General features: G+C 39.8%; 9 protein-coding genes and 3 long non-coding RNA genes across 40 annotated transcripts; 3 read left to right on the top strand and 9 right to left on the bottom strand.

The window, feature by feature from the left end:
• Positions 1-30,700: 30,700 nt before the first annotated feature.
• NOTCH3 (notch receptor 3) lies at positions 30,701-92,375 on the bottom strand. 2 transcript variants are annotated; one of them, XM_007426161.4, is made up of 34 exons: positions 92,134-92,375; positions 77,994-78,075; positions 61,934-62,076; positions 61,407-61,742; positions 60,685-60,807; positions 60,103-60,336; positions 59,726-59,881; positions 59,328-59,513; positions 55,615-55,728; positions 54,015-54,128; positions 53,160-53,393; positions 52,766-52,876; positions 52,028-52,220; positions 51,672-51,817; positions 51,390-51,503; positions 50,589-50,708; positions 50,225-50,377; positions 49,562-49,790; positions 48,618-48,819; positions 48,238-48,391; positions 46,284-46,468; positions 42,787-42,919; positions 41,885-42,136; positions 40,486-40,598; positions 39,483-40,015; positions 38,802-39,122; positions 37,079-37,227; positions 36,741-36,957; positions 36,068-36,206; positions 35,666-35,828; positions 35,055-35,359; positions 34,561-34,708; positions 33,699-33,796; positions 30,701-33,239 (listed from the first exon to the last, which is right to left on the bottom strand). In XM_007426161.4, the coding sequence occupies exons 1-34, from the start codon at positions 92,228-92,230 to the stop codon at positions 31,992-31,994; spliced, it is 7,245 nt and encodes a 2,414-aa protein (XP_007426223.1). In that variant the 5' UTR covers positions 92,231-92,375; the 3' UTR covers positions 30,701-31,991. The 2 variants fall into 2 exon arrangements, with proteins under 2 accessions (XP_007426223.1, XP_007426224.1); XM_007426162.4 differs by having other exon boundaries at positions 36,122-36,206.
• Positions 92,376-125,176: 32,801 nt separating this feature from the next.
• EPHX3 (epoxide hydrolase 3) lies at positions 125,177-136,979 on the bottom strand. Of its 2 annotated transcripts, XM_007426160.4 has the most exons (8): positions 136,885-136,979; positions 135,849-136,108; positions 135,428-135,510; positions 134,515-134,690; positions 134,141-134,269; positions 132,623-132,726; positions 131,125-131,267; positions 125,177-130,670 (listed from the first exon to the last, which is right to left on the bottom strand). In XM_007426160.4, the coding sequence occupies exons 2-8, from the start codon at positions 136,086-136,088 to the stop codon at positions 130,433-130,435; spliced, it is 1,113 nt and encodes a 370-aa protein (XP_007426222.1). In that variant the 5' UTR covers positions 136,089-136,108; positions 136,885-136,979; the 3' UTR covers positions 125,177-130,432. The 2 variants fall into 2 exon arrangements, with proteins under 2 accessions (XP_007426222.1, XP_087989648.1); XM_088133522.1 differs by having other exon boundaries at positions 135,849-136,961.
• A 4,932-nt stretch (positions 136,980-141,911) lies between these two features.
• Positions 141,912-237,400, bottom strand: BRD4 (bromodomain containing 4). 8 transcript variants are annotated; one of them, XM_088133513.1, is made up of 22 exons: positions 236,593-236,773; positions 220,188-220,273; positions 209,288-209,846; positions 194,260-194,578; positions 191,352-191,489; positions 189,346-189,481; positions 188,388-188,662; positions 185,175-185,537; positions 182,670-182,798; positions 181,732-181,954; positions 180,160-180,349; positions 174,731-175,032; positions 173,511-173,621; positions 162,408-162,460; positions 161,216-161,528; positions 159,635-160,168; positions 154,744-154,856; positions 154,391-154,547; positions 154,101-154,228; positions 152,946-153,157; positions 147,666-147,894; positions 141,912-146,640 (listed from the first exon to the last, which is right to left on the bottom strand). In XM_088133513.1, exons 3-22 carry the CDS (start codon positions 209,716-209,718, stop codon positions 146,572-146,574), a joined length of 4,425 nt encoding a protein of 1,474 aa, XP_087989639.1. In that variant the 5' UTR covers positions 209,719-209,846; positions 220,188-220,273; positions 236,593-236,773; the 3' UTR covers positions 141,912-146,571. The 8 variants fall into 8 exon arrangements, with proteins under 8 accessions (XP_087989639.1, XP_087989642.1, XP_087989640.1 ...); XM_088133516.1 differs by having other exon boundaries at positions 180,160-180,359; positions 181,745-181,954; XM_088133514.1 differs by lacking the exon at positions 236,593-236,773 and adding an exon at positions 236,095-236,209.
• Positions 237,401-237,575: 175 nt separating this feature from the next.
• Positions 237,576-268,616, top strand: LOC112540983 (uncharacterized). Of its 3 annotated transcripts, XR_015794705.1 has the most exons (7): positions 237,576-237,853; positions 250,427-250,475; positions 251,237-251,347; positions 257,672-257,885; positions 258,284-258,366; positions 258,935-259,110; positions 268,163-268,616. It is a non-coding gene; the product is annotated as an uncharacterized LOC112540983 (long non-coding RNA). The 3 variants fall into 3 exon arrangements; XR_015794704.1 differs by lacking the exon at positions 258,935-259,110 and having other exon boundaries at positions 237,580-237,853; positions 251,237-251,391; XR_003085022.2 differs by lacking the exon at positions 258,935-259,110 and having other exon boundaries at positions 237,600-237,853.
• AKAP8 (A-kinase anchoring protein 8) lies at positions 244,295-278,106 on the bottom strand. 4 transcript variants are annotated; one of them, XM_088133521.1, is made up of 14 exons: positions 278,002-278,106; positions 274,333-274,371; positions 271,866-271,898; positions 270,685-270,973; positions 269,045-269,561; positions 268,613-268,757; positions 268,231-268,274; positions 266,406-266,442; positions 264,790-264,886; positions 254,440-254,581; positions 252,863-252,956; positions 250,582-250,712; positions 248,574-248,669; positions 244,295-245,633 (listed from the first exon to the last, which is right to left on the bottom strand). In XM_088133521.1, exons 1-14 carry the CDS (start codon positions 278,015-278,017, stop codon positions 245,202-245,204), a joined length of 2,112 nt encoding a protein of 703 aa, XP_087989647.1. In that variant the 5' UTR covers positions 278,018-278,106; the 3' UTR covers positions 244,295-245,201. The 4 variants fall into 4 exon arrangements, 3 of the variants coding, with proteins under 3 accessions (XP_087989647.1, XP_007431154.1, XP_007431155.1); XM_007431092.4 differs by lacking the exon at positions 266,406-266,442 and having other exon boundaries at positions 268,233-268,274; XM_007431093.4 differs by lacking the exon at positions 266,406-266,442 and having other exon boundaries at positions 245,491-247,291; positions 268,233-268,274.
• Positions 278,107-278,220: 114 nt separating this feature from the next.
• Positions 278,221-283,421, top strand: LOC148216622 (uncharacterized). The gene is made up of 4 exons (XR_015794703.1): positions 278,221-278,319; positions 278,948-279,135; positions 282,275-282,370; positions 283,289-283,421. It is a non-coding gene; the product is annotated as an uncharacterized LOC148216622 (long non-coding RNA).
• Positions 283,422-283,498: 77 nt separating this feature from the next.
• Positions 283,499-311,490, bottom strand: AKAP8L (A-kinase anchoring protein 8 like). Of its 3 annotated transcripts, XM_025168488.2 has the most exons (14): positions 311,355-311,490; positions 307,427-307,459; positions 305,503-305,743; positions 302,561-303,017; positions 302,027-302,144; positions 301,827-301,870; positions 295,049-295,103; positions 292,407-292,515; positions 291,692-291,833; positions 290,848-290,953; positions 290,013-290,143; positions 288,606-288,701; positions 287,108-287,465; positions 283,499-286,071 (listed from the first exon to the last, which is right to left on the bottom strand). In XM_025168488.2, exons 1-13 carry the CDS (start codon positions 311,365-311,367, stop codon positions 287,121-287,123), a joined length of 1,890 nt encoding a protein of 629 aa, XP_025024256.1. In that variant the 5' UTR covers positions 311,368-311,490; the 3' UTR covers positions 283,499-286,071; positions 287,108-287,120. The 3 variants fall into 3 exon arrangements, with proteins under 3 accessions (XP_025024256.1, XP_087989638.1, XP_007431153.1); XM_088133512.1 differs by having other exon boundaries at positions 283,499-287,465; XM_007431091.3 differs by having other exon boundaries at positions 283,499-287,465; positions 305,686-305,743.
• A 6,117-nt stretch (positions 311,491-317,607) lies between these two features.
• On the bottom strand, positions 317,608-392,750 carry WIZ (WIZ zinc finger). 9 transcript variants are annotated; one of them, XM_025168478.2, is made up of 13 exons: positions 392,208-392,750; positions 382,477-382,933; positions 351,177-351,234; positions 346,576-349,106; positions 345,996-346,361; positions 331,340-331,507; positions 327,641-328,150; positions 324,590-325,072; positions 322,588-323,112; positions 321,433-321,942; positions 320,293-320,733; positions 319,648-319,840; positions 317,609-319,413 (listed from the first exon to the last, which is right to left on the bottom strand). In XM_025168478.2, exons 2-13 carry the CDS (start codon positions 382,850-382,852, stop codon positions 319,257-319,259), a joined length of 6,318 nt encoding a protein of 2,105 aa, XP_025024246.1. In that variant the 5' UTR covers positions 382,853-382,933; positions 392,208-392,750; the 3' UTR covers positions 317,609-319,256. The 9 variants fall into 9 exon arrangements, with proteins under 9 accessions (XP_025024250.1, XP_025024251.1, XP_025024253.1 ...); XM_025168480.2 differs by having other exon boundaries at positions 346,579-349,106; XM_025168479.2 differs by lacking the exon at positions 392,208-392,750 and adding an exon at positions 392,055-392,178.
• Positions 392,751-400,039: 7,289 nt separating this feature from the next.
• Positions 400,040-403,953, bottom strand: LOC148216621 (uncharacterized). The gene is made up of 3 exons (XR_015794702.1): positions 403,815-403,953; positions 403,200-403,256; positions 400,040-400,379 (listed from the first exon to the last, which is right to left on the bottom strand). It is a non-coding gene; the product is annotated as an uncharacterized LOC148216621 (long non-coding RNA).
• FOXK2 (forkhead box K2) lies at positions 403,693-456,760 on the top strand. Its single transcript, XM_088133507.1, has 9 exons — positions 403,693-404,140; positions 425,833-426,027; positions 431,137-431,284; positions 433,582-433,728; positions 435,002-435,195; positions 441,061-441,236; positions 444,038-444,334; positions 444,492-444,701; positions 453,076-456,760. The coding sequence occupies exons 1-9, from the start codon at positions 403,755-403,757 to the stop codon at positions 453,270-453,272; spliced, it is 1,950 nt and encodes a 649-aa protein (XP_087989633.1). The 5' UTR covers positions 403,693-403,754; the 3' UTR covers positions 453,273-456,760.
• WDR45B (WD repeat domain 45B) lies at positions 455,838-472,479 on the bottom strand. 3 transcript variants are annotated; one of them, XM_007433883.4, is made up of 10 exons: positions 472,154-472,479; positions 469,235-469,309; positions 468,651-468,752; positions 467,922-468,009; positions 467,249-467,343; positions 466,575-466,765; positions 464,244-464,329; positions 463,839-463,940; positions 460,698-460,819; positions 455,838-460,426 (listed from the first exon to the last, which is right to left on the bottom strand). In XM_007433883.4, the coding sequence occupies exons 1-10, from the start codon at positions 472,218-472,220 to the stop codon at positions 460,320-460,322; spliced, it is 1,035 nt and encodes a 344-aa protein (XP_007433945.1). In that variant the 5' UTR covers positions 472,221-472,479; the 3' UTR covers positions 455,838-460,319. The 3 variants fall into 3 exon arrangements, with proteins under 3 accessions (XP_007433945.1, XP_007433946.1, XP_025026072.1); XM_007433884.3 differs by lacking the exon at positions 472,154-472,479 and adding an exon at positions 470,970-471,078; XM_025170304.2 differs by lacking the exon at positions 472,154-472,479 and adding an exon at positions 470,975-471,075.
• A 5,275-nt stretch (positions 472,480-477,754) lies between these two features.
• On the bottom strand, positions 477,755-505,199 carry RAB40B (RAB40B, member RAS oncogene family). 3 transcript variants are annotated; one of them, XM_088133506.1, is made up of 7 exons: positions 504,151-504,286; positions 490,936-491,109; positions 483,668-483,728; positions 482,447-482,507; positions 482,094-482,171; positions 479,587-479,809; positions 477,755-478,808 (listed from the first exon to the last, which is right to left on the bottom strand). In XM_088133506.1, exons 2-7 carry the CDS (start codon positions 490,961-490,963, stop codon positions 478,537-478,539), a joined length of 723 nt encoding a protein of 240 aa, XP_087989632.1. In that variant the 5' UTR covers positions 490,964-491,109; positions 504,151-504,286; the 3' UTR covers positions 477,755-478,536. The 3 variants fall into 3 exon arrangements, with proteins under 3 accessions (XP_087989632.1, XP_007433952.1, XP_087989631.1); XM_007433890.3 differs by lacking the exon at positions 490,936-491,109 and having other exon boundaries at positions 504,151-505,199; XM_088133505.1 differs by lacking the exons at positions 490,936-491,109; positions 504,151-504,286 and adding an exon at positions 498,961-499,051.
• Between the last annotated feature and the right edge of the window lie 2,537 nt (positions 505,200-507,736).

The raw sequence follows: 507,736 nt of genomic DNA, 5'->3' as shown, positions 1-507,736 counted from the left end.
TTTAATCATAGAAAACAATGCCAGTAAGATATGACATGAAAGTGGTGTATGAAATCATGCACCATGCAACAAGGGAAATATTCACACACACACACACACTAAAATATTAGAGGCTAGGGTCATGTAATAAATAGTAGATAGTGAGATATTCAAAATAAAACTAAAGACTTCTGTCCTGTCTTATGCATAGCTAATCATAGAATTTGTAAGATGCGGTGGTAATCACCAACTTGGAGAACTTTAAAGGGGGATTCATGGAAGATAAAAGAGTAGCCACCGTTAATCATGATAGAAATATAATAGTTACATTAGAGGTGGTTTGCCTGTCAGTGCCAGATCCTGCAGATCAAATGGAGGTGGTTACAAAAGTGCTCCTCTTTTAGACTTGCCAGAAGCCACTGTGGGAATACAACGCTGGACAAAATGTGTCTCTGAACTGATCCACCAGAGCTCTCGCTATGTTCTTCTCTTCCTAAGATCTGATTGTCCTTTAGCATCAGTCAGGACAACCAGATTTAATAAGGAGTTTATTTCAACGTGGAATTTTTCAAATTATTCCAGTTTCTCCCTTGAATCCTCTGTTATAAGCTTCATAAATTACTCCTCAATATGGAAATGAGCGCTGACTGAGATTTTGATGCAATTTTCTCCCCTCCCCCCGCATGGGGGGAGAGAGGGTGCATAACACCACTTTTTTTAATGATACACATACACATTTAAAAGAATATAGAGAATATAGTAAGGGGAAAAAACAATAAAGGTAATAGAATATGGGTGGATAGACAACAAATGGTAACAATGTTCTTAAAACAGAGAATGTCAGCTTCCTGCTGTACCTTATTTTTCCAAATGTAGCCAGCTTTCCCCTGCAATTATTTATCCTGCCATTCTGTGCCAACCTCACTCCAATTGTCTCAAATCATGGCACTGCTCCAGATTAGTTTATCACATTTGTATCCTGCTTCGTCTCAGAGAGCTGGGGGGGGGGCTTTCCTAATGTTACCCCCACAACAACAGCGCTGAGATAAGTTGGGCTGAGAGAGAGTGACTGGCTCTATGGTCAAGGGGACATTTAAACCTGGGTCTCCCCATCCAAGTTCAAATTTACCTCTCTTCCCAAATTTCCACAGGTTTGCCTCATAGCCACAATCCCATCTATTCCTTCCTATGCTGTGTTCTACAGACATGCCCCCCAGGACATCTGGAGGGCATCATCTTAGGAAAGATTATTCTAAGTAAACATGCTTAGGAAGATACTAGAATGCTGATTTTTCTTATTTCTGTATAAATTCATACAAAAACCATTAGATTCCTAAGCAGCCACCCTATTGTATTAATTAACCCACGAACCTCACAAAACCATGCAAACTTTAGCCAAGTTGTAAGTTTTTTCAGGAACTCCACCAATCTGATATAGACTGTAATTTTACTTCCAAACAGTCCACTTTTTAATGATTTTAATTCTAAATCTGTCTTAAAATAGTACCAAGAGGCATGTTGTCAACAGATTGTTACTAATCTGAGTTCTGGTACAACTGTTATTGAACCAGAGTGACTATTCATTGCAAAACCTTACCATGTGTATTGATTTATTATTAAAATTTATTTATTTATTGAACATTTAGATTGGGATCTAAGACAAGCCAACAGGAATAAAGTTTTATGTACCCCCTCTGTACTCCAATCAGTTGCATCCTCCCACACTGATCCCAAAAAGTCTCTGGAAGATTGGAGGGACTTCAAAACAATGTGGGACAGAATATTGGGCAGCTGTGCAGAGAAAGGAATCACCTCAACCTTCATTAAGATCACAGTTTATCTGTTCAGGCAAAGAAAGAATAGTTAGTTCTAATTTTCTGAAATACTTAAGACTGTCAGGAACAATTGGGGGATGAGGAAAGGAGATTGAAAACAGTACCACCTGTAGGGTGAGCCACCTTGTAGACTTTACCTTATATGAGTTCAAACGTGATGTTTATCTGGAGATGAGCTGTGAAACTGGGTTGTGGAAACCTGCCAGCTATTTGCAGAGGCAAGTACCACATGCCAATGTATTTCTCTCTTGAATTACTATGTTGTTCCATTTGTCCTAATTAAACACCAGCATAGTCACACCTTCAAGATCAGGAATGATAAGACAGAGGGAGTGGGATAAATGTTTTCTCTCTTTCTCTAATTACTAGTACAATTCCAGCCGTCCTTTCTTCCAGTGATAGGGTATGTTTGCCCTATCAGGTTATCTCCATGTAAATAGTTTGGTTACCACTAAAATGACTCCTGCCATTGTCTTATCCACGTGTCCCCAGTGATTATTATTTCTCTGATAAGTTGAGTTGATGATCCAGGTCTAATCATTTCCGCCTTGGATTCATCCTGACTGGAAAACAATAGCAGGAAAAGAATGTCAGTGCAATGCTATAAAATGCATAGCATACATCTTACTTCCTTGGAAGCAAGTGTCATCAATTGAAATAAGGTTATATGTAAAAGATTAGGTTTAGTTCTTGTTTCCTCAACTAAGAGAATTGGCTAGAACTTCAACTTTTTGAAATTCAAGATTCACAATAATCCCAAAGATTGTCTATATAATCAGGCCTTCCACTGAAGACAAATAGATTTTAAAAAAACTTTATTAAATTTCAACAAAGAGTAAAATATAGAAAAAGAGAAAAGAAGAGAAAAAGGGAAAAGTTCAGAGAAAAAGTACAAGACAAATAGTTTTGTGCAAAGTCTGGCCCATTTTTCCTATGCAGAATCCAGAGGAACATTGCTGGCAGATATTAGAGGAAGAGTATGTGAAGGTGCCTCTAGCCTTTTGTGTGAAATTGTTGAAGCCCATGTTGGTATTGTTGGTATAAATGTGGGACAAAATAGTCATCTCAGCTTGTTGCAGTGTCTCTGTCACGAACTCATGAAATCCTGCAGCAAGATGGGAGGAATCACACTTACTTTGTCTTAGCAAGCATTGACTTCTCCTTAGCAGCGGCCCAGAGAATTACTTAAATGGGCAGGATAGAAATCCTGTATATTGATAAATAATTATGGGGACAAAGGTGGTTCTCCAGGGATGTTAGATGGAGTCATACTGTAGAGAGCATGGCTAATAGCCAAGACTAGTGGGAGGTATATGAGAGTCACCGGGGCTGTTGGAAGGATTATAGCAGATCACATACATGAAGTACCCTGAATAACTGAAAGGGCTAGCATGCAGATACTCAGTGCTATTATTGTCAAACTGGTTGGAGCTTTTCAAATATGAGTAGGTCACTTACCAAACCCCCTCTCCACTCTCCCCCCAGCCCTCAGCCCAATTCTCACTCAGGTTGCAGGGGAGAAAGCCACACGATCAACAGGCCTGGCAGGCAAGGCTTCCCACCACCCCATGAGGCAGAGTATCTGAACCTTTCTCCGTCAGTTTTTTGGCTGGGATATAGTACTGAGACGGCATTAGCAGGACCGTGGAAGGCTTGGGACCATGGTGGTGCATCCATCCTGCCCCTTCTCCATCTCTCAGTGGCTTTCAGTATCATTTCCATGGTATCCCTTGGACTGTCTTCAGGGGTTGGGAGTGAGGGGCATTGTTTTGCAGTGGTCCTCCTCTTTCCTTCATGGCTGGTTCCACTCTCTGTTGGGGGGAGCGAGATCTAGCCCTAGGCCCCTTGTGTGGAGGGTGCCTCAGGGATCAGGTCTTTCCCTGCAAGGTTGTTCAGCAGCATGAGATGCAGTATCATTAGTGTGCTATACATCACCTGTACATCTCCACCCCTGGCTGGTCAAGAGATGCTGTTCGGGTGCTTATCCAGTGATGGTGTGATGGGGAGGAACCAGCTCTGACTCAGTCTTAGCAAGATGGAGTGGCTTTGGGTTTTGTCCCTCCTGGATGCTATCTCTGACTTTTGATGGGGTAGCACTCCCCAGGACAGAGCCAGTGCACAATTGGGTGTCCTCCTGGACTTGCAGCTCCTGCTGAAGGAGCAGGTGGCAGTCATGGCTAGGAGGGTCTTTGCACAAATTAGTCTTATGTGCTTATTGTGCCCATTCTTGGACTGGGAGGCCTTGCTCACAGTCACTCACATCCTGGTCTCTTCCTACATCCTCTTCCTGGATTACTACAATGCACTCCACACATGGACCATCCAGAAGTTACAACTGGTCCAGAGTGCAACAGCATACACAGTTCTGGGTGCCCCATTGTTTGCCCATATTACACTGCTGCTTCACAAATTGCACTGGGTCACAGTTTCTTTCCAGGTGCAAGAGTCACTTCCTCATGAGATGGGTGGTATCTAAATTTGAAATATAAACATACAAACAAACAAGGTGCTGGTTATCACTGTTAAAGCCCTGAATGGCACAGGACCAAGTTATTTGAGGGCCCGCCTCTCCCTGAGATTATCTGCCCACCCCACCAGACCTGATAAGGTGGCCATGCTCCAGGACTCTTCCCTTAAATGTTGTAATCTGGGGAACCTAGGAGGTGTGTTTTCTCCATAGCTGCCCCTACCCTGTAGAACAGCTTCCCCCATGAGATCCGGAGGGCCTCCACACTTTTAGCCTTCCAGAAGGCTGTGAAGGGCTGGCTCTTCTCCCAGGCATTGGGTTAAGGTGTAAATGGAGCCCAGCAAATATAGGATGTAACTGTGTGGTGGAAGTGTTTTTACTGAGGGCACCATGGGGTGTAATACAGTATTGATGTTGTATATTACTGTTTTTTTCTTTTCTTTTTTTAAACTGATCTTGTGGTGAGCCACCCAGGGTTATTATATATAACATAGGCCACCATATAAATATTTTAATGAATAAATAAATTTCCTCATTGCACCTATGGTACTGATGTACAAGCTTTATAGTCCACAAAAGCATGGTTATGGCACTGTAAGATTACATGTAAATTGTTCCTCCCTGTCTTCTCCCAACTCTGATCAATTTTAGCTGTTTCTGCAGCGTATTAGAGGCATTTGACTGGAATAGCCCAAACAGCTGTCATAGCCAGCTGTTTGATCTCCCTCTCCACTCATCCCAAGCTGGCAGATCTCCAATATATAAGATTCCTTCCCTAATTAAGATACATTACAATCTCTACCTATAAATTACAACGCCAGGAGGTATGCCTGTTGAGAAGTAAATTTAAACTGGGGTGGGGGAGTTGTTTTGTTTTTGGCTAGGAAGCAAAACCTTTTAATTAGTAGTTGCATCTGCACGGTTCCCATGTACCTTTTCTCCCGTTTGTTGTGCTCATTCAAACCTCTACTTAACTGTTTAGACATTGCCGCTCTGCCTTGTTTAATTTCACTCTCATCTGAGAAAGAAGGAAGAAGCCTTAGCAAGGAGAAGGAAAGGAAGTCTCTCAAAGTAAGAAATGCTCAACAAACATCTTCAGAATTCACTTCATGTTTACTGACTTGGGCATGACATGTAACTATGCGAGCTTAAAATGACTGAAACAAATCAGGACACTGTAAAAGGTTTGTGGGGAGTAATGCTTTTTAGGATCTCATCCATGGTTTGCTATTGGTGCCTAATCAGTGTAAATGTCAAGTTCCAATGCAAACAGGTCTATCTCCAAAGTCACTAGAATGTGATAACTAATATTTCAAATCCTGCAACTATCTGCTATCTTCTTCCTTATCATAGCTGTTTACATTTCTGCCCTATTTGGAAATCAACTCTATCTGGAATAATTGTTCTCCCAGGGTCAACATGAAGTGGGAAGTAGAAAGGATTTTTCAGACACTGGAAGAGTTTATACCTCATGCTAAATCATAAAATGGTTTGCTTCTTCATGGCTTATTATACTGTATGAACCCACCACGCTGATTTATAAACCATGTTTTATGGCTTAGGAGGTTGCAGATAGGCTGCAACAGGAGCGCAGAACCTGTTGTCTTCCAAATGTCGCTGAAGTCTCCCCATATTCTTCATTACTGAACATATTGGCTACTTCAACATACAAAGGCCCTACTTCCCTGATTCAGGGACTACCATAACTAAGCATATTTTCACCTTAAAGCTAATACCTGACTTTTGAGAGAGAAAGAAAATTCTTACTCTGATAATTTCTTGAACTGTATGTTTAAAAACACTGATATCTGAAAAACCAATGTATCATTTTTATTGCAATGTCAAATAAAGTTAGAAATAATTAATTACTGTTTCTAATTAACATTTTTTCTCCCATTCCCAGATGATACAGAAGTTGGGGACAAAGGCTGCCCTTTGTATATATGGCTTGTCTCCAAATTGCGCATAGGACCCTGAGCTTTCTCTGCTTGGGAACCCAACAGATGTCTTGCCTTTGAACACAAACATCTGGTAACAACACTTATTCTACCCCAAGAATTCACAGTGCCAAGATGGAGCACAGGTAAGCAAGGAAAGGGACATACAAGCCATAAAGTATCACTTCTGTGACCATCTCCCATGTCTTCTTATCACTCTCCTCTTTGCTATGCAAGAGTAATACTGCAGCTAGAAAGGCCCACATAGTACACTAAGCCAGAATAGTTTGGTTTCAGCTTGGATTTTGTGTCAGTGGACTGCAAGGATTCACAGCACTTCCAAAACATGAATTCATTAATCCTTCTAAAACCAGTAAAGCAGACTATCACTTCTCTGACACCAAAGAGCTAAAAAGAATATTGGCTTACCAAAATTACTTAGAGATTTGTGTCTAAAGTGAGATTTGGGAATGGACAGTTCCAGTTCCCTCACAAGTATTTCTTTCCAGACTGATGTTTGATTATAATGTGATGTAGAATGGAAGAATAATATTTTCCTCAGAATTGGGTATTGTAATTTGTGTGCTAGGAAAATATTATATACTCCCCTGTGCTGTAGAAGTTCCTCATTTAGAAAAAGCTGCAGCCCATGTAACAAATAAATACATATTTCTTGGACTTCTAAACTGATAACCTGGAAGGGCATTCTGAGTTCTAGCATTGCCTGTAAGGAAATGGAAACCACACATCTAGCATTTTCATTGTGGCAACATTTTTCTCAGCCAGACTGAAAGTCTGTGCTGGTCTGCCTGCTTGCACAGCTCACAAGAGCACTTCACATCATGCAAGTGATTGCTCAATGATTTAACTGTTATAGGGCTTTTGATTAATGGCTTGTTCTGCCAGCTGAAGTAGTGTGAGTGGCTAACTCACACTGCAAACAAACTAATGCAATCCACTCTTCAACACAGCACCCTTAAGTTGCCTATCTCCCATGCAGAAATTGACTGGAAATGAAACCAGCTTAAAAAATTGCCATTCAGATTCAATCCATTCTTCAGCTTTGGCAATGATGTTGGCCAGATGTTACAATGGCCCTCGGTTGGTGGATTTTCCTGTTTCCCTTACCCCGCTCACCAATGCTAGCAAACAAGCACATTGGTGAGTCTTTGAGGTCATGTAGTTTCCATTTGATAGACCTTTTGTATGAGCCTCCCTCCATTGACTCCCCCTCATACTTGTCAGCCCCCCTAGGCAGACCAGACCAAGAAATCAACTCCACAAGTAGACTAAAACTACTGTTCTTGAGACTGACTATAATAATCTCACAAATCTGTGCTGTACCTTCTTCTCTTTTTTTATAGTTCAGTGAATTAGACATCTGCCTAAGCCACTTTTGAATGTTATCTTATAATTCTGGACTTTAAAAATGCTTCAGCCCATTTTCCCTAGGTAGCAGTTCTGCATATCTTCATCAGAGTTATCTTCCTTACTCTCTGTAATACTTGACAACTTCCTCCTTGGCGTGTCTACCAGATGGGAAATAAAAAGAAAACAAAGAGTTAAATTATTCTTCCTGTCACTAGGGCTAGAAGACAAAATTGGCAGAACTCTTTGCAGTTTCACCTGGTTCAAAGAAAAAAAAAGTTCCATAGTTTCAGTGGTCCACCATAAACATGGGGGAACAAAAGCCCAGCCTTTCATGGTCCATTGTCCCTTCAGAAGGAGGTGATCCAGCATCCCAGAGTGAAACAGCTGTGGAGGACAACAGCCAGTGATCAGAAGGAATGCATAGTAGCCAACTGGAATGGAGAGATTTCTCTGAAAAGAAATGAAGAGCAGCAGGCAGACTGCATAACACCACTCGTGCTGGCAGTAGTGGGGAAAGACTAATTTTGACATGGTTGAAGAAAATATGGGCAGAGGCTGCTTTCGCAGTAGGTTGGGGCAGGTTAAGCATGACATGGTATGTCCTGTCCTTGAGAATAGTGAACCATCCTCATTTCAGGGAGCAGGACATGTGGACAAGCCCTTCAACTAAGCTCACCCAGCACACTGAACTCCAAACTAGCCACTACATCTTAGCCAATGCTATTCATAGCTGAACATTTTATATCAACCCAGGAATTTGGGTTAATTCCATAAAACATAGTTAAGTTAACCATGAATGCATGTGTCCTGAAAACAGAACTGGACATAATAGAAGATAACAGGAACAGAGCCCAATAAAATTTCTAGCATGAGTGGGGTAATGGTGATAGTAAATCACTTCACTGGGCATTCTGGTTTTGATAGAAAGAAGTTATGAATTACACAAATAATGTTCTCACTCTTTGTGAGTGGTGTAGAACTGCTTTGTAAGCCAAGCCCGTTCACAGAACTCCAGAACTTGAAGCTGCTCATTCCTGCCCTTTTTTCAGACCAGAATTTGTGAACAATTCTTTTTCTTCATCTTGTTTTTATTTTTAAGTAGTTTTAATAGATTGAAGAAACTGACTTTGAGCATAAGTGTTGGCTACTTACAGAATTGATACTGTCATCTGCGTTCTAAGGAACCACAAATATTTCTGACAAATCCCCCAAGATTTGGAGTTTAGGATATATTTTCTGTTCCTCAGAGAAATGAGATCATGTTGCATGCAGAGCAAGAGATGAAGAAACACTTCTGATGCATAGTGAAGGAGTAAATAATGTTCACTCATCTCTTTTTGGGAAGTGAGGGCAACATACAGCTTGTGCGATCACACAACCAATTTCAGCTGCCTTTTGAAAAAAAATGTGGTTTGCTCGCTGAAGTTACTGATACATAAGCAGAATTTAAGATAAACAGAATAAATATAGATATATATGCTTGAAACAGCAGTCACCAAGCAGTGATACAGTGGAGATTTCCACAAAATCTGAAAGGCAGTTTTGGTTTCTACAATTTTATTAAGGCAACAGCTTTCCATTTTAGACTTCCTTGTATCTCCAGAACTTTCTCTTCTGTATACCATCTGCCATCTTACAATGTAGTCTGTGTTAAACTGCTTCCGAGAAATGTTACCCCACCTTTTACTATCATTTGTATAGTCAATGTAGCAATGGAAGAAATACATGGAAATAGCTGTCTGCTGAAATGGCAGAATAATGGGATAACAAACAGATGTGCTTATTGCAATTGATTAAGTGGGGGGATGGGTGTGTGTGTGAAAAATCTTTGTCTGAAGTATTTATAGACAGTGAGAAACCATCACTGCAATGCTGTTTTCTTTGTGGTCTAGATGTGGAGACAGAGAATTATACAAGTATTCACATTTCAGCAGCTTAACATATGAGAAGAGAATCCACAAAGGGATGAAGAGCTCTTAGCCCTTAATACTCCATAATAGGCTAAAAGTAGAATAGCCATTGGACAGGTTCACATGGTAGCCACAAGGTGGTCTGTTTGTTTTTGGCTTAGCATGTGAAATAAACCTAGCCATGTGGCATATAATCTACAGTTTATGGCTTAGTACAATGAAACCAGCCAATTGTGGTTATAAAAACAAGCCATAACTTAGCATAATAACCTCAACTATTGACTTTCCATAAAGCAGGGGGACTTCTACTCATTATGTAGGAATGTGTAATTAAGGTGCATATTCCTATTTTCTGATTTCAAATGTTCACTACACCCTCCTGCTCTTGGCATTTTGAATGAGGTGCTTCTCAGCACCATTAGACTCTCCTGGATGTAGTGATAGAGTGTGAAATACTTTGAATTTTTCTGAATGCCGCTGCAGTCTGTGGAGAGTGAATCATAGCTTTATATCCAAGAAAACAAGAAATATGATAAGGATGTAAATCCTGACCTTTTCTGCTGATTTCCACAACTCAGCTAGGAAAGTGCCCCCCTTGCACTTTCTGGTCAGTTTATAATTCAGCTCAGTTGTGCATTTCACAGCTGTGAAATTTCAGCTGTGCATTTCACAGCCAGACAAGCAAATCGTGCAATTTTTTTACATAGTCAATCCAACTCTTGCAAACATTCCAACAGACTTCTTTGATTAATTATTTCCAAACCCCTTTTCTTCAAAGGAAAAAGAAAAGGCAGCCGTTCAAACAGACAAGGTATGGCTGTGTTTGCAAGATGCACTCAGGCAAAAAACTAATTAGTCACCTTTTAACCAGGTGCAGTAGTTCTCAAACTTTTTTGAAAGCATTTCTTAAAAACATCAAAAATGTTGTGGACTCTCACCTTGTCCTTTGCTGACTGAAATAAAACATAATGACAAAAAGGCTATGATTTCAGAAATCATGAGTAATTATTTTAAATCTTCATGACAACAACATCTATCAACAGTTGAAAAATACTATTACATATATACACAGGTATGTATTCAGGCTACAGAAGGTTGTTTTTCACATTCAGGTAAGAAATCTGCGACAAGGCCTGAAAGGACAGTGACGGTGATCTTCCCCTTCCCATTCTTTCTCCTACCCCGTGCACCACATGTGTTCAGAAGCAACAACCAAAACAAGAAATATACTTTCTATGATTCCCTGGACTCCCACCTATTTCCTTTTTCGGGGGAGGAAGCCCTTTGTGTGTGCTTAGAGATGAAACTGCATCCAGTTTACAGGAATCGCATTCAGGCACAATGCAGGAAGTGTGGCACTCCTGGGAAAAGTAATGTGCATATTGGGAAGGGGAGAAATCCCAGCTGGTGCAGGAGGAAGGAAGGAGGAATCAGCCAACTTAGCTGATCCTGTTTCTTGTAAGCTTCCTCCTAGGACAGCCCAGTATTTCCCTCCCTCCCACTGCATTGCAGGCAGTGAATATTTCTCTCTGCCCCTGGAAAAGCTGTGTGAGTGGTGTGTGTGTGTGTGTTTTGTTTTGTTTTGTTTTGCTTTGCTTGTTTGATGCATTGACCCCTTGTAAAAACACTGTGGCCCTCCAGGAGTCCACCACCCACTGTTTGGGAACCATTCCTTTGTGGTGAATGTAGCTTGCATGGTTACTTTATGTTTCAGTGTGTCATGTGAACTCCAGAGTGTGTGTGCTGTGGTGCAATTTCAAAGTGCCTGTATTACAGCATAGTAACATTTCCAGTATGTATATTCCACGTGGCTATATTCATCGACCAGTCAGCAACCTCAAATTATTTGCCACCTACCCATGTGGACAACACATTTGGATAGCTGGATTGGAGAGCAAGGAGGGTCAGGATGTTTTACTGCAATGCTCAAATAGCACATTTTGTCATAGCAAGGAGCAGTTTGTTCTAAAGTACCTAGTGGGGGAAAGGCTCTAAATTAACTTGGACCTGTCTTTTCAACATGCTTTGTCCCTCAACAATTGTGATCTTCTACAAGTATCTTGTGGCCTTCCAGGAGATCCTACTCCATAGTGTCATAACAGAGAAGAGCCACAAAGTCTCTGTATGAGGTAATGATCTTTGGAAGGATTGTAAGAGCTGATGGAAGCCAAAAGGGATTTGAAATAAGTTGCATGATGTAACTGCTGTGTAAAGGGTAGGGCATTAGCTTCAGGCACATGCTGCTTGGCGAGGCTTTCCAAGGCTAATGATGGCTGCAACCAAGAAGGGGATGACTACTATATTCCATGGCTTGATGGCTTCTGGCTGCCATAGATGCACTCTACTTCCCACGTTGTTACTACAGAAAACTACTACCAAAGTCATACAGTACTTTTAGCTGAATTGTCTTCAGCTTGTGAATGACATGCACTTCTACCTCTGTGTTCCTTCTTGTCCTAGGGAAGATGTGGAAATCTGAACAGGTGTTTGCTTCCATTGTTTCTGAAAGAAACTAAAATAATCTAGATAAGACACTGTGGGTGGGATAAACTGCTAATTGGGATGGAGGAGTACAAGTTCAGTGCCCAGAGGCTCTTGTTGGTTTCTGCAGAAGCTCAGGTGGCTTCAATAGCTAGGATGAAGCAGCCTTCATCTCTTGAGACTGATTTGCCAGTTTGACCTTGGTCCTTTGTTTACTATTTACAACAATCTCAGAACAACTTGGCAACCTTTTGATTGCATGATGTTGACCTCATGTTGTTCCCAGCCCATGATTTAAAGTCTGAAAAAGTCCTGAAAAAGAACTAGTTTTTCCTGCTTAAGCTCATAGGGTCTGCCCATAGCATCAAAGTGTGAAAAATGCATAGTGCTTCAGCATCCTTTTTCAGAAAGGACAGGTAAGGTAACTTACTGCAAGATGTGAGCTGGGCTGTGGGAAGGTATTATCATGCCCCCTTCTTTAGATCACTGCCTGATGGTGCATGCCAGTCTTGCCACTGAAGAAACAGTTGTCTGAAAATATTGCCTCCAACCATATGGACAAGGTACTCGATTAGCAAAGCAGTATGGACACAGTCAAGACTCTAGACAACTCAATGCATAGCAACTACTCTGTACCCACAAGCAAGAGCTGGTGGTTCATTAAATCATTAGTGAGGACAGGCTAAGCATTTAGAGAAAGCTGTATCTAGGGATAGGTGCCCAAACCACCTATCCTGTAGTTACATAGAAACTAGACTATTGTATTCCACTTTACAAGTCTGCCTTTGAATACACTTTGCATGCTTGTTGAGACAGAATACAATTGCTCTATTGCTTGTGAGGCCGGGCAGTTAGAATATATTATACCTATTTTGTAAAAGCTGTGTTTACTTGATTGTCAATGTTTTTCTGAGTTCAGAAATCTTTAAAGCTCAAAATAATTTAAGGACACATTGTTTGAAGAGCTACCGATTGCATTTAAATTTCCCTGGATTCCAGGGCATTGACAGATGACCATTCAGAAAACTAAGTACAACAGCGTGTGCTGGCAAGGCTCTTTTGAAGGAAGATGTACTCAGGAATTGTGGCTGCTTTTGAGTTGATCTATGTGTTGAATGGGGTAGAAGCAAACCAGCTGTGAGGAGGCTTCTAAGCTCTAGGATAAAGTTTGCAATTTGGCAATGACCCAGGACTGGAGGTAACATGTATACCCCATGACCAGCTGCCTGGATCCTAACCTTACATCCCTGGACTTGGTTAGCATTCCAACTAACTTTTGCCTTGTGTCTTTCAGTAATACTTTCATTATTGTTTTGGCTTCTAGCCTATTGCAAAGCTCATTCCTGCTTAATCCTCTGGCTACTAGCAATTAGAGGACATCTTAGTCTAAATATCACCTATCTATCTTGCCTAGTTATTCTCCAGCAGAAAGAGAGGATACTTTCTTACAGACCTATCCTTGAGAAGGATTAGACTGGGAGACTTTTAAGGCGTGATCCTTCCTTTATGGAACTCCTTGGAAAGCAGGGCCTTATATTAATGACTTTTGAAGAGATTTTGAACATTTTTATTCTGGGTTACTACTTATTAATATTTAAACACTTGACATTGAACTAATTTTCCCTGATCTTTTTATTTTGCTGTTTGTGTCTACATCCGTATGTTTATGTATATATTTTATTTGGCCAATACTGTTTTTTAATAGCTGATGCAATCCCCTTGGGTATGTTTGTGCTTTACATTATAACTCTGCTACAGTTTAATCTTTTGCATAAAGCGTGATAATGTTGTGCTTTGATAAGTTATTGTGAGCCATAAGCTATAGCCCTAAGAGTAGCCTGCCAAGGCTGGGAAAAAAATAACAATAGCAGCAGCTGAAGATTAAGTCAAGGACTCTGTAAGAAAAGTAAAGCCCAGGAGAGCCTCTCATTGCTAACAGTATCAGGTTATTAAAGGTAAGTGTTTTCTTCTCATTCCTTCTAATGCTCCTCCAGTAGAAGTAGATTGGATGCACCTGAACAAAGAGCCCACCCACAGTTAATCTGATAGGCACCAAGGTGGTTTCCTACACTTATTAGGCACAGTTGGACTGGAGAACAATCATGAATATGGAATAACTCTAGATCCCTTTTTAGATTGTAATTCCTACTCTCTTAAATTATATTCTCAAATTCCTCACTGGCATTCTTCTACTCCCTTCCAATATTAATATATCTTTTTCTGTACCTAGAAACTGTTTTCTTTTGCATTATTTCCTGGCAACTTATTACTTAGTTTCTAAAGACAAGGTATGTGACACAGATGTTGTAACTGTTCCATATCAGCCTCATTTGAAAATACTTTGCATACACTTTTCAAATAGCCTTGAATGATAAGATTTTATTAAGTAGTTCAGACAGGGCTTCATAGATTTTTTCATATCCACAGGGACTCAGTTTCATAACTTTCTTGGAATAGGATATAGCTTAGAGGTTGTATGATAAACTTCTCATATAAGGAAGCAATGATCAGTTAAAGTAAAATATTTATAGGAGAAAAAAGATTGTTTATTATCCTATCCATCCCTTAAATGTTATAGTTTTTTAGTCTCTGCTAAGTATGTACTTAAGTTATCTGTCACTGAAACATTTCATTTTTATTGCACAAGGGAAAGGAGTATGAAGCACAGTAAGTTAATGGTTTTTAGACTTAAAGTTATAGTATTATGTTTAATTGTTTATCTGTGATATACATAGGGAAGTTTTTACAGATTTTAGATCAATCGCCAGTTTTTAACATTTTACTCTAAACTGTACACATTTAATCTTTCAGGTAGAAAGACTCCCTTTGTAAATATTAAAATTCACAAGAATGGTGACTGTATAGATATTTAAAGACAAAAGCATCTTTAAATAATTTTTATTTATTTTTTTATTCGTCAAATTTATATAGCCACCAATCTCACAAAAAACTGGAAATGTTGACATTCAGTTTAAAAAGACCTTTAAAATCCCTTTCTTTTTTGTTAAAAATAACTCAGTGTATTCTGTTTTTATGGTTAATCCCTCATCAACAATCTACGGAACACTAACTGCAATTTTTTGCAATTTCTGTGTCCGCTTACTGATACTGTATCTTTGTATTTTTCTTTTTTTTTTCTTTTCACTTCTGTTTTTTTTTTTATTAATTTTAAAAAGAAGATGGTGACTATAGTTTATAAGTCTGTGTGGAGTTACTAATGTATATAATAAACAGATGTCTACTTCTTGGGAGGCAGTTCTAGATAGAGGCATCACATTGACAAAGATATGCATTGTTAAAGCTATGGTTTTCCCAGTTGTGCCATCTGACTGTGAAAGCTTAACCATTAGAAAGACTGAACCAAAAAAATATATGCCTTTGAACTATGCTACTGGAGAAAATTGTTAAGAATACCTTGGACTGGGACTTCCAGGGAAGAAATGGTGGACTGAAGATGTTTCCATGAAAAGCGGAGCTGATGACTATGGTGGAATGAAGAGCCAGCAGTCATCAGCTTCGCTTTTTGTGGAAACAGAGAGTAGACTGGCTCTTTATAATTCCTCTCCAGACAAGGAGAGGACTTGAGATTGCCCACAAGTGCTCCAGACAGTTGCTCCTTGCAAGGAGACCACCAGACAGTGGTCTCCAGCTTATTTATTTATTTATTTATTTATTTATTTATTTATCGTATTTATATTTAGAGTTCTGGGAGACGAGTGAATAGGTATCTTGTTCAACCCATGGTTGGCGCCTTTCAGGAAACTGGGTTGGCATATTTCCTTTTCTAATTACTTTCAGAAATTGCTTGTTGACTCCTTTTCAGCTATAGAATCTTTGGATTGACAAGTCTGGAAACTCTGGGTTAAAATCCCTAGTTTTAACTACAGGTTTAAGTACTTAACATTTTTGGGAATAAACAGCAAAAGGGTGATTAGAACTTCAATTTTGGAAAGTTACAAACAAACTAAAGGTCCAGATAAATTTGAAATAAGATTTTGGAATTAATTATAAAGAATCCTTCCCATGGGAAAATGGTTGTTTTGAATTAAAAAAAAAACAGATAAGACTTTAAAAATTAGACACTAGAGGGAACTAAAGATCATAATTAAAGGAGAAAAACAGTCAGACTTGAGTTATAGAATGAAACAAAATATTTTAACATTGGATATATTGAAGGATATTTTTGAACAATGGACCCAGAAGTTAATTTTAATAGTGTCTGCCTCTATAGATAGACTGTGTTTAAAAGATGTTATGGAAGATGAACAAGTTCTACCTGACAAGATAAAGATTGATTTGAAAGTGGATTCAAAAATGACAGGCTACAAACTGACATGGAAAAAGATGTTACAAGGGACATACAAAAGAAACCAGCTGATGTCTTAATAATTAAAAGGGATATATATGAATAACAAACCACGAGAGTGACCTGGATAATTTTCCTATATTGGATTTACAAGAGAGGCTTGTTAAAGTTTTGAAGAATTTTGTGAGAAGGGACAAAGAAAAAATGAAAAGAAATCAAGTTCTACCACGTTATTTGAAGGGACTAAAGCTCAAGATTGCTAGAAATAAAAGGAATATAAAGTTGGTTTATTTGATCAGGGTTAAAATAGATATGTTGTTATCTCTGGTAACCCTTAAGGGACCCTTAATCAGGACTGAAATGACCAGGCTTTAAGTATTTGTTTATAGATAAGAGATGGGATATGGGAAGAAGAGATCATTTGTTGTATTTTTAGAGAAAGGACAATTTACTAAAATTGTTTATAGTTGTTGTAATGAAGGGGGAAGTCACTTTTTTATATATTTCTTTTCTTTTTCTTTACTATATATATTTTCTATTTCTCTATTTTTTATTTTTTTAGTTTGCATTAGTTTTTATTGTTATTGTAATCTTTAATAAAATTGCATTTTAGTTTAAAAAATTATAGTAGACAGCTTAGCAAAAAAAAAAAAAAAAAGAATACCTTGGACTGCAAGAAGAACACATTGAAAACTAGATGAATTAAAACCAGGCAGTTCAGTGGAAGCACTAATAATGAAACTAATGTTTAAATATATTGGGCAGATAAAGCAAAGGCAGGAGTTACTAGAGAAGATCATGATATTTGGAAAAGTTTTGGAATAATTGAGGGCAATAAAAAAGAGGCTAACAGAAGACAAGGTGATATCACTGACGACATCAGCACGAGGTTACACAAACTCAACAAGCTCAGAGAAGCACTTCATGACACACAATCCTGGCAAAGCAATGTTTGTTGGGTCACAAAGAGTTGGAAGCAATTGAACTATTGAACAACAATATTTCATCAACAGGTGAGGGATTTTCTTATAATTTTTTTTTTACAGAATGTGATACTACCACAAAATCAGGTTGCTAATCACATTTTTTCTTTCTCATCAATGAATTATTATTATTACATTTATGGAAATGGGAAGGGTCCTAACTCTGATGGTCTTGCAGTTGATCAATTTCTTAGAATGCTGAGAAAGATTTTGATATAGTTTCTTGGAAGATTCTGATAATTTATTACTGATGTTCCCATAATTTGACAAGTTTTATTCAATCGTTAAATTAAATGTGAATATCAGTGGTATGTCATCACCATGATTAAAAATATGCCATAACACTCATTAACAATACCATTGTTACAGTGGTACAGTGTACAGACTAGATTTTTGCTCTTCAGGAGGTCATGGAGAAATGTATGAATCTAAGAAAGTAAATGTATTGCACATTAGTTGATTAGAGGAAGCATCTGATAAAATTAAAAAAAACTTGAATTATGGAATGTTTACAGCCAATATGAAGCTTGGTTGCTGAATATAATTAAGAATTATATATGATAGATATAAAGCATGTCTGAGAGTATATTAACTGCTCAGCAACTGGTTCAGCTTTGAGCAAAGAGTAAGGCAAGGGTGTGTGATGTTCCTTTGGTTGCTTTGTGTATATATGGATGAATGTATAAGGAATGCCGTGGTAATGTTAGAGGTGCTATTGTTCAGGGATATGAATGATCTGAAAATTATGTATCAAAGATCAAGGTAGTGGTGATTGACAGGGAAAATAGAATGAATTATTCCAAGTTGTACATAAATGACAAAAAAACCCTTAGGCAAATATATAAATCTGAAGAATGTTTAGTAATAATGTGGAAATGGATGGAGAAATTTTAAGACATGTAAATACTAATAGAATGGTAGTAGGTGATTGTATGTAGTCTGTTGCAGTAAATGAATGTTGAAAGAAGCAAAAAATGTGTATAAGAACGTGTTGCAGTATACTACTTTTTATGGAAATGGGAGTTGAAATTATCAGAAGAAACATAAAAATAAGTTGAATGCAATGAGAACAGGGGCCTTAAGTGTGGGTATTAAAACAAGAAGAGATAAGGTCAGGAATGAAGAGGCCCTGAATGAATGAACTGAGTATGAAAATGAATGTACAGTACAGAAGGACATTGTAGAGGTCTGGCTATACAGACAGAATGAATATTGATTTGAAAAACAGATATATGAAGGAAGAGTCACTAAACTGAGAGAAAGGGGAAGACTGAGAAAAGCCAAGATTAAGTGGTGATTTACAGACATGGTGGAAGCAAAGATGGTTTCCAAGGACAGAAAGGCATGGAGTAAGATAATGAAATTGGTGCAAAATAGGTTAACTGTATTTTATTAATCTGTGTCTTTAATATTTTTGGCTTATTCTTCCTTATTTCCCTTCTGTACTTTGCATAATGTTTATCCCAAAAGAGTGTAGCATGATAGGTTTGTCTGTTTATCAAAAGGCTTCTCGGCCTTTTGGCTAAGATCAAATGTGTGTCTATCGAATGTAGCCATTAAAGTGGGATCATACATTGGATGGAAGAAGATAATTTTACATCATCTATAGCTGAGGCAGTTTCTCTGAAGGATATATATCAGTGATAGTGAACCTATGACACACAACTCAAAGGTGACATGCCACGACATTTTGGGTGACACACCAGCATTCACCAATACCCGACAACAACTATTCTTCTGTTTGAGTTACAAAGAAACTGAGTTTGTTTTACTTGTATTTCATTTTTGTAATTATTTGACATTTCTTTATATAATACATTGCACCATACATGATTGGACTATTTTTTTTTAAATAAATGAATATGTAAAGAATTGTTTCTCTTTTTTGGGGGTAGGGGGGGACATGCCAGCAGAGTCAAGTTAGGCATTTTCTGAATTTTTGATGTGCTGAGCCCAAAAGGTTTGCCATCCCTGGCAGATATCATCTATTTCTCTTTGATCCATAGTCACAGAAACCTTAGGAGTTTAATTGAGCACCTTCCCATAGCTAAGAAAAAATCCTTAAGGCTACCACTGACATCTCTTTCAGAGGTGAAAATAAGAGAAGAGCCCTACATCTACATCCCCAGAAGATGCTCAAGGAGATCCTGAGCTGGATGCTGAATTTCCCAGTCATCCCACTCCTGACTTTCTCTTGCGGCAACTTCAAAACCTGATGTTTTCCTTTACCTCTGAAAGAACCATGGAGGAAGGAAAAAACTGAGTTCAGAGTAGGCTTTCACTGAACCTCTCTCTAATATTTGAGAGAAAATCATTTCACTCTTCCTTCTTCTGCTTCTAATTCATATCTGTATTTCTGTAAGCACAATTTTTTTTAAAATCATACTGGAATCTTACACAAATTCCCTCCTCTGCCATTTTTATTTACTGTAATATTTTAGGATTCTTATGGTTATAATGAAAAGTGGGTAACAAGTTGTAACCCACCCTCTCCCCCAATAAAAGGAACTGTATATGTAAGGAGGTCACTTGCATGTACTGTAGTGTTTTTTTTCCTCTGCTTCTTGGAACAATTTTGGATCAACGTAAGGTTTCTCTCAAGAAACCTTCTGGTGACTTCATGGGCATGCCTGTGTTGTTTCTTAGCAATGCGGTGGATGTGATTTGACTATCTGGATTTTTTTAAACTCTTCATCCTAGTTTGCAGCCCTAGGATTCCCTGGTTGTCTCCCATCCAAGAACAAATCAGGTGCAACACTGTATGGCTTTTCAGGGGAAGCCAAGGTATAAGCCCTCCAGAACATGTTCAGACTGCCAATGTAGAGAGTCATCCAGCCATTCCTGTGATGATTTATCACTAATGAATTGCAACAGAGAAGGCTGGCAGATGTTATAAATGGCTTCTTCTTGAGCACTACTTATTTTAAGCCTCCCTCTCTCTTTTGGAAGAAACGTATGGGTGGAGCTAAGAAGGAGGACTCATGCCCAGTTGCAGAAAGATTTCCTGAACAGGGATGAGGTGTGGTGGACAACTGTTGCATTTTTGTTTTGTGAGCTCATGAGAGATTCTGGAGAAGCATTTGCTTAAAATAAGATACTTGGCAACTCTACTGAGTTTTTACATAGGACACACTTGCCAACACGTGCAACCTGACTCCACCCTGGCACATACAGGCACATACCCTGTTCAGGCTTCAGGGCCATACGGGTCTTGGCAGGCCTTAGAAGTTGGTACCTCTCCCACTCCTGAAGTGCAGCCTGGCACACCCTTGGCTTATTTCCCGAGGTCTGTCACTTAGGGGCTCCCACCTGTTTCTCCTCCCAACAGACTGGTTCTTAAGACCGGCTGCTGTTGTCCGCTAGGGTGCTACCACAGGGTTATGACCTTCTAGATCCCTGGCCCCATCCGGCATCCTCAGCTAACCTGAAATGCAAATATCCACGTGGCTGTACAAATCTGAACTACAGCAGCAGTGCTGTTCAACTCATTCTAGGAGGAATGAGCATTGCAGGTTCCTACTACGTGTTTGCATGGAGTTCTTGCAGGTCTGCCGTATGTTTCATTCAAACAATCCTGTGTCATTCACACTTTTCTCAAAGGCTCTGAACCAGCCGATGGATGGATGGGGATAGGATAGGACAGGACAGGACAGGACAGGACGGGACAGGACAGAAACTTTATTGTCATTCCACTATACACTATACATCAAGTGCATAATAAAATGAAATTCCATTGCAGTTGGCTCACAATTACAATCAGATGCTAAAAGTACAATCAAGATACCATAATTACTCTAAAATATACATTCTATACACATTGACATTTACTTATGAAACATTCAAGAATCTAATAGCCTGGGAGACAAAGCTATTTCCCAATCTAGCTGTTCTACATCGGATACAGCGGAGGGTAACAAAACAGGCCATGATGAGGATGGGAGGTGTCACTGACAATCTTTCGAGCTCTAGACAAACAGTGCACATATGCTAGATCTTGGATGAGAGGCATACATATATTCGATTGGGGTATATATACTGTATATACCCCAATCTATAAAATAAGTTGAAATGGTCCGTACTTCTTAAAGTTCTATAAATAGGGGAAGCACTGTGATGGAAGGAGTCTCTCAGAGGGCTACATTCTCTACTTTTCCTGGCAGTGAAGAGAGATTAGCAGCCTTATAACTCCAGAACCGGGTGACTGTTTCTTACACTTTCTAATGTGGCAAAAGACTACAGCAGCTTTCTTCAACCTCGTACTCACCAGATGTTAGACTGCCTCTCCCATGATCCTTATGTAGAAGCAATAGGAGTTGTAATCCAACACAGCTAGGGGATGCCAGGTTGGGGAAGGATGCTTTATGATAAAGGTCAACAATGCAATGTATAGATTAAAGAGAAAGCAGGGAAGTACCTAAAAGTCATGTTGTGGTACTACCTCATTCCATGATGGTGAGCCTTTCATGTGCAGCAGTTCTCCCCCCAAGGAAGAAAGGTCGGCAGCACTGCTAGCCTATCCAAGTGAGGCCTCCGTGATGTCACTTCCACCTCATAATACTTATCTAGTGCAGAAAGAAGGCCACTTCCCAAATCTTAGCTTTCTGTCTGTTGACCATCCAGCTCACCATTCCTATCAGCAGGAATATACATTGCTAAAAGCAATTCAAGTATCTGATCTGAAACACTGAAAAATGTACGAAGAGAGAAACTCAGGCGTTTTCCTGATTAAGTATCTTTAGCACAAGCTAGTGTTTCTTAAAATGTTTTGCTTTCAAGACCCCTTCCCATATTTAAAAATTATGAAGGACCCCAAAAGAGCTTTTGTTTGTATGGGTTATATTTATCAATATTTACCATATTAAAGATTAAAATAGATGCATCTGTAGAATATATATTTATTGAATCATGTAATAACATTAAACCCATTTGATAATAACATAAAATATTTTCATGAAAAAAACCTATATTTTTTAACAAATAAAAATAATGAGAAGAGTGACATTGTTTTAAATTTTTGCAAATATCTTCAATATTTGGCAAATACTTTTAATTTTGCGGACCCCTAAGGGGGTCTTGAGGGACCTCCAGGCGTCTTTGGACCACACTTTAAGAAACATGGGCATAGCTCAGTCCTTATTTTATCAACATGTCTTACTGAAGAAGTGATATGCTGTCCTTGCTTGCTAATAGAATCTATTGTCTTTAGTAGAGTTGGGGAGGGAGTGCAAAATATCTTCAGGACACTGATTGGCTAATGAATAGCCAATGGCATGTATATCTTCAGCCCCCCACCCCATGATACAGGTATCTTCCAAGGCATCTATCAATGACTAAGTGGATTAATCACATGAACATACCTCCCTAATAGGAGGGAAGGTGGAAAAACTTTGCACACTTTGGCTTTATGATGGAAAAATATTATTTTCCAGAACTCAAAGAATCATCATAACAGTATTTAAAATATTGCTGGGGATTGCCAGGATGTTCTGGTATTGTTATAAACTGTAGATAAAGAGCCTAATAATGAACAGACAAATTTGTGAAATTTGCCAAACTAATTGGAAGACAACTGACTACTGTGATAGTAAGGGTACATCCATCCATACTCTTTGTGCCACCCAAGGGTATTGCAGTAATCTAAATTTGGCAACAATTAATTCTGGGAGCCAGATTTGGTTTGATAGGCAAAACATTACCCAGCCTCACAGCTGAACACTTAAAAAGATATGGGGCTGGGCCAGCTGAGTGGTCTCCTAACTAATGTATGGGCCTGCTACAAGTACCAATCCTGCTTCCAGTCACTACTGCTCTTGTGCGCTGCCAGTGAAGGTGTGATTGTGGCAGGGACTCCCACCACCCAAGGGAACTCAATCCAGGATTCCCCCTGTGTACCTGGGGGAGAAGGCAAGGGATCCTTATTCAGAAGGTGTAGGGAGGAAAGAAAATTACCTTGACAGAGGTATGTAGAATCCATTGCCTAGACAAAATGCCAAAGCATTTTTTATATGCACAATGTGATAATGTTTGGAAGTGGCTCAGGCAGACACCTCCCTAATTCACTGAACTATAAGGAGGAGGAGGAGGTGATACAGGATAATCAGACTTGCAAATTAATGTCAACCCCACTAGGTAGACCAGACCAGAAAATCAACTCCATAGGTAAAGTAAAACTATTTTTATTGGGATTGACTAGATTAAGAGAATCTTGGAAGTCTGATTGAGCTGTACTCCTCCTCCCTCTTATAGTTCAGTGAATTAGGGAGGCATCTACATTGTTGTTGTTGTTCAGTCATTAAATCGTATTCAACTCTTCGTGATCCTGTGAACCATATCACGCCAGGCCTTCCTGTTCTTCACTGCCTCCCAGTTTCATGCTCATTGCTTCAGTGATGCTATCTAACCATCTCATCCTCTGCTGTCCCCTTCTCCTTTTGCCTTCAATCTTTCCCAGCATCAGGGTCTTTTCCAAAGAGTCCTCTCTTTGCATTAGGTGACCAAAGTGTCTGAGCTTGAGCTTCAGTATCAATCCTTCCTTAGCTGCTTCCAAATGTTATCTCATTGTTCTGGACTTCAAAGATGTTTCAGCACCTTTTGGCTAGGCAACAGGTCCTGTACATCCCCATCAAAGTCGTCTTCCTTACTCCCTACAGTGGGGAATATATGGTCTCACTTCAGGTTGTCAATTTAACAGTGAACCAACTAGTTAACATTCCTCATACCACTCCTGAGTGGGTTCCATGCTCCTTTGATCCAGGGCCATTAACCTGTTCAGCAGCTAAGCTGGTTTTTTTCCAGCTCAGCTGGTTATATTGCAACCTGTGTAAAACTACTTGCTTTCTGAGAAGCTGCTGCTCTGTGGAGTTTTGGACGGGCTGTTTTTCCACTGGTGGAATCTTGACTCCCTCTACCACCTGGCACTATTCAATCTCTCACAGGGAAAGGTGGCTTGACAAGTTTTCAGTTCCCAGTCATAAGAGCTACTGAGATTTTTTTTTTATAGACAGCCAAATAAATGCAGTGAGAAGTAAGGACAAGAAAGGGGGGAAGGTAGAAGTAATTTATTTCTCTTTAATGTGGAATGTGGATATATTTGTTTGCTTCAGGTTCAGAGTGGAACAATGGACTTTTCTTTCTTGTTCTCAGCATTTTTGAGAAGTGAAGAACATTTTGAGTTTGGGGAGTGAAAGCAATGATGATATCAAAGTACATTAATATAGCCACTGTATGAGAGGCAGTTTGGTGTAGTTGTTAAGGTACCAGCGTAGAAACCGGGAGACCATGAGTTCTAGTCCCACCTTAGGCATGAAGCCAGCTGGGGGACCTTGGGACAGTCCCTCTCTCTCAGCCTAAGGAGGAGGCAAGGGCAAACCACTTCCGAAATCTTGCCAAGAAAACCGCAGGGACTAGTCAGGGACTGCGTGACTTGAAGGCGCACAGACACACATTTAGCATAGGAACTAGTAGGGAGACTGCAAGTGTGTTTATATCTTTAATTTTGCTTACAGCTCCCCACATCCTACATGTAGATATCCTAAACCCCCTTTATTTCCTTCAATAAACCATTTCTTGCTTTCCTGGAATTCAGTATGGAACGCATTGGAGTTAATTGGGTGGGGTTCAAATTAATTCCCCAATAAGCATGGGGAATGGGGGCACTTTTAAAGACAAAGGCTTTCTACCTTCCTTATACGTACAACCTCTAAGCTTAGGAGAGCTTATTGTTCCCGAGGCCCAGAAGCAGGCTGATAAAAGCCATAGTAGACATTCACATGCAGCTCAAGGCAATTTGGAGGTCGTGAGATGGCTGTTCTTGGGAAAGCAAATGGAAGGAAGCTTATTTGCGACAGTTTAGAGCTCAGCAGACCTGAACCAGACTTAAGTTGCCACAGTACAATGTAACAAAAACAAGGGATTTAGAATGTCTGGGAAGAGTTATGTCCAAAGGACAGCTATCATAAAAAGGGCAATTCTGGCCATTGTCGCCTTTTGGACATCTAGCATCCCTGCGGTACTATAACTTGCAATATTCAAGCCAGTTCTAGATTTTTAGGGAGCCCCGGGCAAAGTGCTGTTGATTAGCCCCTCTTCTCGGAGCCAGCCTCCACTTCCTTGCTCCCCTGTTCACCTGCCCTTGTAGCTTTCATCACGCAGGGCTGGCGACTGGGCAAAGAGAGCAAAGGTGAAGGGAAGGAGCGATAATTGGCGTATTAGTCACTGCAGGTTATAAAGCTTTCATTTCCAAGCAATGTGACATTCCAGGGGGTCGGCCATGCCGGAATACTGTAGCAAAAAATTAAAATATCCTTCCAACATGAATCCATTTATTGGAGCATAAAATTTTGAGGGCCAAATGCATAAAGCAATTGCCATAAGTGATCTCTAGTAAAAGGTGAATGATTGATACAATTTGAAGAAGAATAACCTGTTGGTTCGACCAATGAATTCAATTATTATTGCTACTAGTGCTATTATTATTAACTGCATAAGTGGGCAGATTATTTTAATACCTTTATCTGGCTCACTTGGTAACAAAAGCTAATGCCCCTTTTCTCTGAATCACTCTGCATTAAATATGCAGTACCTATTCATCTATCAACTTCATGTATTTGATGAAGCCAGTTTGGGTTCCCAGAAGATTACATCAGAATGCTTTTCTTACTCTTTCTGGTGGAAAGACATTCAAGATTATTAAAGAGAACTGCTATTTCTATGTATTTATGAATGTAATATGAAACCTGATCACTTCAAACAGACTGGACTGGAAGCAGACCTACCTCTGCTGCCACATGGTGGTAAATTGCTATAGCAAGAAGAGGAAAAAGGAAATTAAAAAAGATGAAGTAAACAGACCAGGGATGACACCTACTAAGGAATTATTAGAGGGTTTAAAGCAGTGTTGTCCAAACTTGGCCACTTTAAGATGAGTAGACTTCAACTCCCAGAATTCCCCAGCCAGCAAGGCTGGCTGGGGAATTCTGGGAGTTGAAGTCCACTCATCTTAAAGTGGCCAAGTTTGGACAACACTGCTTTAAAGGGATGATAGAACAGTCTGAAGAATATACCTTTAGCCAAAAAGAAATGTAGAGAAATGGGCCATGTCTATAGACAGTTCCAGGAAGCTTTTACGTCACCTGCTTCTGGGCGCGATATCAGGAAGTAGCTCATTTTTTAAAATATGGCCCCAGGAAGAAATGCTTTCAGATTTTCTCATTCAAGTAAGAATGATTTCTCAACTATTAAAATTACCATTTTTTCAGTATCCCTGAAATAAGATCTGCCTTTGACTCCCAAAGGAAGCCTAGCTTTCTGCACGGTTAAGGAATCCTGCATTTTGGGTTCTTTTCAGGTGAAGATGTCTATGGTTCTTTAGAAGTGTTCCAAAGTTGTGGATGTATAAATGGATGGAAAAATAAGTGGGGTGTTACGCTTGGCCAGAGAAACATCAAGACTTAATTGGTTCAACTAATGAAGTCCTGAACTATGGCTCCCTCACAAAAACATCTTCTGAATTGAAAAGCTCTAGTAAAAACAGTAGAGACCCAAATCAAAACAGACCCTTCAGTCTGTTGTTCGTAAGTACACTGAATTTATTGTAGCATCTGGTAGGCATGATCCTAAAAGAAAGCCATCATTTCAAGCATAGGGAAAATCAGAGGTGAGTTGTAAGAAGCAGGACCTGGTATTTGTGATTTCCAACTATCAAATCTGGACGCAACTGGAGGAATATTTGCCTCAAATATTATATGCCAGTAAAAGGGGATTATCAAGCCTACTCTGTGGTGGTGGAGGCCAGAACATTCTTTTCCCCATCATTTTCTCAATGCCATCCAGCAGAGCTTTTTGAAGTGGTTAGGGGACTTCTGGGATTTGGTCCTGCAGATGACACAAACCCCTCAATGGTTTGTTGTGATATGCCGGCATTGACCTGCGAGGACAAAGTGGTCCCGTGACTCTACAGCTTAGGTAGTACAGTTTAGAACTCCCCAGGATGCTGTCTGATCCAGTTCTCTTGAATGACTTTGTAAGGCCTGAGGATGTAGACCAGTGTTTCTCAAACTTGGCAACTCTTAAGGTGTGTGGAATTCAACTCCCAGAATTCTCCAGCCAGCATGGAAATTCTGGGAATTGAAGTCCATACAGCTTAAAGTTGCTGAGGTTGAGAAACACTGATGTAGACAAAGAGTTTGGAAGAGTTCAGCCAACCTTCTCATTGCTTAGCTCATGCAGGAGGGGGTGCTTAGATGGGTCCAAGAGGTAAAAAGTCTTAGCTTCTTTAAAGAAAACCAGTTCTGGGGGAAAAACCACTCAGAACTCAATCATATGCTGCATCAACATCCCCTTCTCTGGATAAGGTATTTAAACAAGCAGTAGTTGATCATATTCAGACATAATTGAATCAATAGATTTTTCTAGATTTCAGTATAGGTCTAGTCCAGGTTTTGGTACTGAAACTACCAATCCCCATTCCACTCCCACCCCTTTCTGGGTTGTGCCATTATGGATTTTTTTTTTTTAACTTTTACTCCAACAATAAATAAATAAATAAATAAATAAATCTCCAGGAAGTATGTTGGAAAGTCAGACATTTTTGAAACAGCTGGGAGGACTGAAGAAACAGCTGCCTAATGACTGACATGAAAGTGTGAATTCACAGTGAGAAAGATGAGAGAGCTGGGTCAGACATCCTGTGGAAGCAGGCCAGTAAGAGATTGGTATTTCTTAGGGGAGGTTCACAGCATAATTTCTTTCTGCACAAACTAAACTGATCCTGCTTTGTACTGTCAGGGCAAAACAAGCATCTGTCAGCCAAGCTCCAAAATAACAATAGGAATATCTGCAAGAAATGCCATTTGCCTGCAAGAACTGGTGGGATCACAAAACAGACAAAGTAAAAGAAAATGAAGACGCTAAAGTGCTCTGGGACTTTAGAATTCAAGCAGACAAGCACCTGCCACACAACACCCCAGATTTAACAATTGCTGATAAGAAAGATAAGAACATCTGGATAGTGGACATTGCAATCCCTGGAGACAGAACAGAAGAGAAAGAATTGGAGAAAATCACGACACAAAGACCTGCAAACAGAAGTAGAACGACTATGACCAGAGAAAGCAAAGATAGTACCAATAGTTATAGGCACCTTGAGTGCAATCCTAAAATGTCTGGAGCACCACTTGAAGACCATCAGCATTAACAAATCACCATCAGTCAATTGCAAAAGGCAGCTTTACTTGGAACAGCTTGTATCCTGCGATGATACCTTTAACACCATCAAATATTTGCCTATCCCAAGTCCTTGGGAAGGACTCGATAGGTGGATAAAAATGCCAAATCCAGTCTAAACATCTGGCTGTGTTACTAACCTTCATATTTTTTTAAAAAAACCTTCAGAAAGGATTGAAAGGAAAAGTGGGGCAACATCAAGGGAGAAATACCCCTAGAAGTAAAGAGGGTGATAGATACCACCCTAAGGCTGTGTTCTTCATCAAGTGAGCAGCTTCTGTTTGAAGAAAGTCTGCTGTACACAGCAAAAGGGCCTTCTCTCAGATTATCCCTTACATAGCATCAGACAGTGGCACACAAGCATGCGCTGAGTTCAAAAGCTTTATTCCACATCCTGTTTATTCCTGCCCCACTCACACCTGCACTTACACCCTTGGACACTCCATGGGATACCAATGACAGAAACTGTGTGTTCTTAGAAAGTTTACAAATGGTTCCTCCAACCATTGGCGCAGCACCAGTCTTGCCAGGCCTTTGGTCAGAGACAAAAGAGGAGAGCTTTCCTCTGCAGCTTCCAGCCAGAGGGCTGGCAATTGGGCAACTTAAGCCTTACTTACCTTATGAAAGTCCAAAAGCCCATCCACTACTTTTTCTAAGGCAGAGGTGGAATTAAAGTGCTCCATCAAAAACATAATTCATTGGGAAACACAAACTAGCAGATATGTGAGGAGTTTCCCTCTTGACTGGATTCCCTTACTTCATTTGAGAGTGCTAATTAAACCAACTTCTGAGGGAATATTTTTGTACCAATGATTGTATATATTTTACCTCTTCACTATGGTCTTTCTGTATTTCCTCACACAAGGTCATCTGTCCTAAATTAATTGCAGAACTCTGAACGCTGCATATTCACCAGAGCACATCTTTTACCTTTATATCCCTGCTCAGGTAGAACCAATAGTTCTTTAACAATTTTGGGCCACAAATTCTAAATGTAGAGTTGTAGTTAAAATGAAAACTAGAGTAATTCTGTACATGCAGATGGAAAACTTCAATATCCTCATGGAAGTTAACAGATTGAGAATAGGATGTAAGAAGCACTGTTGTATACTTCGCTCATACCTCAAAGCAATGTAAAATATTTATTTGTAAAATCTAATTGATTTTCAGTTTCTATTCTGAAATAAAATCTTGAGAATTTCTGAACTTCTGAAACTTCAGAATACTTAAATGGCTGTCTTGTTTGTAAATTAATGTGGGCAGAGAAAAAGTGGGGGAGAAAGTATCAGAAAGGTGGTGGACAGTAAGTTTAGCAAGTACCTGGATCATCTTTTAACTGATAAATGCAGGAAGTTGCAAGAATAAACTGACCCCCAATGAATCACAGTGCTACATTATGTTGTGAAGGAAAGTGCCATATTTTGTCCTGTTAACAGTGCATCTACAAGGATGTGCGTTGTGCTACCACTGAGTTTCTGCATTATAGTAATATAAATTAAGTTTAATCTTTGCACATTTCAAATAAAAAGCTTGTTTTGGAAACACAAACCTTTTTTTTTTCTAAAAAAAAATAAAAATAGACATATATTGTTCATTTGTAAATTATGTGATATTATGTGATGTACTGAGTCCAAGGAGTCAGATAGTAGAAAATCCAAGTGAAGGTTTTCAGACAAAAATATAAATAGCATTATTTTATTATAAATAAAAAGTTTGTCTTGTGGCAGCAAATTTGTTTTTAAAATATTCTGTATATCTTTTCCTTTTATTTCAGTTATGGGGCCCTTGAACATTTTGGGGATTTCTCAGAAAGATTTTCTGGAGGAAACTTGACCAGTAATATTTCTTTTACCTCCACACAATACAGTGGGGAAGCCCTGGGTGTCCTTGGGGTGGAAAAGTTCAAAACCTTCTAATTTAAATTATGCAGGCTAAGTGCTTCAGTCTTTGCAAACTCCCACATTGGAATACTGACTCAAGAGTTGGCAATATTCTTGTCCAAATGTTACGTTCATATTGAGCCAGTCAGAGAATAGCCATGGGGGACTTTTGTAGTGGAAGGACAGTTGTTAGTATTCTGAATTGACTTGGATGGAAAGAAAACAAGGCAATGTTATTGTTAGTGGAATGTTTTTACATTCTTTAATGTATTGTTACACAGTCTAAATAAACAATGAAAAATAAATGACACACAGAGGAAGGGAAGGCTTCTTATTAGCTATGTTTATTATGCCACGGCTTAAGCCGCTCTGTACAGAAAGCACCCAGCTGCTTTAAAGCTACTTGGTTTACACTGGATTAAAAAAAAAGTTTTAAAATGAGCTAGAAATGGTCCTTCTATGGCAGGGGGGCAACTGGCAGGGCCATTCCCCCACTATGCTACATAGCATGGAAAGGGAGAAGGAAGCAGGAAGCAGCAGTCACCAATGGAACACGATTCTGTCTGCCACTGTTTCCACCAGCAATATTTACAGCCAGGAATAACTGGAATGTACAGGGTACAAGGAGATAGGGCATACAAAGTAAAATAGATAGTGGACTGCTGGGCCAGAAGTCTTCAGGAGAAACAAAGTATTTCATATTACCTCAGTACCTTTTATGCCAAAGTGAAGCCCTCGGTATCTGTGGTTGCTTGAAGATTGTGCAGTACCACAGGGGTAAAACATGTGCCATTTATGAAAATGTAACATAGATCAAAGACAGCCTTAGACAAGATGCAGGGGAGACAGTAAGGGCCAGGCATAAAAATACAGAGTGGCTCAGAATACTCTGGAGACTAGAAAGTCACCAGGGCTACAGCTAATATTAGCGGAAGCAACTCAGGAATTCAAGGGGGACCGGAAGATGGGGAGTGCGGCAGAATTTAAGATGAATAAATTAACCTGGAATGTGACGAAGTACCAAGTTTGAGGGTGGGGCTGCGGGGCTTAGTTCCCTGTTCAACAGAGGCAGGACTGTGACTCGACCCTCTGGACGGCAGTGCCAGTGAGCTAATGTGTACCCAGTACACAAATACAGTGAGCAGAATCCCATCCCAACACGGTGGGAAGAGAGGTGGCTGCTCAGCCCAAGAGACAAAACCATTCCAAGGAAGAGCAAGGGGTACAATTTCTCTCCGTTCCTTCAGCCCACGACCCATAGGAAGAAGAATGGCACACAACAGGACCTGATACTGAATACATTGTAAAAAATAAAAAGCTTAGAGTTAAATGCAAGGTTTATACAAAAAGATTTCTTGTAAAAAATGTTCCCCAAAAACCTAGTTGATGAGACAACATGGGAGGGGAAGAAAGGGCCGGCCTGAGTTCCATGGCAGTGTGGGAATGGTGAGGCCATCCTTTCCCCTCCTAGATCAGGCATTAAAAAAAACTTTTTACACTTTAGTTTTTTCTTATAAAAACACATTTATGGGGAAACGAGAACCCCAAGGCTGGCACAGGCCCCAATGGGGGCCACAGAGGGACCTAGGCCTCTGGGATGTGTTTCATAAGCAAGCTCCTCATGCAAATACCTGCATTTTAGCAGAGGGCTCTGCTGAAGGAAGTTGGGTGTGACTTGGCCCTAAGACAGTTGGGCTGGGTGTGGATTCAGACCAGTCAGACAAGGAGTGTGGTGAGGGACTGCTCCATTGCTCTGGAGACTCTGGCGAAGGAGTCAGGTAGGGGTGCTCACTGGGAGGGTGAAGGAAGTGCTTAGGTGTTGCATCCTGCCCCTGCGTGTAACTGTGCTGCGAGGGTGGTGTCGGATAATCCTCCACCCCTGCTGCCTTTAGGTATGGTGGGGGCCCTCCACGTGGTGGTGCCACCTGACCCTGGCCCTCTTGGGGTGAGACAGGTTGGTTAGTGCGCACTGTGGCTGTCGGTGGAGGCATGGGCTGGGCAGCTTCCTTGGACTGTGCTGGAGCTGGGTTTGGCAGGCCCTGAGAGCTGTGCCCCATGGTCATGTGGTTAGGCAGAAGCAATCCTGGTGGGAAAGCTTGGCCAGACTGATGCAGGTTGGGATGGGAAGCAGCAGGGTGCACCACCCCTATGATGGGTTGACACTGAGAAGTGGGAACACGGGCACGCCAATCAAAGGGCATGGCCACAGGGCTCACCATGCCCAGACTGAGCCCCATGCGGCCGGGTGGCACAGAAAGGCGATTCATAGAAAGCAGAGTGCCATCCCCTAGGTCGCTAAGGCGTGCCAAACTGACAGCAAAGGGTGCCTCCATCATGCCATGGACCATGGGAGTAGAGGGTACTGACAGTGAGGCATTGGCTGTGTGAAAGACCCCAGGTGAGGCAGGGTTAGGTACATAGGGAGAGTCCAGTGAGTCGACAGGAGACAAGGTGACAGAGCTCTCCAGGAGAGAGCCTTGACACTCCAAGTTGAGCTTCTTGGCACGTGCCTTGGCCTCTTTGCTCTCCCGTGCCAGGCTGGCACTGTTTCCTGCTGTCACATTCTTGGTGCTGGGCCGACGGCTCTTCTTGCCCTGTGGAGTGGGCTTCAGGCTAGGTAAGAAGCTATTGGGAGGGCACATGAGAGGGGAGAGAGAGTGACCGGCAGGCAGGGCTCCCTGTGGGCTACGCACAGTGTTGTAGTCATCCAAAAGTCGAACAATATCATGGTGCAAGCGCTCCTGAGCCACATCACGTGGCAGCCGATCCATATGGTCAGTGATCTCACGGTTGGCAAAATGATCCAGTAGGATTTTGGCTGCCTCGTAACTGCCTTCCCGAGCTGCTAGAAACAGTGGTGTCTCCTCCTATTGCAGAGAGAGCAAGTTCATGACCACATTCAACAAATAGTTAGCCTAGCCTTCACTAGTCTGACATTCTCAGAGTACCAGAATTCCCTGCTAAATATGGCCAACAGCCCCTGAGGGCACTGTCTAGATGGCTGATTTAAAGTAACAGCAGCTTGTGACTATACAAATAACTCTCTCCTCAATACCCCCATATACATTTAGGACAGCTCATCCTAAAGGAAGCCACCAGGTCAAATGGAAAGACATTTTCAAGGGTACCTTTTGGGATGCAATGAGTATAAACTATTATTTTTCAGCCCAAAATGGAGAAGAGAGGAAAGCGGGGTTGGGCATCCATCCACCTGGTGTGAAAGCCTAAGCCCTGCGTTCTCACTATAAAAGATGGGAGTTAACCCTTTCCTGTTAGCCCCATTTTTGGTGATTGTTATGTGTGATTTTTAAAAAAGCAGAACTCACCTTACTGTCCTGCATGTCCTTGTTGGCCCCATTCTTTAGCAGAGCAATTGTAGCCTCTACATTATTGACAGCTGCCGCCCAGTGCAAGGCTGATTTTCCTGGTAGGAGTGATATCAAGAGTGATATTTGTCACTTGCTAATGATTCTCAGATTCTTCTAAAAGCCTTCTACTATACCACCTTTCCTAAATTTTAAGGAATTATTCTCTTTCAACCATGCCAGATTATCATCTTCCATATTGCCCATTAACATTGGGCTTTCTATATATTAAGAATTTTGGAAAAAATTCTTCCAGCAAATCAGCTGGATTTATAGCCAAGAATATACTTGGATAAAAACATCAAGAACTGTGGACTATTCGTTGCAGGGGGGAAATTAACCAATTTATTTATATAAGACTGAAAGGATACATCTACTGGCAGAATCTTTTGTGCGTAGTGTTTTTCAGTTTATCCCTATGTATCAGGTCCACATTCCACTTCCTAAGTAACAACTACAAGCCATCTCCATAACCAAAGTCTTCTCATTCCCATCACATATTCTGCTCTCACCCTCCCCCAGCTGCCTGCACACAGCTTCTGTAGCAGCCTGAGTCATACAAAACTCTCATCAACATGTGCTAAAAGACCTAAGGGAGGGAGGGGTAGCCAGATTAGAAAGCAAGTGTGTGAGAGAATAAGTATACATTGAATTATTGGTGCCTTTATTAAATCAATCTGGACAATCTTGTAAATGTAGTTATGAAAGGGTTACCTAAGAATCTAAATTAGTGGAAATTAACAGAAAGTAGTCAAGTTAAGAAACCTTGTCCCAGACCTAGCCAAGCTGAGGACCAAGCCAATTCACTCTACAAATTACATACCCAATTCGTCCACGGCATTGACATCAGCATGACAGGCGATCAATTCCTCTACCATGCCCTCAACAGCTAACCGTGCTGCCAGGATCAGTGCAGTTGAGCCATCCCCCATTCGAGCATCTAAATCTGTAGATCGATTCCGGATCAGGATCTAACAATAGTAGTACAATGTTAGGTGGGAGAAGTGCAAACTGTGTCATTCAAAGTAGCAAAGTAATACTGTCTGTAATACTTATGTTTATACTAATACTATTTGGTTCATCATCAGGAAAGCTAGGGATGACTTTTTGTAGTATCTCAGAGAGGTAATAGATTGATGACACCCAAACAGTTTCTAGTTTGTGACATTCATGGTAATCCTGCATTAAAAAAGAGATCCTGTTGTGCTCTTAACGTGAGCTAGCATGAGGATAACAGCAAAATGGTTGTATTTCTAGAATGGGAAAGGCTCCATTGGCTCACTCACAGAGTGAGTACACTGAATGGGCAAGGCTAACCTGGAAGACTCCTTGGGCATCAGCAGTCACAGCAGCATGAAGCGGGGTACGCCCTGTGTTGTCTTGCGCATTGGTATCAGCACCAGCATCCAGCAGACGTTTGGCAGCATCTGCCCGGGCATATCTTGCAGCCAAATGTAGTGCAGTCTCCCCTGTGCGGTCTGTCTGGGCACTCAGGTTAGCCCCCTGGCAGATTAGGTCTGAGATAATGTTGGCAGAGGAGTCATCTGCTTCCTCTTCCTCAGCCAGGTCTGTCTCCATGCCGCCACCGCAAAAGGAGGCCAGCATAAGTGGGGTAAAACCATCTGTACGGAGAACACAATAAAGGATTACTTTAAAATAGTTTGTTGTTCACCGAACTAATATAATACTAATTTATTAAACCTGTATGCTACCCAACTCTCAACGACTTCGGGCAGCTCACAACATTCCAACAAAGAAATTATACTAATAAAATGTTTTGTTAAAAAAGAATAATATATGCTAAAATTAGAAGAGAACATGCGAAGTTTTGTTACATGAGAAAGAAATCCTGGGCCAATCAAATGTTGTCTATAGAGACTCCACCAGAGGGCTTGGTGTATCCATCTAACGCTGCTGCTTCGTATTACCTGGCCCACGGACATTGACATCCATGCAGTCGGTGTCAAATTCACCCTGGGGTGGGGTCAGGGCCATAGATGGAGGCATACGGATATCTGCTGCCACCAAGTGGTGCTGTGTCCATTGTCGGCAATCCACTGGGTCTTCGCAGTCTATGGCTGGCTCTTCCACCTGGCAATGAAGAACACAAGCCTGATATTGATCACAGAAAGTCACACTTCCTATACAGATTCTGCATTACATAGTATCATTACTGATTGCAGCGTCCTTTTTTGGGAAACACCAAACAAGTTAGGCCACCAGTAGCTTGGCAGAGAACTGTGCATACAGCATTGCCCAGACTTGAAAACCAGAAAGGGGAAAAAAGTGAGAGGAGGTAGCGGAATAGTTTGGAATATGAGCTGGAATACCTTTGCAGCTCCGGTTCTCAAGTCAGCCAAAGTCTCACAATGAGCAGGCAATACCTTAAGACGCTTGGCCTCTGGGCATTCTGCTTCCAGCCAGTCTTCCGAGCTGTCTGGTATCAGGCTCTCCCCTTTGCCAATGTTCCTGCAAGGGAAAAATAGGTGCAGTGGAATGTGATGCCGGAGCATAGCAGACAATGGAATCACACCTCTGGCTATATTCCAACCATCCACCTGCAGATACATACATGTAAATGAGGGAGAAAGGCTTTTGCTAACAAATCAAAGCATGGCTAGCAGCAAAGTGCAGTTGAAGAAAGCAGCAACTGACTATCCTTTGCAGCAGAGGCAACCTACTACAGCTACCAACACTTCACAGAACAGCCACAAGCAATGGGAGTATACCATGCAGGCCAGTGAGCTGGTAGAAAAGGGATGGAACTCTTCTCCGCTAGCCCTCTGGGCTTCTAGGCTTGCTGTAGGAAAATAAAAATCTCTTCCTTGACAGTCTACGTAGCAGGAAGGAACAGAACATTCTGCCACAGTAAATCTTTTACTTAGTGGGCTATTAACACAATTTGATGGTGAATATCCCTGAGGGCTCTTCCTTTAACAAGGCTCTGATACAAAGATTTGAGATTGTTCCTGGGTAGCTCTTGAATGAATAAGGGCCCCTTACTTCATGCCCAGGGCATCCTGACCCACAGGCTCACGCCGGTTCTTGTTGCTACTCTCTTTCTTCAGACTGAAACCTTCGGGAAACCAGAGTGTGCTATGTTCTCTTTTACGCCGGGCCACCAACACACCCAGTACCAGGATCACGAGGAGAATGAGGGCTGCCACCACCACCAATGGCAATAATTTGAATGGGTCTGGGGTGGCCCATTCTTTTATACCTGCAGAAGCAATATATCTGTGTTAGAAACGTATTGAATACATGCTCTTGATTGCAAATAGAACCAGATGAAATGTTGCTTTCATGAAGCATCTTTTCCATCCCCCTGGAGAGAATCTCACCTTTCACGGCTTTGAGTGGATATGGAAACTCTAGACGCTCTACTGCCGAGAGGGCAGCCAGGTAATCAGCGGCACTTTCTGCATCAGGGAAACACTTGTTTGAGGCCTGGTAGCAAAGACGGTTGTCAATCTCAAGGGTAACCTCAGACCTGGAGAAAGTGGCAAAGGTTAGAAGGGTCTCCTTTAGCATCACAGAGAATTATAAGGAAAGGCAAGTCAGCTACCTCTGCACTTCATTTTATTCTCTGTTCAGAAGTACATGGAATGGCCTGACTTGACACATCTGGAAACATTTCCAAATGTGCATTATGGATGAACTTGCGCTTAAGTTATATTAATCATTTAAAAAATTGAAACGCATTATAAGTTCCATCTCCCTTTACAAAAGGCATGCCAACCATTTTATAACAGCAAATCTATCCCATTTGTTCTTCCCTATATACTACTGTCTGTTTAATTATCATTAACAGCCTTCTGGTAATCTAGCACTATCTAAGAAGCTTGTTTTAAAATAGTTACTTAAAAAAGCATAGCGCAGTTATTAACCATCAGATTTTATAGGTCAGGCAGGGACAATTGGATAAAGGTGGTCCTATAGGCAACTGGACCCCAAGCCATGTAGAGCTTTATAGATGAAATCCAGCATCTTGAATTGGCACTCTACAACCCAGTGGCAACTGGGGTAGCTTAAGGAGCAGAGGTGTCACATGGGCAACCTGAGGTACACCTGCAATTGCCTGTGTAGCCATATTCTGGACCAGTTATAGCTTCCAAGTGATCTTCAAGGGCAGCCTCATCTAGAGCCTGTTACAGTAATCCCTCTTAACGACTAGGGATTATAACATACAGGTTGTCCTAGTTCAGCAGCCACAATTGGGACCAGCAGCTCTGTCATGAAGTAAAGCAGGTGCTAAGTGGGAAATCATGCGACCACAATTATGCTTTCCTTTTCCCCACTCCCCCACCCTTTGGAATGCTCACCCCAGTGCTGGGATAATTAGCAAGAAGGGAATTAATATTTGTATTTACATTCATTGGAGAGGAAGGGATTACAAGAGAGTAAGCAGGCACACAATGGGGAATACACATTGTAAGGAGCGCACTATGCAAACAGCCCAGTCACAGCCCGGTGTATTCTCCATTGTGTGCCTGCTTATTTTCTTGTAATCCTTTCCTCTCCAATCTCTCGGCTCTGTGGGGGGGGGGGGGGACAAGTGATTTCTGTACACAATCTCTCCTGTGTCTCACCCGTCCCCCCCCCGTCCCCTAGAGCAGAGAGATTGGAGAAGAAGGGATTACAAGAGAGTAAGCAGGCACATAATGGGGAATACACCGGGCTGTCACTGGGCTGTTTGCATAGCATGCTCACAGCTCCCAGCCCCAAGCGCGCTCCTTTCGATGTGTATTCCGCATTGTGTGCCTGCTTACTCTTTTGTAATCCCATCCTCTCCAATCTCTCCTCTCTGCAAGGGAGGGGGGGAAACAATAGGTCGGACACAGGACAACATGTACTGACTGTAATGGTGATCACATGACTGAGGGATGCTGTGAGGGCTGTAAATGCAGGCATTGGTCATAAAGTTATTTTTTCAGCACCGTCGTAACTTTGAACGGACACTGAATGAGGCAGTCGGTAAGTGGGGACTACCTGTAATACATAATAAACTTAGTTATCCTACTCTCAAAACCCTTCTTTTTCTCTACCCACCTACATGAAACTCACCCAATTATTTCTTGGCCCAGTTCCCTGCGTTGTCGTCTTCCAGTTCCATAATAAGGTTTGATCATGTAGTTGCCATTCTCATCAACACGGAATCGCAGGGAGGTCCTTAAAATGGCACTCAGCTTCTGCAGGAAGACGGTGCTTGTGCGGAGCAGTTCATCAGGGTGCAGCAGCACGGTGATGATTAAAACACCATCTGCCAAGTGCTCAGGCACTTCCCGGGCACAATCTAGTCCATCCCAGCCACATTCTTCCTTATTACAGCCTTGGTCACAATGCCCATCAGCAAAGTGATCTGAGCAGTATTTCTCATAAATAGGGCTGTCAAAAGAGGAGGAGATGGAAATGTAACATTTGCACCAAAACAAATCCTATAGTAACACAAAATATCTCCTTCATTGATGGAGAACCATAAAAAAGCTGTGGGGAATGTCTTTCTATATGTGTCACAAAACAATCAACTGAGACTCAGATCAGGATTAGAATACTGATACAGCTCCCCCTCCCCCAAATAAAGATATCTAGAATAAAGAGGGGGAAAAATACAGTACTCCCATTTTGAACAATGTCTCACTCTCTCATTCAGTTATTCTGGCAGGAAGAATACATACTCTTAGTTCTAGGGAGTACTAGGGAAATATGACCTACAGGTTCTTCTTCAAAGATGAAGGCAGGACTCACTTGCAGCTGCGCTCACGGTTCTTGCAGTCAAAGTTATCATAGAGACACTCAACGGTGTTGCAGAGTTCATCACACTGACTATTGTTGAAGTACTGCCAGCACTGAGGGCTCTCACACTGCTTCCAAGGATTATCCACCAAAAGAGAACAGTCACCTCCATCCCAGTGACAAGCTGGGCTATTGCACATCTTGTCACAATAGGAGTCCCCTGCCTTTGCAGTGCACTCTTCCAGTGGGCAATGGAGCAGAGGTGGCCGCACTGTGCGTGCAGTCTGACAGCGAACACCTGTGTAATCGCCGAGACAAAGGCACTGGAAATAAGGGGGAGTGGTGATCTCATGGCAGGCACCTCCATTCTGGCAAGGCAGACTCGCACAACTGCTATTGGCACGCAGACGACAATCAGGTCCAGCCCATCCAGGTAGGCAGTAGCAGTGGGCACCTAGAGCTGAAGTCCGGCAGCTGCCACCATTGAAACAGAAGAGTTCTCGGCAAGAGAACACACTGCGCTCACAATTGATGCCTGAGTAGCTCTGAAAAATAATCATAAGAGTTAATAAAGAAAGTCAAACAAACCAGAAACCCACCAACTGCTGGTCTAGCATCAGAGTAATCTCTGGTAGAGCGTATCCCTTCTTGCATCTGTCACTCTGGCAAGAAAATCCTTTCCCACCCAAAGTTTAAGACTTAAGAATCATATTCTTGTACCCATAATGCTCTATATTTCTCTTGTAGGAACTATAGCCAGAGCCTCAACCTCTACAGTATCACACAATTATGTAATTGAATTGTTTTCTAATACTCTCCAAACAGAAATAGTATTCCCTCTCATGATAAAATGTCAGTTTCTTAGCCAGAAATTCACACATAGTACAGCTTCAATGTATCCAGCTTAAAGTCCTTCCTAATTAACTCTTCCTTGCCCCGTCTTAATTCCTTGTAATGTTTGTCTTCAGGGAATGTGTTATGATGTCATACGTGCAGCTCTGCTCTAGGTACTTACCCGAGGGCAATGGCAGGTATATCCGAGAGGCAAGTTTACTGCCAGCTTACATAGCCCACCATTCTGGCAAGGCTGAGACTCACATGCATTCACAATGTTCTTGCAGTGGCGGCCTAAAGAGAAAAAAATGTTATTCTGCCTATGCCACTGGAAACTTTCCAGGAGAACACCATCACCCTATTAAATTTGACCACACATCTTAGTTACCAGCTTCTGTAGCTGACAGCCTCTCCTTTCACATAAATGCCTACTGAGTTCTTTCAACATCTACCTCCCAAATGAGCATATTCTTTCCCAATAAAGTATAAGTTACAAAAATATTCAACCTGTTAGGCATAGCTACTTTTCTCTTATCAATCACAAATCTTTCCAAGCTAATAAATAGATCCATGTAACAATCATCTAATTAAATCATAGGCAAATTATAACATTTCATATTTTGCTGAACCACAGCTCCCAAGATTTCTAAGAAACCTAGCCTAGGAACTGTAGTTCAGCAACATATGAATTCCAGAGGTTGTCTCTCTGTGATCGCCATCTTATCACATGTATCCCCTATCATGAAACTGTAATGGCCTCAAAACTCTGCAAAAGCTATGTATTTGTGATCTTAGAAATGTATATGTAACGTGAGTTACAGAATACAAACAAAATTCAGGACTCAAGCAAATGGAAAGTGATGCTGAGAAAGAATCTACAAATGGCTATTTATTTAACAATTAATTTGGAAATCCCCCACAGAGCATAGAATGCAAAGCTTTCAGTTTGAAAAACGCAAAAGAATAACATACTTCTTTTTTCTTTTTACTATCAACCAGATTGAGACAGACCAAATAAAAAAGCAAACCAATCACAGTTGGAGTTCCAATAGAATAAATATGTGATCATTTAAAAACAAAGTTGTGCCAAAGCTTGTCATGAAGGACATGAAAGGATGTGTAATAATTCATGACTCATGAGACTCCAGAAAAGTTTAGGTAAAATGTACACACATTTATTCATCTGCTATTTTGTTAAAATAAATGATCAATTACTCAAACAAATAAAATGTTTTCTCATGACACCCTCATCAGAAGACCTGAATGCTCATTTTGTTGTTTTTGAAGCTGAATAACCAAATAGGGACTTTCCAAGAGTCCTGGGCTCTTAGTGAACTCTACCACTGTTCAGTAAGATGGATCTATTTAAGAACTACAAAGAGAGAGATGTCATACATTGTCTAAAATGAACTACCTGAAATAGCCATTAGCCTAGCCACATAGTTCATAAATGATTTCACACAATTTGCATGCTTTTTCCTACTGACATTTATTTTAGCCTGGCTCCCCTACCCACCACTGTAACCCAGCTCCTTACCTCTGGCATCCATTACATTAACGCTGTTTGCACTCTCACTCACCAGTGTAGCCTGGCTTGCAGATGCACTGGTAGTCACGGGCTTCTTGAATGCAGTCGAGTGTGTTGCGTGGGTGGCAGTGGTTGGACTGACATTCATTTATATCTCCCTCACAACGCTCGCCTGTAAAACCTGGTGGGCAGCTGCAGCGGTAACCACCCACTCTGTCCACACATGTCCCGTTGTTCAAGCATTTGGGGACACGGCTGTTAGGATTCAAGGTACAATCATCCTCATTTATTTCACACAAGACACCTAGAAACAAACAACAAACAATCACACCAAACATTTTAACACTACGTACCCCAAACCTTCTTTTCCCATCTCTTGAACTGCCTGCGATAAGAATAAATTCCCCATTCTTAAGATGAGAAAACACAACCTGGGGTATTCAAGGTATATTCAGTTTTAACTCCCATCAATGCTACTAATGTGACCAAGGCAAGGGATCCTGCTTTTGTACTTCAAAACTTCAGACAGCATTAGGCTGCTTACTTTAAGGCAGTGTTTCCCTTTTTAGTACCTGAGGAAAATGGGTAGGAAATCTATGGCCTTCCAAATGTGATTAGATTACAATTACAATAATGTCTGATGGTCAGCCCTGATGGCTAAGGGCTACTGGGAGTCTACATTCAGCAACACCAGGAAAGTCACAAATGGCTCATCCCTGTTGGAAAAGGGCCAGTTCTGAGGTTGTCCTCTTTCAAAACAAGCCCATATTCTCCATCAAGTGACTTAAGGAGAAATCCAGGGCTCCTCTTCACACAAGTAAATGAAAGTCAGAGCTGCACTGGCAAAATCTAAAATACGTTCCTCTGTGTCTTATGTTTTCCACCTAAGAAGACCATGTTTCCCATATGACAAAGATGCTGTTATCCCACTTCACAAAAAAGCCACGTGCTTACCTAGTGTTCCTGGTGGGCAGGAACAAATGTAGCGACCAGTGAGGTCAATACAAGTCCCACCATTCTGGCAGGGGTGTGATTGACATTCATCAATATCAAATTCACAGTTTTTTCCCTCAAAGCCTAGTGGACACTAAAGTGAGAAAAAATAGGTAAAGATAATAAGAAAGGAAAATATTCTTAAAATATACTTTCAAGGTATATCTTATCCCTTCTTCATTAAATCAAGAATATTAAATAAGACTTAGAATTTTTAAAACTATTCCAATATATATACATAATATAGATAATAGTTTGTCTTATAAAGTTGACTATAAGGTACAGCAGAACAAAAATATACATTGGGGCAAAAAAGTATTTAGTCAGCCACCAATTGTGCAAGTTCTCCCACTTAAAAAGATGAGAGAGGCCTGTAATTTTCATCATAGGTATACCTCAACTATGAGAGACAAAATGAGGAAAAAAATCCAGAAAATCACATTGTCTGATTTTTAAAGAATTTATTTGCAAATCATGGTGGAAAATAAGTATTTGGTCACCTACAAACAAGCAAGATGTCTGGCTCTCACAGACCTGTAACTACTTCTTTAAGAGGCTCCTCTGTCCTCCACTCGTTACCTGTAGTAATGGCACCTGTTTGACCTTGGTATCAGTATAAAAGACACCTGTCCACAACCTCAAACAGTCACACTCCAAACTCCACTATGGCCAAGACCAAAGAGCTGTTGAAGGACACTAGAAACAAAACTGTAGACCTGTACCAGGCTGGGAAGACTGAATCTGCAATAGGCAAGCAGCTTGGTGTGAAGAAATCAACTGTGAGACCAATAATTAGAAAATGGAAGACATACAAGACCACTGATAATCTCCCTTGATCTGGGGCTCCATGCAAGATCTCACCCTGTGGGGTCAAAATGATCACAAGAATGGTGAGCAAAAATCCCAGAACCACATGGGGGGACCTAGTGAATGACCTGCAGAGAGTTGGGACCAAAGTAACAAAGGCTACCCTTAGTAACACACTATGCTGCCAGGGACTCAAATCCTGCAGTGCCAGACATGTCCCCCTGCTTAAGCCAGTACATGTCTGGGCCCGTTTGAAGTTTGCTAGAGAGCATTTGGATGATCCAGAAGAGGATTGGGAGAACGTCATATGGTCAGATGAAACCAAAGTAGAACGTTTTGGTCTAAACTCAACTCGTCGTGTTTGGAGGAGAGAGAATGCTGAGTTGCATCCAAAGAACACCATACCTACTGTGAAGCATGGGGGTGGAAACATCATGCTTTGGGGCTGTTTTTCTGCAAAGGGACCAGGACGACTGATCCGTGTAAAGGAAAGAATCGTGAGGGCCATGTATCGTGGGGCCATGTATCGTGAGATCTGGAGTGAACACCTCCTTCCATCAGCAAGGGCATTGAAGATGAAACGTGGCTGGGTCTTTCAGCATGACAATGATCCCAAACACACTGCCCAGGCAACGAAGGAGTGGCTTCATAAGAAGCATTTCAAGGTCCTGGAGTGGCCTAGCCAGTCTCCAGATCTCAACCCCATGGAAAACCTTTGGAGGGAGTTGAAAATCCGTGTTGCCCAGCGACAGCCCCAAAACGTCACTGCTCTAGAGGAGATCTGCATAGAGGAATGGGCCAAAATACCAGCAACAGTGTGTGAAAACCTTGTGAAGACTTACAGAAAACGTGACCTCTGTTGTTGCCAACAAAGGATATATAACAAAGTATTGAGATGAACTTTTGATATTGACCAAATACTTATTTTCCACCATGATTTGCAAATAAATTCTTTAAAAATCAGACAATGTGATTTTCTGGATTTTTCCCCCCATTTTGTCTCTCATAGTTGAGGTATACCTATGATGAAAATTACAGGCCTCTCACATCTTTTTAAGTGGGAGAACTTGCACAATTGGTGGCTGACTAAATACTTTTTTGCCCCACTGTATCTACCACATCCACAAATGACATTATTATAATTAGCCTCCCCCCAAAACTTGTAATCATTCAAAATGGCTATTTTTAAAAGCAAATAACCTCAATTGTGAGGAAGAGAAAGAGAGTGAATTTTGTTACTGAATGTGTTATGAAAGGTATACAAAACAGAACTATCTTATTTCATTAGAAAATACAACAAAAGTCATTTTTTTCAGTGAAGAGATTTTGCAATGAGAAAAGGAATCTGCACTTCAGTTATACAGATTCTCAATCAATCCACTCTGGGACAATCTCTGATATTATGGAATCCTCTGATTGTGCCTGTTTGTTCTTCATTATAGTATTAAAGAACTGGTAAACATAGATTCAAATCTGTTTTTGGGCTAATGTGAGAAGACACATGAAGGCCACATTGATATAACATTTTGGAAAGACTATGTACATGAACAGAAAGGAGCTCTCCATTGTGGGAAAACTTTTAAGTACCCACCTGCCTGCCATGGAATATCTGCCCATAACTGGCAGGTATCCTCCAATGTATTTACCTGAAACTAGTTTTGTCCTGAGCCCTGATTCAGAGAGTAATGCAAATGCAGTCATTCCCCAGAACCAAAAGTGCTTTATCAAACTGTTCAGAAACCACTAAATAACTGTAAGAACTTTATTTAGAAGAGATTAATACATTCTTTTTTATTATTGTATCAAATATGGGTATTAAAATTAATACCCAAATATGGGTATTAAAATTAAAACAGTTTAAAATTCATATTGGCTCAAATATTTTAAAATTGGATAGTTACCTTCATTCTAAAGCCCTTCTATCATTTAATTTGATGGACTAGCAACAACATTTTTACCACAAGAAAATATATTAAGGTGTAACAGTTTAAGAAAAGATGAAAGAATGGATATCAAATTTGGTAGAGACTGCCATCCAAGTATTGAATGGTTAAGTAGAGATGGGAAACTTATAGGTCTCCAGATTTTGTTAAATTCTAACTCTTCCCAGCCCCAGCCAGGGTAACAAGCACATTTTTTGTTTTAAGATTAAAATTGTCTTTATTTCTACTTTGTGAAATTAACTTAGTTGTATACAAATATTTTCTACTTGTTTAGTGAAATTTGTAAATATCACTAAAGGAATACTAGTTTGATTTAGCTCATTCCTACAACAAAAATCCAAGAAACAATGGAAGGTATTTTACTGCTGACATTCAACACTGATGTGGAAAAACAAACATGTATAAATTTTGCAGTGTATGTTGGAACAGCAATAACAGAAAACAGCTGCAATCTATATTATGAAGAAATGTATTCAACAGAATACAGTTTGGGGATAACATAGATCACTGAGAAATAGTTCTTTTTTTATCTTGTTTTACATTAATTGAAAAAGAAGTTGTAGATTTGTGCCAATTCCTTAGCTCCCAATCTTCAGAGCATCCCCTCGCAATGTTATAGTCTCCCAGTCTTCCTTAAGAAGCACCACCACTTTTCCTAGAACAGAAGCAAGGTTCTCAGCTTGGTATGGTTGGCTAGGCCTTCCTCACCTCACAGGCATAACCTCCCACAAAGCTGCGGCAGGTGCCCCCATTCCGACATAGGCTGTGCTGGCAGTGATTGACTTCACTCTCACAGTAGCTGCCAGTATAGCTTTTCTTGCAAATACAGTAGTGAGTATTGCCAGCATCCACACAACGGCCTCCATAATGACACACTTGTTCCTTGGCCACACCTATGCCGAGGAAAAGAGAATTACTCACTGTGTGCTCTCAACATATCCTCCATACCTTTTCCTAAAAGTACCAAACAGAGCCACCGAGAACAAAGAAAGTCAAGAAAACCAAAACAACTGTACAAAATCAAGATTGTGTTCCAAGCCTTTGAAAATAGCTGGAATTCCTTCCCTTCTAAATTCAATTTGCTGAGGAAGAACACACTTTCCTAGTGTTTCTGAAATTTGATTCTAATTCTTATTTCTCTTTAAAGGATATGTTTATAGTTCTCATTAGTATCATTTGGTGGAAATGGAATACATGTTTATCAGATAAAATAAATGAAATAGTTATGGGAGATTTAAAAAGTGATCATACAACTAGAACAAGGGCTTTCAAATGTTTTTAGGCTACACAATCTCTTAGTTAAAAATAATGATTTAGAAAAATTCTTGGAACCCCTGGCCAAGAGGCAAAGCTCTAGTGACAGAAGATTGGCTGTGTTTGAGTGATTTTTTTTTTTTTTGCCCTTAATCCTTCACAGAACCCAATCAAATTCTCAAGAAACCCCAGGGTTCCATGGAATATAGTTTGAAAAACACTGAACTAGGGGACCAACCAGATCATCATCTCTATTGTCAGTCTACTGACTACCAAGACATCTTCAGTACTGCTTTGTTGTTGTTGTTTAATTGTTAAGTCGTGTCCGACTCTTCGTGACCCCATGAACCATATTGCGCCAGGCCTTCCTGTCCTTCACTGCCTCCCTGAGTTGGCTCAGTTTCATGCTCATTGCTTCAGTGATGCTATCTAACCATCTCATCCTCTGCCGTCCTCTTCTCCTTTTGCCTTCAATCTTTCCCAGCATCAGGGTCTTCTCCAAAGAAATCTCTCTTCGCATTAGGTGACCAAAGTATCTGAGCTTGAGCTTCATTATCGATCCTTCCAATGAGCAATCAGGGTTGATTTCCTTTAAGATTGACTGGTTTGACCTCCTAGCAGTCCAGGGGACTCTCAAGAGTCTTCTCCAGCACCACAGTTCAAAGGCATCAATTCTTCGGCGCTCAGCCTTCTTTATGGTCCAGCTCTCACAGCCATACGTTACTACTGGAAAAACCATAGCTTTGACTATGCGGATCTTTATGCGGATCAGTACTGCTTAGAGACATCCCATTTTGAAATCAACATAATAAACACCCTCTCAGACTGAATATTGAAACAGCTGCTAGTGCTGAATCTATTTTTATTTATTTATTTATTTATTTATTAAATTTTTCAACCGCCCATCTCCCCCCAATGGGGGAACTCTGAGAGATTCACAACAAACATTAAAAACATAAATATATATAAATACATAAAACATTAGTTAAGAACATTACTAAAAAGGAGAAGGAGAGTCCAAGAGGATGAAAAATCTGAGGCTGAAGACAGAAGGCCTCTATGGGGCTAGCCATCCCCATTATTGGATCAAATAACATTAGCAGTATATACTTGGAAAGCATAGAAAATAAAATTTCTTGACCGCTAAGTATTTTATGGACACCCCTAGGAACTGCAGATGGAAGATTAATTAGTGGATCAGTGGATTTAAGGACATTGTCCCAGTAGCTCTGAAGTAGTTGGACAATGAGTACAGGTTGACAAAGTTCAGAAGCCTCGATAATTAACCACACACATTTGTGCTTGTGGCTGGGACATTTTCACTATGAACACAAGTAGTGAGGTTGATGAGCAACAGACAACTTCCTCTTCACAGCTGGAAGAGAACTGGAGCAGAAAGCCCCCTTACCTCGGTTCCTTGCCACCACTTCACAAGAAACATTTGGGATGTCACAGTAACGGCCAGTCCAGCCTCCAGGGCAATCACAGGATAAAGTAGCACCCGACTGCACACAATGCCCACCATTTTGACAGGGGGAGTGGTTACACAAATCCAGAAGGTTCTGGAAGGACAGAACAAAGCAAGAGTATGTGACAATATATTGTGCTCTTGCCAATGTGAAACCCAAGCCTTTCTTACCACTCTTTCCTCATCTTCCTTTTGTATTGAGCTATTGTGATATATACCTCTGGTCTCAGACTTTCTTGCAGAAGCCTTGCTTACATTAGATAAACTCTAAAGATTTAAATTATTTTCATCTCCTTTACCTGAGGCTTGTAGCAGATTACCTGGCACTGAGGACCTGTGTAGCCCTGAGGACAGGTACAACGATAGGACTGCACACCATCATGGCACACCCCACCATTGAGGCAGGGCTGTGACTGGCACTCATCAATCTCATGCTGGCAGTGGGTGCCTGTGAAGCCAGCACGACAGTGGCATGTGTATGAATTCACTCCATCCAAGCATGTTCCACCATTGAAGCAAGAGCTGCCAGAAGATAAACACAGACGTCCAAAATGGAGGAATCAATGAGACTTTCTAGTTTGAGTTTCCTCTAGCAGAGATTTAACTTTCTCTAGGCTAAATATGTTGGCAAACAAGTATCTTAAAGAAGAATTTCTACTCTAGGTGAAAAATGAAACAGTAAGAACAGTCTTCAGTGCAGGTTCTCCTGGTACTCTGCAGATGGGCTCAGTGATTAATATTTCTTCTTGCTCAATATTTGGGATTTGGTTTGCCTGCAACTGACAGGCAATGGAACATTACTGGTAAATCTTCATATGCTTTAGCCTCCAATGCTTCCTCCACTTGGACTGTATGGCCTATGAGCAGCTAATTCAAAGGAACAGAGCTACAGAGTTCTGTTCAAGAGGAGCATGTATGTATCATGATCTGTTTCGCTATTTGAATACTATTGAAAATACATCTTTCTATTTTTTGCATTATATATCCATCCATATAATGTGATAACAGAGTTGGGAATTCATAGGCCCCTTCAACTGACTTCACGAAGCATGATGTTCCATAGAGGGGAAAGTGGGAAAGCACTCAGTATGTGATGCAAATCTCCAAAATAATTCCCACCACTATACTATTTGGCTTTAGTGGTATAAAGAGAGTTTTAGGGGCCATACTGCAAGCTGAACTGTTGAGCAACATGAGTGACCAGGCAGACTGTGAGCAAGACATTAGACACTGACCCTCAGAACAATAATTCTGATAATCTCACCTGTCAGTGCACTCCTGGACATTGTGCTCACAGTGTAAGCCTGCCCAGCCTGGGGCACAAGTACAAGTGTAGCTGTTGACATAGTCAGTACAGGTGGCCCCATTGCGACAAGGGCTGCTCAGGCACTCATTGGTTTCAGCTGCACAGCGTAGTCCTGTGAAACCTGGCAGGCAAGTGCATGTGAAGGAACTGATGCCATCCTGACAGGAGCCGCCATTCAGGCAAGGATCTATTGGCAGGGAAAAGAATATTCAAAAGGTTTTAGTAAGCATAAGCATTGTTCTCCTTTACCAGGAAGTTTTCAAACAAAAGACTAAATTCTGTATTTTGTATACCCCCATGCATCTAGCATCATAACTGCCTCTGGACTTCAAACTTGAGGATGCTTCCCAAAACATTTAAAAGTGTCTACATTTCACTGGAAATGAATGAAGGAGTTCACGGTCTGGTTTCATGTGTCAGGAAAAGTCAGAATTACATGTTAAGAAAACATAGTTAAACAAAGGCCTTGAGACTCTAGTTTGTCAAGACACCAATCAGGCAGGGATCTCAGATCAGAAATAATGCCATACATCCTGTCTCAACAAAATAACCAGCAGGAGATCAAACTGTTTAGTTCCTATCAGATTATTTCCTGTTGTCCAATGTACTCAATAAACTCACTAGGTATGCAGTCATCAATATCCATCTCACAATTGATGCCAGTGTAGCCAGGGCGGCAGGCACATCTATAACTGCCAAGTGTGTTGGTGCAAGTGCCCCTGTTTCGACATGGGTTTTGGTCACATTCATTAATGTCAATGTGGCATTGCTGCCCTATGGGATAGAACAAAACAGATACAGTTATTTTAAAACATTTAATGCTTTAATTTCTTTATCATGTTTCCATTCAAAGACATTCAAGATAGTGCACAATGCAAAAGGGTAAAAAGAGTTTAACACACAAAGCTACCACTGAACAATAATAAAACTGCATTCTACAATACTCTGAAAGCGATGGGAAAAAAAGGATCCATGGTTATAATACCTTGCCAGCCTGGTGCACAACTGCAGGTAAACCCTTCATAATCAGGAGTGTGGTCACAGACACCATTGTTCTCACATGGGTTAGGGAAGCAAGGAGCCAAAACATTCTCACAGTTCCGTCCTGGGAAAAAAAGAGAAGCCTGTTAAGAATATGCAGATTTCCACTGGCCCAACATCAGAACATCAGAATATCCAGAGTTGCAAATGTAAGACTCCCAAGTGAACACAAATGAAACTCCATGAACAGATGTTTAGCCACAAAGTGCTATGAATAGGAATTTTGTTTCATACATAAAACATAAATAAAGCTTTAAATTTATTATTTGTTGAACAGAGCTAGGCCTTTTCTATGGGAAAGTGTATTTCTGTTACATCTCCAGACTGTTTCTTCCCGCCCTGTTTTTCACACAAACACACAAATACACATTTTTTAAGCTTTGTTTTGACGCATACCCATTTCAACTTGTATTTCAAGAACATCACAGAATAGCCTCCTAGCATTATGCATACAGCTGAGATTTTTACACAATTAGAACCTGAGCTGTATGACTATATCATGAACAGGCAAAGCACAGATCATGAATATGAGCCATGATCCTCCAGCTTCCAATCTAGTACTCATTATCAGTTCTTCTTTGTGCAGCTGCAATATTGATATGATGGTGCCTGTTTAACTGAGGCAGGTTTTGCTTTACAGCAATTTGCAGAGGACAGGTGATCAGTTTTCTTAGCAGGGATTATGCTTAACCTCAAAGAGAAACATCCAGTCTACCAACTCTATCGCAAAGAACTCTCTACTCACCAGTATAAGGCAAGTCACACAGGCAAGCATAACTGGCAATGCCATCAATACAGGAACCCTTGTTGAGGCAGGGGCTGGAAGCACAGTCGTTTATATTGGTCTGGCAGTAAGTCCCTGAAGAGAAAATGATAATCTCATCAATCCCATGAATTCAAATTTGAGAAGAAACCAGTGCCATCATCCACTCCTGTCATACAGAATTGGAGGAAAGGGAAAACTGGTGTCCTTATGGAATTCGTTAGGGCAAAGCATGGACAAGGTAAGCAGGGCAAGGAACCATACCCTGGAAGCCTTCTTTGCATTTGCAACGATAGCCATTGACGTAATCTGTGCAAGTGCCAAAATGCTGACATGGATTGGATTCACACTCATTGCGGTTCACATCACAATTGGTACCAGCCCAGCCTGGCTCACATTCACACTGGTACCTGAAAAACAAAAGAATGAAATTAAGATTCCTTACTTCTTCCAAAACATTCCACCAAGGCCACTTGAATGGCTTGTTGAGGGTGATTTAATGCCCTGTTTTCTTCACAGCCACAGATCTCTAACAGGAACAAAGCCTGCCCACTCCTGACCAATTGGCAGTTTTTCCCAAAGACATCCATATGGACTTGTAGCCTGATGAAAGCTCTCACCCATTGATGTCATCATGACATGTGCCATGCACACAAGGGCTGCTGCTACACTCATCCACTTCTGAATAGCAATGTGGATCATGGAAACCCTCAGGACAAAGGCAAGAGAAGCCATCTTCACCATCCACACAGGTACCACCATTCTTGCAGGGGCTGGATGCACATTCATTAATCTCTATATTGCACAGAGGACCTAGAAGGGAAAAAAGATAGCTCAGCAATGAGATGATCAAGCTTCTAGTTTTAAAGAATGGTAGATCAGTTTGGCTTTGTCTCCTGTACCAACTAAAATTAAAACCCACAGAAAGCTGCAATCATTTGGTGTCAAGCAGTACACTAGGACTTTAAGTCACATATCAGGAGTTGGGCCTATGACAACCAATAATTTGATTTGATATACTTTTAAATTAAGAGCTAGTAAAAATTCTTACTCTCTGTGTATTTAATAATTTTCCACTTCATTACAATTCAGCAACAATTTTTAGAAAGGCTAAACCTATGATCTGAGGGGCAACTGTAGCCACATAACATCCTGGAGCCACAGATTGTACATTTCTCTCCTGCAGCCATTCTGAACATAACTACCCCAATTTCTGCCTGCAAAGCCAAAGATTATAAACTACTTATAATCTGTAGATAGGTTTATCTGTGATATAAACTAATTTTGCAGCTTTTATAACAAATTATTTTCTTTTCTTGCCCCAGCCCCCAGCCAAACATAACCCCACCAGCCATCACCTGTGAAGCCAGGTTTGCAGATGCAGTCATAACGATTGATGCCATCACGGCAGATCCCATAGTCACAAGGATTGCTGGCACAGTCATCAAAGTTTATCTCGCAATTAGCACCTTGAAGGGAAGGACATATCATAGAAAAGTAATACTCCGCCCCTCCCTTCACCAGGCTCCATGATAGCTGGAAATGTTTTTTGTCTTGACTAAATGATTTGTGTAGATGGTGTGGTAAGCTAGCATGGGTTAGCAAAGTTCTTGCAAAGTATCATTTAAGAGTGCAACCAGCAAGTGTTACGAATGGTATAGTGGCTGCCCAACAGTTCTGTCCCTTAAGAAAGGGCTTGAACCCAAGCAAGGAAGAGAAAGCATTTTCTGTGCAATAAGAAGAAAGTCCTACCTGAGGTCCCTGGCTGACAGTGGCAGAGGTACTTATTTACTAGATCAATACATTTGCCCCCATGTTGACAGGGATTGCTGTGGCACTCATTGATCTGGTTCTCACAACGGTACCCAGTGTAACCAGCCACACATGTACAGGTGAAGCTGGCAATGCCATCTACACAAGCGCCATGGTGGCAAGGATCTGGGGAGCAGTCATCAATGTTTTTTTCACACAAAGCCCCTTCAAAACCTATGAGAAAAACAGAAGGCAACGTTAACATGGATCACAGTAACTTCCTGGGGAAGTCTATTCCCCTAACTTTCATTTTAGGAAGTGAAAAGTCAATCAAAGCTATTGATTAAAATGAGACCAACGTCTGATCTTCCAAATCTACTTCTTTAGCTAGGAGCTCTCTGAGGTATGTGTAAACTAAAAGTTTAGACAAGGCTGGAACTAAAGATGGGCAATTCCTATCATAGCAAGGAGTAATAAAAGTCTGGCCCCAACTTCAAGATTAAGTAGGAGTAATTAGATACCATCCTCCACTATAGGGAAAGACTACTATTTCTCTGGAAAAAAAATACAATATCCACTTTTAGTTTGTCAAACATTTTATCATTCTTTTCCACTTACTCAAGACCTAATACCAAAGATAGAAATATACTGTCCTTGAACCAGGCCTTATCCACCTGCTACTTCAGACTCTTTCTTCACTAAATACTTTCTGATGAAGAAGTATGTTATGGGGAAAGAGCTCAAATCACGCACACAATATATAGAAGACAATGAGGAGGGATTTTTTTTCTCACTGTGTCAGTATCTGATAGACCCTTGAATTCATTATCATCAACTTCTACAGTAAACAGTCACCTTCTGTACAACGGCATTCATAAGCATTGGGCCTGTCCACGCACTTGGCACCATTCTGGCATGGTGTGCTGGCACACTCATCAATGTCTATTTGGCACATAGAACCCGAGAAGCCTGAATGCAGAAGGAAAAATATGTCAAATAAATCAGAAGAACCAATGAAATGGCAACTATACCACCGCTCCTATTACATTAGATAGTTAGGGCATCCCAACGACAACACACAAAAGTAGTGCTTGTTGTTATTCACTCTGATAGACAGAAATTTTATACTAACATCTGTACCATATTTTACAGGTTTCATTGAATGCAGTGGACAGAGGAGTGTGATTTTATTCATTATGCTATTGGCTTTTGATTTTCATTTTAACCTTATTTTGTAAATCATCTATAGAGTCTTGGGAGCTCGGAAGTTTAGAAATACAGTGAAGCCTTGATTTAGTGGACCTCAGTGTGAAAGACATCATATTCAATGACCTAATTTTCCACATCAGTTAACATTATTTGTGTTTCTATGCAAATTACCTAAATTGACACAAATAACAAAATTTACTTCATAAAGCACCACAAAACCATGTACATGTACAATGGTTCTGGTAAATCCAATGCTGCTTTGGGAAGAATGGAAGTACTACCTGAACAGCTACCTCTGCTTTCTCAGTGGCTATGTAGGGAAAATCCCATATAAACAGCCCACTGCCATTAGAAGAAACAAAAAGCATTAGAAGCACGGTTGGTGAAAGTGTCAGTATATGCTAATTCTAAGAGACAGTCTCCAGTTAACTAGAACCTAGATCCACCCAGGATAAACTGACAATTTGAACTGAAATAAGTAAAGGCAGTAATAGAAAAAGTTCAGCATTGTAAAATACAGCTTAGTTGCACAACTCAGCCTCACCACCAGAGGCCTACAGCAAGAGCTTTTCATATCTCTCTCCCTTCTCTCCACAGGGGGCTTTGCAGTGTCTACCGCACATGTAAATTGGGTTCAGGGGCCTGAGCGACAGGCCAGGGGAACAAAGATGCCATTGTCCAAGCTCCCACAGAGCATGCTATAGGTCTGTCTGTCAATCAACCCTAAAAACAACTAAATGGAGCATAGGACCTCTACCCGGTTATAGCAGAAAAGCTGGGCAAGTCCAGGGAAAGGAGCTAATGATACTGCCATAAAATTGCAGTGGTAGCTCAGACACTGACTATAAATTCTCCAAATGATCTGCTTGCTCAGCAGTGGATGCCTATTCAGACTGTACCACGGGGCAGGAGATAAAAAGTGTCACAGGGGGCAGTATGAACTCAAGAGAAACTGCAGCACAACTCTAAGACAAAAGCAGGATATATTGTTAAGTTGACTCAAGTAGCAGGCTTTCTCTAATATTATGAGTAACGAAAAAAACTAAACTTCTTACAAAAATTGCTGTTCCCCAATCTTCTAAATGTCAGGGCTGGGCATGCTTCAAATACACTAAAAAAACATATAGTGCATTGTCAAGTAAGAAGCCAAGTGGAAAAACATTTTCTAGATTTCTGTAACATTATGCTGAAGCTTCCCAGTGGAAAAGTGAGGCAGTGCTCCTGGATGGCAAAGCTCTATACTTACCTGAGGGGCAGGTGCAACTGAATCCATTGACAATATCCTTACAGATACCACCATTGACACAGGGATTGCTTTCACACTCATTGATATTTATCTCGCAGTAAGTACCACTGAAACCTGTAACCATGAAGAATCATTTATGTTACAAACTCCAACCTCATCAAACTTCACCCTGCCCCTCCATATATTCAAAATATGTACTCAGTGTACATCCCACACCAATAATGGGACAAAGAGCCCCTCATCAGAAACACTAATTTATTATGTGGAGAAAGATACACCATAAGAAAAGGCATTTTACTTGCAAAATTGGGCACTTATAAAATCTACTTTTTTGAAAAGTATTTGCTAATTTCTTACAAAGACAGCTTTAATGGGGCTAAATGACCATTCATTCAGTCACCATTCGAAGTTACGATGGCACTGAATGGACTTACAACCCGTGCCCAGTTACGACCACTGCAGCGGCCCCACAGTCACGTGATCAAAATTTAAGTGCTTGGCAGCCCACCCGCATTTACAACCACAGGGGTGTTTCAACTCCCCCCACCCACCTATCTTCCCCAATCTCTGCCCTTTTGGCCACTCTGCACCCTGCCTTGAGAGGCAGCCCCAGAACCGCTGCAGCCACCCCAGTCCAGCTGCGAAAAGCCACCCCAGGAAGCATTTGTTTGCCCAGCTGCCTTCTCTCCCAGTTTCCCGCACCAACCTTTTGCCTTTTGCGCCCAGCCCCCACGGCCAAAGCACTTTGCTGCCTTTCCTGTCTCCTTTTCGGACCCAGCTTCTCCAACTAACTCCTAGCTGCGCTGACTTTGTAAAGGTGTGCTGACTTCGGAGAGCCTTCAGTGCGGGTTTCTGAAGGCTCAGGGAGCCTTGTGCAGGAAAACTTAATTGGAGAAGCTGGGTCTGAAAAGGAGACAGCAAAGGCAGAGAGACACTTCTGCTTTGATTGCAGGGGCTGGGTGCAAAAGGAAAAGGTCGGTGTGGGGAATTGGGAGAGAAGGCAGCTGCGCGAACAAATACTTCCTGGGGCAGCTTGGGGAGATTGGGCTGGGGTGGTTGCAGGGGCAGCTGCAGCTTTGTGCTGTGCTGCGACTCAGGGGCTTCTTGCAGCCACAGAGTCTCATGGTTCTGGGGCTGCTTGCCGCCCTGCAAGGCAGGGTGCAGGGCAGCCAAAAGGGCAGAGTTGGAGGTGGGGAGACAGGTTGTGGGGGGAGTTGGAGGCAGTCTGTTACCATACTGAGGCTCAGGGCTGGGAGGGACCAGGCCCAGAATGGCTTGGATTGGGGAGGGTCCTCGCCTAACAACCAGTGAAATTTGCTTAATGACAGCATGCAGAATTGTTGGGATTGCAGTCACTAAGCGATGCAGTCATGTGATGTTTCGCTTTATGACTGCCTCGCTTAGCAACAGAAATTCCGGTCCCAGTTGTGGTTGTAAGTAAAGGACTACCTGTAGTTAAAAGATATCCATTGGACAGAAAAAAGTTTCCCCTGAAAAGTCCAATCTTCATTATTTCTGCTGCTCCCTAATCCCAATATTTTAGTATTTCATCATATTCCAATCTTATGGTTATAATACTCATTTAATACAATTGTACTAAGTACACTCTTACTATTTCAACTGATGAATTGAGTACATTTCTTATATAACTACTACTACTACTTATTACATTATTATTATTATTATTATTATTATTATTATTATTATTATTATTAATTTTCTGCTTTTTTTATAACTCAAGGTGGCAAACATACCCAATATTCCTGCCTATTTTCCACACAATAACAACCCTATGAGGTTGAATATTCAATAATAAATGAGATAATCTGTGAATCCAAAATGATAGACCAATAAAATAGTGCAACAGTTCTCAAAGGGGGTCCATGAAATCAAATAAATATTTTAAAATTTCTCAGTTTTAATTTCTAATACAGTAAATATCAATAGATATAACCCACATACACCAAAGTTCTTTGGGGTCCTCAATCATCTGAGACCAAAATGTTTGAGAACTGCTGTAATAGTGTATCTGTTTTCAATTAAGTTTGGTTTTCTGGAATGCTGGATTTTACATGAAGTAAGCAGAAGTCCTACTTAGGTTCCTTTAAGTAGGACAGTACTATACATAACCTATAAAACATGTATTTATAATGCAGAAGATCACAGGCTGAACTCCTGATATCTCTAATTAAAAAAATAAGTTAGGTGATACAGAAAATCTTTGTTGCCGAATAGATATTACTATGCTAGATGGAGAAATAGCTTCATCTAGTTTAAGATGGCATTCTTTTTAAGGTTTCCTATTTCTCGCTATGAGAAGGCAATTGTACAGGAAAATAATACTGCTCCATGTTGGCTAATTTCTAAGCCACTTGTCAAGAATCAGGTCTTAATATTACAGTCCTCTCATTGCATCCTAATCCCAAAAGGAATGGCTCCAGAATACAGCAACGCTGGGTGAGCAACATGCAACATTAAAACCAAGTTTACTATCCCCTTGCCCAAAGGCATTTGCAGCTAGGAAGACTTACCCCTCCCCCAGGCTTGTACAAAAAGCTAGCATTAACCAATGAGTGAGCAAGGAAGGAGAGTGTTCCTCCCTATATGGGGTAATGGAAGCACAAAGAACAGCCAATTCTCATCACTCACTAGGCTGGCCTCACCATTAATATTCCAAGCACAATGCCGCACTCCCACTGTCTGTATGAACATTGTACAAATTTATTCAATACTTAAAACTCTGCCACAATGGGAGAAGGGACAACTGTATAGTCATCTCTCACTTTCTAGGAAGTGTGTTGTATGTGTGTATATTTGCTTTGACTCTAGAGAACCTTCTGAAGGATTGAGCCTGCTTCCCGCCCCAATGTACAGCACAGCAATGCTATGCTGCAGAGATGGATGTGGGCATAACAGTATATACACTCTGAGATTTCTATGAAAGGCCCAACATTCATAACTCTAGCTTTCTTCATGAATGATTGTACCTCAGCTCTTCATCTAAGTTTATATTGGCCATCTAAATATTAAAGCATTATGGTTTCATGATAGTAATGTGAAATACAGTTCCACAACTAGCAAGGGAGAGAATAAAGGAAAAGTTCAAGCTAGATACTTAAAACCATGACTACTGCAATTCCAGTATTCCTGCATCTCTTGTTTTAAGAAAACACTGGTAAAAACTCCAGATATACAATGACAAATGACACATCCTCCTAAGTAAATCCCATCCCATCCCCTCTCCACCAATAAAGAACAACGTATCAAAGAAACATGGATGATGCGGGTTTCTGAAGGATCAGAATCCAAGAGCCACTTCTTGTTCTAGAATCAGACACATGTGAAGTGCAAAAAACAAGAAATGCATCAGAAAGCTAGGCTTATACCAAGCAAACACCCAGATGTGAAGCAGTCAAGGTTATTCTTTATTTACAGAAAGTACTTGTAATACCTTTTATGTATCATATAGAGCTCATGATAACAATGAATCACATCTCTCAAATTTTCTTTTTTAAAAACAATTTGAACCAAGGAAATACACTACTTAAGCTCATTCAACGAGCCCAGCTCTGTCAGAGATCTGATGCCCTCCTCTTCCAATCAACTGCCTACTAACTCCTTTTCTTGCTTTTCCTTGAGATTATTCCCCCTACCAAGGGGAGCAACTTAAGTATGCATTTCAGTGATTTGGGAGCCAGATCCAGGGATCCTACCTGACATGCAGATGCATGTAAATTCACCAATACGGTCAAGGCAGGTGGCATCATTCTGGCAAGGCATGGAGAGGCATTCATTGATGTCTGTCTCACAGCGTGGACCTGTATAACCACGTCCACACTGGCACTGGAAGGAGCCTTGTGTGTTCACACATTTTCCAAAATGCTCACATGGATTAGCTCCTGCAGTTGGCAAAATAACAAGTGAAAGTGGTTGGCTGGCTGACCCAAAATTATATTTGTAGAGACAACTTGAGACAAAAAGTTTCAACGGCATGCCAGCAGAGGTCAGTCTATCTCAGAAAACCTTTGGACCCTCCCATTTTTTGAAGATGCAGAATTCCATCCATCGCTTCTTCTTTAACACTGTCACACAAGAAAAATGCAATTCTCACCAATGGAGCATTCATTCACATCTTGATCACAGGCTCCACCAGTAAAACCTGGTGGGCAGGTGCAGATTGCACGGCCATTCATTGGGTTGGTGTCACAAATGGCATCTTCATGGCAAGGGTTACTGACACAGGCATCATCCAAGTGACAAAGGAGGCCTAGAAGAGAAAGGTCACTGCGTGACAATTATATATGTGGGGAATAAGAAGAAAACCGCAAAGCAAGAGGAAACAACTTTTGCATCTTCATGTTCAGCATTTCTTTCCATTTAAAAAAGTAACCATATTCATGCTATTCAATGTCCCATACACCCACTGCCTTCTTTTCACAATACCGATTAAAGTCTGTTGATGCAACATGCATGGTAGAGGCTTGCTACCTGTCTTGCCCATAGGACATGCACAGTAGAAGGATGCCACACGATCATGGCAAGTAGCACCATGAAAACAGACAGCTGTCTGACAGTCATCAATGTTCTCACTACAGCTCTCCCCAGTCCAGCCATTGACACAGACACATGAATGGCCACCATTGGTATTGAAGCAAGTGCCTCCATTGTGGCAAGCATTGGGCTGCAGCTGGCATTCATCCACATCCTCAGTACAGAATTGGCCTACAGTAAAAAAAAAAAAAAAAAGGATACTTTTAGCTAAATGTTTTCCAAAATAGAGTTGAATCCAAAAGTTGTAGTTTGTATCCTGTTCCCAATCGTAAGGTGTCATTGTTCTTCGTTCCTAGCTCACTGAGCCAGCATAGAACCATTTTACCAAAATTGGAAGGACTAAAAATAGTCTTATCCATCAAACAGGCAGATTTCCTAACTTGATAGCTAATATTTTTTGTAATGCCATGGAGAAAAGGAAAGAAAATGTTCTATAACCAGATCTTAAGAGCTACCCAGATCCTTATTAAGCCCCCTGAAATTAATCATAATCTGTTTCTTGGCCTGCTTTCCCAGTACCTGTCCACTCTGGAGGACACTGGCAGTTGTAGGTGTTGACACCATCCACACAAGTGCCTCCGTTCATGCACATGTGGTCTGGACAGTCATCTATGTTAATTTCACAGTTGTGTCCCTCAAAACCTGGGAGGAGGAAAGAAAATCATTTAGTCTAGTTGGCTTCAGTGGGAAAATTAGCTTCAGGAAATGAAAACAAAAGGAGTCCACTATTAAAGTTGAATGCACAACTATGCATCCTTTCATGGAAGTTAATTCCATCAAGAATATATCAGAATACTTGCCAGGATAGATGACATATAGTTTAAAGCCTGGTTAGGAACTGTTGGAGACAATGCTGAAGAGCCTCTGAGTTATGCAGTGAAAGCCCTTCCAGCACTCCTGATCATAAACTAGATCGAGGAGGAAACATTAGCCAAGCCTCCCACTGCATTCTGGCTCACATAGCCACAGCGGCTGTCTGCTAACTTGCCTACCCCGCCTCCCTTTAGATTGCTTCCTTCCTACTCCACCAAAACTCTCAATAGCTTCCCATGAGCTTCCTGACAGGAAAGCAATGAAATACAATTTAACAAAAGCAAATATATAGGCTTGTGTTCCATGTGATGCTCCTATTCCACACAACCCAACTGCTTCAGAGATATTTTTACTCTGAATCTCTATCCAGTACCCCACCACACTCTCATAGAGCAGAGGTAAGCAACAATTTTTGGAAGTTCACTCACCAGGCAAGCAAGCGCACTCATAGCTGAGATCTCCTGTCTGACGGCAAGTGCCCCCATTGAGACACTGAGAAGGAGCACAAGGAGTGGAGATACTCTCACAGTGCTGTCCTGTGTAACCAGCTTGGCACTGACAGCGGAAGGAGCCAGGTGTATTAAGACAGGTACCCCCATGCTGGCACAGGCCAGACACCCGACATTCATCTACATCATTCCGACAGTTGCGGCCCTGGTAACCTGATGGGCATGTGCAATTATATCGGCCATTCCAGTTAGTACAGCGGCCACCATTGACACATGGTTTGCTGGCACATGCATCAAACAGAGAACAGTCCTGACCTAAACAGAAAAGGGAATACATTATGATCCTGGAGCAATAGATGGCTCTTCCCCCAAAAGATCTACTTCCTCATTTATATTCTGGACCCATTCTTCCTCGAGAGCACCCAGTCGCATGGCCATCACACTTTTCTACCAGAACTTCTGCAGAAGCTTTTATCTCTATATTCCATCATACTGGATATCCTCACCTCGGAAGCCCTTGGGACAGGTACATTGGTAGTGCACAGTGCCATCACGCAAGGTGCTTTCACATGAGCCCCCATTGGCACAGGGTGACTGGTGACATGGATCTTGAAACTGGCAGTGCTCTCCAATCAGTCCAGGCTGGCATCTAGCACAAAAAAAAGTATGTTAGATTGGCACTTATGTCCACCATACATTGGACATATATTTTAAAGACCTACAACTAACACAGATTCACATCTAAAGGAAAGGATTCTGAAATGGTAGAGTGTGAGAAATTTGACAGAAATAGCATCAGGGTGATATAAAAAGCAGTTCTAGAGAGGTTACTTCAGGAAAATGGGGAGAGAAAAGCTGTTACTTGAAGCAAAGAGCCTCTGAGAAAGAACCCTATCAGGTAGCAGCCTCAAACTTGAAAAATCTACATTTAAGTTTCCCCTTCCATAAATTGCAGTGTCTGTTTCAGATATATTCCTATCACACCTCCATGAAGAACTAATTCAATGAGCAGTTAGGCTCCCTTTTCACCAGGTCACATATTTCTTTTTCACAAATTTCACATAACCACTTAAGAATTACAAACAAATTAGGAACCTGCACAAAACTTCATTCCTCCACCAAATAATACTTCAGTGAAGTCAATTTCCTCTAGCCTGCACTATCCTAGTCCACCAGCATCTGTCATTGCAGATTTTGCTAACTGCCCACACTCACCTTTCCCAAGCTGAAAATAGATATCTTAAATATTGGCCTTGTCTCAGGTTCCAGCCAACCATTTCCTCTTACTAACAAATTCCAAGCAAATCTAAGAAAAAAACCTTTTCCCATCCAGTATAAGATTTTGCCAGCAGAACTCACAGGAAAACACTGAGAGAAGTTGAAAACAGAACATAGCTAAAAACAGGTCTGTATAATTGGCATACAATTTAATTTAATTTAATTGAACATTGCCAATATATTGATATATGCTTGAGACATGGCTAAATGTAGTTTCTGGAAAGATGGTTGTAATGCTTGGCATCAGGAGCCCAGACATTTCTTTGGTCAGGTTTAAAAATCTAGTCAGGTGCAGAGAATGAAGGATTTTACAGGATTCAAGAATCCAAAGTATGGTCTCCAGGTACATTTTTTTGGAAAAGGTTGAATTCAAATTAAATAGATAAAAACTTGGGAAAGATCCTTCTTGTTCCTGAGAAGAATATTGCCAATATCTGACAGACAAAAAAGGGAGAGCTCTGCACTGATGTACAAACACGGGCGAAATAGCTCCTGTGCCCAGAAGGAAAGGTGGCCTAAACTTATAAATCAGCCTGGATGACTAGAAAGAACCACACAGGGAAGCATTCTTCCCCCAACTCTCAGTTTTCAAAACTCAACTTGGCCTTAGCAGAATCCAACACTTTCTTACAAATTGGCCTCTTTTACCTCTCAAAGTTTTCCACCAACCTAGGTCCAAGAAAGTAACAGCTAACCCAAGTAGTGCTGGTGGGAGCGTTAGGCAGTTCCCTTTCCTAATCCACGGCCATTCTGGAGTCTTTCAAACAGGCCTCACAAATCCAAGGGCCTCAGAGCCCTCTCTCCCAGCCTGTGCCTGCAGCCTGCTATTGCCATAGCAACACAAAAAGCCTGTTTGTTTTTCTGCCCGAGCCTGAACAGCACGTCCTGGGCACTGGCTGGGCCCTGCAGCCCACAGAGGGATCAGACAAGGAATGGGAACGCTGGACCAGCTACAGGGTGGGTCCTGCCTGTCACATGAGGCAGAGGAACTGCCCACCAACCCCTTGCCAAAAAACGCCAGCCACCCTGCAGAAGTTGTCGGCTGACCACCACTTCCCAGCAGCTCAAATCTAAAGCAGATGCCATGAATCTTGTGCAAGCCAACAAAAAGTTTACCCAAAGCCAAAGATAGGCCTCTGACGAGGTCCAGTTGTCATGGAAACTCAGGGAGAGAAAGAGACAATTGAAACCAGTCAGCAGTGATGGAGTGATCCATCTGAAGCACAGAGAAGCTCTGCCTTGAAGGCTCAGAAGAGCCTACCTCAAAATCAAGAAAGCAGCTCTGCTGGAATGGAGGGGGACCTCAGACTCCAGAGCCAGGAGGAGAAAAGGGCCAGAAAAAAGGCAGACACAACTTGTCAACAGCAACTGGCCAAAGGAAAAGGCATCCAAGGAAGTCCCCAAAGCTGCATCTGGAGGAAAGTTGCCAGCAGCATTTTGGCAGCTGCGTGTGACTGCGTGGTCACTGTGTGCCTGCACACACACAACACACAAGCGGTAAAGAAATGAGGAAATGCTGGAGTCTACTGTATGATTTGTAGATCTGTGATGTAAAATTAACTGATAGCAGCAATTTAAGATTTAATAGGAGCCATAACACACAATCAAATACTTTACTAATACTTGCTTGTCAATGTTCTGAGGTTTCAGCCCAAAAATAACACTATTCTGTAATAACCAGAACTGTATCCTGTTCTGGTTAAATCCACATAGTTTGACTATTCATCCAAGGAGGTATTGTAAACAAAAGGTTATACTGTACTGTATGTGTTTTTTCAGCAAACCTTGTGCCCAGCCTCACAATAAGCCTATTTTTCAAACCAGTTTAGCTGCTCTTCAGTTTTGCTAAATCACAATAGCAGCTCCTTCCCGAAGTCAGTTCCCCTCAGAACTCATGTCAGGATAAGCTACAATCTCCAAGACCCACCATCTTTTCTCCATAACCACTTGAGCCAGACAATGACTAAAACCAGGCGTAGTGCCTCAAAACTACTTCATTCTAGTGGCTTCCAGCCCAAGTGAGCAAAACCCATGAACTTTTCCTTCAAGCAACTTCCCTCTCCTTCTATCCAGTCCTCACCCGCTGGGTACATGAGGTTGCTAGAAGTCTAAATGCAGAGCAACAGTCAAATTTCCTGCAAAGTATTCTTTTGTCCACAGATGATGGACCTAACATATGAGGTTGACTACTCTTCTACTAAGAAGGCAGGCCAGAAGAATGACTTTCTTGTCCTTAGGAGGAGATGACCTTCAGCCACAAGAGTTGACATCAGTTGTATGGATTACATTCTTTATTACAGGAAGTCCTCACTTACTGACTGTTCATTCAGCAACTGTTCAAAGTTATGACAGCACTGAAAAAGTAGGTTTACGACCAGTAATCAAACTTGCGGCTGTCACAGTGTCCCTGCAGGTGCTTGGCAAGTGGCAGGCATTTACAATGGTTGCAGAGCCCTGCAGTCACATGATCACCATTTGTGACCTTCACAGCCAGCTTCCAACAAGCAAAGTCAATGGGGAAGCCAGCAGGGGCTCGCAAATCACAGTCATGTGACATTGTGCTTAACAACCATGGGTGATTCACTTAACAGCTGCAGCTGTAACTGACGTTGTTAAGTTGGGCATGGTCATGTGCTGTTTCACTTTACAACTACATCACTTAGTGATGGAGTTGCCGGTCCCAATTGTGGTCGGTAAGTGAGAGCTACCCCTACTTAGTCAATAGTCTAAATCAGTACAGTGGCTAAATGCATGAAAGAAAGGCATCCCCCCCCAAAACAATAAAATAGAATGTGGTGGCTACAGAACCAGGCAGCCAGACAAGGACGTGCTCTTTTGGGTCTGTTCTATCATCACAGATAGTAAATTTAACTCCTGTTCTGAGTTACTGGAGCAACAGAGCTGACAAGAAAGGGATGTACTAAAACAATAGCCCCTAGGCAGCTCAGTCAAGCTACAGCACTTTTTGCAGGATTAGGCAGGTGAAGGCCATATCTGCATACGTGAATTTGTCTGATGGATGTGGCAGATAAGCCTGCAGACACCTGTCAGGGACACCCCTACTCCCATCTCCATCAATGTTCCTCTCCTCTTACTGAGTGGGCCGTGATCCCTCTGAGGATCTGTTTGTTGCCTGAAGAGTGATCCAATGCAATACATTAGCTGACCAGTGGCTAATACAAATAGTCCTTGGTTAACAACCATTCGTTCAGCAACCTTTCAAAGTTACGGTGATGCTGAATGAATGGTAGTTATGCCCAGTCCCTGAAGTTATGGCTGTTGCAGCACCCCTGCAGTCACATGATCAAAATTTGGCTGCTTGGCAGCCTGCCCACACTTACAACTGCAGGGGTGCTTTAACTCCTCCTACCCATCTATCTCCCCCCAATCTCTGCCCTTTCAGTCACCCTGCACTCCGCTGCCTCTGCCGGCCCTGCACTCCTCTGGTCCTGCCGCCCTGCCCTCTGCTCATCCTGCCATCCCTGCTGCCCCCAGCTGACCTTCACTGTCTTACACGATTTGGGTACAGGCGGCCTCAGGAAGAAGGCCTGATGCGGCCAGCAGTTACCTCTCAAAGGGCCAGGCCAGGTGTGCTTCATCAGCAACAGGAGAAAGAAGATAGCAAAGGTCAGCTGGGGGGCGGCAGAGCGGCAGGGTGAGTGGAGCACAGGGCGGCAGGGCCAACAGAGCACAGGAGGGGAGATAGGCGGGTGGGGAGAACTGAAGAGGAGGCAATCCTTTACCTTACAGAGGCTTGGGGCTGGGAGGGACCAAGTCGAGAATAGCGTGGTTTGGGGTGGGTTCTTGCCTAACTACTGGGTGGGATTTGGTTAATGGTGACAACTGGGAGCACCAGGAGTGCTGTGGTAAGCAATGTGGTCACATGACGTCACACTTTATGCCCATATTGCTCAGTGATGGAAATCCCAGTCCCAATTACCATCGTTAACCGAGGACTACCTGTAGCGGAGCAAGATACTCAGTTTCCTTGACCCTCTGTTTCCAGTGTGTACATCCTCTGGACCATCTCTAGCACCCACTTATCAGTGGAGCTGAATTTTCAGGTGTGCCAGAATGTTTGCAACAGCTGCCTACCTGAATGTCTTGGTCATCACACTGATGTTATTTATTCAGGTTCTGATCTCAGCTATGAAAAGGGGTCAAAGTTGAGGAATAATATATATAAGAGTCAGAAGACTTTTTTCTTTGGGGGGGGTGGGGATGGTATGTTCATTGCTTCCTTTTGGGTGTGTGCATCTCAGTTCTTCCCTTGCTGCCTAGCCTTTTGCCCAAAAACTGGTCTACAAGGCAAAAACATCTCCTTGCATGTGGTTTCTATTTGTGGAAAGGACAATGTTGTTCTCAGGGTCAACTTCATCCTTCAGCAGGGAGAGGCTGTTCAGGCATTCCTGTATTTCGTCTCCTTTGAATGTGAAATGACAGGCAGAGCCACGGCCAATCATTCCCTCTGCACTCTAGGACTCTTCACTCCTCCTCAGATGTACCATTATGGTCGTTCCCCTTTCCCAACCGTGTACCAAGTTGCGGGATGGACAGCCCAGGCTATGTTCCTACTCCCCAAACCACTGAGGAAGCCCAATCCTTGTCTTCATATTGCGTGGGAAGTTCCTGACATTTAATTTGCAGTTGCTGCAGGAAAAATGCTGGAAGTGCTGCCCAATCACCACTCAGGCCCTTTTTTAAGCCCAGCAGCTCCTTTCCCTGGTCTCGGCTAATGGCCATGAGGTGAATTTTGAGTTGATGCTGTTCTGTTGCAGAGGAAATCTGTAGTTATCACCATTTTAATTGACTTTAGGGCTTTTCTGCTGTCAGCAAAGCTCACTTCAATGAGGTTGAGGAGGTGGATATGTCCTCTGTTGTGATGATTTGCTGCATGACCCCCCTCAAGGTCCTCTACCTCTCATAGCTGGGCTTAGCTCAGGTCTATTACTCTTTCTTTTTTAAAATTGGCTCTGGAGGTAAAAGCCAGTAAGTGACCACTACTCTTTTCAAGAAAGCAAAGCCAAAGACTGAAGGAGTTTCCACCACCCTTGCCTTCTCACCAGTCATCTCTATCATTCTATCATAATTAGAAGCTTTTACAAATCACATATATGCACTAACCATAAAGAAATCCTTAGTCATTTCATTTGTAACTGAAGTAGAAGAACACAAACTAGGAATTACAGAATATTTTCTTGGCTTGCTAACAAGCTGCCGCAAGCCTTTATACAGTACTTTCTGATGAAAAGGTGAAAGATGCCAGCCCAAAGAGAGTTTGCATAATTCCTCATAGGCCTGGAAAAAGAAGAAAATAATCCTTTCAAAGGCTAGGATTATGCTCAGAACAATCATACTAATCAGCATATTCAGAGTTGAGAAATACTTCCATAAGAACTGTAGGTTAGGAGCTAGAAAATAAAGGTATTTCTCTTTAAAATGCAGCTTGATTCATTTGCTTAGTTCATTCATAATTATTTGCTTTGTGTTCTCTTCATTTTGCAATCTTCCCTGGGAATGCCAAATCAGCTTTTGAAGGACAGAGAGAACATAGATTTCAGAAACAAATCCTTGCTGTAAAGGTACATTACTACACACTGTGTGACCTAGATGAGAATATTCAAACTCAGTCCAGGAGCACTGGGCTATAACTTGTATCATCTCCAGTGAGAATATGTGTCTTATGTTCTGGCTTGCCATACTAGTATGCCATGGCACATCCATGCAAGTATGGATAGCTGTATGGATAAAAGTGTTCCATTTCTTTAAAAAAATGGAGTCACGTGGCTGAATCTGAGCATCGATGATCCCAAAATGAGAAAATAATGGATCTGGTGGCCTCATGGCTCATGATTTCACACTATGTCACATGAGGTCTGAGAGAAACTCTCCCAGCAAATTCACCTAAGAGCCTCAGCTCTTTCATTGCTGCTGCTGAAGGAGAAACAGAACCTAGACAGTCCCTTCCCCCTGAAGATGCAATCTAGTTTGTTGATTTGACTTGCTGGCCAAAATGGCTGGCAATTTGGTCTTGTTTATTTTGGAATTAAAAGCAGAGACTTTAAATGCATGATTGGAACCTTTTTACTGTAAAAGTAACAACCAGAAAGGATTTAACCTTTCCCCCTTGTGCTGCAGTTCCAGGAAAAACTACTTTTTGAACCTGGCATTTCCCCCAGGGGGGAAGCTGCCACTGGCACTAATGACAAATTCCTTTCCAGAGCAAAGAGCAGCTTTAATTATTTTCACTGGTACAGGAAAAAAAGACTCAAGTCTTCACTTCAGGGTCACACAAACCTGATTCTTCCTGCCGCAACTGTTATTTTTAAAGTAAAATTAATATTTGTTCAATTTTAAAGTATCATCTAGTTTTTGTGCCCTCTGTTGGCTTTGTTCATACAGGACACTAAGCTAATATTTTAACTACGGTTTGTTAAAGCCAGCAGAGAACCCTGGTTTATATATATCACTAAACCAAAATCAGAGGCACAGAGGAAGAACATTGGCCTGCAGCATATGGCAAACCTGCCACAAACCACTGTCCAAGTAGGGCTTTCTTGCCCCAGGGTAACAGATAAGCAATCTCACAATACGGGGTGCCTTGATCCCCCAAAGAGAAAGCCTCTTCTTTCAGCAGTAGCAGCCAAGCCCTGGCACCATGCCCCTGCCTGCTCACATCCAGAAAATAGAGTCAGTTTCTGTCTCTCCTTCCTGAGGCTGTGAATCACCAAAACTGTCTGTGCACGTTGCTCAGCACTCTGTGACTCAGCCCTTACGCCAGGGTTGCGCAGGCACCAGTAGCAGACCTGGAGCCCTACGCCGAAATTGAATGACTGTGGCCTGCTCGAGGGCACTGCAGGCAAATCCCATTCACACACTCATCCAAATAAGGAAAACAACAGCTTTTCCCATTTCAGCTCACTGAAAAGAAATTGCGCACAAGCAGCCAAAGAGGACTTGTACACGGTCAGCAGCACAAAAAGGAGACAGGCTGAAGCAGAGAGATAAAGCATACAGCCTCTTCTGGGGCTGCCTTTCTTGCTACAGACTCCTGGGCTTACCCTTAGCTGTGGTAGCTTTTCAGGTTTCTGACCCAGTTTCTAATGTTGTTCTTTGCAAAGATACAAACTGAAAACTCTAGGCCTCCCTCTTGCCAAGCCATGGGCTAGACCAGTGTTTCTCAAACTTGGCAACTTTAAGATGTGTGAACTTCAACTCCCAGAATTCCCCAGCCAGTCATGCATGCCGGCTGCTGGCTGGGGAATTCTGGGAGTTGAAGTCCACACATCTTAAAGTTGCCAAGTTTGAGAAACATTGGGCTAAACAGACAAACGTTCATAATTTACAAGTAAAGGACACCAGTATCTGACATAGTGGTGGCACTCACTAAACAATCAACCAACAGCTAAAATAACAAATGACACACAATATTAATGAGCAAATTTTACAACTGCAATTCTAAAATGGATTACAAATCTACCAATGGCTTGCAGCAAAAGCATCACCTTTCCATCAGAGTGTCACTTGTTGATCCCACTGTAACTAACGAAGAAGCCACTCAAATTGCTATAGGAAGGAGAAGGCTGCATCTCCTCCTCCTCCTGTTCTAATTTCAAAGCCAACACGCAGCACACGAATCACATACAGTAGTTCAGTTCAGCAACAGGAATGCAGTTTGCTGTAAAAGTGAAGGAGTGCTGAAGTCCTAGTTGTTACTGGTATGCACGGTGGGAGGCAAAGGCACTACAGACTCCTGTTTCTAGGTCCCAAGGGGCAGATAGCCCAGCTCCACAGTTAAAGGAATAAGAAAAGGGCTAATTTCATTTTATTTAATTCTTAAATGTACTGAGAACAGCTAGTTAATCTTTTAAAATTAATCTAATGTGAGATTCCACCTAGAATTGAAAGCATCTCTTGTACTTTTGGGGGAGTACTTTCTGTATTTATGTGTGGAAGGGAAAGGCACCTAATTTCATTGTGGTGCGATATGTGAGCTCCACGTATGTTTAGAGCTCATGTTCTTGCTGTGGAGGAAAGGAGCAATGTTGCCTTTGCATGTTACACAGGAAGCAAACCAGAGGATGTGCAAGTGACTCATAATTCTGATGTTTCTAGATAATATCCCAAACTCACCATCTTTCATAACCTCTCATTAAGCTGGAACTTCAAGAACAAATGATTATCTTGCTTTACTATTGCTACTGTCTTCCCTAGTTGCCCTGCAATTTATATCTAATGGCAGCACAAAATCTATCCTGTAAAATCTACAGCATGAAGAATCAAGGAAGTGCCAAGTTCTGACAACAAAAAGGCTCCACCATATGAATTACTTGGCTGGGATGTTAATCCAACAGATACTGGTCACCAAACTAGACATGACAATGACAAATACATGTTTATTTTCACATATCTGCCGTGTTCAAGTAAAAAGCAAGGGAAAAGGAATGCTTAACAGTAAAATGACCACTGAGTCACTTTTGTCCCTTTCTGACTCACAGTATTATAATCAAGAATGGGTGGATGGCAGGGTTAATGGGGTGCAAATGGGAATGATAGGCCTATGAGATAAAGTTTGGTCCTGAAATGACTTCATTTCAGGCCCATTAGACCTGAATTCCAACAGATACTAAAATCCAGACTATGAACCAAGGAAACTTCATTTCAGTCCAGAAGCAAGGCTCTCTCATGAAGTTGAAGCATAACCACATAAAAAAATTACACAGATAATTAACCTCTTTAAGCCTTAGTGAAAATAGGTATGCTGTATTTTGTAACAGAAAGGGGTTCTTGTGCAGAAACACCCTGTTCCTGATTTTAAATCACATATAAATCACTCTTTTAAGTTGATGGTAGGGGCCAGGCTCTTTGGACTTTAACGTAAATGGTGTTTGCAATCTGTTCTTTGTATTGTTAGCTGAAAAATGGTCAGGAGATTTAAAAGTATACACCTGGGATGCTAACTCTGCCCTGCTAGCAAGAGAAAGAAACTCTTTTTTGGAACCCTAATTAGAAGAAAGTTCAAGCAAGGTATCTTTCCAATAAATCAGTGATCGGACATCAAAAATTGAAAAACGTGAACTCCCTCTGCTCCAGGAGCCTGCAGAGATGACATCTCTTCAAGGATTGCCTCCTGGTATTACAATACAAGTCCCCTTCTACAGAAGGAGGACATCAAAATTTAAATCCCCATCTTGGAGTATAATGCTGACAGCGTTCAGAATTAAGTCCTATTGAGCTTAACTGGATTTACTCCCATCAAAATAACACAAGATTGCAGCCTAAGTCTTCTTGTGCTAGTTTGCCCAACTCTTTTGCAGAAATAAAAGGCTAGTGAGGCCCATTAGCCCTGAATCCCAACAGATACTAAAATCCAGACTATGAAACCAAGGAAACTACAATTCTAGGATTAGAATTCATATGCATATTTGCATATTCTGAATGACCAGGTTTATACTGGCTACCCACAGTAAGGTGATTCTTTCTCTCTCTCCTGAATATTAAATTTTGTTTGTGTCTCAAACAGATTAAGCAACAGATATGAAGGACCAAGGGCTAAGACAGAAAATTGTGTGGAATTCAGGAACCCCTCTGCAATCAAACTTCTTGAGTAGAAGTGGTACACACATTTGAGGGGAGACTTTCATTTTACATTCAGTCATTTTAAAACTATAAATGATATGCAAGATTCTGCAGCATCAGGGTTAGCATTAAAATCTAAAATCTGTACTTCATTGGCATCTAACATTTTCAGTCTTATCCTTTGTAGGAGGCCTTACTCAATTCTAATTTCCACCCCAGCCCATTTTCCCTATTAGTTTCTCCTCTCCCAGCTCCAGCCATATTCTGTTTTCCTTCTTATTCACCTTTCTTAGAAGCTATGCCTCTCATTTCCCAGCATACAACTTGCACTAATTTTGAAGTGACTGCCACAGCCCTTCGCCAAACTCCACTTCCTCATTCAAGCCTCAAGGGAGGGAGGGTGGAAGAAAGGAGAAACAGGCATAACTAAAATGAAAATGATCTATTGTCTTCCTTCCCCAATGGGCATAGCCAAACCAAAAGGAGTCAAAAAGGTGACCATCCCTTTCAGAGGCCTCTGTGCAGGTGTTGAGGAGGAGGTAGGAAGGAGGAGGGCGAGAAGGAGGAGAGGAGGAAAGCTTTTCCCTTCAATACTGGGCACTCCCAGGCCTCCCCACTCAACCTGTCCAACAGGTTTCAGACCATGCTGCATATTTCTTCCTCTTTCTTGAACCCCCAGTAAAACACATCTATAGTTTCCCAAAAGCCCCCCTTCCACCCCCACTACCATTACTTTGCACAAAGCCTAAAAGACATTGGCTAAATGCCATTTCAATGCTGGTAGCAGTATTCTGTCTTTGGACTCCAGATCAGGTCTAAGAGCTAGCTACTCTTTTTCATGTCGTATCACATCCCATCCAGGGATCCAGGCCAGGCTTCATGCCTCCCAGTGATTCACCTGTTCTGGGCGTGGCAGCTGCAGGCAGATCCACCTGTCCTGGATTCCAACACAGGCAGCAATACGCCAAGCTAGGAACTCACTGCACTAGTTCATTCACCTGCCGCTAGGAGAAGCAAATGAAGACGCAGGACAAGTGAGAATCAAAGAGCTCTGGGCCATCCATGCAATGCAGCCAGAAAAGCACCTTGTGCCATATCATCTGAACAGGAAGCAACGGGCACAAATTAAGAATGCTGAAACGGATTGCGTCTTCTCTACTCTAGACAGCTTTTCCTCCCCGCTCCCCCAACTTTCACAATTTATTCGTATAGCTTGGGAATCCTGTAACAGAAAAGTAGAGCCAACACTGTAAGGCAATATAAAATATACTCCGAAGGGTATTCTCCCACCGTGCAATGGAGTGCCTGCCAAAATATGCACCAGACCAAGAAGCAGTATAGCCTAGTGGCTGTCAAACCAGTGAAAACAATAAGCATCCACGCTGGCAAATCCACATTACAGCCTCCCAGCAAGAGCGACGTACTTTCGTATAAACAGACACAGGTGAATACCAAATGGGACACAGAAGATTCTCTATCATTTATGAAGTCAAGTCTCCCTAAGTTTCATTTGTATTTAAAGCTTCAGAGTACTCCAAATAGGATTGGAAGTAGGATCTCTTCTTCCTAATTCAAATCTACTCCACCCCATTACTGATATGTACTGTGTCTTTTTTTTTTTTTTTTGCTGAGGGTCTAACAGCACTTTGAGGAATTCAGAAAGTGTTAATCTCTTCACCCTCCTGAAACCCTCCTAAGCTGCCTCATCACGGTGGGGGGAGGGGGGTAATTCCTGGGAGGAATGAGTGAAGAATGCCATGAGTGTACGCCAAGAGCCACCCAAGATGTGAAAGTCATCCCAGCTGCCCAGCTAAAGCAAGCACGCACCTATATCAGGCAGCATAAGCCAGTCTGGTATAGCAGTTATGGAGCTGGACTAGAAACCAGTAGACTGTGCGTTCTAGTCCTCCCTTAGGCACAAAAGCCAGCTAGGTGACTTTGGACCAGTCACTCTCTCTCAGCCCAATCCCCCTCACGGGGCCACTGTTTTGAGGAAAATAAGAGATGGGAACATTTGAGTTGTACAAAGATAAAGGCAAGTTATAAAAAGGAGGAGGAGGCAGATGATAATTTTAGTAACGATGGCAAAGCACTGTTTCATATTGTGCGGAAGAAAGCAATGGGAAACAACTGCCGTATTTTACCAAGAAAACCACATGGATAGACAATATGAGGTGACTGACAATATAGTGCTGGATGATGGGCCCCTCAGCTCAGATAACACTCAATATGCTACTAAGGAAATGCTGAGGATCTTTCGGAGTAATGGTATTTATGATGTGGCTAGATTAAAGCCTTCGGGAGTACAGTTGCAGATGTTGCCACACAGGAAAAGAAAATCCAAAGCCACAAAGATAGAATTATAGTAGGAACACAGAAAATAAGTAGTATGAACATGGGGAAGTTCAACACAGTGAAAAATTAAATAAACTGACTGCAGATTTACATCTTAGGCATCAGTGAACTGAAATGGACTGGAATTGACCACTTTCAGTCAGGAATTCATACTGTTCACTCTGCAGTACATGATAAAGGAAGAAGACACTGTTGCCTTCATGGTCAGGAATGATATGCCAAAGACAGTACTTGGGTACAATAAAGTCAGTGACGGGATAAAATCAATTAGACTTCACAGATAATCCTTAATTATGACAGTTATCCAAGTTTGTGCATTAATCATTGATGCAGAAGAGGAGGTTGACAAGTTTTATGGTCAAGTTTTAATATGAAATCAACAGAACACGCAAGCCAAGTTGTGCTGCTTATGGTTGGAGACTGGAATGCCAACATTAGAAAACACAGTTGGATTGTATGGTCAAGGTTGTCGATTTCTGCCAATCCAATGATTTCTTCATTGGTATCACAGTCTTCAAACAGCCAAAACATGGCCTCTATACATGGACATCACCAGATGGAGTACACAGAAATCAAATTGGTACAAGGAGGCAGAAGAGCTCAGTTACAGCAACAAAGACATGACCTAAGACAGACTGTACAAATGACTGCAAGTTGGTCATATCTGAGTTCCAAGTCAAGCTTAAGTGGAAGAAAGCCAATCAATTTCCACAAAATGATCTTGACCCACCATTTTCAAGAAAAAGATCAGGAATTGCTTTGAAGTTTTGAATCCCAACGATAGGGAACTAGAGGAACTGTGATATGAAATCAGAGAAGTTCTAATGATGAATGTGAAAAGAGTCTGCCAAAGACCAAGAAATAGAAGAAAGCAAACTGAACAAATGGTGGAAATTGCCAAGAAGAGAAGCCAAAGCCAAGAAAGACAATGATCTCAGGAAGGAACTTAAAGACAGTCAGAGAGCTGTTAGAAGAGGCAAGAAGCAATATCACAACAACATTTGTAAAGACACTGAAGATGGAAACTGACATGGCAAAACAAAGAAAGTCTTGCAAAAGTTCTTTAAACTCAGAAGAAGGTTCCAACTACGAACAGCAACTGATAATAAATTATTCAAAGAAGAGGAAACAAAGATGGAAAGAGTATACTGAAATCATTAGAGAAGTCAACAGCCAAGATACTTGAGAAGATATTCCCTGTCTACAGGAACCTCTGGTACTAAAAGATGAAGTTAGAACAGCACTAAATTACCAAATCAGAGGGCTACAGGAATTTATGAAATATCTACAGAAATATGGCAAGCAGTGGAAAAAGAAACTGTAAAGGTTCTAACAAACTAGGCCAGCAAATCAGGAGAACAATAGTGGTCAACAGATTGGAAGAGGTCAGTCTACATACCAATACTAAAGAAACAGAGTATGCAATATCCTTAATTTCACAAGCTAGCAAAATAAGGTTTAGGATTATTCATCACAGATTAGACCCTACATGGAAAGGGAGCTGCCACATGTCAAACTTGTTTAAGAAAAGGCCAAGGAATAAGATACATTATTGCTGATGCATGCAGGATCATTGAGAAAGCTGAAGAATACCAAAAAGAAGTCAATATGTGCTTCATTAATTGTAGAAAGGCCTTCCATTGTGTTGATCATATCAAGCTGTGGAATATCCTTAGGAAAACAAGAATCCTAGAACATCTCATTGTCCTCACGCAAAACCTATACATAGGACAGTAAGCCACAGTCTGGACAGAACATGCTCCAAACAGACTAAGAAGTGAAACAAGGGTGAATAGTATCTTGTTATTTATTCAAATTATATGGTGAATATGTGTTAAGGGAGGCTGGATTGGGAGAAATGAGTGTGGCTTTTAAACCGGAGGAAGAAACACCAATAAACTGGGCTATGCTGATGACATTATTCTGATAGCTAAAAATACAAATGATCTGCAAGCTTTAGTAATGACAATCCAGGAGCACAGTGGAAAAAAAAGAAGACTAAGATTAAATACACAGAAGACCAAACAATATTTACAGCAACCAGTCTTAGAACAGACAATGAAGATATAAAAGTGGTGGACAGCTTCTGCTTTTTAGGATCAACAATAAAGAAAGCAGCAGTCAAGGAATATGCTCTCTTCAGAAGCTTATAATGTCAGGAAAGGTAGAAGGAAAGAAAAAAGGACAACCAGCAACAAGATGGGTGGACCTGATTACAGTAGCAATCAGTGCAATGCACCACTGGAAGACCTAAAGGGCCAGGTCAGAGACAGATCATCATGGAGAAAGTGTATCTGTGTGATCACTAAGAGTCACACCCACTTAATGGTACATAATCATTCAAAAATCTCTCTATACACAGAGCAGTGTAGTTATTCAAGCCAGATTCAGATTTTTTTTTGCACTTCTGAGACACTGCAGATTTCTATTAGCGTAATAATTATAACAATGGAAAACTTCCTCTATTTCTTTCTCCTTTCCTTTATCTGTTGTTTATTTATCAGATGTTTACTCTACCTTCCCTTCCAGGAATTCAGGGTAGCTTACATGAGGGTTACTCTTTATCCTCACAACAAAGTTATTGGGTAGCTGGGCAGATAAATAACAACCAATCTAGAGAAGCTCCACCCCAAGTACTTCATGAGACAGCAGTAATCTGAACTCAAGTTTCCTTAGACTAAGTTCATCTGCTCCATTACACTTATTCTCCTTTAACACTGGGGATCCAATTAATAAAATGCCTGATAGCAGTGTTCCAGCTGAAAAGCACTCCAAGTATAAATCTGAAATTAATGGATACTAGTCAGGATGACTACCTCACAATTCCCCTGGACCAAGCAGAGCCTGTAATGGGGCAAGGCCACTGTGGACCCCTTCCAAAGAGTGCTAGGAGGAACCACCTCTGCTCTGAAGATTTGTAAAGATTTCCAGACTTTTTATTTTCTATGTGACATTCCACAATGTCTCACAATCTTACTACTCTTCCACTTTACAATGACAATTGTAGTGCTTCCAAATTAACTTTATACTTGCTTTTCACAACAAACTCTATCTAGTGGGAAGCAGTGGCAGTACAGAAATTAGGATCTTAGACTTGGAAAGGGGAGAACCAGGTTCAAGTTCCCACTTAAGCACAGAGTTTAATTGTGTACCTTTGTGTCAGTCACTCCCTCAGCCCAACCTACTTTACAGGGCTATGATGAGAATAAAATTAGAGAAGATCTCCATGTAAGCTGCCTTTGGTTCTCATAGAAAGCAGGATATAAATGCAACAAACAAGTAAATATAAACTCAGAAGAAAAAAATAACCTAAGAGAGTTCAGCTGCTATTAAGGCCATGCAGAGTTCACTTACAGGCAAGCAGCAATCCCATTGGAGTAAACAACACAGGTCCCACCATTCTCACAGGGTTTGTTGCCATCTAGACACTGGACAGCTGTGGGAGAAAAAAAAAGGCTTGGTTAGAGCAGGCTGTGCATAGCAGTAGGAACTGCAAATTCACATCTAAGCTCAAAAGAACAAACCAAAAGGCAATAGGTCCAATACAAGTGGGGAACACACAACTGGAAAGCTATGATCTGATCTCAAAAGGTAATTCTGAGACCTGATATTTATGGCTACCTCCTGCCTGAACTGGTACATCTTTTACTTCTCTGTGCTCCAGTAATACCCCAAAGCCAGCTAGCCAACCTGCTTGTCTGCTTTCCTTCTACGAAGTGAGAATTCAGATCTATCCAGTCCAGAACAGTGGATTGTTCTATCTTTCAGGCAGTGGTTCTGCAGGTCAAGCAGGCTTTTCTTGGCCCCAACTCCAAACACCAAGGGCCATCTCAAACATAGCACGTGCTATAGGAATGAATGGGGGAGGGAGGTTACTTCTCTCCCCCCCATGCATACTGTTAAACAAGGTGATATCAGTAAATGAAAGCAAGTTTTCCCATGACAAGCCTTGTCTACAATCCCACAAGTGAAGATGTTTCTTGCTAAAATACTCACCAAAGGAATAGCTTATTAGTTGCTATCAGGAGACTTCAGAACAAAGATACAAGGTCATGAGAATTTGCAAAAATGTGAATGTTCAAGAGGGAAAAAACTCTTAAATCCATATATACATAATTAAAATAGTACATCTCCCATAAATGGCTTCAAAGATCCAAGAATTTTTCATCTCTATGGGAGCAGGAAAAAAAAAACCTAACCGCCACTGAATCCTCAGTGAGGTATGATATAACATGTTAAATCAAATTATAAAGGTAATTTTGGATAGCAGAAATAGTGAGATTTTTTCACAAATCCAGAATAAGCCTGATTGGTTCCACTGGGATAGCCTTAACCTCTGTACTTCGTAGTAATTATAGGCTACTTTTATTGCTGAAGGTCAAAAAGTAAGCAGAACCCCAGCAAAAGTCATGAAGAAAGGAATCAGTTGGCAGCATTCTTGGTAGAAGAAAATGGCCTCTTCTCATGACCCCCTCCTCTTCGTGTTTGTGGGAAAGCAAAGCACAGATCTCATAGGGAGAGGAACAATTATGGGGATGTATCTGAAAGTCCAAGCCAGATGCATTTCAACTATAATACTCAAACCTTCTAACCAGGGTGGACATTGACTGTACTGGCTAAGGGTGATGGGAATTCATCTGAGAATTCTGCCAAAAACAAGGATGGGAAAGATTGGTTCATAATATAGGTGGCAATTAGCAGCTTATGGGACATATCTGCCTACTGCTACTGCCAACAACATATTCAAGAGATATGTAAGTGTCCCATATAGCATTTCATTTCTTCAGAGCATATGCTTATGTTCACACTCTCCAAAAAAATGACAATGTGGCTTAATTCCACTGAGCATCCTCTCACTTCATACTGTATAGGCTCCTCTATTTAGTTTTGGACTGTTCTAGTGACTCGGAAACATTGTAATGACAATATCAAGGCAAGGACCAATGCCACCAAAAAGCTTAGCTGGGGAGAGTCTATGTCTCCAGCTGAAGAACTATGTCAGCCTTACTAGAACAATTGATTCCACTCTCAGTTCAAAAACCTGAAGAGGGATGTCTTATCAGATACAACCAGAAGCTAGCCATTTATTTAGCACTGGCTACTCCAGGAGCAACCAGAGGTCTACAACATACAACTACATTCTCATCACTCCTCACTAGACATGAAATTCACTGGGACTGGCATGGTTCTTAGAGGCTTAACAACTCCTTAGAACTGCCACCGAGAAGGACCCCCAGGGAGAGTTATTTGAAAGCAGTACAGCTCAGAAATCTCTGCAGGCAAACCTGTGCCAAAGGTAGAACCTTAATTCCTGGTCCCCATCTCTTCAGGGGAAAGAGCCTAACAAAAGTGGCTCCAAAAATGGGGAAGTCTGAAGCCTACAGGCATCCTACTCTAAAAATACTGGAAGCTCGGGTTGAGTGGGGCATGAGAAGGCAATTAGTAAGTTGCCCACCATGTTTCCTGGAGGGGTCCAGCCTAAGGGAAAGAACTGCAAGCCCCCCCCCCCCGCCAGCCATGTGAGTGGAGTGCTGAAGTGCCCTATGAAAAGCTCACAAGGAGACAGACAACCATTCCCCAAGGAAGCCCTTGTGGTACGAGAGGTACTGTTAGCGCGCCAGGCCCAGTCAAGAAGGGAAATTCAGCTGAAGAACAAGACACCAGCTGAAACCCCTCCCCTCTCAAAGCAGCGAGAAGATGGAAGGAGCTGGGGCCCAGGCAGTTCCCTCATTCCCAGCCATTTTCCAGAGACCCACTTGTAACAGAGTGCGTGCCCAGCACACAGATCAGTTCCAGACAATGCCTCTCCTCCCTCCACTGCCGCCCCTTACTCTGTCAGCATGCAGCGCCAGCAAAAATGCTACAGCAAAATGTTTCTCAGTAACTCTGTGTTCAGTCTAGAGTAAAACAAGCCCTACTTTAACTGAACCCAAGGCGCTGTACTTTTCACCAACCCCATGCCTTTGACAACACATCAGCAAAGGTTACAAGTCACAGGGTTCTTCTGACATTAAACACCTTACTGGCATCTGCACAGACTCACTCACATTCTTGTCTGCAGAACAAAGCAGCCTATTTTCACACTCCGCCATTGTAACAAGAACTGTTCCCCATATGCCTGCATGTATACAGATGTGCACACATAAAAGGGCAGGGGTCCTTTTGGAGGAAGTCCTTCAGAATTCCTTAAGTACATCTTTCAAACTTAGCACCCCATTTCTGAACATGGATACATTCTCAGAGCAGTTCAACAGAAAGAGACAGTAAGGACTTCAGCAGAGATTATTCCTGGCACAATGCAAGCCCTCATTTTTCTTTCCAATTTCCTCTTTCCAGAGCATAAAGCCAAATCTGATATGCACTCCTATATCCCTCTCTGCTCTCAAAAGTTGCAGCTTCTACCGCTGCATACTATCTTGGCAACCAAGACTTCAGCACATGTTGCTTTTTCAGCATTCATGCAATGGCACCTGGCTAAGAGGGTCTCAATTCTACAACCCACTGGTGAGCTCTAGCTCCCAAGGGCAAAAGCCAAACAGATACAGGCTGATCTACAACTGGGCTACCACAGCAATGCAGCAAGTGTGAGATGCAATTGTATATACATGAGAGGAAAGTACAACATGGACTACTGTGACAAAGAGGATGTCTTCCATCAGCGAACCCTTGATATTTGCAGCATTTTATAAACCTCCATCCCACATGCCTTCCTTTCTATTAAGCTAAAACCTAGCAGAAGATTTTGGACCTGAGAGAATCCAGATTTCCCTCTGTTCCAAGAGAAGGCCAAACCTTCACATTCAAGCAACCCACAAATTAATTTTGATCCACCACCATTAGCCTCCCCAAAGATCCAGGATGTTAGCTCTTGAAGACTGTGGCTCTGCCTCAGCTCATCCAGAAACAAACAGGATAGTAATTAGGTTTCATGCCCTTTAAAGAACCATTGAGAATAAGAAGGGGCAGAGGTCACCCATCCAGGCAGAGATTTTACAGTCAAGAAGTGCTGACTCCCACCGCTTTGACCCCTTAATCCTCATGCTCTTGTCATGGCTAAGCCAACTGCCAGGAGCCTTGGCTCCTCACCCTCACCGTCATCCCATCCATCCATCCATCCTTTCCCCATGAGCAAGTAGCACATAATGAAAGAAGCCTTAATCCAGCCCTCTTCTCCATCGGCCAACTGAAGTGGCTATTTTCTCTTCGAATGGCAGAACTAGTCCTGAAAAAGCTACCTGTACCTACCAAAGTAACACAAGAACAAGCCTGTATTTTGCATTCCTTGCAATGGGAACTAATAAAGAAAAAAGAAGTTAAGACTTTGGTCTTTTTTGTGAAAGTCAGAATCTCAGGTTTATTTGGGGAGGGAGGTAGAAGTTCTTGTGGCTGTGAAACAGATTTTAGATGACAACTAAAGCCTCAGAAGTCAGGAGTGAGGACAGTTGGACAACCTCCAGTGCTTCAGATTAGCCACAATTAGAAAGATGAAGCAAAAGAAATAATGCTATTTAAATTTACTTGATTTATGTAATTAGTGCAGCCTGCAAGTTTAGGCTGCCTTGTTTTGTTTTGTTTTTGCTTTACAAAGTACAGGCATATTCATTCAAAATTTCTTTACTTTAGTAAATTACTTTAGTAATTTGTAATTAATGCCTGATCTCTTAGTTTCACTTCATCATTTGTGCCATATTAATTCACAGCATGATACTATTATCTTAGGCAGACTGTATCAGATGTGTCATGTAAAAACAAACAAATAAAATGAAGTTGTCATTTGCTCCCAGAGGATCTTTGCTGTCTAGAAACTTCCTCAACAAGTTTGAGAAACAAATGCTTCTGTATCCTGATCACCCTTTCCTCAACAACTTATAATTTCTTTCTAGATTTTGGTCTGGATTCCTTGTTTGGATCTGTATATTCAATATTGGGAAAACAGAAGAAAATTTAATTTAATTTTTTAAAGTTTTATCTTGCCAAAATATCAGAAGCTGTATAGGTTCTCATTTGGTTTGTTTTATTTCATGACTTAACAGTTTAGCTATTTAGTTCTGGAATATGAACATCTCTGGGAAGTAGCTTCTTAACTGGCTAGTCAGACTTCTGTAGCATCAGAAACAAGAAACAGTCAGAAGGTGATGCTTCTAGCGTATTTTATTTTAATATGTACCATAATAAATGAAAATAAAAGTGTAAAAGATGGCAAAGATAATGATATCAGACAAAAAACGAAAAAGAACATATCAACATAACTCAAAGGAGGCTTCAATCATCTTCGCCAAAGGCCTGGGCTAAAGACCCAGGTATTCAAGGTCCTTCAAAGCACCAGCAGTGTAGGGGCCATCTGGATCTCGGGGAGGGGACCTCATTCCAGAGGGCAGGTGCTGCAATTGAGAAGATGTGCTTCCAGGTCCCAATGGATGGCATTGTAGATGTCAAAGGAACCTAGAGCGCACCAACCCTGCCAGACTGAATCGGCCAGGCAGATATTACGTTGGTCCCTCAAGTAAATGGGCCCTTATGCCATTTAGCTTAGTTCTTGAGTAGAACTGGTTCTTTCTAGCTCCTTAAGTCTAAAATCTCAGTTGGTTCTAAGGTGTAATCAGAAAACACCTGGCAGAATCAAGAAAGGAGGAATGCTTTGAATCAAAGTCTTGCTATGCCTGGAAGGAAGAGCAGGGAACCTTGGCCTAGAAGACCAATTTATACTAATTAATACGCTCTAATCTGCTAAGATGGCCATCCTACACAGGATAGGAAAAGAACAAGCCTATAGTTCTCAATTTAAAATCTTGCCCCATAAAGCACCTGTCTTGTGCATTGCCTCAATTAAAAATGAAGCATCAAAGACACAGTCATACAAAATTGCTTAGCTCTTAATCACTTCAGGTCAAATCTAGTTTTTCATTGGAAACAGAGATGTTCCAGAAAACATTTATAATGAAAAAGCAAATGAAATATAAGAGAAATATTGTTTAAAAAAAAAAAGGCTACTATTTCTAATGGAAGCAAACTGACACCTTTTCACAGACATTGATGTCTTGTTGACATTCAAACCTGTCCATAACCCATCTGCTCACTAGTGTGGTCAACTAAATGTATTATTCCATGGCTACTCCATAATCACAGGAACTCAATTCTATAGCACCCTTATTTACATTGTACATTTGTAATGATGATTTTACTATATTAGTACAATAAAAATTGGTACAGCTAATACCAATTTTTCATCTTCCGAAAACAATATGCAGCTATCCTTGTTCACTGCAAAATATTTGTTCAAAAAGGGGATTTATCTTTCCAATGTGGACTGTATGTTTCTGGGCATGCTGTTTCTAGTGGTTGAATACAACCTAACAATCCCCAATGCATACAGTTAGTGCAGGAAAACATTACAATGGAGATTTATCTCCGAACTATTTTATAAAACCACTACTCTTGGGAATTGATGCATGTGCCACTGACTTAAAACTTGTAAAATCCTTTTGCATAAGCATCAAGCAGCCCCTGCTTAGGTGGGAACCACTTCATACTTAGTGGGGCACAGATATTACCTACTAAGAACATTATGATGTTTGAAGAAAACTTAGACATGGCTTTGAAAATACATGGAGCTACACTGAGCTACAATTTCCCCAGGATGTGTCCACTGTGTGTCTCGTATGCTACAGACAAGCATCACAGAATTTACCACAAAGCAAACAATGGATATTCAGGAAACCCATGCAATGTTAAGCATGAAGCCACCCATCCAGATGTGCAACAGAAAGCCAGAGAGAGAGAGATAGCGTCAATACACCTACTGGCTTAAGCAAGGACTTCTCATTCTGCAAGACAATCATGTACACATTGTTCAAAGTAGAAGTGAAAATGGAGTAACAGGAATAAGATGAGATTCCATACTACCAAGGTCATATTAAATGATGAAAACCAGCAGTGTAATTTCAACAAGTAGGTAGACAGGCTGATTAAGGTTTTTAGGTCACTGCAATACTTAAGGCATAATGCTGTATAAGTTAATCAGTGAGCTCTGCCCTTGATACATTATAGATTAGGCAATTGCAGCCTTGTTGTCAGGCTTACCTTACTATCCCCACTGTATGGTTCAGAATTAACCCTTCCTGGATAGTAATACCGAGCTGTCATCTGCAACCACAACATTTCATTTACACCGGGGTGTTGCAGTCCCAACGCAAAAGGAAGGCGCAAAGGTTGTGAAGGTTGCCCCGCGGGCATGAGGTTGCAGTTTCACTTCCAAGAGACGCTAATCTGGTGCCAGTACCCCAGAAGATTTCCACAGACACCAGAATTCTGAACGTGCAACAGCTGTTCCCGTTTGAGGAAGAGGAAGAGGAAGAGGAAGAGAAGGCAGCAGCTGGGTGGAGGAGCTGGTTAGCTCAGAGCACATCATGCTCAATCCACATCTGTGATCTTGTCAGAGTGTTTTTCTTTTCAAAGAATGCTGTAGGGAACTCATGGAATTCCTCAGTGAGAAGATCCAAAGTAGCAGATAAGCTCCTTTAAAAGATATCTTGCTTATCACTGTTAATACTCCTGGCAACTCTGCAGTATAAGTGAATACTGAATTCACTGTGCGATGTAGTTTCCATTTTTTTTCCTATGCAGCATTTCATACCTCTTCCCATGTAAATATAACAAAGGGTTTTTCAAAATGTATTAGAGTTATATCCCCCTTTCCATTCAGGAGCTCAAGGCAACACACTTAGTGCTTTCTTCTGCTCTTATCCCCACCACACTGTTGGGCTGAGAGAAAATGGCTGGCCCAGAGTCGCCCAGTGAGTTTCCATCATGCTGAGGGTGGGCTTCAACCAGGTCTCCTGGCTTTTGGTCAGCACTTTAGCCACTACACCACACTGGCTCTGTTCAACTGTTTAAAACTAAAGTAATATAATTAGGGCTTTTTATAAACTTAAGGAAGGGCTAGATGCGTTTTCAGTTTCTAGCGAAAGTCCTCCACAGTGGGGGCCATTTAATTTCTACTGACCATTTATTCCCATTATTATGGTTGATGATGAACACTCAATGGTTTGAGTCAATGCTATTGCTGGAATACGATTCTACAACACAGAAAACGTTCATGGAAAAGGCAGATAGTTTGAAAACACCTACACTGATATAATAAGCATACTATGTATTCTTTAGCACAACCTGTCTTTCCCAAAGATATCTAGACTACAGAACATCCCTCAAAAACAATATTCCAACACTGAAAGAGCCTCACAGAAAACCCTTCCAAAATTCCCCACTTTCTTTTTAATGCTCAAATGACACAGGATGTGCACACCACCCACATGTCTTAGTTACCATGTAGGGTGTGGTTAAATGATTTCAGCTCCTTTTTGGCTGCCACTTCTAAACAGGGCCGTATATATTCATTACAAAAAAAAAAAAAATCAAATTCTGTGCCAAAGTACATGTCATTCTGAGCATGTGTGTGTGTATGCACACACACATATGCATATCTTGTAAAGTAAGCAGATTTGCATGTGTTAATTATACTGTATAACTTATTCTTAGCCATGGTGAGGAATAATTGGCAACGCAGAGTACAGCAGACCACAATTCCTCACCACTGAAAGCCTTTTCTTTGGTTTTTCAAATGACACCAGCCTTTGCCCCTCCTTACCTATTTTTATAGCCATGAAGGCTAGAAACCTGCTTTAGGAAAAAAAAAGGGCCAAAACTGATTAAATACACTTAAAATATGATTGTTTAACAGACTGTTTTGCATCAAATACAAAATGTTATGCTTCCACTAAACACATAAAGAATACACAGAGCCTTAACTGTGAGGCATCTGGAGAAAGCTGTATGAACTCTCAGCACGCACTGAAAAAAGAAAAAATAACAATTTTAAAGTATTCTTAGCCCCGCTTTCCAGTCACAAGGCTCCAAAGCTGTATAGTGACATATAAAAGCAACACAAACCCCACTCTCACCCTTATTATCCAAGCTTCCCTGACACAAAAGGAAAATGGGATAGGGAAGGAAAAGCAAAGCAGAGCATAACAAAGCATAACAAAACAAACAAGCCACCAATTCTTATGGCATGAAATTCTTACAGTAATAACTGCAGCTGGACATTCCTAGTCTTATCATAAATAGCTGGAATGGAATTATACCCAACATGGCAAAAGACAGAGACAACTACAATTCTGACCAAAAAAGGGATATTTTAAGTGAAACATCTCAAAAGAGACTGGGCCCAAACGTCAAAGACACAAGATGCCCTCCTTCAGTAGCTCTCTTCTCAAAAGGGCTCAGGCCACCAAAGTTTTCCACTGTTTTAAGGCTGATCAACATTTGCACTTATTTTCATTAGGGCTACTATCCCTGGTGTTCAGAAATCTGGGAGGCCACTAGATGGCAGCAAAGAGATACAGTAAACGTTAACTCTTTGCTGCCCTCTAGTTGTTATCCAGATGTTATAGCCCCGATACAGTAGCCCAATTTTCAATCCATGCTGCTTTTAAACAGAATGTCTGGAAGCTCTATAGTGGGTACCAGTCTCGATTTCAAGACTTCTTGTGCGGCATCACCACAAGCCAGGACCCCCGAATATAAGAGAAATCAGAGACTGCTTAAACTCCCGCACTTTCAATCCCAAATTGATAAAAGAGAAAGCGGATACCAACTGAAAGTCAGTCCCAGAAGTGACTGAGTGCAGCAAAGCTGTAGAAGGGCATCCCAAACTCTCTCCAGCTGCCTTTGCAATGCCTTTGTTAGCCAACTTGCAGTGTGGGCAGAATAAAGAGGCTGGGAGTTGAATGGCCAGCTGGTTGGCTCGCTGTTGCCTCTGGAGAGGCTGCAGCAGGGAGGCAGCTGATGTATCTCAACCACTCTCTGCTCTGAGCACAGAGAGCTTCAGCTCTCAGGATCCAGAAATGGGGAGGGCACGCTTCTTCCCTGCACCCAGGAAAAAGGTCCGACCCCAGCATGGAAGGAAACCAGGATTCCCCCTTCCACAAGTGCATCAAAGACAAAGCACCCTGAAAGAAGGTCAATGGAAGCCAATTAAACAGAACCAATCTGTAACTGGACCTAATGGGTTCCAACATCAAGGAAGACCTGTGGAGGCACTCTTAAACAAATCTAGGAGGAATAAAATGCCTGCTTGGCATGTCCATCTCAAGATCTGAAAAACAAGAGAAGTTTCATATCCCCAGAGAGAATTCTGCAATAGCCAAGCTCTGATGACTCTTAGAGCAAACCTACATAAACATGGAAAATGTCCTTTCCAATTTCACACAAGGTATTTAAAAAGAAATAGGAATATGGATGGGTGTACGGGAAGCCATTACGAGAAGCATATTGAATTTAAAGACTCAATTTTACAGGATAACATCAAATAAATTATGGTACAGCTTGGATTTTAAACAAAGCTAAGGCCTGGATTAAATCTCTGTAAATGAATACTTGCTCCTTTTAACGACCCAGCTGACTAACATGTATTAAATGTCCAGTCCTAGACCAAATACTTTATAGCAACAGATTCCACCTGTTTTGGAAGGGAAGGACTTTTTATCTTACAAAATTCCTTCTAGACAGAATGGAGATTTTTCATCTCAAGGAATGTGGTGCATGTCAAAGTAAAAAAAATTGTGCACATGATCACATGAAATGGCTTTCAAATAAGGGACTTATCAAGTGAAGTGCTTTAGTGCTAGATCACCACATTGTTATTAGTATAACAAAGCAGAAAATAAGAAACAGCCTTGGAAAAGACAAAATGTCTGCTTTGCAGGGGAATGGAGTCTACATCTGTTGATGGCAACCCTAACCAAAACTACATCTGTTGATGGCAAAGGAAAACGTTTTTTCCTTCTCAATCCAAGGAAGCTGTTCAAGTTCTCAGTCAGTGGCTGAATGTCAGCAAGAGCCTGGATGAAAACAGAGGTACTGTTGAAAAGCAAATCAGGGTACAGGGGTCAACCCTCTCTTTAATGAGTCTGTTTGTTTATTATCTACTCAGTACTTGACTCAGAGCAGCATACATCATCAATAACAACAATCAATTTAAAGAAACCCATAATAAAACAAAATATTAAAAACACAATCCAAAAGAACAACATAGAAACAGATAAGTACTGGGGGGGTGGGGAATCATGCACTGGGCCATACCAGTGCCACATGGGAAAAAAACCAGGTCTTTAATGCCTTCCAAAAGGCAGGCAGGGTCAGGGCAAACCAAATCTCAGGGGGGATGGTGTTCCAAAGGGCAGGAGCAGCAGCAGCAGCAGCAGAGAAGTTTACAACCATCTTGAACTCTCAGATTCCCAGTTTGGGAGTATATACAGATTTAGCCCTAAGCCTGGATGCCCAAATTTAAATGATGTCCTAGTTAAAGCCCAGGAACTGTAAATGCCAGATCCATGGTAATACACTTTCCCAAAAAGTGACTGGAAACTTTGGCTAGTCCAGAAAATTGCAGCCAGGCTATTGACTTTCTTGTGACATTTCTGGCCACACGCAAAGCCCTATGTGTCTAGGGCAGTGTTTCTCAACCTTAGCAACTTTAAGGCATGTGGACTTCAACTTCCAGAATTCCCCAGCCAGCATGCTAGTCTAGAGACTACATCATTTGAAACAGCACAAGTTTTTGTTTTGTTTTGTTTTTAATTTTAGTTTACCCACCTGTTCAGGTCCTTAAAAAAAAGTGCTCTTTCTGTCCCATAAATCAGATACATGTTTGACTAGAACTTGACAGAGGGCCTTTTCAGTGGCTGCACCCAGTCACGGAATTCCATACAGAGGAAGCCCAACTTAGCTAAATGCCAGTGTCCTTCTGCCAACAGGCAAATACACACTTTCTCCCCCAAGATTTCAGAATTTAAGCTAGCTTCCTGAGGAAGTAGGCTTAATCTGGTGGGTAACATTCATTTCTTATATATTGGTTTCTGAGTTTTTAATCAATGTTTTCATAGTTTCTGTATTGTTGTTAACTGCCTTGAGCGCTGTTTTTAGTAGAAAGGCAGAAAATAGAATTCATAAATAAATGCCTAGCTCTAAATTTCCTATGTATAATATGGCAGAAAAGTGATCCCCTCATGGTAATATCCTCCCACAAGACAAACTTCCAACCTTTCTATGACCTTTATCTGGTTCAGCCCAGCCCACCATCCTAACAACAAAAACTTCCTGCCAATCCAAACTCAGAAAATTGGCCCTGATATCACCTAGTTCTCAAGGGCCTCTATATGCTACTTTGGGAGCCGCAGGATGAGAATCTCCCATTATTTTAGTGCTAATGCAAATTCTCCAGTTATTAAAAACATTCAAGGGTGGCTCAGAGCAGCAGCTTCAAGCCCTCCTCTGCTACGAGACCGCCAGGATTTCAACAGCACCGCTTTGGAGTTGCTCAACAAGAACAAAGCCCTGTCTATGTCCAGCCAAGCAGCAAGCTGACGGGGAGAGGAGGAGGGATTCATATTCCCGGGCATCCACAATCTCCTGGCCTCATGCATGGGACGAGCCGCACATTCCCACGCACTGCAGAACCAGCTGGCTGGGAACATTGTAATAAGCAAGATTGGCTTCCCCAAACCAGTCAGGCAGCTTCATGGGAGAGTGAAACCCATGCTGAATAATAGCCCTACGTTCTATTTACCTTTTGCAGCAATTATCTCATCCCTGGCATCTCGCTGCACGATTCACAGGCCAAAGCAAGTTGCTGCTTGACACTCAATTAAATCATCTTATCTCCTGCTTGCATCTCAGTTTATTCCCAGAGCACAAATTGGGAACAAAAAGTTTGAGTGAGCATGCATGGGGGGAGGGGGAGGAGGAGGAGTGGATTTCAGGGCACAGCCTGGGCCACGGGACTCCCAAGAAGCATGAGAACTGGCTGCCTCCATTGCTGAGCTGTGCACTCTTTAGTGGGGCTCCAAGATGCTGTTCTACTTTCACAGCCAGGAAACTGCAACTTCTAGGCCAGACAGAAGCCTGGTACCTTTGGGCCTGGAGCACTGGCTGGAGGGATTCCTTGGCAGTTTTTTGGGAATTCCTTGCAGCAACAATAAAAGTGTGTACGTCCAACAGAATGTGAAGGAGGGAGACCAGGGGTGACAGCTGCTACTACATCTGCCGGAGCCATCAACCCCTCTTTTCACTATCCTGTAAACACAATGCAGCACATAACAAAAGCACCACCATCAGGATAATTTCATTTTAATTTCAAGTTTAAAAAATGGGGGGGGGGGAGGGAGGCCTTAACATCCATGTATATTTCCATTAATAATGGCTCCCATCACAAGAAAATGCAAATATTCACAGTACTTAGTGTGCTAAGATCAGCACTTTTGTCTATGTACACACCTCTTCCAAATTGTTCGCTCATAAAGCGAAGTATTTAAATTACTCCACTTTTTGAGCTGACAGAATATACTGAAGCACATACTAACCGAATGGGTTAAGTTCACACAATACGCTAAGTAATGAAAAATTAAACTTAACACTAATCAACTTCAACATCTTGTGTGACTGCATTTGCTGATTCTTTCGCTGATCCAGTTAAGTGTTTCATGTGAACACTGCATTCAGGCTAGTACATTTTTCTCCTATCCAGACAAATGTGTAGGTAGCACATATAGACACAGACCTAATATGCATCAATTGCGCAATCATATATATTATTCTGAATACGCTGTTAACTGAATGCTTCTAGTTACCTATCTGTACAGCAAGCATGTTCCCTAAACCCTATTCCCTCTTTAACCGTTTTGTAAATGCAGGCAGATACACAGAACTATCCTCTCCCAGGCACACAGGACCGCTAAACCCCAGTGGGAGACTAGAGAAAACTGCAAATCTCCCCCCACCTCGCCCCCCTCCCGGCGTGGTTGCTGAGGGAGATTTCATTTGAAAAGAAAGCCAGCTACAGCAAAGATAGAGTGAAGCCAAATCCTACGTCCACGCTCCAGTTTTTCCAGCTGCTCCAAGTTGAGAAGCTGGAACTGGCTGCAAAGAAAGTTTGCTTTAAGTAAATAAAAAGTGTAAGATTGTTTCCCTTGTAGCTCAAATCAGTGCCGATGAAATAACCCCCCCCCCAAACCGGTCCAGCTTAATCGCTGCCCGCTCTCCCCCTTTCCCCAATCTGGAATTAAACAATGATCGTTTATTTTCTTTGTGGTCGGACTCCAGCAAACTTTTTCCCTCCCCTCCTTCTCACGGGGGGCGGGGGAGGGGGGAGGGGGGAGGGAGAGAGGGCAGAGAATTAGCTGAGAACAAGGAAAATAACTTCAGGGACCCGCATCTCCCGGTCCTGGGAAAGAGCGCTCTAAACTTTGAGAAGAGCCCAAACGGAGCCGCAAATGACCCAGCGAAGTTGTTTGAAAAGTTTGAAAAGAGGAAACGAAGAGGCCATGATCAACCGTGCCCAGGAAAGAGCGGAACGAGTTCGTCCCAAGTATCCCTCCAAGCCTGAATGGAAGGGGGACTCCCTCACGCGTTCTCAGGCAGGATCCCCGAAGCTCCTTACCTGCCCCTAGTGCCAGGCTGGCCAGCAACGCGACCACCAGAAAGGCCCAACCCAGCCATGCCCGCCAAGGGCCTCGGAACCGGGGCGCCGAGCCCATTCCCCCCAGTTGGGTCTCAGCTCCTGCGGCCGCCCTATAGATCCATGGAAGGGGCTAAACTCAGGCTAGGGCCAGACACCAAGACAGCGAGAGCGCGGCACCGCCTCCTCGTTCCCCGGACCCTGGGAAACTTCTCTGAGTGAGAGCGGGGCGGAGCGACCCTGCTGCCCGGGGGCGGGGTCCGCACCCAGCCCGCCTGGCCTGGTTCGGCTCGGCTCCCACGCTCCCTCTTTCCCTACACCCCACGCCTCTGTTGGGCGGGGAGGGAGGAGGCGCGGGGAAACGAGTGTGCGTAAAGTCAAAGAGGAGCGTGGCGCTTTGCAGGGCACCGCTGCTTCCTCTCTCATTCCCGCTCTTTGGAATTCGGGGGGGCGGGGGAAGGGGGTCCTATTCTGCCCCCCCTTACACAGATGTAGGGGCATCTGGATGCCTATAAGGACACGCGAGCTACCTGGTTGATAGCTTAGTTCTTTCCACTTAAGGCCGTTGTGGGTTGTTAGGTTGGGATCAGCAAGATTTGAGGGGTTTCTGGAGGGGGGAGTTAACAGGATCGCATGGAAGCGGCCTGAGGCACAAAAAGGGGGGAGAGGGAACAGACAAGGCCGGGAAATCGCTGGATGGCTTGGCTCGGTTACACGCTCCAGCCATCAAGTTGCCTTGCATTTTCCCACACACGACCCAACCAAGTCTCCAAACGTGACCAAAAACAGTTGCTGTTTTCTTGAGCGTCGAAATCCCCAAGGAGAAGAAACTTTCCATCCTTCCCCCAGTCGAAAGGTGGAGGGAACGGCCCACAGCAACCTCTGACTCTTTCCAATAATGCAAACTTGGGCACGCTTGCCGCTGAACCGGGGGCGGCGGAGGGGAGGGGGGAAAGGCACAAAGAAAGTCTAAAAAAAACTTCCAGAAATTTCGTGTTTCTGAGTCCTTGAAATGTGTCAACGGGATCCACCATTATGGGGGAATTCATGCTGCAAAGCAGACCCCCCTCCCTCAGATGAGTGCCTCTCAGATGCTCTACCACCTCAGTCAACATCCACAACCATCCATCACATGGATGAGGATGATGGGTTTACTATGAGACACTGAATTACACCACCCCAGACATTAGTCTTCAAAGGATTACTAGCAGCTCCCTGAGAATTTCACCATGATGACGTTGCTTTCTTTTAAAATGCGCCTGGACTGTAAATAGGCAATTAAGAAAGGAATATGAACACAATCGTGCAGTGGATCATAATGGTAGTACCAGTTAAATTGATGTTTAAAGGTGCTTTGGATCGTGTGTTGAATTCTGTTAAGAGCCAGCTCACCAAAGAGAAAAAGTCAATTGAATGAAAGCCTTTCCCCCTAGAACTGATAGACCCCAGTGCAGGGTCAACAAGGTAGAAGACCTTTAAGGGGTAGGCCATATCAGTCCTAGGCAGTCCTAGGCAGTCCTGGCTAATGGTGAGATAACTGTAGCTGTAATCCAGCAACACCTGAACTGTCGACTCCTGAAATGGAGCGAATGACCAAAGGCTATAAAGCTGTGTTTCTCAACCTTGGCAATTTTAAGATGTGTGGACTTCAACTCCCAGGATTCCCCAGCCAGCCTGGCTGGCTGGGGCATCCTAGGAGTTGAAGTCCACACATCTTAAAGTTGCCAAGGTTGAGAAACACTGCTATAAAGATATACAGGACCCCAATTCACTTGCTTGAGTCCTTCCACCCAACTGATTTGGTTTTCAGGAGCTCCCTACCACTGAGCCAAAAAACCTCCAGCTCATCTTCAGCATAAGCAGTGCAAAGACAGCAATGTACCATTAGTGCTGGAGCTGCAGGGTGAGCGCTACTCCAAGGGCAGGAATTCTTACCTTGTCTCGCTTCCCCCACTTTCCTGCTAAAGTTAAGGTCTCATGGTGCCCTGCCACCATTTCATCAGACTTCTCAAACTCAGAAGGGGGCAGGTTTCTTACTCTCTGCAAAAACTAAGGTGTTGAGGCAAGGGGGCGGGGAGGTAACTAGATGTCCCCAAGAGGACATTGGCCAGCTGGAGAGAGCACTAGCTATCCATAGGAAGTACTGAGAATTGGGAAGGCATCAGGGAGAGGACACTTGTGGGACAGTACAATATACTTTTGAGATTTGTGGGTGAACTGACTGTGTGGAAGTGGCCCAGGAAGACACCCCTTTCAACCAAATATGGAAGCACAGGGCATATGATTCTGATCTCCAGAGAGATACAGTAACAAAACATTCCACCCCATTCAATCACCTTTTTGCTGATTTTAATTAACTTAGCTGACTCTTGGCTTTTGAAATAAAGGTTTGGCTTCATGCTCCACCCTTAACTCCCTGAATGGTTTCACCTGAATTACTTAACTTCTTTGGCCCTACTTTTCCAAATTTTGGCTCTGGGAATAATATCCTTCCCTGGCTTCATAATAATATTGAGAAAAAAAGTACTGAACTGTCAGGATGCAGTGATGACAAAGAGGTTATGTACCTCGACATCTCTCCTTTCGAAAATGAGATTCCTACCATAAATGCAGGTTATAGGAACATGATGCCTATGGTTACCAGTATGCCCTCAGATATCTCTCTAGGTGCCCACCAGACTCCTTAACTCAAACGACTTTTTAAAAAGATTATTTTAATTTTTAAAAAAATTGAAGAGGTAGTGACATGCTTCTGGCAACATATTTATTTGTAGGTACGCCTTTGAGCCTCACAAAGATGCCACTTGAGAATCCTGGAGGACTAGTTCACTAGATGATAAATTAGTATTTTGTGACTGGCCATGCCCACCATGGCTGCCTTCTGGGGAAGAGGCAATTCTCTCATGCCAGCTGTTTTGCAAATTTGCTTAAGACATGCTCACAAAATGCCAAACGTGTCTCCAACCTGAAAAGGTTACTTGTAATGTATTGACTGCTGGCTTAAAGTCTCCAAAATCTAATATTATTAGCAACATATCCAAGTTGGTACACTGGTATGACAGAATATGACAGGTGTCATCTAACACATCTGGAGAGTACCTGGTTGGAGAATTTTTCAGGTGTTTAAAATATTGTATATACATTCTTTCAATAATATTTGGAGGTAAGTAATGACTTTGGGCCATGGATACATTGCAAATCTCTCATATCTTATTTTTGCCTCGAGTACATGAGAAACCATAACTTTATAAGATGTTCTGGGGAATTTTAAAGTGTGAGTGTGTTGAACCATGGAATGGAGGGAAGAGAACTGGAGCAAACGAAGTAGTATTAACAGAGCCAATCAAGATTCATAAAGCATGTTATGAGTTTTTGAAGTTAACAGTACTCTTTTCAGAAGGTTGTTTAACAGCACACTACAAAAGTTTTGTGAAAAAGGAAAGCTCACGCATCCCAGTTTGAATCTTGGATGGCCCCATGAAAGTGTTACTTCTGAGATTTGGTCATAGATTTTGAAAATTTTCCACTTTCCATATTGGCCCTATTTAATCTGATGTGTCTGCCTGTAGAAATTGCCTGTGCCAGAGAGCTAGTGTTGGGAGTAAGCACTCCCATCAGTGCTCAAGTCAGAGAAGTGGTGGAACCAGTCTGAGCCAGGCCCACTGCTTGCTACAGGCAAGTAACTCACATCTGGCAGCCTGGCTGCCTTCCATCCTCATGAACAGAGAGCCGAAGCCAGGGACTTTCAGGAATGTTCAGGCTGCCACTCTGCACGCCGGGTTCCCACTCATCCTTTGCCAAAAGGCTCTCGGAGGAGGGAGAGAGGCAAATCACACAACTTCTTTACCCCAGAGCAAAGGCCTGCTACAACTGGACCACTGCATTAAAACCCTTCCCACCCTTGCAAAACTGCCACGCTATGTTTTAGTTACATCAGATTGATTTTCACAACCAAGAGTGAACAAGGATGGGTGGGTATTGCTTCTGAGCTCCAGGAGCTGCTTAAAATGTACATTTTCAACGCTCACAAAAGTCAGTGGGTGCAATCTGTGGCCTCCAATTTAGCTGTGGCCTCCCAAAGCCTCAGATATAATCCTCAGAGTGCCTTTAAAGTTGCTGCTCAATTGTAACTTAGTGGCTTGGCTTTGTTAACAGGAAGGGGGGGAGAGTGCTGTCCTGCAAACAGGAAAACTGAGTCAATGACCCAGCCAATTAACCTTAAGGCCAATTAACCCTAAATGGCTGACTGCCGGGATTAACTAACTCTTTCCCCATTCATGGCAGAGATGGAGGTAAACAGAATCTTTCTACCCAGTGCATCTCTCTGGTAATTTTGATGTTCACCTCTCCATGGGCATACATGCCAGGCTAGGAATGTGTCTGTGAAAAAGATGCAGAACCCCCCACCCACAGTGGCATCAGCCCCAATTTTGCCATTGTAATTTAAAAAAAAAAATAGCTCCAGAAAAAATATATAATCTATTTAACTGATTCAATGTCAATTCAATTTGGATTTAATTAAATTAAATCAAATTTCATCTTGCCCCTGGTCTTATTTTGTAATGCTGCATAAAGACCAAATGTTATCCTTTGCCCAGTAAAATCTGCATACCTCTGAACTAAGACTCACATTCAGTCCACCCCCAGTTAAAGTTATCCAGTCAGACAGAGATGATCAACCTTTTAGCATCCTGGCTGAGGCCACACATAATATTGGCTGAGTCAGAGGGTCTGAGGGCTTAATGGCGGGGGCTGAGATTTGTGGAGACTTTTAAAAAAGGTTTTTTTGGGAGGGGAGTCTTCTTTTTTTTTAACCATGTTAAATCTATTTCAGAGTTTGTATTATTTTAGACCTTAAAACAGGGTTCCCATGTGTTTCCTCTCTCAAAATAACAGAAGATAGTGCTGCTGATTGTTAACTTTTGGTATATTTTGGAATTCTGTATTGTCCCCTGTTTTGACATGAACAGGTAAACTGTGGCCCAGAATTTTCATGTGACTCATGCCCAGAAAAAATGCAGCCCTAGAACCTTGGAGAGATCTTTTTGCCTCACCCATGGTCTCCTGAATGACACAATCCATTAGCCAGCAAGAAACAGATCAGCTGTTCTAGCACTGATGGCTGAAAATGAAGCAGCATGGTCCCCTGCCAGTTTGCTAATCACCTGGTTAGACAGAACCATCTTATTGTTTTCTCACTGCTAATAAGAGCAAGAAACCAGTGATCCTGCAGCTGGTCACTGGGTGGGAATGGAAGAGAGCTGACAAGAAGACTGAAGAAAGAAACCTTAGGGAATGAGAGTGCTGGTGGTACCATTAAAATGGCCCTGCAGAGCCTTTCATTAGCTACAGTTTCCTCTCACTCTGTCATGCCAGCATCGCCCAGGAGAGAGTATGGTATGCTGTGTGTATGTACGTAGGCAGGTACTCATAAATGGGTACATGCTTAGTGCAGCATTGCCACATACAATCTATAAGAAGCTACAGAGTGGAAGTGTAGCTTTTTAGCTACAGGTTTCGGCTAAAAAACAGTTACTTTTTGGATGACATAAAGTTGTACTTCTGGTTCCTACCTGTTTAATCCTTAAGGAGCTCAAATGGTGTCTTATTTCTAGGGGCTGAATGAAGGCACATAGCCTTCTAATGCAGACAAAATGGAGGTACTGTGAAGGAATCTGGATGGAGATGTACCACTACAATTGCACTGAAATGCTAACAGCAATTTAGTATCTCCCTGGACTCAATGTTATTTAGGAAATGATGTTGACCACCAATTTAGCCTAGTACATCAACTGCAATTCTCTCAAGAGGCAATGAACCTTGCTCCAGTTACTCTTATCCTGGTTACATCCAGTTTAAATTGTTGGATAACATTCAGCTCATCTGGAACCCAAGGCTGCAACCTGGATGCTTATAGGGACAAAGCATTCAGAATAAGTTATATTAATTTTATGTCAGCTGCTTTACCAGTTCATAACCAGGCTCAATTTAAAGCAAACAACTTAAAGGGGGGTGGGGGGTGGGGTGTCTTAATATATATTTTTTAAGTTGATCAGGTTTGCACAACCAAAACAGGAGTACTATCAAAGCTTGTTCATGCTTTGCCTGGGCAAGCCCACTAGAAAACCAGAACCAAATTTTGAGAGATGATTAAACCATGAATCTAGCCATATATAAAAGCATCCACCAGTCATAGTGCTGTGAGTCATGAATGGTTTCCTACTGGCTAATTATATCCAGAATTGTGTGTTGTAATATATCTGTAATCTCTGAAATGTCTTCAGAAATATATGTGTATGTGTTTGTGAAATTCAGTATTTTTACCCATTATTTTAAATTTCTAGCCTTTCAACATGGGAATTTTTTAAGGGGGTAAAAAAAAAGTTAAAGATTATCAATCTACTAGTAGTACTGATAAAAGTAAGCTTAATCAAGATAGAATGATAAAATTATATATCTCATAGTAAGAGTATATTTATTTCTTGTCCAGTCCTAACTGCATTTCATTAGTTTTATTCATGACGGGGGTCACACTCTTTTATTTATCATTTTAATGGATCATGTTATCACAAAAATTGAGAATTCCCAGCATAACCAATTTGGAACCAAGTTACTCAAAGAACCACCTTCACTTATATGAACCTACTTGGCCCTTAAAATGTTCATCAAAGGTCTACTTATAGGCCTACCATCAAAGACAACAAAGCTATCTGACATCAGAGACAGGACTTTTTCAGTGGTAGTCCACATCTATGGAAGCCCCTCCCTGCTTTTTCTGTTTCCCTTTAAAATGACTTTTTACAGTTCCTTTTTTGTTGATGCAATTGACTATATTTTAATGCAACATATTATAATCTATTATAGTACCATACTGTGTTTCATGTACTTTGACTGAAATTGTTTTATGTGGTGCTTTTAGTTAAATCTTTGTATACCTTGATTTTAAGGATTTTATAAGTACTATAAGCTGCCTTGAGAAAATGTTTTGGAAAATGCAACATATACTTTCTTAAACGAATAAATTAATTAAGCAAGCAAATGAGCAAGTCAAGGAGTCATATGAGAAAGTGTCCCCAGCACTGTGTAAAATCTCAACCAACAAGTTTTGTGTTTCTGAGCAAAGCAGCGAAGAATAAAAACTCTGTATTCTACTCTGGTGTGATTCTGTACAACTTGTGTGATTCTGTGCAGATCCATTTTGTTCTTTCCTTCCTCACCTTCCTCCTCTCTCTAAATAAAGTGCCACTTTTTGAATGTCTTTAAAATCAAGGGAAACAACCTAGTTATGTTCAATTGAAAATATGGAAACAAAAATATACATAATGAATTTAAACAATTGAGTGTATTAGAAAGAAGTAATTTTACAAATACATTAGTAATGGGTTAATGACCAATAATGGAAAATATTTTATATTTTAATTACTTTGCTTTGGATATATGTTTCAATTTTGTGTGCCTGTGTAATAAGTCATTTGTCCCCAGACTATCTGCAGAACCAACAGTGACACTGAGAGAGAAAGCAATGTGGCTAGGAATACATAATCTCTAGAGTACCTTATGCCAGAATGGGTTTCAGATTTCATTCAATGTCTGATTTCCAATTTGACAATGAGTACAATAATGGTAAAAATTGCTGATCTGAAAATTTAAAAGATCAACAACAAAACAAAGACTGGAAAATTATCAAGCATAACCTCAGGAGTGTAAATAACAGAATGTGATTAACTTAAGATGACCTTAAGATGAACAGTAGAACAATTTTACGTCTGTTTTGTCTCTCATGTTCCTTGTACTTCTGCCTTTTATAGTTGTGCATTCTACTATCACTTTTTAGTGCTAGGTTTAGAATTCTTTTTCTGACTAAATACTGAGATTTACCTATTTGAAATTATGGGGGAAAGGAGACATAACCATGAAACAGACACTGGGCTTTGGGTTCATGACAGAGCCAGAATGTATCAGGGAACCTTTGACACTGAAATCAAAGCAGCTCACGTTTGCCATCCACCCCGTGTGCCTTCCAGTGAGACCCCACATGAAAAGGAGACTATGAGGTGGGTGCAGCATGTTTCCCAGTGAGTTTGCAGGCTGTTTTGCCTTCACATCTACAAGACACTCAGTGTGTATCCCAGTTTGTTCTATAAGTTGGCCCTAAAGAAAATAGTGGAAACATAACTTTAAAAGAGCTGTCATAATTAAGAAATATATGGAGAGAAAAAAATAGGCAAAAGAAAACCGTCCAGATCAATTGCTGGAAGAATTGTTCCTCTTTAACAGGAGCAACCTCTCACCCAAAGCAGGAAGTGCGGTACACATACTGACAGTTCATGGAACATGCTGCAGATTAAACCCTCTCTATGTAAAATATAGCACAATGAAACTTTCTCATGCACACACACACATCCACATGCTATTGTAAAAGAGCCTGATAGGAAAAAGTAAACAGTCATGTGTCCATTAACTAATAATAAATCATTTGTCATCCAGTTAGTTTGAAAGATTAAACAAAGAAAGAGACCTGCCATTATCAGCAATCATATTACTGATGTAGTTACAAGACCTATTTGAATGCTACATTTCAGAAGGAAACTGAACAGATTGCTATATTATGCAGTGTCCTAGATAAGAGTTCTGTACACAAAAGTAATCAAGCCTGGAAACAGGAAGAATATAAGGTAAGGTTCTCCAACATGGTTGCCTGCAATTGTGGAGGATTCACAGCACTAGAGGAGTATTTCTCGCGCTTAGGAGTACCTTCCTCAGGAAAACAGTTGATGGCTTCAGATCATCCATGGTGATTGATTGATTGATTATGTGTCATCAAGTCATTTTTGACTCCTAGCAACTGCATAGATAGATTTTCTCCATTATGATCTATCCCTAACCTGTTCTTTCAGGACTCCCAAGGGTGCTCTCATTGCCACTGTAGCTGAGCCCATCCCCCCTGCTGCTGGTCATCCTCTTCTCTTTCCTTCCACCTTTCCCAGCATCAGAGTCTGTCAACCTGTAGTATGGTCCTATTTGATTCTGATTGGTCCTGCTTCTCTACCTAGCAACTAAATACACTAAGATTGTAGATAATTTATTTTCCTATTTACATACTTCTGTCTTTCTGGTGCTTTCTAGATGTCATACAGTTGCTAATAACGAAGGAATGGGGAGCCAGTTTTAAAAGCTGTTGACTCCACTTTCCACATAAATCCACTGGATATTCTATCATTCCTCCCAAGCCATCTCAGGGACTGCAGTGAAGGAGACCGAACATCCTGCTAGCACTTGGAGATAATCAAGGCCAACCCACTCTATTCTGCAACCAAATTTTGTTTTTGTTTTGTTGCTTCACAGGTTTTCCTCCCTGCAAACGCAGATGTAGGCCCTACTAACCTCCCTTTTGCTTTGATCTTCCTTCCCAAGGCCCTGGGCAAGAATGAACATTGTCAGCTAAACAGGCTTTTGTTTGCTTTGTGTAAGAGAAACACAGGAACTTGTCTTGTACCCTCTTGAGCTCCAGTCCATTTAGCTCTGCCTAATTCGGGGACCAAACAAAGTTTCCCCATCCAACCTGAAGGTTCCAGGAGTAAAGGATGTGCTCTACCACCAAGGTACAGCCTCATCTTAAATGGTTGGTCCTCAAGGGACTACAAGGAAGTTGGATCAGAGGGGAGTCCTTTGTTCCATTAGGTATAACTGTCCCTCGTCATCCCTGAATACTTTCTTTTTTAAGAGGACAGTGGATCCTGCACACGGAGCCTACCACTGAGCGGGTATGTCTCCCACAAGGCAGCATAAATACATCTTTGAGAGGAGAGAAAGGAAACACACTGCCCCTCCCAATGGTGTCCATCATCATCATCATTAAGCCTAGATGAAGTTGAAAAATAAGGCAAGGTCCACCTACAGACTGACATCTATTATACACCACAGGAAAAGGAGGAGAAAAGAAAAAACAAAGCCCAATTCTAGTATTTAATGCTTATTGTTATGATGGTGAATATCTGAGGAAGAATAGAGCTAAACAGCAGCTGAGCTGATGGAGACACTCCTCCTTTTTTCCTTGCAACCAGACGTCATCATGAGCAGAACAAGCAAATATTTTGACACATTACAGTGGGAATGGTCATTTGTTACACATCCATGGATGCCCCAGGAATCACAAGTTCCATGCTTCCTGTAAACAGCAAAAGCAAGCTCCCACTTGTTCTCCACTGGATGTGAGTGCTCTGATCCCAGCCAAGTTAATTTAGTTCAGAGTTTATTTCCCATGTTCTGCAGGCACATCTGGCATTGGTGTGCCACACTGTAATTTGCCTAATCAAAAGCTATATTCATAGCTTAATTTGTCAAAAGAAAGATGCTGGATTGAAACATGTTTCAGAATGTTGCACTGTAAGTCAGAAGCCCTACCCCTTAAAGCCCAGATGTGGGACAAACGTTTCTAGATAGTTTAGGGAAGTCTAGTCTGCAATTCAGAGATACTATATTCACTCTTAGAATATCATAATTCCTAGTAAAAAGCAGTCCTTTCTTGAGCTGTATCATAGGAAATTAGAGCATGCATTGGTGATAAGTAATCTTCAGGTTGTTTCTTACATCATAACCCTTCAGGTTCTTTCTTACATCATGGCTCAGATAAGAGATGTTTATGGTTGAGATGAGGGAGGTGGGGGTGGAATGTGTCGGCACATAGGAAATAGGGCTTGAACTGGGCTCCCTGCCAGCAAATTCATCTGGCATACACTAGAATGACTTAAGAACTTGTATGCATTTAGTTTGTTTCCAAAAGCCCAAATTCTGTACTCAGTTATCTGGGAATAGTTTAAGCCAGTTACTCCCAAGGAATTGGACAGGGTCCTCAGGGCTATGAGTTCTGCCACCGGTATTTTGCACCCGTGCCCCTCCTGGTTGGGTAAGGCCTCCCAGGAGGTGGCATGCTGTTGGGTCCAAGTAGTGATTAACAACTCATTGCAGGAGGGGTGACCTAAGGGTGGTAGGGTGGTGGTGGTGCTGGTCGAAGTGGATTATGCAGACCTTTCTCAGTCAGGGTTCAGGCCAGCTTACAGCTCTGAAACAAATTGGTCACGCTTGTGGATGACCTGGGATGGGGGTAGCAGGGTTCAATACTGTTGATCATGGAATCCTTCTGGACTGGCTCCAGGGGCTGGGGTGCGGGCACTGTTTTGCAGTGGCTCTCCTCCTTCCTCTGTGGCCAGTTCCAGTCAGTGTTGGTGAGGGAGGAGAGGTTAAGCCTTAGGCCCCTGCAGTCGGGGATGCCTCAGGGTTCAGATCTCTCATCCCTTCAACATTTACATGAGACCACTGGGGGAGCTTATCCGGTGGCACAGATATCATCAGTATGCTGATGATACTTAGTTACAATGCTGTCCTAGTGTTGACTCAGTGCCTAGAGGATGTAAGGGTCTGGATGGGAAGGAACTGACTCCAATTCAACCCTAGCAAGATAGAGTGGCTCTGGGTCTTTGGTCCTCCTGGTCCTGGTGATGTGTCACCTCTGACTCTGGCTGGGGCAGCATTCCCCTGGACAGAGCCAGTGTGCAGCTTAGGGGTTCTCCTGGACTCCCAGCTTCTACTCGAGGAGCAGGTGGCAGCTGTACCGGGGGGCCTTTGTACAGATTTGTTTTGTGCAACAGTTGCACCCATTTCTGGACAGGGAGGTGTTGCTCATAGTCACTCACACTCTGGTCACTTCCCAGTTGGATTCCTCTAATGTGGTCTACATAGGGCTGCCATCCCCCATCCAGGAATTACAACTGGTTCAGAATGCAGTGATGCACACAGTTCTGGGCATTCTAAGGTTCATCCTTATTATGCTGCTGTTGTGTGAGCTGCACTGGCTTCCAGTTTCTTTCCAGGTGCAATTCAAGATGCTGGTTATCACCTTGAAAGCCCTGAATGGCACAGGGCCAGGTTATTTGTGTGGCCACCACTCCTGAAGGTATCCACCTGTTTCATCAGGTCTGATAAGGTGGTGTACTCCAGCTCCTTTCCCTTAAATGGAATTGTCATCTTGTGGGACCTAGGAAGCCGGCCTTCTCCATGGCAGACCCTGCCCTGTGGAACACCCTTCCCCCTGATATCCAGCAGGCTCCCACTCTCCTAGCCTTCCAGAAGGCCTTGAAGAGCTGGCTCTTCCCACAGACATTGGGGTAGAGTGAGACTGGAGCCCACTACAGTTGAATGTGGATATGGGGGGTGCCAGGATATTTGTAATAGTTTGTATGGTTTTTATATTTTCATTGTTGTTGTGTGAGCTGCGCAGGGTTATGGTACATAAGATGGGCAGCTATATAAGTATTCTAAATAAATAAATAAAGGATTCATATTCTGCAATTATGGTAAGTGGAGCTCATCCTCAGAGAGGTTCGGCACTACGAGCAAAGAAGCAAAGCCAAACGGACTTATGAAACATACCACCATTCTGCAACGATGAGGTTTGTAGCAGACATTCTTCCTCCTCTTCCACCACCACCATCACCCCCCAGAATGTTCTTTAGCTTTCCGCTGCAGTCACAGAAGCTAGCAACTTTTGTTTTAATGGAAAGCTGATACTGAGGAATCCCAGCCCTGTGCGAGAATCAGATTCTACAATCAAAACTCTACAGAGGACATTCAAAACACAGAATAGACAGCATAAATGCACACAGAGTGGTGTTAGTGATATGCACTCAGCCAGGTGATCTACAATAGGCAACAATGCCAGCCTTGCTCTGTGCCCACGGGCATCCTCCCCGCTGGGTTCTTGCCAATCTGTCAAGTCCTAACCTCTGCCAGCCAACTTCTCCCTGGGCTTTCCAACCCTGAATAAACAATCCATAATCCTTCTAGTGACTGGAGTGATCAAGTGCAAAGCAAGTATAGGTTAAAGCCTAAGACATGTTTTCTTTCTGACCTCTCAGGAAGAACATCCACCCATGGTGCTCTCTTAACTTAAAATAAAGTTCTGGAGATTTTTGACATCCATTTGCATCATAGCTTTCTCCTCTCAGCTTCCTTCCAGCCCAGCCTCTGCTCTTGCAGGCTGTCAGTTGAAGTCCCTGTTTATTTTGCTTTGTCATTTGCACCAACAAGGGGACCAGGCTAGGTTCTCAGCATTTGTCATTCCCAGAAATTAAACCCAACAAGCATATGAAAAAAAGGATAGCACCCCCAAGAGCAGGTACTCGCACTTAAGAGGGTCTGGTAAAAAGCTATAACCAGCTGGAACAGGCATTGCTTATTGCGAGAAGAACTATCCTGGAATTGAACTATGAGAAAAACATTTCAAGTGTTTTAAAATAAATCACAGAGGACTCAGTAGTGTGATATATACAGGGTGCACCAAAAGTCAGGCCCCATAGGCCAATGACAATATGTTTTATTAATTATTTTTTCAGAGAAAATGCTACTGTACTGTACTGTACTGTAATGTTCAAAGCTTATGCATCAAATGAGTAAGGAATTGTTTAAAACAACATGGTAACCAATTCAAACATTTAATGTAAGGTATATAATAATTAGTCTATGGGGCCTGACTTTGGTTCACCCTGTATATGTACTGTGCTCCAAAGGTTAACTCTCTGACATGAAATTCCTGCCCACTAATTACAAAGAAATTAGGCTGTTGGTTTATACAGAGCAGGGAGGGGGTGCATCCCATCCTTTGGTATTTTTTGCATCGGTCATTATCCGAGGCTTTGTCATTGCAAATAGGTTTTGGGAATAGAGCTTTTGGGGTTTTTGTCAAAGTACTGTCAGTAAAAAGGGAGGCTTGGTTGCCCGTGCCAGGCATCAGTCAGAAGCTAGACAGCTTTGGAGGCCCTGGTCAAGGTCTCATGCCCGCTTTCCTGGTATTATCTTTAACACACTCTCCCCAGTGTTGGTCCCAGTTCTGCAATCCTCTGGCTGGAACAGCTGCAGCTGTTTCCCATTTAGACACGGATGAAAAAGAGGCATCTTTCAGCTTCCAATGCTCTCCCCTCCCAGCATGGCTGGCTTCTGGCCCAATCAAAGTCCAAACCTCTTTTGCACCACTTGTAACCTGCATTCTTGTGAGGACATTCAACTCTACCTAAATGAGGGACAAAACCACAAGGTCACTTACCTAAAACATGGCAAAAGGCAGAGGGACAACAGGCTTTCTGCTAGATGTGATAAGAAGCAGGAGTTATAGCCGCTTAAGGCTCTACTTTTGGAATTAATCCCTTGGTTCAGTTCACTACAGCCTTTCCATGATTTGGAGCCAGAATGTAATCTGCAGACTAAGTATGAAATGCTATGTTTATTGGCAAAAAGGTTTACAAACCCAGATCTGCCAAAATGATAGAGACTCAGGGGGAGAGGAGCAGAGAGAGAGAGAGTTGATGGGAGAATTGGAAGGGAAAAAATTCAGAGGTTCCTTTCCCCCCAATTTGGACCCTTCTCTCTAGAAACAATTTAAGCCTGGCTTATTTTTTGTTTCAGATAAATCATTTTATATCTTGGAAAAGGCCATTTATAGGAGAACTTATCAACCTTGATGAAAAAGTAAGCCATTTCCCTCGGCTTATTGCCTGGCTTAGTTCCTCCTTGCAAATGCCTCCATTTACACATTATTATTAGGGATAAGAATCCTGTGTTCCCTTTGCTTCTACGCTCTTCTGCTCTAATGTTTGCCTGCAGAGAAAAGGCACCACCATGACACAGTTCCTCTGGAGATGTGGCCAAACACAAAATGTTAGGAGTGCCACCTAAATCTTGTCTGTGTGCAGTTGTGCACACCTGTACAAACATATGGCAATTGTGTGTGTGTGTGAGAGAGAAAAAAAACATGTCTGGGTTAACACAACATGTTAAGCTAAAATATGATTGGCTGCTTTGTGGTTAATTTATGGCTCAGTGTGTTCTGGAAACCAAGCAATTGAGTTCATGAATCCTATTTCAGTTAGCCTTGGGTTAGTGCATTGGGTAAACCCAGCCATAGCCACAAAACACAAACCAGCCATACACACAGAACAGACAGACTTTGTACCACTGTGAGAGAAATACATAGCACATACACAGGAACTAAAAGAGAGTGCATGTGGCCCTCAAAACACAACTATATAGAAAGCACAGGCAAAACACACTCAGAGAAAGAAGGTATATCCGTGTTTCTAGCATGCCTTGAGAGTTCTCTTTTCTGTGTGTCTGATTTAGTAAAAATACTAGTAAAAATAAAGACAGGGCCCACTCATTCCTGCTTGGCCTATGGCCTGATTACTCTTTACTACTTTTCCTAAGCCCATCATCCCTGGCCACTTTCAGGAAAGCTGTGGGGTTAATGGAAGCAGCATGGGGATCTCCACTCCCTCTTTCAGAAGGGTCCGTCACCAGCTAAGGCCCTGTGGGGCAGTGAGCCATAATGTCTCTCTCTGAGGAAAGACCTGGCCAACTGAGATGAGATGGCCACCAAGAGAGACACTGACTACAGATACGGGACTCTTTGGATTTCAGGGCCAATCCCTAACTCTGAGGGAACTTTGAAGGCATAACTGGCAAAGATGGCACTCGGTAGCTGGCAAGCACTGTTAGCTGTGCCAGTCAGAAAAGAACACAGGGGGAACCATCCACATGGTTGTCTTACTATGCTCCTCCAGAGAACTGGTGCTATTATAGCCTTTCTTGACCTTCCTGATCACTTTTGGCCTCCAACATTTGAAGCACTGGTGACCCTTTCTTCCTGAGGGAAGCACATTCACTGGGTAATGGAGCCCACTGTAAAGTCATCCGCCATCCACCTTTCCTAAAGGAGCCAGCTGATATTCTTGCTGTGGCAGCGCCAGATCCACTTCTGAGAAATGAAGATGGTGGGCATCTGGAAACTAGTTGTCACTTGACAGTATGCTAAGCCACCCTGTGGGGGCGGGGAATTAAAAAATCTTGTTGTTTAAATGGTAGAGGCAGGGGGGCTCTTGCAGGCACTGAGGGAGATGTAAGTTGATGTGGCTGTACCGTTTTGTAGTCTTAAGCTACTTTTACAGCAGCCAATCAGAATTCATTAGGTTTGCATAACACATTGTTCCATAAATTGTGTGTTCATACATCATGATACGCCATAAGCAAAAATCCAATAGCCACATGATAGGTTACAATGAACGAACTCATCCAGGGTCCCTTTTTGTTTTCACTGAAACATTATAACCCTTGTCAGCCGTTGCTCTTTATGCTTCAGCTTTGACTATCCACTGGGACCCAGGTGGCAGAAGATGTGAAAAAGGTTTGTTTTGCTCTCTAGGCTGAAGCGGGGGCAGGAAAGCCCCAAGAACTGTACCTTCTACCAGCCGGCACTTCTTACCGCCCTCTGAGCAGGAGACAAGCAAGCTCGGAGCGTGCAGGCGCACAGAAGCAGAGGGAGCCTTGGGTTCCCCTGTGGGCACAGCTGCAAGATGTTGTGTCTTCAGCCATTCCACAGGACACGCGTTATCAGCCTGGGAAAAGCCAGGGAACAACTGTTTGTTGCAATGCCTTTATATGTTAGAATCTCCCTAGAGTGAGAGGGTTTACATCAGGCCTGGACCCAAACCCAATGCAGTAGGCTGCCACCCATCTGGCTGGACCTCCTGGCATAACCTAGAGATTCTAACTGGTGGGTTCTTAGCTTTTCTACCAAGAACGTCTCCCTTCACTTGGTTCTAAGAAAAACAGAAGGAAAGGCTGTGGTTGTCTAAGGGCTGCTATGCAGAACTAAACACATGTTGTACCAATCTGAAAATAGAAGGGGTAACTTACATGCGACCTTGCATGTGAAGGTTTTAATGAGAAATCCAATATTAAAACAATTTGTGTATTTAACATTAATTCAGTACAGTCACCCTATATATAGGATTACCTGTTTCAATCGAATATTGGGTTTTAGGACATATTCAGAGTTCACTTCAGAGCGGATGGCTGAAAGAAGGTAATCTGGGTCTTCTTACTTGTTTTTCTTTCCCCTTGAGCATTTCCTTCACACTTTTATAGAATGTGGAAATTAATTAAAAACCAGACTCTTTGATGAGATCATTGCTTTGCCCATTCGGAATGCCAACTCTGGCATCATGGTTTTAAGCAGCAAACTGGAAAATCACCTGGGAGTTGGACCCACCTTCCCAACTGAATTGTGAAAAGGCTAGCTGGTTTTCACCAGTTCTGCCATTGCATAAAACAGGTTATATGGGAGAAGCACTTGGGAAAACAAAAAGGGAATTCTATTCAGGCCTCACAGTATGTGGTCAGATTATCAGATGTTGCAGAGGATCATGTTGCACTGTATGAAGAAATTAAAAAAATGAAAATAGAGATTTGTTATGAAATAAAAAAAGAGCTCCAAATTATGGCAGATGTGCACTTTAATCATGAATTTTCTAGAGCGTTACTAGTGTCAGAACATTTTCCTCCAACTCTAGGAGAACTTCCAAGAAGTCTATGAGCAACATGCATTCTTGGTGCCATAGCAGAAGCATTTGTCTCCATTGCTACAGGAGATGGCAGCGTAGGGAAAAAGAATAAACAAAAAAAGAAACCAGCCTCAAGATATACTCAAATACTTATTTGCAAGACAAAATAAGCTTCTTTAGGGGTTTAAATGGTTGTGATCTTATTTACAGAAGAAAAACTTTAACAAATTTCCTTCAGAGACTGCTGGGTGATCTTGAGAAAATTCCCTCACTTTTATAAGATGGAAGAACTTTCCTTCTTCCCCCTTCATTTAACCACTCAGGGATAACCACTCAGGCTTACTATTCATCTTAGTTTCTTCTTCCTCAACTTTAGTGCTGCCCCTCCTTCCATGTTGCTTGTATGCTCCAAGCAGACCAATTAGGTGGGGAGAGATGCAGGAAGCCAACTGCAGGAAAAAAAAAAAAAAAAAAGGATGGCAATGACTTAGCTTTTCTCCTTCAAACCAATAAAAATAATAAGGCTGGAGCAAAGAGAAGCCCACAGGCCATCCACAGACACTTGGTGCTTATTGGTTTATTTAATGTGTTTTTTTTTGTCTGCGCTCAGTCATTGCTGACCCTGCAGTGACTGCTTGGACAAGTCCTTGCAGTTTTCAAGGCAATTGTTTCGGAAGTGGTTTGCCAGAGCCTCCTTCCTAGAGCAGAGCCCAGCTGGCGAGCGCAGGAGGCGGGATTTCCGTTGCTTCACGCCCTTTTCGGGCACGCACGGTTTTTCGTGCTTACGGCAACTGCTCCCAACTCCTTTTTGCGAGGCGCCGCCAGCATTTTTCCTCCCACCGGATTGAGAGTACCCACTTATCTACTCACGTGAGTTTTCGACCTGTTGGGTTGACAGGAACTGGGGAGGAAACAGGAGCTCACCCTGTTTAACGCGAGGGCTGGACTCGAACCGCTGAAGCGTCGACCATTTCTGGCCGGCAACTTTCAGCGTCATTAAGCCGCTGCGCCACCGCATCCCCTTATTTAACGTATTTGCTGCCAAATCCTATGGACTCATCATGGCTTACAATCAAAATAAAACATCAGTAGCAGCAACGTACATAAAACAGATTCAATCAATAATAAATACAAAATAGCAGCTGCTATTGTATTCTACCCTATTTCAAACACGTTATGTGAGGACCTAGCTCTCTGGAGAAGATTCTAATGCTGGGAGGGGCGGAAGGAGAGAGAAGAGGATGACCAGTTTGGGCCACTATGTTTTAGGAAGAACACTGGCAAACTGGAGTGTGTCCAGAGGACAGCAACAAAGATGGTAAGGGGACTGGAAGAAGTCCCCTTTATGAGAACTGGTTGGGAGTCTTGGAGATATTTAACCTGGAGAAGATGGTGGGAAACACAATCACATTCTTCAAGTACCTGAAGGCTGTGACAGAGAAAGGGGGCAGAATTATTTAGTGTTGTTCCAGGACAAGAAACCACAGGGTTAAATTACAAGGAAGTAGATTTCAACTGGGTATCAGAAAATAAATTCTTGATGGTAACAGCTGTTTAACAATGGAACAGAATTCCTCAGGAGATGGCAAAGTTTCCTTGGTTGGAGGTATTTAAACAGAGACTAGATGGTCATCTGTCAAAGCAAACAGTAGGTTCCTGCACTGGGTAGGGGCTTGGACTAGATTATCTCCAATATACCCTTCAATCTTTATATTTATTGATTCTGTAATCTATGTACTGTAAGAAAAAATAACTGGTAAAGGTAAGTTGAAGTAACTTCTCTAAGAAAAATGTTCTGCCAGTTCTAACAGTACAGCCCTTTCCATACTGGTACTGTTACAGTGCTGCTCCCCCGGATTCAGCTGACTGCAAATTAATCTCTATGATTACACTCAGCATTTTCAATACAATCCCATACGTGCTTACTGAGAAGCAAGCCATACTGGAGCTCTTAGTCTCAGGTAAGTGTGCATAAGACTGCAGTCTTATAAACTCCTATATTTCCATTACAGCTCCTTATTTCTTACCTCCATAGGAAAAGCAAGAGTGAATATTGCATTGTGCAAGTACTGTAATAATAAACCAAGAAGTTTGAACATCCAATTTTTATTTTGTTATAACATGCTGATCTGGCTCACACATGTTTTGCAAGCTACACAGTATGTAGTATGGCTTAATGTAGTGTATGAATCAGGCCACTGGCTGGGATCATTCCACCTATTATACCACATACTATGCCATTTGTTTAACTGACTGGCTTATTGAATATACTGCAATTGGCTGTTTGTACAACATGTTAAACAGAAATCAAGCATTGTAGCACAAGAAGGAAAAAATATGAAATTACCAAAAAAGAAAGCAAACGCTGGCAAAATATTGGACAGACATAGCAAGAGAGAAAACTAGTCAATATATATTAAAAATCATAGCAAACAGTTGCTTGGTAAGAAAGATGGTGATAGGCTGTATTTTCAAATGAAACTTCATCAATTTTTAACCATCCTCTCATACTTCCACTTTGTATCTGCATCTTACAATTAAAAATCACTTTCTCATGTCATCCTTCTAATAATCCTATGATAAGCAGAAATGACACTTCCTACTTTAGTATGGATATTATGTTACTTTACAAACTGACTTTAATGACAATGATGTGATTTTATTTATAAATGACCTAACTTACTTGGGCTACTTCATGATGAAAAGCAACGTACCAGAACACAAGAAGCTGGCTCCACGCAAAAATCTAAGTCCAAATCAAACAAACCCTAAAGTATGGCTTGGAGTGTTCTGTAGCCCAGTCAACTGTAATGTACTCACTAAATCATGATTAAGCAAACCATGGTCTAGTTTGATGTGTGAACCTAACCATTCACCGGCAACAGATCTCCGGTATCTTGTGTTTTCCTATGGACTTAGAGCCATTTCTCCCCTTATTTACTGTATGTTGAACTAAATGAAATGTTTAATAAAACTTCGAGTAGAGGGTGCAAGGAGACCCAACTATATAGTGAGCAAATCCAAGCCAGAAATAAGAAATCAAAATCAAAATCAGAGACCAGGAAGGCAGCAGCCCGCACATTGCTAAAAATCCCTGTATTACCGCCTGTCTGCTATAGATTACAAACATCGCTCCTCGCTCTGATCTGCCCGTTCTAGAAGAACAAGGCTGGAGTAAACCTTGGCTGGGAAGACTTCCTTTCCTCCCCAGGTCTTTGTAAAGCTGGTGCTGTTCCCCCTGGAGAGTGGGGGGGCTTAGCCCCTACCCAGGGCCCCTAACCTTAAGCCATGGTCCAGTCCACACTCTCGTCTAGGCAACCAGCTGTTCCCATCAAGCTGCCAGCTGTGTCAGAAAGTTTCAAACAGCAGCCTATTGTAGTGGGACTGGAGCATTGCCAGGAAACATGTGTGCGTGCTTATGGGAGAGAAAGCTGTCCTCTGAACTCCCACCACCACCACCGCCAGCCCGGCAAATAAAGCTGCTCCCCTCAGAGCCCCAGCTTCTGCTGCTCAGCCCCCCTTGTGAGGCCCTTTCCCTCCTCCCTGGGCCCGAAGCACACTTCTAAGCCACCCGCTTAGGAAACGTCTCCAGGCAGAACTAGAGAACCCCTGCAAATTCTGACAAGCAGATCAGGTCTCAGGCTATTTTATGACGCGACCTTCCTTCTCCGTTCTCTCCGTCTGAACGCAGGGGGAAGAGGAGAGCTCAGTTAAAGGGGCAACGCAGTTCAGGCAACAGGTGATCCCCATTTTATCCAATGCATCGCGTTTCCTTTTATTTTCATTTGAGGCAACCCCAACCCCTAGTCTGATCCGTTTGGTCATCATCTTCCTTTTGGTAGAGGTTAGTTTACAATTGCATCTGATGCATTATACTGTTTGGTTGGTCCCCCAAATTGCCTGAATTGCCACGATTGCAAATAAACCGGGTTTCCTCAGAGGATTTCATGTGCATTCCCTAGCACCAGTTTTCACCTCACGTTTGCAAGGGAAGCCTGCGCCAGTAATGATTTCCTTTTCGTATTTGGGGTAGGGAGACAGACATGGAGATGGAACAGCTTGCTGAAGTCTACCCAACGACTTAGCAGTAAGATTCCAACCATTCCCCAGTTCGTAATTCAGAGTTTTAATCCCATTACCAAAGCCTGCCAGCAGAAGTTCAGACAATTCGCCAGCGTCTGCGTTACTTAACCCAGAGTTTATTCAATAAATCTGAGTTTACTGAATTCGCACAACATAGTGAGCCACAAAGTAGCCAACCACAGTTTAGGCTAACACGTTCTGCAATCCCAGCTACCATCTTCAGCCTCGTTCCGGGGGCATATTGAGCAGCCAGGCCGGCGCGCAGCAGCCACCGAACTCACACAAACTGCCGCACTGCGCCCCCTGCTGGCAGCGCTGCTGCAGCCGTAGCTGCTGCTGCTCGAGGCAGCGCCGCGGAGCGATTCCATCTGCTGAACGCGGCTTGGCGCCGGCGCTTCGACGAGAATCCCCACCCTGGAGGCCTGGCTCCTCCACGCGCGTGGGCTGCGCCTCTCCGAAACGGAAGGCAGGTCTGCTTGGCTTAGGAAAGGCCTTCTCCAGCCCGTCGCTGGTCACGGCTTCAGGGGTGGCCGTCCACCGGTCTCCAGCAGGCTTACCTCCCAGCTCTGCGCGGGGATCCGCGCCTGTTTGTCTGCCCCTCGCGCCGGGGTTCGCTGTCGGCCTGTTTGCCGAGTTGAAGCGCGCGCTGCAGGAGCGAGGAAGCGGCTGCCCCGCTCGGAGAAGTGCCCTGGGCGGCTTCCTGATGCTTCCTAGCAGCCAGGAAGATACCATCTTTCTCTGGGCCGTTTTATTTGTTGTTATGTGGCAGCTTTAATAGGAAATCCCTCGTTGCTGCCATCTAGTCGTCTTCTGGATTTCTGCAGCCCAGATGTGGGAGCTCTGCTCCAGGAATCGGTGCACCTTTTGGCCCTTTTCCTGCTTCCAGCTTTGTAAGGGGGCAGCAGACCATGTGGGGCTCATAAGTAATGTATTACGGACACCTTCTTTGAGGCCTCTCTGGCCCTCCCATTAATAATAACCATTTGGATTTGGAGAGGTGATGTTTGCAGGATGCGGTGAACCACAAAATAGCTACTGTATTCACATTTTAGCCTAGTGTGTCATGTGGTTAACTGTGGTTAGTTTATAGTGGCTTGTAAAATATAAATGCTCTAAATAGGGTTAATTAAGTAAACCCTAGTTAAGGTGTTATATATGTTACCATGAAATATGAGCATAACCTTTTTTTTAATTTAAAAACTAAATAAATAGGATGTGGTGCAACACTGTAGCATGTAGTATCTTCCTTGATTTCCAAGAATGCATCAGGGGCCCACTTCAATCCCGCTGGTATTTCTTGAAACTATTAATGTGGGTGACTCCAACCTAGCACATTCTTTGGAAGATTATCCTCCACTGTCAAAAAAGACAAACCTGGGAGGTTAGTGAGGGGTACTGACCTTGCCTTCTTGTCCTGCCCACTCTGGCAGCCATTTTGTGAACAGGCACCCCCTCCTATGGCAGCCATTTTGTGAACAGGCACCCCCTCCTATGGCAGCCAGTTTGTAAGAGCATCTTTAACATCTCAAATCCCAGATGGATCACCAACACAAATGATGTCTTAACTCTGTTAAGGTTTTGCTTCAGTATTTCCAGTGAGTAGCACTTAATATGTGCTTTTAAATGAAGTAGCGTATACATTAGGGCCATCCCAGCCTTGCCATACATTGTCTTTACTCATAGGCATCCACAACAATCCAAGAGCCGCCCAGAGTCACCCATTGGGGGAGATGGGCAGCATACAAATTTAATAATAAATAAAGATGGCAAAAAATGAAGACGTGGGGGTCACAACATCCCAATACAAATCTTTGCCTTTCATATGTGCATCCCTGCTTTGAACACAAGTAATACTTAGTGGGGTTTGGGTTGGGATATCATGATGATGCATGTCTGTAGAGGGGAGAGGAAATGGCCTTGAAGGGCAGGAGGTAGAACCACTACCAAAGCGATGGTCAGATAAAAGGGGCCTGAGTCCAGGGAAAGAATGTAACATGAGTAAACATCTCAGACAAGCCCCTCCCTAGTCCACAAGAAGATAAAGGGAGGGAGGGGGAAGCATATTCAGACTTGCAAGATTCTGTTACAATAAAAGTAGTCCTGGCCTACATGGGACTGGTTTCCTAGTCTGATCTATCTTATAGAGCTGACCATGTCTTGTCTTTTCCTCCTTTGCCTCCCCACCGGATGCTGATGTCTCTCCCCTGGAAGAAAGTGGATGAGAGCCCTGGGTCAAGGAGCTCCTTGGGCAAAATACATTCCCAAGACAATCCATTTGCAGCTTTGGTACTTGTAAGACCTGTAGTGCTTGGTGATACCTCCTCAAAGTAAAAACATGTTATCCTTATGTTTATCTACCCAAACAACACCAAATGGGGAACTGAAAAAGAAACGGAATTTAAAATGAATTGTGGAAGTTTATTTTTGTCATTTATACCCACATCCAGCCAGCGAGTAGCAAGTTATAGAAAATCTCTGTCCACGATTTAAGATTTACTGCTAATCAGGAGATGAGATTTGGCTTAAACAGATGAATTGTTTGACCTGCACTGTAAGGTGGCTTCCTATATTCCTCCTGAGGAATAATTAGAGGTAGGTCGGGAAAATAAAACAGGTGGAAGAGCTCTTGTGTGCAAACATCTGTACAACAGCATTGGACCCCAGAACTTCCTGCCTTCTAGAAGGCTGACCCACCCAGACTTGGATAGATAACAAAGCCCAACGCTCTTGGTTCCCACTCCTTTCTACTCTTTCCCCATGAGAGCTAACCAGTTGGAGAAAAGGATCATGTTAAAAATAAAGAATGGAAGAAAAGGTCAGAAGGGAGCAATGCCCCAAGTCGTGGGACACAAATAATCGAGAGGGCCAGTAAGGGAATAACTCAGAATGGTATAAATAGCTCTGAAATGCAGACGGTTCCCAGCATTTCAGTCCTTTCTTGTACCCAGCTACTGGAGGCTTCCGGTTAAGCTCACACCAGTACACCCCACCAGGTCAAGTTCGTGGCATGGCCCCAATAATAGCATTCCTTTCACTTCTGGCAAGAGATTCAGGCCTAAAGGATAAAAGGTCTCCCTCCCCACCCCCTCCTGGTAGGTCTTGCAATTTAAAGAGATGTACTCAGAGCTAAACCCTAGGAGACCACCGCATGGGTTGAGAAGTTCTCATTATCCTCAGCTAAATTAGATTGATGCCTTAATTCCATGGCCACATTCTGTGATATGGCTCTGCTTCACCTGCACATTCTCACCCATTGTTCAGTTTAGAATTTGTGATTTCCAGCTTCCAAGGAGTGCCTATGTGCATGTCTGTATCTAACTATAAGCATGCATGTACAAATACATTTTTTCCTGCTACCTGTTGTTTAAAATGTTTATTTTAATATTTTGTCCTAGAAGATGAATGTTCATTGTAGTATACATGCACACACACAGTCACAAACATACACAAAGGGTAAAAATACCCTTGAATTGATTTCAGTTCCTAGTGACTACTATGATATGTTCATGTGGTTTTCTTGACAATATGATACAAATAGCTTTCTATCGCCTTCTTTAGGATTTTTTTTTTTACTTTCTATTTAGTCTGTAGTCTTAGACTATAGACCTGGTGGTCCCTCATCCAAGTGCTGACCAGTCCCACTCCAGCTTAACTTCTGAGCCTGTAACATAAGAAATGAAACATAACTGTCAGATAAGAGGAATAGCATCCTAGTCATTTTTACCCCAAACCTGCCTAGCTACTAAGAATCAGGTGAAGGGAAAGACACTGATTTTTCTGAATGATGCTGAGATACAGACTGGCCCATCAACCTTCTCTGAACATGGAGAAAACAGAGCAGGTTAACAATTGCTAGAGGAAACAGTGGAGCAAACTACTTATAACTATACAGAATACAAATTGGTAATTGTTCAGTGATATAACCCAAATAATAAATTACTTAAGGAACCACTTATTAATTATGGAAGGGATGTTTCTTGGGCATCTGGTTGAAATTGTTATAAACTCTTGTTTCCTGATAGCTTTTGTGATTTTGGTTCTTTCCTTGGGCCATTGCTGGGCTAACTGCTACATTTCCATTCTTGTGAAGACGAATTAAGTTCAGTGATGGAGGAGCACCTTTTTCTAAAAAAGGAGGGTTCGGAGTTATCCCACCACTCTGGGTACTCCTGGAGTTCTAAACCGAAGTGGACAGCCTGTGACCCTAAATCAGCTGTCAGCTAAATTGGCCTAGACTGAAAAACCTGGGGAATCATTCACCTTAAGACTTCTGGGGAAAGCAATCTGTATTTTCTCCTGAGAGAGAGACAGAAAGGGAAGGGGCTTCAAAGGAGAGAAAATTCATGGCCCGGCCCACATTGGGAGAGGTTTCCCACATATTGTTTGTTTCAGCCCACTCAATCACCAGTGTGGGACCCCCAGTACATTATTTCCAAGGGAATTGACTGCAGTAACAAAAAAAAGGTCAACCCTGTTCTAAATCATGACTGCATGGTTGGATAGTTGACTGCCTTCATGTCTTGACCTTCTCCTTTGTTACCTGGTAGGTGCCCCCACCTCTTGGATTAGCTACCTGACCTCTGTTTGCAAAGGACACTCCGTTCAGCAAGGGAAAACTCTTGCCACTCCCTGACTAATGCCCAGATGGCCAGGAGTGGCATATAACCTATTTTCACTTGCTAACAAGATGAGGAAGAAGCCATACCTGTTTCCCATACACTGACAAATGTAGAAAAACACATTTAGCATTGTAGTATGAATTGCACAGCCCAGTGAATCCTGTAAAGCAAAGACAGATGCCTGATATGACTGACCAGACTTTCCAGTAAGGCCCTTGTGTCATTGGCAGCTCCCTAATAGAAGAAAGAGGAAAGGTGTGGTGTTTCATAGGGGGAGGGACCAGAGTAGAGACTGTCTCAGCTGTGGCTTGCCTGCCTGTTTTGGAGCTTGCCGTGGCGCAGGAGTGTAAGGGTTGAAGCTGGCAAGGCAGGAACAGCAAGTCTCAGGCCTGACATAACTGCTACGTAAACATTAAACTGATGTCTCCTACTCTCAAGGCTGGGAAAAGAACAGTCAAAAGTTCATTGATTCATAAAGGTAGGAGGTAAAGCCTAGAGTTTAAACCCAGGAGGGGAGACACACAAACACAGAATGTTTTCTGTGTTTTGCAGCAGGCAGATCTTAGGACTTCATTCTTTTCTGCAGTAAAACCACTTACCAAGCTGAAGCTTCTTTTGTAAGAAAGTTGCTGACACAGGGTTGAGTGTCTAGTGTCAAAATCTGCCGTGCCTGACAAGGAGTTTCCTTGGAACAAGCAGGTTTGCGGACTGCAGGGGGAAGTTGATATATGATGGTTTGTGCTATAAAGTTTCCCTCATCTCTTCCTAGCCCTCTCTCCAAAGGGTCCTTTTATTCTTTTGATTATACCCATTGGAGAGAGGCCTAGGAAGGGATGAGGGAAAAGGCAAATAATTAGCAATAATCTTCGGCTGGAAAATGAAGGTCCTACAGATAGAAGCCCAGCAGAAATTTGTGAGGAGGTGATAAAGCAGAGTGAGTGTGTAATCAGCACCACTACCAGCTTCTCCCATGAAACTCTAGTGAGTCCTTTGGGAAGCTGCACTGGCACACAGTGACTGCGGTGGCTGGATTTTGTTTTTCAATTCTCTGCATCCGGGCTGTGATTCTGTAAAGGGAAAATTCTCATAAGAATTCGACTGGAGTGGCAATGCTTGGAGCACAGAGCTTTGCCTTTGCCAACCCATCACTTAGCCGGCTGTGATACTGGCCCCGACAGAAAGAGACGTACGACGTAATATAGTAAAGCACACCCTTTTCTGGGACACATTGCTGCTGCCAAAGTTCATTTAGGGGGAGTTTCAGGGGACACACCAAACACTCTATTAATTTACCAAAAAGGAATTAAATGCAGAGGTGATATGAAAAACAATCATGGTAGCTCCACGGGATAGTTTGTGAATTTTTCTTTTCTTCTTTATGTGTGCCAGACTTGCTGTCCAGGCTCCCCCAGATGTTTCAGTATAGTGTGCTGGGCGTTCGCACATCAAATTCCAGGCAAGGTTTATCAGAGTGTTAGCAAGATGCTCAGGACTCCAGGAGTTTTTAGGAACTCCTAAATTGCTCTGTGCATTTGCTTTCTCCATTCATACTTAATTAGTATGAATAATGGCCATTTTAGATAGGCATGATGTAAATTGTAGCCCTGGGTATCTGGAGATCACCAAATTCAGGAAAGTTCTGGATTGGGGTAATTTAAGTCTAGAACTTTGCCTTTATAGAAAGAAAACGTTTTAAAAATGGTATCTATTCAGCAGCTTTGGAATAAGCATATGTATATATTGATGATACAGTTTTACTGTTACTTATGTAATCTGTTACAGGTAACAAGATAAATGTATTTATTATATTATTTTATATATATACAGTACTGTGCAAAAGTTTTAGGCAGGTGTGAAAAAATGCTGTAAAGTAAGAATGCTTTCAAAAATATATATATTGTAATTGTTTATGTTTATCAATTTACAAAATGCAAAATGAGCAAACAGAAGAAAAACCCAAATCAAATCAGTATTTGGTGTGTCCACCCTTTGCCTTCAAAACAGCATCAGTTCTTCTAGGTACACTTGCACACAGTTTTTGAAGAAACCTGGCAGGCAGGTTGTTCCAAACATCTTGGAGAACTAACCACAGATCTCCTGTGGATATAGGCTGCCTCAAATCCTTCTGTCTCTTCATGTAATCCCAGGCAGACTCGATGATGTTGAGATCAGAGCTCTGTGGAGGCCAAACCATCACTTCCAGGACTCCTTGTTCTTCTTTACGCTGAAGATAGTTCTTAATGACATTGGCTGTATGTTTGGGGTCATTGTCCTGCTGCAGAATAAATTTGGGGCCAATCACATGCCTCCCTGATGGTATGGCATGATGGATAAGTATCTGCCTGTATTTCTCAGCATTGAGGAAATCATTTATCCTGACCAAATCTCCAACTCCAATTTGCAGAAATGCAGCCCCAAACTTGCAAGGAACCTCCACCATGCTTCACTGTTGCCTACAGACACTCATTATTGTACCACTCTCCAGCCCTTCGGGGAACAAACTGCCCCCTGCTACAGCCAAATATTTCACATTTTGACTCATCAGTCCAGAGCGCCTGCTGCCATTTTTCTGCATCCCAGTTCCTATGTTTTCATGCATAGTTGACTCGCTTAGCCTTATTTCCACATCAGAGGTATGGCTTTTTGATGGCAATTCTTCAATGAAGACCACTTCTGGCCAGACTTCTCTGGACAGTAGATGGGTGTACCTGGGTCCCACTGGTTTCCACCAGTTCTGTGCTGATGCACTGCTGGACATCTTCCAATGTCAAAGGGAAGTAAGCATGATGTGTCTTTCATCTGCTGCATTAAGTTTCCTTGGCTGACCACTGCATCTTTGGTCCTCAGCGTTGCCCATTCCTTTCTGTTTCTTCAAAAGAGCTTGAACAGCACATCTTGAAACCCCAGTCTGCTGTGAAATTTTTGCCTGGGAGAGACCTTGCTGATGCAGGATAACTACCTTGTTTCTTGTTGCTGTGTTCAGTCTTGCCATGGTGTATGACCTGTGACATGAAACTGTCTTCCACAACCTCACCTTAGGAGCAGAATTTGGCTGTTCCTCACCCAGTTTTAAGCCTCCTACACAGCTGTTTCTGTTTCAGTTAATGACTGTGTTTCAACCTACATATGAAATTGATGATCATTAGCACTTGCTTGGTATAATTGGTTAATCATACACCTGACTCTAATCCTACAAGATCCCTGACTTTGTGCAAGTGTACAAAGTGTGCAAGTGTAAGAATTGATGCTCATTTGAAGCCAAAGGGTAGTCACACCAAATATTGATTTGATTTGGGTTTTTCTTCTGTTCGCTCACTTTGCATTTTGTAAATTGATAAACATAAACAATTATAATATATATTTTTGAAAGCATTCTTACATTACAGCATTTTTTCACACCTGCCTAAAACTTTTGCACAGTATTGTATATAATAAATATATATATTTAATATTATATATATATATATATAAATATATTTATATATATATATATATATATATATTATAGTATTTAAGATAATTTATTATGTTTGCTATTTTGGATATTTTATTTGAATATTATATTTTAATAGAAAAGGATTCGTTGGGAGAAATAACAAAATTTAGAATGATAAAACCTTACTCTTTGTATACTGCTTCCAAATGAAGCATTTAATGTGCATTTCTAGATTTGAAAATATAATATAAATAAAGCAGATCATTTCCATATGTTTGTAATTCTGTAGTTATTTATTTAGCTGATCCTGGGATAAGTGTTCCCCCTGTTGGACACATCGTATCATTGTCCAGCCAAGCACCATTTTTAGTAACCTTGTAATAGCTGAGCTTGGCTGATCTTGAAAAGCCAGCTAGGGTCAAATTGGCTTAGTACATGAATTGGAGACCACCAAGACTTACCAGGTCTCTAGGCTAGATTGGGAGGTTTTAAAAAAACCCAGTGGTGAATCACTTATGGGTTACCACTAAATAAACTCCATAAATGTGCCCATGAGAAGAAAACTTTTTTATTGGGCAAAATAGCTGTGGTGAAAATAGAAGTGGCTTTGTTTGCTTGGCATTTGGTTAACTGAATCACATAACACTCGCTCCAATTTCTGGACACTGTGAACTCTAAATAAATTACACAGACTGAATTCACACTATACTTGGTTAACCAGAGTTTGCAGTTCAAGTTGGAGCTATCATATCCTGGTTGCTCAAGATGGTAACAGAGATACATAAAGCACAAACTCTTTGCTGTCATATCGTAGTTATCTAGAGTTTGGGCAGCCCAGATATGGGTGTCCCTAGTTCTGGAAACACAACTGTGTCCATATTTTGTTTATTTGTTGTATTACTTTCTTCCAGATACTTACCCTTCCCAACTGCTCTCCTTTTTCTTAAAGACAATTTTCCTTGATTTTCTATATTTGGACCAAAATATGGGAGCCGCTGAGTTAACAGGACAATTTTGAGGGCAATGTATTGATAGAGACAGTCCCCCCCCCCCTTTATACACTGTAAATGGCTCTCTGGCCTTGGGAAGGGCATAGCTATGGTTTCCTAAGAATTTAGACATAAGCTTGGATTCCATATCATGCTAAGCTGTAGTCTACCTAATGATGGTTTATAATAAAGCACAACTGGCTAGGTTTGCCCAATAATTAAATACATCCTAATAGCTATGTTCATGTGACATGAGCTCTCAGTGGCTGTCAGAAGAATCACATTATGGTTAGCATGATGTTTCTCACAGCTTGGAGTATCTGAAGTGAAAATGCTTGCTGATGTTGTCCTTTTGAGCCATGTGGAACAAAGTCTTAGGGGTTGCTATTTCCCCAAAATTAGTTGATAACACATCCAATATCTGATCCCATTTGGCTCTAGAAGATCCTCAGTCTTCCAGAGAGGCTTGGCGGGGGGGGGGGGGGGGGAGGGACACATATCCCAGGATTTAAGCTCTATAAGCTCCCCCATCTGTGGGGTGGAACCTGCACCTCTCAGCTACCCAACCGTTGGCCATGCTGATTGGCACCAATGAGAACTGGAGCCCGGCAACATTTGTAGGGGACAGATAATACCATATTTTGAGACTTGAGAGGGTCAGTAAAAGAAAAACTGGGCAAAGCAATAAAGCAGCACATCCTTTGGAAAGCCCAAGCAGCTGTTCCACAGGCTGTCCCCCATTGTCTGTGTATTGGGTATGCACAGCCACCTCACTGGAGTCCCAGCAGAGGGGTTATCTGTACAGACATGCACGCAACTATCAGCTGCTTTTGAAGTAGCGGCACGGAACAGTAATTTTCACCGCAAATCTCTCCCCCCGCCTTTTTTTCTGTGTTCCTGGCTTCCCTCTCCAATCTCATTGTCTTACACTAGATACGTACATGCAAGTTCAAGTGTTACCATGAATGTGATCTGCTTCTTAGGTCGCAGCTGGATTCAGCAGAAGAACCCTCCATTGAGGAAAGCAGAGCTGTAAAGAAGGAAACGGGAAGCTCATTTGGTTCCTGGAGATCCCATTGGCAGCCAAAGGATGCGCTGGGCCGTTTTGGAATAATACGGACTAGGACTACGATTGAAGGAAAAATTCTGTGCTTTTCTTGTTGCTTCTTTGTAAGGACCGGAGACATGAATAACACAGTGGTGTTGACAAACAAGGCTTCAGTGCTTCTGTTTCGACACAAGCCCTAAGGTGCAGGAATCAATTGAAGCTAAACTGCACTTCCCTCTGGTCTCCACCCTGAACTCAGACTGGTTCCTGCATTTAATGTCTTGCGTTGAAGCAAAAGGCCTAACGCGGATAACACATTTCTCTCACTCGGAACCCATTCCACAGATCTAGGGGTTAGGAGACAGGATGCTGTTCATAAGCAAATGTTTCCTTCTTGAGAATCACTGAACTAACACGGGCTTCTTTTAGACCTCAGGGCAACTGGTGCGCATCACCGAATGATGCTGTGAAATGGATCATGGCAACTGAGTCACCCTCCCCTCTTGCAGTTTGGGGGTGGGGGGAGTCTCTCACACAGGGTCAGGCCTAAGTGATCCATTCTTAAGGCCAGGCACTCCTGCCATATGCTAAGTGTTTGCTAGAGCCGTGCACTTCTGGTGCTTGAGGAAGAGTACTCTGCAATGGAACAAACTGGGGGAGGGGAGCTGGCTGAGGGTCAGGCAAGCAGAGATAAGACTCCAGTTGGCTTGGAGCCTGCCTTCCCGGAGCTGAATTCACAGCACCCTCTGGCCTGGCTCCCTGGAAGGAGGGCACCACTTCTGACAGGGACCAGCATTTCATTTATAAAATAAATTTATATATTTTATAATAAAATATATATCTTTTATAAAATTTATAAAATAAAAGGAGCCAGAGCTGCTCCTGCTTTTTCACCACCCCCAGGGAGCTTTGGCAAGACTCCCTCCTGAGCAGCCTCTTTTAACTACTTCCCAGGGCTCAGAGTTGCCCTGGGCCCTATCAGCACTCCATTCAAAGTCCTGGATCGAAAGGTGCATGCTAGGAGCTCCTGGGGATGGCTTGTTCCTCCTTTTGTTCTGACATGAAATTCCCTGGTCTGCATAATCAGATCCTCCCTGACCAATGATCAAGCTTTCACTTCTTCAGAGAAGCAAAAAAGGCAAGAGGGCTTGTAGGAGGCCAACTGCTTGGGAGATGTACCTTGTGCCCATAAGGTAGGAGACACACTCAGTTTCTGCCCCAGGGGTTATCTCTTGCCCCTGCAACTGAGGGTAGGGGTACCAGATAGCTGAAGAGGCAAAGGGGGACACAGACAATTGGAAAGGAGGACAAATGGGGGGAAAGGAAGACACAGTATTTAACTTTCTTGGCATCCATGACAAAAATTACAGCAAAAAAAATGTACTTGGGCCTACATGTATATGAAATTACTTCTTCCAGTATCAGAAAAACTGGTTTTTCAATCACAGTATTTTTCCAACAAATCTTTATTTTCAAGAACATATAGGTAGTCCTCACTTAACAACTGTTTAACAACAGTTCAAAGTTATGACAGCCTCGAAAAAGTGCTTTACAACCTGTAATCACACAACCATCGCAAACTGTTGTACCACCCCCATGGTCACGTAATTGCAATTTGTGTCCTTTTTTATGATGTTTGTAAAGTGAATCATCACAGTCATTAAGCGAATCACATGGTCATTAAGCAAATCACATGGTTGCTAAGCAAATTCTGGCAAAAACTGTCTGTTGGGGAAGCTGGATTCGCTTAACAACCATGTGATTCACTTAACAACCATCATAAAAATGGTCGTAAAATCAGGTCCAGTCATGTGTTGACTTGCTTAATGATTGCCCTGCTTAACAGCCAATTTTCCAATCTCTATTGTGGTTGTTAAGCAAGGACTACCTGTATGTTAGTGATAATATAGAATCAACACGCTTTTCAAATTTCACTATAGAAACATATGATGACTCAACGTGATATACAGACTACAGTAATTATAGATTTGAAGGAGCTGGATTGAATCTGATTGCGGAATCAGGAAATAAATTAAACAATGTAAATCTAGGCTGTTAAGTCTGTCAAAGGATGAGGGAAAGAAAGAATCAGACAATTCAAAAGGTCATAAAAACATGAAGGTTTGAATGACTGCTGTTGTGAAAACAGTCCAAAACAACCAACCAAGAAACTCAAAAAGCTGGACAATATTTGATTTTAAGGCTACGTCTGCTGGACGGAGGACATGAGGACAAAAAGGAGGGCATGTCCTCCTTTGGCTGGATGTCCGGTAACCCTAACGGAGGCCACTGTTGCACTGTGTGCCACTTCCTCTGATACAGGAGCTGCTCCTGTTCCAAAAAACAGAATAGTAGTACAGTTTCAGTCCTCACTTTTAATCTGCAAGGCAGCCTAAGTGATGTTCCTACGCCTGGCATGAATCTGAGTGCCACCCTTCTAAAAAGTGTTCTATCCCCACACGCAAGCTTGAAACCTACTTGGTAGATAGGACCAGATGGCACAGTCCTCTCATACCAGTTGTAAAATGTGGCACAAAAGCAGAAGTGAAGGAGTTAGGGGAAAACATAATCAACATTTGAAGGCGGGCAGGTAAAAAAGGGCTTGCATGATAGAAACCAGCCAGTTCCATTTTTTGCCTGCAAATTCAAACATTTTTCTAAAGCCTTTGCGTCACCATGGAGAGGGTGGCAGATTGTCAGATTATTTTAGGAGTAAGCTTATTATAAATCCTACAGGAACAGAAGTGCAAAAAGCCACACCAATGAGAATGGGACCTAGATGGCCCGCATAGGCAAAAAGGAAAGTGGGAGGAAGTGGACTCCTTTGGAACGCTCAGGCAGCATTTCCGACGCAGCTCCTGGAGCTGTACCCAGGCAATGGGGTTATCCATAAAGCACGGACTATGCCCAGTGGCAAACAGAGGATGAGCAGTGTTTTACCACCATCAAGCACTTGAATCCACTCTCCCTTCTCCCTGGTACCATCATGTTATGAATGGCAACGTTAAAGTGTAGGAAGAAACCATCTGAATTCATCCCTTTGGAAGAATGCATTCACAATAATTAAGCCACTGGCAAATGCTACCAAAGTAGGAAATCAAAATAATCTCTCATTAACGGATGGATGGACAACATGCTACAAGCAAATGGGATCTGTCACAAAGGCCTGGGTTTCTGTGTCCCTGAAGGACCATGTCCTTGGTCTCATGTGAAGAACCATTGCACAAACCTCTTTCAGGAAATGCTAAACTTGAAGGACAGTTGAGAAAACAGAGGCTCTGATAACAATAATAGATGTGATGGCTTGTAAGAAGAGATATAGCTAAAAAAAAGGAAAGTTGTGACTTGCATAGAAGACTAAAGGGATCCAGTAATCTTGTGTCTGTGCATGGATGGAAGAGACTCTTACAACACTGTTCTTTACTATAGACACTATATTATTAGTATAATTACATTCATAGAAAACTCTATTTAGGCTCACATTTAAGTATATCTGACTTTTGCTTGTTTTAAACAGTATGTAATCTAGGGGAAGTCATATGATTGATAAAATTGCAAACTAGACTTCAAGGGAAATTCAAACAAGTGTTCTTCCCCTCTTCTTTTTAAAATTTCTCTCTTTATTCAGATTTCTTTTAAAGCTGTAGTCTGTATCAGACTCTTCCGTATACAAAATGGCTTCCACGTGAACTTTGCTGCAACAATCCCTCCTTGTAGCATGTCAAAAGCAGAGAAGATTTAAGCCAGGTAACTAGTAAAAATAAGGAATAAAGCATAAAGCAAGAAATACTATGCATGTGAGAAGGAACTTAGGAGATGCTCCACAGATTTGTACAAAATGTACACTTATTTCACCAGGAGGGAGGACAGGCAGGCAGGCAGGCCTGATCACAGCTAAAAGAGGGAGGAAAAGCCTGTTGAACTGCTGCTGCAAAGGCAGAGTAGCAGAACAATAAAGAGCCTCCCTGCATTCTTGGCAAGCGGGGAGTTGACCTTAGCTAATGGAAACACACACCCCGCCCCCCCCCCCGGCCTTGCCCATGCCTGCATTCCGGCAGCAATCATCCCAGAGCAGCTGAGTCTCCACGGGTACCCAGGCCAGTTTTCTGGGCATTCACTCTCTCCACCCACTTGCTCCTGGAAGTAAGTTAGCAGCAAAGTGGTATTAGGTCTGCCCTTCTAGCCCACACTGCATAGTTAGGCTTTTTTATTCTACATCAGTAATATGTTCAGTGGAGCAAACCATACTAAGAAGTCTCTTTTACTCTCCTGTGCAATTCTCCGGGCACCCTTTAAAATAAGAGGGGGCAGTTTTGGAGAGCATGTGCTGGGTGTTGCCCCACAGGCATGGCAGTGTTTCATCTCCCACTATTCTGTAGATTACACAGCCAACATTCAGTGGCATGATGTATCACTTTACAAAAATAAAAAGCCAAACAAGGGTGCTAAGCCTGCCTCTCTCTCTCTCTTCTTTTCTTTCTTTCTCTTTCTTTTTCTCTTTGCCTTCAGTGTTGACTCCTGGCAACTGCCTGGAGAAGTCCCTGCAGTTTCCTTGGTAAGATTTTGGAAGTGGTTTGCTGTTGCCTCCTTCCTAGGGCTAAGAGTGACTGACCCAAGGTCACCCAGCTGGCTTTAGTGTCTCAGGTGGGGCTAGGACTCACAGTCTCCCAGTTTCCAGCCTGATGTCTTAACCACTACACCAAACTGGCTCTCAAGCTTCCAGTAGGCTTAACATATTTTACTTAAAAAAAAAAAAAAGCACCAAAAAGTCAATGAGAGGAAAACAGAACCCATCCAAAGATTTCACTCATGTCTTCCTGGTGATGTCACCCTTGTGTCTGGAGGCCCTGAACTGCAAAAATGTTTCCTATTTGCATCAAATAGGCGGGCTGCAAAGCTCCATTCCCACAGCCTGCCTGCCAGTCAGCCCGCCCCTCATGCTAGTGGGCAAGCTGCCAGTTCAGACACTCAAATCATCATCTTGAGGGACAGACACTTAAAGTACACACACTTTAGCAAAAGGGGATCTCCCCTCCCCCCAAGCCAGAAGAGGCTTTGTTCTTTTGGAAACCGCAGTCCGAATTCCCTGAGAAAGGAAGCAAGAAGGTGTGTGCCAAAAAGGAGTGTGTTGAAGGGGGGAGGGAGTGGGAGAAAGAGAAAGCGAAGATTCCCCTCCAACCTCTGATTAAAATGGGATTGCTGGGTTAACAAATGAAACAAATGAGGGGATTTGATTTAAGTCTGTTAATCTGTTCTCTAGAACATGGGAAAATTAGTGAAGTACTGCATTTGAGTTAGATCTTTGATATGTTTAGTTGTGTTGCTCTTCATGTTTTATTGTCTCTGGTATTCTCTGTACATTGTGTGCAAATTGTGTCTTTTATGCAACTTGGACTCTCTTTCCAGCACAGTTCCTCTGAATCAGGGGCAGATCAAGATCACTGTGTGTTTGCCCTGGGTTCTGTATTGTCCTTTGTTGTTCTGTGGGAGATTCTTTTAAGTGGCTGTATGTGACTTGAACTTTATTTTCCCCCATTATCTCACTTAATGCTTTACATGCCCCTGCTTAAAGCTGAAGAGGATTGTTACATGTTCTATTTTCTTTCTCTTGTTTTAAGATTAAGTCTATCTCTTGGGCGATTGGTCTATCACCCCACACAAGAAGTTGCTCAGGAGGAGCCAATATCCCTAGTGAGATGTCTCACTGCGACCAGGCCAGGAGGTAACACCACAGGAAGGAGCATAGGCTGCGGGTGCCCTCCCTCGCACGCTGGAGCTAGGGAGGGGTTGTTAAGCAGGGTGCTCCCTAGAAGACAGCTGGTAGCAGCAACAGCACTAAGCCACAACACGGAGCTAGTGCGTGTCAACCCCAAAGGCGGGGAAGGAAGGTTGCAGCTTCCAGCCTTGCGTTCTCCAGGCTCAGCCCTGCACTAGAGCCCCCTTAGCCAAACAATCCAGTCTACTAACTCTACCCTTTAGATATCAGGTCCAAAATATGAGGATGAATGAAATCTGTGGCTCCAAAAATCTTTATCACAGATGCAGGTTTGTTGACAATTATACTTACCCAGATCTTCCACCCAGCAGCACTTATACTATATTAAATTATACTAAATTACACACATCATCATTCTTTTACATACTGGATGGTGCCTTTTTTCCCCCAATGTATCATACACATTTGACATTTCCTGCTACAGAGGCAGTCTTTGTTCTTTCTCTGTTTAGAGTAATGGAGTATCCCATTTTTTTGGCAAAGTGTTTCTAACTTCTCAGGTGTTTTCAAGGATGTCTGTTAGCACAGTCATTCCTTTGAGCCCTTCGTGGGCCAGGAAGCAAATTCTTCATAATGCGTTGGTAGTACCTCCCAGGTTCACAGTTCAGCAAGAGGCTGACTTCATCAAGAGAACTTTGATTTCAATATGATTCAAACCAGCAACGCCTTGTCTTTCAAGCTTATGCAGTCAGAAACAGCTCAGGACTTGGCCACAGTAAAGCACATCAGCAAATACAGCCAAGACTTGCTTTTCCATTGGATTTTAATCCTGATGGCAGCGCAAAAAGGAAGTGGGGCTTGGGGCAATGCCAATTAACGCTACGCAGGACTTGAACTCCAATACAGTGCAGACATCCCACAGGGAAACAAAGATCAGAAATCCAAATCCTGCCATTTCCTTCATGCCAAGTAATACAGATGCCTTTACTTTACAGAACAGTTACTCGAGCTCTTCATTACATTTCTTCCCTTGAAGGAAATCCCATATCACTTGATTGACCTTTTCAGGCTGTTCCTCAGGTAGCCAGTGGCTCAAGCCTGGGAAGAGATGCACGTGGTAGTTGCCCTGGAGATAGGGCAGTGTCTGACTGATCAGCCCCTCTTCCAGGAACGCATCCTCCTGTCCCCAGAGCAGCAGAGTAGGCACCAAAATATCTCTGCATTTTGGAGGCATCCAGCTGTAGGCAGACACACATTGATAAAAATTTAAATGAGCCCTGGAGAGTTAACAGCTTGCTGCTTATACTGTACAGGCTCAAATCCTTCCTGCTATCTCCTCCCTGCAGTTTCATGCACCCCAATCACTGGGAAAAAGCTAGGAGGATCTGGTAAAGAGAGCATGTTCATACTGTAGCATCAGTCTACCACCCAATATCTCCCAGTTTTATTAGAAATGAAGATCGGTCAGACTGTCTTTCAGAAAGCTCACCGGATTTCCTCATTCCCTGGCCTGACACATTAAAAGAGGGAAGGGCTACTTTTCTCAGATTATTTAATGGAAAAGTGAGTATGTGCCCTCTTGGAAAATTAAGACCAGAAGGCTATTATCGGAAAGCAGTTCAGACAACCCCAAGGGAAGGAAGAAATGCTGATACAACCCAAGAGCAGAGCCCAAGAGCAATGGTCTCCCACCTGAGGATATTCCTGTAGTAATTAATGGGTGGTGTTAAACCATTAGGCCTTGAGAAACCGTACAAATTAAGCCTCCAATTCCTCTGCTGTGAACCGACATTCCGGATTCCTGTCTTCTGGCTTGTTATGGCAGCTTTTATTAACTAGAAATAAGACAGAACAACATGTAGATGCAGACTGGACACACACCCCTCTTGCACAATGTAGGCTCTTCTAGCCTTTGCACATCCCTTCGTCCCACGAGGTAGGTGAAATCGAGAGAGAGTGACTGGTCCAGAGTGAGCTTCTATGACTGAAGATAGATCTGAACTGGGGTCTCCCTGCAACCCTAGTCCAACACCTTCATTATTACATCCCACTGGATCTCTTGAAGCAGCATGAATTAATCTGGTGTGTTCATCTTCCAAGGTTTAAAGGGGCTAGATATTTGAGGAAGTTGCATCGCTGCTTTGCCTCTATGGCTTCACCCAAAAGTATGGATGTGTTGGCTGCAGTTAAAGGTTTCCCAACACTCAGTAAGGAAGGGAAAGCATGCAGAGCAGGGCTTCTAGAATTCTTCTAACCCCTCCACCCACAGCAGCCACAGGCTTCTGTGAAATAAAGCTATATATTGTAACTGTATTTCTGCCTTCCCCTCCTGTACTATCTGCATGTGTTTGTATGTGTACACTGGGAAGCGCAGGGCAAGCTGCAGATACATACTCTTCACTGGGTTGCGTGACCAGCAAGGATCAGCCAAGGGGGCCTCGCATGGAGCAGTCAACAGGATGGGGGTATTTTTTCTCTGCAGCCCACAGCTGGATCATCCCCATTTTTGAACTCAATCTTCCTTTTGCCAGCTTCTCCCCCCCACCCCTCCCCCACTAAATCTGGTCCCATTCTGTTCAGTTTCTAGAGAGTTATCCTGCTGACAGATGGACAGGCAGACTCCCAAGCCCCTTTACGTGGTTTTTTCCCAATGTTGTGTTGGGCTGGAAAGAATAAAGAACGGAGGATCAGAGCAACAGCAGCTCTATGCAGAAGGGAGGGAAATATAGAGCAGATTCCTAACTCCCTTCCCTTTCTAAACATATTAAAATCTCTAGGCATTTCAAAACATCCCTCAGGTAATTAGGTCTCTCCCTTGTTTATCCCCAAGTCCTTCCTGAAACAAATTCACCTCTGCCTCCCAGTCTCTGCCTCCCATTTGCCACTGAAACATCCTCTTCTTGCCCCATCCCTGCCTATTCTGTACAGACAAGCTGAAAAAATGGAACAGCTTCACGTGAAGCACTGTGGAGGGGAAGAATTTAAGTTTTTTAAAGCAAAACAGACAGCATCAGAGGGTTCAGATAAAACCAGGGAACCTGGCAGAGGGACCAGGGAGAAAGCCACATGACAAACCCAGGCTTAAAGAAATTATCCGCAGGTCCCTCCAGGAATGACTATACCAATTTAAGCTTATACTCCTGAGGCAAGGAGATACAAACGATCAGACCGTTCCCTAACCTTTACTCACATTGAAGTCATCCAAGGACCACAGCCACTCTGGTATCTTTGGTAGTTGGAACAGGAATATGTATAGGGATTTAATAACTTGGGTGGGATGCTTTGGGAGATACTCTGCAAGGTTGAAAAGGAAAATAAGTTGTGGCAAATAGACAATGTTGAATATATATTAAACATCTAGAAAAGTCCACCTTGGAGAGCTAAGAGGGCTCACTGGGGTTATTTAAGCTAATGTTCACATTATTTTGCTCTTAAAGCCTTCTTCAGGCAAACATTTAAAAAATAGCCAAAAATTCAAATATTCAGTCTGGATTTCTCTTCCTCACAACTGGGTCAGCTGCCAGCCCAAGCAAGGAAAACAACTGATAATTTAAATGAATTCTGGGCCAACCTACCATCCAACTAAAGCTTCCATCAAGACTGAGAAACCTTTTTCATGCCTAGGGACACAACCGATGTTGCAGAAGCACAGGCCACTTTAAAGAGGGCAGGGCTGTATTACACCCACAGACAGGGCCAGGATTGTTATCCTTTTTGAAGATTGTTTTCTTTCTTTCTTTCCTTTGGTATAGGAGAGTTTTTATCATTTTAAGCAGGCCCATCCTATTTTAGGGCTTACTCTACAGAAACCCATTGCTGGAGAGGAAGGTCGGCATGCTTCAAACCCTCCTCCCTCTTATTTCAAATTCTTTACCAAGGAAGGCTTGCATTCCTGAACGGGATGAAAAGCTTGATTTACAGACTCAGAGGGACTACTCTGAAGTTGTCTGAAGCATTTCTCAACAGTTTAGAAAGAAGCTAGAGCTTTCGCAACCCATAAATTCATGGGGAGGGAGAGCACTACCCATCAGGGTTTCTCATTCTGCCTTATCCCCACTCCAGCATCCCAGTGGGCCTAATGGGTGCTTACTCAGCAATCAGAATATCTTCAGGGTCTGGTGTCCTCAATACGATGCCCCTTCTGGCAACCTCAGAGCTTTTCCTTCAGGAATTAGCCATGCACAAGGTATCAGCTCCCATTTCCTGCTTTGAGTCATCCGTGCTGCCTTTCTTTCCTGGGCAGCACCAGCACTGCTATTCGGCCTCCACTTCATTTCCTCTTGGCATCTACTCCCAGTGTAAGCAGGGATTGCCCCTTAGCTCTGTCCCAGTTCCCTCCTTCCCAGCTGCTGAATTCAAGTGCTGCCAACGTGAACCAACAGCTGGATCTGTAGGTGCCTATTATCTCCTGGCTGCCTGCCTCCAAGCCACAGCTACCTTCCCACATGTAATTGTGCCATACTCATGCTGTGCATTTTTAGTAACTTGGACCAGAGACCTCTCTGGAAATGACAAATAGATTAATCAATAGCTTATTGAGATAGAATACTTGATTTGGAAAAGGCCTCCTTCCTCCACAAATAGTCATACTGTGGGATAGTCCAGCCAGATCCCAAGACCACTCACTATACAATTTCAATGGCCAATGACCTCTGAGTAAGGAATCCCTTACGGTGAACCCAAAGACGTAGAAGAACACAAGCCTTACCAAAGAGAACATGTACTGGAACACCATTCATAACAATCAGTTTCTCCACCAAGTTAGGGTAAATGGTAGCAAATTCACAAGCAATTACTGCTCCCCAGTTATGACCTACCAGGATGCACTTGGGATCCTCTAAAGAACAAAACAGAAAACATCAAGGGAAAAAAGAGTATGGACAAGTACCATAGCCATCAAATCACAGTCCTAAAAAGCTCCCATAAGTATCCTCAAAATATTTTTGAAAACTTAGCCAGGTAGGAAACAGTAGGTGTGCCCTCCCTACCCCCACCTCCACCCAAGAACAGGGAGCTTCCAGATAATGGCCATTGTTATAGCAGATCAGACTCTCCAGCCAGAAAAACTGTTCCTGAGCTCACCATCTTTTCCACTGGAGCCCAGAGCTTTGATGACACCATGTATGTCTTCCAAAAGAACATCCCTGTGATAGCACTCACAAGTCAGTGGTGCATCAGAAAAGCCATAGCCCCTCAAATCGAGTGCCACCACCTTAAAGGCTTGGCTGAACTCCTGCAGTTGATGGCGCCATGAAAACCTGTGTAATATACACCCAAACCACACAGAGGTAAGGAAAAGTACAGCAAAAGGCTCCCTTGCCATCACGTATTTCCTTAGTTTAACTTGATGTCATTCACACTGACCTTCCAGATCACTTGATTAGGAATTATATATTCCACCTAGCATATGTTTTACATTTCATTTGAAATGTAACTAACATTAAATAAATGGTGCATTCTGTAGTTGTAATTTAAAGTTGAAGACCTGACAGTGATTTACAGTGGATTTTAGAAATGGAATTCCAAGTAGTTGAATATCACCATTCTCTCTGGGTCATTTCCTATTCCCAGTTATGTCATGTACCCTCTTTTACATTTGTCATCTGCATGTGTATGATAGACGCATAACTTCTCTCTGGCTATAGACATGATTACACACTCATCCCAGAAGCTCATTTATTGAGTACAGATATACCTCCATCTTACCATGCATTCAATCTAAATAAAAGATTGATGTTCACCATCGTCCAAATCCAAGACGATTGTACTTCTGGATTCCTGCACACTGGGCTGTATAACTTATGTCAATCCTCAGTTTAAAAGTTTGCTTTACCCCCAACCTAAACTAGTGGCCATTTTGAGTTCAGACATGGCGGGCTCCCCATCTTAATTAATACGCAGTAGTGCACAAAGCTCTTTGGTTTAATAAGCCATATGAAGACAACTACTGTCTGCCTGATCATGTTCTACAACTACACACCAAAGCAAGACTTACCAGTTCTGGGGAAATCCATGCAAAAAAAGCATCAGGCATGCCCCTTCTTCACCAGCTGTAACATAGTGGAGCCGTACCCCTGACTGCTCAAATGTGCCAAAGACAGAGAAAAAGGAAAATTACACATTGCTATCCAAGGATCATAACTCAGTGAGAGAGCACGTTTTGCCTGCAGAGTCCAGGTTCAATCTACAGGTAGAAACTGGGTAAAAAGTTATGATGAGGTTCTTTTCCTGAGTTCTTGAAAAGTGCTGCCATTCAAAATATATTATGCTTGACAATCAAGGCTCAAGGCAATTTGTTACACCCCTCCCAGCCTTTCAAATGCATTATCCTCCAAGATCTTACCTTCACATCTTGGGTGAACCTTGATTAATGAGTTCTCAGTGAGGAACTCTACCTTTAGCTTAAGCAGACTCACCTTGAGGGTCAGATACTTGTGTTCACCATAACAGGAATCAGTGAGACTCTCTGGTGGTAGCCTCTGAGTCTTCTGGAACACCTGACTGGGGCCCTTAGTAAGCATCAGCCACAATGCCCACATACAGTAGAAAAGAGCAGTAATACAACCAGCACCATACAGAGTTAACTGCACCACAATGTTGGAGGCCTTCAACATTAAGCGAGTGGGCACCAGTAAGGAGCGATAGAGAGACACCATCTTTCACATGTAATCCTGGGCTAAAAGGGAAGATATTTTCTTTTAGGTATTCTAGTTAAAATAGCACAGATTTAATTCCAAATAGCATTAAGCACACACCAACAAATGCTTCAAGCTACATCTGTTGCAACAATTCCCAGAGAAAAGGGGATTCCTGCTTTCCTGTGGCTAGGATGTATAAATAATTGCAGAGTAGAAAACAAAACTCCACATCCAAACTCACACAGAGCCACAGAGTTGAATGCTATGCTTTGAATGCTATGGAAGTATCACAAAGGGAAGCCAGAAGAATAAGAATACTGTATACTTTAGGAAAATCTACAGATAACACTTCTAAGAGGGAACGGGGAGCATCACCTGGCTCACAGGACAAATGCATTCACGTTAACTGACATTTTCCACGAGGGCTGTAGGTGCTGCTTTTCAGAAAATGGGAGAGGTGTAAATTCAGAAGCTAACAGTGGTTCCATTTAGGTTTTGCAGAATGAAATAGCTTACTGAACTTTGCAAAAGTCTTCGTGCTTTCCTAAATTCTTCGTTCTCCTTCCACCCGAAACGACCTGACTTATTCCTTGGGGATATTTGCCGGGATTACTTCTCTAGAACCTCTTACCCACACGGTAAACCACGGTTTCTTTGGTGAACGAAATCAACCGCATTGGTTGCATTCACACAACCGCGATGCGAAAACGTGGTTGGCTAATTCGTGCGAACCCTGACGCCCAGAATACCAAGTCCCAACCAGTGTCTAAGAGCGGGAGCTGACATGCCCCGATCCAATCTACGACAGAGTTACCAGCAAAAACCGCAGCACGAGCCACGCAAACGCCCAAAGTTCAAGCGCTCCCCAAGATTCCAGGTCCAGCTTCCGCCTTACCCCCCCAGCCTTCCTCTGTTTAAAGCCCACTTCCCAGCTCCGCCCACCAAGCGAAGGCTGGCGTTACTTCTGCACGCTGGCGCGGGCGGAGAGAGCGCCCTCCAGCGGATGGCGCGCGCCGCAGAGGCAGGCTCCGCCCAGCCGCAGCCCAGGCTGGCGGAGGCGGCGGATTGCTAGCTGCTCTGGGGAAGGCGGATGGTGGCTGGCGCGCGGGCGGGACTGGAGCTTGTCTCCAGAGCCCAGCCGGGGTAGCGGGTGGGGGCTTGGCCGCTGAAGGAGGCCAGGAGATCGGAGCGAGAGTCATTTTTTAAGGGGCGGGCTTCCAAGACCCCAGGACGGCCCGGCTTCAAAGCCGAAGAGTTCTTCATCTTAATGCAACCGGTGTAGGTCGAGCCTCTGGCAAGCCGCGCAGCCGAGGCTTATTTCTTTTCGAGGGGGCAGCAAGCCGGGCAGGGTTAGACCTGCTGCCGGTGGCTAAGTGGGCCCGCCTCTGGGAAGTCTAGCCTGGGCGGCGGGCTAGACGGGGAAGCCGCCGGGAGAAGGCAGGGGCAAGCTCCTCGGTAGCGTGCGGGGAAGACTGCAGGGAGTCGAGCGCCCCCGCAGGTGACTTCTGGCTCCTCTCGCTTCACTTTCACTTAACAGCAGCGGCTCGGGAGCAAGATGCGGCTCGGAAGTTAACCGCGGCCAGGCGCTCCAGTGGCTCGCTCCTTCCGCTTAGCAGGAGAGCTGCTCCAGTGGTTTCCCCTGCCGACGTCCGCGTCCACCCCACGGAACAACAGGGTTGGTACCTCGGCTGAACATGCAAACTATGTCTTAGGCCTTGTTCAGTTAGGGGATCCCTGGGTAAGCACAATGTGTGAGGTCAGCCACTGTGTGCAGCGTTCGTGGAACAATACGCCGCCAGGCTCCAAACAGGTCACTTTCGTCTTTCCAGGAAGAGAGCAGTCTGCAGTTCAGTTGTGGCAAAAATAGAGAGATGGGCAGCTGATGTCAGATGAAATACAATTCTAATGGTAACATAGCATTATTAAAATAAAAAGTATGCACATGACTGGTTGAAATTCCAACTTCGTTACAATACTTAAAGCTGCAAGGATCCTGTTGGATTCAATTGCTGCAAATATTGAACTTTATCCAAGGAAAAACAATCACATCATAGTCACTGAATGTTGATTTGTTTGGTTAAAACATTAGCTAAAGAATTGTGTGATTCAAGTGGAAAGGTTCATTTTGCATTTACAATAGTTTACTTTTTGTTTTATTGTCAGTTTTCTATCACTCTTGCTTTGCCACTTGACCAGGGGTTCCCAGATTGTTTAACTAACAAACAGGATCTGTGGCCTGAAAAAGTGTGAAAAACCGTTGCTCTGGAGAAAGTTTTTTCCCTAAGGTTGATGACAAAATTGGGTGAGATAGTTACTTTCCTAGAAGACAGGATTTATTCAAAACAAGCTTGATAGGTTAGAAAATGGGCTGAAAATAGCATCATGAAATGCAATAAAGGCAAATTAGAAATTCCTCCTTTAGGTACAGGTTGGGCGGCAGGGCCACGGTGGATGTGAAGAGCTGCTTGGAGTTGTGGCTGATGGCTGGACGACTGTGAGTCAGCAGGTGATCTGGCTGCCAGAAAGGCAAGCACAAGCATAGTCCGTGCCAGTACTTTTTTGAAAGTGATCACAGGAACAAATAATTCCAGTTAGTTATGATTGGTCAGATAGCTGCATGCTGTGCACGCTTCTGAGCGCTGCCAGACTCAGACAAATTGCAAGCAGTTCCAAGAAGGCCACAAAGATCCATACTTTTATTTACTTATTAAATTTACAAGCTCTCTGATTCTATGATAGTTCTGGATGCATACAATTATAAAACAATTCAAAAATACAAACCAAACAACAAAAGGCGTCAACAGTGGACTGGAAAAGTAAGCCTGTGGGGAAACTGGGTAAGTTTAGTTCTGAGACTGGAAGGAGAGATTTATGGTGCAAATTCTGATTAAATGTTATGAACATTTAATCCTCCGCCATCCATTTTTCTGTGTGCAATTTAGTAAGCTATAACGTTTTCTTCAAAATGTTACTCAGACAAATTACATCTCATTCATACAGTGAGTATCAGAATATTCAGGAGATATGTCCTTGCGATCAGATTCATTAAACCTTCTACTGCTAAAAGGATGACAGGAAGAGCTTTGTTCCTTTGTCATTACTGATTCTTGCAGGCTCTTTGCTCATGAGACACCAAAAGGGAGGCCTCTGCCCATCTCCAGCTGGCGAGAGAGGAGAGCTCTCTCTGCCAAATCAACATCTCCCTTCCCCAGAAAGGTGGGAAAAGCCTTTGTGTTTCTTGGTCACTTACCCGAAAAGCAAGGAGCAACGTGGCTGTTGTTCATGCCACCTAGGAAGTTTGGCTTTTTATCTTTGCATTTTCATGAAGAGAAAGGGGTTTTCTCATTGGACTCCACACACAGCAGGAACTGATAGGTTTAATTATATTTCTGGCCCCAGAACTGCTAGAATTTCACTTCTATCCAAGGCAGCAGAATATTTTGTTTCTGATAATCTTAACTATGACTTTATGAGCTTGTTTATTCAACTATTTTCACTCCATCACAAACTAGGATAGGTCAGGTGATTTTTTTTACCCATTTGTACCCAGAATAAGGCACTGGTGGCTAGGTTCATACAATACATTTTGCCTCTGGGAAGTCTCTTCCTATTCCCACCCTTCAAATTCCCTGCAAGTGGCAAAAAAGGGGTTGGGGTGAAAATAGGTCACACCCATTTTAGTGACGTCACATTATCACCAACAGTTTCCTATGGCCCTTGAGATAGTTGGGAAAGTGAATCAAAACCCAAATTACGTAATAGTTTAGCACAATATGTGAATTGACATAAGAGCACTGTATATATAGGTCAGGATGGGTAATCTGTGACCCAAAAAACCCTGAATTGTCTATTCTTTTTTTCTATTTTCCTGTGGGCACAAATCCAAAACATGACAATCCTATGAGAAAATAGGTTTTTGGCATCATCCCACACAGAGGGGCCTCCACAAAATCACAACTAAGTCAACTATTAGTGCATGGCAGCCTTTCTTGATGTGACTTCATCCTGGTATGTTCGGATAACAACTCCCTGAATTCCACCTAAGGAGTTGTGGAGGCCGCATGAAGCACTGAGAAGATTTGAACAGAACTGAGGAAGTGCTAAGGAGAGGATGATCCCTCCAGAGGTTTAGAATTAGGGGAAGATGTACATTAAGATTATGGAATGGAAAAGGAAGCTGACCTGCTGGGATGGCCAGCCAGGATGCAGTGCGGCTGGGGAAAAAGGATAAAGCATTTTTGTATTGTCATACATACCCTGTAGCCCTCAAATGCCTAAAATTACAAAAATGTGCAGCCCTTCAACACATCCCTGTTCTAGATTATCTTTCTTTTGCAACATGATCTAGACTGGATTCAAACAGTACACTAAGATGAAACATGGTTTGTCTAGTTTTGATGTGTTGTGTGAATCCAGCAGTTATAGTTTATAAAACATGTAAGGCTCAGAATGCTGATTGAACTCAGACAGTTGTGCTTATTCAATGAACCACAATGTTGTAAACGATGACTTAGCATGCTGTGTGAGCATTACTGGCATTGTGTTCCTCCAACCCATCAAGTTATTACAGTAGGGTATTTGCTTGACTTGGACTTTGAATCCAGCCACTGGGGTTTGTAAAGATGGGACAAAATAACAGAATGCCAATTCTTCAATACTCCCTTTTAAAGGGGACTCTAAGAAATCAAGTTGACCACACACTTAACAATTGCATCAGTAATGATTTGCCTTTATACATCGGCTTATGTAAGCCTCACAAAGTATTAATTCTGCAACGTATATTTGATGCAATCACATTAATCATATTTTTTTAACATGTCAGTCATGCAGTAGGTTAGTTTCATTTTTATTTCTCTCTGCTGTTGGTGCTCATTTGCTTGAAATGTTTGAAAAACACTGATTATTCAGGAGTCTGGGTTTGAATAGAATGCACTGTAATTGCAAGGAACATATTAGCTTAGAATTTCTACTTGCTCCTGCATATTGACAGGCCCTAGACTATGGTTTCAAAATATGTGTCCTGATGCAAGGTATCTGCACCTAGAATTGCAGATTTATTCTACAGACTATTTTTCTTTAGACTCATAAGACAACATTTTGATGGCCAATGAGCACAGCAATGGGTGAGGCTGTAATACAAAGAGCGTATACTGTACTCTGTGCAGATGTAAGTGAACTAGGATTTTTACCTCTCTTTTTGGTGGACTTTATTTTCAGTGCAGTTTCTTCTGCAGTTTTGCTCATATCCTATTTCTCAATGGAGGAAAAACAGATTTTTGGTGGAGACTATGGACTTGCAGCTTCAGGACCTCAGGTTGCCCACCCTACACTAGAACCAGAGATGTTTCAGCCAAACTGCAGAGACCTTTTTATTTGGCTTGGCCATAAGCTGACATATTAGATGGTATGATGGAAATATTTAGAGGGGTTATGGCTACATTTTATCACGATACTGATAATTTTATTTTGTGTAGTCAGTTGACTATCAAAAAATAATTGAAACACCATGTTACACCAAACACTGGACTACTGTGTTTGAAGTCTAGCAATATTGTTGCATTCCCCTGCTAACATTCTTATACAGGTAACACTCTAGGTCTATTGTTCCTGCCTGGAATTGTGGATTTGGACAGTTGGGTTGCTCCTTTAAATTAATACTCGGTATGGGCAAGACTTGCAATGTTCAGAAAACTCTTCTGAAGCCTGATTCTATTGTGCTTTTAGAATACAAACTGTGAGTGAAGCCATATTGAAATGTTGGGACCCATAATTCAATACAGTCTTAGGCAAGCCTTGCTGCGAAAGAGTGAAAGATTAAAGGGAAAAAAAGTTTACTTCATATATTCAGTACAAATGTTTATTTTTGCAATGAGAACTGCACAAAAAACCTTTAGTATATAAGTGAAAACTCTATGAATTCCCTTCTACAAATGTCTAAAGTGTTTAATACAAGTTTCAAATTCACTGACATAATTATTTGCCAAGCGTTCCGTGCATTAAGTACAGTGGAATTGTACATTTCTCTTATTTATTTGTACAGGACTGGAGGGAGAAAAAATAACCAAGGTTACATCATTTAGGCTAGACCCCTACACTTAAACTCTGTAGTTATTAAACTTATACATGGAAGAAGGGGAAGAAGGGGAAATTAAATAGATCTCAGTCTGAATGATAATCAAATTATAAACTCAAACATCTTATTAAAACAGAAAAATCACACATATAGCGAAAAAAGGAAAAACAAAAAAAAGAAAAGCAACCCTTTGGCAGAAAAAAAAAATGTATCCAATTTAATGATACCAATCTATGTTCATCATGTAGAAATGTATAAAAATCAAAGACCAAGTACAGGTTTTTAAAAAATTAAAAGTAAATAGGTGAAGGCCTGTAAACATTTCAAGAAGTTTGCAAAACACAGACGTGAGCAGAAGAGAAAAGCGAGGAAGAACAAGACAGCGGAGAAAGCCACCAAGCTGAAAAACTGCTATCACGGTTTTGAAACTCTCAACTACAGACAAGAAAAGATTTGGCAAATGTTCAATGCAAAAAGAGGATTAAACTTAAAAAAAAAAAAAAAAAGCTAACCTCACTATTGACTAGATACAGGGTACAAGGGTGTTGTTCATTGCATACATATAAATTACTTATTTTAAATTTTTTACAACAGAGGGTGCTCTCTTGATAGAAGTTCCAGCATCTCCACTTCGTTATGCTTTTATTTTTGTCAGTGTGGTGCAGTTTTGTTATGTACAATTGCAGTGAGCTCATATGTGATCAACTTTCACAGCGGATGTGCACTTAAAGTACCCCAAAAACCCTGAGCATAAAATTAAAGGAGGGAGATGTTCATCCAAAGTGCTTTGTAAAAGGGGTGACTGGGGAGAGGGGATGGATAGATGGAAGGTCAAGGAATACTGTGAGAAAGGACTGGCAATGGAAATGAAAGAATCAGAATATGTTCAGAGGAAAAGCCAATGTTCCTACTTCCTCATCAAGGATCTACACAACAGCTAAGAAGAGAAGATTAAGGCTAGTTAATGAGCTCATGGTAAAAAGACATGTGCAGTAACACAGGGAAGAGAAGGGGATGAAAGGGACTTATTTTTACTCAAGACTGAGCCGTTGCCAGAGATAGAAGCCCCCTTTTCCTGACAATTCCTGGGATAAAATAGAAAACTAAGGGCTAACCCAACCATTAAGCCTTGACAAAGAAATTGTGTGAGCTAGTGATCTAACATTTCATAGATTTGGAAGCAATTACACCCACATAAGCAGATCAAGGGTGGAAACTAGTGTCATATACAATCCAGCATACAGTAACTACTTTTATATTGGTCCAGAAACAGAACATTTGTGTTCTGTACGTGAGGTAATCTGAGGCCCGAGTGTTGTTCTCAGGAATCCAGATTCTTTAGACCACTCAACTGCATTTTAATGTTAGAGGTGGTTACTGGCCATGAATCTAAGCCACTCCAGACACAAAACTACTATGTTTGGAGACAAAGCACAACATCTCATGGCCTTCTCAAGACTGGCATCTCCCTGAAAGAAGGAAAGCCCAGTCAACTTCTTATAATAGAAAGCCTGGCCTGTACCTAATTGCACATCCTTTTCAGCAAGAAGCCTTCAGAAAAAGCTGTCTTGGGAGCAATACTGCCCCTGCTAAACCCTTCCCATTTATCTCCTTCAACAATCTAATACTCTACGGAGAAAGGCAGAGATCTTCTAACGATGTAGAGTTAAAAGGCACCTTTAGGTAAAAATTCAGCATGAGGACTGGCTGTTCACAAGAATGTCAAATAAACACTTGCCTCTAGATCCAGTCTCATTTCTTCTGTACATGGCTACTAACCTGAGTTACCTATATTAATATGTGTGACCACGCACTTCCAACTGCTCAAAGGCATGGAAATTTAACTGCACATTGGAAAGCCAAGGCCAAGTTAGATTGAAAACAGGCAACAAATGACCTATCACTTGGTCTTGGTGTTGTGTAGCAGGTCCCATTATTCAAGTCCTACAAAAAGACCTGAGAATAATGTTGAAACAAATTGCACGTTTAAGGGCAATACTATTTGGAGACAATTAAATGCTTTCTTAGGTGCCCCATTTCTCCTGATGCATAAGTATAGTCATTTCAGGAGAGGCAATGCAGTTTTTTTCCAGGTCTAGGGACCTGGAAGTAGACCAGCAAAAATAGCTACCTTCTTTTACTCCATTTGGGATCTCTGCTCTCTTCATGTGAGTTTTTCTCCACATTAGATCAGTCATAACTAAGTTGGGCAGATGGTATAACTGTTGAATTCAGTATTCCAGTATCATGAAAATGAAGAGTTGAGATGATGGCAGGACAGGAACTATTTTCCAAAACTTCTGTAATCAGGAAAAATAGGGATGTCTTTGGCTGAAGGTGCAAGTATGAGGTTGGCGGAGCTGCCCACAGAGAACAACTGCCTCTTCTACAGCAGCTAGCCAGACCATACCTGACCAGGATAAGCACTCTGAATAATGTTGTTTAATTCACAGCCCAAACCCACTACTTAGACCAATTAAAGTTTGAAACAAGCAGTCATGTTTTGTCAAGAGAATTAGCAACAGAATGGCAATTTGCAAGCTCTGAACTGTCAAATCCATGTCCAGCAATTCATATTAGAACACTTATTTTGACCAACAGTGCAGAAAAGTGAAGTACTATCTCTCTGGATCTTCACAAGGTCAACTGCAATAGTTCAAGTGCTCCTAATTTAGCACAACACAGGAAGCTGGGCTAAATTTTATTGCTGGAAACTATGCTGCATTTTGAGATTTGCCCAAAACAGGAACAAGATTGAAAACAATCAATATGCGCTGTTCCCCTACTTTTGGCTTAATGCTACAGTGTGAAACCAGCCATGCTGAGAAAGCACTAACTGCTTAATATTTGGTCTTCATCTTCCTACCATTTCTACAGAATGCTGTTGCTCTACTGCTACTGCTCCCAGGGTAAATATTTTCTAGCTTGGTGATAAGATGGAAACTGTATGAATTGGCTGGAGAATTCCCTGCCTGCTAGAGCAAGACAGACGAAAAGAACAAGTCTCCTTATAGCCTTTCTCACTTAAGCCATTTTACCATAAGCAAGATTTAAAAGAAATGTCAGTACGACACCAACTTTAAAAAAAAAGAGATGAGTTTATTCCATGATCAGTACAGACCAAATGCATATTCACCGTATTAAAGTAAAACCAATTAATTACTCCAGAGATTGGCCAATACTGACACACCAGTATTGTACTGTATAGTGGGTATTTATGGCACATAAACGTGGAACAATTGAAAGAGTAAAATGAAAAGAATATGCTAAAAGTGCTGGGAAAATGATTACTGCTAATGTGTGAAAGGACTCAACGGAAGACAACAGGAACAGGTCTTCCTTCCTGCCAATCCAAATCCATTCCCACCTCCCTCCCCGGAGCTGCTCCGTTGCGTATAAAAACTAATTTTAACAGACTCCATGACATTTAAAACCCAAAATGTAGCTTTCTGGTATTACAGTTAAAAATATAGACTAAAAGTCTGGAACTGAGCAAAATAGAAGCAGTGTCTTTACAGAGTATGGTGAGCTCACCATAAAACTCAAACAAATATATGCCAACTATATTCACTATACAATACAGCCACAGTCAAACACTATTGACAGGGTGGGAGCTTCCCCTGGTGCTAATGTTTTCCCCACTCCACTTCACTCTGTAATGAAGAGACAAGAATACCCACTCAAAGAGTTGAGCAGTGCCAATGTATCTGGAGGAAAAGAAACAGATTGAAAGAAACTGACTTTGGTTGGTAGTCTAGCTCAGATTCCTGTCATCCACACAATGCTAAAACAAAAACCTCACTCAAATGGCCAGTTACACTTACTTGACACCTCCACTAAATTATTCCCTTTTTCACAAGCGAACACTTACAGAGAATGGCTCCCAGCTAAAGGCTTGTGGGAAGTTTAGTTAAAGGCAAAGCCAGTGATGAAAGGACCCAAAACAGCTTGTGTGTCTTCCCTGCTGAAGCCCAGGCAGGGTCTTCCTGTACACAGCCTCTCAATGCAGAGTGTCTGGTGCTGCCAGCATACAGCACGGTAGCGTCAAAGACATTCTGGAATTCAGAATGCTTTTGAATAGAAAAAGGGTAAACAGCATCAAGTTCTGGATATACTGCAAGTAGGTTTGGCATAGAGAATATCAAGTGATAAGGGGCACCCTTCCCAGCAACTGCATGTCCACTGACGCAAACCTAGTACAGAGTTGACTCATCTTGGTCTCGCTTTCTTCAGTGAGGTTGGGGGATAGGGGTGAGGGTGGGAAGAAAGTCAAATTGTAAGGCAGACTCTGCTGATCCTTCTGAGGCCAGAACCGTCACACATGCAGAAAGGCTGCAGGAATGCTCTCCTCCCAGCTGCCAACAACACTATGGAGAGTCAAAATTTGCTGGGAAATTAAGGAGTTCAGGCGAAGAAAACCAGGTGCTATTAGAAAAGATTCTCTTCAAATATTGCCAACAAATCACTCTGGAAATTCATGTCAATAGTAGATGCCATCTAAAGGGAAAAAGAAAAAGAATGCAGCAGTCATCTGGGTTCACAGAAAAAAAAATTATCTCGATAGATTGAACTGGTAATGGCAACTACCTGATTCAGAACTCTTGTCTATGAAAACTAATCATACAGATTAACATTAGCAGGAGTCAAGAGGGAGCCATACTCTCTTATTACAATTCAATTCCCTGTCTTATAAAAGAAAGCCAAAGACAACACAGAACATATACTGAGGAATGTCTATGAAGGGGTGAAAAACAAAGAGAAAAGAAAGGCAAAGGCAAGAAACTGGAATGAGACATAATGACAGCATCAGGGGATTTAGCTTACAAGAACTGCTGGTCCAGATATGTGAGACTGAGTGTAAAAGAAAAAGGGGAGGGGAGGAGGGATTAATGATGGAGGGTCAATATTTTGGGAGAAAGAACAGATAAACTTCAACGTCTATATGTGGAAGGTATATGTATGCCTGTAGCATGCACAGCATGAGTTTTTCATGAAAGCAAGTAGTTGAAATAAAAGAGTAACAAGAAACAAAGAAACAAAGAAGAAAAGGTAGATATTTGGAGGGGAAAAATCAGAGAGCTAAAAAAGGTAAAGGTCTTTCAGATGAGCAGTACCACTTTACCAGTAATTTTCTAATTCCCTCAGTATTATTAGTCCTGCTTCACAACAGTTATTTTTCCTAAATGGAATAAAATCCAATGCTGTTCTAATCTCCAAATAAAGACTGAGACCCTTCTTCAAAAGGATCTACATGCTTATTTTACTTTGCCTAATTTATATTAGGGATAGCACATGTATTTTGCTTTCCTGCACAATCCCAAAAATGTTTATTTTACTTAAAAGTAAATGCCACTCAGTCTTAGGATTGAGTTATATTTACAAAAGATTAGCCTCACACTCTGACAAAGGCTGGGCATTTCTGGCACTTTGAAAGCCACTTCAAAATTAAATCCCCAAACACAGCCTCTCTTCCTGATGTCAACATTTTCTAAATCTGGAGGATGCTGTTCTCTCTCACTTACTGCCTCTCTGCGCCTTCGTTCCTGTTCTTGTTTTCTGAGTTCCTCTCTCTGTTGGTCCAGCATGGACTGCGAAGCCTGTGGCTGAGAGCTCTGTGCTGGGGGGGCAGAGGCTGCGGCTGACACCTGCTGCTGAGGCTGGGGGTGATGCTGGGGCTGCTGTTCTTGACGCCGCCGGGCTTCCTCGTGAACTCGACGTGCCTGCTCCAGAGCCTCTTCCTCTTCACGACTCCTGTTCAAGAATCAGAAACAACAGCAGAATGATGATCTGGCATCCATTCCATAGCATTGGGGAAACTAGAAATCCCACTTAGCCACAGGACATTGATTTGAAGGCACTGGAAGATCTGATGCCCCAGAGACACCTCAAACACATTGGCAGGAATTGGAGCCTGCAATACAGATAGTCCTCATTTAACTACCACAATTGGGATTGGCAACTCGGTTGCTAAGTGACACTGTTGCTAAGTGGGAAATCATGTGACTGCAACTGTGCTTGCAATTTTACTCCAGCTTTCCTTTGCTTTATAGCATCAGAAGAATACAACCCCAAACAGCTGGGTGAGCCCAAATGGTGGGAAGGTTTCCGGAACTTGACTCACAAGGAAGCTGAAGCTGGGTAAAAGGGCAAATCTTATAGCCCTTTTTCTCCACTCTCCCACCCTTTGGAATGCTCACCCCAGCACTGGAATAATTAGCAAGAAGAAAATTAATATTTGTATTGACATTCGTTGGAGAAGAAAGGCTTACAAGGGAGTAAGCAGGCACCGCTTGGGAGGTAAACAAAATCTGAAGGTGTGAAACTGATTAAAGTCCTGTCTAACAGGCAGCAGCTGGGAGCCAGCTAATTAAGGTCACAGAGGTGAACTTGCTAATTTGCAGTTAGTACCTTTTGGGGAAACTATAGCAGCTCAGGAAGAGATCACTTGTTTAGGCAATCTCTCCCCTCACAAGACAATGTGCTGAGAGAGAGATGCTTTTAAGGCCACAAATGCTGGCATTGGTCGCAAAGTTACTTCTTCATCACTGTGGTAACTTTGAACAGTTGCTGCCCAAGGCAGTCACTAAGCAAGGTCTACCTGTATGAAACCCCCCACATGGCACTGGAAAGAAATAAAAGGATAAGGTATGGATGGGCAGCAGAAAAGTGAAATGAAGGGAAAAAGGGAGAAAGTACCAGTTGCAGATGATTTTAACCAGTAGTAAATACAAGTGCTTACGTTGGGTGACTGCACTGTTTTTGAATAACAGACTGTGTTCAAAAAGGATGAACTGATGTCGAGAATATTTTGAGATTTTTTTAAAAATTAAGTTTATATGCCACCCAATTCCCAGAGACCCTGGGTGCTTTACAAATGATTTAAAACATGAAAAACAAGACAATAAAAACAAGAAGAAACAAAAGAAAGGTAAAGATGGCAGGATAACAAACTGGGTGGAAATAAAATAAAACAAAACAAAACCTAGGTTAAAAGAAAGGCTTCAGTCCCTGTTGAATGACAAGGAGAGAAGGAATTCTATTCGAAACTTTCAACTATATTAAATTAAATTAAAATTAAATTTAGATGCTGCCTGAGTCCCAGCGACTCCAGGTGGTTTACAAATTGTTAAAAACATTTAAAAACAAGGAAAGAGCACAAGAAACACAAAGACAACACAAAACAAAAGGAACAAAAATGGCAGAGAAAACAAATCCGAATAGGAACAAAGAAAAAGAAGAAAAGGGGCTTTAATCATCCTCACCAAAGGCCTGGGCAAAGAGCCACGTCTTCAGGGCCCTTCAAAATACCAGTAGGGTGGAGGCCATTCAAATCTTGGGGGGAACCTCATTTCAGAAGGCAGGCACTGCTACAAACAAGGCATGCTTCCAGGGTCCAAACAGATGGTATTGCTTAATCAAAGGAACCTGGAGCATGCCAACCCCGCCACATTGGACCAGCTAGGCAGATGCTATGGGAGACAGGCAATCCTTCAGGTAACCAGGCCCTATGCCACGTAGGACATTATAGGTGGAGAATCGCACCCAAAAACAAACTGGCACCAGTGCATCTTGCAAAGCACAGGTGTTACATGGGCATACCAAAGCATGCCCATCACCACCGGCACTGCTGCATTCTGGACCAGCTGAAGCTTCTGGGTGGTCTTCAAGGGCAGCCCTACGTACAGTGTATTGCAGTAGCCAAGCTGTAAGTTGCCTAGGGCACGTGTGACTGCCTGAAGGGGCCCCCAATCTAGGAAAGGGCACAACTGTCAAACCAGATGAAGCTGGGCAAAGGCCATCCTGGCCACAGCTGCTACCTGTTCATCAAGCAGAACTGTGAGTCCAGGAAGACCCCCAAATTGCATATCACACTTGAAAGAGGAAGTGCTACCCCATCCAAGGTCAAAGATGGAATATCTTCAGATCTGGGTGGTTGAAAGACCCACAGCCACTTGGTCTTGGTAAACTGAGTTGGAGACAGTTCCTCTCCAAAGCTGCACAGCCTCCAGGGACTGGATCAGAACCTCAACAGCCTCACTTGGTTGGCCCAGAGTCAAAAGATATAATTATAAAAATATGATGACACCAAATCCCAAACTGGTGGATGACTTCACCCAGCGGTTTCATGTAGATGTTAAAAAGGAGGGGAGAGAGAATACCCTGCAGCACCCCACAAATGAGGGGCTAGGGAATGATCTCACCCCATCAACCAACACTAGTTGGAACTAGCCTCTGAGAAAGGAAGAGAACCACCATAAAACGGTCTCCCCAATTCCCACCAACAGAGCCAGCTCAGAAGACACCATGATTGACAGCTCAAGATCCACTGAAACATCAAGGAGCACAAGGATGGATGCACCACCACCATCTCAGCTCCACCACTGGTTATCTACAAGCATGATCGAAGCTGTCTCAGTACTAAATCACAGCCTGAAACCTGACTGAAACAGATCTAGATCGTTCGTTCATTCATTCATTCATTCATTCATTCATTCATTCATTCATTCATTCATTCATTCATTCATTCATTCATCACATTTATATAGCCACCCATCTCACACAAGCAACTCTGGGCAGTGTACAACATTATTTATCTGTATCCTCCAGGATACAGAAAGACCACCTTCTCAACAACCTTCCCCAGATTGGTTGACAGTTATCGAAGGTCCAAGGACAGCCTTTTGAGGAGGGGGCACACCACTGCCTCTTTCAAGGCTGGGAGCACCACCCCCTCTGTCAAAGAGGCTGACACTACAGCAATGGACCAACCACAGGTCACCTCTCTTGCTGCCTCATGACAATGTTTTCTTTGTTTATTAGAGTTTTCTTGAGGGAACTCTCAGAATTGATCCCGAAGTCTTCCCAAATGTCTCCCTGCCATAACATGTGCTTGCAGAGACTTTAAGGATAACAGAAAGTACTTTCTCTCTCACACAAACACAATAGAAGTAAACAATTTCTGCTGTCTTTACGTCAATATGAGATCATGTTACATTAGTTCCCCATTACTTGAATGTACTAAATTTAGCACTTGCTCTATTAACTTATTGTTTAAAGCTGTCTTAATAACAGTATTATCTGGGAGCCTACCATGTCCTTTCTCCTTGCTAAAACACTTTCAAATGCAGCATTTCCAACAAAATGCACAGCCAACAATGGTGTGTTGCAGTAACCACAAGCTCATTCTGTTTCCTTCCTGGCATACCCCACCCCCCACCAATGTTCTTATTTCCTGAGTGGGCGAACAGTGCTTTTATATGGGAGTAGCTTAGTTCCAAATATGGCAGGTGGGCATCACCTCATCTAAGATTTGTATGTATTACCCAAAAAGATAGCTGAGATTCAGCTGAAGATATTTGGAGGGAAATACTGACTGGTAGTTGTGGACAGCCAATAATGTTACTATTGTTGTTAAGTTTTACCAAGTCATAGCCAATTTTATGGATAAAAACTCTCCAAGCTGTGCTATTTCTTGCTGCTATACACAATCCCTGCAGGTGGATTCCTATAGCTTCCAGTACTCCTATCTACCTCAGATGTTGTCAGTCTCTTCTCATTCTGTCTGCCTGGTCAACATTATCAACTTTTCCATACATGCAACAGCCTGCATGATATTTAAAGTATGACAGTTTTTGTTTCTTCCAATGAGTATTTAGGCTTGATCTCTTCTAGTACTGAAAGGTTGGTCCTCTTAGCTGTCCAAGAATTCAAAGCAGCTTCCTCCAGCATTACAGTTCAAAGGAATCAATCTTTTTCTTCTCATTTTTGGGCAGAGTCCATTCCTCACATCCGTATATTATAACAGGGAAGGCCACTGAGTTCACCATTCTAACTTTTATCTTAATTGAAATGTCACAATCTTTTATGGGTTTATATAGTCCTCTAATGCCTTTTTGTTACTGCTATTCTTCTCTGAATCTCTTTTGCACACTCACTATCTTTATCAATTCTAGACCCTAAAAATTAATACTTTTGTCATCTTATTGTTTATCTTAACAAGAGAAGATGAGGAGTCACAACCAACACAAGGAGTGTGCAAAATGGTTCATATTCAAAATGGGTTGTTCTGACCTTACCACAAGGGTTTTGATGCTGTTAAACCATGCAGGAAGCATTCCAACATCAAAGCACTTTTGGTGTGGACAGACAGCATCAGAACAATTCCTCTACAGTTAGAATGGTCACTTTAGAGGAAACTGCAAATGAAAAGATTTACTTGAGCTGATCTGGATGAATGAGAAATAAATCTGCCAGAAAGAGACTGATTGGGATGAGAAATTTCTATATCTTCTGTGGAATGATTGTTCTGTTGCAGTAAAATGCACACATACATAAAAATAGAATAGAATCATATCAGTAGCTTCATGAGTTATGCTATACTCCCACCTCTGCTTTCAATGTAAGTTTCATATGTAATTTAGTTATCACCTAGCTCACAGGATATTTTTATGCAATGACTGTTGAAGTAGTAAGTTTTGCCTCTCACAGAAGCCATTTTCTGACTAGCCACAACTATCATGTCTATCAAAATGAATGAATGAATGAATGAATGAATGAATGAATGAATGAATGAACGAACGAACGAATGAACTATCATAGTGGTACCGACAAAAAAATTCTTCAAATTTGGCCAGAAAGGTTAGAAGCGCTTGTTCTGCAAAGAAAGAATAGGCTTCTTTTTATGTACTCTGCTTTTATTTATTCATGAGACCTCAGAGATCTCGAGGAAGACAGTATCTACCAGCAGTGGCAGCAGCAGCAGCTCCAGAGCCCACCCCCATCTCAACTGGTGTGTCTCTCACCTCATTCTCTCCTGCTCCCGCCTCTGCCTCTCCTTCTCCTTCTCTGCTTGTTCAGCTTGAGCTTTCAAGGCTTTTTCACGCTCCTCCTTTTCCCGGGCAGCCCTCTTGAAGTGCTCAAAGCTGTCACTACTGGATTTTACTGTTGAAGATGGTGTGGTGGGATGTTTCTGCACTAAACTTGCCCAAGATCCCATATTCTTTATTTTCAAATCCTGTGGAGAAAAAGAAGTACAGGATCAGCAATGAACCTGTAATATGGTATCAATGGTGCACATGAAAACTCAGAATCCTCCCTTGCCTACAAGTAAGAGATGAAAATAGTTTAGCTGGTAACTTATTGACAAAACCCCTCCAATCTAAACTAAGCTGGAACCAACTGATTACAATTACCCATTTCTAAAGCAGGCAACAAAGGAGCTTGAATTGCCAGTGGGTTGCTCTGAATGTCTTTTGCATAAAAAATCGTGTTGCAGAGTGAACTTAGCTGTTCTCTTGTGGGCGGTGAGGTTGGAAATACTACCAAGTACAGACAAATTCCAGCAGTTTTTTGTACATCAAAACCTAACCTAGAGTTTTAAGTGAATACACATCACAAGCCAGGAAAAACAATATTCCATGATTTCCTGAGCTATTAACATCAAGCTTGGTGAGACAATGTTTGGAAAACAAAAAATAACAGCCAGATTGAAGCAAATATTTTGCAAGCTGATCCCCCAAAACATCTTGGAATTAATCTAAGTATTATAAAATTTTATTTTAAGCAATGCATAATGAATGAAAGGCTAATGAGAAGAAGAAAACTCTCAGAGGGAGAACTACCAACTACTACTATTATGTGCCAATTGATTGCAATTAATTAATAGGAAGATAAATAGTAAGTCTAACCTATAATTCAAGAAATTAAAAATGACATGGGCATAGTAATATTCCTGTTTACTTACTTCAGACAATAACATTCTTCTTTGTTAGGATACAGATTATTAACATTATAGTTCAGCTAAAGATCTGATATTGATCACTAGATTTCAGAAGCCATACTAGAAATTAAAGAATATAAACGTTGCTACAGGGGTTCATTATAACACAAAATGAGAAAATCTTATCAACCATTTCTGCTTTCTTTCAGCTGAGGAAAACAATATATAATACAGCTACCTTTTTAGGTGCTACTGGTGTTTTTGGTTCCTGCTTCTGTCTCTCTTTGTCCTGGACTCCTGGTGGTGCATTTTGCTCTGAAGGTCTTATAACTGGTCGTCCACTGTCCACTGTCTTCATTTCTGTTCCTGAAATAAGAATTAGAATTTCAAGAATCCTTCTGTCTGGTCAGTATTATGAAAAAAAATCCTGAAAATGAACTAAATTTAAGAATTGGGTTGTCCCTCTTTATGTAGACTAATTCACAACAAAACACATGGTGTTACCAGGCAAAGTGAAAAATCACTCACGTTGTTGGATATGTACAGGTGGCTTGATGCTCTCTGGGTATTTGGTAGGATCTTGCCGTAAGGCAGGGCTAAAGGTCTCGTTTCGAATGACAGGGGATTGCATCTTCTCCTCTTTGACCATAGGCTGTGACTGAACTACAGATGCTGCTCTCAGTTCCTGCCAAAGAAAGACATAAAAACAAAAGCTAATAATGATGATGATGACGATGTCTTTTCATAGCTTTCCCTGTATTGCTACCTGAGCCCTCCCTAATACAAGTTCTAGAAGGAATCTGCTTTCTAATGAATGCTGGAAAAGATGTTTATGAAAACAAACATCCCAAAAAGCTTTTATGTTTATAAGATGCCTTTACCTGCTTTTTTGGCTGAACATTTGATTGTGGTGGAGACTGGTGCGGCAATCCCTGGAACGGTGGCATCTGAGGGGAATGCATCATGAGAGGGGAAGGTGCTTCTCTCAAGTGTCCTGGAATAAGTCAGCACCAATGTATTCAGAAATTAATCAAAAATTTTGGAAAAATGCATTTATGATATTCATATGACAACTTGGGGAAGAAAAACTTTTAAGTTATCCAAGATTTGCTAATTTAAAAACGTATTTAGATTCAATGCTTTTCATTTGCAGAGCTGTGAATGAGGAAATGTCAGTTTCACAGTCATTTGAGGGAGAATGGCACAAAAGGTGACCATAATAGAATATGAAGTCAAAAAGGCTATAGTCACAAAATATTTGAACTTTTGAGTAGTACAAATTAGATCAAAGATACAGAAGAAGACAAAAAGTAATTCCCAACCCAGAAAGGTCTTTATGCTCCACTCTGGTCTGGATCCAGAAGCACTTCCAAACAATTTTGAAATGTAGATGCTCACTTCTAGTTTCTGTCCTCCTCCACAATTCTCCATAAGGTTCTTTACTGCTCAGTACTATTCAAGCTAGTGAGTTCTCTCATTCCAGCAGCCCAGATCCATTATTAATTAATTAGGAGGAGGAAATGAAAATCTAGAGAAAGGAGTTATTTACCCATCATAACCTTTGTAGAGTTGAGAATCTGTTATGGTGGCTGTGAATAAAATGCTAGAATCTGCCGTCCTAATGCGCAGGAACTAAGTGCCAAGGGTCAGAATTCCATGGTAATAGAATTCTACAGTCCCCAAAAGCTTATGGCATAGTACATTTGTTATTCTTTAATCTATCAAAAGATTCTTGATTGTTTCTCCTGCAACAGACTGATATGGACCTCTGGAATTTCTATTTCCAAGGAGTAAGTTCATTGAACAAGCAAATGAGGGAGTTAACAGGAGTTTGGTAGTAGAGTTCAGCAAGGTTTTTGAACTACCTTGTAACCTGGCATTCTGAGGAGGGAAAAATCAAAAATCAAAATCTTTCTATTGATGGTGCCCTAACATCAAAAATGGATATGACTCTGAAGTCATGATCTGCAATGCCTATGGCATGTTTTTATTCCTGCCCCAAAACAAGCTGACATGTGTCAACAACAAGTTCATATGCAACTGAAAAAGCACATAGGCATCCTTCAGCTAACAAGAGGGGAAAATAAATTATTAGACCAAATAAAAGAGGTGCTACAATTGGAGATGACAGAAGAAGCAACTCTTCATTAGGAAAAGAATCAAACAAAAATGCAAGCCCAGTGAACCAAAAAAAAAAAAAAAAAAAAGACAACAAAAACAAAAGGCAAAGAAGATATTCTGAACAACTGGAGTGTACTTGAGGAAGAAATGTGTTCTGAGGGAAGAATAAAAAGATGCTGCTGAATAGAAGAGAGGATGAATTTCTGAAGAACAGAGGACATGCAGTTATGCCTTATGAGAGGAAAAAGAATTAAGCTGGATGATGACAACATAAAAAAAGCATGGCAACTGATTCATGAAATATGCTGCCTGTCAGTAGCACAGATTAGGGACAAGACAGAACAATGTCCAAGCCCATTATCAAGTCCTTATAGTCCATGGAACTGGAAAAGGAAAAAATAACTGGTTTTGGAAATGGAACCATGGTCTGAGTTATACAGATGATAGACTGTTGGCACAAGAACAGGCACACCTCACAAGGACTGACAAAAATCTGTTTGTACTCATGTACAACTTTGATCATGAAAAAAGTAAATCATGAAAAAAAATTCAGTGAAAAAAAATGAGAAAGAGCATTGGCACATAAAGTTCATGAGCTTCACTGTCTACATACTAATGTTTGGAATATGGGAAATAAAAAAGTTGAGATGACAATATGACAATATGTTTAACTGGGACTTGGCTGGTAGGATGACTCTTATGATTGGAATGTAATAATTGAAATTGGTTAGGAGAAACAAAGGCAACAGAAAGGAAGAACTGCACCGTATGTTAAAAGTATCCACACCTGCTCAGAAATCCAAGTGAATGAACTTGGTGATGCTACTGAGATCACCTGGACTAAAATAAGTAGCAGAATGAATAAAAACAATACTGTTCTACTATCACCTATTAGGCAAAGAAAAGATGTAAACTGCACAAAAGAAAATTGCAGCATTTATACAGAGATGCAAGGTGATGGGAGACTTTCATTACCTGACAACTGTTGGGAGAAAAACTGCCAAAATATAGTGTCTCTGGGAAATCTGTAACTTCTCTTGCTGAAACCTTTCTTTTTCAGAGAGTGAAGAAAGGCAGATAAAGATCAATCATCTCTGATTTGATACTAACCAATAAGGAAGACTTAAATAAGGGAAATAACATGGAAAAGTGGGCTGGTAATGCCCCAGTTTTTGATTTTTATACAATTTGAAACTTAGAATAGTTGCATATGTCTATCTTGGATTTTAAGAAAGCAGATTTAATAAGAAATAAGAAGAATGCCATGGCAGGAGAATCTACTAGAAAATATGACACATACAGTTAAGTGCTTAAGAAACAGAAATCAAATACACAGGTATAGCACAGGAAATTATTGGTTTGACAGTAATATTTATGAAAAAGATCTTGGAACAGTAATTAATTATAAACTTAATATGAATCAGCAGTGTGATGTTGCTTCAAAAATGAATGCAATGAGGCTGCACTAACAGAAGTACAGTCCTTAAATCACAGGAAGTAATAACCGTACTACACATTTCTTAGACACCACCTCAAGTACTGTATCCAATTCTGGACACATTTTAATAAGTATTGTGACAAACTGGAACAGATTCAGAGAAAGTTAGTGCAGATAATGAGGGGACTTGAAACTAAGCTCTATGAAAAGAGAAGGAAGCAACTGAGAAGAAAAGACAGGGAGACTATGCTAGTGCTCTTTAAATAGCTGAAAGGATGTAAAAGAAAAATTGGCAAAAATTGGCCCAGAGAAAAGGTCAACAGGAAGGCAAATTCTAGTTTAGGGATATGCTAAACATTCTGTGCACAGAGCAGCTGGTTTGGGGTAGTTCATGCCCAAACCGAAACACATGCATTTGGGATGTTTTATTCATGCATGAAATGAAAATGGGGCTATATTTTAGCAAGCATGTACTGAAATGCTGGTGTTCAAGGCAGTTGACTGGGGCAGGAGCAGAGGAGAGTGGGAGCAAACTGAGAACACAGACAGTAGAGGCTGGGGGGAAAGAAAAAGGCACTGGGAAAATCAGGGGTGGGCAAGCCAATGGAATATGCCATGCTAGGAAGTGTAATTTACTGAGAGACTACTGCAGTTAGGAACAAGTGCATCAGCAGTGACAGCAGGAGGGAGGGAAGACCCTGGAAAGGTCAGGATGGGGGGAATACACTGCATTGGGATATCAGAAGTGGAGAGAACAGAAGGTGTTAGGAAGATCAGGGCTGGTTGGGCTGGTAGGACAGTGGAGGCAGCAGGGACTGAGGAGAAGCAAGGGAAGGGAAGGAAGGAAAGTAATTGGAAATACCAAGTATCTGTGTGTCACAGAGCAGTGGAATTTGCCAACACTGGGGAGCTGCTGAAAGGAGGAAGGAAGAACACACCAGAATTTTCTACTTGTTCAATAAAATCACTCTAGGATTTCTCTGGATTTTACTTCATCTGAAACCCAGAAGAATCTAGTTGTTCTGGGACTTATTTCTGCCAAAATGTACCTGGCCCAAAAAGATTCAGCAGAAGATTCCTACACCAAAGGCTTTTTTCAGATTAGAAATAAAACATGTTTCATGCATATCCCTATTCCAGTTGAATATTAAAAAAACAAATAGTAAGAGCTGTTTGACAGTGGAACCAATTACTCAAAGAGGTGGTAGAGTCCCTTTTACCAGAGATGTTTATAAGATGCTGGACTACTTTGGATTGGATCACGGAATGAGGGATAGACTTCGTTGCCTTAATGACCCCTTCCAACTGTTTAATTCTGTAATACCACAGAACTGGCAACTGAACAGGCAAATATAAAATAAATTTTGCTACTCGTACTATTTACAGGTAGCTTTTCCAAGTAAAGTGAATCTACAAAGAGGGAAAGGGCACTGAAATGAAATCTAAAAACACAAGCCACTTAAGAGCTTTCTATTGCTCTACAAAAATAACTGGATGTAGACCTGCAACTTTTGAAATTTTTAAAGCAAGTCCAACTGAAGGATAGGGAATAACCAAATAAAGGATATTTCACTGAACAGCGAACACCATGCATATTATCCCTCTTCAGGAGTTTAGCTGAATGCATGGAGAGATAGATAGAGTAGAGAATGGGGAGGAAAAGCTGCTTCTGCACATTCAACTGAAGATCTGAAACAAAGTTAATCTTGCACTGGCTTGAATGCAAATGCAGCTCTCTGCACATTGTAGATCTCTGCTTTATTTTGGACTCTGGTTTGCATGATGAACTCTACTTCTATGAGCTTACAGGAAGGTGGAAAATAAAGTCTGTGTTAGCAAAATTTCAAATTTTGGTTAAAATGAAATAACCACAGAACAAAAGATATTGAAAGCCATGCCTTCAGCAAGTTTTTAGTTTTTTTGTATTTTATGCAGTAAGCCATCTTGGGTGTTCCATCTGAATATAGAAGTGGGATATAAATGAATGAGCAAACAAACAAAAGGTGATCCTGAGAGAAAAGGGAATAATTTCCATCAGGAAAACCCATGTTCCTTTCACTTGCTTTACTACATTTCCTCTTTACAGAGCTATTTTACAAGCAATTTTTCCACAAATTTTAAATCAGAGCGATGACTTCCATTCATCTGATCAGATGGTAAGTATCTGGAAACCCATCCATTAAGCCATTACATTTCGCACTCAAGCAACTCACCTGCTGTGTAGGGGTCTGGCTTGTGATGTCTTGGTGAAGAGTGATGCTGGATGACTTGCTGGGGTTTTGCCTGCTGTGGGGTTTGCTGTTGCTGTTGAGGGGGCAGATGCGGTGGTGGGGGTGGTGGAGGCTGTGGAATATGGGGTGGAAATTGCATGGGCTGCATATGTACTGGCCTCTGCTGTGACTGATGCGGTAACTGTTGCCCTGGAGGGTGAGGAGGTGGTTGCAGGGAGGGCTGAGGCTGTGACTGCACTTTCACTGAAGGGAGGAGAGACGTCTGCGGCTGCGTCTTCTGCAACTGCTGCAAGTAGAGCTGCATCTGGCTATTACTCAGCGGCAGGCTGTGGTGAGGAGCAGGAGGCTCCTCATCCTCCAGAAGCACCTGGGGAGGCTGGGGGAGTGGGGGCTGGGGGATCAGGGGCTGCTGGCTAAGAGCTGGCGACACTGCTGGAGGCCGAGAGGGTTTGGGCGGGAGTGCTGCGGCTCGATTACTGGGTCTTGAGGGCTGCTGAGGCAGAGCATTGTGCAAAGCTGAAGAAGAGAAAACAGTGAAACATTACATTAAATACTATGGCACAGAGTTTGTGGCTATCGTTATTAATTTATTTTTAATTAATCAATTAAAATTATAACTGCCTACTCCAAAAGACTCTCTTATTCCAAGAGTCAAGGCAAAATCTACACAAGAGCCTAAGAACTAGAGAGTAGTTCATTTTGTAGTAAAACTGTTTGTAGGAAATATTATTAATTATTTCAAGGAAGGAAGGAAGGACCCCACCGCCAACCACCTCCTTCATACTACTTTTCTACTTACAGAGTATATTTAACATAAAGTTAAACAGATATTATTCTCCATCTGGAATAATACAGTCCATTCTATCATCTCAAAAGCAAAGCCTTACTTTGCTCTACTGATAGACCCATGATTAGGAATTACAAAGAAAGAAATGATAGCCTTCATAATTTCAGTATTTGTAAAACATGCAACCCTGGCTTGCAAATTCCACCATCTCCATATTGTCTCTGTTTCTATGCTGTTCTGTATAAAAGGAACTACAGTTTTGTTAACTGGGATTTTAGTAAGCACATGCAAAACCTACTATTCAGGGAACAGAATGTTCCAGACAACTCTGGAATTCTAGCAGTAATTGGGCAGTCTTTGGAAAACTGCCAGACCTTTACTGGAAGATACACAACAGCATGGTCTGCAGGAGAAATGGGAACATTCTGGAGTTCTCTGGAATGTTCTTTTCCTTGAAGGTACATTTTCCTCATCCCCAGAGTTTGGTCTCAGTTAAACTAAGATTTAAATCAGAGTTCTCTTTCCCAAATAATAGGCAGCTGTATCTCAGCTAATCAGATCTGATTTCACAATGGATTTAGTTGGCTGGAAATATTACATCTAAAATTGTATTTTCTCTCTTAACTTTGAACTGTTACTTAATTTATAGTATCCTGGATTGATCTGGTGCTCATTTACTGCAAAGCTCAACTGGGAAAGAATGATGAAAGAACAAGTGGCTTGCTAGTTCTCACAAACTCAACATACAGCTTCTAATGCACCTAAAAATGGTTTACCTGGAGGGGACACCACTGCATGTTGATTTAAGTGAGGAGGAGTGCTGTGCTCAGGCTGCTGGGGGAGATGAGGGGGCATCTCAGGTGGAGGAAGGTGAGGAATAGGCTGAGTGAAATGTGAAATAGTGTCAAACATATTCCCTGGGAGTGGATGCTCCATAACTGGGATCTGCGTTGGAACAAAAGCTGGAGGAGAAGACTTGACTGTGGCAGCTGCTTGTTGGGGGGCAGATGGAGGTGGCGGTGGTGGTAGTTGCTGTGGTTGCACCTGTTGCTGTTGCTGCTGCACCTGTTGATGGTGATGATGGTGGTGCTGCAAGAAAGAAGCAGATCTAACAATCAATGCAAAACAGTTTTGGAATGAATCATTTTTGCACAGAAAATCAATGGTGGAAAATATTTCTTATCCTTCACCTTCTCCCTTTTGCCAAATGGCTCTTTCCTATACAGTTCTTCCACCTATGCTGTTTTAGCAAAGGTGAATACTAAACCAATTCTTTGCAATCAGAAAAAAATGAACTGGGTGGGTGTTGGAGATCTGGTAGAAAAGCAACCCTATGCATTCCCTACTGTCAACTTGGGGGGAAAAGCATGCAACTCCATGTGTAAGTGAGTGTATAAGTTTAATGTTGAACTAACTCAACAAACAGTGCTAGTTTCACCGGTTGGAAGCAGCAAATCAACAGGTGGATTCTGCTATGAAAGGCAGGACACATGCAAAAATTAAACATACAAAAAAATCAATAAAACATAAAAATAAAAGATGGCAAGCATGATGAAGCAAGGGGTCTCATTCTCCCTTGCCAAGGACCTGGTAAAGAGCCAGATCTTCACAGCTCTTCTGAATAACAGCAAGACAGATGGAACAACTTTTTAAAAATTTTGATATTTCTTCTATCTATTCTTCTGCCAATTTAGGATTGGAAGCTTGGGTCCAACAGTAAGCAAATTCCTGCCTGTGACCAGGGCTAAGAGGAGAAATAATTAAGTAGTCTTAGAATCAAAGTACCAATGGAGATACAATCTATTACTAATGCAAGGGAGTCTAAGAAATCAAGGTAAATGCAGCTCTTCTTTTCCCTTTCACCAGGGCCTAAAGAAGAACATATTGTTTAAAAACAAATGTATGGAATGCTTGAGCAAAGGACTATCATACTAATTCCCGCCCCCAAAAAACTGTATTATAACCTACCTTCTTTTGTTCTCGACCAGGATGCCCTTTTTTCTTAATTTTGGGGGGCATTTCTGTGGGAAAAGAATAATAAAAGATTACTGCATGGGCAATGCTTTTGACCACGAGTCGTTTCATGACTAAGACACTGAAATCCAAAGACACAGCATTAATATTTCTAGCATACATTGAACATTTAAAGCTTAGATATGTGTATTTATATACATAAAACAAAGGCAGAAGAACTTCTTGCTTACTTATTTTACAAAGTAAAATACTCGTTTTACAACGAACAGTTTCAATTAGTGTAAGTTGTTGAGGCAAAGCCTCAGTTAAAATATGCCACAGCAGGAATTAAACTATTCACTTTTGAGTTTCTTCCCTCAATAACTCATTTCCCAGCATACCTTTTATTGAGTCTACCCTCCATGTAATTTTAACATTGAGGCAATTAAAAGAACAACTTTTTGCATTTAATGGGTAGCACCTCATTAGCCCAGGTAAGAGTTGCCGCTAGGGATTTACTACAGTATTTGCTTAAGTTTTTACTGCACATAAATCACCCCAGGTATCTTCACAAAAAAATTATGTTCTGCTTTCATGACTTCGGCTGCTTTTTGGTACTTAAAATTATGTCAAAAAAGTGTTTTTCCCCTCTCCCCTTTTTGGGGGAAATTAGAAAGCTTAGGTAACTCAATTGTTACCTGTTTCTGGAAGGATAGTTAGGGCTACCCTGCTTAGGTTCAACCCAACCATTTCTGCAGTGGATATGAATGTGCCACATTTAGACAACTGAAAAAAGCTGTATATGCCACTTTTTCATCAGAAAATTTTATACAACCCTACTATAAAATGGTAGCAAAAACGCCTTCTGATAAAAGCTAGCAGTATCACTTGAAAATTCATTTTGAAGACACAAATTTCTTGTCAAAGAAGAAAAGCAAAATTTCCCTCTACTCTCATAAACATAGAGACAGTAAATATAGTAAAACGCTTTATTTACACAGGTTATTTTAACATGTAAAATAGCAATTACTTTTTTTTCCAAACAGAAAATATTAAGCCAAAATACAAAAGAGGATTTTTTGAAAGTTCAAACCATACATTATTCTGCATGTTGTTTTTTTGGTCTTTCTGTTTCAATTTCTCTCCAGGTGAATTTTAACACAATATCCACAACTCCTTTTTTACTTCAGATCTTATTATTTGATTTTTTAAAAAATGTGAAGTGGCTAATTACATGAATTCAAAATATAGTGTTAAGACCTTTTTTTGGGGGTACTAATGATAGCAGCATGCCAAGACTAACAGATTTTCAAATCTGAATTTCCAAGGCTTATTTATTAATTCTGCAACAGCATATAAGATAAGATCCATCCCTACTTCTCTGATAATATCAGATTCATTTTTTTCCAACAGTTGCAAACTTCCCACCAGGAAGAAACATGATTATGAAATTCCCCTTGTACTGCATGTCGCACTACACATAGAACAAAAATATTACAAGGCTTTTTTTTTTTAAAGCAAGATTATTGATCTATTGTAACAGATTACCAGCATCAGTTGTACTAATATTTGCTTCACTACAGAAAATTCAGAGTTATCACCTTTGCTCCTTTTTCAGATTCCCTTGCAATTGGTACATATGGCAAAAATTGTATTACCTGTCAGATCTTTACTGTTTCACATTTAGAAAACTTCTGTCAAGATACTTTTTATATATTTACAATGCAATGTGGAAACCATTGTAAATTTACCCAGGAGGCAGCAGCTATGCAATGTAGGCCACAAAGTAAATAGAATAAAAGAATGGAAGACACTTATCACTGAAGACCTCAAATTGGGGGAAAAAGTACTGCCACTTACTCCAACCAAATGCCTTTTTAAAAAAGCAATACTTTCGAGTATTTATTAAGTTTTAAAACATGTCCAATACACATTAGATATTAACACCCTGACACACTAACACTATGAGCATTAAGAAAATGGTATGCTATATATTTTGTTGGAACAGACAGTATATAAGGTAAACACGTAAATATATGAATAAGAGCAGCCTCTGCAAAATACAAACTTTGCTGGCATTATACTATTCACAAGAACTATACCAAAGAGATATACTGTAATCCCATTTTATGTTAGAGGGCAAAGAGGAATAAAAAAGGTAAAATAATTATGGCTGTAATACCCAATGTTGAATCTGCATGTGCATGGATGAACAGCTTTATTACTGTGTCTGGCAAGATAAGCTTTCCAATTAGTTCACATAAATAAAAGAAACAAATCTTAAAAAAAAAAAAACTTGCCATGAACTTTAAACCCACAAGACTCTCTGGCATGTAATTTGAAGATCAAGACTTTCGGAATCTAGTTCATGACATATTTAGCATTTCATTAATATAATCAAATGAGCTCTTTCTAGATTAATTTTCAATCTCAAAAAAAAATCTCTGCTCCTGTAAGAAAAAAGATAGACCCCTTCTAGCATTTTAATTATAAGGTGATTTCTAAATTAAGAGTTACTATATTTAAGGAAGGAAAAGCTAACTTAAAAACAACTGATGCTGTTCGATTGTAACAGACAAAATTAAGAAAAGCCTGATGATGTATTTAGCTTTTAAAAAGTAAAAAGTTGATTCCTGATTCCTTCACAGAAATATCCAGAGTTTTCTTGGCAACAACATGGAAGTAGTTTGCTGCTGCCGTCATTTTTTTTTTTTAATTAAAGAATTTCTCAGCCTAAACTACAACCCTGTGATTCCTCAGAGGTCTCCTATCCAAATATTAATTGTAGGCCCAACGCGGAGGTAGCTTCAGAGGCTAAACAAGATTGGGCAGGTGCTGCCATCTCCTGAGACATTAGTCACAGATGTAAATATTTAGCTTAAAATAAGAAAGCATTATTGTAGGACATTTTCAAGCTCAACTTAAGGGTTCAGCAGTACGTTTGCCCCTGAAAATCACTTTGCTGTGAATAAATCTTCAGAGACTATGCCAATGTCTTCATAAATGGGAAGCTTTAAGTAGTACATACTTGCATTCATTTCACTATTATACTATACTGTTTTTCCTTTAGGAGTCTCAAGAGGAGACACAGGTTGGGCTGGGGGATAGTGACTGCTCCAAGTTACCCAGTGACTGCTCCATGGTGAAATAAGAATGTGAACCTGGGTCCCCACTCCCACATCTTAACCACAACATTGGCTTTCACTGCATTTTATGCTCTCTAGTACTGTATTTTATGATATGGTACTATACTTTATTACATTGTATTATATATTACTTGTTAGCATTTCAGTTTGTACTGTGCCTTCTCAATGTTAGGGTGCTCAAGTTGGCTGACAAAAAATACAAAATAAAATAATTAAAACTCAGTTAAAATACACAATAATGTAGTCAAGATACATTACTCCTGCACAAAACCTCAAAAAGGTAGTAAATTTGGTATCACGTATACTGGTTGATCTAAGAATGTAGTTCAGGTGGAGACAGTTGTTTAGTTTAAAAGAACTGCATTAAAACATAAACAAAAGTAATTCATTTTAAAGTGAGATATAGCTGTTCTATAGGAAATATATCCTAATTGACAGCACTGATTTAAGTTATATATAACATACTTTTTATTTTTGTGGCTGTATAACTCTGAAAAGTGGTACAAAAGAAATTATTTTTATATAAGTAACTTTGGTAAGGGCAAACCAAATGAATGGTTTTCCATTCAAGCAAAGTATTTTCTTTCTTCTCCTTCCCCTTCTCTGGTTGCACCACTGTGCATGTCCATATTTGCTTTAGATGATCCATCCTGTAACCTTCCACAGAAGATTGGGAAAGGGAATCAATTTCACCAGCAGACAGACACCACTGGACTCAATTCTTAAAATATTTCTGGCATCATCTGACTTTAGTTCACTTCTTGTAATGCGTGGCCATGTACTGCCTGAAATATTACCCCTATACTCAAAGTATATTCTCCCAAAAGAATGCAACATAGGCCACTATTTCACATTTTTTAGTGCAATCTAAATTACACCAAGTTTATTTGTGGCAACCTAATAAAACTGTACATAACATCCTAAGATGTTCTTTATTACAGAATCATCTAGTAACACTACTTAAACTTAACTCTTGAAAATAAGGAACAGGCCAAGGCTGAAGTGGAGATTTTGTTTCAATTGTCCCTGCAGAAGCATTACTAAAATAGCACAGCAGTTTAGATGAAGTAGTAATGAATATTTTAGAAATCTTAAAATCTGTTTAATCTCAATTTTAATGTAATTTTCAATTAACATAATATTATTGAAGACCTGTCACTAAGTAATTCAAGTACCCCATTTACCACACGTTTATCAAACCTGAATAACCCATTCTATAGACCCTGGTTTGGCTTTGAAGTAGTGTAAGGCTGCTTCTGTTTATGTAAGTGCATCCTTCCACCAGCAGCCTACCTATTACTCAAAAGGCACCTACAAAGACTAAAGGTCTCTCTGGAATATCTTTCCAGGGGACTCAAAAATAAAGAAACCTCCCTGGATTGTGTGTGCAGAAGTACTTTCCACACATGAACAGGGAGGCTGATCCAAGCCTTTTTTGGTTCTGCACACTTCAGAAAATGAAAATAAATTTGAATTTCTATTTGATAATCAGACAATAGGATATTTTCAATAAAAGAATTCTGATGTGATGTTTAAAAAGGTTGTTTATTTGCCTGTTGAACCAATGAGACTATTATCTTTAAAAAACGGGGGGGGGGGAGACATGAATGTCCATTTTCAAATGTCAAAATTAAATGTTACTACAATTTTAGTTATTATACAAAAGGTAGGTACATTTTCTGCAGCAAAAAAATAAATTCTTTATTTTTATTTTTAGAACAAAAATATAGTAACTATACAATTTATTTTAAACTATTATGATTACATCAGTTAAATCATGAGCATTCAGATAAAATTTAAAACAGATTATATAAATTACTGTTAATTTTTTTCCATAAAGTAACTGAACAGCTGAATAAAAATGACAGCAGATACTCAATTCATGATTAATGCATTCTGAACAGTTCAAGGGAAAGAGGAATTACAGCTTGACTTAATCATGCAATTTACACATTCCAACCAAAAAAAGGTCAAATCTTATCCCATCCCTTCATAAAAAATTAGAAACAAATGGCAGGAACAAATGCAAATGGAGAAAAATTAACAATATTAATAAAAACATTATTTATTTTAAATCCCCAAATACATATTTTTGTTTATAAATAACCTTCACAAGTAAATTCCAGGCTATATTTTTATACTGAATTTGGAATATCAATATCTGGGTTTTTGAGTGACTAATTTGTTGGGAAATTCTGTGTTTTCTTGAAATTGGAAGAATATATCTACTGCTTTCTCTAAACTCAAAGATTATTATTATTAGATATGTAGTCCACTAAAACCCTGAAAGCTTGCATTAGATCAACTCATAAACTACTCCTTGTCACTGACAGTCAAGCTTACTGTATGATTCTGCTATGAGCCATCACTAAATATGAAGCTTAATATTCAGATTTTGAGTTTGCTTACACATGTTTATTTAGCTTTATAGAAAAAGGACAGCCATACTTCCATAATGAGTATTGATGTATATTACATTTTTAAGGAGCAGTTACTGAATTGTAGCATGGAAGCACATTTTTTTTAAAGAGAGAGAAAATACCTGTTTAGAAATACATTTAATGCTATACCAAAGTTTTGTAGACAATCCACTAAGTGCTTCTAACTATAGCTCTCTTTAAGCGATTTTTCACAATTATTGACACATCCTGTTAGCACTTGGATACTTGTTCAGAGATTTGCTTATCTCTACTGGTTTATCTTCTAGTGTAACTTTTCTGTATCTTTCATGTCTGATTACTGAGCTGCTTTTAAACTTGGAAGAAATTTTAAAAAGCAGTTTGGGGATTTAGTAGGAAGAACTCTTGAAAAGAAAAAAGAGGGGGAAAACAATCTAAAACACAGCTATAGCACATAAAATAGTGTGCTTATGTTATATGGCTTTCCATATAACAACAAAGTCTCTGAGTACACACAAACACACACACACACAAGAGGTGGGAGGGACTAACATTTCTGCAAAAGTCTCCATCAGCTTGGATCTTAATCAGGATAATGGATCGGTATATTTTCGGTATATTTTTTACTCAAGTCAGAGGTAATTAATGTGTAACAAAACAAAGCCAGACACAGATAAACAGCAGAGCAACAGATCAAGCACTTAAGTTATGTCAGGTAAAAACATGAGAGGTGGATTGCTAAGAAAATGTTTTAAACGTACGATTTGTTTGCCGTTTATTAAGGCAGCGGCAACATATTGATCTCCACATATTTAGGACTACAATTCAATGGACTATGGGAGTTGCAGTCCAAGATGCACAGAATGTAACAGGCTGCCTGCGCAACAAGCCAGTCAGCTAAAACACAGAACCTTTGGATCTTTAGTCACTGTTCAAAATTTCACAGCGGAATCATATTTCACTGAAAACGTACCTCAGTGAATGCAATGTACAAAGTTATGATATACATTCCAGGAGTAAAAGAGAATTTGAGAAAATTATCAGATGAAGCCATACTGAAAATATCAGCAAACGTTATTAAGTGAAGATTCTCTAACTTTTAAAGAGAAAAACAATATAGCTTTTCAAGAAAGCCCAAGTTTCATCCAAATAAAAACATGAGCTAGTTATAGTCAAGGCCAGACACAAAGATTCTTCTTCATGATGGTAGGTTAAACAAGAATATAAACTATGATGCAGTAAAGCACACCCTCATTTACTCATCTTTCAAAACACAGCTAGTGCTCATATTGTATACATGAGTTCACAACCAGTTCTTCTCACTAAGGCACTATAAACTGCAGTTTGAAAAAGCTGTGAAAGACTTATGTCACATGCTTCTGGTGCAATCTATATCCCATGCAAGTCAAAGGTAAAGAATCTTAGCTCCTATTAATTTGGGCAGGTATGCAATACAGGCAAATGTATAAAGTTACTGCATTACCATATTACAAATATCAAAATTTAGGGAAAATCTTAAAAGCTCAAACTTTCCCATTCAGTACATGTTAGAATGTATCTTTGGCACAGTAATTTGAGATGGAACTGTTATAGAGGCTATAAAGAACTGACTGAAATATTAACCAAATCCAGTATAACAATGTTACAAATTCAGTATTAGTGATCGAATAACAATCAAATCCAAAGTAATTGCTGTAAGTAATACATCTTGCCCTTGAGTACTACTGCAATGTTTTCAACTACCTAATCCAGCCTACAGTCCTGTTTCCCATCCAAGTACTAATCAAACCTATCACGACTTAGCTTTGGGGGGGAATCAGGAAAGGTCTGCCATCCATTGTGACTAGAATGATCTAAATTATCATTAATACAACTATTGTCCTGGTGGCTAGAGAGGAATCTTTAAAATCCAAAAGTGATAAATTAATTTTATCAAAATTTCAATGAAAAAAAATCCAAATAAACTGAATTGATATTGATCACTGGCAAAAAAATACTAACATCAAACAAGATGATTTAATAATTTTCTTTCAGCTGAGAGTCATCTGCCTGTACTTACACAGCTTGGTAAATTCTGATGTATTTTAGTTTACTAGGACACAAGCAACATGTTAATGCACACTGTTCAGATTGCTTGTGATAGTTCCTTCTACCAGCTGGCATGGCTAGCAAACATTAACAATTTCATTTAGTATTTGAATATTGTGTTGTCCAAACCAGGGTTTCTGGTTTGTTCCTCCTGGGACAATCTAATAAATCTCAGACAAAGCCATCTGTGGTTATTGGTCAAAATTGCTTGCCAAAGGAACTAACAGGATTAATTGTAAATGTATGTAAAAGCTAGTTTCTTGATAAGACAGAATTTAGGAAAATTCTGCCTACCTTAATGTGAAAATATGAGCATCAGTGAACATTTTAAGCTAGGTTTCAAAAAAGGAATATACATGCTTGAGAAGGAAATAGTAACACTTGCAACTTGGACTTTGTTTCTCTGGTTTCACTGCAGCATTTCCCATGGCCCAAACATGTAATTCAAAATTACATTGTATATGCTGTTTCTTCAACTGCATGCTGGCCTCCTCCATATGGGGTCTCTTCTGTGGATCATCAGACTTCATTATTTAACTTCTAACTGAATATTACTAGTCTAAAGTAAGGATGTGCAAAACATCTTGTATTCAAACCGGCTCAGTTATTTTTGGAGAATGTTAAGTTTGAAGCAACACCACTTAGAATACTGTTTCAAGCTCAAAACACTCCCAAAATAATTGAAATAACCATTTTGCAACTGAAATGGTACATTTCAAATTGGAGACATTCAGACTCAAAACATACGGCGTCCATATTTTCAATGTTATGTGAAAAAACAGAAATGGATTAACAGTTAAATTCTCTTTCTGTTCTTGTGCCCAAATGACTTGAGATGTGACATTGGATATATTGTAGTAATATTTCTTTTTTAATATTCAATTTATGAAGCTACACCTGAAATGTTTGATGATGTACTAAAATATTTTAAAGTGAAATTCTTATCCAACCCTAATAGTTTTACACAATGAAAACATACAACATACTTAGGCTATGTGTGAAATGACCACCGCCACCCTTAACAACAAGCACAATTAAAACATAAAACAATAGAAAGATCTCACTAAAAACCAATAGATTTTTAGATAATATAGTATCAGCTAAGGTACTACAGGTGGCACAAAATTTTATTTAAGCTGCTATCTGTCTGGTAAATACTAATATCTACTTATATATTCCACTTCTAGAATAGAGCTTTTAAAGTCACTTTATCAAAATACAATGCACACTAATTAGATTTAAAAAACATTAAACACACATATCAAGCCAATAATTAAAAAATCAGTAAAAATACCATTTCACATCAATAAAAACAAAGCATAAAATGCCCTTAAAGAATGACATAAACAAGATTAATCTACACCTACAATCTATGGTAATTTACAAAATAAATAAATAAACTCACTTTTTTAATACACATTTTGCTAGCAAGGCTTTAAGATCTGATAATAAAGTGAAGAGCAAGCCTTCCCCCCCTCTTTTTCTAAAAAAACCTCAGTGATAAAAATAAACACTAGGGGAAAAAGCAAGGCACATCATCAGAGGCATCTGTTGTGCCTCTAATGAGAAATAAACTTGTTTTGACAGGAAGACAATTAAAATGAGACTTTTCAGTTCTACCAGTCTATGTAGAGTATGTATGGATTTATGTCTCAGATCTGGTCAATAGCTGGAAATCATTGTCTAGTATCAGGGTTTCATCAAGATGTCTTCAAAATTTATAAACAAAGAAGTTTAGTACAGAAATATAAATCAAAACCACACTATTAATAAAAATACAAGCAGCATGTATTTTTGTTATTGTGCCACAGAAAGTTTCATTGTAGAATTGTGATTTTAAAGAACCTGCTTTTGAAACCTATGGCAGCTTGAGGAATAGAACAAAAAAGTAAAACAAATGGAAACATGGAATGACATCTATATTTGAAATTAATTCTAAAACAAAAAATGCCTTTGTAAATTCCTGGACTACCAAATTCCTATCACTTCAACCAACATTATAATTTTAAAATGTCTACTTGTCTTATTATTTCCCTTTCCCTTTCATGAACCTAGAACCCAACAGTAGCCTTTCTACAAGCTATATAGATAAAAGAAATAAAGCTGTTTACTGCCTACATGAAATTCCAATATATTTTACAAATTATTTTTTAAAGCAGGGATTGAGTAATTGAGCACACTGAATAGTAGAACTCCACCCATCTAATTTCAGATGAATTTCCTTTCATGCTGCTGTTTTCTGTGACATAGTGTATATTGTTCAGGAAAGCCCCCAACTCTTCAACCTTCTGGAGAGGGTTCTCAGATGGTACAGTAAATGAAAGGGTAAAAGAGGCAAAGGGGGGGGGGAAGGCTGCTTGAGCAGTCTTCCATTTTAAAAATTCAGACTCAAATATGTCTATTCGGAAAACTAGTTTGGTGTAGTGTTTAAGACACCAGGCTAGAAACCAGGAGACCACAAGTTCTAGTCCTGCCTTAGGCATGAAGCCAGCTGGATGACCTTGGGCCAGTCACTTTCTCTCAGCCCTAGGGAGGAGGCAATGGCAAACCACATCTGAAAATCTTACCAAGAAAACTGCAGGGAGTTGTCCAGGCAGTCGCCAGGAGTCAAAAACTAACTCAAAGGCACATACATTCGGAATAGTTGTTTAATGGATAAAACCTCAACTGTTCTCTGAATTGGCCAATTCTTAAAAATGTTGTAGATGCCAAACCTGCGTTAGAACTACAAAATTAATAGAGTATGCAGAATTTTATGTCTGTTACTTTTAAAATAGTTGTTTATTAAGTTGTAAAAACTGTTTGTTACCTCTTAGAGGACCAAAGAACCACACATCATTTTTTGGATCATGCAAATATCAAATTTTCAATTAAAAAAAATTATACACAGAAGTGTAACTGTAATATTATTTTACAAACAATTTTTGTGTTTTGAACTATGTGAAACCTGTAAAACCTCTCATAGTTAATATCTATAGATTGTGTCTGGCAATACAAATATAATAACCCAGAAAACTTTACAGAACATTTTTTGCCCTGCTTCAGCTTATTTTCCTCAAAAATCTTATTTTCTCAATAGCATTTTTCTTATATACTCTCACACATACAGACTCATATCTATTTGTATTTTCTATCAATCTAGTTTAATGTTCTCTACAAAAAGTGTTATTCTCAGGTGATAAAACATTGTTTCTCTTAATTTGTGAATCTAATCCATTACATATAAAATTGCTTTGGCATAAATTATAAAATGGTTCTGTCAGATTAAATTAATTACAACATATAATGTAGTTCATATCAATTATATGGCACTTATGCAACATATTATTTGATCCAAACTGGAAGGTTCCACATACAGATACATAAATATTACTTTAAATACAAATACAAAAAAAAAAATTAAAAGACCAAGCCAGTGCTAAAAACATATTTATTTATACAGGAAACAGGTATGGGACTGAGTCTTTAAATAATCTGCATCTAACCTGTTTCTGAATCTTCACTGTCGGAGGAGCTGGACTCACTGGTGCTCTCAGACTCTGAGGAGGAGAATCCCTTCATTTTAGAGGAACCAGCAATTACATCCACTTTCTCTGCTGCAACAAGGCAATAGTACAATATTGTCATTGGATAAGACAATAATCCAGAATCTATTCTTGTGTCATTAAATATTCCTATTAAATATCAGTGTTAGATGATTGGATATCTACTCATACAATGGGACTTTACTTTGCTCCCCTCCCCTGCAAAAGCTCTGCTTGTTCCATACTTGCTCTGGAGGGTCCCCAATCTTCCAGATATTGGGTACCTTGGGATGGATAAACAGAAGAATTCATTCCACTGGCATATGTAGTCTGTCAGAACACAGATGTTCTTGGATATCATCCAAAGAACTATTTTTTTTCATGAAAGGTTTCCACAAATTGGTATGTTTTAATTAGATTAATGAAACACTGATTTCAGAAGGACAGAAAAAATGTCCTGCCTCTTCCTCTTTCTTAATGGTATGCAGAAGTGTTTGGTTTGCTATCTTGTTTTAGGAAATGGAGAATTGAAGAGGAGCTTGAAAATTTGAAATTCTCAAATAATTTAGCATTTACACGCTCTACTCTTTTGAAATCTTTACACTAGCTGCTGTGCATTTCTTTTAGAAAGTTTTTATTAATAATGTTAAGAAAAATATAAATTATTACCAACACAAAAATTAAATACTTCAAAAATTTAAAAATATATAAAGCAACATATTCTTGCTTTATATTTATAAATTATTGTAAATATACTTCTTGATAAAAAAAAACCCCTTTTGCAATAAATATGGATAAGCTTTAAATACATTTTCTAAAGCAATTAAACAATATTTCATTGTACCAATAAATAATGTTCATGTAAAACAGAGATGTGTGTTTATAGTAATTTAAAAACATACTTCAGTGTAGAGGAGCAGTGTACCACAATATGCAATAATATATGATCTGTCTCAGAGGCCATCAAGACAAAGTCCAGTACTAACAATTGCTAATCCATTAGCTCTTTTGTTATTAATTTAATCCATTAATTGCTGGAAAAGGTGCAATTTCACAATAGGTAACTCTTGCATAAGTTTATCATGCTCCAATATTAGTACATTTTCCATCTCTGCATAGTAGAAAGTGATTTAATAAATACTGCTGGCATTTGAAGCAACTAGTCTGAGCTTGAAAGATACCTTGAGGTTTCCTCTTTTTCCGTAAACAAGATGTTACATATCGCTCCAGCTCCCGCAACGTGGATGCCTTTAATGTCTCAAAGTCAATTTCAATCTCATCAGGATTGGAGTTTTTGAGTGAGGGTTCTCTTGACTGGATGATATGGACAACCCGGCCTAATTTTTCACCAGGGAGTTTGTTAATGTCCAGGCTCAGTTGTCTTTTTTCCTCATAAGACATTGGCTTACATTTCTCCTCCTCCTCTGACTCATAAACTGGAGGTGGCTTGGTGTTCTTCACAGTCACGGGCTCCTTCTTATTACTTTAAAGAATAATTATAATGCATTATTGTATGAAACAAAACGATTCCCTGATTTCAAACAAACATCATTTTATTCTAGAATGCATTTAAATTTATTAGTATCATCTTCCACATTCTGAGAGCTAAGGTAATGTCTATTTCAATGAACTGTGTGTTAAAAATCCAAAGTTCAACTTTCTAAAATTATTATGTAGCCTTTGACAAGCAATTATAAGAGTAAATCATGGAGGAGGCAGTCCATATGTAAGCATCTTCTGTCCATGAACACAGATACTTAGAGGACCAGAAAAGACCTTGAAGTAGCTGCACTGACTTGTAAGGGATGTGCCCACTTTGATATTTCAAGCCGTAGATTCAGAAGGGTGCTTTATGAAATCCCCTTCCAAAAGTTTTCGGCAACCCTACGCATCTTAACATATATGCAATTTCAAAATACTGGCCTCACCTACAGAGCTTTGGTTAGATGCAACAGTGCTACCTTTAAACTTCAAAACTTTAATATGAGATCCATTTTCTAGAAGCACAAAAAGTGAATAGAGCTACCTGAATTAAAACAGAATAACTGTTTATTATGCAATACATGCATTTAGTATACAGTGCATTCGGAAAGTATTCAGACCCCCTTCACTTTTTTCAATTTTGTTATGTTGCAGCCTGATACTACAATCATTCAAATTCATTTTTTTCCTCATTAATCTACACTCAGTACCCCATAATAACAAAGTGAAAACAGAATTTTAGAAATGTCTGTAAATTTATTAAAAAGGAAAAACTGAAATATCACATGTACTTAAGTATTCAGACCCTTTACTCAGTACTTTGTTGAAGCACCTTTGGCAGCAATTACAGCCTCAAGTCTTTTTTGGTATGACGTGACAAGCTTGGCACACCTGGATTGCGGGATTTTCTGCCATTCTTCTTTGCAAATCCTCTCAAGCTCAATCAGGTTGGATGGGGACTGTCAGTGGACAGCCATTTTCAGGTCTCTCCAGAGATGTTCAACAGGGTTCAAGTCAGGGCTCTGGCTGGGCCACTCTAGGACATTCACAGAGTTGCCCCTAAGCCATTCCTGTGTTGTCTTGGCTGTGTGCTTAGGATCGCTGTCATGTTGGAAGGTGAACCTTCGGCCCAGTCTGAGGTCCCGAGCGCTGTGGAACAGGTTGTCATTGAGGATATCTCTGTTCTTTGCTCCATTCAGCTTTCCCTCAACCCTGACCAGTCTCCCAGTCCCTGCTGCTGAAAAACACCCCCACAGCACGATGCTGCCATCACCATGCTTCATTGTTGGGATGGTTTTGGGCAGGTGATGAGAGTGCCTGGTTTCCTCCAGACATAACATTTAGAAGTGAGGCCAAACACTTCAATCTTGGTTTCAGCAGACCAGAGAATCTTGTTCCTCACAGTCTGAGAGTCCTTCAGGTGCTTTTTTGCAAACTCCAAGCGGGCTTTCCTGTGTTTTGCACTGAGGAGAGGCTTCTGTCCAGCCACTCTGCCAGAAAGCCCAGATTGGTGGAGGGCTGCAGTGATGGTTGTCCTTCTGGAACTTTGTCCCATCTCTGGACAAAGGATCTCTGGAGCTCAGTCAGAGTGACCATTGGGTTCTTGGTCACCTCTCTTACTAAGGCTCTTCTCCCCCGATTGCTCAGCTTGGACGGGCGACCAGCTCTTGGAAGAGCCCTGGTTGTGCCAAACATCTTCCATTTGAGAATTATGGAGGCCAGTGTGCTCTTGGGAACCTTCAGTGCAGCAGAAATTTTTTTGTAGCCTTCCCCAGTTCTGTGCCTTGCAATAATCCTGTCTCTGAGCTCTGAAGGCAGTTCCTTTGACCTCGTGGCTTTTGCTCTGATACAGTATGCGTTGTCAGCTATGAGGCCTTCTATAGAGAGGTGTGTGCCTTTCCAAATCATGTCCAATCAATTTATTTTACCACAGGTGGAGTCCAATCAAGGTGTAGAAACAGCTCAGCAACGATCAAGAGAAATGGGAGGCATGTGAGCTCAATTTCAAGTGTTGTTGCAAAGGGTCTGAATACTTATGCCAATGTGATATTTCAGTTTTTCCTTTTTCATACATTTGCAAACATTTCTAAAATTCTGTTTTCACTTTGTCATTATGGGGTACTGAGTGTGGATTAATGAGAAAAAAAATGAATTTGAACGATTGTAGTATCAGACTGCAACATAACAAAATTGAAAAAAGTGAAGGGGGTCTGAATACTTTCCGAATGCACTGTATATTCTTGCTTAAGGCTATAGTAATAGAAATACTTTGGCCTGAAATACATGATCCAATTGTTTCATCACTAGAAATGTACCCCCAGTGGGATGAAAATTATCCACAGGGGAAATGCTGCCATATATATCTGATAATCTGATCACAAGAGAATAATTCTGCATCTACGGTATCTAGCTTTAGATCTGTCCATAAAGCCAATTTGAAACCTACTCTTGTATTGTGATACCTTAACAAATGGATTAGGAGGTGGATGGCTGGATAGAAAGGAACAAAAAAATCTTTTCCTGTATGTAATACATTTCTTAAGCCTGCAGAAGCAGAATGACATCTGATATGGTTTGTCCCTTGAATCTCTACAATGAATGAATGGATCATGCATAAATCCATCCAGGCTGCAGTTTCTGGATATTGGTGCTGTTGAAGTTGAAACTGAAACTAGGAGTGTTATTCCCAAAGGTATGCAATGGATAATATTAATTCCAAAAATGAGCGTTTTGAACAATGGCCTGTCCACTGTAAGGCAACAATATTGGAGGGAGAAAAACCTCCTCTAAGTATAAAGAAATCCCTTCTTCCTGTCTTTTTTTGTGGTTTCTTTAGTAAAGCAAGCAGTGTGAGATTTAAGGTTGTTGCTAAACCTTGCTCTGGGCAGCCTCACTCTATTTATTTAAAAAAGAAACTGAGAAGCCCTGAAGGAAATGAGGGGCAACTGGGTGCTTTTTACAGAGGGGAGTGTTCAAAACCCGTTTCTCAGACATTTCTTCATGAGTTAGCCTAATTTTTACCAAGACTTGTTTCCCATTAGGGCTGCAATCCGAAACTTTCATATCTGGAAGAAAGAGTGCATATGGGAATAAGAACCAGGGAATACTACAGTATGGCTTAGTTTTGATCAGTAATTTTCTGGGTCATGCTGGCAGCTGCCCAATCTTAGAAATGTTCTGTTTGCATAAGAACACATGGGATAATGATCTAAAGCAATCAGACTTGCTGTGCATCATCTTGTACACATACCATGCTCTCCAGCATTTAAGAACTTCCAATGTGTGGGGTTGGAACACCAAATATTGTAAAGAGCAGTATGTTATTAGCTGTGGTGAAGAAGGAAAAGGGCTGATTTTCTGCCATGGATACTAAAATATTTGTTCAGCTTTACATTCCATGCATCTAGATAGGATGAGGTGGAGGGGAGAGAGTTTTGGTTTTGCCAGGCAGCAAAATTTCTTGGATTGGCCCTGATTCTTCAAGAGGGTGGACTGAGTTCACAAGCAGCTTATTTATCCAATAAGAAATAGGGTGTGGCAGCATAATGGCACTTATGCTTTTATGCATAAACTTGTAAAGCAAAGCAAATTTTGAATCATCTGACTTTATTAAGATTGCAGCATCACAAGCACCTCCTTAAAGAGAAATGTCTGGGTCATTCTTCCAATAATCAAACATCAAATATACTTTTTAGTTTTTGTACTCTTAGACCAGGGGCACTGCTGGAGCAAGCTAAAACAAAAAGGATGGATGCAGTAGAAATGAAAAAAAGTGCTGTATCATCTTCTAAAATATACTTACTCTTTTCAATATCTGAGGCAATACTACATTTTGGAAATGGTGTTCTTGGGAAGAGCATGGATTCATTATCAAGTTGAGAAAGGTGTATTTAGGGCCAGGTTGGACAGAACTACAAATGAAGCTAACATCATGATCCATGATAAGAACAATCTCAACTGATCTACAACTTGATGCATCACAAAAATGCATTTATGGTTTCTTGAACAGGGTTTTTCAAACTGTGTTCCACAGAACTTGATAGGGTTCCATAACAGACTAAGGGCCAAAAAATAAAAAGGTCACTTAAATGCAGCCAAAGTTCTATCACTGGAGCTTTGCTTCTTGATCAGGGGTTCCAGGAATTTTTAAATTGAAAAAAAAACTAACAGGTTCTATAGCCCACAAAAAGTTTGAAAAACACTATTCCAGAATGTTTAAAGGACTACTTGAAACTGCACTTTTCTGACAGTAGATAGTAGAACTGTACAAAGCATTTAAGAGTTGGGGATCACTAGGAACAACTTACGTATGGATGACCCTTGCAAAGGTGAAGCTACTTTCATGGTTTTTTAAAAGGTTGTCCTGTATGTGCAAAGCACCTCCTTGGAATGCTTTTCACAATCCTAATAACTGAATTGACTTAGGGATAAAATTCTAAACTATCCCTCAAGAAGCAGAAACAGAACCTCTCTCTGAAGTGAGGCAATGGGCACTCCACAGTTTCATATAAAGTTCCACTGTTCATGAAGAAATAATGGCCGTTTTAAAACTATGTTCTAAGCCTTGAGAAACTACAGTAATTTACCTGTTTTCCAAATTTTAATAGTATAGGCAAGGAATACTCAAGTCCACAGAGAATTCTCCTTGGACAGCTACTGTAGAGTTAGAGCTTTAATATTAGGAAACACATGCTAAAATCAAAACTTTATTTACATTTCACTTAGCTGAAAACCAAGATGACATATATAATTTTGGAACCTTAAACTCAAATGCATGGCCACACCCTGCTTTAAATTACACTGCCATCTTATTACATGGTTAAAAACAGTGTGCAAAATGTTCAAACCTGTAATGCTCTGTATTCAAAACTCCAAGTTTCAATAGCAGCTCTGAACTTTACCAATATTCCAGAAGTGTTCCAAGCTTGAAACATCTGGTAAGGTCAGAATAGCTGTTTTGTGTTTTAAATTTGAAAGGTTTTGCACACCTCATTTAAAATAATGTGACTTCTAGTAGGGATTTTAGATAGAAAAAAGAAGTTTTGCCATACTTCTGAAGACATCCTTGTACTACAGATAAGACTTTGAAAAACCATGCTACAGATTGGCATATAAAGAGGGGACTGACCTTGAGCTATTGCTATTGCCATTATTCTTCTTAGCCTTCTTAGGCGGTGGGTCCTTGGCTTTATTTTTCTTATTTTCTTCTACTTCTTCTTTCTTTTTGTGCTTCTCTTTTTTCTTTTCTTTCTTGTCTTTCTCTTTTTTCTTTGGTTTGTTCTGTTGTGGCTGTGACAGGGCAGCCAACTGTTCATGCACTGCTTTAAGCTAAGGAGCAGACACACAGATCAATACAATTTTCTTTTATAAAAATGATTTATTTTACCCCCTGCCCTATGATGTGATGACCCCACACTCACTTTGGTGTATGACTAATTGGTCTTGCCAAACACCTGAGCTATATGTTCCTTAATGCTGTGCACGCTTCAAAAATAATTTGCAGTTGCTTTGGACCCACGCAAGCAGCCCAAGTGTTTCCAGTCTTCTATCCCACAGCTCCAAGGAGCACACAAATTTTAATGAGTGCATTCTTTAAAGCAGTGCCATTTTTTTTCAGTCTCACTCAAAAACCTGAAAAAAACTTGGGATGTTTTAATTAAATGCACACAGGTACTGTGCTCATGCAAGACCAGAAAATCATCTTCCAAATTGTTTTCAAAACATGCACAGCTCCGTGTTTGTGTATGTGTGCATGTAAGAGAAAGTGCAGAAGAGCACATATGAGCAATAACGTACTGGAGGAATTAATTGTCAATAGCACTGCTTAATGATCAGATGGCAGTAATTTGCTGACCCCTTCTGGGGTTGGAAGCAAAGCAGAGTTGAGCTTCTGTGGTAGACTGGAAGGCAGAAATGGTATTGTTGCCAAGGAAACAAAATGTACATATCCATGTGATCACCAGTGACCTGAGCCTGACTTAAGGGCATCTTTACCTTTTCCTTTAGTACTGTGTGGGTTATGGTACTGTAAGTTTTCCTTAACATTCTAGATGTTGAAGGAAGAGCATACTGGTTACTATATCACCAGCATAGGCAAAAAAGAAGCATCTGCTATTCTAATATTACCTGTTAAGCTCCTGTCTTGGAATTTCTTACCGATCAAGATATGATAGATGCAAAAAGTGTGACACACAGGCCTAACCAATTCCTCTTGTGACTGTGAAAAACTACACAGGAAAACTGGAATGGTTTTCATCTGCTGCACAGCAATCCCTATCACATTCTTAGCTTCAACACTGGGAAGATGGCCAGGGGTTGTTTTCTGGAAGTTGCAGAGCCAAAGTGCTTGATGCACTCTTTCCTGCCAGTATGGGGACTGACATCTATATTCGGCAAGAGGAAGCTTTGTGAAAGAAAACTGTGAGGAAAGAAGCTCATAACTAGCTGTAAAAGTGCTGTTCATTAGAAGCAGCACATACTTTTACAGACCCGTGCAATTGTAAGCTATAGTGGCTTGTCTTTTTTTGTTAGTTCTTTATTCATGTATGTAGTGAAACATTAAAAACTAGGAGTGGGCTAGAACTGTACATATGTAGTTGGTATGGAGGAAGTCAAGCAGAACCTGATCCCATATCCAAAAACTAGAATTAAGCAGGTAACTGGAGAAAAGAGGATACAGTCAGAGTCAAAAGCAGGATACACAAACGTTTTACCTGTTCCTGGAGCTCTGCTAGCCGCTGAGCTCGCTCTTCTTCAGAATCATCTGATGAACTGTCACTATCAGAAGAACTATCACTGCTGCTATCACTGGATGATGGAGGGGGCACTTTGGGTGGTGGCTGCACTACTACTGGAGAGGAAGCTGGAATCACAGGTTCTTCAGGTTCATCTGGCATTTTAGCAAATCGCATCTCAAAGACATCCTGGCAAAATACAGTGGGTATATGTATGTTATGCTTGTAAACATATATACCAGCATCATTTTGAAGACCCTTTCCTGGGACACACACCAAAAGGAACAAAACGTGAGTGGCATCTCCAAACTCAGAATCAATACAGAAAGATGCTCTGATTTGTTCGTTGGAGGGATGTAACTATCCTGAACACCTCCATCTTTCTTCTCCTGCAGTTTATCAACCAGGGCACTCTCTGATCAAAACCAGGCTTAATCTTGAGACCCTATTATACATGGGAGTGGGTGTTATACTATTAATTTGGCCATTGGGGAATGCAAGGGGCATGATCAGTAATGTAGTAACATCACTGAGGGTGGGATTTCAAGGATTCCAGAAGCGGTGTTTGGATATTAAATATGTTTATTAACGCTAGAAGTCTAATGCATATTTTCATGATTAACCCAATTAAAAAATCAGGCCAGAGAAAATCAATGCTTTGCTGCTACACTTCATTGGTGTTAGAGGAGGGGAATCAGTAAACATCAAAGTGAGGTACAGATCCACAAGATACCTTACCCCTGACATTTGGAATACATATTTTAAATAAAATTGAGTAGCAATTGAATCGTAATCCCCAAAGATATGTTTTGAAGTTACTCTGAAAATTACTCTAGGACTTATTAAAAAATTCTGTATTTGTGCATTTAAAGTAGGACATGTTCTTAAATGAAATTTTAGTTACCTGTAGTTTCCGTGCCATGGCAACCACCTCATGATCTGGAGGGTTATATTTGTAACAATTGGAAAACATCAATCGGACATCAGCTGCAAATTCCTGAGCATCTCTATAATCCCTGTTCTCCAATTTGGACTGAAGATTAAACAAATGAATAATTTTAATTATAAATAAATTTTAAATTATTTTAAAATATTTATCAAGGGTATTATTTCTTGCAAAATAATTTGGCATTTCAGTGATAAGATTATCAATTCTCTATAGCAAATACTATGCATGTTTTCTGGATTTATTTAAAAATGAAATTCTTTTCAATCCAAAAAATATTTAACAAATAAAAGGATATCCTTATTCGTTGATAGCAACTCTATTTCTTCCTGTTTTAGTTTTTTTATTTCACAAGATTACAAAGAAACAGAAGCATCTAGCCTGATAGAGTAGTAAAAAAAAAAAAAAAAAAAAAACCTCTGCTTTTAAAACTATCTTATTTGTAAGAAGACAACAAAATGTGAACAATAAATTAGTATAAAATGAGCACTTTTTTAAAATCCAGACATTTTTCTCCCCTTATTTTTTTCTCACTGTTCTAGCAATAAACCATGGAATGATAGTGAATAATCCAGAGCACATACAGTAGAGACTACAGGAAATCTACCCTATAGTTATTTGATTACCCAACATTAATGACCATACAATGCCAACTTTAGAAGACAAATCAGATAAAGGGTAGATTTAAATACTGTGCTATCCCATGCTTTTTTCTTAACCAGGGTTAGTTGAACAACTCAAAATTGTCTAGTTCTCCCATAAATCTAGGCCAAAATGGAAAAATGACATTGTTGCTTAATGTCATGTAAAGCAATACTTTATTGCTCAATACAAAAGTGGGTTAGTTCTTTCCAGCAGCAAAGAAACTGCTAAAGCAGGAAACAGAGCGGGGATAAGCAAGAGGTTTCATTTTACCTATCCTAGAGCACTCATTGCCAAAAATACTTTGTCTACTGCAGGAATATGTAAAGTACATGAATATGACATTCATTCAGGAGAAATAAAACTATATGATCACTAAAGTCAAGCTTGACTCAAGGGAGTTTCTATCACCAGCATTGATTCATCAATCTTCACTCTGTAGGTAGTTTTCATTAATATAGGACTTGTTCATATTTTCTCTACCCACAACGTTTTCCAAGTATATTCATCTCCCTTCTCCACATCTACACCAAAACAAATCTGTGTAACTGTTTAATTTGAAAGGAGAAATACCTCTTTAACAATAATGCTAGCACAAAATCAATTATCTGTTTTCTTAAAGTTAATCCCTGGTTCATCACCACTGTCTCAAAACTTCAGGCACAACTAAAATGACAAATTATGTACTAAACAGTCCTAAAACATCCTTGATAGAGAAACAATGACCAAAAGAGTGGCTTCCTCTGTTCAGAGTTTGTAAACATTATGGCCAATGCATTTGAACTGAGTGCAGTAGGAAGAAGAAGAGAGACCCTATAAGGAAAAAGAGAATTCTTGTGAGGAAATGGCTGTTACAACTTGCTGCAAAGGTAAGGGAAAAAAAACTGCAAAAAACTCCCTCAAACTTGTTTGCTAGATTTCCGCCATCTTTCAATGTTTTAAATCTGACCAACAAAAATAAGATTTTTTTGCATCTAAGCACTATGAATTTTTGCCTCCCAGTGTAAATTAAATCAAATTTAATTGAACTAGAACTATGACTACAACCACCCTATTATGTAAGGCAAGGAAGGCTTTAGACAAGCAGAGGAGGAGGGAGAGGAATTGCCACAGCTATTGATACCCTATTTCAGGCTTACACAACTCAGAGGGAAAAGGGGCAGACTGATAAATTAAAAATAATTGTGGGCCACAAAGAATAGCTGGCACACGGATCAGTTGTTTGGCAGCTAGTGGCATGGCAGCAGCAATGTTGCTGGCAGCATCAATGAGGCTTGGAGGCTCTTGGCAGTCCAACTTCAGGGCCATGGCAGTGGTGGCAGCGGATCCTTCCTGGCAGTGGCAACATTTGACAGAAGTGGATTTACTGAGTTTTTAAAGAATGCTGGTAGGCCGTGCAAGGCTACTTATCAGGCCACATGAGGCCTGTGGATTGTGTGTTGTGTAGGCCTGCTCTATTTGGTACTGTAACAAAGAAGAGATTCTCCATCTATCACAAAGAATGAGAGTGCTGCAGGATGCTATGCAAGAAATCTACATTTGAAAGTGGCACTAGACTAGCATGCTGGTAACTGCAACTGACTATAAAATCCATTTGAGTCAACTTAACAAAAAATTGTTTCTTTGAGTACTTCTGTAAATTCCCATGTTAGATACATAGTTGGCCAGGAAACCAAAATAGTGTGGTCTAAAAATTTAAAAAATAAACTAGTTTCTGCATGTATCTGAGACTGTACACAAACACAGATAGTATTTTTAACTTAATAACTGTATATGTGTATGACCATATGAGACTGGAAAAAAATAGACACCCACACTTACTTTAATTGTACTCAGGTCCATGGGATGCTTAATGATATCACGATAATCATGGAGTCCAAGAGCTTCCACATCCACAGGTTTGTAGAAGGGCCACGCATACGCAGCATGTTTCTTAGCAAACATCTCCTTTATGATGCCACTACAATACTTTAATTGCTCTGACACTTTGTTACTGTTACTTTTTTCTACTACATGCTGCTGAGAGTCTGGAACATCCTTCTTTGGAGGTTTCACAGGTCGGCTTTCCCTTCGTGGACCTGTCTTGACAGACTTGGGTTCAGCTGGCAATGATGATGATTCATGAACTGGGTCTATTGTAGTAGGAGTTGTAGTGTCTGCTTTCCTCTTCACTCCCTTTTTTGTCTACCAAAGCAAACAGACATTCTATGTAGACTTCTGTTCTTTATTTGCCACAATGTATACGTGTATATGAGGTTATGATTCCTCGGCATAGGAATATGTTATTATCTATATTTTTAATTGTTGATTATTTTTGTTATCTTAACCTTGTTTATGCATGGTGGGAATGTAAGCCGCTTGGAATCAGTTGACAATTGTAGCGGCATATAAGCCTAGTAAAATAAATAAAATAAATGAATGTACCATGGAATTCTCATAACTGAGCAAACACTCCATATATATGAAAATAGCCAAAGACATCATGTAACTTAACCATAACTATCTAAAGCACAATATGAAGAATACAAAACAGTTATCAGAAAAACTGGCATAGAACTTATAGTGAATTTGTATACTATGAAAATCTTCAGCCATGGCTTCACTTGATAGCTTAAGCAAGCCAGAATATTTTCAACTTCTTGCTGCTGCTGCTATTACTATTATGGTTTGTCACATAGTCAGCCAGATGTTTAGACTGGATTTGGCATTTTATCTATATTATTATTATTATTATTATTATTATTATTATTATTATTATTATTATTATATTTTTTTCCCCAGAGATGCACCTCAGTGAACAGGATTCCTTCCACTGGCAAAGGAAACAAAGATCTAGAGGAAGCCTTGTTGAAGGAAGAAGCTGGAATAATTATTTCTGTCAATTCCTCCTTTTATAGCCCTCCTCCTTCCTCAGACATTATTTCACAATCTCTCTACTATTCAAAGCAGATTTTCAATCTTGCAGAATAGAGAGGAAATGCTGCTGTCCTCCCTTCTTTCTAAGAAATCATTCAGTACATAGTTAGTCTGTGCAATTTCAGCCCAATCTTACATTCTAGACTGATCTTGAAAGGAACACTTCAGTTATTTTCCTGTAATCATAGTCTTAATTCCAATGAAAGATATGTTTAGTTATTTATGAAATCTTTATTTTAAGCAGTGTTATTTGGTAATTGAACCAAGGTTAAGGAGAGCCATGTTTAAGTGCTGCCTCAATCACAGAAGCTCACTAGGTTGTTTAGGGTTATTGTTATGAGGAAAGACTTTATCTCTGCCCATCTTACTTCATAGGGTTGTTGTTATGAAGAAAAATGGAAGGAAAGACTATTATGTACACCACCTTGAGCTCCTGGAGGAAAGGGGTGATAAAAATCCAACAACATTCAGTCAATCAATCAAAAAGAAAATCTTGAAAAAAATGAGTTGTTTTGCTTAAATTAAAAAAAACCCTCAAGTTTATTTGCTTTTAAAGAAATGTCAGTACAATCTTACGCATGTTTATTCAGAAATAAATCTGAATTGTTTAATGGGGTTTATTCACTGTCAGTATATTTCAGACAGCAGCCTTTAAGTAATTAACAGTATTATTGTCATTACAGTGGGAAGATTTGAGTTTTACTTTTACTTGAAAGTTCTATGAAAGGAAAGAAATGAAAAACAAGTTTACTGAGTTGAATTATGATAAAGTAAAATTATAAGTACATTACAAAGCTGATCTATATTTATCTAGCAATCTATATGGGCATAGTGAGTATTTGCCATTTAAGTTATATGTTTGTTCTGACTAAATTGTTTTTGCTATTTTTGATATGTGCTTATTTTAGTATTTTACTTTTAACACACACATTTGTAACTTTCTCTGTAACTACTACTAAGAATTAAAAATCAATTACAATATGAAAAGTATCAATGTACCAAACAAAGTTAGTATCGATGTACTAACAATGTAGCTATCAAATAAAGAAGACAGTGGCTGTGTTAATCAATTCTAACCTGATGCTTGATTTTTTTTTCTCTGCTAGAATACTATTTCCATACTAATATTTTCCACCTGTTTCGTAACATTTGTATGACAATATAATTTAGTTGTTGTGGCCTGGTGGGAATAGACATTAACCATTTCTCTCAAATGTTAAAAAAATAACAAACCTAACAAACAAGAAAATTGCATCTATTTGATTTCCAGAGGAAGGTTATGTTTTTTTCACGCTTCACAGAAGGAAAATAACTTTTTTTGAAATGTGTAAATATGGAAGGAATCCCAAGCTAACTGAAATGTCCTCTATATCTATTACATCAGTTCTATAGGGTTCTATTTCAAGCAACTTAATATTAGATGTTTGCAATGACTCTGAACAAAAGTGCACTATGGAAAAACTTCAGGTTAGGAATAAAAGGTTTTTTAACTTCTGCCAAGTAAATTTGGTGATCCATCTAGCCTACACACTCAACTGTTCACACCCCCAGTAAGGAACACAAGGCAAAAGAAGATGCCTTATTCCAAGTCACATTATTAGTCCATATAGTTCAGTTTTATCTATACTAACTAGAAGCAACTATCCAGAATTTTAACACTTTTTCTAATCTACCTAGAGATGACAGGATTGAGTCTGCAAGTAAACCTAGAGTCCCTTGTCCAAGAGTCTCTGCACTGTAGTTATCTGGGCAGGGCAGTAGTAATTAATCTTGAGAACTCTCTGGTGTTAGAGCCTCTAAAATAACAAATGTCCTGAGTTAAGGTCTACATTTAAGATTTTCCCTGACCACCATTTTAAAAAAATGAATTTCCTGACAGAATGCATCTGTGCCAGCTATTGGGAGCCCTACAGAAATAGAGCATTGTAGTATCATAACATATTTCTGCTTCCTAACCCTCAAAAACAGAAGAATAAAAGTTAAGAAAGTAATGAAAGAGTCTTAGAGCTATGAAGTGCCTGAGCATGGTTTTATATGATATAGTTTTATCTATACTAACTAGAGTTAGTTTTTTGCTCAGATAAACAATTAAAAGAAGCAGAGCTCTATTATACGCACCTTCATGGGTTGTGCAGATGTTGGGATAATCGGGGTGTGTGTCTGAGAGGGCTGAGGAGCTGAGGCTGAAGGTGGGAGGGGAGAAGGCAGTGCTGCAGGAGGCTGGGGAGGCACCACTGTCATTATTGGTGTCTGAACAATTAGGTCAGGGGTCAGAGAGGGAAAGGAATGAGTTGTTTGCACGGGCTGAGAATTTTGGGGTGGAGCCTGCGTCTGTGGTGGGGATGATGCTTGAGTTGCATTCTGTACTGCCGATGCTCCTGCCTTTGATGTCACTGTAAGAGAGTCAATCACAGTATGTGTATCAAGTCTCTAAAAATACAAATGGGCATTCTGCATAGCAACCTTAGATAATCCAAATACTAATCAATTTATAGACTTTTCTTCTCTGACAAATCATATCTATATTGTAATTACAATACCATTTCTAAATGACTATATAGATTACTGATAGACTCCAACCTTATTCTATTAACTAATAAAGATAAACCATCCATTTGAAAACACAAGTTTTTTCCTTCTTTCCTTTCTCCATTGTATTTTTATAACAACACCCATTTCCCATCTTTCAAAATAAACAGTCAGGGTAAAGCTTTAGTTTTCTGGAAACACACATTAGTTCATCTAATTTTAATAATGTGTTGGCTTGCAAGCTGCACTAAGCTATGGATTACTTGAACATGATTTATAGAATATAAACTATAATTGGCTGGATTCACACAGCATGCTGAGCAATAAACTATAGTTTATGCCTCACAATGCTTGGGTTCATACTACACATTAAGGCAAAACCAAACAAATTGTATTACAGCTTAGTACAATGTACAAAACTAGCTTTTATCTGAAAGAGGACTTTTCAAGTACTATCACAAACATTACATACACATAATAGCATTTGCTAGTTCAAACAAAGTACAAAAACTGAGAATACAGAATAGAGCAGATTAAATATCAATACCTGTTTCCTTCCTACCACGTCCTCTCCCTTTTGTTTGGACTATAACAATTTCTGTTTCTTCCTGGGTCATTTCAGAGATTTTTTGTAGGAAGAGTTTTTCTAGAGCTTCTGCCATCAAAACAATATCATCCCCTGGCTGAACAAATAAAAATATATAAAATAAAAAATCACACATATTTGGAGTAATCAATCTGAAGACAGACCGACCATATTTTTTTGCCATTGTATGACACTGTGGAAATATAGTGTGAAATGTGGCAGTTATTTTGTCTAGTTGGCATCAATGTGGTCTGCATATGATGTTCATAAATGAGTCAGAGATCACAGTGTGATGCATTCATTGCTTTATTCATGTCTCTCTGCATGAAGTGATTGTAAGCTTTTAGTATGTTGCCCTTTTATGCATTCTAGCCTAAGCTGCAAATTATTTCACTCTCTTCACTTTTGTATTCTACTTTAGTTCCTCTTTTGTCATTAACAGATAAAAGTGCATAATCATTTTAGCTATCAACCACAGAGGAGGACCATCCAACATATAGCTCTACCCATTTACTCTATTTCATGGTTACATTAGTAAAAGAGGTCTATGTGAGAGAGCGAGAGCGAGAGCGAGCAAGAGAGAGAGAGAGAGAGAGAGAGAGAGAGAGAGAGAGAAAGAAAGAAAGAAAGAGAAAGAAAGAAAGAAAGAAAGAAAGAAAGAAAGAAAGAAAGAAAGAAAGAAAGAAAGAGAGAGACTGATACCTTGCACAAGCAATTTACTTACTAAGGCTTTTTTGTTGTTGTTAAATGTAACAGTCTTCTGGATAGAAATTTAGAAGTTGCAGATACCAAAGTACCTTTTCTCCTTATAAAATTACTATCTCTAAATAGGAAAAACTGTGGTTGATAGATTCATGAACAGCTTATGAAAAAACTTGATCTGACACTCTTTTTTAAAACTGGCAACTCGGAATAAATTCACTGTTTCTTAGTTATATGTTCCTCTTTCTTTGTATTCTTATTTTATTGCAAGAAGGAGCAAACTATAGTCTTCTGGATGAACAAAATGATGATTCAGGAATCATGACAACAAATTTCAAACCATTTTCATTCTATTATCAGCCTGTAAAGTATGCATTCCTAATTGGTTTTTTCAGCAAAATACTGTGAAATCAGAATTTCGAACCATTATTTTCTATTTTTCATCACTGTCGCATATTAATGTTACACTCCTGAAAGGTTTATTTAAGATATGTATTAAGGAAACTATTGTTTTAAAAAGAATACTTGTAGTAATAAACTACACGTCAAGTACCGGAAATAGTAGCCAGTGAAACTCTTAAACAAAGTAGTACTGACAAGTGAGGAATTCTTAGGTTTTGTCTAAATAAAGTTCCAGTTTTAAAATAAATGTATTTATGTAAATTAGGGAATTCATAACTTGCCACCCTGGGTTTACATGTGAACCTTCTGTTACATTCATGCACCTATCACCTACTTCAGACCTCCTCTGGAAGAGACTGTTTCAAACACCAGGAAAGAACAATCTTGTTTCTTTCCTGCAGCCTGCTCTCAACAGAGGAGGGACAGTCAAGGGTGTTAGAAAGAAAACATAACTTTTCTTGCTTCAGTCCAACAGATTATCCCTGAGATACTGTGGCCTTTTGAGAGAGAGAAAAAAAATGTCCACACCTGAAATAAATACACTGTTTTACCAAGGAAGGAAAGAAGGAAAAGAGTAACTAGGTATACCCAGATTTAAGTCCACTCTTAACCACAAAGCTCACTATGTGACTATGGGGCAGTGACTCTCTATCAGCCAAATATCCTTCACATGATTACTATAGGAGAAAATGGGGTGGGGGGGGAGAGGGAAATGGGGGCTACCTACACCATCTTCAGCTCCTGAGCAGACGGTGGGATAGACATTTAATAAATACATACATACACATTGAAAACTGAGATCTGAAGTTGGAAATAATTAGGTGATACATAATTTAAAAGTCCAAATTTATGAGAAAACTAACCTTATTATAGATGTAACAATTTGTAAACATTGTATTGAAGTCCTGGATACATTCTTGAGCATTCCAGTAGTAGTTATTCTCCAAGCGTTTCTTTATTGTTCCCATGTCCATAGGAGTTTTAATAATTTTATAATAATCCTATAGGAAAATAGATTAAATATGGCAACTAAAAACTCCTTCAAGTTACTATATAGATATTTTCAAAAAATAAAACTTAAAACAATGTTTTTCATCTATGATGACTTGTTGATGTGAATTACTTTATGGCTGAGAAGCAAGTATCTTGTTCATCAGATAGTCCTACTTCGTCTAAATACGGAATCTGGACCTAAAAATCCATCAAACCAGAATTTTAAAGTAATTGTACTGACTGGACTGGGAAAGGCCACAATTTCTTTTCAACAGCAATTCTCCTAGACCAACAGTTGAATATGTTAGTTATTATATTATATTATATTACTAGTATATTATATTATACTAGTTTCAAATTTAATAAAAACAGCTCCTCTTTTGAGTTGGCTTAATGCTACTTTACCATAATCAAGGAGTCTGAAAAGATTCTTTCTGTCAAAAGCAAACATGCATCACAAAGTTATAGACAAGTTTCAGATTATAATGCTTTTTCAAACAAAACAAAGAAATAAATTATATCTGTACCATAAAATTTATCCCAGGCAATTACACACTCATATACCAAATGAGGACCAAGAGGCTTTTAATATATTCAGGCTAAACCAAATCAGCTCACCTCATGCTACAGGTAGTCCTCAACTTACGACCATTTATTCAGCAATTGTTTGAAGTTACGATGGCGCTGAACAAATGGTGGTTATAACCAGTCCTCGGAGTTCTGGCCCTCCCAGTATCCCTGTGGTCACGCGATCACAATCTGGGCACTTGGCAACTAGCTCACATTCACGACCAGTTGCAGTGCCCTGTGATCGCCATTTACGACCTCCCCTGCTGGCTTCCCCAGAAAGTCAATGGGGAAGCTGGCAGGGAAGGATGCAGATTGCTGGGGTAAGTCTCCCTTATGCATGCACCCTCCCCCAGCCCCTCTGCGCGTGCACTGCAATGGCCACTCATGCGCCCTCCCTGAGCCTGGCTGTGTCTCCCTGCCACTTGTGCACCCCCCCACACTCTTGCACACCCCTGTGCACCCTCCCTGAGCCTTGCTGCACCTCCCTTACACCTTCAAGCACCCTCCCTGAGCCTCACCGGGCCTCCCTCGTGCATCCCTGACCTTTGCTGTGCCACCCTCACGCCCTCCCCCACCTGTAGCAGCCACTCACCTGCCTACTGGCCTGCTTGCAAGCCACCTGAGACTTGCACCTTCCTGCCAGCTTCCCCACTGACTTTGGTTGTGAGAAGCCAAAAGGAAGTTGCCTTACCTAATGGCCGTGGGATTCAGTTAACAGTGGCAACCAGGACTGCAGGGATTGCCGTCACTAAGTGAGATGCAGTCAAGCTTTATGACCGCATCTCTTAACAATGGAAATTCCAGTCCCAATTGCCATCCTAAGTCTAGGACTACCTGTTTAGTTCTACAAATGAGCTAAGGCACATAACAGATACTAAACTATTCTGCACTTCCCTTTTTGATTCTATATTTCTCTTACAAATGTCTTTAATTATGATTTTCTCCAAAAGTTAATAGAGCACAACTGTTTTGCGAACCATCACCTAGAATCATGAGAAGAAATGACATACAAATTTTAATTCATTAATTTATGAAAGACAAGGAAGAAGCAAGAAAAAGTAGAGAAGGTATATTTTCCAGAACCAGATAAGCACATAAAATGTTCCTTTCCCATATACAGGAACACAGGTAGCCCTCGCTTAGCAACTGCCTCAGACAGCAATTGTTTGTAGTTACTATGATGATTAAAAAGTAACTTTGCGACCAGTGCCCGCTTTTATGACCTTTGCAGCATCTCTCTCTCAATCACATGCTCGCCATTGCAGTCAGTTAGCATGTGTTGTCCTATGTAAAATTGTAAGCACAGTCATGTTCATGTGATTTTTTTACTTAGCGACTGCTTCACTTAACAACCAAGTTGCCGGTCCCAATTGTGGTCACTAAACAAGGACCACCTGTATTCCCATTCAAAAACTATTCATTTGTCTAAAATCAGACAACAATGACTAAATCAAATTAATCCCTGTGGAAGTTCCTTTTTCTTCCCTTGCCTAATCTTCAGTGAGAACACAGCTCTAGCAGGACAGGAAAAAGAAAAGTCATGTCCCATCAAGTCATAATAGCAACCAATTTCTAGTCAGAGAATACACATCAAATATGGCTACTACCAGCTATGACTTGCTATACATATGATTATAAATCTTTCTGTAAGTCAATACTAAGCTTATTATATTTATTTAATAGTATATATTCAGAGTGTAGAATGATACACCTCCTACTCAAGAAATTATGATTCTACATCATTCTACAAATTATGATTCTATGGACAAGGCAGAAGAACTGGGGAATTGAATATGAATGGTTATGTCTAAAAGCATTCTTTTTCCAATTCTCAACTCCGTGAAATCCAATCCACTGAATATAATGAGTATTACAGTTTTTCACTTACTTTCTATCCCTACCATGGCAATTAACATAGACTACCCATATTACTATCCTTATTTTACTATGCTGCTCTTACCCCATATTCATATTTTTAAAAACTTAGCCAGCAGCATGTTGTTTTTGATTACTGTTTCTAATTTCTCAAGAATTCTGAGGAAAATATAACACATATACTCCTTTTTCATCCTCATAAAGCAGCATATTTATTTCGTTGTAGTTGTTGTATCTTCCAAAACAAACTCATTCTTTGTTTACTACTCCACAAATGATTAAAAAAATTCACTTACATTTACATTTCCTTTCCCCATTTGAGGCTATACTTACAGGGAGGTTTAGCTTGACAGCATCCACAGGCTGCTGGAAAGGCCATGAAAACTGATGTTTCCATAATGTCCTGAGCACCACTTTGAGTAGGTACTGTAGTTGGTTGGTCATGCGCTTGGGTTTATTAGGATTTGAGGTCTCTGGTGGAGGTGGGTTAGTGGCTACAGCATTGCCTTGTTGGGGTTGGGCCTGTGCCTGTGTTGTAGACATTTGTGTAGCTTCTAGTCCATCCCCCATTACTGGCAAATTTCTCAGTCTTGTCCCAGGGCCACTCTCCACAGACATGCTATCGATCCCATTGCATTCTCTACCAGTCACTCTGGAAAGCAAATTAATCAATTAATTAATTTTATATGCTGCCCAACTCCCACTGACTTTGGGCAGTTTACAAATTGTTAAAAACATTTCAAAACAAGGAACAATACAAAAAGCACAAAAAGCATACAAAACAAAGGAACAAAGATGGCAGAGAAAACAAATGCAGATAGGAATAAAGAAAAGGAGGCTTCAATTGCCCTTGTCAAAGACCTGGGAAAAAAGGGAAGGTTGGCAACTGGTCAGTAGTTGTCAGAAACCACTGGGTCCAAGTATGGCCTCTTGAAGGGACACATTACCGCCTCTTTCAAGGCAGAAAGTACCACCAGAGAGGCAGACACCACGGCATGGACCCAACCATGGATCACCTCTTTGGCTGCTTTTATGATCCAGGAGGGACTCAGATCCACTAAAGTGGTGGCCAAGCTGACAGCGCAGAAAATCCTATCCACTTCCTTGGAAGTCACCAGTTCAAACTCATCCCATACCCCCAGACCATGTCCCAGGTATCTCAGCCTGTTCTGCCCATTCAGAGTTCAAGTTGAAGTGAACCTGAGTGATTTTATCTATTGGATAGCCTGAATAACCCTCACAATAGCCCAGCAGATGTTCCAGGGGGCCCTCCCTACCCAATAGGACCAGGTTACCCTAAACAGGGGCATTGGACGACTATCAGAGGATGCAATAAGGACAGAGAAGCACTGACGTTTCATTACCCTTATTGCCACTAGGTAACCCCTAATATAGGCTCTTACTGTGTCCAGTAAGACTCGCTTTGAGTCTTCCTAAACAGTGCTCTAGGTGTCTCTTCTGGCACTTCATCCCCCAGAGGTACTCGGTAAACCAAAGTGCACCCCAGGATTGGTGCACAGGCACAGACCACATAGGAGCAATACGATCCAAGGTCTCAGCCACCCACCCATTCCAGGCAGTGACTAGGGCCTCAGCTGAACTGCCCACTGGATCTCAGGGAAAACCCCAAGCTCTCTCTGGAACCCCACTGGATCCATAATTGCCTGGGGTGGGCATGTCTCCGTGTAAGGAAGGGTGACACCAGTGAGCCAAAAGGCAAGCAGGGAGTGATCTGTCCACAGCAACAGACTGATGTTAATGTCCTCCACTGCCAATCACGTCTCAACTACCCTCAGACAAAAAACAGATCTAGTGTGAGGCCTCCAGTATGTGTCAGGCTGTCAATGCCTCAGGACAGGTCCATGGTTGCCATGGAGAATGAACTTCTGAGCCACCCCAAACTCAACATCACCCAAATCCCCAACACTAACAGTCTTAGGGAGCTCTATGCCAACCCATCAACAGAATCCAGCAGCTCAGGTACGAAAGCCACTGGGCAGCAGGGAGGGTGGTACACCAGCAACAATCCTAACTGCTCAGCCCAACTTCAACCAGAGTGCCTCACATCTAGTTATCTGCAGAGCGGAGCCCTTGAAAGCCTGTAATGACTCATGGATGATAACAGCCATCCCTCCCCATGGTTCCTGGCTGGTGCAGAACCCAAACCCAGGTGGGCACATTTCTGAGAGGGGAACCCCCCCTCCAGGTCATGGTAAGACATGCCAGGTTGGCACCCTCCTCCAAGATAAAGTCATGGATGAGGGCAGCTTTGTTACATACCAACCTGGCATTCAAAAGCAATTGCTAGAGCCTGGGGCCACCGAGGATCTGATTACCAGGCACTGCAGGTAGAAGCCAAGGGCCAGACAACAGGACTGCTTTCAAATAGGGGGCCCGATGTCCTCAAGTGCGGCCCACCCTCAGATTCCCACTATAACTCTCTCTGCCCCTTATTGTCTGGATGGTCCTGCCTTCCCTCTCAGCTCCTCTGGTCCACTCCCACCTCTCGCATCCCCCTCCCAGGTCAAAGGACACATAAGTGATCTCTCTCCCCACCATCAATTAAACCCAGAGCCCAGCAGCCCACCCCGGCAGCAAATGTAACAATGTTAAATATATCTGCATACAAACTTAAAAGGACATCATCATATTCTTTAAATTGCCCAAAATAAACAATGTGCCCGCCAACAAAATGCTTTATAAAAGCATACAGTTAATACTGTAAATACTGACAACTATTCAGCTACAATCAGCTTTTATCATTCTCTCTCTCTCTCTCTCTCTCTCTCTCTCACCCACACACACACACACACAAACAAACAAACATTCTGGTCTCTCTTTTTTAAATGACGTTTTTTAACCTCTATTTTTAGCCAAAAAGACTTCCTAGTCTCTGCCCACAGGTTTAGAATAAAAATAAATGATAGAAAAGAGGAAAAGACCATGAGAACAAACAAGGAAAGGAAAACAAGCTTAACCATACCATCATTAAAAAAAAAAAATCTTAATGTTAACTGGACATAAAGCATTAATGCAAAGGCATGTTATGGGCATTCTCATATAATGGCTGCCAAGGTCTTGGGAAACATGATCAAGACACCGATTTATCAGAAGTAAACTTCTGAGGTTGCACTCCATCAATCTCCCATCCCCACCTAGATAATTTCTAGCATCACAGTGAGTACATTTTCAGAGTACTGCAAAAAAATATTTGTGTACCGTATAATATACTAATCTGTCATTTTAGCAATATGGCAAGAGAGTAAAACAGTTCACTTCTTTCAAATGCAAAACACTCTTATTTGCAGACTAAAACAGCTTTAAATTGAAATGAAATGAGATGGGATGACACAATTTCTGTGATTTGAATACAACAGTAAAAGAATACAGTTTATTCAAAAGGATCCATAACAACAAAAAAGAAGAATGAGGAGTAATGCTGCATGTTAAAAGAATTGACACCTGCTCAGGAATCAAAGCAATGATACTTGGTGATACTGTAGAGGGCACCTAGGTTAACATAGTGGGACAAATGAACTAAAGCAATATTATCACTCACCAAACCAAAGGGAAGAGATGGATGATGCTTTTTGGAATGAAATTGCTGGTCTTTAAAACAGGAGTTAGTTAAAAAAAGAATTTCCTGGAACCCTGATCAAGAGGCAAAGCTCTACTGATAAAAAATTGGCTGCACTCCAGTGAATGTTTTTTTTTTAATCTCTCATAGAATATAGGTAGTTCTCAAGCTACGATTCGAAGTTATGGCAGTGCTGAAGAAATGGTACTTACGCCCAGTCCCCAAGATTACAGCCACTGCAGTACTCCCACAGTCATGTGATTAAAATTCAGGCGCTTGGCAGCCTGCTCATGCTTACAACTACAGAGCCACTTCAACTTCCCCCACCCGCCTATCACCCCCCCCCCATCTGTGCCCTTTTGGCCTCCTACAGTCCACAGCCCCTGCCACCTTAGCTGACCTTCACTGTCTTCTTGATCCTGCTGCTGACCAAGCACACCTGGCCTGGCCCTTCACAAGGCAGCTGCAGGCCTCATGAGACTTTCTTCCCAAGGTTGTGCACAGCAGTTTCCTCACAAGACTTGGGGAAGAAGGCTTCATGTGGCCAGCAGCTGCCTCAGGCTGGGCTTGCCTCATCAGCAGCAGGAACAAGAACATGGCAAAGGTCAGCTGGGGTGGCGGAGTGCAGGGCAGCAGGGGCCTTGGAGTGCAGGGTGGCGAGGGCAGCTGGGGCTTCCCAAGGTGGCTGGGGCTTTGCACCACACTGTTGGGCCAGGTTGGAGCTTCCTGGGGTGGCCATGGGTTGGTGCCATGGTGCTGGGCCAGGCTGGGGCTTCCAGGGGCAGCTGCAGCTACATGCCACTCTGCTAGGTTGGGCTGGCACTTCCAGCTGTGGCTGTGACTTTGCGCCATGGCTCAGGGGCTTTTTGTAGCCCCAGAGGTGCAAAGTGCCAAGAAGTCCCAGAACTGTGGCGTGCCAAGAAGCCCCATAGCTGCCTGGTTCTGGCACTGCTTGCGGCTCCCCAAGGCAGGGTGCAGGGTGGCCAAAAGAGCAGAGATGGGGGGGATAGGCAGTTCGGGGGAGTTGAAGGGGAGGCAGTCCCTTATTTTGGAAGAACTGAGGCTCGCAGCTGTCAGGACCAAGCTGGGAACGGCTTGGATCAGTGTGGCTCCTCAGCTAACAACAGGTGGAATTCAGTTAACGATGGCAACAGGGATTGCCATCGCCAAGTAATATGGTCATGTGATGTTGAGGTTTACGACCACATCGCTTAGCGATGGAAATTCTGGTCCCAATTGCTATAGTGACTCGAGGACTATCTCAAGTCAAGTTACCATCAAATAACTCTAAGGCTACATGGAACAGTGTTTGAAAAACACTGCTTTAAAAGAAGCATTAAGTAACAGTGATGGAGTAATTTAATTACTCCCAAATCTGTTGGAAGATACCAGGAAATATGATATATCTTGCTGAAACCTTTCTCCAAAGAGTAAAAGAAAGCAGAAGATGATCAGCTACCTCTGATGCTAACCAGTACAGAAGATTTAGATGATAAAGCAGAAGTAGTGAAAAGAAAGTTGGGGGAACGTGACAGTGTCATCTCAAACTGAATGAGCTTAAACATCAGGGACACATTGAATTGCATCAAGGATACCAAAGGAACTTGCTTAAAGTCTGGCCATACCTTTATTATCTTTGAGAAATCCTGGAGAATGTGTACCAGTACAAGGCAAACTTTCAATATTGGGCCTATCTTCAAAATTAACACCCCCTGCCCCTTGCAAACCAATCAGACTGACAACAATAGAAGGGAGATTCTAAACAACATCATAAAGCTATTGACTTAAGCATTCTGAAAAAATGTTAAGATAACCAGAAGTCAACACCGATTTGTCAAGAAAAAGTCTTATCAGCCTTGTCTCATTTTTAGGTTGCACAAAGAAAATGCTACAGACATAATGTACCTTGATTTCAACTAAACTTAAACTAGATACTGTGACATACTGGATGCACAGTTGTCTTGAAATTCATATTCAAGGATTAGAGGAAAGTACTGAATGTAATATTACAAGATTTGGTTCTAGATCACTTTAATATTTAGACTTATGATCTGGATGAGGGGAAAGGGATGCTTAGCAAATTTGCACGTTACAAAATTAGATGTGATAACTAATATCCCAGAAGAAATAAAATTCAAAATTGTGGTAAAGCCAAGAATGAGCTGAAGGTAACAGAATAAATCTGAATACAGCGAAACACACAGTTATGCACCTATGAAACAGAATTCAATTAACCAGTTATAAATGGAAGGTTTATTTGATTTTCATTCCACCAAAATCAGAAGATCTTGCGAGTTATTACTAGTTTGGTAATAATTCTTAGGAAAAAGATTCTGAAGCAACAGTTAATTTCAAACTGAAGAAACATGGTATCACTCAAAAAAAAAACATACACAGTTTTGGACTGCACCAACGGAAATTCAATATCTGTCAGATGAAGTAACAATAGTAGTTTAGTAGGGATTGGTCAGATCCCACTTACAGCAATGTATTTACCTCTGGATACTTCTCAGTAATAATGGAACCAATTTCCCAGAATGATGGAGAGCTCTGCATCAATCCAGAGGACTGAATGAAAGAAGGACTGCTTAGCTGAATATCAACAGTAGTAACCTAATTAATATGTATTAGGAAGAAAATTACTTTCTATTATGAATTTTGTGCCCAGAACACACAACAATTGTAACTCCATTATTTATTAATATTATTATATTCTATCTTTCCTCTGTAAAGTCAAGATTATGTAGATGGGAACATTTTATTACATGTGGTGGACATGTAAAAAAAAAACCACCCAAAAGTATCTGAAAGACATATATAGAACAATGCAGAAAATCTTGCAATTTAAATTTGATATGAAGCCACAACTTTTCCTACTGGGTATAATTTCAGAAAAAATAAGAAACATTATAATTTAATGAGATTCATGCTCACAGCAGCAAAAACAAATTTTGTTCAACATTGGAAGAAAGACACAATTTCAACAATATTTGATTGGAAGCTTAAACCTGGAGAATATGAAGCCATGGCAAAATTTAACAGTATATATAGACAATAGCAGTTTAACTAAATTTAAGCAAGAATGGTTCCCATATATACAATACATCACACAGCACAGCAAATACAATCACTTACAGTCTGGCTTATAGGGGGCCTAGAATGTCTGCAAATATTGCAAATCAGCAGATGTATAAAAAGTGGGGAGCCAGAAACCCAATAGTTGTTGTTATTTTTTATTTTCCTTCCATGGTGATTAATTTTTGTTAAATTTGCTCTATTTTTTTCATTTTATTAATAGGTATTTTTAATATACATACACTCACACAAGGTAACAATACAAGGGAGACTTTAACAAGTAATCAGGTTAAGATTGAAACCTCTACTACAGTGCACTTGGAAAGTATTCAGACCCCCTTCACTTTTTTCAATTTTGTTATGTTGCAGCCTGATACTACAATCATTCAAATTCATTTTTTTCCTCCTTAATCTACACTCAGTACCCCATAATGACAAAGTGAAAACAGAATTTTAGAAATGTCTGTAAATTTATTAAAAAGGAAAAAGTGAAATATCACATGTACTTAAGTATTCAGACCCTTTACTCAGTACTTTGTTGAAGCACCTTTGGCAGCAATTACAGCCTCAATTCTTTTTTGGTATGACGTGACAAGCTTGGCACACCTGGATTGCGGGATTTTCTGCCATTCTTCTTTGCAAATCCTCTCAAGCTCAATCAGGTTGGATGGGGACTGTCAGTGGACAGCCATTTTCAGGTCTCTCCAGAGATGTTCAACAGGGTTCAAGTCAGGGCTCTGGCTGGGCCACTCTAGGACATTCACAGAGTTGCCCCTAAGCCATTCCTGTGTTGTCTTGGCTGTGTGCTTAGGATCGCTGTCATGTTGGAAGGTGAACCTTCGGCCCAGTCTGAGGTCCTGAGCGCTGTGGAACAGGTTGTCATTGAGGATATCTCTGTTCTTTGCTCCATTCAGCTTTCCCTCAACCCTGACCAGTCTCCCAGTCCCTGCTGCTGAAAAACACCCCCACAGCACGATGCTGCCATCACCATGCTTCACTGTTGGGATGGTATTGGGCAGGTGATGAGCAGTGCCTGGTTTCCTCCAGACATAATATTTAGAAGTGAGGCCAAACACTTCAATCTTGGTTTCAGCAGACCAGAGAATCTTGTTCCTCACAGTCTGAGAGTCCTTCAGGTGCTTTTTTGCAAACTCCAAGCGGGCTTTCCTGTGTTTTGCACTGAGGAGAGGCTTCTGTCCAGCCACTCTGCCAGAAAGCCCAGATTGGTGGAGGGCTGCAGTGATGGTTGTCCTTCTGGAACTTTGTCCCATCTCTGGACAAAGGATCTCTGGAGCTCAGTCAGAGTGACCATTGGGTTCTTGGTCACCTCTCTTACTAAGGCTCTTCTCCCCCGATTGCTCAGCTTGGACGGGCGACCAGCTCTTGGAAGAGCCCTGGTTGTGCCAAACATCTTCCATTTGAGAATTATGGAGGCCAGTGTGCTCTTGGGAACCTTCAGTGCAGCAGAAATTTTTTTGTAGCCTTCCCCAGATCTGTGCCTTGCAATAATCCTGTCTCTGAGCTCTGAAGGCAGTTCCTTTGACCTCGTGGCTTTTGCTCTGATACAGTATGCGTTGTCAGCTATGAGGCCTTCTATAGAGAGGTGTGTGCCTTTCCAAATCATGTCCAATCAATTTACTTTACCACAGGTGGAGTCCAATCAAGGTGTAGAAACAGCTCAGCAACGATCAAGAGGCACCTGAGCTCAATTTCAAGTGTTGTTGCAAAGGTCTGAATACTTAAGTACATGTGATATTTCAGTTTTTCCTTTTTAATAAATTTACAGACATTTCTAAAATTCTGTTTTCACTTTGTCATTATGGGGTACTGAGTATAAATTAATGGGAAAAAATGAATTTGAATCATTGTACTATCAAGCTGCAACATAACAAAATTGAAAAAAGTGAAGGGGGTCTGAATACTTTCCGAATGCACTGTATATGACAATTATTTTGATGTGAGATGCAGTGGATTTTTTTCAATGTTATACTCAACTTTAGATGAAAAAGCTAAATAATTTAATGCTTGTAATATTGCCATCCTAAATTGTAATTAACATTAATAGAATATTTTTTTCTTTTCTATTCTCAATGTTCTAAGCTACTTAAATAATAGAATGTTAATAAATTTTAAACATATACAAACATCAATGTATGGAAACAACACAATGTACAGGTAGTCCTCACTTAACAATGGTAATTGGGACTGGAATTTCCATCACTAAGCGATACAGTTGTAAAGCACAACATCACATGACTGCACCACTTAGCAATGGCAGTTCTGGTAGTCCCTGGTCACCATTGCTAAGCAAGGACCACAGAGATTGTTAAGTGCAGGTCACGTGAATTCCAACTGGCTTCTCCATTGACTTTGCTTGTGGGAAGCTGGCAGGGAAGCTTGCAAATCAAAATCCCGTGACCGCGGGACGCTGTAACAGCAGAAACTTCAAGGTCTAGTCATAAGTACCACTTGTTCAGCACCATCGTAAGTTTGAACGGTCGCTGAACGAATGGTTGTTAACCGACGACCACCTGTACTAAGATTTATAATTACATAAGAAAAAAAAAAGATTATGTACATTGGGATCTACCCTAATTTTATCACTGTGAGGTAGGCTGGGCAGAAAAAAATGACACACCCAAAGACATCCAGTAACCGGGGAGCTGAGCCTAGGTCTCACCAGTCTAACACCTTAACCATTAGCATTATCCTGGCTCATGTGTACATATGACTCTAATGTTACTTGTTTCTGGGTAAGCAGAAAAACCAACCTCATTATAACATACTTTTCAGGACATTGCTTTTAGGGATACATTATTGGTAGTGCTACTGCTAGTGTTTATTGATTTTTATTCATTAAGCATTTTATTCATTATTTTGTTATGAGTCCTATTGGTCATGTTTTAAAAGTTGGGAAGGAATTTCTGAAAAGCAACAATCATGAACTTAAATTTGAGAGCAGTAATGGAAAGAGGATTCTTTTTGTTTTGTTTTGTTTCTTTCCTAGGTTTCAGTCTTACATCCAAAAGAAAAATCCTTCAACACTACTTTATACTGAGGAACTGCACTAAACACTTGTTTTACAAAGCAATGCAGTATAGAAGATATCCAGGAGAGGGTGCCAAAAGAATGGAAAACACTATAAAGGATATTCAAGTTCACATTTCAGAATTCTGTGTCTGCTAGCTACAACTCATAGTTACAGATATGCATTTTAATTGTTTTTGCTATATTGCTGGGCTTAATTGTCTTATTGGGATAATGCCTCCAAAGTAACAACTACTTGGTTACTAGCAATAATTAAGAACTAATCAAAGCTGGCTCACTAATTTCTGATAAGTTATTATTACTAAACATGGTTTACTGAACAAGCTATAGCGACCTGGTTCGTTCATAAAATTAAGTCATTATACTTAGAATCACACATGATGCTAAACGATCACACATTAGGACGTAGACTAATGTATTCGCAGATTCCTGACCTCACCATAATACAAAATCTGCACAATACAAAAAACTGCACATCGTAACTTTTAGATTATTGTGGACTGGGACCTATTTTACTTTTTCTGATGTTTCTGTTTTATTATGCAACACTTAACAGCCGTATGAGTCTGGCCTATGGCATTTCATAGCATATTAGAATAAAACTGATTAAATCTTTATGATGTTGCAGGCGTCCTTGCAGTTCTGTTATGATTTCTGCATCAGACAATGTTAGTTCACTGGCTATGTTTACACAGTGGACTTATTATATCTGTTTCGTTTTCACTCCACATAATGTGTGAACTCAGTTACTATGAGACCTATAAGTTAATTCCTTTTCCTTTCTATGCTTTGATGTTTATACAAGGCTTGTATCTAAAACTGAGAACTGAATTTATGAAGCACTGTCATATATGTGGAGTCCTTGGTGTTCTTTGATCTTGGTTGTTTTCTTGCAGACGTTTCGTTACCCAACTAGATAATATCTTCAGTGCTAGATGGGAGTGGGGTTTGCTCTCTGTTTATATATAGTAGCTTGTCCTGTCAGTGTTGGGGGGGGGATGTTGTTTTCTCCTTTGTAGTTCCTTGATTAGGCTTTTTTTTACTACTTGATTCTTTGTCTGGTGTTAATCCTGATATTAATCTCGGTTTATCTGGGTGTTGGTTGCTGGCAAGGAGGTGTTCTGATCTTTTTGTTTCCTTTTTATTGTCTCTTGAATAGTTTGTAGATGTTGTTTTATCTCTATGTGCGTGTTGATGGCTGACTTGTCTGAATGCCAAGCTTTCAGGAATTCCCTTGTGTTTTTGGATTTAGTTTGGTCTAAGATGCTGACAGGTTCCCAGTTGAACCTACATTTGAGTCTGTCCACGTGTTGTGAGATTAAGGAGTTTTCATCGTATTTTCTGACTGCTAGTGAAAACTAACCTAAATCCATAGAGATAAACACATTTACACACCATTCAAAAGAGACAATAAAAATCTAAAAAGAAAACAAAAAGACCAGAACACCATCTGACAGCAATCAACACCCAGATAAACAGGGATGAACACCAGACTAACAATCAGCAGTAAACAGCCTAATCAAGGAACTACCAAGGAGAAAACAGCACCCCCAGCAACACTGACAGGGCAAGCTACTGTTTATAGACAAACCCCACTCCCTTCTAGCACTGAAGATGTTACTAGTTGGGTAATGAAATGTCTGCAAGAAAACAACCAAGCTCAAAGAACACCAAGGACTCTGCAGTTCAACCCCTAGCTACATATAATCTCTTCTACTGATACTGTCATATAGCTTACTTGGAAGTAAAACTTAATGACTAGATTTGTTTAACCATAGTTTATAGCAGGGTAGACAAACACTCCAACCACAATCAAAAAAATGATGGCATGATTTTCCAGCACTTTGGGTTGAAAAACTCCTTAACATTATAGTAATAAGTTTAGTATAGGCTTAATATACATTAAAAATACAAACAAAACTCCCCCTCTGCCAAGAGGAAAAATTGAAAATACCAGGTATCTTCCAGAAGTCGCCTGTTCTCAATTTCAACATTGATTGTAAAACAAAACAAAACAAAAAAATTGTACCACCAGAAAGTAAACTGTGCCATTATATTAAAACATAATATGGTTTGATTTGTTTGAGCACAGCACATTATGTAAATTCAAACCACTTTTTTTGCATTCCCCCAAGCCCCACTTCAAAGATAACCACATTCTAAATGAGTCCTATGTATACTGTATCTGTGAAAATTTAAAAATGCATTAAACATTCTACTGTCATGGAGGTGTACTTCTGTTGCCTTTTAAGTACCATTTTGGGGTGGGAACATTTTACTGCTGTATTTATACAATGATACTAGCAAAAAGAGTAAGGCCTATCATACAAACCTGACCTAAATTGTAGATTGGATTTTTATGTGGAGGCCCATGAATGTTTAACTTTGTGGAAGAACTCTTCTTTAAAAATAGGGGGGCAAACTGTTCTATTGGAAGTTGTGACTGGAAACTGGAATACATATTTTAACTTGATTTATAAGGGTTTTTCTCAATTTCAAATGCCCCCTTAATTCACAACAGTGGCAATATAATCAATTCAAGTATGTTCTGACAGCTCAGTATGGACGAGATACTTTGGCGGTGTCTAAGAAACAAAGTGCTTTCATACTTGATGGAGTCGATGAAATTAAAACTACCTCATTTTTGTATCAAAAACGACATATTTTTAACGACATATCTTGATACTAAGACATTTATGCTCATAGTTTAAAGAATTTCAACACCCAATAATGAACATTAACGGTTGCAGGACTTGAAAAATATTAAATTCGTTTCAGTAGATTTAGCATTAAAATTGCTTTATCAAAAGACTTTTATTTTGAATCTACTCCCTGCACTTGGCGATGCACAAGCGCAGGGAGGCCAGGGGAATGGATGGTGCGGTGCTGTGCGAGCGCAGGGAGGCCAGGTGGTCTTACTAGAGAGATCTGTGACCTTCCCTGCTGGCTTCCCACAAGCAAAGTTAATGGGGAAGTGGGGAGGGAAGGGCAAAAATGGCGATCACATGACCGCAGGGCACTGCAGCCACTGTAAAAGCAAGCCAGTTGCCAAGTGCCCGAACTGCAATCAAGTAATTGTAGGGGTGGTGCAACGGCTGGAACTTCGAGGACTGGTCGTAAGTACCACTCCTTCAGCGCTGTCGCAACTTTGAACAGTTGCTGAATGAGTGGTTGGTAAGCAAGAACTACCTGTATTATTGAGGAGTTATGGTTGTATCAGACTTTGGAGAATTAGTTTCAGAAATTGGAAAAGTACTATTATTCCTGTTTTTAAGGATTAGATTCAAGAACTATGTAGCTTTTGAAAAGGCAATTTATTAATTTAAAAATGACATGTTTTCCTTTGGTGTAGATTTTATGACATTTTGTAATATTAATAATCATTTATTTTCTTCAATTTAGATTGAGAGAGTTTCCCACCCGCCTATCTCTCCCCCCCATATTTGCCCTTTCAGCCACCCTGTACTCCACCACCTACCCGCCACCCTCAGCTGACCTTCGCCGTCTTCTTCCTCCTGCTGCTGGCCTGGGACCCAGGCGCTGGGTGAGGGTGCAGCCCCAGGATGTGTGTGGCAAGCATACCAGGCCGGCAAAACCTTGTTTGCTGAAGGGAGGTTGCCAAGCCTGGCCAGGAACTGTGGGACAGAGTTGGCAGAGGAGGCAGGGTAGCAGTACAGGTGGAAGAGCCCTGTCTTCCACCGCTGGTGTGAGGAGCGGCAGACCACGGAGAGCGCAGCAGAACAGGCCGGAGAGGCAGCAACAGCTCCTTAGGGGAAGGTGGTAGCTGTATGGGAGGCGCTGTTCATGGCAGTGGAGGAACTGGAGGAAGCAAAGGGACAAGAATTTCCTGGAGGTGCACCATGTGTGCAGCAGCTTGTGTTGGAAAGCAGTGCTTCCAATGGAGTAAGCGGAGGGACAAGGACTTCCCAGACATGCAGTGCACGTTGTGCAGTTTGTGTTAGAAAGAAGTGCTTCCAACGGAGCAAATGGAGGGATGAGGGCTTCCCGGAGGCTTAGCATGCACTCTGAAGCTTGTTTTGGAAGCACTCCTAGAGAATTGGCCTCTGCGCTCTAGCAAGATGTGGAGGTAAGCCCAGCATTGACAGAGTATACCCATAGGCCCTCTAATTGCTTGGCCCAGTCTTCCTCCTGCAAGGCCTCGCAAAGAGCCAGCAGCTTCCAGCGTGAGCTGCAGAGTACATGCAGCACCTCCGAGAAGTCCTTGTCCCTCTGCTTCCTCCAGTTCCGTTGCCACCCGAACAGTGCCTCCTGCACAGCCACTACCTTCAGCCAGGGAGCTGCCATCACCTCTCTGGCCTGTCCCACTGCACTCTTCACAGTCCCTGGAATATCATTCCTCGTGCCAGCAGTGGTAGACGGGGCTCCTCCACCCACGCCACCCCCTGCCTCCTCTGCCAGCTCAGCAGATGAGCCTTTACCACCCTGCCACACATGTCCCAGGACTGCACCCTTGCCTAGCACCTGGATCCTGGGCCAGCAGCAGGAAGAAGGGTGGCAGGGGGCGGCAGAGTAGGCAGCGGAATTCAGGGCGTCTGAAAGGGCAGAGATGGGGGGAGTTGATGCAGAGGCAGTTACTGCAGGGCTAGGGAGAACATAACCATGGAATGCTATGACCGGTCGTAAATGAGGGCCAGTTGCCAAGCACTCAGATTTTGATCATGTGACTGCAGGGGTGCTGCAACACCAGGAACTTTGAGAGCGCTTATAACTACCATTTGTTCAGTGCTGTTGTAACTTTGAATGGTCGCTGAACAAATGGTTGTAACCCAAAGACTACCTTTAAGTTTAGTAACATAAAATAAACCACACAGATCTGAGAAGGAAAACAAAGCAAAGAAAAAACCATAGAGAGCCAGTTTGGTGTAGTGGTGAAAGTGCTGGCCTAGAAACCAGGAAACTGTTAGTTCTAGGTCTCCCTTAGGCATGAAAGCTGGCTAGGTGACTTTGGGCCAGTCACTCACTCTTGGCCCAACCAACTCACAAGGTTGTTGTGGGGAAAATAGGAGGTAGGCGTATTAGGTATGATTGCTGCCTTGAGTTTTAAATAAAAAAGGTTGGATAAAAATCTAATAATACTGATGGCTGAAGCAGAAGAAATTTCACATTTTGGGATGATTGAGTGAAAACCCCTAACCTTAGCTCAACTGGTTGCTGTGGCATGAGCTGAACTGAGCAGTTCATACAAGTCAACTAAAATATATAAGTGAATTGAAGCAGTTCTGCAAAGAGGAATGGTCCAAAATGCTTTCAAGTCAATATGTGAGACTGATTAACAGGTATAGGAATCATTTGATTATTCATTAAAGGAGGTACAAGTTACTAAATAAATGAATGTCTTTATAGGTCATAGACCTATCAAGCATAGTGTAATACAAATGGTGAAACAAACTTCTGAATTAACAAGCATTAAAACTGTCCTTATAAAACAAGGTAAAAAAACAAGGTAAAACAAGGTAAACACAATGGGCCAAAACAGGGAAATACTAAAGCAGCTGTAGGATGAGAACCAAAGAAATGATTAAATTTCAATAATTTAAAACATAACAGAATACTATGAATACTTCAATATACTTTTATTTCTTATTAATTTAAAATTGCAATCTTTAGATATATTTTATTTTCATTTATATAGCCGCTCACCTCACACAAAGTGACTCTGTCCATATACAGTACATATAGTTGAGTCGCTTAGCCTTGTTTCCTCGTTGGATGTATGGCTTTTTGGCTGCAATTCTTCCATAAAGACCACTTCTGGCCAGACTTCTCCGGACAGTAGATGGATGTACCTGGGTCCCACTGGTTTCCGCCAGTTCTGTGCTGATGGCACTGCTGGACATCTTCTGATGTTGAAGGGAAGTAAGCAGGATGTGTCTTTCATCTGCTGCATTGAGTTTCCTTGGCCGACCACTTCGTCTACGGTCCTCAATGTTGCCTGTTTCTTTGTGCTTCTTCAAAAGAGCTTGAACAGCACATCTTGAAACCCCAGTCTGCTGTGAAATTTTTGCCTGGGAGAGACCTTGCTGATGCAGGATAACTACCTTGTTTCTTGTTGCTGTGTTCAGTCTTGCCATGGTGTATGACCTGTGACATGAAACTGTCTTCCACAACCTCACCTTAGGAGCAGAGTTTGGCTGTTCCTCACCCAGTTTTAAGCCTCCTACACAGCTGTTTCTGTTTCAGTTAATGACTGTGTTTCAACCTACATATGAAATTGATGATCATTAGCACCTGCTTGGTATAATTGGTTAACCATACACTGACTCTAATCCTACAAGATCCCTGACTTTGTGCAAGTGTACAAAGTGTGCAAGTGTAAGAATTGATGCTGATTTGAAGCCAAAGGGTAATCACACCAAATATTGATTTTAGACTTCTCTTCGCTCACTTTGCATTTTGTAAATTGATAGACATAAACAATTACAATATATATTTTTGAAAGCATTCTTACTTTACAGCATTTTTTCACACCTGCCTAAAACTTTTGCACAGTACTGTATGTCCACAGATCAGTAATAAATATGCCTAACAAAGACATATGATAAAGATATCTTTTTATTTAACAAAAAAAGACTTTCCCCATAATTTATATTCTTCTGAAAATATCCTTACAAAAGTTTTGATTTGATTTAGAATTATTTCAAATCCTGGTACGGTTGAGCCAACTATCTGAGTTGACAAGCCTTGGTATGTAATTGTTACAAATTCTAGATGATCATGCATGATTTGAGATGTGAGCCATGGTTTGATGGGATGTCTGAACTGACAAACCATACAGTTGTTGCTTTGCCTACAGCATCCACTAGACTAAGAGACTCAAGTTGTGAGATGAAAATAAAATCTGACACTCTGAACTAGCATTTTGCTACATCCCAGGAAACTTGAACAATGACTTAGGTTCTAGACAATGCACTGGATCAAGCTTGCTCCTCAATGAACAAAACACTTCCTTCTGTGGGTGGAGATAATAAAAATGCAAAAGAGGCTTCCTAGTGATGAAAGTGGGAAGGGTGGCACTTTACCTTAGCCTCCTTTCCTTGTGTATTGCCATCTATGATGTTTAGGAAAAAAGCAATAACTGTAACAATAGGAGAGGTGATGCTGGTGGCTGCAGGGAAGAAGAGAAAATAGCCTGTTCCACCTTCATTCACCACTGCCAAACAAACACTGATGACTGTAAGTTGAGATTTAACACTATTAGTACAAAGCCTGGTATTCTATTACAGCTAAGTATATATTCTGTGTGCACATATACACATCCCAGTGTGTATACAGATGTATACAATGTTAGACCCAGTCTTGCCATTCCATGAAAAGCCTTGTTCTGTTTACTGAGAAAACTGATATCCAGCAGAAGCATCTTGCTGGCGGAATAGCAGATTTTTCAGATTTCCCTTTATTTATTTAATATTTGAGCCACACCCCACCTTTTTATTCATTTGACAATCAAGGCAGCTTACTACAGTAAAAGAACAAAATATAAATGCAGTATTACTAGTATATTAAAATCCAGATAGAAATCAAACACTAAAACAAATAGCAATTAAACATTTAGCAGAAAATAAGCATTTTACCAACTTCTTAAGTACTGTGAGACAGGGGACTAAGCACCTCTCTTTAGGGAATGCTTTTTACAGAATGGGAGCCACACAAGGCAAAGCATTTTCTCAAGTATCAGAAAGCCAAACCTCTGGCAATGGTGGGGCAACCCTGTAGGTCTGAGTATCTGGGCAGATTCATAATAGGGGTTCCCTGCTTGGCTACAGTACCCTTTGGAACATTATGGGAAATTAGGCAACTAGAACCAGAACTACTACTCTTCCTCCAGTCTTAGCCGAACTACATTGAGTGAATGGCCAACCCTGTTATAAAAAATACAGCTAAGCTATTTCACCTTATTTTGCATAATATATATTAACTACAGAATTCTAGTTTATATTCAAAGAACACCATTGATTCCACTAAATTTCCAGAGGTCAGAATTTCAAAAGGATTGCTCAAATTTATTTAAATGTTTCTTACTAAAGAGAATAAGTAATAAAGTGATTAAGATTGGTTCCATACCAATGCATTTATATTCTCTAAAGTCTTAATTCATTCTTTCCATTCAACAAAGACATCTTCTCCCACAAATACCAAGTCCATCAATATCTCTCACTTCACAGCACGGATGAAGCCTCAGCCCAATGCATTCTCCTCACAGCAGCCCTGGAAATTTCCCATCCAGACTATAGTTAATAGCTCCATAATAAAAACAATACTTTTAACAGAAACAGGCTTCAAACATATGATATGTATATATAAACTGCAAATTCACAAAATCCAAAAGAAAACTATAATAGCTTTTTATTTTCCTTTCAACAAAATCTGAGGAACACATTTGATCATACTTTGATTAAAATTTGGTATGACAGTCTGAGGTTAAATAATGGCTGTATCTCTACAAAACACTAAGGAAGATTTCCTCAGATTCCAGGTATCCATACCTTATCAAAAGAGTAATATTACTTTGAAAGCAATGCTACGATTATTTTCAATCCTAGTGAAGTTCTTTGCTTACTTATCTGTTCTGCTTGTGGGAACAGACAGGTAGAACAATCATGTGGAGTGCACTAAACGTTTGTGAATGTATCCCAGGATTTCTTGACTTCAGGTGTTTACAGGTAGTCCTTGCTTACCAACCATTCATTCAACAACTGTTCAGAGTTATGACGGTGCTGAAAAAAATAACTTTACAGCCATTTACAACCTTCGCAGTGTCCCTCAGTCCCTCAGAAGAAAATCTCAGAGAAAATCCAAGCAGCAGCCAGGTGCTGGGAGCCACAGCACACTACGAAAACAGCTAACAGTACTCTCTTGAAATCTGTTTCTCTCCAATCTCTCTGCTCTGTGGAGGGAGGGGGGAGGAAAAAAGCAAGTGATTTCTGTAGGCAATCTCTCCTTTGTCTGACCCTTTCCTGCTGCTGGTGCAACTGCATTACTTTTGAAGTGTACAAGACCAAACAGCTTACTCTCTTGAAATCCCTCTCCAATCTCTCTGCTCTGCGGGTGGGGAGGGGAGGATTAGACAAAAGAGAGATTGTCTACAGAAATCACTTGCTTTTTTTCTCCCCTCTCCCCCCACAAAGCAGAGAAATTGGAGATTTCAAGAGAGTAAGCTATTTGCTCTTCTACACATCAAAAGCAATGCAATGATGTGAAGGGGGAAAACACTTGAGCAGAGTCATGCTCATGTGATTTCCCACTTAGTGATGGCTTCGCTTAGCAGTGGAGTTGTCAGGGTCATTAAGCGAGGACTACGTCTACATAAATTCAGTTTTGACAACCTTCTAGGGTGTGAATTTTCCATTTTTAAATTTTCTGAAGTAATACATGCTTATAGTTCTCTCAATGACAATAACAAATGGCTACATATATTTAAAAACTTGAATACCTGCATCTATGTACTCCAGAATGTACTCCAGAATATGTATGGTTATAAACTGTGAAAAGTAGGAAGTGGAGCTGTTGACTGAACAAGCAGAATTATATACTACCTATCCTAGTCATTGATTTGGAAAGTGCGTAAATTGCACAGATACAGCCACATTACAAACATTTACTATTTACATCAAGTGGTACTGATGCATATCAACAGTTTTATCAAGTTATCAGAAGAATTTCAATAATTTAATTACTGTAATTCAATTATTGCAGGAAAACATTTTACCTTCAGAGCAAATTTTAAAAGTTGGTGCAACTCTTCATTTTGATTATCAAAAGATGTAATTAACTGCTTAAGGAACATATTATCAAGTTGTATCTGTATATTTTAAGAGTTAACCAAAATATAATTTGAGTTGAACATATTGGCTAAATATTGTTCAATTATTTTGCATTTTCATGGCAACAACCAGTATTTATTAAATGCATATTTCCTTCTTTCAGCTTCATGCTGCTACTTCTGCATGCCATTTCTTTATACCATATTCCTAGTTTTTAAAAATTCAGAATTCTTCACCAATCTGAATGCCAGAATTAAATTATATATAAATAATTATCTCTTTCTTAGATTCTGGATTTCTTTTTTGGGGAGTAAGGGAGGTTAAAAATGCATGGAGCATTACAAAACAATACAAAATATGAGGATTATTCCAACTGATGAAGATGAATCAGCAGAGTCAAGTCAGGGCAATGAAGCCTTATAACAGAAAAAAGCAGAAGAATGAGTCAACAAATTAGAAATGACAGAAACCATTCAAAACAGAGTAAGAAGGAAACCTCAATAGATGTGCCAAAGGTAAACAATTAAGGGAATACAGCTATGGCATGAATGATAAAATGAAAGGAACCACAGGGAAAGAACTCTTAATTTCTACCAAAAAGAACTGATTAATTTTGTAACATAGATTTTTAAACATACTATTCACATCCCATTTTACTAAAAGGTTTATATGATACCTGTAGAAGAATTTTTAAGGACCAGTAAAATACAATATTGAGAACTACTGACCAATATTCAGTAAATAGGACAATGTTGCATATTATACAATGGCAGATGAGCAAACAGCCCTGCCTTCCAGTTGGAGGAAAACTACAAATTCAGGTCCCAGATTTTGGAGGCTCCCCCCGCTTCTGACACACCTTCAGTCACTTGCTGGAACTGCCACTGGGAGCAGTAAAATAGATAAATGGCTCAGAAACACTGCTTTGCAAAGCTGCCTTCAGAATAACTCCTACTCCCCGCCACTTGCCATGTCCTTAACAAGGTGATGTTGGGTAGTCTATCATGTGAGTCATCTATTCTCCCAGTCCACACTATAGCTCTATTAAATGCAGTGGCAGTAGTGGGGGAGGAACCCACTGGGGCACTGGCATTTGCCTGATTATAGTACGAACTGGCAACAAACTTGACTCAACTGGAGCATCTTCTAAATACCTATACTACAGAGAGTACCCTAGTTACAAACTTTTGAGTGGTGACCTTTTGCCGATATGAACAAGATGGATCTGGAAGTCAGAGCCAGAAGTCAGGAGAAGGCGTGCTGCAAACTAACCCTTTCCTGCTGTCTCCCGATTTCCAGTTCTGACTTCCGGTCCTAACTTCTTGCATTGTCAGTTGTGTTTGGTGTGTGGCAACTGCAAATTGCAGACTACAAATGTCTGCAATTAAGCACAAGAGTCCTCATGGGGAGGGAGTAGCGCAAAGAAGCGGCAATCCATTACAATGCTTAAAAAGATGGAGATATTGAAGAAAATGGGGGGGGGAGACAGCGAGCGTGGCATGTTCCTACGGCATGAATTATTCCACAATCTGAACAATCATGAAAACCAAAGACAAGATCATGGAACATGTCAAAAGTTCAGTGCCCATGCAATCTATGATAATAAACAAAAGGAGAGGAAAAGTGATGGAAGAGATGGAGGCATGCTCAGCATGTGGTTTGAAGATCAGTGTGCCACTTAGCCTAATGCTGATTCAGGAGAAGGCTAAGAGCTTATTCCATGACTTACAACAAAAGGCTGGTGAAGGTACTGCTGAAGAGGCATTCATTGTAAGCCACAGGTGGTTCCTCTGCTTTAAGGCTTGTGCGAACCTTCATAATATGAAAGTCAGTGGCAAGGTAGCAAGTGCAGATGAGGCTGCAGCCAAGGAGTTCCTGGAAACCCTCAAGGAGATCATCAAGGAAGATGGTTATTTGCCCCAGCAAATATTCAATGTGGATGAAATGGAGCTTTTTTGGAATGCCAGATAGAACATACATCAGTATGGAGGAGAAGACCATACCAGGCTTCAAAGCTGCAAAGGCTAGGCTAACTGTGCTGCTAGGTGGCAATGCTTCTGGTGACCTGAGCCTAAAACTGCTGCTAGTCTACAACTCTGAGAACCCACAAGCTCTCAAGGACATCCCAAAGAGCTCACTTCCTGTTGTGTGGAAGGCTAACAAGAAAGCTTGGTCATTCTTCTCATCTTTGAAGACTGGTTTTTTCACCATTTCATCCCAGAAGTGAAGAGGTACCACCATGCAAAAAACATCAACGTCAAGATTCTGCTCATACTGGATAATGCCCTGGGTCATCCACCTTACCTTAACAATTTCGATCTGAACATGAAGGTTGTGTATCTGCACCTCCCTCCTGCAGCTGATGGACCAGGGAGTGATAGCAACCTTCAAAAAATATTATCTTTGGTGCAGTTCAGGCAACCAAAGCAGACTCCCAGATGACCTTGCACCAGTTTTGGAAGTCCTATGACATCTACAAGGCCATCAAGAACATTGATGCAGTCTGGTGAAAGGTTACCCCTGTGAACATGAAGAGGGTGTGGAAACATCTGTGCCCTCAGTTCATTCATGACTCTTGCGGGCTTGAGGTGGCAAAAAGGGAGTTGCAGGCTGTTATCAGCAACTTGTTTACCCTCAGCAATGAGCTTCAGCTCAACCTGGAGGAGGGGGACTTTCATGACCTGCCAGCTGCACAGATGCAGGACCTCTCCAATGAAGACCTCATGGAGTTGGAGGAGCAGCAAAAACAAGAGGAAGAGGAAGAGATCGAACCACCAAAGCAGTTCCAGACCAAGCTGATGGCAGAGGGGTTCAGCTTAATTGAGAAAACACGATCATTGTTTGAGAAGCAGGACCCTAATGTGGAGTGCTTCACCAAAGCGTCTGCAGCTGTCCATGATGCAATCCAGTGTTACAGCGATATTCATGAGAAGAGGAAGACCACCATCCAAAGTTCACTGGACTGCTTCTTCAGGAAGATGGGAAAAAGTGCCATTTCAACTCCAGAGGATGAGCCTACGCTATCTCTGCAAGTGCCTACACCAACGTTGCTGCTTATGTAAGGTATGTAACTGCACCTGTTTTTTATGCTTGTTGGACTTGCAAACAAAACGGACTTATGAAAAGCCTCTTGGAACATAACCCGTTCCTAAGTAGGGACTGTCTGTATACAGAAATATATACAAGTAGGTAACCATTCTACTGTGATATGATGCACCATAAGAGCAAAGCTGCTGTGCTGCGTAATACTGTAAAAGTACTTGTAGACGCGAACAAATTAACACAAGAATCCTGAATTACTGTATGTTATGCAACTTCTACATGAACCCCTGATAATTCAGCCTTAAGGAAGAAGTGCTACAGAAGTCAAAGAAAATGCTTCCAAAGTACTGTATCTGAGTGAAGATGAAGCTGCTAAGAAGATCTGGGTCTGTTATTTCCTGTTCCTTTTCTCAAAAGAAACCTTTCATCAGCTGTAGCAGATTTTGAGCAGTTAAGCTCTACCAACTAAGAAAGAGATCAAGCAAATAAGAGTACATATTTATTCCCATTAGCTATTTTAATTAAACGCTTTGACAAAGCCAAGTCCCTAGCTCAGGATGTTAGATAAAGAATTTTGGGACAAATTAAGACATGATGACTGCATACACTATGTGTTTTGAACATGGTGCCCTGGCACTTGGCAGACTCCAGGAATGCATAATTAGATTAAGATTTGGTAGAAATGAAATTAAAATTGGATACTAGCATTCTACAAAGTAAAGTGCTAGCTTCAACATCTTTTTTCCAAATAATGCTTCTGAGCCCTGCATGTATGTACAACAGATACATTATTCGAAAATAAAAATGCTAGGGGGCTGCAGCCCAGTACACACACTCCTCGTTCAATGACTGAGTTCCATTCCGACAACCAGGTCATTAAGCAAAATGGTTGCTAAGCAAACATGTGACAGAGAGAAAGAGAGAGACACTGTGAAGATTACTGGTTGCTGCCATCTCATTCAGATAAAGTTCTCTTGTACAGCTATGCCAGCATTACTCTCACTCTAGCATGCGTTGTTGTCAGAGGCATGAAATTTGATTGTAAATGTGTGCATTGGTTGCAAAATTAATTATTACCGCCGTATTTGCAAATGGTTGCTGAGGTACTGTAGTTGCTAAACAAGGAGTGGGTGTACTTCATTTGAAAGCATATCCACTGCATAGCAAAAAGAAAACAGAAGAAACCTGACATGCTAAAAAGCACTCTAGAAAGTTAAAGGTGGCGGTGGCAAGCAACTGCACATAGATAGTATGCCTTCTGATCACACCCATTAAGACAGCCATTTAGTGAATATGCCCATAACATACCCCAAATCTCAAGCATCCCCATTGATCAATTCATCTAGTCACTATGCTAATTATTTAAACAGTTTCTTTCAATAACGTTAAAATAGTCATTATGAGCAGTCAGTGTAGAGGGTAAAGAAGATGGCCTGGATGGAGATACAGGTAGTCCTCGCTTAATGCCCATTCATTCAGCAACCTTTCAAAGTTACGATGGCCACTGCAGTGCCCCATGGTCACATGATCAAAATACAGGTGCTTGGCAACTGGCTCACATTATGACTGCAGCGTGTACTTCCACTCTCCCCATCCACCTTCTCTCCCGCATCTCTGCCCTTTTGGTTGCCCTTCACTCCACCACTTCCTACCCCTGCCACCCCTCATGACCTTTGCTGTCTTCTTACTCCTGCTGCTGGCCCAGGATCTAGGCATTGGGCGAGAGTGCAGCCTTGGGACGCATAGGGCAAGCATGGCTGGGTGGCAGTCTCAGCTACTGAAGGGAACTCACTGGGACCGGTGAGGGAGGAGGCAGCAGTACAAAGCCGATGGAGGCAGGGCAGCAAGGCGGTGGCAGCTCCCCGGGCAAAGGTGGCATCTGTCAGTGCTGTGCAAAGCCTCCTTTGCCTGAGGAGCTGCCAATCACACCACTGTCCTGCCTCCTCTGTTGGCTCCATCCTGCTGCCTCCTCCCCAGCAAGTTCTCTAAGACAGACAAGACTCCACTGCCCTGCTGTGCTCGCCCTGGGGCTGTGCCCTTGCCTAATGCCTGGATCCCGGGTCAGCAGCTGGAGGAATAAGATGGCAAAGGTCAGCTGAGGGCAGTGGGGGGGGCAATAGAGTGCAGGATGGCCAAAAAGGCAGAGATGATGGGGAGACAGGTGGGTGGGTAGGAGCTGAAGTGGAGGCAAGCACGGCAGGGCCTCATCTACCAAAGGGAGCTTGCTGGGCCTGGCTGGGGAGGAGGCAGAGGGATGGAGCCGGCAGTTTCTGCAGGGCAGGAGAAGTGTGAGGTCCTCACCTAATGACGGCGAGGTCTTTGCCTAATGACCACAACCGGGACTACTGAAACTGCTGTCACTAAGTGGTGCAGTCACATGCTTTGCCTAATGACTGCTTCACTTAGCAATGGAGATTCCTGTCCTAATCAGGGTCATTAAGCGAGGACTACCTGTATGCAGGTACCATTGCTTAGGCAAAAGGGACTAAAGTCCAGAACGTGCAGATAGCTTTCAGAAGCAGTTCAGAGAGACACCTCCCTAATTCACTGAACTGTAAGAATACAGCACAATCCAACTTGCGAGATTCTGTTAGAAACAATCTCAATAAAAGTAATTTTAGGCTTCCTGAGGAATTTATTTCATGGTATGGTCTAGCTAGCGGGGCTGACAATCCCTGGGTTACACAATGGTTCTGTTCCAGGAAGTATATCACATCACATCAAAGCCAATTTTTGCACCCTTTTTATAAAGTCCAATTGACTAAGTCAGGGCCTGAACTTAATTTTTTAACCATCTAAAACAGGGATAGGCCACACGTCACCTCTGAGCACCGGCCATCTCTCTTAATGCCTACCAAGTTCCCTGTCTAACATGACTTTTAAAAAACAAGTGGGAAACAGACTTGCTGCAACCTCTAGCACCATCTATTTACAAAAGAGATGGACAGTATGTGATTTCAAATCATTCTTAAGTTGAAACTTCCTTCATTCTTCATCACTGGCCATGGTGCTTAGAGCTTATAAAGCTGAAATACATCAATATCTGGAAGGCCCCATGTTTCCCATCTTTGATTTACCATAATGTTCCACCTCAAATATATACCATATATTTTCATAGAAAATACGCACCTACAACACAGCATACTGACTGCAAATGTGCAAATGTCTCATCCTACCCATCCACCACTACCACCCCAAAATCAAAGGTCCAAACATTATAAAACATGGATTGTTTAGGTTAGAAGTAAATTCTATTTTAAAATTTTTGTATTTTTTGCTATTTTTATTGAGGGATTCCCTGAAAATTATTTCAAGGGTTCTCCAGTGTTAAAAGGTTGAGAAACGTTGAACCAGAAGCTCACACATCTCCCAGCATCTTTCACATAGGCAATAGCACTGGGAGCTGTGTTCTGGGAGCACTGTTCAGCAACACTGGAAACAATGTGCACCCATGAAAGGAAGCAAGATTAACCAGCTTGCTATCTGATAAATAGTTGCTTTTAAATTAGCCATAACCATCACATTAGTAATTTTGGAACAGGAAATTCTTTCTTGTGCAACCATTTTACAAGACTGCCCAAACTTTGCTCTCAAAACTTCCTATTTTCAAATGTACCTATATCTGATCAAAAGACAGGATCATCACAAGCCCAAGATGCACACAATCAGGAAACCAAACTTTTCCAATGAAAAAATGTGTATGTATTGTATATTATTATAGAAGAATGAAATATTACCTTGAAGAAGAATTTATCGCTGATTACTTCCCTATGGTAATTATGCTCTAATATCCATTTCTGGCATGGAACAATGAAGTACAATTCTGTAAAAACAAAGAATGAGATCAATATCAAAATAAAGGTATGAAGAGGAAAAATATTCAGTTCCTAATATTTAATTTTTGGGTAATGAAACTAAATCTGATTTTTCAGCCTTAACTTCATCTTTGTGAAATACATGCTTTAAAAATACCTGATTTTTGAAGATGAAGGTTTCTATATAACAAACACCTAATTTATTTAGGCCAAAAATGTATCAATCTTTAACAAATACCTCTTAAAGCTCACAAGCAGGTATTAACAAGTTGTTCATCTCTTGATCTTTACCCCAAGCACTGAATTACAACCTTAGCAGTTAATTTAACTGATCTGACTACAGCTGTAGATAGAACATCAATGAATTTTGCCTTTCAAGCTCCTTACTTATTGAATTTATATAAAAGTTATTTATTGAATTGATATATTATTGATAAATTATATACATCTATGTATTGCATTTATATACTACAGGTTGAGATGTGATCTAGCAGTGGAGGACATTAACATCAGTCTGTTGCTGTGGACAGATGACCTCCTGCTTGCTTTTTGGCTCACTGGTGTCACACCTCCCTGCAGGGAAACAGGGCTCATTTGATTGGCCTGCTCCAGGTAACTAATGGACCCAATGGGGTTCGAGAGAGAGCTTGGGGATTTCCCTGAGGTTCTGGTAGGCAGATGGGTTGAGGGCCTAGTCGCTGCCTGTAATGGCTGGGTGGCTGGGGCCTTGGATCATATCACTCCTATGCAGCCTCTCCCTGTGTGCCGATCCTGGGGCGCACCTTGGTTTACTAAGCAGCTCTGAGATATGAAGCACCAGAAGAGACACCTGGAGTGCCCTTGGAGGAAGACTTGAAGTGAGTCTGACCAGACGCATGTAAAAGCCCATATCAGGAATTACCTTGTAGCGATAAGAGTGGCAAAACATCAATATTTCTCTGCCCTTATTGCATCTTCTGATAGCCATCCAGCAGCTCAGTTTAGAGTAACCCTGTCCCTACTGAGTAGGGAGGCCCCTCAGAACATCTATTGGGCCACTGTGAGGATTATCTGATGGATAAAATCACTCAGATTCACTTCAACGTGGACTCTGAATGGGCAGAGAAGGCTGAATGACTCCAGAGGAAGTGGACAGGATTCTCTGTGCTGTCAGCTCAGCCGCCTGTTCACCAGATCTGGGTCCCTCCTGGATTGTAAAAGCAGCTGAAGAGGTGATCCGTGGCTGGGTCCATGCCATGGTGTTGGTCTCTCTGAGGGAGGGGTGGTACCTCCTGCCTTGAAAGAGGCGGTGGTGCAACCCCTCCTCAAGAGGCCATCCTTGGACTCAGTGGTTTATGACAACTACTGAGGAGTTGCCAACCTTCCCTTTTTGGGCAAGGTTGTTGAGAAGGTGATCAGTCTGCAGCTGATATTTCCTGGAGGAAACATACTATCTAGACAGATGTCAGTTAGGTTTCAGGCCAGGATTTAGTACTGAGAAAGTCTTGGTTGTGCTTGTTGATGGCCTGTGATGGAGCCAGGATGGCAGTGGTGCATCCATCCTTGTGTTCCTTGATCTCTCAGCGGCTTTCAGTACCGTTGACCACGGTATCCTTCTGAGCCAGCTCTGTGGGTTGGGGGCACCATTTTACAGTGGTTTTCTTTCTTTTTCCAGGGCCAGTTTCAGTCGGTGTTGGTTGGGGGGGAGAGATCTCACCCTTGGACCCTCCTGTGTGGGGTGCTTCAGGTTTGTACTCTCTCTCCCCTTTCAACATCTACATGAAATTGATGGGGGAGGTCATCCGCCAATTTGGGGTTCAGTATCATCAGTACGCTGATGATACCCAATTGTATCTTTTTGACTCTGGGTCAGCCAACCTTTAGGCTCTCATGGTTCTGTCCCAGTGCCTGAGACAGAGTGGGCTTGGATGGGGAGGAACCATCTCCGACTCAATCCTACCAAGCCTGTGTGGCTGTGGGTGTATGAACCGCCCAGATCTGGATACCATCTTTGACCTTGGATGGGTTGCATTTCCCCCTTCAAAGTTGGTACAAAACCTGGGGGTCTTCCTGGAGTTGCAGCTCCTGCTTGAAGAACAGGTGTGAGCTGTGACTAGGAAGACCGTTGTACAACTCCATCTGGTGCACCAGTTGTGCCCTTTCCTAGATCAAGTGGCCCTCTTGAGAGACAGTCACTCATGCCCTAGTCACCTGGCAGCTTGACTACTGCAATGCTCTGTACGTGGGGCTGCCCCTGAAGATAACCCAGAAGCTTCAACTGGTCCAGCATGCCTTGGTATGCCCATGTAACACCTTTGCTTTATGAGCTGCACCAGTTGCCAATTTGTTCCAGACGCAATTTTAAGGTGCTTAAGTTACCTATAAAGCCCTACATGGCACGGGGTCTGGTTACTTAGGGACTGCCTGTCTCCCATAACATCCGCCCAGCTGATTCGATCCTGCAAGGTTTGTGCACTCCAGATTCCTTCAATGAAAGAATGTCATCCCTCAGGACCCCAGAAGCATACCTTCTCTGTAGCAGCACCTGCTCTCTGGAACAAAGTTCCCCCCGAGATCCAGACAGCCCCCACTCTGTTGTTGTTTAGAAGAGCCATGAAGAACTGGCTTTTCACCCAAGCTTAGGTGAGGGAGAGCGAGACCCCTCATTTCATTGTGTTTGCTGGGTGAGGAATTCTGGGAGTTGAAGTCCACACATCTTAAAGTTGTCAAGGTTGAGAAACACTGTTCTGGACTGTCTCCAAGGGACTGGGGGATGGGCACTGTTTTTCAGTGGTTCTCCTCCTCCTGGAAAGATTGGTTCCAGTTGTGGGAGGGGGAGGGGAGATTTACCCAGAGATCTCAGAAATCTCTACTCCCTCCACTCATTTTAACATCTATATGAAGACCACTGGGGGAAGAAGTCAGTCAGCACATGTTTCAATAGCATCAATATGCTGATGATACCCAGTGATACAGTGGCAGCCTGGAGGCTGTCAGGTTATGGATGAGGAAGAACAGACATTGAATCCTGCCAAGACAGAGTGGCTTTGGGTTTGTGGCCCAAATGATTCCTGGGAAATTCCATCTTTGATTCTGAACAGGGTTGCACTCCTTTGCTCAGGAATGGAACACAATTTGGGAGTTCTCCTAGACTCATAGTTATTGCTTCAGAGACAGATGGCAGCTGCAACTAGGAGGGCTTTTGCACAGTTACTTCTTGTACACTAATTGTGACCTTTTCTAGATTGGAATTACTTGCTCACAGTCACTTATACCCTAGACACATCCCATTTGGACTACTATAATGCATTCTACCTGGGACTGCTCTTGATCCAGAAGCTACAGCTGGTGCCACAGGCCCCGGGCAATGATGGGTACAACTAGGGTGACCTGCTGCTATGGGAGCTGCATTGATTACTAGATGGATTGCATGTATGATTCAAGGTACTGGTTCCCACCTTTAAAGCCCTATATGGTTTCAGACCTGATTATCTAAGGGACTAACTCCTCTGGTATTAATCTGCCCATCCAACCAGACCAAATAGGGTCAACTTCCTCCATGTCCTGTTCCTACAGGAATTACACCTGATGGGCCCTGGAAGTGGGTATTCTTGGCCACCTCCACTTTTTGGAACTCCCTCCCAGTGGAAATTCAATCATTCCTCCTAAAATTCAAGAAAATCTGAAGACCTGCGTATTCAATGCTGCAGAGAAAAACCATGCTTTTTTACTGGAAGTTGGGGTTGCTGATGCACAGTATTTTTGGTGCTTTTTATTTTTTTGCTTTTGTGTATATGGGGCCTCTTGGTGTATTTTATATATTTATATTGTTAACTGCCTATGCCTGAGAGAATGCGCAGTATACAAGCAATATGAATAAATAAAAGTAGTCAATAAGCTATTAACAGCAAAATGTCTGCAAAGATTGTCAATAAAGGGCCAGCAACTAACAAATATAGAATACATACAAGCCCTTGTGTACAGTTCAAAGCTATTATGTCTTTTTCTATTTTCTCCCTTCACAAGTAGCAATACCATATTCCATGAATAATTATCTCTGCAAAAGAAGGAGCAGAACCAAGGACACTGTGTGCAGTACTAGCTGATGCTTTCTTTGATGGTGCCTTCAGGAAGACACAGAGGCAGAAAGTGAGAAATTTTTCCATGAATTCATCTCATTACAGGTAGTCCTCGTTTGATGTCCATTCTTTCAGCAACTGCTTAAAAATATGGTGGTGCTGAACAAAAGGACTTACAACCGATCCACAAAGTTCAGGACACTGCAGCACCGCCGCGGTCATGTGAACAAAATTTGGGCCCACTTGGGCCCACCCACATTTACAACCATCTTTTGGCTGTCCACCTACCTGCTGCCGCTGGCTGCCCCCACTGTCTAGCCCTGCCTGCCACACCACGCACCACTACTGTACTGGCCGGGGCCTTCTTCATGCCACCTTCTTTTGCATCAGTGCCACCAGGGCCTCTCTCTCACTCCAGCCAGGGCCTCTGTTCACACCCTGCCTAGGGCCTCTGCTTGTGCACCAGCCAAGACCTTCTTTCACAAAAGAAGGACCCAGCTAGAAGAGTCCTTCTTTCATGCCAGTGCAGCTAGAGCCTTCTTTCACGCGCCTGCCTTCCAAAACCTCATGAGAAGGCTGCATGCAATTTGGACAAGGAGCGGGTGTGGCCTTGGGAAAAAGGCCTGGCACAGCCAGAAGCTGCCTTGTGAAGGCCAGGCCTTGTCAGCAACAGCAGGAAGAAGACAGCGAAGATCAGCTAGGGGCAGTGAGCGCAGGCTGGCAAGGCCGGCAGTGGCAGCAGAGGGAGCTAAAGGGCAGAGATGGGGAGAGATAGGTGGGTGGGGGAGCTGAAGAGGAGGCAGTCCTTTACCTTACCAATGCTGGGGCTGGGAGGGACCAAGCCAGGAGTGACTTGGATTGGGTGGGGCCTCAGCAGTGTGATTTGGTTAACAATGGCAACCAGGACTGCCATCACTAAGCAATACGGTCACGTTATGTCACACTTTACATCTGCATCGTTTAGCGATGGAAATTCCAGTCCCAAATAGCCATCGTAACTCAAGGACTACCTGTATATTGCAACCTTAATACAAATATTATATACAATGCAAAGTACCATTTTTACTACTAGATTAACATATTCCCTTTACTTTGCAAAGATTATATAAATCAGAAATAGTACAGTTCTTTTGAACTATCTAATATGAGCTATTAAAATAATAAACCTATTATACAAAAAAAGCACACTGAAAATTATACAGCAAATAATTAGAATTAATTACAACAGTAAATGTTAACAATTCTGCATCTCTGCCTTAGTGAATGCAAACATGATACAGTGAAAGATGAAGCTACATGAGCATGCAGGGATGTAGGTTGGAGAAAGCAGAAAAAAGTAATCAAATTTAAGTTCTAAAAAATGAAGTTATGTTTCACGTGCCACTTTCCTGATTTCAATCAACTTTTACCTTATTTGACCTCTGAAGGACAGTAAACACAGAGACTATACCTAACTCACAAAAATATTGGTTTATGTTCAGGTTAGCCTTATGGCTGTTAAAAGTGCTTTGATTTTGATGTAATTTGCCAGCATAACAGGACAATAAAGAAATAATTAAGTTATGACTATGGCTATGTATTACCTCCACCTGCAGAACTAGTATAGCTCAGAATACCAAACACTGAAGAGCCTATTAAGATTTCACGAATGAAATGAAGAATCAGAGCTTGTGCACACAAACTTGTGGATGTGAATCAAAAGAACCAGAATGCCAATTCTTTTCTACTCTGGCAAAAGCTCATTTATGAAATTCCCAGAGTTTATCCACTATACCGCACTGGTCCTTATTCTAGACTTCAGTAATGATTCACAATTTTTTCCAACTACAACAGATGGTAACATAATAAAATGCCAAGATTATAGAGTTTGGATAGTCTCATCACTATGATTACTATATCTCATTTCAGCATAGTGCAACAGCCCAAAGTACATAAGCATCAGCACTTTTCTGTACCCTACTCAGAAATGGTAGAAAAACTCAGTCCTTGCAGATACTTCCTTTTTGCCTCCTCTTCAAGCATAAAAACAAATTACCTCAGCAGCAAAAGGATGTAGTTATTACTCCTTCCCAATGAATGGAGCCTTGAATGTTGACACCGTTAAGAAAAACCTGTTTTTGGTTACCAACATTAAAAAAAATAGCCTTCAGAGCATTAGAACTCTGCATTCCTGGAATCAGCTCTGTCAAGAGATAGCACCATAAATATCTGGAAAGCATAATCTTCAATTTATACAATATGCCTTTCACCGTGGTCAGAAAATCATTTTTATATTCTGGAGATAAACTGTGTAAGCAATTTCCTGCTAATTCTGGTGTTTATATATTGCTATAACCAGTGATATAGAATGAAAAATCAAATATCTGTAAGAGCCACTATGCAAAATTAATTAGTAATATGAAAATATTGTAAATTGATAATCAGAAGAGTCAAAATTTGCCAATAGGAATCAGTGCAACACTAATTTAATCTAAAATCAAAATGTTTTTTTCAGATAATGTATAGACTGATATTTAATCATCAATCTTAGAGCAATTCAGAGATGAATACACAAAATAATGAAGTAATAAACTAAACCATTAAAATCATACTAAAACCCAATGCATTCAGGAACAGCCAATATTATTATTGGCTATTTATGAGGTTATTTCAGCCCGCCCCACTTGGTCCAGCAGAAGGGGCAGGTTGCAGACCCCACTGGTCAAGGAATTTCGATTGGTGGGGTCTAGGCAGAGGGCCTTTTCTGCTGTGGCTCCCGCCCTACGGAACATCTTGCCTCCCGAGGTCCGGTGTGCCCCCTCCCTCATGGCTTTCAGAAAAGGGGTTAAATCCTGGCTTTGCCAGAAGGCCTGGGGGCCGGATGGGGGCTCGCATCTGTGGAGATGGCTGGTGGGGTGATTGGTTCTGGCTCCCCCCCCCGCATCTTGAAGGTGTTAGTGCTAAAATATACAGGGGTTTTTTAGGACATTTTAAATGTATGTTTGTATTTTAATTATTTATGGATTTTAGCCACTGTTGGAGGGATTGGTGTGTTTTTTCTTTTTTGTTATTGTGAGCCGCCCAGTCACCCTTTGGGGGAGATAGGCGGCATACAAGTTAATAAATGAATGAATGAATGAATGAATGAATGAATGAACCAAAGGTCTAAGTAAAGGTATGTGATTGAAGCAGCTGGAGCAAGTAATACTCCAATATCTGATGCACTCCAAAGGGAGGTAAGGCATCACAATGATAATCTCTCCCCACCTGAGTTTCAAATAAAAAAAAAAGCTTTTATAATATTTACAAGTTATTTCAAGAAAACAATGTCCATAAAGGCTTTCTTTTCTGTTCAAGTTAATAAAATCTAAGCAAATATATTTATTTTTTAAAAATTAATACTTAAGCTATTTATATTGGATTATATTGATTTAGATTTTGGGGTCATTTTTTCCCTAGGGGTAGTCTCACTACAGCCTTCTTTAATGAGGCCATGCCCACTCCTTTGGGTAGGCAGGCTCTCTTCTTAACCCTTGAGGTGGAAAGATAAGCAAACATGTGGTTAGCTGAACTCAATCAGGCATATTGTCTATATCATCTGAACTTACAACTAAGCCTTATCCAAAAGACTCTCACCAGTCAGAGCCATGGGTGTTTTTACAAGTTGAACTAATTTGATAGATTCTAACCTCAGAGTAACTAGTCAACATGTCTCTATAATCCCCTATAGTTCCCTATATAATCCCTTTTGGTCAAGCCCCAATGTCCTGAATGGCTTACAAAAGCTCTGCTGGGTATTAAAATGATGGAAGGGCAAAAAATGTTTTTTGTTTCCATCATCACAACAAAGTAGGTTCAATCATGAGCTCTTACTAGATGAGATTCATTTTTCTCAACCTGCTTCTTAATCTACCACCAACCTGCTTCATTGCTCTTAGCTGAGATATACATATACTGACTGAATGGGCCCTATACCATGACCAGCTTATAATCTGTTCCACAATCAGCCCCTGGCCATGTCTTTGTCGTTATAACTGAACTCTTCTGCCTCCTTGTACCAATTTGATTTCTGTGTATTCAATCTGATGTCCACATAAGATAGGCTTCATTTTGGTTGTTTGAAGACTATGTTAGCAATGAAGAAATCCTTGGACTGGCAGAAACTGATAAGGCATTCTCAGTTTGTTTCCTAGGTCATACAATCCTACTAGGTTTTTCTTCTCACTATTTCCAATTTGATATTCCAAACTCCAATCATAAGCAGAATATCTTGTTGGCATGTTCTGTTGATTTTGTATTGAACTTGATCATAAAACCCATCAACCTCTTCTTCTGCATCAGTAGCTGGAACATAAGCTTAGGTAATCGTCATATTAAAGAACTGCCTGTGAGGTCCAATTAATACTGCCCAGCCACAGACTGCACTGTATTCAAGTAGTGACTTTGCTACATCCTTCCTGACTATGAAAGTAATGTTGCTCCTTGTTTTTCATGTCCTGAGTAGTAAGCACTATGATTTCTGACTGAAAGTGTCAGATTCCAGCCCATTCCAATTTGTTGATGTTTAAAATATCAATGTGTACTTTATTCATTTCAACTCTGTGTTGAGCTTTCCCATGTTCATGTGTCTTATGTTCCATGTTTCCTTTGTGATTCTGTCTTTGCAGCTTTGGATTTTCTTTACCTGCATGACAACACTGGCAACTAGATATCCATAAGTCTTTAATCAAGCCACATCAAAAACATCATTAGTACTCTGAAAGATCCTCAGCTCATCCTCAGTCATCCAGCACTATATCATCAATCACTATCAAGTCTATTTACATGGTTTACTTGGCAAAATACAGGAGTGATTTACCATTGTCTTCTCTTGTATAGTACAGGCAGTCCTCACTTATCAACCACTTGTTCAGCGACTGTTTGAAGTTATGATGGTGCTGAACAAGTGGTACATGACATGTCCTCAAAGTTCCAACTGTCACTGTGTCCCCATGGTCATGATCTGGGTGCTTGGTGACTGGCTCGCAATTACAGCATCACAGCATCCTGAGGTCATGTGATCAGCATTTGCAACCTTCACTGCCAGCTTCCAACAGCAAAATCAGTCAGAAAGCTGGTAGGAGGTTGCAAATGGCAACCACATGACATCACATTAAACAATTGTGCAAGATTCATTTAATGACGATTTGCTTTATGACTGTGTCGCTTAGGGACAGAAATTCTGGCCCCAATTACCGTCACTGACTGATGACTACCTATCGTAAATGATGCCATTATCACTGTCACTAAGATGCTAATCTACCTCTAGCCATCTCCCTCTACTGTTGCTGCCCAATATAGGTGCCTGCTTGCTTTAGCTGGAATGACCTTCCCACATGGATGACCCTACTCTTGCCATATACTCCCAGCATTCTTCAATCATTTCCCAGGAACACTACCCACCACTACGCCATGATGAGGCAGCACTGCAGGACCCTGGCTGATCTAAAATGTAGTATTTTGTTCCCAGTTTGAAACAAGATTTATTTTCTGTTGTGTGTGCCTTATATTGTGAAATGAGTATGAAATACAAAGCCTGATGCAGTAATAACACTATAAAGAACTTTGCATTTTGGCCACATGTGAGAAACTGAGAATTGTATCCCACTCCTGAACTGTCCTCAGCATATCAGGTATATTCACAGTAAGGGCTGTGAAAGGAATTCAGATTAGAGATTCAGTGGAAATCCAACTAAAGTTTAGATAGTTCATTTGCAGTCAAATATAATTAAGCCTAAGGGTGAGGTGGTAATTATGTTCCAAAAGTAAATGGTGGAAGCACATGGAACCATGTAACTACAAGGTTAAGTAATCAACAATGTATTAACATGGTATATTTTAGCTACTAAGGAAAACAGAACGCAGTTTCAGTCAATAATATTTTTCAATCCAAAAGCCAAATTCTAGCACATTTAATAACATTGTGAATATTAAGACAAATCATTCAAGGGCTAAAGTCTAGTGAGGGCAGATACATATATGTAAGTTCAACATATTCAAGTATCTAGCTGTTGTAAAGATGTTTGCACATTAAGGTCTAAGAGCAGAAAAGGTTTTATGGGTACACTTGACTAAAATTTTCTGCAAAAAACCCCAAAGTTTAAAATGAGACACAAGGAATTTCTCCTCACTACCATACTCATCTTTAGCTTTTATTTGACAACATTTTGTCACCAAGTCCCCTCCTGTATTTCAATATATTTCATCTCTTTTTCAGCCAATAAGTTCACTCATGTAGAGTGAAGAATTATTGTTTAAAAAACTGAGAGAAGCAAGCAGTAAGTATATTTAGGAAATCAGATGTCACTCATATTAAAGAGAAGTCTCTAAATATCCAGCTTCAAAGCTTCACAGATATAAAGTACTTTTAGATAATCAGATCACAAGGACTCAATCTTTTAAACAAATGTTGACAAATCAGCACATTCCATATTCTTCAATCACCAATTTGTTCTAACTTCACCTTCCTCTCCTAACAGATCAGAGAGAAAAAAAAAAGAACTGAGAATGAATTTGAACAAGGGTAATAAACCATTAACTGCTGCTTGGAAAACCCTAAAACTATAAGGCTTATAGCACTATTTTTGCTTCTGAAAGCACCCCAAATTACATACAAATTTTTTTTTACTCTTGCTCTTTCTGTCAATAAGAAATGGAATGCTACGAGCTTCCTACATTACAGAGTCAAGAAACCTAAGTTAAACACCTAGGTTCTAGCACAGGGTAACTATACTATAAACCAGTACACGGTATGTACAGCAATACACTGAAAACATAATGAGGAATGCATTCTGAGATTTTTTTTTAAGAATATCACTATCCAGAAAACTGTTGTGGGGGGGGAGCAACTACTGTGGAATCCTTTTGCACTCATGATTATTGCTCAGATTGGCAGGTGGAGGCCATGGCTAGGAAGGCATTTGCCCAGCTAAGGTTGATATGCTGGTGTGCCAATTGCAACCCTATCTTGAGTGAGACGTTCTTATGACAGTAGCTCATGTCCTCATCAGCACTTACCTAGTTTATTGCAATGCCCTCTAGATGGTGCTGCCTTTGAAGACCATTAAGAAGCTACAATTGGTCCAAAATACAGCAGCATAATTGTTGGCAAGTACTTGTTGACATGACACCCATGCTTCAGACCCTGTAATTTGTACCATCTTGCCTGATGAAGAGTTCTGGTAACTCAAAAACACTGCATGTTATTGGTGGTGGACTATGCGGTGGTGCTATTTTGGGTGGACCTAATGGTGGTATGGTCTTCTACAGAAGCTGACTGCTTTCTCATGGATCAATGCAGCCACCACCTGGTTTTTTCATGTAATGTATGCAGTAATCCTGCACACTGAGGCCTACAATAAACAATTCCCACAGACTAAATACAATTAAAAACCATAAACACTAAATCCTTTGCTGTCAAACTGATTAACTATACAGCCTAGACAGATATTAACAGATACTGAAGAGGCATCTGCTATAGCACCAGCTATATTTTGTACAATAATCCACTGGCCTCTCAAGTATGGGGTTACTCATGAAAAACAGGCAGAGGTCTTTGCAATTATCTGCTGTGAGTCAACAATACAGATACATCTTAAAAAGCACATTCATATGACTATTTAAAAAATGCCCTTCAGACATTTTCAGTAGATACGTATAAACTCAAGCAAATAGAGCCAATCCAGAATAAGAATTGTAATTTAAAACAATTGGAAGGAACAAGATTGTTTCTATTCTGTGCTCTTAAGCCATAATGAATAAGAAAGCATAATAAACTAAGCCATGCCTAGCTTTGAATTTTCTTGTAAAAACAATGGGAGAAAACAAAACTGCACTTAAAGAGTTTTGTTTAAAAAATTGATTACTCTACACAAGATTAAAGTTGAAAAATTTGCAGACCAAAGCCACATTAACATACATATTTGTAAAATGCCATTTTTATTAACAGTAAAGTACAATATCTTTCCTAACTATATATCTGATGGCTGATTTGAGGGGAAAAACCAGCTCATATTCATGCAAAATCACACTTTACTTTAATTAAAAAGGAAATTTCAGATAATTAATTACAGGTATGAGCTCCCAACTTCTACCTTACATAACACATATACAGGGTGATCCAATGTACCTCAGAAGTGATTCTATTTCTAAAAACACCTTTTCGTTTTCATTTTTAAAACTCAACCCTAGAACTGCGAACTTTCCTTACAGTCATGGCTACCTTCCTTTCATCCTGAACAAGAGAACTTGATGATGTCTATGAAAGGAGATATGGACATAAATTGAAATGACTAGTCCTGGGAATTTCAAAGATAACCTCTGATAGAATAAGGAGACTCGGACATTTTGAGATTCTGATTCATAAGGCAGGAATGGAAAAAAATTACATCTATGTACTTAAGAATCTGAAATACTGCAGACTGAAAAATGACGCCCTTCATCAGCACAGAAAAGAGCAAAAGCAGTCAGAATAAAGGTGGAGGAAATGACACCCCAAAAGCATGCCCTGAATCATCTTCCATACTCTATGATAGGGATGGGAAACTTGATGGATATGTTGGACAGTAAGATTAATAATCCCTTATCATCTATCACTGCTTAAGACTTGTGGTCAAAAGAATTTGGAGGACACCAGGTTCTACATTTCTGCATTTAGTAACAATTAATTCAAACAATTACATGTATAAAATCAAAGATCTCAAATCAGTAAATCAAATGTGTAAAACACCACTAAATCCTCACATTTGGGTAGGCATTAAAATGTAGATTCACATTTCTACACAGACGTATTTCATATGAAGAAAAAATGCTACAACAGATTCTTTTAATATTTCTAGAAACCACACATAGAAAGTTCTTCCAGAGTAAATTATAATGATCAATTATCTACTTTTGAACAAGGAATGTATGAGATCTATAATAGTAGAATGCCGCTTAAGAGACAATGCTATATTGAACAAAATTTACATCAAGTCATTGTATGTAAAGACATACTCTAGACACTCTTCTGACTTTCCACCTATTTCCTATACAAATTACTAAAATACTGTCAACTACCAAGTATTGATCCAAGGGTTCTAAATAAGTGAATACAGAAGTCATTATTAACATCAATTATATCACTGCTACCTCTTTGTACTCTATAATAGATGAGTAACCTGACAGTTTGGATTTTAACTCTCATCTGTTCCAACTACCATGGCAATGGATTTTAAGAATTGTAATCTACATTGCATGGAGGGCCCGCCCCCATACCAGAATGTAATTCATATAAACATCAGATATAGTTGTGAATGCTGACTTAATGCTGAGCAGTCAACATTACAGTGCTAAACACTTGGGGGAAAGTGTTCCATAAAGGTGGATTTTCAGACTTGAATACTATTTATCTGAGGATAAATGGTCCACTTATACCACATATGACTCATATATTTCATATTTTCTATATGGAAGTTCAGAAAATCACATATATTACCATGTGTAAATGTCATTAAGAGTTTACTTAGAATGCTTTTCAAAAATATAATGCAAGGAAAATTTTAAACACGTGTACTCAAAGCAAATGGAAGAGAGAATTCTCTCCCCAAACGTCATTCTTGCCTACATGACCAATATAGCCACACCTACTTTGTGACTCTTTGTCTCCCAAAAATTATTTACTGAAATCCTAGAGAAGGGGTAGCTATACTGTAGGAAAGCTACAGTGAAAATGGAAAATTCCATGTACAAGCTAAATTGTAACTGTATTAATAACTGCCCTGATGCCATCCTAAGAGCTCCTGGTGACAATTTTAATAGTTCATATTTGCAACTATGCCCAACTGGACAATCTAAATACTTCATAATGAAATTAAATTTTTCAGAGAAGCAGGGAATTCCCTTTCATGCAGCAGCTTCTTTTTCAGTAATCTACAACTGCTTATCCTTCAATGCAGCATACAAAGAATTTATCAGATAATATTGATGGCAGCAAGCTAATTTGAGTGAGACTCATTAATCTCTACTATTACTACTATCTCAGCCGGGGTGATGGAATTGAGAAAAGAGAATTACAAAGTACTTTGTATCAGCTTCAATAGAATTCAATAGAAATATTAATTTACTTCAAAAATATATCTGAACTAAATCTCCAAACTACCATATAACAGCTGTTGGGATCAAACAGTATTCCTGAAATAGTATGACATAAGCTGATTTGTCCATTTCTAAGCCTTCTAAGTAAGTTGCAGACATTTTCTTACCATATATAATGTATTAAGAATCAAGAGAAAAAAAGTAAATCACTTTCCTACAAAGTAAGTAACTGCAGGGCCAGGGAGACCATCTAGTCATGTCAATATAAATCTATGTCTATAACCAGTGAAATCCTAATTGAGTGATTTTAATACAAGAGGCTGTTTATAATGATGACTGAATCACTTTGATAATTGATCAGAATTTCCAAGTTTTATTTTCTTGTTACTTACAAGGAAAAAAAAAAAACACTGTTTACCCCAAACCAGCCTGTGAGTTTAGGTTGAGAGGCTGATTAGTAAGTAATACTGAACAAAATCTTAGATATTGTAAACTTTATTAACCATCTAAAACTACAACAGAATATCTTGAAACGAAGCAGGAACTGATTATTAATACTGCCATAGCACAGTAAGCACTATGCAAGTTACAGAATCCAGATAATATCTCACATTAAATTATTTTTAGCTATCTATTTATACAAGAATTAATAAGTGTTAATTACCTCTGACTTATTAAAATATAAGTGAATATTTCACTTATGGGAAATTTTGTGAATGGGAAATATTTCACGTTTTGAAACTGCTCTAGAAAGTGAGACAGCATATCAGAATCTCAGGTTGCATTGAACGTTTCTTTTTTTTAAAGACATGCTAGGAAGAGTGTCTTTTAGAAATTAATTAACAAGGTTTCTTCTGCATTTTCCCCCTAAATAAGTACTTGGATTGTAATTCATAATTCAATATTTAAGACCACACCGAACTTTTTTTTGCCTAGTGCTAAGTATTTTATTTGACTGCATAGGAAAGGACGGGGCAGGAGAGAGCGGTAATGTGTAGAGAACATTTGAAGAGAAGAGGGAGTTTAGGGGAACCATAAGGCAGGCGCCTGAGTTTTAAAATGAGCCGTTAAGGGGTCAACGGCCGGCAGCGCTTACAGTCTGGTCACAAGCTACTGTCTCTACGCGGACGCCGACCGCGGCCTGGCTAGTCGGGATGCCGCTCACCGCGCCATCCTTTAGCCTTTCCGATCAGGTTACAAAACAAGAGAAATGTTGGGAGCCAAGAAAGTACCAATTAGAGCCAAGGAAACAGCCAGCAAGGCCTCCGCTCGCAGAGAGTCTCTGCGAGCCAAGGCAGGCACAACCCGACCTCTCCTGAAATGCCAGGTGGGGGCGGCGCTAGGAGAGGACCAGCGGCCAGGCCAGGCCTACGGGAACCGCCACCTTTAAGCAGGCAGGACGGGGCACGGCGCGAAAGGCGGAGCGGCCGAGAGGCGCTCCTTCCAGAGCCAGCCAGCCTTCCCGTCCCCCTCACCAACTATTGCTGCCTACCCGCCGGCTGCCCTCCGGGCCCGAACCTCGGCCGCTTCCCCCTCCTGCTCGACGACAAAATGGCGGCGGCAGGAAGTACCATCAGCACCCGCCCCGCCCAGGCTCCCTCACTGCGCCACCCGCGCACTGGACTGGACTCCCCAACACGGAAAGTCTCCGCTATTTCGGCGCACGGACAGAGATCTACCCCAGCGAACAGCCATCCGAACAGCCGGGAAAGGCGGGAAGCGCCCTGGAAACGGACGCCAAGTTCCTAGCGGTACGCGCTGAGGACACAGACATGCTTACGACAATCACGTATCCTACAGGGAAAAACGACGACGCTCTTACGCAAACTCCGCATCCTCTCCAAGCTCTCCACAGCACCTACCGCAATCCGCGTAACCGTGCAAAATACCAAATCGACTACCACGCAATCGCCCCGCACACAACTTGTCCGATAACTGCGAAATACATGCAAAGACAGAGAAAATGCTCCTTTCTCTCTCAGAAAACCCTAGAAAGAACCCCATCACCAAAAGGTGCGATTCAAAAGACCTTTGCGCAATAGGCCCCGGCGCAAAATACGTAATCCGCCTGACGCAACGGTCACATTACGCAATGCGGGTTACGCCGGCAAGGCAACGTAATTACCCAAGGAGAATACCAACCTCCGCAGCCTCTCCCGGCCCGGCCCAGCTCTTACCTGATACCAAACGATAAGCCGGAGCGGGCTGCGTTGCCAGCAATCTCCTTATCAGGGCAAATACCGTAAAGCCCCAGCCACAGAGAAGGCGCCGCACTCCACCGGGAGGGTCGCGTACCGCAAGTAAAACGACCAAAGCAGACCGAGCGACGGGCAGCGGGACCAGCAACGGCGGCACTACACTGACCTCACCGCGCAGCGTGTTACGTCATCACGCAGCAAGCCCCGCCTCGCGTAAAACAGAGGACTTCGAATCCAAGGTTTCACTCTCGCACAGACACGCCTCCTGAATCGAACAGTCCTAGGACTGGCGGGAGGTAAAATTGACTTCATTTCTGCGACAGGACTCAGGGACGAGCAGGAAGTAGAGTTGATGATGCCTCCGTGGGTGAAAGACCCCTGTTTCTAAGGGCACTGCCTTTCCTTCAATAATGTCGCAGCTGCGAGCGATTTTTCCCTGTCATTCCCTCGTATCTTTCTCTCATGCACGAAACGGACCCACCAAGCCGGAAGATCAGCCTTCCTCTCCCGCCATGCCAGGATGCCGCATTCCAGAACGGTCCATTTGTGAGCGCGACACCAATCAACATCCGACTTCACGTGCCGCCACTTTGCCTGAAGGCTATAACATGGCACCACTCCTCCTTTATTAGCTCTCCGCTGGCTCCGAGCCTAAAAAGCTTTGCTCCTCGGACTGAGTACTCCGTGGTGCTTCACTTTCCCGTATCTGGCCTGTAAAAATGAGGACGGCCGCTAGATGACAGCACAGGACTCGCGCTTTCTGTACCTCTCTGCTGCCCTCTAGTGAGATCCTCATTTCTGCTCTCCAGTTCTGGGGATCCGACCGAGTAAAAGACACGGAAGCGCGTCACTAGTGCACATAAACTAAACAAGCCTCTCTATAAGAAAGCCTTCCGCCGTGCAAATGTCCTGATTTGCTGGAGATTTGCTTTGAGTCTCAGGAAGCAACTCCCGTTAGAGTAGGTGCTGGTCAGCCGCCACCTCTCCTCCCCCTCTTCGCCACAGGGGAGGAGTTTGGTCTCCGAAGCGCGCCTCTTGCTTCAGCTCCCGGTGAGAAAAGAGCATCCGGGTGATAAGCGGTGTGTGCCCTTGCCGTCTCCCGGCTCAAGCCTCAGCAGGCAGGCCGGCCCGGCAGAGCGGAAGGAGCGTCTTTGTTCGCGCCAAGGACTTTGGCCATCCAGGCACACTGATCTCCCGGCCTCCGCGGCGGTGGCGCAGATGACGAGCGGCCGCCTAGAAGGTCGGGCAAGCTGAGAAAAACTATGCCTGTTTTATACTTGACGTTTCAGAACAAGTGGAATTTGGAGGGTTGGGAGGAGGTCGGCCGGCTCCTTCGCTCCATAGAAGGGGGTGAGGGAGGTGGCGGCCCAGTTACAGTTACCACGAATCAGTCACGGTGCCAGTTCGTAAGCCTGCCTTGATACCCAGTAACTCCAGCGCTCGGCGGCACCACCTTTTTTACTCGAGATGACGAGTGAGGATTTATATTAATGGGACATCTCGATTAACCAAGTGGAGGTGGAGAGAGACTAGTGAAAGTGTAGCAATCAGAAGCATGGCCACCACTGGCAGAGTTATTCCCACTAATAACCCAGTTATTAGCAGCTACAGTATTGTTTACTCAAAGTGGTATTATCTGGGCCATTTTCCAAATAAGACACATGGCTACAGGAAGCAGCCATATATTGTGCAAAAATAAATTGCGTAAAACCAGTTACTACGGTTTTCTCACTACAATATAAACATTCTATAGAATAGTAATACTTGTATAAAACAATCAGTTGGAGAGAAAGTGGGAATGCATATGAGCAACAGATATAGGACTGGACTAGTGGAAGATCAATATTCCTCTGGAATTTGCCTATTCATAATTTCTGGAAGAATTCCATATGCATCTGTACAGTACTATTAATGTACATACATACCCATCTCACTATTCCATTTCAGAGAAAGGCACATTATGAAAAGTATACACAGACCCAAAGAATTAGTAAGCAAAATAAAACAGGAGATAAAAAGAAATAAAGCTAATGCTAGTCAATATAATTTTTCATACAATTCCTAACCCTGCAAACCATCTTTGCTTCCACACATTCATATACTGCTTTAAACATGGCCTTTTGTGTTTTAAACTTCTCACCAGTGCTTTTGGGAATCGCAGGAAATCTTATTTTCTTAGTTTTCTGCTTCCTAACAATTTATTCTGTCTTCCTTCATATATATATATATGTGTGTGGGTGGGTGGGTGTCCTGGGACTTGATCCTCATTCTTTTTATAATGACCACCTCTATGTAGTTATGGTCACCCTCTTCTGTGTTCAGCCCATATTCATTTATTACCCATTTTCTCTTGACCCCATCTCTTCTTGTTTTACCATCCACATTTCTTCAATAATCCATTCCCACTCACTGCATGCTTCTCCTGACATACCCAACTCCATATAACCAAGGGGGCAGAAACCTATGATTTTCCATCCTTAGTAAATACTACACCAAGGCACACAAATTTATCTACAGTGGTGCTTAAAAGTTTACTTATTCATTTACAGATACTTTACTCCATCCTATGTGGCTTTTACTGCATTCAGCAACAAACCTTCCATTTTATATTAATGCAAACATTCTAAAATTCAAGTATGTCCTTACCATTTTAGCAGGGAATGCTGCGTGTAGCAAAGGAATGACAGGCTGATAATCTAGTGTACTCATAGAATCATAGGGTTAGAAGGGAGGAGTTCATATCTTACTAAAAAGCATTATGTAAAAAAATATGCTTCCTAAATATCACTTCCTTGTATCATTCTCTTGTTACAATTTTTTTTAAAGTTCATATTCTGTGGGGAAATTTCAGCCTAACATATTAACTTTTAACTGTATGTTTTACTGAGAGAAAAGGGTAAGTCAATAGTTATCTCTCTTAGTTTTAATTTAAAGAACATTTATAAAGTTCAACTGTAACATTTATTTTCAGTGTATTCGACCCTGAAATGGGAAAAAAGAAACATGAATGGATCATAACTGTCTTTCCTTCAACTTTAAATAACCGCAAATGAGATGGAGGGAACGTAGAATGAGACCCAACAAAATTCTAGAATCATAGAAGTTGGAAGGACCATTTAGGCTATGAAGTCCTGCACCCTGTTCAGTGTAGGAGTCCAAAGCTTCCTAGATGGATGTTGCTTATACATAGCTAACAAAAGGTGGCTACCACCTCTCTGGTTAATTGGGTGTACTGTTGAGCTGCTGTTACTGCTGGAAAGGTATTTTTTCCAATATTCAACAGGCATCCTGTGGCTTAAATATATTATTTTGTATCTTGTGCTCTGGAATGAAAGAACAGGACTTGATCTTCTGTATGACAACCTTTCAGATATTTGAAAAGTACTATCAATAACTGTTCTGAGGTATCTTTTTTCAAAACTAAGTGTGTACAGCTTTCAATTTCTCTTTAGAGAAGTTAGGTTTATAGGCCTCAGATTACCCTGGGTTTATTAAATTTTACTTTTGAAGCCCAATGTAAATGTTTGACTATACTCAGTTTTAGTTTCCCTTAAAATCAAGTACTCCAGCATGATGCTGTAAGTTTCTGCTACTCCTGCTTCCTCAACTAAGCCTTTCTTATTGATTAGTATCAAATCAAGGAGAGCTGATTGTCTTGCTTTTTTTTTTCTTTTTTACTTGAAACAGAAACAGTTCATTTACTTTGTTAATTTGCAGAATTCTGGTCAGTGACCATAATCAAGAACTAACTAAATAACTATTTGGTTTTCTTATGAAGATGAGAGTTGTCTGCAAGAAAGCATAGCATCTAGGCACGTTTAAACTCAACTCAATTTTGGGAAGGGTGGGGGAAATATCTGCTAACTGAAGAAGAGAGATAAATTGTACATCCTCAAATGCTGCCCCAAAGTCCCTATTATTTTACTGAGCAGAATTTGAAAACCCTGGGGGACTGCAAAAGTACAGAAGACAGTTCTGTCATAATATAAAAAATCCACTAGTGCAAAGTTGAATTCTATCCATTGAAATTATTTTTTTTAAATATCCAAGTTGATTCTTAGCTCTTTCAATTCCACAATTCTATGATTCTATGATTAAATTAATTTGTATCACCAGAACGGCAGAATTAAGGTGCAGTGTCACCTTGAAGCATTAACAATTAACAATTAAAACCAAATAATCTATAAGTTTGCAAAAGCCTTCTGCAATAGAAGCTCAGGGTTGAACTGTGGAGTCCTTGGGGTTCTCTGAGCTTGGTTCTTTTCTTGCAAACATTTCGTTACCTGGCTAGGTAACATCTTCAGTGCTAGAACGGAGTGGGGTTTGCTCTCTGTTTATATACTGTGGCATGCCCTGCCAGTGTGGGTGTGGGTTTTATTTTTATATCTGGTAGTTCCTTGATTAGGGTATTGTTTACTGCTTGATTGTATGTCTGGTGGTAATCTTGGTGTTAATCTCTGCTTATCTGGGTGATGATTGCTGGTGAGGAGATGTTCTGGTCTTTTGTTTTCCTTTCTATTGTCTCTTTTGAATAGTGTGTAGATGTTTTTTATCTCTATGTGCCTGTTGATGGTTGCCTTGTCTAGATACCAAGCTGCCAAGAATTCCCTCCAGAACCCCAAGGACTCCAAAGCCTTCTCCAACAGAAAATCTCTCAAAGTTTTCCACTGCATCTCTTTTATCTATCCTTATCTTTTTCTCCACTAGTTTTGCTTCCTCTTCTACAAACAACATATTGGAAGAAAATGTTACCTAACCAGTATAGTAAGTTAACAAATCTGTGGGTTTGTGGTGTGCAGTTTTCAGTAGCACATGACTATGAGCAGACAGTTGATTTAAATTGTAGCTCAGAATGTATGGAATAGTCACAAGATACCCCCCAAACCCATCTTCTGTATTAAACAGTTTGCAGATCTTGATGAAAATCACATACTGTAATGATTGTGAGGAACATTTTATACTGAGTCTGTAAGATTAGAAACAATAATGAATAGAAAAATATGTTAAGCAATATACAGGCAACTTTTCAGAATTGTGATGGCAATGTGATGAAGTAAGAGGAACGTTGTTTCAAATATAGAGAAATTTACAAGTTGTAATACAAAATACTTGCCAAACACAAAATTGAAAGAATGTTCTGTTCTCATAGAAAGTGAGAGGTAAAACACACCACTTTCCAAATTCCATCAGTAGAGGGAACTTTTTCATAAGGGTTCTGTCCTGGACCCAATACTCTTCAGTATTTTCATAAATGAGTTAAATGAGGGGATAAAAGTATGCTAATCAAATTTGCACGTGATACAAAGTTGGAATGTATTGCTAACACCTCAGAAGATAAGCTCAAAGTTCAAAGGGATTTTGATAGTCTTGAACACTGGGCCCTTTCTAATAAAATGCAATTAATTGGCAAGAAATGTAGGGTTGTGAACTTAGGAAAAACTAGATGCAAGCTACAATGTAGGAAACATCTGGATGTCCTGGTAGATCATGGATTAAGTATGAGCAGGAGTGTGTGATAGCTATCGAAAGAGGTAATGCGATGTCTGACAGTATAGTTTTCTATGCTGACTGGTCAGATCACACCTGGAATATTGTATTCAGTTCTGGTCACAATACAAGGCGGATGCTGAGGAGCTGGAAAGAGTGCAATGAAGATGGTGAGGGGCTTAAAGAACAGGTAAAAGAATTGGGTATGTTTAGCCTAACGAAGTCTGAGGAAAGCATCTGCTCCACTAGGTAGGCCAGATCAAAAGACTATAACTATATGGGTAGTTCTCAGGTTATGATGGCAATTGGGGCTGGAATTTGTGTTGCTAAGTGATGTGGTCATAAAGTGCGTCACATGATTGTGTCACTTAACGACAGCAGTTCCAGCAGTCTCGGTTGCCATCATTAAGCAAGGACCACGTGGGCCATTAACCAAGGACCAAACGTGGGCCATTAACCACAGTCACCAAACGTGACTGTGACTTCCAACTTCCTGCCGGCTTCCCCATTGACTTCACTTGTGGGGAAGCTGGCCAGGGACACCAGAAATTGTGATCATGTGACCATGGGGATGCTGCAGTGGCTGGAACTATGAGGACCTGTCGTAAATACCATTCACTCAGTGCTGTCGTAACTTTGGACAGTCGCTGAATGAATGGTTGTAACCCGAGGACTACCTGTAGTTTATTCTGATAAGCAATATCAAAATCTTGCATGTGTGATTGTGCTATCCCTCCCCTCATTCTTTTACCCCAGTGAATCAGGAAGGTGTTTGCCTGAGCCACTTCCAACTATTATCTTGCTTCCCAGGACTTAGAATGTTTTAGCCCTCTTTGACTAGGTAACAGTTCTTGCATATTTCTGTCAAGGTCACCTCCTGTACTCTCTGCAGGAAGACATGATAGCAATCTTCCAATACTTGGTGCTGTCACAAGGAAAAGGGTGTGGATTTATTCTCCATAGCTTATAAGACTAGAAGAGATCCAACAGGTGAAAACGTTACAAAGGGAAATTTAAACTCGAAAGTAGGAGGAATTTCCCGAAAGAGGCATTAAGCAATGGAACAGCCTGTCTCTTGGAGCTATGGATGTTCGCTCACTAGAGGTTTTCAAGCAAAGATTGGATAGCCATTTATCTGGGATGGTATGAGGATTCTTGTCTTGGGCAAGACATTGGAATAGACCTCCAAGGTCCCTCCAATTCTGTTTCTTTGGCTATTGTGCATGCATCTGAATTAAACTGATCAATAAAAACTTATGCAGTTATCAATTTGTTAGTCATTAAATGGGCATGTGACTGTTGTTTTGTGAATAGAAAATGAACATAGTTCCCTGGTTGGAAATTGTACACAAATCTGGAAACTTCTGCCCACAAAGCACATGTTCTGCTACTAAGTAGTTGGATTTATACTATATCTAAGCCACGTGTATAGTGTGTAGGAGCCCTGCCATTGTGGTTTATTCAATAAAGCTTGATTAACAAGCCACTTAGTACAATGTGATGACTAGGTCCTTGGAAGTGAGTACACATGAAATGCAAAGAAAAATATCCAAATGTTTATGGCTGACAGTAGATATTTTAATTCCAGGCTATCAACAGTTCTAAATGATCTTAACTATCAAACTTGATGGAAACCAGATAGTCTGCTTTACAAGCTGTTGCGAATGGAAATCAATGCCTTTTATTAAAATAGGTAGTCACACCTTTGATAACTTCAAAAGAGTGCACAATACGATTTCAATGATCTGCTACATTCCCTCACAGCAAGTGGGTAGAATGTAAAGATTCCTCTGCCCATTCTGAACTACTGGCAGAAGAAAAATGCTTAGAAATCATGCTTCAGACTAAAAACATATGTGATTTAGGTGTACTCAATAACTTGTGAGCATGGTCATACATATAAAATCCATCTATGTGCAGAAAAAAACCCATAAAATGTTAATATTGGTAATGCATATTTTTGTCTCTCATGAAAAGTTGAAATTGTTATTATCATATACACGTGATTCAGAAATTTGATCTGGAATTAATATTTATTTAACCTTTCGTACACTGTCAGAAGAGTTTCTCTTGTCTTACAGCTCTGTCATTTTGAAATGAGAAAAGAAGTCTGCACCTTGACAACATAGTCAATGCAAGTCTTTTAGCTTGAATAATTATGTTTTCTGGAGCCAATTAAATTAATACCAGACACTAATTTTCAATGTTGGAAGTTTATTTAAATGCTAAGACAAAGGATTTTGCTGTTATTCAAAGAAAGAAGAGTGTTCATTCTACTTTAAAATGTTATGCTACAAGCATCAATCATAACAATGTATCTTTATTTTGCTGGCCTTGGTATTGTTTCATTATTCCTGGCCCCGAGCAGTTTTTGGCAATCTACTCTCTGAATAATACTCCTCTGACAGATTTTGGGAAAGAAAGAGGGAAGTGGGACTGCAGTGTTGCCATAACTTTCCTCCTCACATATGCTTCTCTACAACATAATGAAGAAGCACCAGCTTATCGTCCCCCATACGACATCTGAAATAATGCACAGCATAAATGACAATGCAGGTGTGAAACACAATAAGTTTGTGCTTAAAATTTTATATATAATTACAGATGCTATTTTTCATGCAATACTGCAAACTGGATAAATGACATTAACAGTCTTTATGGCGGCAAATTCTTTTCCCAGAAACTTAAATGAATAATCACCTTTACAGGAAAAAAATAAAGACATTTAACATCTACTTCCTCCTTAATAAGAGGGTTAATTCAGTTTTCAAAATGAAGCCATATTTCCTTTCGGTATTGGAAAGTGAACAGCCAAAAGGATTTCAATATCAACATATTTATTTATTTCTATTATTTCTATTTGTTCTAAATGCAAGAAGATATCAATTTACAGCTGAGTAACCTGAAAAGCGTGCCAATTTCTATCTTCTTCACAATACAGTACTAGACTGTTTCCCATACAGAAAGATGAATCCTTTCCTTCAGACAAGAACAAAGTTGGCAACAATTCAGGAATATACAACAAAAGATTATGAAGAGGGACTACTGAAAAGATTATATAGCAAAGCAGGAAAAACACATCCACACAATCATTCATATGATCATTCCTGAGACAGCTCTATACTTGTTACCCCCACAGGATCCTCCTTAACACTGCTGTTTTCAGCTGTTATTATTTCAGGGGAGTTTTCCTTCCCGGTCTCCCCACGCTGTTGCTTTTCCACTTGGACTTCTTCGGTTCTCTCATCACGATTTTCTTGAGGAGGTACTTCTTCTGTTTCTGATACACCTGGTTTCTCTTCTGCCTGTTGTTCCTTCACTGCAGTTTCATCTTTTGAAAAATCTGCAGAAGAGCAAGGTGCTTCATCCCCTTCTGGTTTACTAGTTTCACTGACTTCAGTGGTTTTGATGACCTCCCCAGCATTTTCTCTTTTCTCTACAGTAGCACTTTCCTTTTCACCTTCTGGACCTTCTAAAACTTCAGGTTCCTCAACATCTTGGTCAATATTTTCATCTGTAAATGGATCATCACCCTGATAAAGGGAGGAAGTAAAATGTTATCAATGTTGTTTAGCCATCTGATCTTGTCTTAGAGAGCCTCAGACCTAGAACACAGAAGTTTGAGATTGAATGTCTGAAAAGTGAGCATCTACTTCAATGCAGAAGGGCTCAAATCCCTCTTCTGTCTCAATTTACCCAAGAAATTGGTCTATATTTTATTCAAGTTCTTTACATATCATTGTTGGCACACTAAATCTCCTGAGACTATCTGAAGATTGGCTAAGTCTCTGCCTTACAGGAGGAAGAATGGACTCCAATATGTTGTAGCGTGTTCACTGTGGCTTTACAGGGGCAATTTTACAATAGGTAAATGGAGTAAATATTAGGTAAAATACAGTACCTGTGACCTCTGAAGACTCCTCATTTCTCAAATTACTTTTAGAGCATACAATTTAGAGGCAGAAACTCCCATCTTTAAGAAATGGCCAGTTTTATTCAACAGCCAAGTAAGTCAGCTCTCTCACACCCTATTCGCAAAGTCCAGCATTGACATAGGGCTATAATTAATAACGGGTACTTACAGATTTCAGTGGTTTTATTAAGTAGCTTACTTTATGTGTCCAAGAAAACTAAGTGACAACTGTACTGGGAATTGTATATATAGAAGCTATGCTAATCTTATTCAGATTGAGGTCAAATCTTGGCACTGTCTACTATGGGGACCGAGCTTTATTTAGCTCTAAGGAGGATTTCAGTTCTTTAATAAAGAAAATACCATATGAAAGCATCAGGGATACACTAATTGTACACCTGCCTGTACCATGATAGTGTCCAAAATCATTGTGTTCCCTCCTCCCCGTTCTTGTAACTCTTCTCTGACATGTGTACAACAAAAGGCAGCAGCATGCCAAGGGCAGAATCTAGCCCATTACCTGATCAAATACAAGTAATAATTTCTGAACTCCTATACTCATGGGGGCAGCAAAGTGAAGAGTCCCGTGCCTCTCTGTATCCACTGAATCCCACCCACAAAAACTGGGCTGGATAATATAGTAATGATTTCTGTATCCAGAAATAAAGAATCTGTTCTATGATCCAGTTGGATCAAATTCAGACCAGACTAATTGCTTCCATGAAAGAATATCCATGCACGTGTAACACAAGTAGCGCCATCTTCTTTGGCCGAAAAATCAGCCAATCGGCTTTATTTATTGATGTTCTGGACTTTCAAAGAGCATTAGGCTCTACCCTGCAATTTGGATTTGTCCATTAATCACTAATAAACAAATTGGGGAGAGGGATTCAGAGTCCCGGACTGGTGGAGACTGTCACAGGCTTCCTCAGGAAGGGCAAGGTGCCATCATCCTTTAGGACAGGAAGCATTAGGGTAGTATTCAAGAATCATCTCTTGATGTCAACAATCTCACCCTGCCTTCAGCCTTCCTTTCTTGGGGAAGGTGATGAGAAGTGTTTTGACGGGGCATCTCTGGCATTACCTGGAATCCTCAGATTTCCTTCACCCCTTTCAGCTTGGTTTTGCACCTGGGTATGGTACGGAGACTGTGCTGGGTGGGTCGAAGATCTCCTCCTGCTGATGGACAAAGGTCAGGTGTCCATGCTGATTCTGTTAGACCTGTCGGCAGCCTTTGATACTGTTGATCATGAGGTGTTGCTGAGGCACCTGCGGACCCTAGCAGGGGTAGACGGAGTTGCGCTTGAGTGGTTCCATTTTTTCCTCCGAGAGATCCCAGAGGGTGGCACTGGGCAACTGCTCATCTGCCCCAGGGCTCTCTCATGTGAGCTACCGCAGGGTTTATTTTGTCACCCCTCTTGTTCAACGTGTATGAGAGGCCGCTAAGGGAAAACAGCCTCAATATATGGGCCATCAGTACCAACAATAGGCTGATGTTCTCAGCTCAAAGTCTCTTTCAATGGACCCGGAGAGCAGTGTCTCGGTTTTGCTAGTGCTTGCCTAGCAGAAACTAGTTAATTGGCAGGTGGTCAGTCTGAATAAGACCAAAGTGTTGCCAGTGGGAGGAGGTGCAGAGACACAAGACCCCATGATTCATGTTTGCCAAAAGAGGGTCCTGTTGAATCTTGGATTGCTCCTGGATTCCCAGGGCACAGTAGCAGCCAAACTTGCTTTTCATCTTCACTTGGTCAGACGATTGCCATCTTTCCTCTCAGAAGTGGAACTCATCAATTATCTATGGCCATGTATGCTACATAAGCAAACCCTTGATGGTCACCAGAAGTGTCCACATGACATGCAAGTGCCCATCTAGGCATGCACTCTTCCCATTATGGGTTTATCACACTCCTGCTTTGGAGACTGTACTGTCTTTTCAGTTCTTAGCAGGGCAAAATGCTAGTCTGACCTATAGAGCCATATGCAAGTATTTTTGTCACCTCATATACCTGTCTCTTAACAGTTGAGATTGGCTAAGCTGATGTCAATTATTTCCACACAGGATCTTTGGGAAGAATACAGGGAAAATAAATGCTTTGGAATGTTGGGAGATCAAAGCAGAGCTATTTCATTCAAGAAAGATCACTCCTTGCCATAAGCAAGAAATACAGAGCTTTATCCACAAACAGAAATATTTCAAGCAGTGCTGATTTTGGGCACCATGCTCCCACACAGCAGTTTTACTACACTATCCTCGTCAGATTTAATTTAAATTTCTTCATCACCACTTATAAACAGCTAAAGACTTCTTACACACTTTCTGCTAGTCATTAGAATAAGTATCCAATGCATCTGGAAAAAAGTGAATTCCTTTGAGATAGACACTATTTCTAGGCTCAGACTATGCACAAGAGAACAAATAGCACTGTTTCTTCATTTTATATGAAAGTCACATGCAGCATACTCAGTAACTAATGAAATGCTCAGTCAAGACCAAACTGGAGTTTCTGCTCCACTGCTCTGACAGAAGTTGGACTGAGCAGCAAATATCCTGCTTTCTTACCTTGAGATACTTTTCTAGCATTTTCACAATTTGCTTGCTATTTAGGACACTTTTAGCTACATGAAAACTAGCCTTCTTGAAATGTTCAGCTGCCATCTGGAAAGAACACATAAAATGTATAGGTAATTCTGATGGTTAAGTACAAAATAAACATGAGGTTGACATGGAAAACTGCATTCCTTATTCTCTCTTACTATTTCAGAGCATCATCTCAGTAGCAGTACATGCTTATGACTCTATGAAACATAAATATTTAAGATTAAAAACAGCCAGCAAATTCTTATTAGACCTTTTGGTGAGGTTTTTGGCCTAGGCAGTTTCAAGTTATACAGGATTCAATCTAGAGTTTCCATAGTTCTCCATTACAGAACTCTGTTCTTAGTGTGGATTGGGAGAAAGGATTTTTATTTTCTGCAAATTGTCCTGTCCTATGGAGCTCCACTGTACTCTCCCAAATTTGTTCCACTTTGGGGAAAATTAGCCCAAATCACCTTCCTCTAGCAGAAACCTCTAGTGGTTTTCATTCCCTTTCATGACTGAAAGGACTTTTTCCACTCATAGAAAGGAACTGTATCCAAACCAAGTGAATCAAAATGATATAATCTTTATAAAACTTGAATATAGAACAGGAAATTAAAATATGGTTGTATGAAGCAAAGATTCTTTAAATATCTCTGTTAAAGTGGATTCATGCCACCTGTTATTGAAGACAAGGTGATACTGTATTTCCACAATACTTTTAACCATTTATATTTCAAAAATGTGTCTTTTCTTGATTATTCTTATATAGATACCTAAAGGAGAATGCAATAATTCTTACTGCAGAATGGAAAAAGACAGTTGACTTCTTTCATAGATGTCCATTAATAGTATTCTTTCTCTTTTTTATCAGTTTGGGTTAAAACCACTAATGATCATGGTTTAGTTTAAAGGCAGAAAAAGTTAAACATGTTTCTGAAAGATGAAAGCAACACTAATACAATGGAAGTATTTCTATAGTATTCATCATTTCTACTTAATTTTGAAAAGCGTTTCTCACTCTATAAAGGGGAAGGACAGTACTGAGAACACAAACCCAGGACTCTGACTTCTAATCTTACATTAATCTCTTATTTTTATACAGCACAGTAAGGTTTCTTGGTATCATCTTTTACTGCCATTCAAACTGGAACTATTACACATACAGTCGTGTGAAAAAGTAAGAACACCCCACGGAAATGTTTGACTTTTTCAACGTAATTCAACATACAGATATTTGATTTTTATTTCAACAATATTGATAGATAAAAGGGATATAACATAACAAATATCACGCACCATTTACATGTTGTAATTCATTATGTAATTTAAATAAACATAAATGCAAATTCTGCATGTGGAAAAAGTAAGTATGCCCCTACATTTATCACTACCTCAATTACCTAAAATTAGAATCAAATGTACCAGATTAGATGCAAATGTTAGAACATAATTAGAGATGATCTGGGAGGAACCTGACTTATTTAAACCTCAGACATTTAGTCTGATTTGCTCCTTCTTGTTGAAGTGTGTCGTATCACCATGTACTTACTTTTTCCACAGAAGGAAATGGGATATCTGTTAATTTTTTGTTAAATAAATGATTGCTAAGTCAATTTTTCATAGTTTATATCACCTTTTTCTTTATATACTGTTATAATGAAGATAAATGTTGATATGTCCACATATGTTAAAAAAAGAAAAAAACTTTACATGGGGTGTACTTACTTTTTCGTATAACTTTATTATTAAAAGTCTGAGGCTTACAGAAGAATTACTACATATACTGCCTTTAAATGATTTGACTAGACACTATTTCCTTTTTTTTTTTAAAGAAAGGAGACATGGAAATTCTTTCTACTTTAACTGATCCCTGGATGAAAGGTAGCTATCAAGACAAATTTATTTGTTCTTTCTATACATATCTATATGCTGCAAGGCTGTTATTTTCTAGTTAATAGACTTGTCCAAAAAGAATTATATTGCTTACTCTGCGATTCCTGTTGTGATCGACAGATCTCAGATGTCTCTGAAGAAGATGTTGTTGTGCAGGAATTAGCATGTCACAAGCCATGCAGTGAGCTGCTTCTATCTTTTTAAAAAAGTGCTCCTGGCCAATTCCTGAAAAGGTATAAATTAGATGTTTCCCATAAAATTGAAACATAAACTACAGATGGTCCTGGATATGCTGTTAAAAAAATTACAAGCATTCTTCTCATACAATGCTGGGGCTATAAGAATGAAACATATAAAATTATTACCACAATAGCTACAGTCTGAATATGTAAACCAAATTTCCTTGTTTAAAAATGTGCATGTGCTTGTGATAACTATTAAAAAGTCTGTTTCCTGGTACTATCAACCTATATAGCTTTAAAAAGTAACATAATTTATCATGAAGAAAACTCTATTTTCCAATATTATCATGTTATATCTGATAGCGTTATCAAGGGCTGCAAACATAAAATTAAAGTTGTATTAAAGATAGACATTTTGGAGTGCAAGGGAAAAAATAGGGCATGGAGTTGTTACATTTTTGTTAATGAAGTAATTCTAGACTCCTGACAAAGTTCTTACAAGATTCTAAAGAATTGGTAATATAAACCTGGGAATAACTTCTTTCACTGCTCTCTGCTTGTTTTCAGTTTGCTCCATCTAATATGGGAGCGGACAACATTTGAGAAATCAGGACTACAACTCAATCTCCCAAACTTCCAAGTGCAGCAGGAGGCCATAGAGTGCCATCACAAGAAGAGGTGCGACTAAAATCAAAAGTCCCATCTTAACAAGTTTTATATAGGTATTTCAGAGAGTTGTCAAAGAAAGCATTTGTGCCCATATTTAGTTATGTCTATACATTCCTCTACTCTTATCAATGCCAACTAATTCCCTGAAACAGGACAAACTTGTAATTTCACATGCTCTGGCTTTCTGATGCATAAGGCAACCTTCCTAACCTGGTGTCTCTAGACATGTTTGGTGCTAGATCAGTCTCCCACAACCTGGTGTTCTAAGTGGGTTTTTTTTTTTTTCCAAATCTCTATATTATCCTTGGAATTGCAGTAAATGATCAGTTAAACCCAGATTCAAGGCACTCTCAGCCATGAAAACATACTGAGTGATTTGGGGTCATGACTATCTCTCAGTCCAACCAAGCATGGCTTTGCTATAGTGGGAAAATTTTGGACAGGCAATATGACTTCTTGAATTCCTGGTGGAAAGATAAAAATTAATTTATTAATTATTGAATTATTTCACAGGGTTAAGATAAAAATAGAATAATCTCATGTTTAATGCTTAAGATCAAGATATGAATGTAAAATAAACAAATAATTTGACAAGAGATAAATATCCCTTTCTGTTTCATTTCTTGTTCTTCCTGCATGGTACTGCATTTTCCACTATATTCATGCTGCCTCAGACTAGTACTTGTGTTATAAGTTTTTAAAATTTGGACTTGGTTTTCTTGCATTACAGGTTGTCCTCGCTTAACAACCCTAATCGGGACCAGAATTTCTGTCACTAAGTGATGCAGTCGTTAGATGAAACATCACATGACTGCATTGCTTAGCGACAGAGTTCGAGTATTTCTGGTTATGGTTGTTAAGCCAGGACTATGCTATCATTAGGTGAGGACCTTATGTTTCTCTTGCCCTGCTGTGCTTGCCCCCGCTCAACCTCATCCCCCACCATTTCTGCTCTTTTGGTAATCCTGCCATCCACTGCCCCTATGGTTCCCAGCTGAAACTTTGCCATCTTCCTCATGCTCCTGATGAGGTGTACCGGGCCTGGCCCTTTACAAGGCAGCTGCTGGCTGCATGAGGTCTTGGGAGGCTTTGGGAAGGCTGTGCATGGCCAGGAGCAGCCTCACGAAGAGCCAGGCTGGGTGCGCCTTGTCAGCAGCAGAAGACAGTGAAGGCTCAGCTGGTGGAGCAGCAGGGGCAGCGGAGTGCAGGGCAGTGAAAAGGGCAGATATGGGGGAGACAGGCAGTGGGGGGAGCTGAAATGCACCCTCCAGTTGTAAATGCAGGCAGGCTGCCAAATACCCAAATTTTCATCACGTGATTGTGGGTGCGCTGCAACAGCTGTAACTTTGAGGACCAGTTGTAAATATCATTTGTTCAGCACTGTCATTAGTGAGGACTACCTCTATATCTTGCTTCAATGTTATTTCTCAGAGGGATTAAGATCACTGCAGCATTGTATACAATTTCTAGATGATAGTTAATGCATAGCAGATGGTCTTCTACTCTTAATAATGTTGTTCTTACCCTTGAAGGGGTCAGGCTTTGGTTTTGTGCCCTCTTTCTCAGTCAGCTCTTGTCGGCGCTTCCCAATCTTCTTGTTTCTATTCACAATGTATTTCTAGGGAATGGGAGTAGACAGCATTAACTATACAAGTTACTGGCCTTAAACTATGAATAAAAGCAGCCCAATAACAGATGATTTTGCAACTATACCCCCAGCATTGCATTCTTCCCTGAAAGATTTGATCAGAATAGTTAAGTAGCGATGTACAATTTCAATTACATTTTTCGTGAAAGCCCTAATCACCAGTTAGGAAAATGTACAGCAGAAGCCTTTACGGTGGCTAAAACAAATGATTTTATAGTAACAATAAACTTAGTTTTACAAAAATCCATGAACTATCATGTGTAACTCTTCAAGCAACCTTAGCACCTTGTCTAATATTAGGACATTTTTAAGTATTGAAATGAGAATTGAAATATTCAGTCTTGGTTTTATGAACAGCCCAGAGTCTTTTGGAGTGGGTGGCTACAATAAATCTAAATAACAATACAGGTAGTCCTCGCTTAATGACCATTTGTTCAGTGATCATTCAAAATTATGATGGCACTGAAAAAATGGATTTATGATCCTTGCCCAAAAATATGGCTGTTGCAGCGCTCCTACGGTCATATGATCAAAATTCGGGCACTTGGCAGCCCACCTGTACTTACGACTGCAGGGGCACTGCAACTCCCCACACCTGCCTATCTCTCCCCCATCCATGCCTTTTGGCTGCCCTGCAGCAGCTTTAGGGAAGAAATGAGAGGTGTGGCTTGCAGAAGTTACGGGACGTGTGGCTTCCAGAAGGAATGGGACGGGATGCCAACTTTAGGGAAGAAATGAGAGGAATGGCTTGAGGTACGGTGTGAGGTGGCAAAATCCAGTGGTGTGGGGTGTGAGGCAGCATTTCTCAGTGGCAGTGGCACTGGGGCTGAAGTCAAGGCCTGGGGGTGGTGACAGCTAGCTGAGACCACCAAAGGCCTCGGGCCTCTACTTCAGCCCTAGCCCCAGGGCTACTGCTGAAAAATTCCGCTGTGCAGGCTGGCCAAGAGGGCATAGATGGGGGGAAGATAGGCAGGGGGGAGTTACAGAGTCCCTGCAGTTGTAAGTGCTGGTGGGGGGGCTGAGGCTTCCAGGGACAGCTGTGGCTTTGTGCCACATTGCAGCATCCCCCCAACTCACACATGGCCTGCGCTGGGCCTCTCAGACCCCCCTGAGGCATCCCTGTGCTGCTTACCTGGGACTCCGTCCACTTAACCCACGATTCTCGCTTAACGACAGCAGCCGGGAGTGCTGGGATTGCAGTTGCTAAGTGAAGCGGTCACGTGATAATTCACTTAACCACCACATTGCTTAGCAACCTAAATTATGGTCCCAATTGTGGTCGTTAAGTGAGGACTACCTGTAATATTAATAACAGTAATAAATGTTTTGATAATTTTGCACTTATTTGAATGATTAATTTAATTAATTAATTAAACTGCTCAATAGTGCAGACAGTTAATAGTTTCTTATTATTTATACTCTTATATCAATTTAGGATTTTTTGAAGATGTACCTGCAGGAATTCTACTGTCTTATCAGGAAGCTTGGTCCCAATGTATCGCAAGACTTCTTTATGAAATTTGCTTTGCAAATGTTTCTCCATTTCTTCATTCTCAAAAGTTCGGAATTTACAGATAGAGCAGGCAAACTGGATTCTATAAGAAACCTTTTAGTTACAATATGCTATTTCAAAATTATGAAGAATTATGAAGTTAAATTTGTAAACAAAAACTAAGCACAATTAATTCCATAAATTTGACAAAGCCTAAGACCTAATTTAATTTTGAACTGTTATCTCTACTACAACACACAGCATTTTAATAAAGCAAATAGTATACCTCTATACTGATGTTGAATTTTAATTTTACAGCTATAAAAAAAGAAACAATGTTTTTAACAGCATTTTTTTCAGCAAGACATTATCTTTACTCTCAAAGATAATCTGGAAAAACACTGCATTAAGTTCTGTACTGCATTCAATTTTATTAAGCAACCTAATCAAAATACATCTGAATGTTTATGATATCCTTTGATCCTAACATAGCAACATACAAAATACAAACAGAAAAATGGGAAACAATTTTTGAACAACCTAAAATATATTAAACAGCAGCATTTTAAGGTTTCCCAATTTTGTTATATTATATACTTTTAGTCTACACAGTCAATTAGACAAATATTACTGAGTAGGCTTTTATAGAATAAAACTAAACACAAAATCCCAGTTTAAAAATAGTAGTTTGTATGTGTGTTTTTATAGTATCTTTTCATAGTATCCTTTCATAGTATTATTACCTTGGACACATTCAGGTCTGAGGAAACTGTTTTTTAATAACAGAATTCCAAACTAAGTTTAATTTAGAGGGTTTTTTGACAATTTACCTTAAGCATTTATTGGGATTTTTGGAGCCCGATTGCTACCAAAATTCCTTATTAGAGGTATTAAAAAATCAGTTGTAGCTCCCAAGCCAGTAACAAAACAAGTTGAAATAATTTGATGCAATTATATTGTATATGTAACATTTGAAATAACAGGTTTCACCATCTTTTTCTGTAAGTCATTGGAAGGTTGTTTTAAAAATGTGAGAAGTAATGTTAGTATAACATAAGTGTTTATTCTGTGTATATTGTACACCCCAGAGAACATTAATAAGGGTTGATAGTAATTTCCCTGTGAACGGGGATACAATTAAAGAGTTGGAATATAATATTTATGGATCTATTATATTTTTGCAGAAATCTACATGATTGTTAGCATATACTTAGATCAACTGCTGTATACCAAAGATACATACCGTATTTTTCCGACTATAAGATGATACTTTTTTCTAAAATCCTTACCCTAAAAACTGAAGGGTGTCTTATTCAAGGAAGTCAGCCGAGAATCGTGCGGTTGCAAAACTGCCCATACTTTGTTTCTGCAGAGAGGCTTCCTCCTATTGCTAGCCTCCAATCATGAGTGAAATAGCTTGTCTCCCAGACTTCCTCCAATCACGAGCCTGATGTAACTGATGTCAGCTGATGCTGAACAAATCAATTAGAGGAAGGCTGTTTGCAGAGACAAGCTATCAGCAGTTTCACTCGTGCTTGAATGTAATCAGTTATACAAAAGAACCTGGAAATAGAGCTGCAGAGAGACTGTTTGGACCTCCTCCCACCGAGTGTATCAGGTCAATGTTAACTAATTACTAAATAAAAATGTGTTCTGCACTATCTTTAAAATATTGATTTCTTAATTTTGGGTTGGAAAAGTGGGGGTCGTCTTGTACTTGGGGGCATCTTATTGTTGGAAAAATACGGTACCTTCTTATCTGTATTTCTAGTATTTGTAAACTAGGAACTGTAGATGTATCAGGCACCTGACTGGATGACAGATCATATGATTCAAACCACACATAACGCACTGACAAAGTGGGCCAATCAGAATAGAGTTAACACCATTCCCAACCACCAATCGATACTTCTCAAGAAGCATCCAATCACCAAATAAAATCACAGAATTCAAATTCCACACAGACTGTAAGTACTTCAAGGCAATTCCCACTTCTGAACCATTGTGCTGAGGAACTTTGCTGGGATGCAAGGCGATACATAAGCAAAAAATATAATATTTACTTCAGCACTTATCTCACTAGGCATGGAGAATCCCAACTAAAAGCATGTACAATTAACCTGGGTTACTGTTATCCCAAAGATTTTTGTTTAGTTTAAAGTATTCTATATCATTTCAGTCATATAGCTCAAACAGTTTTCAACGTGTTCATTCATTATGGGTGACCATAAAATGATAAAAAGAAAAAAAAATGTTCTAAACTCAAAATAATTCCATGTCTCACTTGAAATGTACTATTGGAATGTTTTAAGTGGCTTGTGTTCCAGCAGAAAACAATTTGAAATGTTTCAAGTGTTCCACTATAGATAATAACTGAAACAAGTGCCATACTCAATATTTTTTGTCCTAGAGCTACTAAATTAAATAGGCAGGTAGCCCATGCTCATAACTACCTGTTTCCCAACTTACAAAAAAGTTGGCTAGGTAGATGATTTTTAAAATTAAAATGTTTTTAAAGTTTTCCATAGAAAACCATAGAGGAAATATTTAAACACACTTTCTGCAGCCAGACCATGCAGTTCCAAACCCATGTCAACCAAAGAAGCAGCAACAGTGGATTTACTTTAATACAGCCCATAAACAAAGTAACAACAGCAAAAATATACTTCTTTGGCTATTAATTCCAGGCTTCTTCTAAAGCAAAAGCTTGCAGTGCACACTTTTTGTATTTGGCCACATCTGCCAAGCCCAAATAAACAATGCAATACTATTTTTTATATTTGGCTACTTGAAAGTTTAACAGAAGAGCAACTCTATCAGTAATATATTTGCACAGCACACTCTTCTGCATTAAGTACTTGGCTGAAAATAAAAAATACAGACAGTGTATGTAACATTACAGCTTCTAAACTCTAACTCCTTCACAGCAAAGAATATAAAAATAGCAGGAAGCCTACCTCTTGGGAACAGTCTTTCTTAGATCCTAAATCATTCTCAATCTCTGAACATATTCCTAAATTATACTTACTCCTCCCCTCAGCTAGGTATAGCCTCTGGTAGTAGCCAATCATAGGATGCTTAGAACACTTAAAACAGTAAGGTACAAAACACCCCATTTTTTCCTTTTGAGCTCAGAACAAAGCTTCAGAAGTACTACTTAATTATAATTATGGTTCTTCTAATTCACAAACAGGGGCCATGCGTGTGAGGGTAATCCAGGTTGAAATGCTCCAGAGTTGGAGATTTTGGTGAGAGGTCGACACCATCAGAGCATGCCACAAAAAAGCTGGAGCTCCTGCCATCCATTCCCCATAACTGTTGCAGTAGATTCAAACCAGGGTAGTGTTTTCAACACTGCATGGGGAAGACTGAATTCACTGATAGCCACTCAAAGAATACAATTAGAGGTAAGTAACCAGATCTTCTTCACCATGGTTTTTTTGATCTAAAAATATGGGTGATTAACCAGCTCCCCTATCTGTATGTAGGTGACTCATTAAAGTATTGAAGCAGGACTGCTCAGCCAAATGCCACATTTTGACAAGAGCTAATATCAAGATAATTACTGATGCAGCTGAACAACTAAGACCAGATTGCTCCACAACAAATTTCTGGAAAAGGCATATCCTACATAAATGCCACTAAGGATGCTTTGCCAAACTGTAGTAGGGCCTAATAGCCTCTGTAACTCATTTTAACAGCCACCAAGAAAAATGATTAGTGGTCCAGAACATGCAACAAAAAATGAGGATGTTTATAGAATGTTTCAAATAAAAATGTAACATTTCAAATACAAATTTAACAGCCATTGAGACATCCAGCACGTGCAACAAATGCTCAAGAAGTATCAACAGGTCCTGGTATAAATGGAGTCCAAGACTGCTTTAGGTAAGGTCCTGTATCTGCTTGCCCTGAAGAGTTTGGGGTGGGGGTGGGGGGATATTGTTTTTCAGTGATTCTCCTTCCTGAGTGGCCAGTTCCATTTGTGGGTAATGGAAGGAAGAGGTTTAACCATCAGGTATTTGGTTCTACTCAGCTCATTCCTCTTCTTACTATTTAACATCTATATAAACTTGTTGAGAGAGCTCATCTATCAGCATGAGGTAAGAAATCATCAATATAGGAAGGTTATTCAATTGTGCATCTTCATTCCTGGCCAGGCAAGAGATGCAGTAGAAGTCCTGACCCAGTGTCTGGAGGCGATTATGGTCTGGATGGGAAAAAAACAGGCTAAAGACTTAATCCCAACAGGTTGTGTGGCTGTGGATTTAAAAGCCCAGATTCTGAAAACAGTCTGTATTTAGTTCTGAATAAGGCTGCACTCTATCAGATAGAGCTGGCTCACAATTTTGGAGTCCTGTTCTGGACCTACAGCTCTTGACTGAACAGCAAGTAGAGGACATGGCTGGAGGGCATTTGTATATCTTTGTGACAGTTCTGGCTATTTCTGGAACAGGAGGCTTTGCTTATGATGACTAATGCCCTTGGCAGCTTATATTTGGATTGCTGTAATGTGCTTTACCTGGAGATATCCTTGAAAACTATTTGGAAGTTTTGGCTGTTTCATCAAGCAGCATCTCAAATAGGCATGGGCATTCAAGTCACTACTGTGGGAACAGCACTGACTGCCAGGTAGGTTTTGGATACAATTCAAGTTGTTATTTATCACCTTTAAAGCATTACATAGTTCACGGTCTAGATATCTCCAAGTCTGCCTACTTGGGGTTGATTCTGCTTGTTTGGTGAGATCACAGAAACAAAACTTGCTGATGGTCCCTCTACTGAGGGAATGTTACCTTTGCAGGAATCCCATCTTGGAAATGGCCCTCAATCCTATAGAAAAAGACAAAGGGAGGGATCCCTCTTTCTTGTGTCATTTCAGTCCTTGCCCTCCTCTTTTATCCTCCCATCCTATGAAACAGCCTATCACCAGCTATCTGGACCATTCCTTCATATTTTTGAAAAGTTATGAAAATGTGGCTCTTCAAGGCTTTTGGGGACAAATAAAGAACATATGACCCCCAAAATGTGGCACATCAGATTGGAGGACATCAGTTGTTCAGAATCATTATGATTGCAGAAGCATGTAAACTGGAGTGAGCAAATAAATAAATATTTTTAAAATGTCTTGAAGGTGAGATGATGTATGAACTAACCCTAGAAACCAGTTTTTAGTCAAAGATCTCACAAAGAAGTTACTGCAGTTGTTGAGGCCATGTGGCTTAGAAAGTGAAAGATGAGCCATGTCACAATTTGGCAGCCTGATGACAACAGAGATTATGTGCCAAATGGTTGTGTGGAAAAAAAGCAGCTTTTGTTGCTCTGAAAAGCAGTCCTATAAACTACATTGCCTGGAGAGGAAATTAAAGAAAGCCAAAACCTTCTCCTAGAGGTAATGCCATCATTTTTCAAGATTTGCCACTCACACAGGCAAAGCCCCAGTTAAGTAAAGTTTGTGATCCATCATATCTGTCCCTCTCCATCCTTTAGGATAGAACACTGCTGATACCCTGAGCAACACAGATATTCTTCCAATATAACTGAATTTGGCATGAGATGGTGAAAAAGGAATAACCTTCAACCCTATGAAAACTTTCAAGATGTTTCATTTTGATGAGGGGTTCAACCAAAGGCATTAACCACCTTTAGCTATGGTGGAAGACTTTCTGGAATCACCGCTGTGCCTTCTTGCATCAGCTGGAAGATAGGGTCCGGTATTGCCTGCTCTATTTGACTTCCAGACCAAGGAAGAAAGTTGTATTTATATCATATAGGATCGTATGTCCTCTTGGCAGGGTGAAAGGTGTCTAATGCACAACAGTAACAACTGGTAAAGAGATGTAGCTATTGAGAGAAAAGATGGTGACTGATAATCATCTTCATCTGAGAAATACTGGGATGGGTACATCAATACTACCATCATGTGGTCCAAAGAATGGTTTTGGGACTGAAAATGAAGACATTCAAGATGCTATATCTATTATTAGGTGAAATGCAATCATATCAACTGTAGCTTTTTCAGACATGAGGGCAATAGGCTTCAGTTTTGATGCAAAGTAAGGGACATTTTTTTGAGCGAAAGAGGGCACACCCTGAAGAAAAAGAGGGAGGAAGAATCCCAATCACCAGCAAAAAAAGTATTTATCTGGCTGAACACATTTTAGAAAATATTCTTTTTTCAGGGGCATTTTTTGAATGTATGTGAAGTAACTGAGCAGCATTTTCTGCAAAATGCATTAAGGCAAATAAATACATTTTTATTGGCAACTACCATTGCCTGCAATGACATATATCTACACCATCCTGACTGCAAAATATCTGAGACAGACTGTCTTGTGATATACAGGTGAAACTCGAAAAATTAGAATGTCGTGCAAATGTTCATGTATGTCAGTAAGGCAACTCAAAAGGTGAAACCAATATATGAGATAGACGCATTACATGCAAACCGAGATATGTCAAGCCTTATTTTGGTATTATTGTGATGATTATGGCGTACAGCTTATGAAAACCCCAAATTCACAATCTCAGAAAATAAGAATAGTGTGAAAAGGTTCAATATTCTAGGCTCAAAGTGTCCCACTCTAATCAGCTAATGAATCCATAACACCTGCAAAGGGTTCCTAAGCCTTTAAATGGTCTCTCAGGCTGGTTCAGTAGGAATCACAAGCATGGGAAAGACTGCTGACCTGACAGTTGTGCAGAAAACCATCATTGACACCCTCCATAAGGAGGGAAAGCCCCAAAAGGTAATTGCAAAAGAAGTTGGATGTTCCCAAAGTGCTGTATCAAAGCACATCAATAGAAGGTTATGTGGAAGGGAAAAGTGTGGTAGAAAAAGGTGCACAAGCAGCAGGGATGACCGCAGCCTGGAGAGGATTGTCAGAAAAAGGCCATTCAAAAGTGTTGGGGACTTTCACAAGGAGTGGACTGAGGCTCGAGTTAGTGCATCAAGAGCCACCACATACAGACGGATCCTGGACATGGGCTTCAAATGTTGTATTCCTCTTGTCAAGCCGCTCCTGAACAACAAACAACGTCAGAAGCGTCTTACCTGGGCTACAGAAAAAAAGAACTGGTCTGTTGCCCAGTGGTCCAAAGTCCTCTTTCCTGATGAGAGCAACTTTTGCATCTCATTTGGGGACCAAGGACCCAGAGTCTGGAGGAAGAATGGAGAGGCACACAATGCACGATGCTTGAAGTCCAGTGTGAAGTTTCCACAGGCTGTGTTGATTTGGGGAGCCATGTAATCTGCTGGTGTTGGCCCACTGTGCTTCATTAAGTCCAGGGTCAACGCAGCCGTCTACCAGGAGATTTTGGAGCACTTCATGCTTCCTTCCGCAGACGAGCTTTATGGGGATGCTGACTTCATTTTCCAGCAGGACTTGGCACCTGCCCACACTGCCAAAAGTACCAAAACCTGGTTCAGTGACCATGGGATTACTGTGCTTGATTGGCCAGCAAACTTGCCTGACCTGAACCCCATAGAGAATCTATGGGGCATTGCCAAGAGAAAGATGAGGGACATGAGACCGAACAATGCAGCGGAGCTGAAGGCCACTATTGAAGCATCCTGGTCTTCCATAACACCTCAGCAGTGCCACAGGCTGATAGCATCCATGCCACGCCGCATTGCAGCAGTCATTGCTGCAAAAGGGGCCCAAACCAAGTACTGAGTACATATGCATGCTTATACTTTGCAGAGGTCCGATATTGTTCTATTTCCAATCCTTGTGTTATTGATGTCATGTAATATTCTAATTTTCTGAGATTGTGAATTTGGGGTTTTCATAAGCTGTACACCATAATCATCACAATTATACCAAAGTAAGGCTTGACATATCTCGCTTTGCATGTAATGCGTCTATCTCATATATTGGTTTCACCTTTTGAGTTGCTGTACTGACATAAATGAACATTTGCACGATATTCTAATTTTTTGAGTTTCACCTGTATATAGGACTGCCTTTGAAGCTCTGAAATTGGAGTTGAAATTGATAAATGGGATGACTGGGGTCCAGTAAGAATGCAGGGATTGTGTATCTCATGAAACAATTATGGTTGCTGAGTAGCATCCAAAAGAAAACAATAGAACAGACTAAGCTGCTTAAAAGATCTGCTTTTGCTGTCTAATAACCTAGAAAAAGATGAACATCATGACGAACACTGCAGGGCAGTAAGGTTTTTAATCTCACTTTTGGAAACAGATTCAACTGTTGTACAGTAATACCTTGGTTCACGAACGCTTCTGTTCACAAACAATTCGGTTCACGAACAGCTCCGTTCGCAAAATTTTGCCTCCATTTGCGAATGCCGGATCGGGTTACAAACAGGATCCGCGGCCATTTTCCCTCCCGTGACACGTGGTCGCGGCTTCCTGTAGGGAGGGGGACTCTCCCTCCAAGCAATATCCGCCTCCCCACCCGCCTTCCTGTCCTCCACGCCAGAAGTCATGTCGAGCAAGGTTAGCGTTCCCTCTCTTCGTGCTGTATTTTGTTTCATATTTTTGCGGTTTAAAAAACAACAACATATGGTTCAGAACAGATTAACCGTAATTACATTGAACCTTATGGGGAAATTTGATTCGGGATGCGATCAAAAATCGGTTGTCGACCAAATTCGGAGGGGTCAGAACGGATTAACCGTATTTACTTTGAACCTTATGGGAAAATTTGATTCAGTTCACGACCAATTTGGTTCGCGACCAGAGTCGCGGAACGAATTAAGTTCATGAACCAAGGTACCACTGTACTTCTGGTACAAAAATACAGTTAGAGTAGCTCCTTAACTGGCATCTCAGAAGAAACATTGTAGGTAGCAAAAAGGATGTGGCAAGTACCAAAGACACCAGTGGGGAAGTTACCAGGAGTAGCAGTGCCTCGAATGATACCAAAGGGAGAGGCCCAAGACTTGTGTCTTCAGTTGTTGTTGTTCTTTTGGGATATGGACTATGGTTATCTTCCTCCATTTGTGAGAAAACTGCTTATCTAGTGATCTGCCTTGAGTTGGGGGTTCCTGCCAAATTACTGCCTGTAATAGGCTTAGTGAAGGTTTGCTACATAGTCTAGCCACAGCTGGGCTTGGTATTACTAGAACATAAACGCAGCAAATGAGTTCAGTTATGCTGTTCTGGATGCATCTGTGGTATTCAGAGTCCAGTTGTAGAACATCCACAATTGCAATAGGCCTGTGTTACGAAGACCTTACAGAAAGGATAATCCTCCGCAATTACCTTCAGTGGGGTAAAGATGACACAAAAATTGCCCATCCAAAGTAGGAAGCCTGCTTCCACAACTGTGACACTTTCTAACAGAGGCAGGGAAGGTCATAAATGCCAAGCAAAACGCTCAAAAATATGAAAATGAACAACTAACATAGTACCATTGTTGCACTCAGAAGAGAGTTGGCAGTTGGCAGGAGCCCCATACAGAATGCTGTGACAAGAAAGAGCTCCCTCCAAAATCTCAAGCACAGGAACATTCTAAGGAAATAATGGTATAGGTACCAATGTTGTATGTGAATCACAGAAATCATAACTAAACAACCCAGGGTGTTTTCTTCTGAATGGGAACTTAGAAAGTTAGAATGTTTGAAACTATCAAACTCAGACTGTTTTGCACACCCCTACAGTCTGTCCTTTCCCATTGCTTAAGACAACAAAGACACTCTGATGCTTTTACTGTTGTACCTGACAACATACATCTTTGCATCTCCCATTCCAAGAATATATATTTTCGAAATCACACTATGTATTAATCTTTTTGAATTTTCTAAACATTCAAAAGGCAATATTTTAAACATTAAGTCCTCCAATTTATTCTGAGTTGGAAAGCACAAAAAACTGTACTGTAAATAAAACTGCTTTATTTGTAGGAACTCATTAAATAGAAACATAGCCGGTTCACTTAAATGAATAAACTTGCAATGACACAGATATCCTCCATTATATCTTAAATTTAAAAGCTAGATTTAAAGTGATATCTAATCATATGAAATTTTAATGATATTAAAATAAATATTTTTATACCAAAGAAGCACACAACCTCAGGTTCCAGGTTTGCATATATACCACAAAAACTTGGATATAAACCGCAAAGGCCTCAATAATTGTCAACAAATACTATAAAAAGGATAAATTATTAAATACATAACTTGAGAATAATTACTGATATGTACTTATACGTTTATCTTTACATATAAATTGGTTTAAATTTTTGTCTTGACCCCACCCACTAGATTTTGATATGTAGCTAGCTAAGTACAACTCTTATGCATCTCTGCTTTAAACCAATTTTTATATGTTTTAATTACCTGTCCATTGCACGGTCACGCATTCTATCCCTTTGCCTCTGTTTCTCTTTTCTTTGCTTTGTCTCTTCATCATCATCATCACAGCCATCACCAGTTGCTACAGAAAGTTATGTTTAAGAGGCAACATTCATTTGCTTTAGGATGATACTTTTCTATTCTACAACTCCTCTTTAACCTATATGCTGATAATCTAATGGGAATGTTATTAAGAAGGAATTACCACACATTTCATGTCTAATGTAATTTCAAACACTTATTTATAGGTCACAGACTATGCATATGCACAGTCTTTACACAAATACATAGCTAACCTAACAGACTTTGGCTAATCTGAAAAGCTAAGCAGTTTCAGACCTGTTTAATACCTCGATGGGAAATCACCAGGAAACAGCAGGGCTGTCGACTAGGCTGGGAAATCAAAATAAACATCATGAAAGAAGGAGTATAGTGTAGTGGTTAAGGGTGTTAGACTAGAAGCAGGGAGACTGCTCTAGTCCACCCACAGCCAAAGAAAGTTACTAGGTCACCCTCTCTCAGCCCAACCTACCTCACAAGGTTCTTGTGTTGAAAAACAAAAGGGAGGGCTATTTATGCCAACTTGAGCTTCTGAATGAAAGGTAGGTTACAACTCAGTCATTCAATCTTACTGACAAGAAAAAATACATATATGGATTTATGATGTCAGTAGGAGCTAAATTTGACTCAAAAGTGCTTCAATTTTAATAAACTGATGAAGAATGAAATATGGATTTCAGTTACACTAAGGTGTTGCTTACAAGTATTTAGAGCAGAAGTCATCAACTATTTGGGGTCAGTAGACACATGTAGAATTTTGAGAACAAGATATGGGGACCCTATAAAAGGTTGCCATGGCAAAAGTTGCCACTTTTAAAACACTCATTAGCAATAATTCTCTGGGCACAGCCACTTACCATTTTATTTTCTAAGAACACCTCTGGGATTTATATGGGGGGCAGAGGCATTAATGGAAAAATGGGTTGTTCTTGAGGCTGATGGTTCTCATTCAGTTTTTTTCAATTAAAAGAATCTAAAAATATAAAATTAGGCAAGGAAGGAAGCTTAGTGAGCACCAAGGAACATGTTGGTGGGCATACCAGTGGCCAAGGTTTACATATATCTGGTTTATTACTACAATATTAACCTTCTAGATTTAATCAGACCATGACCATAGTTAGAGATAAAAAGACTAGTACTATGTTCTAACAAACTACAATGAAACCTTGCTTGGACAGACTAATTGAGGGAAAGTGGTGTCCATTATTCAGGGATCTTACTGAATTAAACAGAAGGCATTGTGGAGATTTACATCATTTGTGTGACGTCATTACACCAATGACACAAACCACAGCAGAAATTTGTTTCACTGAATCCAGAGTTTGTTAAATCAAGATCTGGTAAACTGATGCAAGAATTGTACAACTCGTGTATTTATTAGATGTTCTTTAAAAAAAATCTACATTCTGAGCAGGAAAGTATGGATGCTAGAATGATATTCCCAAAGAGCTAATAGGGATTTATTTTAAAGTTAATGTTAATTTCAAAGTGAAAAGAAGGAAATATAGGGCTTTCAGCTGCGCCTATGTATCTTACCCTACTTTTTCCTTTGAGAGCTTCATTGCCTCCTTTATACTCCTTTAAAAAAAAGTGGAAACCACAGATTAATTCAGTGACTGAAAAATATTTATCATTTGAAACTATAACTTCTGAAAATCCAACTAAGACAGCATTTGTAAACAACTTTCTACAAAAATGCTGACCAATGAATACAGTGGATTATATGGATTCAAATATAAATTTATGTTAGGGTCAATTATTTAAGCTTGACATTAAATTCTCCATGGTTCTTCAAACTGTAGCCCCTTCTATTTGAAGATGTATCATTCCAGCAGGCATTATACAAATTCTTACAGATCAGAAATAAGATAAGCAGCCCATATTTAAAGATTATGGAAAGTGCAATTTTTTGGGGGCAAGTAGTCCAAAAGTAATGTAAGGAAAGAATTTCAGGAATCACATGTGCCCCTTTCAAACATGCTTTGCAGAGTAAACAATATTAAGCTCAATCTGCATTTAGGTTACACATAGCACACTTGTCTCATGACTGAAACAACAATGGGGTCATGAGATAAAGATCATCTTTTCAGATAAATAAACTGGACTGATGGTGCTGGATATGTTGCATACAACCATGAAATTATCTTCATTATTACACTGATTTTCTCAGGAGGCAATAATGCTTGCTGTATCCTACAATGAATTAGCTTTCAGCTGCTAGATCAGCCTTTGCTAACTTAATGTCAGGGTGGGAGCCAAATGTTTTTCTGAAAATGAAACGATGATTGGATTTATATCCCATCTTTATTTTGTATGATTCAAGGTAGTATACATAATGCTGCTGCCTCAACCAGGTTGATCCAGCTATTCTGGCAGGGGCTCTGAGCAGTATGGTGGAGAGCTGGAACTTCTTGAAACATTTCATCTCTGGAGACAGAATGATTTTGCACATGTCTACACAGCATTCTCAAAATGCATGGGAATTACAATTCCCTGAATTCCCAGCAAGCATGACTATATAATCATGTTGGTTGGAACATAAGAGTGATAGCATCAACGCATATGGAGGCTGTGCTTGATCATACCATTTCTGAAATTAGAATTCTAGTATAAGAATAAAACAACATTATCCTTTTTTGTGCTATTTAGAGCAGATAATTTCTTTTTATATTGTACTAAATTACAGGTAGATCTCACTTACCAACAGTAATTGGGACTGGAAACTCCATCGCTAAGCAGTGCAGTCATAAGGTGCGATGTCATGTGACCGCACCAACTTATGATGGCAGTTCTGGCAGTCCCAGTTGCTGTCATTAGGTGAATCCTGTGTGGTCGCAGTGTCGTGCAGTCACACGTTCACCATTTACAACCTCTTGCTGGCTTCCCCATTGAATTTGCTTGTGGGAAGCTGGCAGTGAAGGCTGCAAGTAATAATGATGTGACTGTGGGACACTGCAATATCATAACTGTGAGCTGGTTGCCAAATGCACAAATTGCAATCATGTAACCATGGGGATGCTGCAACAGCTGCAATTACAAGGACTGATCATAAGTCCTTGTTCAGTACCGTCGTAACTTTGAACAGTCGTTGAACAAGTGGTAGTTAAATGAGGACTACTTGTATATTTCTTGGGCATTAAATCTCTAAGAAACAAAATCTTAAAAAAATAAAAGTGAAAAATTGCATTGTAATTTTTTTTAATGATTTTGGAAACTGCATATGGCCCATGATGGACATGGATTATTCATGCTTGTTCTAAGAATAAAATAACTCATACAATATTTATAATACTTTTAGGTTCAAAGACATGATGGAAAACAACCAGTTTCAATACTTTTTTCTTCTAATTTGGGAAAGGTACTTACACCTTTATCTCCTTCATCTGCTGACTTGTCTTCTTCACCATCATCTGTCAATACACAAGGTATTATACAATCACTGTGAAAAAATGGCTTCTGTTCTTCAACAGCCTAAAGCAACAGTACCAGTCTAAAGCAATGCTACTATTCAGGAGATTATATCTCACTCACTGATAAATAAAGACTACATGAGTCTTTTCTGAACTATTTTTCATCTAGCTATGCAAATTGATACATTATGAAAAAAAATGACAGTACTGCGAAGTTCTGTGTTTGAGAGAAGCATTTCTATTGAACATGGACATTGCCATTGGAAGAGATTAGAAGCCAGGGATTCTAATCATAGCAAATAATGCATCCAGATCTCAAAATAAAATTGAATGTTTACCATTGTCGGAGTCATCTCTTTCACTTTCTGTCTTTGCCTGCTTGCTCTCAGGTTCTTCTCCACTTTGGGGCTGTTTCCGCTTGTATAACCCGCCTTCAGTATCTGAACGCCCACCCAGACGACCACGAAAAGCTCTCCTCTTGGGCTAAAGACATAAGTTGAACAAAACATTCTTGGCCCATCTACTGACACCAGCAGAGTACCAGAGAATCTTTTAAGAATATTTCTTGCTATAAATGTTCTCTTCCACAAAATGTGTTCCTTGCTGACCCTACCAAGATCATTTCCAAGGAAAGACTAAAAATAAGCTAGTGTGCATTTGACAATGTAAAAATGACAAGACTATCACAACTTTCTTAATTACTAATGTAATCTCATTTATAATTACTGAAATAGCTATGAGAGTTTCCAATATTAGCATATTAAACTTACTCTGCCACGTGTTCTGCCGAATCCATAGGGCATGTTCCCAGGAATCCTTCCCATTCCTTGCATTCCCATCATGCCATAATCATAATCCCCATAGTTGCCATACTCTCCATAGTCGCCATAGTCTCCATAATCACCATAATCCCTATACTCAGGGATAAGTGCTCGAGAAAAGAGTGATGGAAGCCTGTTAGGTCCAGGTCCTCCCATACTCCTCCCGCCCATGTAATTCATTTCATTCCAGTGTGTAGACAGCCGTTCTGTACTCGAGGGCATGAAGCGGTCACGATTGAAAGTGTTTGGACGACCTCGATTTTGGACCCTCCCTCTAACAAAACCATAGTTGTTTCCTCTGTTACCAGGTTGATCTCTGCGGTTACCAGGAGCATCATAGTGACTTCCAAAAGTATCATTCCGATCTAATCCAACTTCATTATAGTCATAGCTGGTTCGGTACAGATCACGGTCAGGTACTGAGGCTCTAGAGTCATATGATTCAAAAGACTCAAATCTGAAAGAGCTGTATCACAAGTAAAGAATCCAGTTAGCAGCTAGGAGAGATTTTAAACAACTACCAATTCCCATACTGGAGATGTTCCAGTTTTGTTATAACAATGGGGTCTATTCAACAGCTGAACATACGTCATACGTGCAGAAATTCACAGCCATCATCCACTGAAAGGCTGTGAAGTAGTTAGGCTGGGAATGAACTGCACTTGAGAGCCTGGAGACCTCTAAGTAGTCAGAACAGATAACACTGGGCAAAAGAGATTAGCAGTCTGAGTTATTGGAAGACAGTTTTGTACACTTGGTAGCAAATACCCCACATTTTTATCAGGAACTCAAGGCAGTATACATAACACTCCATTCTCTCATTTCCCCCCACAACAACTACTCTGAGGTAGGCTGGACTGAGAGAGAGTGACTGTCCAAAGCGAGCTTCCATGGCTCACTTTGAACTATCCAGTCTGACACCTTTTCTGTTACACCACACTGGCAGTTCCATTGTTTTCGGCCAGGGCCGTTGCTACCAATTTTTCTGTCAGAAGGTTATCTGAAGAGTGAGAAAAGAAGGCCTATAACTGAGAAATCTGCTCAACTGGATTATTCCTCCTTTCCCACAGTTTCTCTATTTTAAAATAACATTATACTGTATTTGTATTTAAATTTTTAAAAATTCTTTGATAGCAACTTTGAGGGGCCCAAGGTCACCCGGCTGGCTTCGGGCCCAAAATGGGACTAGAACTCAGCCTCCCAGTTTCTAGCTTGATACCTTTAACCACTACACCAAATTGGCTCTCTTTGGACTAACACATGCAGTCAAAAGAGACATTGTCCCATCAGTTATTTTACTACAAAATTCAGGCTTGATTAAAAACAAAGGGCTATTTCTAATGGTCATCATGGAGAAAATCTATCTATTTGGTTGCTAGGAGCTGAAAACAACTTGATGGCACATAATCAATCAATCAATTTCCAATGGTGTCCTTTCACTGCTAAGATGGTATTTCTCTCCCTTTCCAAGTGCCCAAAAGAAATTAGAGAAAAGGAAATTCTGTTGTAAAAGAGAATGCCCATTCATATAAACACTGGATGTAGTCTTAAAAATTGATTTAAAAAAATGAAGAGAAAAACTTAATTACCTTCCCTGATCTTCCATGCCTTCCCCAGCACCACCACTGCTTTCCTTTGACAGCATATCCAAACGCTGGTTTATTTTTGCTATGATGGAATCAGAGTTTTCTGCCTCCATTGTGCCAGTATTGTAATTTACAACTGGCATACCAGTGCCCATCTCAGCACTCATTGTCATGTCAGAAGCTTTAGAAGTATCCCAGGTAGTTGGGGCAACAGCAGCAGCATCATAGTTGTATGTGGGAGCAGTGGTAGTATTGCTGGCTTGAGCACCATAATAATCATAACCTTCATAACCTGGTAAAAAAAAAAAAAAAAAAGGTAGGATTCTAGGGTGCACAATCAACAAAAATAGAAAGAAGCATCTGAACTCATAAACATCCACCTAAATATGTAGAAACTAACTCCACATCAAAAATCATACACACCTTCAAATATAAGAGATAGACAGAAATATTACCTTAACATTGTCCATTGTTTTAAGACTGATGCCTGTGTTAAATAATACGCCCATAGATGTATGAGGTAGAGATTATTTTTATAAAAATATAACTGTCACAATTTTCCTCCATAAAAGAACATTTAACTCACCCGTAGCTTCTTGAAAGGATAAAATACAAAACTATAAACTGCAGTGAACCAAAATATGTCCCACATATCTTACTGATGCCTACCAGCTCCTTGTCACACCAGAATTTTTAAAGTATTATTTTAGTAGAACAAAATAACCATATTTGTTTGCAACAATACCTTTGGTCCCATATATGTTTCAATGAGATGGCCGGGAGTATCTTAGGGGTGTAATGCACCTTTTGGTAAATCTAGTCCCTTCTAGCCGACACCTGATGGGTTTGAAACCTTCCTGGAACCCGCTACCACACCTTCCCTTTGCCAAATGCTTCCTTTCCCCACTTTCCTGGAATGCTTTTCTAACTTGTTCTCTCATCATTCTGCACTGGGAATTGCAATTTTTGAAAGGGATGCCTCTATTGTGGCTCAGTGACTTTATTCTACAAAGTTATCAGTACTCTGGGACTGAGTTCAAAATGAGAAAGACATGGATTTATGTAGTTTATATAAGTAATGTTGCTGTCACTTTTTTCTTTCTCAAAAAAGTGGAGAAATGCCTCAGGGTCTCTTACAGTGAGAAGCAAAATTTTGGAAAAGGAAAACCAAGCAAAACACATACCTTGCCAACTTGCCATGTTCGTGGCATATGCACCTTAATAAGACACAGAGACAAAGTTTATTTCTACCTTAAAAACATCAAGGACTGTTTATCAAATGTATACAGCCACCCATCTACCCAGAGAACAGAAAAAAAAACAAAAAAACTTTAGCCTAAATGTACAAATCGATTAAAAGGAAACTGGGTCAAGGCCCTAAAAATCTCATTATTAACGCATCAAACACAGCCATACCTAGACCCAAACTCCAGTAACATCCTGGCTCCACCAGGCCTTCACAGCCTTCCAGAAGGCTAGCAGGGTCAGGGCTATCTATATCTCCAGAAGGAGTTTGTTCTACAAGATAAGTGCCATGACAGAGAAGATACGCTTTCTGGGGCCCACCAAGTGGCACTGCTTCACTGACAGGACTGGAACATGCCCACTTTGGTAGGACAGGCTGAAACTATTGGAGATAGGTGACCCTGCAAGTAACCAAGCTCTGTGGCATATGGGGCTTTAAAGATGACATCCAACACCTTGAATTGTACCCAGAAGCTGACTGGGAGCCAGTGCAACTCACAGAGCAGTACTATTACATAGGTGCATCATGGTGTGTCCAATACTGCACATGCTGCTGCATTCTGGATCAGCTAAAGCTTCTAAATGCTCTTCAAGGGCAGCCTCATTAAGGATGGCATGGATTTATGGTACGATAAAATTAAAATTAATGTGGATTTCAAAAATCATTTTATTGGATGTGCTATATTGAGAATATGGAATAGATATAAACCCGAGCTGAGATGCATAAAGGTTGTACCCGAAAAAACCTTTATGGATCTCAGCTCAAGAAGCATATCATAGAAAAGAAACAGCAAACAAAGACAAATGGACAGCATACCAGGAATTATTGGAAAACCATCAAGGGGAATTTAAAATCAAGAGAGAAATTAATAGCAGAAGGATATAGTTGTCAGTGGTTTTCCCATTTATAGTTATCAGAAAAATTTAAAATGAACAAAAAGACTTATTGTATGAAGCAAAGTAAGACAGAATTTGAAGTACAATTGTGCACTGATGATGAACATGTAATTGCTAAAATGTATAAACTTCTGTTGAAATTTGAAACAGGAAGAACAGGTTAAAGAATGTATGATAAAGTGGGCTAAGAATTTTGGTTATAATATATAGATGGATCAATGGGAAAATATGTGGTTAAAAGAGTTGAAATTTACATTGTGTTACCAGCTGTCAATAACCTTCCCCCAAAAGTGATGACTACTTGAGGAGGGGACAGACTACTACCTTCTTTAATGCACTGTCCCCTCCCACAAAGAAGCAGTAACCACCATTTGGCAGAACTCATAGTCCCAAGGACTCTGTCCACTTCCCAGGCAGTCACAGATCAAACTCAGCCTATATAACTGGACAAGACTGAGCCCCAATCATATCCACAGGATCAGCACAGCCAGAGGCCAGCTATGTATGAATGTGAGTAACCTTATGCGAAAGATGCTCAGCATAATCCTTGCAGCGGCCCTGCAAAGGTTCCCCCAACACCACCGTACTCAGAAAGGATTAAGTCAGCCAGAACAGGGTGGCCAAGTAGCTATTTGTGGATGCAATAAAGGCAGAAAAATAAGTACTTTCACTGCCCTTATCACCACAAAATAGTCCTTAATAAAGGCTCTTACCCGTGTTGGTCAGACTTGCTTTGTCTCCCTCTAGTGATGCTCTAGGCTTCGGTTATGCTGCTTCATCTCCCAGTTCCTCTGAAAACCAGGGAGCTCTCCAGGATAAACACGCATAAAGAATCTGCGTAGGTTCAATTTGGTCTAAGATTGTTGCTTGCTCATTTGAAGCAGGGACTAAAGCCTTGGTGAAACTGTAGATCAAAGTTTTAGGAACCACCTCAAGTTCCCTCTGGAACCCCATCATGTCCATCAGACACCTGGGGCAGCCTGATCAACTAGGCCTTTCCTCCCTGCAGTTGGGGGCAGCCTTGGAAAACTCACATTAAAACAAGTATGAAGCTATTCTTCTTCGTATTCCCAAGGCAAAAATTTAGTATAAATATTTATTATATATTAAACAAATCTGAAATTATCACTAGATTGATTAGAATTAGTGAAACAAGTTCTTCCACAACCTCACAATATAAAGGAAGTTAAATGGCACTTGTCAAGAAACAGTTGAACATTTTTATTTTATATAAAATCAGAGCTCTTTTATACAAGTTCTGATATAAAAAATGTGCATGATGAAGATGGAAAAGCTATATACCATAAAGTACAACTAAGTATTTAATCTAATGAGTCCAAAAGGACATTACTCTCAATATATGGCTGTAAAATAAATGCAATGCATGCTATTAAAATAATTCTTATTTTGTGATTCAGGTTTAAGATAGCCACGGCTATAACCAGCATCTTATCAGTGTAGCCTGTATTTATTTTCTAAATGCTTTATTTAAATCAGATCATGACTTACCTTGAGTATTGGTGGTGTCAGTACCCCAAGAACTATAACCTGTAAAAGAAAATTGTAATGGCTTAATAAATTAAACAGAAACTTCACGGTATATTTCTCTGGATCTGCTCTGTATCTTCTATATCCATTCAGAGGTTTGTCTTCAATATGTTCTGTATATCTGATAGGAACCAAACCTTCAGGAAGTGTGTATCTGCCATTGTTACCAATAAAATAGTAGAGAGGGAGAAATCAGGCCAAATGCCAAGGCTATACACACTGACTTACATTTTGTTCAATCCTTTGGAACTAGTTCTGAATGCTACACTACTCATGGCCTACAAAAATCTTATTAAGCAAACTCTCATTAATCAATTATGCTTCCCAAATTATTAGTAAGAATTAAGGGTTACCTGAATTCAACTGTCCCAAATATCTCAATTAAGAATACTGAAATATGGAAGATTCTAGTGAAAAAAAATAATTTAGGTCCATTTCATTCAATACATAGAAATAAACCCTTATCTGGAACCAAGGTTCCTTATGAAAAGAACCAAAGATCCTTCTGAAAGGGAGCAGAATAAACAAATAATTTATTTTATCCTAAATGAATATTTCAGGAAGGAAATACTTAAATATATAAAATTAACATTATGTACTTTTAAATGTTTTTGTAACACAAATCAAGGCAATATGCTAAATAAAATTGCAACAGAATTGTGACATTAACATTTTCTAGAAAAAATGAAATCATTATTTTCTAAGAAATTCATACCACTGATTCCTATGTACATTCATAGTGCAAACAGTTATAAACATGACTGCAAATATTACAGCTTTTATAGGTGTACTGTTTTAACATTTGGCTCTCAATAAAATATTTCAGAACATTGCACTAGCCTAAAATCACATGCATTATATATTCATATACACACACACAATACATACACACACGCATTCTATATATGCATATATACATACATACACACACACACACATATACATACACGTGTGTGTATATATACAGTATGTATGTATATATAGAGAGCGAGAGCTATGTATTTGTTCCATTCTCTGGTATAACTGTGTTAGTTGTTGCAGAAGAATGTCGGTAAAATTGTTATGTAACAAAGAAATGGAAGCAGCAGCAAGAATGAGAGTCACTTTTTTTACATGACATCCTAAATTCTTTCAGCCATTAGGGCAAACCATCATATATAGTATCTTGGAACATAGAATGCTCTACTGATATTTTGGAATTGAATAGCACATTCAGCAAGGATCGCTATTGGCAAGAAATCTGTGGAAGCTGTAGTCCAAGCATCTGGCAGGTACCGTGGTATTTGCTGTTACCTCGGTTACCCACCAAGGTTATTATGGTATAATGATTTGTACACTAAAACCCATTTTATCAGATGTAAGATTCCACTTCGAAGAGGATTAAGGCAAGCACTCAAAACTTTCACTACCATAGGTACTAAAATATCTAATCACTCAGAGTTTCATAGGAAATGTCATTGCTTTTATATTCATGCCACCTGTTTCACGTACTACTAAATCTCCAAGATCAGAGAACACTTTTGAGAGAAGGAAATATGACTTAATAAAGCTGAAGGTTATTCATCTGATCTAAGCCTCCAGATACACTGAAAAAACAATAATGTATGCAGATGTTCCTAAGTTACACTCCTAAAGTAAAAACTGTTTTTAGCCATAATAGTTTGTTGGTATTCTTTAACAATGATAGAGATTCCTCTCCAGTCAGCCTGAGATATAAAAAAAAAAAAATGAAAGAACTTGAAAGTATATAATGGTATTCCCTTAGCATATTTTCCTCCTCCCCCATGAAAGTCATACTGTTTACAAATAAAACATTTTAATAGATAAACGCCATGTCAAATTAAACCAAACATGCAATATATTTGCACAATGCACACAATTCAGCTATACCGTGAACAATTTGCTAGCTTCACAAAATGCATTGTACTATTGAAACCTTATGAAAAAGGGCTCTCAGTTTCTCTCATCTTTTGCCTTACATTTGGGGAGTCAAGGGATGACAAGGAAACTAATGGTCATGAACCTTCACACATTTCTCTCATTTCTGTTATTGTTGAAAGACACTGGGCAGACATCCTGTCTCCTTAAGTGTTGAGGCCATAAAGATATGGGAGGAACTGACCCCAATCTGATAGCCTTCAGAACACCCTTCAACTGCTCTGGTGATGCCTTTGCATTCCATGAAACAATAAATATCAGAAAATCAAAGGGGGTGCCCCGAACTTTGACTGGCAACCAATGGGTCATCAGGGAGATAAGTTTCCCCCAATAATAAGGAGGATCCCAAATTTATGCCAATTTTAGCCAATCAATTTATTAATTGCTGTATCTCTGTGTAAGAAATGTGTATAAAATCAAGTGTGATTGGGGTGCTTCTCTGCCTTAAGGGGAGACCCCAGCTGACTCTATTGGCTTGCTTTCAATAAAACTTTAAAATCTCAGCTGGTGTTTTTGTGTCTGATCTTCTGCCAGACTGAGTCCTAATTGGGAGAATCAAGAACTCTCAAATTTTGCTAACACTATAACTTAACCACACAAGTTGAGTTCACTCAACTTGCTAGGCTAAACTGCAGTTGGCTAAATTTGTGGCTCAGTGTCTGGTGCCAACACAGTCAATATACCACTTGCTACCATTATACATGCCACAGAGCTCTCAGATACTGGGTTTTCCCCCATTGCTCAGTTGAAGTGCTGTATTATTTATTCATCCTTGAACTGGCACATAACTACACCAGCATATAATTTATTGTTCTCATTGTTCCTATTCTGGCTCTACTGCCTGAATTCCAAAATGATGGGGGACAAAGCTTAACCGATTTTACATTCCTTGGGTCTATACCTTAGGACAGTGTGAAAACACGGGCGAAAACACTACTTTAACACTCTGCAGCTGGGACAAGATGAAGGCATCGTGATGGGGACCTGGCAGGAAAAAGATACGGCCAGGCAAGTTTGTCCTGCGATTAGGTAGAAGCGGAGAATGGCCTGTCGACACTCTTGCTGGGCACGTTGGCAATCCATAACACACGGGGAGAGGGCTCATCTACAACCAAGGCCTGAGCTCCAGGGGCTCGACATTCACTGCTGGGGGAGGCGATTACGGGCCTCGCATTCTGCCCCGGCTTCCTATCATTTCTTGGCTCGCTACGGGAATACAATGAGGGCCAGGATAAGCTTTTCGACCGACCCAGTCCGCTCCTTTTTTAACCAGAACCGCCGTCAGCGGAGAGGCAAGGCCCACGAGCCACTGGTTACAAATTGGAAGGCACCGACACCCCGCAGCGGGGAGGAAGAGCGCTGTCGCGAGCAGAACTTCCTCCACGCCATTTTGTGTCGTCTTCGGAAATAGGCCTTCGGTCCTCCTTCCTCGCAGAGTACAGTAGAGAAATCAAACCCTCCGCCCCGCTGGCCAAACAGCACTCCAGTCACTAAGCGGAATGCGGTGAGGGACAAGCCCAGGGTCCAATCACCGCTGCCAGCGTCTCGCCGAGAAAGAAGGCACCGACACCGGGGCTCCGCGACCTGCAGTACCACGTCATTGGGACGAGAAACCAGTTCTGCCAAGCACGAAGCTCTCCTGCACTGGCCGGAGCTCCCATCGCCGCCAGTACCTTCACAAGCAGCACTCACCATAACTCTGATCCATGGCTTCGCCCGCCGTCCACCTCTCAGCAGTTACCTACCACCCGACTGCGCAAGCGCCATACGCCACCACAGATTAGCTTCTGCCGCTGTTCCTGAGATTCTATTGGCCGGACGTTTAAGATCCTACCAACGGCTGTTGCTCCCGCCTCCCCATATTACGATCGCTCCCATTGGCCGCTCTTTAGTTTACCCGTAGCTGGAGGTCTACGTTCTATGCCTTCTGATGCCAAGGAAGTTTCCTATTTGCAGCTAAAACGGCTACCTAGAAAGATTTCCAGTTCCTATTTCTGTTGATAATCTCCAGTACGAAAGACGGCGAATGCGTAGAAGTATCCTGAGAACTAATATTAAATGAGGAAACGCAGGGCGGAGGCTCACTTTTATTACTTGCGAATAATTAACAATGCCGTAGAGAATTTAACGACTTGAGTTTATTGAATGGATATGTAGTAGAGGGTTTTAGATGTCTTCTGCTTTACAGTGCGCGGGGTGCAGGGACTTAATAGACATTTCTCTGCGTAAAACCCTCATTTCTTTCTGCACTGTTGGAAGTTGGTGCCAATGAGCTCTCATAAAACGGCTTCAGTTGCTTTGTTCGCTAGTACTTTTGATTTTCCTAATCCTTTACTTGTTTGGTGGTCCAATTTTTTAAATGAAATCTTTCTCTTTCGTCTTTGTTCACACACTGACCCATAGACTACTGTACTCCATTTTAAGGGAGTTTTGCGAACATATTCTAGCATATGGTTCAGTGTGTGGTGTGGAAAGTGGGCTGAGAAAATGAATTAATGTCAGATGAACCCAGCCTCTCTCTAATTTTCTATGTATCTTAACTGTTTTACTCTCATGATGGGTCTGCTGCAGGATTAGGAACTGAAGGCTATTTGGACATGGGTGCTAATTTTTCAAACTATTTTCTGCCCATTTCTAGACCCATTTACAAGGCTAGAGAAGCACTTTGCTATTCATGGAAGATGCCTTATGTCATATAGGACTATTGGTCCATCCTCCTCTAGTTTTGTTGAAACTGATTGGCAATGGGCTCTCCAGGATTCCAAGCAATTCTCACTGGAGACATCTGTGAATGTGCGAGAGAGAGAGAACAAGAGCGAGAGCACAGTATGTACAAAATTCCAAAACAGTCTTGTCCCCATCTGTCACTGAAAAATAGCTTATCAACTGGTGGTGTAGCTAGTGATTTAACATCTGGAGGGATTAAATTGCCACTGAGTGACATATTGGCATAAAAATATAATAAATGTTGGATCGGCTCCAGGGGTGGGGAAGCACCATTTTGTTCTCTTCCTTTCTCCGTGGCCAATGTCAGTTATGTGGGGTGGCTCAGGTCTCTCTCCCTTCCTATTTAACATCTATATGAAACTGCTGGGAGAGGACATGCTGTTCAGGTGCTTGCTCAGTGGCTAGAGGCTGTAAGGGCCGAGATGGGGAGAAACCAGCTGTGACTCAACCTGAGCAAGATGGAGTGGTTGTGGGTTTTTGGCCCCCAGGGTCAGGGGAGTTGACATCTCTGACTGGATGGGGTAACACAACCCCAGACAGATCTGGTGTGCAATCTGGAAGTCCGCCTGGACTCATGGTTCCTACTGGAACAGCAGATGATAGCCATGGTCAGGGGAGCCTTTGCACAAATTAATCTTGTGTGCCAGTTGCACCCATTCCTGGACCGGGAGACCTTGCTCATGGTCACTCATGCCTTAGTCACCTCCCATTTGGATTACTGCAATGTACTCTACATGAGGCTGCCCTTGAAGACCATCCTGAAGCTGCAAATGGTTCAGAATGCAGTGGTACGCAAAGTTTTGGGTGCCCCATGGATCACCCAAGTTACATCATTGCTGCATGAGCTACAATGGCTCCGAGTTGCTTTCTGGGTGCAATTCAAGGTGCTGGTTATCACCTGTAAAGCCCTACATGGCACAGGGTGGGGTTATTTGTGGGAATGCCTCTCCCTGAGAGAATCTGCTTGTCCTACTAGGTTAGATAGGGTGGGTACACTTCCGTTCCCTTCTCTTACATGTTGTCACCTAATGGGACCTTAGAGGCATGCCTTCTCAGTAGCTGTTCCAGCCATTTGGAATAGTCTCCCACTTGAGTTCCGAGAGATCTCCTTTTAGTCTTTCAGAAGGCCATGAAGACCTGGCTCTTCCACCAAGTATTGGGCTAGGATGGTGGTTGAGCTGGAGGCTGTTTGGTTTGGAACCTGGGGGGAAGGATGGTTTTGTTTTTATCTTGCTTTTATGCTTGTTGTGCACCGCCTAGAATCACTATGAGATGAGAGGTCATATAAGTTCTGTAAATAAATAAAATAAATATTATATGGCAGTAGCTGTAAATGCTAGAAGGAAACTATTGAGACACTTTCTATAACATTTTCATAACATGACATGCTCAGGGAGGTCTGGTGGCCAAGAAACCCAAACAGATCACACTATTTCCATTAAAGTCCTCAGTGTTAAAGCTACTTTGTTATGCTCAATATATACCTTAAAAATTAAATATTAAACTGAAAATCTCAAAATTCCTTTTGTCATCCATGAACAGTGGTTAAATGGAACAATATTCAGGGCAATATGAATGTGATAGTTCTCTTTAGCAAGTCTGATTTCTTGTATCTCAAGATGACAATTTGATTTTCACTCATAATCCGATTAAAAATTACACTTCTATGTTTACTTAATTCTAAGTCAGTAACAAAATAAATAGAATTTAGGATGAAGTAAACAAGAAAACAGCAGGGATGTGTCCATAAATTCACCAGGAGACTGGGCTGCCTCTCATAACCCCTTAATCACAGCACAAACTTGTCCCAGTAATTGTTTTACACATGTCCTCAACCCACCCCCTTTGTATTATTCCTAGCCCACAGATGAAGCAGATAAAAGTCATCTTTAGATTTCCAGTTTAAAATAGTATTTTCCCAATTGTCCCAACACAATCTATCACACTTCACTGACAATTAGGCTGATGATGCAGAAAGGGGAAGAGATGTGTCCAGCTCCTATTAGCCACTTTAGGCAGCTGTAGATAACCCCTTGCCCTTCTGGTCATTAGGCACTGTGCCTAATTGCCATTTTGGCTAAGACTGCAGGAGAGAAAAATATATGGCTCGCAAAGTGCTTGTCAGATCTTATGCAGACAATTTACAGTATATGACGTTGTTTAGAAACCTTGAAAGAGCACTACATTTATGTTTTTTAAAGAACAGGACTACTTTTACTTGAAAGAACACCAGCTCTATGTTGCATTGATGATCAATTTAAACAGGGGTCTGCTTGCTATTGCTGGTTCTGTCACCAATGAATACATTACAGATTTTCCACTGCTTCTAACAGGGGGTTTTGTGTTGGTTTTTATTGTTTCCTCCATTCACTGCGAGCACTGCCGTTCCTCTGCAGCACTGGTTGAGGACAGAGCTCCCTCCTTGACTGTCCCTCCTGCTTCATTCTGTGCCACTCCTGTGTGTCTGCAACCTTATCGGCCAGGTTATTTTTGGACATGAGTTTAGTGTTTTCAGAAGAGCACTACGGTTCTGTTCAAAATGAGCCTCACTGAGAGGAAACAGGAACAGAGCAGCTCTGCACCTGCAATTTATTAATCAAACTTGGTGACTACAGTAAATCAGACATTCTAAGCACCTACATTCATCTGTCACTCATTAATGAGAACTGGTGGTTGTTTTTCCCACTAAGAGGTGACACTAAGTGGGAGGGGAAATAAAGCCAGATGAAGCCACCAATTATTTTTCTTAACTTGTCCTACATTAAAGCAATAAGGACAGCACTTGCCAAGTTTATTATTGAAGCAGTACAGGGACTGATGACAAGGGCAGCACAAATGTTAGCATAATTTTCTGCTGGCTTGTGGACTGAAGGAAAGCACTTAATATGGCTGTCTGGATGTGCTCTTTATCTTTTTAAACAATAATGAAGTCTGAGCAAGTGGCACCTATCAACCTTTGCTGATTTGAAAAGCAAAGCTGGATCAATCCTGGTTAGTATTTGAATGGAGGAATGTCTGATTCCAGGGCTGTATACTAGACTGAGAAGACATAAAAACATCCTAGAAGGCGGCAATATCACGCCATTCCATAATGCTGCCATGAAAACTGCCTGAATGCAGTCACTAGGAGTCAAGTGTAACTTGATTTAAAAGTGTTTATATGGAGAGAACACTGTTGTTCATGAAAAGTAATACAATTTTAAAAATAATTGATGTGCAGAATTAGTATTTCATACAGGAACAGAGTTAATAACATTCAAGCAGAAGAGTAACTGGTACGGTAGCAGTGACAGGAGACGAGATGGAATTATTCTGCGGTATAACTCTTTACAAGGTAAGAATATTTATATTGTTTATAAAGAAAGGCATGATACCAGCATTCTTCTCCTATGCAGAGATAAAAAGTTATAGTATGTTTCCTAACTGTCTGATTGCTGTTGATATTTCAGTTTCAAGCTATGTGATGTATGGAAGTAGGAGTAAGGAGAGTTCATTTCTACAATGAATCATCTTTAAACAATTGGAACTAAATACAAAATCAGTCCCTTGGTTGTCTGTCCCAGGAGGGCACCCTGGGATAAAGAAAGCATCTTCAGGAGAATTGCTGTTCCACCAATCAGCTATACCACCATAAGCCCTTTCTTATGCCCACCAATCTATTCCTACAAAAGTGAAGCAGCCAAATATTTGTCCTAACTCTGTAATCTGTCTTGCTGCACTACCATGGATTACATTTCGTCTCCATTTTAACAGCCTTCTTGGACCAATTCCAGAGATACAATGACCTGAGAAAGGGTTTTTAACTCCTTTTCTCAAAGCTTTAATCCATCAATTTCTCAAGCATTTTCCTACAATTGTTAGTCAGGCTCAGCCAACATAATATAAGCAATTTAAGTAATTTTTAACATCAATTCTAATAAAATTGGAAAAGAATGGGTGCATGAAAAATCTATGAGCAGAACAATGGAACTTTAAAATCACTTTTGCTCTTTGTGATTAAATTCTCAGAGCTTACTATGCCAATCACCACCTTTTTTCCAGTTTCCTTGGAAAAACAATTGAATTGGGAAGATAAAATTTTAAAGCCTTTTACTAAGCCACTTATGTCACAGGAAAGCACTGTTGCTGAGATCAAAAACAGTATGAAACTTGAGATATTTGTTCAGTGACAGCTAATTAAGATGTGTATTTTGTGATTCATAGGAAAATGGCATTACAAATCTTTTCCTATTTATTTCATTTTTTCATTCAGAATCTAATAGTTGAAGAGCATCAACACTTTATACCAATATGAATGGAAATACTTATGTGACTATGAAAAGTGCATAAAAGAAAACTATTCTACAACTTTCCTCATACAGTAGACAGCAAAAGAAACTAGTTATTGGAATTTTCCTTCTACGTTAAGAAAACCATGGACAAGCACATATCGGTTTATGAAACGCAGCTATTGACTCCTTTCCTCCACCTGTCAGACTTTATATATCCTCAAATTGTATTAAGGAATATTTCCAACTATCTGGACAGAGTATGTAAATGAGCAAGGGATTGTAGGGTGGGCAGGTTACTTAAATCTTCTTCCATGTGCTTCAACAGAAGAAATTCTGTCAGAAAAATGGAAATTTCTTTTAGATTCTAAGAATATGGAAACTGTAACTCCAGTTCAGAAATGTGCTTTTGAAATCTCCAGACTGTAACTTAGAAAACTGAACTCTAACATAATAATGGTTCCACAGAACAACAATTATACATAGCTTAAATAGCTGCTACATGAAAGAAAAAGGACTGAACTCAAAATCCAATGTGGAAACCAACAGCCGCAGCCAGATCCGGTACACACTTTTTTTTTTAGACTTTTTTATCCTGCCTTTATTGTTTTTTTATAAATAACTCAAGGCAGCGAACATACCTAATACTCCTTCCTCCTCCTATTTTCCCACAACAATCCTGTGAGGTGAGCTGGGCTGAGAGAGAGCAACTGGCCCAAAGTCAGCCAGCCGGCTTTCATGCCTCAGGCGGGACTAGAATTCACAATCTCCTGCTTTCTAGCCTGGAGCCTTAACCACTAGATCAAACTGGCTCTATAAATAATAGAAACAAACATTCGGGAACTTCTGAATTTCTACTTAATTAGGTAGTCATAGTTGCAGTTACACGCAATCACCTGCCTATGTAATTTGGAAGAAAGATTCAGTAATTACAGTAACATCTTATTTCAGGTAGACATATACAGATTCAAAATTTCAAAACTGTCTTAGACATTATTTGAAGCAAGGTTATATAACTGGAGTATCAAAGCATAATTTGCAGATGAGGATCTACAAAGTACAGGTAGTCTTTGACTTACGACTGTTCATTTAATGACCATTTGAAATTACGACAGTACTGAAAGAAGTGACTTTATGACTGGTCCTCGCAGTTATGACCATTGCAGCATCCCTGTGGTCATGTGATCAAAATTTGGGTGCTTGGCACTGGCATGTATTTATGATAGTTTCAGCATCCTGGGGTCTCGTGACTGCCATTTGTGACCTTCCCAAAGGGCTTCCAACAACCGTCAAAGGGGGAAGCCAGATTTGCTTAACAACAGTGGCAATTCACTTAACTGCCATGGCAAAAAAGTCCTAAAATAGGGCACGACTTACTTAATGACCGCATTGCTTAGTGACAGAAGTTCCAGTCCCAATTGTGGTTGTAAGTCGAGGACTACCTGTAACTGCTTAATTCCAAACCTCATTAATTCTTATCCAAGACTGGCTCCCATCCAGTTGTACCTTATTTCAAACACAAGGGGATTCCTCTCCAAAATTTGTCTCCCAGCTGCAGTATATTTTGTGGGGGGAGAAGGAGAGAGCAGGATCAATAGGAAGAAAACATCAGATACCAGGGAAAAGTTAGCACCCTTCATCAATGCAAATGGCCCTATACAAATGTCCTAACCCAGAGGGAGAAACTGGAGAACCAGTTTGGTATAGTGGTAAAGGTGCTGGCCAAGAAACCAGGAGACTGAGTTCTAGGCCTGCCTCCCTTAGGCATGAAAGCTGGCTGGGTGACTTTGGACGATTCATTCTCTCTCAGCCCAACCATCTCACAGGGTGGTTGTGGGAAAAATAGGAGGCAGGAGAATTAGGTATGTTCTCCGCCTTGAATTATAGATTAAAAAGATGGGATAAAAATATAACAACAACGCTGGCTTTAAAGTTATATGAAAATATAGATTTAGTTTATGTTTACCTCAATGTGTAGTAAGGCTGAATCCTAAGTATATTTATTCAGACTACAAGTAAATTTGCTTACAAATTGACTAATAGTACAAGAAAAAATGCATTTGAGCATATTCTAAAAGAAGAGTGAGTGCTATTCCCTTGGGACTTGACATGTGACTTGATAAACACTATTCAGACTGATGTAAGGAAAGTTCTCATGGCAGCTGATATCATTTTGCAAATCATACTTATACCACTGGCATGTATGTGAGTCCAAATGTTGAAAGAAGGTGGAATACTTACTCAAGTATTAGCAACCTCTGCCACTGTCAGATATTGCCAGAAAGATAGTACCCAAAAGCTGTTTGGAAACTTCCTCATTCTTTGTTCAGACCGACAGTTAATACCTTTTAAGATGCCAGCCCAGATGCATAAATACAAGTTTATACTGGAATTTCAGTACTCCCAACATTCATAAAATTTATTATTATCTACAACTTGATTGAGTACAAGACAAATCTACCATTATGAACACTTGAGTCATTATACATTAAGAATAAGCAATACACTGAAACCTTTTTCAACGTTTCAATTTTTGTCAATTCAATACATTGCTAAGATGCTTTTTACTCACAAATCTTACTTTGACATATTTCTCCACCAGCTATTTGGTGCTTGAGGGCTTAAGGAAGCAGGAGTATTATACGGCAGCAAGGCCTCCATCCCAGTGTATAATGATTCCTTCACTCACCCTTCTCTTGTCTAATGTTGCAGGCATCCAGAAAAATATGTCCAGTGAACATTTTCCAGTTCCACTGCTTGATCTCCACTACAGGAAGAAGGCATGTACATAAAGAGAAACAAGAGGATAATAAATTGAGCATGAACAAGAGTAGCAGTAGCTGTACCATTATTGCTTGGAAAGCAATTGGGGTAGCGGCAGGAGTTAAAATAAACTTATGGCATTAATGCCTGGGATTCTTAAAAAACAAAGAAACAATGAAGCAATACTATATTCCTGACAAATGCATTGGAGATGATTTGGAAGATTTAAAATGAGACAACTTGAAGACCTGCGTTGAAGGGAATATTTAATGTTTTGTAACACTCTTCATCAGTAGACCTGTGTTGGGCTACTACAGCCTTCATTTTCAGAACATCCATCTAAAATAAGCAGAAATTAAGAGATCCTCCAGATCTCAAACAGAATAATATAAATTGCATTTTAGGAAAGTGCCAGAATGCATTTATTTCTCCTTGAGGCTTTCTGCACAATCACAATCTTGCTGCTTCTATCAGAAACTTACACACGCAGTCCTAATAGTGTTTTATAACCAACTATTGCAAATGTTCCCCCTTAAATAAAAGAACTGCAAAATTATTGTGCTGACCCAAGTCTTTTTTGAATATTAAAAGTAAAAAGATAGAAGAATGCTACAATTGCATGGAAGTTATTCCAATCATGCAGAATTTAAAATCCAGAATTCTGCTACTGACATTTTCAGACAAGACTAGCTATGGAACTAAAACATTTTCAACTATATACAAAGTTAAATGGGAAAACTTAGAGGTTATTTACCCTCCCAAGGTTTTAGCATGGTATAAGCCAATTGACAAAATTTGATTTTATTTACTAAAAAAAGTATTTTTCCTAGTACAAAGCCACTTAAAAATTGTACTGCACAAAACCTAGCTAATACAATGAAAATTTGGTTAAAAAAGCTATTTTCAAAAACACTTTACAAATAAAGGCTATAACTAGGTGAAAGTGAGGTCAATGAGAACCAAAAGCCACATGCCATGTGGTATCACAAATACAGGTATGGTTTTAGAAGATTTAATGCAGAGTCTCAAAATGATTCAACCTTCTTAGCAAGTTCACTCATCAGGTGGTTCCATCTCCTCTGAAGGTACAATGTCTCGTCTTTCTTCTGTTTCTTCTTCTTCATGTTCTGGATTCTGCTCAGTAGGAAAATCTTCTTGGGATGTGGTCAAATTCCATTCTTCAATTCGTCCTTGTAGTTCTTCTCCATCACTTTTGTTTTCTGCACTTTCTTCAGCTACTGGATTTTCCTCAGAAGGATTGTCATCGCTTTTAGTTTGCTCTTCAGTTAGGTTTCCTTCACCTTCAGCTGCTCTTTCCTCAATGATCCCACTTGTTCCTGCCTCACTTTCCTCATGTTCCTCTTTCTCTTCAGGATCATCTGTGAAGGGATTCTCACCCTGCAAAACACAACACAGCATTGAGTCTTAGACATTTTTGTCAGAAATTATCAATGCCTGGCAATGTAAAAAAATATGCTTTATGCAAATATATATGGGGAAGTAACTTTAATTAATGCAATGGGAATGACACCTGAAAATAATTAAATGGCATAATTCCACTGATGGTACCATTCTGCCAATAAAACAGATGTTTAACCACTACACACATTCCAGATCTGTTCTAGGAGGTCAAGGAACTTTCTGCTGCAGATTTGGGATGCATGTTGGGTGGGAAGAAAGGAAAAGTTGGAACTCTTGAATATGTGCTTTTTGCTAGCCATGCTGTTCACTTCTTCAGAGAAGATCTGAAACTTAAATTGGGCAACAGATGACATATCATTATATGTTGTCCGAGGTCAGTGGAGCAGAATGCCTACAACCAATCACTAACTGCCATGCAGATGATTGCTGATAACTATATTCCTGATATGAATTATTTGGATGCTTATACATTTCTATTGTTTCTCTAATCATTTTGACAATCTTGCCAGCATGCTGATACTCTCCAGATCTATTTTGTGATATGGTCCTTGTGATTGAAGTTTGAACATTAAAAACAATTACTGCATAAGGATGAAAGTGGATAGATCTATTTTAGGAACCACGACATTCCAACCAAAACACATCTTGATAATGTTCTGTAGTAAAGTTTCTGAAAAGGGAGAATGTGCTGTCCATTAATGAACCAGCACACTACCTACTTTTTATTCTTAGTATGTAACATCCATTTTTTAAAAAGAAAACATATCCATTCTCACAGGAAAATGCATATAATTGAGAAACACTGAGTATACTTAAATTTAAATGTCAATAATCCTTCATTCTGCAGCTAAAAGTGAGAATGATAACTAGCAGTAAAGGAACTAGTTGCACTATCAAAACTGCAACCTGTAATAGTGAAAAAATAAAATTTGAGAAATAGAAGACTGGGAATCTGGACTTGGAAACAAAAAATGAGATACAGCGAAAAATGTAAAGAAGAAATTGAATGCATGAAGAGAAAATAAGGACAAATTTAATACAAACACCAGAAGTGTGCTGAAAAAATACAGCGCATGTAAAAGTAAGTTAGTATTAGAAAAAAAATGTTATGCTAACCTTTAGGTACCTCTCCAGTTTTTTACTGATAAGTTTATTATTAAGAATACTTCTTGCAACTACTAATGATGATTTCTTGGACTGTTCCATCATAGCCTAAAAAAGAAAACACAAAGAAATCATACATATAATTATTTATAACATGAATGTATAACTTTTTTCAATCCAAAGCCTCATTCATTTAATATTAATCATTCACTTAAAGGAAAACATGGAAAGGGAAGAGGCATATGCTGAGCTGTAACAAAAGGCAAGTACCCTGTATGTATTAATAATTAGTCATCTTTTAATTTTTAATTAGTAACCTGAATGTATCCATAATTAGTCATCTTTTTTTAATAAGTTACAGTGACCATCAGAACAAATGTATCTGGTATATATTGGCCCACTCACATAAAGATTTTATTAGTTTCAAGATAATGAGTTCAAAGAAAAGACAGAATTGCAAGCAAAGATGTCTATACATTTTATGTAATAAGAAATATACAAACTCAAAAGGATAACTGCATCTTCAATCAAAGAAATAATGAAAATATGGGATGCCGTTTGTAACTGATTATACAAATACAGTGGTACCTTGAGTTACGAATTTAATCTGTTCTGTGACTCTGGTTGCAACTCGAATTGGTCGCAACACGAGGCAAATTTTCCCATAACGTTCAATGTAATTACTGTTAATCCGTTCTGGCGTGGAGGACAGGGAGGCAGCTATTGCTTGGAGGGAGAGTCAGGGGCGTAAAAATGGCCACGGACCATGTGTCAGGGGCAGAAAATGGCTGCGGACCACGTGTCAGGGGCGTAAAAATGGCCACGGACCACGTGTCAGGGGCGTAAAAATGGCCACGGACCACGTGTCAGGGGCGGAAAAATGGCCACGGACCACGTGTCGGGGCGGAAAAATGGCCGCAGACCACGTGTCAGGGGCGGAAAAATGGCTGCGGACGTGTCAGGGGCGGAAAAATGGCTGCGGACCACGTGTCAGGGGTGGAAAAATGGCTGCGGACCACGTGTCAGGGGCGGAAAATGGCCGTGGACCACGTGCCAGGGGCGGAAAATGGCCGTGGACCACGTGTCACGGGAGGGAAAATGGCTGCGGATCCGGTTCGTAACTCGAGGTGGTTCGCAACACGAGGTAAATTTTTGGGGCCGGAGCTGGTCGTAACACGAAAAATTCGTAAGCAGAGGCATTCGTAACTCGAGGTACCACTGTACTATACTTAAGTGGAAGAGAATAATTTTATTACACAAAAATAAAAACTAAAGTATTAATATGCACACTACATTATCCAGTTATTTTGAAATGGAACAGGCAGTTTTTTATTTTATTCTGAAATGGAACAGGCAGATTACTATGAACAATTATCATATTAATTATTATTTTAGTCATGAATCCACAAATTCACATACTCTACGATTGTGGTTATGATCAAGGGATTTCAGATGTTTCTGGATGATTCCATATTGCATTGGGATGAAGAGGTCACAGGCAACACAGTGAGCAGCCTCCACCTTTTTTACAAAATGTTCCATACCTATATCTAAGGAAAAGAAAATCCACATATTACAGCCTGTAACAGAATACCCATTACCACCTAAGAAGACATCTGACTATCAAGGAACCTACAGACACTGCATCTTTCCTAGGAATTCCAGCAATCATCAGATCGATTCCAAGTAATATTGATGGAACTGAATAATAACAAAAGGTGGAAACCTATCCATACAAACTAGAAAAAGAGAGGGGGGACAGACAGCCATTTGTTAGGGCATCGTCACCTGTAAATAAAAATATTTTTCTAAAAAACATCCCTATTCTATATAAATATTTTGCTTGTAAAAACATTATTATGCATTCTTCCCAGTAAAGTAGCTATGAAAGCATGTGCATATGGAGAGAGTTTCCAAAGCTGTGTATAAGCCTGGACAAAAATGTTCATTGCCATAACAATTTCAAAAGAGATGTTTATATGCGCTCCTGTATGTTCTGAAGTGCCTCTTTAGATGGATTTACACAGCACACATACATCAGGATTATTGATGTACTAATCCAATGTCATGAATCAAGAAGTATTAGCCAGCAGAATATAGAATTTAGGACCATCATATAGAGAATAATGAAGCATTTGCTAATCAACCCTCTATGGCATCTTTATAATAATTTTACAAAAAAGGAACAAGAATATACATCACTGAAAATACATATCTGAATTTTAAGATACTTTCAGATCAAAAACATACATACCCTGTGTAAGATCTTGGTCTTTGTAAATCTGTTGTATAACTGCATTAATGTCTTCAATTGCTTTACGGCGTTCTTCTGTCTTCTTTGTTTTGTTAGCTACATATTCCTGCATTGAAGAAAACTTAAGTTAATATTGATAAAGTATAAAACCTCATACTGGTAAATTCAGAGTAATCTATGAAGGCCTTACAATCAAAATCCAATCCCAATTCCTCTCCCAATTTCTCCCAAGCTATGCATTTTCATTTCTTTCTAAGAATTAAAGACAAAGGGCAAAGCAATCATGTGTTATAGTGGAAAATGCAAGCAACAATACTTTTCTGGCATACAGGTAGTTCTCAGTTAACAACTGTAATTGGGACCAAGAACTTCGTTGCTAAGCAACATGGTCATAAAGCAAAAAAAATCATGTGACCATGTCGACTTACGATGGCAGTTCCTGTTGCAGTTGTTAAGCAAATTGCATGCAGTCATTAAGCACAACATCACGTGATTGTGACTTGCAACTTCCTGCCAGCTTCCCCATTGACTTTGCTTGTGGGAAGTCAGCAGTGAAGGTTGCCAATGGCAGCCACGTGACCACAGGATGCTGCAACTGTTGTAACTGTGCACCAGTTGCCAAGTGCCCGAATCATGATCATGTGACTGTGGGGATGCTATGATGGCCACAATTTTGAGGACTGGCCATAAGTCTCCTTGTTCAGCGCTGTCGTAACTTTGAATGGTCACTGAATGAGTAGTCGCTAAGCGAGAACCACCTGTACTTGATAATCTTCCACAGGAAAGTATCACAGGTCCATTTAGAAATATGAATAGAACGCAAGCTTAAGGAGAAAAAACCTACCTGCAGGAAGTCAGCAGTCTGCTTGGGGAGCTTGGTTCCAACAAATGTAAAATGCTCTTTATGAAATTTGCTTTCCAAATGATTGGTCATCTCATCTTCGTAGAAAGTGCGATACTTGCACAATGAACATACAAACTGAATCCTGTAAAGAAACATAAAAACAATTCTTTAATGAAGAAATCTGCTTTTTTGGGCAGAATAATCACTGGGAACTTCTCTTGACTTTAAGTAGAGAAGCTGATGTATTTTAGATAGATATGATCTATTCCAGTACAGGAAGAACTGCCAAGTGGTGTGTTTTATAAAACCATTCTGAAGTTTTATAATTGCTTTACTCTCTGTAAATCACCTGTCCCTAAACCATAATCTGGGAACTGCTGCGACTACCAGCCCTCTAATCTTAAATCCCCTTGTTTTCCCTCTACGAAATTGCTCAAGATTCCAGTAAAAAACTCAGCAGCGAGGCAGACTTATGAAGAATATTGGGGGGTTTTTTTCCCTCTATAACTTGTTTCTCTTTCATTGGTAACCCTAATTCTAACTTTTAAAAATAAGACATCAAGTCAACTTTCCCTATCTTAATAGAGGTTGGATATGTTGTTTTACAAATAAAAACATGTAAATATAGTGAAATAATCAGATCTGAAAGAGAAAAGAACATCCACCGAATCTAAGTACTAGCATAGAGTCAAGCCTTCCTAGAGAAAAGGCTTACCTTTCTACCATACGATCACGGTATCGTTTTTTTTGCCTCTCTTGAGTTTTCTTCCCAGCCTGCAATTTGCGCTTGATTTGGCTGATTTCTTCTTGAATTGTCAGAGCTCCTATATATATATATATACATATATACACATATATATATTGAAATAATATTATTTTAAAACAATATCTATGAATCCTAAATCAGTTATTTATAAGAACTTGCAAAAAGCAGATGAAAATGATATTTACTGATGCAACCTTTGGAATGATGTTCTTATTTGTTGTTACAAATCTAGGTGGGTGGCTAGGTGGGTTTAAAAACTGTGAAACTGGTTTCTTTTGGTCATAAAATGTAGCTGATGCAACATCTTAGAGACTGTTCAGTAAAGGTTGGTTAGAAGTGCTATGTTGTTCAATGTGCAGTTCAGGAGTTAGACATTACCTCACAGGGTTTAGGCTTGTCCTACCATCACCAAATTTTGGGCTCACATCCCCAGATGCCTTCAGACTATGTGTTCTATATCAAGGATGCAAAACTATTTCGTATTTATAACTATAACCTCAGTATTTGAAATTTATTAAGCCATCAAGAATTATAATTTCTGCTTGGGAGGTGGCCAAGATTTATTAATATGGAAAATGTGAATTTATATCTGATTGCAGTGGTAAATTACTAATAATACTCAGCTTGCCAGTTTAATCCCTTTTCCAAAACAAGACAAGAAAGAGGACTTTAGAGAATGTGGACAGATTTTCTGGATTGTTTTGTCTATGGTACTTATTTCCAAGCTTTTTAATTTCATATCATATATGGTCAAATAACTTTACTTGTAAATTCAGATGATATCATTTGATAATATTGAACACTGAAAAATGAATTTAGTATTGTATTTTTTCTTTGCCCATTGTTATGCTATCACTATTATTTTCTGTTTGATAAAGAAAAAAAGATGTCTATGAATTATTCAATTGCCTTTTAAAAAGAGCTTACAATCTTGCTTCCTTAGACAGGGCATATCATTATTCATGTATACTACTAACTGAAGTTTTTTTTTAAGTATAACTGTGTCTTACAAGTTCTCTCTTTACAAATTGTAGAATAAACATAAGTACTACACGCAAAAAATAACAGCTTTCTTAATAGCTTTAAGTGCAAAACTGAATTATAGTTTAAGCTTGGATACAATTCCACGTACAAGCTTTAGACAGAGGCCTTCTCCACCTGTTGTCCTCTAGTTATGCTGAGCTACTGTTCCCATGTAGTTACAGAAGTAGTTAAACATATCTAGATTGTACCACGTCAGGGAACACTAAATAAATCTGAAGACTGCACAATTTCCCTGAAAGATTTGCTGATTACATGAAGGTATCTATTCTGGTTGGCATTTTTGTGATCAATATATATGTTCCGATAATTCAATTGAAGTTACTTCCACACTGCTTTAATTACAAATTCAGTGGATTAAAATCCTAAAATATTTTACCCAATGAAAGATGACTCAGCATGCAAACACTGAGTAAGCACCGTTCTTTTAGTGGACTTACAATGTTCATTAAATGGCCATGTTAAGAACTAACAAATAGAAACATTCAAGTTTGTGCAACTGATCAGCTGAGAGTTAATTTGGAAGAAAAATCAAATTTAAGCAGAATTACTGAAGGATAAGAGAAACAGGAAGACAAATTAAGTAACAAGCTGAAATCCCTACTGAAGATTTCCAGTAGGAAATTTACTAGAAAACTAGTAAGAAACTGTATAGTTTGGAGACAGGCAAAGTCTCACTTTAATAAGATGGACCAGAATTATGAGGATGGAAAAATGCGAGGCATTCATAAGCAGGAGAGACAATTCCTATGTAGGCTTCTAATATTCTTCCCATGAAACAAGCAAGCCTATCGGTCACCTGTGTGATAACTACCTTTTTTCCAGGAAGCAGTACATTAAAAGTAATAATTTGACTTTGGTGGAAAGTTCCAAAGAGACCAAGTGAAGGAAATTTGGATTGTGCTACTTTCTACTCAAAACAGACCAACTCAGCCCACATCTTCACATATAGTTTGGAAATAGTAACTGTTATTTTTTTAAAAAAATGAATATCCAATTATACTGTTATTTGCACAATAACACACTATTTATAATTAGAATAAAGAAAATCAATTTAGTTAATTAAAGAGAATTATCTGATTATAGTGGCAGTGGGATATATTGGGCTTTAAAAGTAAAAGTAAAAGGGTATTCCCCCACCCCGGGACTTGTAAAAGGAAGGAGATTTGGAGTCTAATTAGGTACCCAATTTCTTGGACACAGATTATTGCACTGATCTTGGAAATCAAAGATTCAAAACTGAGTCTATCTCCACTAAGAAAGAATAACATTTATTCTAGGGAAATGTTAGAGTTACCATTTTCCAATCAATTTTGCAATTCTATTAACTTACCTATAAGCATTATGATCACAACAAATTTAAGTAAATAGTCAAGATGACAATTTATTTTTTTTAAACCAAGTTATGGCCTAACCTGCAAGTAAACTTGGCATAAAGATGAATGAAATGGCTCCATTTGTGGTAACGGGTATTTTAAAAGTCTGCACAATCCCAAGAAATAACCCAGTTCTTGCTAAGAGCACACAGATCTATGCATATTTACACTTGCCTTTCTCTAATTCTTCTTTTCTTTCTTCATCTTCAGCACCATCTCCCTCTCCCTCCTGAAATTATAATTAAGAACACTGAAGAATGAGGCTATCATTGCTTGTAGTCAAGGTCATAACAGATCAAGTAATCAGAAGTAATTAGCTACCAAGATAATTTATGGTGAGACAAAAATTGCTACGTGGCTGATTAATACAATAGAGTACAATTGTTTGATTATTATTAGCAATAATAAACCTTTTCTTTGCAAACAATGAATGCTGACAAATATATAATGTTCAAAGCTTCAGAATTCTGTACAATCCTTATGATTTCACATTTTAGGAAACCTTTCAAATTAATGATTATTGTGAAAACTATTTAAAATAAAAGCAATTACAATCTTAGAATTAACATTAACTTTGAATTTGGATAGGAATAAAATTAGTACAGTGGGGCAAAAAAGTATTTAGTCAGCTACCAATTGTGCAAGTTCTCCCACTTAAAAAGATGAGAGAGGCCTGTAATTTTCATCATAGGTATACCTCAACTATGAGAGACAAAATGGGGAAAAAAATCCAGAAAATCACATTGTCTGATTTGTAAAGAATTTATTTGCAAATCATGGTGGAAAATAAGTATTTGGTCAATATCAAAAGTTCATCTCAATACTTTGTTATATATCCTTTGCTGGCAAACGTTTTCTGTAAGTCTTCACAAGATTTTCACACACTGTTGCTGGTATTTTGGCCCATTCCTCCATGCAGATCTCCTCCAGAGCAGTGATGTTTTGGGGCTGTCGCTGGGCAACACGGACTTTCAACTCCCTCCAAAGGTTTTCCATGGGGTTGAGATCTGGAGACTGGCTAGGCCACTCCAGGACCTTGAAATGCTTCTTACGAAGCCACTCCTTCGTTGCCCGGGCGGTGTGTTTGGGATCATTGTCATGCTGAAAGACCCAGCCACGTTTCATCTTCAATGCCCTTGCTGATGGAAGGAGGTGTTCACTCAAAATCTCACGATACGTGGCCCCATTCATTCTTTCCTTTACACGGATCAGTCATCCTGGTCCCTTTGCAGAAAAACAGCCCCAAAGCATGATGTTTCCACCCCCATGCTTCACAGTAGGTATGGTGTTCTTTGGATGCAACTCAGCATTCTCTCTCCTCCAAACACAACGAGTTGAGTTTAGACCAAAACGTTCTACTTTGGTTTCATCTGACCATATGACATTCTCCCAATCCTCTTCTGGATCATCCAAATGCTCTCTAGCAAACTTCAGACAGGCCCGGACATGTACTGGCTTAAGCAGGGGGACACATCTGGCACTGCAGGATTTGAGTCCCTGGCAGCGTAGTGTGTTACTGATAGTAGCCTGTTACTTTGGTCCCAGCTCTCTGCAGGTGATTCACTAGGTCCCCCCGTGTGGTTCTGGGATTTTTGCTCACGTTCTTGTGATCATTTTGACCCCACAGGGTGAGATCTTGCATGGAACCCCAGATCAAGGGAGATTATCAGTGGTCTTATATGTCTTCCATTTTCTAATTATTGCTCCCACAGTCAATTTCTTCATAGCAAGCTGCTTGCCTATTGCAGATTCAGTCTTCCCAGCCTGGTGCAGGTCTACAATTTTGTTTCTGGTGTCCTTCAACAGCTCTTTGGTCTTGGCCATAGTAGAGTTTGGAGTGTGACTGTTTGAGGTTGTGGACAGGTGTCTTTTATACTGATAACAAGGTCAAACAGGTACCATTACTACAGGTAATGAGTGGAGGACAGAGGAGCCTCTTAAAGAAGTAGTTACAGGTCTGTGAGAGCCAGACATCTTGCTTGTTTGTAGGTGACCAAATACTTCTTTTCCACCATGATTTGCAAATAAATTCTTTAAAAATCACACAATGTGATTTTCTGGATTTTTCCCCCCATTTTGTCTCTCATAGTTGAGGTATACCTATGATGAAAATTACAGGCCTCTCTCATCTTTTTAAGTGGGAGAACTTGCACAATTGGTGGCTGACTAAATACTTTTTTGCCCCACTGTATATGCAATCTAATTTTGTTTGATCTGAAATCTGTGCAGTTTCAGATAAATCAATCTCTATGTTGAGGAACCTCTTAGATGTATGCAGACTCCAGTGTATGATGGAAAAATGGAAGTGTGCCAAGTGGTCTTTCCCTGTTGATGTACCCCACACAATTCTGGATCTGACAGATACCTATGTTAATAGTATCACAGAGTCTTATGCACATATGATAGAGTTTGCAACGCTGATACCACAAAGTGTAAACAGATTTACACAATTGAGGCTCAAATGAACTGATTATACACTTATAAGACTCCATGATACCCAATGTATGAACATCAGAGCGAAGAGCAGGGGCAGCTGACTTAATCCTCATCATCTACTATGCACAGAACTCAATATAATGAGAGGCCTAGGGTGAGCTTGCCCCTCTATTTGAGCATAAACACAAATTAGCAATGCTTTTCCTTTTCACTCTAGGCCAGTGTTTCTCAACCTTGGCAACTTTAAGATATGTGGAGTTCAACTCCCAGAATTCCCCAGCCAGGGGCATGCTGGCTGGGGAATTCAGGGAGTTGAAGTCCACATATCTTAAAGTTGCCAAGGTTGAGAAACACTGCTATAGGCTGATGCTATCAGGAAAATGTAGCCTATACTAATGCCCACATGATCACAGCAAAAATATGGATGACTAATGCCTCCTTCCCTATTATTCTATTTGAATACTCAGTTCTTCACTATGTATTTTAACTAGCTAATAACAGTGTAATCCTTCAATGTATTTTTTCATTTCCCAAGTCAATCATTAAGTTGAGAAGCACTATTATGAGGATACCTAATATAGCAATACTATAAACTGAATACATAAAATGACAAAATCTATTATTTTATGCCTTTCCTTCAAACCTACTAAGCGGGCCCTTGCCACTGCTACTTCCAAAGAGAACAAATCTTCACAACAGTGTTATTACAATCAGAGCAATCCAAATGTATTATATGTGTTTACATGATCCAGCTACCCAATTTTGTACGATGCCTTGCTCAAACTGTACTGAGTACTTCAGACTGCTGGTTTTCTGTAACCGTGTATTTTAGTAATAGTATGTATTTTGTTTTGGCACTTTACAGAACTCTTGGCCCATTATTTATTCCATTTTCCATCTAAAATGAGTCCTAGATGTAGGAAAAAGAGATTCATATAAGCTAAAACATTAGGCTAGATAACAAACACATTATGCCATAATGTGTATTATTTTGTTTTGGTTTAACATTTAGTGCAAACCCAGTGAATAATGGTTATTCAGCAAACCATGGTTAAACAAACCATGATAACATGATATGTAAACCCAGCTTTTGAGTGAATACCTCCAAAGAAGAAGAGCTGATTGCATACCTTCTTAGATTACATTTCAAGAGACTGCCAATGGATTGAGTCATGATCAGCATACTTGATTAAGTATCACTACTTAAGGAAGCAAACCTACCAACCAACCTTTGGAAGTTGACATGCTTGGTAGCTGACCTGACCAGAGGACTGCAAGAACTACTCATAAAAGGCTGCCACCTCTGTTCAAGTCACCAACCCATTTTCTTCACATTTTTTAATTAAGAAAAATATCAAGGCAATCAAATTGCCAAGTATTCCTATTTAGCACAGACCAGTAAAGTCTTAAGGGCCATTACTGTGGGTGCCAGCAAGATTTTTATAGTGTAATAGTCATATTTCTAAATATTTTTGGTAGCTGGATTTGACTATAAGCCTAATTTTTCCCTCAGAACTGCTCAATTTCATTGTATCACAGCTCAGTTTCCAGCTGTGTCTTCAGGATGGTCCTACATCCTGGAAAAGTATTTTTGAGACTTCATCCTATCTGCCTGGAGATTTGTTATTAACAAATTGTAGCCTCCAACTGTTTATTTCTTATCCCTATATTGTACAGAAAGTTAGAGAGGAAGAGAGCATATACAGTGGGGCAAAAAAGTATTTAGTCAGCCACCAATTGTGCAAGTTCTCCCACTTACAAAGATGAGAGAGGCCTGTAATTTTCATCATAGGTATACCTCAACTATGAGAGACAAAATGAGAAAAAAAATCCAGAAAATCACATTGTCTGATTTTTAAAGAATTTATTTGCAAATCATGGTGGAAAAGAAGTATTTGGTCACCTACAAACAAGCAAGATGTCTGGCTCTCACAGACCTGTAACTACTTCTTTAAGAGGCTCCTCTGTCCTCCACTCGTTACCTGTAGTAATGGCACCTGTTTGACCTTGTTATCAGTATAGAAGACACCTGTCCACAACCTCAAACAGTCACACTCCAAACTCCACTGTGGCCAAGACCAAAGAGCTGTTGAAGGACACCAGAAACAAAATTGTAGACCTGCACCAGGCTGGGAAGACTGAATCTGCAATAGGCAAGCAGCTTGGTGTGAGGAAATCAACTGTGGGAGCAATAATTAGAAAATGGAAGACATACAAGACCACTGATAATCTCCCTTGATCTGGGGTTCCATGCAAGATCTCACCCTGTGGGGTCAAAATGATCACAAGAACGGTGAGCAAAAATCCCAGAACCACACGGGGGGACCTAGTGAATCACCTGCAGAGAGCTGGGACCAAAGTAACAGGCTACTATCAGTAACACACTACGCTGCCAGGGACTCAAATCCTGCAGTGCCAGATGTGTCCCCCTGCTTAAGCCAGTACATGTCCGGGCCTGTCTGAAGTTTGCTAGAGAGCATTTGGATGATCCAGAAGAGGATTGGGAGAATGTCATATGGTCAGATGAAACCAAAGTAGAACGTTTTGGTCTAAACTCAACTCGTTGTGTTTGGAGGAGAGAGAATGCTGAGTTGCATCCAAAGAACACCATACCTACTGTGAAGCATGGGGGTGGAAACATCATGCTTTGGGGCTGTTTTTCTGCAAAGGGACCAGGATGACTGATCCGTGTAAAGGAAAGAATGAATGGGGCCACGTATCGTGAGATTTTGAGTGAACACCTCCTTCCATCAGCAAGGGCATTGAAGATGAAACGTGGCTGGGTCTTTCAGCATGACAATGATCCCAAACACACCGCCCGGGCAACGAAGGAGTGGCTTCGTAAGAAGCATTTCAAGGTCCTGGAGTGGCCTAGCCAGTCTCCAGATCTCAACCCCATGGAAAACCTTTGGAGGGAGTTGAAAGTCCGTGTTGCCCAGCGACAGCCCCAAAACATCACTGCTCTGGAGGAGATCTGCATGGAGGAATGGGCCAAAATACCAGCAACAGTGTGTGAAAATCTTGTGAAGACTTACAGAAAACGTTTGACCTCTGTCATTGCCAGCAAAGGATATATAACAAAGTATTGAGATGAACCTTTGATATTGACCAAATACTTATTTTCCACCATGATTTGCAAATAAATTCTTTACAAATCAGACAATGTGATTTTCTGGATTTTTTCCCCCATTTTGTCTCTCATAGTTGAGGTATACCTATGATGAAAATTACAGGCCTCTCATCTTTTTAAGTGGGAGAACTTGCACAATTGGTGGCTGACTAAATACGTTTTTGCCCCACTGTATATATATGCGCTATCTATCTCCATCTATATTTAACCACATTTTGGATGGAGCAAAATCTAATAAAGAAGATCAGACCCAAATCCTATTTATATCTGTGCCCTTTTGGAGCTCCTCTCATGTTTTCAGTTTTGGCATTCTTGCTAGAATATCTTTGGGGTCCAGAGGAGATTGTATTTTGCAAATCCATTTGAAGGGAATTCAGATAAAAAGTAGCTTTAGATACTTACAATGAGCCCAATTTCTCACCTTCTGTTGTCTTGGTTTTTTTGCAACTGTGATCTCATTCACAGATTAGCTGAGGTGCAGAGCACCAATTATATCCAGGCCTCAGCAATATCTTCTCCCACCCAACATCATCAAACAGACCTCTGCTTACCTCTACTCTGAGTCTTAGTGTGTCAATTTTTCTAGCCATTTCATGCAAAGTGCTGCTAGGTGTTTGCAACTGCAATCTGACTCTGAGCACCCACCAAGCTTCACTTAGTTTATTTGCTCCCAACCATAGTTACTAAGCATGCTTTATTTTACCTACACTTAACTCATTAGCTTTATATGATTAGCCTGAATTTACTGATTATGGTTTATGAGCAAAGAATTGTACATTAATTCCTCAAAGCAATTTTATGTACACATTTATTCTAAAGGACCAAAGAATACACAAAATAGCTCATCAAAGCTATTCTTCCATAGATCAGGTCAATAAAGATTTAACCAATATTTCTCTTTTGCAATCACCTCTTTGGTTTTATGAATCTTTATATGAGTACAATGCAAAAATAATTTTTCAATTGGTTATCTGAGATTCTATACAGTTCAGAAACCTAACAAGTTGTAGTAGCTACCACAATAAATCTGACTGAAAAACTGGGGAAAATATCATAGTTATACCAGTTATAGCATTGCAGAGTCCAACCTAAGTATAGTACAACTGCTCCCTTAGAAAGTATATTTCATATATATCCCACTGTAAAGATGGAGAATATTTTGTTTCCAGCTGAGGCACTAACGTGTCTTGAACCAGCTTTGTCCTGTAAGCATTCCTTTGCAACTGCCCTAGCCTCTGCTCTTTGTTCTTTGTCCAACAAAAGAAGGAGCAATACATAATTCATCTCTATACAGGGTTAGCATGCCAAAGCATCCTTTCCAACCCTTGTTTCTATTGTATCAAATGAGAATGATAATCTTTGTAGTAAGACTAAATTCAAACTCACATTTTTAGAACCCTTCTCAGCAGCTTCTCCTTCAGGCCCTTCTTCTAAAAAGAGCAGCATATCAGGTGACTATGCATAATACAAAATAGCTGAAACATTTAGTCAAAAAGAGTGTTTTTTATATTGTCACACTAAATATGCAATGAAAATAAGACAGGATTATTTCTCAGTCTAGGCAGACCTTAGCGGTAAGCTCTTACCATTATCAGAGTCTGAGTTATCTGAGTTATCTGTTTTTGCTGCTTTGCTATCAGGTTCATCAGAACTGTTAGCTTGTTTACGTTTATTAGCAACTGGCTCGTTCTTTATCCTTTTCTTCTATGGAGAGAAACATAGAAGTAAATTTAGCCTAATGTAAAATCTAGCTATTTTCTTATTATCAATCAAATATATATATTGAGACATATGCTTGTTATACTCAAATTACCTCAAATAGCTAAAAACATGCCCAGGTCTTAACTTGGCCTATTTCATACAAAACTTCTTAGTCAATCCCAAGGACTTTTCTCCAAGATTACTAAGATCCAGTGGTTCATATAAGGGATGCAATGAGAGTTTCCAGGAATAGTTGTTGTTTTTTTTTTAAAGTAAACATCTGAAACAAGGAACCTGTTTCTAATAATTAAAAAATAACTCACTTAACAGATACCTTTCCATTCTGTTCTTGATAGTATTTGACACTGGGCATTGCTGAAGAGCAGAAAACAAATGGAGAAGACTGCATAGGTACTTACTTTAAAATCTGCATCCCACATTTTCCAATTTCTCCTCATTCGCTGTTTCATGCTGCCTCCTCCAAAGCGCATATTGCCAGAGAAACCTCGCATTCCCTGGAACATGTTGTAATCAGGGAATAGTTTGTGGGAAAAAAGGGACGGTGGTCTATTGGGGCCATGGCCCCGTCCTCCCATTGGTACTGGTGGGTCATTCCATTGTCCACCCATGCGCCCATATGAAGGTGCCATGGGTCTGTTATTTCTCCCATCTCGGGCCCAGTTTTGACCTCGGTGGCCAAAGTTGTCACGTGCTCTGTTGTGGTACTGGTCCCTGCGGTTCCCATAGGAGCTGTCATAGTGACCTTCATAGGCATTGTCGCTTTCATGTTTGGCCTCACTGTAATCGTAGCCGGATCTGTACAGATCACGGTCACTCAGTGCAGACCTTGAGTCATAGGACTCATATGTATCATACCTGCAAGAGTTGCAGAGCAAGCAAAGAATCTAGTCAGTAGCATACAGAGCACCATATTAAAGAGTCTGCCAAGAAATGGCAGTAGAAGCAGGTTATATTAAAAATAAAAATGAAAACAGTCAAGAATTGTTCTATATTCAGTAAAATCATTAAAAGCTCAACTCATCATGAGGCTTTCCCATTGTGCACTACAGTAGTGAATAAATAGTCTAATACATCTAAAGGCTGAATAAAATAATAATTCTGTTTAACCTCAATAAATCATAATAATAATCTGACCATTTACAAATATGCTTTCAGCTGGGAGAGTCATGCAAATCATTGTATTTTATCTATTCCTGATTCATTCACCAATTTCTATTCATATTTGACTATGCTAAGCAAATAAAATCCATGGGAATAACTTTACAAAATAAGTTTCTACCAATTTATTCTATGTTGTCAAGCAATTTTTGAAAGAAACAAAAATCATTAGCTATATAAAATGAAACACTTCATACATGACACCTGGCCAGTAATCACTTCAATGTAGAAAAAAAATAGAATATCTAAGAAAATAATCTATGCTTCTTATAATGAGTGGCTAAGACAAATAATCTAACTTGAATATTTTTCTCTGTAGGAAACAGCTTAGAGCTACCACTATTTCATGATAGCATTCCAAAAGTTGCAAAGATTCAAGTTACATTTATTACATTTAAAAGTGTCTGCATAGTCATCCAAATGTGATGACGTATTTAAAGCTAGGCCCCTTTTATTTCTGTAGCATGTTGTTTTGACTGCTACAGCAGGCCAAAACAAAGTCACGCTGTGCTAAATAAACCAGCACTGGACACAAGCACACAAATTGTGTTTGGTATCGAGGATCTGAAAGCAAGGATATGGAAAGGAAACAATGGCTGAGGAGGAGACGTTAAAAGCTAACTCAGAATAAAAAACATAGTTTTTAAAAACATGAAGGCAAAGTGAATTGGACCATCTACCAATCTTACAATCCTCATACCAATGTACAGCATAGTACAGCTCACCACTGCAATTGTGCTTTCTGTGATGTTTTCTTGGAAATTTAGTTCAAGTGTTTAGCCCCAGTGTACCTTAGCACACTAAGGTCAAATAAAAGTGCCCACCCTGCATGATAAAACTGAAATTTGGGAGATGCTGAGAAAGAAATCTCACTGATTTAAGTGTGCACAAAACTGCTACTTTAGCCATTCTCAATAACTTGGATAAGTTATCTGTTGATATTAAACTTTATGCTTAGAAACCATTCTAGCCCATAAGGAATGAGTCGTAAAAACAGCAATACCTATTAGAGTATGGCATAGCTATCTGCAACAGCTCCTTTTCTCAAGGTAAGAGACATTATTTGAATGAATAGAAAGATGATAATGTATCACAAAAAATATATTTCATGCCAATTAAACTGCAAATGATTTTGTAATCTCCTGAATATATTTTTATAGCAATGAAAAATTGTTAGGTGGAACAATATAGTTAATTATTCAGTAGCATTTTGAGAATAAAAATTACATTAAATGGCTCCACAAAACCATAAGTTAGTTTGGGAAGCTAGTACTGTATATGTCAATGTATGTCAATACAACAGGAAGACAACACAAAATATTATGTCTAATTCAGTCACTATATTTCAACTACAATGCTTTTATTCAACAAAGGAATGTGAAATTAAGAAAAAGTTGGAATACAGTAATCTTCTGACAGCCCTTAAGTATTAGTAGCTCCAAATATAAATAGTATGTACTTCCTATTTAGACCTAATACTGATCCAACCTCTAGATGTATTATCTAAAATGCAGAAGGAAGCCTTAAATATAATAATTCTACAGTGTAAAATATCAAGTGTTTGAAGAATATTTTTTAATTATTAAATTTCAGATCTAAATACAAAGTAATTTATTTTAATCTATTTAATGACTTTAATATGCAGGTATTTCAAAAGCAAAAACAAAGCAAAAATGTAAATCTTCTAAATGTATGCATTTGCTTTAAGTTAATGTATACATGTGCATTAAATTAACAATGACAGTACATTAAGGGGAGATTCTATAAAATTTTCTCTTTATCCCTTTTTAATTCCAACTGAAGCAAAATCCAGAGAAATTTAAGTGCTCTGCCTAATGGATGCGCCATTATTTTCAATGGGATGTAGAAGTGCACTCTATGGATAGGTCACTATTTTCAGAAGCTGGTCAAAGGCACTCAAACCTGCATTTATTTCAGAACATTGTATTACAATTCAACTACCATATTTTCCTTACTCAAAGACATGTTCAAGCACTTTACTTTCAAAATTCAATTAGAAATACAAACTTAGCTAATTCTGTATTTCCCAGAAGTTTTCTGTATGTAGTAGGGAGCAATGTTTAGGCAACAGCACAAGATTAGATCAACATGCCTTTCAGAAGCAGAAACTAGCCTGTTCTATAACTATTACTGAACCTTACAACTTTGTCTCTACACTCACCTGTCTCCACCTGAGCCATAATGTCCTCCTTGCATCGTTTCAGTTTCTAGATGAGATACCATATCTAAGCGCTGGTTAAAATTTGAAATTACATCATCAGCGCTGGTGCCAGTGGATGCGTTAAAGTTCATGTCTGCATTTGAATTAGGCATTTCCCAAGAGTTTGAAGTGGCCATACCATACCCATAATTGCCAGAGTTATCCTGACCGTATCCATATCCATAATTATAGTCTTCATAACCTGAAATGAGAAGCAGTTACTGAGTTTTCTATTTAGATGTTTAGAATGCTATGCACGCGCAATATAAGATTGGCAGCACCAAGAATATTCTCTCTCCCCACTGTACAGTGGCTACAGTTAGCAAAAATAAATAAATTTCTGTATCTAATTCCAATATAACACATAAAAATTAAAACATCTTATTTCTGTAACAGCAGTATATGATACATATCCTGATAAACTTTCATTTCTATATCTAAAACTTATGTTGCAGCTGTATTATCCCACCTATAATACTTCAATCCCATTAGTAGATCAATTTTGGGAAAAGGCCATAGGATATAAAAACAGAAATAACTTTGTTATTTCCAGTCTATTCAGTTTGCTAGGAAGCTGCCTACAACAAAACATTTATTGCTTCATGCAATAATACTACCCAATGTTTGGAAATAGAAATCTGCAATGGAACTGTAGTTTAGAAGACTGATAAACCTTTTCTTCACTGAAAAAGGAAATATTCCATGAAAAGTACTCAGGTCTTGCCCATTCAAAAATTATGAATTAACATAACAGAATTGCATAACTGGGCAAATACACAGGGGTACCCTCCTAAGTCATGGAAAAGAATATACATTGTGGAAGAAAAGAATGAACAATACCTATTTCAGCTTAATTTAGTATTGTAAGCAAAAAAACACAAATTAAGAATTAAAAGTAAAGAAAAATATTTACAAGAAGAAACAAACGTATTTAACAGAACTAACTTCCAAGGAGTTAATTAAGGAAGGCTACTTCTTGAGTACAGACAAAAATATATATTTACATATTTATGTATAGTGTAACTCAGGTTAACATGAATACTTCATGCAACTGAAGTCTATGAAAGCAAACATATTTCTTTTGCTATTTTTGCTGCAAAAGCCTTATGCAGCTTAATCTCTGAAAACCATTGAAATAAGGTTATTCCAGTTAGGGAATGAGATTTCAGTCACTTGATTGAAGAATATTCTGCATTTGTTCTGAAGTTCAATTTCATTTAAAATGGTACTTATAACCCTCAAACAAACAGGAGACCTAAATCATCAGTATATTTTCCACATGACTGAAGTGCTCCATTGGCATTGTATTGTTTCTCAAAGATGCAGAGGATGATATGATCTGAAATCTTTATCATACAATTATTCAGTTTATATATTTGAAACTACGTCCTACTGTGTTTCATGAGGTTAATTGACAAGTATGCATAAGACTGATGTGAAAATGTGAATTTCTATGGATCCATGAAGTCTATGGGGTTTTGTTCTACCTTATATATTTAGAGAAGTGCTAGGCAAAAAAGCCAGATTAGGTGAAATCCTACAATATTTTAAAACTTGTTGAAATAATTAGGATACATTTGGGTAACTACGCATGGAATTATAAATATAATAAAATCTTGCTATTATAGCTCATAGGGGGTACCTAAATTCAATATGAAGGTCAAAGATTAGCTACAGCTAAGCACTGGCAGCAATTTTACTAATTTACAAGAAAAGGTGCTGTTATATAAACTTGGATTTAATAGTAAATGAAAAAGACAATATTAGAAAGATCATACACTGAATTAATAAAGAATGTGACATTTTGGTATTCTTTTCTGGTTAAATAAGTGTGATTGAGTTATCTATAAAACAAATATTAACATTCCATTAAAACTGTACTTACCTCTATTTGTTCCAGAATTCCAATTTCCATAACCTAGAAAGAAATGATCAAACAAGTATTTGTCAAAATGATCCGGACTGGTGTTTGTATATAAGTTGGTATGTGCTCCACACTATATGCCACATTGCAGTTAGCAATCATTTGTAACTCTTCCTCTGCACTTTTAATTTCACCTATGGGTTTCTCTCTGCTAAAGTCTTAAGTTTGTGAATATTTTTCATATTCTACAATACAGTGAAATCTATGCATATGTAAACTGGAATTAACCAACCTATGGCCCACATTCAGCTGTTGGAATACCACCATACACCTTCTTTTCTAGATTTTACTGTTGAAATATGATGGCATAATCTAATGTTGGAAATTTGAGTCAATACACTAATATATGTTCTCAAATCAGAAGAATATGAACGGTAGTTTTTAAATAAATAAATAAATATTCTGAAAATATAGGCAGAATTGCTTAGCATTCTGAAAGCGATTACTAGAAACAAATATATATAAACCTTACATCTGTTCTTGCCTGAATACTGGTAGTAATATATAGAAACATTATCAAACAAATACAGTATGAATCAATCTGAAATATAGTGTGAGGCTATATGACATTGTCACAGTATCCATTTCACAGCATGCTGATAAAAAGTCAACAATAAAAGAAAACGTATAATGTATTTTTATGCACCAATTATATATTTATATTACTTCCCACCAATAGTTATTTAACAATAAAAAGGAGGAGCAAGATAATTCTTTTCACGGGAGTACCACCATTACTGTAACATACAAAAGCAGGTCACTAAATGATTGTCTGCCCATGTGAGAATATTTAAATCTTATTATCCCTTTCTATCTTTATTCAGGACTACATATTACCAACTGTTGGTTATTTAAGGAAACATCTAAATATGATTTCTAAATATGCCTACCAAATTTATCCTATATAAGTTGTGAGGAACAATATCATTTCTATAAACTGTAATCCCATAAATTAAATGTATTTTTTTATATTGCGATTGTAATTTAGTTTTAATTAATTTTATAATTGTTTGCAGCACAAAGTCACTTGTTTGAGATGGGCAGCCATACAAATTGAATAAATAAATAAATAAACCCATCATCCATTAACCACCATTAATCCCCAATAAATCATAGCTATATATTACACTACTCCAAACTTAAAATGAAGGAAAAACTGATTACATAAATACAGTTTCCAGCAATGGTGAAGAAAAGTTAAACTATATATATTTTTGCTATCATATTTGAGCTGATTCTAAGATTATTTGCAGATAATTGAACACAGGATTATAACTTCAAATATGTAAATGTGTTCCTTTTAAATGAGAAAATTAAAAGTAATCTAATTGTAAATAATAAGTTCCAATTCGATGTTACCTAGATACCTGTTTTTCAAGTGCTATCCTAGTAGAAGGAAAAAAATAGAAATGACATTCTGAAAATGATTTGTGTAGTTAACAGAAGTCTGTTACCAGAATAGCCCCATACACTCATCGTATTATAGCACCTTGAATCTTATGCTGTTCTCCAGGCAATCAATGAAAAGATCAACACGTGACATGAGGAAGAATGGGAATGTGTTATCTCATCCTGGCCCTTCCCCCTGACATACTGATCTGACTGCCCAAGACTGCAAAAAACTTTTTTTGTGCAAAATTTGCTCTCTTCTGAAAGATTATACCTACATTCAGCCAAAGGCAATTAGATTCTCACAATGGACACAGAAAACTGCAGATCTGCAGCACATATCATCAGACGTAAGACTCATGGTAACCACATGAACTCGACACAGTATAGTAGTTCTCTTGGCAACAAAAGGAAGTGGTATGTTGTTGCCTTTTTCTGGGATATTTTTTCAATTTCCCAGACTGCCTTATAGCCCTGGGATTTCCTGGAACTCATCATTCAAATACTAAACAAGTCCAATCATATATAGCTTTCTTCTGTAGCTGACAGACTGTCATTACCCCATTTTTTTTTCTTTCTGAACATCCAAAGATAGCTTATGTACAATGTAAAATACACACAACTGTTTTTCTCCAACTTTTAGATTTTTATTCACAAAAAAACTTAATACAGATTTTCAGTAAATAAAACCACTTCTTAAAAAAGCACTTCCATCACACCAAAGGATAATACATTCCATTACTTTCCCAAGTTTCCCATTTTTCTGTTGGACAAAGAATCCTGGACTCTTTCTCCTTTTTCTGTTTAACCACTGATTTCTCATCCTATTTAAAAGACACTAATATCATAGTCTCAAGAAATTTATGGATGCTAAGCAATTTGATTATTTCCTCATACAATCCAAAACCTTTAGTGCAAGGTGAAGAATCGTTCAGGGAACTGCAGAAATTCAAAACAAAACAAAACCAGTTTACAAAATAAAACCTCAGATATATTATGAAGAGATATAATTTAGCTGACACATAAGAAATAAAACTTCTAAATGTCTGAATACAGAGTTTTTAACACCTAGTAATTGTTAATGGACATAGTACTTGTAATATGTCCCCCATTAATCTTCATCTGCATAACCACCCTATCTTCCATCTGTTTCCCCCCACTGCCTCATCCCTATGTATTAAAATATTTTATCAGTTAAGTCACCCTGCACATCTGATTAAGTGAGTTACAGCTCATGAAAGCTTATGCCTTATAGTAAAAATTTGCTAGCCTTAACAGGTACTATCAGACTCTACCTCATTTGCAGAATCTTAAGAAAAAACCCCTTTACTTGAGAACAAAGTAGTGTAGACAGAACTACACAGAGGTACTACACTGAAGTACCCGAAATCAAAAGTGGCACTAGGGTTAGGAAAATTACTTACATGGCTTCTTAACATATGTGCAGACGGAAGTTTATCACAGCTACGGCACCAAATGTTGAGCAATTATAAAGAAGGTAAGTACTTAATCAAGCACACATGATCAGACTTTGGAGCACGAATGCTAAAGAAGATTCTATGCACACTCTGGCAATGATCACATTGAAGGTGCCTCCTCATTTTTGGGAAGAATATTTAGCTGAACATAACACAGACCTCACCAAAGTATTACAGAAAGAAATGCTGCACCATATGTACGCAGACGCAGACAACTTCCAAGAAAACCACAAAGAAGCCTTACCTCGCACCCTGCTTTGAAAAAGAAGTCTAATAGTTTCTGATTCTGAAGGGCGAGCAAGGCAACATGCCCAGCAGACGTGTCTTTGTCCTACAGTATACTGCAATTGCACATTACTGAAATATAAAATTCCTGTTTGACAGACAGACCCCATCTAAATCCGAAAATGGAACCATGCTAACGGCTACGGTTTCACGGTTGCAAAGCGACCCCAGCTTTTTTTTAAAGGAAACCACTGCCGAAGTGGGTTTTGCGTACAGTGTCCTCTCTCGTACCCACTCCTATTATAACCACTCGCAAGGACGGGACGGGAGGGGGGAGGTGTATGCGTGTATACAAAAGATGCCAAGCTCCCTTTCTCGCACGCCGGCAGCACAGGGGATCAATGCTGCTCTTCGTTTCTCGCGCTTCCACAAATGGGGGGGGGGCGCGGCGGCTGTGTTGGACAGGCAGGCTGAGCTCCAATGACCAGAAAGAGGACGACGTACCCCACGACCCTCCTCCGAAGGGCCAAAGCCCCCGCCCGTCTCTCTATTTCACGAGAACGATGAACGAATGACGCTTGGCAGACACTTCCGCCTTGAGCCACGGACGGTGGCGAGGAGCTCGAGCTAGCAATGCCTGAAAGCGGGGGAGGGGGTGCCAGCGCTCGTGACCCCACCCCCGGAATGTTGCCATGGGCTGGGCCTAGCCCTCCTCTTAGTCCACTCCGGCAAAGCCGAGGCCGCCCCCTCCCCCAACCGCCCTGCTCGAGAGCCCGTCTTCTCGCCCACTCCTTCACCTGAATAGCTCATGATGGCGTTGGCGGTCCCAGTACTTCCCAACGCCGCTTCTTCCCACCCGTTACCTCCTGCGCCAGACGGCAACCGTAGCTTGTTAACCCCGCCTCCCGACACTGTTAGCCGTGGTCACTTTCCCAGCCTGTCTTCCATTGGTGACTGCAACCGTCCGTCCCGCCCCCTTCCAGTTCTATTGGGCCATGGGGGCCCGAGTCTTCACAGATCACTCGACAAAGGAAACGTCCATCAGACCTACTGGTTAAGCGGTAGGCAATGAGGAATGTCAGTTTTTTGCCACCAGCAAATTACATCTGCCGCTCGATGTCCTCACGAGGATATTGGGTCTAAATTCTTATCACTCATTACAAGCGGATAAACGTCGGGTGCTAATTCGCGCACGCCGTCTTCTAGATTGCAGGGGGGCCGCTATTTCTTGCACGTCTTTCGATAGGAGGGACCGCTGAGTTCTCGTATTGGCTAGGATGAGCCCGCATTTTATCGGGAGCTGCGTGTCGTCGGATAACTCAGAGAGAGCCGGCTAGTTCAGAATATAACCTATTACGGGGCCAAGCGGGTGCGGTGTCCTTTTGTGCAGCGAGCTACCCCCCTTGGCTTTTGCAAGCTCTCTTCTTTGAAGAGCTAGGGCATCAATTCCCTAATTCACTGTAACCTGTGGCGTGTATTGAGATAACGAGGGAACAGCCATTAGGTGGTATCACAGGTTGAGCTGAAAGCGATTTCACCCGGGGATATAAGGAGGTCCAGCATCGCAGTGGGGATTGCAATACTGTAGCGCACATCCAGGAAACGTGCTTTGTGTAGGTCGGGCCCATCTTTATTGACTACTTGTAGGAATCGTTTGAGCGCCCCCTAATGCGGAACATCAGTGAATAGGCTCGGAGAAAATCTATCGATGCGGTCGCTAGGAGTCGAAAAAGACTTGATGGCACATAATCAATCAATCAATCAATGCAAAACATCAGTGAATACGCTGTTTGGTAGAAAAGAGTTTCCGCTCAAGGTACCGCGTGGATCATATTTCCTCTTACATGCCAAAAGAAACTGGCTAATCGATCCAATAGAACAGTTTATGTTGGATTAAACAAGCTAGTTGAGGAATCGTTACACAGATTTATCCCTGGATATATGCAAATTGAGATTAAAATTGATTAAAACCTTGAGTCGACTCCTGGTGACTTCACGGATATACCCATATTATATTCTTGACAGTAATATGGAACTGGTTTGTCATGGCTTTCTTCTAGGTTGTTTCAGGTTTGTTTTCTTATGCTACAACAGATCTGCAGACAGTCCTTTCAAGCCGAAGGGTTTCATTAGTCTGCAAATTTTAGCCTACTAACTACAATGAACATATAAAGTCATGGCTATCTGACATAGAAAATAGCTCTTGGCAGTGAGCTAAAGGCTACTGCCTTTTGGTTAGGTTGCCTCTGCAATACAGCGTACTGCAATGCAGTATTGTTCTCTAATAATGAAACACCCCTTGAAAGTCTGGCTAAATCTTGCTAAATCTGATTCAGGCTGTAAGCAGGGGCTCTGAAGTGTGAACTGACAGCCTTCAAATATTGGCTCTCTTTTAACCTCCGGCATTGCTTCCTGTTGAGGCCCTACGTTTTCAATATAAGACTATGGTATTGCCACAGAATGACATCCAAACAAAACCAGCAGAACTACTAGCAGGTGGCCGCATCTGGCGGACCATGGCCGGGCTCTAATGGCCTTGTTAGTACAGTGTTCAAAAGGGAGAGTATGAGGGAATTCCAGAGACACAGGTTACACAGGGACATTAGGAAGCAAAGCAAAGCAACCCCCCCCCCCATCTAGAAGAAAGCAATGACAAACCACTACCATATTATTGGCAAGAAAACTACATGGATGTGTCGGTGAAGTCCCCAGAGGTTGACTCTACTTTGAATAGGATCAGGTCTGGATTTCATCTTTCTATAAAAAGATTGCTCTGATATTAAAATATTTATTTTGAACATTAATGTATAATTGTATCACACCAGGCAGAATGCAATTTTGTAGTGATATTAAATTCTGATTTTTGATCTAACATAGGGCAAAACAACAACTAATGTTTAGCATTCACTTTGTGATTCTAATAATATTTAATTTCAAAAACTGAGTAACACACCTGTACCTCTGTGTTTACATCAAGTAAAATGTGCATAATAGAATTAACTGAACAAGTTCCTTTTGTGACCATATTTGAAAACTAGTTTTTCTCAATATTTGATGCTTCATAGTTGCTAATTAAAGTATCCCAGATTCTTAAAATGGGGGATTCTTTCTATTCACAAACTCAAGAATCAGGGTTTGGAAGATTAGAACAAATATAAGATTAAATGATAAATGAGTAGGTGCTTGAGACCTAATGCTGTAAATCTGTTCTGTCTTTATCAGTCTCATGTCTTCCTAGATTTGTTAAATAAGTTACTTGTGAACAAAATTAAAAGTAGATTATATTTTTTTACAGAACTATCAAATGTGATTTCTGTTGATATTTGAAAAATCTAATTTACCAGTGATCTTTTGTTAAGATAAAAAATTAGTTTTCCTTCTTCTGAAGTCCACTATAAAAGGGCCTGTGCATTTCACCTCAGGATGAAGTTAGTATTAAATGGCAGTTGGATTTTATATTTTTGAAAATGGGGATCAATGTCATGGATTGTATTACAGGCTAAGCCACAATTTGGTTAACATATGTTGTATAAACATAGTTGGGTTTACATAATCTGTGAAATCTGAAACCATAGTTTACAAGCCATAGTACCAGCTTCACACAATAGATTATCTAAAACCAAACACACTATTTTCTGGATTTGTATGGTTTACAACCTCAGTGTTTTTATCTAGTTAGACCTTGGGAGAGTCCTAGTTCTGGATGTAATTTCAAACAATCTCACCATCCTGAGGATCCTCCCTCACTACTGGCAGTTGGATGGAGTTACCAGGATTTTTATTTCAATAAATTTGAGAGATCATACCTTTTATTATCCTTAATTAGAATGTTTGTAGCCCAATCCTATATCCATCTTAAAGCTGACTGAACAACTCCATGGTTTCAATTCTATTTTTTCTTCTCCATTTTTTTGTTTTTATCATCTCATCTGATGAGAAGTTCTGAAAAACTCAAGTTGATCTAATAAGACATTTCCCTAATATGTATTTTAAAACAGTGGATTTTTTAAAAAAATGTAAGTGGACTGTTCATAAAAATATGTCACATTGTAACAGTGAAGAGAGTATCAATTAAAAAAAATAACATTATACTAACAGTAATTCATGAAAAACTTACCTAGGTCCAACAATGTGACTAACTGTAGTTTCTTTAGTAAAGCATTATGTGTGAATTCAGCTACTGTGGACTGGTGATTAAATCAATCCATGCTGTAGTGCACTGAAGCAAGTCTCCCTTTTTAAACATAGTTGTGTTTTCTCTAGTGTGCTACAGGCTTTTTCCAGGCTCTGGTTCCAGATTGTAATTAAACCTATATCCTAGGGCTACTTCTTTATTAGATTTATTAAGCCACTAAATTGAAAGCACTCAGGGTGACTTACATTAAAAAAATCAGTTCAAACAATCAGAATACAAGAGGTATAAAAATTAAATGATGCTATAGAGAAATACATAAAAAAAATTCAGACATCACTCAGTATGATCACACAACACTTCAGTTCATGGCCTGTTTGAAAGCCAGTGCCTTTCTAAAACCAAGCAGGATAAATGGGGCTGAACAGAGCTCTGGAGAATGTTTTCCAGAGGCCAGGAGTGACAATAGTGAAAGCATACCTCTGGAATCCAGATGGCATTGTTTAACTGAAAGGACCGAAAACACGTCCACCCTGTCAGATCTTATAGGCCAGGCAGAGGTAACTGGAGAAAGGTGGTACTGAGCCATGTACGGCTTTATAGATGACAACCAGAACCTTGAATTACACCTGGAAACACAGTATCTGAGGCTATAAATCTGAGCTGCAAAAATCCAAAGGATCACAAAATGGCAGAAAATAGTTTGCAGTCTTTTTCCTGGTATCTAATGGTCATCCAGAAGTTTGTATCCCAGATCTGGCAGCCCTATTGCCTCCTGTATTCTGATAACTGTCTCATGGTACAGGTAGTCCTCAACTTACGACCACAATTGGGACCAGAACTTTTGTCGCTAAGCGATGCGGTCGTTAAGTGACTCACGCCCAATTTTACCTTTTTTGCCACAGTCGTTAAGCAAACAACCATGTCATTAAGTGAATCACATAGTCATTAAGCAAATCTAGCTTCCCGCATTGACTTTGCTTGTCAGAAGCCCCCTGGGAAGGCCGCAGACGGTGATCACGTGACCCCAGGACATTGCAACCATCATAAATATGCCAGTTGCCAAGCACCCAAATTTTGATCATGACTGCAGGGACGCTGTGACGGTTGTAAGTGCAAGGACCAATCATAAGTCACTTTTTTCAACACCATTGCAACTTCAGTTGTTAAATGAATGGTTGTAAGTTGAGGACTACCTGTACTCCTTTCCTGTTCATCAATCCTAGTCATGCATGCTAATATTTGTACTCATACCTATGTACGCTGTGTGCCCAGTCTTCTGAAAAAGCAGCCTCAGCCAGTTAAATACTTCTGAGCCAAATATTTAAGATCAAACAAATCTATTTATGGGTTGAAGTGTATTTAATTAAATCATATTGTATTGTTCTTCATACACATTCTTCTTGTCTTCTGATTCCATTAATCTGAATTTACTATTTGAATTCATTTTTTCTACTAATGGTAGAAACTAAAGGTATAAAAATGTAGCCTGACACCTTCACTTAAATTTTGTTTTTTTATTATGCTTAATTTCTTCTATTAATATACCATTAGCCAAGTTTTAGAGAAACTCCTGCAGTAGTATCTGAATGGAGTTGGGTAACCCCATATTGGCACATCATTACAACGTTTTTCTCTGACTGAAGGAACTCTATTATATGAATCTTTTATCAGTTATCTGGAATTTCCAAGGTTGGAGAACTGATCTTTGTGTTTCTTGACTACATCCTTGTGGGAAAGTATATTTGTTCCCTTAATAAAGATCTTTGTTCTATCAGGGTATATGAAGAGATTTTCTGGTTTCAATGAAGTGCAAAGCTTAGCTTAACCAAATCAGTCTCTTTTGCCTCTATGTAGCTATCAGAGTTATAGTTTAATATGAATTAAAGCAAGAAGCATACTTCATGATGCATACATACATTATAGGAAGCAACTAATGCAGCAAGTTGATGCAACTAATTTCCACTAAAATGTGAGCATATAACTTGTGTAGGATCATGATAAGATTTCTTCTGAGTTTCAGAGAAAAGGGATAGTTAAGTCAATCTTTGTCATTTGTATTTTTCTTTTGAAAGGCTTAAATAGCACTTTTCAGCAACCTACTGTGGGACATACAATTCTGTCTTCCCCCCACATTCCAGTTTATTTTTCCTCAGTCCAACTAGTGTGGATCTAGGTCAGCAGCAGTGTCAATAAATTGGATGTTGAAAGGGTATCACATGCACTATGCCACTCCCAAGCAAGTGCCACAATGATGTAGTTATATCACAGTGTCTCCCATAAGAACCTAAGTTGTGGCATTTCTGTGAAGACATCATCATGCCCATATCTACATTTGCCCCTCCCTGCTGCTGCCCATGGTCTAGGTAGGACTGTAGCTGAACCTTAAAGTGAAGAGAAGAATAACAAAATATCTACCAGTAGTCTTGGGATGATTACTCCTAGCATGATTCCTATAAAATAATTCTACTGATAGTAATCTCTAGTGCAATGTCAACAACCATTAGTAAGTATTGAAGATTTCTCTCTCCAATGCATCATTCTATATTATTCAATGGCATCCATGGGTGTGTGTCAAAATCAGCAAGTTGGTGGATGGAGTATCACATATGACACTGCATGCACGTTATAGACGAATAGAGCCTGCATCTCTGATCTATTGCTTCTCGACCTTTTGGCTAAGATCAAGTGTAATATCTTGAACTGAAATCAACAATTAAACTTTGCAACCTAAAAGGAATCTGTTAAGTTCACTGCCTTGTTATTGTAGCTTTCTGTACCGTAGTTACATGTGGAGGAAAAAAATCTTGGCATGGAAATTCTGATTATAGATTATAATTGTTTCACACTGTAAGGATACAGTACATAAAATTAATATTTTAAATATTAAAGGAAAAATGTGTGTCAAAATAAATGTCCTCCTGATAAAAATGAGCTCAGTGATACCACTGAGGCCTTACTTATGCAAGACCTTAATTATCTGTTTGATTGTCCTTATCAGTTTAGATTACAATCTCCTCTGCCAAATGAGTTGTGAGAATATCTTGAATGATGAGCAAGTGAAAGCAGCATTTTTAGAAAGCGCAGTTTTCTCATCAAGAGAAAGGCAAAATGAAAAAGCATGCAATGCTTCAATATGTACTAGGTGATAAGATCTAGGACTTCTTCAGGAAACTGCTTCCATATCCACTCTTGGAATTCCCTCTATATATAAACCACAATTGATTTTTAATCTTTCGTATTTCTACGAAGATTCAAAAAGCACACAATCAGATTCTCCATTTTGTTTCCAGAACAGAAGTTTAATCTAATATACATATTCCTAGGTACAGTAATAACCAGAATATGCCTATTGAAAAAGTTAAAAGGTAATTTATCTCCTAGCTTTGATCAGCTTGAGTTCCAAATAAAAACAAATGCTCATTATTCCTACACAAAACTAGAGTTTAAAAAGTTGAGGTTCAATGAAGAGAAAGAAGACAGCAACAGTAATCAAAAACAGGAAAGCAGAAATTCCAGTAGGACTTACTGTTGCTGATCCGGGAACTGCACCAAGTGCCTGCTAGAAAAGAAACACATAAAGCCCCTCCAACAAGAAGTCCAGAAGGCTGTGCTGCAAGTTCTTCAGTCACTCCTGGATATAACTTATTTATTCAGAACTGGCCAGAAGGACATGTCATCTCTGATTTCAGGCAGGGGTCAATCTTTAGCCCAAGGCTTAAGATAAAAGAGAATCATATCCCTCTACCAAAATCACACTGCCATAGTATTGCAGAGTAGGATCACCTACATATAAAATTCCACAGGAAACAAGGATAACCAACTGACATTAGGAAGTAAGGAAGAGGCAAACGTATATGGTCAAGGAGTTCTTGATTTCCCCTATAACGTACTGGGACGGAGAACCCCATTACACACAATTAGAGGATGTGAACATGCACAACAGGATCCAACGTCCACAGAAACTAAAGACTTGTCACCTAAGGAATCAAACATATATTAAGGTCACATATAGAATCAATAGCTTTCCCCACACAGCAAATTAGCTCTGCTTCTACCCTCCCAGCTTGCTTATGCTTGGGCTCAAAATGATCCCCATGTTCACAACTTTCACTAGAACCTCATATTCATAACTCTCACCATAACATCTTCTACAGCCTGAACTGCAACAGAGCAAGTGCATGTTTCCTCCCTGTAATGAGAGTGTGTCTTTGGAAAAACTTGCATTTACTGGAAGGTTAAAGACATTTCTTTTTTGCTTTTTTTAAAAACATCCTCCCTCTGTGCAGACAGAACACACACAAGAAGCTCCAGTCTGGAATGCCACTGCTGTCAATAAGGACATCTCCAAAAAACCCAGTATGGTTTATTTAGTGCTCAGACTCTGGATCCTTCTCTTAGCCTCTCAAAGTCCAGGTTAAGTCTACAAACACCTGGACTCTGTGGCAAAGCTATGGAACCCAGAAAAACAAATATTGTGTTCACCCCTGTTTGTTCACCATTATTCTTGTACATTTGGAAATGTAAGGCAGAAACCCTGGAATGCTGGTGCTTCCTAAGAGCTTTGCTATTGGGCTTCAGCTACAGGTGGTGCTGCAGGCACATCAGTCCCACTTCGCAATGCATCTGCCTTGGAGAAGTTGGTCTCCAAGATGTGGCGCTGAAGATGCCGCACCCACTCCTCTTGGATGGAGAGGGGTCCTTGGAACTCCACTTCACAAAATCTGCACAAAGAGAACACAATATCTATTGGAGTCAATTTGAATGCCAAAGAATGAACCTTTCTATATGCAAAAAAACAACTGAGATTCCCAATTTATTTCTTCGTTTCCAAAGAGCTTTGGAAAAAGAAAAAATTGTCTGAGGTCACATAGATGCATGGTATAGCCAAAGATATTCCCATGATTAATATCTAATTGTGAATTGAGGACTTAATAAGATAGAAGAATGAGACAAACCTGCACTTTAGTGTATAGATATTGCCAACAAATTTCACCAAGGAGGTCTGTGGTGGCCTAGGAACCAAAGAGGGCACTGGTCTCACTCTGGGGGCTGGCTGGCGGACCTCTTCAGCCTTCTGTTGCAAGTCAGTGGATTCCTCGTCCCTAGGTAGAGGAGCCTCAATGGGCTTAGCCTGTCTCCGTTCAAACTCTAATGAACAGAAAGATTCAGTTCAGAAAGTGTGATGAAATATAGTACATCAATTCTAGCTGAAATAGAGATGGAATAAAAAGGACTTTTTGAATATTACATTTATTCAGGAAAGTCAGTGCTGGAGAGGGGGAAAGGAAAAAGGAGGGGGTCTGAAAGTCATGCCAGATTTTCTGAATAACTCTGCCCATTCCAGAGTACAACACTACATGAGCTTTTAACATAACAGTCTCTTAATTAACCTTACTCAGGTACTTTGTTGGAACTACCCAAACCACTTGAACCATCAGGCACAGGTAATAAAGGGATTTGTAAACTAGGGGGAATCAAAACTCTGCTGGTATAACCACCTCCCCACAAGGAAGCTAGTGCCTCCTCTACCAAGGCCTTTCTAACTGTCTAGCAAGCTTTGTAATGCATCCTGCGCTGGCAATCTAAGAGCAATGACTCACTGTTGATGTTATGCTGCTGATGCTCCTCCACCTTTACCAGCGACAGAGGTGATGTGACTGTAGGTCGCTCACCGCCGCCACCACCATCCACAGCTTTGCTGGGCTCATTTGGCATCATCTCCCCACTTAGGTTTCTGCTCACCAGTGAAGGACTCCCTGCCTGCAAGCTCAGAGGAACCCTCTTCCCAGAGGCGTCACCATCACGCATGTGAGTAGCATTGCGGAACTTCTTCGCAAAGGGCCGCCCACCTTGGATGTAGCTGCGATAGGCTCCGGCTTTCTGGGGGCGATGCTTGATCCACTCACTTAAAGTCTCAATTGGGGATCCGTTCACACACCATTCAGTTACTCCAAACTGTCTGAGATGTGCACGAGCATGGCTGGCTAGTGCCTTGCGGTTCTCAAAGTAGAGGCCACAGAGTTCACAGCAGGCTTCACTGGCTGGGAGCAGAAAGGGCAGGGAGCTAGACTGAGCAAAATTCTCAATAATCAGCAGTTCAAAATTGGAATGATAGGCCTTATTCGTTCCATTGCATGATTTCTATGTCTCCCTTAAAAAAATCACTTAGAACTGAGACTTTTGAAAAGCTCACTTTGAAATTCCAAAAGCACTGCTTTCCCTCGCTCTTAACCTCCTGCTCACAAGCTAAGTAAACCCACTATTTTTTGCATGAAAAACAGACACACTGCAAATATCTTTGGCTACTTGGAGGGCATGGAACTATGGCTGAGATACAAGAGTTTACTTTATTCATTCATTTGTTTGCTTGTTTAATGCTCAGTTCCCCAAACCTGGTGAAAAAGTTCTTTATCAACCATGATGAGAGGGTGGGGGAATTAAACATACAGCAAGGAAGAAAGGTATGCTCCAAATTATCCCATCAGATATTGAGTTGCATTAAAGAGCTTCTCTGAAACTATTAAGTATACTGCTACAGGCCTGAAATTATTATAAAACAAAATAAAATGCTCAGAGGCACTTTTGCATCTGTTGCCTGGTTTACTATTTAATCACCCCATCTTTTTCACTCTACCAAGTCAGAAAGCAATTCAGTTTCACAAAGAAAAGCCTTGTCACAGAATTACAAATTTTATCTGAATCCCAGTCAAATCCCTTCCTTATTTTGTGATAGCACTTACATGTATGAGTGGGCTTTTCATGCATGTGTTTGGCTTTGAATGGTAATTCGGTCTGGATATAAGTTTTCTGCTTCACTTCACTATGGACACTCAGTCGTTCATCTGATAGTGGCCGTTTAGCGGAAAGTGGTGCCAGGAATCCCTCCTGTGATTTGAGTAGTGACAAGGACACATCCCGACCAAGGTTTGGTTTTCCAGTCTTTCCGCCCAGTGGGGACAAAGTCATGGGCTGCAGCATTTTCCCAGGTGATTTAGGATTAGCTCCATCATCTCCCATAGGTGTTGGAAGCTCAATGCTCATTGTGTTTGGCTCCTTCTTTATCAAGCATGGCTTGTTCTTTTTCTTTATGATTTCACGTAGTGTATCAATGGGAGATCCATTGACTGACCATTCAGTTACTCCCATCTGGCGTAAGTGAGACCTGGCATGACTAGACAGCCCCTTCCGGTTCTCAAAAAACTCGCCACAAAATTCACAACGAATTTCCCGGACAGGGTCTGCACGAGCAGCTTAGATAAAGACACACAGAAAACATTTAACATACAAGGAACTAGCAGCAAACCAAACTTCTCAAAATACCCTTATTTATTTCTGCAAGTCACAAAAGAGTGGGGAGACCTAACCTTGTTTATATCTTGCTTCTCTACAGCTACTCAGTCAAGGTGCAGTTTTAAAAAGCTTTGAGTCCCTGATCATTTATGGTTCAATCATTCACAAGTTATAGGATAGCTGCCTCCAATCTTGGCATCCTCCAGATATGAGGATTTCAGCTCCCAGAATTTTCAGCAATAGCTATGCTGACTGCAGAATTCTAAAATGTAAAGTCTAGGCATCACGAGGGCACTCAGTTTGGGGAAGGCTGGTCTAGGATGATTGGGTGTTTGGACCTGTATTTTGCCAATTACAAAAATTTAGAGCTTCTCGCTTTACTAAGAAGGTGTCAAAAACAGAAAGTTCCCTTTCCATAGTGTAAAATACAGTACAAGCATTTGCACACACAGATAAAATTGTTGGAATGGCATCTTGATATCTAAACATCACTGCTTAATAAAACCAAAAACCCTCCGAAAAATCTTATGCAATTCCCAACTTTGGTTCCATTTAGGCATGCATCACAAAACTCTAGACATCCAATACCCATTGCTAACACTTACAGAGATTGAGTGGAGACATCTCCTCACGTGGTGACCAGGCTCTGTCGGACAGATGTGATTCATTATGAAGTCCCCCAGATATCATTTCCCGCTTGATTTCCATTCGTAATTGGTCTTGCTTCAATTTCTTGTGCAGAGAAGAAGGAAGCCCAGAGAATATTTTTCTAGCAGTTGGGGGAGAAGAGGTAGGAGAGTGCCCCATAGGGCTCCCTGGCTGTTGTGCCTTCTTAGAAATTCCAGGCATGTGGCTTTCCCCTGGACTACAGGGCTCCAGAGAACCTCCAAGAACAGACTGGGCAACTGACTTCTGACCATGTGCTGGGGAGCTGGAGGTACTGGTCCGAGGCTGAGCTCGCCTTTTCAGAATTTCTCGGAGTGTGTCAATCGGAGAACCGTTCACATACCATTCAGTCACTCCCATTTGACGCAGATGGGATCTGGCATGGCTGGAGAGCCCTTTGCGATTCTCAAAATATTCACCACAGAATTCACATCTGATGTCCCGCACAGGTTCTGCTCCAGAGGCTGAGAATAAAAAAGGAAGAAGCAGCAATAAATTACTGTGACTGAAAGAATGAGAGGAAAAAGCAGGATGTGATGTGGGCACCAACTATGTATTGGAGGGGCACCAACCCCTCCAATATGGAGTATGAAGCAGGTACACAGTGCAAGGGTTTTTCACAAGCAAAGCTGATATCCAGTAAATTTGGCCAAAAGAAATAAACACCAGTAATTCCTGTGAAGCATGAAAACTAGGGTAGATATGGTCAAAGCAGGGCTCCCTGTTAATATGGACAAGGAACTGGGAACAGCAGACAATATCCAATTAAAAAAAAAGGTGAACATGGCTGATATGTTATAAGATCATTTCTAGTGTCAAAGCATGACGTAAATTGCACATAAGTTTCTTTCTAATCCAACCTCATTCAGCTTTTGAGGGAAGAGGTCCAGGCATTTCCATGGCAGTTATCACACAGTCACTTTTAAAATATAAGGCCACCCATCTAGATTAAGCACACTGACTTATTGTACACTTGAACAGATAATCCCACAGTATAAAATAATAGTTACATTTTCCATCCCATCATCCAATATCTACATAATACTCCCTGTCAAAAAGTCACTTCTAAAAAACTTGGGGAAAATCACCAAGTATCTTTTATTTGCCATCATGCAACTGTCTTTAGATAATACAGAACACAAAGAGGTGAAACACGCCATTCGATATGGGGTGCTTGTGGCTATCAAACAGCTGTAGGAAGATAACCCTTTGACTGGTTTCACCTATTATGTTAAGGGAGGAAAACAGCTAAAATCCCAATCACCTTGAGGTTACCCTCCTTCATCCCTGATACAGGATGCAGCATTAGTTAAAGCTCTGGTATAAATGGCAAAACAAAGAATTTTCATCCTTGTTCTGTAAATGCTAAGACACTATGTGTCAAGGAGAAACATATTAGTATTCAATGTTCTGTTGAGACTGAATATAGCCAGTGAGTGCCCTACAAACTGGAGATGTCAGAAATCAACCAAAGGCCACAAAAGGGCTCAGACTGCAAAAGAAAAACAAAATGCCTTACTTTAAATAGCAAAATAAATCCTCCCCTTCCATAAGGAGCAAATATGTGGAGTCCACACTTGTCTTGTGATTTTTCTAACAGCATAGAAACCAAGCATATCACTGGGTCCTATCTGGGTCAAGGAGTTGTTATCCACTTGGAGCAAACAGAGCAAATGCCCAGAGAGGGAGCGGGTAACTTCAGCATATGCAGAGGCAGCTGGGAAAGCTTTATTATAGCATTCAGAAAAAGCTTTGAAAGGAAAGGGCAATGGAGAATGCGGGCCAAAGAGTATGTTTCCCCACCCCATCACTGGTTATCAGACATATGGCAGGTAATGACAAGAGGTCTGCATTTCTAGGTGTACAGCTCCATGTCACATAAACAAGGCTAGAAGGGGGGAGGAGGAGGAGGGGACAGTAGCCAGCGCTGATAGAACCTACAGAGATTGAGTGGAGCCATCTCAGCATCTGATGCCCAGTACGCACTGGAAGAAAGACCCTGTTTCCTTTGTAGACTGGCCACAGCTGACAGCCTGTGCCCATGTGGCTTCAGCTTCTTGGTTGGTGGAGGGGAGTGAGGTGAGAGTATAGATGGCTGTTTGCCCAAAGGCCTTGGTGAGTGTGCTTGTTTCATGCCTGTGGTAGGTGTTGCTGTAGCTGTGCTCTTTGGGCTGTGTCCATCAGAACTCCCAATCTCCCCTAATGATTCTCTCTCACTAGGGAGGAGAGAGGAAAGACGGCCTTTGAAGTCTTCATTTTTGATGAGATCATTTAAAACATCAATAGGAGATCCTTTAGCATCTGGATTGCTCACTCCCAGGTGTCTCAGGTGGGCTCTAGCGTGACTTGACAGCCCTTTTCTGGTTTCAAACCAGGCACCACATAATTGGCAGTCAATTTCTCTGCCCGAGTCACTATCTACAGCTGCGGAAAAAAAAAACATTGATCACAAGAGATACGATCACATAAATAATGTGTCTCAAGCACCTTTTAATACCTGAAGAGGACTTTGCTCTAAAGGACTAGTTTCTTACTTTAGAAAGGATATGGTAAAAAATATTTACCTATAGGAATTAACACACAACCCCAAAGGAAAGGCGTGTTATTCACCCATAGCACAGCTGCAGATTTAATAGTTAAAACAGACATTTTTGCAGAAGACAAATTTAACATTTCCTTTCATTGGCCCAGGTCAATTTTTCCAACAAAATTCTTTTTCCTGATGCTCAGGCTTGTTCTATCTCAGCTTAAACCAACAGGTAGTTTAGGTATTTAAAACTTTTGAGAATAGGATAATCAAAAGTTAGTTAGAGTGTCAGATGGCACAAATCCTGTTTAGCAAAGCTTCCAAATATCAACTGATGCCAGAAAAGTAAGATGGCAAAGAGAACAGCGTTATGTGTATTTGCCTAATATTTCATGACTTGAAGCTCCTCACCAATATGGTTAGCACAACTAAATGACATACAACTGAGTGGAATTCTTCCACTAAGAACTCATTTCTCACATCTGTCAGGTTTCTTGAAACATCTTCAGTCATTTGATAAGCTTTCATTTTGACTTCAAAATAAAATGGATTGAGAAGGACCCTGACATAACTCTTGCAGTGCTATGCCTTTTATGAATTACTAAATGTTGCATAAACATTTACAATTGGAATGATACCAAAATTGACAGTTGTAAGTTGGGATTTGCAGGACTAATAATTCAAGAACTTATTTTAATTAATTACATGCCTATGACAAATTCCCATGAATGTTCAGAAAAGCCATATAAGCCATATAGAAAATGGCAAATTATAGTTTAAAAATCCTCTATTTGGGTATGCAAGACAAAATAGTGTTTGAAATTTCCTCATCCAAAGTAAAGCCAGCTAACAAACAATTGTTTTCACATATATTTCTAGAATATAAAGTGCCTGGGCAAGACATCCATTTAAAGATGGGTAATAGCTTAGAACAAGAATGGAAAATTGAGTTTCTTGGCAACCTCTTAAGTTTTATAACTGATGCAGAATTGCAACATATTTAGGGATTATGGTGCATATCTTAAACTATTACATTGTGATCAGAGTGTCTGCTCCAAATTCATTTTGAGCAACAACAAACAGATCTTGGATACCATATGGAGTTTTTAAACTAAAGTTAGCCAGGTGAAACTAGCATAGCATACAGTGATGGGGTGAATATATCAGGTTGAAATACATTTCATATAAAACTGGTACTGTAGACTTTACTGCTGGTACAACAATGAAAGGAACCACAACAGACGCCTCATGTATTATTCCTTATCCACCCCCTGCAAGAAAGAAGTGCTCTTGGCATCCTTGCTCAAACCCATCAGACAACTGCTCTTTCTTTATAGTTCTACTTACCTCTGCCTATAAACAACACCAAATAAAACTCACTGTAACCTACCAGTGACAATTACTGAACAGCTGAAAAAGGCTGAATCAATAGCAGAGACACTAAAAAAACCCTCCAGTGCAAAAGAACATCAAGCAGGATAGTAAGTGGCTTATACCATTTCTACCAGATTTCACAGAGAGCACTGGTGAATAGCAAGGCTGAACAGCCCTATTAAAAACCAGAAATATCATATGCTAAATTAGTTTCAGATCAAAGAAAGAAGTTCCAATATAAGCCACAAGTCCACAAACCTTACAATAAATCCCAACAAAGATGGCAAACAGAAAAAAAAATGTGTATGTAATGGGAGGGGGGGTTGTGTAAAAGAGTAGGATATTTTCTTCAGTTAGCAAACCAGTGGTGCCAGCAGCACTAAACTATTATCTCGTATTCTATAGTTATTAGACTTTTTTTTCCTTTTAAATGATTAATACTTCCCAAGAGTCTAAGAATGTAATTATTATTTTCTTCTGACAAGAGTAACTTTGCTCAAAATTTTGGAAAGAATCAGATGGTGTTTATAGCTGCTGGCCCTTTAATGGAGAAATATTCCTGAGTTCCAACCATAAATTAATATGATCTCTGGGCACAAATAAGAGAGGCATATACAAAAGCTTTGTAGCTTATCCTGAAATTATGTAAGTATGATCAACCCTCCTAGAGATAAGCTGGAGAAGGAGACTGCTAAATTACAGAAAATTGCCTCTTTTGCTGAGATGGGTGTTTAGGGATTAAAAAAATGCAAACCCCACTTACTCAGAGAAGAACACTCCATCTAACTGAACCATAATCTCAACCTCAGTAGTTTTTTTAGAACAGAACAGAAATCTTTGCACCAGATCAAATGTATCCTATTTGTCTTGCTCATATGGTGCATGTCACAATATTGTAATGTACACAAGATGCAATGTGTGCGAATGCAGTAACCCAAGCAAAGCCAAGAGTTGTAAAATGTGTCTCCTGAGTGGGCAATCCTGCATGGGTTCACACTACAAGGTAATGTGAAATTCAAGAGCTCCCTGCAGTGGCAACCTGCAAGCCAACTCTCCTATTTGCAAGCAGCATCAGGATCAAACAGACTCACTTAGATTTAAAGGGCCTTCTTCCTCCAGTTGTGGCCACTGTGTTTTAGGAGAACTCTGCAGAGGGCTCAACGGTAGCTTGGGGCTTTTGTCTTCAGGGTTCTTTTGTGGAGGAGAACCAGGCAGAGCAGATGCCATTTTCTTGAGTATGGGAGATCCTGGTTGGGAAACATTCTTGGGGGTGAAACCTGGAGGGGATTTGATTGCTTTGTTTACAGGTGGCTCTTGTGACCTTTCCGTAGCTTTGTCGAGAGGCAGCAGCAGTGTTGGCCGTGAGGACCCTGTAGTCCCTTCTTTGGGAGAGGCAGATTTTTTGCTAAGACTTGGAGAGACGGGGCTGCTGTCCAGTTTTCCCTTCTGTTTCATCAGTTCATAAAGTAAGTCGATAGGAGCTCCACTGCTCTCAGACTCAGCCACGCCAAGCTGCCGTAAGTGAGAACGAGCATGGCTGGACAGGCCCTTGCGGGTCTCGAAGCAGGCGCCACAGACCTCACATGTCGTGAGGTTTGGTGCTGGAAAGAGGAGAGTGACTTATTGAGACAAAGTTAAGCTCAATCCTAGACTATCTTTGCTACCACGCAGTAGACCAGAAATGTACGTTATCATGTTTGGGGACCTTCTCCATAAAACCACCAGACTAGCCGAAGAAAATGATTTCTCCAGCCTATTTTACAACAGATGAATTTGCTAAGTGATAAATGGTGTTTGCTGGCCAGATTCTTCCAGCAAAAATCAAATCAAGCTTAACTTCTCATCCATCATGCAGCCATCACTCTGAAACAGGTTCACACATAAAACTGGTTTCAGATGCCTTATCATAGCTAAATCCTAGAAATCCACACAAGATCAATTCCCCACCCTGCCTAACCACCTTAACACAGCACTGTAACTCTTACTTTCAGACATATTGCAAATGTAGCTTCTTATCTGCTGCTGCTGGTCAAATACCAGCAAGGGAACTCTATTATATCAAGCTGCAGCGGAGAGAGATGAGAAGCAGGCTCTTCTTCCCTCAAGTGTCACTTAGCAGTAGTAAATCCAGACGGGAAGCAATGGCATTCCATTTGATCTACTGAGGGATCAAATCCATCAGTCTCTTCTTCTTCTGGATTTTTCCATTCAAACTGCTCATCATAACGTGATATAATTTTAAAAATTGGTGCTCAAATGTTATTATTTTCCTACCCCGTTCTTTTTGTGCTATTTTTTAATACGTACGTTTGTGGGAGAGAAATGTCTTGTTTTTATTTATGTTTTAAGTTGCTCTTGAATTGTTTTCAGCTGAAGAGCAAAGCAAAATATTTTAAAGAAATAATATTGGTATTGATTAGCTATGTGTGATTGACTTAATAGATAAAATAAAAAAGTCTTGTCTATGTTTCAGTCTTGTCTATCTATCTTGTCTATGTTTCAGAAACATATGAAAAATGTAAATCAAGATATTTAGGATTCATGCAAAATAAAACTCCATACAATCATGAAAGAAATTTTGTGAATCATTTGTGAACTATTCATAATCCTGCAGTACTGTAACCTACAATGAGTCTCATCTAGGTCCTATTAATTGATATAGAGATTCTGGCTAAACAAACAACACACATCTCCATTGAACACCCTGAATCAACACTCACACTCTTTGGATTTAATAACTGGTGGTACCTCCTTTAGCATTAATGACTTCAACCAAAAGTTTCCTGTATCTATTGATCAGTCCTACACATCAGCTTTAAAGTATTTTGGCTCACTTCTTTTTACAGAGCTACTTAAATTATTTATATTTTGGGGCTGTCTTGCCTGAACTGCTCACTTCAGGTCACACACAACATTCAGTAAGGTCAGGATTTTGACTCAGCCATTCTGATATGAAATTTCTTCTCCTTCAGCCATTCCAAAATAGATTTTCTTGTATGCTGAGGATTGTCATGCTGCACGATCCACACTTGTTTAAGTTTCAGCTCAAGGATGAATATCCTGACATTTTCCTGTAGAATTTGCTGGTACAATCCAGAATCCACTGTTCCCTCAACAAATGTGAGGCTTTCAGGTTCTGAGGGTACAAAAAAGCCTCAAACCATAATACTCTGACTATTCTGCTTTACAGCTGGGATGAGTTTCTTTGTTGGAAAGCAGTTTCTTTTTCTCCAGACGTAATACTTCTCATCAATGGCAAACATTTCCATTTTTGTCTCATCTGTGCACACTTGTTCAGTGTTTTTTTATGCTGGGCTTATGAACACTGATATGAGACAATGCAAGAGTGTCTCACAGATCCTTTGTTGTTACTTCAGTTTCTCTGTGGCTTCCCAAAGTATTATATACTTTGTTCTTGGGGTAATTTCTGTTGGACCACTCCTGAGAAGAGGAACAACACTACATTTTCTCCATCCATATGCTATCTGCCAGATCATGGACTGACAGAGGCCAATGTCTTCAGCAATGGTTTCAGTGCCATTTCCATCCTTGTGAGCATCAACAACCCTTTTTCCAAGGTCTGCAGAGATCTCTTTGATCAGAGCATGATTCACTTCCATAAACCTGTGTCATTAAGAACAGATTCCAATGGTGACAACTAACTGTGGTTGTGAAGAGCAAGTTCCAGTGCTGTCAACTCTCCTTTTTATAGAGGAGGGCACCTCAAACTCATACCTGATTGTCACCTCATTTGTAGGAGCCTGATACATTGATTGGAACATCTGATTCAACTTACCACTTAAGAGAGCTGGTAATCCTAGGACTTCATTTACTTTTCTAACAAAAAACAGTAAACATTGACTCAATGTGTTCAATAAAGATGTGGCACAGTACACTGTTTTGGTATTGTTCATTTAGCCAGTAGTGCAGGATTAGATAGTTCTAAAGAATTCACACATCTTCTCTCATCATGCTATCTCTGTATCTACAAAAAGGATTTGTGGATACACTTTGTAACAAACAATGGGAACATATCTCAAATCTCATTTAGTATCTATGGATATTGTGGCCAGCAGTTCATATCTGAAAAAGGGTACTTCAGTTAGGTGAATGGTAATTTGATTAACGAAGAACAGATGTGTACTTTCATGTAACATTTTTGAATTATTTTTAAAATGCATGAAAATATATAGAACAGCAATTCCCAGCTCTTTCCTTTATGTGGGCTGCTAACATTAGCAGCAGCAGCATTTGAAGATTACATATGACTCCCCCAGACAGCATCTGTGATATTTCCAAATTAAATTAAAAATTAAATTTAAAAAATTTAAATGACCCAATATATGTAAGGCTGTCAAATCTTACTTGCAAGATTTGAAGTGGGTTTCATAATCTCCTGAAATGTATTTATTTTTCTTTTGGCATTCACATGAAGGATCACCTGAAGTAACTTTATAGATCATTAGAGTAAAACCATTAGTAGAACCATTTTACTATTGTTTACATAGATATTTTAAAATGAACACATTTTATTTAATAAATACTTTAAAGTGTTTCATAGATTTATTTCTGGAATATTTTATCTAGATAAATAAAAGTTTTTTGTAATCATGAAAGATTTCCTAGTTGACAAAGAAAACAAAGAATTAATATTAACACTATCCACCTTTACACAACAAGTTATAAGAGGTCAAATATGTACTATAAGTCAGCTGAGGCCCAGAGAGGAGTTTCTCCACCATGGATACCACCCAATGTTCAGTAGCAACCACGATAGAAGATAGACTCACTTTTGGCATCTTGGGAGTCTGCCTTGTTGCTTGAAGGTTCAGGAGACAGTGAAGTTCCTATTCGGTTTGGAATTTGGTCTAATGACCCAGCCAAAGAACTCTTCTTCTGGAGGAGTGGTGAGCCTATTTCTGAGGTAACCATCTCCTCTTCTTCCTCAGAAACCATAACTACCAAAAGACAGAAGGGAATATAGGGATTGAACTGAAAACTGTAAATTTTCAGTGCAAAAATATTAAGTACTACCTAAGCTATTCACTTACTCGACAATGCTAGTTTAGAAAAACTTTTTTTCTGATAAACATAAGTTAACAGTGCAATCCTATGTTCAGAATTAAGTCCCATAAAGATCAGTTAGATTTAGTTTTATTGCATATGTACCTTATTAGAAAAAAAAAGGAACATTAAAATAGGATATTCATAATAAAGCCCTTCTTTTTTCTTAAAATATATATGGGGCAATGATTTTCCATTCAAAAGTTTTTAAAACTCAAAATATGTAAAATAAAATCAATTATGTACAAATATTACAAATCAGGTTATTCCTTCAAGTTAAAAACACAACTAAATTTAAAAGCTTGAAACAGTCAAACCTGAAGGAACAAAACAAAAACACCAGAGATAATAAGATAAAATTTTAATATTGGCAAACTATAAAAAACCAGATTGTCTCCTTGGGTAGGAAGTCATAAAATATTTATCAGTCAATATCCACTGGATGAACTAAGCAAATGTATTAATGAAAGATAATATAATTACATCTGCAATCCTGCTACTGGCTTAGATGCTGTATTTCCAGTTTCAGTTTCAGCAAGCCATTCCCTACTTGTACATAAGTACATAAGAAAAGCCCTGTGAGGTCAGGCCATAGGCTCACCTCATCTAGCATGCTCTGACACACAGTGACCAATTTGAATCATTTCCCAGTCTGGATTGGAGGATGATAGCCTCCTTCTCTACCCAATCCTCAGCAACTAGTTTATAAAGTACTATATATAAATAGCCAAGGAAGTAGGTTAATAGCCATCAGTATTAATACTGATTCCTCCATGAGTCCATCCAATCCAATTTTAAATCCAGCTATATTGGTTGCCCATTCTACAACTGTTGGCAGTAAATTCCAGTTTAATTATGCTGTGTGTGGAAAAGGTGTTTCTTTCTGTTGGTCCAGAATCTCTGGATCTAGTTTCAAAGTACCTCACTCAGTGGTATCTACAGTTCTGTTATGCACATAGAGAAGAAATTGTAGTAATAAAACCCAGTAATTATAACCATTACCTGGAGGTCAACATATCAATTACACAATTTACAAAATGTAATTTTGTAATTGGTAAATTACCAATTTACAAAATAAAATAATTTAAAAAAAGATGTTGGGGAAAAAATTACAAAGGCAATGTTTCCCCATAACAGGGGGGAAAAAACTTTCAATGAGAAGTTGTGCATGAACCACAGTTCTATTAAAGCAAAGAGCTAGCATGGTATAGTGGGACCAAATCTCCACTCAGCCATGAAGTTCACTGGGTGACGTTCGATCATTCATACCTCAACCAAATTTATTTCACAGGTCTGCTGTGAAACAGACAATCTGTCCTACCCTGAGCTCCATGGAAGAAGAGCAGGGTAGGAATGTAATTGATAAAACATGATTTAAAAGAACTTCTGGGTAAATATATATAAGTTTAAACTACAGAGAAAAAAATTGAGAGACAACAGCAAGTTTGAAAAAGTTCTATTAAATAAGACTGATTCAATTTTCACTACAAATCAGAGATAATTATATTTTATAAACCCAGGAAACTAAGTAACAGAATCAACAGCACATTAAAATGAATTACTTTTTAATATTCTTTTATCTTCTATTACAATGGTAAGCTTTGAAGACAGAATCAAGCATTCTGGAGTGCAAGGTGCTCTGTAAATCAGGCAGATACAAGGCAATTTTCTTTTCAAAATCATAGCACTGACATTTTATATATTTATTCACAGAGCAACCAGTCCCTTTTATACGCCTTCCGGTTTTCAGGTAGCTCAGTTAGGAGACAATACATCTTTTAAAGACTTTTCAAAATCCACCTAAAAACTGGTATTTATTAACACGGAGGCGGATCATGCTTAGAACTAACACGATTAGGAAATAGTAACAACTGAGAGTAGATTATCCCTTTTCCCCCCCCAAAGGACAAAGATGCTTTATAAAACGAGCCCTTCTCCAAATACCAGCTTTCCAAATACTAGAGGCAGGGACCAGCCGCGACAGGCGCTGGCCAGTGGCTGCGGGTGCTGCAAGCTGAAGGAAAGGCGGATGAATGAATGCTGACCACTGTTATCGTTAAGAACTGAGGAACCGAGGCCTTGACAGAAAAGGTATCGTGGCCTGTGTTCGGGCGGGCGAGGAGAAACGGGGGCGCAGCTGCTTGTCACTCAACCGTGCCCGACACCTCCTCCAGAGAGCAGCCAGCGCGCGGTCTCTTCAGGCGCAGCCCGGGCTGCTCTGGAGGCCGGGGAGGGAGGTATCCAGAGAGGAAAGCGACAACCAGCTGTCACGCTGAGCTCGGCCTTCCTACTGGACAAGCCGAGTTTTCCCTTTCTACTTCCAGCGTCTTACCGGCCTCCGAAGGCGGCCCCGCACCCTCTTCCTCGTCTCGAGGCCGCGCCGCCGCCACCGCTTTTGTCGCCTTGGGCTGCGAGAGGGTGGAGGCCGCCATCTTGGGTCCGGCACATGCAGGGCGGCAGCCAGGCGGGACGGTGGAGCGCCGAAAACTCCAGCTGAGACAGATCAGTTGAAGTAGTCGAGCGCCGAGTCAACCTAGAGAAGCCAGCTCCGGTAGAGCCAAGAGACATCCATAGATCTGGAGCGATCCAGGATCTCTCCAAACAACCAATATAGGGATTCGGGGGAACAATTCCAGCACTAAACTACCGATCGCCGAAATCCACCTAAGGCTGGGGAAATTCAGCTTACTGTTCCAACAGACCAAAGCAGTAGAGCACCTAGATCTCCTGACCACAATTTAAGCTCTATAATGTGGGAGGATTTGGATAAATAATACATAGGAGACAGAAGTAGTCAGCTTAGCTATGCTGCAGGTGGGAACATATTTCAGATGTTACCCCAAAGAATAATAACATCATTACACAATTGGTACATCTTTGTTTATGAACAGATGTCTAATCACAGCTTTTATGAAATTAGCAAACATCTAAAATTAAATTCGCTCAGTACTTATTGCATCCCAAGGTCAGACTGGACCTTACTATTCTGGACTTACTAAATTTTTAGAGTACATATATTCTGGGAAAAACATTTTCCTATGGAAAGTTGAAAAAAATTGAGGAAGAATGCAATGGAAATTCTGAATGATTGCCAGAAAACTACACAGGTGTGTCCATGAAGCCATCAGGAGCCAAGATTGATTTGAGGGAAACTTTTTTATTTCAGTGCCAAAGAATAGTTACTTCTTTCAAAAGATTATTTTTTTATAAAACATCTAACTACAAACTATAAAATGGTTCCATTGTATTACAGCACACATATCTGTCACACATGCCAGCAGGAGCTTCCCCTTGTTATGAAATGCTGTCCCAAAGCAATGTGTCAGGACTATTTTTGCTTAGGGTTCATTGCATTTTATTTGGAAAAAAAAGCACTGTAGCATGAAACCCAAAGAACTTGTCTTTCAAACCGGATTCTCCCACTGTACAGTATATACCAAATCTCCAAGCTGAAGCTCCTCACCAACTCCTCACCTGAAGTTCTGACAGATGGCTAAACCTGACAGGCTAAGTACCTGTCAAAACCACCACTCATCACAGTTGGGTAAATGGATGGTTTTTCTGCCAGCTGGGGAGAGGGCAAACTTTCCTGCATGGGAAATAAGGAATAGTCCACCAACTGCAAGCCAGAACAAAGGCAACTGAGATGGTAATATGGATCCCAAATGTATGCTGCTTTCCTTTTCTGCTGGCTCACAGGTGGGGAGGGGTGACTTTAACTGAGTCATGAGGAAAAGTTCTTTGCCTACTTTTTTTTTCTGTTAAGATGCTCTACTTACAGTCTCCTTTCTTCCAATGTGGTCACGTTTATTAAAATTGTAAGCTCTTCTACACTTCCTTCACGTTTTCAAAATAGCAGGTATTCTGTGTTTTTAATAAATACTCATACACAAATTACAGCTCTAGACTATTATTCTGTATCCACTTACCAAGGAATAAGTCCTACAAAATTCAATGGATCTTGCCTCTGAATAGACACAATAAATTACACTTTGTGTGTAAGAAAAGTAGATTATGATTATTGCTTTGCCATCTTATGCACATCTACTGAGAATTCCTATTGAGATTAGAATGTAAATACATGTAAATACAGACTGAAGAATTAAAAATTATTTAATAGATAGCACTAAAGTTATTTTTATTCAGGTTTTGATTAATCCAAAAATGCTGAACAGTCTATATTTAAATTACTGATATATTAGAAATGGTATGAGGATTGCTTGAGTTCCAAATATACAAGAACATTTTAAAACAAGTGGCATTTGTGTTAAGAAGAGATTCATAAAGGATTTACTATACTCTACTGAATTATAAGAAGGTAGACTTTCATTTTGCCTACAATCATGCACTCTTATTGTTCATCCCATTTTAAAAACAGTTTTAGGACAGGAGCATTTTTTCTTTGCATTTTGAAAGGAGAAAAACAAGCATTCCAGAATTTTAAGGCCCTCCTTGACATCTCAGCTGCTTTTGTTGTCATTAATCATAGTATTCTTTTGGACCGGTTTAGGGGGTTGGGAGTGGGAGACACAGTATTGTGGTTTTTCTCCTTCCTCCGGGATTTGTTCCATTGCTGGGAGTGGCAAGCGCTCTAGCCCTAGACTTGTTTTCCAGGTTGCTGGTTTTAACATCTACATTAAACTGCTGTGGGAGGTAATCTTGCAGCATAGGATGCAGTATCATTAGTATGCTGATGATATGTAATTGGACATTTCTGCCCCTGGCTGTCCATGTGTTGCTGTCAACACAGTATCGGGAGGCTGTTGGAATCTGTATGGGAAGAACAGGCTATGGCGCAATCCTGGCAAAACAAAATATCTGTTGGCTCCCCTCATGCCGGAATTGGAACTTTTCCATCTTTGGCTTGGTGGAGAGTGGGGTTCCACTTCCCTACTCAGACACAGCGTGCAATTTGGGACTTCTCTAGGACTTGCAGTTCCTGCTCAAAGAGCAAGTGACAGCCATAGCCAGGAAGTCTTTTGCACAACTCCCTTTAGTATGCCAATTGAGCCCATTCCTGGACAGAGAGGCCTTGCTCGCAGTCATGCATGTCTTAGTCACCTGTCAGCTGGACCTATTGCAAAGCACTCTACATGGGGCTTCCCTTAAAGATAATCTAGGAGCTGCACCTGGTCCAGAATGCAGCAGCATGAGTAGTTATAGGTACACCTCATCTGACAGGACTAGGGGTTATGCCTTTTCAGTTGTGATGCTTGTCCTATAGAATGATCTCCCTTCCAAGATTCAACTGGCCCTTATCTTATTAACCTTCAGGAAGGCTTTGAAGATCTGAATGTTCCCTTGGGGATTGAGGCCAGGATGTCAGGTCAGCTCATCTTGGGAGATGGTACGTGTTGATGTGCCCTGTCTATTTTGTTTTTGTTGATTTTTTGTTGGGATATTATAATTTGTTTCTATGGTTGAACACCACCTGGAACTGCATTATTGTGAGTTGGGTATATAAAGCTTTAAATAAATAAATAAATAAATAAATAAATAAATAAATAAATACATACATACATACATACATACATACATAAATAAATAAATAAATAAATAACCGAGTAACTTTCTATATAGTCTGCTCAAGAGCAGCAAGAGCTTTTGGTGGCTTCTCTTGCATTACATTGTTTATATTTTCAAGGTTAAACTTCTACAACAGTTTGAACTATTGAAAATAGAAGTACTTGGAAGGTCCTGTGTATTTGATCCTTGGATGACTAGGTTCCTAAAAGTGGTCTTTTTTCAATTTAGATTGAATTTACTGCTTGTTTCTGAGATAGAAATTCAGAACAATTTATGAGAGAGGGAGTTGCTGCTTTTTTCATGTTTTGTCTACTTTCTCCAGTGTTTTTAGCTCAACAGCAGGGTTATATGATGTTTACAGACATTAATGTCCCCTTGATGTCCAACACATTCCCTGCCTCCCCTGAGTTTATGTATGTTTTTAAAAATGAATTAATGAAACATGGCATATTGAAAAGCAAATGCCAGCTTCACAAAACATCTTTACTTTAAAAAATATGCTTGGTGATGTTTGGACCCTAGACTTTCTTAGAAAATACAAATGGTATATGGCTGAAGTCCAGGGCTTTGTTTGGAAATGGGCCTGCTTAGCCAGAAAAAAAAGACTAAGATACATTGGGCTAGGGGAAGAGAGGAGGTAGAAAAGTGCAACCTTACACATTTATTTTTTGATATAATGAATGTATTGTTGACTAACATGTTCTCCATGGCAGTTATTTGTGAACAGGCAAACTCTTCCATAGTAACCATTTTATGGGAGTGATAACATGCTGTCATCATTCCAAATGTCACCACTAGCTTAGATTAACAAAGTTACGTACTTTTGCTCTAGCTTAACATAAGATAAGAACATATCATCATTCATTGTATCATTATTTCCCCCCTCCCCTTATATGGGGACAGAACATACATATGGTCATGACATGTTTTAAATGAGACATTCTGAGAAAGAATGGGAGAAAAGGCAGAGTGACAACAGATCAATGCATCTGTACAACTAATATTTGATAAGGTTTTTTTTAAAAAAAAGATTGCTTACTTCTGTTCAACCTGCTCCAAGCAGCCTGTACTAATCTAGGGTTTGGAGTACAGAATGCCAGCTAAAAGGCTAGGTGTGGTACCAACTGCTTATATCAGTTCTTACCCTCTTTCATTTCTTATAGCAGGTTCAAAAATTATTCTAGTGCAGAAGGTGTGAATTCAGATATGTTTACTTACAGCAGAATTCTAGGCTATATATAGAAACTGTTTGCCAATGGTAAATAAATACAGCAACTCTTTGTGACCTGGCCTTAAAAGGTGATACAGGTTTTTTTCTTTTCTTTTTTAAAAAAACTCTATTAGTTTTTTTTAGGACTTAAACTCCAATTTTCATGCATTTCCTATTTCAAAATGGCAGAAAGCTCGTTTACCAATATTGTCAATTATTCCAACAAAATTCAGTGATGCAATTAGATGGGGTTCCAAGATTAACCAAAAAAAAACCAAACCCAAAACAAAACAAAACCGCGATCTGATGGTTACAGGATGCCTAACCTTCTCCTGGGGGATAAGACTGACAATGGTACTTCTTAAAATGATTATATGCCGCTTCCAGTACTAAAGAGAGCATATTTCCAAATACTAGTTGTCTGGGAACAGGGAGAGGGTCAATGCTTTCATATGCTTCCTGAGGTGTTCCCTCAATAAATTTTCTGTTGTGGGAAACAGAATAAAGAATTAGGTAGTCCTTTGATCTAACCTAGCAAGGCTCTTATGTTTGATTTACCACCTCATCAGCTGGAATTTCTGTTTTCTATGCTGTCATTTTGCAAGCCAATTCTTTAACCTTCTCCTCCTTTTCTGTTCTTTACACTAAAAATATGCTTTAGGAGTCTCCAACTAAAAATGGGCATATTATTTACAATAACATTTAAGTATGCTTTTTTAAAATGTTAAATATTTCCCTTAATATTGCATTGCCCCTTTTAATTGTTGCATTTTTTTCTCACTTGAAAGCTGACTCTTCGTGTTTCCTTGGGTAATCTCTGGTACATCATCACCACATACTGAGAGAGCATGTTTTTCCCCATTATAAGTTACTTTGCTAGTGGCTTACATGGATTCAGACTGACATTTTCTTATATATAGTTTGGAGAGGACTTTTTGGAGTTCTTCACGATCTCATAAAATGTTATCTTCATGAAACTTTGGGTCAGCTTCAGATTCTTTTTTTACTTTACTTTTTTCATCTCAATCCCAATTAATAAAAAAAGTAGATTTACTCTGATCTTCTGAAGAATTTGCTTTTCTTGTTTCTACAAAAGTTGGCTGTTTTATTCCTCCCTTCTTCGTGCTTTCAGTTTCTTTTTTATATAGAGAATATACATTGTTAGTGAGATATTTAACGAAACAGAATTTACTGTAATGCAAGAATACAATAGACATGCTCATATCCTTTGTACATATGACTCAAATCAGATTAAATCTTATGCCCTCCAGATGTGTAAGGCTACATTTTCCTTCATTGAGAACTTTTGCAACTGAATACTGAGCAAGATTATATTTTAAAGAATTAAATATTCCACACATGCTTTCCATCACAGAGAATAGCTGAAACTGCAGCCATCGGGGTTATTATTCTTTATTGTTGTGATACTGACCCTTCTAAATTCTTCAATACTTCTTCCTCCAATTAATAAAAACTGTAACTGCACTGATTAGTCCCTCTCATATTTCACAGTGTTTCAGTTCTCTAGCTTTTCTTATACATTAAAAGTAGAAAATTATGCCAGCTTGGGGACTCTGTTTCTATTCAGAACAAATCTAGACTGCATTAAATGGTTTGTTCATCTCACTGTTAACTTAAATGTATTAGAAAAGCAACAGAATTCTCTAAACATTTGGAATATATAACCAGCTTCCATTTGATTGACTGATTATATGCCATCAACTTGTTTTTGACCCCTAGCAGCCACATATTCCACATGACAATCTATCCCTAACCTGTTCTTACAAATCTCCAGGTAACTTTGCTGCTGGTCATCCTCTTCTTCCACCTTTCCCAGCATTAGAGCCTTTTCCAGAAAGCTGGGTCTTTGCATGTGTCCAAACTAAGATAATTTGAGCCTGGTCATTTGTGCCTCAAGTGAGAACTCTGGGTTGATTTGTTCAATGATCCATCAGTTTGTTTTCCTGGCTGTCCACAGTATTCTTAGGAGTCTTCTCCAACACCAAAGTTCAAAGGCATCAATACTCTTCCTAGCCTGCTTCTTTAAAGTCCAACCTTCACTTCCATAGAGTGTCACAGGGAATACTATGGGTTGCACAATTCTGATCTTTGTAGGTATAGACACACCACAGCATTTGAATCTTTTCCAAGGCCTTCATGGCTGCTCTACTGAGTGCTAGTCTGCAGCGTATTTCTTGACTGCTTGTTCCTTTACTGTTGATGGTTGATCCTAAAAGGCAGAAGCTATCCACCGCTTCAATATCTTCATTGTCAATTCTAAGGTTGGTTGTTCTATCTGTTGTCATTAGTTTGGTCTTCTTTAATTTTAGCTCTGTTTTTTCACTGTGCTCTTTGAATTTTAGTACTAGGGCTTGCAGATCCTTTGTACAGAATGAGAATCTCCCATCATAATATATTTAAATTGCTTTTTGCCAGCAATAATCTCAATCTAATTACAGACATCTTTGCTTGGTCACTTTCTATATAGTAAGCATGTTTTATTGGTGAAATTACAAATAGATGTCTTCATCACATTTGTACTTTTCTCTTCTAAAGCAGAAGTAGGCAATATGTGGCCTATATGCATTTCCCATAGCATCCCAAATTCACACTGTTAAAGTTCAGCAGCAAATAGGAATCTTAGCATTTTAAATATAGGCGATAATTATTTTGTTAGTACCCTCTAGGAATATAAATACATGAATTCTGCTGTCAATGTTCTGAGGCTGAGTGGGGAAGAGGAAAAATCCCTCAGCCTCTAGATCAAAAGTCAAGAGGAGAAAGCAAATCCCAGGACAGAGGCTTCAGAGGAAAAACATTGCAAATCAATGTACTGTGTAGTTTGCATTGGAACTGTAATGTTCCCATTTGGGGACTATTAAAAAATAAAAAGCTGGGATATACATTGAATAAGTAAATATGTATAGGAGTTAATCAAATATTGCAATGTAAATAATCTTATATAAAATAATTTTCCAATTATATAGTTTTAGAAATACTTTTGGGGAATAAAGGATAGATATACGAACATTTTTCGGACCCATTTTTTGTGGACATCAATTTTTTCTCAAAATTTTCGTTTTTCCCCATGCTTTCTTACCTCTAACAGCAGGCCAACAAATAATAATAGTACAATTTGCCAAATTTGAGGCAAAATATACCTATTTTACATTTTTTAAAAATTCTAATCCAACAAAACAAGAGGGGAAAAAATGTGGTGTGACCACTTTACCCTAGACTTTAGGCCAGCAATTTTTTAAAAATGTGCTGCCAGCCCTCAAAAGATTATTCAATTCTTTTCTAAAGAAGTTGGAGGTACTTGCCTACACAATGTCCTCTCAGGCACCTCACAGAGCAAGGATTGGTGAATTTTAGCAAGGAAATGTACCATATATCTACAGATCATTCAGTGACCTGATCATAGACTGATTCTGTAGTTTGCAATACAAAATTCTTTTTGAATCTGCCATTAAGCATCTCTCACACTTGGTATAGTGCATTCTACCAAAGGATTCACACCAACATATTTACAGTATGACATTTGAAGTAAATTGTACTGATACTCTTCCTGATAGCTAAAGTACACAGAAGAGATGGTTATTTGCAATCTGGATTCTTCTCTGCTGCTAATGTGTATGCCACCATGTTATTGTAAAGGATTTAATGCTGGCCCAGTGCATAAGCTGCAAAGACTTCTTTGCTGATTCTGAAGTAAAGCTTTTTAAAGTACAATCAACTGCACAGAAGACTCCTGGAAGAAGAGTTAAACATACCCTGAAGCAACTAATTAACCCTTTAGCAAAATATTGAAATATCTCACTGGGCCAAAGGCAACAAACCGCATACATAAGTATAACGCGCACTAAATTATGTCTTACATTTACTTCATTGTACACTACATGATACTTAAATAAAACCTGAAGCCTTTTATGGGCTCATCCACACAGCTTGCTTGCTGTAGCACAAAGGTGCCTCACTTACTGTTTCTCAATGATGTCTTCATAATGTAGCCTCCACCTTATAGACGATCTGCTGCTGAGGCAGGCTTCAGCAGGCCCAAATGTTTCTGGGAAGTTGGGGTTTCCCAGGTATTGCAGCAGAAGACCTCATATTCAGACAGTCTTAGTTGCATACAGGAATCGTCTTTGGAGGTTGGCAGTCTGTGGGGCTCCAACTGGCCTGCTGCAGGACTGCCCCCTGTTGTGTGCATCCTGCGCTTCCATGGCCAGTTTTGCTGTGGCTGCCAGAAGGACTGGACACTTCATTGGCTCTTTCTTTGTGTGTGTGTGATTTGGTCATGACAATATTATAGCCATGGAACACCAACCACAGGTCAACCAGGAGTTCAACATTTTCACTCATACCCAAAGCAAAAGCTCCACAGGACCCACGTGGATGCCCACCACCACAAAGAACACTCCTAGGAAATTTGTCACTCACCAGTTTTTGCAAACTTGCAGCCAGTTGCCATTTCTTCAGTGAGCAGAAAGCCTGCTGCAGCCGCTTTCTTGAGCACTCGATTCCCAGAATGGAAATTCCATTCATCAGATATTAAATGTGAGGCCTTTGTGACAGGAGGGAGGGAGGGAGGGTGGGAAGACAGGCAGGCAGGCAGGCTCAGGCAGATGTGGGAGGCTATCTGGTAGCACTTAATAAGGGGAAAAGCTGGATTCTAGCTGAGAGTTTATCCCCTTGTCCTTGATTGCATCAGAGGCCAGGCTGAGAAAAGTCGAGCCTCTTTACCACCCCACCATCACTTCATCCCAAGTCAAAAGAGAGAACAGGGCAATCTCTTTTAGTGACCTGCAGGCTGGATCTGTCAGGCACAAAATGACTGGCTGCTCTTCCTCTGATGAGCATAGCATTTAGCCATTCACGCATCCCAGGCCAAATAAATGCCTGACTGAGGCCTTCAGCAGAGGAGTTGGCCTGCCTTGCGCTGTCAGTGCTAGAGGAAGGGAAGGACAGAGGAAAGTGCTGAGGCATTCATGCTTCGCCATGGATTCTTTTACTGGGAAAGGAGGGCAGAATGTCCCTCTGAGACCCCATCTTTCCTCTTATTGCATCCTATGGCCATGTATTCTTTTTTCTCTGCTGTTTTTTGTCTGGCAGCAGAACCTCCTGGTCAGAGATTGGCGAACCAGGAGGTTCTGAAGCAATCACTGCCCTGAAAGTAACCTGCGTGGTTGAGCTGTAGTAAAAAGTAGGCTGTGGGATCAGTGGTTTTCTACTGGCATCCTTTCCTCCTCTCTCAAGGGTGAGAGAAAAGCACAGTTCCATTGCTGTGCGAATGAGCTCTATATGTTAATTTTACAATGTATTTAACAATAGCTAATTTTCAGTTTTATATTTCAATATATGATGAAATAAAAAGATACAAAAGATAAGAGCTTTAAAAAGGAATCAGGAAGGCATGCAAAACCCTATAAGCTGCTTCAGAGTTGTTCAACTTCCCCATTAAGTAAAATTACTGATTAGAAATTAGTAACTTACTATGTTTTCTCTCTCTGTCAGACTGTACCCATAATTTTCCAATCAACAGATTAATACAGCTGGTAAAAGAGCGTAAGAAGAATCCTGCTTGATTAGTCCACGGGCCCATCTAGTCCAGGATTCTGTATCACATGGTGGCCCAATAGATAGATGTATTTGGGAAACTCACAAGCCTGGACTGGAGGGCTATAGTCCCTTCCACTGTCATTTCCTAGCAACCAGTATTTAAGACATTTAAGGCATAAAACCATCCAAACTGGCTACCATTACCACAAGTGCTGGCAATGCATTCTACTGTTTAACAAGACGCTGTGTGAAATCCTGAATTTCCCTTCATTTAAATTCAATCCTGAATTTCCCTTCATTTACTTTCACTGAAGATCCTCAAGTTCTTACATAGTTAGAGAAGAAGCAAAAATTCTGTCTGTCCATGCTCTCTATACTATGTATACAAACATATGTGTATTCCTTTAACATGTGTACAAGCCAATTTGTTTTCTGAGTATGAATCTGTGCAGTATAAAATCATGTTTTTGGAAATATAATGAAAACTGAAAATCTGTTTCATTAGTCTGTAAGCAATTCTGTACACTTAACAATTTTTGAAGTTCAGCTATGGAGTAGTGTCAGTACTTAACTTTTCCCCTTCTTAACAGGTGTTATTTTCAGTAAACAAAAAAGAACAAAGAAGTGAAAGGAAAGCACAAGTATGTTGCAAATTAAAGAGCAATGACTGGAAACACATACATAAAACTCCATAAATGAGGAGGGGTGACTGCACAATGAAAACTTCACGTGGAAGTTTCTTCACTTCACCCAAAATGCAGGAAATACAGAATTATAAAGCATGTCAAGAATGAGAGATTTATAAAGGAAGTGATTATTGGAAAAGTGAGATTTGTAATTAAAAGTGGAGATAAGGATTGAGTCTACATAAAGAAATACAGAAGCAGGGTGTAATTTATTTTATGCCCTCTTCATCAAACCATCAGGGTCAGCTTTTATACAGCCTAGATGTCCAAATATTTGTGTAAATGATGAAAATGTAATTTGAAAATAAGAAAGTTAATTAGAAGATTGGAATCTTACTATTTGTAGTATGAAATGTATCGTTTCCCTCAGTCACTGTATTACATTTATCTATTTTGCTTTTTAAAAACTTTTTGTTTCTTCTCTCTCTCATAATGCAATACCTTTTGATAATTCTGATGAAATATGTTTCAGACCAGCATGTTACAATTTAGATCTTACATATGTCAAGTTCTTAGATTTTTGTCCATTGTGTCATACTTCTGAAGTATTTTATTGAAAACATTTCCATGGAATAAGGGAGATTAAAATCAGGAAAAAGAAACAAAATTTATATTTGTGCTTTCCTTCCATTTCTTTATTCTCTTTACTTATACACACACACACACACATATACACATACATACACGCATGCACGCACACAAACAAACCCCACTATTATGAAAGGGAAAAAGGAAGACTTTAGTTCCTCCTGTTGCAAGTACCTCATCTGGAAGCACCCATGTACTTTTAAACGTTTTTTCCTAAAGCCCAATTCTTTCTGTTCTGCTCCTCTCTTCTTCACAATTTCTATCATGATTTTTCTCCCTTTCTTCCATTTTTCTTTTTTAACTTTCATTTCTTTCCCTTCATTCCTCATATTTTTTTAAATGTATCTCTGTTCTTTTTTTCTTCAAAACTCTAACTCTAAAGCAGGATAAAGGCTAAGGCAGGATTGAACCCACTTATAATGAGATGCTGCAGGGAAAATGGCAGAAAAGATGAAAAATGTCACAATGTAAGTTCTCATCTTGCAGTACTTCTGCGTGCAATGTTGTAATGCAAGTACATAAGAGGTTTTCATCATGGCATATATTTTGCCATTTGCTCCTCTTGTTCCCTCCTGTGGGACATATACAAAATCAGGCTGTACTAATGAAAGCAGATGCTCCCAGTTATAAATCAGCTTTCTAGGGCTTCCCTCACTGGATCTCTAAAATCCTTTGCACTTCGGCTTATCTGTATGTTTTCAATGAATGCCACCATTTATGTTATTCTATTATCAAGGAGAATAGAGAAGCCAGAATATTTAAATTATATTGGCATTGTTTCCTGGATACACATACAGTTTAAAAGCTGCTTACCATGTCTGAAGGACTGCATGGTCTCATCTCCCCAGGAAGAAGGGAATGGGGAAAAAGTTGATTGTGAAATGCTGTATTCAGATATGGGGGCTGTGGTTTTGCAGGGCCCAAACCCAAGCATCTCTCTTTCTTGATTTGGAGATGAGGGATCTGTTTCCATCACAGACTGCAACACAGGGTGTTCAGATGAATTGGCGAGTAGTTCCTTCAAGATGTTAATTGGTGAAATAGTAAGCTCCCAGTTAGTGATGCCAAAATCCCGCAGGTGGGCCCTGGCATGGCTGGACAACCCTGCACGTGTGTCAAAGCCAGCTCCACAGAATTCACATCTCATTAAACTGAATGTACTTGGATCAAAGTTTGCAACTATGAAAAAGAAAATAATAATCAGTGTCATATAATAAAACTAAGAGGCCATTCATACTTCAGAGAACCCCTACTAAATCATAACACAATAATATCTAGCTATTACAAAGATATTGTAAAAATGCTGTCAGGAAAGAAAATTGGAGAGCATACATACCCATCTTCAAGGGAAAAAAAATTAGAAACATTGAAAAAATATAAATTGAATACATACTACCTTTTTTCTTCTTCTTTTGGAAGGAAAATTTTTGCTCAATAGCTTTCACTTCTTCTGCAGAGATGAAGTGACGGACATTGTAGCTCACACCCACCCTATTCAGGTGGCCCCGCACATGATTGGCTAGACCAATCCCATTGTGGAACCTGTCAGGACAGTATGGGCATTTTCTCTCCTCATTCTTCAGCATTGTGGAATCTGCACCCAGAAGATCATCCAGTTCAAGAGATCCTTCTAGAGGGGAATCTAATAGGAATACACCTAAGGGAAGAGGCTCCTCCATTCCAAACTGTCTCGCAGGAGGTGACAACTTTTTTCTGAGAGTCTTCATCCTGGGTTTCTTCCTCTTTCTGGGATAAATATTAATTTCCTCAACAAGAACAATAGGAACCATCTGATGTAACTGTTGTTGCTGCCCTGCTGATAGGGTTGTATAATCCATTGCCTTCAAAGTGCCTGTAAAAGTCCTTTTGAGTTCCAAGGCAGATTGAGGAATAACAAAGGGCTTAAAGTATCTCTTCTGTACTAATTCTATTTCTGTTGTCAAAGGGAATTCTTCTTCAGTCCTCCTAATATTGTTTATAGATAACCATTTGCACTGTTGTTCCTCCAACCCACCTGAATGGCTTTGGACATTCTCTCTCTCAGCCTCAAGTGGCAGAATTGTGCTTTTATTTCTCATTTGCTTCAGGGCATATGGAGAATAAGCTTTTGATGAGGTAAGAGTGGACAATGCCAAGATATTCTGTGAAGAGCTATAGGGAGCTCGTTTCCTAGCCCGAAATCCTGGCATTGGGATGTCCTTTATATTAGTACCATTAGTTTTATGAAGTTTCTGGTGACCTGCAGTATACTCAAGGAAAGAGTCATAGTGAGGCATAGTTTCACAGTGGTACTGTGGAAAGAGTCTGTCTGCTTTGCTCAGATAATCACTTTCCAAAAATCGTCCTGACTTGCTAGAGCTGTAGTCATCCCTACTAGTCCCAGGCTGGTTCATGTCTGCTTCCAAAGTCTCTATGTTCCATGGCTGATGGGAATGAGCATATTTCATGTGTTCTTTTAAAATATTTTCATTTGGTGCAGGGAAGCTGCAAAGCATGCAAATGCTAAGCTCTTTGCTTCTACTATGTGCATCATGAGATATATGTTCATTTGGCCTGAAGTTTTTATACATATTGTGCATAGAGCTGTCCTGTGGCTCACTGCAAGCAGAACTGCCAAACAAGTTCACATTCTTCAAAACTTGATTCTTCCTTTCCCTAACGTGCATCTTTGCATGTTGAACAAACACTTTAGAAGAATTGGTTCCAAACACACATTTTGGGCATTGTAGCCTGGCATCTCGCCCTTCATCTGATAATTCATTAAGCTTCTGAATTTCTTCAATGATTTTTTCTCTTGACTGCTGATGAAGTCTTCTGTGCTGGTCTAGAGAATTAATGTCCCCAAAAACCCATCCGCACTCATTACAGGTCAGCTGATCCAGACCTCTAGTGCCTTCTCTGTCCTGATCCAGCTTTAATCCTCTGTTATGCTGAAGCATATGATCCATCAAATGTTCCTTCATCTTAAAATAGATGCTGCATTCAATGCATGTGTAGACAGTTGGATCCCCTTCCTGGCCAACATCATCTTTTTCTTGCTCCTCCAAAAGGACATTGCACATATAAGGCCTTGTTTCATCAAAGGTGCTACAGGAAGGAGATTCTACAGACCTCAGAGGAACATGTTCCATAGTGTCTTTGTCACTAACAGTCCAAGCATGCTTATGGACAGCAAGATCCATAGCTGTCTGAAGTCCTGACTTCTCTAATGCCCAATCAGTTGGATTAGCAGAACTTATTTCATCTAAATCAGAATCCATTGCCTGTCCCTTCCAGGGAGAGAACACACTCTCAACACTACTTGCTTTATTTAAGTGAGGATTTAGCATTTTTCTAAATACCGGTAAAGCCAACAAAGAAGTTTCTCGTGCAGACTGTCCCTTAACGGACAGGTTTGTTGCTATATCTGCTGACTTACTCGTGTTTTTGTAGAGCGGCCCATGCCCTTCTTTGTGCCCAGAAAGCCAGTCAAATCTCTGAAAGCCTTTTTTCTCCAACTCTTGTCTTTTGTCCAAGTGTTCTTTGCTGAAGGCTTCTATGTGCTTTGGTTCACTGCTATGATATCTTTCATCTTCACTAACAGTCTGTACTTCAGTAAGTGGTGGTGAAGCCTGAGAGTGTAAGTGCTCGATCTCCCCTCCTAAATCCTCAGTATTCACCTGCAGCATTGTTATGAGTTTGGATTCCATTGCAGAAGTGAATTCCTTTGGGTTACAAGGATTTCTCCATATAGCTTCCTTAGAGCTCACTGAATCTTTCAAGCCAGAAAGTTTTTCTAAAGTGCTTTCCTCCTTGGAGACACTACCCATTGTCTCCTGTGTAGAGTAATCCCACAAGACATTCGTGCTGCTCTGATCCACGGATCCGTTAGGATCTGCTTTATAACAGCCTTTCCTGAATTTTAAACAGTCTTCTGTCTTGTTGCTGAAAAGAACAGTCAATGAATGTCAGTTAAAGACTATAAACTGAATTGTTGTTTTAAAAATATTTTTTTATAATTAGTCTATTTGACTATTAAAGCATAATTGCTCTAAGTCCAATGCCTGTTTAAAAAGGAACAACTAACAACAATCTCTGAAGAACTATTTCTCCTAGCAAGAGAACAGAGATACCAAAGCCTATTCCATTGGGTCAGTTAGCTGAGAACAAATGTTGCTCTAAGCCAATTATTCAATTTAAAATTCATTGTTCTTTCATGGATTCCAGAACCAAGCCATTTCTGCTGTTCTGCTAGCACTTCAAATGAACATTTTTATTTTCAATTTGTGAATTTTAGTATTGGCAACCATTTTAATTTTATTAAGCAAGTGTCAAGGTTTTGTACCAGGTATAGTGTTTAGGTTCTCTTCCACTCCACATTGATAAATAGACTTAAGAAAGTAAGTTAACTACTTTCTTTACTGCAGAGAATTAGGAACCTTTACATACAAGAAGTTCTTCATCTAAGAATAACCAGAAATCTGCCTTATACATATATTAGTTCCATAGTTTAAATCTTGGTTTCTTCATCTCATCTTTTGAATCAACTGCCATTTGGTTACCTATTTCTTGGCCTATACCTAATTTAAACTAAATGGCTTTCTGGTGTGAGACTCTCGCTTTACCAATTTCAACCCTTAGTGATACTCTCTATGGGATAATGAACCATATTCAGCCTGGAAAAACTAAGAGCAAGTTCAAACAAGTGGTTTTTGCACAATCCACTACTGGAATCATAGAAGCATATGTCATGGTTTTTGATTCTTGAACTATTTCTGTTTGCGCTCTATTTCTTCTTTTTTTTTTGAATAGGCATGTTCAGCTCATTACTGATTGGAGACTGGAAGCATACTTAGCACTAGCCACTTTCCTTATATGCTGTGCAAGGGGAAGAATTTAATCCTTTCTGAATCAAACTTGTCCTCTTGTTGTTTGTTCCTGAAAATGTGTTATTTGTTTTCCCCGAAATGTTAAATACATTTCCTTGGTAGGAAAATATTTGCAGAGGTATCAAAAATTATGCAGGAAAGATGAAACACATTATTCTCTGTGTTATGGTTGTTTGTTTGTTTATTTATCATATTTATATTTATGTTTGGGGGACCCACATACCTGCCCTCACATAAACATGAAAAAGTTAATATTTATCATGTTTTATTTTTAGTGTGTACTTAATATAGCATGAAAATTGGTCCTCATATTCTCCTGCCTCTTGGCAACTGTCTGCTTCCTCATTCAATGCTGGAAATTTTTTTCAACTGTAAATTTTCATCTTTGCATCCATTTGTTTTAGCTTCCTTGCACATTTTTGGATGCCAGATTCTCTCAACACAAGCTGCAAACGTATTGTTTGCTTTCTAGAATAAATAACAAACTGCACAAAAAGTATACACTTCACTGAACTTTCATCATGTTAATATAGAATATATACAGCACATATGTCCATATGAGAGAGGATGTGTACATATTGTTTGCTGGGCACATAGAAAAGGGATGCAGAATTCATGGCCTTTGGGTTTGCCAAAATACCCCTAGCAGCCTCAGTGAGAATGGTTAATAGTGGGGGATACTGGAACCCTTGTTTAGTTCCACAGCCACACTCCTACTATATTATTCATATAGCAACAAGGATTAGTACAATATGAAACAGCATATTATTTAAAGGCTTAATATAGAGGATGATACTATACCCACCACAACCCTATCCATCTTTACTGGCAGAGTCTTCCACAATCTTACATTTTTCACAATTCTCAGATAAATGTACTTAGGGTCAATGATCAAATAGTAGAGATGTATGCTATCCATTGATCTAATATGTACATCTATCTGGCTTGATTATGCCTCAATTCAAAGAGAGGCTACAGAATTTTCCCATGAAGATTATATGGGTGAGGATATGTATCTTATATTGCATGACATTAACCTAAGCTTAATGTTCCGGTGCAAGCGAAAATCAAACTGGTCCACAGATTTTTAAAATTCTAATTCGTCCTCAGAAATGTCAACACTTACCAGGCTTCTTTCTTGTGAGTTGTGATAGAAATGATACCGTGAGAAAGGCTGACCTCATCTGCAAGAGAGAAAAAGTAACATTACAAGCTGGCGGTACAGAATATTGAGGTTTTGTATAATTTACAATCATGTAATTTCAAAACAATACAGCCTTCCCAGCAGATAACCCACCCATCTTGTGTGCCTTCACGGGGGTGGTTTTGGATTAGCACGGGGTTTCTAACCAACACTATTTAATCTTGAGCACTAACAATTTGATATAATCATTTTTGCAGTAAACAGTTTAAAATAAGTAACAACAGATTTGAAATTAAGCATGCCCATGAATTTTTCCTATACAAGTCAAATTCTTTAGTCATTTTAGATTTTGTTTGAGCCCTTTCACCATTATGGGTGAGACCACTATATTTTGCACTACCTACACACCATTCAAGAAAGAGCTATTGTGCATTTCATAATATTAAAATTTTTCTTTCTCTGAATGGGATTGAAGGGATATTGTTTCTATTTTAAACATAAAAAATAGCGTACTTAAAATAATACCTTTTAAATCAGTTAAAAAAACCCTATGATTTCCCACAGGTTATAATGGGAAGAAATGGGAGTCAGAAATTCCAGCATTTTACATTTTAAGAAGACTACCATTATGCCCCCCCACCCAAAGTCCTGCAGTGCTGCCTCCTTGTGATGGGAGGTGTTCCTGGGAGGGATGAGCAAAGAACGTTGGAAGTGTATGCCAAGAGTATATATTCCCAGCAGAGTCACCCAAAGCATGAAGGTCATCCTAGCTGCACACCTAAAGCAAGAAGGCATCTATATTTGGCAGCAGGAATATAGGAATAGATGATATAGATGATATATAAGTAGTCCTCATTTAGCAGCTACAATTGGGACTGGCAGGTCAGTTGTTAAGCGAAGCAGTTGCTAAGTGAAACCGTGATTATGCTTACAATCTTACTTCAGCTTTCCTTTCCTTTGCTTTACAGATCTGCAAAGGTTGTAAATGTGAGGATTGGTCGCAAAGTTACTTTTTCATCACTGTTGTAACTGCGAATGATCGCTTATGAGGCAGTCACTAAGTGAGGACTACCTGTATAGTGATACAGGAGGCAGATGATCACTTTAGTGACAATGATTAGACAGCAATTCATACTGCACAGGAGAAAGCAATGGTAAACCACTCCTGTATTTTGATTAAGAAAACCACATGGAATAGAAAATATAAACTGACTGACAATATAGTGCTGGATGATGGGCCTCTCAAGTCAGATGGCACTCAACATGCTACTGAGGAAGAGCTCAGAATCTTTCAGAGCACTAATGGTGTTTATGACATGGCTAGATTAAAGCTTGTGCGGTGTCTAATTGCTGATGTTGCCATCCAGGAAAAGAAAATCCAAAGCTGCAAAGACAGAATTACAGTGGGAACATGGAATGTAAGAAGCATGAACACAGGAAAGCTCAAAACAGTGAAAGATTAAATGAAATTACTACAAATTGATGTCTTAGACATCAGAGAATTGAGATGAACTGGAACTGTACACTTTCGGTCAGAAGATCAGACTGTTAATTATTCAGGACATGAAAAACAAAGAAGGAAAGGCATTGCTTTTATAGTTACGATGGGTATAGCAAGAACAGTACTTGGCTACAATGCAATCAATAACCAAATAATACTGATTAGACTTTGTGTACAACACTTTAATTGATAATCATTCAAATTTATGTTCCAACCACTGATGCAGAAGAAGAGGAAGTTGCTATGTTTTATGATCAAGTTCAATTTGAAATCAACAGTTTGAAACTGACAAATCAAACATCCAAGCAAGATGAGCTGCTTGTGATTGGAGACTGGAATGCCAAGGTTGGAAATATGAAAGAGGAAAACGTAGTTGGATTGTATGGCTTAGGAAGCTGAAATGAAACTGAAGACCGACTTATTAATTTCTGCCACTCCAATGAATTCTTCATAGCTAACACTGACTTCAAACAACAAAAACAAGGCCTCTATACATGGACATCACCAGATGGAGTATATGGAAATCAAATTGACTATGTTATTGCTAAATGGAGGAACTTAATTATAGCATCAAAGATGTGGCCAGGTGCTGACTGTGGAAAAGATCACAAACTGCTCATGTGCAAATTCCAAGTTAAGCTAAAGAAGAAGAAGAAAGCTGGTCAGAAAAGGCCAAGGAACATGAGACCTTATTGCTGATGCACACCGGATAATTGAGACAGCCAAAATACCAAAAAGAAGTTAGCATGTGCTTCATCGAGGATAGAAATGCCTTTGATTGTGTTGATCATGTCAAGCTGTGAGATGTGCTTAGAAAAATGGGAATGTCAGTGTCCTCAGTAAAAACTTATGTACAGGTCAGGAAGCCACAGTGTGGACAGAACCTGGTAAAACAGACTGGCTCGAGGTTGGCAAAGAGTGCAACAAAGCTGCATACTCTCCCCTTATTTATTCAACCTATATGCTGAATATATATTAAGAGAAGCTAGATTAGAAGAAGATGAGCATGGTTTTAAAATTGGAGGAAGAAACATCAATAAATTGTGCTATGATGATAGTACTCTGATAGTTGAAAATACAAAGGATCCGCAAGCTCTAGTAATGAAAGTCAAGCAGCACTCTGAAGAAAATGGGACTAAGGTTAAATATAAAGAAGACCAAACTAATGACAACAGGTAGAACACCAGCCCTAGAACTGATAATGAAGATACTGAAGTGCTGGATAGCTTCAGCCTTTTAGGATCAACCATCAACTACAAAGGATTTATTCAACCTATATGCTGAATATATATTAAAAGAAGCTAGTTTAGAAGAAGATGAGCCAAGAAATATGCCACGGACTAGCACTTGGTAGAGCAGCCATGAAGGCCTTGGAAAAGGTATTTAAATGCTGTGATGTGTCTGTACTTACAAAGATAGAATTGTGCAAGCAAAGGTATTCTCTGTGACACTCTATGGAAGCAAAAATTGGAAGCAGGATAGGAAAAGTATTGCCGCTTTTGAACCGTGGGATTGGAGAAGACTCCTCAGAATACTATGAACAGCCAAGAAAATAAACAAATCATCAAATGAAAACCCAGAGTTCTCATTCAAGGCACAAATGACCAGGCTCAAATTCAGACACACGTTATGCAAAGAAATAGCTTTCTAGAGGCGGCTCTATGCTGGGAAATGTGGAAAGAAAGAGAAGAAGAAAGCTAGTAGCAAGGTGAATAGACTTGGTTACAGTGGTGATGAGTGCACCAACGGAAGACCTGAAAGACCAGATTAGGGACTGATTGTCATAGAGAAAATCTATCTAAAGTATGTGATTGCTAAGAGTCCACAATGTCTTGATGACTCAATCAATCAAAACTATAATGTAATATTTTTCTATTTCAAACTAGTCTGCTTCTTTTCTAGGAAATTTTGGCATTAGGACCCACAATTTCTGTAACATTAGATTTTGGGTTAGCTATCAAAATCTGGCTACTTGTTGAAACTGAAACAAAAATAAGTACCTCACAAATCTTCATGTTCCTCCCCTATGGTTCAGTTTATTCTAACTCAGCAGACTCTGAACTGATTCCTTCTTATCCTACTACTTACAAATATTTCCTTTCAAATTTTGAGCGTTTTCTGAGGATGAATCACATATTTAAAAAAGAATATATAGAAACTTCTAGGGTTATCTCAGTATTCCAGAAATTAATACATTTTTGAGAATAAACCAAGAGAAATTTCTTGGTGCAGAAATCTGAATTGTGGCAAGATAAGAAGATCTACAGCCCTAAATTATGAGCACACATATATGCTGAAAGGCCAACCTTTTCAAAATATGCTTCCCATTATGTCCACATTTCTTGCATGTCTATGTTTAGAGCGTACCTTCCATTATGTTGCAGCCACCAACTTTTGCCACTCTCACTTTGCTTTGGATTAGAATTTACCAAAATTTAGGATGCACCAAATCTCGATTCTGTGTCAACGTACTGACAAATTTCAAGCAAGATGGCATCCAATGACAATATGTATTCTTAAATCAATAGAATTTATCTTGTCAGGATCCAACAGCTGGTACAATGAACTAAAGAGAGGTCCAACTTGGCTTGTATCTTTCATATTTCTACAATTCTAAATGATAGAATATTCTTCCTGTAACGTTAATGACGCTGAAAGTTGCCGGCCAGTAATGGTCGACGCTTCAGCGGTTCGAGTCCAGCCTTCGCGTTAAACAGGGTGAGCTCCTGTTTCCTCCCCAGTTCCTGTCAACCCAACAGTTCGAAAACTTACGTGAGTAGATAAATGGGTACTCTCACTCCGGCGGGAGGAAAAATGCTGGCGGCGCCTTGCAAAAAGGAGTTGGGAGCAGTTGCCGGTAAGTGCGAAAAACCGCGCGCGCCCGAAAAGGGCGCGAAGCAATGGAAACCCCGCCTCCTGCACTCGCCAGCTGGGCTCTGCTCTAGGAAGGAGGCTCTGGCAAACCACTTCCGAAAAAGAATTGCCTTGAAAACTGCAAGGACTCGTCCGAGCAGTCACTGCAGGGTCAGCAATGACTGAGCGCAGACAAAAAAAAAACAACAACGTTCAGTTGCAGATCAATGCTGATCAAAATTGTAACAGCATTTCATTACCCAAATGGAAAGAGGACATTGGAAAGATAATAGAACCATTTTCAGCTGCTCCAAGTGTTCTGTGGAATTCTTTCCAGAATATCCAGAGAAGTTTTATTAGGATAAAATTGGGCCCCAGGGAAGGCTGAAGAGTTCATGCATACTAGGCTGATCTCCGTGTATTAAATCAGGTATGAGAACAGTAAATTCTATTCTATATAATTCTACGCTCAGGCCAAAAAGCTAGTGCTACAAAAACTGAGTGATATTGAATATTAATCTGAAATTAGTTCACTCTCTCAGAGCTCTAGAATCCTACTAGATACAAGTTCCTGGGAACCAGTAAGCTTCTTGTACATTCTCACTTCCTCTAAGTTGAGGAAAGGATTTTTTAGGGCTAGGCACAATGTGCTCCCATTAGCGCTTCTATACGGCAGGTATGCCATCATCCCTGTACCCCAGCATACATGGCCTTGCAACTCTGGAAAATCGAAATAATCCAACATGTCCTCTTTTACTGTAACTTCCACAAGGATCTTTGAAACAATATTTTAACTGCCCTTTTGCTGTGAGTGCTAGGGAGAGTGAATGATTTCTATACTCACTATCTCCTTTTAGGCTTAAATTGTGACATTACCCACACAGTAGCTAAATTTATCACTGCAGTAGTTAAAACTAGGCAACAGCCAACTTCAGACTCAACCTGATAGCTCAGTGTTCTTGGATTATTTTATTTTTCTTTCCCTTGTCTTTCTCTCTCTCCTCCTTTACTATAACTCTAAATTATGACTATAATAAACAACTAAGTAGGTATTAAATAAGTATCATCAACTATGCTTGAAGCATCCAGGTAGAACTTTATTATGGTAGTGTACATCTCTGCATTTTATCAGCACATTTTAAATTACCTAAATGCTTAATATATTAGTATTTTAATACTTTACTAGTGTATTTTACAGCAATATAGCTTGGTGTATACTTAACAGTTAAGCTTTTCTCACAATTTTTGCTGCCTTATATACTTTATATATGGCCTGGTAGTCTAGTTCTTACCTGCTCTTTTTACTTTTCCTCTCCTTTCTCCTCTCTTTTGTGTAAATTGCTCAGCTACCTTTATCTCATTCCCTTTTCACTCCTTTAATATTGTTAGTGAATTGTACCTACATCTGGTCATCAACCATAATAAAGAATTTGATTTGGATAAGAAATTTGCTTATTTCATCGTGGGATAGATATATAATTTTACATCTACAACATTACTCTACTTTTGGTCTGCTTTTACAACTTAAAATAAGCAATTCTAATAACAGTTCATCTATCAACCGTGCCTCTTTCCTCATTTTTATATGGCTGTAAGTGCCATGCCAGAGTAGGATAAATTGAATGGGTGAATCACAGATGGGGAGGGAGAGCTGCATATTGCAGCTCTCCTCCTGTTTGCCACACATTGATACCAAAAAAAGTTACTTATATGTCAAGGAAGACTTTTCCAAGAGACAAGTTGGAGAAAGAAAATCTAATTATTCTTCCTGTGGCAGTGTAATTTTCTGTGAAAATGAGCTCCATTGGAGGCCCCAGAAACAGAGTAGTGGAAGGCTGAGCCTTCCCCTTTCCTGTATTTTCTGTTCACATCCCTCTCTCACAGGCATGACAAGAAACAGAAGCAAAGGAGATTCTGTTCAAGGTGCAGCATCATTTTGTGGCCCCTCTTGCCCCTTGTATTATTTATGTGGAAAACATATGGCTGCATAACCATAAGGTAGCCATGATCTCAGGTTCATATGACACAATAAGCTGTGGTTAATGTACATCAATCAATATCAAGCTATAGTCACAGGCTGTGGTTAAGACACTTTACCTTAATCACTATCTATAGTGACTAAGGTAAAGTCTTAATCTATCTATAGTCTATACTCTTGACATAGAAAACATACTAAGCCAAAACATAATATGGCTTGTTGTACCGTAACACACAAATGTGGTTACCATAGGAAGGATGGGGTAAAGAAAATATCACAAATCTAGAAATTGTCTAGTAGAGAAGGGAAGAGAGACTTACTTTCAGTCCACTATTTTTGATGTTCCCTCCACATCCTCCATTTGTCCAATCCTTATTCTCTCTTTTCTGATCTCCTCACCTAAATTTGCCCCAGCCTGCCCCCTTTTATCTCTAACCCACTCTCCAATGTCATCAACATTCACCAAACATTTTTAGTCAAATCCCCATGCAACTATACATTTGTAACACTTTATTTTTATTTAATTGATGAAGATAATGATTAGTGCAAAATATAGGAATTTGTAAATTAAACAGAGGATGGATTCTTGATTTCCTCTGCCAATTTTTTAAAACTCCATTTTGATGCCAAATTTTAGTGGCATGTGTGTGTGTGTGTGAGAGAGAGAGAGAGAGAGAGAGGGAGAGGGAGAGGGAGTGGGAGAGGGGGAGAGAGAGAGAGAATAAAAGGACTAATAAGAAAACCTACCAGCCATTCTTCTCTCTCTCTCTCTCTCTCTCTCTCTGTGTGTGTGTGTGTGTGTGTGTATGTATGTGTTGAATTACCAACTGGGCAGAAAGGCTGCAATACAAATTAAATATTTTATTTAATTGGGTGTGATTTATATGCAAAATAATTAGCTGTCTATACTCTGTAGAATGTAAATAGATCATAGTACTTGTTTTTAAATGTATACATAAAGGTATACAATGGCTTTTGAAAAATATATACACCATAGGTTTGCATCCAGAACCCTTTAAGTATCTAGCAGTGTTTTGGAATTAACACAACAAGCTAATATAAGTTGGATGCTTGCTTTGCAGTAGAAGTATATCTTTAAAATAATTTTCTAAAACAACTTCTCAAAGATCCCCAAGTGCTAGAGAAATTCCTGAGTTTTTATTGCAAGAACTGAGCAATTGGGGAAGTATTATCTTTATGGGGAGACATAGGAAAATACATTTTAGAGTATTAAAACATGGAGCTGTTCAGGCAAAACAGCAAAAATACAGATAAAGGAGGACAATGGCAGAGATAGATCTTTTGTTCACAGGAGCTTCAGTACACTCTATTTTTAGAAACTTTCAGAGGAAAAACAGAGCAATTTATCTTCTGATGAGTATGAAACTGTACTCTATATTTTAAGGCTTCATTTCTTGGAAACAGCAAGAAATGAATTTAATATTTTGATCTTAGCAGACCAACATTTTACCCTTCATGGTAATCTGAAACAAACTCTGCTTCTCAATATTAAGAGTGAATTTTAGAAAAGTTTGAATAAATGCATACAAAAAAATAAGATTCTCCCTTTATCCATAGGTTCAAACACTGATACAGGTAGTCCCCAATTTAAGAACAACTTCCATTCTCAAAGTCTGTCCTTAAGTCGAATTTGTATGTAAGCCAGAACAGTATTATTGTATAATACTATATAACTAGTACTGTGTAATTAACTCGAACCACTGTGTATTTAACTCGAATCATTGTGTATTTAATTCAAATTTTGCTACAATAGGCTCCGTTCCTAACTCCGTCATCCGTAAACCAGGCGTTCTTAACCTGGGGACTACCTGTACATTCAAGTGGCAAAACATCCCCAAAATCTAAATAGCACAATATGGTACATTATTTTAAAAAAAAGCAATTAGAATAGTCCAGGTATAAATGACACAGAAGTACAACGTATCTGTCACTCATTAGCAAACATAAGAAATATTTATTACTTATTAATATATGTGACAGAATAAGAGTCATAAGAAGTTAGAACTCTCCAGGTTTTTTCAAATTTATTTTGGCACTGAACAACTCGCTAATCTTTCCACAACTTTCTTCTACAGTAACTTTCTTTTTCTAGCAAAAACTACATTGGCATTCACAAACCAAGTTCATAATCTTGAGCTGTTCTTCACTTTGGACTGACAAACAGCTGTGGCTATTCAGAAACATAATCATCAAAATGCTGAAGAACTTTTGAAAAGATTCTCAGACACAAAATATGATTGAATTCCAGGTTTATATTAATTCTAAGAATTTAAAAACTGCTTGTAATATTTTGTATATTGTCCATACTGCATCAGATTGGTTTCATTTCATCTAGTTCTTTCAGAGAAAAGCAGTTTTGATTTCACTTTGTAGCCAGAAGTTATTACGGTCTTAGAAACTTTGAGAATACAATGTTGGAGTAGAGACAGATGAACATTTTCATCCCTTCTTTATTCTTAAAGTCATTTTTTTGCCTCCTTCTAATGGATGAATTCTGAAACAGCTTAAGTGGATCATGGTATCATTTTTTTCAAATAGTCCGTTTTCTTTTATTTATTTTTCTAAAAAATTTATACAGAATTAACAATCTTTTAAACTTAAAAAAAAAAATCTTTAAAAAAATTAGAAAAGAGACAACCCCAAACTAAGAATACAAGGTAAGAAAGAAAAGAAAAAGAAAAAAAGCCCTTACATTTTACCATTTTCTTTAGACCAGCCCTGCACAACTTGTTGAGGGGAAAGGTCACATTGATCAATTTAAAATCCTCATGGGCCACCAAGAATACCTGGAGTGCCAATCAGCTGTTCCACAGCTAGCAGAGTGGCAGCAGCACTGGAGCTGGTGGTGGTGGTGGTGAGGCTTGGAGATGCTCAGCAGCATGTCTTTTGGGGTGGCAGCCACAGCTGTAAATTTACTACTTTTTAAAAAACGTTGGTGGGCTGCACAAGGCTGCTTGGCGGGCTGCAGGCCCTGTGTTGTGTAGGCCTGCTTTAGACCAATCTATCAGAAAGATCTACTGAATTATTCCTTTATTTCCCTTTGATTTGTATAATTTTCTCTTTAAAAGTATTGGAAGGACGGGAGAAATTGCAGCCCCCAAAAGATCAATTTTCTTTCTTCATTGTATAAAGATACCTAGTTTACATAATTCTCATGTTATTTTCATTGCAGGTACTCTGAATGGGGTAGACGGTGTCTTACCTGTCTTCATATTTAAATTTTAAAAATTAGGTGAATTATAGAAAGACATTGGAATTTCCTCCACAAGCAATATTTGTTAATGTAACACATACACCCAGATGTTATCCTTAGCTATGTGACAGCAAGTCAAATTTGACTCCTGATGATTGTGTGGAACATTTGCAGTAATGATCTATCTTTAGTAATAATCTGCAGCTCTTATCTGTTGTCTTCCCTTTCTTTTACTTTCCTCAATTATGCCAAGCGTAATATTTGTTTCTAGTTCATCCTCTGCTCACATCACACGCTCAAAATATACTGTATGAATATCTGCTTGCAAGGAGCGGTCACTGGTCTGGTTGGCTTTCCTTGCAGTCCATGGTACTCTTGATCGCTATTTCCAAATCCATGATTCAAAGACATCTATCTTCTTTATTTTGTTCTTTCTCAGTGTCCAGCTTTCACAGCTCTGCATTACCACCAGAAAGATCACTGCTTTTATTATTCTGATTGTTGTCATTTAAATGTCTCCGTGATTTTATCTCAGAGCCTTTCCTCATTTACATTTAACTCTGGCACAAACATGCCCCAACAGCTTCTTTTTTCTGCTGTGGTACTCCTAACAGTCTTTCATTTGATCCCCAGCCCATATTTGAAGCAGTGTTAAATTATCTTTTGTTGTAATAGTGGTGAAATGATGTTTCCCTCTTATCCCAACATAGGTTTTGCCATGGATATGCTCTGACGCACTTCACTGACCACTCTACCAATGACACATTCAGATGACTCCTAGGGGGTGGGAGCATCCTGGTACTTATTGGCCCCGTTAGACTGTGCATGCATATCCCCTTCAAAGGCAAGGAAGTCCACAAATCCTGTCATTAGCATGCCCTGTGCACCAAAAATAAAGATAGCAATATTTGCTAGTATCATACCTGTGGCAGGACAGGAATCACCTATAGGGGGCAGCAGATTTCATGCTAGTATACTTTTTTGCTGACCCAAGGATGAGAATAGCACTTTAACTCAACTATGGGGAAGTGCCCTTAGTTTGTCATTAGCGTCTTCTCTAGAATTAATCACTTCTCCAGCATGTGTCCCTCTTTTTTTAACTCTTAAATCCAAGATAACAAAGCTATCTACCACCTTCCTCCTTCATTGTCCACTGCAAGTTCTCTAAGAATGGTGGTTGACTTTACCTTCACCTTCTTAATATTTAACATTAAAATTATTAAATTATCTAAATTTGCTGGATGTCCAAAAGAGGTTTTATATCACCAATTACTACTGCTTTTTTCCATGCAATGGCAAAAGAGAAATCTCATCCACACCTGGCAGAAGCTTTGATGAATCTATTCAGAAGACTAATATAGTAGATGATAAAAACAGCTGTACTGTGTCTATTTAAATCTAGACAAAGCTGTGATTAAATATAGAGGGAAACAAATGTCTGCAGGGATATTAAGGGGTGAATGGTTAAATCCTGTCCAGCCTTACCTGATTATCTATAGGTTTTTTCCCCAGCAAAGGCTCCATTATAAGAAATTGTCATACTCTACAGAGGAAGGTACTTGGGAAGCAGGGTTGCAGGGAGGTGCCAAAGATTCAGTTCTCTTGACATCTTTAGTTTCCAAAGGTTGATTTCTCCTCCTATTTTGAGAGATTGAGGCTGACTGATATTTAAGCATACAAAACTACACCTGACACATTCATTTTGACCTAATCTATCATCCGCTAGATAAATAATGCAAACTTCTTTAAAGGAATCTTCAGCATCATCTTGTTTGTTATAACAAAAAGTCTGTATTTTCTTTTTTGTATTTTAAGAAAAGAGAATAAAATCATTTGGCATTTCATCTGTCTTTCTAGCTTTCATCAACTTTGCAGGCATTTTTTTAAAGGCTGGTTCTATCAGTATACTCTTTATTCCAACAGGTTTAATTTTTCTGAAAACGTATTTTAAATCATAGAACAGGTATTACAGTACAAAAAAAAAAAAAACCAATCGTTTTGTAAGTATCAGTAAAAAGGTACTAATATTTGGAATGTGAAAAACCTTTTAAGCAGCAATTAGAGAAAGCTACAAACAAATACAATTGTCCACAAAGGGGATTTCAACAATGGAACAATAAAAAAAAATTGTAGGCAAAAATTCATTTTTGGAAAATGAAGAGGTAGAATAGAAGTAGCTAGCACATGCATGTATGTCACTTGACATTTATTTATTTATTTGTCACTGCCCATCTTGTTGAAACGACTCTGGGTGGTTTACAAAACAGCTAAAATCAATTAAAATTACAATATAGAATAATCTTAATAAACAGAAACAGATCCAAGGATAGATATAAAATTGGTAGTTACTCAGGGAGCGTTATCGAGGTGCCAGCCAACCCCCAGGATTAGGTAAGTCTGTTGTCCCCCCATGCAAGCTGGCAGAGCCAGATCTCTAATCCTTTCCAGAAGGCCGGGAGGGTAAGGGCCTGTCGCACCTCTGGGGGGAGAACATTCCAAGAGGCGGGGGCGATGGCAGAGAAGGCTCTCCTCCTGGGCCCCTCCAGCTGACATTCTCTCGCTGACGGGGTCTGCAACATGCCCTCTCTGCCTGATCGGGTGGGACAGGTTGATGTGATGGGGGTGAGGTGGTCCCTCAGGATTATATTACTTGACATATGCTAACCCACTGTTAATTATATGAACTGACTCTATTAAAAACGCTGGAAAGCTCTAATGTGTGGTCATACTACTGAATGCTGTTATCAGTACTGAATTTGAATACTGAACTATTCCTTAATTGCAACAGTAAAAATGTAAACAATTTACCATAACAATAGGAGTTTATCCAAATCAATCAAATCATCAATTTAATTTGTATCCAACATCTGCAAAAACCCAAATTTCAAAGTAACAGCAAAATCTCCAGAACTTATGTGGGATACTATAATGGATAAAGCTCCAGCATGTAAGTTATAAAATGTATGCAATGATAATAAACAAACATTTAAGATATATGCATCTGAACACAACAAAAACAGCAGAAAGTTAAAATGAGTATCATTTGAAGATGTAAGATCTCTTTAAAAAAATTAAAAAAAATCCACAAAACAGACATCAATTTTCAGTTAAGAGGCCAGGATGAATAAAATAATTTTTCCCGGCACCCATATTTTTATTGCTAGGAGCCAGGCATGGGGACACAATGTCATAAAAGATAAAGGCAAACCATGGTCCTTTCAGCAGGTAGAAATGCTAGTCAGATAGCTTCCCTTAGAGATCACTGAGAGCAGCTTTGAACCAATTTATAAATTTAAACCAGACTAATTGCATCTAGAAAACCATCACCTACCAGAGGGGAGGGATCTGATTAGGACTGCAGGGGTGAAGAGTTTCTCCTCCCCCCAGGCTATTTTCCTGATAAATATTTCCCCTTGTTTTCAGATCTGGACAGCTCAAAACACTGAGAACAAGGAGAAGAAAAAAATGCTGCTCCATCTCTCTGCGCTTCCATGAGGGGAAGCTGCAAAGTTAGCAAGCCACCTTTTCCCTTGAAAGATGCACGGGAGCCGAGGCACAGTGAGGCAGGAGTTCCTTCAAATGGGAAGAGACTGCCTACAAGCTCCACAGAGTAGCAACATTACCAAAAAAAAAAAAACCAAAAAACCCCCAAAAAACCAAAACCCTAAAAAACAAAACAGTTTGTCTTGTAGTTTCAAATAAACCACAGCTAAGCCAGAAATACATTAATTCAGCTTCTCAACACAGACAAAGGTTTGGAGCTGGTTTTTACCTGGCTTAGAGTCCTTGTATGGAAAGGTCGTAGGTGTCACTCTGAGAAATAGGATAAAAGGGAACGTTTTCAGCAGAAAAGTTAATAGGGAACAAGCTTTTCTTTGCTATTCTGCTACACAAACTTGAATCTTCCTACAGCTTCTCTTTATTTTTTCTAAGCTAGTCAATTGACTGTTACACATGTCTTCCATATAGAACAAAAGGTTATACTGATAACACCCTTAATTCTGCCAAGATTGTTTTATCAAGTTCAATTTTAATTAAAGGCACATCATAGAAGGCTGATTTAAAAAATAGTATACACATTAGATGGTGGAAATAACATTTTTCATACTGATGTATAGAGTAAGGTGAAAATATCAGGGTTCAGGTAATGTTGCAGTTAAACCCAGTGTTGTAGAAAAAAATTCAAGTTGAAATAGACACTATTTAAGGGATCAAAATAAAATTGTTGTTTCTGTATCTCTGCATGTTATTTATTTATTTAGCGGTATTTTTATACTGCCCATACATAAGAGATGTCTTGCATATCTTCACAGATTAGATTCAGGGCCTCAAGTACCATGTATTGAGATATAATTAGGAGCTACCAACTTGCCAGTAAAATTAAAGATGAACTTGAAAGTGTTCTATGTACAGGTAATCCTTGTTTAATGACTGCCTTGTACAGTGACCATTTGCAGTTATGATGGTGATGAAAAAATAACTTTGTGACCAATCCTTGCATTTATGACCTTCGTAGGTCTGCAAAGCAAAGGAAAGATGAAGTAAGGTGCAGTTCAATCTCCCATCATTACAATCGAAAAGTTATCTTGGCCTGATGACCTCAAATAAATTATGGCTCTAAAATCAAGATGATACTGTAGAAGCAAAGTCTTTGTAAACCAAATCCAATTATTTTTTTCTTCTCTAATTCATCAATTTTGCTCCCCATTTTCAACAGCAGGTGAACTTTCCTTGATCCAAATACCCATTCATCTCGTGATATTTCTGTTATCATTTTCCTCTTAATATATGACAAAAGCTCTCTCATTTCTCTCCAACTTTTCTATCCTTAGGTTAGGATATTTAGAACCAGCATACTATGCTGGTTCATGTGTTAGTGACAGGGATGCTAGCAACATTCTCTCATCTGTTAAGTAAATTAGTGCTTTCTCTGTGTTTTTAAGTGCCATTCATGTATGCATGCATATATACAGAAATATGTATACAACAGTAGACCTAATGAGAGGGGATATCTGAAATGTATGAAGGAATTATGGATGGACAGAAGACCTACATCCACACTAACTGAGAAACAGCCAGTTACCCAACACTTCTACATAATGAAGAGGAAGCTGCTGTCATAACTTGAGATAGACCAACTACATATTACATCCCAGACTCAAGAAGACCTGGAAAAACAACTGGATGTGCAGCCAACACCTGAAGCTGGAATATCTCTGCCACCCCCTCCATTATAGAACACAGCAACTGATATAAGGCATAAGATCATGGACAAATTAGCTACAGGTAGTCCTGGCTTAATAACCTTTCATTTAGTGACTGTTTGAAGTTACAACAGCACTGAAAAAAGCTACTTATGACTGGTTCTCACACTTATGACCATTGCAGTGCCCCTGCGGTCACGTGATCGTGATCCAGGGGCTTGGCAACCATCTCACACTTACGACAGTTGCAGCGTCCCAGGGTCATGTGATCACCATTTGTGACCTTCCCAGCCGGCTTCCGGCAAGCAAAATCAGTAGGGAACTATGTGGTTTCCTTAACGGTTGTGTGATTCATTTAATGACCATGGTGATTTGCTTAATGACCACCACAAAAATGTTGTGAAATTGGGTGTGGTCATGTGATACCTTGCTTAACAACCACGCCATTTAACGACAAATTTTCCAGTCCCTATTGTGGTCATTAATCAAGGATTATCTGTACAGTCAACCCTCAAGATCGATTACCTACGCTCAGTGGAGAAGTACCATCAGACAGTATGCTAGAAGATGCTAATAGAGCTCTCACAACAATTCCTACTACCACTATAATTCAAACTAGTGAACTGGTATATGCTACAGCGGCTGTAATCCTGGAGATGCTTGGCTACACAGTCAAGAAGAACAGCAGTATATACCCCCCAGAAAATGAGAGTGGAGGCTAAGATCAAGGCAACTTGAAGAAAAGTCAGTCGGCTGGTGGAACTACAGAAGGGTGTGGAGATTAAGGATAAGACTCGGCTACTGAAAAAATACAAGGGCCTGACTCCATCTGAAGCCCTAGAGACTGCTAAACAAAGACTCAAAGCACTGGCTACCAGGCTAAGGAGATACACTAGAGAAGCAGAGGCCAAGAAGATATATGCCCTGTTCTCCAAAGAACCATCCAAAGTGTACTCCCAACTACAGTGCAACCACACAGTAACAGCAGAGCCACCAACAGCAGAAACTGAACAGTACTGGAAGAACATATGGGAGAAGAAAAGGCACATAACACTAGTGCAAAATGGCTGCAGGACTTGAAAGCAGACCACAGCAATCTCCCAGAACAGGAACCAGTCTCCATCACAGTAGCAGATATCCAACAGCGGGTCAAGAACATGAAGAGCTGGACAGCACCTGCCCTGGACATGATCCACACCTACTGGCTAAAGAAACTAACAGCACTGCATAAATGCCTAGCAGCACAGATGAACCAGCTGCTAACAGCAGGCTCCTACCCAGACTGGCTAACACAAGGAAGGAAAGTGCTGATCATAAAAGACCCCCACAAGGGAACAGCATTGTCCAACTACTGGGTAATAATCTGCCTCCCCACAACATGGAAAGTCCTATCAGATATCATAGCTGCCAAGATACAGGACCATATGGGCCAGTACATGAACACAGCTCAGAAGGGCATTGGGAACAACACCAGAGGCTCAAAACACCAGTTGCTCATAGAGACTCAAGTTCTAGACAGACCAATCTGAGCACAGCCAGGATTCACTACAGGAAAGCCTACGATTCAATGCCACACATGGATCTGTGAATGCCTGGCACTATACAAAGTCAACAGGACACTAAGGACCTTCCTCAAGAACTCAATGGGACTGTGGAAGACAACACTGGAAGTCAACTCAAGACAGCTCACACAGATGGCTATCAAGTGCAGTATATACCAAGGTGATGCCCTGTCCCTGCTGCTGTTCTGCATAGGCTTGAATCCCCTCAGTCAGATAATCACAAGGACTGGATACGGATACAAGTTCAAGAGTGGAACTACCATCAGCCACCTCCTCTACATGGATGACATCAAGCTGTATGCTATGAGTGAATGAAACATCGATTCGCTGATCCACCTGACACAGATCTACAGTGAGGACACTGGGATGTCATTCGGACTGGAGAAGTGTGGCCGGATGGCAGTAAAGAGAGGGAAGGTAGCTAAGACTGATGGGGTGGAACTACCAGCGGGCCACATAGCAGACATATAGACCAGCTACAAGTACCTTGGTATCCCACAGTTGCATGGGAACGACAATGAAGAGGCAAGAAAGACAGCAATATCCAAGTACCACCAAAGGATAAGACAGGTCCTGAAGAGCCAGCTCAATGGGAAGAATAAGATCCATGCCATCAAAACATATGCACTGCCAGTCATCATACCCTGCCAGTATAGTGAGCTGGCCAGAGGACATGGATGCTGCCAATGTGAAGACTCAGAAGCTCTTCACAATGTACGGAGGTTTCGACCCCAAGTCCAACACCCAGAGACTGTACACCAGCCAGAAAGAGGGCGGGCCAGGTCTGGTGAGTGTCAAAACCACTGTCCTGAACAAAACCCAGAGCATCCAGGAGTACATCAGCAAGATGGCAGCCAAAGATGAGCTGCTGGGAGAATGCCTGAGGCAGCAGCAGACATGGGATGAAGTTCAAGCAGAGGAAGTGCCACGGCAAGACAAGACCCTGCATGGGATGTACCATCAACAGATAGCTGAGGTGGCTGACATTGGGAAATCCTACCAGTGCAAGAACAGGCACTAAGCACCAGATCCATAGAAGCAGAGATCCATCACACTAGACAGGACCCAAGGTGCAGACTTTGCAGAGAGGCCTCAAGAGACAGTCCAACAGAGTGGGAGGGTGTAAGATGCAGGCAGAAACAGCATACACTGAATGGCACAACCAAGTAGCTGGCATCCTGTACAGGAACATCAGCATAGTGTATGGGATAGACCCTCCCATGTCCAGATGGGAGATTCCACAGAAGGTCATGGAGAATAAAAGGGCTAAGATCCTGTGGGACTTCCAGATCCAGACGGACAGACAGGTACTGGCCAATCAACCAGACATCGTGGTAGTAAACAAGGACCAGAAGATAGCGGTGGTGATAGATGTAATGGTGCCAAGTGACAGCAACGTCAGGAAGAAGGAGTATAAGAAGCTGGAGAAGTACCAGGGCCTGAAGGAAGAACTAGAGAGGATGTGGAAAATAAAGAGCAAAGTGGTCCCAGTGGTGGTAGGAGCACTTGGGGCTGTGACTCCTAAGCTGGGAGAGTGGCTCCAACAGTTCCCAGGAACAACATCAGAGCTCTCTGTCTAGAAGAGTGCAGTGCTAGGAACAGCTAAGATACTATGCAGAACCCTCAGACTCCCAGACTTCTGGTAGAGGACCCGAGATTGAGGAAGACACATACCACCCATAGAGGTAAAAGGGGATTTTTTTTTATCAACAATATTTATCTGAGTTTATTTATTTTCACTAGTTATGAAAGTAAATAAGCCCATTTTAACCTCCATAGTTGTATTTCTTTTCAATACGGGTTACTTTTCTTGAGACAGTTAATTGGAAATAATATTTCCCCAAATAGATAATCCAGTAATACATATGTTTGCTGAACATGAAATGTATCTCAGCAAACTTTAAAAAATCCCAAATCTTCTAGATCAACTATAAATATTAATCTGTATGAAAAGGGAGACAGAGGACCACTGGCAATGGCATATAGCCTGAGAAGTATGGAGTATGGATGGCATTTAATTATTACAGTTGCTAAGAAAGAGAATACTGAGAACATTCTTGCCCAGAAAAGAAGATAAATATTGTATTCACATTAGTAACAGCAAATTCTCTCCAAAAATACCACATGGATAAATGGATAAAGTTTTTAATGAAAGCATAAACTGCATTTGGTATTAATTGTTCTGCCATCCACCAGCTTTTGATAATCCAAGCTATCAACTACAGCAATACATTTTGCCAACCTAAGTGCAAAATTAGAAGACAGAATACACAACTGTCCACTGAGGTATGATCTTAAAGCACATTACCACAGGAGAACCTAGAAGAATGAAGGCCACCAAAAAAATCCACATTACAGTATTTTTCTGCTGATAAAGGTGATGGAGGAAGGCTGTTGCTTAGTAGACCAATAAAACCAGACTGGATGATATTTTCCAAAGGTGATGAAGGGAGGGGTTGGAACTGCATGAGTAAAACTGAATCTACCTGCATGCTGCCTTTGCGATATTCTTCCACAAGAGATGATAGCACGATTAGATAAAGCTTCATTAAAGTGGTAAGCTGAGAGAGTAGTAGCCTTACAGCACTGTGAATACTTTTGTTGGTTGAGAGGGGAGAGAAATTGCTAATTTTCAAATGGTAGGCTATACACTTAAGCACTAGAAAGGGGGAAGCAAACAGGTTAAACAAAAATTGAAGAAAAGGTTCTATAGTAGCAGGACACTGACACAGAATAAGAAAGAAAAATACTAAGATGACCACACAAGCATTCTTACGACATACAATCTTATTTGAAATACACAGAAAGTATTGATGAGAAGTATGGGGGAAGCTGTGCTAAATTCATTCATAAAGTCTGCAACTTCAGTGACAAAATAGTGAAGGGAGGCATGGGGAGCCCGTGCTATAGTCCTTTACAAAGATCACCATCCAACAGTGGCCGTCCCCACTGCTTTGTTAAACTGTAATTCTCCCATCCTACAGTTAGCAGAAAACTTTACTGTATAAAATTTGCTCTCCTCAGTGCTGATCCCCCTTCTGCCTGTGTTCCAATTTACTGCTAATGATGTGGCTCTGATTTTGTGTGTGTAGCACATGACAAGCAAACAGCCCACTTGATTCCTTCAGCTTTACCATCCTCCATCCACCAGTCATGGTACCAAAGCAAGAATGGGCAGGTTTTGACTTTGTTATCATTGAATTCCTTCGTGTGTCTCTTCCCATTTCTGTCATAACTCAAATTAAATAGTTAAAAAACTATATATGTAGATCAGTGTGATGAAGGGAGCTGAATCGCAATTGGCACTTTTACTTAGATTTCTGTCCCCTTCCTTTTTTCTCTTTATATAGGCAACAAATGCCAACTTTCACATTCCTCCATGCTTTGGTTGGGAAGCAAGTCAAGCTCTTGAGGGAGACAATTGCAGAATAGCAATAGAGGAGACTGCCTGGGACTGGAGTGGAGGAGGTGTGATTGCATCAACTTGAAACTGCCAGTAAGCACCACTCTGACCTGACCGCTTCCTGCTCACCTGACCTCACTACCTTCATGGGTGATAAAGTGTAACAAATTTTACACACCTTGCAGCTGCTCTTGGATGATGTCTGCTTAAGGAGGAAACACTATTTTAACACCAGTACGGGTAAGGACTTAAGATGTTTTACTCATGGGCTGGAGATAAAATGAAGGCAACATCATGGCAGAAAAAGGATATTGCCAAGGCATATTTGTACATGGTTAGATGCAAGTGTGGAAAAGTCCTTAGATATTAGCATTCTGACAGGCACTAATTATTGAAAGAAGCACCAACTACCAGTGAAGGAGCAGATGATTGCATCTGCCCTGCGGTTAATCCACAAGAGTGCTATTTGAGGGAGGGCACCTAGTTCTTAGACAACATGTAATATAAACTACTAATCTGCTCAAAAATTCCCAATAGTCATAGAGATGAAGATTACATTTCTGAAAATTGCATGGCTGGAATTATGGCAGAAATCTATTTATTTGGTGTTAGTGGTTAGGAAAAAAAACCCCATGCCCAGAGTCTTTGGAGAAGTGCATAAATAAATAAATAAATAAATAAATAAATAAATAAATAATCAGTCAGTCAGTCAGTCAGTCAGTCAGTCAGTCAGTCAGTCAGTCAATCAATCTCTGGAAAGCAAACTTTTTTCAAATCTTTTTAACAATTTTTTCCCCAAGTAGAACTATGTTTTGGATGTGATATCAGCTTTACTGGGTAAACTAGATATGAATTACAACCAGATGAGCTAATTCTACTTTATTGTAAAGCTACATTGACAGGATCTTGCAAATCTGAAAGTACAATTCTCCCACTCACCCCATCTCCTTTACAGCCCGAGAAGCTAGGGAGGGTCTCTTCTGAGCCTCTTGTCCCACCCACTATCCAGTTGCGGGCTACGCTGCCTCTTATCTGACCTTCCCCTTGGCAGCGTCTCTTTGCAGTCTTCCAAAGTCTTTCCCACATGCCGTTACATGTAATGAAAGATTCCCATCACCCAAAATATATAAACAGTGCTTACTGGGATGTCAAAAGTGAAGGAAACCTCATAAATGTGTTCATGAGATTGCCAGGAACTGAGCTTAATTTTAAGGAGCCTTTATTTCTAAGCAATTACATTTTAAACGAATATACAAATATTTTTACAACTTATAATTTCTGTTAACAGAATACCATAAAACATAATGGTGACAATGGGTTATCATTACTGAACTGTACATTATTCTTCTAAATAATGTACTATCACAATAGGCAACCATTCTCGCCTAAGATTCTAGCTGATGGGTCTACTATTCCATGTCTGCTTATTAATGATTTCTACTTTCCAAGAGTATCACAATCTTGGTTTACTTAGCAACTGTTATAATGAAAACTATGTCATTGTCTCTTTCTTGCACATTTGCATCTCTAAGAGTTCTTACATCTGCTGTTATTTTTTTCATATTCTTCCTAACCAGATTGTTTTTGCTTTTCTTGGCTTTAGATTAAATAAGGTTAAAATTCTGTTTAATGCTCTGTGTATGGTAGTGGGATCATTTTGTATCATTTTATATTGCAGTAATTTTGAAAAGGAATTCTCAGCTATATGTGATACTGCCTTAATGTGTTGCTTTGGCTGTTTAGCCATTTTTTCCATTTAATATTATTTCTCAGCTAAATCATTTCAGTTGTTTTTTTTAGCTGGCTCATTACTTCTGTCATGTTGGGATCTTCTTGCTTTTCCAATTGGCTTGTACTCAAAGTGCTTTGTGGCAAATTGGAAGACTTCTTTCTTTTGGCAGTAATGAATTCCATTACATAATATTTAATATATTTTTACTGAACATCTGCTTTTCTATGTACACCATAAATATCACTATCAATAGAGATTGATTAATTATTACCTTGGTGATGTTGGAAGCATCAAGTGTACATGCCACCCTTTGACAATATCACCCTCCCCCAACCAGATGCATTTTAATCCACTTTATTATTAACATCACCTCATAGCACAAATCTCTTGAAATTCAGAGCCCACAGATTTTCAGAGATACATTGGAAGGGATAGTAAGATGTTAGGTGGCATTTGCTTTCAATTCTAAATCCAGAGGGGGTCTTCCTAAACAGCTTACTGCTCACCAATATTGACTAAAGATATGATGGTTTTTAGCATTCAAAGTTCCCCATTCCTGCTGCTCATAGTCAAAAAACACATCCATTGTCAAATTTAAAACTTGAATATCATGAATTCAAAAACATAATTACAAGTTACTTAGAGAAGGGTGCTAAAAGAGACAGCTGTTAGGAAGAAAGAGCTGCATGTTATGAAAGAGATCCTTGTATGCTGGCTGTCAGAGGCTTTAAGATGCTGGCTGAACTGAATTAGCCTCAGTGTGACATCAGGATAAAAGCTAGAGAGTTCTTTTGGTCAGCAGGATACACATTATAAGATCACTGTTCTCACTTTAGCGAACTATCCTGAATACCTCCTGGTCCATCAGCCAGCCGCCAAGACTCTTTACCTTTGCCTGCAAGCACTGAGAACAGGTTTTGGAAAAGCAGGCTTACACCAGCATTTACAGGTCATCTCCTACATTATTTGAGACTATGTACTATTTACAATCCACCCCAGTAATATTCACATGCATTATGAAAAAAGCATATATGGCTCCAAATTTAAAGTGAGCTTTGGATTTCTATCAGAGTGCTATTTAGATTTTTGTCCAGAAATTAGCACTACTTAAATTAATTAAGTCAGAAGTCAACAAAATTAATATGTAACTTACATTTAAATTATGATGATTCTCTAAATGGAATAAATGACATTACAAAGTATGAGGAAATACTTCTCATGAACATTAAAAAAGATTGCTTAGAAAAGGATGGTAACATTTTGGTGGCAGGAAACACCATTTATCCTCTTCTGGGTCACAAGCGTACAAGACAATGATGCAAAATGAGCTGGGTGGTATCACATGTATGGGCGGGGAGGAGTTTTTTAAAAGTCTTTTTCTTTTTTGGAGGGATACAGACCTTTTCGTTTGTTTATAAAACTGTGCTATTTGAGGACTTCAGTTACCATTTTTGTAATATTGCTGCAACATCAACTTTCCACCACTGTAATCAAAAAGGATTTCAAGGCCTGCAAAAAGGAGGTATCATTGGGGACTCCTGCAAGAAAGGCAGGATTTAAATATAACAAATAAAAGTTAATGTAATGTATGCCCTATTTTCACTTTATATAAATATTCTATTACCATGGCTTGTTAAATAAAAGCTTTAATAAAAATTACGATGTATTATTTGACATCTCTGAGGTCTAGCTGTAAGAATGCTATTACTGAAACTTTCAAATATGTTTGTGAATATATAATCTGTCATGGTCAGCCTACAATTCTGAATATTCCTATATAATTTCCCTATTTACAGACTATTCCAAACAATACAGAGTCTTTTTTCAAAACTTGGGCCAATCTATATTAGAGTTTTCCTATTACTGCTTACTCACATGCTATATGTTGCATCTTTAAGTCTTTCATGAATTCTACCTCTATATTCTCCTATTCTGCAAAGCCATTTTATTGGTGTTTTGTTTGCTGCAAATTCCTGCCTAATTATTTTAGGATGGAAAAGTGGCGTGCCATAGGTAATTGCTATAATACACTGGGTTTTCTTCTGTTTTTGCCTATCACTTCAGATGGGGAGAGGGCAGTGGTAGTGTATCTTGAGTGTAGGCTATCAATATTTGTTGCAGGCTATCTGGATGGATTAGGACTGTTCCTAGTCAAACCAACCAGCAAAACTAGCTATAAATTAAAAAATCTATTTAGATTAATATTAAGCTTTATCTGAAACCTTCTAGATTAATGTCCGACTTCTGTCTTTGCAGTCTAGATTGGAAACAGTTAATTCAAGGAACAAGAATCTAACTAACAAGGATCTCTGACTAACTATATTTATTAAAAAGATGGTTATGGTTATGACACAACATTTCCAGTGAATAAATTACTTTCAAATAAAATATTGTCAGTCATTTGAGGTAGGCAATATCAAGTAACAGATGCAGTAGAGATTCCAGGAATGTTTTTTTTATTGTTGCAAGACAGAATAACAGAATCTTGAAAACCTGTCAGTTTTTCTCTACTCCATCTTATACCAAGCATAAGCAGGGAGGGTGGAATTATGAGTTTGTTTCTCATAGTTTCCTCTTTCTCAGGACTGAATAATCTTTTCTGAAACTCCTCCCTTACTAGTTCAATAATTACTTTTCCCCTCCCACATTCAGGTTTACAGTCTTTCACAAATACCCATATTTAGGCAATTTTGGGTAGCAAAACTCTTGCCCATTTCCTCCCAATTCTTCTATGTAGAAGTCTGGAAGCCTGGCTCTTTTGTGGAGGAGAGGCAGTCTGCATCTTTCCCTTATTTTGATTTGTCATTTCTATCAGTGCAATAAGTAACTCTCACACCTACTGTATCAAGTTGGGTGTTATTGCTGCTATGCAGCACCTGAAAGTAATTTAAGTATTAATAATATAAGTAGTTCTATAAAAAGGATCTCTCTTCTCAAATACTTCCCTTGGGTTCTTATTCAACAATTTAGCACCATATTTGGTTTGGAAAATATCTCATGTACCTTGCAAACTTCCATTTTGGTTTAAGGAATGAACTATTAATTAAAAATTAGTTGATTTCAACATAATATCTTTGCAGTTATCTTCTATGGCAGGTTCAGTATGTTCCACCAAAACTTTGGGTACATTCCCCAAGATATCTCTAAAACGTATTGCCAAATTGTAAAATTTAATGTTACAGAATGGGAAAACGTTAAATAAAACAAGATTATGTTAATTTGATTCACTTTAAGTGTAAATTAAATTTTTTGTTCAGACCCAACTTTTGAGTAGAATAGCAGGGCAATATTCCAAGAAAGACTAAGAATAGACCTCAGTCCCAAAAAAGTTGGCAGAGAATCCAAAATTTGTCTTGAGAGACACAGAATGGTTCCAGTGTTTGCAGTATGGCACAGCTTCCTTGCATAGATCAAGGACTGAAGAATGCATTACTCTGTTAACAGGAAGGCTGTACAAGGGGAAAGAAAAACCACTATGTGTTGAGTGGAGGATCTAGGCCAAGATAGGCAACAGGGTATTATCAAGATGCTCTGAACTTCAATTTTCATAATCATTTGCCATTGCCCATGCTGGATATAGTTGATAAGGGTGATGTAGGACATGGCTAATCTTTGATTTAACATATGCCAAAGGAAAGAGATGTTTACACTGATTCTGAAAAAGATTTTTGTAAGAGTAAAAAATTAATACTTCTCAAATTCTTTTCTCAGATAGATATGATGGTTGATCTCATTCTAATGATATAGAGAGAAAATTGTATCACTCTGATTTATTTCTTTCTGTTATCAATTATTGTTTATATTGGCTGACATAACATAGCTTGAATTTCTGAATTGTACAACTCTTATTTTGGAAGGGTACTTTGCTATAAACCCTCCCCCCCCCCATTTTGAGTACGATTGCACGTAAATATCATTAATTATAATTTATACAATTCTTGCCCTGCTTTTCAATAAAGAATGTTCCCAAAATATCAAGGACTGTATAGGCATTCTATTAGGTAGGAAAAGGAGGATTTAAAAAAGTTGGCTGCAGGAGCTAGAATTTTTAGATATTTATGAGACCATTTAAATTTCTGCTTTCTATTGCCAAAATAGCTATTTTAGAATAATTAAAATCTTAAAAATTATTTCCTAAAGAAATATTAATACAAAATTCTTACTATATCATAATATCCACAATGTCATTATTTGCAACTAAACACAGTCTTTATAAAATCTATGAGTACAACCCAAAATGTTAGGTCATGTATTTTACATCTACAGAATTATATTTACTTAAACACAAATTTCTTCTTGACTTTTTGAAATATCTTTTACCTAATACAGTAAGGCTTACTTCTGTATAAATGCAATTAGGTCAGGTACAAGATAATTGGCTAGGTATGTGGAGTCAAAAAAACATTTAGGAAGAAGGCAGTAGCAAACCACACTTCTAATGCTACCAAGAAAACTGCATGGATGTAGTCACCAAGAATTGAGCTCAACTCAAGGGATTTTTTATTTATAAACTTCTAGAGCTTTGCAAACCAAAAGTCAATGGCTAGATAGTTTGACCCTATCAGATGGAAAGAAATGTCAACATTTTAGACAGAGTCTTAAGAATTCTATTAATGCAGGACAGGATTAGCCGTCTTGCACTACATTCAGGGTTTATTTTAAAAAGAGGCACATACATTTTACAAACTATTAACTTTGTATCCATCTGATGTCAAGGTTCTTTTGCCAGAGACGTTACCCAATTACTATAATATTTGTTTCTTGTCCTGAATGTTTTTAAAAATATATTTTATTATAAATATAAATGTATTTTAATTATTATAAAAAAATCTTTGAGATACAAGAACAAGGTTTATTTACACTGTCATGGTCTCCAGAAGTTTAGAAACCACTGTTGAAAGCATCTGATAATGTTACAGAAATTCTTCATCATCCTGATGGCATTACATAAACAATATTAAAACTACAGCAGCAAAAATGTAACCGATCTACCTTTTCATGCAAACAAGTGACTATGAATCAATTTCTTTCATCTTTTCAAAAATGTAGCATCTGCTTCCAGAGTGTGGCCAGCAGTTTTACTAAGCAAATACTGGTAGTCCTCATTTAGTGACCACAATTGGGACTGGCAACTCTGTCACTAAGCAAAGCGATCATTAAGTGGGAAATCATGTGACTGGAACTGTGCTTTCCAGCTTGAAACTGACAAGACTAATCAGTTTCACACCTTCCACTTTTGTTTGCCTCCTAGGACTCCCCACTTTGGAATGCTCACCCCAGCCCTGGGATAATTAACAACAAAGGAATTAATGCTTGTATTTACATTAATTGGAGAGGAAGAGATTACAAGAGAGTAAAAGACACACAATGAGAATACACATTGAAAGCAATGCGCTGGCACCAGCAGCTGTAAGCACACTACGCAAACAGCCCAGTGCATTCCTCATTGTGTGCCTACTCACTATCTTGTAATCCTTTCCTCTCCAATCTCTCTGCTCTATGGGGGGGAAGAACGGGTCAGGCACAAGAGAGATTGCCTACAGAAATTGCTTGGGTTTTTTTCTCCCTCTGCAGAGAGGAGAGATTGGAGAGGAAGAGATTACAAGAGAATAAGCAAGCATACAATGGGGAATACACCAGGCTGTTTGCGTAGCTGCTGGCACCAGCACATTGTTTTCAATGTATTTCTCATTGTGCACCTGCTTACTCTCTTGTAACCCCTTCCTCTCCAATCTCTCTGCTCTACAAGGTGGGGAGGGGAAGAAAAACAACAGGTCAGCCACAGGACAATGTGTACTAACTGTAATACTGATGACGTGACTGAGAGACAGCACCATTGTAACTTTGAATGGTCACTGAACGAGGCAGTTGGTAAGTGAGGACTACCTGTAGTAATCATCTGAAAACAATCATACAATTTTGCTCACTAAAAACACAACTTTCAACAATAATGTGAGAGTTTTATCCTAGCAATGGAAGTTTCCTATCCAGAACTCTCAGCCTGGATAGTTCATCTCATACTTGCTTTTCTGGCTAAGCATATTTGGTCAACTGGCCAATTTCTTATTTCTCAAAATGCCAATTCAATCACACATATCCTACAACATTGTCAAATTAATTTTCAGCTTGTCTGATTAGTTGAGATGGGAATTTTATTATGCCATCTCAGGTGCATGGCAAACCTGTGTATGATCAGGATTCTGAAAGAAGTACCTTTGCAACAGTTACCTCTGCCTATAAACCTATGACAATTTCGTATGCAATTTCCTATGCAAAATGTCAGGGATACACCATAATATAATGCTGAAAGGAGAGCGTTCATTCAGGACATAATAAACCAAGTGTCAAAAATAAAATAAATGTGATCTTTGATCCAATTTCCAGGTGCGCCACATACTGAACTGTAAGTATCAACTTTCAGCTAAAAAAAGAATGGTTTTCAGCCATTCTGGCTGTGAAGGTAAACTTGAAAATGTGTGAGTGAGACCTAATGAAATTTCACAGCTTCTTAGGAAGCATGTTTTTCAGTGCTCTGCATATTTCTCTTTCTTTCTTCATGACCAACAGGAGCTAACAAAGTTGGCAAAAAAATAGGCCAACAGAAAGACATTTATATAATTTTTAAAATTCAGCTATTCCTGACCTACCATTTGGAAAATATTTGAGCAGACATTCATTTTTCTTACATGCAAATAAAAATATTCATGGGTGGATACCTAGCCCATAATTAAATACCATGGAAGCAATAATCATAGCAGATATAAAAATATTAGAGAGATCAGGATTAATAATACCCAGTTTTTAACATCCAAAATTAATATCTAATACATTCCACACAATATTCACCATAATAATGAATTACTGTGGGGAAAACTGCATTTTCACCATGAAAAAAGGATATGTTCACAATAAAGTAATCCAGCTTGATGGAACATACAGAAAAATAAAGTTTACAGAGCTCCAAGGAAATGGTGCACAAAAACTAAAATTCAAAAGCCAGAACTCTCCAATGGGCAGAATTCTTCCACCATGCAGAGATTTGATTCTGTATTTACTATCACAATAATATATGATGAATATTATTATTTATACAATAAATAATTATTGTATTTCTGCACCTCCTAAATATCTTCTAACACCAAACCTTTTAGATTAAGGGTACATTTCCTTGCTTCATTATAGACAGTTGTTAGGAGACAATACATAGGCAGTGTTGTAGCATGTGGTGTCAATTCAGTGCAGCCAAGAGATATGTCCAAACGAGGTTTTCATTCTGCAATTACTTCAACTGAAATAAAAAATCTGTAACCTATGTTTTCCCACCACTTATTTAGCTTTTTACACACACTGACACATGTTAAAGAGGAATTTATGGGATGCATGGACCATGTTGAGTCCTTGGGGTTCTCTAAGCTTGGTTGTTTTCTTGCAAACATTTTGTTGCCGGCTGGATAACATCTTCAGAGCTACAGTGGGGCAAAAAAGTATTTAGTCAGCCACCAATTGTGCAAGTTCTCCCACTTAAAAAGATGAGTTGTTGTTTAGTCATTAAGTCGTGTCCGACTCTTCGTGACCCCATGAACCATATCATAAAAAGATGAGAGAGGCCTGTAATTTTCATCATAGGTATACCTCAACTGTGAGAGACAAAATGGGGGAAAAAATCCAGAAAATCACACTGTCTGATTTTTAAAGAATTTATTTGCAAATCATGGTGGAAAATAAGTATTTGGTCAATATCAAAAGTTCATCTTAATACTTTGTTATATATCCTTTGTTGGCAATGACAGAGGTCAAACGTTTTCTGTAAGTCTTCACAAGGTTTTCACACACTGTTGCTGGTATTTTGGCCCATTCCTCCATGCAGATCTCCTCTAGAGCAGTGATGTTTTGGGGCTGTCGCTGGGCAACACGGACTTTCAACTCCCTCCAAAGGTTTTCCATGGGGTTGAGATCTGGAGACTGGCTAGGCCACTCCAGGACCTTGAAATGCTTCTTACGAAGCCACTCCTTTGTTGCCTGGGCAGTGTGTTTGGGATCATTGTCATGCTGAAAGACCCAGCCATGTTTCATCTTCAATGCCCTTGCTGATGGAAGGAGGTGTTCACTCAAAATCTCACCATACATGGCCCCATTCATTCTTTCCTTTACACGGATCAGTCGTCCTGGTCCCTTTGCAGAAAAACAGCCCCAAAGCATGATGTTTCCACCCCCATGCTTCACAGTAGGTATGGTGTTCTTTGGATGCAACTCAGCATTCTCTCTCCTCCAAACACGACGAGTTGGGTTTAGACCAAAACGTTCTACTTTGGTTTCATCTGACCATATGACATTCTCCCAATCCTCTTCTGGATCATCCAAATGCTCTCTAGCAAACTTCAGACGGGCCCGGACATGTACTGGCTTAAGCAGGGGGACACGTCTGGCACTGCAGGATTTGAGTCCCTGGCGGCGTAGTGTGTTACTGATGGTAGCCTTTGTTACTTTGGTCCCAGCTCTCTGCAGGTCATTCACTAGGTCCCCCCGTGTGGTTCTGGGATTTTTGCTCACCATTCTTGTGATCATTTTGACCCCACGGGGTGAGATCTTGCATGGAGCCCCAGATCGAGGGAGATTATCAGTGGTCTTGTATGTCTTCCATTTTCTAATTATTGCTCCCACAGTTGATTTCTTCACACCAAGCTGCTTGCCTATTGCAGATTCAGTCTTCCCAGCCTGGTGCAGGTCTACAATTTTGTTTCTGGTGTCCTTCGACAGCTCTTTGGTCTTGGCCATAGTGGAGTTTGGAGTGTGACTGTTTGAGGTTGTGGACAGGTGTCTTCTATACTGATAACAAGGTCAAACAGGTGCCATTACTACAGGTAACGAGTGGAGGACAGAGGAGCCTCTTAAAGAAGTAGTTACAAGTCTGTGAGAGCCAGACATCTTGCTTGTTTGTAGGTGACCAAATACTTATTTTCCACCATGATTTGCAAATAAATTCTTTAAAAATCAGACAATGTGATTTTCTGGATTTTTTTTCTCATTTTGTCTCTCATAGTTGAGGTATACCTATGATGAAAATTACAGGCCTCTCTCATCTTTTTAAGTGGGAGAACTTGCACAATTGGTGGCTGACTAAATACTTTTTTGCCCCACTGTAGCACTGAAGATGTTACCCAGCCGGGTAACGAAACGTTTGCAAGAAAACAACCAAGCTCAGAAAACCCCAAGGACTCCACAGTTCAATCCTGAGCTATATATATTCTCTTCTATTGGTATGGACAATGTCTTTTAATTAGTAGTTCTAAGACTGCTAGGTAAAAACACTCCCAGATTAGCCCTCCATCCCAAAGGTAGAGCACACTGCATCTTTTGCAGACTTCCTTCTACAAGACTTTGTGAGATTTAAGGCATCAGTTCTGCCCCTTAATTCCGCCAAATGAAAGAGAGTCCAAAATATTAGACCCCACTCACATCAGTGCCATCACATCTGTGTATTTTTGGCCCCCCAAAAGGGTACAAAGAGAAAGGGTTGTCCCTAGGTTGAAAAAGCTTAGTCAACCCCATCTGCCAAAGGTATTAACAAAAACGACCACACTTCCAAATACTAGGATATATTTTTTTATCCTGTTCCTGTATATCTTAAATAAACATACTACAGTCACTTTACACATTTCCAGCCTTGAATCAATTATCCACAGCAGAAAAATCACATTTGGACCTTTCTCTGATTTTGTTCTTGACTTGACAATTCTTTCATTTTCATCTCAGTGTCCTATCTGGACTCTGGCTTAACTATGGAACAAGAAATAAAGCCTTATGGAGCCTGCCATTATGTAGCAACTAGACTTACCTGTGGCTTCACAGTCTTCCAAAGCAGCATCTGAATCTTGATGAATGAACAGGGATAACAAATTGGTACCCTCTTTATGACTACACATCTCAGTCACTTTCCCCTCTCTATTCATTGCTTCTAGTTTCTCTGAAGAATTTGGGACAGCCTCTTTGAGATCAATCCCCCCTTCCTTCGATGCCCCCAACAAAGCTGTACTCTCAAGAGATGTTTTTGCATCTTTAAAAAAAGCAGGTATTCTCGCTTCACCTTGGGGATACTCAAGGGCAATAAGATCCTCTTTGTTTGACACAAGGGTCATTGGCACAGCTTTTTCTTGATCATCCTCACGCTCTTTCTGCTGTTCTGATAAAGCAGTGGAAACCGATTTCTCCATTCCTTGTGGATTCCGCTGTGTCAATTTCACAAACCAAACATCAAGGCTTTGGTGGATTTGCAACAATTACTGCCAGACAACCTATAATAAAAAAGGTATCATAATGTCTCATGTTTAGAATTATTTAGAAGGATGAATTTCACACAAGTCCTTTTTCAGATATGTTGATTGAGATTTAATGTACCTATTACAAATATTCATTATGTGATTCAGAACAAATGCCTTTTATCTAGGGGCAGAGATAGTTTCTGGAGTAGAACAAAGCAATTTTGTTCAATAGAATTGAATAATATACAGAAAGTCAAACATGTTTTATTTACAGCCTTGTTTTGTCTGTAAGACAGTTTAACTCATAGATGCCAATCTGCAACAGGGGTATCACAGGCTGCAGAAGGAAATTGAAATATGGCTGGAGTAAACCAAGAAAGTCTGCGATTTCAAGCATCAAGCTAGCATCCATACTGCCCCATTTGGGGGGGGGGCATATTTGAGAAAAACCACTTTAATATGTACTGCAGAAGACAAGGATATGACATACATATTCCGCAGACTAGAGTCTGTTAGAGTTGTACAATGTTAGAGTGCTTTCAACTTGACTTGTAACACATTGGTCACAAAGACTCTCCATAGTGAATAAAACAGTATTTTAAAACATATAATTAGTGAAAAGCATGTCTCAGCTGCATTTTATGTATTGCAGGATAATTCTTCAAGTCACATTCTGAAATAAAAGTATAATATAAAGCTGATATGACATGCACAAAGAACAAAATAAAATGATCCACAAAAAGATAGTTGTCTGTATGGGAAGGGGAAATAGAAAAACAAAAGCGCTAGCTATCATAACACTCTCAAACAGGAGTGATACTATGCAGGAAGCTCTTACCTCTTGGTCACTAAAACTTACGAGCAATCTTTATTACAGATACAGAACAATCAGCATTCCATTCAGCCGTGTTATATAAGTATGAAATATACAATTGCAATCTATGTACAGTTCCATAAAATGCATTTCCGAAAAGGAAAACACTACAGTTTTCTAACTACCTACACACAGGATTTATATTGAATTTACTGAATTACACAGATGAGGATAAATTATGGCAGTGAAACCAGTATAAAACTGACAATTCTCAAATACTATGTTATGCATATTTTAACATTTCAATCTATTTGTCTATCAAATTCAAAACCAATTAAACATCAAAGGGATTAATTCTTTACTATTTATTTATTTATATACAGCACTTACTACAACATAAATCAGCAAAAAGAAAACAGAACCACGGGGGGGGGGGGGGGAATACTGGTGATTTTAAAAGTTCTTTAACTCAATTTTAAAAGACTTCTTGAAGGGCTTCAGAGAATTAGGTTTACCACCTGACACCAAAGGGACCACAAAATAACTACCAGACAAGCTTCTTTAGGAAAGGCATTCTATACTCAGGATGTCAGAACTCCAGTAACCATCTGCCAGTCCCTACATGGCAGGAGATACCTTGAGCAATCTTGCTGACTATATGACCTTCATGTAGTTTTGCTATGACTTCTATTATCTTTTTGCCCAAATACACTAACTGCCTATGTGACATAATTTCTTCCTGTATAAATTCTTCTTTCAAAGTAAATTAAAAATGGCTAAGATTACACATAAGTAACTTTTTTTTTAGTAAAAAATCCATGTCTATATATAATTTGGAATTACAAGATGTCTTACACAAGAGTCTCCAACCTTTTTGGCCTGTGAACCCACTGAATTTTTGAGGATGTATGGCTGGGTACTATCACAAAATGCCTGCCATGAACTGTGGCTAATAATAAATTTAGTACTGAAACAAAATATTCATTTTTAGAAAGGAAAGCAGGTAAAATTAAAATACAAGCACATTATTTTAATCTCAAGTTTCCTGCACCAGTTCTCAAAAAGGTTAGCCAATTTCCTAAAATTATCTCTAAAAAAATATTCTAAAAATAATTTTCTTAAATACAGTGGTACCTCGGGATACGAACTTAATCCGTTCCGTGACTCTGGTTGCAACTCGAGTTGGTCTCAAGTCGAGGTAAAGTTTCCCATAGGGTTCAATGTAAATCCGGTTAATCTGTTCCTCCCTCCACCCGAATTTGGTCGCAACCCGAGGCAATTTTCTCTTCAGAGCCTTACTCCCGCCAAGCCTGCTCTGCATTTTCTTTGGGGCCATGCTGACACGCACAGCAAAAACCTTCGCAAAACACCGCAAAACACACCACAAGCCTCACCAAACGTCTCCTTGCTACCGCGACCTCGCCCACAGGAAGCCACGACCGCGTGGCAGCAGGGAAAACGGCCGCGGATCCGGTTCGTAACTAGAGGCGAGTTCATAACCCGAGGTAAATTTTTCCTGCCAAAGCTGGTCGTAACCCGAAACGTCCGTTAGTAGAGGCGTTCGTATCCCGAGGTACCACTGTACAAGAATAACTTTGAAATTATTTCCTTTCAAATACAAAAATCAGCAAACTCCACATTGCAAATATAATTACTCTCTCACAATCATGCTCAATAATAAATAAAGGGAGACAGACTTGGTTCACATCATAGTTTCATCATGATTTCCTACATAAATGACAATTGGCTATGTTCACATAACTAAGCCATTAACAATAGTTTATAAACCACAGGACTGACTCCATTCTAAGCCAGTCCTCTCCCAGCCACATTATCACTAGTCACTATCTTTCTGTTTCCAAGACATTACACATATACATTCTCTTCCTCTGTCATACAAATAACCATGCATCCCACTCCTTAATCATACATACTGTATATAGACATACATCTCTTCCTCTTCTTGCATTCTGTAAGACTGATTCCCCCTCATTGAGTCAACCCTCCAATTTCCTATCCCAGGCTCTACTAATCTCTTCTCTTTTGTTGGCTTTCCCTACCTTCTCACTGCCAGGATAGAATGGACTAAGGCTTAGGCCATCCCTTTGATTTTCAAGCATACCTAGTTGCAGCAAGTCTCTTCCCAATTTGGCTGGTTGGAAAGCAGAAGAACTGGCCTCCAACTGGTCCACCCTATTCCTATGGATACAGATTAAAATTGCATTTACCTTGTTTGCAGCCATATCACTCTTCTGGCTCATATTCAATTTGTAATCTACCATTCAACATATTTTTTCTTAAGTACCATTTCCAAGCCAGGAATTCCCTATGTGTGTTTGTGTGCAGGAAGTTACAAAAAGAAGAGAGAAAAAAATGCTTCTACTCTTCTATCAACATAAGAAGTCCACTAATGGGGCACTTTCACCAACAGAAGCAAACCCAGCATTCTAGCCATTGAGATCATACTTTAAAATATGATACATAGCATTATAATCTAGAATTTTAAGTACAACTTTTTTTTCTCTCAGGTTTCATAATATCTACTTTTTTCTTTGAATTATATATGAAGTATTAAGCTACAGCCTGCAGTGATTTGGTTATAAAAAATGAAAACAGGCAAATTAATTAAAGGCAAATATATTAGTCGTAGACCATTTTACGAGCCCATGTGCATGATATACAAAGTCATGGTTAGCTTGAACCAGACAAAAGGACAAATTCCTGGTTTCCAGTTTTTCTCCCCCTAAATGTTCAAAAGAGAAAAACTGTACAATGGCCTAATCAGAGAGAATCCCCACACATGACTGAGTGTCCTCCACACAGGGGCTATCCACATTTCATACTCATGGAGGTGACAATATTGTTGGGAACTGCAGACATACTAGAGATAGAGGGGCTCCATTTGATTACTCCTGCCTTCCAGTTCTATGTCCAGAGGCCAGATAACATTTTGAATCACGGTTCCAGTAAATAACTTTTAAAACAAGTTGGATGCAAATTGTGATTAAGGTGTTCTGCTTAGCCACAATTGATCTGGTCTGGGATGTCATATTAATTAAGCCACCGTTTAGCAGACTAGGTAAACTATGTGTGCTATCTATTGTATAACACCACATTTGGATGACCAAATTGCTATTAAACAATATAGTAACAGAGAGATTGACAATACATATTGTCACCTCTATTGACAATAGGAGCTGGTTCTACTGGAGTCAGATTGTTCCCTTAAACAGCAAGATCCAGACAATTCATTTGGAGTCAAGGAAAACATGGTTATTTCATTCCAAAACCAATGTCAGCAGAAAAACAACAAATACAGTTACCACTAGGAGGAGGTAGATGTCCATAAGTGAAGTTAAACAAGGCTATGGCTGTCTAAATATGCATACATGGCATGTGAGTAAAAACAGAAGACAACTACCTCACAAACAGTTTCCTCAGGATGTCATACTTGTACTTTTCTTCTAAACAAGCTGTTCTTGAATGACACATTGACCCCCCCACCCAAAGGTCAACAGTCTCTCTAGCATGCCTCCTTACAATCTGTTATGCTGTGGCAGGTGCCTGAATTGACCTTATAAATGTTGTTTAAGTTTGCAAAGATGCTGCATCAGAAAGGCAGTACTCATCAAAATGATGGTGAACTATTATTTAGTTTTTAACATCTTTGCCCTAACCTAACTCCAGCATTCTTCCACTGGGGCCTTTGTGTCAAAGAACTAAGTAAGACAAGCCACCAACTTTTGATAAACCTTATTACGCACAGCATACTGAACATGGTGGATTGATACTCTGCCAGGATTCCCTTGCAGTACATCTTTGACAAGAAAGGCACACTTGCTCATGAAGGAAATTATTCTGGCAAGTGCTGAGTAATTAATTTATCTCAGGTAGCAGCTGTTAAAAAGCAGGCACCACAATTTGTTATTCCACAGTACCCTTTTACAGGGGCAAATCCAAAAATGTGAGACAGAAACCCTATCATTTGCTTCTCGTGTAATGAAAAATACACATGCAAAAACAGAATGGCATTATTAACGTAATTTCCCAAACCCACAGCAGTCCGCATATTAAGGCTGGATTTACACATTCTGCTAAGCCATGTTTTCTTAAATAAACTATAATAGCTGGATTCACACAACACACTAAGCAAAAACCAAACAAATCACTTTTATGTATTAACATAGTGCAAAACCAATTAAAAATATTATAGTTTGAATAACCTTATTTGGACAGTTTTCAAAATAATCCACACAAAATACTGGAATTGTAAGATGATCATTGCTGTTTAAATAAAACCAATATTTATGCTTGTTTATTCTGAAATTGTGCCATTATATTTACTCTTAGAGAAGTGTACATAAAACTGCAGTGAAGAGGAAGAAAATTGTATTTCTGCTTCCAGAACTTACAGCAAAGTTATACAGATATAACTTCCTCTTAGTAGATTGTCATATATTCCTCTACGTATTTGTTGATATATCAGAATTTTGCAATTGAAAGAGAAAAATCTGTGCAAGAGTTTGACATGTATAAAATGCTATTCATATTTTAAAAAGTAATAGAGCAGTCAGGCCAGGTCTCAGTCCTAAAGAACTTACAATCTGAATTTCAACAATATAGAAGGCGAAGAAAGGACTGACAGAGATAACAAAGAGAAGTGAGGAAAAGAACTGCCAAGAAATGTTTTCAACAAATATTTTCCCCGCTGTGAGTGAAGCAGGGAAGTGAGTGATTATTAGCAAAGATAGGTCATAACTTTTCAGAAGCCCTTGTCTCTGATCTCCTGATTGGCAATGATTTCCAGAAAGGGAAATTTGGTATAACCATCCTTCTTTTGTTTCTTCCACTAATACCACTTAGGGTATGTGCTGCCTATATGCTTACAGAAACATTTCCACATATTTATTATTTTCCTGTAGATGTGAAATAATATACTTACCATCAGCCAACAGATGAAGCACTGTGTTTGAAAATCAGACAATTATTTTAATTGTAAACCAATTGCCATTATTATTATAAAGATGAATGTAATGGAAGAATTCAAAAATGTGTTAATAGCTACTTAATAAAAGACAAATGCATTCATTCTTCTGGCTGTAACCACAAGCTTTGAAATAACCAATACAAATTTAATCAACACCTGCCTGAGCAAATAAGCTGAAAACAAGTATTTTATGTTTAATATAACATTGTTCTTTTGTTGTTGTTTTTTGTTCTTTTGAGTCAATATTGACTCCTGGTTACTGCCTGGACTAGCCCCTGCAATTTTCTTGGCAAGAATTTTGGAAGTGGTTTGCCCTTGCCTTCTTCCTATGGCTGAGAGTGTGTAACTGGCCCACAGTTACCCAGCTACCTTGATGACTAAGGTAGAACTAGAACTCATGATCTCTCAGTTTTTAGCCTAGTGCCTTAACTGCTACATCAAATAGCTCTCACTAATGTAAGATACTTTCCTTTTTAGTTAATTCCTGGGAGATATATACATACACACTTATCAATTTTCAATTATTAGTTAATAGAATTCCCATTACTACATTAATTTCAATAGCACCTTAAGATGAAGAATTCAATAAAGTGACAAACATAGCCAAATACTGTATTGTCGAAGGCTTTCACGGCCAGCATACGATGGCTGGTGTGGGTCTTCCGGGCTGTGTGGCCGTGGTCTTGAAGTCTTGAAGACGTCAAGACCACGGCCACCCAGCCCGGAAGACCCACACCAGCCATAGCCAAATACTACTAGAAGGCAAAAAGGATTTCTCTTAACCAGCCATATGGCAACTTACTTAAGGCAAGTAGCAATTGCTCTGTGTGAACAGTAGAATCACTGTGTTCTGACTCAACTCTGATTGTTATCCTCAGTATTAAAAAATAGTAAATTAGTTTACAACAATTAAAAGCACAATATACTCAACCCAGCAATTATGACAGTGTTAAATCATTGCAGCAGAAATAACATAGTTACAGGAAAGCATATTTAGGAAAGAATTCCTTAACTCCCTTCACTGTTATATAATAAAGCTCATTCTTGAATTACCAGGTGCTCATTTCTGATTACCAAACTATCCCGCAGAGGGCCCTCCCAAGTTGAGTTTAAAATCCAGGGATATTTTGGGATGGGAGAAACCCTTCCCTCAAGGATCTAATCCCAAGCCACGGCTTCTCCCACAATACAAAATTCTTCTTAGTTATTTTAATCTTCTTTGCTCCATTGCAGATATGAAAGTTACTTCCAATGAAATCTGGTACTTTAGTTAAATGTGTATTTCATTTTTAAATTTTGAACCTCACATTCAGTCTAAGGCTATAGTTAGTTGAAGGGCAAGGAGTAAGAGAGATTTGGATCTCCAAAGCTCTTCTTCACATAATACTATTGAGAATATTATAGCAAATCTTTATTTATAGGATGACCCATAAAATGTTATGGTTGGTATTAAGACTTCAGGATTAAGGAAGTTCTGAGACTGTGTCTGTTGAATCTACTGGATAAACATTCTATAGATATGGTTGATGTATTAACTGCTTAAATGAACAAAAATATACATGTACAACTGATGTAATGTTGACTGTACTTGACATAAACATGCTATTAAGTTTTTAAAGAATCACAAGCTTCTTTATTATTGTTGCTACAATATATCTGAAGTTACCGTGTCACTAAAACACTAAGGATGGACTGTCAATGTACATAATGTAATCAAATGTGGTAAGTGTCTCCTTTGAATCCTGCATTTTGTAACATTTCCTAAAATCCAGGAAACAGCAGTGAAACACTCAGTAAAGTAGTTCTTTGAAGCAAAACTATAAAACTGCTTGTTATACAGTATGTAGCTAAGGATACATCCTGTTGGATAGCTCTTACCATTACCAATGCCCTTATTCCATTTTTCCCTTTCTTACAGTTTGTGTGTTTTGTATTAAGAAAGAAGGAAGGGAAATAATATAAGGATTTTATATAGAAGCCAGATTTACTTAAATTCCATTAAAATTTTGTGAACTGGCAAGACAATTGTAGAATAATAATTGGAAGAACCTCTAAGTGAAGACAGTAGAAAAGGGATTATAAAAGATATACATGGCCTCTCATAACCCTATCCCTAACATCACTGGTGCCTAAATTTAACAATACCCTCTCTTTCCTCCTTGAAACAGTGATAAGTTTAATGACAGTTGTCCATCACTAAACAGAGCCTTTACCCTCACTGATCATCAGTTAAGATCCACCTCAGCACATTTTTGACACTACTTGTTCTAGGTCACCTTTCAGCACCCTGTTAGATACTTCCCAGTGGACAGCACCAGCTCCGCATCAGAAAACTCAGGTTTCAAGCTATGACATATGCTGTTTTTTTTTTCCCCAAATATAAGCAGGATTTGGATACTATGAATGTTGTATAAGAACTTGAACAGAAAATATTTCCTACAGGTTCTAGAGTCAAGGAGTCCACAATAAAGAATCCATGCCTGAGGATTCAAATATATCCCTATGTTTTCAAATGTACTTTCTTCCAAGTAAGTAGGTTTAAGACTGTGGCCTTAGGCACTGTACTAATTGATTCACTGATTAGCTATTCAGGTAAGACTCTAGTAAACTGCCTGAACTAAAGACCATGCCAAATGAACAGCCAGTATCAGTGAGGGGAACCTTAAAAGAGTAATTCTACACATTCTTACTAAGAAGCAGTTCCCACTGAGTTCACCGGAGTACTTCCACCTAATTGGGTACAGGACTGCAATCTTAAGGAAATACATTTTACACAGGCCATGCCCATTATCAACCACAAACCATGTCCATTATCCAGAACAGAGAAGCCATTCAATTGTTTTGAGCTAGTTGACACTCATCCCTTTCAGATGCAATAACTTCAAATTTCACAAGAACTTTGCCAAGGAGTAGTCACCATAGAAATGATCCCCCATCCAGGGCAATTTATTTCACCCACTTGGATGATCTTATGCTCCTTCTGTCCAAGAGGAACCTGAATTTACTCCATCCATGAAGAACCTCGACACACACATGCACACACTTCTTTTATCACCACCCTCCAAATCTTACTGCCAATGGCTATGTTCAAGGGTCCAACACTCAGCCATGAACTGCTAAGTCCCTGCAGGGCCACCCTCACCCTTCCCCTTCCCCTGCACCTGTCCTGTCTGGAGTGTCCTCCCAGCCTCCTCCCTGACTCTTCCTGCTCCTCTGCTGTCCCCGTCTAGCGTCCACGGGACCTGTCATTTACCTCATGTGAATGTACCAGCAGGACCCCTCCACCCCCTTCTCGCGCCCCGGGCAAAAGGAGCCGGACCCGCCACCCCGCCCGTGGCCTACCTGCCACTCACCTCCCTGACAGCAGGACTGGTTTTACGGGCATACTCTCGCCTCCCTGTCACTTGTCCCCCCTCGAAGCACCGCCTCCTCGCTCCCTCCTGGCTCCATCCCCTCCGGCCAGGTCCCTCTTCCCGGTTCCGCTCTGCCTCCCGGGCCACACTCACCATCCTGTGCCGGGGGCCGACGCCTCCGCCACCCCCTGGGCGCTCAGGGCTGGGTTGGCTCGCTTGCTCCGCTCAGGCAGAACTGCTGCTGTCCCTTCCTCTTCGGTCCCCCGCCCGGCTCCGGCCTCTCCAGTAGCAGCAGCAGCAGCAGCCGAGGCCGTCGCGCCGGGGACATGGCTCCTTTAAATCCCCCTCCCGCTCCGTCCCACGAACTCCCCCTTTTCCTCTCCTCCCTACCCGGCCAGCCCAGCTGCCTGGGCTGATCCGAGCGCCACTCCACCCCTCTTCCTTAGAGTCGCAAGCACAGAGCGTCTATAGCAACACGACGGCCGCAGCGCCATGTTGGGAGAGGCAGAGCGAGACGCTCCCCTCTGGCTCGCGGGTGACGTCACGGGCCGGGGCAAGGTAAGGGCCTCGGGCTCCATTCTGCGGGAGGCCTGGGGCCGGATCTTAGCGAGCGATCCGGTGTCGCGAGGGGCCCGCGGGAAGCAAGCTTATGCTCCTAGCGGCGGCAACGTGGCTTCTCTGCAAGGCGCCCCCTGTCCCCGGAAAAGCAGGCTGGGGCGGAGCGACGTTGTATGCAAAGGCAGATGGTAATCGGGAGGGAGGGAACCGGACAGGTGTCCGGGCTACTCCGCCTGCAAACCTGGGCGACGCAGTCGCTTTGCGTGAGCGAAACCTCCAGCCTGCCTTATATTTACTCGTGGCGCAAATCTTTGCTGAGCGAAAGAAGTCAGGAAGCGGGAAGTTCGTTTCGTGGATACTTACTCCGCCTGACCTCAGCGCTGCTCTAGCGCGCGCCTCTCTGGAACCGAGGGCACCGCTGAAGATCCCAGAATCGGGCCAGAAAGGACATGCAGAGAGAACTGTCGGCTACCGACACGTGCGTGTTTTCAGAAGGCTAGTCAGCCTGAGAGGAGCGATCACCTCGAGGAAGCCGTCTGCAGGAGCAGTGCACACGGTGTGAGACGGTGATTGACGCACCCCCGTGCTTTCCTTTCCCCAGCATAAGTACATATGTTCAAGAAGTCATTCAGGCAGGACTTGCAACCCGCTCTGCATACCAGCCAGCCAAGCCATGATAATGGTGAAGAAAGGCCTTTTCTTCTCACGGCTAACGGGATTACGAGCTTTCCGAAGGGGTTGGAAGGTTTTGGATTTTTTTTTCCCCCAGAAACATTGAAGTTACCTCCCCTCTCTGCTTTCGGCTTTTGTTTCAAATGATTCCACCACATGAAATGATGTAGAAGATAGACTGTGCAGCCCAATTCAGTGCATGCCTATATGTAGATCTCAATAAGTACATTTCAGTGTAAATCTGTATACATTATGGCGTAAACTGGAGGTTACTCTATAATGTGTACATGTAGGTTTGCAACTTTGGTTTTCAAAATCCAAACTTGAGGCAAACTGCAGCTGCCACTAAGAGACTGCATTCAATAGTAAAATAACCAGTATAGTTAAACATTGGCTTTCTTCTCTCATTCAGCCCTTACATGATTCCAGCCTTGTATCCACCTAGCCCATTTCATTTAATTAGAGTTAATCTATATTAAATATATTAAATATTAAATAGATCATTAAAAGAACTCTGGCAAACTCACCAATTCAGTTTAATAAATATGTATTTTTTAGATAAAATGAGAGGAAGAAGAAAGACACTTATTTTGAACTCTTTGGAGGAGAGATGAAGCTCTGTGGCTAAACTTTATTAAATTTTAGCAAATATGATGAACTTAACATGTTTTATCATGTCAGTCCTTCAAAATAAGCCAGGTCAGGAAATAGACACTTTAAGGATTAGAAGAATCCCTTATTACTTTATCGTTGAAGGGTATATAAATAAAGAATCTTAAAGGCCTGTCAGATTTTTTTTTTTACCCCCTTTTATACCAAACAGAATCAAGGCAGAGTTGTCTTTTGTTGTACGTTAAGGGCTCCTGCACATATTTGTCAAGGTTATTTCTGCATACCTGTATATAGTACATCATTAGCATACCCTTGTTCCATATCTCCTACCATTCCGCCATCTTAGCTTCAGAAGAGATGAACCTGCAATGAAAACTGTCCATGAGGAAAAGCAAATATGCCCCTAAAGGTTATATGTGATAGATATCATATATATATAATATATAATACCTCACCACAAGAGGAAGAAATATTCCTCTTAGTTTACCAGGAAAGGAAAGGAATGCAGTTTAAAGTGGGTGCCTAATATATTTTACAAATTCTGTAGCCTTGTCAAAATGTGTGTTTCGTTAAATATCTCATCAAACATCATTAGCTAGTGGCTATGTGAATCAAATAAGATTCTTGCAGGACAGCTATCTCCAATCTTTTTAACCAGCATAGTACAAGAGGTGTGTCCAGTGGTTTTTGAGTAACTTACCAGATATCTAAGCTTTCTTCATCATATTAATAATATTTTAGGTGCCTAACAACCTTTAGGCCACCAATGAAGGCTTAAGGCTTTGGTTTTCCCTCTGTGAATATTTTTCCCTCTCTTCTCTGCCTACCTTTTTGTGTGTGCACATGTATATTACATGGAATCTGTGTAAAATATAAATTAATAAAGTACACAATTTTCAAGGCCTGTAAAATCTATTTATCAAAAATGTATTATCTTAAAATAAATATAATTTTTTATTTAATCATTGGAATTTTTAAAAATACAAGTAATAAATTATAGTTAATTTTTACTCCATAGGATGCCACAATACTCTTATTTTTCCTTTTGCTGCAACAAAGTAATATGGGTACCTCTCTGGAATTTGAAAATAATTCAAATCCTCTTTTAAACAAAGTAAGATTGAAAAAAATAATTTGGAATTTTCTTATGTATAAGAGAAGCTCCATCTTTAAGTGATATATAAAAGTAGAATCTAATTAACTTGTTCTGCTGACAGAATCACTTTCATCTGAGTATACGGAAGGGATGATCCTCTGTAGTCCCCCCCTCTCCCCAAATCTACTGTGGAGAGTCTGGGGAGAAGAGTAGATACCTTTTGCATGCAAACTTCTGTTTTCAGAAAGTTTGATTTCCCCCCCAAATCTCCATCTTTAATTGCATAAGGAAGGAACTTTAATTGTTTGAGAAAGGGACTTTAGTCTTTACAGAGAAGTAATATGTACATGCTTGGTTAAAATAATAAAATAGTTTGATTATTAAAAATCAGATTACTGATAGAGGGAGGTTCAAATCCTGTATTCCCTTGAATTCAATGGGAAATCTGAATAGATGTGTATAAAACTATGCATTTCCTTATGCCATCCAATACAGTATAAGGTTTCAGAGGATAACACTTTTATCCCAGTAAACTACTGTCTGACATAATGCAAACTATCTTGCTCTTTTTCCATTTGTAAAATTATACTTTATTTAGATAAAAACATGCAACAGTATGAAAATCACAGAAACTCTTGATTGTAAATCAAAAAAGGAAGTATGGCCTAATACAGAGCCAAGTATTTTATGATAAGAATATTGGCAATATAGAACCAGAGGACAGAAGTGTTAAGATTTTCAACATGAGAAACTTATAATTTCATATATGATCAAAACATGGAATCAAAACTACTGAATTACACCATCACAATAACTGCCAATACGTTATACAGTACCAGTGAGGTGACTGATAATGTTTTAACTGCCGTTTTCAGGGTCTTTTTCTGCGTAGGTCTAAGTACAGAAGAACATTAGTAGGGGCAAGACAAGTAGTGGACAATAGAAACCCATCTACAACAGGAGAACTAAGGACTGCTTTTTAGTTGGTGAAAGTTGTACCCCTAAAACATTAATATAATTAAAAGATCTTAAATGTCGAGAATCATAGTCCAAACAAACCCTGCATAATGGGTGATAGTGACAAGTGGCAGTGCTTTGGGATACACCAATAATACAACAACCGGTAAGAACAGACGCTATCCTGATTTAATATGTGTATACTATTTATAAAAAGTGAAAGACAGGAAGCTGAGAAACAGGAAGTTAAACGAACCGCATGATAAATGCTTGATCATATAGTCGATCGATCACCTACATTCAAATGCTAGTACAGCAGCTACAGCTCTTTGCTTAACCTTGAAAGGGTAAGCACGGTAATACTGCCACCAAGTGACTTCTCAAAGACAGTTACGTCTATAGATCAGCAATAGTACTGAAACAGAAATATGCCTGTTTTATTTTGCTTTTCATACTCTCAACCAACATGCCTACCTTGATGTCATCTGAAGAGAAAGTGCAATGTTTGGGACTGTTTTCAGAATAATTTGTTCTGATGTAACAACTCATTCCAAATGAGTTTAAATGATTAAGGATGAGTCCACTGAACATCTCAAAAGCAAGGATGAAAGGATCAGAGGTTCCATCTGTGCTTCAACTGACATCACAAAATGAATTACTATGTAAAATATATATAGTGTATATTCCATACTGAACAGTAGCATAGCAGCAATAGCATACCTCAAATCTGGCCACATATTTTAGGTAGGTAACTAGTATGTTCTAGTGATATACCATGATATGTAAAAGTACAATAAATTTAAACCACATATTTAATATATATTGGAACTCCTAATGTGAAGGGCTTGGAATATCTTAGACTATTGAGGGGTCTGTTAATACTTCCCTAAAACTACCAACAGAGTAACTAAGTTCGCTAAGATGCAAATTCATACAAATTATGCTGAGATCATCTACATGTATTGAGCTACACATTCCCCACAATACAGCACATTTTAACAGAATTTGGGGAGTTGATTAACATCTGATTTGAAAGGTAGACCTGCAACCAAATTATAATTTCCCAGTCTAAACTGACCAATTACTCTATGCCCTAGTAAGACAGCCAGACATGTATGATTATCTTTCTGGAGAAGCAAAAAGTAGCTTTAGGAATATACCAATGCAGAAAAACAGTACAAGAGGGCAGGCTAACCAGTCGAATCTCTGGGAGGTTGCTGCTCACAACTAAAACAACATGACTACCCAAACTAAATCAGCATTCCCAACAATCCGGGGGGAAAAAAAAAACTTGACAGAGCTGCCCAGATACCCTAAACCCCAGCCTGGGAACAGAGCAAGATCTTAAGGGACTTCCAGAACGCTTGGACAGTGGGAGCCATGTGTATCTCCTACAGGATGTCGTTCCAGAGGGCAGGGGCTGCAACAGAGGTAGCACACTTCCTTGGTCCCACAACAGATGACAACATTTAAATGAGAGGACCTGGAGTGCATCTACTCTGCCCAAATGTACCAGACAGGCAGAAACAACTGGAGACAGGTGTTCCCTCAAATAACAAAGCCCTATGCCATGAAGGGCTTTACAGATAACAACTTGCACCTTGAATTGCACCCAGAAACCAATTGGTAGCCAATGCATAGCTGTGGAGCAGCAATGACACATGGGCATAACAAGAAGCACCCGTTGCTGCTTGTGCCCCTGCATTTTGAACCAGCTGTACTTTCCAGGTGGTCTTCAAAGGGCAGCGCCAGGTAGTTGCAATAGTCCAGTCATGAAGTGACTAGGGTGTTAGCGATTGTAACTGGTGCACAAGACAAACCTGCGCAAAATCCCTCCTGGCCACAATTGCCACCTGCTTTTTGAGCAGTAGCTGCAAGACCAGCTCCTTGGGGCAACCTCATTTGTCAGCACTTTGGTACTTAGTGTTTTTAGTGTTTTTCCACTGCAAGCTACAGTGGAAAAGGAAAACTGGACCCTGTACTTCAGTTCCCATATTTGGGGAGATAATACTGCTAAGGAATACAGTATATCTGTATTCTGTTCATACTGGTGGGTATTACTAGTCATATGAATGGAAAATGAAAATTAACTTGAGCACACAATTTTTCCTGCTAATAGGTTTTGTTTGATTTGTATTAGAATGTTAATGCTGTTGGGGGTATGTATGTATAATATGCTGTTAAATGTCTTAATTCAATAAACCAACTTGGAAGTAATTTTTTTAACCTTTAAAACCTGATTATACATGGAATTTCTGTCAAAATATCAATGGTTATTCTGTCCTTACATTGGCTAATTAAAATGAGACACAGATTGTATTTTTAAATCACTGCGTTCACATCAAAGCCTACATGGCTATTTATACATTAATAATACAGCATGATGTTTCACCTAGTATTTTCTATTACCTGGTTTTCAAGATGACAGTTTCCTAATCTGACCTTGGTCAAGTTACATTATTATTATTATTATTATGGTTGATCACACAGTCAGCCAGACGTGGTCGTTGTTATTATTATTCTCTGAAACATTTACTAATTTAAAGAGGTGTCCTCACAACTGCAAACTCCAGTGCATTGATTTAACTATTCTATTCTCGATAAGCAATTGATGTGCTTACCCCACCCCCAGGGCCTTGTTCTGTATTTACAAACACTCTGACTAGGTCACTGCCCAGACACTGAGGAGGATGATGTCATCTGAAAAGCACATGTCTTGTTGCAGCATGGAGGCTTGTTAATTCCTTCTGGAACAGGCCTCTGTTAAAATGCTGACTGAACATGAAACAATGGAGGTAGTATCCCGATACTCCAAATACGTTACTGTTTATTATTCAGCGCACCAAAACAATATAATTTTGTTAATCGGCTATTACTGCTCTGCACGTTATGACCTCCATAAGCAGCCTAGAGCATTATGGGTAGCATGGTTTGTAAACCAACTGCAGACATTTGTGTTGGACTCAATAACAGGCAAGGATTTTTTCAAGTGACTGGATTGGAATTTGCCAGCATTGGTAGGTGTACAATTAGGTATTTAGTCCAGAACTTTATGAAAACCCCCCCTATAAACTGTCATATATTTTATTACAAAAGGTTTGAATATGTTGTTTGGAAAAGGCTATTCCCAATGAATTAAAATCCTATATTTTTAAAAGGAGAAAGCTTGTATTTTATTCAAAATTTAGGTCTTGTAGCACAATACCTCTATGTGATGCTTCAGCAGAGTGAGATTGGCTCCCCTATTTTAAAACATTGGCATTTTTGCAAAGCATGTTCAGCAGGTGCCTGTGACAATATTTCTTTCACAATACAACAATATTTCCCATCACAAATATGATGGGAAAGGATATATTTTCTTGGTGATAAACAACTTATTGTAGCAGTTCTGGTGACATGCAGTACCCCAGCAATCATTACAGTCTAAATCCTGGAACAGGTGAAGATGTGACCATGTGCAACATTTCATCAGCAACTGTACAGTGATTGTACACCTCCCCTCCAAAACCCAACCCCCTCCCTTTGTGCAGCTTGAAAAACTCCAGTTTGTTTTGTACACTAACTTTATCCAGAAACTTTGTATTGTGTCTCCTGATTGAATGATGGCACTTAATGTGTTCTGCTTCAATTCAGAGAAAATATGTGGCTTCAGATATCTTCAGTGAACTAGTACATTCACTTGAGTTCATTGATATTCTATTGTGAATTCTTGTTAGTAAAAGCACCAATCTCCGAACTGCAGTGTATATCTTAGGAGGAAAAAGTTATTCTAGAACAGAATAACTGTTTTGGTACTATAGTATGCAATATATTTTCCTGGTCTTATTCTGGCCATATTCAGCAATTTAATTTATTAAATAATGAAGTGACATTTTGAATTTCAGACAGTTGCCCTGCCTTCTATCACAGCAATGCTTTTAGAATGAACCTCCGCTGTCTTAACAATTTTATAACTTATGTACATACAGATCAGAAATATTAATATTTGCTCATTTCCTTCCAGTCTACTGGAAGCTTGGCGGTAAATAAGTACAACAAAGACTTGCGTCTTAGGATGCATAAATCCCTGCATATTAATAAAGGAAACAGATAATTGGATGTTTATTTATTTATTTGTTTAGAAGACTTATATGGCTGCCCATCTTATGTACAATAATCCTGGATGGCTCAAAAAAGAACAATAAAAACATTACACCATAAAGCCATAACGAAAACTGCTAGTACCCCACACATCAGCATTCTACTTTACTGGGCTCCATCTGTACTGTATCCCAATGCTCGTTGTTTACAGTTAGCAGAATATCACCACCACTGAAATCCATCTGCTACTTGAATATTATTACTACCAATCATGTTGATAAGGGCCAACATTACATCATTGCCTTTTGGAACATTCCCATTCCTTTTCTTCCAAAGTGATAAAAGGGAACCTGTAAAAAAGAAGGTATAATTCCACTCTGAGCTGAAATTTCATTCTGCCAGAATCCAGGGCAAAGGTCTAAAACAGGAGTTTTCAAAATTTTTCAGGCTGAACAATGTGATAGTTAAAAACATATCTATTCCCAGAGCTAGTTCCTGTCATCCCATTGAGGTAGGCCTGGTCAGAAAATAGACTCCACAATGACTACTGTATTGGAACTCCATTTTATTGTTGTAGGATATAACAACAGAATCTTGAAGGATTCTGCCAGAGTTTCCCTGTGTCCCCTCTATAGCATACAGAATCAAGGCATGATTTTCTTGAGTCTTTCTCTGACACTCCCTCCTTCCTCAGGGCTGAGATGTTATTTACCGTCTCTTTTATCTGCTAATGGCTCTTGCATACCTTTGTCAACTTTATCTCTGTTTTCCTGTACAATTTCTCACTGAACCCCATCAAGTCATTGCAGAAGTCTAGGGTTCCATGGAACACAGTTTAAAAAACCGTAGTCTAAAACAAAGAGCAAATCTACTGCTAAAGGTAGGCAGTTATTTTTCAAGAAACCCTATCTGTTTTTTCTAAAATAGACTCCTTCCTCTTCCATCACATAAAATATTTTTCTTTGAGGTGCACAGCAAACATTGGTTGTCAGTTATAGTAAATAAATTGCTTAAGGACAATCCACTGTAAAATGTCAGGAATTTTAAAATCAAAATTAAAGTCTTCATTAATAGAAAACATGGTATATAATATACAAATGAGTCTTCTATCATAATTTTAAAGTTTAATATTAAACACTACTATTAAATTGAACACTATAACATTCAGAAACTAGTTTATTAACTGGGATGGGGTATAACAAATATATCTTACTGATCCTGAACAAATACACAGCATCCAGTTAGTTCTATCCTGTTTGAAACATCTTCTCCTACTTGACCACAGAGCTCTTGTGACTTTGGGTTAGCTGGTATTTTTCAGCCCAGCTTACATCATAGAGTTGTTGTGAGGAGAAGATATTGTAGAAAAAGAGCCACTTAAAAGGCAAAGTTCACAAAAGCTTTTGCTTTAAAAAAAAAAAATCAGAAAAGGTGCTACTAGACTCTGATTTTTTGCTGAGGATAAATGAGGGAAGATTCTTTCCATGTTTCCTTTTTTGTATTCTTAGAAGAATAGTGGACTATAAACATAAAATAAATATATTTGACCAAGTCAAAGGACCAGACCATCTTCTCCCCACCTTCCCCTTCTCTCCACCACACAAATCAATCTGCCCTTTAACATCAAAGGTCCTTGTGCAGATCCCTCCTCCATCTGAGGCAAACCATGGATAGAGTCTGCCCTAGTTTGGTTCCTGCTTCTGCTTCAAGGCACTCTCTTGAAATCAACTATAATATTTTCAGTACTATCTTTTTAATTATTTGAGTTTATACAACACACTGAGCCATAAGCTAGTTAATTATATTTTAGTGTACTGTAGCGTATTTTGTGAATTCCGCCTATGTGGCAGCCTTAAAATCCAGTATGTCTCATGAAGCCAAAAAATAAAGTTTGTTTTTACTTTATTTATTTATTAAACCTATTTCTGTGCCACTGCAGTCAAAATGACTCTTGGCAGCTCACATAGAAAAAAGTTGATTAAGTGTATTACATAAACACAGCTGTAGGCTTCTAAGACATATTCATCTTGGACTAAAGATTTATCACTTTTAAAACATTTAATATTGTTGTTTCCAACCTACACTGATTTGATTTTTTTGTTTTTAAATGAAATTTTTGTTTAAAATTTCTAAAAAGCATATTGGGTGTGTACCCATTAAAAGTGGTAAATTTAAATACATAAATACAAATGTTTTGAAGTAAACAGTAGATTTGGTGTACAGTGCTAGCCACTGATCTTCAACAAACTCATTTGCTAAATGTCACTGAAAAAGTGGAACATACGTAATTGTTCCATTTATCTTATTACTGTCTAAGAAGAGGATTTCCAGGATTTTATGCAGTTATCTTTCTCAAACCAACCTGTAAATGCCAAGGAAATCTGGGACCTTTTTGCTGCAAAACAAATTAATACAGAGCTAATTTCATATGTTGGAAAGTGAGAGCTATAATAAAACACTTAGCGGACTGAGGCACAAATAATCCTTGTTATTTCTGCTAATTCTGAGGGCAAGCAATCTCTATCAAGAAAAAGCTGATGTAACAGTACAAAAGTATTATTTGCTTTGATCCGCCAAATAGAATCTGTCATTTTGGTGAAGCAGTGCATACCGTTAGGACTATCATCCTAGTCTCAGAAATAATATATATTTTGGAAAGACACATAAATATAAGCATACATTTGAATAGGTATAGGTGCGCATAAAAAGTGTATACCATATAGAGGTAATTAAAAATTTAAAAGTGTATGTTAAGGGTTGATGGTTAAAATGCTGCAAAAATTTTGTAAATTGCATACAAAAAGTGTGAGTGTGACAAAAGATTATGTATACCAGTATATGCAGTTAAATTTCTTAGCTTAAAAATGCAGAAAACTTCATGGATCAGCTTAAGTACCTTAGTAACTGTGACATTAACAGCGAGTGTATTTAAAGCAGTCAAGTGTAAGTTGAGAAAGGCTCAGAAGTGTTTCGTTTGCATTAATTAGTATCCCCTTTTACATTAATGCTAAATGTTATAAGGAAATACTTGCATATGCATGTTTCTCTTTAATCTGGTGTACAATATGAAAATGATTGCTACTGCTGCCGTACAGTCCGCCCTAATATTATAGAACAAACTCAGTAGGATCTGAAAAAGCAAATAGGGAGAGTTGATTCTTTTTGCTTACCTATGCAACAGAGAATCTACTTCGTAGCCTCAGTCATGTGGTGGTACGTGTGTGTATCTGTAGAAGAATAAACTGACAGCATTAAATTAAGAACCTTTTAAATTCCTTAAAGTTCATTTATGGAGTTTTCCAGCATTTTTGAAGGCTAGTTCTTGCCGCAATAAGTTTTTGCTATTAGTAACCTATTCTACCCCCATCCCACTGCAAATTATTATAGATCCAGTCCGTATTTTCATTCCATCTGGTTGCCTGCCTGTCTCCAGTGCGGCACAATCTACCTTGTTGCCTTGCGTTGATCCCGGTGACGCTTGTGAGTGGTGGATAACGAAAAGCTCCAAGGAGCGTGCAGCAAGCTCATTGGCTAAGCTGACAGCCTGTCTAGTGGAAGGGGATAGCGTGAGTGTGGGTTGCACGGTAGCGCTCTGCTGCTGTGTCTGTCGGTGTCTGGGGCCGACCCGGCGGGCGGTGTGGGGAGTCGGGGGGGGGAGGGCGCGCACGCGCGCGGGGGGGGAAACAGAGGGGGGCCATTCGGTCCCGCGCGCTGTCTCGGCCAAGATGGCGGCGGGGATGGCATCGGCGGCTGTGGCCCGGTTAGAGGGCCGCGAGTTCGAATACCTCATGAAAAAGCGTTCAGTAACCATCGGCCGCAACTCCTCGCAGGGCTCGGTGGACGTAAGCATGGGCCACTCCAGTTTCATCTCCCGGCGGCACCTCGAGATTTTCACTGCCCCGCCCGCTCAGGCCCAGGCCCCTGCCAACAGCAGTAGCGGCCCCGCCTCAGCCATCACCGGCGACGGGACCGGGACCCAGTCCTCGCCTGTTGCCGCCGGTGCTTCGTCTGGCAGCGGTGATTTCTATCTGCGTTGCCTGGGCAAGAACGGCGTCTTCGTGGACGGAGTGTTCCAGCGCCGGGGGGCGCCACCGCTGCAGCTGCCCCGCGTGTGAGTGTGAGGCGGAGGGAGGGACTGCCAGGGGACACGCGTTCCGGCGAAGACCTCCTTCTCTTCGCCCGCCGGTCGCCACTCTCGCCTTCCCGGCGTGTTAGTCAGGGGGCGTGAGAGGCGAGCCCAGGCGTTTCAAGCCTCTCCGGAGGCTCGAAAGCCGGAGGACACCACCCCTGGAGCCTCGTTCTGGTCGCGGCAGCACCCGCACAAGGAGGCTTGAAGGGTGTCTGCAGCAGCACATGAGCCCCGCTTCTTCGCTCAGGCTGGCCTAGACATGGCGCTTGGTTGCTCTCTGTTTTGCCCAGCGCTGGGACCACAGCGGTTCATTTTGTTGGAAGTAACTCTTGTTTGGTTAAAAGCTTAGTTTCGCGTCATGGCTGCAGTTATGGATAAATACTTTTTTCATTACCTGGACTTGGGCAAGAGTTTTCTTCCAGGCTGCACATGATGCACGTACTCTTGAGTGGTGTATGAGGCCTGGTGTTTTCAACAGAAAATGCAGACGTACTTTCAGTCTTTAAACATAGAAGTATCTCCATACGGAGGGTATATTTTGTGGCTAAAACACTGTGGGTTTAATTTTCAAAAAAGGTTGGAAAGGATGGCTTAGAAAAGGGCTGCTTTTGAAGGAATTCTCTTAGAAAATATTTGTAGATTGTTAGTCTTAAAATAGAAAAGGCATTTTGCAAATACAGTATGTTGGTACTTTCTAGATTGCCTTGCTTATTAAAGTTGCTTAGTGATGTATCTGTTTATAATGCCATATTACCAGTATAATTGAATGCCTTGACTTTTATAATGTTCCTAATGTTTGCAGGGAAGTCATTATTAGAAAGTCAGATATTCCGTCTTGTTTTAATTTTTTTTTTCAAGTTAATAGGCAGAAATGTAGAGTTTCCCACTGTACTGTCTTGCATATTCTACAGTTGGGAAAAAAAGAGCATAACTTATTACAATAAAGGATAGTGCTGTAATGTAAAAGCAAAATCAAGATTTTGAATAGGTGAGCTCCCAATGTTGAAACTTGAAATGTTTCTTTAACTACTGTTCAGATTTGTCAGAATTACTCTGACTAGATAGTTGTGAGAAAAATTTTCCTTGTGAGTCTAGAGATTTTTGGACTATCCTGTGTAGCTATTTTGAGCTAACTCTACTAAATCTTGGTGCCTTATGGATGACAGAATTTTGTGCAAAAATCTTTTGTTGTTTGAGTGTATCGTGTGTACCATGATAAGGGTATGAAACAAACTATTATATGATTGTCTTTGCATTATTATTTATGCTATTAAATGATTATATATCACTTTCCACAGAATGATGTATCTATTAATGGTAGATAATTTCTTCCCTCACCCACTCCAAATTTGAAAACCTTTTACTTGTCTGCAAGAAAAAAAATCACAGAGTATCCAATTATAAAATGCATTTACCTGCAGGATGTTGGAATATTGGTAATATGTTCCTGCACTGTGATTTTTTTTTTGCAAAGGTGCTTTGGGATAATTTGCCCACTGTTTTGTTAGCATATATCTTCTTAAAATATTGTTAGCTAAAGACATAGTTGCTAACTTATAATAGGTAGTTCTGTTCAAAGTAAAGCTAATGCTTATTGGAAACATTGATTTTGAAGGTAAACATTGTGATTTCAATAGAATTTTCAAATGAATGGGTTTAAATTTACAATTTCGCTACCACAATAGTTACCCAAAAGAAATGCTTCTGAATTTAAGGCAGTTCTCCCCAAAGGAATATTAAACAGAAAAAAATTAATCTGCCTCTATAACTCTATTCTAGTGAATCTAAGACAAATCTTCTGTTTAAAGATGAATTATTTGGGAGAAAAAGATTAATCTACAGATAAATATACCATTTCTGTGGATTGCCATTTTTCTCATAGTCAGTTTCAATTGTTGATGGCTGTCAAATAACATAGTATCAAATCTTTCATTATTCATTGCCATGAATATCATACATAGTAAAGAATCCTAATCTTGTTTAATTTTAGGATGAATGCTTAGGTAAATTTGAGATCTACTTAGGGGCTTGAAGTGAAATTCGAATCACTTAAGATCTTTGCCAAGGTTTCATCTGTCATGTTTACTTGCACTTTGAAAAAGTCCTGTTTAACTAAGTTTATCCATGTTCCATTTAGGTTTAATAGGTTTTAATGCTATTAGTATTCTGTTTTGAAAAAATATGTGCAAAGACATATTGGTTTTCATTTATTCAGAAAAGCAGAATGCAGAAATATCAAATTATATTACAGGGAATGGATCAGCATGCAAGACCCAGTAAATAAAAATAAACATGATTTAACTCAAAAGTAGTATTAGTGTTTCCCTCTCTCTGGTGTGTGTGTGTGTGTGTGTGTGTGTGTCTGCTCTTTGTAAAGTAAAGAATAGTTTCCCAAGATTCCCAAAAGATGCTCTGTACCTTGATTCTTACCATTTATGTGAATTTATGTTCTGTGAGTTTTAATGGTGTTTTCCATTACCAAATGTTTTTTAATCTTCTGTGTAATGCAAAGTAACTTGTTGCAGAAGCATAGAACTTGGAGTTAAACTTGTTCTGTAGATAATAAAACTTGAAATAACTATGCTAAGCATTATGCCACTTTTGAAAGGGGTGTTTTCCATATGAAAATCATGTGAAATTGTGAAACAAAGAGTGGTGATTTGTATATGCCATTTACATAAACTATATGAAATTTATACTAACATAAATATATTATAATCAGTGATGGTTGCTTTATCTTAAATAAGCTTCTTATTCTTTTCACATTAATTGTTTTCAAGTTTCCTTATTTAACAGTGTGAGGTAAGGCCTTTATGCTGGTATAGCAATTGGATTTTCAGAGATTAAACATAGTAACAGGATTTGTTTTGAAATATACAGGCTACTAAATAATGGTGAAAATGTGGAGCTTAGTATCTGCCACAGTTTTTGTAGAATTCTATAGATGAGGTTATCAGTGGGGTGTGAGAATAGTATGCAGGTTTTGTAAATTGAGAACTTAGTTTCAAATTGCAGCTGTTCAACTTGTGATGTTTCATCTTAAGGAAACATTTTGGCGTTTTAACAAATCCCTAATTAACAAACTGGGCTTAATCAGTATGGTTACTTAAGAACATTGCGATTTGCAATTTTGGTTATTTTCCTACAATATTCAGATGAAGTCTCAAAATCAAGAGATTTGAAAATAAAAATGCATTGTTGATTTTTTTTTTCCATTTCAGTTATAATATTGGTTTATTTTTAGTTCACTGAGGTATGAATAGGGCTTATAATATCTAGTATGGGAAAAGCAGAAAAGCATTGAGTTGTCTTAAAAATAGACACTGGCTATCCAGTAATGACTTACACTAGTCTTCCTGTCTTTTTAAAATCATTTTGTGCTTGTTGGTACAACTTAGAAATCTCAGAAATTAACAGGGGCATCACAGTAAAATAACTGCTATGCAAGTCTGCTTAGCTACACTATTAACCTCCTCAAGAAATCCAGTACAAGACAGAGTTGGGTTTTAGCCATAGTTTAGGCTCAGGCAAAAATGCCTGTTTTACAGAAGACAATCTGAGGAATCTTTGAGATGAATAATTTGATGAAAATACACCAACAAAATAAACCAACAAAATAAACCTATCAGTATGCTGTATTTCAAGGAAATAGTTGTTGGTTGAGATTTACTGTATGTACTTAATAAACTTGGTTTTTCTGCAGAGTGCAGTGTGTTTATTAGGACCAAAAGTTCCTTATTCCTTGGCAACTAGGATCCAGTTTCCTCAAGTTTTTTTTAATTGTTGCAAGGAAAAATATATTGATTAATAACGTAGTGGGCCATAAAAAAATCTTCACTGTATACTTTAGAGTTCTGTACTCTTGATTTCATGTGCTGATTCCTTTCCTCCTTTCAGTTTCTTTTTTATCCAGAGCCTATCTTAAAGAGAGGTTTGCCTGGTATCAGCTTTGTGATCTTTTCAGTACTAACTTAAAATGTTTTTCAGAACATTTTAAAATGGTTACTTTGTTCTTTCTATTTTAAAACATTGTTTTTTTCTGTGCATACCCAGGGAATTTAAAGTTAATGGTTGGTATAAATGTCTGTAAATAAATAATAAATTACAGAAGATCATTTTATTTAACAGTGTAAACTTGGTTTTGTTTGTTTATTTAATACACTTATATATTGCTTATGAGCAAAGCATCAGTATAAAAGTACATTGAAATATACATTACAATTGGAAAAAGAAAAATGTAAGTAAAATGATATAACTGGCTATTAAATAATATAAGAGCATTATCATGAGATTAGTTTTCAATATATGCTTAAATTGTAACTCTATGTTCCAAGGGAAGATATTCCACAGAGTGGATGGTATGACAGAAAATACCCTTTTTCTGACTGATACAAATATTTGCAAGTTGCAATCCATATATTACTAAAACTCTCATTGTGTTTTTCTGTTTGTCTTTTTGTACTATCAAGTTAGCCCAAATGGTGCATTATACCATAATAATTTTTGAATAAAGGTACCTAAACCCACTAACTCAAAGAATGTGTAAAAAATTCAGGGCCCATTACTCCTGTGGAATTGAAATTTCCATAATGTTCAGACCACTTTTATTTGCAAAATTGTGGCCATTGCAGCGTCCCTGCTGTTACATGATCGTCATTTCCGACACTCCCTGCCAGCTTCCCACAGGTAAAGTCAGTGGGGAAGCCGGCAGGAAGTTGCTCCCTTCCCATTGCTTTTTTGCCCACCCATGGTAATTCTGTTTATCTGTTTAAGTAAATATTGACTTATTATTGAAGTTCATTTGCCACTACAATTATTATTCTATTTATGATATATACTCTTCTTAGATGATCATGGGATCATCCAGCGTTGAGGTAAAAAAAATGGTCAGTCTAAAATTTAATGTTCATTCTGGTCACATCAGACTGCACTATCTTTCTCTCAAAGAATGACCCAAAAGATAACTGCAGGTAGTCCTCACTTAATGACTACAATTGGGACTGACAACTCCATCACTTAGTGATGCTGTTGTTAAATGAAACATCATATTACCGTGATGGGCTTATGACCTCACTTCTACTGTGGTGGTTAAGGAAATCATTTGCAGTTGTTAAGCAAGGAATCACATGACCACGACTTGTAATTTTACTGCCGGATTCTCCATTGACTCTGATTGTTGGAAGCCAGCTGTGAAGCGCCCAAATGGCGATCATGTGACCATGGGGATGCTGCGACAGTTGTAAATGCGAGGACTGGTAATAATGTTACTTTTTCAGTGCCGTTGTAACGTCAAACGGTTGCTAAACAGGGCAGTTGTTAAGTGAGGTCTACCTGTAATGCATTTGGCATCCCTTCTCATTGTGCTACTTAGGCAATGATTCATTGAACTCTCCCAAGCTGTGTACCTGTTGCTTTTGAGGGAGTGTTGACTCCATCCAAATCAAAGAAATAAAGTATTTTTTAGGAGTCACAGGACTATTGTCTTATCAGGATTCATTCTCAGGCTTTGGTCCTCATCCAGACACTCATAGGATTTATACAGGCATTACAATTCAGATTCTACAGATAAATAGATCTATGTATCATTAGCATATTGACAACATCGTGACCCACATCTTCAGTGACTAATACCAAAAACATATAACAATTTTAAATATCATTGGGGACAAAAAGATATTTTTTGGTAACTCAGTGCTATCAACTGAAGAAAAGCAGAGACAGTATAAAATGGTATATATCAGAGTCTATAGCATCAAACACCACTGCAAGATTAGGCAGTGATTGCAGTCCTTCTGTTCTGATAAGGATCATCCAACTGAGCAACCAAGATAATTTTGATCCAAACCCAGACTGACTCAAGACTTAAGGGGTACTTGAGAAAATCTTTTTCATCATATAATTTCTGGAATTGGACCATCACTACTGTAGTGTTTGCATTCTTCCAGAATGAAGTATCTTTACCTGAAGGGTGATGCCAACTATTCTTAAATAACTAGCCCATGACTTTGCAAAAAGAAACCTATCCGGGGCCCATAAGTATTTAACAACTATTGCTAGTGCCTATATTCCTTTTTAGGAGAAGATATAATACTGGTCAACTGAACCAATACTCATGAACATACACTCTGACTCAACTGATTATGATCAGCCAGGATACACAACAATTGAGAATGCATGGTTGGCCATATAACTACAAACTTCTTGCCTGTGCATTCAGGGTGCACCTGAAACTGGTCTCTCAGAAGTGCAATAGATGATGTGTTAGATATTCTACTTTAGTTTTCCTGAAATAAAGTAGGACAATTTTATCTTCAGAATGCTCAGAAGATATGTCACAGAAGGCTGATGAAGGCATAGGCACCACAATTATTGGGCCAGATGTTAATTCCCACACTATGTGGAAGAGTTCTGCTGGACAGTTACCTGAGGGTGCAGTGAAGGAAACAAAATAAATGTTTTTATATATGTTTGATTGTCTTAATGAATTCCTTGCCATATTTGTTGTAAATGTCATAAGCCTGTTTTCATTGTGTGCAGTACCCCTGCATATGATAAGAAAGTAGAGAACTACTTGAGTGATTGTCTTAATGGTCTTCCTCATCTGACCATTCCAATGCTGAACTAAGCAGTGACAGATCATCATTTCTAAATATAGGGAAGTCTTCCAAATCATTCTGGAATTTAGTTGATTCCATAAGTCTCTGGAAGTAGATATGTCTACCATACCCCTGCAGAAAGAACTGGTGCACAACTCCCACCAAAGGGGTATCTGACATTAATCTATGTTACCCAGATCATCTCTATCATATGCATGGATAGAACTAAGTTGGGGATATGCCCTGTCATATATATGGGCTCAGTGACAAATTGGAATATACCCATGGATGTTGTGAAATCCCAAATAGTACACTGAAGTTTCTTAGGACTGCTATCGTAACGTTCTGCAGCACCAGTTTCAAGTTTGCTTTGACCAATTTCATTGGTAACACACAGTTTAATCTATATCTACAATCTATCATAAGATGTGGGCCTCAAAAGACATGGACCCTGGCTAAGGGGTCACATGGTAGGATAATAAAATCTGACTAGTAGCCTCCTCCAGCTCATCTGTGTTGATGCTTATAAGCAAACTGGATGAGATTACATACATGTTTGATTCTGGTCTCTTATCATTTACAGAAGCCAGGTCAGTTCCCTCATCTACAGTTAATCCATAAATGAGATATTCCTATGACCTGTCCTAGCTATAAATTAACAACCACATCAGGCTGTATAGCATTATAGTAGAGGTTCTCAAATCCTGAGGGATGGTGGAAGGCCCAGGCAGGATATAGCTCACAAATACCTGTCTGTACTTCTCAAGTGACCCACTATGCCTCCAAAATTATACCTGGTGAACTCCATGGACACATTTGTAGAAACATCTCTCTTGTCCTACAGCCATTATTTTTATTTGCATAAATTTAAGCTTGAAAAAATGAAGCCTCTGAAGCATCTTATAATCAGTATTAGTGTATTAATATTATGCAGAATGTTAATTCTGCATAATAATAATGCAGAAGAAGAAGAATGAAAGGATTTGTGTTAAAAGAAATCTGATCTTATTTACAACACTGGAAATGAATTGGTCAGAAACCAGTTTGTTCACAACTTTGTAAGTAGATGAATCATGTGCTTGCTTATATAGCTGATGATAATGCAGTGTTGTGAAATAATCAGAATTGGACCAACAAAAACCAGCTGTTACTGCAAATAGAATTTAGGGTTTTAGTAGATTCTTTCAAGAAGATTTGCAACATCTGTTTTGGAGGTTCAGAGAAGTCTGTGGAACTGATTCAGGGTGGTGAGAAGAGAGAAACATGACAACACGTTGTTCAAATGGATATTCACATGTTTGACATTGATAAAATCTACACAGAATTTCCACTACTAAGTAATTATACTCAGTCTGAATATATTATATTCAGTTACTGGATAGAAAGTTCAGTTTCAGGTATTTGAGACTTGACATCTCACATTTGGAAAGAATGGGGAAAATGTATATCCAAAGCAGGTTTCGCTGTCATCTAAATAGCAGTTACTGCTCAACAATTGTCCAAAGGCATCTTACTGTGTTTAGATGCTTATTTAACCCTAATATATCTAAACTTAGATAAACGTAAGACACTACATAGCTTATTTCACAATAACATATTTTGCTTCCACCCTTAACAATTCTGGTGAATCAGTTTAAATATTTTTTTTCCCCTAAGATGCATGTCCACAGTATCATTTCTTCTAAAAACTTTATATTTTAATGCTAGCGTCACTTATGTCAAATAGTCTTTTGTTCAACTTGTCTTAAGGTGTGCCTTCCAAAAATCATCTGGAAATTTCTCACTAGGAACAGTATGAGTCTGTGGAGCTTGTCCCCTTTTAGTAAATATTTTAGAGTTTTCCTTTTAATTCCATATAGGAGAAATTATATATTTATTGTTTGACATTGGATACTATCATAAATGCTTATGAATATGAAATGTAATTTTGAAAAATCAAGTGTAATCTAATATTGGGAAAACAGGGTTAAGATTGGATGCTGCCTGACATCTTTATAATGTAGTGTAGTACATTTCTATACAGACTGTTTTCCAGTGAGATTACCCTGACCTTCAGTGTCATGAAGCAAATTGCCTTGTCTTCTAAATGGTTATTTTGATTTTTCTAAATGTAGCCTGTGTGGGTAGTTGAACTATTTTTTACTTTTTTAAAAATAAGGTTATTATTAAATTGAAAGGAATTTCAGAGAAGGATCTCAGTTTTCTTAAATGTTTGTTTAACAAAATTAGATCTGACTTCTTGTGTAGTCAGTAATATGGATTTATTTATTTGTTTACTATGTTTTAATACTAGATAATTGCTTCCCTAAACCATGTACACCAGTACAGATCTATATTATTAAAAAACCCTCTAAAAGTAAGTTTCTCAAGACCAGAAAAAGTGATGAGCATCATGCTGGCATTTACATGCTGGCATTTACATGCTGGCATTCAGATCAGGCTGGCCTGATGTTTCTTGCTGGAACATTTGCTTGAATAGTAATTCATAGCTCTTGTTCCTTTAGCTGTTGGATGGGGCCAGAATTGCTGGAGTGGGCAAATGGAGCCAAGGTATGCTGTTCTTCACTTTTCAAGTTGGTAGGAACTGAATGTTCTATCTGGCAGGGAAGAGCAAAACAAACTTTATGTAGCTACTCCTTCTCTAGTTGTTGGTTATGTTTACATGAACTCCTGATTGAGTCATCTTATTCCCCTAATTGATTGTCACCATGTGTCAGTATCATATTAGTAAAGGTTAATTGATCAGTTATCATTTGGCCATTTTTTAGTCTTCTCAGCTGACATAGAGGAAATTCCTTATTTTTTAAATTTTCTTCCCTTCCAGAGTAGAGTACTGTACTTTAAAAAAAAAAAAAATCCAGAATGGCATGATCACTATGGATGGATCAGGTGATGGTAGGGTGTCCTATTTTCTTCCACCCATTCCTGCTTTATTTTTACTGTCCTATACGGGTCTGAGTATGTGTGAAAACAAAAATGATGACAGAGATAGAGAATTTTTGTGCTTTCCCCCCAAGTCTTTGTTTCTGCCATGAAAGTCAGAAGAGTCCATTAACCGCATGTTCAAACATTAAAGTGAAAGGGCCGACTGTAACTCTAAGTTTAAAAACCACACAGACTTAGGGCTAATTGACTAGGTCAGGTGACCCACTCCATTTGCACTGCACACTAAATCCATACCCTGACTTAGTAAAACTTGTATCAACAGGGCCAGTGTAAGAGACTTGCTTGATCTCTGCCTTATTATGAACAGAACGCTGTAGATGTAATGCATTTTGACTTCAGCAAAGCATTTGATGTTTGTGTTACTCTGATTAGCCAGGTAGTTAAGTGTAAACTAGACTGCATGACAATTAAATGGATATATACCTGGCTTGAAATATGTAGTCAAAGAATGCTTATTAATACTGTAGTTCCTTATCAAACCAGAGTAAGGTATTGAGTGGGGTGCCATAAAGTTCAGTCTTCGGGCCTGTCTTTTCTACACATTTGTTAATGACTTGGATGAAGTGAAGGTGCTTGTTAGATTTCCATACGGGATAGCTGTTATCTGGAAGACAATAACAAAATTCAAAACAATTATGAAAAGGTTAGAAAATGGATCTGAATGGTAAAAAACAGGCTCAAAGTCAACTGAAGCAGGACTGAATGGCTGTTGATTTAGAAGTCTCGTGATTCCAGGATTACACTACTGTATCTTTGACTCTTGGTGGGATTGCACTCTTCCAGAGAAAGCAGATTTATAATCCAGCGGTCCTTCTGGACTCAGAATTCCTGCTTGAGGTGCTGGTGAAAGCCATAGCCAGAAGGTCTTTTATCCAGCTTCAACTGGTACACTAGTTGTAATATTATCTGGAACAGCATGGACTGAAGATGGTCATCTCCTCATTAGATTACTGTAATTTGGCCGACATGGGGTTGTCCTAGAAGAACTTTTCTTACCTGTACCTCTGTTTGATTTATTGACCTATTAGTTTGTATAGTATGTAATGATTGATAGGATAACTCAGAACAAATGTCTGAATTTGATAGGTTATTTCTCTCCTTTAATTTTAATTTGTCAGGACAGACCAAAACCAGTATGAATATTGACACTCCCTTTAGATTATATTTGGGTCTGTGAGATTTTTTTTTTGTAGCAAGAGTTATCTAATTCACGGTTACATATTATGGACAGCTTCATGTGAGACAAATTTGTCCTCATAATTAATTCCAGTTGTATTTTTTTTTTCCAAGTTGGCCTTAGGGAGAACGGCTAGTATGTTGAAAGTCTAGTTACCCTAAAGGATAGGGATATGGTGGAGAGTTGGAAGGATGAGTTTGTTTTATGATTTTATGGTTTAATCTGGGTGTAGGTGTTAGTGATACAGGGGAATTATAGATGAGAGGATTTGGAAGCTCCAGAAGCATTGGAGAACTGCTAATGAAGTGAAGGTCACCAGGCTAGTTGAGGAAGTCACGTGGGCTGCAGATAGTTGAGAGATGAGGCAGATGACAGAAGAGGATGGACTGGAAGAGGAGTTGAGCAGTGGCAGCAGAAATATTGATTTGGAGATGAAGTCTGTTGACCCCTGTTATCAGAGAGTGGTGGGATGGAGCCAGATAGGCAGCAACAATGATGGTGGAACATCTGAGTAAGTAGGTATGGTGGCTGTTTTGTCACTGTTATTGGACTTACTCTCTGAGCACTGATGGGGAGTAGAGTCCCAGTGACTGGCTGTGAAGGTAGCTCTGGTGTGGCAACTAAGTTGGCAGAGCACCAGAGGGAATTACCCACCTCAGCCAGGGACTATACACTGGAGTTGGAGAGGCAGCAGTAACAAGGATGGCATGGGGAAGGGGTGAGGTTGGCCTCAGAGTGTTGGCCTCAGAGGTAAATGCCGTATCTGTTCTGTATCAAAGCTGTGTCCATTCATAATCTGGTGATGGACAAAAGGCAGATCTGGTGTTTATTACTGAAACCTGGCAGAGCAAGAGGAAGGAAATTGCCCTCTTGGAAATCTGCCCAGATGGCTCTTGGGCCCTGAACTAGTTTTGACGTCAGGGCTGAGGAGGTGGGGTAGTGATCTATTATGAGACCTTGTCTGTTACTAGAGTCACTGTTTCCAAGGTTGTGGGTGTCCTTGTATTTTAGGATGGGTCATAGGGACAAGCTAGGTCCTCTGGGTGTTTCAGCCACCCTTTTGCCCAACTGGATCCCTACTGGAGCTCTTGGACCTGATCACAGGGCTAGTAGTTGAGTCCTCCTACCTATTGGTATTGGCGGATTTCAACCTCCATGAACTGTGGGCTGAGTGTAGGACAGCTCAGGAGATCATGGCCTCCATGGCAACCTTGGACCCAACAACATAGGTGGCCATATATTAGATCTTGTTTTTGCCCCTGTACAATTGTTTCATGATCTGGATATGGAGGGTATTTACCATCACCTCTTTGTTATAGTCATGTCATTACTTGGTCCAGCTGCAATTGATGACTGACTGTGACCTTCACAGGCACATTTGGATGGTGTGCCACAGGCACCTTATGTACCCAAATTGTTTCTGGTGGGTGCTTAGTGTGAGTCTGTTGAATTCCAGGATTGATGCTGGCAATAGGAGGTGAGTTGGGCCCTTGACCAGATCACTCCTAAATGGCTTCTCCCTCTTGGCCAATCCTGGGTTGCCCTTTGGTATTTGAACGGCCTCTGGGAGATAAAGCAACACAAACAATGCCTAGAGCAGGACAAAGAATCTGACCTAGCATAGATTCAAACCTACTCTTGTGATTAGGGAAGTGAAATATTCATACTTCCCTTTGCTTATTGCATCAGCAAGATTCATCCAGTGGCTCTTTTCAGGGAGGCTAATTTCCTTTTGGGAAGAAGCTAATTGCCACTGTGACCAATTAGCACAGGATTTCACTTATAAAGTCATTCAGATTTGCTCAACTCTTGATTCCTCTCAGGCAGGGTCTAGAGTGGTGATTATGCCAGTGTCTTGCTAGATTATCTGGAATTATTTTTGGCCTGTAACCTCCAAGGAAGTAGATAGAGTGGACTCTAGGATCTTCTCTGCTACTTGTGACCTGGATGCTTTTCCACATATCTTCTTTGTATAGCCAGGGATATGTGTTATTCTCTGGATCTGGGAGATTGTCAGTGCCTCCTTGCAGGGAGAAGTGTTGCTAACAGCCTTGAAGGAGGCTATGGTACATACCCTCCTTGAGAGGTTTTCTCTGGGTCTAACTGCAGAGGCCTCTAAATTAAAAATATGACGTGAACTCTTATCAGAGTTGGTAGTACTCCTGGACATGTAGCTCCTATTTGAATAGCAGATGGAGGGCGTGGCTGGGGATGGGATTATACTCAGCTTTGGCTGGTGCATCAGTTGGAGCCCTACTTGGGATATGAGGTCCTTACTATTCATGCCTTTGTCATAATTTCATGAGAATACTGCCACATATTCTACATGGGGCTGCTTTTAAAGACCACTTGGAAACTTTATTTGGCCCAAAATGTGGCAGCCCACGTATTACCCAGCATTCATCAATCAGAGCTCATTGCACTTGTAATGAGCCCTGCATTATTTATTTATTTATTAAATTTGTATGGCATCCATCTCCCCCAGCAGGTGACTCTGGGCAGCTCACAATTAAAATAAAACCCACAGTTAAAGGATAAATACCCACCTTAATTAATTAAAATTAATTAATTAATTAAAAAGTCAGGCTATAAAAATAAATCCTATACATAAAAAACTAAAAACATTCAAGATGATGGGGGAGTAAAATCAATTACCCCACAAGCCACTTCCACTGGTGCAGGTCCCCATCCGGAAGCATTAGCTTCTAGTAGGTTTCTTGGGGTAATTTAAAGTGCCAGTATTAACCTATAACATCTTTGTGGCTTGGCATTAAACTGTCTTCAGAACCACTTTCACCTGAATTGGCCTGAACTTATTTAATCTCACCAGGAAAAACAACTAGTGGTTACCACTTTCAGGAGATGTGGAGGGCCATGACACAGAAGCACTGCTTTTCTGTAGCAGCTCTGGCTTTCTGGAATAGCCTCCTATTGGAAGTTAGACTAGCCCCAGCGTTATTTGCCTTCTGGAAGTAGCTGAAGGTAGAGCTCTTCTGGAGGTGTATTGCTTGTCTTTTTGGGGACTGTGAGTTTGGATTGTTTTTGGGGGTTTGTGTGCTTTATGTTTTTGAGTTTTGTTGGATTGTGGTTGTTTTAACATTTGTATTTTTGTGAAACTGCCTAGTGTATGGTGGGGTAAATAGTGAGATAAATAATCCAAATCCTTTGGTTAAACTTTGGTTTTGATTGCATGCTCAGTGTGAGTCATGTGACTGTACCAAGATTTAGTCTACAGTTACAATTTGTATCTCTTCCTTGTCTCTCTTTAAGAAAACATTACATTGCTTAAATGGTGATGGTTACCCTGATAAATAGCTATCCAGAGCCCTCCAGGATTGAACCTCTAGTCCTGGTGGCTTAACAGTGAGCACATCTAGCTTGGTTCAGTACCATTCTTCGCCTATCTCAGGAACAACTTGTCTGTTTTCTGGTCTGGCAGAGTTTCCTCTCTATATGAAGGCATACTTTACCATCTGGACATGACTGTCATGAGCACAGAATTCATAGTCAACCATTGTTTCTCTAATGTAGTGACCTGCATCGTATATGCAGAATGTAAGCCAAATTGTCATGACTGCAATATGAAGTCTGGTTCATTAGCCCAGTGGCTGTTATATTGAAGCCTTTTTGTACATTGATACAAAAGTCTCTAGGGAGTCCAACATACAAAGACAAGAAAGACTATCATATTATGCTACTGAACATAAAATTACTAAATAAAAACGTTTATGTGAAACAACTATTTTTTGGTCACTTACACCATGATGATAGTTGCGCAGTGATGATTTGCTCACTGTTGACATTGGAGCTAGGCATGTAGTAATGACTGTTGTCTGGAGAGTGTCTAGGAACAAAGCTATTGGTTCTGTGGAAGAGACCCTGGGAACCCCATTGTAATGCAGAAATGCTGAATCCCCAAGGGGAGGCACCTTTCCTTGCTCATACCATAGCCAGGCCTGGGCTGTTGCCCTGCCATGGCCTCAGAGAGTCTGTCACTGCTCCCCTATGCAGGGCCTCCCCTCTGCCTGAAGGGTGCTGGTAGGATAGGGGAGCAAGGTTGTCATTGCCTGTGTCCTGGAGTAGACTCTGGGCAGTGTCCACTGGTAGCAAGGAAAACTGGGGGCAGGTGGGAAAGAACAGATACTGGCTTGGCTATGATAGCACCTTAGTACAGATAGATTGTAGATCCCACTCAGCCTCTCTTACCTAGGTGTGGAGCTGCCCTTTCTTATCATCCCAAGAACATTGGCCTCACTAGCTCACAATGAACCTAGTGAACATCACCATTTTCTACATCTCTACAAGTCATCTGGTATTCATCTATGGTTTCTGGAAAGGTCTGCAGCACCTGGCCAAGATTGCAAAGGTGCTGCCTCACTTCTAGGAGTCACTTTTTTCTTGTTTATGCAGTGAGTATCTTGCCTTTTATTGTTGTAGGTCACAGGTAAGCTAGTACAGTGGTACCTCGGGTCATGAACTTAATTTGTTCTGCGACTCTGGTCGCGACCTGAATTGGTCGCGACCCGAATCAAATTTTCCCATATGGTTCAATGTAAATACGGTTAATCCGTTCTGACCCCTACGAATTTGGTCGCCAACCGATTTTGGTTGCGACCCGAATCAAATTTTCCCATAAGGTTCAATGTAATTACGGTTAATCCGTTCTGAACCATATGTATTTTTTTTTAAACCACAAAAATATGACACAAAGTACAGTATGAAGAGAGAGAACGCTAACCTTGCTCGAGGCGACTTCTGGCGTGGAGGACAGGAAGGCAGGTGGGGAGGCGGTTATTGCTTGGAGAGAGAGTCCCCCTCCCTACAGGAAGCCACGACCACATGTCATGGCAGGGAAAATGGCCGCGGATCCTGTTCGTCACCCAATCCGGCGTTTGCGAACGGAAGCAAAATTTTGTGAACGGTGCTGTTCATGACCCGAATTGGTTGTGAACAGAAGTGTTCGTGACCTGAGGTACCACTGTATTCTCCTTTTTTGCTCCCTTGTCTCTGTCAATCTGTCCATCTTAGTTGCTTTTATCTTGAATGCTATCTGAACTGTTATCTGTCCTTGGGTGTGGTAGTCTATTAATCACAAAGATCATGAAGAATTAGTTATTTGTAAATTAGCTTTTTTAGTATTCATCTGTGAATCCCCATATATAAGTTCTGGGCCTGTACAAAAGCCTATTTGGAATGTTAAATTGCCTAGGATTTTTTGCAGGATCCCTTCAGTGCAAACTAGGTAAAGGTGTGTGTGAGTTTCCTGTTATTTTTCTCAGTTTCAGAGACCACCATACCAGATCTCAATCTCAATCTTGAAACCAAATGGGAAGTATAGAGGCTTATATGAATTAATATGCTATGTTAACCAAGCCATTAAAATAGGTCTTGAAAGGTTTCTGAAAACTAGTGATGGATCTGCTGTGCTTGTTGAACATTAACCACTGGCAAATTCTAAGTATGTCAAAAAAACTGCAGTAGTATGTTTGAAGAAATATGATTCAGCATTGATTGTAGGAAATATATAGCTGAAATGATACACTGTAGAGATCAAAGAACAGATGCTTTAAATAGTTAACCAAACCCTTCATAGTTAATACAAAGAATGATCCACACACTGCTTCATGGGTCATTAAGTTTAAGTGATACATTGAATTTGTTGAACAATATCATGATTGGGCTTGTCTAGAAGAATGTGGAACTAAAACTTTACATACCTCTTAGGTTTACATTATTGTATGAACAGCTTCTAGGATGATAGTTATGTTAGTTTGTAGCAACAAAACAAAGAATTTGTGGCAATTTAAAAACTAACAACAAAAAATCTCTCTATGTAGCTGATGAAGTAGATGGAGAAGTCCATTAAACTTCATGCAGTGGTATATTTGTTGCCTTTTAAGATGCCATAAGACACTATTTGTAAGCAGTTCTGCAGCTATTTGTATCATTCAGATGGCTATAAAATAAATCAATGTACTGGGGATTTTAAAAATAATTTATAGTAAATAATGTTACCTAAATGGTAACCTTTAGGCAACATAGCAGTTCCAGTGAGTGAAAATAATAGGAAAAGTTGGCCATGGCAATTTCAGTAGGAAGTGAGTGTAGATAACTTAGTCTGGATCCAATGCAAAATGTTTATATATCTGTTTGAGAGAATGAGTACAGCACAATTAGTATACCTGTGTCCTTCCGCCAACTGTAACCAACTAAGAGTCCCATCTGCTTTGGAAAATGTTTTTTTTTCTTTAAGAGGGGCAGGACTGCTTCAGTAGGAGGTATTTTTTCCCTTGGTAATTTGGCAGAAAAGAGGAACATGGATACGGTGTGAGAGTGGGTCTCCCACTCCCTAATGTGTGAAAGAGCTCCAGGACAGAGGAAAAGCTAGTAGAGATAGCGGCATCAAGAAGAAAAGGCTTCAGAAGCAACAGCATCTTTCCTCCCCTGGAGCACAAAAGCAGCCCAGCAATGCCAGCAGGTTGGACTCAAAACCCCTCCTCCCAAAATTGCTGCTCCTGAAGGAGAGAGGAAAGGTGGTGACTGTGTGTAGTCATGGGCCATAAGAGTTGTAAGGGGACACCTGGGGAAGTGGCTTCCTCAAAGCAACAGCAGTAGGGGGAGGAAGAGCAAGCCTAGAAGTCTTGATGGTGAAGCATGTTGTGCATGAGTATAATGGGAACCATGATGCAGAAGGAAGCAAGATGGCAAACTACAGTCCAGAAAATCTCAGGAAGTGTAAACTGGGGAAGAGGAAAAAGGTTGGAGCAGAAGGAAGCAGCCCCCCTATAGCTTTTACAGACCCAGCCAAAAGTTGCAGCAGTGGCCAAGTGGCCAGATAATGTCACAGAAGACTTTGAAGAGCAAGCCAAGAAGTATTTCAGGAGGCTCCGTGAACACTGACAATTGGCCTTGAAGTGTTGGCTTCAGCAAATTTTTCAGTGACCTAGATAACAGATAACATGTATGGGCTGAGATTTGTTTCCAGATGAAAATGCAGTGCATCTTGCATGTTTTAAAAACACCTGTTTGGATTCTGTTTAGTTAATGGAAATGATTATATTAGTATTTAGAAGACATTTATAGTTGGCTGCTTGAAATGTGATTGGTGCAATCACTGGCCTAAATGCAAGTGTATTTCTCATGCCTGACAAGGAAAGGTTGTTAACACGTTTAGACCATGGGCTGGTGGGCACATCTGGAGTTCTGAATTCATGCTGTGAGTGTTTTTACAAAATGCCCATCATTGTATTACCTTGCCTATCCATAGATGTGTTGAGAATGGCCATTTACAGCAATCATTTACCAGAAAGCAAACTGATGAGATTGCCCTCTCCATATCCTGTCTTGCCCTTTTGGATGCTTCATTCTTCCAAATAAGCTGCAGGCTGATATCTTCTTTACTTTACTTTGTTATAATACATATGGAGTATATGCAAAGTCTACAGGCATTCTTGTAAAGGAAGACACTTCTCAAGGCAAGGTATCTAACTTTGCATCATGCCAGTTCCCTGAAGATTATTACCTGACAGCTATCAGACCTGAATGTGAACCAAATTGCCTCCCCTTCATCTGAATATAGCTTTTTGTTCCTTTCCTTTTTTCCACCCTATAATACTTGCCAGTTTATTTAGAAGTCATACAGATTCTGTAAAGGGAAAAACAAAAGAAAACAACATCTATCATTTTTTGTATTAAAATTAATAGTAAGAATAACAAAGTGAACAAAGTTGGGTTAGGGTTATGAGAAATGATTTGGGTAACTTGTATAAGTTGTTGAAACAGCTATTTGAAATCTGAAGCAAGTGTAGGCATGCTGTCTTCTTCCTATCAAATGATATTTGTTCATGATTTTAGGTTGAAAATAAAATTTAAAGACCACACAACAAGCTTGTATTTAGTCTTGGTGTTGAGAACCACCAAATACTTCAAGTGTAGTGTTTCCATAGGCAGAGTTTCTTTTGTATTTGTACACGAGGGGAGCCTCAAATTCCAGAAGCATTACATGGTAGGTTTAATGAATTAATGTCTGGTTTTCCTGCAGCTGATGTGACAAGGAGCTTTATAAGCTGCTTCCCATCGATCCCTGCTTTCCAACTCTTTTGTGTCTTCAGCTTGGAGAAAATGATGAAGAGCTTGGTTTCTACAGTAACTGCTGCCTGCAGGCAATTTTTTTTGCAGTGTTCTTTTTGGTCTGCAAAGATGCAGTGTATTTAGTTTCTTTAGAGACCTTTTTTTCTGTTAGTCTGGAGGTTTAAATTTTATGTGGTTTAATGCTGTAAAGGATGGTGGAATTTATACTTGTGAGTGAAGTACTTTTAACCCACATGGTGGGTTAACATGGTGGGTTAATAGTGCTGTTGGCCACAGATAACTGTAATTAATTTCTTTTGTAAAAGAAATGTGGGAAAGCAAATTAGTTTAAGGATACACTATGCCAAACTGATGTAGAGGTGAAATTTAATATCTGTCAAAGCAGTGGCTATCATATTTTCTGCTAATGAATTCCTCAAGTAAGTTACGCATTTTAAACATAATGAATTTATTTCAGACTATGCTGAGCCTTTTCAATATCATTGTATGACCCAAAGTTCTAATACTATGAGAGATAATTTTTCTGTGTAAATAGGATTTGTTTGTAAACTTTTTTGGCCTCAGTATAAAAAAAAGAAAGTAAGCAAAACCAGATATTTTAGCCTTGGTCAAAGAGAGGATTCCCTTAGGATTGCAACGATTGACCTTTTTCTGTATTTTTTCTTAGCTTCATACAGTGGGGCAAAAAAGTATTTAGTTAGCCACCAATTGTGCAAGTTCTCCCACTTAAAAAGATGAGAGAGACCTGTAATTTTCATCATAGGTATACCTCAACTATGAGAGACAAAATGGGGAAAAAAATCCAGAAAATCACATTGTCTGATTTTTAAAGAATTTATTTGCAAATCATGGTGGAAAATAAGTATTTGGTCAATATCAAAAGTTCATCTCAATACTTTGTTATATATCCTTTGTTGGCAATGACAGAGGTCAAACGTTTTCTGTAAGTCTTCACAAGGTTTTCACACACTGTTGCTGGTATTTTGGTCCATTCCTTCATGCAGATCTCCTCCAGAGCAGTGATGTTTTGGGGCTGTCGCTGGGCAACACGGACTTTCAACTCCCTCCAAAGGTTTTCCATGGGGTTGAGATCTGGAGACTGGCTAGGCCACTCCAGGACCTTGAAATGCTTCTTACGAAGCCACTCCTTTGTTGCCCGGGCGGTGTGTTTGGGATCATTGTCATGCTGAAAGACCCAGCCATGTTTCATCTTCAATGCCCTTGCTGATGGAAGGAGGTGTTCACTCAAAATCTCACAATACATGGCCCCATTCATTCTTTCCTTTACACGGATCAGTCGCCCTGGTCTCTTTGCAGAAAAACAGCCCCAAAGCATGATGTTTCCACCCCCATGCTTCACAGTAGGTATGGTGTTCTTTGGATGCAACTTAGCATTCTCTCTCCTCCAAACACGACGAGTTGGGTTTAGACCAAAACGTTCTACTTTGGTTTCATCTGACCATATGACATTCTCCCAATCCTCTTCTGGATCATCCAAATGCTCTCTAGCAAACTTCAGACGGGCCCGGACATGTACTGGCTTAAGCAGGGGGACACGTCTGGCACTGCAGGATTTGAGTCCCTGGCGGCGTAGTGTGTTACTGATGGTAGCCTTTGTTACTTTGGTCCCAGCTCTCTGCAGGTCATTCACTAGGTCCCCCCGTGTGGTTCTGGGATTTTTGCTCACCATTCTTGTGATCATTTTGACCCCACGGGGTGAGATCTTGCATGGAGCCCCAGATCGAGGGAGATTATCAGTGGTCTTGTATGTCTTCCATTTTCTAATGATTGCTCCCACAGTTGATTTCTTCACACCAAGCTGCTTGCCTATTGCAGATTCAGTCTTCCCAGCCTGGTGCAGGTCTACAATTTTGTTTCTGGTGTCCTTCGACAGCTCTTTGGTCTTGGCCATAGTGGAGTTTGGAGTGTGACTGTTTGAGGTTGTGGACAGGTGTCTTTTATGATAACAGGTCAAACAGGTGCCATTACTACAGGTAACGAGTGGAGGACAGAGGAGCCTCTTAAAGAAGTAGTTACAGGTCTGTGAGAGCCAGACATCTTGCTTGTTTGTAGGTGACCAAATACTTATTTTCCACCATGATTTGCAAATAAATTCTTTAAAAATCAGACAATGTGATTTTCTGTATTTTTTTTCTCATTTTGTCTCTCATAGTTGAGTTATGCCTATGATGAAAATTACAGGCCTCTCTCATCTTTTTAAGTGGGAGAACTTGCACAATTGGTGGCTGACTAAATACTTTTTTGCCCCACTGTACTATGCTTTGGAGAAATTCTTAGACATGTTTAGAACGACCTATATGTCAACATGTCAGTATGTGACTATTATTAATATTTACAGTGGCACAAATTGGGCTTGCAAAAAACTTCCCTTCATGTACTTACGTTTTTCTCAAACACAAATCCAGATAGGGAGGATGGATGAATGCAGTCTGCAAAGATGTTCCATATTGTCCCAGTCCTGTTCTGAAGCCCTTGACCTTTTTGTGAAACATTGTACAACATTACTAATCATTGAGGATAAGCCTATTAAGGCATTAGCCTCATAGTTTCCTGACTTAAGAGCTTGAATCATTATTGAACATGCTGGTCTTAACTGCCACTTCAAAAATTATTAAATGATTATTGATTGCAGTTTTGATATAAAAAGATCAGAAGCAAAATCTACAAAAGAGCAAATTTCTAAATGAATGTGATTGTATTTACAAATGTTATTTTTACTACAAATATGTTATGTAGCCTAATAACAATTGCACATAATTTTCTTATTAGTATGAATGCTGTTGAAATTATGCAACCCCCCCCCACTTTTATTTCAGTTAATGTCTTTTGTGTTTACTTTTCAGATGTACATTCAGGTTTCCCAGCACAAACATCAAGATAACATTTACAGCTTTATCCAATGAAAAGAGAGAAAAACAGGAGTCCCCACAGTCCCCAGTGAAACCTGTACAACCCCAGATTTCTCCCCTAACAATAAACATTCCAGACAACATGGCTCACTTGATCAGCCCTCTTCCTTCTCCCACAGGAACCATCAGGTATTTTGATACTATGTTGCTGTATATAGGTTTACCATAGAACTACAAAAATGTAATACTAATTTGTAATTTTAATTTCTGCAATCACATTTACCTTATCCTTGGAGTATATTATTTTTGCTTGTTCTCTGTGGCCACTTAATCATGTTTATGTGGCATTAAATGAAATGCCAGCAAACATTGTTGGTTAAATTCAAGATGAAACTGACAGTCTCATTGATTTCAGTGTGGGCTTATCCTATTTATGAATAAAGGGGTTGTGCATATGTGGGGGCTTATTTGAAGAGAAATAAATGTATATGTATGGGCACTTTTAATAATATTACTTATATATTATGTATTATTACTTATTTGTTATGTATTCATCTAATTGTGAGGCTGCCCAACTCAAAAAACAACTCTGGGTGGCTTCACAAAGTTAAAAGAGAAGAAACAACATTGTATTAAAAATTGCCCCGAAGAAACAAAAAAAAATGTCCCACATTTTCCCAAACTAGAAGGACCCACTAGGCACCCTAACCTGCTAAATGTCATTGTTTAATCGATAGAACCTGATGTAAACCATTCTGTCTGATCATACAGGGCAGGCAGATAACTATAAGAGACAAATGTTCTCCAAATAACTAGATCTTAGTTTATGCAGAGCTTTATAGGTAATAACCAGCACCTTGAATTGCACCTGGAGTTTTACTGGTAACCTGTGCAGTTCACGAAGCAGAGTGTTACATGGGCATAGTAAGGCTGCTGCATTTTGGACTAGCTGTGGCTTCTGAGTAGACAGTTCTATGTAGGGGCACATGCTTAAGTCCCAGCCAGCCTCACTTCTCATATTGAAGTACAACTGAGAGAAATAACATTGAGGGCAGAAAGGTAATTTCCTGTCAAGCAGATTCAGTTCTTTTTATGGTCTTTTGATTTCTCAAAATGGACTCATAATTTAGCATGAAGTGTGAAAATAGTGTTTGGAATCATATGTTTGTGTGCAGCAGGATGCTTTATGAAAAGTGTGTGAATTTTGTTTAAACTAACCTTTTGCTTAAACTAACCTTAAACTAACCTTCCTTGATATAAATAAATGATAACGGGACTGCCTTATGTACATAGATATGTATACTAAAACTATAGAATTAAAACAGTAAAATAATTGTCTCAAAAATATTTTAGGAATGCTTTAACTAAGAACGAAAAGTATTTTTGTATCATTCTGTGCAAATATTTTATTATTTATCATTCCTAATATAATCCTTGAAATGCCACTGCTGAAAATTGTCTTCTCCATGTGGCAATATGAGGCAAGGGGTTGCAACATGTGTTGTTAGTCAAGTATCCTGCACAACACCTTACTATAACACGTGAACCAGAACAGTATATTATGTGATGAAACGCTACTTAATTTAATTAAAACATATGACAGAAGTTCTGAGAGTATCCTTAGTGATTCTTGGTATCAGAAAGAAACATTATTTCATGTAAGATCAAAAATGTGATTTTCAGTCTGAATAAAACATAAACAACATGCCCCAGGAGAGGTAATTGTGAACATATTCATCTTTCTTATGGGGGAAGTGAATAGATCTTTATGTTTACCTGTGCTCATATATGAACAAGATAACAAAGGACTCAGAAATGCTGTTTTTTTCCTATTGAACATCTGTGTGTATAAAATTAAATTTATGTATTTATACTATTCATATATAAGCATAACATACCTAAAACTGTTCTCAAGAAAATAAAAATCCAAAAGTATTAACTTTTTAGTGGAACTCATAATCTTAAAAAATATTTTACAGCAGCTTAAAATGTGTCATTCCAAAATGCAACAAGCAGAATCCAGTTCTCTTAAAACATTATTTACATTTTAATAATTCAGTGAAGTGTGTTATCAAAAATACTTTATTTTCATTCATTTTATTAAGCATATTTATATGGACACTCATCTACCAAAGCACTCTGGGCCATATTTTCAAGCACCGTTCTGAAACAGCAGGAATGTTATCTCTGTTTAATTAATCTAGAACGCAGAAAGATTTCTTCAGCTAAGTTATTTGTGATAAATTTCAAAAACATTTCTGGGATATTATAATAAAATTACTTTAGGATTTTCTATTAATAAATCACCTATTATTTAATTCAAATTCTTCAAAACAAATTGATTAAAAATGATAAAAATCTTTGGGGAATCATAACTCTGTTAGCAACAGTAATGACCAATGTGATAACTGCCTTGATATAACATTCCAATTATATTCTGTTTGTTCACATAATGTACCAAACAAGAGTGTTTCCTCTAGTTGTGGATTTGGCAGTAAGCCACAGTTTAAAGCTGTAGACTTGCTTTAAAATTACCGTATTTTTCCGACTATAAGACGATACTTTTTTCTAAAATCCTTACCCTAAAAACTGAAGGGCGTCTTATTCAAGGAAGTCAGTCGAGAATCGCATGGTTCCAAACTGCCCATACTTTGTTTCTGCAGAGAGGCTTCCTCTTATTGCTAGCCTCCAATCACGAGTGAAATAGCTTGTCTCCCAAACAGACTTCCTCCAATCATGAGCCTGATGTAACTGACGTCAGCTAATGCTGAACAAACCAATTAGAGGAAGGCTGATTGCAGAGACAAGCTATCTGCAGTTTCACTCGTGCTTGAATGTAATCAGTTAAGCAAAAGAGCCTGGAAATAGAGCTGCAGAGAGACGGTTTGGACCTCCTCCCACCGAGTGTATCAGGTCAATGTTAACTAATTACTAAATAAAAATGTGTTCTGCTCTGCACTATCTTTAAAATATTGATTTTTTAATTTTGGGCTGGAAAAGTGGGGGTCGTCTTGTACATGGGGGCGTCTTATTGTCGGAAAAATACGGTACTTTTTATTATATCTCTCACCCACTTTAAACTGTACTTTCTGTTTCATTTCCTAGAATTTTCATTATATTTGACAACACTCTTATTTGTATATCCTCTCCCTGATCACAAGGCAGATATAAGGATCTGATCTCTACATGCCAAAATACATAACTGTCTCCATAAAGCACAATAAAGTATCAATTTCATTGCAGGAAAATTACTGATGCTCAGAAAAGCAGAATTAAGAATGTATGCTATGTAGAAAATCAGAACAGCCCATCCTGAAATCTTGCAGTTAAACAATAAATTGTCAGAGATACACAGACAGAGTCATCCTTTACAGTTCGTAGGCCTTTGAGGATACTGTTTGGATAATGTCATTAGAAATGGAGAAAGGAGAAAAAGAGGAATTGACTGAAAAGCCCATCCATGATTATTTTGCTCATTTGAAAGTTCTTATTCAACAAATCATGGCTATAATAAACCCTGCTAAGTGTTATATGCAAATGTAGTCATTGTGCTTTACTGAAATTTTAATTTAAATCTATTAAGGTCAATCTGAACTGAATATTCTTCCATGTTCAGGCCTATTCATTCTATTGATTAATTTCATCTGCATATCTTTCTTTTAAAATTAGGGCTACCATATCTGGACTGCAAAAATCCAGATGATCACTAAGACAGAAGCAAAGAGAAACAGGTAGTCCTTGACTTGCAGCCATTCGTTCGGCGACTGTTCAGAGTTATGACAGCACTGAATGAATGGTGGTTACGACTGGTCCTTGGAGTTCCGGCTGTCCCAGCACCCCTGTGGTCATGTGATCACGATCTGTGTGCTTGGCAACCCATCTGCATTTACAACTGGTTTCCAGGCGCCCCACGATTACATGATTGCCATTTCCAACTTTCCATGCCAGCTTCCCCAGAAAGTCAAAGGCAGGGAAGATCTCAAGTTGCTGGGTAAGTCTCCCCCACCTGCGCACCCTCCCCCAGCCCGTATGCACTCGCACCACCCTGGCCACTTGCATACCTTTCTTAACCTGAGCCGCACCCCCACGCAGCCCACCCTGACCCGTGCGGTGCCTTGCGCACCCTCACTGACCTGCGTGGTGCCCCTTGCACATCCTCCCTGACCTGCATGGCACCTCTCACGCACCTCTACACACCGTCCTTGAACCTCCCCACCCCACATGGCACCTCTCATGCGTCACTGTGCACCCTCCCTGACCTGCGCAGCACCTCTCATATGCCCACCCTGACCCACATGGTGCCTCTTGCACACCCCTCCGCATCCTCTGCAACCTGTGCGGCACCACTCACACACCCTCACAGACCCACGCTGCATCTCTCGCGCTCTCTCAGACTCTTGCACACCCTCTCCACACTGCTTCTCATGCATCCTGTTTTACCCTCTCCCACACCTCCACTCACCCATTCACTCCCTCCCCCACTTACTTGCCTGAGGGCCTGGGACTTGCAACTTCTGCTGGCTTCCCCACCAACTTTAGTTGTGGGAAGCTGGAGGAAGTTGCCTCACTAATGACTGTTGGATTCAGTTAATAATGGCAGCTGGAACTGCAGAGATTGCCATCGATAAGCAGTGTGGTTGTACTTTACAACTGCATCACTTAGCGGCAGAAATTCTGGTCCCAATTGCTGTCATAAGTAGAGGACTACCTGTACCACAAGTTCTAATTCATTGAAAATGGTTGCCCAGATTTTTGGAACCCAGATATGGTAGCCCTCCTTAAAACTTATTATCATTTGGTATGTTTATAATAATTTATGTATTTTATTAATAGCAAGTCTTTAGATTTCAGATCATCATACTTTTTAATAACATTTATTCTGGGATAATTGTTATGATGATCTGATTCCTCCAAACAATGCAGTAAGCTAATAGTTGTAAGAGGAAGAGTGGATATTTACCATGAGGGTAGTGCTTTATAGTAATGGCAAATAGATTTGTTCAACCTTGTCTGTCACTGAGAAAATCTAGAACTGAACTTTTTTTTTAAATCTCTCAAGGGATTGTATTTAGAATACAGGCAACTTTTGCAAAGGTTGGAATATATCCAGATTATGATGGTATTACAAAAGAAAAATCTGTGTCTTTTTAATTGCCATTCTCTACTAATTTCAGTGCTAACCCAGACAACTGTAGAATGTCTGCTCAGGAAATTATGTTTAGCTGATGGATGTTACTGGATACAGTGATATATAATCTGTAATGAAATAGACAACTCTTTTCTTACTCTGTTTTATAGTGCTGCAAATTCCTGCCCATCTAGTCCTCGTGGTGCAGGCTCTTCAGGGTACAAAATGGGTCGTGTAATACCGTCTGACTTACATCTTATGGCTGACAATTCACAGTCAGAAAATGATAAAGAAGCATCTGGTGGAGATAGCCCAAAGGTAAGTTTTGATTGGAATCCATTTGTAAAATAAGTTATTGAGTATAGTGTAATGTTAATAGAAAATATTGCTTTAAAAATTAAACATAGAAAATAATACCTATGTGTATTTTAGCAATTCAGACTGAAAAATAAAGTGGACCCTAAGATATTCACACAGACCTTATAAGATGGATACCTGAAATTTGGGCAGTGTAGAATGCTAAGAAAAAAGCCATCTTCTAATGGAAAAGCAAACATTTTATCACATTATTCAAAATTGGGAAAAGCATGTTCAAACCTAACAGTTTTTAATCATATATTTATTCGGTGTGTGTGTGTGTGTGCTAGATTTATATCCCAACTTTTCCCTAGGAGCTGAAGTGAAAATTCTGAAAATCTGTAATACTTGACAATTTTGGAGTTTTAATACTATATTACAGGTAGTCTTCGACTTACGATCATTCATTTAACAACCAAAGTTATGACAGCACTGAAAAGAGTGACTTACCACCAGTCCTCACACTTACGACTGTTCCAATATCCCCGCGGTCACATGATCAAAATTTGGCTGCTTGGCAACTGGCATGTATTTATGACAGTTGCAGCATCCCGGGATCATGTGATTGCCATTTGCGACCTTCCCAGGGGGCTTTTGACAAGCAAAGTCAATGGGGGAAGCTGGATTTGGTTAACGACCACATGATTCACTTAACAGCCATGGCAAAAAAGGTCATAAAATCAGGTGCGACTCACTTAACGACCACGTTGCTTAGCGACGGAAGTTCCGGTTCCAATTGTGGTCTTAAGTCAAGGACTACCTGTAAACAGAGTCACCCTCTGGGGGAGATGGGCAGCATATAAATTTAATAAATAAATAAATAAAGAGAAAGCTTTGGTGTTGGAATCTGTTGTGAGCTTGTTTGGATTTGTTAAAGAAAAGAAAACTTCAATTCTCTTCTATTGATGCTAAAGAAAAGCCATGGTATAAATTCTAGAATTTGCGGCAGAGAGAGAAAGAAGCAAAAGAAATTCCAGTTATACAGCAGAAGCCCATTCATATAAAGTGGGATGCAACTCTTCTATGATTTCTACCACATACAACAAATACCATATCTCTGGAACTGGATATCCCTTCCCCAAATGAGTTGCACATATCTGACTACAAGGCAGTGGTAACATGTACAAAATGGCACTTTTTAAGATGAAGGGTTTGCCTCCTTTTCTTGTTTTCCCTCCTATTGTTTCTGCTATAGGAGAACATCTAGTGTCATGGGTGTCTGTGTTCTGAATGGACACATTGTCTCCTGTGGTCCCTTGCTTCTTAGCTCATTTTTCTCCCAGCCAAGCCTAGAGATAAGCCCTTGGATGGTATTAAGCTAGCATGAATACCAGAAACCAGGCAACACACACAAGATTTAGAAAGAAAAACAGACTGTATCAGTGACAGTCGATCGCTCACAGCTTGTCAGCTCAATCTATCTGATAGTGTTCTTCTTGCAGTGATAGCCTGAAAGGAGATCCCTGTGTAAGGTGTCTTGAGCTCCTGCAGTAAAGGTGGCATATAAATTAACAAATAAATATATAAATAAAAATGCTGTTCTGCCAAAGAGAGAAGCATGTTTGGCTTTTCTGCATTTGCTTTAATTCTCAAAACAATCTAATTGCCCCTGCCCACATAACAGACTAGCTCAGTGAATACTTTGTGAATTAAAAGATAAATGCACACTAATATAGGGGGACAAAATCATGCACTATACTGTGTATAGGAAAAATGCTTTTTTTTTTTTTTTTTGCTTTTAAGATTTTGTTTCTTTTTTTGCTGTTTATACATTTTTAGAAATGGGTGGGTTGGGAGTAGAGAGCTGCAAATTCAGGAGGAAGCATGTTTGAGCAAGGAGAGTGAGTGCTGATTGGTTGATGTTCTCAGGTAGGCCAAACTACTATTCTCTAGTTGGCTTGGGCTGAACTTAGCTCCACAGTTGACAAACAATGTTAAAAATATGCTCAGGAGTTGCATGGTGAATACAGAGAGAGAAAAAGTCATGGTAGCAGTAAAGCACATTAAAGGTGTTTTACACATGGAATTGATTGTGATGGGCAGACTCTGTATGTGTTAAAATTGAAAATGCAAACGTAATAAAAGTGAAAAAGTAGTTAAATGTGCATGATGGTATCTTTCAAAGGATAATGTCCTTAGAATTACCTGATATGTTCAGCTCTTTATATTACAATATAAAGTTGGTGTTATATTTTTAAAGTTTCCGAAGGGATAAGCTATTTTCATTATTAAATTATATTATTATTTTTAATATATAGGATGACTCAAAACCACCTTACTCCTATGCACAACTAATTGTACAAGCAATTACAATGGCACCTGATAAGCAACTTACACTAAATGGAATTTATACGCACATAACTAAAAACTATCCTTACTACAGGACAGCAGACAAGGGCTGGCAGGTAAAAATTATTAATATTGTTTTAAATGAAATGACCAAACTATGGTGGGTTGAAGCTAGGCATCTACAAAGCCTACAGTTTGGATAGAACTTTTGGGGGACAGAGTATTCTGGAGAGCTCTGGAACAAGCCTTTCTTCCTTTAGACCATATCAGTCTGGTTGCTTCACGAATGGTTTAGCAGTTTTCTGGAAATGGATCCTCTAAACCAGGAATAGCTTTGTGGTATTTCAAATGAAACAGACATTGTGCTTTTTGATTCTTACCTGTTCCTGCAGACTTTTCATTTCCTCTAGAATTTCTTCACAAAATAAATAGCTCACTTCACAGCTTATGATTCTTAGCTGCAAATTATGCCATTTATATTTGTATAAATCTAGTTTTGATTGTAAAATCCAAAATTGAGATATCTTTACATATGGGGAAAATGTATTAAAATTAAGCAATTGAATATTAATGGTATATAGAATGTCATTATATGAGCAGGAATCAAGAATTTTGTGCTATGTTCTCCTAATGCTGGATGCTTAAATTTATCAAACCAAGTAACGTTCATTCCATTTTCAATAGATCTGCACTACTACAGATGCGTCCTAATTCCTATAGCCTTTGAATGCCTCAATTCTGAAAAAATCTATGGTCATCCTTGTTTTTCTCACATTAGCAGATTTTGGCTGTATATGTTGAAGTTTTTCTATTATTATTATTATTATTTACAAAATGGCAAGGCATTGTGGTATAGAAACTTAAATTTACTGTGAAATAAAACCTTGGAAGTTAAGAATTTGAAAAACATGACTGTGGGAACTTTGCAGATCAAGACTGGGAAGAGAGATAATTAAGGGGAAATTGTTGAATGATTGAAAGAAAAAACTTGGTGTGAAACTACTAAGCATGGATAATTCTTTATTGCATTAGCATTAGTATTATTAAGCAGGATATGCAGTAATTTTCGCAACATGTAAAAATGAGGAAAGTTGAAACTTAGAGGAAAGACAGCATTCTTCATCTGAAAAAAGAAAGAAATGACAAAACCTGTCAAATGGTTTTGGAGGAGAGAAGAAGGACCACCTATATGTGTGTATATATATATATATAAAATGTCAGATTCTCTATATAGTACATAGTCTTCCCTTAAGTTCTTCTCCAAATGCAATATTGCCTGACTGCTGCTAAGTGAGTATGGTTTCACAAAAATAAAAATGTTTTAATTAGATTGTATTCCAACATAATACTGAAATGGATGATTTCTTTGTTTTCTTTTATGACTCACAGAATTCAATACGTCACAATCTCTCTCTGAATCGTTATTTCATCAAAGTACCACGTTCCCAGGAAGAACCAGGCAAGGGCTCCTTCTGGAGGATAGATCCTGCCTCTGAAAGCAAATTAATAGAACAGGCTTTTAGAAAAAGGCGGCCAAGGGGAGTACCTTGCTTTAGAACCCCACTGGGACCTCTTTCTTCTAGGTAAGGAATTGAGGATGACAATTTAAACATAGCGGTTCAGAGGCTTTCCCTTAAGTGTACTTCAGGGTCTACTGACTGGGGGATGACATTGCCCATTTAAACAAGATTTTTGTCAGATAAAGAAGTAATACTGAGTACAACTGGGCACAAAAGAAACTCTTAAGATTTTCTCCTTGAGGAGGCTTAGTGGTGCTTATTTTATGCTTAGATCTGATTGTAGTACTGAGGAAGAAATGTTTTCTGAACTTGTTACTGGCTGTGTTCACACTTAAAGACCTAGCAGCTGCATTCACATAATATACTAAGAGTAATTATGGATTTATTTATTCAATTTATATAAATACATAACATATTAATGTTAACTTTGGTTAGATTTTCTTGTGGCTTAGCCTATTGTGCAAATCTAGCCTGTCTTGCTTAGTTTATGACTCAATGTGTTATGTTAACCCAGAAAATGGGTTAATTCAGTAACGAGTTTAAGCATGTGGTATGAACATTGCCACTGTCTAGTCATGCTAATTTCTTTCCCAGCTACTGTTTTTGGAAATGCAGTATATTTCACTTATTACCTAGAATAATGGAATTTTTTAAATAATAATTTTATTGAACATGACAATTAAAAAGATAAGAACTAATACAAACTAAAAAAAGAAAAGAATAAAAAAAATAGTGCAAAAAAAAGAAAAAAGAAATAGAAATATATAAAGAAACAATTTTCCCTTCATAACAGCAAGTATAAACAATAACTTATCACCTTCTCTTAAAATACAACAAATGATCTCTTCTTCCCATATCTCATCTCTTATCTATAAACAAATCTTTAAAGCCTCGTTGTTCAGTCCTGGTCAGCAAAAGTCCATTAAGGATTACCTGAGAGAACAACATATCTATTTAACCTTGATCAGATAAACCAATTTTATATTCCTTTTACTTTTAACAATATTGATTTTTTGTACAAGTCCTTAAACTTGTATAAAACTTCTTTTGCTAAGGATTGAAGGAAACATGCCCAGTGTAGTAAAACTTGCCATATGAACGTTTCTAATATCTGAAAGGCAGTTGACAAGCAATTTCCAAAAGTGATTAAGAAAAGAAGTATGTGAACCCAGTGTCCTTTTGAAGGTGCCAAACTGCAATTATGGCTACAATGGCGTTCCATCATCTCCCAGAGCTCTAGCCAGCTGGAGACTGCTGTTTTGCAGTCTCATCGCAACTGTCTGGAGCACTTGTGGGCAATCCCAGTCCTCTCCTTGTCTGCAGAGGAATCACAGAGTCAGTCCATTCACCGGCTCTTCATTCCACTGTGGTTGTTCGCTCTGCTCTTAGCAGAGCTGTCTTCAGTTCATTGTGTGCCCTGGAAGTCCTGGAATAATGGAATGTAAGGAGTTGGCTAGGGCCTTGGAGATAATGTATTCCAACCCCCTGTCCAGTGCAGAAATCATCTAAACAGTAGTTACGGATAGTGGGGTTAATTTGTTCGGTGCAGATATATTGTTACACATGTGGTTGGCGCGTGGAGACTCATTTGTGGTCAGCCTGCTCTCAGTTTGGTGTTACCTAGCAAACACACATTGCAGCATGTAGTATCACCTACTCACCTTGAGCTGATTACAGAAAGTCCTGATTAGTACTTTAATGGGAGAGTATAAAAACATTCCCAGGCTGTAGACTATATTGGAAAGTAGAAAATAAATTCCAAAAAAAGGCAATAAGAAGCAACTGCCGTATTGTTGCCAAGAAACAACATGGAGATATCCATGTAGTCACCAAAAGTCAATCTTAATGCAAGAAAAACTTGATGTTTACCATTAGCAAACGAATCAATTGATACTTTCCCCATAGTCTGAGGCTTTTTTAAAAAACCTGGAAGAAATGCTTGGGATTGAAGAAAATGGCAGAGAGATAAAGGGTAGTAGTATAGTAGTGTTTAACCTTTTCCAGTCACATGTTGCTTTTATGCTCAAAATTACCATTCCAAAGCAGCATTTTCCCTATGGAAACCTGAATGAATTTGTGTTCTCGCAGAGACATACAGAATTGAAAAGTAGTTTTATCCCCTGCAAAGTATTTGGAATAATTTAAAACAAAGAATCAAAAAAAGCTCAAAGATGTGGAACATGTAGCCTTAATGTAAGGCGTTACAGTTGATGCTAGTGTTTCTCAGTCCTTTCCTGGAGACAGTATAATGCTGCCAGCAATAGCCAGTTTAACCTGAGTGTGGAGCTATCCTATCTGATCGTGGGTTGGATCCAGATGTCACGTTTAGGGCAGACCTTATGAAATTTATGAGATACTAGACAATCTGTGACCCGTTGGGTCATTGTTTCAGAAATATTTCCTTACTTAAACAGAGAAACAGAATGACCAAGGGCAAAAAAGCAATTGGAGTGTGAGCGACTTAGGACTTGCTGCCAGCTTCCCCATTGACTTTGCCTGTGGGAAGCTGGCAGGGAGCATCAGAAAATTCCCTCTCCCCCTCCCCCCTCCCTCCCTCCCTCCCTCCCTCCCTCCCTTTCTTTTCACATATAAGATAGGCTTACGCCGTTTGCCCTCCTCTCATAACCCTCAGGAGAGTCCCGGTGAAGCCTTCTCTTCCTCCTTGGCTGACCCGCAGAACTGCCTGCCGCTTGGCTGGGGGGAGGTGGAACAAAAGGAGCCACAGACCATGAGGAAACTGTACCCCCGGTCCCCATTCTGGCATGCCTCCAAGGGCCCCCTCCCTCAAAGGATGAAGACGGTTCACCCATTGACCACCAGAACCCCCTAGCCAGCCCTACGTCGCCAGCAGGCATCCAAGTCACTCCCTCATCCTACCTTCAGCGCCCACCGCCATTAAGAGATTTCACGTTTCTGCCTCGTTTCCAAATCAGTCAGTCGCTGCTTGCCCCCTAGGCCTTGTCGCCAACCAATTGGGTACAGAGGACAGAGGGAGGCGGGAAAGGTCGGAGATATACCCATGACAATTACATGACCTGGGCTGATTGTGGCAGTGTGGCGTTGCAGCAGTGCTGAAGTGGCCACACATTTCCCAAATTTCAATCCCATGGGAGTAATGGGTTCTGGATTTTGGATGCATTCTGTAAGTTAGCCTGTTTGAGGTACCGTGGTTCAAAAATTGTTGCCCTATGACGCACCATTTTGTCCAGTTGAAGATTACAGACACGAGAGTTTTAGTAGTATATACAGTGCATTCAGAAAGTATTCAGACCCCCTTCACTTTGTTCATTTTTGTTATATTGCAGCCTGATAGTACAGTCGTTCAGATTCATTTTTTTTCTCACTAATCTACACTCAGTACCCCATAATGACAAAGTGAAAACGGGATTTTAGAAATGTCTATAAATTTATTAAAAAGGAAAAACTGAAATATCACATTGGCATAAGTATTCAGACCCTTTGCAACAACACTTGAAATTTAGCTCAGGTGCCTCTTGATCTTTGCTGAGCTGTTTATACGCCTTGATTGGAGTTCACCTGTGGTAAATTAAATTGATTGGACATGATTTGGAAAGGTACACACCTCTCTATAGAAGGCCTCACAGTTGACAATGCATACTGTATCAGAGCAAAAGCCATGAGGTCAAAGGAACTGCCTGCAGAGCTCAGAGACAGGATTATTGCAAGGCACAGATCTGGGGAAGGCTACAAAAAAATTTCTGCTGCACTGTAGGTTCCCAAGAGCACAGCGGCCTCCATAATTCTCAAATGGAAGAAGTTTGGCACAACCATGACTCTTCCAAGAGCTAGTCGCCCGGCCAAACTGAGCAATCGGGGGAGAAGAGCCATAGTAAGAGAGGTGACCCAATGGTCACTCTGACTGAGCTCCAGAGATCCTGTGTGGAGATGGGACAAAGTTGCAGAAGGATAACCATCACTGCAGCCCTCCACCGATCTGGGCTTTCTGGCAGAGTGGCTGGACAGAAGCCTCTCCTCAGTGCAAAACACAGGAAAGCCCGCTTGGAGTTTGCAAAAAAGCACCTGAAGGACTCTCAGACTGTGAGGAACAAGATTCTCTGGTCTGATGAAACCAAGATTGAACTGTCTGGCCTCAATTCTAATCGTTATGTCTGGAGGAAACCAGGCACCGCTCATCACCTGCCCAATACCATCCCAACAGTGAAGCATGATGGTGGGGTGTTTTTCAGCAGCAGGGACTGGGTTGAGGGAAAACTGAATGGAGCAAAGTACAGAGATATCCTCAATGACAACCTGTTCCACAGCGCTCAGGACTTCAGACTGGGCTGAAAGTTCACCTTCCAACATGACAATGATCCTAAGCACACAGCCAAGACAACACAGGAATGGCTTAGGGACAACTCTGTGAATGTCCTAGAATGGCCCAGCCAGAGCCCTGACTTGAACCCTGTTGAACATCTCTGGAGAGACCTGAAAATGGCTGTCCACTGACAGTCCCCATCCAACCTGATTGAGCTTGAGAGGATTTGCAAAGAAGAATGGCAGAAAATCCCCCAATCCAGATGTGCAAAGCTTGTCGCGTCATACCCAAAAAGACTCGAGGCTGTAATCGCTGCCAAAGGTGCTTCAACAAAGTACTGAGTAAAGGGTCTGAATACTTATGGCAATGTGATATTTCAGTTTTTCCTTTTTAATTTATAGACATTTCTAAAATTCTGTTTTCACTTTGTCATTATGGGGTACTGAGTGTAGATTAATGAGGGGAAAAAATGAATTTGAATGATTGTAGTATCGGGCTGCAACATAACAAAATTGAAAAAAGTGAAGGGGGTCTGAACACTTTCCGAATGCACTGTAGATAATTTGTCCTGTTGATTTCAGTGAATGCTGTAATCATTGCCACATTTGGTTTCATCCCCAGTAGTTTTAAATCTTAGTTTAGAAGACTACTTAGTTGTGTTGGTTAAAATATTGGTCTAAAAGTTGGTAAATTGTCATTAAATCTTTAGAGAGGGCCTCCTTTTACAAATGGCATCTCTAGTTTTCATCATAGAAATTGGACCAAATTTAAACTTCATTTAATCTGCAATTTATTATTTAGGTATTTTTTGAAACGCTATACATCTCAGTAAAGAACTATTTATTTAAAACAATTCTTGTGTTTTAGAGAAGGACGTTAGGAAAGTAGATTGCATGGAAAAACCAAGATTAAAGTTTTTTTTTTTTTTTTGTCTGCGCTCAGTCATTGCTGACCCTGCAGTGACTGCTTGGACGAGTCCTTGCAGTTTTCAAGGCAATTGTTTCGGAAGTGGTTTGCCAGAGCCTCCTTCCTAGGGCAGAGCCCAGCTGGTGAGCGCAGGAGGCGGGGTTTCCGTTGCTTCGCGCCCTTTTCAGGTGCGCGCAGTTTTTCACGCTTACTGGCAACTGCTCCCAACTCCTTTTTGCAAGGCGCCGCCAGCATTTTTCCTCCCACCGGAGTGAGAGTACCCATTTGTCTACTCACGTGAGTTTTCGACCTGTTGGGTTGACAGGAACCGGGGAGGAAACAGGAGCTCACCCTGTTTAACGCGAAGGCTGGACTCGAACCGCTGAAGCGTAGACCATTTCTGGCCGGCAACTTTCAGCGTCATTAAGCCGCTGCGCCACCGCATCCCCCAAGATTAAAGTATTTCACTTTAAATATAGAATATAGGACATGTGTTTCTATTAATAAAGTTCTTATTCATTTCTGGCCCGTCTATACCACTTTCTCATTTTGTACTTCTGAATAACCATTTTGCTTGCCTTTAAGTTACCTCCACTAAACTTTTATAATCAATCTAGCGCTATTTAAACAGCAAAGAACTCCTCCTTGTGGAAAGTGTTTGCGTCAAATAGTTTTTTAAGTGGGTTACTGTTACAGTTGTAATTTTGTATCTAAAAGTGGCCATTTCTGTTCTTTATTTGCAGAAGTGCCCCAGCTTCTCCTAATCATTCTGGAGTATTGTCTGCTCATTCGAGTGGTGTGCAAACCCCAGAAAGTCTGTCCAGGGAAGGGTCTCCTGTCCCAATGGAACCTGAGCCAAGCAGTATCCAGCCAAAATTAGCAGTAATACAAGAAGCACGATTTGCACAGAGTGCCCCAGGTAATATTTTCATGCAATGCTTTTGTATTAAAATTATACAAAATTAATAAAGCATATTCATATGCTTTAAAATGCAAGGATTGCAGAAATTGTACATGAAAATAAAATATATTACTCTAGTGATGGTGATGTCATGAAGTAATTAAAATGTTGGACTAAGACAGGAGAGAGCCAGGTTCAAGTCCACCTTTAGTCATGAAAACTGACTGGCTGACTTTGTCCCAGTCACACACTTGGCTGTCTCGCAGAACTGTAGGGATAAAGTCAAGGATTATGCCCATGCAAACCACTTTCAGCTGTTGGAGATAAAGACTGGATAAACATATAATAAATAAGACATAATAAAAACTTTTCCTCACATTAAGTTATGGATGATAAATTGATACTGAAATACACTGTGATGAATTCTTATGTTCCCCAACTCTGAATAGCATGGTTCTGTAGCTTATCTTTTTTTCACATTGCTGGAATATAGCAAAAATTCTGGACCATGTGGGTCATACTACTGCTGTGTGAGCAGTATGAATGCCCAAACAACTTAGTTACAACATACCAGCTTTAAAATATTTGTTTACGGAACCAGTAATGTCTTTTGTACTAATGGACTTCACAGATGTTATGTTGTTCACGTAAACAAGCGTACATGATATATTTGCTTGTGAATTGCCTCCAAAGGGAGGCATGCATAGCCTTGATGCCCCTTTTTAATATGTTTCTCAAAGAAGAGCACGCAGGAAGTATATATGTGGGGAAAACGTGCATTTTAATTAAGACTAGTTTGTAAAGCAGAAATAAGCTATTTCCCCTCCTGCTTCTTACTGTGGGTTTTTCTAGTTTGGGCAATATGGTCTTTTTTCACCCTAGAATCCCATGATTCTAGGCTTTAATACCAGTCTTTAATACAGAATAATGGCTTGAGGAGGTGTAGCAAGTCAAATTGTTTGCATTATATTCAGAAAGTTCCAGTCACATTTATAGCTGGAAACGTAGAAGCTTAAAGTTTGTTCAGTAATCAGACTGAAATTTTATATTCAAGATATTTATATTCAAGGAGTGTTTTTAAAGACCATTGGTTGGATTTACATACATTTTTAGCTGGGTAATTTAAAGACCCAGTGTGAAGTTTGAAGCCAGAAACTTAGAGATTTGAGGGTCAAGATCAGGCCTCAAGTAACCCCAAACAACCCCAGTGTACTAGATTACCAGCCTTATCCTGGGCAGCTCATGTCATGCAAACCTCAAAGGATTAACACAGGGTTAATTTTTCTGATACCCTGCAGAGGGATAGGAGTCTATAAAGTGGCTCTTCACTCTAGGTGCTCTGTCTCCTTGGTTACTGTTACTGCTACTTGGTTACTGTTACTGCCATTTCTCATCCTGCCCACCCCTGCCCCAAATGGGTGAATGTAGAGGTGAAATTGTAATGTCCATGGTGACTCTTACCCCAATCCCTGTCCAAGGTTGCTCTTACTCTAATCAGACTACCATAAATCTTTTTATTTTAGAAAATGACTACCCCACATTGAACGCTCCCCCAGTGTTATCAGGGCAGTTTTACATTCTACTGACCATCTGCTGCTGTAACACCAGGTAAATAATTTACTTGGAAGCAGTGGCAGACAGGATCAGTTGCATTGTGCAAATGAAGCTGTTGGCTTTTACTATGAGGAACTGCATTTGATACCATAACACTGCCAGTTGACTTTTCTTTAGGTAATTCCTCCTGTGCCATCCACATGGCTTTTTTTATTTGCCTGTTAACATTACTAAGGCTGGGAAATAGAAGGGTGTTGCTGCTTCTAGCATCTAACCTACCTTGCTGTTCTGAATTCTAGCCTGTGCAATATTTGGTTCAGCAGGAAAGCTGCTGTGAGCCAGTAGCTTCCTTTCAGACTTGGAACAGGTAAGCTTGGGACCAAGAAAGAATTAACCAGACATTTTCCACACCACAGTTGTTCACTGTCACTGTTATCAGCACTTCTAGAAGAAGTTTTGATGGCTTCAACATTCAGCAGATGTTGGATCAAAGTCTTTCCCACTGAGATTACTGGTGGCAGCAGCAATCAGTTCTGATGCAGAAAAGGACTGTTAGATTCTAATTTACTTATCATGGCTGTTCCAAGTTGGAAGAGCATATCCGTCAGGAATTACCTATCAGTCTGAGGCCCATAATTTATATGGTACTCATTCTGCCCCAAAATAAAGTTTTAAAAAAATGTACTTTGTTGCACTTAGTATATAATGCATTGTTTCATTTTGAAAGTATTGGGAGTTAAGCAGTATAGAATAAAGTCTGCAAAAAGGGACAGCAAATTATATAGAAATTTCAAAAAACCTAGAAAGCTGGTGTTTACATAGGTGATCACTACTGTTTTAACATGTTCACACTGGTGGTGGATCCCTATTTTAGATAAAGATCTTTTCCCAGACATACCTAGAAATGCTAAAGAATGAATCATGTATATTCTGCCTCCAGTGGATGTACTCTACCACTGAGCTATAGCGGTACAACGTTTACATTTTATGTATAAGGTTTTTTAAAATCAGGTTATAATATGCTAACTGTTGATGTCAAGAACTGTGATTCTTTGACACAGAGTTCTGTGACACAGCAGTGAATTTTACCCTGATATGCCTGCTGAAGAGAGTCAGAGTAATTCCTAACCCCACTGGATTAATCTCTGGGTAGCTAGAACATTACTGATGGGAGGAAGCATGGCTCTTTTCTAATTTAGGGAAGCAAGTTGCTTATAATTATACGAAAAAGGATGTAACAAATCTCTTTCTACTTTTCTTGACAGGATCTCCTCTATCTAGCCAGCCTGTTTTAATTACTGTACAGAGGCAGCTGCCACAAACTATGAAACCTGTCACATACACTGTTGCAACTCCTGTGACAACATCAACATCCCAGCAGCCTGTAGTACAGACGGTTCATGTTGTTCATCAAATCCCAGCTGTATCTGTCACAAATGTGACTGGATTAGCACCAGCAAATACTTACACTGTAGCTGGGCAAGCAGTGGTTACACAAGCTGCAGTGGTGGCCCAGCCTAAAGGAGAACCTCAAGAGAATGGAGATCACAATGAAATGAAAGGTAAAAAAATTATTTCAGTTGTAGGTGATATATTACAGCCCAGATATTATGATTTGTTGAAATTTTATGCTGATTTCTTTTATGATGTGCTGACCTTGATGCTTTATTTCCTATTTTTGTACTGTATTTCAAACATTTATCTATTTTTTTCCCTTAGTTAAAGTGGAACCTGTACCTGCAGTTAGCCATACAACTCTAGGAGCTACCAGTCGGATCATTCAGACATCTCAGACTACACCGTTACAAACGGTTACTCTAGTACAACAAACACCTCTAGGTCAACACCAGCTACCAATAAAAACTGTAACGCAAAATGGAACACACATAGTACCCATCACCACAGCAATGCAGGGTCAGGCCAACACTGGTAAGCATTTTGAATCAAGTGTTAAGAGTCACAAGTTCTTTGTTGTAAAAATAATATCCAAAATAAATTCATTCCTATTTTTTCATATTATTGGAAGTAAACTACATGTACCTTTATTTGGACATAATTTATAGCCTAAACCTACATATGTCTTGTTATAATTATTTTAGTCTATCTTGTTTTTCTTCCATATTAAATTAGCAACTGGGATTGTATAACTAGTTCTGATTGGCAAAAAAGTATCTGGAAATGTACTTCTTGAGGAACAGTTGTCCATGTCATATGAAATTGCTTTTGAAATTGAAGTAATACATGTAATGAAAATGTGAAAAAATATGACTACTTATTGTATCTTTAGGAATATCTATAAGAGTCTTGAAGTCTGTTAATAGATGCATGAAATATTATGTTATCTAACATTACGAGAGCAAGTCTTGAACTTACATGGTGTCCTGCGTCCTACAATGCCATGAGGAGATGTTGGCAAACTTTTACTTCTTTTTTTTAGATTAATTTTGTGCATGTTCAAAGTTAACAAGGACTGGTATACAAAGCTGGATTCTTTCCAATAATTCAACATTTAATTTTAAAGATTCAGATGTCTTAAAATGGGAATAGAAGTTCCTCACTGCAGTGACATAAAAGAGGATGAGGGGGAATTGTGTATGTCCAACATAAATAGCAAATTATGGATGTTATTTTGCCAGGATTGTCTGGCAGTGACTCCTTTTTTGAGTTATTGTGAGCTCAGTGATGATGTTATCTAAGCACCTTGTCTTCTGTTACCCTATTTTTCAATTTCCTTCAAATTTTCCAAGCATCAGGATCTTTTCCAGTGAGTCTTGTTTTCTCATTATGTGTCCAAAAAATATTTAGGTTTTACTGTTAGTGCATTCAGTGAGCACTAACAGTGAGCTTTCTGTTTTCATTTCATCTGGAGTTTAATTATTTATTCTTCTTGCATCCAGTATATTCTCAGGTTTTTCCTCTAGCACTATAATTCAGAGGCATCAAATGTTCTTTGTTCAGCCTTTCTGATGGTCCAGCTTTCCAATTCTCATTCCATGTATTGTTAAAGTTTGGATTACAAAGTCTTACAAACTTATGAGATAAATGCAATTATTGAGCATTTTTTAGCATTGTCCTTTTTTGGTACTGGAATATAAATTTATCTCTTCCAGTCCTTTGGCCACTGCTATAGTTTCCAGACCTATTATAGATTGCAGGTAGCACTTTAAATGCATCATCTTGTAAGTTTTAAGTAGTTCTGCTAAACAAGTTGCAAGGGTCATGAAGAACTCCACTCATGCTAGCTCTTTATGACCCTTGCAACTTTGTTATTAGCAATATTTTTAGGGCCCTTTTAACCTCACTTTCCAGAATATCTGTGTCCAGTTCATTGTGCAAACCTTTGTCATATCAACGTTGAGATCTTTTGTGGTCAGTTTTTCTATGTACAGATGGTCCTTGGCTAATGACCACTCATTCAGCAACTGTTCAAAGTTGTGACGCCACTGAACATTCCGGCTATCACAGCGTCCCCGCAATTGTGATGTCACAGCGTCCCACAGTCATGTGACCGCCATTTGCAACCTTCTTTGCCAGATTTTGACAAGCAAAGTTGATGGGGAAGCCGGCAGGAGGTTGCAAATGGCGACCATGTGACATCTTCGCTTAACAACCATGGGGGCTTTGCTTAACAATAGCAACTGGAAGTGCCGGAATTTCTGTCACTAAGCAGCATAGTCACTTGACATTGTACTTTACGACCATGTTCCTTAGTGATGGCAATTCTGGTCCCAATTACTGTTGTCAACCGAGGACTACCTCTACTCACGCTAGCTCTTCTTTATATAAACATTCCCTTGGTTTCTGTAAATCACTTATGCTTCTCATGCAATTGTTAACCATTTCATTATATTACTTAGATATTTCTTCGTGCTCTACCCTGGAACTCTGTATCCCGTTCCCACAGGAATAGGAAATTTGTTTTTTGGGATTACAATCTTTTTTTCCCAGCATTAGTCACTATATTTGACTAGCTATCCAGTGTTTTCTAAATGAAATATATACTTACATAAATGCTGGACTCCACCTAGCATCGCAGAATACACAAAACTGTTGATGACCATAATATGGGCTTGCAAAAAGATGTTATTTGGATTTCCTTTGACTCTTCCCTCTGCACCATGTAGTCTAAGAATGATCAGATAAACTGTAGATACTTTTTTCTAAAATACAACTCATACAGAAAAAAATGCATGTATTTTTTATTTCAATGCATGTGAATTGAAGAACTGATTGAAATAATTTAACATCAGAGAAAAGATGGAAGTTGAGAGAAATCACAATAATGTGGTCTGGTAGTTAAAACTAAGCCATTTTGTGTAGATGTCAGTGTCTTTGGAATGGACAGCAGGAGAAAGGTGCTGGTTACTATCTATGAAGCCCTTCATGGCATAGAGCCTGGCTCTCTAATACCTGTTGCCCTTTGTTTCTGCCTGTCCAGTAAGATGCAACAGAGTGAGCATGTTCCAGGTCCGATCCGTAAAGCAATGTCATCTGATGGAACCTAGGAAATGGCCCTTTTCAGTCATAGTGTCTGCCTTCTGGAATAATATCTCCCAGAGGTTCAAACAGCTCTGCCTCTGGAATCCTTTAAATGAGCCCTGAAAACTGTCTTACCCTTTAAGCTTTGGGGTAGGTTGGGTTGTGTTCACCCAGATTGCATTGTTTGTTAGGAATGATATATGTTTGTTCCCCATTATGTTTATTTTGTGCTTGGGTTTTAGGGATATGGTTGTTTTATCTTGTTTGCCATCCAGTTATTGCTGAGTTAGGAGGCTTTATAAACCTAAATGATAGCTGTAAATTTTCTCAGGGATGTGCCTGCACAAATTGGATTACTTTCTAAAAGACTCTGAAAGATTATGAATATTGATTTTCCCTCCTTTGCAGATGAAAAATGAGGTTGCATGTCCATTGTCTGCCTATCTTGTCCTTTTCTGATATCCCAGAGTTTAGTTTCCAGTCTTCTAATTTAGAGAGCTCTGTAAATGTCATTCTTATATCCTCTTTTTAGCTATAGCAATTGCATTGTCTGATTCCATTGATTAGTTCTTGTGGATTTTCTTATCATTGGCATTTCTCCTTAGATAAGCAAAAGCCCTTAATTAAAATACTGTAACAACTGGTACAAAATCCCTCATTCAGAATTCTTGCTTAGATGAAGGCCATACTGTTGAAATTCACTTCTTCACTCTGTCACATCACAGTATATAATGTTCTGGTTTTAGCTATCTGTAACTGATGTTTTTTGGCAGGACTGGTGACTATATACAGTACTGTGCAAAAGTTTTAGGCAGGTGTGAAAAAATGCTGTAGAGTATGAATGCTTTCAAAAATATATATTGTAATTGTTTATGTTTATCAATTTACAAAATGTAAAGTGAGCAGACAGAAGAGAAATCAAAATCAAATCAATATTTGGTGTGACTACCCTTTGGCTTCAAACCAGCATCAATTCTTACACTTGCACACTTTGTACACTTGCACAAAGTCAGGGATCTTGTAGAATTAGAGTCAGGAGTATGATTAACCAATTATACCAAGCAAGTGCTAATGATCATCAATTTCATATGTAGGTTGAAACACAGTCATTAACTGAAACAGAAACAGCTGTGTAGGAGGCTTAAAACTGGGTGAGGAACAGCCAAACTCTGCTACTAAGGTGAGGTTGTGGAAGACAGTTTCATGTCACAGGTCATACACCATGGCAAGACTGACCACAGCAACAAGACAGAAGGTAGTTATCCTGCATCCCAGGCAAAAATTTCAAAGCAGACTGGGGTTTCAAGATGTACTGTTCAAGCTCTTTTGAAGAAGCACAAAGAAACAGGCAACGTTGAGGACTGTAGACGCAGTGGTCGGCCAAGGAAACAATGCAGCAGATGAAAGACACATCATGCTTACTTCTCTTCGACATCGGAAGATGTCCAGCAGTGCCATCAGCACAGAACTGGTGGAAACTAGTGGGACCCAGGTACACCATCTACTGTCTGGAGAAGTCTGGCCAGAAGTGGTCTTCATGGAAGAATTGCGGCCAAAAAGCCATCCCTCCGACATGGAAACAAGGCTAAGCGACTCGACTATGCACGAAAACATAGAAACTGAGGTGCAGAAAAATGACAGCAGGTGCTCTGGACTGATGAGTGCAAATTTGAAATATTTGGCTGTAGCAGGAGTCAGTTTGTTCGCCGAAGGGCTGCATGATAATGAGTGTGTACAGGCAACAGTGAAGCATGGTGGAGGTTCCTTGCAAGTTTGGGGCTGCATTTCTGCAAATGGAGTTGGAGATTTGGTCAGGATCAGTGGTGTCCTCAATGCTGAGAAATACAGGCAGATATTTATCCATCATGCCATACCATCAGGGAGGCATGTGATTGGCCCCAAATTTATTCTGCAGCAGGACAACAACCCCAAATATACAGCCAATGTCATTAAGAACTATCTTCAGCGTAAAGAAGAACAAGGAGTCCTGGAAGTGATGGTTTGGCCCCCACAGAGCCCTGATCTCAACATCATCAAGTCTGTTTGGGATTACATGAAGAGACAGAAGGATTTGAGGCAGCCTACATCCACAGGAGATCTGTGGTTAGTTCTCCAAGATGTTTGGAACAACCTGCCTGCCGAGTTCCTTCAAAAACTGTGTGCAAGTGTACCTAGAAGAATTGATGCTGTTTTGAAGGCAAAGGGTGGACACACCAAATATTGATTTGATTTGGGTTTTTCTTCTGTTTGCTCACTTTGCATTTTGTAAATTGATAAACATAAACAATTACAATATATATTTTTGAAAGCATTCTTACTTTACAGCATTTTTTCACACCTGCCTAAAACTTTTGCACAGTACTGTATATCCAACGTCAACTAGAATTGTAGCAGCATGGATCTTATCTCTAGTATTTGCAGTGTAAGCTAGTAAACTTTGTATTTACTTATCTTCCCCATTTAATATTTCTAGATACACGCTAATGTGACATCTTGTGTGTCTTTCCTCCTAAAATTGGATGGGAAATCACTAAGCATCCCGGTTTTTTATTATTGCCAAATAGCTAGCATGAATTTGTCCATATAGTCATCAGGAGTTGAATTTGACTCAAGTGAGAATTTACCTTAGAAAGAAGTGCAGACTGTATTCAGAATATTTGAAATTAATTATGTCTTTGCTATGAGTTTGCAAATTAAAACAGACTTACTCATTTTCTCTTTGAAGGCATTTTATTAGAATGGTCACCTTGATAGCAACTATTTTGGAAGAGAATTTTATCAAAGGATTGCTATGTGATAAGAGACATTCATCCTCATAAGACACTCTAAATGTATCTTTTGATTTAGGGAGGAAACATTCCACAGTAGGATGGTGTTACCTTTCATCACTTCTTGACCAGCTGTTCTCTCTTCCCTCTACATGTAACAATACCTAGCTTATTGGCCGTCCATATGTGTGACTCCTCAAGACCATAATGAAGAGCTACTTATCTTTAATTGTGCTTTTTTGAATGGTGATTTGTGAATCTCCAATATGTTAGATATTTATTCTATCCCAATGGCTGCTGTATGGGCCTTTAGAACTATAACAAGATAGCAAAAACCATTCCTGAGAGCATATGCATCACCCAAAAAGCTTGGCTCTGGAATATTCTGTCTAGGGCATTGTGCAGGTGTAGAACTCATAGTTGTGAATTCCCAGATGAGTACTTAAAGAGATAAGTAATAAGTTCTATATTATTGGAAAACTTTCCTTGAAAACAATAGATCTTTAACTATCCTTTTCTGCAAAGAATGTGGGCATATGCATGATCTATGCCAAAAGAAAGCATGTTACATCTTTTTTGGTGCTCTTTTCCCCTTTCAGGCTGCTTTCTGTTACTTAAAGAAAAATAAAATGTTTTCAAGGAAAATTCTTTGTTTTCTTTTTTCCTCTTACTTATAAATCCTTCTGAGCTCCTAAAAGAAAAAGTCTACTGTTTTCTCTTCTGTTTTTCTTTGATTGCTCCTCATTGCAGTAGCAAGAAAGAATCCTTTGAAAAAAATCTGGAAAGAAAAGAAAAAAGAACCACAGGTCAAAGTGGTAGGACACAAGAAACAATTTATTAGAAACCCCCATGGGATTTTCTGCTGTGATTCATCTTAGCACATGATTAAACATATTGTGAGAATAATCAGATGTAGTTTCGGTTGATTTATAGTCTGGAAAATCCTTCAATGAAGCAACTCCTGCAAAGAAACGAGGCTTTCTCTACTTCTGGCAGAGGCATGCACTGTCAAAAAGAAGATAGGGTCCATGTCTGGAGCATCACAATATCCTGCTGAACTTTTTAACTGATTTATGTTGTGGGTATGGAAATTATCCCTCTTGGAAGCCATGAGATGCCAAAAAAGAATACTGGATACAGTTCTTATTACCCCCAAATAACTGAACAAAAAAAGTTAGTAAACAGTTTTTAAAAGTCTTTTATGATTTCTCTGGTCCAGTTTCTCCCCAAAATATTATAATCTCTTATTTCCTACACTAACAGACTGTTACAAAATCTGATCTTAGTGATCAGTTATTACATAACATGAGAGAAAAGCTTTAAAATAAAAGGATTTACCTTCCCCTTTTTCTCCCTCCCTTTTTATACCTCCACACCCCTCCCTGCCCAAAATCAAAGGGAAAGGAACACTGCAGGGCCACACCCAAGCCTATTCTTTCACATTCTTCTGAGGAGTCTGATAACGAATCCTTTGGTTCTCATTATCAGTACTTCTCCCCAGATGTATTTTTCAGATGAAGAGGACAAGGTATGATCAGAAGAATCTCACATTAATAAAAGTGAATTCTTTTTTCCTTTTGTCAAGGCTATGTTTTCCTTTTATTAGAGTTGTCTGCCAAATAATCATAACTGCTTCAGTTTTCTAGAACTCAGAGTGATATACAGTAACATATTTTTCCAGAATCATTTTCCAGAACATACAATTTGTTAGATTCCATTAAAAAATGCATTGGAGATTGCAAGAGCACAGATATGCAGACTGCTGTGACACATAATTTCTGGACTTAAATTGAAAAAAAATCATACGAATTTTAAAATTTCCATACAATTGATGATACCCACGAGTGAGATTTCTGAGTAACCAAGCCCAGTGGCTTCTTACCCAGAGCTGATGGCTTCTGTGGCAATCAGCTGACCTGTTGCTTTCACTTTTATTTTACTTTTTCCATAATTGTATTTCAGCTGTTAATTCTGAGTGTTATATTCCTGTCACAATTTGTGTGTGTGTGTGTGTGTGTGTGTGTGTGTGCACCTTCACGTCAGTGTTGACTCCTGGTGACTGCCTGGGCAAGTCCCTACAGTTTTCTTGGCAAGATTTTTCAGAAGTGGTTTGCTATTGCCTCCTTCCTAGGACTGAGAGTGACTGGCCTGAGGTCACCCAGCTGGCTTTGTGTTTCAGGTGGGACTAGAACTCACGGTCTCCTGGTTTCTAGCCTGGTGTCTTAACTACCACACCAAAGTGGCTTTCCTGGTATCACATTACACCACCTCAGTTATTTCTGCTGAGATTCACATTCAACTAAGCTTCTGCTCTTTTAAGCTACTACAGTACTCCAGATTGTTCCTTCCTTGCATCAGACAAGCTATTGAGCTATTTTCTCAATAGGAGTATAACCAAGGAACTGTTGTATCTGGTCCTAAAGCATTAGAGTAGACATTGGAAGATTTGTGCTAAATATTTTCATTAAGGAAAGCCTGAATGCTTTTGCTAGGAAAAAGTGTTGTTTTTAAGATTGGAAACAGTCAGGAGTCATATGATTTTGGCAGTATATAAATGAAAAATACACGAGAACATATGATTTGCTTTCATCATCTTCTAAGACTTCAATTTTCAGCATACACCACCAAAACTGAGTGTGAAAATGTGCCCTTAGGGCATAGGAAAATGCTGCATATGAGCAAGATTGTTTTGTCTTCTGGAAGTCTCTAAATGATTGTATCTGTATAGGTACAGTCTCTTGAACATGGCCACACAAACTATTCCTTTGGTAGCTTGGGGTATAGAAAAGCAATACAAGTTATCTTTGCAAATTTACCAATCATCTGTTATTGCTTTTAGTTTCTCATATGACTAAGTGCTGTCTTCATCTTTAGCCACAACTTTAAGGTAAGTTAAGATGCTGCAAGTATTCTCAGAAAACTAGAAGAGCTTAGGGCAAATCTTAATCTGAGACTTAAATATTTTATGTAATGCAACATTTGGTTGCAGAGTGAGGGTCGCTGGTGACTTGCCTGGGTTTAATATATTCTTTCCCTTCCCTTCAACTCTTTTCCAGCTGCTGCAAGTCCATTACACATGTTAGCAACCCACGCGTCTGCATCAGCCTCTCTTCCAACGAAGCGTCAGAACGGAGATCAGTCTGAACAGCAAGAATTGAAACGGATCAAAACAGAGGATGGGGAGAACATAGTCATAGCTGTGAATGTTGAAACCCCACCTGTGGCAGTGAGTGAACAAAGCAACAAGAACTAAGAATATGGAGGAATGTGTCCTTTAAAAACAATGGTCCTTGGTGCCAAAAGGAGACATTGAAACATCTGAATTCTTGAACATGTTCTCTCGTGGCGGGGAAAGGGGCCCTGTGACTTCAACTTTCAGCACTGAGAAACACAGGTGGCCTTAGAACTCCTTAATTTAAAAAAAACAAACAGATGTCTAAAAGATCCTAGTCCGGAGGCTGTGACCCCTCCCCCTTCCATTTCTCCTTGCTGTTCTGAAGCGACTCTTTATACTACACATTGAGAGGAAAACGTTGGGGAAGATAGCAACTTTAAAAACCTATTTTAAAGATTGAATATTGGAGTATATCACAGCATGATAAGTGCTTCACGTGATTGGATTTTAAATGATTGTATATTCCTCAAAGGGAACAGAGGCAAGGAGCCATTTCCAACATCTTGGCAGCTAGCCTTTCATAACGACCTACCCAATGCAGTTGTTGGTAGATATGCAGTATTTTGTTGTTCACATGTGGAATTAGAAATTTTCGACGTGTACTTTCATTTTTTTTTCAAAATAATGGGGTCTTTGACATTTCAGATCACTCCATTTCTACTCCAGAAACTTTGGAATCACATAATACTTTTCATGTGAAATTTTGTTTGGTAAAACTGAATGTAGGGTTTTTTAACCAATGGAATGATTTAATTTTGTCCTGTTAAAGTTCAGATAAAGCTAATTTGTTACATCTGCAAATTTTCATATTTTAGCAGTTGCCTGATAAACTTAATCAAATTTTATTACCTTGTGTAGTGATCAAATGCTTCTTTGGGCTTGCATGTTACTGATTAGAAATACAGTGTAAATGAGCCGTTAACTGACGTAAAGAACTGCTATGAATTTGACCAGAGCTGCACTTATCTGTTTCTCTTTCTTGCTACCTTTTGCTGTTTGTTACTTTGTGTTGACTTTGTCCCTGGCAAATTTTTCCAGTCTAAAGTAAAACGAGAGTCTTGCATAATATTGTGTATGTTTAAGATGACAGACTGTTCTTCATTTAGAAAAACAAAAAATCTTTATCACATGTCCTTTTAAAAAGATAAAAATATCTTGTCAGAGGTATATTGAATATTTTTAAGCTAAGCATCCACCAATAGAAATATAATCTGATGAGTTTATCCTTAACTTTTGATGTCCTACAGAGGCCTTCTGAGGTCCTCATTAAAGGGTAGCTATTGTGGTTTTCTAACAGTGGCTACTATAGTATAATAAATAGGTTTTTTTTTAATGTGTTTGGCAGTTGGAACAGTTTAAAGGTTACTTCTCAGAGTTGTGAAAATAGAATTCATGTTTTGTTACTGAACTAAACTAAAAGCTGAGACTGTTCTTTTGTCCAATTCACATAGTGTCTTGTCCCTTTCACATATTTAAAGTGAGTTAAAGGTGAAGACTGGGCTTTAACCTTTGATTTGTCTTTTTTCTTTTTCCTTTTTGGGCTATATTATTATTTATATGTTTTATCATTTCAAGAAGAATCTGTATTTCGATGATGGACTGAAATGGCTTGGAATGGCTTACATTTAGTCAGTTTTTGGAAATGTTTTATCAGAAGACCAAATATGAGAAACCTGTACCAAGTATCATGTTATCCCACACGGTAGAGCTGCTGTTACACTGTCAATGAAGATAATACATATTAAAAAGATTATGAAAAATTGATGTACACTAGCTGGATTTATAACAGCCACTATAAGCTGGGTGAAGCAAAACATTTTCTGTATCTGCAGCATTCTACTTTTTGTGCTGTGGTCATCTAATTCAGAAGTAATGATATTGCATTATTAATAAAACATTTGGTTATAAAACTACTATTTCATGAGTATTAGGCAAAAAGCTGCAAGTTTTTGAATAAAAAAATCTGCTAAAATGTTTAAGACAATCAAATGGTTCAGACCTGGAAATTCTCTCATACCACTGTAGTCTTTGTAGTTTATGAACTAGGTAGACAAGTCAAAACAGAATTTGTAAACTTTGTTCAACTTATTGCTCTTACCTGTTGCTAACCTTCCTCTGCTTCCATGGCCATTTTAAACCTGAGCAAGATATTCCAGAAATTGTTGCTTTTTCCTATGTTATTTCTTAGAAATATTGCTGCTTGTCAAGAAGAAGAATTATAGGGCAGATTTACCATCTCCTCTGGTGGAAAGGTCTTCTGCTATGGCTACAGACTCTTTCTCTCTCTTCTCTCCCCACCCCTTTCCAAGCCCTCCAAATCTGTTCCAGAAGTTTAGGAGAACCCATGTTTCAGATTTTGAGGGCACATTGGGGAATATGTGATAACTTTATTCAGAGCAGGAGTCAAGCAGTGGACATGAATACAATGCTATGATCTTCAAATTACTTTTGTGATGGATGTTTGAGGTACTTGTCTTAGCTTTATTTTTTAAAATTTCCATCTGCTTAGCAGACGGGGGGGAAAAACAACAACAGCCATACTTAAAGTTGGGAACTTTTTCTGCAAATATTGCTGTTTTCTTACCAAGATTTTAGCACTCAGGTTTCTATAACCTAAGAGTTTGTATGAAAATAAACACTGGATTGTGATAAATCTTAAACTAGTTTAATGTTACAACTGTTTCATTCATGTTGCATTGTAGGATAAGTACACATACAAAACAAGAACTAAGATGTGCAATTATAAAATGCAGGGCTAGTAATATTGTTTATCTTCCACTGACAATGATGGGAATTATTGCTGTTTTTTTTTCCAGGAAACACAAAGATTTAAAATTAGGTAGTGATACAGTAAAAAGTATATGTAATTCTTAAAAGCTTGTACAATAATGAAAAAGTAGAAAACCTGAAAATAAGAATCAAGAACCAGTTGTGAGTTGAGGATCCAGTTTGGAGCTGCCGCCACCAGATATTTATGTAAGACAACAGAGTTTGGGGTTTTTGTGGGGGGTAATCATTCGAGAACAGGAAAAGGAGTAATTGGGTCAAGCAGTTTAAGAACCACTGTATTATCGATTGATTGCACCATGAATTACTGAACTTGTTGCTTTCTGTTGATTTCTAGATGACCTAAACTTGAGGACATTGCTAATTAAGTTCATTTTAAACGATAGAGATACCAATTTTAGTTGTCTCTAAATACTAGGACAATTAGATCTAAAGCTCCAATTTCATAGATGAAGTAATCTGATCTTTTATTGGTAGTGTGTCAGCAGTAGCTTATTCATCTGAAGAAACAGCAGGTGTAGCATCAGCTATTAGATTTCTCGGTGATGATTTCAAAAAAAGCTAAGTAGTGTCAGACCTTGTACTTAGATATCATTAAAAAATCCCAGAATTATAGATTCCACCGAGACATCGAAAAACTTGGAAGGTGATGGCAGACCACTTACTCTTGCCAAGAAAACATTAACCTGGCTATGCAGTCACCAAGAGCTGAATTCAACTTCAGGGAGACTTTACTTTTTAACAGCTATATTTCATGACATGTACCCCCCCCCCCAAATGCAATACAATTGCATTGCTTAGCCCATTTAGCATATACCTATAGCATGTGTGCTTTGGAATAATTCATATTGCTGAATCCTCCTATAACAGCCAGTTTGGCACCAGGCTAGAAACTGGGAGAACATGAGTTCTGGTCCCACCTTAGGCATGAAGCCAGCTGGGTGACTTTGGGCCAGTCACTCTCTTTCAGCCCTAGGAAGAAGGCAGCAGTGGCAAACCACTTCTGAAAATGTTGCCAAGAAAACAGCAGAGAGTTGTCTAGGCAGTCGCCAGAAGTCAAGACTGATTCAAAGGCACAAAGAAAAAAAAAATCTTACTAGAATTGCTGAATTAATCTTCTCTATATAGTTACTGTAACCATTTTTTTCTTTACAGTGACACAGCAGCTAAGGAACTAGTAGTTGGGTTTGTACAGTATTTTAAACTAAAACCAAATAAAATTCCATTATGGATCATTACAAAGCATGAAATCTAGCCTAACAGTGCATTAATGTCCATAGCAATAGACATGCACATGCTGACAATTTATATGATGTCACAATTATGTTCTTGCATTCTGATGTTTGATAAATGCATAAGTCTTGGTGTTTGCCTGATGATAGCATGCAAGTTTTGTCATTTGTGTCCCTTTGCTCCCTTATGGGTCCTGATACAATATGAATTAGTGCCCATAAATATATATGCCATTTACTGTAAGTTATTGTTACATTGCAAAACCAACTAGACAAGACCCAGTAGGAGCGGCATCTCACTCTTAGGGGAAAATTTTATTGGAGGAAGCAGTGAGTGAAAGATTTAAGCCTTTATCTGTTACATTCATTAAACACACAGATTTGATCACAAATCTCTCAGTGGTTCAGGCAGGTGGAATTGTCTGAATAAATCACAATTGGATGGGTTCACATATGCTAAAACACAAAACAAACCATACTATGGTTTAATGTAATGATACGAACCCAGTGACTAGCATATTCAGATATTAAGTCATTCTACCTGGTGAACATGAGTACCACTATCTTGTCTCCTCTCCCCAAATCACTATTTCCATTTAAGCACAAAACAGAATATATAATCAGCATTGATCACAAATGGCAATTATTCTAAGTTCAGCCAATATAATTTTAGGACAGCCTAGGAGCATAGTTAAAGAGGTGGAAAGAATGGAGACATGTTAGTGCATGGATTATTATGAACCAGGCAGAATGGCTTGACATATGTCTGAACATTGTTGGGCTTAAAGTGGCCTGAAGTTGGTCTGGCTCTTAGGGACCTCAGGCCACATGAGCACAAGCATTCATGAACAGCTTCTATACTTTATATATTAGTTTTATTTAAATTGGATGTGTAAATTTTAGTAAAAATGTAGAAAAAAGTGGCAAAGGTAGTTTGAGAATTTAAACCACATATTGTTAGTGTGACATCTAAACCTGGGCAATAGGTTACACTATAGTTACACTGGATTATTTTAATATTTGATACAGATATGAATATATATTCATAGTTTAAATCTAGTTAATTGAATGGCTCTGTCATCTAAACAGCAGTGCTTGTATTTAAAGTTTAAAAGCCCTCCCCCATCAATATGGATTCTGGGATGCAAACAACATAATTCTGATTACAATACAATAAAAAGCAATAACCACGTTAACTGTCTTACGACTTCTAAATAGCAAAACAGGAGTGGATGCAAGAGGAAACCCTGCAGTTTTTCTTAGTTCTAGTCTCAGTCCGTAGATGGCAGGGGGTAAATTGGGGATACCAAGGTTGGGGGAGGCTCAATTCTCCTTTAGGCCACCCCACTCTTTCAAAAAGTCACAAAACGAGTGGTAGCTGGCTGAGTTTGCCATATCATTTGGTGAGATAGTTGCAGCTAAACCTGGCTTAGCATGTCACGAATACACTACCTCTAAAATAAATAGCATGTATTTACAAACCAGTACTGATTGCAGTGTTGAATGTGGAAAATAACACCTTGAAGTTGAACTTCAGACAGCTTTCAATCCAGCACATTAACACTTGTTTACCTCTAGAGCATATTCCTTCCCTCTGAGATCTGAAATCATCAGATATTACTTCGATTAAATACAGCATTACTACTAAGCCTAACATCAAAGTATGAGCAGACTATTACTTTCAAGATGAATCTGCTAATTCATTAAATAAAATCCCCATGTAGAAAAAGTGAGGTTTGTATTTCTTGCATTCTGTCAGACCTAGAGCAAGGAGAGACTGCAGGTTTTTAATGAAGGGTGAGAGAGAGAAGAGGTTCTTCCTACACATTTTGGGAGGTCTGAATCTTGGGTACTGAGTGGAGCTGGAAGCAAACTTCAAAAGATGGCTGACAGGATTGGAATCTCTCAGGCAACATAACACATTTTACAAAAGTTAAGAGTAAGAAAAGTAAAACAAGCTTCTAATTTGCTACCATTAACCGAATACAGTAAATTAGTCACTTTTAATTAAAGAATATTACAAAAGATGTGCAAAATAATTTCATGATTAAGTACACATTTAAAAGCAACATGCAAACCCACATTTGAGTATAGGTTTTAATTAAGTGAAAAGTTTGGATACTTTACAGCTGAATGTACTGAGCCTTCAATAAATTTTGAAGCGTGTGTGTAAATGAAGGAATTTAATAATTGAAGCTGTGCTGTAAGGTGATGGTAATTTAAAATTAAGTGTTCACATACCTGTATTTCAAGTGTTTTGAAAATTTAGGTATGTCCCTTCTTTATCCCTTATAAGAGGCAGCAATTTAGTGTGTTCTGAATACATAAATCTTGGAGGCTATAGAAGCAGAGTCTAGCATCTGCTGCTTATCACAGAGAGCTGTTATTAATCCTTTTCTTCCCCAACTTAAGTACCAGAACACAAGGGACTAGATTTTAGTAGTGTGGAATGATTACATACTAGATAGAGACAACACAGCCTTATAAGCCCTTTCCATTGGCACTCACTTCTTACCTGATAGAATCACTTGAGTTAACAGCACTTGATGTTGGTTGCTATAGAATATTTGGCACCTCTGATACATGACATGAATAATACCTATTCACAGCAATATGGAAACAGACTTGATTGTTCTATTTTTCAGTAATTGCAACTCAGAGCAACTTTGCTACAGTTTCTTTCTGGGAATTAGGAGGAAACAATATATGTAAAGGCAAAAGCTGCTGCTATAAATGACTGGTACGCCATTTTCAACACTCCAAAATATCTATTAGGTTGCCTGCTGTAATCTGAACAGTCTTCAACTGATCAAAACTCTAGTAACTTTTCAACTTTATGACGCGGCAGGTACTAAGTTTCATGATATTTAACAGGGAGAACCCTCATATTGAAACTTGAGGAGGAAAAGAACAGCAGCTGCCAAAAGTAACACTTAAAACCAACTGTGGAGAGCTAACATTAGTCCTTTGCCTTGTTCCAATTGTTGACCAGATCAATCCCATCTTGAACAGCGCCATCAACTTAGCAAGTCAGAGGTTGTCTCTTCAATAGAATTGGGAAGGGGATTCTGATAACCTCCCCCCAACCATACTTCCATCAGTCCAGTCAAAGTTTGTCATCAGTCATTTCTAGGAACTGAGCGTAGACATCCCTGGAACATTCCCCTTTTTGATTGAATAAAAATTTGTAGTAGCTGCCATCTGCACAGATTGCTAGGAAAAGAGAGAGAGAGAGGCTTTTCAAGTGGGCAATTGTCATGTCACTATGAAAACAATTACAGAAAACACACGTTTGTAGTGTAAGGTGTTAAGAAGAGGGACACATCAACATCAAGCATAAGCAAGCATCAAGTTAAATTATTATTACTTATACTGACCTCCATTTTATTGCATGGCTTATTCCACCCCAGCTGCTTGATAGTTCATGTGGCTATTTTTGTACTGAAATCTCAGACTTTACTCTGCAATATATTAGGACTCTTACCTAAGACAGAATTTGGCTCTGTTCCAAAGGCACAGATGCACGGAGAACCTGAAGGAACTTGAAACTTGGAAAAACTCCATTTAGAACTGAAATATTTGGGCAGGAAGCTGGCTGATGCTAAGCTAAGAAACAAAAAAAAAAGTTCCTTGAGTACCTACTGAAGACAAGCACAGAAATAAAGTAGTTTCTAGCAGCCGCTGACAGTTACAGTCATTTCCGTTATTTATTGGTTGTAGAAGATTATTTAATTAACATCCTGACTTTTAACTATAAATAGTGCTGAAGTTGGCTGACAAACAAAAGGAAACCACCTAAGTATACAGTTAACAATGTATCACCAAGGGTAGGAAACAGAGCTCACTTTTAGCTGACAAATCAGCTTAGTATCAAAACCTTGCCCAAATATAGTATCCAGGATCATGCTGTGATTCATATTCAAAGGGGAAAAGGTAATTGTCTTTTCCTGGGCTCACATGGTACAAAAAGTTTCAAGAGGTGCTCATAGGTGCCCATGTATGCCCACACATGCTCTGAATCACCTCCTTTCATAGCTGGATTGCTGCAGAGCCCTAGTAGTCAACACCATAACATGCAATAATAAACAAAAATTAAGATATTTCTCTGATTACCAGAATGTGAGAGGGATGGAGAGGTAAATTATGGGAGAACTTGTATGTCTATGGCTTAAGATGGCACAACTAGAACTTTCACCTGAATCAGGAAACATTAGTAGCTAATAATCAATGAAACTGCTGTAAATAGGAGGCACAGGCTTCCTATGACCATCCCCTATCAGCAATCTGGAGCAGCTGAAGCTTCTGTTCAAGCCAGGTGTAGGATAAGCAAGTTCCAGCAATTCTAACAGAATGTAATTGCTGGCATCCTCAGAAACAATCAGAGGAGTCACATTAGCCTTAAGTATGCAAATACAGTATACCCAAACTATGAACTTAAGTCTTCAAGGGAATGTAATTTAATCAACTGACAAAGAAAGAAAAGATGAAGCTGTGGACAGCAAGAAGGATTCATGATGACTTAGAGCAGACATCCAATATGTCAAGCAAGAAAGAACAAGGGAGGATCTCCAGAATGTCCACAAATACAGGAAAATATTGAGAAAAAAGAGCATGTTTTTAAGATTAGAGAAGTCACAAAATTTACAGCTAAGAATACTCGAGTGATTGCAGAAATGCTCTAATAAAGGCAAATGAGATGAAACAAAGATGAAATATACTTAAACCTTTTATAAATGAAATTACAGTGGGGCAAAAAAGTATTTAGTCAGCCACCAATTGTGCAAGTTCTCCCATTTAAAAAGATGAGAGAGGCCTGTAATTTTCATCATAGGTATGAGAGACAAAATGAGAAAAAAAAATCCAGAAAATCACATTGTCTGATTTTTAAAGAATTTATTTGCAAATCATGGTGGAAAAGAAGTATTTGGTCACCTACAAACAAGCAAGATGTCTGGCTCTCACAGACCTGTAACTACTTCTTTAAGAGGCTCCTCTGTCTTCCACTCGTTACCTGTAGTAATGGCACCTGTTTGACCTTGTTATCAGTATAAAAGACACCTGTCCACAACCTCAAACAGTCACACTCCAAACTCCACTATGGCCAAGACCAAAGAGCTGTCGAAGGACACCAGAAACAAAATTGTAGACCTGCACCAGGCTGGGAAGACTGAATCTGCAATAGGCAAGCAGCTTGGTGTGAAGAAATCAACTGTGGGAGCAATAATTAGAAAATGGAAGACATACAAGACCACTGATAATCTCCCTCGATCTGGGGCTCCATGCAAGATCTCACCCCGTGGGGTCAAAATGATCACAAGAATGGTGAGCAAAAATCCCAGAATCACACGGGGGGACCTAGTGAATGACCTGCAGAGAGCTGGGACCAAAGTAACAAAGGCTACCATCAGTAACACACTATGCCGCCAGGGACTCAAATCCTGCAGTGCCAGACGTGTCCCCCTGCTTAAGCCAGTACATGTCTGGGCCCGTCTGAAGTTTGCTAGAGAGCATTTGGATGATCCAGAAGAGGATTGGGAAAATGTCATATGGTCAGATGAAACCAAAGTAGAACGTTTTGGTCTAAACCCAACTCGTTGTGTTTGGAGGAGAGAGAATGCTGAGTTGCATCCTCTCAGAACACCATACCTACTGTGAAGCATGGGGGTGGAAACATCATGCTTTGGGGCTGTTTTTCTGCAAAGGGACCAGGATGACTGATCCGTGTAAAGGAAAGAATGAATGGGGCCATGTATCGTGAGATCTTGAGTGAACACCTCCTTCCATCAGCAAGGGCATTGAAGATGAAACGTGGCTGGGTCTTTCAGCATGACAATGATCCCAAACACACTGCCCAGGCAATGAAGGAGTGGCCTCGTAAGAAGCATTTCAAGGTCCTGGAGTGGCCTAGCCAGTCTCCAGATCTCAACCCCATGGAAAACCTTTGGAGGGAGTTGAAAGTCCGTGTTGCCCAGCAACAGCCCCAAAACATCACTGCTCTGGAGGAGATCTGCATGGAGGAATGGGCCAAAATACCAGCAACAGTGTGTGAAAACCTTGTGAAGACTTACAGAAAACGTTTGACCTCTGTCATTGCCAACAAAGGATATATAACAAAGTATTGAGATGAACTTTTGATATTGACCAAATACTTATTTTCCACCATGATTTGCAAATAAATTCTTTAACAATCAGACAGTGTGATTTTCTGGATTTTTTTCCCCATTTTGTCATTCATAGTTGAGGTATACCTATGATGAAAATTACAGGCCTCTCTCATCTTTTTAAGTGGGAGAACTTGCACAATTGGTGGCTGACTAAATACTTTTTTGCCCCACTGTATAGAATTACAAATACATTTTCAGAGAAAAAACATATTCAGGAACTGCTTCCATTAGAAAGTGAGATGCAGCAGGCAACAGAACAGCTTCAAACTGAAGAGCTCTTCTGTTCTCCTACACCTTCCCTTCTGGGAATGTTTTTAGTTTCTTTTTGTAAACTGATAAGAGACAACTTTCCACATGCATAAAGATTTCCCTTCACTGCCATGGCAAATAATCACCATTAAACCATCTCACTCATTTTTGATTAGACATAAATCCTGCTAGACCCGGCTCTAACTGCTTACCTTGATTGTTTATTCCTTTTGGGATCCTCTGCAGCAAAAATGTGCACTGTGGCATGATCGCTTGATACACAGATAAGAGAAGCATCTTGGTTGAAGTTTATACTAATGGAGAGGTCAGAAACAACATATCTCTTTATCCTACGTTTGTCATGGAACAAGTTACTTTTTAAAGACATCCTACTTCTATACATTACTTAACTAATGGTCTGTTGGAATTGGGCAGCTATAACAAATTTGAATAAATAAATATATTTTAAAAGTTAAGAAAGTGTAAGTGGCAAAGACGTGATATTTAAATACTTTACATTCAATGTCACAAGAACAGACCTCTCTATGTGCAGTTAAAAATTCCCCTTCACTCCTACATTCTCAAATCTTATAATTAATCAGCAAAACAAAAATTACCAGTATATATTGGCAGCCTGAGATCCTCTGCGCAGCTCTTGAATTAAATGCCCAGATGAAGTATCAAATATTCTTATAAGGGTCCCCTTGAAAAGCAATAACACATTTTAAAGTTGGGGAAAGCAGTACTAAATCAGCAGACTCTTCAATCTTTTTAACTCTGCATTGCCTCTTATTGCCACTATGACCTTCAGTGAAATGGATGTTGGAGCAGAAGACTGAATTCACAAGCATTTCAGAGTTCAGGCCCCATTTCTAAGGTATATTATGATTAATGGGTGAATTTTGCTTTTGCCTGTAAGGAAAATTGATATTGTGTTCCTGGTCAGAAAACCTCAGAGCAGACAAGCAAGCAAGACATCTCTCTTTGTCAAACATCTGTGAGGGGCACCCTCAACTTGGTCTCAACATTCCGAGTTCACCCACTACCACAAAATTTGGTGACTACCATCATATGATCACCACCTGATCTAGTCAAACTGATGAAAACAGACTGATGCTTAACTTCATTTACCTATTACTCATAATAGGTAATTACTCATAATTATGAGTTTCCTCTAAAGACTTTAGTACCGTATAGATGGCGTCACCTCCATTTTATCCTCATAACAACTCTGGAAGGTGGTCTGGGCTGACAGATAGTGACCCAAAGTCATTTAATGAACTCCATACTCAATTGGGAAATAAAATCTTAGTTCCCCTAGTTACAGTCCAATTCAATATCCTTGAAACTCCTTTCCACCTGTATACAGGTAGTCCTTGGCTAATGACCATTCATTCTGCGACTGACTGAAGTTACAACGAGGCTGAACGAGTGGCGTTTATGATTGATCCTCGAAGTTCCGACCATTCCAGCACACCCGCAGTCAGGTGATTGCAATCTGGGTGCTTGGCAACTGGCTCGCACTTATGACAGTTGAAGCGTCCCGTATCATATGATCACGATTTGCGATCTTCCCTCCTGGCTTCCCATAAGCAAAGTCAATGGAGAAGCTGGCAGGGAAGGTTGCAAGTTGCTTGGGTAAGTCTCTCCCACCTGCACACCCTCCCCCAGCCCCTCTGCGTTTGCACTGTGTCTTGCCAGACACCCGCACACCCTCACGCACCCTCCCCGAGCCCCACTGTGCTCTCGCTGCACCTCCCGAGCCATTTGTACACCCTCTCCCACACGGCAGCGGCCACCCCAAGCCCTACCATGGTTGCAACATGTCTCCCCCACCTGCGCACCCTCCCCCACCCGGCAGCAGCCATCCCAAACCCCACCATGCTCATATCATACTTCCCCCACCACTTGCGCACACTTATGCACCATCTCCCACCTGGCAGCAGCCACCCCAAGCTCTGCAGTGCTCGTACCTGACAGCCTGCTTGTGAACTGCCTGGAACTTGCAACTTCTTGCTGGCTTCCCCGCTGACTTTGATTGTTGGAAGCCAGCAGGAAGTTGTAAGGAGGTCCTCACTTAACAATCCATGATCTTTGCTTAATGACGGCAATGGGGACTGCAGGGATTACTGTTGCTAAGGGATGTGATCATGTGATGTTGCACTTTACGTCTGCATTGCTTAGCAACGGAAATCCTGGTCCCAATTGCTGTTGTAACTCAAGGACTACCTGTACAGGTTTAGCACCAAGGAAATTATTTGAGAAACAATGAGAGAGTTTATATTACTAGACCAATCTATTCCATTTAACCTGCATGTGTGTGTATAAGCACATATACCTGTGTCTAGGTACATCTAAACATAGACACACTCCATGGAGTAGGAAAGAAATAAAGAGGCAGTATGATAAGGCTTAAATGAGCAGAAACTATCTAACAGCATTCTTTGACAACTGCTTACAAGAAAAACACATGTATTGCTAAATGAATGACATAGATGAAACTGGCTTTAAAACTCAAGATATTTATGAACTAAAGTTCTAATTTGATATAGCTCTACCCCCTGCATATGATAAATAGCACATTTTGTAGAACATGGAAGAACAGACTATTTGAAGGTTTGCTAACTTCAGCCAATGCAGAACTGTAGCTTGGTAATGATGGAATCACTTGGATGACTAACATATACAAAGAATACGACCACACCACTCCAGATCAATTACAATTTAATTTTGACCTAAAAATGGCTACTAACTGGGAGTTGGGCACTCTTGTCAATTTACCATAACCTGGAGATCTTCCCTAGAGTTTGATTTCCTGTTTGTCCAACACTAAAAATATAAAACTATGTAGCAAACTCTTATCAAGACACTATTCAAACTTAGTATGAAAGCATTCAAGATTGTTGGATGGCTTTCTAATTAACCATATAGCAAAACATTTTGCTTACTTTTTCTGATGCTGTGGCAATTCTTGTTCCCTGCAAATTTAGGGCTATACAACTCAAGACTCCTTCATGAGCAGGTATATCTACTGGAGGCTTTTCAGTATTTGCCAAGTCTACTATTTGCACATGTCCAGTATGTGTTCCAGGGAATGCAAGTAGGGAATTATTACTATTTGGACACAGGACACAAAGACCTAAAATAAAGAATTGCAAGTATTGAAGAACAGCTATTTTTTTTACTACAACATCTCTCAGGCCATCCCACCCAAAGAAGTTTTAATGTCTTCAGACTAATGAGCCATTTCACAAAGTAAGCTACACTTTAGGTTTAAGATTAGCAAAAAATACATCTGTATGTATAATATAGACTAACATTATCATGTAGCCAGAAACTTTAATAACTGTGTAATAAACTCGCGGATTAAATTTCTATTTAATGCCGTATGATAATGGAACTTTCCCAAAAGATGCTTTTTAAATCCCAAGATAAAGACAAATGGCTGCCTAAGCTATGCCACTCCATATAATGGGGATAACATTTGCTCTGCATTTAGAAAATGCCAAGCTGTCTTGGAAACAGTGAAGATATGCCAAATAGGCAGCATCAATTGATCTTCACAAGCATAATGTCAACAGAACACAAACAATATGTCTTCTCTGTAATGGAGACCACATACCTTTAGGGTTATAGCAGGTTTCAAAGACATGTAACTGGTGAGGATTGTGTGTGAATGTGAAAACTTTAATCATTGAGTCCAAAACTACAACAATTCTGAAAGAGAAAAAGCAATGACACAGATGCAGTATTCAGATTACCGGTAAGTATTATGCCCAACCTTAGAGAAATTTCCCTCCTTTTGTTTTAGGCTATATAGCAGAGCTTTCAAAACTATTTCAATCTTCATTCATTCATTCATTCATTCATTCATTCATTCATTCATTGCCTAGGGTTTGGGTATTTGTTTTTATCATATTTACCTTTTAATATTTATTTTTATATTTTAATTGATTATGTATGTGTTGTTTTTATTGGATTGTTGTAATCTACCCAAAGTCACTTTTCTGTGAGATGGGGAGCTATGCAAATTTGATAAATAAATAAATAAATAAATAAATAATCAATCAATCTATATCAGAAGTGGCCATAAAGCAGGAGCTCATGCATCTTTCTGCCAAAGAAGTTCTGTAAGGCTGAGACTGATTTGTTCCACCATATTCAAAACAGTTCAGTATGTTAATAAATAATGAACCCCTAGCCTTTTCCTTTCTTAAAAATATCCAAGTAATGGAACAAATTGAAACAAACATAAATAAAATGATCCTTTTGTTCCATTAACTGTGAGCACTTACCTGTCTCTTCGTAGCTTAACAGCTTTGACTTCTGTGGAAAATTCTATTTCAATAACTGTCTTCTTTTTCAAATCATCCCAGATCATCACTGCAGCAGTAGAAGTATTGTATTAGTTTTAAAAGAAGTACCTTCAACATTGACAGACCAGCTCCATTAGGAAGTTATATTCCCAATTACCTCAATATATAGATAGCACAGAAGATTCATATCCCAAATTTGGACAGATGTTTTTTAATTCAGGATATTGCTCAAAATGTTGTTGGACTCCAACATTCATGAGATCCAACCAGAATGGAAACAAACTACAACTTCTATTACTCCTAACAACTCCTGCAAAACCCAAAGTTCCCCAGCCTTGATACCACAAATTTCTTTGAGCTATTCCTACCTTGAGTCTTAAGGGGTCCTATTCTGAAGCCTATCTCCATCTTTCCTCTTGCCTCCAGTCCATCTATCTCCCTAAACAGATGGCGCCATTTTATTGTATTATACTCCTATTAAGAGGAGATGCAATACTGTGGAAAAAGATAAATAGGAAGCATAACAGACCAGAGTCTGCTAACAAATAACTGCTTTCAAGATGATTTCTCATTCTCTCCTTCTAAAAATGTAAGAATTACACTCACATTTGTTCAAATTATAACTATTCAGGAAAGGAATACAAATTCAGTTAAAGCATTGTGGCTGAACCCAACCATAAAAATACGATTTGATATTCAATACTATACCTTTATTAGGTGGATACTTTGGCTTTTTCCCTCCACCAACCAAAGCTAAATAATTGCAGCGAAACAACATTTCAACATGGCCGACACCTCCTTCTAGAAATTCTGGGGGGCAGGGCAAGAAGAATATGCATAAAATCAAACATTCAATGCAAAATTTACCAATGTCAGAATATATGTGTAGTTCAAAGGAAATTTCTCTTCAGCCTTAACATTACAAGTACACTTATGTGTGATACTTTTTATGCTTTTGCCTGCCTCATTCTGAGAATTATTTTTTTTCTCTCTCTTTGTCTAGTGTACTCAGAAGTTTTCTTCTGTTATACATTATGGACGACTATTACAGGTCAGGAAACAATACTGCCATGAGATAGTTAATGAGAATTGCCCCCAAACTTTAGAATTCCCTGTGAAATTCAGGCAATCAAATATTTTATTTTAAGGCTATAATCCTATGCAGAGTTACTTGGGAGCAAAATACAATACATTTATTTGTATTTACTTCAGAATTATCAGGTACCAGATCATATTGCCAATGGATTATTTAGAACTGAAAAGCAGTAATGGATACTAAGGAACCATCTCACCTTGTTTCTCCTTCTCTTTGAGTGGATCTGCATTAAACACTCTAAATCCATTTTCCATTCCACATGCAAAGCATCCTAAAAAAAAAAAAAAGGTTGCCAATGTAGGCATAAATGCTCTGTGTTAATAATGGAGAAATCATAAGTCATACTGAAGCATATACTTTGCATGGAGAAAATACTGGTTTAATACCTGCAATTTCTGTAATAAAGCATCTGGTAAGCAAGGGTTAAGAAAGACCTCCAGCCATAACCCTGGTGTGCAGCTGCTAACTAGACTAGATAATACTAACAGAACAACAGCCCTCTTTTTCAAACATGCATTTAGTACTCTTTTGAAAGAGCACTAGTCCAGTGCTGCACAACCGATCAATTTAAACCAGGAAATAGACCACCATGGTTATGTATTCTCCTCTCTTTGGCTGAGGAGGCATCATTTTGCTTATTTCACAGGTAGCATGGTGATGATTAGGGGTATACACAAAATTAGAAATATGTTTTCGCTCAAACCCAGAAGAAATCATTGCATTCTGGAGGTACAGCCAACCCTTTCAGATTGGTTGTAATTTACCAGAACCAAAACTCAGAGAAGTTTCATTGCTTTGATATGCAGATGATAGAAAATCTGGAGGGATGCCTTTGAATTTACAGGTGTAAGGCAAGGCTGATGTATGTCACCCCCTCTCCCCTCAGCAGCTGTAAAAACACACACACACACACAATCTTCCCAGCACATTTCTTTTCCTCCTTCCATTTAATTCCCACTGCCACAGATTCCCAGCACGGCATAACTCCCTGGCAGGCTCACATATCCTTCAATCTTTCTAGCACCTTCCTTTCTTTCCCTCAGCCATTGCCAACAACTGTGCTTTTGTTCTTTACTGGGATGGTCTCAGCTGCAAGGAACTAGTTCCCAATATAGTACACTGCACCAGTCTGCCTGCCAGCCTATCTTCTTAGTGTCTTCCTTCCCCTGCTTCTTTTAACCATCCATATTCTTGATTTCCCTGCCCCCCAAACCAATCTGCTCAGAACCACCATGTTTTGGTCTATATCAGGACAAAAGAGCCCTACTGATTCCATATACAGACCAAACTATCCCAAACCCTTGTGTTTCAGTTCAGGCATGGACAACCTGAAATCAGCTCTTCTGTGAATGGAACGGTTTGTACATAGAACATTTTGCAGATCCCTAGTGATTACTGTCATTTTCATAGATAAACCAATCAAAATTGTATGATTCCAGAAATCTGTCCTAACGTGTGTGCTCCATGGCTGTTTCCTGGCATTTGTACATGCTGGCTATTGAGTTCTACTTTTACTGTTACAGTGTACTTTTAATTTGTCCTCTATGCAGCCTTCAGTGGTTTGCCAAGTAGGCAGCAATACGAATAAAATAAACAATGAAACAAACTGAACTCCTTGATCACTTTGCTTCCCTTTGATTCCCCCTCAGCACTAGTCAAGAATGGAACTTGCTCTTTATCAATCAATTGCTTCCTCCCACTTCTCCTGTACTTCCCTTCTGGGCTTATCATCTGCCAACCAGGCTTTTTTTGAACAAGATTTAATCCTCTTTCAGAACAGTGCTATATCCATGTTTAGAAAAGCCTGCAGCAACACTGGGAGCACTCTCTCCTGCTTCACCCCAGACACACCCTTAGTGCCTGTCACCTATTAGTTGGGCAACTTGACAAGTGGTGGCAAAACCCACTATTCAAAGTATGTCTAAACTCACCCTACCCCATGTTAGGGGGAGTTATGGTTGCTGTTTTCCATCAGCAGGTGAATCTCAGGGGGAGGGAAAACAAAGTCAGGGGATCCATGAATCCTTTCTTAGCTTGCCCTGCAGTAAGTAAAGATAGTATCATTCACTAGCCTTGTTACTGTGGCAGGCCACAGGAGTAGCACAGTTTAGGCCAGCATACTTTTTTGCTGGCTCAAGGATCAATGGACAGCACTTTAACTTAGCCATGAAGAAGAGACTAGGGCTATATTCAGGAAGAGGGTACCTATTTACAATGGACAACAGCTAAATTAGCAATCTGCTGTAGAAAAAGCAAAAGTGAGGCTAAGCCCAGCAAACATGTGCCAATAAGAAGTTCAATATATATAATTTCTTAAAGAGCAAAGGCCAGGCCTGGCCTATGGCAATATTTCTGCCTCACAAAAGCTTATTTATTTATGTATTTGTTTTATTTATATGTCAAATGTATATCACCGCCCAACTCCCCCACAATTTTTACCATGGAAGGGCACAAAACTACATAGAAATCTGAAGATACCAAGGTTGCAGCCCTGCTGTTATATAGCAGTGGGGTGGGATTCTTCACCATAAATCTGAACAGCTCTGCTAACTCTCCTACTTCGAATTAGCCTTTGAAAGCTTCAGAGATGGGGACCTGGCCTGCTCTATCCAGTAAAACTTCCTCTGCTTTCAGGGCGCACTCACCGAACCACAGACTGGTGAACTGCTTTTCAGCCTCGTGTGTCTTGCGAGTCCAGAAAACTGGACTGAGCAGACCATAGTTAAATTAAGCACAGGTGTCGTCAAACGCAGCCAGCAACTGCCCCAAACAGGAAGAGAGCGGTAAACGCGGCGGAAGGCAAAATATTTGCCTACGCCAGGCAACAATTGAGGCGGCCGGGCGCCTGCAGGCAGCAAAGTATGTGCCGAAGACCCCAGAAGGCGACTCTATTTCTCTGCCGGGGCCGCAGCGCAACACTCGCTTCCCGCCTCTTGCTACCTCCTCCTAGGAAACCGAGCTAGCGACCGACGCTCTTCCCTGGACGGGCTGAAGCGAAGAACCGGGGGAGAAGGAAAGGGAAGTGAGCAGGCGTGTTTCCGCGCCCGCAAACGCCTGAAGTGAACGGGCGGCTGGGCGGGCAGGCGAGCGACCAGCCGCCCCATGAAATCCCTACCGTGGTCCTGGTTGAAGCCGGCGAAGAGCAACCCATTCCCGTGCGGATTTACGGGGAGCAGGTTCATGGCGCCGGACGCTGGGAAAGGCCACGGCCTGGGGAGGGGGTCGCTCACACCATCAGCCGAGGGCTGGCGGCGGCGGCGGCGGCGCCACGATTCCTTCCGGACTAGACCAGGAGCACCCCGAGCGCAGAGCGCATCGAACAGCTTTCCTTGGCCTGCTGGAGGAGCACCAAGCTGTCGAGCGGCGGCGGCTTCTCCGAACTCAGTACCGTACCGCAGTACTGTAGGCTCCGTCCGATTTACCGTCGCTCCCCGATTGCAGAGCGCATCGATCAAGGAAGCCCACTCGGCTGAGCGCCGAGCTAATTGATGCTTGAATTCGCCTGCTCGCGTGTTTCGGAGGTTTACGACGGAGTCAACTTTCGTGGGCGTAAGCCTGCTCAATGTACTGTTTCTACTTTTGAGTAAAGGTACTTACAATTATCCTAGAAAAAGCCAAGATCATAGTAGGCCGAACCGCCACTGCGCTTCCATCGGTTTCGTGTTCGCCTTGCCCTTACAGAATAGGTAAGGCAACGACTTTTGAGAGTAACGGAGTGGGCGGTAAGACCCCGCCAGTTCAGTGCTGCTGCACTGCCACACTGCCGAAGAACGGAGGTGATGGGGGGGGGAATTAATTGTCTTCATGGAAATTCAAATAAACCCAATTGTTGATTTCCAATTCTCATGCATGCGTGTGTAAAAGTGTGTGCACATTTTATTCAGATTTGTGCCATATATACCTTAAGTTCGAATCCTATCAAGATTGAGAAACTAAATAAGTTTTTGAGCTACACGAAACTCTTCATGAGATAAAAGCCCAGTTTTTTGTGGGGGGATGGTTAAAATTTGTTCACGCTTATTTGGATTCGGTATAAGCCGCAAGAATTTGGGGGGAAATCATTTATGAATAAGCATTGAGGGGGGTTAGCCTGATTATTTACTCGACCCCCATCCTCCAAAGCACCTTATGTTTTAGCCCTACGTAGCGACCTAGGAGTGAGTTCCACTGAACGCTCCGGATTTCTTTCCCACGCGCATTCAGAGGACAGTTGGGGGGGGGGGGAGAGCAGAGAGGAACTAGGCAACATAAATGGTGATCAATAGAAGCCATATTGGCTACTCCCATTAGGCTGGAAATTATGCTAGCCTAGTAAGTGTCAATACCTTGCTTGTTTAGCTGAAAAGTTTGGCTGAATTTATAAATACCATACTGTAATTTTTATTCTGGAGTTTCATTTGTGACTGAATTATTAGGAGTTTTCTGTTCCCCCTCTCCACATTTTCTTCATCCAGAGTTATCATAATTAGGAACATGGAGGAACAAGATGAATTGACTTTGCATTATCTTTGGCAGGGCAATCTTTTGGGGACTTTTGGAATTGTGAGCGCATGCTGTGAGTGGCTCTCCTAAATTGGCAGTTGGGGTGCATTTGCTTACTTACAGAATGGTTGCCCTGAGGGACCTGCCTTGTCACAAAACAATCATTTTCTAGCAGGTGGTGTTGCTCCCTGCTTTCTCACCTGTTTTTTCAGGATGTTCTGTATCACCCTGGCCAATCACTATAATTTTTTCTTAGGAGCTGGGCCTTGTTTCATTTTCTAAGAATGTCTAGGGGACCCACACAATCCTCAATTGCATCCTTGTAAATTAAGATGATGCTACAGGCCAGCGCTTTGCTGATTTCAAAGCATTCATTCATTAAAGTGAGGGGGACAGAAGTTTGGTGGGCATCAAGGGAGGTGCCCACGTGAGCACCACATTGTTAACTTTCAGTTTAGTGAATGTGGATTTTTCAGGCTTAATTGGGAAGACTTAAACATTTAGACTGGATTAAACATTTGGAAAGGAAGGCTTTTTTTAAAAAGTAGGAGTGACATCCTTATCACAGCTTTCCTTACCCTAGCCCTTGTCAAGCACCCACCCTGAGGACTGGCTCAGCATTAAAGCACATTTTGTATCCTGAAATTTTCATTTTGGATCCCTAGGATTTCCAGGAGGCAAGTGATGTCAAAGTCTTTTGGACACTGATATTAGACCATACAGTGCCACAAATAGTCCAATTAGATAGGAATTACTTTCTGATATACAATACTTCAATAATAAGTTACCTGCCCCATCCACTCCAATTCTTTGGTGCCACTAGAATCTAACTTAGACAGGTGCATGAACCTGAAGATTAAATTTGAACTTTATTCTGATCATTCAGAAAACGATGCTTCATTTTGGATTGAGCACACCCAGTTTGATTTGGGACTTGCATCTGAATTTTGTTTTGAAACTCCAGATCTCCTACTGGGAAACATTAAAGAACCACACTTATTTTCTATTTAAAATTATTGAATTGTTTATTCTCCCCTTGCCCCTGTAATTAAGTCCATTCACCTTGCTGCTGATTTGTCCTCTTATCTTTCCTTCCACCTTTCCCAGCATTATAGACTTCTCCAGAAAGCTAAGTCTTCTCATAATATATCCAAACTTGATCATTTGAACCTGGTCATTTGTGTCTCAAATTCTGGATTGATTTGATCTATGATCCATTTGTTTTGTTTTCTTTACTCTTCATGAGATTCTCAGTTGTCTTCTCCAGTATCAAAGTTTGAAAGCATCAATACTCATTCTATCCTGCTTCTTCAAAGTCCAACTTCCATAGAGTGTAGAACACAACTGCCTGCACAATTCTGATCTTTGTAGGTATATACTTCCGGGCATCTTAATATCTTTTCCAAGGCCTTTAATTCTACTCTACCAAGTGCTAGTCTATGGCATATTTCTTGACTCTTGATTCCTTTACTGTTGATAGTTGATACTACTAGGCAGCAGTTTTTCCAGGTTCAGACTTAAAAGCAATTCCTGATGATCTGCTTGAAAATGGTGACTATAACTTCTTGGCTTGCTTCTTCCTTTTTAGCTTAATTTAGAACTTGCACATGAGCAGTTCATGATTTATCCACAGTCAGCCCTTGGCCATGTGCTTGCTGTTATAACTGAGTTCTTTTATCTCCTTGTACAAATAATATCAGTTTGAAGTTTGTGTACTCCCATCTGGTGATACCCATGTACTTTATATAGGTGTCATTTTGGTTGTTGGAATACAGTGGTAGCAATGAAGGAATCATTGGATTGACAGAATTTGATAAGTCATTCTCCTGCTTCTTTTTGGTTTCCTAGGCCATATGGTCCAATTACATTTTCCTGAATATTTATAATAATAAAATATTAGCATTCCAGTCTCCAACCACAAGCAGCATGTCTTGTTGCATGCCCATTTGAAATTGAACTTGAGCATAAAACTTATCCACCTCTTTTTCTGCATCAGTAGTTGCAGTATAAACTTGGGTAAGCCATCATTTTAAAGGCATGTTCATGATACTATTCAGTCATCAATTGCATTTTAGCCAAGTACTATTCTTGCTATATCCTTCCTGTCTATGAAAGCAACACCATTCTTTGTTTTTCATGTCTTGAGTTTTTCATGATCTTCTGACAGAAAATGTCCAATTCTAGCCCATGTAAATTAATTGATGCCTAAGATGTCAATGTGTAGTAAATTCATTTCATCTTTCACTATGCTGAATTTTTCCATGCCATACTTCTTTCATTTCATATTCCCACTGTAATTCTGTCTTTGCAGTTTTGGATTTTCTTTTCTTGCATGGCAACATCAGCAATTAGATGTCCCAAAGACTTTAATCCAGCCACATCATAAATATAATTAGTACTCCCAAAAATCTTCAGCTCTTCCTCGGTAGCATACTGAGTGCTATCTGACCTGAGGGGCCATATAATCCAGCCTATGTCAACCACTTTATATTGTCTATCCATGTAGTTTTCTTGGTAAAATATAGTAGTAGTTTACCATTGCCTTCTCCCACACAGTATTAATTGATGCCTTTGTCCTTGGCACTAAAGTGATCATCTGCCTCCAGCATCTTCCTATATCCCTGCTGCCCAATAAAGGTTCCTGCTTGCTTTAGCTGGGTAGCTGGGATGACCTTCACACCTGGAAATACATATTCTTGGCATACAGATAGTCCTCAGGTTACAATGGTAATTGAGACTGGAGCTTCCATTGCTAAGTGATGCGGTCATGTCATGTGACCACATTGCTTAGTGTTGGCAATCCCAGCTGCTGTCATAATCCCAGGACCGCGCAGATTGTTAAATGGGAAGAACCCTATGCAAGGAGCGCAGGGAGGTGCGGCGGTCAGGCCTACAGAGTGTGGGTAAGCCAGTGGGGGCTGTGGGCAGGCTAGCGGGGGCCACGGGGGGTGCTTCTGAGTGCAGGCAGGCCAGTGGGGGCTGCGGGCAGGCACTACAGAGCACGGTGGGCCAGTGGGGGCTGTGGGTGTGTACCACAGAGTGCGGGTGGGCCAGTGGGAATTGCTCCAGAATGCGGGTGGGTGGGGAGGTGCTACAGAATACGAGATCCCTGGAATCTCGTACTCTGTAATGGTGCTCTTCGGGAGGAAAAGCAGCGGGAGTCTTACAACCTTCCCTGCCAGCTTCCCCATTGACTGCACTTGTGGGAAAGCAAAGCCGTGATCACAGCTCATTGCAGGGTTGTAATTGTGAGCCAGGCAAATGAGCGCCTGGATTGCTATCATGTGTCTGTGTGGACGCTGCGCTGGCTGCAACTTCATGGACCTGTCATAAATCTCCATCACTCAGCAATTTTGAACAGTTGCTGAACAAGTGTTTGTAACTCGAGGACTACCTGTAAACTCCCACTGTTCTTCACTCATCCCTCTGTGGATTATTCCCACCACCACCACGAGGCAGCACAGCAGGACTTGGGGGGATTCAAAACAGGTACAATACTACATTTAATATAATAACCAGATAATTTTGTTCTGACAAGAACAAGAATACCAGTTGCTACTGGTCTGTCATGTAGGTCTTCATTGTGTTTGTGAAAAATGGTAGTGGCAGCAAAGGACTGAAATATGGATTTCAGAAGCCTCTCCCCAGTAAAGATATTATAAACTAAGCAACACTAGCAACTGCAGCTAAGGTACAATATTATAAATGATTAGAATTCAAATGAAATCAGATAGAAAAGCAAAGCAAAACTATATAGAAAACACATCCATTTACCATTAAAAAATCCAACAAGAACCCCCTACCTCCAGTAAGATCACTCCATTTCCTTCCATAAATTTCTAAACCACTCAAACCTATTCAAATGTATTTCATTTGTAAGTCAGTCATTTGTAAGTTATGTTTTCTTAGCACTACTCTCTTTTTACTTACCACAAAATTTATTATAGAAGGAAAACATAATAGTTGCATAATACTTGTTCACTGATAGCAGTACGAGCTGCCTGACTGAAAGCACCATTACTTTAAAAACATGAATAAATTGGCCTTATCACATAATTCAGGCTATTTATTTTAAGTCCTTCTGATCACTTAAATTAAATTGGAAGGAAACTGGCCTTTATTGGAAACAAATTATAACAAACATTATCTATCTTGGCAGAGCAATAGAAGTTTGAGGAAGCATTCAAAAGCTGGGAAAGGAGGATAAAATATTTCAGTTGGAAAAACACACATATACTTTGCAGGATTTATCTTTATTTTTAAATAATAGTGTCCTTTCCTGATAAAGCAGCTTTTCAAATCACATTTTTCTTAGGCTATAGCAAATATGTCTCGATATCTTTGGCTTTTTCACTATATAACGATCACTAGAATATCTAATACAAAAATGTAGATTTACCAGAAAAATAAGCATATAATCCACAATTTAATTCTGAAACATAGCAAAAACTTTATCAAATGTTTTATACATGGATGAGACAAAATCTTGTGCATATTACATTAGTAGCTCAAAGTCGTGCTTCAGAATCACTCAGTAAACTGTACAAAACCAGAATCAGATGGTCTACTGAAACAATACTAGAATAATTTCACTACTTATATCTTTTACAATGTATACAATACATTGTTGTTAAAAACTCTGGGTGAATCTACAGATTGACTTTCATTTTAATTGCAAATAAGATGTAGTAATTGAACAATATTAAGAATTAAAAATTAGTCACTTCTGAGATTCAGTGACACAAAAGCTCAGGATTGTGATAAATTATTCCCTTTATAAAATACACAAAGATTTCATGCACATCAAAAAATTGATATATATATAAAATCCAACATTAAAGTTTCACATTCCTCTGTGTGCACAGAGTGCATCATATATCTGGAAGCAGCATTATTAAAAACAACTGATCTAAAATATTTTTTCTTTTGTTCTGTTCCTGCAAAGCAATACATACAACAGATTTGGCTACTTGGTTAGTCCTTGCGTTAGCAATGCAAAGATTTCTGAAGACAGGTTTAGGAGATTTTACAACTATTTCTGGTACAGGGCTTTGGAGGGCTCTGAAGTGGTCGGATGATTTTGGCTTTTTTCAGACTGTTCCTTTTGTTCTTGTTGCTGGCAGTAAGAGAGTAAGAACGACCATGCATCATTCTAGCATTCAGGCCACTGGCCATGGAGAATGACTTGAGATGGCTTCTTAAGGCAACAGGGAGTGGAAGTTTGTCAACCAGGTGCACAGGAGTGCAGGAAACTATGGCACGGCAACAAAGATCCTGCAGGCTCAGGACTGAAACATAAAGCGAGCAAGATTAGACATTAAAAGGGTCTTAACAGCCACATGGTGGCAGTGCACAGCTAGGACTTTATGTAAGTTTTAATAGCCCTACCTTTATTCATTATACTGCTCTTGAAGTACCACCCAAATCCTGCACCAATTCTCCTCATTACTATGGCCTGACTTCATTGATACAAATAGCCTTGCAGATTTTTTGGACCATAGGCTCCTAGAAATGCTCCCAAAGGCTAAAACAATAGAGTAGTATGACTGCATTTCTGAAAACCTGGTTTACCTCTTGCTTTACCTATACCACATCCTTCCTTCTCAAGGTGGGTTGGCAGTGAAACCGGTAGGAGTTCTGCAGGATCAGCTCCACATCTTCCTTTCCTTTTCCTTTCTTTGTCCTTGAAGGAGAGGGTGAGGTTGATGTGAAGCTGAGCCTATTTTGCTGATGCTCCTGTTGGCTTTGCCTTTGGTCTGCCTTTTACCTTCAAGGAGTAGGATGAGGCATGAGAAAGTTGGAGCTGATCCTGGTGGTACTTCTGCAAAAGTACTGGCATGATGAACTCCGCAGGATTACCAGGAACTGCTATATACAGACCTTAGCTGGGGAATGCATAGGGTAGTTCCTGGTTATTCATCTTAAAATCAGAAGCATTTTATTAGGTGCTGGTTAGCACATTAAATCAAAAGCATGTATCAGAATGTTATTCGTAAAAATTTTCATCCTGATTGAATATATAATTAGCATATGTAGGAAAAAACTAAGTACATTTCTGTTCCTTACCCTTGTTTGGCCTCCACAGCCGGTCCATTCCGTGTCTCATCAACACTATTCTTGCAAGTTCAGTAAAGGACTCTGTGATGTTGAAATTGCAGAGCGGACTTACTTCAAAGAATGTCATGCCTAATCTTTCAGCATATGCCTGTGCCTGCTCAGTAGACACTTGCCGTTTGAAGGCTAGATGCAGGCGGTTACCAACCAGGATTTTGGGTACACCAGGAGCATGCTGAGAAAGAGAAACAGCACAATGTTAATTTCAAAATGTACAGCCATTTTCTTCATCAAAATGGCTATGTTCACATCATTTATTCAGGTTAGCTCAATTTTCTGGCTTTGCATGACACACTGAAAATAAGCTATCTACATGGATTGGGTTCAGTAACATGCAAAACTGTAAGGTGGTTATTTGAGATTATCTTAAATATTGTATGAACTCAGCTATTTGGTTTTAAACCATGGTTTATGGCTTAGTGTGTTATATGTATCTGGCCAATTTCTGATTTATTCATCAAACCATGATAAAACAAAGCATGAAAGTAATACATGAGCCAGGCTACAATTGAGAGTAGAAAAATGAAATGGACTGCATAAGAGAGAACTGGTAGAGGAATTACCACTTCCTATTCCCTGAATGTTGAGGAAATAGGAGCATTTAGGATCCAGATTCAATTATCACACATCCAGGAATGCCTCATTTTAGTCTTCTGCTTCCCTGGAAGGAAGTCTACCACTACTGTTTTTGAAACACTGATGAGAGAATGGACAAAGAAGGTGTTCCTGGGGTATGTATTCCATAAACCAGAAGCTTTGAAGGAAAAAGGAAAAACTTAAGGTTTATGAAAATGCTTGACCACTGTATGGAAAGATCTTTGAAGGCAGACCACTTATAGAAGTAAAAAGAGAATTCTGCTTCTTACAGTCCTGGGACCCTTTCTAGGAACTGTAGCACTCTTAGCTTTCTTCTTACTAAGTTTTTATTATTGTCCACCCATAATAATTTAGGTAGTTTCCGTCCATACAACTAAATACAATAAAATATAAAAAACATTATTTGTTGAATAAGCCACAATTGCCCAAGTTTGCAAAACAAACTAAGCCATAAACCATTGTTTACAAACCACAATGACTGAGTTTACAGTGTGTTTTAAATCAAAACCAAAGAAGCCATTATGATTCAGAAACTGTAATTTATGGCTTAGCCTATGTTGTTCTAAGAAACAATGATTAAATCAACCACAGCTGAGTGGATGTATGAACACAGAGTGGTAAAAGCTGGAATCTCAGTTTCAAAATTACCAGAGAAATCAGGCTGACTTGAACAAGGAATGTTTGCAATTGTTCCCCAAGGTTTAGTTCTACTGTAAGGAAAGTTTAAAACTGGGCAATAGTCATAAAAGTGATGTATGTGCATTGTGGCATTTAAAGTTATTAAAATAATGGTTATTTGAGGGACTGCCTCTCCCCAGTCATGTCTACCCATCCCATTAGATCTGGCAGAGGAGGCAAGCTCCAGGTTTTGTCTATTAAGAAGTGTCATCTGGCAGGGCCCATGAGGATAGCTTTTTCTGTCATGGTGCCCACCCTTTGGAACACTGTCCCCTTGGAGATCAGATTGGCCGCAACCCTGTTGGCCTTCCATAAGGCTTTAAAGACCTGGTTCTGACACCAGGCTTGGGGGTTGACCTTGTGCATTGGGTATACTAATTGTTATGGATGGGTCTGTTTTTACCCCGGCTGCTGTTTTATGTGCATAGTTTTTGTTCTGTTTTTAATGCCCAGGATCATTAACCTGAGATGGGTGGCCATATAAATTGAATGATTAATTAATTAAATTAATTAAGGGATGGGAGTGACTTCAGGCAACAGCAATTCCCCCTTTCTCAATGAGGCACTTATATATGTCCTAACCATACTCCTAAATAAGCATAGAGAGTAATCTTAACTCTAAACACTTAACATATCTCCCTAAGCAACTTTCTACTATCCAAGGAAGATAAAAAAATAACCCAGAATTAACCACAATAAAAGGAAGTCAGTGAAGTAGAATTCATGTTAAAGGTGTCACCGGTTCATTTAAGCTGATCTAGATTTTATCTGCATATGCCTCACACATAATGTCCCAGCAGACTGTCAATGATGTAAGTCAAAACAGGTGAATACAAATCTATTTTCTATCTACAATAATTTTATCAAAAGGTACCACAAAGATGAAATGATGATAGTAGAAAAGAAACTTCCCTGCACACATATTTCTTTAAGCAGGTTCCAGTTTATACTTATTTGGAAGTATATCATGTTTTCAGCTACTCCTACTTCTAGTCTTCCACTCTTTATCAAAATATCTTGAGGTTATCTCAAACAGGAGAGTCATCTTAAATTTGTTGGGAATATAGTAATGAAGGAAGCAAATTTTCTTTGGTATAAACTTCATTCTGGAGGTGCTATTCCAAATTCAGAACTCTTTTCCTTTTAGGTAAATGTGCATATTTAATATTCAGTATGAGTCTTACCTCATCTATCTCCTTTATCCATCGATCAATGCCATCAAATGACCAGCGATTTGTTATATCATATACCAGTATCACACCCTGGGTGAATAAAATCCATTTAAAATTAGCCTGACATATAGTTAAGTTTAAATATGCATTGTACAATGTCATGTAATGGTGTTTGTATATAATTGGAAGAAATAGTGTTGAACAGATCTGAACATTTCTGTAAAATGTTATCCATATTCAGCACAAATGTGTAGAAATTTTAAATTAGGACAATACGTTTATCTCCCTCAACATTTTGCTTCCCCTGTCAACTCTCTTATTATTTCTCTCTGCCACAGTGTTCAGAAATCAAAGTGTGCGCTTACCTGAGCACCTCTGGAATAGGAACGAAATATGGTACAGAATCTGCCTTGTCCAGATGTGTCCCTGAAAGTGATACAGCACACTATTAAAATACAGTCATTTCCATTGTAAGAGTGAAGTGTCATAAACATACAAGTTGTCTGATTAACAAATGCATATTAATGACTTTTCTCAAATTTGCCTTTATCTTCATATATCATTTTATATTTATTATTAATATCCAATAATTTGCCAAAACAGAAAACAACAAGGTACTTGAATACAGATCACTGTATATGTTATAGATTATTCTATGCGTATGTGTGTGCAGCACTAGTTGAGGAAAGAGCTCATTCACTTTCAATCATTCCCTCCCACTTAATCCATGTTCCCCTCCAGGTTCGTGACTTGTCAGCTACACTGAGCTTATCTTCAGAGAAAGCCCATCCAACAGGTCACTAGCTTTGAAAGCTCCCTCCTGCTTTACCCCATGTCTGCCACCTATTAATCAGGAACTGACCAGTGACTAAATCCATCATTCTAATCAGTCATCCAACACCACACCACCCTCCTACACATTAAAGAGATTGATTGGTAGCTGTTTTTCCTGTGATGCTTGGTTGAATGGAAATGAAAGCCAGGGAAATCCACCATAACGTTCCCTAACATAGCCTACATTAATTCATTAAGGTCAGCCCCATTTGCCAGCCTCCTTATTGGGGTAGAATGGAGAACAGTAAAGGAGGCAGCACAATTTATGCTGGCCTGCTTTTCTGCTGGATGACAGATTGGTGAGTAGAACTTGAACACAGCCATCTGAAAGAGCCCTGGATAATCCTGTCCTCTGTCTGTCTAATGCTCAGCATAAAGCCCCACTAAACACATATGCTTATTTAGGAAATACTGGAAACAAATAATTTAGATCACAGATTTAAGTTTTAAGTTTATTTAAATAATTTGATCTGATATATAATAATATTTAGCTAGGATAAAGATGCCCTCCTTTCGTTACCACAGTTCAGTGTGCCCAAAATACTCTATCATTAACTAAAGGTTCAGCATAATCTCCCCATACTTATATACCCTATCAGATTCTAGAAGTAGCCCATACTTAACTTTTGTTAGGGTGAAAGCTACCTAGTGAGTTTTTACTTAACTAATGTGATCTTATACCCCAAGCACAATTGCTTCCTGTATGAACTACTTTCAAAATACAGAATGTAATCCAAAGAAAGCATAGTTACCAAAGCTGCAGCTTTATTCGGCGACCATCGAGAAGTATTGTTGTTGTCTTGTAATCAATACCTGAAGAAAAAGAGTGAGGTATTATGCTGAAATAGTAACTTTTTTCAAAAGTGCAAATGCTGCAGGAAAACTGTCAATATGAATATTGCATAGTGATATCAGATTTTTAAATTAAAAAATCCAGTTCTGTGCTACAGATGAGTAGCAGCAAAGAAAGTCTTCCAACAGCAAGTTTTCAAATCTCAATCAGAACATTTCAAAGTGAAAACACTAGAGATCACAAAAAGCTATCCAGTTTTTTACTGTTTATATTAGCCTTGCACCACATTAAATAACGGCAATGGTAATACCAAGCCATTTTCCACATTATATAATATATGATGGTAGTTTAGGTAATAATCTTTAGCCTCCCCCCCCAATTCTGATACTTCTGTGTGATAAATCCTATGTCTTCATTCTTTTTCCCATGTTTTGAAAATGTATCTATCTCCAAGCAAGCACAACATCTCTGTAAGTACAAAAAAAAGACTCCATGGTCTTTGGAAATATAATATAATACCAGATTAAAGTATTTGCTCTCTTACATTTAAGCTTGCTCCAAACAAGATGCATTTAATTATAGCTCTTTATATGTATTAGTGGTGCCAATGGAAGGGGCTAATTTCTATAAACTGATTTATATTACATTAACACACTGCACAGAGCTGCCAGAGACACTCACGGCTGTGCTGAGATTTGATGAAAACAGATGCTGGCTGTCTCCAGAACACATACCTCAATATTCCATGTTTTTGTTTTGCTTATGCTGCAGCGGAGTGGGGGTGAACTAAAAACTTTGCAGCATTTTTTCCCCATACCATGGGGTTTTATTTATTTAAAAGATTTGTATGTATCAGTATAAACTCTCCTGGGTCAATATTTCAGATTGTGTTTAAGAAGTAGTACAGCGCTAAAATCCTTCCCCTTGGCCTATACCCTCAGCCTCCTTGAACCTGAACAAATATTTATGTTTGCAAAAAGAGCTGGGTCCTCTGAGTCATATGAGTCCTGTGCAAATTAGGAATTCTAAGACTTCTGCCCACAGAGTTGTTTTTAGTATCCAAGTACACATATAGACATGTTCTGTTGGTCAAACTAGACCTACTCAAAGGAACGGACAGTCTCTCTGGGGATAAGCAAATGCAACCTGAAATAGCAGAGTATTACTATAAACACCTTAAAAATACAGCATAGTTTGACATCACCTGAAGTCCTTGAAATTTAAAGTGAACTCCCTGAACAAAGTAGCACTTTGTTGTTCCAAATATGTTTAGAATATATGTTAATTTTCAGCCTCTGTCCAATGTAATAAATTTCATCCACTAATATACATTTAGCCTTTCATGAACCTGTTTCAACTAGGTTATATTCATATAAATACAGTGATATCCTGCATACTAAAAAAAATTCTCCTAAAATAAATATTAACTAGGTCAATAGCTAGAAATAAACAACTTATTATCAGAGCAAAAGGATTTGGTAAAATATGGAGACAAACAGAAGAGAGGATAAAGAGCATCTAATCCAACCTCCTGTTCAGAGCAGGATCCACTACAGTATTTCTGTTAGATGACCGTCCAGCCTCTGAAGGCATTTCACGAAGAATTCTCCCATGCAGCAGCCTGTTCCACTGGCTGACAGCTCATATGGTCAGGACATTTTCCTGATGTCTAGCATGAACCTCCTCCCTTGTAGTCTTAATTCACTGGTTCTCCCCTTTGGGGCAACAGAAGGTTTAAGTCTAGTCCCTCTTCTGTGCAACTGTCCTTCAAATATTTGAAATTATTGCCATATTTCCCTTTGGTTATCTTCTCTAGGCTAAACATACCCAGTTCCTTTAACCTTTTCTAGACCCTTCATCGTTCTATTAACCCACCTCTGAACTTGCTCTAATTTGTCACTGTCCCTTTTGTCTGTGGTATCCAGTGTTGGATCCAGTACTCCAAATGGGGCCTGATGAAGGCAGAGTAGAGTGGAACATTTACTTCCCATGATCTGGACTCTATGGTTCTGTTAATGCAACTCAATAGAGCATTTGCCTTTTTTACCAGCTGCATCACACTGGATTGCTCATGTTTAACTCATGACTGCCAAGGACATCCAGTTCTCTTTCACATGTAATAGTGCTAAGCCAGCTCTCCTCCATTCTATATGTGCCTTATATTTTGCTTACTTAGATGCAGATCTTCACGTTTCTCCCTGTTAAATTCCATCCTATTAACTTCAGTCTACTACTCAAGTCTGTTGAATCTTCTCTCTTTCTATCTCCCATAACATCCACCTGGCTGATTCAATCCTGCAGCGTTGGTGTGTTCTAGGTTCCTTCAATTAAACAATGCCATCTGTTGGGACCCTGGAAGCATGCCTTCTCTGTAGTAGTGCCTGCCCTCTGGAATGAGGTACCTCCCAATATCCAGATGGCCCCCACTCTGCTGTTGCTTAGAAGAGCCGTGAAGAACTGGCTCTTTGCCCAGGCCTTTGATAAGGGAGAGTGACGCCACTCACTTCACCCCTCATTGTGTTGCCATCTTTTATCTTTTATTGATTTTATTTTAATTTGTTTGATTGTTATGAGTCACCCAGAGTCATTGAGAGTTGGGTGACATACAAGTTTAATACATTGTTATTAAATTAAATTAAATTAAATTAAATTAACATTCTTCCCAGATCTGTGTCATCTGCAAACTTGAAACGCATACCCTCAACTTCCTCATCCAAGTAACCGAAAAAAATGGTGAACAGCCCAGGGCCCGGGAAGGAGCCCCACAGCACTCTAGATGGTTAGAAAGCCAAGGCTTCATCTTGCTGCCTCTTCCTTTAGCCACATAATGAATCCCAGGAATTCTTGTAGAGATCATGCTTACATCTCTGGGTTTCATTTAAACACCCATCTCTAGTTCTTATCCTTTCCCAATGAAATATTAGGTCCTGTTGTGAACCTGTTGGTGCAGTTTCTGTTCTGTGCACCAGATGTCTTATCCTTCTCCCCTGCAAATGCTAATTCCTCGCACAGAAGTTGAAGTACAAATATGTTGATTCCAGTATTATAGAATCTGGCTGGTTAGAAAAGGCACTATCCAAGGGACGCTGTATCCCTTGTCCTTTGAGACTTCTGGGATTTCTGTACAGACTTGTACAGTAACTGCTACTGTAGCGGTTGATTCTGCTACTGGATGAGTATAACTGCAAGTAGTGCAATTATTATTATTATTTTTAATCTGTGCTCAGTTGTTACCGACTCTGCAGTGACTGCTTGGACGAGTCCTTGCAGTTTTCAAGGCAATTGTTTCGGAAGTGGTTTGCCAGAGCCTCCTTCCTAGAGCAGAGCCCAGCTGGCGAGCGCAGGAGGCGGAGTTTCCGTTGCTTCGCGCCCTTTTCGGGCGCGCACGGTTTTTCGCGCTTACCGGCAACTGCTCCTGACTCCTTTTTTGCAAGGCGCCGCCAGCATTTTTCCTCCCACCGGAGTGAGAGTACCCATTTATCTACTCACGTGAGTTTTCGAACTGTTGGGTTTACAGGAACTGGGGAGGAAACAGGAGCTCACCCTGCTAACGCGAAGGCTGGACTCGAACCGCTGAAGCGTCGACCATTTCTGGCCGGCAACTTTGGATTGCCTAGCATACTTCACTCCAGGTTAAAGTGGACCCATTACCTAGCTTTCTTTGGGTACAGTCATGTGGGCAACAGTGAGCCTGTTAAAAGTAGTATTATCTAGTCTCTAAAGAGAATATTGTAAGGCTCCCTGTCAAAGTACAAGTCCAAGTACACTATGTCTACAGCATTCCTCTGATCTTCACATCCCTTCAGGCATAGAAATATAGCTCTTCACTCTTTTTGACTCTGGTGCAACAGCCAATTTCCTAGATGAAATTATACTGGGTCAGTTGGAATTTCCCACAGTGATTAGGGTAATGTATGCTAGTGGAAACAATTAGCAAGCAACAGTTTTGAGCTGGTCCTATTTTGCAATGAACAACTTCTCTACAACTGAAAAGAAACGATCATACAGAATTCTCGCCACTCTATATTACAGTTTCCTTATATGTTCCCATAATACTGAACATATACTGGCTGCAGGCACAAAATTCAGATGTCTACTGAGCACAAGGGATAATTTCTTTTCCACATCAAAATTGTCAACAGCACCATTTGCAGGCATCCCTCTTTTGTCCTTCTCTCTGACCTACACCACTGCCTGAACTGGAAAGCTATACAGATTTCGTTGATGTTTGATAAAGATGAAGCAATTACCTTGGCCCTTATCAGGCATATAAGTGTACCATCAACTTGAAACTAAGAGCCCCCATGGAGGCTAAGATGTAATACTGTATGTCTACTCAAGAGTTAGCCACTTGGAAGGACTTTCTGGATGACAATCTAAAGATTTTATTCATCCTTCTAAATCTCCACTGTCTGCACCTACATTTTTCATATCCAAGAAAGATAATTTGTTGAAGACTGTTCATAGACTATAGGTTCACTCTATGAGCATTAGGGATCATTACCCACTCCCTCTTATTTTAGATCTACTGGATTGCCTTCAAAAAGTATGCACTGTCACTAAATTGGATTTGAAAGGCACATGCGCTTTGATCAGAAGGAAAGAAGACCACAAATATTTAATGGCTTTTGATAACTAGGTGTGGCAAATTTGGATATAAATGCTACTTAGTTTGGTAAATTATGGTGCAGTCTTCTCCAGATTCATCAATGAAATATTTTCTGATATTTTGGACAAATATGTAGCTGTGCATTTGGATGACATACTTCCATTTTTTTTCAGAAGATCCATCTTTCCTTGACACTCATGTCAGAAATGTCTTAAGGTAATTCCACAAACACAAACTTTTTGCTAAGTTGGAAAAATGTGTGTTTGATCTTCTGCAATTGAACTATTTGTGTTACTGGAGCTCTACAGATGGAATACAAATGGATCCTGCAAAAGTACAATCCATCTTCTCATAGTAGGCACCTAGAAATGTGAAAGATGTCCAGTGCTTCTTGGGCTTTCCCAATTTCTATAGAAAGTTCCCTAATTTGGTTGAGTGCACAAGCATCTAAAGAAACATCATAAATTCAAATGGTCTACTCAAGAGCACTCAGCTTTTCAGGACCTGAAAATTAATTTCCCTTTCCAGCTGCTGCTCAGATATCTAGACCCTTATCATTCGTTTGTTGTGCAAACTGATCCCTTGGATTCTGCTTTGGGAGCTGCTCTTCTTCAAGCTTTGTCAGAAGAAGGAGAGGATCTCTTATCTTATGCGTTTTACTCCAGACTGCTTCTCCCAGCTGAAGTGAAGTATGACATTTCCAATAAAGAGTTGCTAACTGTGAAAGTAGCATTCCAACAATGGAGACATTTCCTGGAAGGAGCAACACACCCAGTACAAGTACACACAAATCACAAGAATCTGAAGCACCTGCAGAAAGCATAGACCTTCATGTCATGTCAGTTCAGATGGGTACAATTTTTCTCCCATTTTGATTTTCCTATCACCTATATTCCTGCTTCATAGAATAAACTACCATATGCACTCTCACGTTAATCTGCATATGTTTTTCCATGCCCCTTCCTCATTACCATAATCTTAAAGCTGAACCACTTTCCCCTCCCTGGTGTATGGACCCTCTGAAAAAGTTGGGAGCAGACAATGGATCTGTTGGATTGGATTAAATTGAAACAAGAACAGAGCTGGATTCTTCCCTTTTCTTTTTTTTAAATAATTTTTATTAAAGTTTAAAAATACAAAGATAAAAAACTAATGCAAACTAAAAAATGTATAAAAATAAAAAATAGTGTAGAGAAAAAGATCAAATAAAGAAAAAAGATAAAGAAATTACTTTTTCCTTCATCAAGACAAGTACAATTTCAGTAATTTATCACCTTCTCTGACATTTCAACAAAAAATCTCTTCTTCCCATATCTCATCTCTTATCTATAAACAAATTATAATGCCTCATAATTCAGTCCTAATCAGCAAATGTCCATTAAGAGTTACCAGAAATAACAACATATATATTTTAACCTTAATCAAATAAATCAGTTTCATGTTCCTTTACTTTACTTTTAACATACTAATTTATCACTTTCACTAAAAATACAATAAAAAAATCTCTTCGCACATCTTATCTCTTATCTATAAACCACTCTTTAAAGCTTGTCATTTGGACCTAGTCAAGAAAAATCCATTAAGAGCCACCAGAAACAACATGTTAACCTTGATCAAATAAACCCACTTTGTATTCCTGCTGTTTACATTTAAGAATCCTGATCTTTAATCCCTTCAAATAGTGTCCCACAAGTTGATTTATCATTTTTTCTTTGTCTCCTCTAAGAAACTCCTTCACAAGTTTAGCACGTCTCTCTTGTAAATCCAAGATAAGAAAGCTCTCCAAGTCACTCTTCTGATTTATTTGTATGTCCCCTTTATTAAGACATCAGCCAGTTTCATTTGTAAATCCAATGTAACATCGTTTTCAGTATCATTCTTGTATCCTGACATTTTAAAATCCATTTTCAGATCTGCATTCAAATCAGCCTCAGTCTCGTTTTATCTAGTAAAATCAGCTCCTCTTCCATAAGAATCCATTTTTAAAATAGCAGATAATCTTAAGAGTAATTTTTGAGTACATTGTGCCCAAATATCCTTGAATTCTTCCACAGTCAAATAATATTGCTCCATTCTTTATTAATCGATCTCTTCTCCTTTAATTATAATCTTTAGTTCTTTCTGGTTCCCTCTAGTCAACCTTTAAAGTTCCTTATGTTTTTTTTTTCTAATCAACAACACTTTCCCACGGGAAGGTTTCTTACAGTTAGTTTCAAAAAAAATATTTTAGTAGTATTTAGTAGTATTAGTATTAGTAAAATAGTAAATAGTAGTATTAGTAAAATAGTAAAATTTTAAACAACCGACAGGTCATATTCTTGTAATTAATTTCAAAATCTTATTTCAAGTCCATCTTGAAACTTAGCCAAGTTCTGGTGGCTAAGACTGAGAGCAGATGTCAAGAACTATATATCTGTGAGGGTAGTTTTCCAAGGACTGGACACACCACAGCATAGAAGATATCTGTACAAAATACTTCAATGTAGCACATGCTTTTCCTAACAATAGGCTGTCCACCCTCCTAAGCTTTGCAGGTTGATGTAGCCATGTAAATAAGTGTTTGATGGTTAGTCCTTATAGCAAATAAACATCTTAAAGTTTGTAAAGTGGCATACAACCTTTGCCTTCCTCCAAAAGTTCCTGCATTTGTTGGGATGCAACAACATGGTGTGGTTGTTTCTCTTCTGGTTGCTACCGAGCTCCAGGCCAAGGTCCAGGCAGGAATCACACCACAATGGGCTGCTTACTGTAGCTTGTGGTGCTGGCAGTTGACTGATAGCCCTCTTGCTTGCCTGTAATAGTTGTAAATGCCCAGACATCACTTCCCGCTTCATTTGCTTGCTGACTTTTCTTATCTCCCATACACCTACGCTTTTGAAGGCTAAGGGCCTGGGTGGGGTGAGCCTGCCTATGGACATCAGCACATTCCTAAAAATGCCAGGGTGTGGTTCGGTTAGCTAGACAGCTGGAATGTTGGTGTGGATGCTTATGATTAAACTGTGAATGGGGGAATGAATGAATGAATGAATGAATGAATGAATGAATGGAGCCCATCTCTTCTCAAGTTTCTGGGGCTGTAAACTCTTACTGCCCTTTGGGAGAAGGGATGAGCTGAGCCTATCCTTGGGGAAGTGGGGGTGGGAAGCATTTCTGCCTGGCTACAGCTGCTTTTCCCAAATGCAGACAGCACCCCCAGCTTCTTTCCCTCACAATGTCAGTGCCACCAGGTTGCCCAAATCAATTCCAAAGGAAGGCTAAAACTACTTTTATAGAGAGTGGCTATAACAGAAGCTTTCAATTCAGATTGTGCTATACCCCCTCCCCATTCTTATATTCCTGTGAATTGGAGAGGTATCTGTCTAATTCTGTTCTGCATACTCTGTTTGTTGTAGACTTAAGATTCATTTCACCCCTCGTTGCTTTAGTAATGGGTCTTGCATATCTCTGTCAGTCATTTTCCTTACTCTCTTTTTAAAATATTTTATTAGAATTTTTTCAATACAATAAAAGTATAAAAAAAACTAAAAAGAAAAAAATAAGAAAAAAGAAGTGGGGAAAAAAAACAGAATTATGACTTCTGCCCTTCTTTCTGTCAAGTAATTGCTATTTTACTCTTTCCCTCTTTAACCCTTTTTAATCCCCAAATCCATAAATCATCAGTTCAGTCTTTTCTTCTTTCAGCAAAAAGTCCATATAAGGCTTCCAGTCTTTTAAAAAAAAAATTATCAATTCTGGTCTGTGACCTTAATAAAATATTGATTGATTGAAAAATCTTTATGCTTTTTCCCCTGACTTCATTGTCTTTACTCTCAACATCATGTGTCATCCTGTCATGTCTGCCACCCAAGGCTACCCCTGCTAAACCATCTGATTTACTTCAGCTGGTCCCCTCCCTTTCTGGACCATGAGACATGGTTTCCATGGCTTTTATTACTGATCTTCCTCCTGTAAAGAGGTACACAATAATTTTTTGATAGATTTAGTTTTACAGGTTGGTTCATCTTATTCCTTACAAGGGCCTTCTGACAGCTCAGGAAACTGTTACAACTCTTTCTAGACCACATTTTAAAGCTTTGTCAATCATGTGATCAGAGATTATGGCTCTCAATTTACATCTAAGTTTTGGAAGGCCAGTTATTGGACATTCAGATTAATTTGCCATTGTCTCATCATCCAGCCTCTAGTAGGTAATCTGAAAAAAAAAAAAAATGGATCAATTCCTAGAGCAATAATTGAGATGCTCTGTCTCTTACAAGCAGGACAACTAGACTGAACGGTTGCCTTTTGCAGAATTTTGCAGAATACATTCCTCCATTGGCATGTCTCCCTTTCAGCAGTCTACGGTTAGCACCCTTGCATCTTACCTCCAGAACTTTGCCCTTGACTGTTCCTTGTGCCTTTGACTTTTTCTGGGAGACAGGACACTCAACCCCTCTTAAAGGCCAAATACAAGTGTGCCAGAAATGCAGATAAGCAAGAAGGTGCCAAAACTGCAATGGGGGATTTGGTGTAACTTTCCACTACATTTTTTCCTTCCCTCTGACCATCTAAGAAGCTGGATTTATTGGCCCCTTCCCAGTTTTACAGCAAGTTAACCCAGTGGCCTTCCATCTACAATTGCCTGTGTCACTGAAGATCCACTCAATATTTCATAGGTCGCTCCCAGTTTGGGAGAAGTAGCCCTCTCCTTTGTATTCTACAGCTGCTTCCCCCCGCTCCCTGCCACCATTTTGGTAGACAGTGAAGAGGAATACCAAGTGAAAAGTATTCTGGACTCTAAATGCAAGACAGGATGCTTAGAACATCTGATCTGTTGGAAGGACTACCCTGAATCAGAGCAGTCCTGGGAGAGGACAGCCAAAATCTACATACCAAACTTTACATGTCGGTTCCATGTGCAATGTCCTCACAAGCCTTGACACCATGAGCTACCACCGCTAACAACAGACAGTGAGGCTCAGGATGAAAAAGGGGTGCTTCTTGCCTTGATGGGTCCTCCAGGTGTAGTTACCATGATGTTCTACTCAGAATCTGGTCCTACCGAACTTAGATGGGTTCACTTCTAAGGGAGAAAGTTCAGATTTGCATCCTTGGTCTCTTTATACTCGTTCTCCTTTTTCCTGCTGCTTTATTTCTATTCATAATGCATTAAGATTTTATTAAAACTTGTAATCTTTTTTCTTTCTTGTTGCCCCTTATATGTGAAACTTTCTTCCTTAAAGTATTTGCCTAGCCTTTTCTTTGTTTCAGTAAAATAATTATTTTTTCCCTCAAACTTACTTTGATAAAATAAGTTTTATTTGGAATTATTGTTTCACAAATGAGAATTCTGTGATGTTAGAGAAGTATTGGACCTCACACTTTTTCATGTGTGGGTGGGTATGTATCCTTATAATTATATGTATAGATGCATAGATGAGAATTTTAAAAACGAGATTGCTGATGAGATCAAGATACAGAACAACTAAAGACCAACCATTGAGATTTTCAGTGCCATAAATGGCATTATTTATAACCTACTCAAAGTTGGTCAACGATTGGAGTGGCATGCACACCTAGTAAAATAAATAACAATAATTTAAATATTTAAAGCAGACTTAATTTTGCATAGTTTAATACTGTGCACAGACTTTATAGCTTAAATTCTGTTTTATTCACTTCTCTAGACAAATAAGATGTTAGCCGCAGTTACATTTACATATGAACTGCTCACATTCCAGAATTCTCCCACAGTCACCAATTATACCACGCTTGAGACAATTTGCATCTGTAATAGTTTGTAATAACAAATGAAAAGCAGGTAGATGTTTGAGTCATGCTGTAACTAGCACAATAATTTTTCATTTAGAATAGCATGCCTGTGCTTGTACCTTGCTACCAGAAACACATTTTTAAATTGAGAAATAGCTCATCAGTTATGAACTTCATATTTAGACATGATCACCCTTTGCAAATGGCTGGTAATCTCTCATGGAATCCTGTACAGAATCTTTCATGAAAATCATATTAGGTATGATCACAGGCAAAGCAACTGCCCTATGATCCAGGATTACTGTCTTTACATAATGTGATAAATTCTACTGTATTCTGTTTTTAAATACCAGGCCTACCATTAAGTAGTTCATAGAATAGCATGTAAGTACCTATTGTCAAACAGGATGCATTAAGCTATTTCTAGGCAAGTCACTCCCACCAAGAACAACAGAATTGCAACTTAAATTAGTTGATTTATAGAGGATGCTTCAAACAATTCATTATTATTGTTCAAGTAAAAAACACTGGGATCACATACGGTTCCCTTTTAAATGTCATCTCTCTCTGTCATGTAGCAACACTGATACAGTACTGCTCACCATGATTCTGAGAAGATAACAAAGGAAGGAAATAATATTAGGGTTATTCTATCTTAATTGCTGTGAAAACAACTTTCACATTCCTGAAATAGAAGGTACCCAGTAAAATTAGCACACTGATTATTTGTTCTATTTTTTTAAAAAAACATATTGTTCTCACTGTGCACAATTAACAAAAAACAGTTCTATTACAAGCATGGTTAGCCAACATAATCACTGATTTTATATAAGAACTACCAGATTAATGGAGAATGGCCATATTGGTGTCCATTAATTAAGATGCAGATGGGGCAACATTTTGTGCTACAGGCTGCACTTAATTTTGTTATTGCTTTTAGTTTTTTAGGCTGCAATAGACATGATGGTGGTATTAATTTAATTGATAAGGGCCCACATTTTTCACTTTTTAAAAAACATATTCAGCGGGTACACAAATGTGACAACAGACCAAAAAATTCACATTGCCAACATATTTGCAACCTATAGACTGCAAATTGCCCACTCTTGATATATGGTAAAAGAGACCTTTTAAGTCTGCAGTCCATTGCATTTACTCTGATTCAGTTAACAGTATTAGGACTTCTTTTAAATCACCCTTCTTAAGATTAGGCTGTATTTCAATGTTTCTAAACCTCAAAGTTCTGAGAAATAGCAGGAAATGCCGTTGAATGAGAGCATTGTTAAAATCCTCCTCTGTCATAAAATTACTGCATAAATGTAGATTTGGCTATTGTCATTGATTGAATATTGGGTTTTTGCCATAAATGATCTGCCTCAAGGACATCTTACAGATCTCATCAAGAAGCTGTGGCATTATTGTATAACATGCTCTATTACCCAAGCTCTTAAGTTCAGTTTCACATAGAGTATGACAAGGAAATCTAATGCTGTGCAGAGAGAAAAGATGATTTAGTGAACTGATGGGCAAGCATACTGCATTTGTTAGTATCTCCTTAAATTAAATGCATATATTCCTGGGATCATGTGGCTGCAGCTAGGAGAAAATGTAAGTAGCAGAATAACATATGGTAATATATAGAAATATAATTATATCAGGAACATGTTTGCCATTTTGTTTGTCCATCTGAACATTAAGAGACAGCCTACTGATGGTCTCACTCTCATAAGAGGTACATAAGGTATGATCCAGGAGGGAGGCCTTTTCTATAGTAGCCCCTGGACATATACTTGGCCCTGACTATTTCTGTGCTTTGCAAAGCTTTAAAAACCATCAAATTCAAGTGTGCCTTTGACTTAGGAGGACAATAACCATCATTAATTTAACTGCTGTGGTACTGTATTGTTCTGGTTTTGTTTATATATTGTTGATTTTATGCTTTGTTGTATACCATCCAGTTAGAATTGACAATGAAACCTTTGGGTTAAATAGAAAAACAGGAAAGTGTGCAACTTTTCTGAGCTGAACTTAGCCTTTGAATGGCATGCTATGAGTTGTGTTCCAGACAGTAATAAGCAGGGAGAGAACAATTTACTTTCATTTTGTTTACATTTAAATTTAATTAAAATTGAATATAGTTAATATTATTGGTTTCCACAATATATTCAATGACTGCCCTCTTATGCCATGTTTAAAATTATAATTTGGTAAAATGTGGGGGGAAATGTATGCATGCTTTTGGATTGCAGTGCTGGAGAACCTAATTGGGAATACCTTGGATTACATGAAAACTCAGCATTAGTTTCAGCATTAGATAAGTAAAGCCAGGCTGCTTACTGGAAGTACTAATAAGGAAGCTAAAGCTTAGATATTATGGACCTAAGACTTGGATGCTTAGAAAAATCAAAAGCAATCTTAAAGGAGGCCATCAGAAGACAAGGCGATTTAATACTATCATTGAAGAAATAAGTATAAACTTACAAGAACTTGAGGAAGTAGTTACTGAGAGATAATCCTGGCAAAATGATGTCCGCCAGGTTACAAAGAGCTGGAAATGACCGAACAAACAATTATTGGAGGCTTCTGCAGGCTGCACAGAAGCCTTTTGGAGGCCTCTGCAGCTACACACTTCTGCCTAAAAGTATCTGTAGTGCAATTCTGTGGATGCCCAATTAGATGAAAGGAGGTATTCATCGAAAAAAAAATCACTCCTAATTATTTATTTTCTATAGTTACTGAAATAACATAGTTAATATGAAATATACTGATGTTTAATAAGACACTTAAATATCACTATACAAATAACTTGGGTTCCCTCCATTCTTGGGGTAAGGCTACTGAGGGCATTATATAAAATAGGGGCACATAACATTTGTTTTCACACAATGACGCCTTGCAATAAAGATGGATGTGAACAAAGCTGGCTTAGATTCAAATGCTGCCAATCCATGACTCTTCTAAATTATTTTAGGTCAATCAATCATTATCTCTCAGCTAACCCATCCTTCCTTCAGAATAGTTGTAAGACCAAAAAGATTATTTGCCATACACTTTCCTCAGCCCCTAATGTGGATATTATTCTGATATAAAAATGCATCTCAAATTGCTTTATGACACTCTCAAGTTCAAGCTGGGAAAATGGTAATAGGACATATCTGTGTATGTCCTTTTGAAATAATAGTTAAGTGCATGCATATGACCTATGCAGATTTTTTTTTAAAAAGCTGCATCCCTACATACTTTTATCTGGAAAAAAGCTTCCTACACTAACACTTAAATTAGATTCTGAAAAGTTCTGCAGGCATGATTATATCTTGGTCCTGCATAAAACTGATACAGTTCAATCGGTGTTGCTTTCTTAGTTCATTTCTGATCAAAGTGTAACTGAAAGGCAGTTTTCTCTCCCCCCTGCCAAATTATCATCAGAGTCCCTGCTTCTACTCCTAAAATGGGAGTTCTTCAATTACAATTTCTTGCCATTAAGAGCTTCTTGGAATTGCTGTATGTTGCCAATATTATTGTATTTGCTTTGTGATGCTGTTAGATCTGTTTAGTTCTTTCCTCATCTCTCCTATGATTTTAACATATGCTCCTTTTTTTTTTTTTAGTTCAGCCATTTATTTAGCCCTCATTGCTTTATGGAATGTATAATGTTTTAGTCTCTGTTTGAAAAATACCATGTGGGATCAAAATTAAAACTCTAAATAAAATTCTGTGAAGAATTTTTGAGTAGGCATATACAGAATTGCACAAGCAGTATAATTATAAAATATCTGTGTGATCTCACTGCATATAAAGGGAGGAACATGCTTACTATGAAAAATGAATTTCCCTTAACTCTGCCATATTACTTAGAAGTTAAACCTGAAAAACCTGATAAAGTAGTCTAACATTTGATGACAATGCACTGTAGCCACAAATCCTGATAATGGTCAAAGATTATTACATATCTTACACAGGTTTAAAAGCAAGTCATTGTTAAGAAAGCAGTCAAGTATCTAAGTGACAAGTAGTTTTTCCATACTAAGCATTGCAAAGCCTTAGTTTAAATGCTGCCTGATTATTTCCTCCCTCCCAGTCTTCATACCAAGGGTCTTTGTAATACAAGCCCAACTGTACTTTGTCATTCACGATATAATTCTGCAACTTCCCTCCAGTGCCTACAGTACAATATTATTTGTGTGCCACAAGCAGAGATTATTTTGCTGCTATTCCCCATCTCTTTCTTAAAATGTTATTAGATAAGTTCATCAGTGAAGAAAGGATGATGCAAGTTTGTAAAAAATTAAATTGAAGTATCATAAAATAAACAGTATTTGATTTTAATTAGCTTAATCCACAGTGTGCCCTATTAAAAAATACAACAAATTCATCTTGTAGCACATTTCTGATCCTCTAAAACATTACTCACATGGTGTTTGAACTGAGCTGTTGTGAACCAAATCTCATTTTGGAATTATCTAACGTACTAGGTATAAATCAGGTAGATAAGTGATGTCTTCCAGATATTTTGAACTACTATTCCCTTGATGCTGTTCAGGGATTATGGGACTGAAGTTCAAAACTTCTGAGTTACAGGTTGTCCATCCTTGATGTATAATTTTGCTGTCCTCATGCTATAAAAGGGAAGCACAATTCTTGAAATGTCATTTTTTCTAAGCATCTCCAGCCTGCCTTTATCATTGTCCCATATACTCAAGGCCTCTGGCAGGCAGCAGGGAGTGGTGAATTATGTAAAATAATACCTTTCCCTTAAATAGAAAACATTAAATATTCAGTTTACTCTTTAATAATACAGAAAGCATTTTATCCCCAAGCTCAAAGCAAATGAAAAGTTTCCCTTTGAAGGGAAATTAAAATAATAGCAAAATTAAGGATTTGCTTGCACTAACCTTTTTCTTGGAATGTAAGAACACAAGAAAATAGGAGATGGGAATGCTGGTCTAGTCCAGTATGCTGTTCCACCATGGCTAAAGAGATACTTAAAGGAAGCCCAGAAGCAGGATGTTCTAATAACCACATTCCTCCACAACTGGTATCATAAAGCAGACTGTTCAGCTACTGAAAATAATTATGGCTATTATAATTCAGAAGCACCGGTAGCCTTATCTTCCAAAATGTGTCTAGTCATCTTTTAAAGTCATCCAGGCTGGTAGCTATCACTATACCTTCTCGAGAACTGTTATCACAGTTTGCAGAATCCTATGTGGGGTACTGGATTGGTATTTTACTTTCCCATATTATGCCTTAGGGACCATAACCAGGAGCTTCAGATAACCTGTCAACCAAAGTCCTCAACAATGCCATTTAAAGCCCTTTTTAGCACCAGTACATTTGTGTGGGTAACAATCAACATAAATCCATAAGAAGCTACTTTATGTGGCATTCACTGACAGAAAGGTAGACTATAATCAAAGAAACAGATAAATAAATAAATAAATAAATAGGAAGCTGAATTTATATTATTAAAAGAATAACATAAGAATGTTCTGCGAAAGTGGTCAAAAAGAAAAAAAAGTGTCCCTCTGTTTTTTGTCCTCTAAGTATATATGGCACAATATTTTTCAGCTGGATGGTACAATACTGTTAATACAGAAGTCAGCAAACAGCCTCCTGCTAATTTTGATGGGTGCAACCAGTGGCAATAATCAACTCAGCTGAAAAGAGCCTAGAAGTGCAATCAAATTTATTTTCATTCTGAATCAAGATCTATAAATGTTCTGGTTTTCTGCATGTGATGTGATTTGTACTTCTCATTCTTTAACAGGTTAAATGAAGGAACTAAAAATAAATGTTCCAGTGTCAATGCCAAAAATATTCGTCCAATCCATATCTGTGTTTCAGAAACACTTGATAGAATTCTTATAGTCTTGTACTATACTTATCCTTACACTCGCTTTAAAAGCATTCTGACTCTTATCTTCCTTGGCTGATTGTACAGAAGAATAGAAATGTTGAAGTACTCTGTCAGCTGACTAAAAAACATGCTTGTGGTAAATTCTTCACTCTGTTTGGTAAAACCAATCAGATAGCTTTAAGAGCTATACTATGTAAAATTCACACATTGTTTTAATGAGCTTTGGTGAATTAGCCATAGTTGCCTTGTTCACACATAACACCAATTTACTGCATGCAATTCCTGAGCCCTTGGGACTGGGCTACCAAAATTTAGCAGCAAATCACAAGACACTGGCAGTACAATATCTCTTCAATTTTCAGTGGAAATACAAACAAACAAACAAACAGCATTAAGCCTCTGGACAGACTTACCGTTATCTTAAATAGCTAACTCATAAACCTAAAACAAAAAATCTAAAAAATTGTTCTACAAAGATGCATTATAGATTACTTCACTCCCTATGCCCACCCAACATCAAACATAAAAAAAAAAGTATTTCTCCAGCTGCAAAAAGGTTGCCTATCCCTGCCATTATAACAATGCTGTACAAACATTCAGACATCACAGTAAAGCTTAGTGAATAAGCCAAAATCACAGTATGGCTTAGCACAATGTGTAATACCGTCTGTTTCTGTACTGCCAAGAAATGAGAAGTATTCGGGTTTTGGTAACATTTTTAATTTCTAATCCTTGTTTAATAAAAGCAACTTTCCAAAATTGTTTTTTGGCAGAGGATTGCTGGTAGGGAACTAAGAGCCAGAATAGATTAATAATTCACTTCTTCAAGACTGAATGTAGAGCAAGACATTGCATCTCCCCTCTCCTTGCTACTTAATGTGAATGGAAAATTAATTTATTTTAGGGACACGAGCATTGTAACATTTCTATCCATTAATCAGAAACATCTAAGGTAAGGAACTTCTAATGGTACAGCTATTTCCTACTTAGCTAATATATTTACATTTCAAATAAAATGACTGGGTATAATAATGATGCTAGGAAAGATCTGCACCTGGTATCATCTGACACAAGGACATCTCACAAGATTTTGCCTCTGGAATCATCTGCCACAATTTATTTATTTATTTATTAAATTTGTATGTCACTCATCTCTGAGGGAGATGGGTGACATACAAATTTAATAAATAAAAATAGGGAAGATTTAAGCAGCATCTTCACTTGCAGCTAGCCATGGCACAAAGATCCTGTGATGTATTCTTCTGCTCTGTCCTAATGACACTGACTTCACCTCAGCCCATGAATGAGACAGGCATAAGTTGTCCTTAGCTGTACAGGGGTTAAAGCAGTGTTTGCCTCTTGATCTGACAGCATCCAGTAACAGCCGCAAGGTGTGTAATATCTGTTGTACTTCTCCGCTCATTACACTGAGGGCAAAGTCACATGGCCAATAATGGTGCTTATTAGCCATTTCAAGCTGATGTATGTCACCTCTTCTTCAGGCCCTGGTTAGCCTCATCAACCGCTGTTCTATTCTTGTCTCCTCAAAGTGCTAGACATAGCAATTCTGTGCCAGTGGCTATCAGAACTGCTCAACAGCTAACTGTGCAGCCAACAGTGCCATAAATGTGTTAATTCTACAGCCTCACCAGGTTAGTGCAAAGCTGAACTAGCGTAATGAAGATGGGACCATCCCTGTTATTTCCTGGCTAGAATACAGAGGAACCTGGAAATTGGCTTTTGTTGCCTATGCAAAGAAAGGAAAGGGAGGGGAGAGAAATCCTTAGTAAAAATATTGCATGTGACTCAGTCCCCTGAATTCAATTGCTTTAAAATTTATTCAGTTGGGATTACAACAGAATGGGGTTAAGACAAGGACCAGAGGAAGGAATCTACAGATGAGCAGAGTCCAGCAATCAGACCTTGTCAATTTCTGCCATAGTGCCTTGACTGGTGAATGCTTTTCTTCCTGGTTGGTTATGTGAAGAGGGAGAACAGCAAAAACAGAGGATTCTGTTGTTTTGCTTATGATACACAACATACACAATTAAGATAGCACCATTTTTCAGTGAGTCAGGTGATAGAGATACGCAGTGGGGGCAGCAAATTTCATGTTGGTATAATTTTCCGCCAATTCAAGGATGGGTAGATAGCACTTTAACTCAATAGTAGGGAAAAGCCTTTAGATAACTAGAGGGAATATTGGGGGAAAGTGACAATGTAGTACTGGAGTTACTGATTTTAAAGAAAACCAAAGTTGAGCAAACATGTAGCTAGACTTTTAAAAAACTGGATGCTGATTTGCAATAAACTCAAACCAATAATAATAACTAGGATTCCGTGGCATGAAAAGATGGGTGGGGTTCCTTAAAAGAAGCACAACTACAGTACAAACAACTGCAGTACAAAAAGAAATTGGAGGACAGCGGAAGAGGCCAAGATGGCTGCAAAACAGGCTTAGTGAAGATCTGAAAATAAAACAAGAAACAAAAGGTGGAAAGACGAACAAACCAGCAAGAAAGAGTAAAAGAGGGTAGTTTGGAACTGTAGAGATGATGTCAAGAAGCTAAAGCTCAGAATTAGCTGAGGTTAACAAAGGATGGGAAGAACAACAAAAATGGCTTATTTAGAGAAGTTCAAATAAAGAAGAAAAAAGCATGTATACCACCTGCTCAGTGAAGCAGAAAAATGTTACCAGGTAGTGAAGAAAATGCAGAGCTAGTGAATTACTACTTTGGCATGATGTTCTCCAAAGACAGATTATGTATTCCACTAGGCAACTGTAAAGAACATGAGGAAAGGAGCAGGACTGAAGTTTAATAGAAAATTATCTGGAAATACAGACTAATTAATTAATTACCAGGCTTGGTAACAGTATTTGTAAAAATGATCTTGGAGTTGTAGTTGATTTTAAACTAAATATGAGTCAACAGAGTGATGTGGCTACCAAAAAATGCAAATGCAATTTTAGATGGCATCAACTGAAGTACAGTTTCCAAATTGCAGGAAGCAATACTTTCAATTTAAAATAAATTGGTCAGACCCCCACATCAGGTGTGTTCTAGGCACAGTTTAAGGATGCAGATGAAATGGAACAGAAAGGGCAACAAGGATGATCAGGCAACTAGAAACTGAATCATCTGAAGACAGATTGAAGGAATTGGAACTGGTTAGCTTTGAGAAAACAAGACCAAAAATGGATGACAGTCTTCAAATAGCTGAAAGGAAAAGGGGGGAAATTGATACAATCTGAAGGGAAACCAGAGTATGCTGAAAAGAGATCTCACTAAGGAAGGTCAAGGCCTATTTTGTATTAATTCCAGAATGCAGAACACGGAATAATGGATTTAAGTTACAGGATGGCAGATTCCAATTGAATGTTGGAAAAAACTTTTTGATAGTAAAACAGTTTAATAATGGAACCAATTACCCAGAAGGGTAGTGAATTCCCCTTTAGTAATGTGTTCAAGTAAAGACTACAGCCATTTGTTGCAAATATTTTCATTTGAATTGAATTTGATGGCCGAAATAGTGCATTTCAACACCATGATTTTATGGTTTGACACAGCCTTTGTATTTATTCTTTTCTCACTGAATTCCCAAGTCCACAGCCTCCATTTGACAAACAAGCTTTCTTCAAGAGAGGAAAATGAGAGAAAATGTAGTTACACTTTGATTGTTATATATACACACACACACTTACATGCAGCATACTTATTAGGGCATAACAATGATGCTTCCTATGTTGTTTGCGCTTTTCTGCAAATAATTTAAATTATTTTCTGAGTTTAAAAAGGCATATTGTTCCTTACTGTCTTTACTGTTGCCAAGTCAGGGAAGAAAGAAAACATGAAAAGAGCAAGCTTAAGATGGAGGAAAAGACAATTCAGTATTATCAGTAGCAAAACTTAACAAAAGTAAATGTCAGATTAGCCACCAAGCAACAGATGGGCCGGCATTTTTATTTCTAAAGGAAAGGCATCAGGGCAGCTGCGAAGAAAGGTTTTTAACATGCAAGTCTTAAGCCGAATCTGCCAAGGTGTGGGAGTTAGCTGTAGTGACTCAGCTATCAAGACAGTCCTACTTGAGCACTGCCTTCCTCCCTATGTAATCTACAGGTGTAGAGTGGGGTGGGGTTGGAGAAAGGTAAAAGGAGAGAGAGCTGCCCCCACCCAAGATTCAGACTCTGGCAGTGGACACCTGTACCATTCACGTTTTTACTTACCCATGTTGTATCCATATGGAGATTCGGTGGCTCCATCTTCTAGGCTAGCTAGTATCTCTCCTTTGCCCACGTCACTGTCCCCCACCAGGAGGAATTTTAGCAAGAAGTCATAAGCTTTCACAGGGCTGCCCACGTGGTTCATCTTCTCAACCCCCCCCCCAACCCCAACCCCACGTCTCTGCGGAGAATCAGCTCCCAGCGCCCACGAGGGGCACCGAGCGACCAGCTGTGCCGCCAAGGACAGGGGAAGACGAGGAGCAGCAGCACGTGAGCAAAGGCATGTTCAAGACCACCCTGCGGAGGAGTCACGATGGGCTGCCGGTATCACGACCCTCAAGCTTGGGATAAGGAAAAGTGGCGGCGACGAAGAAGCGGAGGAAGCGTCTTCTCACGGTGACAGCGGTGGGAGGCAAGAACGGGAGGGCTTCGACGGGCGTCCTCGGGGCCGAGACAAGGAAGGACGAATTTCCAGCGGCGCCATCGGGGGTAGCGCGCCCGAACTGGCCACGCAGGATTGTTTCGCGCTGCCCTCAGCGAGCAGGAATCGACGAGAGTCGTGCCCTGAATCCACCGCCCTGCTAGTCGCACCGAAATTGGGGAGGGCGGGAAGAACCGGTCATGACAGCGCATGAGTAGCGCTGTGACAAGCCGCGACCGAGGGAGACTCGGGAGCCCTTGTGCAGGGCGCCGTCGTGTTCTCCGAGACGGCGGCTGGTTCTCCCGCCTGCTGTCGCAATAGCTGTGGCTGTTGTTGTTGCTACAACCCGAGCGCAGCTCTGTCACACTGTCCCGACCAATCCGCACCCCTTGCTCCCATTGGAGCAAGGGTTTTGCGGCCACGCCCATTGGTTCTGCTATTGGAAAAGAACAGGCAGCTGTTCACCTATTGGTCAGCGGGACCCCAGGATTCCAGGTTCTCTTGTTATTGGTGGGCACAGACCCACCCCTCGAGGCCCCACAGTTCAGTTGCTGGGGTACTTCTTACTCATCATTGGTTGGCACGTGTATCCGTCACAGAGCGAGAGGTGTGGAACGGCTGTGTTTACACATTGGAGGACGAGGCGTGTGTTGTAAAAGGGAACGTGAACGTGGTTTATGGCTCCGTCCGATTCGAACGTCGAGCTCTGGTTAACAGAATTGTCCTGCATCCGAATTCAGCGAAATAAAGAGTACGATGAAACAAGATATGAAATGTACGATGCTATCAGGATTGGGATTAGCAAATTTGAACTGTAAACCTTGTTTTAAAACCGTCATCACTTGCAGACTATGTTAAGCCATAAACAAGGAAAATCACTTTTTAACTGATTACACTGCGTGAAGCCAGCTCTGACTGGGGACATATATCACATTAAACCATAACTTGTTTAACTGTGATATTGTTAATCATTATTTCGATCACATAAAAATTGTTTTAGCTTCTTGACCTTGGACTGAACAATTATGTATGCATTACTCTGATGTAAATATCACAATACCATAAAAACATAAGTTTTGAACACATTTTTCCCAGAATGCTGCTTTCTACATTGATTTATAAAATAAATGTGTGTGTAATGGAGGAGACTACTTCATAGAACAAATCGGGATGATGATTAATGGTACTTCATTGGTTGGGTTAGTATACTATGCTGATATGTAATTGACTAGTGGTGTGCAAAAGTCAGCAACTGGATTGATTCAGGAGGACATGGTTCAATTGACAATGCATTAATGTGTTATCTGAACACCATTTCAGAAAAGCAAAAGTCAGGAGTTCAGATCTGCAAGATCTGATTTGAAAATAAGAATGGGAAATAATAGAAGCAATTGTAGTGATGGGGCAGGATGTTATATGTCAGAGACAGCCAGTTTGGTGTAATGGTTAAGGCACCAGGCTAGAAACCGGGAGACTGTGAGTTCTAGTCCTACCTTAGGCACAAAGCCAGCTTGGTGGCCTTGGGCCAGTTACTTTTTCTCAGTCCTAGGAAGAAGGCAATGGCAAACCAGATCCAAAATCTTGCCAAGAAAATTAGAGAGACTAGGCCAGGAGTCAACAATGACTTGAAGACATTAAAAAAAAAAGTTAGAAAAATGGGAAATTTCTGTAACCTTGAGGGCCAGAGAGAAGATTGTAGTAGTCAAAGCACAAGGTAACAATCCAGCATTAATCACTACTGCAGCCAGAACTGGTATAGGACAGAAGAACATCCAGCACAGTAAAGAAAGCAGCAGCTAGATATAATTGAATGAAGATGGGGAGAAGAGAAACAATAAAAGATGACACCAAATCTGTGCTGTATTAAAATTTCCAGGTGAAATGTTGGACAGGAAGACAGAGATTCCAGCTTTAACCATTGTGAGTTTTGGATTCATGAGAAAATTCACTTGTAGAAATTAGCAGACCTATCTTAATTTACCACATTAGTCTAAATCTTATTTATATGTTAAAAATAAATATATTCTTATACAGTGGAACAATACAATGAAATCCATCTCTGAATGAACTTCCTGTACTTAGAAAAACAGTATGTTAAAAAAGCCCCCCTGAGCTAGACTTCAACTTGATCCAGCAACACCGAAGAAAATACTAAAATATTCTAGAATAAGCATATACCAACAGGCATCTTAAGAGATACTTTTCTATTTACTCATCTAAAACCAGCAAATTAAAGCCAGCAGATACCAATTACCTTTTCTTCAATTCTCAGCTGTTGTCTTTTTTTAAAGCTGGTATGTATATGTTAACTAATGACTCATAAATAATTTCAGGCTAGGAAGTCAGCTGTTGTACAGAAATAAACTATAATTAAACAGCAAGTTGACCAGTTAGGATATCTCTGGAATGTTACTGTGCACTAGAAAGGCATCCTTGTTAGGAAAGGAGAAAGCAGTGTAAGAACATATTCCAAATATTAGGCTGAAGCTCAGTATAATGAGTGATGTTTATTTCATGTATTATGTAAGTAGGATAAAGTGATTGATAAAGGTATTATGCACACAGGCATGCTTATCCCTTATTATATTCTCTAAATATCTGAGAACTGTGGTTTGTATTATAACATATTACATCTGTAGTTCATGGTTGCTTCTTGATTTTATTTTTTGTCCATTTTGACCTCTCTCTTTTATGTTGTAGCATCACCAGCGTTTTATTTTAAAAAATGGTAGCTGATAGGACTTGGGCAAGATAAGAATTTAGCAATTGATTAAGAAATAATTTGAAATATATTGTCAAACACTAGCCCTATTCAAGAAAGGTATTATCAGACTGCATTATGTCAGCGAAACAAAGCCCTTTCAAAGCCCTTTAGCCAGTGTAGCATTCAATGGGTAAAAGATCTTTATTGCATAGAATGTGTCCTAAATGGCTCTCTTGCTCTCTGCTGCTTGCTTAATGAGAAGAGGGTTTATAGAATGCTTTGTACTGCACAAAAAGATTCCCACCTACTTTAAGAGATTCCAAGATTTCATCATGCCTAAATGAGAACCAAAGAAGTAATTTTTATTATCTTATCATTGATCTGCAAGGGAGGATTTGATACCTTGTGGGCTGCTCTGGGTCAGGTGTAGTTGCTATGAAGTTCTTCGATCAGTCCCATATCCT

This window comes from Python bivittatus, unplaced genomic scaffold (genome assembly GCF_059951505.1).
Source record: "Python bivittatus isolate LINGU-HERP-01145 unplaced genomic scaffold, Pbiv_v1 ctg000080_np1212, whole genome shotgun sequence".
Taxonomy (NCBI): Eukaryota; Metazoa; Chordata; class Lepidosauria; order Squamata; family Pythonidae; genus Python; species Python bivittatus.
The sequence above is the reverse complement of the archived record's forward strand: the minus strand, read 5'-3'. Positions and strand labels throughout refer to the sequence as shown.

Coding starts and splice junctions, on each gene's coding strand:
- WIZ (XM_025168478.2), bottom strand. CDS start 382,852: ATGGAGAAATCGGTTTCCACTGCTTTATCAGAACAGCAGAAAGAGCGT. Junction 325,073..327,640: donor AGAAGGCCCTTTAAATCTAA/GTGAGTCTGTTT, acceptor TTTTTTCCGCAG/CTGTAGATAGTGACTCGGGC. Junction 319,841..320,292: donor TCAGCAGCATAACATCAACA/GTGAGTCATTGC, acceptor TCTGTTCATTAG/AGTTTGAACGGAGACAGGCT.
- BRD4 (XM_088133513.1), bottom strand. CDS start 209,718: ATGGCAAGACTGAACACAGCAACAAGAAACAAGGTAGTTATCCTGCAT. Junction 180,350..181,731: donor GGAACAGGTAAAACGTTTGT/GTATCCTGCTTT, acceptor AGCTTAAAGCAG/TGCATGAACAGTTGGCTGCC. Junction 153,158..154,100: donor CACCAGTAGCACCTAAAAAG/GTAGCTGTATTA, acceptor TTTTCTCCACAG/GATTTGAAAATAAAGAATAT.
- NOTCH3 (XM_007426161.4), bottom strand. CDS start 92,230: ATGGGCTCGGCGCCCCGGTTCCGAGGCCCTTGGCGGGCATGGCTGGGT. Junction 60,808..61,406: donor TGAGTGCGCTTGCTTGCCTG/GTGAGTGAACTT, acceptor TCCTCCTCCCAG/GTTTTGAGGGACACAACTGT. Junction 35,360..35,665: donor TGTCAATGTCCGTGGGCCAG/GTAATACGAAGC, acceptor TTCTCCGTACAG/ATGGTTTTACCCCACTTATG.
- EPHX3 (XM_007426160.4), bottom strand. CDS start 136,088: ATGGTGTCTCTCTATCGCTCCTTACTGGTGCCCACTCGCTTAATGTTG. Junction 134,270..134,514: donor GGGCTCCAGTGGAAAAGATG/GTGAGCTCAGGA, acceptor TTTGTTCTTTAG/AGGATCCCAAGTGCATCCTG. Junction 132,727..134,140: donor TCCAGTACATGTTCTCTTTG/GTAAGGCTTGTG, acceptor TCAACCTTGCAG/AGTATCTCCCAAAGCATCCC.
- AKAP8 (XM_088133521.1), bottom strand. Junction 264,887..266,405: donor TGAAGCTCTCAAAGGAAAAA/GTAGGGTAAGAT, acceptor AACTTTCTGTAG/CAACTGGTGATGGCTGTGAT. Junction 254,582..264,789: donor CGTGACCGTGCAATGGACAG/GTAATTAAAACA, acceptor GGTTTCTTATAG/AATCCAGTTTGCCTGCTCTA.
- AKAP8L (XM_088133512.1), bottom strand. Junction 301,871..302,026: donor TAACTCAGACTCTGATAATG/GTAAGAGCTTAC, acceptor TGCTCTTTTTAG/AAGAAGGGCCTGAAGGAGAA. Junction 292,516..295,048: donor AAAAGAAGAATTAGAGAAAG/GCAAGTGTAAAT, acceptor ATATATATATAG/GAGCTCTGACAATTCAAGAA.
- FOXK2 (XM_088133507.1), top strand. CDS start 403,755: ATGGCGGCGGGGATGGCATCGGCGGCTGTGGCCCGGTTAGAGGGCCGC. Junction 433,729..435,001: donor CAGCAGACAAGGGCTGGCAG/GTAAAAATTATT, acceptor TATGACTCACAG/AATTCAATACGTCACAATCT. Junction 441,237..444,037: donor ATTTGCACAGAGTGCCCCAG/GTAATATTTTCA, acceptor TTTTCTTGACAG/GATCTCCTCTATCTAGCCAG.
- WDR45B (XM_007433883.4), bottom strand. CDS start 472,220: ATGAACCTGCTCCCCGTAAATCCGCACGGGAATGGGTTGCTCTTCGCC. Junction 467,344..467,921: donor GTTAAGCTACGAAGAGACAG/GTAAGTGCTCAC, acceptor TTTCTCTTTCAG/AATTGTTGTAGTTTTGGACT. Junction 460,427..460,697: donor AGAGCCAAATTCTGTCTTAG/GTAAGAGTCCTA, acceptor CTCTTTTCCTAG/CAATCTGTGCAGATGGCAGC.
- RAB40B (XM_007433890.3), bottom strand. CDS start 504,292: ATGAACCACGTGGGCAGCCCTGTGAAAGCTTATGACTTCTTGCTAAAA. Junction 479,810..482,093: donor GGATAAAGGAGATAGATGAG/GTAAGACTCATA, acceptor TCTCTTTCTCAG/CATGCTCCTGGTGTACCCAA. Junction 478,809..479,586: donor GCTGTGGAGGCCAAACAAGG/GTAAGGAACAGA, acceptor TTTATGTTTCAG/TCCTGAGCCTGCAGGATCTT.